Raw genomic sequence first — 576,716 nt, 5'->3', positions numbered from 1 at the left:
GACCAGGGTTCAATTCCACCCTCGGCCATCTCTGTGTGGAGTTTGCATGTTCTCACCGTGCATGCGTGGGTTTTCTCCCACATTCCAAAAACATGCTAGGTTAATTGGTGACTCCAAATTGTCCACAGGTATGAATGTGAGTGTGAATGGTTGTTTGTCTATATGTGCCCTGTGATTGGCTGGCGACCAGTCCAGGGTGTACCCCGCCTCTCGCCCGAAGACAGCTGGGATAGGCTCCAGCACCCCCGCGACCCTTGTGAGGATAAGCGGTAGAAAATGAATGAATGAATGAAGTGACTAAGACCATTTCTAAAGCTTTGGGACACCATTATCTACTAATGGTGAAAACGTGTGAAATGGTGAACCTTCCCAAGAGTTGACCGCCAAACAAAATGACCCCAAGAGTGCAATGACAACTCATCGAATGGGTCACAAAAGACCCCACAACATCCAAATAACTGCAGGCCTCACTTAAGGTCAGTGTTCATGACGCCACCATACTGCCGCCTGGTTGAAGGCTGCGATCCGGCCCAAAGTGGAGGAGTTTATGTACCTCACGGTCTTGTTCACGAGTGAGGGAAGGATGTAAGGTGAGATCGACATGCGGATTGGAGGGAGGGACGTCCGGGCTTCTCTGCTAAGGGGAGGGAGATGGATAGATGGATGGTTAGATTAGGTGAAAGGCAAACGTTACTGTGGCCCAATGCATACGTTTTAAATGCTAATGCACTGCACGGTGATCATGACATGGAATAGAGAACGTGCAGAGCAAGGCAGTGTTGATAATGTTGAATCGACGAGGAATGGCTCGATTCAAGATTAAACAATATGAGTTGTTACATACAAGTCGTCTCTCTGCTCTTCTCTTACAATCATCTGAATAGTCATGACAATGACATTTCAATAGTCTTTACAAAGATCTTCTACTAGTACATTCTGTTGTCTACTAAATTTACTAATGACCTGTTTGGTACACTACATAGTATGGTATAATAAGCCTAATTCAACAGAACAGGCAGAGACAGATAAGGATTTTTTTTTTGGTGGCATGAGTTGAAAATACAGAAGGGAAGATGATGCTCTGAAGGGGTGGTTGGTCAGAGATGATGAGACAAGAGTTCAAGGAAGAAGAAGAAAGTGGGTATTATAGACAGACGAGACTGTGGTTAAAATGGATGGTGAAAGAGAATAATGGAAAGCCCCACTGAGAAGAACTAAAGTGGAGGCCTGAGCTGTGACTGAAATATCATTGATTACATTGTGGTGTCAGCAGGTGTGAACATTAGCGAGTGGTCTTGAGTGTGGCAGGGAGCTCATTTCACCAATAATATACAGTATAGCCGTCCCTCGCTGGTCCGAACATATCTCCCTCACTCTATCGCAGTTTTTGAAAATGATTGCTGTTTCGTGGTTGACTACAGCCTTGTATTAGTGACAAAATATGCATATTTCAGCAATTTTTCTTTGCTCATTTTCAGCATTTTCCAGCATAAAAATTGTCTAAATGAATTTTGTGGTCAGGACTGGAACCAATTGACTGCAAGGGATGAATATATATACTTCAACTTGAGGCTAGAGTGAAATATGAGCAGGAGCATCCTTCTGATGTTTACAAAACTAAATACCTACAGCCACATTATAACTTACCATATTTTCTGGACTATAAGTCGATCCCGCGTATAAGTCGCACAAGGCCAAAAATGCATAAATAAGTAGAAAAAAACATACATAAGTTGCATTTTTTGCGGGTAATTTATTTTACAAACTACTTGACCAAAACAGACATTACATCATCTTGGAAGGGTAGTGCTAACATTAATAAAAAAATAGAGAACAGGCTGAAAAGGTGTAAGATATGCTAACACAATGGTTATTCAGCTACACAGAAAAGATGTCCAGTGTTTATGTAACAGTTTTTTCATTTATAAGTCGCGCTGGAGCAGGGGTCTCAAACACGCGGCCCACGGGCCAAATGTGGCCCGCAGGACACTAGTTTGAGGCCCCCGCCTTGATATGTGGTTTAATGTTAGTGCAGCCAGCGCAAGTTTGATATGGATGCTGTATGGTATCATGTACCCAGAAAAAAATTATTACGTTTGATTAATGTTCATGTTAAAGGTTAAATAACTGTTAATAGTTATCCTCCCTATGCGTGTGGAAGTGGTAAGTTTTTGGCTTTTTAAGTTTAAAGGAAATAACTTGAAGGCTACCGTTTAGGTCGCTAGGTCTCTAGTTTGCGAGTTAGCATGTGTCTCAAGACCCTGCAGTTGCGCAATATGTTGTAAATAAAAAGAGTATAAATGTGACTATAGTCGTGTTTTGTCATGTCTACAGGGCTCTAATAATGCTTTGTTCATTTTTATCTGAAAAAAATAATTTGTCTACCCACCAACTATATGTGGTTTCTATTTTTTTCTATATGTGGCCGTTTTATTATTATTTAGGGCTCGAGCACTGACCAGTGCGAAAGCCCTATTGTAATCGTTCCGTTTTTTATTCTGACGAAAGGACGGCCATTTTGAGGGCCTTAACATGCCCGAAAACTCACCAAATTTTGCAAGCGCGTCAGGTCTGGCGAAAATTTCGATCTGGTGGGGGTCCCGAAAACAATGTTCCAAAATTGACTCTCTAGCGCCACCTTTAATTTTTGAAAAAATTGGCCCCCGCCACCAGTTTCACCTATCGTCACGAAACTTGGTGGAGACGTCTATCGTGACAGGACGGACCAAAAAGTCTCAAGAACCCATATTGGAAAACGAACAGGAAGTCGGCCATTTTGGATGGCGGCGGCCTTTTTCGTGCCAGAAGTTGGGGTCGTATCTCGACGAACTCCTCCTAGGGGGTTTGACCAAATGAGTCCGTTGTTGCATCAACGGACACTAGACGGATGGCCGACGTTAAATTGCGAAGGATTTTGGGATATTCCATACGATGTGGGCGTGGCACGCCCCCAAATTTTGCCCATTTTCATATGTCCGGGCCTTGCACGCTGAGCGTAACTGTAGACGTGAATAACTTGGCTCCACGTGGTCAGATCTTCATCATACTTGGTACATGTGATCATGGCCCCGCCCCGAAGGTCCCCGTAGGTCACTTCCTGATTTCGTCGCAGCGCCACCTATTGGCGACAGGCTAAAGGCGTGTCATCTACATGAGGCCTTTTCTGCCAGGAGATTCATCAGATGAACATCAGGGTCACAAGGTCACTGCCTGACAGCCTGGTGAAGCCTGTTGATGGACCATGATGCAGGAAAAGCGCACGTGGTGGGCGTGGCCTGGCGGCGAATGCTCAGGCCACGCCATTTACATAGAAAAGGTCATCATTCGCCCGCAAAAGGTCGCATGGGCTTGAAAACTCATAGGGGGGGTCAGAATCCAGGCCTGAGCGGCCTGGTGTGGCCCCCATATGAAACCAAGCCAAATTGACTCACTAGCGCCACCTAGAAGTTTTAAAATAATTATCCCTCGCCTCCCGTTGCATGTATCGGCATGATTTTCGGAGGAGACATCACTCGTGACAGGACGCACAAAAAAGTCTCAATAACCCATGTTCTAAAACCAACAGGAAGTCGGCCATTTTAGGTGGCGGCGGCCATTTGGGGGCGGATGTATGGGTCGTATCTTGACGAACTCCTCCTAGGGGGTTTGACCGAATGAGTCCGTTGTTGCATCAACGGACACTAGACGGATGGCCCACGTTAAATTGCGAAGGATTTTGGGCCGCTCCATAGGATGTGGGCGTGGCACGCCACCAAACTTTGACCATTTCATATCTGGCCCTGCCTGGTGTCTGGCCTTGCCTTGAAGCAATGTACATCAAAGTCAATACACAGTTTGACTGACAGACTGATGAAGTCAGTTGATGGACTATGATGTGTGTAAAGCACATGTGGGGGGCGTGGCCACGGCGAATGGTCAGCCTTCGCCATTGACCATCAAAAGGTCATCATTTGCCTGCAGAAGGTCACAGGCTGCTGAAATCTTAAACGTGAGGCCTTAATCCAGGCCTGAGCGCCCTGGTGGTGCTCCCATGTGACACCAATCTAAATTGACACACTAGCGCCACCTAGAAGTTTCAATTCATTATCCCTCGCCACCCGTAGCACGTATCACTATGATTTTCGGTGGAGACGTCTATCATGACAGGACGCACCTAATGCTCCAGAAGCCATGTTCTAAACACAGCGCCACCAACTGGTGGAAATGTATATCTGCCGTAACTTCCTGATTCATGGTCAGATTGTCTTGAAATTTTTTTTGGTGTGTTGGGTCAATCTCTGGTCTGTTATACTGTGTGTACATAGACTCTATAGCGCCACCAACTGGTGGAAATGTATATAGCCGTAACTTCCATCCACATGGTCGGATCAAGCCCAAATTTTTTCTGGTGGTTTGGGGTACCCTCTGGTCTATGACTGTGTGTGTACATCGACTGTATAGCGCCACCAACTGGTGGAAATGTATATAGCCGTAACTTCCTTCCACATGGTCGGATCAGGCCCAAATTTTTTCTGGTGGTCTGGGGTACCCTCTGGTCTATGACTGTGTGTGTACATACGCTATAGCGCCACCAACTGGTGGAAATGTATATCTGCCGTAACTTCCTTACGCACGGTCGGATCGGCCCCTAATTTTTTCTGTTGGTTCGGGGTACCCTCCGGTCCGTTACCGTGTGGGCCAACCACTCTATAGCGCCACCCACAGGCGGAAACGTATATCCGCCGCAAGGACCTACCGCGTGGTCCGATCGTTGTGAATTTTTTTATGGCGGTTCGCGGTGTCGGACGGGACGTGACCGCGCACCCGCCTCGCCGCCGCTGTCGCCCCCTCCTGGCGGAAAATTGCAAGTGCCGTGACTCCCTTACCGCTTATCCCCGACCCCGACCCGCGCGTACCCCCGACCCGCGCGTACCCCCGAGCGCGTCGGGGTGCTCGAGCCCGCTCATCACTGCTTGCAGTTTTAATTATTATTATTTTTTGTTTTTAATAAATGTGTTTTTTTTTTTTTTTTGGAAAACCTGATGCGGCCCAGTCTCACCCAGACCCGAGCTCCAGTGGCCCCCAAGTAAATTGAGTTTGAGACCCCTGCTCTGGAGTATAGGTCGCCAACCTATGAAAAAAAGTGTGACTTATAGTCCGGAAAATACAGTAATCATCAGACATGTATATTGTATTTTAAGCATGATATTCAACTGAACTAGATTCCCAAAATATGCGCCTGAGTCTTTTGCACCAGAAATATAGATAGCATATAAATATATTTACGGTACAATTTATTGGTGCAATAAATAAAATGTGTCTGTACTGTCTGCATCCCTCCCAATAAAGGCTAAAGGTGGGGGCATATGTGTGTTTGCCGCCACTGTGGCATTAGCACACAACTTTGACAAATGGCAGTGTTACACTCCTCCTACACACTCATATCGCCCACCCACACATACAGTGATGTTATTGTCATCCATCCTCTGAGTGAAGCGATGACTCCTAACTGGGCTTGCTTTTGTCAGCAAAATACAGCTCTTTCCTGATGCTTGGCCCACGCATACACAGATGCTTTTTCCTGGGTGGTCCCTCATTTTTACGTGGCTATAAATGTATATAGTGTACATTCCCTCAATCTTGTGTGTACTGTTTGAGTAATGAATAGGATATATAGTTGCATGCAGTCTATGAGCTCATGTGAGGGCTATTGTCAAGCTTGGCGAAGAGACACTTCATGACCAGCCCACACACTGCATTATTGCAATGCACTTGTCAATGGGGTCCATCCAGAGCAGATTCATGTATATGGAACAGTTATAGAATGTATGGAAACAAATTCTTTCTTTAATCCACCACCTTCAGTTCTCTACAAACATTAGCATATTTCTGTAACTTAAGTGTTTCCTGTGAGTTATATCATTCTCTGTTTATTTAATAGCGTAATTTGTTACTGGGGAAACTTGCACAACTGACTAGAACATTAGGTACAACTGTATTAGAGCCAACTACAGTCATAAACATCCATCCATTTTCTATACTCCTTATCCTCACTAAGGTCGTGAACATGCTGGAGCCTATCCCAGTTGTCTTAGGGTCTTAGGCCCCCTTTTAGAATGCCGCCTGGGCAATTGTCCATGTGCCACTGCCAACAAAAGTCTTTAATAAAGGCAAAAGTGATCTTACATATTCATTTGTCAATTACATTGATCATTTAAAATTATTTTGTGCTTTTTTCTGCATGAAAGACTTATTATTATTATTTATAAAATGTATTTTTTGTTCATATTTTTGGGCAGCTGGAATGGATTAATTAGATTTACATCATTTCCTATGGGAAGAAATGTTTTGGTTTTCATACACTCCAGTTTTTGTCTGACCTTTTATAATAAAAAAAAAAAATCCAAGGTACCACTTTATAATTAATAGCTTCCTTGAGGGTGTCAATCAAAGTTCAGCATTGTTTTTGCTGCAAAGGCATTTTCTTTAGTTTGAATAACATAACGTGTATTCCGCTTTGTGTCACAATAGAAAATAGATTTATTCATGTGATATTTTTCTCATAGCTGCACTTACTTTTCTTGTGTTTTCTATGTGTTTAAACCAAAGGCTTATCCATAAATGATTTTCCTTAGACAATAATTTTTGTCTTTTACTCTTGCAAAACACAAATATATAAATACACAACACAATGTTACTGTATCAACAAAAACTAGACTTTTTTCAATGCAACAGAGCTAATGATTGGGCCATTGTCGTCCCGTTTTTGTCTACTGTGCAGTATTATAATATCACCTCTTTTTAGACCTAATACATAGCAAAATTGGGTTCAAAATTGCAATCTGCAAAATGGTCCTCTAAGTAAATGTACCAAATCAACACTATGAAAACATTTAATCTTTTATTGGAATAAAAATACAGAGCACCAAGTAATAAAAAGTGACTTTTTTTGCTGCTCTCTGTGAAATGAAATGAAGCATAAAGCAGTATTAAGCTGCAATTAAAATAAATGTGACTGAAAAGTAGGTGCCTTTATTACAATCCATTGCACAATATGTTGCAAATAGCCTCTCCTCATTTAAACACATACATTGGGGGAGTCCTACATCCTACCTCAGGTGTCAGCTGATCAATACTAATCAGGGTATTGATCCAACTTAAAGACAAGTGCCCTAAATGAAGGCAAATGTGGCCAGGTCTGCAGGATTATTGAAAGGCCACATAGTGCAGCTTTTTACAACGCGGTATATTAATTATACGCTCCCTTGCAGTGCACCTATTTGCTATACTGCCTTTATCTCCATTTCCCACCATATGTCATCATAGCACCATAATATTTCCCAGGTTGCAGCAAATTTCCTTCGCAGAATCTATCTGAGCTTTTGATGGAAAATAAGTATTTAATTCTCAGTGATGGTTTACGGTCTGTGCTTTTATAACTCTCCATTTCCAGTGAGAGCACTGCAGTTGAGAGTGGTGGGTCTATTTTAAGTGAAGGCAGATAGCTATATGGCACTGTGACTATATTTAATAAAGCCTCCCAAACACTGCACCAATCTCCCTCCCCGGGGCTATTTTCGGGTTCGACTGCCCATGAACGCTCCCGTTTAATGCGAAGTGGCGGACTGAAGATGTGTCATTCTCTTGCCGTCTCTTTTAAAAGGGATGCTGTCGATAAATTCAAGGGAAAAAAGAAGCGGAAGAGGATGAATGGAAGGTCACATTAGGACTTACAGGATTGGACGAGACTTTTTAGTCCCCCCTTGAGTCTTACCAAGACACTTTGGACAATTTTATGCTTTTAACTTTGTGGGAAGAGTTTTGGGTCATTTTCTGCTCTCAGCGCACAAAGCATGATCCATAAAAGCATGCTTTGATGTACAGCATTTAGTGTGGATGAACATGCACATAACCCTGTGCAAACACCTTTGGGATGAATTAGAACCGAGATGGTGGGCCAGCAGGCCCTGTCTCAGCCACCACACATCAATTCCTCTGGAGAATTGTAAAAAATATAAAAATCCTATTGACACACTCCATCATATTGTTGAAAGGCTGAGTCGATTGCAGAACACATTTTATAATTTTATTCGACATTAAGTTTTACTTCACACCTCAACTATTTACAGGCACTAGCGGGTTAGGTTCATAGCATTTGAATCAACGAATCGAACAAGTATAGCATAAAATTACTACTCGGATGAAACTTCGCTGTATCGTGAAACAACCATTGTTACTTCATTACCAGCAGTCTCTCTCTTATAATAATTTAAGTACTGGTGTATCTTCGTCAATCTACTAAATTAACCGATTATTTACTCTGTACAACCACATAGCACCATATAATACATAGTTATCAAACAAGTGAATCTGGCATCAAATTCACATCACAGATTTGACAGAAATACATTTTTAGTATCGTAATCGGAATCGTAAACTCTTTAATGACTACACTTACGGCCATGTGATGCTTATTTTTAACAATATATTCACAAATGAGTCAAATTCAACAGAATGCTGTCAAATGGTGGGTATATACTAGGGATGAGGAAGTACACCACTATCTGTGTCTGTATCAGTTCACCCATCTAAATTATCTGTTTTCGTATCTGTATTTGGAGTGGGCGGGGCATAAACTGAAAGCGCGTGTGGTTTAAACTGAAATGGGCGGTGCGTTAAGATTGCCTTAAAGCTGTGCATTATTTTAAGTCTGAATTGATTTGGATTGATCTGAAGTTGCTGTATGAATTGTTTATTATTATTAAAAAACACAGTCAGTGACTGATGCAGGATCGTGCCCGATGTATTGTTAAAAACACTCTGTATTTTATTAAAGTTTAAGATTGCAAGATGCATACTGTAACGTATTGAGAGGGGTCTAATATTTTAGCCATATTTTAGTCACACATGCAGAATGCTCGATGCCGCCTTTGTGCTGCACCAACTGTACTTAATGCCAGTCAATACAGATCTGCAGAGCGCTGTACAGCGCTGCACAGCATTTTACAGGAACAAGTTTACCAAGTAACTTTAGATACGTATAAACCAAAATAGAGACGAGCTGAAGAAAACCTAATAAAGTGGAGGCATTGTGGCAAACTTTCCAATTTTCAATTTCCCAATTGCGCCATGAATGAGGCAGGGATGAGCTCCTCTATTGTGCCTGCCGCTTGCGGTGGGCCAATCACAGAGCGTGAAAAGTGAACACATAATGAGCATTTTCTTTAAACACAAATATGAATAATGATGAAATGTACTTGTTTCATACTCGCATCTGGCAAAAATGCATTATCCATAAAGGAGTATCCGGCTCATCCCTAGTATATACACATCTTTCCACAGCAAGTGTGCATCTAATCTATTAAGGTGTACAAAATTATGCTTATCCTAAACATTTCTCGAGTGCATAGCTACAGTATATACTTTACCAACACGCAACCACCCTCACGTATACATTGCTGTCTATAAACAGATCCAACGCCAATGTTCTACCCTGAGGCCACGTCGTGGTGTGTACAACTCAGTGACTCAGTTTTCAAAGTTAAACACAGCCAACGTCTCTATATATGGTACACAGCATTGGTGTGACTCTAACTATGCAGCATCAGTTCACCTACCTACAGTACCATTGTGCAGCGCCCCACAACATAAAATATCCATAAGTTGGGTTGGGTTGTGCAGATGCCGCTGGACCTGCTAAGGCCCTTAACAGAGTGAGTGGAGTGTGTGTTTGTGATTTGTACTGGGAGAAGAGAAGGAGTTGAGGGAAGGTACATCTGTCATCTTGTACCCCTACAGAGTGGAATGAAGTGGGGGTGTCTGCTCACGTGTATGCGTGGCGCTAATCAGCTATCAGAGCGGCAGCACCGAAACTGGAGTCAGCCAGGCAAAATTGGACAGAAAGATGAGGGTTGCATCTGTCAACCTATTGGTTTGCCCTCATGTGTGGGCTGCTTGTGTACAGCACCAGAGTCAATGTGTCATACAACAAGTGGAGGTGGATGGTGGAAAAGGCCAACAGATGATAGCCTAGGGATAAAGAGAACTGATAGTTTCTTATACCTGCATGGGGAGTGGCTTCAGGGAGGCACTGGAGGGAGAAGTGTGGCAGAATGGGAGGTCAGAGGGGAACGCGGCAGTAAGAGTGTGCATCTGTCACCTTCTGCTCCTCCAGGCTATCGGTGCTCCGGAGGGGGATGAAGAGGATCTTGAGACTTCAGGAGGTTATTACACCAGGCTCATTACTCTGCTATTTCCAAACTGACTTTATGTTGTTTTTAATGGTAACTTATAAATCCCCCAAAAAGTATAAACCAGACATATTTTTGTCATAACATATGAGGTGAAAAGTCAAATCAATGTTCATGTTAACATTTCAGACGATTTATAACTGGTTCTTTAAAGGATGTTATTGTTTGAGAAAAGGTTTCCATTGATTTTAAATGAAGTCTCAAAAATGATCTTGGATGTAGATGAGGTCAAAGAACATTGAGGAGATATGTATCGTTTTGTGTAAGGTAAGAAAAGGCAAGTTTATTCATAGAGCACCATTCGTACACAAGGTAATTCCAAGTGCTTAACAACAAACATCTGGCAGACGGAGGGCAGACATTAAGGTAATGTAGTGCTATGTGATGTAATGAACGGAAACATATGTTAATTTGTGGCAACATTGTAGAAAGTTACATGTAACTGTCACTTTGTCCCATAGCACACAGCTATGGTGTGTTCAAGTGCAACCAAAACAAGTGGAAATGAATGCTCAATGAAACACAATGAAGGAAAAATTTAAAGTAAACCTGCAAAAACCATGGGCTCTCATAGTATATTATTTAAAAAATGTATATACATTTGCATTTACATTTACAAAAAATTTCATCCTCGCTTCAGAAGGTTTTTCGTTCAGCCTTGCCCACCGACCGGTACCGGGTTTCGGCCCGTGGTTGGGGACCTCTGCCTAAAATGTTTGACATAGACAGTTTGCTGTCTACTTACCCTCTTCACTGCTGATTAGTCAGTACTGTTGCAGTTCATTTATCACTGGCTATTTTATTTTATTAGTACTTCCGATCCAGTACTTAGTAAAATGCAGGTTGCTATCAGCGATACCAATCCAGTACCGATTATTATATATTATAGTATTCCATATCATATCATATCATATCATATCCATCCATCCATTTTCTATGGTGCTTATCCTCACTAAGCAAGATTAATTCATTCATTTTCTACCACTTTTTCCTCACAAGGGTCGTGGAGGTATGCTGCAGCCTATCCCAGCTGTCTTCGGGCGAGAGGTGGGGTACACCCTGGACTGGTCGCCAGCCAATCACAGGGCACATATTGACAAACAAGCATAGTATGACAAAACGGCGAGCATCAAATGTGAGAGAAGGAACACAAGCCAGGTCTTAGCTCTAGTGTGTATGACATTGTCCCAGAAACTTTTGAATAACATCCCAGTGTGTCAGCTGCTCTCTTAGCGTGTGCATGTGTGTGATGAAGCCGAAGAAATCATAGGCTGAGCCGCTGTCTGTCGTGCAGGGTACTCCTCGTCTTTGTTCGGTCCGCTGGGACCGCGAGCCAAACAGAAATGACCCAGAAAGGCAGGACAACACAGCTGTATGGACGTCAGAATATCAAGGCGGCAACTCAGCTCACATCAGATTCTGCACAGCTTGACTCTGTCTGCCTGAGTCATTTACACAGAAGACAGACAGGCGTTTATTTAGCAGCTTGAATTAGATTGCTCTTTTTTTCCACGTGTCTATTTATACACATTTAATTATACCATAAGACGGAATTTTTCACCATACCTGTTTTATGTCTTTCTATATCTGACAATGACTTCAAGAAAAGTAGAGATTGCAATTTCAGCAGTCAGGAAAGGATAGACATTTGTCTCAGAACCTTGGCGTGTTTGTTCCATAGAACAACAGTATGAACGAGTGAGCCCTTCTATCAGTCAGACAATCTCTTTGTTTCCCTGGGTGGAGGGAAAGCCGCTAGCATACACACACTAACAGAAAAGTGTAACGTAATAGAAATTAAATTGGTAGATTGCAATACTGTATGTACTTTTAAAGTAATGTTCAAATCTTATCTCATTATCTCAACTGAGTGTCTTGTGACACGCTTACTTATCAGTATGAGTGGGATTTCCTGTTCTTGTTCTTTTTCTAAAGGAATCATTATTTTATTATGTTATATAATGATTAGTAATTACTACTGGCCAATAAAAATAAGTCAAATGAAAGGGCTTAAATGACTTTTCCCACCACTTGTATGTATATTGTTATGAAATGATTAATTATTTATCCATGATCCAAGAAAAAGGCTTACTTATACAAATTTGTGTATTTAAGTAAATAATAAGGATGATAATAACACAAATACACAATATCACAAACATCTACCATTCATTCATTCAGCTGTCTGCTAGCGAGAGGCGGGGTACACCCTGGACTGGTCGCCAGCCAATCACAGGGCACATATAGACAAACAACCATTCACACTCACATTCATACCTATGGGACAATTTGGAGTCGCCAATTAACCTAGCATGTTTTTGGAATGTGGGAGGAAACCGGAGTACCCGGAGAAAACCCACGCATGCACGGGGAGAACATTCAGACTCCACACAGAGATGCCCAAGCAGAGATTCGAACCCACGTCTTCTGGATCTCATAACTGTGTGGCCTACCTGCTCTCCACTTGTTCATATAATTGTGTACATACATATGAAACACCAAACATAAAAATATACCTAAAAACATAAAAAAAAAATTTTTTGGGGGGGATAAGCTTTTCAGTAAACATCAGTTTCGTTTCCTATTCAATTATTCTCTTCAATTTTTCATTCTGATGAAACATTTTTGTGCCAAATGATTCACATATTTTCCAAAATTTTGTTATGAGTGTGATTCATAACAACAACAGCACACAAATAGTAATAAAAAGAAGACAAATAATCAGAAAAGATATTTTGGCTTGGATCATCTAAATTGATTCTCTATGTTCACACAACATTTTATTATCCAATATGATTTTTCAATCGAATGAAATGCTCCATGTTAACAAAAGGCATGCAGGCATTGTTTCATATTTCCATGAAGTATAAATTCAATACTTTCATTTCCAATAACTGTGATGTGCAAAGGTTTAGTGAGCACAGATGCTTGAATGTTCAAAAGAAAGTAATTTTGTGGAGATTTCAGAGAATAAACGTCTGTGTCGGGCACAGCGTTAAGTGTTTTTCACCCTTCTCAAAGTCATCGCCACAGCCCGTCTGTTTAGCTCAGTCAAGTGTGAGAGAAATTAATGTTTGTGTGATGAGAGAGCAACAACATATGTGTGTCTAGCATCAGGTGTGAGTCGAGTGTTTTTGTGACGCTCTTGCAGCACCATGAACACAACCTGAGAGGTTAAAGTGAATATGAGGTGTCTGGTGAGCTTGCTGAATCGCTCAGAAGGTTGCCTGATCAGGTCGGGCTTCAGTGCACAAGCATCAGTGCAGTCACGCCCGTGCTTGTTTGGGGTCAATACATTCCACAAATCCTTTATCTTGGTCTTAATTATTCATTTTCTTTTACTACTTTCGCATTTTTTCTTTGAACTTGTTTGCTTGCAATTCTGTCATTTCCCCATGCAATCGTGTTAGCTATGTTAAGAAGACAAAAAAAACAAATGATGCAAGGAAAAGCAATGTATTGGTTTTTGTCTCAGTGGAATACAGCCGAACAAGTCAATATGTCAATTGGTTAATTGATGGCAGCAATTCACATTTTCTTATGCACTTTCTCCCTTTTATTCAAGAGGATTTATATAAAATGTGAAACAATAAGGCTTAAGCCTTAATAATGAATCCAGTTAGAGATCCATACCAGGGGTGTCACGACATCTTGTGAGTGTTAAAAGGTGACGATATTTATCTGGGTCGCTGCAATAGGCAACCAGATGTCTCCCAGACTGTGAGCTATGACATCGCTACTGTGAATGGTAATACATGTAATATGGAAGTCCTTATTTGATATTTTAGTTCTTGATTAAAGGAAATTTGTCATTTTATTTATTTTTATTTTTATTTTACTAGTCTGTGAAGCACTCTGTTTATAAAATGTGCTGTATAAATAAAGTGGATTGGATTGGCAATGCATGAGGTAGGATTTATAAACCTTGCAATCCAACCTGCCTCAGTGTTCCCAGCATCACTCATTCATATCATGTGACTTTTTTCTTTTTCATTTTTTTTCACTACCATCTTGTTATCGTCCAAGCAGAAGTGTAATAATTCTACATTTCATCAACGTTACTTAACATTTGTCAAATCAAAACAGGATCGCTGCATATGACTTCCATCAAAACGTTATAGTAGAGTCTAATTCCACCCTACTTCGGGACTGTGGAAGTGGAATTACTTCTGAGTCACTTTGGCTAATCAGAAAAAAATGTATACCACTCGAAATATTCAGATTTTATGTTGGCTTTTCATCAGCAGTAGACAAGTGGATACGTCTGGTCATGTGACAGCGACGAGATTGTTTCTGAGAGCTTTGTTTTGTTTTTCCACATGGCAATGACCATGGCACATGGCAGTAGCTTCAAAAAATCAAATAATAACCCTGAACACATTGCAGTGTGGATGAAAAGCCGAAACAATAAAATTATTTACTGCTTTATCCTGAAAAAGGATAAAAGTGCTGATGCAAAGTCTCAAATGTACTGCTTGTATCGGGGTGCCAAAATTGGACAGTTTAGTTACAGGCTTTTTTTCTGATATCGGACCAATCAAACTACTATTGACTACTACTACTACTAGTATTACTACGACTTTTCAGAATCTGCACTGCAAATAATTATTACATTTACAAAAAGTTATTAAAAATGAGTTTCCAGAAAAACAGAATAACAACCTCTCTACAATTATCGCCTGCATTTATGGTATGCAATTCAGCACTAATTTATATAAACTGGGTTTAGCGCCACCTGCTCTGCTGTACATTCCTACACATCAAAATGCTGTAGTGTCCAATATCTACTGACTTGTGTCTGGCGATGAACCTGAAATCAATGTGGTGGTTAATTGGTTGTGAACGTGTGTGTGAGTGTGCATTAAAAAAAATATCCTGAATGTGTTCAGTAAATAGATTCCTGTATAAGAGATATGGTATACATGAGTGGATAGGTTTATGTTTGTGTGCTTGTGCATCTATCTTTACAAAGACCAATTACTTTGTGTGTGTGTGCGTGTGTGTGTGTCAGGGACACTTGATAAAAGGCCTAACACCCTAATTGAAGAGCTCATTGACTCAGTTGTGGGTCACGATCGGTGCAAACGCATTCATTCCATTCTAATTGCTGACATCATTCACAGCCTTTCCCGGTATAGAGGGAACACTGTGCTCTGAACACAATCACATAGAACACCTTAGAATAAGAAATGCTCTTTTTATTTGCTCAACTATGTAATTAAGCTTTAGACAAGATTTATGACACGCTCAATATTAAAGTTTACTACAAAACCATAGTGGAGTTTTCTATTTTGCATGGATGAACCTAATAAAGTGGGGAGGGACTCAACTTTCTTTGACACGGCGTCTTTGTGCGTGCGCTGTGTATTCATTTGGTTCATTTGGCCTCACACTTTTATGGGTCAAGCATAGAAAATCTCAAATGAAGCATGTGCACACATCCGATATACAATATGAGTGTGTGCCCAGAGGTGACAATATGTAATGTGTCTGATGTACAGTTGCCGTCCGCAGTTTACTACAGCCTACACACGTGGAAAAATATGTATACTACAGCCTAGGTTCCCGAAGTGGTGTATGTGTTGGTATGTGAATAAAAATGAACAATGATTAGCGCCTTACACTGACTATTGTAAGTGCGCCTTAATGCCGAACTGCACAAGGAGAATAGAGCAAAATGGAGACATCATATGGTAATTATTTTGTGCATTAAGAGTGTTTAATCTAGAATTGGTGTTACAATCTCCACACACGTTCTGCCCAAGAATTGCTATAAATGAATGAAATGATAAAAATAACCCACCATGGGGCTACAGAACGTCCTTCCCAACAAGTCTTCAAACAAGTGACGTTAAATGTATTGCTTTCATTCATTATTAATGATGAATGAATTGTTCTATATGATACGTATTTTTACGTAGTTCATTGCCTATGCCAGTTATCCGACTAGGGTAGCAGGGGTATGCTGAAGCCGATCTCAGCTGACTTTGGGGGAGAGGACCTGAATGGTTGTCAGCCAATCGCAGGGCAAATATAGACAAACAACCATTCAGAATTCATACCTATGGACAATTTGAAGTATCCAATTAACTGAATATACATATTTTTGGAACGTAGGAGGAAGCCAAAGTACCCGAAGAAAACCCATCATTCACAAGAAGAACATGCAAACTCAACACAAAGATACAAACGCAGATCTTCCAGATGCTGGAATTCTCCTGACTGTGTGGCCAACATGCTAAATATTCTTTAGGGTTTTGAATTATTCCTTTTTCAGACTGCAATGAATGAATAAGTTAAAGTGAAGTACCGATGTATTTGTAATGTTTCCCCCGGTGCAAATAGAGAAGGTCCCAAATAAATTGAGATTTCTTGTTTGTAAAAATTGAAGATGATTGATGTTGATGATAAGTACTTTTAAAACACGCTCATACCAAGAAAATCATCTATGGAAAACCATAACAAAAACACCTTCATTTTTCATTGCTGAGACGGAAAATAAAACCGAAAAAGCTCCTGCTACTGTAGATACAATGTTTTCCTGTGCTTCATCATTGTTCCCTGCTGTCTGAAGTTACACATTGCCCCTGCATCCAGTGTTTGTCTTGCCAAGGGTGTTACATAAATTAAAGAACAAACTATTGCAGTTCCTGTCCAAAAAAATGTGCCTGTTTTACAATGGGCCAACTGGAGCTTGAACAATGCAAGAGAAAGCCAACCTTTATTTTGAATTAGTACCTTTGCTTCGACAGACAGAACCATCCAGGTGTGGTAGCAGCTGTACCGTAGTATGGAATTGGTTCATGATAGATTAACATCCACGGAAAGCTGAGTATAAACACAGAAAGTCTTGTCAATACGTGCTTATGTTGTAGCAAGAGGTTACATCTTTGGCTTTGAGTGTAGAATAGAGTGACACAGTAGTCACCCACCACTTAGTGGTCACAAATAATGAGAAAAATTACAATCCAATAATAATCAAGGGGCTGCACAGTGAATGAGTGGTTAGCGTGCAGGCCACACAGCTAGAAGACCTGGGTCGATTCCCTCGTCGGGTATCTCTGTGTGGAATTTGCATGTTCTCCCCGTGCGTACATAGGTTTTCTCCTCCCATCTTCCAAAAACATGCTAGGTTAATTGGTGACTCTAAATTGTCCATAGGTATGAATGTGAGTGGCTAGCGACCAGTCCAGGATGTAGCTGCCTCTTGCCTGAAAACAGCTGGGATAGGCTCCAGCAGGCCCGCGACCCTCATGAGGATAAGCGGTATAGAAAATGGATGAATAATAATCAAATCCCTATGAGAGACATGAACATCTATGTGTGTCTATCTCTGTGAAATCAATGCACCCAAGAAGGACGTTCAGGAAATGCTTAAAGTGACAAAAATACTATAAGTCATGAATGTTAGCATGTCTTAATAGATGTGAAATCCATTACCTGCATTGTTAGCTGTCTCGTGCAATCAGTTTGTCTCTATTTAGAATGCACACAAAAGAGCAGACATGTGTTGATGTCTTACAGAAGGATTGTGAATGATGGCTATTTTTTTAAGTGCAGTTTTCCTTTAAATGCCATAGAGAGAACTTTTCCAGTCTTTAAGTCCTTTGAGTTTTAGCTTTACAGACAGAATTTCCATTCATATGCAGATGCGGTATGTGTTTATCCAGATCAGAAAGCTCCGTGCAGTAAAATCTAAGTAGACTGGAGCCTCTAATGTTAAATTTAAAGAACAGTTTTGGGAAAAATCTTCCAATTACAATAAGTTGTGTAGAACTTCTGAATTTGAACCATTAGCCACATATACATGGACCCAAATATTGCGTTCGGTTCATTTGCTCAAACGGAAAGAATTTAACCTTTGTATACACCTCATTCCGAAGGAAAAGCATCAATCCAAATGAACAAAAAATCGGGTTTACAGCGTTGGAATATTCCTTTCCCCAATCCGATAGAGGTATAATGTATCCACTCAAATGGAAAGTTGTCAGGGTGCGTTTTTCTTCTTCTGTTGTTCATTGGCTGTTGGCAAGCAGCTTTCTCGTGCATTACCGCCATCTGTGGAACAGAATCTGGACTGCTGTGGAAAGTTTGTTTTTGATCCAAACTAAATTTCAAGACTGGACGAACAAAAAACTTGCAACAAGGAGTTATTCCAACACGGTGAAGTTGGTATCACGTGATGTTGACGTTTACACTTTACTGCGCTTGCCCCATTGACTATTCTGTTTGATTATAGTGGCACATGCAGAAAAGAAATTGGAATATTCCTTTCCATGTGTACCATTGTCGTTGTCATTGTCAGACCATAATATGATTAAGTTTCCTTTTTTTTGCTGCACTTCTTTCAAAAGAAGCATCAACATTTGACACTGGATCAAATTATTTCTATTCCTGTTGGAAAAATGTTGGGACACAGATTGTGTACCTGTACTTTTTAGTTAAAAACACTTATGTTACTTAGCAGTTCGATGCATAAGGGATTCCAATAGTTGTTAACTTTATTTAAAAGATGAATATCAGTGTTATCACTATAGGACCACTTTTAGGGTGCAGGCAAAATAATACTTAGTTAACCAAACTCCTGCTCGGCGAGATAGCCTTTCTCCCGCTGGTCTGTGTCCTTGTCTTCAGAAGCACAAATACATTTGTGTGTGTTTGTGTAAAGTATCTACAGCGCATGAATCACCCAATGCTCTTATCCTGTCACAAGAGAGGAGGAAGCGAGAGAACCAAGTACGGCAAGGAAGGAGGGGATAGCGAGGGAGGGGAGCACATAGAGGCTAATCTGTAAAAGTGTTTCAAAAAGGTAATGAGAAAACGGGCTGAAGATAAAGAGTCACGCACAAAGCATTTATGGGCTTTGTGCAGGTTAAGAGGGAAACAATAGACGACTTAGGACATTTCAGATATGTGAAGATAACCACAGTGACCACAGCAAAATCAGTTTCACGCTTCTTGAATGTATTTATATGGTGATGCAACTATTTCACAGAGGTTTGCCTCATCCCTGCTTGGGGAGCTAAAAATGAAATGTGAAGTGTTGTCATGAAAAGAACAAGTAATGAGAAGCGCTGTTGCAGTTGATATAGGAGGAACGTAATGGAAGGACAATTTATTTAACATGACCTGAAGCTAAAATGTACAGTTTGATTTCCACACCTACCTTAGGTCAGAAAAGACTATTTAGAAGTCCAATAGGTCCAAAAAGAACAATTAATTACATCAAATCAACAAGGTCCGTTCTTCTAGTGCAGCTAGCTGTTGGTGATTTGGGACCAATGTGACTGACTGTTGCCTCTGGAGGATCAAAGTGGTATTACAAGATAGGCCAAGTGTTTTTTTTGTTGTTGTTGTTATCGTGTTCATGTAGGGGCAGGGAATCGATAATTTGGGAGGCGATAAAATTTACAATTTTAATAAATTTTCTACCATAATGCAGGTGTCCACAGCCAATGACAGCTGCCAGCTATCCTTCCCATATTTGTTTCGGGCAGACACCAAAACCTGATTATTGGGTAGTGGGGTAGCCTACCCGGGTCATTGAGAGGTCATGAAGTAAAGTTTCCTCCTTTAAGGGTCCCGACCCCTATGTTGTCTCAAGATCAGATTAAAACATGATTAAAATGACATTTGTTATTCTGTTAAACTAACCAATAAAATAATAACACGATAAATTGAAATAAACGTAATAATTTTGCCAGCCTCCTAGAAGAGCTTCGTTAGGAGCAATACAAGGTAACGTGGTAGAAGTTAGAAGGGAAAATGATGCTTGCAAAGCCAAATGCCACAGCCTGCGTGTGAAACTATTAATAATATGCAAGGTGAGCCCAACAACACAACGTTATTTGGAAGTGGTGTCAACATGAAATGCAACAAAACAAAATTGCCCACCCCAACCCAGTTTTACCGTCTGGGATAAAACTACACATCAACATGTATAGACTTCATCAGTCAACACTCACTGAGTGATGTTGATGTTTGGTCGGCAAAGTAACTACATACACAAATTGGTATATGTTCACATAAACTAATCACAAAAGAAATGCTGCTCTGTTATACAGATGAAAAGCCAGAAGTTTGGCTTCTTTGGCTTTTTTGTGTTCAGATTTTATTTATTCATTTATTTTAATGTTAGCACCCCACCGTCCCATTAAAAAGGAAGATGTGATGACTACCATAGAACTGAAAATGGAACTTAGGAAGGAAGCTATAGACATGTGTTGCTGTTTTGGGTTGTCAGGACAATGTGGATAAAATGTTAGCCAACATCAAAAATAAAATCACACAATAAGAGGAAAGAAATATACACTTGGGAGCATGTGGACACTATGTAGCACTTATAGTGCAGGAGGAACTTTTGTTGTGTGCGGGGCTGAATCGGGCCCACATGTGTCACTTCCTCAAACAACTAAACAACTATAAGCAGATTGCGTGCAATGATGCATTGAGCTTCAGGATTCAGGATTTTTTTTTTTTTCTGAAGAAGAAATACCATCCATCCAAACATATCTTCCTTGCAAATGCTTTTTGTGAGTATTTTTTCAGTGGCGAAGAAAAAGTAGTCATTGATGGAACCAAGAAAAGAGGGTTTATAAATTGTCCACTTGCAGGATGGATATGATATAAAAAAAATAAGATGTCGTAATATCTCAAATCTGACTGTTTTTGGGAGTGGGGTTGGGGTTTTGCTATTGCAAAATAGATCCATGGATGGCCTAGATTGTGATAGCCAAAAAATAAGGCAGACTAGATGTATGTTTCCAGTACGGATTGCATGGGACGAGTGACCCCTAATATAATTAGTAGAAGATTTAAACATTAACACTGCATGTATGTGATCGGTATTGGTATCGTTATCGATTGGTATCGATTGGTATCGATATCAGCCGATTTCACTTATAGATGATCAGAATCTGCAGCATAAAACCCTGATCGGAACATGCTTATGAATAAAGTAAATAAAATGTACATTTTGGCAAAGAAGACCAGTGAAAACATAACATCAGCCATTTAAACAAAATGCCCCGCTGATTGCTGCAGAGAGAGGGGAAATGGAATTAGACAGAGGGAGGTAAGGAAAAAAAGGAGACAAGCGTTTCAAGACAGACTAGTGGGCAGGTTGTGTTGGTGATGGATGAGACTCTGCGGAACCGTTAGACTTGATGTTGCATGGCTCTGGAGATTTATTGTGAAGGCAATGTGGTATTGTCCTGAATAAAGGTGAAAAGGAAAGACAGAGGCTGGTAAAGTGGTGACATCAGATTGCAACGGCAAAGCCGATCTGTCAATCAGATGGTATACTCTTCGGTCAACACGCTGTCTTCATTTCAGCACTAAATGAAAATGTATTTATTGTTCCTTGTCTGTGTATGTCGGGATTGTGTTGTTTTTAATCTCTTTACCGGTCCAATGTTTTTGTGTATGTGCGTGTGTGTATGGGGGTAGTCAAGTGAAATTGTGTGAAAACTGGATTTAAGAAAGAAAACACAGCCAACTCCAGTGCTTAACTTTTACTAGTACAGTACCAGTGACTGCACAACACAAACGACACACACACACACACACACACACCCCTGTGGCCAAAGATGCAGACATGCGCTATACACCTTTCAAGAAATTAAAGCACTTGAGCAATATCTCCGTATCCAATCACAAGTCTTAAGATTACAGCTGTGACCAATGAGGATAAAACGCTTTAACTGTGTGTATCTGTCAGATATTTAAATGCCCATGTTTGGCTAACAGGGCATGGAAATCCTAAATCTCCATAACCAAAGGCATTCAGGTGAATAAGATTTAAGTCATTTGGAAGTGGCTCACTTTATCACAGCAATTCTTGGATGATTTTGGAATAGTCAAGGTCGTGTATGGTATGCATACTAGAAGAAACGTTTTCATTGATTGACATTTTTATTTTACTTTCTGGTAATTGGTAAGCACATCAAAATATCTGCTACATGAATATGGATATTGGTTCCTCATCTCACTTAGAAACAATACTATAACATTTTTTGAACTTACAGTTTTGACTGTCAGTATGTGCTGCATGTATTACGTGAAGTAATATATTATGAATACTTGTCTTTGAGCATTCACAATATACATTTGAATTCATACTTGCTCTAGTACAGACTAAATAAAGACCAGAACGATTATTCTTCATAAATAAATGATGAAAAAACAGGAAAAACTAATTAGAGAGCTACAACTGCCTCTGTTTACAGTTGTCATTGGTATAGAAAAGCCCTCAGCACGGTAAGCTGGTTTAGTTCAAATAAATTAACAGATATGACTACAAAGCAGCCTTTATCATCTGTTAGTTTATGAGAGGTTATGTATGGGCCATGCAGACTATTGATTTATATAGACTGGTGCACAAAGACTCACTCACTCACTCACTCACTCACTCACTCATTCATTCATTCATTCTCTATCACTTATCCCCACGAGGGTAAAAAAAAAAAGCACACAGATAAAGCCACATCTTAAGCCAACTGGGGTAATAACAGTAGCTGGCAAAAGAAAAGTCTTAACATGTATCACGATCAAGATCAGATGCATGTGTACAAAACAACAATGTTAAAAATAACCATGTGCACAACAACCATAAGCGTGTGGTGCCTCAAGCATGGTGGAGGGATCTTCCCTTTGTACAAGTGGCTGTGTGTCTCAGTCTGGGAGTTTTTGCAAGGGATGCGGGTCAGTTAATAATGCAACACTTGAGCAGGTGAAGAAGGCTTCAAGGAAAACTGCACTTTTTGGGGAAATTTTGCCCATCATCCACAATCCTTATGTCAAACATGAACACATATTTATTTCCCTTTTCTGGGCTTTATAACAGCAGACGGCTAACAATACACATAATTGGGACCTGCCTATTTCAACTACGAAGCCCTCTAAAAGTGTGTGGATGCAGGTTTGAGCATCATTTCTCACCACATAGTAAGCACACAGTAGGCAGCCAAAAACTGACTCCCCTTCCCAGAACTCAGCTAACATACATTCATGGCCTTACAAAATAAAAAATGCACCAATGCGCATATTCCTTACTCTGGTGTTGATAAAAATATTTGAGCAATGCAAAGACTAAAGATGAGCTAAAGAGTTCTGGACCCCTCATCTCGGTGGTTCAGGTGATGGATTTGGTCATTTCTGATATAACTGGCTTATTTTTATTTAAAAGTGTATTTAGGAAATGTGTAATTGATTACACTTCAGATTGTGGAAAAATATGCAGATCACGCCTTCATAACAAATCAAGACAGTATATTACACGCTGCTTGTATCTGGATGAAAATTACCATTTTTATTATTTACATAATACACTCAGGTACTATGAAAGTACTTAATTATGACATTATTTGTGAAATGCTACTTCCTGATACTATGAAATAATTTTATATGTAATTTTTTAAAAATGAAAATGGCCACAATCTACTCATTTGTGTACTATTTATTTTCATAGCTTATCTTAACCCAAACCCAGTATGAATGTTTTTCCAGCACATTAACAAAATGCTTGTATTCCCAACTCACATTTTGCATTTCAGAACACATTTCTTCCTAGTCTTCTCACATTATTGAATGAATACCTGAAAGAAAACTAGGCTTGCAACTTTAGTCTGATGAAGTGAGCATAGTAGACATATACGCCATAAAAGTGCATGTAACACTGAAAAAACAGGACGAATGTACACATGAGCATATGCTTAACACGATACCCAAACCGCCTGCTGAGTAACCATGATGTATTCTTTGAAAATGAGCAAAGGCCTAGTCAAAAATATGTTATAAAAGCACTCATTTTTCTCAAAATATGCCGCAGACACTCAATTCACACTCTTCAGGCCCACACATTATTACTTTAATTGAACAGCAACATCAGAGTTAAAATGGGAAGAAATGATCACGTACGTGATGTAGTGGATGATGAAAACTACAGCAAGTTGCTCAGGTATGTGGGCGGAGACAAAAGCAATCAGGCTCAGACTAATGGATCAGGATCACCGATTCACACATCTTAATGTACAATTACAGTAAACTATATAACATGAAATAAAAAAAAACTATAAAAACACATTTTGTAAGCTGTCACATTATGCTACGAGTAGCCTGAGAGATGTGGTTGGGGTGATGTGGGAATACAGCAGAGAGCCACACATCCAGACTGAATGAATTAGATTAAAGAGGTCATGAAGGAGCTGGACAATTTTATTGCCTGTTTATAAGGATCCGGGCCATGGCAGAAGCTGTTATGGGGAGGAGGAAAGAGGTGTGTGGGTGTTTTGTGGTGGCCCATGGGGGAGATGGAAGCATGAAGGTAAAGAAAACTGGGTAAAGTAAGAGTGAAGCAGTGGAGTCGACACAGCGACACACAACTCCATCATTTGCGTGCAGTGCAACCGGTGGACTGAACGGTGTGTTGTTCAGGCAAACAGGAAGAGGAATAAATGTTCCACTGTGTGTGCATGTGTATGTGATAATACAGTGTGAGAATGTGTCATAAGTGAGGTACCGAAGGGATGAGAATAAATGCCAGAGTGTGTGAGTGAGTGAGTGTGACAACGACTCGTACTGTAGAGTGAGAAAACTAAGGAGGCGTACACTTCTCTGCAGACAAAGGAGCCAAGGATATGTAGGGAAAGTCTTGAAGGGCTACGATTAAAACTGAGAGCAGTGACCCCTGTAAGAGCGAGGGGCGGTCGATGGATGGAAGAAGCATCTGGATTTACAGTAAAAAAAAAAACACTGACTGCTGACTGTGAAGGAGGATAATAACGATGCAAAGACAAAGTAAAGGTGGAGATGTGACGTGATCGTGAAAGGGTGGAAATGGCGTGGGGCAGTAAAGTGCATAAGAAGGGGAAGAGGGGTGGGCAGAAAAGAGTGGGTTGCTGCAGTGTTTGGAGCTCTGTGCGGCCACTGAGCCGGAACCACTGCAGCCAGGACTGCAGAGAGGAAGTGTACGTTTACAAAAAACAACATCCTTGTAAGATGTTGGTTTTTTTTTTGTAAGGGTGCACATTATACTATTTTCAACAATTTTAAATAATTAGTGTTGGCCAAAATCTAGCCTTGATGCTGGAATTTAGGCGGTTAAAAAATGCTTTTAGTAGGCCCTACTGGGAATATGCAGTTTTGTGTGTTTTTAGTTGGATTGCTAATGAACTTTTGTCCACGGTGCACTTTATTCACTTTTTAAATATATGTTACGCGCTAACGATGGATCCGTGCGATCGATCGATAGCGCTGCGCCCGAGATAGATCCATCGTTAGAGCACAAATCAATCGATTTCTGCACTCTATATTACTGCGCCCGGGATGGATGTGTGTAGTTTGTTTAGATTCCAACAGATGGCAGCGCTGAGCGTTGTTACTTACAAGAATCAACAAAAAGTAGATGCATGCAAATTTCAAATCTTTGATTAATTGTCAAGCAGTTCACTTTGTTGCCGTTCTTGGTGGGGGGAGTGTGAACCCTAACCCCTAACCCTAACCCTGTCATTGTATGCAATTAGCAGATCAACGATTGTCATTATATCGTCAGCGGCAGCTGACTTCACAGTGAGCTTTGTGAAAGTTACCGGCTCTATCCAGCCGTAGCTTTCCTTATATGGGCATGTACAAGCTGAGTCGGGCCTATCACAGCGGAGTGGGTGTGCCTGGAGGTGGGCCATGGGTGCAATAAATTAAAACAGACTTTTTTTGGAAAACCAAGCAAATACATCTGGAATAGGTCTAGAAAGTTTTCTGTGCTGGTTATTGTGTGTAGCTGCTCTATAGAAGTCCACAACGCAATACAAACGGCTGAGCGTAATAGGTCCTTTTTAACAGTTCTGGATGAGCAGAAACACGACTGCAGTGTCTATCGTTTTGATTTGTTTGAGACAAAAATCATGCATTTGTGCACAGTACAATGAACACGCAGCTGTCACATGGTACAATTCTAAGCAATTACCTGAAACCTCTTTTACACAGAAACCCTGCAAAGTAACCGCATCAGAGCCATAACAGAAAAGCTGACAATAACTCGCCTTTGCTTTTTACACAGAAACCATAAGTGTCATTTTGCGACAACAGTGTGTGCTTTTACACAGCCACACTTCATCCTGCAATCGGACAATTAGATGCATGGCAACGTCAGTGCCCGCGTCTGCTGTTGGGTATATAATAGCTTGTGGAAAATGCCTGTGTGTTTGAACAACAATGGTTGGAACGGCGACTTGGAAGCGACAACCAGGTTTGAATCTCAGATGCAGAATGGCTGAGACTACAACAGGAGGAAACAGAATAGGACACTGAAATATTGCCAAAACACAGATTAAGCAGAGATGGTGACAAAAAATGGAGGTGGTTGAAGAAGACACCGCAGTGAGTAAGTGAGCGAACTCATGATGGAGAAAGGGCGGGAGGCAGCAGAATAAGGAGATGGCCTAGCAGGGAGCGAGGGTTTGGATTAATGAAATAAATGCAAGAGGGCTCTGAAGGAAACAGAAGTGTTGCAAAGGGAAAGGGATGCGGTCGAAAGTGGGGGTTGGAGGCGTATGGGAGGGAGTGGAGAGGCAGAGATTAATAGTTTTGTAGATCTGCTCTTTTGTTGCCACCTCAAGAGTAATGCCTTTTTTCCTCTTTAATTCTTCCTTCCATCCTACAAGATTCCCTTTTTGAAATAGACCCCATACTCACACACATGCATACACATACACACCGGCACAATGAATATCTGCTGTGATTCATGTAAGCTGTCTCCATTCCAGTGAGCATTTGCCAGCTCACTAATAGGAGAAATTCTTTAATACCACGCCACTGTGGATTTCAAAGCCACTTACTTCGCTTCGCATGTCTCCCTTTGCACTCAAAAGGCCCCAGCCGCAATCTACCACCATAAATAACAAACTATGTTCGGGCTGCTTGTACACCCGAAATAGGGTTTTACTTGTGGACATGCCAGAGTGCAGGTGAACATTGATATATATGCAGGATACATGCATGCATGCATCTGTCTGGTCACGCTAGCAAGACACTAAATATTCCCATCTGAGGAGTTTCTTATGGGTTACTTTGATCTTGGTGCTTATGATTAATTACTTACTGTGTCTGTCAGTGCCACTGAGAGCAACTCAGCTCAATATGCACCATGAACTGCCTCGACGTATTCAAAGCGATACCTGATATCTGCACTTTTACCACAATGGTCACATTGGTAGCAAGTCTTTCTTCAGGCAAGGAGCCAGGTTTAGTAACCTTTGGCTATTCCCAAACAAAATGATGTTAATAATGAGGTGATACAGTAGACCCTCAAAATTCACAATTTATTTAAAGAGAGTTGGATTGTTATGGTTTTTTTTTAGGGGGATGGGGATTTTCATCAAATACATTCATTTTCTACCGCTTAGAATCGCGGGGGTGCTGGAGCCTATCCCAGCAGTCTTTGTTCATTTACAAGCTATATTTTATATCCAGTCTATACATTGACTCACATTAAAATACCCATACCCGAGTATCAACTGTAACTTTCTGCCATTTCTTCAAATGTACCTTGGAAAGACTTTGACTCAAAAGGCACCCTCCCACCCAAAGAAAGTTTCCATCGAATTATGTTAATTGCAATGTAAAACATTTATGGCTCTTAGTTCCGAGTGCTGCAAACTCTGCATTTGGATTCCTCTGACTCTGTCTTTGGGGCCTCACCTGCAGGAGCATCGTGTTCGAGCGGCTCAAGACGAGTGCTGGCGTCATTAATATTTAGCTGTGGAATGCTAATGATCTCTCTGAATCATATCATCGCGCCACAACCTCCAATTAACCTACCCGGAACCTTTTTTTTTTTTTTATCGCTCATGCCAGCCCCTCCCCTCACGTACTTTGCTTGACTTTGGGTCTCTCTCGTGCTTCACTGTTTCGATCTTCAGTCTCTCTCTGGGACTCTCTCCGCCTTTGCCTCTCTAACCTCTTTTTCATCTGCAACTCTCTTTGGCACATTTTTGATTCTCAAAGAATGTGTGCTGAGATAGTTTTCCCTCTGTTGTGTGTACGTGAGCTTGGGTACCCTGAGTTTTGTGCTGTCCAAAACCAAGACAGAAGAGTCGTTCGTTCATCCGCTCTCCTTGGGGATCCAAAACCCTGTCCTTGGTTTGTCCTTGGTGCATTTTTAATGAATCGATAGATTGGCTGATGAACCTTGTCACTAGCTTTTTTCCACTTCTCATTCTCCGCCATGCTGCTCTGTGAGAGGCAGAACTCCCGCCACACTGAAGGATGCTCTGGAGGTTTTAAAAATCTAATTAAATTTGAAAGAGTTCAATATCTGCTGTCCATACACTGCTCGGCCGTCAGTGTTCACAAACTAGCACATTTAATGCATTTCAGGATGAGCAGTGTTTTTGTTAGGACACAACTACTATCATCCATAAAAGGAATAGTAGAGAAACTCTTTTGTAACACATTGCCCTTGCATCACACCATTAATATTTTCTCTTGACTCAACCTTTTTTTTTATTGCAATGCTGTCTACCAACTTTAATTTCAAACCTTGAGACCAGAGCTACAAAAAAAATTCATGCACTGCTATTGTAGTCATCATAAAGCAAACAAGCATAGTTAAATGCTTAAAGTTTAATCAAGTACTTCCACACAAAGCCATGAAATTGTATTCATACAAATGTGCATGAATACTTACACCGTGCAAAATATTCTCAAATGTTTTTATTTTGATCAGGTCTGTAGTATGTGTTCGTCATGTTCCTTTCCCTGGTCTGCAGTATAACTTGTTTTATAACAGGTGAGTAAGGATAAAGGATAGGAACTGATACAAATTAGTAGTTTGCACAGCAATTTATTTAACTTTTATAATCAGAAACTTCCTAATATCAAGTTAAACAACATGTTGTTTGTTTCATTGTTTCATGTGTATTGTTCAATGTGTTCCAACAAAATAACATTGCACGGGGGGAACATGCAAACTTCACACAGCGATGTCAAAGCAGAGAATCGCGTGCAAAGTGAAACAGGAGTTCAGCACATCCAAAGACAGATGCCCACACCCCCTTGAAAATAATATAAACTGTGCCTGCACAATGTCCCCTTAAAAATATACACGTTGAAAAAAAATGTAAAATATACATATATATATAAAATATACATATATATATATATACATATATACAAAATATACATATATATACATATATACATATACATATATACATATATATATATGGATGTTGTGAAGCATATTTTGTGGAGTTTCGTCTCAACTCCAGTCTCTGTTTACTCTCTCACTAAAAATCAATTATTTTCTCTATAAACATAACGGAATTTATCTTAGCAGGTGTTTTCTTTAGTTTTCTGAAGCTGGTACGCCTCCCCTTACATTTTTTTGGTACCTCCCGGGGAGGCTGACCTCACACTTGGAAAACCCCTGGATTGATCATTCCTTTTCCTCATGATACCTAATGTTTGAATCAAAAAGAATTATCAATACAAACATGTTTTTGAAACTGTTTCATCAGATTGTAATTTTCCCACAGACACAATCGATTCAGCCTCTTCATACATTTATTCCATGCATCCATTTTTTTATCCTCACTGGGGTCGGAGAAGTATGCTGGAGCCTATTCCAGCTGACTTTGGGTGAGAGGGAGGTTACACCCTAGACAGGTCAGTCAAAATTGCAGGGCACATCACATACAGACAAACATTCACACTTACATTCCAACGTTCATATTTTTAGAATGTGGGACAAAATCGGAGTACCTCGAGATAACCCACACACGCACAGGAGATCTACCCGATCTCTTAACGCCCAACATGAAAACCACAAGTCCACCGTGCGGCCCGAGACACAGTCGATTAAGCCTCTTTATACATTTATTCCACTCCAGCTAATGCATCACACTACTTTTTCTTCCTTGCATCTTTCGCCCCATTCATTTCTGCTTCCCCCTCTTTTGTAGCAGTGATTGTGATGAATAGAGTCATCGTAAGTGTTTCCTCTCTTTGTGCATCCTAGGAGGATTTTAATCCTCTCTCTATTTTCCTCCAGCATCCTCTCTCCCCACCTCCCACCCAATCCTCCTGACTTGGTGTGGACTCATCACTCCACCCTTTTAATGCAGATGCTCCCTCTGCTTCTCTCATTCCTTGCCCCCCGCCCTCCATTTTTACTCTTAGCCTAATCAAATCACAAGCATTCTCCCACACTTGCTTCAACCACCTCCTCCTCCTCCTCCACCACCACCCTTCAGTAAGCAGGTAATTTGCAGGATGGAGGCTGAATGTGTATTAATAGTGGCAGCCTGTGAGTTGTGTACTGCGTATCAACTCGGAGCAGCCTGTGAGGATGATTTAAATGTGTGCACACAGCCAGACGTGCACAAACAAATCCCCATGTAGTTCAACAGCGCTGCAGTCATTCACCAAGGTCGTGACCTCCAGTCACTGTGCATCATAACAAGAGAGAACATTTGGACAGAATTTCAATTAGGCGTTGAGATATTGTGAGCGGTGCCACCAAAGAAACGTCACGGCCGTTGATGCATGACAACTTTTGAATGTGGCTAACTTTTGAGTACAAGTCGTTAAGTCCAATTTGTTTAGTGATACCTCAACTCAGAGCACAGTATTGTGGTATTAACCCATTTAAGGCATTCATCATAGTACTTTTCAAAGTTTTTGGCAATCTTCACTGCAAAGGACGTAACATAATATTAATAATCACTGTTAAGTATGAAAATGTGTCACAAGCACATTAAAGCTACATTACTATGTAGTATTGTGACCTTAAATTTCTAGTTTTAAATTAATTTGAGTGATGTCGTGTGAGTATGTAATGTGAAAAATAGCATCTGTTTTGCTGCTGTGGTGACCCCAGAAGTTTTCAAAATGTGAGGCGGTTCCCCCCAGAACCTGCCAAAAAACATATTGTTTGAAACTTGTTAACTTAATTAACTTTTTTTCACTTCTAACAATGAAAGAGTTAAACAGTCTAGCCTGGGTAGAATAACCCACAAAATATGCTCCATGAAATCAGTTATTTGGGGGAACTTTATTAGGTTCCTGTTTTGTGTTTTTGAAAACAACTTGTCTATATTACTGATTGGTCAGGAAGGAAGGCACCATATTGGTGCTTCAGCTCTGGCTCCAAAATCTTGCCGGACCGAGTGCTGAACCACTGGTAGAATGAGGTGTGAAAGTAAATCCTCACCTGTTACCTCCATTTCAACATGCCTTGCTTTTTGTTGTGAATTAGAACAGACTTTACATTAGTTTTCAATTGCTGAATTGTGCAATTGTGTGCGGTTTTATGAAAAGCAAAATTTGTTTTTAAAGAGTCTCTCCTATACTGCCATTTAAAAATTGTGTTTGTACGTCAAAAAGTATTTTTCTGGTCATGAATGGTAGAAAAACCATTGTGGCTTGGTAAATAGAATATAGAATATCATGAGTAACATCCAAATACACCTGAGGAATGTCTGGTTAAGTATGAATAACGTCTTCATCCAGCGCATTTTATGGAACATTGAACGCCTGAGTAATGTCTGCTTAAGTCTGAGTAAGTATGACGAATGAATGAAAGGTGGCTTGTTTTTAAATTATATTTGGATCACATATATACTGGAAGACTATTATCCATCCATCCATTTTCACACTCACATTCATACCTATGGACAATTTGGAGTCTCCATTTAACCTAACATGTTTTTGGAATGGAAGGAGGAAACCGGAGTGCAAAACCCACATATGCATGAAGAGAACATGCCAACTCCACACAGAGATGCCCGAGGGTGGAATCGAACTTGGGTCTCCTAGCTGTGGGGCCTGCGCGCTAAACACTCATCGGCCTTGCAAGCCCTTAGACAAAATAAACATGAATAATTGCATGGCTCAGGCTGATCTCCCTGTTGTTGGCATAACCCTTGTAATGTAATGATACGGCTCCCCAGGGTGATGGAAAGTGAAACTGGCCCAGGTCTGAAACTCCAGGTCTGAAATAAATATGCACCAGCACCAAAGTTTGCTACAGTAGAACATGGGTTTCAGTGGAGTCACTCCCAGGCAGCTTTAGAATAATTTTGTCACACCATTGCCGAGTAGGGTTTATCAAAGTTGAGCAGAGCAATTTGGTGTGAAATGTATCTGCATTACAGCACTTGGCGGTGCACGCCTTTGATTTGCCAATCAAGACGCTGACGTTTGAACGCCCGCCTCTGTGTGGTGTCAACAGCAAAGCCAGGGGGCTGTCTGCGTTCAAAGCCAGGGGAGCGTCTCCATTTAACAGGCTCAGTATGTCGCTACGCCAAGGTTTCAAGTGACTCCACATCAGTGCTTTGCAGCGAGTTGGGTTGTATACAACTGCAGACGACCCAATCTTCATTGTACCCACATGACTAATACACACCTATGGCAAAACGTGTACAGAGTCACAAGTACAGCAGTGTGTTTCCTCCTCTTTTGGAGGCTGGAGTAAACACACTGCTGCTCAGTTGGCTGGATGTGTTGGTAGATGCAATGTTTAACACCGCTTAATCGTCCTACTACATTGCCAGCACTGCCATGGGATGCAACTGGGTGCAAGGAAACAGAGAGAGGGGGAAAAAACAAGCTACAGAAAGGAGGAGAAAAAGTCATCAGGGAAGTTTGATTTGGAGATTGGCGCAAACACAGCAGAGCAGCAGTTCAGTTCAGTTCAGAATGGCCAATACTAAAATTTAAGGAGGAAAACAAAGGGGCATAAAAGAGGAAAAATAGTCATGGAAAAATAAGCCAAAAGGCAATTGGGCAAAACGTTAAATATGTGAGCTGGAGGCTAAACTCTAGTAAGCAGGTGTTGATCACTGTACCGCATCATCACTGACACCCTGACTGTTAAAAAAAAGTGGTGTTATTATCAACATTTGTGTCAAGTGCAGCAGAAAAGTAACCCTGCTGCGAATGTTATTTTATTTTTTTTCACATGGCTATAAAAGTGGCACCCTTTATGGGTTGTGCTCAGAATACTTTGGTAGACATGCTTGCATACATGTAATGCAAAAGTTGTTTAAAGGGGACCTTTTCTGACCTATAAATGTAGTTAGAATGTTGTATTCTCATTTTCAACGATGCCGAAGTTTCAGATAATGAGGTTTGCGCTTTTGGAAGTGAGCCTTGAAAGAAGTTTGGGGTGGCTCAAAAGGCGTAGTAAAATTGCCCCCTCATGATGTCACAGAGGGGTGGACGTCCTTATGTGGTTCTAATTCAGAAGCACTTTGGTCATGTGACCAATCACAGCGGAGTGGGCATGCTCGGAGGCGGGCCGTGGGTGGAATAAATTAAAACAGACAGTTTTGGCAGGAAGCACAAATCAAAGGAAATACAGCTGGAATAGGTGCAGATTCTGGAAAATCTAAAAAGTTGTCTGTGCGGGTTATTGTGTGTAGCTGTTCTATAGGAAACCACAACTCAATACAAAGGGTCGAAAAATGAGCATAATAGGTCCCCTTTAATCATTTAATTATAGTTGCAGTTGAATGAATGAATAGTCAATAACTTATAGACAATTAGTTGCTAAATTTTTAGTTGATGTACAGTCATGGTTTGCGGTAGTATACCATTGCTGTGTTTTGTAGAGCACATTTAGCTGTGTGAGAAATTTCAAGTCAAACCATAACATGGGGTGGTCAAACTTTGGGGTTTAAAAACAGGGCCATGTGGTATACTTGTCAAAACAATACTACAGGCAACATAAGGGCGCATGCTTCGCTAAATTGTCCCCCTTTTGTGTGCAGCGGACTGCAAAAGTTTCACTATGGGGTGCCCTAGCGTATTCACATAACTAGATTTAGGTTGATAGATGGATAGATTAATTAATTTAATAGCAAATAGTATTTCCATTTTTGGCAATGCATAAACAGTGAACAGTTGGAATAAATACACTAGTCTGTTATCAAACAATATGTTGTGCATTATCATATTACAAAGAAGAATAACAGTTGGAATGGAGTGATAAAGCAAGCGCTGGTCTTACATGCTCTTTTTCATGATTTCATCAGTTAAATACCATCAACTAATACAAGACAGTGTAAGCACATAGGAGTTGTAAGGCAAAAGTCCTGAACTGAGTTAAAACATTCACAGACAAACAGAAGCATTCAGTGCAAGAGAAGAAGGTCCAGAAAGAGCTATATCGAGCATGAGAGGATTAATTTTTAGTACGCCTGAATCCAGCAGGGACGTTTGCTTTTTGATTTGTTGTCAGCTCTTCATCTGCCAACATTGGCAGTAGTTTATGGAGTTGCACTTTATCTGCTGGAAAGGAAAGCACTGGGTTGTTATCCCACCAAATAGGATAAAATAAAAAAAACATCCTCAATACATTTGTTTGATATGTTCATCATTGTAACTTAATAGTCTTCGATTGTTCTTGCTGTTTTTAGTCCAGCACAGTATCTACTCTCGGTTTTAATTTCCTGGGCAACCAGACCATAACAAGAGGAACAACAACAACAGACAGACTGTGTCAGAAAATAGCAAGAAAAGACAAAATAATAATAACAGCAATGATAATCCAATACTGACACATTATTTAACTACAACAACATTCATAATAACACTAATTAAAATAGAGATAACACAAATTATTACCACTATTATCATTACTTGGGCTGAATATTCATTATGGATAATGCATTTTGGACAACTACGAGTATGAAACGAGTACAGCTGTCAATTATCCATATCCGTAAGAGAAATCCTCATTGTGTTTGTATACGATTCTGTAGTTGTTTGGAATAAAGTTTACTTTTTAAAAAAAATAATTGTGTCTTCACTGTTCATTCTTCACACTCTGTGATTGGCCAGTGTTGTGTACTTGCAAAAACATGTGCCGAATTTGGGGATCCGGATGTGGTGAGTACAGCCTCAGTGTGGATTTGGGAGCACGCCGACACTTTTAGTGAAGGAGGAACTTTCGCTGCATGCAGAGATAATGTTATCAGATATACACTATACTGGATCGTTGCAGGAAAGTCTCTACAGGAAAGACGCTGCTAAAAAAAAACTAGTTTTTCCGTCATGCAAACTGTGTAATGCTCTCAAGAGGCTTGCTGCATAACAACCATTACAGTGTTATAACATCAACACCACTAACAAATTACAACGTTATGGAGGGAAAATAATATAGAACAAGGATAATGATTACACTAATCATCCATGCTATAACTGCCGATACTGTTATCCTACTGGCAATAGTGTACTTAGTGGTGAGTAGTCGAGCTGGGACCAGAGGTCTTCACCAGAGGGCCACACAGTCAGAAGCACTGACCTACATTTATAAATTTAAAAAATCTAGTATTTGTTCCACAAAGATGCGTTCATTTATTCCCAAAAAAAAGTCCATTATCTTCATTTAGTAGCATTTCATTTGGTTGCTTAATAAGGATGAGAAATTGACTTTATTTTATTTAAAGGGTATTATATTTTTGTCATATTATTAAATTAATATGGATTCTGAATTGCACCAGATGATGCTGTAATGTAGATGTTTGAAGTTGTCTGAACCCTTTAACGACTAATTTGTTTTACACTTGCTACGTTTGGCTGGGTGCCACGTTAAAAAGCAAAGTTACCAGCAGTAATGTAAGACATAAACAACATTATTTCATGATACAGTATACTGGCCCCCATGTTGTCTGCCGAATACAATTCTGTCCTAAGCCCCCACTAAACGGGGGGCTGCTAATAACAATAATGGTAGATTAACAATAGATATAATTTCAGTGGTATGTTTGTATGTGTGTTTGTTTGTCAGAAGTCGGAAGACTGCTCCCCACCTGTCAGCAAGCCCCACTCCTTTATATCATGTAAAATGCCCATGTCAATTAAAGTGCATGCAAATCTATGCGATGAACATCATTATGGAAATGCAGGCAGTATCCTTTCTAGTGTTCTAGCTTTTGCCCATTACTACAAACTCTTTTCCGTCAAGAATACCGAGTTTTCCACTTTTATATTACAGTATATCCAAGTTTTATTGTCCCTTGAGAAGATGTAATAAAATGGTTGCTGAAATGTGATGGGGCTTCCTCATCTCTGAGGTACTGTATAAAACCTTTACACATCGAGCTGCCGCTCATTACTTATTTTTAAAGTACTCTCAACAAAAAAAATATATCAAATTTTCCATGAGCTGTAGTCAAAGATCTTTTCTGTGTTTTCTCTTTAATTCTCTCAAATATTGTTCACAGATCTGTCTAAATCTGTTAGTGAGCACTTTGCTGAAATAATCCAAACTTTCAACTTAAAGTTTACCCAACAAGCTCTGGTCTGAGGGCCTGTCCACATAGAAACATTTCTGTTGAATGCAGAAAAATATTCTTGACTGTATCAATTTTGGGTCCATATGGTGCCGGTATTTGTTGTTGTTGTTTTTTTTTAAATGCCTTTTTGTGTAAATCCCAAAGCGTGGACAAGAAATACACTACTTTGATGAAATGACGATGCCACAATCCCTTTCTCTCTACACTCTGGAGATGACAACACAGGCTTGTGTTTATGCTACATAAGTTAATGATTTTACTGGGACTGCTAGCACAAAATAAGACTATGACATCTGCTCCTAGATCCACTGGTGTGTAGCTTCTATGTCACCTTGGAGTTTACAAACAGCATGTTTCAGGAATTTTGTTACACAGTGCTACAAACAGGTTGGCGTACTGTATGTAATACAATGTTTTAAGTCATTTAAAATGTTTTCATGTGGACAAGGGTATTTCCTGATAGGATACTCGGACAGATAACTTTCCGAAAACAGTAAAAAAAAAAAAACTCTTTCAGGGTGGACGGGACCTCAAACTCATCTTATAATAAGGCCACCCAAATGCATCATTAAAGGAGGCGGAGGAGGAGGCGGAGGCGGTGCTTGTAGTTTTCATCAACAGTGGCTGTGCATCCTCACACATCCATTCATCAGCTCTGGAGCTCACACTCTTGAGGCTGACATTTCAAACTGTCAGACAGAATGCTGTCAAACTGTGCATTGTTGTGGAACGCACGGCTCTTGTTTCCATTTGTGTGTGTGTGTGAGCATATTCCACAGTATTTTGTGGAAGTGTGTGAGTTTCAGCCTTGGTGTGTTTAATGGATGTAGTGCTTTCTTTCAATTGCCTTGGGCAAATTTATACACTGATTTTAAAAATCTTTCCTGCATACTTAGACCCACTTTCCTGCAGATTACTGGTGGGAAAGACACACAAAGACCCCCTCACAAGCCTCTCCGCACACACTTATCGAATTTAATAAAGTCAGCATTTTGCAGTCAAAAGGATGCAGGGAAATAAAACACCATGTCATTTAGTGCTGATGGGATGGTGTCTCTATAAATAGTCATTTCCTGCTTGGCTTTAATTAAGTGACACTACTGTCAGCTGTCACAGAACACAATTATCAAGCAGACCCATTTAGCAAACTAACCCTTTCCGTGTCTCTATCGGCTCATCCCTCCGTCGGTCTACGCCTCATCGCTGCGGGCTGTCTGCTTTCATGTCCACTTTTCTATTCCCATTATCCCCACTTCTCACTGGTCTGTCTTCCTGCCTGGATCAAACCAGACTACGGGTGTTTACCTTGTTTTAGTTCTCCTCATATTCTCCTCTTCAGCAAGCCTTTTGTCTTTTTTTCTGTTTACTTTGCCCACCGCTACCTCTCTCACGCTTTCTTCTCTTTCTCTTTTAATCTGCTGCAAGTTTTCCTCTCTGACAGCTTGTTTCATCTTTCAGCCTCTGTAGTGTTTGCCCTGCGCTTTGGTTGTTCTAGGTGATTTCTCTCTATGGCTGGTGTGCACCCCCCCGTTTGTAGACCTGGCTGTACGTATGAATGGGGGGGGGGGGGGCATGCATGTCTAAACTTGACGGTCACATTCTGTGTCAGTGAGTTCTCCTTGCGTGCTTGTGTGTGTGTGTGATAACGCTGCTCCTGTGTTTACTTAAAAGGTCTGGTGCAGTTTTGATCGAAGCTACACTCTCTGTCTTCATCTGAAAGCTCTGAAGCATGTTATTCCCCTGATACAGAAAGTTAGAGAGCAAGAGGAAGGATGGGGGTGCGGGGGGGGGGGGGGGGGGGGGGTTGCAGGGAAGGAACACTGAGAGTGGAAAAGGGAGGGGGAGGCCGGGAGTATTGAAAGTAAGGCCAGGAGAATGGAGATGGTGAGAGCGTAGGAAAAAGAGAAGGGCATTGCAAGGACAGTGCAGAGAAATGAGCTAGAGAGGAGCAGGAGGAGGGGGATGTACTCAGGGACACACAATACTGAAAATACACACATACATGTCTACATCCTGGAGCTGCAACTAATGGCAGAGTTTAGGCCAATAGACAATAAGTCTTTGCAAGATCGTATTTCCTCTGATACGCTGACATCAAACATCAAAATATCAACACCATCGTCACTTGTAGCCCTTTGAGGCTGTTTGTGATGAAGGGATTGAAAAATAAACTTGACTTGATTTGACATGATATATGCACAAAAAAACATAACGTTAATATCTATCTTTCAGAAATTAGCTACATTTGTGTGCTGCATTAGCAACACAACAACTGACTCAAAAACAAAGGTAAGTCCCAACGTAACATGCTTCAACAGCATGGGGTCACAAACTTGCAGTGTTATTACTTGGGGGGGGGTCACTCAACAAAACACTACCTACAATTGTATTGTTGTGTTGTGTACAGACGTGAATAAACACAAACACAGGGCAACTACCACTATGGGAAACAACTATGATAACTCATAACTTCAGCAACTTTGTACAAACCAAGTACCACAATGCATGCTGGGAGCTGAAATCACTTTCAATTGGTGGTGTGACAAAACATCTTAATTTCAAACTATCGTGATATTAAACTCCACTATGGACTTTAGATACACACTCGATTTGTATTGTTTTTATTATTATTATTATTATTATTATTATTATTCAAATCTAGCTGCCATTCCTTTACAGTGAGCCAAGACATGTCACATGTTTACATGTCATTGGGGGAGGAGGTCCTCAACACAACAAAAGAAAATTGGAAAACACAGAAGAAGAAAGTAGAAAAAACAAATAAACCAAGAGCAATATTAGACTCGGTCGGTGAAGTTAAAGGAAAAGATCAGCCTGCATAATTAAAATCAAAGTACAGATGAAGCAGAATGGATGAAGTCCATCCATACATTTTCTATACCACTTTTCCTCATTAGGGTTGCATGGTATGCTGGAGCCTATCCCAGCGGACTTCAACTGAGAGGCAGGGTACACCCTGGACTGGGGACTCACAGGGCACATATAGACAAACAACCATTCACACTCACATTCATACCTATGGACAATTTGGAGTCACCAATTAACCTAGCATGTTTTTGGAATGTGGGAGGAAACCGGAGTACCCGGAGAAAACCCACGCATGCACGGGGAGAACATGCAAACTCCACACAGAGATGGCCGAGCAGGGAGTATGACAAAAGTAGGCGTATGAAACAGCTGCCCTAAATTAAAATAAATTGTACCCCCCCCCACCCCCCCTGTTTCTGTAATGGTTAATACAACAGAAGCTCATTATTCAAAATGATATTTTTTAATGGATTCCTGAACAGAAACATTTGGTGTGCAGGTTGAGTGTTATGCTTCATTCATTTCTGACTTAAAAAGTTGAATTCATTTAAAAAATTCATCCATACTTCTTCTCGTCTCCCAGCTGACTTCGGGCAACAGGCATGTTTTTGGAAAGTGGGAGGAAACCAGAGTACCTGGAGAAAACCCACGCACTGGGAGAAGATGCAAACTCCACACAGAAATGCTCAATAGAGATTCGAACCCAGAGCTTTCAGATCTCCTGACAGTGTGGTTAACATTATAACCACTCGGCCACCCTGCAGCAAATTCTTCATGCATAATATTTTTAGTTTGGAAAGATTTGCAAACATTTCTAAGACATCATACAATACCACAGTAACTAATAAAATATCAAAAAAAGAAAGAAACACATAATAATTTTCTGCAAAACTTTGTAAATTCCAGCATTCGCTAGTAAGGAAGACCCCAATTAATGTGGAAGAATTCATTTTTACTGCCTCATGTTGCAAAAACATCTATGGACTGTCCACCAAAGTCAGTTGGGATAGGCTCCAGCATACCTCCGTGGCCCTAATGAGGATAAGCGGCATAGAAAATGGATGGATTATCGCTATTACATGATTGACTACAGCCTATTATTCATCCAAAAATACATATTTAAGCAAACATGTTGTATTTGTGGCCAGAATTAGCATACAAATCTGCTAAATTAACTACATTACAAATACAATTTAAGGCATCAGATGTATTAAAGCAGGGGTCTCAAACTCAAATTACTTGGGGGCCACTGGAGTGTCAATCAATCAGTAATAAATAAATAAATATAATAATAATAATAAAATGGTAAATAATAAAAACTTAAGAAACCACATATAGTTGGTTGGTAGACAAATTATTTTTTTCAGATTAAAATGAACAAAGCATTATTAGAGCCCTGTAGACATGACAAAACACGACTATAGTCACATTTATACTTTTTTTATTTACAACATATTGCGCAACGGCAGGGTCTTGAGACACATGCTAACTCGCAAACTAGAGAGCTAGCGACCTAAACGGTAGCCTTCAAGTTATTTCCTTTAAACTTAAATAGCCAAAAACTTACCACTTCCACACGGATAAGGAGGATAACTATTAACAGTTATTTAACCTTTAACATGAACATTAATCAACCGTAATAATTTTTTCTGGGTACATGATACCATACAGCATCCATATCAAACTTGCGCGGGCTGCACTAACATTAAACTTTCATATCAAGGCGGGGGCCTCAAACTAGTGTCCTGCGGGCCATATTTGGCCCGCGGGCCACATGTTTGAGACCCCTGTATTAATGGAAGGTACCTTACTTACTCCCTCGCAGCACTTTACAGTCAAATTGCACATTTACAATCCAACATACATCCGACATACTGAACTAGCAAGCTTGTTGCTGTGTAGCGCACAACATCATCACTTGTCAAATATCATTTTCCATATGAACTGATATCTTATTTGTATGCAATGCAGATACTATCAGACAAAACATCCACTAAAAAATCATTTTAAAACAGGCTGTAGTTCTTTGACTTCTAGTGCTGTTATATGTTTTAGTGTAACAGTTTTTTCCCTCACCAATTGTTTCCACACATTGAATCACATACAAACACACTCAGGAGAGGCAACGCCGGAAGTGAACCGTGGTCTGTCACAACTGGAGCGTCTGTGGATTTATCATCCACAAAGTGGACCACACTTTCTACCACAATGTAAGGACATTGGGCACACACATACACACACACTTTCTCAAAAGAACATTTTGGAAATGTGTGTGTGTGTGTGTTCTACTGAGTTGCTGCTCATGACCACCGCACACACACAGACACTTACTCTCTCTTCTCCACATTACTCTCACACACACACATAAAGTGCACACACACTGAGATGAGAAAGTCCAATTATCAGCAAGCATTCCTCTCTCAGGGTAATTTAATGCATTGGGTGAGAGCTTCTCATTTATGTTTGGTAATTACACTCCCTCTGCTTTACACTCCCTTTAATAAGCTCTAACTTCGCTGCATAAACCGTTAGATTACACACATACATTCATGCATGCATGCATGCATTTTAAGGGCATACGGTGTGCATGCGGGCCATCACATTGAACTGCTTTAAAGCTGCATTTCCCTTCTCATTAGCATTCATTGCATTATTGCACCCCTTTTTTTGGCGCTTGCTGTTGTCCCCTGCTTTATTTCATAACTGCACCTCATGAAAGATGATGTTTTGTATTATGAAAATGCCTCTGATTGCTATTCATTATGGGGTTTCATAACTGCTTTTGAATTTATGTATGTGTTTATGGAATAGGTTTGTCTGTGAAAACTCTTTACTCCAGGGGGATTAAAAAGATGCAAAACGTATGAGTATCCACACTTGTGTGTGCGTGGGTGTCCGTGCGTGTGTGTGTGTGTGTGTCAGTCTGAGCTTGCATATTTCTTCAACTCAAAAAGTCGTGACTCTCTATCAGCAGTAAAGAGAGACGAGGTGCAAGTTTGTGTGCGTGTGTGCCGCGACTGTTGATGAAACATCTGAGAGACCAAATTATAGCTGTGTCATATGCCTGGGTTCCCGTTTGAGAAATCCACTTTTTCTCGTTTGTGAGGAAAATATAAAATTGCTCTCTGTTGGCTCTAAACAATGATAACGTACAAAAACACAGATAACAATTCGAACCCCTGCATGAAGCTTGTCACGTAATTTTCCCCGATCAAAAGGGGTTTAGTGAACTCCTTACTTTTCGCTGTATAATTTATCTGAGGTAGAGCTCCACTTGTCTTTATATTCTGTTTTAGTTATAAGCAATAATGCTTATAATGGGCCGAATGGTGATCGAGTGTGCAGGACACACAGCTGAGGGACTGGGGTTCGATTCCTCGCTCGGCCATCTCTGTGTGGAGTTCTCCAGTTTCCTCCCACATTCCAAAAACATGCTAGGTTAATTGGCGACTCCAAATTGTCCATAGGTATGAATGTGAGTGTGAATGGTTGTTTGTCTATATGTGCCCTGTGATTGGCTAGAGACCAGTCTAGGCTGTACCTGGCCTCTCGCCCGCTTGTCTGGTCCTTAATGTAGTCAAGGCGAGTGTGTGTTAGGGTGTACTCACAATAGGCTGGAGTGGCTGTGCTCAACTTTGGTGCACCTGACTGATCACTTCATGAACCTCGAAAACTCACCACACCCGGTCAAGTGTTTCTTCTTCAAATGTTATTAGAATAGATTTTTTAAATCAACAGACGAATTTTGTTTAGTCCAGTTGTTCATTCCATTACTTAAAAAAAAACGTGCACGGAATAATTGTGGTATAATCCTTTGTTTACGCTTCATGGTCTCTCACCACTTCACTCATTTTATGCCATCACTTTAGTCAACAACAGATTTTTGGATCCACTGCAACAGCATTTCACTAACTTAACATGTTCCTTGAACACAAACATTCATTGGCCACAATAAAGTTTTATAAAAGGCAGACCTTGGCACTGAGCTGGTTATTAACAGATTAACAAACCCTCCAGTACAGCCAATTTTTACTTCCAATGCAATGAGTTTGCAAAATCCATTTATGACAGAGTTCAAGTCATTACAAATGCCATCCTTTCTGTTCTTCGACGCAAATAACTTTGCTTCCATCTTGAGCTGACACATGACACCTGTCACTGACAAAACAGTCAAAGAGATCATCTGCAGGCTGAGTCCATCAATGTGGTGCCTTGATGAGTTACCCACTATATTTCTAAAGTCTACCACGCTCCTGTTGTATTGCTCATGAAAGAAAAAGCAACCTTATCACATTGCTGATATATGGTCATTGGAACAGTTGAAAAAACGGCTTTAAAAACCCGCTAAAATCAATGGACTTGCAATGTCCAACAGATTTTTCATGTCACAATTATTTCACACGACAATTTCTACCACAAATGTACAAGCAGTTGACATGTTAGTATTACTGCGTCTTGTTAGTATTACAGGACATGCCTTCTCTGTCTTCTTTTCTGTAAAGCAGTGTGAATTACCTCGTGTATGAATTGTACTCAATAAATAAACTTGAGTTCACATGCCTTATTGATGTGGTCCAATTCTACTCTTAACTGTGCACATCGCAACCTGCGTGATTTCACACAACAACATGATCAGCAAAGACTTACACTTCCCCGAATCATCCAATCATAGTGATATTTCATATTTGACTTCAGGCAAACTTACTTGTAGCAGGAAAGTTTCTCAGTGGTCAAACTTTTTTTTAGCTGGGCAAGATCATGTTTTTGGCTTGCACTCGACGTGTAGACTCCACAGTTCTGCAGGCCAGTGAACTTCTATTCAAAAAAACATGAGTGGAGAGAGCAAAATGTCAGTGGGACTTTCTAGAATTGTTTCTGTTAATAATCGTGTGAAATGTGCTGAAAATCAAATAATCTTCTGCTCAGTGCTATTTGATGTATTTTGTCTTACATTTGAAATAATAATTTTGTCATTTGTAACAAAGACAAAACCTGTTTAAGGAAATAGTGAGTCATTTTACTTAGTAGGAATTGTCTGAAGAAAAGATACTAGCTAAATATGCATTACAATCTGCTGTTACTAGAGACTATTGACCCGGAAATAGCCTGCAACACAACTGAATAAAATATGACACGATCACTTTTGAAAAAATATAAAAGACAAAATAAATATATATATATTTTTAAATCTGTTTTCCTCAAGGGTGAAATTATACTTGACTGTTTAACATCTCATTCACTGATAATTGTCATAATTTGCATCATCACGTCCATGTTGTTTGCAAACTTGCAAACTTGATCTTTATGTCACGGCTACACACGCGCCTCCTCTCGGACAGTGTTGTGTGTGAATGACAGGAAGAAAAGCTTGGGAGCTTAGATTGAAGTTTGGCACCACCTTCTGGTTTACATATATACAGTAAATTTCTACACCCCAAATATAAGACAGCCCATTGTTTCCAAACTTTTTCGGGGAAAATAATGTTGCTTCAATACAGTATAGTCTCACCGAATGCGATTGAATACAAGACACTGTCAGAGAGGAATTGTATTGTGATGTATAACTGCACCCCATCTGAAGAGCTGTTGCCCTTCTGAATAGGATGTTTGTTAGATGTCTTTTTATATACTTGTATTGGAGCACACTAAGTGTATTTATTATTCCCAGTCATCCAATATATCCATCAAAGTACTGTTGCGGTCCAAATATGTAATGCATCAATTCATCCATCCTTTTCCATAACAGCTTGCTACGTCCTTCTGTTTGTGCCGACTCTGAGGCTTTTAATTTAACTTCACAAAGTGTCAGCAAACACACACATACATAGTTACTCATTAGTCTTTGGCAGTCTTTGTTGCAGGTGCAACCGGGACTCACCTGACTGGATTTGAATAATGTAGTAATTTGCTTCTGATCCAACTTTCCTGGCTCCATGCCTCCCTCCATCTTTAGACGGCCCCAACACTCCTCATCCTTTACCACTGTGCTGTATTCACCATGAATGTTATTTTTTTCAAAGGTATTCTTGTTTTTTTATTCGTAGTGTTTATGAATTACTGAGACGCTATTTATGAACTGTGATGCTCAATTGAAATCATAATTGAAATGTTCATGTAACTGGTACTGACGAGACAAATGAAACGGTACATTCTTCCATGTATGAAGGTCCTCTATCCACAATGGATGCTCTTGTAGGAAATGATGGTTATTCTACCCAATATCATGACTACATACCCAATGGGAGGCTGGCCTTCAGTCATAACTTTATATTCTTTATATTCTATATATATATATTAGTTGGCCACACAGTCAGAAGATCGGACCGAACTGAAATTTCTGCCTGGTCATCTCTGTGTGAGCATGTTCTCCCCGTACATGCGTGGGTTTTTTCCAGGCACTCCCACATTCCAAAGACATGCATTTGAGGTTAATTGGTGACTGTAAATTACCCATAGATATGAATGTAAGTGTAACTGGTTATTTGTCTATATGTGCCCTGCGATTGACTGGCGACCAGTCCAGAGTATACCCTGCATATCCTCACAACCCTTGTAAGGATAAATTTTAAGGCCAGTTGAAAATGGGAAGAATTAAGGATGTTCTAAGTTGAGGTTCATAATGCAAAAAAAAAAAAAAAAATGGAAGTGCGACAAAAAAGTAATCAATTCATTGCAAACAATCATTACACTGAAAAAGGCTGTAGTAGGCTAAAAAAATGCAAGTATACATCTTACTTAATTTTGAAAATATGCATGTTGTAAACCTAAGAAAGAAGGCATTAAAACATGTCCCCTCTGTGAAATCCCCTGCTGTTGCTGCATTGTATTAACATGGAGTTTCTTATTAGCTGCATCGTGACTGAAGCCACACCGCACAACACGAGCTATTGCTTGGATTTTAAAGTTAATTCTTAAGCCTGAGCTTGACACCCCAAATATGTGAAGTTAGTATAGCAGCCGGTGTCTTTGAACATCATCCAAATACCCTTCTGTGTACTCAAGCCTCCTTTTTCAAATGCCCACATAATATTCAGTTTGTCATAACAAGAGAGGCAATTTGGTTTTGCTTTATTTTTTGCCCTGTTTCAGTTTTGTTAAGAGTCCTTGAGAAAAGTCTAAAGGAGAGTGTATTATCTCCAAGCTGTAAGAGAGGGGAAGATGGCCACACTGGTACTCATACACTACATGACATGTTTGCAAATATAATCAAACCTCTGAGGTCAAAAACAATCTGTTTGTATTTTGAAATAAACAGAATGTACCCATCATAAAAGTCGCAATAGACCAGAAAAGGATGGATGGTCATTTCCTCGTTCCTCTACATTATGTTTGTATGGCATACATAGTAGTGTTTAATGTTACAAATATAACTACTAACATGACACAGCATAAATGTGAGGTTCACTGAACTGAATGAGAGTGAAAATTTGTCAAAACCTCCAATACACTGACGTGCAGACAGGGGATGAAAAATCATGAAAAATAAAAATACAAGTGGTTAGCACGCAGGCCACACAGCTAGGAGACCTGAGTTCGATTTCCCGCTCGGGCATCTCTGTGTGGAGTTTGCGTGTTCTACCCCGTGCATGCGTGGGTTTTCTCCAGGTACTCCGGTTTCCTACCACATTCCAAAATGCTAGGTTAATTGGTGACTCCAAATTGTCCATAGGTATGAATGTGAGTGTGAATGGTTGTTTGTCTATATGTGCCCTACGATTGGCTGGCGACCATTCCAGGGTGTACCCTGCCTCTTGCCTGAAAACAGCTGGGATAGGCTCCAGCATGCCTGCGACCCTTGTGAGGATAAGAGGTACAAAAAATGGATGGATGACCAAAACAAAAATCATATCACACATTGAACTGTGTTATACATGTACTATATTCTCTATGATTCTGTATGACTGAAGTAAAAATGCTGCTTGTGCTGTTATTTTCTTGCTATATACACCAGACGGTGTCGCTGTTCAAATTTTGATGTCATAAGTCGGAATGATTTGAAAATTCTCACACAGTTTAGTGTGCTGTAAAAAAATAACCACCTAAAGGTTCATTCATTCACCTAAAGGTGTTTCGCTTAAACGCCGCAAACATGCTTTTAGGGGACTGAAAAGCACATGCCTGTTTGTTTGAGCAAACATGGCCGCCATCAAGTCAAACATCTTTACAGGAAAACGGGCAGGACCTACCTACGAGCCATTGACCATATGTCTAATTATTATAAAACAGAGAATTACATATATGCTGGAATGTCTTCAAAAACATTTTGACCACGCTTCATAGAGCCCTAACAAATTTATGTAACATGGACATTGTGGCCTTTTATGTTTTTATAGATTCAATATACATAAATTGTGGCTTTAAGACATTTGTGTGTGTGTGTGCGTGTGTGTGTGTGAGCCAGAGAGCCCCACCCACACACACAAAATTCAGTCATCTTCAGTAGGAGCAGTGTCATATCATAACAAATTTAATTCACCAGAGGCAGAAACTCCTGGGCTCAATTTTAACTCAATTCTGAATCCATTTGGGAATATGTAAATATATGCGCCATGCAGGAGTATTACAATACCACACTGTAACCATGTAGTTGCAGAGAACACCCACATATCCCCATCAAATTGTTTTTAACACATCAACCTTGGTACTGCAGTGTTCTAATAATCTGCCACTGTTACACTGATGTGTTTGCTCCATAACACACACACACACACACACAAATGTTTTCCTAACAAATTACACATTGCGGAAGCCCATTCCAACCATGCTGTTTGACTTTGAACTCAATATGAGCTGTTCAGCCACATGTGGTTTAGCTGTAAATTGGGTGTTTTTACATATTTATGATGACTGAATATACTACACTAATATGAAAAGATTCCATCCTGGACATTTTTCGGAGTTGGGTAAGCCTTTGTAAGCCACAGTCACATTTCTGTCGTGCATGAATGCATTAGTATACAATTTAAATTAAGTCTTAAATCATTTTTGCTTCATGTTTCCCTAATGACATGAAAAGCTGCCCAGGATCCCATCTCCATTAATGGTTGGGGCGTGTTGGGATAAAACGTGACAGCGCTCACAATACGAGGGATGAAAAATGCCCATGAAGGTGCGCTGACACACCGACATGACACATCCGATATAAAAGTGATTAGGTCAAGCTCGATCGGTCACACACAAATACATGCACACTATTCAAATTAAAGTGCACACTCTGAGATAAATGCGCTCTAATTTCCATGTGTCCTTGTTTTGGGACTCCCACCGCATTTCCATTCTAAGCCGCTAATTGTCAGTTAATCACTTATTGTTAATTGGTAATTACGCATTAAGATAACACTTGCTGTTATAGTATATGTGATTGAAATAATAGACGGCATGGAACATGTTTGTGCGCACTGAATTAGAACCTGTTTTTCTCCATGAACCCCCACTGAAGAGAGTTAAGCGCCTTTGCTCTGCTTCTGGAATGAAGGAAGACAAAAAAAAAAGAAAACAAAGGGAGGGATATTAATGTTTAACACAAAGATGAAATGGAGAAAGATTCCGAGAGGGATAGGAGGGCAATGCCGACAGGCAAAGAAGAAGAGACAAGGAAGTTGATGGGAGGTTTGGGGACAGAGGAGCAGGAAATAATTTAAAAGGATTTAAAAAGCTAGAACTCTTAATTGGGCAGCAGTAGTAGCGAAACCAACTTGGGATCCGGCATCCTTACAACCTCGTCACAAACTGAATAAATACATAAATAATCCAGAATGTTTCCGATTGCTTTGTGTGATGGATTCTAAGCAGAGTCAACAGGCTTGTTTGGCATAAAAAAAATAATTGATTGAGGTTTCAGCCACTGTGGCCTGACAGAAGAAACAGAAAAAGCTTTAGAGTGCTACAAAGGAGGTCGGTTTAAAATGTAACCTTAGACCCGAGTTGCTTAAGTCACAGTATGTTTCAATAGACTCAGTTTAAAGAATAATTTGAGTGAGTGACATCATACTTAATAATACAAAGTTTGGTTGCAAAAGAAAAGGTTTATATGTGCTCTATCAAAACTCAATTTGTCCTCTGCATCTGTTTCCCTCACACCAGCTACCCTCATGTCCTCCTTCACTACATCAATGAACCTCAACGTTCACATCTTTGAACCTCTGGACATGTCCCAACAATCTCAGTCTGGCCTCTCTGGCTTTATCTCCAAGGCCTCTAACTTGTAATGTCCTTCTGATGTCCTCGTTCCCTGATCCTATCCATCCTGGTCACTCCCAATGAGAACCTCAGCATCCTCATCTCTGCTACCTCCAGTTCTGGTCCCTGTCTTTTCCTCAGTGGCACTGTCTCTAGGCCAAACAACATGGCTGGTCTCTATACCTTTGCTTTCATTTCATTTTCATAAATTGGGACTACAGTAGTATACAAAAATCATACTGATTACTTTCATGTTTGTCAATTAGTATTTCAAATTTTGACCAATAGTACCGACTAGCAACACTTCAACGGATAGGTCAAATACATGATTTATTGAAATGACGATCCCCAAAGAATTGGAGTGGGTATGAATTACACATAAAATGTGTAAGATCGGTTGGGCCTTCTAGCAGCACCCACATGCAATCAGGGAAGAAGGAATCAAAAATTCCAGGGATCTACAATATTTTATGAGGTCCACTGCTCATTGTCCGACTCCCTGCATTCAAACTCTACAGTACCTGCTTAAGTGTAAATGAGGTTTTTTAGAGCAGTTGTTTTGTTGGCCGTCTAGGCAAATTATTGATGATATTCTGACTGAACCTGGTGCAGAGTAAATTTACAGTGCTCTGTGCATAAAAAATGAATACAATGAAACACAAAAGGGATCTTTGTACTGCATACGCAATGTGATGTTGACTAGGAATATATTATTTTACTAATGATGAATTTGTCAGAGACAACTGACTTTACTGATTTGTTAGTGTGTCACCAGGCATTTGGGTTTTTTGTTCATTTTTTATTTGTTATATTCCAATATTTCATGTGATACAGGTCATTCTCTTTTTGACAGGTGGCTTTTATGATACTTGAACATATTTTTAACAGTGTAGTCATTATTATGAAAGACACCCACATCCTGAGATATTTGAATGTGTCCCTACAACAACACATGCTAATTAGACAGATAGACACAAAGACTGCCACCCCTGCATACCCCGTTGGAGACAGGGAGGCTGGTTGGAACCCACTGATGGAGTGTTGAAGCCTTGATAGTGACAGTCGCCCAGGGCTGAACCACAACATTGTGGGTCCTTCACATAAGCAGATTGCATTTGCTCGCTCCAACCACGTCTCCAGTGTATTGTTTGGAAGTTGTTGTTTTTTAACTATTTAAACACTACTCCTTACTCTGTAATAATTTGGGTGATGTTCATTCTAAATCCAAACATGTGTAACCACCCCAGTAATTTAATTTCTGGACGATAGAGAGCACCAGTATGTAAGCCAAACTATAAACCACACATGTTTATAAGTGGCGGGTGCTGTGGTAATATGGGATATTTAGTACACAGAAAGATTTTTAACTTAAATTTTTTCATACATGCTGAACAGTGCATTGGCGAGTTAAACAATGCCGAACAGTAAGTGTAAGATAGATACTTAAACAGTAGCCGACCAGAAAAGTCATTCAGTTCCTCCTGGGAACTAAAACCACAAATGAACAGCCTCATAATTCCTTCATAATTCCTTTGTCACACACGTTGTCAGTCTCCCTCTCTCTATCTCTGACTTTTGTTTTTGCTTGTTGTTGTTTAGTTATTTAACTTGAGCTAAATAAATACCGTTGGTGATAGCGGTGATAGTGTCTAGTTGACTTCCTGTTTGGTGTTTTTACTTTGTGTGGTGTACTTCATACTAATATGCAGCTGCTTTCCCTCAGTGGATCTGTGTACAGAAGTTTGCAATTGCCTTTTAATTGTAGATGCATATGTCTCTGCATATAACATAAGAAAAAAAGAACTGTTTTCTTTCAAATAAATTCTAGGTAATATTATCAGTGAGTTTGATGTCATCTGGACCACTATATCCAGAGACTGTGTAAGTTTATGTTAACTCATTCTAAAACAATGCATAAATATTCCTATGTGGTTCGTTTCTCTCTCTTCAGGCGATGATTCAAACACGACTTAAGCCAGAAGCCTTTGTGCACATCTTCTGACACTCCAAACGTTCGTCTGACACTCAAACATTACTGACTGACAGCGGCGACACGCTTTTCTGACAGATCAAACCTGATTTACGATGCATGCATGCCATGGGCACACTCCCACGTTTCATTCGGGAGCCACAGACGATTCAGAGGAATGAGGGGTCACAACTGTAAATTCTATTGTGTCACATAATACTGTGTAACATGTCCTTATACACTCACACACTGCAGTCAATTAATTCCTTCTGTCTCACTTTGCTGCAGTTGAAATCTAGAAATTAATCACTTGTCCCTTTTCAAATGCATCCATCTAGGAAGTGATACCTGAGTGGTAAAACCAATCAATACAGTATATGCCCAAAAAGTAGCAATAGACTAAACAGTAGATGCCAGATACTACCAATCATTTGGATCAACACCAAATTGCACACATACTGTATATCAACCTCTTCCCTTTATGAATTCACTCTGACTCTAATGCTAACATCTCAATTTTTTGGGGCCCATGCAGTGATTAAAAAAAGGTGAATCAAATTATGAAATTATGAAAAATGTGTCCTTTTTGTTCTGGGTTTTTCCTTGGCCCATACCCAAGCCCACTATAATGTTCTGAAAAACATGGTTGCCCACTTCCTGATTTATTTATTTTTTTTGCATGTTTGTCACACTTAAATGTTTCAGCAAACAAATGTAAATATTAGTCAATGACAACACATCTGAGCACAAAATGCAGTTTTTCAATGAAACCTCTTATCATTAAGGGAGGAAAAAAAATCCAAACCTTCCTATTGGTGTAGCTCAGGGGAGTCACATCACAGTTGTGTTTGCCCTCAGACCTTGTCTGAAATGTGTGCACAATTGGACTATTCGAGGACGTTTTGCCTCTCAAGTAGGCATCATCATCATCATTCCATGTCAAAGACTAAACTGAGGGAATATTGCAAGATCTGAGGATTTATTCTCTCATGACCAAGACTGGTTTCCCTCATGTGTGGTGCAAAACAACAGTCGTTAAGACGCAGTAGAAGTAGAATGAGACCTTTGCCTGGCAATGACAACATTGCTCACTGTAAAGTGGTCAGATGTAGAATACCCTCTTCTCAGCTTGAAGTCATATCGAACTGCCTATTCCAGAGAAGAATAACGGTGATTGACAGATAAGTAAAATAAGACTTGCACACACTTGGGTGAGTATTAGCTCAGAAATGTAAGCCCAGAAATTGAATGAGCAATGTAAAGCACCGAAGTGACAGGGTGGCAGTGATTATTTCACATCAGCAGTTCTCCATAAACTCCATAAACATGGGGATGGAGTGATATCATTAAATGTTACATTGATGCACTGCAGCTGTAGTAAGAGCACTATATCATTTGTGTCTGTGCAACTGGGATCATTCACAACACAGATGTTACTTGTGTTGGAGAACAACAGATTGCACCATCAAATTACTTGCTGGGTCATCATTTTGCTTATGGTTACAAGTTATGTCTAAATAAACAAAAAGTCTTATTTTTGCATTTTTAATGAAGCTATCATGAAATGAATGAACATCACCGAGGCCTAAAAAAATAATTATTTGGATCGGAGCCAAATTGCATCTCCGTCTTGCATATGTGTTTGTGTGTTGACATGAGAATTCTCATTCACTGTCAAATATTTCATTATTGCATACCAAAGCTCAGTTGATTCATTTCATGTCTAAAAGGCTCTGAAATGTTAAAAATGTATCTAGAAGATCATAAACAGGGTTTTCTATGCTGTAACTACTAACTAACTAACAGACTAAAATATATGATGTATAAATAAAAAATTCTTCATTGCAGAATTTAATTTATCACTGGTGGGTCTGCAACCAATTAACGGCAACAAACAAGGGAACAAGGGATTCATTACTGTATAGTGTGATGCGTTAGTGCTATAACATCAGTATGCATTACAGTGGTACCTCGGTTTTCATTATTCATTTGTTCCAGAAGGTCATATGAAAACTGAAATGTAAAAAAACCTAAATAATTTTCCCCATAGGAAATATTGAAAATCCCAGTAATCTGTTCCAGACACCTAAAATTATTAACAATAAATGCATTCCATGCATACGACAAGCTCGCAAACAGTCCCATTATAATGTGATTATAAGCGTAAACAAACCGGATTGTGCAAAATCAATTTGCGGCAGTCCAAATTTATTTGTGGTGGACCCCACAAATGAATAAATATTTTAGAAAAACTTCCACTACTATTAGCAATTGTATTCGACTTTTTTCCCAACACTCGCCATTTAATCTACCACTCACATATTTTACCACAAATGTATCTTAAATGTATGTGTATTCCAACCTATATTTTAGACAGATTAAGGCTTGTCACTAAATCGCATTTTCATTTCAAAGGTGTTCTCCTCCCCCATGCCCCCATTAATATATGAATTTGGTCCAAAGTGTCAAGATGAATAAAACAGTGGTTTAAAATAAACAGAATAAATTAGCAAGTCAGAAGTGATTATCTTTACTGTCAGTCTCAATTGCATCTTTGCATCACCATATACACATGGAGAGTTACACTATGGAAACGTATCAATTATGCATCTGTATCGTGGAGGAAGTGTATTCCATTTCTGCGTGTGTGTGTCACATGAAAGCAGGGCGAGTGTGTCTGTGTTGGGTACGTGGCCTCAGGTCATCAACGAAGGGTGCTGCTCAGGGAATTCCCCCAAAGGCAGAGCTGCTCAGTCAAAGGAAAGCATGCACTCTTTACTGCTTCTTGCATGACGCAGATGCACAAACACCTTCCACTTGAGTCTTAAGACTGGAACCCAAACACAGTCGTGCATTAAATGACGTCACACTGTATGCTTTTAATGATTTCAAACACGTTAGAAGTGTTTGTGCAGGTCAATAGGAAGCAAAGTAAGATGATGAAACATGACTTTACACTTTCAAACTGCTATTATAGGGGTGTCTAAATTATTTTCACCTAGGGCCACTGAAAAGTCACATAATCCTGGGGACACTTGATATTTGGATGTTTTGGCTCAAAATTATATTTCTATGATTCTACCAATAACAATAACAACTACAGGCCACCAAATATTTATGAGAATATTTATGAGGAAGTGTTCATTTTCACATTTGTTATATCTTAGCAAAAATCACAGGTCTCCAAATTATATCATTCCTACTGCAATTTACATTCAACGATCTGTCCAGCTTCAAAACGTGGAAGAATTGGTAGGGGAGCAAAGATGAGAAGTGAAGCGTCAGTGGGGGGGCTGTCATCTCGTTTTCATAAGTATCATGTGATACCACACCGCCTTAGTTGGTGACAAAAAAAAAGTTGCTTTTTCGTTCTTAGTGCATTTAGGTCATTAGTTTCAGTGTCGACATAGACATTGGCAGCGGTTTTCTATTATACTAATTTTGGTATCTGGTGCTCTGAAACACAGATTTCAGATTAATATTCATTTTGGACTTTCGTCCACATGTAAACCTAGTTTATGTCCTTAAAAACTGAACAAAAACTCTGCATCTGATGTATAGAAATATTTTGAACAGAACATGAGTTGTAAATTTTGTAACTGACAAAATCTACAGTATATTGTATGTACAGCATTTACATTCAGTATGCATAAAAAATATACAAAAAAAGACATCAAGAGGGGGTCAAACACCACTGTATATGTAAATACGTACATACTATACATGTATATTAGGGGTGTGCAGATCGATCGACCACATATTGGTATCGGCCGAAAAAGCATGGTAATGGTAATGGTTTTATTTCATTTGAACATGCATCAGATTACAATTGAATGCATCACATAATCAGTTCACAGTTCCACATGTCCAAAAGGAGTAGGAAGAAGCAAAGCTTATTAAATCCTACCACTCCATCTGGTACTTTTACAATCAGTAACTGTTACATTTGTTCACTTCCTGCTTTCCATAATACAGTTTAAGGTTTTTTTTGTGTTTTTTTTAATAATGTACCTCGTACCAAAGTACAAGGTGATATGACCATCCAATGACATAATGGGTACCATAGTAAGTGTCAATATAGTGATATATATAGCACATCATGACTGGTTCAAGACTCTTCATCCTTGTATTTAGCAAACATCAACTGCTTGTATTGTTTCTTGAATTGGCTCATCGTTGTGCATTGTTTGAGGTCCTTACTCAATCCATACCATAGTTTGATTCCACATACTGAAAAGCTATGTCTTTTTAACGTAGTCCTAGCATATAAGTGTTTCAAATTTAGTTCTTCCCTGAGATCATGTATTGGATGACATTTTTCGGCATGTCAGTATGGGTATTTCACTCATGGATTATCGGGACCAGTATCAGCAGCATAAAACCCTAATATATGTACATATATACACACAAATGTATATCCAGTATATACACACTTATGTATGTATGTATATGTCAGCCACTTTTTCAATTTGTTGGTGGTACATGCCATGCAATCTTTCAGGGCTCCTCCTTTTTTCTGGCCTTTTGTTGCCTGAGGCTTTAACTTGGCAGGTCGCCCTTGGGGGCCATCTTCTGTATGTATTCTTGGAGGCCTGATGTTTCTTCCTGGATAGTGCCTGAGACGCTCACTCGTCCTCGGTCAAACTTGTTTTTGTTTTCACACAGCTTCAGGATGCTGGACTTTGGGTGGAGCTTAGAAAGGGTCTTGAGCTGAGCTTGTCTAGCTATGGATAAATCAGAGACAGAATCATGTCCATTAGGAAAGAATGTTAAGACTGTTGAATTGTTTTAACATAAAATGTTAAGCGATAATGTGGTTTGTTGATAATGTGTGTAAATTACTAAATTTATTATCATCACAAATTGAAGATCAACTCGAGTCTTCTGTTTTCACCCTTTTGTCATCTAGGACCTAATAGTGACTAATTTGGTCTAACTGATTCACGACTTATTTCCCAATGAAAAACTACAGGGTTGCTCACTCACTGTATTTTTTTACAGAAGCCAGATCACAAATCGTGTTGACACAGAACACAGCGGCAATTAATTAGTTATGTTTTTACTCAGTGTTGTATTGAAAAATACCCTAAATGCATGTTTCCTATACAGCAGCGACCTTCTCGTTTGAACATTGCTCATTGAACATGTTTGATTTTTCTTCCAATCACATTAAACATTAGGCCTATTATGAATATTTTAGTTTGGCGATGTGCTCTTGGCAATGTCTCGACTTCATTGTGTGTCTGTGTGTGCATGCATCTTGTGTTTGTGTAGCTCTGGCGGCCGGGGGGGTCGTCACCCTTGTGCTTGACTTCATTGAGCTCCAGAGCTGTTAACTAATCTTGACATATGTGGCATTGCATGTGTGGCCACTCATGTGTTGTGTTTTATTGTGTGTGTGTGTTGCACATGCGTGTATTGCTTCGACGCCCGCTCACCGGACTGACTCTGCGCCGAGCTCGAATTACATATTCAGCACTTTGCTAGATTTCTTCATCTCCTCTTTCCGCTTCTTCCCATTTTAGGGTGTTATTAGATAGGACGAGTCTTGCCGCTGGCAATTGTCATCGCAGCACTCTACATTCAAAGGCATGTGTGTGTTTTGGAAAGCACTGTGTGTGGGTACGTGCGCGTGTGTTCTTGCTTACACTTCCTGCAGTCAAATGTACACTAAGTCTGCTTAAGGTGGATTTGGTGTTTTCTAAGATCGCATAATTCCGTGTGAGTTTTACATTCCCTCTGCAATGCCCTTACCGCCATCTCCCACAATGCATCACACTTGTAAGCAGCATTACATGAACCCCGCTATCATTTTGAAACCCTGTCTTTTAACCTTCTTGTCCTTGACTTCCTATCTCTGCCCTCACACACACACACACACACACATTTTAGCGTGAGCCCGAGGGCTTCATCTATTAGAGCGCCATCCATCACATATAACTTTAATATGGTTGGAATAAAAAGATGCTTACGTAGCTAAAGAGACATTTCTGAGACTTCCATGTCTTAAACGTGCGTATACACGTTGATGCATGCACGCGCAAACATAGACACTGAACAAGGTCAGTGCACTAAACCAATTACTGCTCTTGGATGCTACTTTCTGCCATATGTGTGCATACATATTCCTTGTTTGTGACATGATTGCATGATTATATGTATGTTGTTTTCTAAAGTTCCCCAAGGGCATATGGTATAATGCATGTGTTCAGATATCGTAGTCATCTTGCCTGCTCCCCTTTTTACTGTCTTCATTTTTGTTTTCTTCCTGTTGGTTTATCCTTGCCTCCCCCACATGATTGTTCTGGCTTTTCTGGCTAAATTGTTTTTTCTATGAATGTAAAGATGTGCGGCCAGCGGTTCTGTTTCTTTTGATTTTAGGCTAATACCCGCTTTCATATTCACAATAGGGACTTGACTCCAAATACTGACGATTTACACTAATTGTAGGACTGGAACTTCTCACTTGTTCTGAGCCATTAATGGTTGAGTTGAAGTGGCCAAATAATGACTTTTAGATATTTTAATAGAAAAAGGTGATGTGCAAAATAAATATGTGCATAATAATCATCACACAATAGTCCATAACACATTTGCGCATCTAAGAATGGATTTACACTGCACTCCAACAGGTATATCTCGGTCCATCAATTCATCTTCTTCCACTGATCCGAGCTCGGGTCGCGGGATCCCCAGACTTCCATCTTCCCATCTACTTCACCTAGCTCCTCCTGGCAGATCCTGGTCCTGGGTCTGTATTAAGACCTCCTCGGGGAGGCGTTTGGGAGGCATCCTGACCAGATGCACGAGCCACCTCCCCTGGTTCCTATGAGTGGGAGCAGTGGTGCCTTTAGAGTAATGCAATCCATCACTAGACTAGTTTTTCAGAAAATACAGAGAGTTTTCGAATAGGATATCAGTCTCTGCACACATTGCTACAAATTCCTCAACAAACTGTAATGTCCATGCTTGTAGTTAAGGAAGATATTGTCAGCAATGCAATTTCAATCACTTTATTAAGAAGCAATAAAACACAACACAGCGTAGAGAGACACACACACACACAATGTTACTTTGCCTTCACGCTGACAGCATTTCATTCACGTGTCGCTATCGTCCAGATTCCACATTTAACAGTTGATTTGGTTGTTATTGACCAATTCCGCAATTTTGTCCACGATTCCGTTAACGTGAAAATCATAGTGCCTAGATACATAGGATTCACATGGTTTCACCATCTAAGCAAACAAGATGCTGATGATTGAGGTGCAGGTTTCACCAGAATATGACTTTTATTATTCAGAAATAACATTAATTCTATGTGGAATATGTTCATATGCCCACAGGTCCATTTCACCTCATTTTAAATGTAATCTTAATTTGTAGCTGTTTCCTTTCCCCTTATTTTCGAACAGCCAAACATCCTTTTCCTCTATAAAATATATAATAAATATAAATATAATATGCATACTGTAAATATTAATACTTTAAAACATCATGCTTGCACAACACTAACAACTTTTAGCATATCACAATGTGAGCAAAGTGAGAAAATGATGCTTTTGGTTATATTGTACCGCATTGTTTAAGTGTAAACATGATTGTCCTTGATGAACCTTGTTAAGCCACTTGAAAACAAATAAACCACGATCACTACCTTATTGCAGGGTGGTAGGTTGGTAGCTGCTCAGCAGCAGCTCAGCAACTGACCTTGACATTAAATGGAGAGAAACACCACATCAAGTTTTACAGTCACTGTCCTAATGTAAAAAATATTGTGTCAATATTTTGTCAATATGTGCCCATGACAAAACTCTTTTTTTCTCACTTATTAAGCCTACAAACATATTTAATAAAACAAACACGTAAATGACAAAATATTTTATCACCTTACAATTTTAATACAGTTGTCTCTAAACTTGTTAGGCATCCAATATGGTTAGATCAGACCCAGATAAGAGTTTTTTATGTTTCACTCCAAATGACACAGTCCATTCAATTGTAGTATTCCAATACCCTCTAGAACCAGGATGTAGCCAAGTAAATAAACAGTTAACAAATCCTGCAGTTAACAAAGGTCTGTGTTCCACCCATCCATCCATCCATCCATCCATCCATCCATCCATCCATCCATCTTCTTCCACTCTAGAGTGCCTAGTTTTCCATATTGGATCTTAATATATTGTGCAGGTACATAAAGTTCTTTACATTATACTGGCTCAGTCCTCAATATATGTTTTCATAATTTAAATACTCATATGAGTGACTATATTCAGCCTTTCAAAATGTGTTGCCATTTCCGCACACATGAAATCGACCCCTCTTTATGTTACGCTTCCCTTTTGTTAACCATGCCACAAAATAGTAAAATCGTTAGCAGCTGGAGGGTGGCTGCCACAGTCAGTTGCAAACGTACAAGCATTGTTTTCTTCCAATAAATGTTACCTGAGCCTGAGGGAAGGATATTTGAGCTGAGGGATGTGCAATAAAGATGAGCATAGACTACAGCGTGAAACATACCCAAACAAATCTATTATGAGCTGTATTGATCCACATTGAACGATGGGCATCTCGCCACACTATGGTGAGTTTCAGCTCAGCTCGGCAATTTAAGAGCATAAAGGAAGGAGGATTTCTCATGAGATTTTAGATGTAATGGAGGAAAGTCTATACCTATTATTGCCAAACTCAAACCTGTAGTTGTGTTGTGTGATGTTGTGCTATACAATGCAGGAGGATAATGAGGATGTTCACATGCTGCAAGCTGTTCACTCAATTCTCCTTGCTATTGTTCCCTCCTGTAGTACAGCATCCACGGCCATGGAACATTTGTTATACCTGCTCCTCTGAAAGATGTAGTATGTTTCATATGTTATGCGGTGATTATTTGTCAATGTATAGCCAAGGTCGTAGACGGACGGTATAGCCACAAAACCTCATTTGCTGCTACTGAGAAGTACTGCCCATCTGTTCTTCTAAGCAAATAATGGAAAAGCACCAATGTCCTTGAAGCTGTCAAAAGATAACATGTCAAAGTTAGACAATATGGGCAAAAAATATACTGATTGAAGTCAAACTTTAAGAAAGCAGTTAGCCACCACTTTGCAGTATACTGCAAAGTGCCTATCCCTGTCCCTATCCCTGGGAGCCTATCCCAGCTGTCTTTGGGTGAGAGGCGGGGTACACCCTGGACTGGTCACCAGCCAATCACAGGGCACATATAGACAAACAACCATTCACACTCACATTCATACCTATGGACAATTTGGAGTCGCAATTAACCTAGCATGTTTTTGGAATGTGGGAGGAAACCGGAGTACCCGGAGAAAACCCACGCATAGGGAGAACATAATTTGCTCATTTCCCTCCACAGAACTGCAGCTCCACGGTGGCGGCAACACCTATGCACGTCCAACCACACAGAAAATGTAATTTAATAAAAATGAGCGGGACGTCCGGACTTCTGGGAGATACTATGCACCATTTGTATTATTCTATGGCAGGGGTCGGGAACCTTTTTGGCGAAGAGAGCCATGAAGGCCAGATATTTTAAAATGTGTATCTGTGAGAGCCATATACATTTTTTTAAACATTGAATGCAATAAAATGAGTGCATTTTTAAGTAAGACCAACAGTTTTAGATATAATGGGCTCTAATTGTGTAGACCAGGCACACTACCCCACGCCAATGGGGTGTGGCCAGCACACTTTCGTGAGCAGCGCAGTGTCTAATAATAAATCAAATACTTGTTGCCATTAATACAACTTCTGCTGCTGCATGGTTTTGCACCGTACTCCGTAGACGTATTTCATTCTTTTGGCCATCTTCGTCAGAAGGCTTGGTTCTGCAGCTTTCGCTATTTGACTAAAGGAGGAAAGTTTACATTTACATGTTTTTTTGACATCTCAATGACCGAGGTAGACTACAGCATTACCCAGTAATAATCAAGTTTTGGTGTTTGACCTGGAAAATATCATCAGGAAAGATAGATATGGTTGGCCGTATTGCAGCAGAATATAGATGGACGAATTAAAATGCATAAGAAAGTTGTTGATTTTGATTATTATTTTTAACAGTCATTTCTGTGATGTTTACTTTAAAATGTTAGCAAAAATACATTTTTATTGTGGTAAGAAATGCTGGAGAGCCAGATACAGTCATCAAAAGAGCCCTACCTGGCTCCCGAGCCATAGGTTCCCTACCTCTGTTCTATGGTAATGTATTTAGTTCCCTCCTATTTTGTATCATTTTGTTGGCTAGACTATTTGTTTTAAATCGACAAACTATGGAGCACAAAGTTCTGAACTTCTTTCCTTGCAACATTTTCACCAAGCCATGTCTACTGCATCAAATGTCATCACTTTCTGTCTGAAAGTAAATTATTAAAAGGTTTTTATGCTTCAAAAAAAATACCCCTGCTGTTCTTTAGTATGCAGCTGAAGCGGTACACTTTATGTGTTTCACGCTGCTCCCTATTGATTTCACACTTGTTTGCCAAACTGCATGCCTTTAATGAAATCACTTTTTCTCCGCCCTTCCCTTCCTCGTTACCTTTGAAAGCACATAATTACCTTGTTAGGTGCGGGCCACTCAAACCCCACCATTAGAGATGGAGATGTGCATGTGATGTGGGTGGAGGGGGTGGAGATGAAGAACAAAGAGGTCACGTGATGCCATGTTGTCATATAAAGTCTCTCTGCCTCATTCTCTCTCTTCCTCCTCCCCCATGCCCTCTTGCCTTAGAAGTGCTGAGTCGGGATTATATAATGAGAGAACAGCAAAGTTGAGGAGGAGAAAAAGAGGAAACGAAGCAGAGTGACTTGTGGGGGTTACATGGGAAAGGATGGAGAGAACAGGAGGAAAGGAGTCACGAGATCACCATTCTTGGTCAAGGTCTTTTCTAATGAACAAATTATCATGCAAGGTCTCAGTCTCCACCTCCACCCCCTCTGGGCCCAGATCCTGTATCCTCTCTCTACTATACCCTCCTTTCATTATCACCCATTCGCTATGTCCCTCTTTTCTTCCTTTTCTCACCTTTATCGCTTGCTCTGTTATTGCACTGCTTGGCCGGCTTGACCTTGGCATCTCTCAAATCCCTTGCTCGATGGCTCCCTCCCTATTCCATGTTTACTTTCTGCTGCATTTCTGTTTTCTTTATCTATGTTACTCTCCTCCTTTTACACCCCAAACACTCCTCTATCCTGACGTTCCCCTCTCCTCCTTTCCAAGTTCTTCCAGGCCTGAGGCTGTGTAGTCTGCTACTTTAAAACCTCTCTATCAGCACACCTCTGCAATAGTCAGAGCTGACAGTCACTTTTACTGCAAAATTGACTGATTTACACTCACATACACACACACACACACACACACATACACACAAGCCCTCACACCATTTTTTGTGTGGCAACATATCAGCAAGTGTTGCTGTACATGAGAGTGTCTTCTGCATCACTAATGACAACATTAGACTCTTATGCATGAATGCTTAATTTCAAATCTGTGTGCGTGCGTGCATGTGTGGGTTTTGTGGGTGTGTCAGCTCCTCCAATTTCTACCCCGCCAGCTCACTTACTTGCTCTTCATCTCTGCATAAGCCCACCAGTAACGAAAAGGTCACATTTCAGAAGTGTTCGACTCAAGAGTTTTAAAATGTTGCTTTTTACACACGTTTGTGTGTGTGTGGCCTGGGGTGCTACATCATATCAATGGTGTTACTGCATTGTGTCAGGGTCTACAGGGTGGACACATGGTCTGGTAAATCTGTGAACTTTTTGTTCAGCATCACTTGTTAGGTACAGTACTGTAGAATGGGCGCTCTGGGCGGGGCTGTCTCATTTGTGAAAGTGTTATGTGGTTTAAGCTTTTGTAATTTGGATTTGACAGATGTTCTTAACCCTTAGATGCACGAGTGACTGGATCCTACACTCTTCCATAAGTGGGTCAAAAATGACCCATACTAGAATCAATGGGTTTTTATGCCAATTTTGCCATTTTGGTTAGGAATAATCACTTGTATAATATTCATTCATTCATTTTCTACCGCTTTTTTCCTCACGAGGGTCGCGGGGGTGCTGGAGCCTAACTCAGCTGTCTTCGGGCTGCCTCCCACTTGTATAATATTTAGTATTATATTTAGGACCACACAAGAATGATTTCATGTTAGAAACATCTTAATTTTTCACTTTTTTCCATCTTTGAAAAAGAAAATGACCCAGTACAACAATAGAAAATGTGAGGATCCATTGTGTGTTGCATAAAGGTAAGTTAAAAATGTGAATGGCATGATATCAAAAATAAGATTTTTACCTGGAATATGAAATGATAACAATTTTTCGTTACAAAGATATTTCAAGAAAACAACCTGACAATAAATGACAGGCATTGCAACAGCAAGGTAATATGTGTGCAAGCATAAACATTTAAGAGTTGCATTTCATCGTATCTACCATCATAGCAAATTCAGAAGTTAATGAAATAAGCTTTGTAAAATGTGTTATGTACTGTTTATATTTCCAAAATACACCTTAAAAATCCAAACCAAACCGCGTACTAAGGCACACACATTTTATAGTGGCACAACCGTGACAGCTCATCTTCAACGTGGCATCTTTTCAATCACAAGTGCAGCATTACGTCCAAGTCAAGTGGTAGTCTTCACCTCCCCTCCTCTGTACTGTTGTGTCCTTGGGCAAGACACTTCACCTACCTTCCCTCCAGTGTTACCACCATTGTATGAATGAATAAATCCAATATATTATTATTATTACTGTATTATTATTATTATATTATTATTTCTCCTTCAAACACTAATGCACCATTCACAGCATGCACTGTATACATACTGTACATATACAATGTACTTGTAGATGCAAATGTGTCCCTGAGTACTTTAAAGAGACTCTTGCAATGTCATCTGAGATGGAGAAGTGCCTATACAGGAAATCCTGCAACAAAAGAGGAAAAGACTCACTCAGTTGATGAGGCACAGCGGTGACAGACCTCAGTGAATGATAAAACATAACCCCCAAGGGAAGGAAAGATGAGAAAGGAAAAAGGAAGAAGGCCGAAAACAAATATTTTTCCGCAGTCCCTTCTCTTGTTATCTGCCAACATGATGAGTTCATTCTGTAATTTTTTTCACTTCCGATAAATATAATCCAAGTAAACAATGTGAAAATTACATTCGTCCTTGTTTTCTCACAAGTGATTATTATGAATGTTTACAACATTCGTGAATTCAATTCGTTATTAAATGACAAATATTCCTGCATAGTGCAGTGCAATGGGAGTCAAATCTGGCTTTGGATTAAACATGTAGACAAGTCTAAAGCAATGTTAGAGTTCTCAATTATTTGGTATTTTGGTTTGGCATATTTCAACATTTCCCATTTCTAATGCAATTGGTCTTAAGTTGACCTTTTCCTCACTTTCCGTGAGTGATTCTCTGTGGTCGCTCTTCCAGGCTCCACCTAATGAGCTTTGCATAAAATTTAGCAAGATAATTCAGTCACATCGCATCACACCATGACTTTTTTCCTAGGACATCCACGTACAGGTTGTCCCTTGGTTTGAAATTACATCAGTTGCTGTACAATGTCTCACTATTGTAATGTATCACAGGCGAAAGGATATCATTCTGCTTCTTGGCTAAACTAAATTGACCTTTAAAATACCTGGGACATTATAATATTTATAGTCAGAATGCAAATCAACTGCAAAAAGACATCGTGGACAGAGGTACCAGTGACCTGAAATGATCTCACAGTTTTGTCATACAGCTTCTCTAATGACAATATCATTCCAGCAGGAAAAAAAACTGTACTATGACCCATAACAGTTAAGACAATCTTACCAAAAGGAACTTCTTCCAGTCTTCCAGCAGTTTTACTCCAATAATAAAACCTTTAGGGAGGTGCAGTAACTTGAGAAAAAAATTTCAAATCAGCTAAGCTGACTTCAGTTATGTCAAAGGGAAAAATGAATAGATGTTTAGTTCCTACAGTGAGGGAGTAAACAGTCTGTGGTGAGCAGAAAATGTTCCACAAAATCCATTTTTAGGGGAGTATGGGAGGCCAGAACTCTATTATATTCTCTAAGAGGAGTCTTACTGTGCCAAACTTTGTGGGGGGTGGGGATGGGTGGGGGTTCAAATAGATTCTAATAATGTTTGTGATTGACAGGACGTTCATTCTATCACATTTAGTTTGTTGTTGAAAGTGCCTGCCTTTTTCATTTTCAATCACATCCTCAAAGGTTTTGAAACGTTTTTCCCTCTTTTTACTTTCAGCTTTTCCCGTTATAGGTTGCCATAGGGAGTTGTTCACATGAATGGCTTAGACTTTGATTTTACACAGGATTCTGTGCCATCAAAGACAGAAACGTGTAACATTACTCGACTAGCGATGAAGATTTTGCAAACAATCGACGGAAAATTATCAAGATTTTTCAGCTTAACTTGCAATTTTTCCCATGACTCGTTTGTTTTCATTTTGATTGGAAGACGTATAAGCGAAAAGTGCTACAAATTCAGGCAGTTTAGTTTGCAACAACGACATAAATAGCTTGCAAAATTCTCAAGGGATTATTCTATCACATCCTTCCAAGATGAAATTGTGAAACATTCTTTTTGTAAACCCGACCACCTGATATGACAGGTTAATATTGTTTCATGTCTGGAATCCTTTCGCAGTTATTCCAATAACGGAAAAACTCATAAAATGAAGATCCCAAATGACCTCAGGGTATAGTGACTCTCACTTAAAAGACACAGTCAAAAAGTACCGGTGCACTGCATACAATGAAGGAACGGTGATGCAAAAGCATCTATTATGATCATCATCTATTGGCATCTTCTGCTAGGGCCTTCTTTGTTTGAAGCAAAGTTCTCTTATAGAGAGACTGGATAATCAGCTTTCCTTCAGAAAGCAGCTCAGCGCTTCATGAATTTGTTAAATCATGTGACACTCTTAACGGAAGTCGCATTCTCAACAACACAATCTCAACAATTAGTTGTGTTGTCTTACAACACCGAGAGGGATGAAAAATCCCAATACCTTTTTGTTGTCAACAAAAATATTGTTTTATCTTCCCCTCATTGTAAGCATTGTGATGTTATTTTTCACCTGCTGGTTTCAGTCCATCAGACCTTAGAACACAAGCTGCCTGCAGAGCACTGTCAAAGCCTGCTCTAAAATGATTACACTCGCTGTCAGATCTTCCCTTCGGCCCCGCAGCAGACACTGAGGTCAGCTGGCAGCATCATCCAGCATCCTGAAAACCTCTTGTTCCCTGAACCTTAGTTGGAGTAGGTGGTGTGATACGAAGGAGAGGGCTGACCTTTGGCCTTAAGGTGTACTGACCAGCTCCTCACCCCTTCCTGTTATGTGCAACCACCTGCACATTGCCCACAGCCTTCAGACTCTTACATAGAGTTGTACTACAAGTATTTCTTCTTGGAATGTCTTTTAGGTTGCAGATTTACAATTAAAAGAAAAAATACAACAGAATGTCAGAATCTTTTAGTTTTTTTTCAGATGCTGCAACAGAAGGATGCTTCTAAAGACAAAAAAGCACATGTGTACTGACAATAGAACCAGAATGGAACTTATTGCAACTTAGTGGAAGCACTAATGTATCTGTTGGAAAAACGGAACACACATCACAAGTCACCTCTCCTGCATATAATGCAAGATGCATGTTTTGCTGCTAGTTATGTAGATATTTCAAGATTATGAATAAAACATAACCTGTTTGTAGAGGAGGGTAAAATCTTTTGGTGCAGATCCAGATAAAGGAGGTATAGCTACTGTGTAATTCATGTTATTGCCACCTGCAAGACTTTTCTTGTGACTTTTCAGTTGGAAAATGTATCGGTTAACCTTTCTGGTAGGGTGGGGTTTTATGAACAAATGAAAACAAGATAATATCCTTGTTGGAAAAAACAAGCTGGTGTGGCTTATGGGTGCCAGGGGACACAGCAGCATAACCTAGGCTTTGAGAATGGGTTTAACAGTTGTTAAAATCAGACGTCTTTATGGCCGTCTCAATTAATGTATTTGCTAGCCCCTTCAAATTACAGGGGTCTACAATAATGTGCAGTATTTATATCGGAAATGAGATAGATTTTAAGCTTAAATGCCACCACAAAACGGATATTCCCCGTTAAAGGAAGTTCATTACTCCTAAACTACTGTGGAAATACAGTGAGTGCTAAACTATCCCGATCCAGTCTCAGCCTGTCATTTGCCAGTCAATTCTTTCTTTGAATAGCACTCTCCTGTTCCCACTGCCTGTGTTTAGTGTGCGTCTCACTAGCAGCAGCAGCAGCCGCAATTCCACGTGTGCCCCTTCTCTGTAAGATAACATAGAAGGTAATGGTCTTTTCTCCCCAGGGATTATGGAAAAGGAGCTGGAATACTTGGGCCTGAAATTCAAAAAATAATGAATCAAAGTATGTGTGCTGCATAATCTATGTCAATTTGTGTGAGCCTATCTGCATGACTTTGTGGCTTGCTGCTCTGCATGCAGTGACTGTTTGTTTACCTCCCTGTTTGCATTAATTTAACCATTAAGTTGTACATCCGTAGCTCGGATGATTCAGGGTAATGGCTCCATATATGTGACCTGTTAGTTTATATCGAAATGATTGAGGAAGAGGGCAAGATGGCGTATTTATTCCACTTACTTATCTTCCCCTTTTTCCCCTTTTAGTGATGATTATGAATGAGTTTTTCTTTACTCACAAGTAATGTTAAACCTGATTCCTTTTACTGAGTTTTTTGTGAGTCACACACTAAAGTGAATTGAGTATTCAATTTACTCCTCAATGGGATGGTTGGGTATGTTTGGATTTGGCAGATCTGCCCCTTAAAGGGGACCTATTATGCTTTTTCCACTTTTCTGACCTATAAATGTTGTTGGAATGTTGCATTCTTGTGTTAAACAATGATAAAGTTTTAGATAATGAGGTGTTCACATTTGGACATGAGCTGTGAAATAAGGCTCGGTTTCACTGGCTCCCTGTGACGCCACAAGGAGCCGGGCTTCCTTATATGGGCATGCACTGTATTCCATATACGCTCTTAGGACTGTCTAACCTACAGCTCTGCTTCACTTTGATTACAGTTCCTAGGAAATCCTTCTGAGAGGCAAGCTCAGACAGAAGTGGTTGGATTTGGTGATTCCAAGCAAGAGAAAAATATTTTCATCTTTTAACGGCAGTTCACACGGGACTGTTTTTGTGAACATGGATATTAAATATCTACCAAACTGCTGCTGAAACCAGAAGCAACGCGCTCTCGCCGGTGTCAGATGTCAGACACACGATGCCTGCACTCAGTAAACGCTGACCTACGTTAGTTACCACACTTTGAGTTCATACACAGTAAGTCAAGGGTCTCCAACTAGTAGCTCATGAGCTACCAGCAGTTCCTAACCACTTTTTAATTAGCTCTCAAAGTCTTTATTCATTTATGATCAACTCCTATACCGACAAAATTAGAAAGAGGGGTTCAGCAGTAGTCCAGAAGTACGGGACTTAAGAGCGCTTAGGAGTGTAGCCGTGGGCTTGCTCGGAGGTTTGCTTTCCAAAGATTTCCAAAACTGACCATTTTATCCAAGGAAAGCTAGAATAGGTGCAGATTCTGGAAGATCTAGAAAGTTTTCAGCATTTTTGTGTGTAGCTGTTCTACAGGAGTCCACAATTCAATACAAAGGGCCAAAATATGAGCATAATGGGTCCCCTTTAAACAAATGCAAGAAAATTGACTAAATTAAAAAAAAAAAGCGCCTTTCTACAAAGGAGACTGTTTTCACTGTGGGAGTCCACAGCATTATGCCACAAAATCAACACATTTTGTATGTAAAATTATGTTAAAATGGATTGTTGTCTTATGGTATGATACATTTCTATACAGAACATAATATGATTATGTATCATGATTATGTATCCCTTTCTCTCTTGCCACATCCAATATTGTGGTGACATTGATGTATGATTCAGCGCTCAATGCAGAGTCTACGTCACATGCACATGCGCAACAACTCCACCTACCTGACTCACTTGAACATGCGACCCCAGCACAGAAACTCACAGTGAGTCGCCTGAGCCGAGGTTGTCGAGTGCCCTTCTTCTCAGCTGGTCGTTTGACTTAGCGTTCGCAAGCCAACAGCACAGACAGAAACAGGAAGTGGAAAAAGATGTTAATACATTTATAAAAATGAAGTTAGAGCTGCACAATTAATGCCACGTTACCTGGTTTTCCGTTACCCAAGTGTCCCGGTTCAGTAAACTCAATCAATACTTGACAATCGCTAAAAATCATACGTGTCTACTGTCTGTGTTTGAATTGGATGTGTTCATTTCTAGGTATAATAGCATGGTCAGGATCTAGATATAGACATATTTCTATGTAGACCCAAACTAGACAATAGTTAATTTTGACTTATAAAGGCATTATATATAAAACATAAATATATACAGTATAAACATTAATTATATATCAAGGCAGGCACAAGATAGCATCAAATTAAGTAAATACTGCAAGTATTTAGCCTACATGAATGATTGGTGCACCACCACATTGTGTGTTTTAGTGTGTTTGTGTCTGCTCACCCCTCTCTGTCCTTGCTTAACTCAGCATTCATGAAGGACTCTCTTTTGGTAAATATGGTTTGGTACTAGAACATTTGGTTTGCAGGTTTTTGCAAAGCCGTTGGGATTTGGTAGTGCATTAAAAGACAGAAGGATTATTGTGTTTGTTTAAAAAACAGAAAAAGAAGAAGTAGGAATAGGGTTTATAAAAGACGCATAGCTAAAGCTAAAGTGATGCAGAGGCACATGCAAGAAATGCAAGAGAAAAAGTACACGTTCACCCATATGGACATTGTGTATTTTTGCTTTGATAGAGCTTTTCAACCTTCGTTGAAATTGGTCTCTGCTGGGATAGGTCAACCGGCTACCAGCAGTCGTTGAAAGGTGCCTTTAAATATTTCAGCCTGGGCAAACCTGAGGTCTCTCGCCTCGGGCTGACCTCGCAACGCCACATTGCCGACTGGCCTTGCTTCTGACAGAGAGTGAGGAAGAGAACCTCCTATGCATAACGGGACTGATAATGATGACCACTTACGTTGCTTGCATTAGCAGAAATCACTTGGTGCAGGGCAGCCCTGAAAGCATGTGTCATAATTACAAATGCTGGACATTGGTTCTATTACTAATAACCAGCCCTTCATCACTGATTCTGATATCAGCCGATACCGGCAGCACCGCTTTGCTTAAACTAATGTTTTGTAATAAACACATTTTACTTTGGATACATTTCACAATTTCTGAGCAAGACAAAATACTGCAATATGAAATACAAGATAAGATGCCAAAACACTACATGTGGCTCAGAGTGGTTCTTCTTGAGGTGTGACATTATTGGGAACTATTAGTATATTATTATTATTATTATTAGTGACTTTAATTTCTTAGCTCTCAAGTCATTTTCCATTCTGCTCTCTTATTTTGCATTTGCTTCCTGTTTGGCACAATGTGCAGCTGTTTACAGCACCGGCCGTTTACATATTATTAGTAACATTTAAGTGGAGCGCATTACACACAAAAAACAAAAGATAACCCTTTACTGTCATTGCAAATTGCACATTTATACGAAGGCGACACTCTGAAATGATTCCATTATACTCCATTGCTCTGTGGAGCACGGTGTAGTTTAATGAGGTATCACTCGCACACTGATATCATTATCGGCACAAAAACTGATGCCAATACCATCCTATATGTCATGTTTATGCCAGTATCGGACATCCCCAGTCACTGTAGTAGTCAATTGTACCTTATGATACCTTAATGGAACAGAAGACTCAAGCACCTAAGCTATGCCATTAGCTCGTTTTGCAGGGTCACTTTACTTGCTGGCCACAATTGATATGCCAATACAGCTCAAGGTTTTTTATTTTATTTGTTTTGGTGTGCACACATTTATTTATCTCTGTTATAGTCCATATTATCCTATTTGTGCCAATCTAAATTACTTGGACAAGGTGCATGTAAGGTGTGCACTTAAATAACACCAAAAAACTGCATTATTGCGCAAAGAGGAGAGCAGTATTAGGGCCAATAGAGGAAGTATTGAATATTTATTAACAGTTTTTAGTATTTATTAACACTTTTTAAACTAAAAGGCCACAAGATAGTATACCTGCATTAATTAGTGCTTTCCAGTACAAAAGTCAAAGAACGTATCAAAAATAAGGCACATTGTTTACCGACACTGTAAGAGAGGCATCAGTTTAATAATATGTTGCTGTTTTTTTGTACTGTGGGTGTACTTTACAATGGTGTAGAAGTACACCGTTTATGTGTTTTAAAATGTTGCCCACCTTGTGTTGCTAAACAAGCCAACCGTAATAGATAACCAATATGAAGCAGTGCAGTCAAATCATACTGTGCTAAGTAAGTGGACAGTATTTAATTTCTATTATATTAACAAAATCCTTTCCTAACCTCCTCAGCTAATTAAAAGCTTTAAAAGGACATCGCCAACAATAAAACTGTCAACATAATTGTTCAATATTGTTGATGTTGAAGCAGCAAGCTTTTGTCCTTTCAGTGTAACACTTGTCAGTGGATGACTGCAGTGTGAACAGCAAGCGTGACACAGTTTTACTATATATAGTATAAAGAAGAAAATGCCAATCTGAGAAATTTACCTCCCTTAGTAGCAATGTTCTGTTATGCTCTCATTGCACTGCATGTCATAAATGAAATAGTCAGTGATTGGTACTTTTCCCTTCAGATCACAATGAAGGCTTCATTATGCTGCAGAGTCACAGGGATGGGGATGGATGACATAGCGTAATACATCAAGACACATTTCTTTTCCCTTTTCTGTGTGTTCTACCTAGAGAAAACTAGTTAGTATGAGCTAGCTAACAATGACATGACATGCATTGTTAGCTAGCTCATATTAACTTGTTTTCTTTAGTTGCACAGAAAAGGGAAATATCGTATTTTCCGGACTATAAGTCACACTTTTTTCATAGGTTGGCTGTTCCTGCGACTTATACTCCAGAGCGACTTATGAATGAAAATATATAATTTCACAGACAGCCACAAGAGGGCACTATTTCACACCAATATCTCCTATTCCTGAACAATTTAATATTTAAAAAGCAGATGTTATCTTACAAAGACAACGGTGAACGACAAATGCTCCCCAAAAGAAAATCATATTCTGCAGACTACAATCTGCAAGTAGTGAAATTTTCAGCTGAAAACAGTAATCGAGCAGCAGAAAGGAAGTTTAGAGTAAATGAAAAACTTGTTAGGGACTGGCGTAAAGTGGAGGCTACTCTTACTGCAGTGAAGAAAACAAAACAGTTACTGTACTTAAAACAATGGACACCTTTTCTGTTGTTTTTCGTGTAGCTGTATAACCATTGTGTGAGCATATCTTACACCTATTCAGCCTGTTCTCTATACTTTCATTAATGTTAGAAATTGCCTTCCAAGATGACATAATGTCTTTTTTGGTCAGATAGGTTGTAAAATAAATTACCTACAAAAAATGCGACTTTTACTCCAGTGCGACTTATGTATGCTTTTTTCTACCTAATTATGCATTTTCGGCCTTGTGCGACTTATACTCCAGGGCGACTTATAGTCCAGAAAATACGGTAAGTATGTGTTTATTTTCCCCCTCAGGATTGGGGATGTTCCAAAAATTCCAAAAAAGTAGAATAAAGGTGCTATCTGTCACAGTTAGGTGCTGTAATGGGGGCCCTAGCATTCGGATGTACTACGTATATCTCACCCTCTTCCTGCTTAGCCACGACTGCTAATTGAGGATAGCATCTCTGAGACTGTGTGTATGTGCATGTGCACACACACTACGGGCATGTGACTGTGCCTGAGCCGTGACTGACTGACAGCCATTAACGCCACTATGCCATTTCTGACCAAATGACAAATCTCACCCAAAATTGTGAAGGATAAATACATTTTTTGTACAATCTGTTCTCTAAAACCACTATTAGTAACATATTATATGTATGATTATGATGCATATGATTAGTAACTTATGATGTTGTAGTCTTTGGGGTGAAAAACTGTAATTTGGAGTCAAGCAGAGATAGAATGGAATGGAATGGAATGGCCTTTATTGTCATTATACAAGATGTACAATGAGATTGGAGAGCTTCTCCTTTCAGTGCAGTAGTCAAGTTAAAAAAATAAAAAAAGTATATAAAAGTAGAGTAAAAAAGACAATTTAACAAGATATATACAAGATATACGTATACAAGAGCACCGTTAATTCTTAATTTCATTTTGGAAAATTCAATGCTTCCAACGTTGTAGGAAACTTTCTCATTTTAATACACAAAGCAAACTAAATAAATGCATGGTTTGATGAGTTTTGTGAGGAAGACATAAAAATAAAAAGCCCTGAACTCAACCTCACAACTCCCAAAACTAGAACAGACATTATGAGCCGGGTGTCACTCTTTCAGGTCTAACACAGGTGACCTCTGACCCCACAAACGCTTTTCTAGAGGTGTCCAGCATTAAATTCCTGTGTGGTGTCCTGGTAAATCCTGGTATTCATACTGTGTATTTGTTGCTCGTCATGCAATTCTGTTTATTATTGTTGAAAAATGTGTCAAAATCTCCATTAATGACCACTTCTTCTTTGCCAAGAAAATCCATCCACCTCACAGGTGCTGATTAGACACAGTAATTATTGCACAGACGTGCCTTGGGCTGGCCGCAATAAAAGGCTACTCTGAAATGTGAAGTTTTATCATTGATGGAGCATGGAATATGATGCTGCAAGAATGTCCACCAGAGCTGTTGCCGGTGAATTGAATGTTCCATTAGCCGTCTGTTTAGGCATTTCAGAGAATTTGCCACTTCATCCAACCAGCCCTACATCCAACCACACCAGCCAAGGGTCTCCACGTTCAGCATATTCACCTACAAAAAATGTCTGAGACCAGCCACCCAGAGAGCTGCTGCAACAATCGATTTGCATAAGCAAAGAATGTCTGCACAAACTGTCACAAACCATCTCAGGGAAGCTCATCTGCGTGCTCATCATCCTCATCGGGGTCTCGTCACCGAGTTGAGTAGGAAAATGCTCCCATTGGATGGCATCTGGCACTTACGAGAGGTGTTCTCTTCACGGATACCAGTTTTCACTCTACAAGGCAGATGGCAGCATGCATGGTGTCGTGTGGGTGAGCGGTTTGCTGATTTTCATTGTTGTGGATCAAGTGGCTCATGGTGGTGGTGGGGGTATGGTACGTATGTATAGGCGTATCTTATGAAAAAGGAATGCAGGTGTATCTTATTGATGACATTGTGAATATACCGAGATGCAAGATCCTGAGGCCATTCGTCCACGACATTACCTCATGTTGCAGCATAACAATACATGGCCTAATGCTAAGCGCATCCATCCATCTATTATCTATGCCACTTATCCTCATTAGAGTCGCAGGGGTATGCTGGAGCCTATCCCAGCTGACTTTAAGCAAGAGGCAGGGTACATCCTGGACTCGTCAGCAAGGAAAACATCCCAGATAAAAATAGCAGACTAATTGGTTCTCTAAACACCCCTGCACAACCGCCAATACTGTAAAACTTCACATTTTGGAGCGACCTTTTATGTGGTCAGCCACACCACACAAATAAGAAAAAATAAGACAAATTCTGGCTTTCTACCAGCACCAACTGTGTTGTTTTTTTACTGGTGTGCTTTTATTTTTCATTTTCTTTCACTTGACTTTCACTGGCTGCAGATTGTGTTGCCGAAAGGACTAGAAGCTGTGCTTCTCCGTCAGAACCGGGGGGTGGGGGGGTGTTTTCATTACAGTTAAAATACAAGTTTAAAACGGGAGGGCGTCAAGAAAGAACGGAAATATGTGGTAGTTTCCCTGAGACATGCTAATCAGCATCTTGATATGCCACACCTGTGAAGTCGGCAAAGAAAAAATGCTCATGAAAACAGATGTACACAGATTTATGAGTATTTTAGAGACATGGGAAAAGTTTTACATATTTGAGTTCAGCAATCCATCCATTTTCTATGCCGTTTATCCTCACTAGGGCCACAGGGGCATGCTGGAGCTTATCCCAGCTGTCTTCGGGCGAGAGGCAGGGTACATACACCCTGGAATGGTCGCCAGCCAATCACAGGGCACATATAGACAAACAACCATTCACACTCACATTCATACCTATGGACAATTTGGAGTCACCAATTAACCTAGCATGTTTTTGGAATGTGGGAGGAAACCAGAGTACCCGGAGAAAACCCACGCATGCACGGGGAGAACATGCAAACTCAAGTGGAGAATCGAACCCAGATCTTCCCGATCTCCTGATTGTGTGGCCAACATGCTAACCACTTGGTAGATGGAGGTCATCATTTATCTTCTTCCTGATCAGTGAATAAATTGTTCTATACTTCAATGTAACATTATATACATGTTTGAAATCAATCAAACTAATGACGAGCCACAGCTGAGACCACTATGCTGTTTGCAGCTCTGCGGCAAGCACACGTCTGTGACACGCTGTCATTAAACTGCTGTCTAACTTCCAGGTTAAGCTGCTTCCCATGAATCCCTTCAAGGAACCACATCCTCATTAAGCATGTCTGCCTGCGCCTTGTTTAACAAAACGGGCATCCTATTTTGCGCTTCAGTGCTGCAGCGTACATAACAACACAAGATATTTGTCTTTCCTTCATCCTTTACCGGCAAGCCCTTTCCCATGTTGCTCCACGTCTCCTGTCTCTTTTACTTTCTTGTGCCTTTCCTTTTTTTTAAGCCTCGCTGTCACTCTTCCCTCGCCGTCTACCCACTCACTCCAACTTTGGTCCCGCCGTCCTCCTCCTCCTCCTTTGTGGATGCACTCCCCCTCCCTCTCCAGCCTATTCATGCGCCTTCCACAGATCCCAGGCACAGGAAAACAGATAATTCCCAGATTCTCCGCAGAGGTGCAGCAAGTAAAAATAGAGAAGGTTACCTTTCATGTTCAATTTTTAAAGCAATGTTTGAGATTTCCTCGAGATGATTAAAAAGGAACACTGCTGACAAGGTCACACATAAACACGCTCATGCACAGAGTCTGGTCCAAAAACCCTTTGGGATGTGCTGCTGTTTCTGAGACATAAAACAGCAAAGCAAAAACTGGAGACAGGAAAGGAACAAGGGGAAAAAGTGAGAACATCAATGCATGTGTGAAAACAACCTGGACGCTGGCGTTTGCACTGCCTTTGCTCCCTGGAAGACAGGGGACTAAGTTGCGTATTTAATACTTCAGTTAGCAGCTGCCATGTTTGTTGAGATAACACAAATTATTACCATATGTGTTGCAGCCATTTTGCATGAGAACATTTATTTGTGCTGGTGTGTGCAGCCTTAGGAAGGTTTAAGTTTTCAGTTTTAAGCAGCCTGGTATCACTTGAGACCAATTATCTGCGAGGGTTAAGGAAAAACGCCAGGACCAAAGACAGGAGATTGTGAGGGGTTCTGACAATGCTCCAGCATATTTCCTCAGGCATGCTGTTTGTGCAGCCGCTAAATGTGTGTACATGTGTGTGTGCATTATTAATCATCAGAAAAACTCATTAGCTGACACATTTCTTCAAACATGGCCTACATGGTTATCGTATTTACTGTCCCGTAAAACTTAACAGCACAGCGTTTCTACTAAATATTGTCTTCATGTGGCGGGGTGCATCATGCACCTCAATTCAGCCCCGTGGTTTTAAGATATTCTGCATGTGTCCCAAGCACTTGCTAACACTCTAACTATAGCAAAGACTGACAGGGGTGCAGTGGGACAAAGTGGAGTTAGCATTTGGAAGCCTGCATTCAGACTGCGTCTGTCTCCAGAGGCATGGATGAATGGCCTGATTCTCTCTCCACCTCACTTTTTCTCCCTGACTTCCCAGCCCTATCCACTTCTCTTTCAAACTTTCCCACCAACCGATGGCTCAAAATGTGTGCATTCAGTCTGTTCGATTCACTCACATCACTCTGTGAGCTCTCAAAATACAGTGTGGCAAAAAGTATTGGGACCCAAACATGAGCTTTACTGTAGAATGTCCAAGGTCGGTGATTATGGTCAACATTACATGTGATCAGACTTAGACATTTTTCCATAAGAAATACATTGTTTTTGTTTTAATCCAAAGCCTCTATTGACACGTGATAGTTCTTACTGTAAGCATTCTCCAAGTAGCCACTGTGGCAACACACAAATGTGCAGTCAACTGAGCTATCTCTGTTTTTAGCATTAGCATTCTACAACCACTGATGCCTGAAATCTAGTTGATTTAATTACTTTATTTAATGAATTCACCAGATGTATGGACTACAAATGCAAATAACTGCCAAAAACACCCACTGGCATTAAAGGCTGGGGCTGTACTTCCTGATATACATAGTTTTGTATTGCATCTACAAGGTGGAAATTATTACATATCAAGTATCATGAGAGATCAGCATCTGTATCTACCTCTGCGTGCGGTTTAAAGAGTACTCAATGAAAGTATCCATCCATCCATTTTCTTATCCTCACTAAGGTTGTGGGGGCATGCTAGGGCCTCAATGAACTCATCTGGGCTGTTAATGCAGCTTGCTCAACTTACAACATTGGCTCTTGCCGCTGTAAATGTGCAATACCGTGGATCCGGCATATCCGTGATTCAACATTTGTAACCAGGAAAAATTCTCAGATTTTTATAAATGTTTTTACTCATTTTATTCATTATTTTATTCATTTTTTATTCTTTTCCTGTTCAAAATAAGGTCTTTATGTGTTTTACATAACCAATTTCATTAAGTCTAAGTCTATAACAATTTATAAATATGTGGTAATAAAGCATAAAATGTCAGCATAGTATATAGCCACATAAGATGGAAGTATGGAAAGTATCGAAAAGTATCAGCTTTGATGTGATGAATTTTCTGGAAAAAGTATGCAAAATGGAATCTCAAGTTTGGGTAACTATGGTTGTTTGTCTATATGTGCCCTGTGATTGGCTGGCGACCAGTCCAGGGTGTACCCCGCCTCACGCCCCAAGACAGCTGGGATAGGCTCCAGCACCCCCCGCGACCCTCGTGAGGAAAAAGCAGTAGAAAATGAATGAATGAAGAACAATTACATGTGACCTGACATTAGTTTGAAAGAAGAACTGTTCCTGATATCAGTATTGGTAGTGAAGATCTGAATGTAGCCTTCATAAATAGCGGGGCTACACTGTGTATTTATTAAGAAATTACTCTTGGTTTAAAGAGAGCCATAATTTTGTTTCAGTTTTCTCGTGCACTCCAAATAATTATACTATAACTACAAAACCACCCGGTTACAATATGAGCATTTACATAATTACTACTGTGAGCTCATCATCTTGTACAGTGTGAGTTGAACGCTTAAAAACAACACTTGTGAGTTCATGTAGTCATGAACATCATTCTCATTTTCAGCCATATTGTACAGGCTTTTGTAGAGATTTGACTGTGTTGTGCTGATCTTAACAGCTTGAAAAGGATGTAGAAGTTCCCTCCGCATCCGAAAGAACAAAATGTCAATATGCAGTCACACTTATTGATTCCACCGATGACAAATGTCTGACTCTTGGCTGTGGTATGCACTCTCTGAATGCTCCTGTCTTCTATTGTGATGACAGCAGCTCACTTTGCCACTTGGATATGGAAGTGCATCTGTTTGCCTTGAACTTTTAGAGCAAACTGTCATACATTTGACTGTACTTGAAAATGTACCCAATTCTGAGCGTCAGGCTTTATTTTGTGTTGAGGTTGACAGAATTCAGTGTGAAGGGTCACTGCGGTTTGTCTGCTGAGTCATGCTGTAAATCACAACTCTCAAGTTAAGCAGTGACATCTCTGAGACATTGGGCCAAGGAGAGAAAAAACCTACCGCTGGGTCTTCCTGATCTGTTTTGATCACATGACTAATTAAGTTGTGGCAATGACAGATTTTAATTGTGTTAATATGGCGTATGAGTCACAATTTGCATGTTACATACATAAGTATGATAAGAATTCATGTTTGTTACACTTGCCATACTCATTCATTCATTCATTTTCTACCGCTTATCCTCACGAGGGTCGCGGGCAGTGCTGGAGCCTATCCCAGCTGTCTTCGGGCGAGAGGCGGGGTACACCCTGGACTGGTCGCCAGCCAATCACAGGGCACATATAGACAAACAACCATTCACACTCACATTCATACCTATGGACAATTTGGAGTCGCCAATGGGAGAAAACCCACGCATGCACGGGGAGAACATGCAAACTCCACACAGAGATGATTGAGGGTGGAATTGAACCCTGGTCTCCTAGCTGCACGCTAACCACTCGACCGCCGTGCCGCCCCACTTGCTATACTGTTTTTTTACAATGAATTCATTGGCATTTAAGCACAGTGTACTTTTCTCCCTACTTGTGACTCCCTTACTCCCTGTCATATTTTGATTATCTGTCTAAGTAACGTTGGCAATACTGTATTGGTCCAGCATTTATATATCAGCTATTCCGTGTGGCTATGTGATATATAAGGGATATTTTTAAATTCTACATACATGCAAGTTTCCTCGACATTTTCCTCAATGTATACAGTATGTATGTACATGTACAATATGTATTTTTTTGTGTGTATATAATACACTCCTGTTCACAATTTTAAGACCGGTTGAAAAATTTACAGTTTGTGCTGTTGGATCTTAAGGATGTTAAAGTGGGGAGCAAACAACTATTAAACTGAAATAGGTTGTTCATCAACTGTTCGATATTCTTCCCCTACTGATTTTACAGTGTGCCAGACAAAGCACAACAAAATCGACTTTTTTGTTTTGCTTCACTCATCCTGGAGTAGATCTGAAGATGGTTTTGTTTAAAAGTAAAGCAAGACATGAAAATTATTTCTTCAAGATTGCAAGCTGAGGTGAGCTCAAGTCTCATCAGGGACTCAACCTTTCCATTTTTTCCCTCATATTTTAGGAAATTTAAAATTTTTGAAGATCTTATGGCTGGTAATTGTTGTCAAAGGTTTTCTCACATATACTTATACTTATTTGTAATGCTAGTGCTACTAGTACTACTATGTGATTACTGTATTTATTGTGACCCTTCATTGCAACTAAAATCCCTAATAACGCTAATCCCTTTTTCATGCTGGAATCAGGGGAACTTTTTGGAGCTTTTATAAAACTTTCCCAAAATGGCTAGCATTGGAAAGTAACACAGAATTGCATGAAAGTGTTCACTGTTTTCCCCATTTGTCCAATTATCGCATCTTACTTTTCTATCTCTTTGTAGGCTTTTTAGCCGTGCTTTTAGTGAGGCAATTTTAGAGCAGTGTCTGACACTCCTTCCCTTAGACCCTGTCCAAGGACGCTTTACACAAATATATTTTTCTTCCCCAAGCGTAGACTAAGTTTAACGCCTGAGTCATTTTCCTTATGTCTCCCAGCTCTGTGTTTCTTTTTTTTTTTTTTAACATCCCTCTCAACTTGCTTTGTGTGCATCACTCTTCTTGCTCACCTCTTCCTCTTCCACCTAATGATTCCCTGGAGTGCAACCTCACTCCCGCAATTGTCTTCATGTTTATTTTCAAGATCTTCCCATCTCTCCTTTCATGCCTTCATATTGTCTTCATATCCCAAGAATGGAGGAGAATGCCTTGAAGGGGAGATACAAATGAGAATAACAAATGGATGAATATATACGTACGTGCAGGGATGAGGTCATCACTACGCTAAACGTCATACATTCATACACTATTAGAGGATGGATGGCCTAATGCGCAGGCCTCTATTTACGCTCCTCTGGGAGGCGGGAGGTTAGCAGTCAGGACACATGCACTATCAAAGACCAGTCCAACGTGTTCACGCGTCTTCTATAATTAGAACGCGGGTCAATGCAAAAACTCTGCAGAGTCAGCAGCTGCGGCACGCTCACACACTGTAAAGACAATGGTGAGGAGGAAAAAGAAGCAGAAGAAAATTGAGGCATGAGTGTCTGTTTTGCATGTTAAAAAGAGAAAAGCGGGACAAGCGGGATCAAGATGTTTGGACACAGCTTTAAATAAAGGAGCAGGTTATATTTGTTTTTAATGCAGGTACGAGTCAAATCTGTAATGTTTTTGGACAAATGTGCCAGTATACATCAGTGCCTGGGGGTGCATTTGGTACCTGCGCCTTGAGTGGGCCAGCCAGAATTTTTTTTTGGCAAACACTGTGAGAGTCAGGATCAAAATACAAAACAATAAGAATAGTAATGTGCCATAGCGGGTTTTCAAGCCAGCATCACCCATGCAGAGTGACAAAGACTTAGCAATGCACCATACAGGCCATTAGAGTGAGGGGCACTCAAAAAACATTGAGTCAGACTGCCGTGATGCCATCACTCTTTCAATAACAATAGTCCCCTTATATTTGCATACATAGTTATCAATACACCTGACTTACAGTACTTTTTTACAGTACCTTTCTAATTTAGAGGATATAGGAGTTGATAATACATGAATAATATCTTTGGAGAGGTAAATGAAAAATGTTTCAGAACTACTGGCAGCTCATGAGCTACTGGCTGGAGACCCCCTACACTACTGTGTGTGAACTCAGACTAGGCCCCACTGATGCGCCTCCAACCTCGCCTGCCTGAGGAGGAGCACTCATTGTCGAAAACACTTTGTCAGAGGTATGTTGATGTTTATGTTGGTATACTGTCACAAAAGAAAAAAAAATTTATCAAAATGAAAGTTATGCTTGAAATTTTGAAGTTTTTCTCCTTTTTCCAAATCATATTTTCATATACAACAGGGTGTTGTTGCTAGGCAGAATTTAAGTGTTTGCATTTGTTTCACTGACGCCACCGCTAGAAAGAAGAGGGGAAGCTGGCATTGATGTGTCTTTTGAAGTCAGAGTTGTGAAACAGGTCGATCCTGATTGCTGAATTGAGGTCTTCCAGTATGAGCTTGTTGATGTCTTTTTGCCAAAGCAAACTTTGTGGCATGGTATTTATTCTTATGAAATATTTTAGTTGATTTCAAAATTTTACAACTGCAAGGATGTTGATTGTCATTCATTCATTTGTTCATTTTCTATACCGCTTATCCTCACGAGGATTGCAGGCATGCTGGAGCCTGGACTGGTCGCCAGCCAACCAGAAAACAGGGCACATATAGACAAACAACCAGTCAAACTCATATTCATACCTATGGACAATTTGGATTCACCAATTAGCCTAACATGTTTTTGGAATGTGGGAGGAAACCAGAGTACCTGGAGAAAACCCACGCATGTATGGGGAAAACATGCAAATTCCACACAGAGCAGGTTATCGAACCCGGGTCTTCTACCTGTGTGATCGTCATCATGTTACAAATTAATGTATTTGACTATATTTCATTGTTAAAAAACACAAGGTGTTATGACAAAAATAAATGAAGTGCAAGTTAAAACAACCCTTAGCACGATATACATATATGCAGCACTAATAACAATGTTAATGTAAAGTGAGTAAAAAGTATAGTTTACGAGTGTTTAAGTCACAATGTGTCAACTTAGACCATCTCTTTTTACTTCAAACAAGATGAGACGCTGAAACACTGTGTCAGCATTTTAACCTGCAACTCTGTCTGGCTGTGGCAGAAGCTCTAAGTGGGAATATGATCTATAATTTATGTCTTCTTATGAGCATCTGTTCGGATGTTCGTTCAGCTTGTTTGTGTATGCATATGTGTGTGTGCGTGTTTAGCATTTATGAATGTTTTGCCTTAAAGTTTAGACATTCTATCTTATGTGTTACATTGCATCCTCTGGAAATGTTTTTTTCCCACTACTTGTGAACTCAGTTGCTAGCAGTTGGAAGGTGGTCATGGCAACATCGTTACTATGGATTTCCTAGAACCAAAGTGGAAGGTGCTGTTGTGTGGTGTGTTTTTTTTTTTTTTAAACCTTTAGTCCACCTGAGAGTCACGCTGTTGTTTTTAGTCTCGAGATATTTGCTGTCATCCACATTAAGCCTAAACTTGTGCACAATACATCGACATTCCTAATGGAGCTGTAAATTTACATCACATGCACAATACAACACACACAAATTTCATCCGCTGTCCTCACTAGGGTCGTGGGTATGCTGGAGCCTATACCAGCTGTCTTCGAGCGAGAGGCGGGATACACAATGGACTGGTCGCCAGCCAATCACAGGGCACATATAGACGAACAACAATTCACACTCACATTCATACCTATGGACAATTAGGAGTCTCCAATTAACCTAGCATGTTTTTAGAATGTGGGAGGAAACCGGAGTACCCGGAGAAAACCCACGCATGCACAGAGAGAACATGCAAAGCACACTCTTAACTGACACTCTTAAATGTGCCACTCTTAACTGATGAAGAATACCATTTTCAGGCAAATGTTAGGCAAGTGTCAATTGACCTAAGTTTAAAAAATTCATGTTAAGAAAATTAATGAAAACATTTATGTTCATATATAAAGGTTTTATGATGGTAGTTTGACCCTGGAGCAGACTTTCTATCACTTACTAGAAGGAAAACTGCTTTTGCTCAACCTTTTGAGATTCCACTTGGGGAAAAAAAACTCTCAAGTGTAGAGTAAATTTATGTTTTCCAGTATTAATGCACACCCTTTTCACAGTTTGTCCACAATGTCTGTTTACAGTGACCTAAATACAGTGTTAGCCAGATGAAATATATGCTTTTTAAAAATAGTGCGGACATGACCTGTGTGTATACATTAACTTAGCTCCACTGTGGGCTCAGGCACATGATTGGTTGTGGATGAGAGCTCAAGTTGGCACAGCATCATTTCCGCAGAAGGCTGTAAAGCAGTAGGCCTGCAGTGCAGACAGCATCTGCCCCTATGCTGCTGCCAGGACACACACACACAGACATGCCGCCACCCCAACCCCAACACACCTATACATGCTCTTATATTGACAGTTCGCCTTAAATACACACACCAATGTGCTCGTAAATATGCACATTAGATCCATCATCAGGCTCCATTTAGCCACATTTAGCATTCTCTTTGTGCCAATCTGGTGCTCTCCAGGTACTCACTCACTGCTGCCCTCTCCATCGCTTCCTCCCGCTCTAATATCCCATGCTGCAGTCCTCCACATCATTAGTCTTTGCTCCAAGCTATCACACAGGCAGAGGTAAACTGCTGTCCCTCTTCTTGGGCCTTGTGCTTCCCCTTTCCACCTTAGCTGCCCTAGAGTCCCCCACACACTCATTACTGCTCTGCCCCGTCCTGTCCTCACACATGCACACACATGCGCTCACCTTGTTCACCCACGCTTAGGTTGTTGAGATTCTGGCATAACTCAAAATTTGACCTCCTCCGATGAATAGCTGTATCTTGGTGTCTGCGTGTGTGTGTGCAAAATAATACTGGTGTGTTTTTGTTTGTTTGTGTGTGTCTGTTTCTGCACTTGTGGAGGGAGTGGTACCACATCACAGCTTCCTGCCTGTGACTGAGTACTTCTGTTTATCACTGTGTGTATGTGTGTATCCTGAGGGCTGCAGCCCGGATGAAGATCAATAACACACAAACAATATTACCATAAAAACCGGGTGCTACACACAGTTTAATAATGCGGAAAGGGGGTGACAGGACACATGCATAACAAGGATGGGAGAACTAAAAAAAAAAAAAACACAACAAAATGTTTTGCTGCTAATTGCATCTGCATCACTGCATTACTGCTTTTAATAATTTATCAATATTATAAATATATGATAAAATGAATAATTCAAATATTTTTGCATAGATGAATACAAGTGCGTGGGCTTGTTTTCTATGCATGTATAACTGTCTACCAACTTCTGTTCTTTTGGAACATTCTGGACATTTCACATTGTGTAGTTATGACTTCTATACTACTATATTTACATCTAGGGAATATGTGTGTGCGTGTATATATATATATATATATATATATATATATATATATATATATATATTTCTTACTCTCTCTGGCTTCACAACATGCAGACATGTGCTCAGGCCTCAAGGGAACATGCCCTTTACATATGGTATCGGTAATGGTTTGATGTATTTCAATCATGGTTAACAAAGTTACATTGAAGTACATAACTTAACTTATAACATTCGAGTTGGTTGCACAATTCAATAATTTTACAATTCACAATTTTAGGAGGATGTGGAGACGCAGCTTAAGGACGGACGTGAGGTGCTGTGGCCTCTTCGGGTGAGTTTGGCCTTCTCTGGATTCTGGATGGACATGCCCAGCTGTTCAGTGCCTCAGTGCTGTTGCACGTCTTGCTGTTCTCTGGCGGAGGGCTGGGTCGAGGAGATCCCAACAACCTGCTGGTGGCACTCTGTGGTGCTCTGGGCTTGTGGCTACTTCCCTGTGGGAGCAATCTGTTGGCCATACTGATGGCATCCTGGTGTCATGATGATGAGACGTGTGTGGCATGATGAAGAGGACTGTTCTAATTGAACCATCAGATCACATGTCGTTGCGGGTTTTGCCACTCGGCTCCTTGTTGGAGAAGAGTAGGTTGTGCAGGAAGTGCTGGGATGTTGGTGCGTTGAATGTGTGCATTCGGGAGTTGAGGACAGGTGGTCGAATTTGCTTGCAGAGGCTGTCGTGCACTTTGGCTTTGTGGCCTCATGGCCTTAGCAGCCTCATAGTTTGCATATAAAGAGAAAGACTTCTGTGCATCCTCTGACCAAGAAGCTACCACAAGGGGGAACATTCATTATCAGCTGTTGGGCATTAAATTGGTCAGGATTGAGGTGGATTGTTCATATTTCAATAACCTCACTTCAGACACGAGTGGGTATGCTTGGTCAAAAACTTTGTGTTTTGTGTTTAGTGGCGTTTCACATTGCCAGTGCCCCGGTCTCTGAGCGTATATGAGACAGACTCGTTTTGTGCTTCCAGAGGGAAGAATGAACATAAATGAGTCTGTCCATTCTGGGTTGAAAGTTCTATTTTTGCTGTCCACTTTCCTTTTCTTAGAGAAGACCATGTGTATTTTATATTTTTCTGTTGTCTCCAGCTCTTTTTTTTACTCCATCCTTTCTCACTCTGTCTCTGTATTTAGAGTCACAATGTTAAACACCTTTCATGCACAGATTTGATTGGCTGAATAATATCCTGTGGGTTGGTCAGTGGATTTCCCGGTCCTGTGTCGGTCAAAATAGAAGCATGTTGACTATAGACCTGAATCCATATTAGACTGCATCTAGGTCCAGACTTGGACCATGGTGCACCAGTTTGTTATAAAGTAAATCCGCGTTTAATTTCTATAGTATTGTCCGTATACAAGTAAACTGTAAATAATATAGTTGCTGGAATGTGAGGGGTGTACTCACTTTTGTGAGGTACTGTACATGTACAAATGATAGACCACAAAACAAAAGCACTCGAACATGCTGCATGCATGGGGACCCCTTAATGAGGAACAAGGAAAATAAATGGAAAGTGTGTTATCAGTGGTGACTCTGTTCATTAAGGTGCAAGAAACATGGTGTTCCTACAATCAGGAGAGGGATGCTGAAACACACTTACACCCTCACACACACACACACACACCATCCAGGGGGAATGCCTAAAGCGACATTTAGGCATATTTTATGAGGAGCCATATAAACCATTAAAACATCAGAGTTGCTGCAGCATTTAACTCAAGGAACTTGGCACACCAAACTGCTCATTTTTCTGCCCACCCTCATCTACTGTCCTCTTTTTTTTATTTCTTTTTTTATAACAGCTACTATCAGCTGTCATTTTCCAGAAAGGTTGAACTCGATCCTAGAGGCCCCCATGTCTTGTGGCCATATCACATCATCCTGTCCAATATGTGGCTGTCACTTGCCTGCTGCTGCAGCCTCGATCACTTTACAGGACTCCATCAAGAATTGAGGACACTGTGCTGTCACCAAACTGTGCCAGAGACAAACCTTGTAGGCATCAAAACATTGACCTACGTGTACACTACATTAAATTTCACACTACAGAATAGCAATGACGTGATGGGGAGCATGGGAGCAAAAAACAAAAAAACAAAATAGGAAAAGCAGGGACGACAGGGACAGCCTACTGGCTTCTTGCTGAAAAGCAAGGGCAAAAAAGTAAATCAGAAGATGCAATATGTTGTATATTTCATTACCAGATACTGTCATTTTAAAGTAATTACTTCTATTATAAAGTGAATTGCATTGTATGACATTACTTCTGCAGTAATTTTGATATAATTTCACCAAAATAATGGCAGATTTGTTCATGGCTGTTAAGCCATTGAGTCCTTTTAAGTATTTTTTATGTTAAAACATGTTGTTTAAAGCAAATACTTGTAAATACTACTTAATTCCATTCATGTATTTTTCATGTCTTACCCTACCTTTTAGTACATGCACCTTATCCTTTTCCATGAAAAGCTATGCTACTTTGTTGTAAAAGCCTGATCACCCTCTGGTGAGCTAGGCTATATAATCATTCATCTTGACATTCATTATTTCAGCAGAGCATAAAAATATATTTAATACATTTAACTGCTCTCCAGTTGCTCTTTCTGCTGTCAGAACCCCCTCGCTCCCAAAAATGCATAAATAAATTGATTAAATATAAGCTCTGCTTCTTCCTACTGCTTGTCAGATATAGTGAATTCTGTAAATGCAACTGTGTGTTGTTCCTTCGTGTAACTTGTAATGCATGTTTGAAATAAATAAACATACCATACCATACCAAAAAAAGGCTGTCGTGCTCTTTATGGAAGGTCAGCAGCGACAAGCACCTCCCGTCTCATGCACGCCCCCATACCTTCAGGATGAGGAGAGTACTGCAGTGACATTTCTCTATATTTTATTGTCTGATTAGCAAGAAAAATGATGTCGCAAAAGACACAGCCTACTGTAGAAAGCCATGGTGTGTAATAAATGTTTCTGCAACATTATATTATTGGCAACAGAAACTGGCAGACACCATGATACAACTCAGGGAGTGCAGTAAGAAGTTAGGCTGGGCTCACTAAGGAGAGGAGACACTCACAGCAGCCTCATCTTCGGTTTCTGCTCTGTATTTAATCAGGAAATGTGCAAATTCAGCAACGCTAATGGCTGACAAACAACAACCAATTACAAATGCTACTAATCCAAATGAATGACAGCACAGGAAGAGGGGAATTATGAAATAAAATGGGTCTGGATTGATGAACTCAGTAACATGCTGTAGGTCGCATAAAGTCAGCATATGGTTGTCAATGTGCATAGTAAGTATAATTATTTACCAAGATTGTAATGAAATAATAATTCTGTAATAATATTAAGATTAGTTATCAATATTGATACGTTTTATTACTCCCAACCCCTCAGAAGAATGCAGTGGATAGAAGACAGAAGTGATACATAACAGACGGATGCTGATGACAAACTTGGAAGAAGAGGAGCGTGCTAGTGAAACAGAAGGAGAGGTGGAAGGTTGAGAAAGGTAGAAAGACAGATCACAACCACGGCGAGAAGAGCCAACAGCTGTGATAGCGCAATTTGATACTGCGGCTCACACACACAAAAACGCAGAGGGGCACAAGCACATGCTCACATGATCCAAAAGAGCCACATTACACATGAAATATTAATGGGGCAATGCAATCAGCAAAAATGGAGATGGAGGAGACACAGAGAAAGGGGGGAAGGGGTTCAGAATGGTGGGATTGTAAGAAAAGAGACGGATGAAAACAATATGCATCCTTCCGGTCCTGGGGTGACATCAGCAAATTCATATGTGTTTGAATTACAGCATGACTGATGTGCACAAATTGTGTATTTACAACACAGTGTCAAGACCATTTTGTACACCTGAATAATGGAGATTCAGTATTCTATTAATGATCAAATAAAACTGTAGATAGTAAAGTATAGATAGTAAAAAAAAACATGTATTATATACAACACTCTTATAGGGCGAATTAGAAATCAACATTATATATGATTATAGAAAGTTTTCATCACAATTTCTTTGTTTGTTTCTATGTAAGTGAACAAAATTAGGCAAAGAAGACATTTCAAACAATCAAATATGTAAAAATCTGGATAAAGGTGCACATTTTTCCACTGTTATTACAACAGGGCATTCATTGGTACATGTACGTATACAGATGAACAATTTCTGTGGATGGTCTGCTATCTGTGTTAGTTATTGGCTCTCTGTGAATGCTAGGGACTCCAATCAACTCGCCAACGATCAGTATCGGCGGATTTGCTTTAAAAAAATAGCATGATCAGTATATGACCGATAAAATGCCGGTGATGCCAATCCCAAAACCCTGCAGTGAACCTTTCCTGCAGTGTCTTGTCTGAAATAACGTCTTTGGCAGTGTCATCCTCTGACTTCATATGCCACAAAAAATACTAGGTCGGGGTAGCTTGTTAAAAAGTTTTAATCCCGCATTTGAAGAACAACATTTCACAGAAGATGGTCAGCTATGAGCCTAACCCTCGCCTGTATGGGTGTGACAGTCAGATGGATAAGCTAAAAAACAGAAAAATAATTGAATTCATCGGACGAGATCAGCAGCCTTTCGCCGAACTCTCCTTAAAAAAGGCATCTCATCCTCTGGAACGTCTTTCTAAATTAAAATGATTGTATGCTTCCTTTTTTCATGTCATACAGGAATTCAGGAATTCTGAGTCCCATAAAAAATCACTGTCCCCAACCCCTTAGTATTAATTCATTACTAATTTTAGCATTAATTACCGATTGTTGTGTCCATCTGGTCATCAAGGGACTTTGGAACTGTCCTAAACGTTCCCTTTCATACCGAACTCCTGGCTAACAGCACGCATCATAAGTAAACTAAAAATGTGATTGGTATCGGTAGCATAAAACCCTGAAAAGGACCATTGCTATCCATCCATCCATTTTCTATGCCGCTTATCCTCATTAGGGTCGCAGGTATGCTAGAGCCTATCCCAGCTGTCTTTTTTTGCAAGATGTGGGGTACACCCTGGACTGCCATTGCCGCTTAATCCTAAATAAATACACAAAAATAAAGACATAAAAAATCATATATGCAAATCCTTAGCTCAGCTTCTTCAAATGATTAACAACATATGTGTTAGTGCTAATAATTCCCAAGCATGTGATTCATACACGTGCATGAGTCCACCTATGTGTGTCTGTTCACGCGCGTGTTCATGATGATGAAGCACTACCAGTCAGTTGTGTTTGTTCACTTACGTTCCCTACTGCCCCTTAAAAGCTTAGGATAATAATGACATCAATCAACAGGCCGGGTATCAACACGTGTGCGCGTGACATACCCGTGTACGTTCAACAGAAAGGTCGAAAACATGTGGCGGTGGCGGAGAACGCAGGCGGTATCACTTCACCGCAGGAGTTTAATCAGAGGGAGAAAATATGGCTGCCTCTTCGTGCACACACACACACACACAAACAGAGAGCATGAGCGTGAGTGCAGAACATGTATTAGTGCGCAGCGGTAGATCCCCTCTAATGAAGACAGGAAACATTGTGGAACAGAGTGTCTTGGCAGGTATGAGGAGAAAAGAAGCAAATAACCACATCAGCCTACAAGATTACAACACTTTCATTACAGCTCTTAATCTGCTTCACAGACTTTTCTTTATCACATGGGATCATCTCACTGTGCATTTCATTTCCTGTACTGTACAGCTGAGCTTGCCATTGCTTTACGGACAAATTACAAAGCTACAACATCCATGTCTATTTTCTATACTGCATTGCCTGTTCAGGGTTGAGCTGAAGCCTACCCAGGCGGGGTACACCCTGGACTGGTCACCAGTCATTCAGGTGTACTCATGTTTTTATTTAATTTTATTTCTAAAATGTGTCGTGAGGCAATAGAAACTAATCTATAGGCCACAAATGGTCCCAAAACTGTCGTTTGTACACCCCTGACATAGAGGATCTTTGACTCGTGTTTTTGTTGTAGATCGTTAAAAACAGCAAACCTTTTCCATCCTTTTTCTATACCACTTATCCTCACGAGGGTCGCAGGGGGTGCTATCCCAGCGATATTCGGGCGAGAGGCGGGGTACACTCTGGACTGGTTGCCAGCCAATCCCAGAGCACATATAGACAAACAACCATTCACACTCACATTCATACCTATGGACAATTTGGAGTCACCACGCATGCATGGGGAGAACATGCAAACTCCACATGGAGATGTCCAAGCGGACATTCAAACCCAGGTATTCCTGATCTCCTGACTATGTGACCTACATGCTAACCACTCAGGCCATTGGGCCATTATTTTACAACAAAATAATATACAGTCAGAAAATCCAAAGTTTTTGCAGGTTGTTTATTGCCAGCGGCAACTTGTCCCTTTGTGAGTGTATTATGGACTGTTTACTTACCCGGCAATATTTTGCTTCATATTCCAAATAGGTCAATACTCATTTAATTTCATCGTTTTCCATCTTTGGCTGTGGCCGGAGAGAATCGGTAATCAGTTTTGGTTGTCTTTTGATTGAATGTTTTGACTCATTTGTATTCTTGTGAGATTTTGAACGTAGCACATCAATACTGGCAGGGAAAAACCTTCTCCAAGAAAAGTGTCAAAAGTTGAAATCAGCTCTGGCCCCTGCCTATTTTTACAGACCATCTGTAACTTTCTGACAACCTTTGTTGCAGCAAAGAACATTTCCAGCAGGCTGAGCTTGTGTATCTTGAGCTTGTGTGTCTGTGCCAGCATGCTTGTTATTCCGATGATGGAGAGAAGAGGAGGAGGAAAGGCTGCCTGATCTTCATTAGGAATGACTCAGCTGCTTTTTTTCAGGCTGTCAGCATTTGCAAAGCTGATGACGTTGTGCCAGGGGCATGCTGGGAGAGCTGGTCAACAAGGGGAATGAAGCTTTGGGACTGTCAGAAAGAAACCATTATTGACAAGTGTGACTAGGAAATCACAAAGATCTTAAATTCATATTCACACTCACATCATCCTATTGACTCATCTTGTTGGTTTTAGTTGACAAGTTTGTTTTTGAGGGGATTTTTTCCCCCCATCTACCAAGGGCATCCTAATCCTAATACTACGTTTCCATGCACTCAAAATAACAAATTATTGCATGAGCTGGGTTAATACCAACTTTCTAAAAATGGTAATGGCTTCATTTTATTTGAACATGTATACAAGCTAAAGTGGAATAAAACACACAATACAATTCACAGTTCCAAAAGGAGTCGGAAGTAGAAAATCAAATTTAATCATTTCCTTTACATTGATTGCACTTCCTGTATTTGTGATCATTTCAATACATAAAAAAGTGGCAAGGGAGGGAGGGGGGCTGTAGGCACCACAAGGACACAAATGAAAGCAGCAAAAGCTGAAACAGGTATAGCTATAAATATGAGTATATAGTTATAATTAAAAACACTTTTTTATCAAAAAAAATAATAATTATTAAAAAAATAATAATTTTATCACTTGATAAAATTATCGCTTGCCAAGAACGTCACGCAACAGCCATGTTTTAACACCAAAACTATATTTGAGTCAAAATAGACTGAAAATCATACGTTTCTAATGTATAAGTCAGTGATAAGTAGACAATGAAAATAACAGCGGTAAATCACACGAAAAGCACTCTCTGCCTATCAAATATGTGTCTGGTGAAGTAAAGTAAGAATTTAGACAACATCAATGACATTTCATCCATTTATTTCAAATAAATCTGCATTGTTTTTAAACAGTCAAGCCACAATCACAATGGCCGCTGCACGCATTTAAACAAACGTAAAAATGTTACCAACAACATGAAAGAGTTGTAGAAAGCTGTTATCCATTTGACCAGAAGGCTTTTACCAGTAACAGCTATTAGCATGCAGCATTGTTTTCCTCTACCCACATTGCGAAACGAGCTGAAATGACCAAAATCACCCCCCTAGCTTTTCAGAGGCTGTTTTAGTGCATGTAAATTTACCGAGTGTTGCTGTCCTTACCTTGAAGCTTTGATCTGTAATAAGCTATGATGCCAAAAAAACATATATTATATAGTGAGTAAACAAAGGGTATATTAAATATTAAATTTTTATTAAAATATTAATATTAAAGGGTCCCTGGCATGATTTATCACAAGTGCTTCAATGTCTCATATAGTATTTAGAAATATGTTCTACATTGTTGAATTTATAAAAGCGAATGGTAAAGTTGCAAAAATTAGATTTATCATTCATGGCACCATCCAGGAAGCGCAAAGTGTTGCTGCTCAGTCTTTCAGGAAGCAACATTATCGGGACAACACATCTCAGCTACATAAACGTAGAGGTGTACAAGACAGAGGATGTTTACAGTGATTCAAACGAAGGAACGAAAAGACCCGCCTAAATAAATGACTTGTCCCCTGAAATCAACCATCAAAAGTTCTCCAGAGCAGGAATGCTGGTGGAAAACAAGTAAGATGCTTGGATTAACCTAATGCTCTATTTAATGTAACTGTCAGGAACAGATAACGTGTCCCACGACATGGCGTATGTGGTGAATGACGCGCATTTAAAGGCAATGAGAGGCGTTCATTTGATTGATTAAGATTACACTCGGCTGTGCTAAACCCTCTCACGACTTCTCTCCTCCCTTGTTTCCACTTGCGCCGGTGGGAGGGATGGAGGAGTGGGTGCGCGGTGCTGCGCCAGACTGCACTGCTCACGAAATTTGCAAAGAATAGCACAAGCTTCTGTGCTATAAGTCCTTAATATACAGCAGATCTGTGACCAGTTTAACATCATTTTACATTTTTTAAAGATCCCTAAAAACAACAGACTGTTCCTGTCATATGGAGCACGAGTTGCACATGCTTATTGCTTCCATGCTAATGAGCCAAATTACTTGTGTGTTTGTAATGTGCGGGGACAATAATTAAAATGAGAAGTAACTTGCCACAACACGTTGGGCTTGTCACCCACACACAAACCACGCTATTGTCCTACCAATGATAAGTCACTATTCATTTTGTGGTTTTAATTTGATGTTGTTGTTCCCAGGGCTACAGCTATCAAATATTTTAATATTCGGGTATTCTCCTGAAAATACCTTCGATTAATCAAGTAATTGATTTTTGCTTGGTTAAAGAACATTTATAAAGACACAAGAGAATATAACACATTTCCCTTAATAATAAACCACCAATTGGTTTCATTTTTGTAGGTAATCAACAGTTTTATTTTATGTGCATTGGAAGAAACTATTTATCAGTGATGGTTAGTGAGTGCATGTCTGGACTATCCTGTTCAAAATGATATTTATTAGTTCAGCTGCTTGCTCGGGACTACATAATGGTGCTCTTGTAAATAAATGTATCCTGCTGGGATTGTAATGATTCACTTGAATTGAGAAATTGGTGCAATAACAAAGTTGAAATAATGAAGATAAATTACAAAATAATTATTATCTTTTTGAAGTAAGGTGCAAATGAAAATACGGCCTTATAAAATGCTAATTGATTAAATACATTCTTTAACAGTTTTTATTATTTACATTTCAGAGCCAGAAGTGGTAGGCAAAACCAATTCCTCCGTTATGATGAATGTTTTTTTTTTTTACACTTTGCCCCTCATCTGACTACAATGTAGCTTGCTTTCAAAGCACAGTTAAAGTAGCTGGTCAATGACTTAACGGATCTTCTCTGCAGCTGTATCTCATTTTCTTTTCTCTTGAGAAATTCCAGCAACTTTCCCACGAACGTTGGATGTTTGGCTTTGAGATGCCGCTTCAGTTATGACAGCTTCAGTGCTTCATTTGACAGATTTAGCCCTCACTAAACACACAGCGTGTTTGGTGAGTAATACTGAATGTATCACTTTATTTTACAGCTGTCATAAGTGGATATTCTTATCGCTCACTTTGCAACTTTTAATGTGGAAGTATCATTTGCTCCATGTAAGTATGCTGGAAATCCCGGAAAATGAACTCAAAACATGTGAAGTCAACTTTCAACAGGTTATGTGCTGTCTTTGAATGCAACCCCTTATTGGTCACAATAACATGGTTTAAAGTGTGTCGTGATTGGGCTTCACCCCCTTGTGACAGCTCTTAGTTTCCCTCTTTGCCTCTGTTCCGGTGTCCATGCCCTTACTTTGTAACCACTTCCTTTGTTGTTCCCTTCCGGTTTCCTTTTCCCTGCTCTTTTCACGCACCTGCCTCTAATTTCTTAATCCTATTTAGTTCAGGTGTGTGCTCGTTCTGGTGTGGCTTCATTGTGTTTGGTTTGCCTTTTGCTTGGTAGTTGTTGTGTCCTGCTGCTGCCATTAAAGTCAACGTTTTATCTGCACTTTTGGTCCTGCTCTCTGCATCCGCAAAGCTCGCAAGCCCTAACGTGACAGAATGAAGCCACACCAGAACGAGCACACACCTGAACTAAATAGGATGAAGAAATTAGAGGCAGGTGCGTGAAAAGAGCAGGGAAAAGGAAACCGGAAGGGAACAACAAAGGAAGTGGTTACAAAGTAAGGGCATGGACACCGGAACAGAGGCAAAGAGGAAAACTAAGAGAGCTGTCACGAGGGGGTGAAGCCCGATCGTGACACACTTTAAGCCAGGGGTCTTAAACACGCGGCCCGCGGGCCAAATATGGCCCGCAGGACACTAGGGAGGAAAGGAAGTGGTTACAATGTAAGGGCATGGACACCGGAACAGAGGCAAAGAGGAAAACTAAGAAAGCTGTCACGAGGGAGTGAAGCCCGATTGTGACAAAGTGTGATTCAAATGTTCTGCTGTTAATTAATTTGAAAACTGATTAATCTGATTGAAATGTTTAATCATTTGACAGCCCTGCTTTATTAATGACTGTGTTTTATGTAAATATAAAATACCCTGCAATGCCTCTGCCTTTAGTGCAATAAAACAGCACAAGATGAGTTCCGTTTTGACAATTAAATGTGGGTTTTGTCACTGATGTCTTCTTGTTTTTCCCTTGTCGTTTTTAATGTGTCTCATTTGCTGATTGGTCTTTTGTTTGTCCAGGCTGCTCCTGTGTGATTAGTTTGCTCCTATTCATCCGAGGTTTCTTTATTTGTGGCAACATTTCTACTCATGCCTTGTATTTGCCTCATAGGTTTAGCTTGACTTGTTATTTGTTTTGCCCAATTCATTCTGCCACTGAGTCCTGTGACCCTCAGGCTGAAATGTCATTAATATTACAACAGACTCAGTTCCGAACTGTCTACCCGCAGTTGAATTTGCACCTTTCGTCATTTTGTTTGACACATACATAGGAATATACCATACATATAGATTGTTATTGTCGTGGTGTTGTCGATGGTTTATTTATTAATTGATTTTGTCTTTGAATGAGGTCAATTTAGATCAAGCCAAATCAAATCTATTAAGACAAAAATAATGATGCCACACTAGCTCTTGCTCTTGTATTAGATGTGTCTGTGTAACAGATCTTCTGTGGTAGGTGGGGAGTCTATTTTCTCTATAGGTATACTGTATATACAGTAATCCATACAGTCATCCCTAATTTATTGTGGTCAATTGGTTCCGGGCTCAACTGTGATAAGTCAATTTTTACCAAATAGGATTCTTTCTTTATAAATTGGACATTTTAGTTATGGCATCAAAAGCCTGTTTTCAAGAATGTTTTTTTTACTATTATTAGAAATAACACCAATATAGTAACATTTACATTTGTCTTACACAACATAGTATATGTTAAAAATAAGCCATTTAAGGCAAAAATAAGTGGCCATGTGTGTCACAGGGTGGCTGACAGGAAGTGAGTTTGAAATTATCGTGGGTTATGATAATAATAATAATAATAATACATTTTATTTGTATAGCGCTTTTCAAATTACTCAAATACACTTTACAGAAGAATGGAATTGAATAAAAGCAAGTAAACAGAGTAAAAAATACATTAAAATACAACATTCATTCATTAATACACAGTTAAAACAAGAGTAAAAGCGGGGCACAAGTTATATTGAGTTATGGCCTCAACAGTATCATTATTACTTGTAGTGGTAGTAGTAGTAGTAGTGTAGTTCCAGCATTTAAGTGTGGTGCTTGTCTCACTGAACAATGACTGACAGCTAGTGACCAATGTAGAATACTACAATCACAATTTCAATGCATCTTCTATTTTTAATTGTATTTTAGTTCATTTAGCTATTTTTATGCTGAAAATGTTTAATTTGGGGGAAAAATATGTACAATTTGCTTTAATATGCACATTTTATTAAAAATAGGAAGTATTCTACTACAAACAGTCGGGGTGTGACAATTAAACTGTGACAAGATTTCTTGTTCAGAAACTGTCTTGGGATAATAAATTTAATTTAATCACATGATAAATAAAAATGAACTCTCACTCTGTTTCACTTTGGCTGTCCTTCGATTGTTGCTTTGTGCATGTGTGTCTGTTTTCTGCATCGCGGAAACAACCGAATTCCATCGTACAATGGCGAACAAAGTGAGAGACCCTAGCGTCGCTTTGTCTCTTGGAGGGGACGCGGTGCAACTCACACACACACAGAGCAAGATAACATAATAACATAATAAATGTTAGGAGGAAAAAATGTGCTTGCAAAGCCACAACGCCACAGTTCCAATGTGGGGAAATCGATAATGAGCAAAGTTTGCATACAAGCAGGGAAAATTTTAATCCCTTTTTAAGTTACCAATAATGGCCAATGATTGCTCCACATGTCTGTCGAAGCGTCACTGCAACAGCGTTTTTATCATGCAAAGTGCAGTTAACACGGTGTAAAACCTCGGTCGAAAATCTTGTCAATATAGAGAGGCCATCTTTCTTCTAGACGTCAAAGCAGGCATTTGGTAGGGTTCTTTGACATGCTGTATATAAAGAGGATTAGTGTTTGACCACTTATACATCACATCACTAAAAAGCCTTGAGGAGCAAATAAAAAGGCAGGATAAGAACATGAGCAGATGTGCCAGAGTAAGCTAGAGGCAGTACATATCCCACCTGACATGAGGATTGCAATTGGGGATGAGCAAAGGCTTTGGGATCGTTCTACTCTGTATTACATTTCAACAATGGCTCCAGCTGTTGCATGGTTGTACAGTACAGTACAGTTTCTGTATGAATTGGAAAAAAAACAATACAGAACACCCTTAGTCGTATGTACTCAAGCATATATATAGTATACACATTTGGTGAAAAACCATGTTTCATAGTTGCCGCTCTATATGATGCAGTGGAATGGAATGGCCTTTATTGTCATTATACAAGATGTACAACAAGATTGGAGAGCTTCTCCTTTCAGTGCAGTAGTCAAGTTAAAAGAAGTATACAAAAAGTAGAGTAAAAAAAGACAATTTAACAAGATATATACAAGATATATACAAGATATCCAAAACATACAATATAATATTGCACAGGAGCATATGCAGGAGCAGACATATTGCAGATATGTTAATTTTAGTGCAATGATAACTGGGTCTTAGTGCAAATAATGACTGGTGTATACAGATGAGTAAAAGTCACATATGAGTGTATTGTATTGGGTTGTTAAATAAATAAATATGTTGAGGTAGTAAAGGGGGAATGATGGAAATATTGCACATGTGCATTACGCTAATGACCGGGCACGTTGTATGTAGGCAGGCAGTGTCAATCACCAAAGGCCGGTTTCTCGTACCTTTCTTCTTTGGGTATCTTATTAGAATGCGCAGATGTTCCAAATATTATGGCCAGTGAGCTCAAGTGTATTAGCATACAGCCTTGAGAGTCAACTGTTATAGAAAAGATTTTAAATGAATGTCCGTCAGTGCCAACTATTCTATCCATGAAGCTAACAAGGTTCCTCTTCATGTTTTATTGACTGCATGAAAAGGAAGCAGCATTACAAGACCTTATTTGATGTCCTCCCACAAGCTCACAATGCATTGGTATATCTACTGTTATATCTATTGTTCTTATATACAGTAATTCATTTCATTGCATATATTTCACATATTTGCTGTTTCACACTTTGCTTCTGACAACTTTTTTATTGTCTCGCTCCGTGCATTAATCCCAACAAGCCCTGATATTACATCCTTTCTCAATCCATCGATTCATTTTAGAACAATGAGCATGTGTTTTTCTTCCTTTCTTCTTTCTTTCCTGACATTTACGTGACGAAGAAGCCATTTGTGCACCAACCTAAACAAACATAAGATAAAATGTCACTGACTGTCAGAGGGCAGCTGTCTTGAAACGGATAACTGCAGAAGACTTTGAAATGTTTGAGCAGTTCTGTTGTATTCAATTTATGCTTTCATAATACCGTGCAGCCTCTGATGTTCCACACAATATGATAAGGGACCTTTGATTTATTGAGATCAAAGACAATTTTGCACATAGGAAAAAAATAGAAATACATATGTTCTATTCCACTGGTACTTCGGTTTTTGTTATTAATTTGTTCCAAAAGGTCAGACAAACACCAAAACGTACGAAAATCAAGGCATTTTAATACTTCCTCTTTCTCTTTCGTCTTTTCCCTTCAGGGGTGGCCACAGCAAATCACCCGCCTCCATCCAACCCTGTCTTCTGCACTTATATAGCACCTTTCAAGGTACAGAAAGCGTTTCTGAAGGTGGTGGTAATCTAAATCTGAACCCACAGCTGCCCTGGAGTAGACTGACAGACTCCCAATTCACACCAATAACCTCTCAGACCACCACCAATAATTCATACACCAGTGTGGGAGCAGGAAACAAACCAGCAACCTTCCGGTTTCTGGATAACCTCTTGAGCCACTGCTGCTGACATTTTGGCAAAAATAATACAAAAAAGAAAACTGAGGTGTGACGGTATTAGAATCTCAAAACCTTACAAGCGTGACTTAAATGTCATACAAATGTATAATAAGTCATTAAGTCATTGCTGTAATGTAAAGACATAAATACAATAAGATACTCACTGAATGTTGAATTAATTAATGTTGAATGCAAAAGTGATTCTCTTTGCAAGTACGTCCCACCAAGTAATTAATTAATGAATGACTTCATTTTCTACCGCTTATCCTCACAAGGGTAGCGGGGGTGCTGGAGCCTATCCCAGCTGTCTTTAGGCGAGAGGTGGGGTACACCCTGGACTGGTCTCCAGCCAATCACAGGGCACATATAGACAAACAACCATTCACACTCACATTCATACCTATGGACAATTTGGAGTCACCAATTAACCTAACATGTTTTTGGAATGCATGCACGGGAAGAACATGCAAACTCCACACAGAGATGGCCGAGGGTGGAATCAAACTCAGGTCTCCTAGCTGTGTCGCCTGCGCGCTAACCACTTGCCGCCATGCAGCCCCAAGCAATTAATTAACATTCCTAATTGTTATCCCATGCATCCATTTTCTTTGTTGCTGTCCTTGTGTCCTTGTCCTTGTCCTGGGGTTGTGGGCCTAATTGTTATACAAGTACAAAGACAAACAACCATACACACTCACATTCATACTTATGGACAATTTGGAGTCGCCAATTAACCTAGCATGAAACCGGAGTCCCCGGAGAAAACCCATGCATGCACGGGGAGAACATGCAAACTCCACACGGAGATGGCCGAGTGTAGAATTGAACTCGGCTCGCCTAGCTATGAGGCCTGCGCGCTAACCACTCGATGAAATAATGTCTGCCAGCCGTGAACTCTGTCATTGCAAATATTGGCTGAAGTCCATATCATATATACTACACCTATATCTTATATTTTAACAAATAATTTTATTGCAGGGCTAGGTTAATTGGCAACTCCAAATTGTCCATAGGTATGAATATGAGCCCTGTGATTGGCTGGTGACCAGTCCAGGGTGTACCCCGCCTCTCGCCCGAAGACAGCTGGGATAGGCTCCAATACCATGGCAATCCTCGTGAGGATAAGCAGTAGAAAATGAATAATTTTATTGCTTGCCACACGGTGGCCTAGTGGTTAGCATATAGGTCAGAGTAAATTAGACACAAACCCAATGGCAGGACATCAAGCAAATCTAATCCGTGATAGTTGATTTGAATATCAGCTGCTGTTGCTAAATGCTATTAAATACGTCACAGTCTTCATTTTCTCCACACTTATCCTTGCTGGCCATGTGCTGGATCTTAAATCCTCTTTTGTTGCCGCACAAACACTAGATTAGGTCTTTAGGTCTAGCATTGAAGGGAAGTCAACGAGGGTTAAGTTACACCACGCCGACCCCCACGTTCCCCTCCGAACCATCCCTCTCACACACACACACACACACAAACATACACACACACACACACTAAGGCACTATGAATTTAATATGCAAATTGAAACAGCAGTTCATTTGCTGATGAAAGCGGATTCATGCTCAATTATATCTTAATGGCTTAGGCACAACAACAACATGTTTGATTTGATTGGGTCAAATTTGACTTAGAATCCACTGAAATAAAAGTGACCTGATGTGACCCTATGCTGGTAGAAAAATGTGAAAAGGGGCACATACTTCTCTTATTTCTAGGCATTCATTCACATGCACATTGATAGCACAAACACACAGATGGCAAAATGGGGATGGCAAAATAAAAAAAAATAAAAAGGCACACGGCCCAAACAATAGGGGGCGTAAGTGTGCCTCTGAAGTACCACCATTGCAAGTCTGTGTGTGTGTGTGTGGGTGTATGTGAGAGAGACCCCTCTGCAGTTTGTCAGGTGTGTTTACCCTCTGCCAACGACAAACAGTTCACTTATAGTGGTCACCATCCAAGTAAATAATGCTGTTTCACTAATACCAGATGCTCCGATAGCGACAGTATGTACCGTGGATTTCACCTAAAAAAAAAAAAAAAGTCCCTGGCTGACCTGACTGGGGAAATTAGAAATGCAGAGGGTGTTTAACGGAGCAGCAGTGTAGAAGCTACGGCAAGGTTCAATATAGCAGCAGCAGCAGCCTGGTGCTGCATTGCGCTCTTCACTGAGCAGCTTGCTCCAACTGGAGACAACATAACATCCTTGGAAAGAGAGAAAGAAGAATATTGCTGATGTATAAACAAACACCAGCTATACAAGAGCAAATATACTGCCTTCATAAAGATCGTAATGCTTTGTTTTGATTGACACTGTCAGCGGTTACAAAATTGGTTTCAAGAGAAGATAACATGTTTTGGGAACACCTGATTTTGTTGTTTTTGCACAATTTGCACAATATGAATTCCCCAATGAAATTTGTCCAAATTGAAAGTTTGTTATCTTTAATGCTTCCAATCAAGTCTCTGAAACGATAGCTCAGTTTGAACAGTTTAATGTACCAGGATGAATGATACACAGCTGCAGAGACTCATTTTCCATGGGTGCAGGGGCAAGGCACTTCAGGTCAGATGTCCTTTTTAAACCACCCAACCCCGCCCCCACCCCCCCATGGGGTGAGGGAGGCCATCCTGCATGTCTCAAAGTGAGACACAGAGGTCTTAGCTGGTTGTTGCAGATTAATCCTAAATGTGCCAAGGGTTGTGATAACAGAAGAATGCGAGGCCGTGAGCGAGAGATAGATACAGCAATCAGACAGTCCTCTCTGGTCACTCTATCTAACATATGTATGTAACTACATCGAACAAAATATTCAGGAAAAACATGTCATATTGTGTCGAACTTCAAATCAGATCAGAAAATCAAAGGATTAACGAGAAACTTTTTCTGTTATGAAAACAAAGACCAGGATTGAGCGAAGATTTGTTAAGACTGAGTGTTTTATTGTTTTTACATCTTCATTCATTCCTTCATTGTCTACCGCTTTTTACTCACGAGGGTCGCAGGGGTGCTGGAGCCTACCCCAGCTGTCTTTGGGCTAGAGGCAAGGTACACCCTGGACTGGTCGCCAGCCAATCACAGGGCACATATAGACAAACAACCATTCACACTCACATTCATACCTATGGACAATTAACCTAGCATGTTTTTGGAATGTGGGAGGAAACCGGAGTACCCAGAGAAAACCCACGCATGCACGGGGAGAACATGCAAACTCCACACAGAGATGGCCGAGGGTGGAATTGAACCCTGGTCCCCAAGCTGTGAGGTCTGCGCGCTAACCACTCACCCGCCGTGCCGCCCTGTTTTTACATCCGATTATCAAATTTTATTAACTTAAAGAGCAGGTGAGTGTGAGTGTGAATAGTTGTTTGGCTGGCAACCAGTCCAGGGTGTACCCTGCCTCTCATGCGAAGACAGCTGGGATAGGCTCCAGCATTTTTACAACCCTAGTGAGGATAAGCGGCATACAAAAAGAATGGATGGATGGAAAATGTAAGCATGCTAACTTCAAACACTTATTTTGTCCCCAAATTTGAAAATGTTCCGTTACTACCTATATATTTCTCTTCTAAAAGTTGAATAATTTAGTTTTGGTTTATTTTGATCGCCGCTATTGTTGCACAGGTGTCCGTCTGTTGTTATTTTTATCGTGTTTTTAGGTTGCAACAAATTTTAATACCTTACCTTCTGCAGCTCTCCAGTGCCGCCATCTTTCATGCAGGCCATGACGCTGACCATCACTATCACTATGCTTAACACTCACTTGTGTTGTCAGCTATTTAGACAATAATATTGTGCGCTCAGTCACTTTCATTAATTACTTCACCTTTGTAATGACTGCAATTATCATAAAGAAGGCTTGGATGGACCCTACTGTTTAATGCAAGATACTGATAGACATCGACCAATGTGCTATACCAATGCCAAACTTATTTTCTCCTCTCTGGTTCCATTTAATACATTTGTATGCATGCATTTTGTTTCATATAGATATGTAAAACACTAGTTTCAAACAGACAAAAATATTCTGCTCTCCTGATGGAAGAAATTAAATTGGCCACAACATGATTCACATTATGCAATACTGCTGCTATTGCTTTCTATTTAAACTTCAACTTCAAACACACATAACTCTTCTCACTCAATGTTACGTCTCTCTCAGAAAAAGTTGACCTTAATTTAAATATCTATAACTTGGCAGCCTCTTAAGTCTGCTCTTTCTTTCAGTGATAATGATGGAGGCTGTGCTGAAGAGCCGCTTGCTCTCTTGTTTGGACGTTAAACAGATCAGAGGGTTTTTGTTTATTTTCCTATATAGTGGAAAACCTGGACAGTATTGTAAGGGATGGGAACATGTCTGCTCTGACGTATAAGCAAGTTTTATAGCATTGTTCCTTGACAATACAGTATATACAGTAGTCTACTGTAATAAAATACTGAAATATGAGCAATGTACTCACATTTCTACAATACTGGGATTTTCAATATAAAGTCCTACATTTTAGATGAAAATGCAATCAAACTTTGTTGTGTGTTCCAACTTAATTTACAAACTCCCCAATAGGATGGCTATTTAAACGTTCTAATGTACAGTGGCCATCAGTGTTTTTCAATTGAAGCACGGTGTTTTTACAACAGAACAATCTAGTGTGTTCACTTCCTGTAGCCACTGTGTGGCTTTAGTATTGTACTGCTGTGCATTGTCTATAGCACTACCATTTGCTACTGCAGCCTTAAGCCTAGTATAAATTACTGCAGCATGCCACCACTATTATGATTTCCCACTAGGATGTGTGCCAACGAACGCCTCTTTCACTAAAAGAATGAATGAAGCCTTTTCCCTACTGTTGTGTGCCCCCCACCCAGCACCAGAATAGCTGCACCAGCAGAATTATGACTTGGTCTGCAATGGGCTGACAAAGCTGCATCACTCTCCTTTTATTTCATGAATATGAGAATAAAGATGTGTAGCCAGCATGCGTGGATGTTTAAGGGGGGTACTGTCAGCAGCCGGGACAACAAGCCATTTAATCTAACTATATGACAGCATGCAGGGATGGAGAGATAGAGAGATTGTGGGGGGGTGAGGGAGGGGGGGGGGTGTTAAGGTCTGTCCTCTGCAGCCTACAAACACACACAACGACCCAACACCGCCTCTGCCGCCTCCCCTGTTCCAGCCCAGTAGGCGAGTTAGGGCAGAATGTTGCAGTAGTGAGAGAGATTGCAGCATCTGCAGCAGCAGTCCCGAGCAATGCAGGTGAGAGAGAAAAAAGCAAAGAAAGAGGAGGAGGAAGAGGAGGTGCAAGTCGAGGGAGAGTGATAGAGAGAGAGAGAGAGAGAGAGAGAGAGAGAGAGAGAGAATGCGGGACTCTTGCAAAAAAAAAAAAGACGCATCTTCACTCGGTCCATTACCGACATCCCGCGCAGGAGCTGGCGAGGATTAACGTGTAATTGATACCCATTCCAGGATATCCCGCTTTAGCTCACCAAGAAAGATGTTAAATTAATCTCGCCTCGTACTTACTTTATTTTTTTATATCGTCATCATTGAATAAAGTGGCAGTGGGAATCACTCGCGTCTCCTTCCAAGTTGTAAGAATCCGATGGCTTGGCACGTTGCTCCGCCACTGCGGGGAAAGCTAGCAGCCGGCTCTTAAGGTAAGACAGAAATCTATAAGAAAACAGTTTTTTTTCAACATAAGTCATTTTATATTTGCGTCGCTGTTGTTGTAATCGGTGTCCATGAGAGCAGTGCAACGCGTCTCTTTTGTGTAGACTGGATGTGCTGCATTGCAGTTTTACTTAAGAGGAAAAACGTGAGAAAAAGCTGATGTCCCATGTGTGACTGGAATGAAAGAAAGTGTACCAGCCACGTTCCGTTACAACGGCAATAAGTGTTAGTGTTAGTTAATCAAACGCTGATTCCTGTTTTCTTGTCTTATTTTCAGCATGCTGGATGTTTTTTCCCCTATATAAATATATCAATTGTTGAAGAGCCCAGTAAGAGTTGCCATAGAAGTTGAAAAAGACAGGGGAATAAAAGTCAGCAGTCAGAAGAGCGACGGGATACAGCAAGAACCCACACAGTGGTGTTCCCCACACCACTTAAGTCTGAAAAAAGAGGAGCAGTAGACAGAGCCATGCAAGGGCTTGGTGCAGTGCTCTCCTCAGCGCAAGCAGTCTTGATGCTGCTGCAGCTGCTGAGTCAGCTACCAGGTGCACACTCCGCTCTCCGGTACCGGGTAGCGGAGGAGGGCCCCCCTGACGTCAAGATAGGCAACGTGGCCGCAGACCTGGGCCTCACCGCCGGTACGGGCAGCGGAGATGTGACCTTTGCCCTGGAGAGTGGCTCCGAGTTCTTCAAGATTGACAACGTAACTGGCGAGCTGACGACAGGTCCGAGGCGCATCGACAGAGAGAAGCTGCCCCAGTGCCAGATGATTTTTGATGAAAACGAGTGCTTCTTGGACTTTGAGGTGTCAGTGATCGGGCCCCTGCAGAGCTGGGTGGACTTGTTTGAAGGCCGTGTGGTCATAACTGACATCAATGACAACACTCCTTCCTTCCCCTCACCGGTTCTCCAGCTTTCTGTGGAGGAGAATCGTCCAATAGGGACTCTTTATCTGCTGCCTACTGCCACAGATAGGGATTTTGGACGAAATGGAATCGACCGTTACGAGCTGATACAAGAAGGTGCAACTGGGTCAACTTCAACAAGACGCGCAACAGGGGGAAACCCCAATGGTAGAGTAGATGGGCTTGGGGATCGGAGGGGTAGGAGTGGAGATAATGGGGGAGGAGCTAGGAGCACGGTGTTTGAACTCCAAGTGGCAGATATACCAGATGGTGAAAAACAACCTCAACTCATTGTAAAAGGTACATTGGACCGTGAGCAAAAAGACTCGTATGAACTGATCCTGCGAGTTCGAGATGGAGGCAATCCACCACGTTCATCCCAAGCTCTGCTTCGTGTTTCCATCACGGATGTCAACGACAACAGCCCGCTGTTCGAAAGGTCCACGTATGAGGCGGAAATGGCAGAAAACGCACCTCCGGGAACGCCAGTCCTGCAGGTGAGGGCTTCGGACCGTGACATCGGCGTGAATGGGCAGGTGGAGTACGTCTTTGGAGCGGCCACAGAATCTGTCAGGCGCCTACTAAGACTGGATGAAGCCACCGGATGGCTGAGTGTCCTTCACAGGATTGACAGAGAAGAAGTGGCTCAGCTGAGGTTCACTGTCACAGCTCGGGACAGGGGTCAGCCACCGCGCACTGACCGCACCACGGTCATTTTGGCGGTCCGCGATGAAAACGACAATGTCCCAGTTGTAGAGATTCGAAAGATTGGACGAATTCCGGTGCGAGATGGGGCTGCATTGGTACCTGAGAACGTTCTGGTGGACACCCCGGTCGCTCTGGTCCAAGTGTCGGACCGAGACCAAGGAGAGAATGGGGCTGTGACCTGTACTGTTGTTGGTGATGTCCCATTTACACTGAAGCCAGCTGGGGAAACAGTGCTTCCACCTTTACCTGCAGATGAAGCGTTTGACAGGTAAGCTCCAAAAGATAATTAACATGGAGTTCAAAACGTTCCTATCAGTTGATTGGTAATAGAATGATACGTATGGTAAGTAATGGATGGAGGAATGAAGTAGCCAGTAATGGGAGTGAAAATGATAACCACATTATCTAAGAAAGAACAAAACCTACACATTCTGTGATTCCCCACACACATCTCACAAAAGTCTACTTTTCACAGAGAATCCAGTAAAGCTCAAGTGTTGTTTCATGCAGGTTTTTTTTATTCAGCTCAGTTCAAGTGGTCCACTCATTCACTAAAATTGGAGAGTGGATAAAATGTCACGGTATCTGTAAAATTACTTCATGAATATTCAATAAAGTCAAGGGTTTTCAGAATCACTTATTTAGTAATGTTTTTGCAACGGTGCATACTCCAAATGCCAGTGCTTTGAAGTCAGTTGTAAAACTTTTTTTTCTGAAGAAAGACAAGAGTGACGAAGACAGAGCAAGCCAAGATAATGGCTAGCTAATTAGTATGTTATATTGAGTGCTGTCATAGGAACTTCAACCAAGAAATTACGAAGGAAACAAAAAATCAGGACCCCCCAAAGAAATTTGTGGCACCCACTATGGCTTGTGCTAAAAATGCTTTGGAAGACGTGCTACTGTACTAGTACATGTTATGCAGATACATTTGAAGTTTTTTTAATCAGTACACACCTTCACTGACTTATGGATATTGAATTGCTAAGTCCAGCCCATTTTCCTTGACCGTGGCCATGTTTATCCATCAGTTTTATCAGTCCCAAATTCTGTTGATCAGTTTTATCAGTACCAAATTCTGTTGATTCAGCTAAACACCATTACAGTATGTCTTTTGTAAGGCTGTGTAAAAAAAAAATTAAGTCAATCCGATATATGGGGGTCAAACTTTGAGGTCTAATTACAGTGCCACCATTTTTCTAATGCACTGGCAACCTTGTTGAAGTACATGTCAAATTTGTCAAATTTCCCCCTATTGTGTACACTAGCTCATGAATAAAAAAAATACATAATCTTTTTCTTCTGCTTTATTATCACTCTTCAGAGGGGCTTTGTAGGGTATTAGATCTTCAGGGTTGATTTATTGACCACAGTTGCACAACTATATTGACGTATGTAGTAAATGTATATTGGAATGTACTTTCTTTCAGCTTGAGATTGAAAATCACCTCTTTTCACAGGAACAAGAAAAAATTCTTCCTGCATACCTCAGCTTTGCTGGACTATGAAGTCACTAAAGAATACAGCGTCACCATCGTAGCGGTCGATTCTGGCAGCCCCAGTCTATCCAGCAACAGTTCCTTGATGGTGCGAGTGGTCGATTACAACGACCACCCTCCTATCTTTTCCCAAAATGTTGTGGAAGTCCACTTTGCAGAGAACAACTCCCCCAACGAGAGGGTCATCACAGTGGTGGCCTCAGATGCAGATAGTGGCAAGAACGCAGAGTTATCCTACTCCCTGGACCCTGCTGCTAGCGGACCATTTTACATAGATGCAGATAATGGAGATATCCGTGCTACCGGTATACTGGACAGAGAGCAAAGGGAGAGGTATGAACTCAAAGTTATTGTCAAGGACAAGGGCACCCCTCCTCTACAAGGCTCAGCAACTGTTGTTATCCAGGTGACCGACCGCAATGACAATGCGCCAAAGTTTGTTCAGGAAGTGTTTACCTTTTACGTCAAAGAGAACCTGCTTGCCAACAGTCCAGTTGGCATGGTCACCGTGACCGATGCTGACGAAGGTGAGAATGCGGAGCTCAGCCTCTTTGTAGAGATGGATGATGAGGGAGAAGAGAGGACTGTCGGCGAAGGTGGTGCAAAAGAGCAAGAGGAGGTGTTTTCCATCGAGAACAACACAGGCACAATATTCTCCTCGCTCTCATTTGACCGTGAAAAACTGTCCACCTATACCTTCCGTGTGAGGGCTGTAGATGGAGGAGAGCCACGGAAAACCGCCACAGCCACCGTGTCCCTCTTTGTGACCGATGAGAACGACAACGCCCCGTTCATCACTTCTCCAGCCAATGAGTCCTACACACTTCTTCCACCTGCTAGTAGCGCCCGCACTATTGTTAGGACAGTGACAGCCACAGACTCAGACACAGGCCCGAATGCAGACCTTCAATACACCTTGGTTGGGGGGAATCCCTTCAGACTCTTTGAGATTGGACACTCTAACGGTGTGATCACACTGGCAGAGCCGCTGGAGCGGCGCCACAGAGGTCTGCATCGCCTGGTGGTCAGGGTGAATGACAGCGGCACCCCCTCACTCTGCGCCACTGCCCTGGTTCACGTCTTCATCAACGAGAGCTTGGTCAATGCTTCGCTGGTGGACGCACAGGTAATCTTTACATCTGTTTTCCTTAACGTGCCTGCACGGGAAGCAAATTTAAGTGTGCAGAACCTCACTGAAAATAATCTTAATTGGAGCAGGCAATGATGTGTCCTATTTTGGTTTGTGATGATTGTTTGGCGGAGATGGTAATGATAGCCAGAGATGATTCTGTTCTTTGATCCATTCAAATAATGGCCACAGTGATATCACATTGCAAAGGAGCGGGTTACTAATTAAAACAGATTGTGGCTGTTTAAACTAATGTGAGAAGGCGATAATTTCCTTGATAGAATGAAATAAATGGATTCTCCATTCTAGGTTGGCAGTTTTCGTCCCTTTTAGTACTTTAATTGTGTGTATATTTGTCCCAGATAAAGAATCCCGTTTATCTTTTGAGGGTTATTGGCAGCGCTGACTTCTTTGTTGTTCCCACTGCAGTGTGTTCTTTGTCCAGTATGACTTCGGATAATGACTGTGTGGTTAAAATAACAGTTATGACTGAAGTGGCTCTTGTTTTACGGTACATTGCACGCAGAGCCGAGGGAAATAGGTGTGTGTGCATTGTGTGAGAGACAAAGAATGCATTAGCAGTGATATTGTGTTAGAGAGGCAGACAGAGAGAGACAGACTGGCCCAGTTTTGGCCTCCCAGAGTCACTTGAAGTACGTTCATTTGAATGGAAGCTACACTTAAGCAGGGTCACTTCGCTTCCGTAGGCCTGAATATTGATGAGGTTTAGGCGTTTCTGTTGAATCAGCTGCACATGGCGTACATTAGTATTCACTCATAAAACAATGTACCTGGGTACAAGGCTCAAGTCTAAATAAGTCATGTTTACAAGAAACATAGTAGAACAGGAAGAAAAAACATATGCACTTATCAAATAGTGTGGTCTAGTGCGGAACTAAAAACTTTACTGCAAGCGACTTGTAGATTAAATTGACTAGACTTAACAACATTACTGTTACAGTTCAAATGACATTTTTTTCAAGTGCTGCTACAAACCTTGTTTTTCTCCCTTGCTCTCATTAGATTAACAAAATACCCATCCCATTATGCTTTAAAATTGCTCAGTTAATCTACAAATGCTGACAGGTAATAACCACTAAAATTTCCCTCTCTGGTGTGCACAAAATAAATTGGATTGACGAATAATTAAATGGGCTCAGGAGATGCATGGTCACATTATGTGCAAAAAGATTGTCGCTTTAACCCCTAAGGTGATCTAGTTCAGAGATCATTCCTGTTTTTTCCCTCGTGTCAACTGTCAGGCCTGTGCATGTACAGTGAAGTGGACAGCAAACAACTAAATTAGCTTGGAGACATAAAAAAAAAAATAACAGTGCCTGTGAAAGAGACAAAAGCCATTCTCTATACATGTATTTTGCCAAAGCATGGGAACCAGCGGTCCTTAGTCGGCTGGATCTGGTACACAGACACCATTCTACACAACCCTATAAGTACTGTTGGATTATTTTGACAAACACTTGTCAGTTAAAGTAAATTACATTCAGGCTTCGGTGTAATCATTGTTGTACTAGTTCATAGTTTAGCAATTGATGTTATATTCGGTATTAATCCATCTATTTCCGATACCATTTGTCCTCAATAGGGTCACAAACAACCCCTCACATACTGATCTCGTGTTCTCAACGCACATCAAATCTTTGCAGTGCAACAAAATAAATTCCAACTCGCAATGTAAATAAAATAAACACCACATTTTGCAATGCAACTCTGTGAGTGACAGGAGACAACAAGAGGTACACAATGACGAACACTCTCCAGCCAATGAGATCCTGTTAGTACATACAGTATTTATTTACGCAGCCAATCAATTCATTAACAGCGCGTTGTATAGTGCATGCCACTGTTTTGCAGGTTAGCGTATAGCTACTGGTGCAGGGGAGTGAGGATATATCCGCCAATCTAGTCATCTCCCGGATGACTTTTTAGAGACTATCAAGTGTTTTATTGAACATTTTAAACAACAAGTTATTTATATTCCAAAATAGCTGTGGCTCCATTTCTCGTTCTGCATTGTCGAGCTTCACCCTAATTGGCCTGTGTCTTAGTCACTGCTTATGCAACCTTTGGACAGTATTACCTGTCACTCATGAAAGAAGCAACATTGACTGATTGTGATGCAATTCACCGTGTGGACCATGCATGTTAATCATTAATGTTGCAACTTGAACCAATCATTAAAGACACAGCTTTTATTTGTCTCGGACATGCTTAACAAGACACACTGAGAAGGAACACGTTTACACTCACACATGTACATGGGAGTAAAAAAAACTAAACCATTAGTCAGGAAATATAGAAGATCTGGGTTTGAATCTCTGTGTGGAGTTTTCATGTTCTCCCCATTTGTGCGTGGGTTTTTTCTGGGTGCTTCGGTTTCCTCCCACATAGAAACATGTATGTTAGGTTAATTGCCGACTCTGTGAAGTGAGGTAGTGTGAAAGGTTGTCTGTTGGCCTGCGACCAGTCCAGGTTGAACTCCGCCTCTTGCCCAAAGTCGGCTGGGATAGGCTCCAGCATACCCCCATGAGCCTAGTGAGGATCAAGCAGAATATAAATACATATATAATTCCTCAACAAAACTGAGTATGGCATGGGCCAATAAGAAATACTTACTACTAGTACTACCACTTACTACTATAATATACTTACTACGACTTGGTTCCAAGCTCAACTTGGAAGTGATCCCCAAAGACGTAACAGACAAGATGACCCCCTCCATCCAAAAAAAAAAGGTTTCTGGTTGTCAGAGCAACTAGCCTTTGTAGTTGGTATCGCTCTCCCATTCATTTAGTAGGAAATAAAATATTCACATTAAATCAACAATCTAACTGATCAGGTGCAAAGTTGAACAGGGGACATTTTCGTCATGGCCATGCTGGCGCACACCGAGTTACGCTAAAATCTGCCTGCTTGCTGTTGCATCATTATGATCTCTGAAATCTCTCTTCCGATTTACAAAACTGCATGTCTGATATACAAAGCGTGTTAAAGTTGTACCACGTCGACATTGACTAAAATAACTTGCTCAGGCTTCACAGCGTTGTATTGCCGCTAATTAGCCGACACCGGCATTGCTAGATAAAAAAGACCAATTTTCTGTCACGAGGCTGTGGCACTAGCAGGCGTTTTTTCCTCCCTAATTACATCTGGCATCTATCCACCACTCAGTTTGACTTCATTATGAGATAGAGGTATTCTCTCGTAGCTGACTTCTACTCAATTACTCCGACAAGTTCCTCCCTGCAATCTTACAAACCAGGCGTATTGTCATCAAAGACGACTTTCATACCAGCTCGGCCACATTATACCATATTATTAGTGCTTGATTCAATGGCCTTGGTCATCTAGGCATGTTGCCTTTAATGCCACCTGTCATTACCATTGTCACATTGCTTTCCAAATGTGACTGACTTTTTGACTTTCTCCCCTCTAATGTGTTTTGATACTTTCCAATCAGGATTTAGGCCACACCACAGCACTGAGAAAAGGTGATTAATGATATACGGCTGAACACAGATGCAGGCAAAGTCTCAGTTTTAGTTCCACTAGACCTGAGCGTTGCCTTAGATAGTTGACCATGTGATCTTACAGAGGTTAGACAACTGGATGGGAATCTCTGGTACCGCTCTAAACTGGTTCAAGTCCTATCTGGAGGACAGGAAATACTTTGTTGGAATTGGTAACTGTGTCTCAGACCAAATGGCTATGACCTGTGGTGTTCCCCAAGGGTCATTCCTGAGACCACTATTGTAAATCTATACATGCTTCCTGTAATCCAGCTAATACACAGCTGAAATGTGTCCTATCGCAACTATGCAAACGACACTCAGGTCTGCATTTTTCTTTGTCACTGCATCAAACGGACCAGGGTATGGATGCAAAACAACTTTCCCAGGCTTACAAAATTTAAATCAGTCTGTGGCCCACAGAAACAAAGAGAAAATGTTATTAGTCATCTTGAGATGCTTTCTCAAAAACCTAATCATCTGGTTAGAAATCTAGGGGTAGTAATGGACTTGGATCTGAACTTTAACAGCCGCATCAAAGCAATATCATCAGCAATTATTTAACATTTAAAAACATTTCCAAAATCAAGTGAATGGTGTCTAAACCAGGTTTCAACAGACTAATCCATGTCTTTGACTCCACCAGGCCAGACAATTGTAATATTATTCATGATTAAATTTTTCCTTGGTACTGTATTTTTCCACAAAATTGATGATGACTCACTGTCTGTGGGGTTGTATTATTATTAGATTTTATTATTATTATTATATATTGAGTGTGCCTGCCAAATAATGGGTCTAAAAAAAGAGGGCCAGCAATATGTGAAAGTTGAAAAACATTATTGACCTCCGTCCTGGAAGGATGAACAGGGAGTCAGCATCAACAATAGGTTCCATCCATTTGTCATTTATAAATATTTTACATTGTTTGCTGTATATTCTCTGTAAAATTTATTTTTAAGCATGTTGGCCACACAGGAAATTGGGAAGACCTGGGTTCAATTCTTCATTTGTGCATCTCTGTATGTGTGTGTATGGGGGTACTGGGTACTCCAGTTTCCTGCTACATTGGAAAAACATGTGTGTTAGGTTAATTGCCGACCTCAAATTGTCTTTAGGTATATCGACACACCACAGTATGAATTATTTTTTGTGGATATGTGCATTGTGATTGTCTAGCGACCAGTGCAGGGTGTAGATTTAGATTTGCATAATTCCCTTTCGGAAAAATTGCTTTTCATCTGTAGTGGTTTTTGTTGGACAAGCCGATGTTTGACTGCATTTAGTAAAACAATTATTGTTGATGATTGAACGCAAGCCAAACAAATAAGCCTTTTCAGTGATTTTAAGTTTCCCAAGAAGAGACATATATTTTTGTGAAATCATGTGCTTTTGCAAAACATTACAGAACAAATATTATTATTTGATTATCAGTTTGGCCTTAATTCACCTTCTCAGTTAGAATTCATTTTAAGTTGCCCCTGTTAAATTCCCCTTTTGCCCACATCATTAAAAGATGTGGTAGTTGACACTAACATTTCAGAGGTTTTGAGCTTTGAGCACCTGGATAATTAAGTGTTAAGTGAATTATAATTGCTGACGCCTCTAAACTACAACTAAGATCAGACTCTTTCTAAATTTGGATCAATAGTGTGGTCACAGGAGAAGTGGCCACAGTCGCAGCATCTGCAGTGGCATGCAGATAAGTCCCAGGAGAGTGGAACATAAAGATGGTAGCGTTAAGCTCAGCTGGAACAAAGCTCATGCAGCAGAATGTAGTCCTTTGGGAGTTTCAGATGGATTTTGAATGACGCATTGGAACGTACACACGTACAGTATAGACTATATAGCTAGATGTCCTTGGAAGGATATCCTGTAAACACTGACATTGAGTGCAGTCCCACCTTAAACCTTACACGATCTACTGCTTTATGTACACACACACTGCATACAACAGACGTTCAAGACATCAATTGTAAAACACAAGCCAGAACAATGTGGCAAAATGTCATGCAGTCTTTTAGTTTGCATGGGAATCATTTGCAAAAAGTGAATCTTTTTTTGAATAAGTCAAATAGGTGATAATACACAAAAAATATTACACTGTGCACCATTCACTGCAGCGATATCAGTATTGAAGGGTAGATTTATTTTATTTGGTTATTGCCAACCTGGAACACCCACTCACCTTCACCCTTGCTATTTCTGCAACTCATTCCCAGCAATGTCTTATTATTAAGCCGCCAGAATGTTGCAGGGATTACTTGAGTATATCATTTTCAGTCTTGGCAGGAAAGAAGAAATTGTCGTATGAGCTTTGAGACATGTCAGGGCTGCATAATAAGGTGTCTAAGTAACAGACAGCTTACACTGTGGACTCATGTAAGTGTGGACGTATACATATGTATTGAAAAAAAAAAAAAATATATATATATATATATATATATACATACACACACGCACACATATGTAGCCTGGCTCTGTGTGTGTGTTGTACAGTATGTGCTTAATGATTTTCCCAGCATAGTTATCACCATTACATGAGAAGGCACAAAGGCAAGACGCATTGTTTTCAGCTCTGTTAAGGCTGTTTGTGTGTTCATTAGTAAGCAGAAAAACTACACTGGTTATCGTGAAATTTCACTGATAGGTGTTGCATTGGTGTATTATTTTTTTTTACTTTTTTGACGCACTTAATGTTGCACATCACCAAACAAACAAATTTGAATATTAGTCAAATAATAGTTAAATCTTAGTCAACTGAACTCAAAATACAGTTTTTCAATGTAACCTTTTATTATTAAGGGAGGAAAAAAATCCAAACCTACCTACAAAAAGTGATTCCCCTCCCATTGCCGCCCCCCCAGAAAGAAAGTGATTGAGCATTATCAGCCTGGAAAATGTTGTAAAGCCATTTCTAAAACTTTGGTACAACAGCAAACAACAGTGAGAGCCATTATCCACAAATGGCAACACATGGAACAGTGGTGCACCTTCCCAGGAGTGGCTGGCCAACCAAAATCACCCCAGCGATGACTCACAAAAAAGTCACAAAAAAAAAACAAAAAACAACAACCTCCAAAAAACCGCAGACCTCACCTACCAGAGTTAAGGTCATGACTCTACCATAAGAAAAACACTGGGAAAAACAGCCTTCACACGCAGTCCCAAGACGAAAACTACTGCTGAACAAAAAGAACATTAAGGCTCATCTCAATTTTGCCAGAAAACAACCTTTGAGGAGATACTCTGTGGTCTGACGAAACAAAAGTGGAAATCTTTGGAAGGTGTGTGTCCCATTACATCTGGCGTAAAAGTAATGCTGCATTAAACAAAACAAAAGAACATTGTACCAACAGTAAAATGTGGTGGTAGTGTGATAGTCCGGGGCTCATTTGCTGCCTCAGGACCTGGAAGACTTGCTGTGATAAATTGAGACATGAATTTTCTGTCTACCAAGAAATCCTGAAGGAGAATATCCAGCCATCTGTTCCTGACCTCAAGCTGACACAAATACGGGTTCTGCAACAGGATAATGATCTAAAAGACACCAGCTAGTCCACCTCTGAATGGCTGAAGAAAAACAAAATGAAGGCTTTGGACTGGCCTAGTCAAAGTCCTGAACTGAATCCTACTGAGATGCTGTGGCTTGACCTTGAAATGCTGGTTCATGCTCAAAGACCCTCCAGTGTGGTTAAATTACAACAATTCTGCAAAGATGAGTGGGCCAAAATTCCTCCATAGCGCTGTAAGAGACTCATTGCAAGTTAGCACAAATGCTTGATGCAGTTGTTGCTGCTAAGGGTGGCCAACCAGTTATTAGATTTAGGGGGCTTTTTCACACAGGGCCATGTAAGTTAGGATTTTCGTCTCCCTTAATAATAAAAACTTTAATTTAATGAGTGCTTTATGTGTTCAGTTGTGTTGTCATTGACAAATATTTTGTGTAGTGTGACAAACATGCAAAAAAAAAAATCGAGAAGGGTACAAACATTTTTGTACACCACTGTTTGTGCAGAGCAAGAACCCATTCTAGATTAGTGCACATTGGAATAAAACTGTGAATAGAGGAATTTAAAAATGTGATTCATAAGCTTTGTCAGAATCATTTGTGTTGATATATACATCCCAGTGTTTTCATTTTCACCTTCTACTGGGTGTCCTCCTAGTTGTCTATCTCTTGATGCGGTATCTACTGATTCATGAGTAGACAAAACGAACTGAATCTCATGGCGCAAAAGTCCATAACCAGTATTCACTCTATTTGTGTATTTTCTTGTAATGACCATATTAGATATGAGTGGAGTCCATAAATGGATGTCGTGTCCATCATGAACCAAATTATATTAAGGGTGCAAAACATTGTTCGGACAATAAAAATCATTCAGAAGAAATGCATGTTTACTATCCGTTCAAATCTCCATGGAAAAATAGGGATAACAAATCCTGCACAAATCCACTCCCACACTTTCCTTCACAATAGCAGCTTTGTATATCTGAAGAGACAAGGCTTGTAATGAGGATCCACTCATTTTCTTTCTTTTTTGTTTGTGTGCCTATATTGAATGCATCTCTTTCTTTTACTGTGTGACCTTGCGGTCGGTGTGCAGTTTCCTTTACCTTCTGACATTGGCTTTAAAGGGCTTCATCCTGTCCATTTTCTGTATGACACAGACAATTACAGTCACCGACTTGAAATGCTGCATCCGCGACATCGTACAGCATATTTTTAATGACACGCCATGTGTCTGGCAATAATGAAAATGATCCCACAGTAAAACACAGTGATGGGTTTAATTAAGCTGAAGATGCTGTTTGATGTCTCTTTGTGTCTCACACCTACTGTGTGGTTGTCATTGTCAATTAAAGGTTTTCCCCCCCTTATGAGTGATTTGTCTCCCTGCTCAGAGCAAGAAAATTCTGGATCGCATTCTGTTTTGGCCCAGAGTCTGTTGGGTTCTCCTGCTAGTCTAAAACAATGTATGTTCATTCATTCATTCATTCATTCATTTTCTACCGCTTATCCTCACAAATATTGATGTTAATTCTCAACTCTAAATTGTTCATGGTATGAATGTGAGTGTGGATGGTTGTTTGTCTACGTATATGTGCCCTGTAATTGGCTGGCGACCAGTCCAGGGTGTGTCTCGCTTATCAGCCAAGGTCAGCTGGGATAGGCTCCAGTATACCCCATAACCCTAATGAAGCTAAGCGGTATAGAAAATGGATGGAAGAATGGCCTACCAATGAATTAATGACTGGCCGTTTGCAATAAAAAGGATATCATTATGCACAATAACTTTTAATTTTGATGGTCAAGTTGTAAAGCACGCAAAATGACACGGCAGGCACAGCCATAACTAGTTGTAGTTTCACTCTTCTACTACTAGGTTTCATGCGTATTCATGGTAAGAGTACAAGTGGATAAATCCCAGATTTTACGTAGGAATGCTCTACGCTCACATCTCTGCAGTGGTTTGCTTCGCAAGATGGCAAAAATGTCAATTGCTGTTTTCCAAAGACGATATTATTATATTATTTATTGCATTGTCTTTGTCACAAACCTTTTCATGTCACAAAATGACCGTGCGCCAAGGGGCTGAAATTGACATCAGATTAAACGTTTCTGTTGTCTCTTGTTCCTTTCATTCCAGGTGACCCGAAGCCTGCTCGCTCCACTATCGCTGGACATTGCAGGAGACCCAGACAGTGATCGTGCAATAGGCAAACAGCGCCTCAGTGTCGCCATTGGTGTACTGGCTGGAGCCGCAGCTGTCATCCTGGTCATCCTCCTTGTAGTCACCGCCAGGCAATGTGGCGCCCAAGGCAAGAATGGCTATGAAGCCGGTAAAAAGGAGCCAGAAGAAGATTTCTTCAGTCCTTCAGGGGCTCAACCACAGGTCGGTCGCGGTGGAGGATCCGATCGAGGCCGCAAACCTCGGCGAGACAAGCGCAACGGTAGCGGTGGTGGTGTAGCGGCTGGAGGTGGGAAGTCAGACAGGTCACTCTACAGTGGCATCGTCACTGTCAACGGACTTCGCCGCCACGGCAATGATGAGGAGGAGGAGGATATGAGCAGTGCGAGCGAGCGCTTGGCAGCACGCTATTGCGCCGTGGATGGTGACCCCGGCAGCCCAAGGATGGGCGGCGGTAGAAGACATCAGTCAAGCCCGGATTTGGCCAGACACTACAAGTCCAGCTCACCTCTCCCAGCCGTCAACCTCCAGCCTCACTCACCTCCAGCGGAGGGGAAGAAGCATCAGGCAGTGCAGGAACTTCCACCCTCCAACACCTTTGTAGGCAGTGGGGGCTGCGTGGGAAGCACTGGTTCCAGCAGCAGCAGTAGCGGGGGCAGCGGGAATGGAGACGCCATGTCCTTGGGATCGGACCAGTGCTCAGAGTATGGCTGCCAGACTGGGAACAAGTATAACAAGCAGGTAGGATGCTTTGAGACTCAGACATTAATTTGGTTAGATTTTCGTCCTTTTTTTGTTTAAATTCAAAACTATGCTAAATATCGACACTAAGCCACTTCTTTCTGACTGGCTGTCTCGCTCTTTGTCCGCTTCACGCGGCCTGATCGCTGTCGTCTCCTCCCCAGCTTCATGTCTTCTTATTCACATATCTGCTGACATACTTTAACGCACACCCCGCAGCTCACATCTAAAAACCGTTTTATCTCCGCAAAATAGCAGCGTGTGCTCTGGCACACACACATACACACACACACACACAAATGCACTTGTGTGTAAGCATATTAAGCCTGAAAGCAATGTGTTGGTATCCTCCTGTTTGGATGTGTGCGCTCAACGTCATGCATTAGCAGTATATAACACAAGGGACATTTTCTGTAACCCCCCCTGAGGAGTTCAGATGGATATCCGTAGAGGGAGTGGGAAGATAGTTGCCAACCAAAGGCTAATTGGTCATTTTGGGTTTCAGTGTTGCTAAGCTGCTTTCTTTCTTGATTTTACTGTAGATGTGTGTTCCGTGAAAAATATCAGTTGCAAAGCTAATTAAGGTTCTGACTTGTGTGCACGCAGGAAGCTGCAGTTAAAAGTCAAAAGTCCCGCTGACAAATAAATACTGCATAGAGACTGTATAGAGACCTTCTACCCACACTCACAGGCATCATCTATCATCTTAGACACCCTGACACAGCAGGGCCTCTCTAGTCCGAGGGAAGTGCTGCTCTGAGCAATGGTTGAGTCACAGCAAACCCCTCTTAAAGGGGCGGTGTCTTGCTTCTGTGACTGACAGTTCTACATTTATCCCCTCCCCGTGGTCAAAAATGCTGATGTGGTCATTAAAAGGGAACCAGAGGAGCTTCTTAGGCTAATCAATTCATGCACGGGCCCCGTTGATCCTGCTCAACACGCACACACACATACAGAAACACGCAACTAATATGCACACACACTTCTGAGGTTAATCCATTACAGAGTCAATCCTCTTAATCTGCCTTTCCCAGAGTAAGAAAATGCTTACTGTGAGAGTTTTGGTCTTCATGCTTACGTGCACTCAAAACATGCCAGCACACATAGACAGAACTGCAGACACACAAACTGACAGCATAATGAATTATTGATCTTAAGGAGTAATTAACTCCTCTGTGTCCACCTCCAAAATATCTCACACCCAGTCAGGCCTCGCTTTGAAGGCCGTGGCTGCTTGTATGTGTCTGAATTCGTTAACACAAACACTTTGTTGACACCAGCGGGTTGGTGGGGGCCCGACTGTGTGCTCGCGGGACTACTTAATTCAAATGCATTTTATATGTGAATGCAAGTGAGCTGGGACGCTGACAGAATTGGGAGCAGCAGCAGACAAGTAGTGGGAGAGTATTATAGGAGGTTACGAAGACGGGAGATGAAGTAAACAAGATGATGGTGGGTTGGGGGGGGGGGAGTTTGAATTTCAAAGCTACTTTACTGGGTCAGTAAAAACTGTAAAAAAAAAAAAATGTAAAAAAAAACTCATCATCTGATGTCAGCACATCATCAGGCCCATTAGGGAGTTCCAAATAGGAGAGAAATATTGCTTAAAAAGGCGGATGAAAGCAAGTGGGCATCCTGGATGAGGGGCAGATTGCATCAGATAAAAAAAAACACCATGGTAAAGCAGTGCATTAAGGGGCTTTGGCTCTTTAAATACCTCCACCACCACAGTGGTCTGGTGTATTGTGTTTTTGTCTTGTCCATCTGTCCCTGCCTTGCATTTGAACGTAATGTCTTACTAACACCTGGAACAAATTATTATCGGCACTGATGAACCAATGCAATTTGGAGATGAAGATCAAGGTGAAAGTGATCTCACATTCTTTTAGAGTCTTTTCTAAAATGTATATGTTGATTAATAAAGAGGAAAAAGTGATGAGAACTTTGGTCAAAGTTCAGCCAAACCAGTCACGCTTTGAATCAGAATTAAGGCTATTTTTATAGTCTTAATTGTTCGTAGATGTGAATGTGAGTGGGAATACTTGTCATGTACCCTGTGATTGGCTGGGATAGACTCTAGCCTTAAAGAGGATAAACCATATAGAAAATTGATGGCAGGACAAGAGCTGTGACAGAAACCGGGCCTTTACAAATGTAACAATGCTCAGCCGGGCAAATAGAAAAGCCCAAATAGAAAAGGCTGTAGGGTTTGCATACGTCTATCTGGCCCTCGGGATTGGGGAACGCCAATAATGATATTTAAAAAAAAATTTATTTGTTGTTATTATTATTTTTATCATGTTGTTGTTGTTGCAGTTTGCCATGATGTTGAAGTGCACTGCATCATACTAAGAGCTGGATTCATTTGTCGACATTGAAAGTCGAGTCAAAACTAAGCATTATCCATATATTGGATAAATTACAGAAACAAGCGTCTCCATTCTCATTATGTAATGTTTCTTGGCCAGAAGATGCCACATGATATTGGCATATGGTTTTAATGATTCAGTATCCCTTAAAGAATGAATGAGTTGGATTGGACTAAGACGTTAAAGGAAACATTGTGCTTCACTGGCCTTTGATGCACGTTGCAAGATTTTTTGGTTAGTATCAAAAATGCCCATTAAAAAAAAGAAGATGGACAATGGCTTCCAAGCAAATGGAGGTTGTGAGAGGAGAGAGAGAGAGAGAGAGAGAGAGAGAGATGGTTTGGGTGGCAGCCAGAGAGTAAGAGTGGACTGCTGAGATGTGGGTCATCAGGATACCCGTTGGCATCAGGACACATTAATGATCACAGCAGTCACATGGCACTGCAGTCAATATGGGCAAAGTGGCCCCGTTTTGCCCTCAAACCACCATACACACACACACACACCTTCCAAACATCCTGGCTAATGTCCTCAATCAATTCTCGGCTGTGTCCATTTCTGTTGTGTCAGGTTTTATTTTTTTACTCCTTGTATCAGTGCAGCGTAACCTTGAGGAGCACTTCTCACTTTAACGCAGCGTTATTTTTGCTTTTTACCTCCAGTTTGACTTTCACCTTTGGCGCTTGTTTTGTTCCCCCGCTGTATTCACCATATGCGTGGGCAGGCTACTTTTGTGTCATCCCTCAGTCCGCATTGACCTCACATGCATTGAGTCAGCATTTTTCATTTCTACTGCTTCTTTTATCAGAGTGACCGTTTTTTTCTTTCTAGCTGAATGTTATTGAACTAGGGGCACACGCACACACATCAGAGGCCTAATCAATGCCCAGTTAACAAGGCTAAGACTGCAAAGGAAGCAACTGGCTTGACGATGCAATTTTAGTTCCCTAGACGACAAAACCAGAGAAGGTCATCACAGGCTCACCAAGGACAAACTACAGAAATGAGTTTGCAGGCGAATAATCCGGACGGTCTTGTTCATCTAATTGGACTGTATGGACGGATGTGGGTGAAACGATTAGGTCTAAAGGATTATAAAATTGAAAAGCAGCTTTTCATTTCTGCAAAATCCCCTCAGGATTAAATATGATGAGCGTCTGTCATGGACTGACACTCTGGCCGGCATGTCACTTGAGCGCATCCGCTCAGGCGCCCACATTAAGGTCGTAGGGGTGAAGGTGCTGTCAGCCGTCTATATGCAGGGAAGCTCACAAGCCGCTCCTCCCTGTCTCTTCTCTGAATGTTACATAGCCAGCGTAACCAACCCGTAACCCCCTGTCAGCATGATACCAAAACACTGACACATTCATTAAAGTCACGGCGAGTTCATGGCAGCCATAAATTCAGGAGGGGTGAGTTAGGTGGGGAGGTGATGAGACAGGAGTAAGCGAGGGGTTAGTAGGACAAGGTAACCGAAGCGTGGATCGGCCAATGAGTCTGACTGAAAATGGATCTAGTGACCTAGAGACAATGAGCTGAGGAGCGGAGGAGGTGTGTGGCGAAGATGTAGTGAGTGGACACCAGTGTGGGAACATGAGCTACGAACGTGGGAGAGGATTGGGAAGACGGGGTTGAAGAAAGGTTCAAATGGATCCAGATGCGCGTTTGTGTTCAGAGCCGTCTGATTATTGATTTACGCATGACTCATATGGGAACATTACATGGGAATATTTGGGGTTTTAAGGTGTCTCTGTTGTTGTCACTAATGATTGCCTCCTGCACTTCTCCAAGAAATTAATTTGCCTGATTTGATGTGTTGTGCTAAAAACAAACACAACACAAATTCTCAACAGGAAGAAACCAGAAAATAATATGCGATGGCCTTCAGCCTTGACCACTTGGCTCAATTCACCTTCAACTACTTACTTTATGCAGCTTCTCTATTTTTTAAACATTAGCATAAAGGTTCTTTATATATGTTTCTGGCTTGGACAAAAATATTAGGACACAATTTGACAGAAAACAGAGACAATAAGAAGAGTAAGGGTGTATTCATACAAGCCATTCATGCCTTGACGGGCTTCTCCTCTCCGGGCCCCCTTGCTCAAATGCTCTCACTTTGCATATCCGTGATTTGGCCATCACACCGCTGAATTACAGCAATTTCTCTGACTGCGGCTTTATAACATGTGGGAGGAGTTATTGCATTAATTAAATGGCACGCCGTACGTGCAAAAGCATGACCATATAGATTATTTTGAGTATTCCTATTTTCCATTATGAAATATGGGGTATAATTAAGAACTGGAGAGGACTGATTGCATCTGACATTCTATGACATGTATACGTGCATGTGCTTGTAATGGTGCAGTAACCTCGCCCTTCATTTGCTACCATACCAGAGAATGGGATCAGTATCCCCACACTAACCACATGCAGGATTTTGGGCCCAAGAACGGTACGATTGGCCTAGTACAGGGGTCGGCAACCTTTACTATGAAAAGATCCATTTTACCCCCTTGCCCACAAAAGAAAAATAACCTGGAGCCACAAAATAGGTTTAAAACAACGTCTTATAAACTCTAACAAGAGAATACAACAAATAAAAGTGCAGTGAGTGTGTATGTGTAAGGGATGCCAACTAGTTATTATTATTATCATGGTATCATCTTGGTTCCTTGATGCCTGAAGTGAATTGACAGCCTGTTTCTTTTAGCTGGCAACTAACAGCTGTGATGAGCTCGCATGCCGAGCAAAATAGTCTCCCATGGTTTTGGCCGTCATATTTTGACAGAATTTTGGGGTATCAAAGTAGTAAAAAGTACTCCTGCTTGTATTGAAGATAAACTTACATAAATGTATGTATAAATTACTGGAATCAGGGTTACCTGATATGTTTAGTCTGGCGCAAACAAGTTCCCATGCCGCAGCTCTGGGAAAGTATAACTTTTTTTCCTCCATGTTTACCGGTGTGTGAGAGAACTGAATAGCAGCCTGCCTGCTCAGAACTTAGTCAGGATGCAGTAGTCTCACACAAAGTTGGATTATTTTTGTTAACTCATTGCAAAGACGTGCATTTTCCCATTTAAAAAAATATTCAAGCATTCCAAAGGGAGCCACTACAAAGAGGCTGAAGAGCAACATGAGCCTCTGGAGCCGTGGGTTGCTGACCTCTGGCCTTGTGTGAGTGTACACCCTAATCTCATAGTACCTCATCTTTGCTAGTTGAACTTTGGTCAAGCCACCACTTTGTACTCTCGGAAGCCACTTTCTACAAGATTTTGAAGTGTTTCTGTGCTTTGTCCATTCATCCGGAAACACATTTGGGAGGTCGGGGGTCACTCTCAGAGGGCCACACAGTATCTGTTCTTATACATTTTAGAGATGTTGAAAGCATCATCCTGTTTAGGAAATGTTTACCATTGTTACCATAGCCACATTTAAAGTCAGTCAAAAATATAGTACAGTTAAGCTGAATATTATTCATACTATTCCCAATTTAGTTGCAAATTACACAATAAGACGGGAAAAAACTACAAGACATTGTGTTGGAAACTTTAAACACTGGTCTTTGATTTTAATTGTTGTTGTTTTACATTTTCATAGGCTTGACGTTTCACCCTGAAAAGTATAGCTGGTATATAAAATTAATGAGTGGAATAATGATTTCTCCTAAAATATATCAATAATTTTTGGTGCGTAGTGTGAAATAATAGCAGTGTGTACAATGCTGACATTGTAGTGGGATGTTTCATGGGGTCGAACTCAGGGTTCCCCCTCACCAACTCATTCAAGCATGCCTTTGTGGACTTGCTTTGAGCAACATGAAGTGTTTTTGGTAGCAGCCATAGTGCCATAGTGCTCCACTTCCATTATAAAAAGGGATGGAGCTGCTGTGCTGCTTCTGCACACATATCATCATCATGTAAATCCGCATGTCCTCCACGGAATATGAGGATTAGACCTCAAAAGGCTTTATTGAGGTATTTAGGTAAGGGTTAAGGCTAGTTTATAGGCTTCACAGAATGGAAGTCAGTGGTAAGTCCTCAGTGTCGATGACATTAAATCACTATGCATGACTTTTTTTCTGTAAGACAAAAAAGGGAATCAGAGGAAGCAGGAGGACAGAAGTGGTATTTTTTTCCCTGATGCATCAAGGTCACCCTGTACTGGAATGTGATTACAAGTTTTATGTCTGTCTAGTATGTTGACCACAGCAGATAAAACACACATGCTGATAACGTCTCCGTGTTAGCAACTCCCCTCTTTGGCCTTTGTTTCAAGTTCCCTGAGAAAATGACAAGAATGTGTGAATGTCAGTCCCACTCACAGACAAGATGAGACATAGACTACACACAAAGACAGATGCGTTCTTGCAACGAACACACACACACATAGACCCGCCTGGTGAAACACGCACTTATGAGGACATAATGGTGCATAATTACACACACACATACACATACAAAGCTCCTTACGCTTTTACGTCCCCTCCACCAGAAAGCAGACTGATAAGAATGTGATGACACACAAGTCAGAAGAAAAACTTTTCCAGCTCTTACATCACTTTCTCCTTCCATTCTCACTGAATTGAATCACAAACGCCTGCACACACACATTCTCACACACTTAAAGACCTGCATAGCAAGCCCCTTGCTGAGATGCTTCCTTTGATTTGTTTTCTTCAAGACTTTTCACTGTAGCTCTGCATTCGATGCACCTGCCTTGCAGCATTACCTTAATGGCTATCTGGGGGTTGAGCAACATTGCCTAATATTGATAAACAAAACACACTCTTCCTCGCAGCGGAGCGGCATTCATGACAGTTTAGTTGGCCGGAGACCGACGTTATCCACCTACGCAAAATACTCTCCAGTGCAATAAGGGTTGTTTGAATTCAGTTGACGCAAATAGATTTGAATGGGTTGAAACACAACTAAATAGAACAGTTTCAGATGGTGTCAAGTCAAACGCAGTGGGACTCAGGTGAGGTTTTGTACATTTGCTGACCTGGCCTGTGAATGTCGGATGGAGTAGGAATTCAATGGGCCCTGTGGGAATGGTTTGCATTATTGCCCTTCCCCTATCAACTTTGTTTAGTCTCAACGAATCATTGCCTCTGCTTGGCATGTTGATGTTGTTTTTCACTTGTGTTTGGGTTAGCTCACTGACCGCAAGATTATACCAAATCACACTCTTCCCAAAGGAATGAGCTAGTTGGAAAATAACAGAAAAAGTGCCCACCTAGAACGTGATTAGGTAAACATTCCAGTGTAAGCAAATCAGGCTGATTTAGTAGAAGAGTATATGATGGCACCTCTGTTACCGTCATTAATCAGTTCCAGATGGGCCGACGCACACCGAAGTGTACTCTAGTCAAATCAGTTTTTCTTATATATATATCTTTATAGCGAAGCAGCTCTCATCAAAGTCTCACAAACATGTTAAGGAGGATCAGAATCAGTGAATAGGTATCAGTGATACCTTTGACTCCATACTTATAGGTTTAAAATATATTAAGAAATTACTACAACATCTTATATTCTTTACGCTATGATTGGAAATACTTTACACTACTTTTTAAATTTACTAGACACATTAGGTGTATTTGCACATAGAATCGTAGTCTGGTATTACCGATACCAGCCTAAATTTATCCCCAGTATTGCCTCTGAAACTGGTATCGCACATCACTAGCACAAATACTTCAGCAATGTTTACTTCCGTCGACAGACATAAATGTCGTTGATTTGATTTGGACATGCACGTCACTTTCCAGAGGCTTTGCGTTCATATTTGCGTTTGATAATGTGAACGACCACGTAAAAGAATCGGATTTAAAGAAAAAATAACCTGCATATCACCCATCCATCTATTTTCTATACCACTTATCCTCACAAGGGTCGCGGGGGTGCTGGAGCCTATTTCAGCTGTCTTTGGGCGAGAGGCGGAGTACACCCTGGACTGGCCGCCAGCCAAACACAGGGCACATATAGACAAACAACCATTCACACTCACATTCATACCTTTATCATGTATATTTTATTTTTTGGGAATTACATTCATTTGAGAATTACCTGCCAGACGTTTTTTTATGTACTATTTTTAAAATCAAAAGGCCGTTTACATAAAAGCTATGCAGTCTTATGTTTCTGTGACTTCACTGAAAATGAGTTACATATCGAATTGTGATAATCGGGTACCATTATACCCTGAGTACATAAAGTGAAACAAACATTTATCTTTTTTTCTCCCCAAACGAATAACTGGCTGTTCCATTAACTGTCTTAGTCCTGCACTCTTGCACTCCCTGTTTCTGAACCTAATGCTCTGTAACTCAGCCAATAAAAAGAAGGCTCTTTCCAATACCCCCCCCCCCCTTTCGCCCCAACACCACACACACAAACAAACACCTCCTCCACCGTCTGTCTTCCTTTTGATCGATCTCTTAGTTCCCTTGAAGTGTGTTCATTTCTTTTCATCACTCTCCATCTGGATATCTGGAACCATCTTTTAAAAAACAATTTTTTTTAATAACGCCCAATATTTTTTGTTTCAATAGAGCTTAATTCTGTCCTTAAATTTAATAAATGGCTCTGAACAAATCCTCCCACAACCCTCTTCTGTTTTTTTTAGGCTGTACTTAAAGTCGATCACACTTTTCTTTTCACTTTTGTGATTGTATTAGATAAGGAACAAAGGAACTGGCCTTAAGTGGGAATATCTGTACGGCACAATTGTTTTTTATGCATTTTTGCTGCGACCAGATTCAGCACATTTCTCACCGGTATCTGTTTATTAGATCTTGTGTGAGCATAAAAGAATGGCCATGGTTGAGCTCTAGTCCAAAGCCAATGTTGGGGCCCTGGGCTAAATGTAGCCATCTGTTTTAGAATTGTTAGTTGAAGATAAAAAATCGGAAGATCAAAATTGAGACCACAAAGAGGAGTGGGAAGGAGGGAGGGCTTTGCTTTTAAGAGCCATGTAGGGAGATGAAGCGATGAAATCAGGCGACTTGAAGAAAAGAAGATGCTCCAATCCAATGAGAGCTTGAGGGGTGGTGAATGGGATCCCATTGTTAGGTATCGCCCAGGGGCGAGAAACTGGTGGAGAAGCAGGAGATGGAGTAAAAAAGGATAAAAATGAGGTATGTGGGTCTAAGGTTGGTGAAGTGAGGGGAGGGGGCAGTTTGAGTCCACGCTCAGTGACGGGAGAATGAAAGCTTTCTACCTGCGCTGTGGAAGTTACATAAATGTGAGTAGGCAGTGATGCTCTAGATAATACTATTGACCCACGCCTTCCTTAATCTATGTGAGCAGCTATTTATGAGTGGATGTGTGCATGCTTTTTTGTCCATTCTCTGCAACCCCACTTTAGTCGATCAGATAAGAAAGGCTATTGGCGCAAACATTAACAAATAAACACACTTTAGAGCTCAACCACAAGAAATAGCCCATCAAGCCACTGGAGAGAAATCTTCCTGGTGTCAATAAAACACATTAGAATACTATACTGCATACACACATGGCTTCTATTAGATGTATTGTTATAGCAAAGCTTTCGTATTTACAGTGGAACCCCGAAGGGCAAACACAATCTGTTCTACTTCACTGGTCCACCTTTGATTTGTTTGGATTTTCAAACACTTTTTTCATAGGAAATAATGAAAATCGAACCAAGGTCAAATGTTCCCTCCTCATAAAAACTTTATTCAAGTGACTATACTCTATATAAGTTTTTTTATTACCAGAAATACTAGTGCTACTTTAAAAAAAAAGTTGAATCTTTTGGCGGTGTGGCTAATTTTTGGCTAAATTCTCATCTTGTGATATCTCCTTTACTATTAATCATTTAAATACTGTGCTGCTGGTAAGTGAGGAATCTGTAGCTCTTTCTTTGGCAGGAACCAATCATGAGCTATGAGTGAACTCATGATAATCTTGTCAATCCACAGGAAATTGCAGTAGGTCATTACTCAAAATGACGCACATTGTCATCTTACAAAGAACGCTAAACTCATCACACAGCAACTTAACATGAAAAAAGGTAGCTAGTAAAACCAATTTTATATTACCAAGTTTAAAATATGGAAAAAAGTATCATGTTTTCCCTCAGTGCATTGCATCCAAGCAAAGCAGCCATTGGTACCTTCTGGGGTGCTGCAATGATGTCAGTCTCCCTCTGGTCTTTGCTGGCTCCCTCAGGTGGACAGAGGCAGCATTGCAGCACCATCCATCCATCCATGGAACTAGAAAAAGCTAATATGTTGATACTAATAACTAATAAAAACACAAAGATATCTTTTTTAGTAGAAATTTTTATTTTATTAAAATACAGCTGGACAGCTCTGGTGTAAATAGACAACGACAAGGATACAAGTGAGCTGTATTGTTATTATGCTGTTGGCAATAATATCTTTGAGCATCAATTTGTGGGACAACAAACACACCTGCATTGTTTTTTTGACTTAGTTAGTTTGACCATTCATATTTTTCTCATTGTGCTTTTTTTAAAAAAATCATGTCTCGTCTCGTTCTTGTGGACCCAACCTCCTACATCGTCTCATCTTGTGAGTGAGGTGTCTCGTGACACCTCTCGTAAACATAGAACCCTGTAGTCTAATTTTTATCTAAAGCCTTACAAAAATGTCTTCCTTAGCTCATGCTCCACCAGTATCTGTCTAAGACTGAGTGTCTTACGATGTCGGAATGATTCCTGTGAGGCTGGTGGTGCCCTCAGACTTCAGCACTTTAGTTGTACATGCACTGACTACATGTTTTCACTTGTCGACATGCAAGTCTATTGCCAAAACAAAATGTTCTGTGGGAAAATTAACAACAACTTGGCACCACTTCAGCAGACCAATTTCACAGCATTACAGCAAAGTTGGTTCTTAATGGGTCAACGCTGCACTGGCGCAAATCACTTGTGCATTATTTAAAAGTCTCTGTTCTCCTGTTTCTTGAATACACAGCACAGCTATTATGTAGATAGCCACTCACAGCACTAAGGGGGAAAAAATGGGAAAATGAAACCAACCCAAAAAAACATATTGAATATCAGATGTGAAGATATAACACAAACATGTTTTAATCAAAGTCATGCAAATGTACCTGCCAAATGAGGGCCCTTAAGAGGTTTCCATGGGGGATGAAACAGCAACCTTTAATCGTGCGGATGAAAGAATGCTCGGCAACCTGAAATGGTATACCTGATATATGCACACACTTAATACATGAATATCACACACTGTAAGATTAGAAGCAAGGGTAGTGTGTTGCCACTGATAGTGACAGCCACACACACAAATGCTCATTCACCGGTCAGTCCCCTTTTAAAAGCATGAATAAAGCAACGGGCGTGATGTTGTGTTAACATGAAAGCTTGCACAGCTGTTTAAAAAGAGACGACTTTGATTAGAATGTGATTTGTAAGAGCGCTCCTTAATGCCGGCCTCTGCTGACGTCTACGCTTTTAAACCCAGCAGAGCCGTTGCAGGGAGCCTTCTGTCAAAAAATATGTTGAAGCAAGTATTTCACCTCACCATGTTCTCTCCTTTATCCCCCCCTCTTCTTATTTCCTTCCCTTGATTCTTTTTAAAGCACAAATGTAACAGCTTTGTGGATGCAGTCACACTTGCAAGTAAATCCCAAACACAAAGCGGTGCAACTTTTCGGTGTGATCAAACGCTGATATTATTGAATAAACTAATTGTTAATTGAATATGAAAGCAGTTCAGTTTTACTTGCATATGCATGTAGAGTCTCTCTGCATGACTTTGAGGAAACAATGTCACCGTCACATGATCACAGTAAAATATGAGTCATTTATTTGTCAGCGAATGTGAGTAATATTTTGTTTATTAAGAAACCAGAGTACATTCATGTTCTCTGACAAGTGGGGCTTGTGCATCCCTAATGAAAGTGCATCCCTACCCCTACCCAGATGGACACATTTCATTACATTCTCATGTCATTTCATTAGAATAGAGGTTGGCAAACCTTTGAAGTCAACATTAAGTCAACAATATTGGGCAGGGGGCCACATACTATGTATATTTAATATATGCACACTATTTTATATTTTAAATTTAGAAAGAAAAAATATCTTTGTACACATACACAGCAGGTCTACAATCCGCAGGCATCCACGCTGTAAAATAGCATATTTAGTGCACAGATGATTCATCTTCCTAAATCACAAGCACAGTTGAAGATTTAATAGCAATGTGTGCAGAAGCTGCCATCTTCCTTGTCTTCTTCAGCGTCGGAATTGAACAGCTTTCTAATTCCTTTGTCACACACGTTGTCAGTCTCTCTCCCCATTGTTGTGGTTCTCAGTTGTCTCTTTCGTCTTGAGGCAAATTAGCCCTTGAACTTGTCCTGTCCATCACACAGTAGTCATGCCTTTTGCAACTCCTTGGTGATAGTGGATTTTTTTGACGCTGCTCCTCGCTGTCAGGATCCACTGGAAGACTTGAGCAAAGGTTGCGAGGTGGATGGCCTTTATATTTGTGTGTTTTCCTTGATGGGTGTGTGCATCAAGGGCAAAAGGGCTGTTCTAAAGCATACGAATTCTTGCGAGTTTAGAACAGGACCATAAATTTGCCGTATTACTATATAAAACGCAGGGTTCAAAGTGTGGAAAAAAAGTATATACTAAACATAATGTCACATTTTGTCACTTACGTATATTGTTGGATAAAAGATGTGTAGAGAAAAAAGGAACAAAACGTTTACTTGATTATATTGAATCATTGCACCATTAGTGTCAAATAAACTCAAATAAATGTGGTTGTATTACACACTACAGTTGGTGCCTACTTATTCTTGATTCAGCACTTACATCCCTCCAAATTTGCAGATTCTGTATTTAAAAAAAATCTGTGTGGGAATACGAGCCCATTCAAGCTTTTTCTCTGAGAAAATATGATGGTCTAATTACATGCCGTCAGTGCAAAATGGCAGCAATCAGGCCTCAAAATGTGTGGACATAAGTTGATATGTCATCTTTGTGGAATTTCAGTCATGTAGACCAGCTCGGAGGAACCTACTCCAACAGGTATCCGGGACAACCCAGCGGCTTGTGGCGTAGTGAAGCCACATACCACCACTAGCTGCATTAGAGAAAGATGGAAGCACTGCCACAACAGACGGAAGAGTAATTATAGCGCTTACCCTGACAACTAGGCTAAAGGCTAGAAGTCTCACTTGATTAATCTGTTCTATCGACTGATTTTTTATTATCATTCATTAATGGTGAGTACCTATACACTTTACAATTTAAAATGTGTTTAATATGTTTGTGAAGTGTAGTATAAAGATGAATGCATTTACGTTATTAGCCTTCTTCATTGAAAGTTATTGGTACACACTGACCTCGATGAATGACAATATTCATAAGGCGTTGGAATGGCTTCACAATATTGGTGTGAATCGCATGAATCCTAAACCTTGACCGTCATCACCATGGCTGAGTATGTGTAATATATCAAAAACTTTCTTGTGAATGCTGTTACGGCATGCTCAAAATGGATGTCTGCAATGAAATGTCTCCAGTGGCTACAGTCACTGTGAAGGATAGTGAGGTAGAGATAGACTTCCAATTAAACTTTTGCTCGAAATGCATCCAACATTCTGCAGTCCAGTGATTTTCTTTTCACAGCAGGCTCACGTCTTGCGCAGAAAATCTATATCCAATTTCCCTCCCCCTCACAAAATATATAATAAATATATGAGTGACTCGCTTCCACAGTTTGAAAGCTCCACAAGTGAGATTATGAATAGAATGCAGCGCAAATAGAGACCCGTATCGAATGCTTGGGAGGACTAATGAAAGTAAACAATGAATGCTTTCTCCATTTTTCAAACTCATAAAACATCTATTCTTGTTTTATTGAAGGTTTATTTTCTCAAATGGACAAAAAGCAGGTCACTGATGTTACATTCTAAACAATTCATCAGCTCTGATGATAGAGTTGTCTTCTCTGTCTGCAACTTTTTTTAATGCTTGTTAAACCATGGATATCATTATCATTCCATATATCACCATTGTTTGATTTAGCAGCATTTGCTACACAAGCCCCTCCCGTTGCTTGGGTTAGCATGCTGGGTTAATGGTGCAGGCGCAGCCAAGCAATGCTGGACCATATAACAATGTCTAAATTAAATATAACCAGTAAATATTTAGAAGTTTTTGCTTGCTGTTGTTGTATTTTATCCAAATTCCAGTAAGGCAACGATCAGTGTTGCTAAAAGCAGTTCATAAACTAACTGATTAACTGGGGACTGGATTATAGATTATTACTAATGGATCCCCATTAGTTGCTACCAAAGTAGCAACTAGTCCAGTCTCGTGGAATATATGCAGTGTGCAAAGAAAAGCGACAAAACATATTTTTTGAATTGGAATTCGGTTGGAATGTGATTGGGGTTTGAATCTCTACTGGACTCTGTGGTCTTAGCATCTTCTCCCCTTGCATAGGTTTCCTCCTGCATTACAAAACAAAGACATGTTGGGTTGATTGGCAGCTGTGGATTGGTCAATGGTGTGGGCGTGAAGGGTTGTTTGCCTGTGTGCCTGCAGTTGACTGGTATATGACCAGTCCAGGATGTGAACACATATTAGCCATGAAACTTACAGAGGATGGAAGAATGGTAGTCTCCTTCCTTAAGGAGACATTGGATGAAAGAGTACATTAGTGCAAGACTTCCAGGTAGCACGAAGGTGGGCTCCAAGGAAGAGAGCAGTCACTCGGTGTCTTCCACCGTTGACATAGGCTGGTCATTTGATTTGTGGTGGTCGTAGTTGGCAACTAGGAGAGTAAATATTTTTCAAAGTTGTTGTTTTATGTGTGCCTCACACATAAAAGTAGACATGCATATATTGTAGATTATTGTACAGCAAGAGCAATAAGAATAAGTAATTAGTTTAGTGGACACCTGTTGTCTCAGTATGCAACAAACATTAGTTCCAACCCCGGCGTAACTATCGTCCTTAAGACGCTGAGGAATAATTTGCATTTTTAAACATTATCTTTTAATGCCAGAAGTTGCATATTAAACAGGCCGACTCCTCGGCTCGGCTCAGTGCCGGATGCGACGGCAGACGTAATTTCTTAATGCCCAACTGTAATTTTCAAAGGCAATCGGGAAACTGGAGCCAAAGCAGCATAGTGTGATGTGAGGTTATTGATGGGAATGAGCTGAATCCTCCCCTGCCTTCTCATTAACTCGCCTCTTTCCCTTCTTCCTTCTCCGTTCGATGGCCCGGCTGTGCGCTGGCTGTCTCTGGTGTATCGAATGGCACATGCACGAGCACCGTCGCACACATCAACACATGTCTGTTTGCACACCAAAAGCAGATTTCATAGCTCAAAGAAATTGAAAGCTATATTAATTATGCAGACTACACACATATGGAAAGAGAGGGAGTGAGGGAGCACTTGTGTTCCATTCTTCCTCTGCGTCAAAGGAGTCAGAGTGTGAGAATGATTGAGTCGCTCTGCGTCAGGGAGAGAGTGAATGAGAAATTGCGCAGTGGGAGAGAAAGAGTGCACTGTCCTCCCTCCTTAGCGTGCACACTCATACCAGTATAACGCCCTCTCTGTGTCCCCCAAGGCACTCTGTGTCACTCACACACACTGAGACTATTGTCAAGACGGTGGCCGATGCGCCCCCGAGGCCATTTCTGTGTCACTGTGTCCATCACAAAGGTGCTGAGATGGACTTTACTTAAGCCGGTGGTGCCCAAAATCCGGCCCGTGGGCTAATTGTGTACCTTGACCAAGTCTTTACTTGCAAATCCCTTAATATAAAATGTGTACCTCATTTAAGTATTCAGGCTAGTTGGCTCTACTTTCTATATAATACTGCAGGAAACCACCCAGCATTAAACACAAGAGTCGGAAAAAAAGACACACTAAGTAACAACTATTTTATGTAATTCAATTTTATTTGTTTATGTGTAATATATTTACAGTTGTCCTTCATTTATCGCAGTTGAGTGGTTCCAGACCCGACTGTGAATTTTCATGAAAATCAAAAGAAGCAGTGTATCGTTATACATATTTTAAAAATATTGGAGAAAGGTTTGGTTAGTGTAATTAATTCATTCTAGAAATTTGGACTGCAAGCAAATGCTAACCGAATCAATTTTCCCCTAAGAAATAATGTAAATGCGATTAATCAGTGAAAGAAAAGCCAAAACAAAAAACATTCATATAAATACATGTAGATAATGAATGAACTGGATAAATTAACATTTCAGGTTACTTTTACCTTCATTGAAGACGTGATTCTTGACATGACTGAAAGTGGTAGTGGTTGATCTCGCTGCCAATTTGTGTCTTTGGAAACAGTCAGATATTCATTCATTCATTCATTTTCTACCGCTCATCCTGACTAGGGTCGCGGGGGTGCTGGAGCCTATCCCAGCTGTCTTTGGGTGAGAGGCGGGGTACACCCCGGACTGGTCGCCAGCCAATCACAGGACACATATAGACAAACAACCATTCACACTCACATTTAGCATGTTTTTGGAATATGGGAGGAAACCGGAGTACCCGGAGAAAACCCACGCATGCACGGGGAGAACATGGAAACTCCACACAGAGATGGCTGAGGGTGGAATTGAACTCGGGTCTCTTAGCTGTGAGGCTTGCGTGCTAACCACCTCGTACATTCAATTAATGAAATTTATTTAAAGTGTTCATTTGTTATTTATATGCTATGCTACTCTATGTTTTTGTTTTATTTTATTTCTACTTTGCTCCACAATGTCCCCTGGGCTGCACTCTGGACACACTTTATACAAATGCAAACTGAGTTAATATCAAATATTTTTTAATAATATCTCATACAATGATGACCTTTAGGGTGTACAAATTCACAGGTTTCCAAGGTAAACGTGTGTTCCTGTGTGAAAGTGAGCGTGTGTGGACTTTCTAAGGCAAAGGGTAGGGGTGCATGGTCGCAACACCACATTTACTATCTGACAGCACATTAGGCCAAGCTATGTTTAACCTTGTAGTGTGAGTGACACTGATTCTAAAATGTCGGGATGGATTTCAGTTTGTTGTGGCACTCCGCCTCCGCCGCCGCATCACCCTTGGCTTGCTCGACTTAACACAACGACGGGATGCGAGAGAGAGAGAGAGAGATGGAGTCCGGTGAAATGTGAAGCAAAGACGGGGCCAGATATGATAAACGAGACAGCTTGCAATGCAAAAAGACAAGAGTCATATGTCAGAGATAAAAGCAATAGAATACATAAATGGAGGTAGAAGGTGGACAGAATGCAGGAAAGTACAGTGGAAACCTAACTATTAAAAGCTTGAAAAATTTGTGGTCCAGATTTTCGGGAAAATTATGCCTTTGGTTATCAAACACTCACATTATCACATGATTATCAACCTGTCACACAAGCATCACAAAACCTAAATCCTGCAGGTGGGGCTACTTTTTCTTTGGCTTGTGGCAACACTTTTACATTTTCGCCTAAGGGTATTTAAAGAAGAGGGTTAAGAGGAGAAGAGTATCCACCGGCAGTTACGATCTTTACAAAAAAAGTGGAATTTTAACCAATCTAGCGAGTACTCTGTCCAAGTATGTTTGTTCCGTGTTTCGTACCATGTTTGTCCCCGATGATGACCATGTGGAGGCCAGGGGTTTTCAAACTGCAGCTTGGTATTATCCTAACTAATATTCTAAAAATAATATTAAACATGATAATGAAAAATATGACACGTTTGCCGAACCTGTAAAGATCTTTAGGATCTTCTTTTTTAATTTGAAATTGTTGAAGGTTGTAGGTGAAATGGAAATTGTTGTAATTGTTCCATTATTGAGATAAAGCGATGGCATTGATGAAATGAATAAGTAATAAAAAATGAATCTTGGATAGTGTTAGATTCATATGAGGGGAAGGACACAAAAGCTTTGCAGGAATATAATTGTTTTATTGTGTGGCTCGATATTAACTGTAATTACATCCGGTAAAAAGATGTGCAGTGTAAGTCATTGTGCAGAACACACACATCATTTCTGCTGCACGGAAACTATATAATATAATATATATATTATATTATGTAATATATATAATAATATATAATAAAAATAATTACTTTTTGTGTCCTCCGCCATCAAGTCTTCTTTAGTTTGCCCAGTCTATCCATCCTCACAAGGGTCACGGGCATGGATCATGCTGGAGCCTATCCACACCCTAGATTGGACGCCAGCCAATCACAGGGCACATATAGACAAACAACCATTCACACTCACATTCATACCTACGGACAATTTGGAGTCGCCAAAAATTTCAGTCGGACAATTGGCTGTCACCCCTCTTCCCCCCAAGAGACAACATTTTTTTTTGGGGCCTCCTGATTTGAAATGCTACAAAAACTGATAATCTGCTAATATCTATTCATTTAGCTGTACTGTATAGACTGAACTTGAAACCGAAACCAGAAAAATGCAAAAAATTGGAGATTATACAAGCGTATTCAAGAGTCAAGGGAGTATTCAACTGCATGTTGAGTACCAAAAATTTGTACACGTTGGCAGGTACCCCACCCTCAACAATTTAACATACCCCACTGTTTGAGAAACACTAAGCTAGGCTATGGATTGAAATTACTCCAAGTAAATAAAACATGAATTATGTATTGTTATCTAAAAATCATGTGGTGTCCAATCATCATGACTGTGACTGACATGATTGTTTTGGTTCTTTTAATTTGCCACTATTTTTCATGAACCTAACATCGTACAATTATGTTTTTGCAAGTTTTTCATGAAAATAAGAACGTTTTGAGTGCACCTCTGCTTTATATTTTGACTCCCTTGTCAGGTTTTTTGTCACGTGACAGCGCCCCCTGCACTTTTTAAACTGTCCTGCATGTGGCCCCTTGTGGAAAACGTTAGGATAACTTGTTTTGTACAGAAAGAACTTTGCACATCGTGTTCATGTGTTACTTAAAAGGTTGGCTAAACATTTCGTAAAGGTTTTATGGTGGTAACAGTTTTGACTTGAACGGATTATTCCAAAGAATCACAAACAAATCAGAGATCAGTGAACATCACGGAACAGATTGTGTTCCACTTTGGGGATTAAGATGGAGGTGGAGAATGGACGAATAGAGTGTTCGTGTGTCTCGGGTCCTTTATTGACTGTCTATTGTTCACAGCAGCACTCCTAATTATTCTCAACAGGGAACATGTGCGCTTGTCTGTGTGTTTTAGTGTGTGTGTGCGTGCGTGCGTGTGTGAGTGACTACATCCTCATCCTCACTTTTACTCCACCATTCACTGACTCCCACAGAGATGCCATTGTCCACCGGCCTCTGGTCAAGCTTTAATGGACATTATCAGTGCTGCTAACATGGACACAATTAGAGCCTAATAGTCTACACCACTAGAGAGAAGCCATACATATGTATGGACGCCACGAGCACACAGAGAGACGCTTGTACGACGCCATCCTGTTTGCGTCTTTTCCCCCCACAATGGCCACTGTCATGGATATTTATGAGAGAATGTCACAGGGATGAGCCGTGGAAAGCCACGAGCATCACGAGTGTGCACACACACATACACACAGAAAAAAGCACAGCAACAAAAGGAGCTAATCTGAGTCATGGGCATTTGTCCGGTAAGCCTGGCCTCACGTCTCACTCTATGTGCTTTTGTTGCCATTTTTGTTTTTGCTTCACCCCTCCATACATGGCCCAGGCAGCACAAAGGGATAAACATTTCTAAAGCCTCCGAACAGAGTCAGTGTTTTTCAGTGTTTTTTTTCCCTCCCAGTGTTTTTGCATGTGTGAGCCCAGATGGAGGCTGGGAGTGGGCAAGAACGTTCAATGCCAGAGTGGACAGCTTGATGGTAACAAAGCTGTGCTGGATGGAAACGCAGTAGGCCAGAAGCAATCCCTGTCTACACACACACACTTGTACAGTAACTAGTTAAGGCTATTATAGTGAGTTAAGTGACCACTAGCCGCGGTTAAGATTTAACTGCTCCCAGATCGGGAACGTGATGTACGGTCAGTGACAGCTGCACTGCATTGCATTGTAATGGGGTTTATCACAGGGTATTGTACCAGTGGTGGCCACAAGGGGGGCCCGCACTGCTGCAGGAGAGAGGGAGAGACACTGCATAGTGGCGATCAGATGACCTCGCTGCTGCAGTTAATGTTCTCTGGCACTCAGACACAAGGCTCTCCTTCATACCACAGGGCTGCTGTACTACAAGATAGTGTGTGTGTGTGTGTGTGTGTGTGTGTGTAGCTTTGTATGGCACTACCCTTGATATTCCACCTAGCTGGTCCACACACAAAAATGCAAGGATGAGCTGCTTCACCCTATTAGATTGTGTTGGTGTGGGTGTGGGTGCATGTGCGTGCAGGAGAAAGCTGGGTAATGATCTTTGTTTGAGGGGAGCAGTATTGCATAGCACAGAGTAGCTATAAGTTCTTTCTTTCAGTCTTTCTCTACTTGTGCCGCACTTGCCCCCCTTTTCTCTGCACCTCATGCCCCAATCTTCCTCCCACCCTCCCAGCCTCTCTCCCTCGTCTTCCTCTCTCTGCAGTGCAGCACGGTGATTATCATTCCTCTCACAGAGTCAGGCCTGATAGTCAGATACTGCTGAGCACCCTTCTACATCACCTGCTTCTAGAGGGAGCAATGGCGGAAGGCAGAAAGAGAGGGATGAGTGGAGGAAGAGGAGGTCTGCAGAGATTGTTTGTGTATGCGTGAAGGAAGGTGGGAAGCCAGAGAAATACGGAAAGGAAGACGGTAGGCGAAAGAGTGGAGGAGCATGAAAACGGGAGGATTGCTCTCGCTGCAGAGGTGGTCCCACTGCAACAAACTGCATGTACGTGTGTGTGTGTGTGTGTGTAGTAGCACAGCTCCAAGTTTAAGTGGCAGCAAACAGGTGTGCCTCATGTTTATGGGTTTATATTATTTACATGTTAGTTGAATGTGTGTGTTGCTGTAACAAGGCACCTCAGCTCATCACCTCAACGTGTGGGAGAGACAGACAGTTGCCGTTCATTTAGTAGCATTCTACAAACTGTTTCAACTTGCTCCAAATGAGCTTCTGCATTGTCCAAATGCCAGCACAGCACAGTATTGTTATGTTCATAGTAGTATTAGTTCAACATAGGTAGCTTGATATCAAGGATAACCTTTTTTGCAAAACACATCATTAATTGTCTCACAACAAAGTAGTTGTGCCTGAATCAACAGCAGACAAGCACTTCACTCTATTTTCCCTCAATTACTTCATAATATAATTTATTTAAATATGTCATTTATACAAATTATTTGTTAATGTTAAGATAAAACACATTTTGCAGCGAAAGTTCAATAACAAGGTTGCTGCAAACCAATTAAAACGGTCTGAGACTACCAACGCCCACCTAGCACAAAATGATTCATTCCACCTGGTGGGACTCTGTAAGTGCACGAACACGAGCGATCAACACAGACGTCATATCGCCATCAAACCTGTATGCATTCACACACAACACCAGCATTTGGGAGTAAGGACAAGATGACAGAAAAGAGGGAAAAATACACGTCTGCCTGTGGCAGCGTCGGAGAAAGTTTTGTATAAGTTTCAATCTTTGCATCTCATAGCACATAATTGTGGTGTGTTCAAGGACTGGGGATGGTGGGAAGAAATTGGTGCCACATTCAGGGGCCCAGAATTGCTACACCCCTGCCCTTGGCCTCTCTTTCTCTTCTTTCTCAGTCACCCATTTATCACTTATTCTTGTTGATGACCCATCCCTCACTCCCATTTGTTCTCCTGACACGTGTCGCTACCTGTCTTCTTGACCTCATGCTTACGTTGAGTAAATGTCTCTTCTTTGCAATGAAGCCTCAAGGGACTCAACTACATTCCCTGTCACTCTCCTACAGCAAGCGTCTATATTTAAATAAGCACTGTAAATATATAATCTTCAAATGAATTGTTAACACACTTGTCCTCTTCGCACAGCCTCTTGTGAAAATCTTCCTGTCAGCATATTTTACCGCGTCACCGTATACCCTTTGATTGCATCGCTTAAATAAAAGTAGGGTTCAAAAGATTCACCATTCGACGTTTGTATGATGTTTCTTCAACAAACCCGAGACTCAGTCAACATCAACATAGCAGACCTGAGAGTGCACTCCGTCGGCCAAATGTTAGTTTGCCTTATTCAGCGGCCCCCTTTGGCACAGCCATAAAACAGAAAAGTGAAGCAGCGATAACAAAGCAGAGTGTTAAGAATTACAGACTAGTTTGTGTAGATGAGATAAAACAAAGCATCCGAGATATTCATCTTCTTATCTCACCAGTTAATTTCACACTTAAGGCGCATGTGAGAGAAAAAAAAATCCCCTAAAAAGATCAAATACGCTGGAGTGGAGCTGCTGAAATATTCACAGAGGAATGCAAACCAATGAAAGAAGTATATAAAGTGGTTAAACATTTTAGAAGACCCTGATTCTCCTCATTTTATGGAATTTAAACAGTTCAAGTCCATTAATCAAAGTAATATAAAATAAATTTATTTTATTTGCATAGAGGCTCCTCCTACTGTGGACTTCAAAATATATATTTTAAGGCTGAATCCCAATTCTACCCCTTACACCTTATCTTACCTAACTAGTCGACCGATGCCGATATGTAACACTGCAATCTACTGCATTTTCCCATGTATTGTTTGTTTCTTCTGTTTTTATAAATATTTTTATAGTACTGCTTGTAAGCAGTTTTTTTAATTAGGTTTGTTTGTTGTTTTCCAATAAATGTGACAGTTTGTAAAAATTACTTTCTCTTATTTAAAAAATGCTGTTCTGTTGTAAGGCTGCACTGTGGTTGAGTGGTTAGCGTGCAGGAGACCTGGGTTTGATTCCCCGATCATGCATTTCTGTGCGGAGTTTGCATGTTTGCATAGGTATGAATGTGAGTGTGAATGGTTGTTTGTCTATATGTGCCCTGTGATTGGCTGGCGACCAGTCCAGGGTGTACCCCGCCTCTCGCCCAAAGACATCTGGGATAGGCTCCAGCATGCCCGCGAACCTTGTGAGGATAAGCGGTACAGAAAATGGATGGATGGATGTTCTGTGGTAGGCTATATAACATTAAAAAAATGTATATGCTTTTCTTTATGGTAGTAAAAATTTGTGATGAACCATTTCATTATCTCATCTGCCTATGTCACAGCCAGGCTTTGGCCCTTGGTTTTAAGGGGTAGTGGACAAACTGAGGTTCAGCCTTAAGCCAATGCTGAGAATACAAATCGAGAGTACCGTAAATGTGCATTAGTTATCAGACTGACAGGTAAAGTAGTTTGGTATTGGAGGGACAAAAAAAGTCAAATATGTGTCTTTCTATTATGATGTGATTCCACACTGTTAAGTCAACATTTTAGTGGACATTATTGAGGGGATGACGCAATGATGTTGAATTTGCATAATTGGCCATGACACATATGCATATAGTTGTAATACTAGAAGCTGTGGGAGAGTGGAATGATGTGCGAGACAAAAAAGTGAGTGAAAAACATGAGCACAAACCCAATATGTTAAGTAGTAAAAATGAACGTTCCTCTGTCGCCTCTTTTTGTCTTTTCTTTTTAATGCCTCTAACTAGACGGAGCCACCTGTGAGTGCTTTTAAATGGGGAGGGGCCCACAGGAGCACTCACTGCTCCTTAAGAAGCCTGATCTGTGCTTTCATGTCAGATTCTCCAAAAGTCTCTTCGCTAAATTTGTCGCTAGTCGCTTTTTTGAAGAAGAGTATCAAGAATCTTTTGACAAAGTCACTAAATTGGCAACACTGATCCCTCCTGCTATGTCTTCTTATTCTCTAGTGTAAAGAAGGAGTGTTAACTCAAAAGCCATCCCCAAGTGCCGGCCTTTTTTTATGATTTTTACTGATATTTCAAGGCACACAGAAAATTGTGTTCTTGGGCTATAAAGATAAGTTATATACCAAAAGAAAGATTAGACTTTTATCTTTCATGACAAAAAAAAAGTCTGTTTCTACCTTTCTCTGTTCTTAAGTAAACAGCAGTAAAACATGGAAAAGTTTCAGCAAAATATCACAAAAAATACATTTCAAGCATAACTTTCACTTTGACAAATTTTTCCCAAAATGTTTAAACTACGATGCCACAACATAAAAACACACAAAAAAACGTTATTTTACATTAAAATGACATTCATGAACTATTTAAAATGTTTACATTTGCAACTGAACTGTGTGCATGTAGGCATTTACGTGTGCATGTGCATGCATTAAATTTCCCTTCAATGCATAACCATCTTTGTGCCACACGGCTTAAATGTAAAATGCTCCCAATAAGATCTATTGTATTGTGAAGTTGCATCATCACCTATTTGTGCCTCTCATGCCAAAAAAACGTAAACATAAATATTTATTTGGGAGCCAGTGGCTGGTATGAATACATTTTTGTTATGGAGTGAGTTACTAAGAAATGGAGTTACGTTGCATACCGCCACCAAAATACATCCACATACAGTTTCATTATGTGTTCACCGGTTTGCTCCACTTTTGAAAGACGAGGTGCTGAAATGGTCACTTTTGAAGTTCCAGGTTTTCATGACATCATGAAGGAAAAACCTCCTTCTGTGATATCGCAGTATATACGGCCACCACTTCATGGAGGAAAAAAAGGGCTTTTTTTAAACCTGGAACGCTTCCAATAAACCGTCAATCATATGCAGACGTGGCAGCTGTACGTTTGATTAGTGTTTCTTCAACGAGTAGCATGATGTTGATGATGATGTTGTCGATGTTGCTGTCACATACACACAAAGTGGTGTGTTTCCAGTGACGTTCACTAAAACCATGACTTAACTGTTTCAATTCCAGCATCAAGGCAGCTGAGGCCTGTAACATACAGTCACATTATTCTTCTCCTTGACATTATTATTGTTTTGCTGCTTCTTTTGGAATAAACCACTAATCACCATGCCGCACCATATTATGTATCATATGGTGCCGGAAATCGACACACAAGTTATATAATTCACTTTTTTAATGTGGCATATTGGCATGTTCTTCTCACAGTACTCACGAGTGCAGTGCTACTACGCTTACTACGTTTTTTTTTGTTGTGGACTCATCAAGTACAAATGCTGTTTGAGCATATTGACAACATTATCATGTGATTACTGTAACTTGGTTATTAGCTGCATACAGTATCTCAACATTTAATCTGATTAGTTTGCCTTTTCGAGCATTACCATAATTTCATCAACTCATACAATTGTGTCTTGTAGATTAATGATTCTGATTTTTTATTTTTTAAGTCAGCCTCAAACCAGTCAGACAATCAACCCCCCCCCCCCCTCTTTGGGGACCGCTAAGCCCCTCAAAGTATTTGGTAAATCTGGCCTTTAATTGAGTCTTACAATATCCCATGTGGATGGCAATGATCCACTTTTTGGCATGAAAATAATCACATTGAACAAGTGAAGACACAAAGCATGTCCACGGGATGAACTCGCCCACTTAAGGACAGCGAGCAGGATAATAGGATGCAAAGTTTCACCCCTCAATCTCTGTTTGAGAAATATCAGCTACCTGTCAAGAGCGTTTGCAAAGAGGATGTCAGGTGTCAGTTTGATTGACGACCGGCCTCTGGTTGCTTCCTCACAAAAACACAACAGCCCCGGCAGGAAAATAAGTCGGTAACAATTGCAGTCATGCATGGATAAAAGAGGTATCCCTTGTGAAAGCAGGCAAGATTTGTGCAAGGAGAATGCTCATTATTATGTATTCTTAGACATTAAAAGTATTTGTTGTCTTTTAAGTATACTATTTTTAAATACAAGTAAAGAAACATTGGCGTGCCAAAGATGCCAATGTTTTTAGCCATGACTGTACACTTTAGGCTGATTTGGGTGTATTGTGTTCCATACAGTTATGGCAGAGAACATTGGCATCTTGGCATGCCAGTGTTTTTGGCCATTACCGATGAGTACATCTAAAATGTTGTATAGTTATACATATATATATATTATGTATATAATATATATATATTTGTATATTTTGTATATTTATATAGGTTTACTCTACTAAAAGGGTATTACTAAAGCTGTTGTTAGTGAGTGTTCTTTCTCACATACTTGTTATATTGTCTATACAAAAATTAAAAAAATGAGTTTTGGTGTTAACATATAGCTGTTTGATATGTTTCTACACACCAGGCTTGTCATTAAAATTGTCTTATTCCAAAACATTCTGTCATTTATTAAACTGGTAGGTTTTATTGTGTCCAGTACAGTCGGTGGCTATAAAAGTACCAAGTTTGGTACCCATTCCTAAAAGTTAAATATTACTTTCAACAAAAAGTTGTTGAATTTAGTAACCGTAACTCAGTAACTTCATTTTAATGCCTGGTACGACTAGACATACAGTTGTTTGGACAAATTTATGACAACATAAATAGCTCATAAGAGTAAACGTTATTGGAAATACAATAATAATAAGTGATTTTGGAAAAATCAAGAAAACCATAACATACACTCTATTTATGTTATCATAGTTATATCTGTCCATGGGGTGCTGATGTAGTAATGTCAGAATAAACTTTAAATAGTATGTCAGACTGTGTGTGTCCAGTAACAGCAATGTGACATTTGGAATAGTAATTGGTGGAAAATGAGGTAGTACATGACAGTCAAAAACTGTCATTTACTGCATACAACTGTGTAGAAAACTCTGTACTAATTCAAATTAGAATTGGTAGGCCTTGGAGAGCCATTGCGGTTTCTTTGCAGCTTTATTAGTGCCAGCATTATGCATAATACTACACACACATACACACACAGATGAATGGTGTGTAAGGTGCAGTGCTGTCTATGAATTCATGCCTGATGGAATATTAATTGAGTTTGACAGAGACATAAAAAAAAAAAAAACCCTTTCCGCTCATCTGACACGGACCATTAGAGTTCAGTGGTGACACAGGAGGTGCTTTCACTGTGCTGTTTGTATATATGAGTGGGTGGTCCAGTCAGTGTATAGAACGTAAAGGCTGTAATACAAACAGCAACAATCCGCACACAATTTGGGTGCTTTGTCAGTCAAACAGAGGCACGATGAACTCAGAATAATCTAAGGCGAGAAAAAAACTATGAATATAACTTTTTGATCACAGTGAAAATGTGATGTTTTCACCTTTGTGTGCGCATATGCTCATGTGAGAGACTTCACACCTTTGTGTGTGTGCATGTTAAGGCTGCACGTGAGGATTTTAACGCCCGCAAAATGTGTTCTATCAGCTCGTGAGAACATTTGTGTCTTTAATGTGAAGGATTTGCATGTGTGTGTGTGTGCATGCACAAGTTGCCTCAGTCATCAAGGTAATTAGTGTGTAAACCTCCTCGCCAGTCGGTTCAAAAAAGATTTAACGAGCTCAAGTTAATTAACAGTCTCCCTCTCTTCTTGTTACATGCGTCTGTATTGTCAACACGTGTGTATTTGTGAATATACAACACCTGCAGCATGGTGGCTGTTTGCGTGAGTTGTGTGCGCAGTAGGATGGGAATTTGTGTCCTGCTGCATGCTGGTCTGCGTCATGAATCAACAGGATAAGCTTTACATATAACAAACAGGATTAGAGGAGAATTCACTTTACACTATGCATTTTGCACTTATGTCTAATTCAATTGCACAGTACATTGTTGTATTGGCCTGAATAAGTCAATAAAAGCAGGCTGCACGGTGGAAGAGTGGTTAGCGCTAGGAACTAAGAGACCTGGGTTTAGGTGCATGCATGTGTTTTTTCTCTGTGTACTCCCATATTCCAAAAACATGCATGCTAGGTTAATTGCTAGGTTAATAGAAGTATAAAAGTAACTATTTGTCTACAGTGCTTTAATAAAGTTACAACTCATATTTAGAAAGTCATAAATTGAGAAGTACTTGAAAGCATTTTTAATAAAAGTGAATTGTTAAAAAACGCAAAAAGTAATCGAAAGTAGTAGTCGAATCTCTAAAAGCTACATGAACAACCTTTTTTTTCAGACTTTTTTCAAGGGAAAACACTCTCATTTTCAGGCCAATTTAGTAGTTAGTGTCATTCAAGTGCTGTATAAATACATAGAGTATGTGTGTGGCTGTTGAACTGTACTGTATGTTTCTGGGAACTTAAAGTGGAAAGATTGCAACACGTGCAGTTTAGACACTAATTGAATTTAATCAGGGTTTTTTTTTAACTGAAGACTTCAGCAGATCTTTTCTTCAAGGATGAGAGAGAGAGGAAGCACGAGTGAAGGAGTTATGGGTCAATAAAACCTTCCATGGGGAAGAGGAGAGGGACTCATAACGAGGTCAAGGGCACATTATTGATCGTCACATCATAAAGCTGACTAGTAAAGAGGAAGAGGAAGGCAGGTTGAGAAGAACGGACCAGGAGAATAGGGAGAGTTACTGTTGTGAGCAGCAGAGTTGACTGCATTCAGAGGGAGGCTGGGGGGAGGGTCTTCATTGGGAGCGAGGATAGAGTGAACGGAAAATAAAATTAGCCGGGTGAAAGAATGAAAGAGGGCATCTTGGACCAGCAAGGGAACCAGAGGGAAATTGAATTAGATGGAATTATGGCTGAACTGATGAATTCAGTAGTGGAACAGACACATATATTTGCACACACACACACACTTACATGCACGGTGCAAGTGGGCAAAGGGCTAAGCATCCCTCCCATGTTTGGGGATCTTTTATAAATAAAATAAAACACATTTTTCAAGTTGTATTTCCAAACACTGCAACAGAACTACTTGTTATGCCTGTAACATTTCCTCTATAATTCTTATCTGTTATCTGTCAAACGCATTTAATTTATTCATTATCACCAATAAAAAATTGCTCACTGCATATGCAGAAAATAATTAAAATCACCCCACGTTTATCATAGAGAAACGGTTCCAGACCCGACCGCGATAAGTGATTTTTTGCAAACATTTTCATAGTTAGAGCGCAGAAAACCTGTTTATGACATTCCAAAGACATTTTTTAACATAATTAGAGCCCCTGTAGACATAAAATAATAATCCTTAATAAACACACAGTACAGAGTGCAGCCATAACCCATTCCAAGGTGAAACTCAACTCTGATGCTCACACTGACAACTGTGCAGCTCTGGTCCTGATCCAGTCTGGATTGCCACAAAGTGCCACTCACACTGACTGGAGCTTCCACCCCAGTTGCGGAAACCGCACTCGCGACAGCAGACTTTCATGTCATAACTAGCCTTGTATACAGAAAGTTCTAGTAAACAATAGCAATATTTGCCTGCAGAGCCGCAGTGTGGTATATTTCATCCACAAAGCTGTGGTTTTCCACTTTCAAATTCAAACCTTGTGGTATCTGGTTTCCTATTTGGCTTGAAATATTCCTGATAGCTTGACCAGAGTGGTCCAACGGTGGCATCTGAAAGAAAAGATAGACCCCAAATGGATTTTTTCCATTGTGCTGTACGGCCACCGTAGCCGGAACTGCTAGTGTGAGCCGACAACAGGGATTTCAATCTTGAGGAATGCATCCGGCGGCCGCAACAGAGCCACAAAGGATTCAGTGTGAAATAAAAATGCAACATCAAAAAATAGCAATAGCATAAATTAAAAAAAAGAGTACAGTCCGAAGCTTACACTAATACGCACCTATATAAGTTCTTAGCTTTTCGACGAAATATAAAAGTGGCCCTTGCGTCCTTTCCTTTTTCACTATGTGGCCCTTGAGGGAAAAAGTTTGGACACCCCTGATTTACGTAAAAGTCGTACAAGACTTCCTGAAATCTTCCTAACTTCAGAAGCTGATTATTATTCCCTGTTGGTTGCACCTGTCCCTCTTTTTTATTTCGTAATATTCTCTGAACTATTCCTTCTACGTGTTTATATTAATATTTCATTCCACCTCGGAACAAGCCCAATAATAACTGTTTACACAAACTATGTTTTTTTTTTTTATCTATTTGCCCTAAACCATGAGTGGACAAGGTAATGTGAGTGAGGAAATTAACCAGTGCTCAGTTGCCATAGTTACACATTTTCAAGTTTAAAATGGGATGTTTTCCAAATACTGTCTCGTGTATATGTCAAACTAGCATTAAGGTCTTCATGTCTCATTTATATGAAAATAGTTTGATGGAAATTCTCAGTGATGTTGAACAACAGCAAGAGACTGAAATGTTGCATCGGAACTTGTTTCATTAAAAGTATACTATGAAGACATTATGGGACATACACCTCAGGGCCTGCTGGCTGCAGCCCGAAATGGATTAATTAATTTATTAGGCGGGGTTTCCCAAAACTTTTGTCTATAGACTGCATCTTATGATGAAGGCACTACTTCTTTCATTAGACTTCCTCTTTTCATCTCAAAGCCAGATGACAAGCAAACATGTGCACCCTACTGCTTACTTAATTTTACTGCCTTGCAGTCTTTCATGTTCATTAGGTGAAATCTTCAAATGTTCCCTTTTCCTTTTGTGACTGGAAGGTGAGAAAGAGTCTTTTTATCCCAGCCGTCCATCACTTTTCCCTCCAGATCATCCCGAGGCGACAATTGGTTCGTTCAGTTTTTTCCGCTCTAATCTGTATTTTTTTTTTTTTTTTACTGTGTTCCCTTTTCTTCATCCCGTGCGCACACTGCAAGTTTCAAAGGCGATGGAAATTGAAAGGGTTGTGATGTTGAACGCAGGTAAATGGGTATGAGAAGAGCTATGAGCTGTGTGTTATAGAAATGGGCTTCTGGGTGCCGAGTGATCCCTCGAGGCCACAAGGAGTCATTTAAGTCTCTCTGATGTATGTTTCCACAACTACGTTGACTACACGGAGGTGATTTGTGTGTTGGAAATCACAGCAGGTGTGATCTTCGCATTGAGTGAATGATGTGGACTTACTGAATCACTGCCTTGACTGGAGCTTTGTCACTGCTGGTGGGGAGATGGCCTTCTGGAGCAGCCTGTTGTCGGATGAATGATGATTGAATTCCTGGGTTACGAATGTTCCATTTCCACTGCACTTCATGACTTTACTACAGGGGCCTTGTCGTTGTTAACCCGAGCACTACCCCGTACTATAAATAGATTGGTTAGCTGGGCTTCTGTATGAGTTAAGTTGATACCATATGGTTGATGTAAACCAATACTTGTCACTCAATGGCCGAGAAGATTCATCATTGCTGCACAATTGTAAAATTTTTACTGTCCTCGGTCTACTCTACTCCTGTCTCCTTTCTTTGTGCCTTTGCAATATCTCCCCACAGTCTCCCCTTTGCTGCAATGACCTATTTTGTTGTTCCCTCAATCTCTTTTTTGATAAAATTTTGTCATACGCAGTTCAATTTCAGGTGAGAATTCAGAGGTCAAAGATGATCACAACAGCATGTGTGTCATAGATCGAGCAAGGAATGTATTTTCCATTTTCAGTAATTGAGTTACAATGGCATGGTTTACTCCCCATCTCTGAACAAACATGGTACAGTCCTGTCCTTTTAATTCATAATAAACAGCATTCTCTGTGATCACAGAATGATGTTGAGGAAATTTAATCTTGAAATGTATAACATATCCACGTCCAACATGCTAAGTGCAGTACTAATGCACCTCAAAGATGGTTGCCACTCAACTCCTGCCGCCTCTAAGAAGAAGAAAACGCAACACCATCATGCAGACATGTCATGGTGCAGGCAGCTTTCACAGGAAGTGCAGCTGTAACCGCCGGTTGTTCACTCCAAGGACCATCAATAAATTACTAAAAATATCTTATTCTAAATGACACCACAAATTGACCCATAACCATGTCAAATGATTATTAGTCATACCCTTTTTTCCAATGTTATCTTTTATTGGATCTTTTATTCGATTAGTGACCTGACTCACAGAGGTTAGTGACAAACAGCCAGCATGTTGGTCATGCTGTGTAATGAAAATGACATTACAGCACTACTTTGTTATTATTTATATAACGCTTATTTTCATAACCATATTCAAAAAATCTATCAAAAATCAGATCAGGACATTTTGTTTTAGTGAGTTAAGTTTGTTGTTTATATTGTGCTCTAATAACAAGATATTGTGATGCTGACTGGCTGTTTGTATTAAAAACTGTTCATTGAGACATACTGTAAGGCACATAACTGAAACGCTATTCTGGTTATTGTTAGGAGGGCAGAATTTATGGAAGAACTCTTCTATTGGCTATCACTAGATGTAGCTGTAGCACATAGGGCATAATCCATGTTAAAAGGACTATATGTTCCTCCGCTGCTGCAATGAAGCCACATTCCAAATGAAGAATAAGCGGAGGGCAGGCCATACGTTTGTAAACAGTCATGGCCCAGTAGTTTTAATCTAATCCAGATTACCCAAAAAGTTTACAAGGCCACCATGATTGGTTGATAACATTATCCTGTATTGTATCACTCTTGAACGTAAACACGACCAGATAATCTCAATATGTCTTGCCTATACCTAATCCCCAGATTGGCAATCTCCGATTAGGACTTTCCCTAATGATTAATCCCATATTGTTTGTGTTTGTGTGCGTGCGTGCCCTGCAGGGGACCCTTCGCCGTGTGACCTTCTCAGTGGTGAGTCAGGCCCAGGATGCTGGTTGCTATGACAGCGGCCTGGAGGACTCGGAGACCCCCAGCAGCAAGAGTTCATCAGGGCCACGCTTGGGAGTCCTGCCGCTGCCGGAGGAAGGTTACGAGCGCACCACACCAGAGGGTAGTGTGGGGGAGGAGGAACATGTGGAGAATGGTCAGTGTCTGACACACACACACACACACTCACACACAGAGTCTAGCAGGGTTTTTGTTGTGGACCAGCCCAAATGTCCACCCAAATAAAAGTGGGATGTGTGCTGAGTAAAGATGAAATGCGTGCATACATGCATACATTATCTTTATAATAACATTACCATAACTACTCTGTTTAATACCATTATTCAGTTAGCCACTGATTCTTCTGTAGTCGTCATATACGTAGTAGTTGTACTTGTTTTTGTAGTCTACAAAAACAAGTACAAGCAATAGCTGCATTCATTCACGATGGCCGCGGGCGTGCTGGAGCCTATCCCAGCTGTCTTCGGGAGAGGTGCACCCTGGACTGCTCACCAGCCAATCACAGGGCACATATAGACAAACAACCATTCAAACAACACTCACAATTATTTTATTAGTTTAAAAAATTAAGTTGAGTTTTAACATTTCCAAAATAACAGCCTCCCACAAATTATTGCCTGCTTCCGATTAAGACCCCATCCTTTTTGTGTTTTAGGTAATTAAACGCCCTGCTATAATTACAGCCTTTACAGAAGTCATGTATTTAATTTATTTAGAACTTTTTCCGACACTCTATATCACTGACAATGACACCAATAAAAGAACATTGGATAAAAGCAGCGTAATATTTACAGATGAAAATGTGATTTTTGATACAGGTGAGTATTGAAGAGGAAGTTTGAAAGGGAGAAGTTTTTGCAAAAGAATGGCATTTATTTAGGACTGCCGAAGTTTATATTTTCTGTTCCTCAAGGCCGCACACATGCTATTCAACTTTTACTTCAAGCTTGACCTCACATGAATAGTCATGTGAGAACTGTATGTACTTTATGTTGGCATTTTTATATGATAACTCGGTCTTTTAGGGGAGCAACAAATAAGATGTTCTTCAAAATCACCACCACCAAAGTCAGCTATGGAATCTCTCTTTCCCTTGTATAGCATATGGACATGCCAGAACTGGAAGAACTGTGGTTAGAGCATGAAGGTCACTGTGACCTTGGCTGCTTTTGGTGCTCAGCATGCAGTTTAGCACTGCTTTCACACAGACAGCAGATTTCTGGAGGATTTTTTTTTTTTCCTTTCGGGGTAGGATGAGGGGGCGAGTTTAATAACTTTTCGTCACGGTCAAATGAAAAGAGGGATTTAGCTGAGAACATTAGAATACATAATTACGTGCTTGTTTAGGCTCATGTGGCCTCTACTTTAGAAGCATTAGTCTAGGGCAGGTAGTGGTTGTCAAGGCAGAAATATCCCACCCCCAGTTTGAAATACTACTGAGAAACTGATCATATTTATTTATTTATCTATACTGTACAGATAAGAACTCAAAACTGAAAGCAGCTAAATTTTTTTTTGTTACTCTTCCTTATGGTATTTTTCGGTAACTGGTCTTAAAATGTGTTCATTTGTTCGTTTTTCCTTGAACTCAACCTCCTGCAGCTGCAGGCTGTGTGTCAAGATCTCCATAGTGTATGTTTCCTCTACAATCAAAACACCCAGCCCATTAATCCTGTGTGTGGGTGTCCTCCTTTTCTCATTTCCTCTTATGAACTTATTTTTCTGCTGTTAGCAGTTAATAGTAGATCTTGACCGAGTATCTGGCCTTTGCCGACATACATTGTCTTCACATACTAGGTTTAGTATTTAGTACTGACTTGAAGTCTGGGTTGCATACTAGGATCAATTGAGTCGGGTGTCAATGTGCGTGAATGAATAATGGGTTCCACCGTGAAAGTCGCTATATCAATCCAATCCTTTATTATTATTATTATTATTATTATTCCAACTTCCTCCAGGTCTGTGAATTGGAGGATGGATTGTGGATTTTCAACATGTTATGCCATTCTTCATGTGATTTTAATTTTACATTAAAATTTTCATGTAGTTTACTGTCTATTTGATATCAGCTTTTTATATATTATATATATATATATATATATATATATATATATATATATATATATATTATATATTTTTTCAGAGAACATACTAACTCCTTATTTCTAAAATCACAAATACTTAAACTTGCTGATATAGTTAATCTTCAAACAGCTAAAATATGTCATTGTATGGTCATATCACCTTGTACTTCGGCACGAGGTGCATTATTAAAAAAAAAAAAAAAACTTAAACTGTATTATGGAAAGCAGGAAGTGAACAAATGTAACAGTTACTGATTGTAAAAGTACCAGATGGAGGGGTAGGATTTAATAAGCTTTGCTTCTTCCTACTCTTTTTGGACATGTGGAACTGTGAACTGATTATGGGATGCACTCAATTGTAATCTGATGCATGTTCAAATGAAATAAAACCATCACCATTTTATATTTTGATACACATACGGTCAGTATGTTGTATGACATTAATGAGCAAGATTTATCATCTTTATTATTCCTTATTGTATTAATCATGTCAATATTGATCCATGCACGACTCCTTGACATAGATAATGACGCTGACCTTTGCTATGAGGTGTGTGTGTGGGGGGGGGCTCACTAACCTCCTGAACCAGCATTAATGGGATTTTAAAAAGGCTTACTCCTTTCCTTGCATGTCATCGTAGTATTCAATAACAGTATTCTCTTTGGTCTCACCAGTGGTTTCCTTCTCCAGCCGACCTTTCATCTCTCATGATAGCTGAGCACAGCTGGATTTAGTCAGCAGTTCAGCGTTTTTCTGCTTTCTTGCCTTTTTTGTCTTCTTCACTGACTATTCAGCAACTTTTCTGTGCTCATACCTTTAATGGAATCACCCCAAAATGCTTCTAAATGCTGCTTTCCTTGTGTGTCCAGATGCCAGGCAGCTGCCAGATGTCGCCCTGACTGGAAAGTGTACCCGAGAGTGTGATGAGTTCGGCCACTCGGACACGTGTTGGATGCCAGTGCGCCCGTCGCCTCGCCAGCGCCAACGCCACGGTAGCGACCCCCCACGGCTTTCCACCTTTGCCCCCGGCGACGACAACAACAATCTGCGTAGAAATGACCACGAGAGCGACAGTGAGAGTGCGGGTAGTGTTGGGAGCTCAGAACCGGGGGTGGTCGTCCCCGGAGAAGGTCAGAGGTTACCCCTAGTCAACGGTGACCCTCTGGGTACCCTGGGAAGAGCGAACAAGAACATGGGCGACCACAATCGCAACCTTCTCAACCGGAAGATGACGTCTGCGTCATACGACACCTTCAGCAGTGCTGGCTTCGGGAGGCGCCAACAGGAAGAGGGAGGTGGGGAAGGAGGCCAAAACCCAACTGAGGTCATACCTCTGACCCGGACTGGAGGGGACTACAAGACCACGTCCTGCCTCACTTTGTCACGCCGTGAAGTCTACCTGTGACCTCTTCAACCATGCAGCAATCGACCCGTCGCCACATTTGAAGGACTTTTTAGAACGTGAAAATGATGGTTTCCCAAAAGTTGTACATGCATTCAGAACTTGTGGATTCTAATATTTATAGGCACTTAAACTTCAACGAGTGATGCATTAACTATTTTCAGAGCTCCTGCCAGGAATACTTTCTCTTTAAAAAAAAAAAATGACAAGTGAAAGTTGCCTGCGGGCAATGGTTCTATTATGTCCATGTGGAGGAGGACGACTTCATCTTTTCTTTATTTTTTTTTCTACCTGAATCTGATGCATGCCTGACCTTCTGCCACTGAGGCAACTGTGTGAAGAAAAACTGTGTAAATCACCGTGCCGGAAAGGCTTCACTATGAAACCTAACTTTCAAGACTCAACCAACAAACATTCACTTTTATAGATAAGCAGAAAAAAACAGACAAAGCTTACTGGATGCATTTTAACAAAGAAGTATTAGGGTCTCAATAAAATGAAAAAATAGATATGCATTTATGACTATAAAGACACAATGTTACAAGAATAAAGTAGCAATCCTGACTCATAGATAGAGTCAGAAAGCTGCAAGGAAAATGATTTAATGTCATGAAAGGAAGGCTTTCATATTTTTTAAATTATTTTAATGCTGAAATTTACACCTTATTCTGAAAACTGTGACATTTGTTCTTATATTATTGCAACTCTCTTTTCATAATATGACAGTGTTTTGTTACAAAATATTTTTTTTATTTTGTTTTCGTCTTTTGTAATTTTTTTTCTCATTATACCTTATTCTTGTAAAATTAGGACTATTATTTTTGTCGCCTATATTCTTTGGTTCAACATTTTTTATTACATTAAATTTATTCTTGTTTGCGGGTAATATTTTTGTACTTTATTCCCGTACAGTTTTTTCTCATCATAAGACTATTTTCTTGTAACATTACATTTTTTAGTCTTGTATTTTTTTCATAAATGAAATTACAAATTGCATTGTATAATTACATTATTACAACTATATTAATAATAATAATGATAAAATGATGACTATTCCCCCAGTGCCATTATTTTATTTCCCTTTGACTTTGACCCTAATACTCCTTTGTACAATTTAAGCCAGTTAGATAATACAAGGTTCACTTTCTTAAAAAATGTACCAGTAGTCAATTAGTTAGCCCTATGTGGGTTACATTAGTGTACAGTGTACCTTAAGGGACAAAAATGGACACCAACTGTACTTCTGCTTCTTGCATTGTACCAGAGAACAAGTGTACAGTTACAACACGATCATCTTATGATCCTTAAAGCAGGTACTCTTTTAAGAACAAGACTGAAACTATGTAATTTTTTTTTTTCTAATGTAACCACTCAGAACACAAGAGCATAAATAGTATCACAGTGTGTTTGACATAATGCCTTCACACCCAGCCTGTATGTATATAAAGTATGCGTGCATTGGATAACAAAGCAGTGTTTCCAACTTACCTACAAGACCCTACCATGACCCTGCGTGTGCATGAACACACACGCACACACACACGCACACACACATGCCTTTAGGCAGTACAGTATACACACATCTGTACATTGACACTGTAACATAAAGACAATGGGCATTCGCTTTCATGCAGGGACAAGCACACTAACGCATACAAACTGCTATTTTAAACATGCAATGTATTTAAATAACATTCATCTCCATTAAAAGAACATCTATTGTATGTAACATTAGACAATATGCAGATAAAACATATTCGGCATAATGTAGGTAGGTCTCATAGTAGGGAGGAAAAAAGCTGACGCTGCATGAAAGATAATGCTAACTACTTTTTCCTCCTTTTTGGAAAAAAAAAACACGCCTATTTGGTTACATCTGTACTATAACTTTGTGCTTAAGTGGCAATGGAGATAAAGATGGCAGGAAGAGAGGTGACATCTTTAAGTGGAGGTTGCACAAAACTTTCCAAAAATGCAGCACATTCTGAAGCACTCCCCTGCTTCTGTGCATGAACTCCTTCGCCCTTCCCACTTTTGAGGAGCGGCAGCTGCAGATCGAGGCCAGCACATCTTAATTCCCATCATGAGAGTGCGGATAGGGATAATAGGGTTAGCACGTCCCTCTGGTCTTAATGAGTTCCTTTTATGGCTCCTCTCCTCCCTTCATCTTACACGGATCTTATTATCAACGTCTCAATATGTGAATGTAACCGCAAATTGTCAGGAAGTGTGTTTCCTCATTGTTCTGGTGCAGATCATTGGGGCGGGAGAGGGGGGCATTGAAGGTTTTCTGCAGCAGCAGTTCCGATTCCCGTGGAGGATGACTTTATGTGTACCCATGTCCTGTATATACGCACCTTAACAAATGTGTCATGTACTCTCTACCTGGATCCGTCTTTATCTCCATGTTTACTGATGAACTTTATTGGGGATCAGCTTATAAAAACGAACTGCTGGAATGGATTCCCCCGAAAGGAAACTTTGTCAAGAGGCTCGTTATATCTGCTGTTTTAAGGCAGTTTCATTATTGCACCTTTCAAGGGAACTCACTGTAAATGAATCAGTGTGGGTGTGTATCTCTTTTTTTATAATATACTGCACGTTTAAACATGTTTCACTACTGCAAAAACAAGAAGGGGAGGCAGACTTAATGAGGACATTTTGCCAGATTGTACAGTGGACTGAAGGATTGCACCAGTTACCCCCCCCCCCTCCTTCTTGTGCTGTTAGTCTTATACTAGATAGCCATGTACAGGCGACACACGACTGGACACCGTAAAGGACAATGGCATGCTTACGCTCTTCAAATCTGCACTTATGATGAAAGGAAAAAAAAATACATCGGAGGAAGGATTCCTTTTCTTTTCTTAAGGGACTCACTCTGTTTTTTGCTCCCCCCCCCTTCCTCTTAACGATTTACTGAACTAATTGCATTTGCTATGACAAGGGAGAAGAGGACCTGTCAGCACACGGTTTGGTTATGAAGACAAATCCTGTAAAAGTTTGAATTTGACATTAAAAACGTTGAACACTCTCATGTGGAGGTTTTTATGACTCACACACTCGGACTGTGACATCTTCACAAAGTAGTTGTGCTTCCAGTATATCCTGGCGAGATTGGCAGCATCTTCCAACTTGATCACTTAATTTGTCAATTTAATGGTCTTCACCCTCTTTGCAATGTTATTGCAAGTATGTAGTTGGAAATTTAAAATAAAACTACAGCAGAAATGGAAAAACAACATTAAAAATGAAGTACTTTTTTTGCATTCTAAAAGAAAAAAGTCATAATTTTACAAGAGTAAACTTGGAATATTATCAAAAAAATGCTTTTTTTAGGAGCATTGAATTCATTCATTTTCTACCGCTTTTCCTCACAAGGGTAACGGGGGGTGCTGGAGCCTATCCCAGCTGTCTTCGGGCGAGAGGCAGGGTACACCCTGGACTAGTCGCCAGCCAATCACAGGGCACATATAGACAAACAACCATTCACACTCACATTCACACATATGGACAATTTGGAGTGGCCAATTAACCTAGCATGTTTTTGGAATGTGGGAGGAAACCGGAGTACCCGGAGAAAACCCACGCATGCACAGGGAGAACATGCAAACTCCACACAGAGATGGCCGAGGGTGGAATTGAACCCTGGTTTCCTAGCTGTGAGGTCTGCACGCTAACCATGAGACCGCCGTCTAAATATAACATTATATATATAACATATATATATATATTCCATATAACATTATGAGAAACAAGCAAAACAAAACTTTTCCATAATAATAAAATAATATGGGCATAAAGGCAAAATATTGGGAATATTACCATCCATCCATTCATTTTCTATACCTCTTATCCTCACATGCTGGAGCCTATCCCAGCTGTCTTTGGGGTGGCCAGCCAATCACAGGGCACATATAGACAAACAACCATTCACACTCACATTCATACCTATGGACAATTTGGAGTCGCCAATTAACCTAGCATGTTTTTGGAATGTGGGAGGAAACCGGAGTACCCGGAGAAAACCCACGCACAACAACAACAGCTCGGTTTAAATCTTTCTTGTAGCATCTTTGTTTTGGATGTGCATGTTCTTCCATGAGTTGCCTTTGGGTTTTTTCTCCCACAGTCTGAATATACACGATAGGTTCATGGTCCATAGTTGTGGATGTTAGTGTAAATTGATGACAAGTCTTGGGTGAACTCGAACGTCAGGCTCAGACTAAACCCTAAACAGGATAATAACTGTGCATGTCATTTTTCACAGGACAGGAATTGCTGCACCTCCTGCTGGGGGTAAAATGTGGCGCTTTACCTTAGTGGAATTGTGATCAGCTGTATGCAATTAGTTGCAATGAGTTGGGTTCATAAGCCCCCTGTTCTCATCACCTGTGCTGTGACCTTCACAGTTTCCTTACTTGTTCCTACCATAAGTACCTGCACCTAATCATGCTTAATAAAAGGACTTTTAATTGCAATGCTAATTGTAGCAGTGCAAGTTATCCATAATTACAATAAACATATGAATGTATGGATACTGCATGAACCTCTAATGAACATGCAGACCGAGACACTCCACTCAACTCATTTCCTTGTGTTTGTTCTGTTCTGCTAATGTTATTAGTGATATTGTACTGAGCAGCCTCGACAGAGGTCCCCCCCGCCCTGTAGGGATAGAGCCTCCTTGTTTGCACAGTTAATATTTTGTGTTGTTATATTTTTTAAAGATTGTTTTACAGGTCGTCCTGAGGGCAACAATCCTAAATGCTCAACATGTATGTTTTTGTTTTATTTGTGCTGTACTCAGAGGGGTATTTCATCATCTAACCTAGTCATTGGAGCCATGCACATGTTTTTTTTTTATTTTATTTTTTTTACATTTTTAGTGAGTATGTACAGGTGAAGTGCATATTGGCAGACATGGCACTGCGAGACAGTGACCTTGAGCAAGTGAACACCGCCATGGATCAGTGGCACGGGCAAAACAGCGTGCGTTTGCCATAAAAACGGTGATAGTTTGACAGTTGCACAGAAGGAGTTCTGACGTTTTTACAACTTGGGACTCAACCAAGAACTCCGCATGAGTTAAAACAGGGAATTCAGGATGAAATGAATACTATCCCAGCTGAGATGTTGCAGTCGTCCATGAGGAATCTCAACAGCAGATTTGAGGAATGCATTACTACAGGAAATCTGTTATAGTTATCTGTCAACGTAAGTTGTTGGTTACTTGGCCGCATTTATATACACAGCCAAAAACAATTTGAAATTATAATCTTCATCATCTTCTAACTGGTGTGAATATGAGAACATTTTACGACTTCCTGGACTAGATAAAGTGCTGAAAATCCTCCTGGGATACCGAAAAAGTCAATCATCTCAACTCTTTCTGTAATCAGTAAGAACATTAAGCGCCATTTTAAAAAAAACATGTGCGAAACGACAATAAATAAACAATAAGAGCGGTAACATGGACTAGTCCGGGGGTCAGCAACCCTTGGCTGCAGAGCCGCATGTGGACCTTCAGCCTCTTTGTTGTGGCTCCCTTCGCAATGCGCAAGTATTTTTTTTCAACAACCGAATGGGGAAAATATGCATCTTTGTCATTTTTGTAGTTTTTTTAAAAATCTGACTATCTGTGAGACCTTGAATGAAACCTGGCTGAGTTCTGAGTTGAAGTCTGGCTTGCAAATTGCAATGCGTTCCCACATAGCGTTTGCCCAGACAAGACCAATCAGGAGTTTCATTTGACTGACCAATGAGGATGCCAGGTTCTCACAGGACCTATATATTTCTTGGAACTATTTGACATTTGTAAAAAATAATAATAATAATAATAAAAAACACATAAATAAAAAAGCAGTGGCATGGGAAATTAAGTAAACATACTAAGTAACTTTACATTTAATTCAAACACATCTTTATCTACATTTATCTTCAAGATTAGCAAGATCTGATATTAGCAAGAGTATTCCATCAACTCCGCCTTTTCTCCTCTGAACTTCTTTGACACCCCAAAATTCCCTCCAAATGTGGCAGTCAATCAAAATCTTGGGAGACTCGCAATATGCTATGGCTGTGAGCCCGTCGCTGCACATTTCTTCAGGCATCAGGTATTGACGTTTAACCAAGATGATACTGCCATTACCCACTGAGTTGGCATCCATTACACATACACACTGCACTTGTTAAAACTGCTCAAATTAAGAAAGATTCACACTCTGTAAAATTAAGTTTATAAGATATTGTTTTAAAATTATGTTTTGCGGCTCGAGGATATTTTTCTTTTGTGAGCGAGGGGGTAAAATGTCTAGTTTTATAGTAAAGGTTGCCGACCCCTGGACTAGTCCATTGCGTAAGAAGAGAGGGGCAGCAATCTAAACACTTATGAAAAACTATGCATTTTGATGTAGTTTTGAGTATGTAAATTATGACTAAAATCGTAGTATATACATTTTAATTGAGGGGGAAAAATCAATAATCAGTTTTAATGAGCTCTTTGAGAGCCTCAGGCAATTAAATATGGTAAAGATTACTATGTCCATACAATTATTTACCATTATTGTACAATAATAATCATTTTGTCATTCCATAGTTAAGAATAAGACGGAAACTCATTTCTCATGAACATTTGTATCTAGATTCTGTTTAAAGAGATTTATAGCCAATTATAATAGATTATAATAAACAATGATAGCAAACTGTGGAGTCAGGACTTGCAAATAGAAAAGGCTTTGTAAGGTGAAGGACTTTCCACGCCATGAAGTCGTGTAAGGTCATTTCCTTCAGTCTACTAGGCAACAGTGACACCTAGTGGTTGGTGGTGTTTTTGACACATTTTACACTTTTAACATTACACATTTCACTACACAAGAATTAAGAGCAATAAATTATTACTAAAAAAAATCTTTATTGAAGCATAATGCTAACAAGTCACACCTTAAAATGCCTTCAAGTGTGCATCACTAAGACTGACCTCACTCATTATTCAGTTGTAAAAGGAGGCAGAAAGGATTAAAAATGATAAAATATTTATGAACACAGGCACTTCTTACTCCACATTTTATGGAATGTGTCATGTCAAACTGAAAACCAGTGGGTCATTAGTAATAATTTACAATTATTCAGGAAGAAAAAGGTGTGACATCTGTTTGGTTGTGTTTGCAGACTTTAATTTCGCAAATAACATCATAAAATTTGTCATTTTTCAATGTTAACCATCATGATTTTACTGTTCTGAACTAATCAGCAGTTTCAGTCTATAGGAAACATTCATTCATTCATTTTCTACCGCTTATTCTCACAAGGGTTATGGGGGTGCTGGAGCCTATCCCAGCTGTCTTCGGGCGAGAGGCGGGATACACACTGCCATCCAATCACAGGGCACATATAGACAAACAACCATTCACACTCACATTCATACCTATCGCCAATTAACCTAGCATGTTTTTGGAATGTGAGGAAACCGGAATCCTCGGAGAAACATGAAACATGCAAACTCCACACAGAGATGGCCAAAGGTGGAATTGAACTTGGGTCTCCTAGCTGTGAGGCCTGCACACTAACCACTCCCTCCACCGCGCAGCCCTACATCCTCTTATACGACATCCCCAAGGAGCAATCGGCAATCATAAAACTCAAAGATAAAATATATCATAAGCAGCCTTCATTAAAACATTGAAAATCTAGCATAAATCAATCTTGTTCCTCAACCATTATCAACATTAATGTTGATAAATAAATCTGTAAGGTTCTGTGGAGCACATGATCGGAGAAGAATGTTCGATAATAACACAAACCATCTTGGCGGAGCTACATGTTCTTGTGTCAGGGATAGGTTAAAAACACGCCAATTTTATGACATGACACGTTTATGTCATGTAGAACATGTATAAATGTATACATATGTTTTAAAAGTCCCTTTAAGGTCCCCAAATGATGGACCAATGAGTCCTTTTACATTGATTTCATCCAGATGAGTAGAAACATTACATGAGTTGACATTATACAACAATAGTATCTTTATCAATCCGGATTTAATTACAGAGAATTGCTTTTATGTGCAGATTAAAAGAATATTATTGCTCTTGATTGAATTCTCTTATTTTTCTTATTTGTGCATAGGCTGTCAGAAAGGAAATTTCACTCTCCAAAGTCCAGGGTGACTGCTGTAGAGCTGGGATACATCCTGTCAAGGTTTTGTGTCCCTCTATTGAGGAAAGCCGTACAGCAGAGTGGTAAACAGACGCTCTCATTTGAGCCAAGCCGCTGACGTGCTTTTATATTATATTTGGATTCTGTGTCTTTTCATCTTATTTCATGGCCACATCGGCGTAAGCCCTTCAAACAAGTGCCCTTCCTGATGGAAAACATGACACACTGTCATTTTCACGTATACGCTTTATCGAGGTGTACATAAAGAGGCATGAAGCTACATAGTGGTGACTGTTATTATTCTGAAGCCTGTGCTTGCATTTCTTTTAATGACTTTTTATGCAGTTTGGGTTATGTTATGGTTAACATGACCTGAAGTTAGGGCTCTGGTAACAATTACAGTTGGAGTTAGGATTATGGTTATCAAGCACTGACAATAACAACCGTCCTGTTATGTGCCAAATTGTAACTTTTCCACTATGCATTGACTTCATCGGGCTTGGCATTGACCTATTACTACTTTCTAGCACATATATGTACATGATAGACATTTCAGGAATATTAATATTTGGTTTACTGTAACATCCTTTGCAACAGGCGCATGCAGAGATTGAGCGGCTGCAGCTTATTGGACTCTAGCATAAGCATAAGGATGAAAACATTTTAGGCGCAGCCTAAAAAAATGTACTTAAAAGACTTAGTTTACTGTGTTTAATGACCATTACTGTTCTACAAAGTTCAGTTTTTTTCATTTAAAATCTGAACTATTGAGACAAAGTTGAGCTACATGTCAGTCTGGTGAGGTATCCATCCATTTTCTATACCGCTTAGCCTCACTAGGGGCATGCTGGAGCCTATCCCAGCTGTCTTTGGGTGAGGTACCACCTGGGCTGGTCTCCAGCCAATCACAGGGCACATATAGACAAACAACCATTCACACTCACATTCATTCCTATGGACAATTTGGAGTCGCCAATTAATCTAACATGCACGATAAAACCCACACACGCACAGAGACAGTGTGTAAACTCCACACAGAGATGCCAGAGTGGGGAATCGAACAGAGTTGTGTGACCTGCGCTAACCGCTCATTCGCCATGCAGCCCTGGTGAGGTATATTGTGGTATATTAAAAAAAAGTGTGTACTGTGTTGTCAGCTTTATAAAAATGTTGTATTTTGGATTATTTATTATGCACAATGCTGATATATATGTACACACCCACACATGTAAATTATAATAACATATAATGCTAATAATTTTATGAATAATTTTCTCAATGCGTGCCCTTTTTCTGGCTTGAGCACCTGCCTCCCAAAATGTCTGTGCTTGTGCTTGCTTTGCAATGATGATGAATTTGAGAGAGCACTAAAGCATTTTGCACACAAGCTTGATGCATTTTAAGATATGCACGGAAACGACCCCAGGGACTTTTCATCACTGACAGCACAGCTGGCTCAGTAATTTGCCCAAACGCCGTTTTCTCCCCCAAACAGCTGCCTGATGTTCTCAAGGAATGTGAAATATCTGCATTGTTTTGGCATATTTTCATACAATACCACACACACACAAATGTAGTTTATCTATATAATTTAATGACCTTTTGCAATATGTCTGACTCACAAAATCGACATTGCATCCCTTTGGTTGAGTCCCAGAGCAGATGGCAGCGTCGCAAACATGTCTGTGTGGAGATGATGATATCTGGATCGATAGAAAGTTGTTGTGTCTCGAGAAGAAAACGAGGATATTTCTCATTTACAGAAAATCTGTCTCGTGGGAAGAGGGCAGTCAGACGTCTTTCAGGCGATGGAATGAGCATTGACCTACGGCATCGCTTCTGTGAGTGAAAGTACATGTAAGATAGAAGTGTCAGTGCACCAGGCATGGTTGGAAATGCACATTAAGTGGGCACTATAAACCTTGCAATCCGACCTGCACTCTGCGCTCCCGGCGTCATTCGTTCGTGTTTTTTCCACTGGAGTTTTTTTTACATTATAATTTTTTTTTTTTTTTTTTTTTACTGAGTTTCTTGTTTTATTAACAATTGTATTCATCTCCAATTCTGAAACGCCAAACATTGCTATTGTGTTTTTATGATTATATGGTATTTAGGGTGGATTACGTCCTGACTGAATGCCCAGGTTCCATATGCATACAACTACACAAACATGGTGATTTTAGTCATAATTGGAAGACAAACTCATCAGAACAATGAGTTTACTTCTGAAAAAAAATCATAAATGGCAGTTTAATAGGTAGCTTCAAATCGATCTGTGGTGGTCATAATTAATTAGTGGCAAGCTGCCACAAATAAAGGAATGCATGCCTTTGGACTAAGATTTTTTTTTTTACATTACATTATAATTTTTAACATTGTAATCTCCTGCATACCCACAACCGTAGTGAGGATTTTTAGAATTAATTGTAAAAGCTGATGCTTAAAGTTATGAACGATGTCATACTACCTGCTCTCAATAGACCAATAATGAATTGTTATTTAATAGCCGAGAACATTATGGTTTCACGACAGCTATACAGTACAACTCTCATGCTGTGTGTGTAAATTAAACAAGACATATTGTCAAAGTCGTCGTCGGAGATTAAAAAAAAAAAAAAAAAGTGATAGTCTGCTACACAAAGTGGAGGTGTGCAATAACAGCACAACATCCCTCTGGGACAACAGATGGGTTCAGATATACAGACCGTGTTGTAGCCACTGAAGTAGATCATTACAAGCTGATAACATCAGTAATGGATGAACACAAGTAAAGGTAATAAATGTTTTTGATAGCCTCTGTGCTTTAACAATGTGTTTATTATTCGGTTGTGTATCACACTGAGAGCTGTTTCTAGTGTTCTAGAAATGTGCCTCATACAAAATCAAACACTCATGTTTGTCATCAGTCTTTATTGATCATTAGTGGCTCAGACAACAGTATAATAAGTGGCATAAAAATGCTAAATGTACCATACACACCAACAACCACAGGAAAAAAACAAGGAATCTGTTCAACAAAAAAGCCTGAAGAGATTGTCAGTATACATGAGTGGAGATCTATAACACACACATATATGTAGGAATTGAAATGATTCTGATTATTACAATGGCTCATCTGCTTGTGTTTGCATTTTACATTAGAGTGAAGAAGGTGTCTGATTTTTTAAATGTTATAATGGTGCATGATGCTTGCAAATAGCATTGAAATGTAATTGTGCATATGACAATGAAAGTACAAGTCGTGAACAAGTGAAGATAGTCATAGAGCACCATGACTAGGAATTGTGCTTCTACCGTGGTTTGGAAAAGTGCTCAACTCATTCCTGATTTTGTGAGTTTTTTGCATGTTTGTCGCCATTGAATGTTTCAGATCACCAAAAAAAATGTAAGTATCAGTCAATGACAACACATCTGAACATAAAATTCAGTTTTTAAATGAAACTTTTTATTATTAAGGGAGAAAAGAAATATCCACACATACACGTGTACATGTGTGAAAAGTGATTGGCCCCTAAAACTAACTGATTCAGCCACTCACTAGCAACAACTGCAATCAAGCATTTGTGATAACTTGCAATGAGTTTTTGGCCCACTAATCTTTACGGAATTGTTGTAATTCAGCCACCTTGGGCATGTAGCGCCTCTTTAAGGTCACGCCACAGCATCTCATTAGGTCAGGACTTTAACTAGGCTACTCCAAAGTCTTCATTTGTATTTTATTCTGCCAATCAAAGGTGGACTTATTGGTGTGTTTTGGATTATTGTCCTGCTGCAGAACCCAATTTTTTTCATCTTGAGGTCACAAACAGATGGCTGGACATTCTTGTTCAGGTTTTTTGGTAGACAGCATAATTCACGGATGCATTTTTCACAGCAAGTCTTCCCAGACCATCACACTACCACCACCACGTTTTATTGCTGGTCTGATGTTCTTTTTCTGAAATGTGGCATTACTTCTAATGGGATGTAATGGAAAAAAAATGTCCAAAAAGTTCAGCTTTTGTCTCGTCAAACCACAGAGTATTTTCCCAAAGTTCCTGGGAATCATCAAAGGTGTTTTCTAGAAAAATCTAAACAAGCCTTAATGTTCTTTTTGTTCATGCGTGTTTTTTGTCTTGGAATTCTGCAATGCAGAGTGTATTTCTTATGGTGGGGTCATGAACCCTGACCTTAACGGAGGCAAGTGAAGCCCGCAGTTCTGTGGATGTTGTTATAGGTCATTTTGGTTGTCCCACTGTCCCATGTTTTCACCATCAGTGGATAATAGCTCTCACTGTGATTTGCTGGAGTGCAAAGGCTTTAAAAATGGCTTTATAACCTTTTCCAGACTGATGGATCTCAATTAATCTCAGTTAAGTTATGTTTCATAAAGGGGAAAATCACTTTTCCACACAGGGCTATGTAAGTTTGGATGTTTTCTTCCTTTATTAATAAAAAGTTTCATTTAAAAACTGATTTTATGTTAAATTAGTTTGATGATCTGAAACATCAAACAAGAAACAAGAAATCAGGAAGTGGCAAACACTTTTCAAACCACTGTCTGTACAAAGTGTTTGTGGGCTCACCATCTTGAATGCAAGTGAAATATTAGTTTTATTGATTGTAAATCACATTGATATAATATGTGCATTTTCTTTTAGGATTGTGTACTCACAAGACAGATCCATAATGGTGTGCATCCTTGTTATACCAAAAGAAACATGCTCTCAGTCATAGATAGTGATGCATGCTGGTCAACCAAGGCTGGTGATGTTGGAGCGACCACCAGGGGGTGCTACAATACGATGACCGGACCTGCGAGGTATGTTGTCATCAATCTGAGCCCCTGTGAGAATGAAAGCAGAATGGCCACAAGCTGAAACAAATATTGATGGGAAATGGAGAAAGAAAAGAGTATTTAGATTGGAAAAGTTAGCTTCAAATCCCTGGCAGATGGCTCTTGTAGCAAGACCCAAGTTATTTGCATCTATTGTCGCTGTGTATGACTTATCACGGATTACATGGCCTGCCAGAGACTGGAGCAGTGCGGGTATTGTTTTTATTGTCATATACTGTGTTACCTTTAGTATAAGAGTGGCCCAACTAACCAGTGTACTAACCAAAGTATAAAATTGTGTAACCTGATAGGCTGAAGTTGGACTGGTGAAGGTTGCGTATCGGCGGTGGTTGGTTCGAGGTGGGAGATGTTTTGGCTGAAGTTGAAGGTGTGATATATTTCGGGGTTGGCATGACATCATACACAGGTCCATCATACATCCCACGTGTGACCTTTTTGTCTTTCACCTACTCAGAAACATAGATAAAACAAAAATATGTTGCATTATAATACACATTGTTTTGTCATTATGAAAATAATCAATTTATATTTTTAATAAATTTTTAGGCATCTTTGGTGGATCGTACCTGGTTCCTGAACTTTAAACGTTGGTAAGCAAAATCCGGGAAAGGCTTGCGAGGGATGAATCGACCTGTGCCCTGCTGAACTTGTAGCTGTCCTTCCTCATACACCACCCGACCTTGACTCAACACTAGTGCTGGAGCCCCACGACACTCAAGACCCTCAAAGATGTTGTAATCTGAAGCCTGGGGGTGGGGGGGGGGGGGGGTGAATAAAAGATAATTGAGTATGAATGTTAAAAAACAGTGCATGGGAAAATGAACTGTTTCCTTCATCAGGCACATCATATGTTGAAAAATGTCATCCAATACTTCTCTACAGGAGAGGAGAAATATGATCTCAGGGAAGAACTAAATTTGGAACACTTATATGCTAGGACTACGTTAAAAAGCCATAGCTTTTCAGTATGTGGAATCAAACTATGGAATGGATTGAGTAAGGACCTCAAACAATGCACAACGATGAGTCAATTCAAGAAACAATACAAGCAGTTGATGTTTGCTAAATACAAGGATGAAGAGTCTTGAACCAGTCATGATGTGCTATATATATCACTATATTGACACTTACTATGGTACACATTATGTCATTGGATGGTCATATCATGGTGCATTAAAAAAAAAAAAAACTTAAACTGTATTATGGAAAGCAGGAAGTGAACAAATGTAACAGTTACTGATTGTAAAAGTACCAGATGGAGGGGTATAGGACTTAATAAGCTTTGCTTCTTCCTACTCCTTTTGGACATGTGGAACTGTGAACTGATTATGGGATGCACTCCATTGTAATCTGATGCATGTTCAAATGAAACAAAACCATTACCATTACCATCATATCCACATCCACATTATTATTATTATTTATTATTATTATACGGGAGCCAGGCAACGACATTTCATTGGCAATTTCACTGCTGTGTTATTGTACAATGACAATAAAGGAAGCCTGTATGTCATATCCAGCATTTACTAGATGCAATCATGCCCTCTAGTGGCTGTGACTACTAAGTACATCTTCAAGCGACGGCACCATTGTTTTTGCATCTACACAGTAAACCCACTTTGATCTCACACAAGCATATTCCAGACTTGGACTACAACCAACAATAATTCTCATTCATACAACATAAATTATATATGAGGCCAGAAAATGAAACAAAGAAGGGGTAGGGTTTATTTCTGCAAGCAATGTATCAGAGAGAATAATGCATGCAGCAAAAATGCAGCATTTGAGAAGGGGGGAGGGGGGAGAGGCTTGGGGCGTATAGAAAGAGGGATGGTATAAAAGTGGGGGGAGGGGGAGTGAGAATGCAGTGCAGGAAGGGTAACGGGGTGTGAGGGGAGTGGGGGATTAGAACCTAAAGCCGACAGCAGTCTGGATTAGGGCCTCTCATCGACAAGCTGCAGACCAATTATATCAAACATTGTCTGAAACTTGAGACATTTTGCTTGAGCTAATATTTAGCTTACATATAAAGGAGATATAAATGCAGAAAATCTATCTTTGCAGCCTCAATGCAAAATGTTATGTGTTTTGTTTTCTTTTACTCTCCTCTGCTTCTACTTTTACTATCATTAATTCAACCTGGCTTTCGCCTCATCTTGTCCTTACCGACTGCTGGAGTTTGGAGGTGATGGTTTTGGTGCTGTCAGGGTCCCAGATGACAACATCCGCATCAGAGCCCACCGCTATCCGGCCTTTACGTGGATACAGATTGAAGATTTTTGCAGCGTTGGTAGATGTCACAGCCACAAACTGGTTCTCATCCATCTTTCCCATAGCCTGTAAGGCAAATCATCTTTAGATACAGTGGAGTTTCTAATGTGGAACACATTGGAGATCACGAAAATGAAAAAAAAAAAACACCTTACACGCCTGGGAAAGTAAACAACCAGATAATGGCTCTCACTGTGGGTTGCTAGAGTCCCAAAGTTTTGTAAATGGATTTATCAATGATGTGTTAAGGTAAAAAGAGTGTCAGAATCTTTGCAGAGGAACGCATTGTACATCTACACCTACATCTACATCTACATTTACATCTACATCTACATCTACATCTACATCTACATCTACATCTACACCTACATCTACATCTACATCTACATCTACATCTACATCTACATCTACATCTACATCTACATCTACATCTACATCTACATCTACATCTACATCTACATCTACATCTACATCTACATCTACATCTACATCTACATCTACATCTACATTCATGCCACGCATGCATTCAGTTTGTACTCACCACTGCTTTGTCCCAAACAAAACTCATCCTCTCCTCCACTCCATTGGTGCCCTCTGGGATTAAGGTGAAGTCCTCCTTACCGATTGCCTTCTGAGAGATGCTGTATGCGCAGTGAGCACTCCCCACCACCTGTAGATCGCCGCTGCAGTCAAAGCATGATGCATAATTATCAGAACTGTCCTGAAACTGCAGCAACACCATAACGGCATAACGGCTTCTAAAATACTACTAATGGGATCCTATAGTTTATGAAAGGATCTCACATTCAAAGTAGTTATGTTCTTATTGGCCACTGGGTGTTCTCATTCTGAGTAAAAGATGAACGATGAGTCGGCTATAAAATACAATATAACATGACAACATGTTATCATCATACACTTTCTTACTTTTATGTATAATACCCTAAAATGCAGAGCCGCACGGTGGCTGAGTAGTTAGCATCTAGGTCACACAGTAAGGAGATCAGGAAGACCTGGGTTCGATTCTCCGCTTGTGCATCACTGTGTGGAGTTTGCATGTTATTCCCATGTGTGTGGGTTTTCTCCGGGTACTCCGGTTTCTTCCCACATTCCAAAAACATTTTAGGTTAATTGACTTCAAATTGTCCATAGGTATGAATGTGAGTGTGAATGGATGTCAGCTGGGATAGGCTCCAGCATACCCGCAACCGTAGTGAGGATAAGCGGCGCAGAAAATGGATGGATGGACGCTAAAATGCATCCTGTCAGTTAAGAGAGGAGCGACTGAAAACTGAAAATGAAGGACCAGTGGAGGAGAGAGGCACTAGGGAGCCAAGGGCAACAGATGATGAAAGAGACAAATTCTTGTGCTATTTATGGAAACAGGAGCACTGAAAATGCATACAATAAGTCCTATGTGCATTCAGTCCAGACAGTGTGTTAACAATTACAGAATAAGATCATAATGTAGCACAGTTGCTTAACTTTTTAATCATATGCCCCTATTCTAAATCAGATTTGACATTGTGTATTATATCAACAGCCGCTGTGACAGGAATACCAAATATGAATGAATATGCATTCATGTCCTTTGGTGTCATGCATTTGTTTTAGATATCACATTATGCACACCTTCAAGCTATAAATAACTCTGAGTTAATCTAAAAGTTATATTTCATCAACCACATCACAGTCTGGTCTCAGGGTGTGTTCACACTTGTAATGTTTGGTTCAGTTAAAACAAAGTGATGCATTTGTTGTCTTATAGTGCAGCTCATTTGGTCAAGTTTGAGAGATACCGCTCAGCCCATTTGCAAGTGAACTCTTGTGTGATTTGGATTTCTGAACGCTACACAAATCAAAGACATGGTCCAGTGAAAAAAATGACGGTTAAAAACTGCGAAAATTGGAAGTGCTGCCTCTCTGCCCTTGTCCTTAAAACTATATTATAGAAACATGTTATAATCTGGTAAAGGTGGCAGAAATAAATATAATAATATGATGTCTAATATAATAATCCAGGTAAATCCAATGAATCCATTCTAGACACCCTAAAATTTCATAGTTGTACACGCAGAGAACAATTGAAACTGCGTCTAAATAATTATGACAAATGAAAGTGATAAATGAACATTTAACATCATTTTTACTGATTGAATACTTGAATGTGGACAAAAAGCTATGAGGCAATGCCTTTGCGTTTTGATATGAGTTATTTTTTTTAATTTAATAGTGTTTTCTCATCTGATTAATGTACTTGCAGCAGTGATAAATGAAAAAAACAAAGACTTGTGTTAGTTCCAAAGACTTGGTCAAACAATGATGAAGTCACAGACCAACAACAGTTTATGATAAAGCTACATTATGAACACAGTAGGAATCATGCAGTGTATTAAAAACATGACAAGACAAATGCCAACTGGGAAAAGTACACAAACCAACCAAAAAATTATAATTTACATTTCTGAAGTGAACTAAAAATACTGTTTATGGGGTGTGTGATAACCAAGGTTCCATTGTAGCTTTTTTTTTTCTTTCAGACCCAGGATACAGAACCACAAGTGTGAACACAACCTTAAAAACACAAGCACTTCATGATGGTCCATTCACGCTTATCTGAGGCTGCGTCACGGGTGCAGCAAGCCCAGACTTCCCTCTAACCGGCTACTTCATCCAGCTCCTCCCGGAGGATCCCGAGACCTCTCCAACATGTCTTTACAAGATGCCCAAGGCACCTCATCTGGCTCCTCTCAACGCAGAGGAGTAGTTCTACTCCATGTTTCTCTCTGATAACAATGCTTCTCACCCAGTGGAGCTCTGATTGAACATCCAGCCACCCTTTTTAGAAAACTAATTTCGGCCGCTCATATGAGGGGCCAAAGAGGTCAGCTACGGAGTCAGTTGGGTGGCAGCCAAAGTCATGGACCTAAGATGCCCTATCCTTGGCTGCAGAAGCTAGCTCTCATTACATGGGATGTCACATATGTGGGTAAACATGTTGAAAAGTCTTACCAGGACAGAAGTGTATGCAGGTGGTCTGAGGTTGTGGGGTCAGGACTAAGAGGTGGAGAAGTGACATAAGCGGCAGCCTTAGCCCAGTTCTTGCTCCAGTAATGGGAACCATCGGTGGCCAGGCTGGCTGTAATTGGCTCGCCAAAAACTACAGCTCCTGAGATTTTGATAAAAAGGAAAGCAGTCAACTTTCTGGAATACAAACAGGAATGTTGATTTCCTTTGGTGTTGTGGAGAGTAAACCTTTTCTGCGAGCCTGGGTGATGGTGTCAGCTGCACTCTTGCTCATCACCTTGGTGATGTAGACAGGACAGTTGACACGGTTACCAAGCATGATCGCACGGAATACAGCTTCAGCCTCCACCTGCAGGAAGGTAGGTTTTGTCAGAACTAGGATGGCTGGATGGATGGGTGCAGCGATGTAGCGTGGGTTGTCGGGCAAGGTGAGGATGAAATGGGTAGAGAGGTTGATGGGCCTGTAGGTGTTTGGTGGGATGAATGCATGGATGATCACCTCTTCAGGACGACTCAGAGGATGGCCTTCAGGTCCAGTAATGCCCATCGCAAGGATTTTGCTTTGTTCCTAAAGGAAACATTTAAAAAAATAAATAAATAAGATATTTGATGGAAGTGTTGAGTCTGACAATTATATTTGCTTTATTGGGAAATGCCATTTTTAATCCATTCATGCCATGCTGCACGCCAAAAAAATGAAATAAAAAATGAGAAAAAGCTGTATTATGGAAAGCAGGAAGTGAACAAATGTAACAGTTACTGATTGTAAAAGTACCAGATGGAGGGGTAGGATTTAATAAGCTTTGCTTCTTCCTACTCCTTTTGGACATGTGAAGCTGTGAACTGATTATGTGATGCATTCAATTGTAATCTGATGCCTGTTCCAATGAAATAAAACCATTACCATTACCATTACCATTACCATTACCATTACCATTACCATTACCATTACCATTACCATTACCATTACCATTACCATTACCATTACCATTACCATTACCATTACCATTACCATTACTCGGCCGAAACATAGTTTAAATTATGTAAGTTGAGGCTCCTACATTGGTTGCATCATACTGTTCCACCTTCAGTGTCAGAATGTATCTTATCTCAGAGTTTTAGTACAGAAAAGGAAAATAATCTCTATGTACCATATTGACTTGAATATAATATTTTTAAAAACTAAATCAAAAGACCGAATAAACCTGTACAACCCAACATTTTTCAAAGAGTACCGTCTTCAATTAATTACAATCATTTTAAAGGGACATTTAGTAGAAGTATAGACTGTGGTGTCAGCTAATACACATTGTGTGATATTACACAAAGCAGGCAAGTGGATGAGTTAAGTCACTCTTACCTGAGCAATAAGATCTCCATTTTCAGCGTGAACTAACACCACAGCACCAATCTCTTTCAAGAATGAGAATGCCTCGTATAGCTGGAAAAGTGACCAAAATAACATTTTGATGACATAAGAATGACACATTTTACTCAAAATTACTACATGCTGTTCTGAGGAGAGCTACCTGAGAATCTGTCATCTGGTATAAGTCCTTATAGGCCATGTACACCTGGAAGGAGTTGATACCTGAGAAAAATGGACATCATGCTCTTCAGTTCGAAGTGAGAAAAGCCGAAAAGTCGGTCTTTTGTAGGATATGAAGGTTTATGCTACCTTAGGATGCTTGTAATTGTTTGGAGGACATAAGCAGCTGATATTTACTTTAACCATTCATTCATTTTCTACCGCTTTTCCTCACGAGGGTCTCAGGGGGTGCTGGAGCCTATCCCAGCTGTCTTTGAGCGAGAGGCGGGGTACACCCTGGACTGGTCGCCAGCCAATCACAGGGCACATATAGACAAACAACCATTCACACTCATACACACATTCATACTTATGGACAATTTGGAGTCACAAATTAACCTAGCATGTTTTTGGAATGTGGGAGGAAACTGGAGTACCCGGAGAAAACCCACGCATGCACGGGGAGAACATGCAAACTCCACATAGAGATGGCCGAGGGTGGACCCTGGTCTCCTAGCTGTGAGGTCTGCACGCTAACCACTCGACCGCCGTGCCTACTTTAACCATATTAGAAGTAAAATGACCACAGTATAATAATGTCTCTATGCGTTTGCATTAAGAGGATAGGGCCAAATTGTTTCTCAAATTGTTTTCTCGCTCTTCTCGCTCTTGAAATAAAAAAAAATGGATGCACCTTTCTCTTGCACCAGCAGCTCCAACTCATCTTTGACTGTTTCATTCCACTGGGGGATGTCCACATGGAGGGAGTAGTCGCAGCATGCCTTCTTGTCCGCCGCTTCCTGCCAGACCTCAAACGCCTCCAGCAGGCTGTCCCCAGGCTGGGGGGTCACATGGTCAACTGCAAAGGGTCAGAGGTCAAAAGGATGCATAATCTTAATATCAGCACTTTCTTCTGTCAACTCACTGATCATAGTTGTGCCTCCAGCAAGCGCTGCCTTGGTGCCTTGGAGGAAGTCATCAACAGGATGAATGCCCAGATAGGACTTCATCAAGCAAGTGTTGACATCAATTCCCCCGGGTATCACCATCCGACCATTGGCCTCGATCACTTTTACGCCACCTGGAACAACCAGATTCTCCCCTACCTGCCTACACATTATAAAATGTTAATTGTAGGAAAATATAGAAGCAAAGACAGAGAAGTTATCTGTCATAACATGATATTACGTACGTACTTGATGAGCCCATCTTCAATGTACACGTCCACGTAAAGAGACTGATCATCATTAACCACCCGTCCTCCTTTAATAAGCAGTTGCTCGCTCTGCATGAAAGAGTGGCTATGTCATTCAACACACTCATATGATACATGACATAACAGCGAATACTCATGCATCCATTTTTTTGGTTGCATGGTATTACAGTACAGTAAACTACAGTAGTACACTGAACAACAGAATAGAATTTCTCATTCATTTCATCAAATTGCAAATATCTTGTACATCTTTGCAAATGATTAAATACAGATAACCTTTAGTAAGTATAGTTACCCTTGGGACAATTTCCAAGTGATTATATCTTGTTGATCTAATCTGTTTGATACATTCTAAGGGTTCTTCTCTCCAAAACATGGCAACATAATTTCATTCTATAAGTCATGTCATGCAAAATAGTCTGTTCAATTGCCAAAATAAGTCAGGAACATAATACTCTACCATGAATACCATATATGAATCTCTTGGAGTGGTTGTAGTGTTCCTGCCCCCTTACTGTCACTTCTTTAATTTTGACCCTTATTTGTTTTCTCGGGTACTCCAGTTTCCTCCCACATTCCAAAAACATGTATTGGTGATTTTAAATTGTCCATAAGTATGAAAGTGAGTGTGAATGGTTGTTTGTGTATATGTGCCCTGTGATTGGCTGGCTTGTACCCCGCCTCTCTCTATCCACATCCACATAGCAACAGAGGAAGAGGTTATGAAATGAATCATTTTATCTATAGGCTGTAGTTAAGGTATTTGCCACAAATAGTGCATCTGAGGTACTGCTATTATACAAAGGGAATGACAAAAGCATTGCATGTGTTAGAGATAGAAGTGATAGTTTGCTGTTCGAGGCCTGTTCAGACCTCTGATATCTGAAATGCTGTCATATTTAGACACAACTGTGCACGGCAATGGCTAAAAAGAGGGGCTAGTTTACGAAGCCTGCTGCTACAGTACAGTACAGTATTGCCTCCTCGCTAAGAATTTAATCGCCTCTTCAGCAGGGATTGCTCTATGGCTCCAGAAGCTCCCTCTCTTACCGTCACATGGGGGAGGTTATTCTCCCGGCAACTGGTCCCGGACATGGTCCTTTCCCCACGGGACATAGACCTGTTCACGGTGACTCCGGCTGCACCCCTTTGTTGTCGCCCCCCAAACATATACATACAATATAGTCTCGGCGTGAGCGCGCTCGGTGAAACACAAGCAGCTGACGGCTAGTGCGTGCGCACACAGGAGGGGAAGCGTGCACGTCGACACACAAAAAAAAATGTCGTGCACTTGAGCGCCATAACACAATGACAATAAATACACAAGGTACACACAATTGTCACATATTTAAACACAAGCGCGCGCACACACAAACACTCCACGATAACAATGGTAGCTTTGCTGGGTCGCTGTCCATTTCAGCACCACAATGGTTCAACGTCATTGTGCATTTTCGGCGACTTTAGAGACGAAAACAAGCCCAAGACAAAATTAATATACGTCTTAAAACCAATAAATGACATACATACAGAACAGTTACTTAATTTGGGGATTTGGATTCGGTGTTGCATTGATGAGGAATAGCTTCCTGGGCATTGCAGTGATGAAAACCATTCAATGCCACGCAGAAGGCATCACAGAAGCCCAAAAGCTAGTTTGTGCAGACCCCCATAATGCATTTTGAACCATATATATTATGTGGGAATTGGATTGTGTGTTACAATTTGAAGAAATCACCTTTCCGTGTGTGGTTTCACTCGCCGAAGAATACCCGGTCTCAACCCCTGGACGCTCTGATTCCCCTACTGAAGTGGTCAGAGACATGTCTGGAGGTCCACCGGTAGCCCTCCCGGTGGAGTCGCACACATCCAGTAGTCTCTCCCGGCTACCGCTCCTCGGGGTGCGGCTCCCTTTCCTCCCGACTGCATAGTTGTCGAAGTCGATGGTCTTGCTCTCAAACGCTCCCTCCACGGAGCTGAACATGCCGAAGCTTTTGCGCTGGTTCGGCCCGGTTGTGATGGGTCCCGCCAGGTAGACCGGTAGCTCATCCTCACGGTTCCATTGCCTCCTGCAGTCCGACATTGTAGCTTGATCCACACTGGGAGAAGTGGAGGCAGCAATAAGCAATGTAACCGGGTCACACACGGCACCTCCTCCTCTTGTGTTGTACGGAAGATGAACACAGAAATAAAAAATAAATGATGCAATGCTTTCTTATTAGTCTAGTGAGTAACTCAACTCTGCAGGAATATGCCTTTGTCTTTTTCCCTAAAGCCCAATGTGGGGTGATGTGCGTGTAGCCTCTTGAGAGGATTACAGCAGCACATGTCATGTTTTAAACCACATCTGGAAGGACAGATTTGTTCAATGCCTGCTGGGCCCTCATATTATTTTTATGTTACTTTTATTGATGTCACACCACTTTCTTGTGGTTAACAGGCTGTAACCAGCAGCTCAGGTATGAAATTGTCTTTATATTGCAGGATTTTATTTATTTGTGTGACCATTGACCTGCTTTCTGGTTGCATCAGTTCTGTTAATGTGGATAGGCCATGGATCTGTCTCTGTCAAGGATGGTTGGGTCAACTCAAGATATTATAAGTCAAAACATATGCAACCAAAAATGGCAAGAATAAATATACTTTACATTCATGCATGTGCACAAATGCGTTTTATTGATGCTGCATGGTGCAAAGTTTACTTTAAAGATCAGTACGCCGCATTAAAATATTAACTTCAGCCAAAGATAAACACAAGCTTTATCTAACAACATATACAGTAATCTAAAACAAAATTTGATTAAAACTTAGCTATTGTATCAGTATGTTTATTGTACAGTTGTGCTACGTTGCTGTAGCGTTTGTAGTAAATTTAGAGACATGAAGAAAACTAGCAAATCAGATTAACCGAAAATTTGATTGGCGTTTCAAGTGAGCCTACCAACGAAGAGTTTATTTTCAGAGGGCGGGTCGTAAAGTTGCTACTTTTAAGGACTTAACAAGTCTACACAAGTGAGAGATCTGACCGTCTAAACCTCTTACAGCTGTCTTCAACAAATCTGGAGGTATGTGGTGCTTTTATATACGTACAAAGATTGTATTGGTTTGATCGCGTGCTGTTATAATCGCTGTTTTAATCTCTAAACGTTTTAGACATTGCTTGGGTCGGCGCCGGTGTGTTGCTTACTTGCTATATACTCACTGGTCACTTTATTAGGTACACCTTCAATGGCAACTCGATGCAAGAGCTATATAAATAATAACTTTCAACCCAAATAAAGCACAGAAAGGAGTTAATTTAAAAGCATGTTTTTGTTCTGACAGTAAGTGGGTCATACTGAGAGGGTTTTCTAATATTTTGGTACATGTATTTGCCAAGTCAAAACTGGGCTTTATTATTCTTGGAAAGGTACAGTGGTTGCTAGACCACACATCGGATTGTGTACCTATGTTTAGCTCATTAATTATAATTCATGACTCTTCTGATGAATGTTATACACCATATGAGGTACAGTACGTCTACAGTTCTCCTGCTATCATTGCAGGACATACGAGAGAAGGACTTCCTTCATATGCCAGCTCCCCTCAACACCCAGGGGTCATGCTCTGTCTTGGATGGTCGCCGTCTACAATTCCTCCTCCTTTCTCCAATAACCACCCTTTATTTTTAATCCATCTACAGTCTTCTATCCCACAACCCACTGATCTCTACACTGATGGAGTCTACTCTCTCTGCAGATCCCAACCCTAAAACTGTGCCATCGACATCATCATCTCCAGACCTTGCTTCTAGCTCAGACTCTAACAACACCCCTGCATCCTCCACTGCTCTCCCTAGGAGAAGAACCTTTGCTTCCATCGCCCAGCGAGTGATCATACAAGAAAGACTTAGAAAAGCAGAAGAGGGAGATGATTCTGATGAAGAAGAAGGTAAAATGGAGGGTGGGATTATGCAGGTTACAGGCCATATCATTCTTAACAACAACCAATAGACATTCACTGCCACTGCTATAAGAGACAGCTACTGTACTGTCTTCTCCAGATGAAGAACCGGAGGAAGATGTATCTAAGGAGCAGATAGAGGAAAAAGCCAAAGCAGGTGATGCCAGAGCTCAAACTCGGGTGAGTGGAGGCACATGCTTGCAGACTGATTCTTGGCATTGTTTTTGTTCAAGCTGGTTGACGCTGTCTGGTTGTGAGGGGGTGTCTATTTTTATCCACTTGCAACATGATGCCTGACTCCCAGTGTGCTACACAAGATGCTGATATGCATTCAAAACAAGCCCACAAGTAAAGCTATATTTCTGTGTATGAACTGGCTCGCCATAGAAATTGGGTATCCTACTTGTCCACATGCCACTGTACCTTAGGTCATGACAGTATGGGTTGATGGGGAAATGGCCGAGATTCCTTGTGAATGGCACATTTGCAAAACAGTGCATCATCTATTTGCACATACCAAGCACTTAAATAACCACAGAGGTTGTGGACTTAACATCCACAGAATATATTCACAATTGTTCAGATTTCTAGGATTTAAAACAGAGTAAGGTCCACCACATGATTTCTTGCCAAAACATTCAGAGTGTGAAGATAGTTATAAATTGTCAGTTAATATTAGCAAACAGTGACCCGATACCCTTCTGTGGCCTCTTCTGCGTCCGCAGAGGCATACAGTGGGAGAAGACAGAAGGGCGTGTGACTGCAGGAAAAGGAAATCATTGCTTTTGGGGGACATCTATAGCAGCCCTCACTAAACCTTTCAGACCTTTCCGGTGCACTCGTAATTGTGAGGGTTAGACACTAATTTGTATTCACATACACCCTATAACACATACCCCAATTTGGCAACCTCTATATAAGATCTATATATGATTCATGGACCTCCTTGAGGGTTATTACTTTGACTTACTTTCCTTCAATGTAATGGGACCCACTTCCTGGAGCAAACTGTTCTTTCACCTGTTGTAGCTTGTATATGTACATACGTATATATATACATATATATATATATATAAATATATATATAGCTCACATTACCCGATTGACCCGGATATAAAATGGTATTTTTCTTTGAAAAATAGTCTGGAAAAAGACAGGCAGTGTTATATTTGTGGTCATGCATGCAGGTAGTGTCAAACAACTTTTCCACAAGTGAGAGCTTTAATTCTGGTCACTCACACACAACATGCTGAAAGTGTATCAGATGTTGGGCAAGTTGGTGAACAATATCAGAATAGCTATGGTGCTAATTTTAAGATAATGGTGACCAATAAAGCAACAAAACATTAACTGTGTTCGTCTTGTATTTGAGTATTAGTCATGTTATTTAGGTTAAAGCCACACACAGTGAATTAATCTCCTTTATGTCTCTTCTGTCCATCAGCTGGGTCAGCACTACTTGATTCTCGCTGAAGAGAAGGACACAGATTTAAATAATCATCTCGCTGTTCATTGGTTAATCAAAGCAGCAAAACAGGGAAGAAAGGGTGCAGCAAGAGCCTTGCAGCGCTGTTGGATCCACAAAATAGGTTACTGTGCCTTTACATATGTGGATTGGGTATTGGACAGTTGGGGATTTTACTCCTAAGCTGTTTGCTCTCTGGTTTCCACTCTCAGGAATCACTGCGGAGAACGAGGAAGATGTTCGTAAGTTGTCAGCAGAGACCAAGTTTGAGAGGGCGGTGCGGAAAGCAGCCATGATGATGTACTGGAAGCTGAATCCAGACAAGAAGACAAAAGTAGCCATGGCTGAGATGTTGGAAAATGTGGGACAGGTCAACGACCTGCAGGGTAGTATACACTCCCATGATATAGTGTTGTACACTATTTCAATAATAACATCTCTAGACCATTTAAGTCAGAGGGTCCAAACCTTTTCCACCGTATATACTATGCAATGCTTGCAAATCAGTTCTTTGGTTTACCCACTAGGGAGCTCTACAACTCGCACTCAGGGTCCAACCTCAAACGAGACTCAGAAAGTACTGCAAAACTTGGTCAGCGATGACGGTAAGTATGAAGTGACAAAGAGAAAGCAAGAACATAGGATGCAATTCGTTATTGTAAAGTCCATTTATCCTTTCAGCCAATCAATTGGTGGACCTGGATGAATTTGTTGAGATGACAAAAAACTTGGCTCAAGGTATCGTTCCTTCGTCATCCAAAAAACAAAGCAAGGGAACAGCCAAAGCACAAAACCCTACACTTGATCATTACAGTGAGGTACAGAAAATACAGTGCAACATGATTTAACTGCCAGTCAAGTGTTGTGTGTTGTGTGTTGACATTGAGTGTTTAGTTTTATTTGTGTGTTGAAGTGCAAGACTGAGCTGGTCCCCTCAGAAGAGAAGAAACCCCACATAGGGTCCTGGGGGTTTGGCCGAGGTGGTATGATGCTTGACACAAAGCAAACTGGAGCCATTAAGAAAGCAATGGACATGAAATCACGTCTAATGGTATCTCATTCATTTTCTCAACATTATGCGGAGGTTGGCATCCTTTCTTTATATCTGTCTCTGCTCTCCTGAGATGCTGCACTATCCACTGGATACCATGGTGGAGGTAAAGGAGCACCTGGTCGACTGGGCATCACGGGCCGGCGTCCAGTGGCTGAGCACCATCATCCCTACGCAACATGTCAATACGCTCATATTCTTCTTCATCATCAGCAACCTTACCATTGACTTGTTTTCTTTCGTCATCCCACTACTGGTCTTCTATCTCTCCTTCGTCTCGATGATTATTTGTACTCTACGCGTTTTTCAGAGTAGCAAGGTAAGTTATCTTTGTCTGGGAATTGTGATAAAATGACTCCAGATTTAGTGAGTGCCTATAACCGAGGAATTTAAGAGCTGAAATAGGTTAAGGTTTATTTTCTCAGAATTAGCTCTGAATCTAAGGGAACAAAAGGTAATATGAGAGAGTCTAAACACTACATACAGTTGTGCTGTCAGTTTAAAAACAGTATTTGCCAAAATTGGAATTGGTAGGTTAAGCTTTTTAAAGATGCTGTTCAGGTGGTTTAAAGGTGATCAGTGCACAAAGTGACATATGCAAATCTATAGGACACTAAACAAACCAAACCAAAGAAACTCACACAGTCTAGAATACTATTAGACATAATAGTTATCTCAGAAATATAATTTGTGTTGTTAATTTTATTTCGATTTTCAGACATGGCATAACTTTCGAGCTCTGACATCTCTCCTGACTCGTCTTGAACCTGGCCTGGATGTGGAGCAGGCAGAAACCAACTTTGGCTGGAATAACCTGGAGCCTTATCTGTATTTCATCTTCTCGGTCTTCTTCGTCATTTTCTCCTTTCCTGTAGCTGACAAGGGCTGGATCCCCTGTTCGGAACTATCCACGGTGGCCATCTTCTTTACAGCAGTCAGTTACCAGAGCCTTAGTCCCATGGCTGCCACATACGCACGCCGGGCAATGGTCATAGAGGTGAGAGAAACAACATGCAATTAAATGTGAAATCCCTGTCACTAATTGAAAACAGATTGTATAAAAAATGTCTATATTCTTTACATTTACAAGAATGAAATTTGTCATATGGCTTTTGCACAAGGACACGCCTTTAGTGTGCATGCACACATACACACAGTCTCAGAGAAGCTCATGTCACATTTTCCTCTCTCTGTGCTTTATATGGGGTGTGGCTTGCCTGCTTGAGAAAGAAGAGGGCAGGATAGAGTAAGTTTAAATGCTAGCTCCAGTTTAAATGCACTGTTAGGTTTTTCCTTCATGATTTCCTTCAGCAGTAACCATGTCAGTGCCTCTTGAGGAGTGGAGTGGAGCAAACAAGTGAGAGACATGATTGATTTTTCCCACTTTTTGTGCTCATAAATGGGCTCTAGGTACACATAATATTGTTAGAGTATCATTAAAAAGTTAATTTTGCCTAATAGAAGACCTTCAATGAATGGAAAAAATGACAAAAAAGCATTATTTTTCACTACAGGTTGCGTCATCTCTTTGTGGCCTGACACAATTCCTGCCAGAGAACATGACCAGGCTTGGCTTCCTGGGACACACTTTTGCAACACTGCCTCTCGGGAAGTCAGTAGTTCTACAGCTTAGTATTCCCTGTCTGCTGTATGTTTACCTTTTTTACCTATTCTTCAGGTGAGACTTATAGTGCCTTCAAATTGTATGCTTCTTTCTTAATACTGAGGAAATGTATGGAATGACATGTTTACTATTAACTGTTTTCTCCTTGCGTTTAGCATGGCCAGAAAGCGAGGCTTCCGGGGGACATATTGCATCCTGGTACCATACTTGGTGTGCTTCATGTGGTGTGAGTTCTCAGTGGTGCTTCTTCGGAATTCCACTGCTGTTGGTATTATACGCACCTGTGTGGCCTACTTCCTCTTCCTGTTTGCACTGCCTGTCCTGGCATTCGGCCTTGCCATCATGCTCCTCATCCAGCTCTTCAAGTGGTTCCTGGAGCTGGAGCTCACCAAGATGATTGTCACCTTAGTTGTATGTGCCATCCCAGTCACGCTGCGGCTCTGGACACGCTTCAGCACATCTATTCTAGATGTTTTCCGCTCTCTTACGCACCGTGGCCCAGTCAAACTCATCTTACTTTGCATCTCCATGGTGATCCTATTCTTCTCCATCTATGTGTATCACGCTGAAGGTCAGAAAGTCTACAACTCCACCCTGACGTGGAATCAATATAGTCAAGCTTGTGGACCACCTGCCTGGGAATCCAAAGGTATGGCCAAGACACAGATCTTCTGCAGTCACCTGCAAGGACACAGGGTCACCTGGACTGGACGTTTTAAGCACGTCCGTGTGGCTGAGACAGAGAATGGGGCGCAGTCGGTCATCAACATGTTACCAGTGTTTCTTGGAGACTGGCTGCGATGCCTCTATGGTGAGACGTACCCTAAATGTGAGCCAAAGAACATGACACACGTCACAAACCTAACAGCTTCCAGCTCCACGTCACATTCAGTTTCGCTACCCGTGCTGCTACGAATGCAAGAAGAGGAGGAGTTATGTCAGATCAAGGCACTGGCCAAACACACCTGCCATGTCAAACGCTTCGACAGTTACAGATTCCAAGTTACCTTAGGGATGACCAGGGATGAAAGCGCTGAGGCGGACGACCCAGGAAGGGATATTGTGCTTATGGCCAGCCATGAGTTCCGTCAGGTCCTCTTCAACCTGAAACCGGGAAATATGGTGGAGTTCTGTACCAAGCTGGAGGGTCGTTTAGGAGCAAGGGCACCGGCTTTCGAGTTGAAGGCTGTCAATTGTCTGGACTGTGTTTCTCCACTGTTGACTGGGGGCAGGCAGGTGAAGATAGAGAAAGACTGGAGACGTACCACCATGCGAGCCCTGCAGTTTGCATTTGACTTTTTTTTCTCTCCCTTTATGTCAGCAAAGATCACGGGCTAAGAATGGAGCCAAGAGGGACACTGGAAGCAAAGACTGAACCAAAATCGCTGTTACCAAAATGACACAGTCATTGTTTACTATTTAATTGTGCCTTCCTTGTGTATATACTTACACTACAATTTGTTTACATATGTCTTAAAAGTGGTAGGACAGCTATGGCCTATCCAATCATTTTCGATACCACCTGATCGGACACAGGTGAGCTGGAGTTACGTCTGGGTTACATCAGCCACAATACTACTTCACAATGTTCAACCAATTCTCTTTGGGCACATTTCTAATTCCACATTTTTTTTACATTTTTAAAGATACCTGAAGATGATAAAAGTAATCTTGGTACAGTAATATTAAAAAATTAATGGCATTGGTTTGGTTGATTTCAAACATGCTTAACAAGGTCACGGTAAAGGTCATCACATTTAAACATGCACAGTTTAATGTCTGAAAATGCTCAGGAAGAAGCAGTGCATGTTTATTTCTACCCCTCCCAGTAAATATTACAGGGACATTGCAGTTTGGAGTTTCAAGGAAGATTTATTTTGTTTGATGTCAAGGATGCTATCAATTTCAAAGGGCACTTAACCCCTACTGGATGAGGAATCTCCACTCAAATGTGAAATCCAAACAAATTTTAACCGATATTCTTAAAAAATTCAGGAATTATTGCTTTACGCTTAAAAACAATGATGATTGTGTTCAGTGAATACAGAATGCAGATTAATTTAAGTTTGACTTTGAACAGCTTTACTGCAGATGCAATAACAATGAATGTTTTTATTGATAATCACATTTTTCCTTCATATTTCTGCATGTGTGTATGTGTGTGTTTACATATTTTCAGTATTTACCTTTGAATTTAAGTTCATGATCACTTTGCTTATGGATGGCTGTTAGTACTATTTATTGTTTGAATGTAATATGTCACAAAAATGGTTGACATATCGTGTCAGTTTGGAGTTTAATTGTTACATTAAGTCAAACCAGTTTTATTGATATGGCGCCAATACACAACAGAAGTTATCTCAAGGCACTTTACACATAGAGCTTGTCTAGAAGCATGCTCTTCATATAATAAAGAGAACCAGAGACACATGATGTGTTAGCCAAGGAAGGAAGATCTTATTGTTTTCACTTCTATAAGTTAATTATGGAAGATTTGTCAATGTGGCTCATCCATTGGGTAAATACTAGGAGAAACTTGATGGCACTGATTCCTACATTTCAAGAGAAAGCATACAGAAAGCAAACAAATACTGAATAGTGACCATTCCATATTAATTAAAAATGTGTATATTTTGCAATAGTACAATCACTATTTACACTAGCATATTTTCAAAGTCATCTCATCCCAGATATCAAAGTATGCCCAAAAAGAAGCGCCACTGAGGTGTATGCAAACATGCACATGTTTACTGTGACAGTTATGAGTTGTGAGGAATTTATCATAGTGTGCAATGAAGATTAAAGTGCCTGACTTTTAAAAAGCCATGTTTTTTTCTCTTTGTTATGAATGCACAAGTTATTGTTCCATGTATGTTGAATAAGAAATCCTAGATGTTATATGCTTCTAAACCCTGAACTCTCCACATGCACCGAATCATGAATCATATTTGGGGGACTTGTGTAATGTCTGTTTCATCCAAAAATATTACTGTGGACTTTCATTCATACTTGCCTCCCGTCTTTTACTCCCACCTTCATTTGCTCTTTTGACCATATGTCATTCCCGATATAGTAGATATAGTCAATAGTATTAGATATATTATATATATTGCCTCAAGAAGAACTTGAAAACCCAAACAAAGGATACCAGTCAATTTTGTCAGATTGAATCATTTTATTAATGCACATTCCTTCATTCATATTTTTTGTTTTTTTGAAACATTAAAGTCACTTTTTTGTAGATACAGTATTATAGATATACACTCGAGTAGCATTGAGTGGTGGCAACATGCTGCTGCTGCACTCCTGAACACAAATCCTCTCTTGGTCTATAGTGATATGATAAGAACTGACTGTCTCTCAAACACAAGTGCCGAAACTTATGTAATGTTTTCCTATTATGTAAACTTTCTCATGGGGCTCTGTCATTGTGGATTTTACTTCGTCAAACCAATTTGTCCAAGATGTGCATCCAAGAACCATTGTAGACAGAATAGCTTAAATGTCTGTGAAGAGTGAGGCGAATGTAGACAAGCTCAACAGGTGATTTCTTACAACATAAACGTAATGATTACATAATTTGTGCCATGAGATAAGATTATTACCAACATGATCCAGTCCAACTGTGCACTGACACCATCACACATTCCAAAACCACCTACAAGAGCCCGTTTAGGGCCAAGGTCACTTAAAACGACACTGTAAACAATCAACGTATGACCAGGTCACACAGTTCAGTCCAATACACGTCACCTTAAAAACTACACCTTACTGTACATTGTGGCTTTCAGTGGTGCACCCCAGCCAAGCATGTGAGGTATAGCGTGTCATGATCAATAACAGCCTTCGATGATACATTTACATGATATTGCTTCAAGGGCAAAGACACTTTAGCAAGATACATTATTTATCTTTCAGTCATGACGTTGATGATGAATTTTGACCTTCATACACACAGATTCTCGGTGCTCATAACATCAGGGGTCTTATTTATGCACTGTGTGCTTGTATTTCATGATTGTAATCAAACTCATTCAAAGTACAGTGGGACTAGAGCCTGTTTATCATTATCAGGCTTAATTTGGGCATGTGTTATTCTATATCTGACTATTTAAAATTGCTTTTACTTTTAGATTTTTATAATACTTTGGAATAGCAGCATTTCAAAACTCAACACAAGCCCAACACAGCAAAGCACTACAATACATTAGATTTGTGCATATTTTGTATAACCAGCATACCAAAACTCTTCCATCTTATTTTGGATTAGTGCCTTCTTTCTTTAAACCTCATTTCTTGTGTATTTGACAATCTCTTTTACAGTCTCAAAACAACAAATGTTGTAGTAGTGACTTAAAAAAAAACAATATTTACAGCATACAGTAAAAAGAGTGTATACATTTGTTACCTGCAGAAGAGCTCATGTTTTAAAGCAAATACTACTGCTGCACTGTGTTTTTAAGTGCTATTATTGCAAAGTGAATATGGTAATGAGTCGCTTAATGCACGCAATCTCAAAGAGCGCTGCTCTAAAGGAGATAGGTTTTGCTGCTATCTAACAACAAAAAAAAAATAGAAATTCAGATAATTGTGGTGAAGACGTAAGTATAAGATCACCACTCTCACAACTGTGGCTATTGGATACCTCTGAATACATACCATCTTTTTGTGGAATCAATCCTTATACCCCGTGCACTTTGTCCAATCTTGTCAAAGTGAGGAGTCAACATTGCGAGGTCATTATAGAGAGATGTCCCTGCACCTCTTTTACAAAAACTGAATGGGACCAAAAATATGCCCTCACAGGTAGGAGACACACAGAAAGAAATGTCTTATTATTAGTGTCATTAGAAGCTCACCTCCAAGTCACCTCCAGTATATGCAAAATGGATATTTGTCCATTGTCCACTTCATTCCTATGACTGTCACTGCACCTGTGCCTCCGGGTTGACACGGTCCTGGAAGATGTACAGGTTGTTGGTAGCCGCTATGGCGATGATATTCTCGGATGGGTGCCAAGCCATGTGTAGAATTTTCTTGCTGAAGTCCAAGCTATCAACACCTACATCTCCACGTCGGCGTTTACCACCGGTGTAAACGCGACGGGTACGTAATACGGCCCGGGGCTTGCTGCTCTCCCGCCAGGCCTCAAGGGTCACACCTCGCCCCGTCTCCCTGTCAAACATCTGGAAAAAGCTGTTGTACGCGCCGGTCATGATCACGCTGTGGATAGGAAGGACAAAATAAAGGCTGTAATGTCACACGAGATATTTTTGGGGGGTGGATAACAAAGCATTAAGATTTTGAACTGTATATATGAAGGTTAACCTATTTTTTACATTTCCATGAAAGGTACTCTTGCTAAAAATGGCGGCAACGTAGCCCATCTTCTCATTGCACCTTTGTTACTTTTATATATTTTTACAAATATTAACTTATTTTGACATTTGCATGATATTAAAGAACAAAATGTTATTTCAATATTGCCTTAAAAGGGATTTTTTAAATTTTTCTACTCTACTGGTGTTGAATTGTGGACTCCTATAGAGCAGCTACACACGATAACCAGCACAATGCTTTCTAATTCTTCCAGAATCTACACCCATTCAGCTTTTTTACTTTGGATTTTGTCTGTTTTAATGTAGTCCACCCACAGCCCGCCTCCAAGCACGCCTACTCCTCTGTGGGTGGTCACACTCACAAGTGCTTAAAAGGACACTAGCTGCGAACGGTATAAGAGTTGATAATAAAAAACAATCTATCTTCTTAAAATGATTATACATACAGCCATATGCATTGGATTCTGAATCCGATTCAGAAACCGGAGTACCCGGAGAAAACCCACGCATGCACGGGGAGAACATGCAAACTCCACACAAAGATGGCCGAGGGTGGAATCGAACTCGGGTCTCCTAGCTGTGTGGACTTCATGCTAACCCCCCATCCGCCGTGCAACCCGGAAAAAAACACTTTAGGTCCTATTTAACAGGCACAAATTTACCACTGTTTGCATTATTTACTCTGGAAAATTTGGTTTGAAGTCAACTTGACTCCATCATCATCAACAGTCATTTGAGCTTCATCCAGGTAAACAACTAGACATTTATTAATTTTCTAACGCTTATCCTCACGTGGGTCGCGGGCATGCTGGAGCCTATCCCAGCTGTCTTCGGGCAAGAGGCGGGGTACACCCTGGACTGGTCACCAGCCAATCACATGGCACATATAGACAAACAACCATTCACACTCACATTCATACCTATGGATTTGGAATTTGGAGTCGCCAGTTAACCTAGCATGTTTTTGGAATGTGGAAGGAAACTGGAGTACCCCATGCACGGGGAAGAACATGCAAACTCCACACAAAGAGGTATCACTATACAGAGCACATTTAAGAAAATTTGCTCAATATGTCCGGGTCCACTCACCTGTCCGAGCTGTTCCAAACACACTCAAACTTGTCAAAGATGCAGTCGTTCTCATAGAGGGAGCACAGCTTACTCCTTAGGTATTCATGGACCTAGACAATCAAAGGCAATAATACAACTTTTATTTCTGTGGAGGAATCTTAATTTTCAATTTAGTCACTTTAGCAACTCAACTTTCTGCTACTGTATATACTTTACCTAAAATCTATACTGTAAAATCTTACTTGGTATGTCTCCACGGGGCCTTTGTCCATGTTCAGATCCCACACCTTAGCGGTGAGGTAGTCTCTGGTCAGCAGGTAGCGTCCACTGTGGCTGAACTTTACATCTGACACGGAGGAGATGATCTCAGAAAAGAAGGAGCGGCTCCCAGGGTCTTCTGGTTCCTCAAACACTGTGCAAAGAGTCACAGCAGGAGACATAATAAAAGCCTGCTGGCATATGATAAACCTTATCTATTAACTCCTCGATGTGGCTCACATTTGGTGTGTTTGTCACAGAGTGCCGAGGCTCTCATATCGCAGAGGCGCAGGGTGCCCTTACTGCTGCTGTACACAAATACGTGACAGTGCTGAGGATGGAACTCTGCTGCTGTAATCACCTCTGTTAGATCCTCCATGTTTGCTGGCTTTATGTCCACAATGTCTGGCAAAAACGCACCATCAGGAACCATACATGACACTGATGACATCGCTCCACAGTCTTGTTGGATACAACTCTTGCATTGGCTCCTGTTAGATTTTGCTCATCATCTTTACCCTATATTTTCACGCCTATATTTCAGCACATAATCAGCACCCAAACATACTGTACAGTACACCCCCCGACGCCAGCATGCATGAACACGCTGCTCCTCTCTCTGTTCTATTTGTGGTGTCCCAGAGTGGGGGTTTAGAAGACAGTCTACTTGCCCTGTGAATTATTTAAACTCTCCTTCCACACTAGAAGAAAAAATATCAGATTTTCTAGGTCAGCTTCTGTTTTAATGGGAAATCACCAACAGCACCCCATTAAACAGACCACAGCCTGCATTGGATAATCACTCAGTACAAAACCAAACATGCTGAGTTATTGTGCTGTTTGTGATAAGTATAAATGTTGAATTCAGATTTGAATCAATTTATTTTCCACTCCATTTATATTTCAGGAGTGTATCCCCAGACCATTACTATTCACTGTTGTAGACTGAAAACTTGAGGCTTTAAGGTGGGTGTGTCAGAAGCGTGTTGCTATTGTCAGTCAGGGCATGTAACTACATGAATGTGTTCTACTGCATTTTATGGTGTGTTATGACTCGGTACAGGGTACTTCCAAAAATAGGTTGCTTTTAATTAAAAGTTGTTAGTGATTATAAATATAAATATAAATATACATTCAAGATATCAGCACATCATTTTTGCTTTCGCGCCATTCATGACTTGAACTCAGAGATCCAATGTACGCAAAAGGCCTATTTGTCTCAAATATTGTACTTCTCCTTTGCCAAGATAATCTATCTATAATCTCTCTATAATCTATAATCTATAATCTGTGGCATATCAGGATGCTGAATAGACAGCATGATCATTGCATTAGTGTGTACATTGTTTACACTTGTCTGCATTTTGTCCCCACAGTTTTTTGCAATTGTATAATAATATAACTGTATAATTTCTGTGAATTTTCTGTTGGGCGCCGAGAGGCAGGGGCTGGGACAGACTGTGACTTGCCTCGCGGTGGACCGTCAGCTTGGTTCTTGAGCTCCAACTACAAGCTTATGTCCGAGTGGTTAGCGTTCAGGCCACACAGCCAGGAGACACAGGTTCGATTCCCCGCACTGGCATCTCTGTGTGGAGTTTGCATGATCTCCCTGTGCGTGCGTGGGTTTTCTCCGGGTACTCCGGTTTCCTCCCACATTCCAAAAACATGCTAGGTTAATTGGCGACTCCAAATTGTCCATAGGTATGAATGTGAGTGTGAATGGTTGTTTGTCTATATGTGCCCTGTGATTGGCTGGCGATCAGTCCAGGGTGTACCCCACCTCTCGCCCAAATACAGCTAAGATAGGCTGCAGCATTTCCGCGACCCTCATGAGGATAAGCGGTACAGAAAATGGATGGATGGATGGATAGGCGTGAATGCAACATAAGCAAACCGCAACCTATGCCTAAAGAATGTGGATGGTCCTCATCCAAACGTTAATGGGTTAACTTTTCCCCCACTTCTTTGAGCAAATCAGTGAGAATTCTCTAAGTAATTTTGGTAGGCTCTTGGATCTTCCTTGTGAATTTTAATAAGTAATCATAATGCCCAAAGTGATGTGCTCTAGTGAGCACTTCCCTTTCCTACACTGTCCAAGCTTCTTTTTTCTAGTTTATGCCTCCTTCTTGGTTTTTCCGCAGTCTCTCTGCAGCTGTGAGATAATATATACTTGTACCTTGTTTTTCTCCAATGAGAGCTTCTTCTCTGGAGTTCAACAACTTATAGGTCACATGCAGATATATGCCTGCATTTTGTGGCGTCATGTGGGACAGAGCAAGACCAAATAATGCATCGACTGTTTATTAGATGCAGAAAGTGGTGGTGAAAATGTATAACCTTCCGGGACCAAGGTACGTCACACAGTACTTGATGCGCAGTATCTAACAGTACTTGACAAGGTGTGAATAAGTCGTGTGGGAGCGTGGTCATTTCGAGCCAATGTGCACCATCTTCGGTCACAAATTGCAAGCCAAGGGCATAAACACAACACAAACAGCCCAAACTGATTTTCAGGCTCTTCGGGTGAGCCATAAATAAATAATTAACAAGCAAATAGAAGAACAATGCAGAGAAGCGTGGGTGCGTGCTGACTGCAAGAATGTCCACCAGAGCTGCTACCCATAAATTAAATGTTAATTCCTCTATCATAAGCCAAAGGTATTCCGGAGAATACCTTAGCAGTACATCCCAACTGTTTCACAGCCACGACTCACGTGTGACCACACCAGGACCTCCACATCCAGCATCTTCAAGATCCAAGATCGTCTGAGACCAGCCACCCAGACAGCTGCTGCAACAATTGGTTTACATAACTAAATAATTCCTGCCCAAACTGTCAAACATCGCCTCCTCGGGGATGCTATCTACATGCTCATCATCCTCACTGGCATCTCAACCAGACTGGAGCTCACATTCAATGGCATTTGGCACTAGAGAGGTGTTCCCTTCACGGATAAATCTCTGTTTTCACCGTATAGGGCAGTTGGCAGACATCATATATGGCGTGTGGGTGAGCTGTTTGCTCAATGTTGTGGATCAAGTCGCCCATGGGCGGTGGGATTATGGTATCGGTACCAAACATAGGTGCATTTTATTGATGGCATTTTGCACTGCCGCAAGGATTTGTACACAATTCCTGCAAGCTGAAACCCAGTGTTTGTGTGGCCAGCATACTCACTGGACATATCACCCATTGAGCATTTTTTAGTTATTCTGGATGAGTGTATATGTTGATATAATGTTCCAATTCCTGCCAAAATCCAACTTTGTCATTGAATAGGAGTGGACTAACACTTCACAGACCATAATCAACCACCTATCAATTCTCTGCAAAGGAGTTTTGTTGCACTGTTTGAGGCAAATCCAGACACTGGCTGGTTCACTGATCACCCTGGCCAGTAAAAACCTGCACATTTTGGAGTGGCCTTTTACCGTGGCAAGCCTAAGGCAAATATCTATGCAACGATCATGTTGTCTAATAAATATCTTGTCAGGTGGATTATCTTGGCAAAGGAGAACTGCTCAACAATACCGATTTCTAAACACATTTTGGGTCTTTGAATTGAGATCATGAGATATTACAAACTAAACAAAAGTTTTGTTTATATTTTTGTAGAGGGTATACATATTGAAAGTTCCACTCAGAGCTAAAATAACTACAAAGAAAGACAACATGCAGGAATGCAGGAAGGATACTGAAGCTGCGGTCGGTGATACCCAGGTGCCACATATTGATACGGAGGTCATCAGCGGACAAGTAGGTCTCCCCGTCACTGTTGACTGAGATGGAGTTGACATGGTAAGTGTGTCCATTGGCGAACACACGCCTGGGGCGGACCTCGACCATCAGATCTGTTGGTTTCAGTACTGGCACCTATACAACACAAATAGAAATACTGTTTTTATAAGTAGAATAGAAATACAGTGGAGTGTATGCGTGGGTACGCATACGAACCTGCAGAGATGTGATGGTTGAGATGTCTTTGAGCCGACCCTCCTCATCTTTCAGGTTGTATCCTTCCGGTCTCTTGTCCCTCTCACTCACCTTCCACAGTTTAATGGTCTTATCTGTGGCAGGCAAAAATCACAATATCACACCAAGTACAGTTGATTGAGTCAAGGCTAAAACAGAAGATGGAGGCTACTATATATCTATATCTATAATGATACCAGGAAAATCACTGAACTTTCACTGAACCAAAACCCCAAAGATAGAGATGAAATAACCACGCCGATCTCCATATACTTTACACGTAGCCCTGAGAGTGCAATTTGGGGGTCACTTATTTAGTGTGTGTCTCACTGACTTCCCATTGATATTATTGGACCATGTAAAAGTCAAATTGAACAAATTGAACTATAACATGAAAAATCATGGTTTCTCACCATTGGTGGACAGGAGAAAATGTGCAGCATTCTGTTGGGGTAGCCATCTAATCTTGTTGATTTTCTCTTCAATCTCCAGACTCTTTAGATAGTCAAAGTCCGGCTCGTGACTCTGGAAGGTGCTGTAGACGTTGTACTCTCCAGAGTCCCCAGTCTCCCCCACCTCCTCGGACTGCCCTTTAGACTGGCAAATAGTAAAAGAATAAGCTCCACTGAGGTTTTTAGATGCTCACCATAATGTTATTTATCTGTTGCATATGCATTTGGTATCTAACAGATACACAAACTGACCTCAGTTTCTCTCTGGAAGATGACCACACGGCCACCTTTATCTCCCGTGGCCAGCAGATCCCCTGTCTGGTTGAATTCCACCGTGGAGATAACATCAGCTTGGAAGAGAATAAAATAGGAGTGACAAACCACAATAAAAGACAACAGTAGTATGGCCATGCTAGGGCCTCAAACACATTATCAGTAATTCAAGAACAATGCCTTTCAGTCCATTAAATGAATTTATTATATTTCTTCAAAGATGGACAGCATCTATTACGTCATAGCATGCAATATGACACTCTAGACAAGCAACGTTATATTTGTTCTACCTTCAGTGACATAGTCTCGTAGGAAGGTGTGGTTGATCTTGGGGCTCTCAGTGTCTTCGCCCATCTGAAGCTGAGGGAGAGTGACCCGCCAGCGTGCCCGTCCTGAGTGGAAGGGTCCAATCCGTTCTCTCGCTTTCTGCCCAGGCTCCGCCCATGCTGCTAGGGCCTAGCGGAGGGGCTTGGAACAAGGCATCCTGGGTAACCAGCAGGCCAGAGGAGGAAAAGGGAGGAAAATGAGGTAGCGAGTGGATGGGATGGAAAATGAGCTTTACGGGAGAGTTTAAGGATGCTAGAATGAGGAAAGGTGCGGTAAGAAGGAATGGAGGAAGGGGTAAGGAAGTGGGGAGATACAAAGTGAAATGAAAGGAAACACTGGCGATGGGGATAGAAAAAGAATCTGGCATTAGGCAGGCTGACAATGTATGGACACAACATGCCAAAGTTATGACCTTTAGTGTTATTTGTGAAGACACATGCAAAAGAGTCAATCCAATCCACCTTAAAGACCACGAGTCAGAATCCTTAGGCTATAAACAAGAGTATACAAATATACACTGGTTTAAGGTGCTCTGGCAAATACACTCAAGGGTGTGGTAGCCTTCTCTGCCTACTTGATCACCCGCTCATTCTCACTGTATCACACACGCAGTCACACTCAAATACATAGTCATTGATGGAGCGCACAGGAGAACGTGATGAATTGCGTGTACTGCAGAAGGAAGGGAGGAAGGGAGGTAGACAGGCCTCAGTTCACCTACCAGTTTGACTGCTACCGTCGCCGCTATTTCCACTGAAGGTCCTCTGCTGTGTGCCTCATCAGGCTGCCTGAAGGAGAGGAGAGGGTAGTGGCAGGGAGGAAAGGACAGTAGTGAGAAAAGGAAAGGCAAAGGTGGAGGAAATATGAGAAAGAGAGGGGATAACAAGGAGAATGTGGGTCCGCTCTGCGATGATGCTGTTGGAAGTGATCCTGTGCAGCATCCACTGTGTCATGGCAGCCTCTTCTTCAGTCAGCCAATCACAGAGAAGATGTCACTGGCGAGCCCTCCCACTGCAGCTGATGAGGTGAATGAGCCCAGCAGAGGGAGCAGTTAAACCCTTAGTGATGTATCAGTCTCACATGGCTGAAATCCAGAACAAATCTTTACTGCTAAAATTAATTTTGATGGTGGGGGGTTGACAGACCAATCATTGATTGCCCAATGCTTTATAAAATCATCACATCCTATTAAAATTACGTATGAGCCCATTCATCCACCTATCTATTCCATCTTTGAATTTCTGGAAGGTTCTACAGCTCCATATTGGCAAGTAATCCTTGAATAAGCATTTTTCTATGACTGCAGACAGATCATTTTTCATCTTTCACATGCACAAAACCCTATGGTAATCTCAAAATATCTGTTCTGTAAACTTATATATCTACAGTCAACAAATATTAAATAACATCCAATATCATATATCATACATACATTTTTAAATAGTCACAATATGCCACATTTGTGAATGCACCATACTCGCTGGCCACATTGGGTACACTTGCACAATTGTATTAGATCCAACAGAGAAGACAACAAAGTCTACTTTGGGGCATTGTGCAAGGTATAAAATTACAAGTCCCAGTTTAAGAAACATTTTCTATAACAAAAAATATCTTGTCTATTAATTTTCAAATGACAAAAATTTTATACTAAGAAATTATATCCAGCCAATTCAGAAAAATATCTAATAATTATTTTTTTCTCCTACTATTCTTCAGCAACAGATTGAAAATATTATAGTGTGCTAAACGTGATAACAACTGGGATTCAGGGTTGCATTGTTAGATAATATGCAGTGACCAATTTTGACCTCGTGGGGTCAGTGTTGCACTTTTTCCCCTGGTGCAGTCACTGCAAAGAAAATTTAGTAGAAGAAGAACGCCGTGGAGCTGCTACAGAGGGAAGAAAATGACAGGGCGCGCGAAAAGAAAGCTCAAATCCATGCAGGTACATTTTCGCCATCATAAACTGTGTTGTTCGTTCGCAGACATTTTTGTTCATTGAGTGCAGTGGTATATAGTTGTGTTATATATGATTCCAGAACAAATAATTCAGTGTAAAATGCCAAGGTGTTTGGCATGCTGTCTACACACAGCGTTGCACAAACATGGCAGCAGCTGCACCACACAGTGGGTACGATGCCGGAAGGAAGAAATGTATAAATAACGAAACGTGTTTTACATAGACGGTTAGTGTCGACGTGTCTGCCTCGTAAAAGCGGTAATGTGATGTGAGTGTAAGCCAAAGTAGGTATCCCCTGATATAAAGTAGATGCCATGCCGCGGGAACACGCACAACTGTGGGAGGGCGGAGCTTCCTTCTTTAGATATTAACTTAGTTTATTTAAAAAAAGTCAATTGTTAAGATCATGCTATGATTGCCAGAGATGTACGGTATTGCATTTCTACCAAAAATGAATGCTCTTGATTCGGTATATTACGAGTCGCCCAAGCTAATAGCTAAAACTTGTCGTACTGAACCCCCATAATCCTCAGGTACTACCACCATATGGATGATTCTGTAGCTATATGTGATTATCTGTAAAGGCACTTGTGAATTCGTAGTTTTATAAATCACAGAAAGTTATCGAGATATATAATATTTCAGCCTGCTAACTACACAGGTGTAGGGAGACATTTTATATCAGGGATGCTTACTTTGGCACAATACCAGCAATCAGATCTGAGTGACAAAATACTGTGTACACTACTGGCTACACTCTGAAACACACTGTGTTAAAAACTGCTGGGAATTACATTCTTAGTTTGTAGGACACCGTTTAGATGCTTTTTTGCCCAAAGTCAAAAACATTTGGCCATTCTTGTATGAGTCTACATTTGAACTCTTCAATAATAACAATAATGTGTTGTCAGCAGTCTGGGAAAGGTAATGGAGAGGTGAAGAAACCTTGTGCTGATGACCCCGAAGCCACGTCCACATCCAAAGTGTCTCCACAGCAACGTGATGAGATCCTGCAGCTCTACAAGCTACACATGCCTGAAGACCTCTACCATTTCTGGGACTTGTGTAAGGAGCTTTGTCCCGATAACCCCTGTGGTAAGTTTAGAATGGTTGTACGGCTTTAACAGTGAAATAAGCTCAGCAAAATTGTAGGTACATTCGAGAGTGACAGAAACAGCCTAACCACCCATTTACCAAACCAGAAGCTGGACAGCTAGAACATGACGAATGATTGGAACATGCTAGTTGATATTAGCAAGCAACTACCGGTGATTGCTACCATCACCCTCAGGCTGGACTTGGTTCTATGGTCCCCTTCACCAAGGGTTGTCAACATCATAATGGTTCCAAGCTGAAGTTGGATGAAGAGGTTTTGTGGTTTCCTCTACCATCACTGATGGCACTGATGGTCAGGCTCTGCGACAGATTGCGACAGGGTCTAAATGATGACCTAGTGGGCGGGGCAGTTTTGGTCCCCACTCGGAATGTCACTGCCGAGCTCACTGCCCATGACATGAGGTGACATCAGCTCTGTGAGCAACCATAACTGTCCTCAACTATATAGCTTGCTAGTTTCCATCGTAGCAAGAGAACAATACTAATTAAAGAGAGGGGGGGATGTTATTGCACCTGGAACAAATTGATGCATTGCAACAGTCATTTATATTGCAAATGTCGATTCCAAATCAGAGGAGAAGGCATTCAAGGTTGGCCGTCCGCCCTCTGAATGAGTTGTATATAGACAGGAAATAATATTTTGCAACGATGCCAACTAATCACAGCCTGTACGATCAGCATCTCCGCAGCTGATCAGCACCTTTTTTTGGAGGTGCATGTCACGCTGTGCTCAGAGACTGGATTTGGTCCACGGGCCCGCAGTTGACTAGGACTGTTCTATACTTGAATCATGTCCTGATTGTTTTGTGCTGGATGCAAGGTGGTTTTGTTTTAAGGCAAAATTCCATGCTGTCATTATCCAATTTCTTCCCTGTATATAAAATGTATATTGCAGACACAGAATTTTATTTAAAGCATCACTATGTTTAAAATGTATTTTTCCAGGTGCGCTGAAAGACACACTTGGTTTACAGCTGGTTGGGCCTTTTGAAATTCTGGCTGGAGCTCACCGAAACTGCAAGAATCCCTCTCCTAACTTCCACCTTCACTGGAGGTATTTCTACGACCCACCAGAGTTCCAGACCATACTGCAAGGCAGTGAGGAAAGCCAGCATCATATTGGCTACTACAGGTAGTCAAACATATGCATTCAACCCATTTTTAGACTTCTGTAAATGTGTTTTTATTGAGTCTTTGAGACCAGGTGGTTGAATTGTATAGATTTGAGAGAACACAGTCTAGTCGTGAGAGTTTGAGTGTTTTGTTTTCCAAACTTTTCCAGAGATATTCCAGACTCCCTCCCTTCCTTCGTTGGGGAGAATGAAGCCAAGAGCGGCTGCACTATAAGACAGATGGGAGATAATGTCTTTGCTGCAGTTCAGTGAGTATAACTGTTACCAATTGTTGCTTGTGTTAACCTCAGCAGTCAAACAACACTTTTCATAATTGGGGGTTTCAATACCAAAAAACCCACATTCTTACAGGATCTAATCAAAAATCTCTTTGTTGGAGTCAATTAAATCAAGTTGTCATGTGATTTAGAAAGTGGTACCAGCAGTACAAGTTAATGTACACACATGGGAAGACTTTCTACATGTTGTTGGCATGTGAGGGGAATTAATGTGCATTCTTTTACGTAAGAGGCCACTAATTTAGTCCTGAAAGGGACTGTACAAAATTGTGGAAAGATCTGTTGAACGTGCACTACACAGTTGTCCCTTGTTTATCGCGGTTATCGCATTGAAAACATGTTTGTGACTTCTAAATATGTTTCTTTACAATAATTACAGCCACAATGACATGAAATAACACACCTTTAAGTCTATTATTTTTTGCGCAGGCGACGTGATCACTGCAAGGACAGGAGACGGTCACCACTCCGTAGCGTGCTTGTGAGCTAACTAGCTATCCAATATATTTATTGTAAACATAAAGTTTTTCAAATGGTGTGGGGGAGAACGACAAAACAAGAAGCCGAAAACTTTCAGAGAAGTTATTTTCATATTGGATATACCATGGCTGAACGATGTGTGATGGTCATGTGACATAATGTCATGTCTCAGCCACTAGGCGTCAGTAATGACATAAAACCCACCTGCCCCCATAAGACTACCCATATAATTATCATTTGGCAGCAATGTGGTCACTGAGATGGGTAGATTGGTGTAAATAAATTCCCCACATTAGATTTCATCATTTAATTTAACGCCTAATGGTGTCAGTAATACAACAATACCACAAATAACTTGTTTTTCAATGTTTTTTGACTGTACCATAGCAATGGACCACAGTCAACCACAGTCATTTATTAACTTATCCACTGCTAAATACTGTCTGAAAATGGCTGACAATCAGCCTTAATTAAATGAGTTTTGAAAAACAGTGATGGAGCGATGTTCGAACCGCGATACAGTGAGGGATGACTCTACTGGCCTTAACCCATAGTGTGTATGTTGAGAATCTCACATTTAGATAATGTGTCTTTTCACTCCTCCGCAGCCTGTTTTTGTTGAGGAAGAAGAAGGAGAAGGGCAGTCAGAAATCAGGGGATTTTGATAGCCTGGAGGCAAAGCTGAGAGAGCGATCGGCGACTCTGAACCTCTCCCTGGAACAGAAGACCAAAGGAATGAAGCAGCGGGACAAAAAGGTAGCTAGCACATAGAAAGTTGAATCAAACAGTTAGTTCTTTGCAAAAGCCTTGGGCCAACACTATCTTTGTTCTTTTAATGACCTTAGGCACACAGTAAACAATAGGACAGGTAAAAGTACAAAACTGCAGCTTCTCTTAACCTTTAAACTTGAAGTAAAACTTCAAGATTGGCAGGTCTGCTTGAGAGAGGATTGCAGTTTATGGCAAGACATTCATTATATATGGATTTGATGTATTTACTGTGTATTAATACTTTAACATTATGTTTCCTGTACACCAGCTATAATAGCAGATCCAAAGTATTGGCATTTAAAATATGCATGTGGGTGTTTTATATTAACAAATCAGAAGGCAACACTGATTTGAAAGAAACATTTTGTATAGGTGGTCACCAAAACATTCCATGGTGCTGGCATTGTTGTGCCTGTAGACAAGAATGACGTGGGATACCGAGAACTGCCAGAAACTGATGGTGAGTCTTTATGAAGAGTATATATCTAATTGATCTGAATATAAGATGACCCCGAGTATAAGACAAACCCTTTCATTGGAAAACTCCCAATAAAATACTTTTTTTTAAAGTAAATAATAATATAGTCATATATTTGGTTCAATAAAATATTTTCATATAATATTTTTATATAACCTCTTTCCTCTGCACCCAGCTGCTCTCAAAAAGATCTGCAAGGCCATCACTGATGCCCAGAATGACGAAGAGCGCATTAAAGCTTTTAAACCCATCCAAGAGATTGTCACTTTTGTTCAATTTGCCAATGATGAATGTGACTACGGCATGGGCTATGAACTAGGAGTGGACCTCTTCTGTTTCGGCTCACATGTGAGTAGTGTGAAATGAAATAATGATTTAAAAAAAGTATGTTGTCACTTGATAAAGTGTGGTCCAATTTATGTGATGAATTGTCTTCATTTCTCCATTGTAGTATTTCCACAAGGTTGTCAAGCAACTTCTGCCCATGGCCTACAACTTACTGAAAAGGAACTTGTTTGGAGAAATTTTGGAGGTGCACCTCATCAACCGTAGCCATGACAACCTGGACCAGCTCTCCTCTTGTTAAATATGTCAATTCCTTTACCATTTCACCTCCCTCCTTCTACTGTTTGTTAGTGTTTGTCACTAATTGGTTATTTTGGTGCTGCTGTTTTTAAATTGGATAGCTACAGTTTTTTTCAATGTCAAATAAAGTATTTTTTATATTTTTAACAATTGTCAACCCCTTTGAATATTTCTGTGACTACTTATATTATAGACTGACTGGGCAATTTTATATTTCCCTTATGCCTCTATACAGACCAAAATTGTATTTTTGAGGTGTAAAACTTCTTTTGTAATAATCATGAGAGCATCATGAACGTCATTTGTATGATGACTATATCAGCACATATTAGGGTCAGAGCTAAAAATCTTGGTATCTTGCATCTTCACTGAAAGAAATATGTATACTTTTGAAGAATTCGAACCTACACTTGAAGTCATAATTGCTTTATTCTATTCATAACATCTCCATATTTCCTGGGCTCTCCAAGATATGGATTTTTTCCCCCCTGTCAGCCTTCATTATATCAGCTGCTCAATGAAAAGACCCAGACCTAGGTTGGGAGGCTTAAGGACAGAGGGTTGTTTTTATTATCTAAGGTCATTCTTCCTGCTGTGAATCTACTGTACTGTATTTTGATTTTCTTTTCTTTTTTTATGTACCGGTAATAGAAGGACAGCTCATGCAATTAACTTAACTGGCTACTGCAGCAGAGGACCTGAGGGGAAGAGGCAACGGAACACAAGCTTAACAGTAATGCACTGATTCCTGTATGGTGTTGCATTCAGGTTCCATCGGAAGTGTCACAGAACTTCACTGATTTAAGGTAAACAAAATCGCTGTGGTGAAGTAATGTACCCATGTATAATCATGTTATATGGGATGTTGGGTAAATATACAAATGAGGAAACAATGAGATATAAAACGATAAAGTCGGAAATTGTACTTTATGTCTGGTTGGTCGGGATAAGTAGTATGAGTTACAGAATGCTCCTGAAAGCATCATCGATCCTGCAGCGTTTCGGGGAAGAGCGTCAGAGGCGCGTTCACGTCCACACGCTGATGCTTCACAAGACAGCGTCTCATGAACACAGGAAGCCTTTAAAACAACACTTGCTTTTGTCCCCACAGCCCCAGAATGAACACTACCGAGCCTTGTGGATTCTGACGCCGCACTGACATCCATCTTGCACCGGCTAAAGGACACACCACCCCCCCTTTTGACCGCCTCACTCCGGCTGCAGTCAGTCAGCCAAAGCCAGAGACAGAATGTCTAGTAGCCCAGAAGATGCTCTCTCCAGGGGCGGCGGCTCCGACCTCAAACTCGCCTCTTCGAACAACACTTCTCCGGAGGGTACACAGCCGCCACCGCTGCACCAGAACCGAATAAGGCAGGTGGGTGTCATCCGGCCGTGGGACCTCCAAATGATGCTGAGAAAGGCGTTGCCTAACCTTCTCACATCTGCGTAGCTCTTCTAACATGGGCACTCAGTTTTTGTATTCATTAACATGTAGAAAAGTGCACATTTGCAGCTAAAATAACTGTATTAATTCGTGTTTCAGGTCAGTGTGATGCTACCCATGCAATCTAGTTGTCATGGCCGTCAAAATAAACAACACAAGGCCTGTATAGTCCCTATTAGACACTATGGAGGGTATTTGGTATTATCATTTTATGATAGAATCTTGCGTTTATGTCTAACCAAGGCCTGTGTGATCTGTTTGGATTGTGTATTTTTGGTCAGGTCTGCAGATGTTTTCCCTCCTCACACTAATGTGATTTCAGTAATGGACACTTTACTCCATCATTATAGGGTGGGGCTACCGGCTGAGCTCACTTACTTCAGTGCAATCAGGAGACTTTAATATAAATATCCTTGGAATATTTATGAATATGAATATTCATACTTGAAGTACTTGAAGACGTCACAAAAGGAAGGGGTACAGTGCTAGTAGCAGATATACCTGTAGCATCCTACTAGATGAAGGGTTAAAGGATGTCTGGTTATTTCAACCAGAGATTTGCTGTTTGCACCTGTGGTTGATTATTAACCTTGCTCTTATGCCATTGTAATGCTAATTAATGCTAAACCTCTTGTCACATGGAAGTGACAACTCTCTTATAAACCATTCATTCATTTTGTACCACTTTTTCCTCACGAGGAAAAAAGGCTGGAGCCTATCCCAGCTGTCTTTGGGCGAGAGGCGGGGTTTACCCTGGACTGGTCGCCAGCCAGCCAGTCGCCAGCCAATCACAGGGCACATATAAACAAACAACCATTCACACTCACATTCATACCTATGGACAATTTGGAGTCGCCAATTAACCTAGCATGTTTTTGGAATGTGGGAGGAAACCGGAGTACCCGGAGAAATCCCAAGCATGCACGGGGAGAACATGCAAACTCCACACAGAGATGGCTGAAGGTGGAATTGAACCCTGGTCTCCTAGCTGTGCGCTAACCACTCGACCGCCATGCCGCCCCTCTTATGAACCAGTTAATGGAATATATTATGTTTCGTGTCAGCCTTTAGGTACGCTGTCGGTAAAAAAGTGGTTACATGATTAGTATGGTATGTCTATACACAGACTACTCTAAAGTGTCAGTTTTCAGTTCTATCTTATTGTCCCTAGATATAGAGATATACTGTAATAAAAATCACATTACTTGCTGAAATGTGACTTTTGTGCGATACTGTAAATGAAACTGAAAGTGCCGCATGATGTTGGTTGAATTATCCAATGTGAGTGTGATACTATTGCGAGTTCACAGAGTTCCATAAACATGATACAGGAGGAAAAACACTAAACAAAAAGAGCTTGGTCCATATAAAGAATGTCGTCATCACTCAGTCCAACAGTATTTGTCGGTGGTATAAAGAAGCATGAAAATAATGTCCTAAGTTTTGTGTGTGTGTTTGTCCAGCAGTGTTGGGTTCCAATTGTCTTCACCTTTAAGACTTTCTACAAGATGTTGACAGTTTTTAGCTCAGACTTATGGGGTCAGAGGGCACCACTGTCAGACTTAATGTTGTTAGATGGTGTTGAAGTCAGGGTTCTCAGGTTTTGACACATTAAGTAGTCCAAACATCCCTATATGGACCTTGCTATGAGCTGCTGGAACTTAGAAGGGCCTTCAGCAAACTGTTCTCTTAAACACTGGAAGCATAATTGTCCAAAAGGCCTTGATCAGATCAACAATTATGACGTGCAAGGATTTAGGGTTTTTTATCTAACGCTTGATTGAATAATTAATAGATGAAGAGGTTAGTCCTTGTGTTTTTGCCCTAAAGGATATCTTCAGTCTGATGATAATTGCTATTCACAAGCCTGTTAGTATTTGGTATGTTACAATAGAAAAGATCTTTTCGTATATGTAGAGATGGGTCTTGACTAGACAACATGACCTATTTCATTATTGCTCGGGACTTTCTGTATGATCCCGCATTTAATTGCTCCCCCTGCACTAATTTCCTGCTTTATACTGTACTTTCATCTGTGCAGCCTTTCCCTTGATTCATTCCTCTCACAGCCTTAAATGGTGGCTTGTATTATTTTTATTATGTATCCTTTATTTCTCCTTGATGTTGGCTGGCTTACCAATTCATCCATCACTTCCCCTCCCTTCATCCCTATACCAGTCCCTATGCCCCGTGCTGTGCCAAAGGGGTCAGATTTCACTGCAGCCTTTTCACATTTTCATCTCCTTTTACCGCTGACATCTGCACCTATTTATCTCACTGTCTTTCTCCAAAGGAAGTGGTATTCTACAGGAAAGGAGTCCTGGCCTTCATTACATTAACATTCATTAACTTCAGCCGGACACACAGCCACATAGCCACAGCAGTCTTACATTGCATCAACCCAAACAAATTGTGGTTTGTAAAATAAGACTTCCAATGGTACGTAACAAAACTGTATTTACAGGAGCTGTAAAGTAACCACAGCTATACATTGACTGGTACCTACCAGCATATATTTTCATTAGTCATGGTGCAAGTTTGCAGCACGGGACACATCGCAAATTCTATAATGTTTAGGCAAATTATTTGGGGAACCTGGGATTTCCTTGGCTTATTTAATAAGTAAGTTATTTTTACTTATTGAATACAAACCAAGCTGCACGAGTGGTTAGCACGCAGGCCTCACAGCTAGGAGACCTGAGTTCAATTCCACCCTCGGCCAAGGAGTAAGGAGTTTACATGTTCTCCCCGTGTGTGGGTATGAATGTGAGTGTGAATGGTTGTTTGTCTATATGTGCCCTGTTGATTGGCTGGCGACCAATCCAGGGTGAACCCCGTCTCTCGCCCTAAGACAGCTAGGATAGGCTCCAGCACCCCCGGGACCCTCGTGAGGATAAGCGGTAGAAAATGAATGAATACAAAACAAAATGTCGAGACATGTAGAAAACCCACACATGCATGGGTAGAACATGCAAACTCCACACAGAGATGCCTGAGGGTGGAATCGAACTCAGGTCTTTTGGCTGTGTAGCTGCGTGCTAACCTGCGTGCTTATCGATTGTGGGGTGATACAATTAATATTTGTTATAGTTTGCTATGGAGAAAAATAATTATTCATCAGACTTGGAGCCGCTTCTGACGCAGTGTGCCACAGCAGCCATATAATCGTCCCACAAAGGAGAGTTCAGTGATAGTGCAACATTAAGAAGAGTAATAGTATTCCTTTTTGGAGTCCAGAATCCATATGGTGCATCTGTCTCCCTGTCTATATTTGCTTGAACATGTCATCATGTCACCCTGGAACATGGGCTGTCTACTCGGCTGATACGGTACTTCATAACTAGCTGGGGTGGCCTACTTATATCAGATGTCATCTTCCTTTCATGAATGTTTGCAATGAGGGGAGTCGTAAATTATTGTTAGGATTTTTTTTTAGCACGAACCTAATTTTTGTTGATGTACTTTATTTTACACATCAGATAAAATATGAATTAACTGGTCACCGATACAGTATATAAGGAGCAGAGATAAAGGAGACTTGTTTTCGGACTGGGGGCAGCAGCAAGCCTTTAAATGTTAATTATTCATTATCCCTGTGTTTCCTGTTGGACATGAGCAGAAAGACAGAGAGGCGTGGCCCATGATCAATGCAATTCTCAGTAGCTTAGAATCATTTTTTTAGCATCATGTTTAGTCAGCCCTAAAGCGGATCTACTGGAAAGATTAATCCTAATTAAGCGTTTTAGTGTCTTCTTTCTCACTAATTGTCTACCTTTAACAGTTTGTATGAGGTGTCACTCAGCATTCCGGGTATGCCTGTGTGCTGCACCAAATATTAGGTCACATGCATAACGATTCATGATGCATTCAACTATGAGGTGAAATCAGTTAATGCCTCGGTACACTTTTGGAAGGTGATGCCAGATGAGATCAGCATTCCAGAATACACAGCCTGCCTTATATTACAAATAGAAACAGCATTCAGACTAGTAATTTTATGTTAATATACATATATTAGGGACGCTGCCTATAATAATAATAATAATCTATGAGTGAATACCAATACCATATCATATACATGAAGTGTAAATGTTTAAATGTACTACTGGCTATATTAGGGGTCACCAAGTTTTTTGTTGTGTAAGAGCAACTTTCACAAAATGAAAATGGCTAAGAGCTACTAATTTTTGTAACATTTACTTTCATCGAGCCAAACAAAGTCAATATGTTTGTTTTACCAGAACATTAACAAAATGCTGGTATCCACAACTCATGTTTTGTTTTTCTTCTCATATTATTAACTGAAAACCTGAATGAAAAGCAGGTTTGCCCCCCTCTGCTAGGCCCCTCCAGCCGCATCCGCTGCCTTCTGAACCGCAGATGCAGCCAACTCCCTCTTTTGCGCCCTCAGCATCCTGGAGAAGAGACAAAATGCTGGCATTTGTCCGGAACCAGAAGTGGATGCAGAGGGCATGCGCGTCACACTAAAAGTGCTACACCGTCTCTGCATGCTCCCAAATCCGTACTGAGGAAGTACTCATCCCCAAATTTTGCCCACAGCAGTGGGTTGAGACCAGGGCTGCAGGCCTCACTTTGATAAAATTAATTGATTTATTGATTAGTTTTTATCTATACCTCGCTTCTGACTGTCCTGACATTCATAACAGGAATATTGATCAGTATGCACTAAGATGCTCGTTGATTTTCTACTGGGCTTAGTGCCTCCCCTCCTATTAACGGGAATTGCAAACTGACATCATGCATAGTTACCCGAGGGACTAGAGCAAGCATTACTTTAAAGGCAGAGCCATATATTAGTATAACGACTATCATGCGAATATTGGTTACGCAGGCGTGTTTTTTTTAATTATACTCATAGAATGTAAGTCATCAATCTTTTTTGGTGGAGATGTTAATTGGGGCATTTACCATTCATCCTTTCAGTTATTAACATCCTAGATTGTTGCCATTATGGATTTTGAAAGCAATTCATGTTTAAGCCTTTGTGAAGGTGTCTGCCTTCTCTGAGGGCTGTTGTCATGTTTGTCATAACTAGGCAAGGTTTGGTAACGTGTACAAATTATCTGATACCGGTGCCATTGTGCACTTTTGTAATGGTGATGGTGCTTAAACTGTACCTGAACTGGGATTTAAAGAAAGGAAAACATCAGTTTTGTCCAAAAACAGTACATTTTTGTTGTTACAAAATCATTGGACATGAAAATTGAATTACAATTGAATAGTAGAATAGTAATTTAAATACCACAGTATCCTCAATAACATTATTACTAATAATAAGTAATAACTTCACTAATATGACATAAATCCAAAACACTTGTGAGGGTGACATGCATCTTTACAGAGAGTTTGGATGTGAGAGTACCGAACTTGATGGCGTTCTAGCAGTACTTCCACATATCATGCAGCAGGGCTCAAAGTCAGAGAGCAGTCGGCAAACTGAATTCAATCATTTTTTCTCGTTATTTACTTTAGACTTCTGACTGTCACGCACATACGGGCAAGTGTTGTCCAGCCTTGGCTATATTAGATGCCGTTTGATGATCACATTATGAGCCTCAAAACTCAAATTTGTTCTTCAAATGCTGTATTCAATTAAAGTTTTTTAATGTGCTGCACTTATCACGGTGGATAATGAGGAATGGTGCTGTTTGTGTGGAGAGTGACTGAGAAACGTGTGTGGCAGTTTAATCATACGGTATCGGAACCGAGCACTGCTTTTGGTCGGCAGTATAGATTAAAAAGAGTGTCATGCTCTGTATATTACTTCCAAGGCGTTACTTAGCGTATAGCGTATTTGTTTTTCAGTCTGATTACTACCGTTTACGTCAGCACTGGTGCCATTGTGGTAAGAGTTTTCATATGCATCCCTCGAAATAAGGTGTCATCTGTAAGAGGTGAATGTATGAATAATTTTTGTGTGTAGCATATTTGGGCTCCTCTAGACTAATTTGGTGTAAAAAAACAAAAAAAAACAAAAGAGGGCTATGGCCCCGATGATGTAGCAAAAGCAATCAGTTAATGTGATGCTCTGCCTGGAATGCTGCTGCTCCTCTGTCTGCACACTAGAGAGCCTTGTTTACTTGACGGAAACAGCACTGAAGGACATCATGTTACTGATAATGTCATCCATCAGATGTTTTGGAGAGTGTGTCTACTTGTCTTTGCTAACATAGCTGCTACAAGGCGTGGTCCTTCTTGTAATTCTTTCCTTCAGCTCATTCTCTCCAGGGGCAACTCATGTGCCTCCATTGCGGCCTCAAGGCTAGCCCGGCCCCCCCCCTCCTCTCCCTTCCTCCAGCCTTGTCTCCATGTTCTTACTCACTGTGCATTCGGGTGCTGTCCCGTGGGGGCTCATGTCACACACGGTCTCGATTGAATAGTGTGCACTTTGCATGCTTTACAGCCTTGACCTTTTTAAGTGGAGGAAAAATGACATTTCAATTAGAGTATCTGTGAATGCAGGGATCCATTACGGTCTGGAATCTGGAGTGCAATGCTTTCTTTGCAATAGCACATATAATTTATGCTCATATTTCAATATTCAGTCACCACCCAGCTCTTCCACACGAAAACACACACTGCCACACCCACTCCACCCATCTAGCTACAGTATATTGTTACTATATATATGGTTATATCTTCTCCTTGAATCAGGCATCAGTCATATGATGCAGGGTTCAGCTGTGGCTCACAATCAATATCCTGAAGTGTATCGAGAGAGAGCTGTGTGTCGGTGTGTATAAATTCTCCAACATAGATTGTATAAAATGTTATCTTATAAAAGTTTCTTGTCAGTTTCAGAATCTTAGTAAGTTCTTGTATTATGCCTGTGTGTAAAAATAAAATAAAAAGATTGTTTTGGGGAATAGGAGATACATGAGGAGATCGAAACCACTCTGGCAGCTCACTAGGGAGCTGGAGTCACTCGATACAGGACACAGAAAAGCACCAAAAAGAGAAGCAACTTACCTTGGCACATTCTATGCTGTAGGTCTCGTTATGGTCTAGTGTCCTCTTAAGGAAATGGAATACTGTATATCATTTGTTTTGAAACAACTTCACAGGACCAGAAAGGGCCAATAATAATCCAAATAATAATAACAATGAAATGTAATGATGTCATAAAGGTCTGATTAGCAGAGGTGGAAGCAAGTCAGTGTTTTGCAAGTCTGGGAGTCAAGTCAACACAAACTATTTTCAATTACAATTTTGCTCAGTTGAATTTATCAGAAATCTAAATAGAATTCAGGTGAAAATGTCAGGCAAGCAGCTTAGAAAAATGAAGAAAAAGAACAATTAATAGATTTTCAGTTCTTATGTGCAGACAGTAAAAGGGTATGAAGAACATGCTAGAAAATATATTAGAAAATAATATTAGAAAAGCCCTGTTATAAGTGACAATGATGGTACATTTTGGATAAAAACAATCTTTTACCTTCTACAATGTCTAGCATCTTGGAAAGTCCTCTTTCAACCAAGAAATACTGACTGAGACAGGAAGACCTCTCTAAACCAGTTAACATAATGCCTAACTAAAGCAAACCAAATGTAAGCACTAATGCAAACTAGCATTTGCTGTTGTTGTCATACACAATACATGGACTCTCATAGTCTTCACTAGTTGTCTGAAGATCCTCTCTCCCCATTAAATGATGGATGCATTATGTTTCTGCCTGACCTCCACGAGCAGAGCTGCACCTCCATTAGCAGGATAGATCACACACAATATCAGGAATAGCCACTGTGAACGTAGCAGCTTTTTGGACTATTTTAAAGCACAACAATCAGTGTTTTCTTCTCATTGTTCAGGCAGCATTTATATTCTAGTTCATGTCGAAATCATCTAAAAATAAAGATGCTTAAATACAGTTGAAGTGTTGCTTGGAGATGGATGACTCTTTGACTGTGTGAATGTGTGCTTGGTTTGCTGTTCTGGTTCTTTTGGGAGACTTTACATTAGATCAACATTAGATCAACATGAGATTACAATGTTAGAGTACGATAACATGTGATATAACACAAGCTGGTCCGTGACCTCAGAAAGGCTGGAGATGGCTGCTGTTTTCAATGCAGTTACATACTCTGCTGACATTATGTAATTCAATGCAAAATTTGCTAAATTATCAAGTTAGGGTAAATTAGATGGAGTTTTGCCGCCCCCACCCCCAAATAAAACATTTGATAATAAAATGTGCACATCGGTTGAGTCGTAAATGCTGATCCACAAATATGCGGGGAGCCAGTCTATATCAAGTTAAATTTCTATAGCATTGTTGCTTAAGAACATTGACAGTATATAGTTGTTATGCAGTTATAATGTGTGAGCATTGTACTCACTTGTGTTAGATTCTGTAGCTTGTTCATTGTGTGTCACCCAGCCCCCACGTACTCCCAAAACACACATGCATCATGTTGCACTATTTTTGGATTAGCTTACATGCTAATTGATCTGTTTATTGATTTTTCTATGTTCAAAGTGTGGGTGAGGGAGACATTTTACAGTAACCGTGGCCATATTTTAATTTAATTTTAATGACAAAACATGTTACATGTTGCAATAAACATCATGTGATACATTTACACAGGAGACCATTGGAAAGTAAATGTTTTTAACATAAATATGTTGCAAGTATTTTTTCAAACAAATGAGCTTTTAGTGTTTAGTTGCCAGTTAATTTTCAATATTATATTTAGTATATGTTGGTTATTTATGAAGGAAGTTGCTAGATTTCAGTTCTTAAATTAAACTCTCATGAGCTATTTTTGTTGTCATCATTATATTGGTACAAAAAAATGTACCTTTAGTTGAACCAGGTACTAAAATGAATCAATAAACAGAAGTAAGTAAGTTTCCATGACTCTTGGTACTATAGTGGTAGTCTTTTCAAGATATAATTTTCACCAGCAGGGGGTGCTAATAGCGCAGCCAAAGCTTTGTGCCAGCCCAGCATACAGTAACAACAGCTAATACTGGAGTGATGCAGCATATTAGTGTCAGCCATGATAAGTGAGATATTGTTGATAATGTTGTTGACTGATCATTTTGACAATGATTGGACAATGTGTGAAGCTGCATTGATGGTGACATGCTTGTGACAGTCACAAGCGGAAGCACACACACGTACCTACACACCTCACTCAACCTGTCAAACCTTATTCCATCAATGGTATGGAGGGTGCATTGCGGTTGAGATGCAGACCGACTCATCACACAGCCATGCAGAAAGGGGTGAGGCCTCGGAGGGCCAGTGCAGATGCTTGCAAGCCATCATTGTATGTCCACTGCAACTCCCCCCCCCACTGCAACCTGAGTGGTATGAGCCATATTCTGTGCTGGCTCATAGAAAAGAAGGACAGTGTGTACCCAAGTTCACCCCCTCTACATGTTTTATATATTTGCGCTGTCATCTTACATCCTCACAAGGTGGAAAATACTTTGATACTGTATCATCCAATTTTTGATGACGAGTATTGTGAAAGTAATATGTCCTCAAGATGGAAGCAGGTTTTCTTTTTGAGCAGCCATTCAGGGTGATTTATCGCACCAGGGCCTCCGAAGCTGCTGATTCAGCACACTCAATCATCCCACAAATTCACAGATATGGGTCACATCCAGAAGAATAGCATTCTTTTACTACTGCTCTAACAAGTATATATATATATTGAGACAAAATTGAGACAAGCCTTAATGTTATTTTTTTTCAGCAGTGCTTTTCTCCTTGGAACTCTGCCCTGCAGGCTGTTTTTCGTAGTATCTTTCTTATGGTGGGGTCATGATCACTGATCTTAACTGAGGCAAAAGAGGCCTGCCGTTCTTTGGATGTTTTTGTGGGGTCTTTTGTGACCTCTTGGATGAGTCGTCACTACGCTCTTGGGGTAATTTTGTTAGGAAAGTTCACGGCTGTTCCATATTGATGCCATTTGTGGATAATGGCTCTCACTGTGGTTCGATGGAGTCCCAAAGCTTTATAAATGGTGTTATAACCTTTTCCAGACTGATTTGCTTTGCTTTTGAAATCCACACACCCAGTGACTATAGGAGACTCACGGTTAGGGTATAAATGGAGTATCTACTCTTCATCTTTTAAATTATTATGATCCTAGATTATTGTCACTATGAATTTTGTAAATGATTCATGTTTAAGCATTGGATTCTATGCTGCTATCAACTGAATGTTTTTCTCTTTTCACCTTCTAATTTCCTTTCTCAAGCATTTATAAATGTTGGTTTCTCACGCAGCTCTGTAAGGATTTTTAAACAGGTTTTTTATTATTATATTTTTTGACACAACAGTAGAGAGATTAGCTTTGGCAGTAGCAGTAGTTTGACTGTTGGCTTGAAGCCTCACTAAACCCCTTACACACTAAACACTGTATACCCACATACAGTACAATCACACACACACACACACACTCACACACAAATGCATTACAGAAGACACATTTTAAAGCCACATCTGTCCACATAGAGAAGGGGTTTCGTGTACATCTGGACTGGGTCATTCCCAGTATGTGTGTGTGTGCTTGTGTGTGCGTGTATGAGTGTGAGGATAAATAATGACTGAATGGATGAGTCTGACTTTCATCATCGCCCACCCCCTTTCTGTCATTCTGTTCTTCTCTTATGGTTGGTCACATGAATGCTTCTTTTGCGCTCTCCATAAGTGGATATGTGAGTTTTTTTGTGGAAATTGGAAAATACCGCAGCATAGGAATAAGACTTCCTCATTTTTCTACAGGGACTTTGGCAATAAAACTAGAGGATGATTGGAGTTGTGGTTTTGTCGGATTAGAGCAATTTCATTCTCAGAATTTTGTTTTTGTGGTTTTAAGATTTAATTTTGATCCATTTACATCAGAAATTAATGATTTCCTTTCTGAAGGATCTTTAAGATTGAAATATTCCTCTCATTGTCACCTTGGAAATTTTGGCGCCTATTGATTAATTAGTATAGCGGCCGGAGATAGAGAGGTGTAGTCATGGCCCATGCTGCTGCCCACTTGAAGAAGGCGCGAGAGCTGGAGCTTAATCCAGAGTACAGGGCACTGCAGAAAGCCAAGGAGAGGCGGCGGCGCCAGCGGGAGAGAGCTGAGCGAAAACGACAGGTAAAAACAATATAAATGTGTGTCTAAATCCAATTGTGGTTCATTTGTGTTTGCCTGTATGGAAGGTTGGAAATAGGATGTCATTCACCAGTATGGAACGTGTAAGGTCAAACACGAGATTTGTACTGAATTCTTTCCCGATGGACACAATGGAAATACAGAATATATCATCTATCTAACCATCAACTGATGTGTTGTTGCAATTTGCAAAAGTTGTCATGTATCACTACTAAAGATTGTCTATTGATGCCGTTTTGACATCTAGTTGCAATTAATTAATAACATCCATGGTGTCCTGATACGTTTGTACAAGCCATTTTTTTAATGCTACATATTTGGTGGCCTAATGTACCTAAAATTTGCATTTTAATGATGCTGATGCTTCGGTATTAGCATAGACCCAGGCAGTGTGTGTATAATCCAGTATCCTTCATGACAGGACTGACAAATCCTGTACAGTAGTAGAGATTACAGCTGTTTCTCAGTTAATGCAATCGTTGTTTGGAATACACACTGCAGCTGGTTAACGCTACATACTAGTGTACACATATGTAGGTCTTTCTATGCCATTGCCATGAACACTACTTGCCTGCATGTTAATCTTTATTTATACAGGTAAGACAGTTGAGAACAGATTCTCATGTGGCCAAGAGGCATCAGACAAAACGGGTTGTGCCACACCTTGTCAAAAGGTTAAGACCAGTTCAAACATTGCAAGAATATATATTTAGCACTGTTGGATGTTAAGGAGGTTCTCAGGAGAGCTTCAAAATAACACAACAAACAAATGGGAGTTATAGTTGTGCCATTCTTGTTACGGTTATCATCTCAAACTTGGTTTTGGGATGCTTGATTCCATTGTTTCCAGAAGCCTACTGGGAAAGTTGGTGAATGATTTTGAATGTACATTTTTTGTAAACTTCCCTTGCCATCCATCACCAAACGTTCTCAGTTGGATTTACATCAGGAGAACATGCAGGATGGTCCATAAGAGTGATGTTTTTCCTCTGGAGTCCTTTGTCAGGTGGGCATTGTGAACTGCTGCGATGCCCTATTAAAACAGCCAGTTATTATCACATAGATGAAGGCCTTCTTTCAAGAAGGATGACCCCAGCAACATCGCCACATGCCATTTGATGCCCATGCAGAAGCTGAAGTGCCATTATTCCACTGAAGGAATATGCACTCCAGAACATAATGGTGCCCCCCTTCACTATAATAAATGTGGCTTACGATAGAGATTTTAATTTTAATCTCCCTATTGCGATAATGCATGTTGTTGGTTGTGGTAGTGTAGGCTACACAGTCAGGAGATTGGGAAGACCTGGGTTCGATACTCTGCTTGGACATCTCTGTGTGGAGTTTACATGTTCCCCCCTTGTGTGGGTTTTCCTGGTTTCCTCCCTCATTCCAAAAACATGTTAGGTTAATTGGCGACTCCAAATTGTCCATAGGTATGAATGAGTGTGAATGGTTGTTTGTCTATATGTGCCTTGCGACTGGCTGGCGACCAGTCCAGGGTGTACCCCGCTTCTCGTCCAGCATACCCGCGAAGATCCTCATTACCCCGAGTGAGGATACGCAGCATAGAAAATGGATAGATAATCCTAAACATTTGATACTGACTTTGATAGTTCTCTACTGATGAACAATGTTTTTTTCCGTAAGGATTCCAAAACACTGAAACTGACCTGAGTCATCTGTCCAGTTCTGACCTCTTGTACTCCATTATGACATGTATGATGTTCTTGGAGAGTAGCTCAGGCTCTGCACTTTTCTGTTGCGTCCAAGCCAAGGCCAGCTGTCATCCACCCCACCATGGGCACACGCAACGGTGGAGGAGATGGCCTGGAAGTGTAAAAATAACTGAGGCAGGAGAGAAATCAGTATGACTGCAGTTGTTATCATTCAAAGCGGGATAGCATTGGTAGAGGAAGAGGAGGCAGGGCTCGGTCTTGGCAATAACCCTGTTAATACAGTCCAAATAAAGCCAGGCTGAGGTGGTCTTTTGGCTGAGAGGGGTTATAGTAACATTGAAGGAAGGCGGTGAAGTGGAAAACATGGACATATTTAATGGACTGTAGGATTTACCAACCGTTTATCAGCCTCATCTCAGGAAATTGATTGGAAAGATTTGGACAGGAGGACTGCTTATCAAGCAACATTTGGACCTGATTTGATAACCATGGGAAATGCAGCAGCTTGTGTGGCCTGTAGAGCAGATAAAACTTTAAGAGCCACTTGCAGTGAAAAATATTTAAATCAACAAAGGACCTTCTATGGTGCGTCTGGATCTAACGAGTCAATGGTAAGAGACTAGGAGTTTCTCTTTAAATAACTATACGTCGTTTTAAAAAATCTAGAATAGATATTTCTATGTAAAGATGCGTGTGTACGGCATGTAGTGTGACATCTCAGGTGAGAGAATTGGCCCTTATTGCTGCAAGGGGGGTGTGTCTTCATTCTAGACATGTGATTGGGCATATTCTTTCCTTAACTCATAACTTTATGTTGTACTGTATTATCTGGCAAAATATGTTGGTAAACTGAATGGCTATTGCTACTGAGTTTCTAATTTTAACCTAAATGAGGTATGCATGGCATAATACTGAAAAATAACTAAAACTGAAGTACCTTAAATGTGTAATAATGAAAACTGTAGTAATTAGTCAAGTTGCACAAAAATACTTTGTAAATAAAGGACTCATGAATACTTTGGCAATTATTTTCAAACTTTTTATTCAATATAATCACATTTAGGATATCAATATATCAGTATAATTATTTTTTCATTATATTTCAGTGTTCCATTATTATCAGAGTGTGTGGACTTAAATTACAGTTATTAACAAATATGGTTCCATGCAAACAACAATATATTCAAAAGTGAAAGTATTGCAAAGGCAACCTTTTCACAGTAACAAGAGCAAGGTCTTGATAATGAGATGAAAAGAAATTTAGATTTATGTTTACCTAGTAATAGACATCACTGGGTTCGGAGATGTAAATAATATGAATTTCCTTTCTAAAAATACCTCCTCTTTTACTGGAGACACCCTTAGAGTTGTAACACTTACGTTACAGAGTGAGGTGGTTAGAAGGACTCAAGTTGTCTCAAGGAATGTTTATGGATACTAGAGTACAGAATCCAGGTCAGAGGAAGAGGCTGTTCTGAACTTACAAGATAACTAGGTCAACGTAAATATATTTGGATTAAAAGTATAAACAGAATAGCAAAATCTTTAAAGGAAAAATGTACAGACTGCAAACCTTTATTGTCCTTAAGTTATGTTTGACAGCTGCAGTATGTGTGTGTGATTGTTAGATTTAGAAAAACAGGAAGATTTACGAAGAAAAAATAATGTAACCTGTTCAAACAAGTGATTATAGTGTCTGTTCTTCTTCTTGGACTTCCAATCTCCTTCAATCTGTTTTTCTCTTTCCAGTCGGACAGTAACACCAGTTTCCTGAGGGCTGCCAGAGCTGGAAACATCGATAAAGTCCTTGAGTTCTTGAAAAATGGAGTCGACATTAGTACCTGCAATCAGGTAAGGAACATTCTAAACCAACAATTCAAAGATTATGGCATAATTTGAAGTACATAGTTTATTCTCTTGTTTTAAAGAGAATGTTTCAGTTATATTGAAGTTATCATACAAGTGCATTATTGCCACCTCCTTGTCTGGAGTTTTTCTGTATACAATTGTTCCTTGCTTGTTTACTTCTTACACATGTTTCTCAACAATTATTGTTATTTCATGTAATTTATTTGTGTGTTATTAAATATTGCACCACATTACTTATATAATAGCTTGATAACTTAGTAACTTAAACCTCACAGAGAAGATCAGCGAGGAAACAAATAATGACAACAAGAGGGCCTTCTTGCGAGCCTAATAATGGCGTGATATTACCAGGAGTGTAAACAAATTTTGAAGTATTTCTTCTATTTCTTCTCCAAAAGGATGACCATTTGGAGTAAACTATGTCTCTCTGACTTGAAATGAACCTGCTCAGCACTTTTATCCATTCCTGCCACCAACACAATTCCTGCACCTCACCACTCACATTCCGACCACAAATCTCAGCAGTATCTGAAGTGCCCTCCCTCTCCTTGACAGGTGGTATTTGCCCCCACCTCCCAACCCCCACATTCCACACAAGGAGAAGGAAAGAGGAGGGTGCGCCTAAAAGTCTGCACTCCTCCTCGCAGGCGACATGATTTACAGTAGTCACAAGGTGGCTTAAAGGGGAAGGGAAGGAAGAGGGGTGTGTGTCTTGTGTGTGTGTAACCGTGTCATTACACGATAACGCTTCTAACTCTTGATATCAGCTACTTATAATACTCTGGTCAGCTGAGAGGAAGTAGCAGCTGCCCACTTCTAACAGTGCTGTTTATTATCCTAAGCAACCATAGCTTTTGTTTTTCTCAGCCCCAATAACAAACATGCAAGCATACACACATACGTACGTGCACTGGTCCACCTCCTCTCTGCAACAGGAGAACCCTGCCCTTCATAGTATCTGTCATGTGTCAGATGATCAAATGTGAGCCCTTGTCAGATGACCAAAAATAACAGCGAGTGACATTATGATATTTACATCCCAGTGTGTGTGTGTGTGTGTGTGTGAGAGAGAGTGAGAGAGAGTATTGGCACAGGAGTATGAGAAATATTTATACTGCTATTATACCTCAAATTATTGTGCTGGACGTGTTTGCATTATTGCACTTTCCTAAAAAACAAAACAAAACATTGTACCAGACCAGGGTTGTCCAAAATGTGGCGTGGAGGCCATTTTTGCCTGCAGCTTGTTTGTTTATTGGTCATCGGCATACTCCAAAAGTAAAATCAGTTATTTGATTGATTTATTATTGTTCAATAAAGAGATACGTGTATCATCAGGTATATTATAGAGATGCTCTTTTTTACTGATATCCAATATGCTGTTATTGTCCATCACTTTATTTTCAATACCGATATAGGCAGCGGATCTTCCGTCAAACTAATGTCAGGTCACATCATCATATAATGAATGAACACATTGCGCTTCTTTTAATGTGATGCCACCGGATGCATTTCACAAATAAACACTCTAAAAAGACAAATACTACAATATGCAATCTTTTATATCATCTGTTCCTATTATAGATTTACAACATTAGACATAAGATTTCAAGAGGGGAGACCAATTGTCAGCCAGCCAATTTCAACAACAGTTGACGTCATGACATGATTCTAATCAGAGTGCAAAAGCTAATATTATACTAACATCCTGGGGAAAACAGTATATACAGTACACTAAAAGAAATGCAGTAACTCCTGGGATCTTTCCACACCTGAACTGTCTCAATGATCACCATCTGGGATACCTTTCAAGAGTTTCAGCAAATATAAAGTCACTTAAGTCATCTGTCACTGGTCTAACCGGGGTTGTCTTGAAAACTCCCAATGGCTGCAATGGCTGTTGTGTATTTTAATGTTTGTCCACCTTTAAAAGGTAAAACAACCGTCCCTCGTTTATTGGGGTTAATGGGCTCCTGTGGTTCATGACGTGGTGTTAGTCGTACACTTCTGATTACGCTTCCTAAGTATTTTGTATGACAACACAATGATCATTTTGCGATATTGAAAGCAGGAGACATGTTTACTTTAAAAGGCCAATGGATTAAGGATTGTATTACTCGTGATTAGCAGAGATATTGCTTCCAAGGAAATGAGCAGATCTAAATCATGCCTGTGGAAAAGCACTCAACACAATTACCAAACCATTATCCCCAGTGGTCAACTGAGTCAGGACATCAGCAGTCATGATATTATACAACAAAATCCTGCAATAGGGCACTCTACAGTACCTTACTAAGTGATTAGAGTCTAGAATCAAGAGCCTTGTATGTTCATCTCCAATATATTCATATATGATTCTTAGTGAGACTAGAACATCATACGTTCATTTCTAAGTGAATGCAGTATATCCTGGAAAGCAGCACCTGGAGCAAAAGGAGAAATACACTCTTCCTCTTCCTGGTTTTTATTTGAATGAATGAGATAAAGAAAAATAACAAGCTCCTTAAGCTCATAAAAAGTATTTTGCTAGTACAGTACATGGGATATTGTTGTTGTGTGTCGGTCTGTCGCTTTGTCAACTGTTTTATGCCCACAACCACAGTCTAAGAGGCTATACCGTTCCCTATAATCTAATGGGATCTTACTCTTAAAGCTGCATGTGTTGACATTTCCTCAATTTGGACTATAGGACAGTAGTTACCATGCCTGGTCACAGCGAAAGTGAATTGTTACAAGGACGTTAAATGTAATCTCACTTGGCTGGAGCTCACTTAAATGTTGTCGCTCTAATATCTGTGTGTCCATTAGCTAAATGAAGCTTTTAGTTACGGCTCAGAGGAAAAACAGATTTATTGCGTGTGTGTGTGTGTGTTTTCTGACATTTGTGTGCTCTATATTCATATATGTTTGTATGACTCAGCCTTCTTTAGCATGCATGAGAGCATAACGTTAAAATGAGTCAAAAAGTTGTTATGGCTACAGAGAATCAGTCAGTGATTTCACCTATGTGAATGTCCTCAGAGCATGTGTGTGTGCGTGTGTGAGGATTTACTTGTGTCCTTCCGAATACACCCTGGCATTCTTTCTGGTGATGATAATGATGCACTAAGCTGAAACCTGTCAGGCTGCACATTCAAATGTGCACTGAGGATCATCTCCATGCACATTTGGAAGCTGCTTTCATTTTGCTTGCTGGCTCTCCACTGGGCAAAAATATTGCTGACTCACTGGTCAAAATATTAAGTATAGTTACACAATCTAATAACAAAAAGCACAATTTTGAGGTATTAATATAACTATATGTTTATTATTGTGGTTGTAGTTTGCAGTGGTGTACAACTGCATTGCATCATACCGAAAATAATACAGGATTATTTGTCATGTGCATAGTTGTGGTACGACACGCTGCATCTGTGTATTAGCTGCCCTAAGAGAAGCATGTACAGATTGAATAATAGGGGTCCCAGGATTGACCCCTGTGGAAGCCCACAGGTTCTAGCCATTTGGTCTGAGACATAGTTAACACTTCCAACAATATAGGTAGGTAGGTAGGTAGGTAGGTAGGTACGTAGGTTGGTCGGTACTTTATTCACCCCCATGGGGAAATTCGCATGCCTCTGGTTTTGGTGTAACAGAGTCATTGACATAGTTCACTCTCTGAGGACTGGCCTGTTTTTCTTTTTAAAAGGCTGACATTTTTAGTTGCCTCTACATATGAGCAGCCATGTTTACATGCCTGTGCGTCCCACTTACCCTCTATGACTATGCAGAAAACATGGCACAGTAACACGACACTCCTTATGGCATTTAGGAACTCATGTCTTACACCGCGTGCATGTGTACACGTCCACGTCTTCTTTTTTGTGTATGTGTGTGTGTGTGTGCAAGAATGCCCTACGTGCAGAAGCAAAGGGGGGGCGCTGGTGGTGGTGGTGGTCACAACATAACAGCTCTTGGTTTACATCAGTGCCAGCTTAATCTTCCAAGCCAGCAGGCACGGGGAAGAAGAGGCAGAAGACAGGTCTGGAACTTTGGACCGAAATCTGAGGACCATTGTTGATGGTCCTATCATTCCTGAATATAGCTAAGAGTGCAGCTTCAGAGGGCACAAGAAAAGAAAGAAGGAGGAAGATATTGGTTTGAAAACAAGGAGCAAGACATTTTCAAGTACATTCGAGACAATAAAGTTTGTGTGCTGAAGGAGAATGGATGAAGAGGAAGATGAGGTGAATATACTGTGTTGTTGTTTTGCACTGTGTCATAAATAAGTGGGAATTGGTGCTTCTTTTGTTCCATATCTGCTATATTCACAAAACTTTAAGGGGTGTGGCATGGGAATTATTACATTGTGGTGAGAATCCAGGAATCAGTTTTTCTTTATTATCACTTCCGCCAAGTGTTAAGAGAGGAGATTATGTTTGTTTGCATATGTTACCAGTGGAATATCAATTTGAGTATTCAGCAATTTCAATAAAACTTTAGTGTGTATCCATGATGAATGTGTGTCTCCCATGTGGTCCACAAAAGACGCCACCTACAGGACATATATTCAGCTTCGGTGCAGTTTTACTCTCTACAAGATGCCATTTTTGCTGTGTTGAAATGTATTGTTATATTCAGGGTCCACCCCATGGGATGTCCTAATCTATTCACGTTTGTACGTATTTATTAGCTAGCATTTACTCCTGAACTGCTGCACACAAAAAGGTGAACATTTGGTAAAACATGCCTAGGTTTGACCGTGTAATTCAGATTTACTTGAAAATTCTCATACACCTCAATATGCAACTTTAGTGTGTTACTATGAAATATACTCCAAATTTTAGCAAGACTGGTTGAAAAACTACAAAAATATATTTGCAGGAGCACAAGTTTTTTTGTCATTACCTTTGTCCTAATGATTAAACAACTTGAACACAATTCATACAGGGCACCATAAGTGTGATTTTGTGTTTCATTTGTTATTCCGTATGTTCCAATCTTTACATTTAATATACTTTGTGTGTTTCTTTACCCTCCAGAATGGATTGAATGCCTTGCATTTGGCAGCCAAAGAGGGGCACCAGGATCTCGTGGAGGAACTGTTGGAGAGAGGAGCACCTGTTGACTCATCCACGAAGGTATGTGTATATATCACTTCGGCCATTTCACTTTCAATATTAGATAGTAGAACACAGTGCACCATTCACATTCTACAGACTATTTTATGTGTTTCAAAGAGGGGTCACATTGGACCTGTGACAGCAGTGAGTGTCGGATAATCTGCTTGTTATGTGACTCTCTACATCCCTCATGCGCCACTCTTAACAGCCAGCAACATTTAACAGCCAGCATGCAGGGAAGCCGGTGCTCATGTCCTTGGATTGACAGCAATGTGACCTTTGGCATTAGCTTTTCAGGAAACATAGTACCATTCTTTTCATGTGGGTCAACAACATTTAATACTAGAGATGTCTATCTCATTGAGCAATCACAAAGTCCCCACATAGACTTAACCTAAGGAGGTAGGTCAGAGATTTCTAATTGCATACCCTATAAAGATATTTTAGCTGGCAACAACTTATTTAACTTTAAATGATGCAACTCGTCTGCTCAACTTATCAAATTCAAGACATGCGGTTAAAGCCTTAGATTTCAAAACTTTTTTTTCTTTGATTAGTTAATTAATCTTGGGCTCCAGCATGCCTGTGACACTGGTAAGGATAAGCAGCATAGAGAATGGATGGATAGTTAATTAATCCTATGGTTGACAAAATGTCACCATAACACAATTGCGTAACATTTTAACAGTCATACATACATTAACAGTCATACATAAATAAATACATTGAACATTCTTGAAAACATTTTAACAGGCTGTTTAATTTTGAGACATGTAGACACATCCCATTTACCATGTAACATTTGACCTTTTTACAGAAAGGAAACACTGCCCTCCATATTGCCTCGCTGGCTGGGCAAAGAGAAGTGGTCCGCCTGTTAGTCAAGAGAGGAGCTGATGTGAATTCGCAGTCTCAGGTGAGAAGTCTTTGCATGATTACCAGATACTAAAATTAGCAGTTACACAAAAATACTATGTACTCTCCCCACAGAATGGATTTACGCCACTTTACATGGCTGCACAGGAGAATCACTTGGAGGTTGTAAGATACCTGTTGGAAAATGATGGAAACCAGAGCATTGCAACAGAGGTAACTGCATATGAGTGTGTTGTGAGAGATCATCAGGTGTCGGAAAATTATGATTTCTTTACTACAAATAATGGATATTTTATCTATCAATTACTGCAAGTATATCAGCTTTGCGTTCAACTAACTTATACTAAGTAAGTACATTGAGTAAATGGAGACACTTTTTGTTACATTTTTGTGTTGAACTGTACAAATACTATAAACTTCAGCTTTACAGATGCCATGTCTGCTGTGCTAGCAGTGTGTTAATTAATTAATCAGGTGTCATACTAGAGGTACAGTACAGGGGAGGAAAAAGGTGTCCATATGAGGTGTGGCCGGCATGGCATCGATGAGAGGGGAGGCCACGATACGGAGAAATACAATAAGATTTATCATTTGATTTGCCTATTTCCCTTCTCTTTGTGACTATAAAGGACGGCTTCACCCCACTTGCCATTGCCCTCCAGCAAGGTCACAACTCAGTGGTGTCCCTGCTGTTGGAGCACGACACCAAAGGCAAAGTGCGCCTACCAGCCTTGCATATTGCGGCTCGAAAGGATGACACCAAGTCGGCTGCACTGCTGCTCCAGAACGACCACAATGCTGATGTGCAATCCAAGGTGAGTGTTCACCCCTCTACCGGTTCCTGTTCAAACTTCCAACGAAACTCAACAGCTTGCTTGAGGTAGTTGGGGTAAAAGTTCATGGGGTGATTTGCAAGGATTACACCCCCTCATTTAGTCTCTCCTGTTTTAAATGATAATATGACTGGGCCTTTTTAAATGTGCATTACCGTTGTCTGCCTTGTCTGTCCCTTTTGTTTCAGTATGGTCCAACCCTATTGACTTACCCTGTGTATTTTGTGATGGAGAAAGTGCTTTCCCTAACAACCCAACACCCTATCCCTCCTTTTTCTCTCTGCCTACTAACCAGATGATGGTCAATAGAACCACAGAGGTACACCAACTGACTCGTCACCGCTCTATTTAATTCATTTGACCATCTCTTCAAGCTTTGTTGTTCCCTTAATTTAGCCAGGACTTGTGTAGTCATGCATGCTACAAATACATGTACCAATATGAATGCATGCATTATACCCCCCAGCATGGCTTACACTGTTATATTATATATGTACCGTCAAAGTTTATCACCATAGGTGATAATCGGTTTAGTTTATTTGCATTTAAAGGAATTTTGCCCATCGTCCACAATTCTTATGTGAGACATGAACACATATGTCTTGCTCTTTTCTGTGCATTCTGAAGATGTAAAACAGCGAAAAAGATGCTGATAAAAATGCACATAATGGGAAGCACTTATTCCACTTATAAAGCTGGGTGAAAAAAAAAGTGCCAACAACGACCATTTACATATAATGAGACCTGCATATTAACTAAGCTACAGCGACATTGTTATTACGTGTTACGTCACAGGCATATTTACATATTGACACTTTGCCATACCACACCGACTAGCTACCAGCTGGCTAGCGAAAAGCTTTACCACGCAGTCACCCATGCACACGTAATACCTCAGGCCACTACAAAAACCTAACACTGCCATGTTTTTGGTTTTGAGTTTGGAAAAGTTTCTATGTGAAATTAATGCATCAAGGAAGGAAGTTCCAGTAATGCTTAAGTGGACCAAAATCCGGCAAAAATACCACAGCATGGCGTGTTGTTATGAATGTACCTGTTACAGCATGTATATAAAACCTGCTTTAATAATGTTTTTTGTAGCAGCATAGGTGTGTCCCCTTACATGCAGTAATGAGATCTCTCTTTTTACCTGTTTTTATATCTTTAAAAAGATTTTTAAGACATGTGTTCATGTCTCACATAAAGATTGTGGATGATGGGCAGTGCACTGTTACTTCAATAATTGTTTTACTACCAATTTGCTCACATTTTTCTCTTATTTAGTTATGGCTCTTTTACTTGCCATCACCTGCAGCATGCGTACATCAAAAACCCGATAATCTTGCTGTTTTTTTTTTTTTACGATCTTTAAGTTAACTCTGTTTCTTAATTAAATTGCACCATGTCTATCAGAATGGGAAGGTAAGGAGTGAACCATATACGGCTGACTACTTTAGATGTGTTTGTAGCTTATGTTGATAGCCATCAATGTCCATTTGTCTGTCAGCAAAGTTTCTCATAGTGAGTAGTCGCTTTGTGTAGCTTCTTTTTTTTCCTTTGTACACATTTTGACTTTTTTCACCAGTATGGAAGAAAAGAAAGAGTTGTGCATGCATTATTTTGAGAATGGTCATTTCTTTTCTAGTTGGAATTATGTCAATGTGTTTTTCTTTTAAGCATGTCCGCCTTACGGTAATGCAACTTGTGTAGAATCAGGTTTCTGTTCTTGTGCCAGCGTTCTTTTTCTTTATTTCCATTTATTTGGTTTGCAACTGTTCTCCTGTTTTCACCTGCTGTTTCCACCGTTACTTCCTCTCTCCTCTCCTTTCCTCTCCCCCTATCTCAAACAGAGTGGTTTCACCCCTCTGCACATCGCCGCTCACTATGGCAACGTGAATGTCTCCACCCTGTTGCTGAACAGAGGAGCCGCTGTGGACTTCACAGCAAGGGTAGCCACCCTATTCCACTTTCTCTAACCAAATTCAGACACATAATTTTGTGTGCAGTCTATAATCATTGTATTTGAACTCACAATAAAAGCACTGGCATTTTGCTGACGGATGAAATAATAGACAATTTAATGTCTACAGCACACCACCATACTGTATTTTTCGGTCTGCAAGTTGCACTTGTGTAATAGCTGGCTAGTCATGTGTGACTTGACTTAGATATCAAATATATAATTTAGCCTATTTTAAATGTTAATTCATACTGACTGTCATGAACCAAGAAGTGAACATTACTGTCAACAGCCACAAGAGGGTGCACTAGGATGGCTGGGGTGCACTAGGACGGATGAGATCGTGAGCTTGGAGAATTTGCTTAACTTTAAGTTATTTGGACTTGCTGGGTTTTTATGTTCATTTATCCTTTTCATGCTACCAGGTATGTATTTATGGTATTTTGCAGCTACTGTTAATGTGGTATGTCAACATAGCGGACATAATAACTATTCAGTCTGTTGTTTGTGCTGTGGAGTTGAATAACTTGCCATTCCACATTAAATGTCTGTTCTTGGTCTTTTTTGGGAAATACATTTGTAAATAAATGAGACTTAGAGTCCAGTGCGGCTAATATATGGCAAATATATTTTTCTTTTCCTCTTTGTGATACTCCTGAGCAACTTATATATAGTCCGGAAAATATGTTAACTTGAATTGTGGAGTGCGATGTAGCAGATTTTAGCAGAGTTGGTGTTCAGGTGTTAATAACCATAGGAAAGAGTACGGTAATTTACCTGTGACGAATAACCCCCTGTGTTTTCTCCGTTCTGTTTTTTCACCTTTTTGCATTGAATTGTCACCAGTCTGTTTGCTGGTTGATGCATTCTTAACCAAAACAGCATGTTATTTATTTGTGTGACATCCCATTCCCTCAATTGAAATATTAAACCTCATATAAAACAATATCAAGGCAAAATGTTTTTGAAGTTCAAGTAATCAACAAGGCAGCTTGAGAGTTGCTTGCTCTAAGTGTATGGTCATAAGTCATATCCTTCCCATTGTTCTCTCACGTGTCCCATTAGAATGGAATAACGCCTCTGCATGTGGCCTCAAAAAGAGGTAACACCAATATGGTGGTCCTGCTGTTGGATCGAGGAGCTCAGATTGACGCTAAAACCAGGGTGAGTCAGCACAAAATGGTAATTTGCTGACAAAGGGTGAAACTGACCAACTTGATGCACCTACAGTAGATTTCTTAATGGTCTCTGCTATGACATCATATTCCAGGATGGGCTGACTCCCTTACACTGTGCAGCCAGAAGTGGGCATGATCCTGCAGTGGAGCTGCTGCTGGAGAGAGGAGCACCCATCTTAGCCAGAACCAAGGTATCATAATCACCTGGAGGCAGATATTATGTGCCATTATTTACCTTACCTTATATACCTTTAGAACAGAATCGCAGTGTAGTATTGCACAGCAGTTTCTTATATAATGTCTTCTCACAGAACGGACTGTCACCACTGCACATGTCAGCCCAGGGCGACCACGTGGAGTGCGTGAAGCTGCTGTTGCAGCACAAGGCGCCTGTTGATGACGTCACACTGGACTACCTCACAGCGCTGCACGTTGCGGCCCATTGTGGCCACTACAGAGTCACGAAGCTGCTGCTGGACAAGAAGGCCAATCCGAATGCGAGAGCACTGGTATGCAAACACATATAGCCGCCCTTTGCCTCTTTGCAGTTCAAATTCAGATCATGTTAATTAATAATCACCACAATCACCAGACTTGCTTGTTGGAAAAAGAGGCTTTTATTGCAGGTTTTAATTATCTCACAATACCTATTAACCAATCATTTACCACATATAGCACACAACTAACACAATGACACGTCTTTCTGCGTCTACCAGAATGGCTTCACACCCCTACACATCGCTTGTAAGAAGAACAGGGTGAAGGTGATGGAGCTGTTAGTGAAATACGGAGCATCCATCCAGGCCATAACTGAGGTGAGACACTTTGAACACCTCAAATTGTACTAACTAGGTAGACGAGCATCTTATCCTAATTGTTATTGCACTTCTGTTTTTTTTTAGTCGGGCTTGACTCCCATCCATGTTGCTGCCTTCATGGGCCACCTCAACATTGTTTTACTTCTACTACAGAATGGTGCCTCGCCTGATGTCCGCAACATTGTACGTTTTATCACAGGGGTTGGGATGGAGTTTTGTTTTGAATAATGACATCCGGTTTTTGCTCCAAAGCGTGGCGAAACTGCTCTGCACATGGCAGCCCGAGCAGGCCAGATGGAAGTGGTGCGCTGTTTGCTGAGAAACGGAGCGCTAGTGGATGCCATGGCCAGGGTGAGTCAGCACCGACCATATTGCATCTCTTCATAAGCATACACCTGCATAACGTAAGGAATATTAGATTGTTCTTGTACTAAGTTAGATTATGTAGGTGTGCCTAATTCTGTGGCAGTGGGTGTACTTCCTGCTTCTCCCTTTTTGATCTGTTCTCAATGTTATCCTTCAACTTCAGGAGGACCAGACCCCTCTCCACATTGCGTCCCGTTTAGGGAAAACAGACATTGTCCAGCTCCTGCTCCAGCACATGGCCCACCCAGATGCTGCCACCATCAACGGATACACTCCCCTTCACATTTCAGCCAGAGAGGGCCAAGTGGAGACCGCTGCCGTGCTGCTGGAGGCCGGAGCGTCACACTCGATGGCGACTAAAGTGTGTGGAGAATGGGCCAGATGTTCTCGTACATGACCTTAATATACCTAATGACGTTTACCTTCTTGTTCCTCCCACCACAGAAAGGATTTACTCCATTACATGTAGCAGCTAAGTATGGAAGCCTTGATGTAGCAAAACTACTACTGCAGCGTAAAGCTCTCCCTGATGATGCTGGCAAAGTGAGCATTATTTCCATTGTTTACTCCGGTGTATGTTTTTAAAGAACAATGCTACATAAAAATTGTTCCATTTCTCCATTATTCCATAAATCCTGTAATGAAATGCTTTCTGTTCTAGAATGGCCTAACTCCGCTCCATGTGGCGGCTCATTATGACAACCAAGAGGTGGCGCTCCTGCTGCTGGACAAAGGCGCATCACCTCATGCTACTGCAAAGGTGAGGCCTATAAAAATATAATTAATGCTTTATTGCGCAACCTTTTTAGTCAGCGTAAACCTTACGTTTTATTACAAAGTTGTTGAGGGTTCTTGAAGATGCATATAATGGTTCACCTTTCTTTCCTTGCAGAATGGCTACACTCCCCTTCACATTGCAGCCAAAAAGAACCAGACTAATATTGCATTATCGCTGCTGCAGTATGGCGCAGAGACCAATGTTCTGACCAAGCAGGGAGTCAGTCCTCTTCACTTGGCTGCACAGGAGGGACACGCGGAGATGGCCAGCTTGCTGCTGGGCAAAGGAGCTCACATCAACACAGCAACCAAGGTATTGTAAATATTACTCAGGCAATGCGCCATCATTAAAGGGGAACTTTGCTAATTGTTTCCAATCCTGAAACAGTATCCTGAAAACTGAGTACATGCTATTTAAACCTCCATCTTCTATGCCACTTAGGCCCGCGAGGGTCACAGGGTTATGCTGGAGCTTATCCCAGCTGACTTAAGGTGGTATACCCTGGACTGGTCGCCAGTGAATTGCATCGAACAATTCATTCAGAATCACATTCATACCTATTGACAATTTAGAGTTGCCAGTGAACCTAACGTGAATGTTTTTGGAAAGTGGGAGGAAGCCGGAGTAGCCAGAGAAAACCCATGCACGCACAGGAAAATCATGTCAAGCGGGGATTCAAACCCAGATCTTCCTGTTCTCCTGACTAGGCCACCATGCAATGCTAATAACCTTAATAATTGTTTTACTTTGTCTAATTTTGAACTTTATTTTCCTTAAATACCAAAAGCGACCTCATGGACAGTAACATAATGATGCAGAGAAGCTGTTCTCCGAAAATGGCAACACTTCCGTGACGAGCCATGCAGTCACGCAATTCACTGATTAGAGTGTCTTTTTGTTTTACAGAGTGGACTGACCCCTCTGCATCTCACTGCACAAGAGGACAGAGTCAGTGCTGCAGAAGTATTGGCCAAAAATGATGCCAACCTGGACCAGCAGACAAAGGCAAACAAATGCTTGCTGACGATGAAAACATCATCTCAGTGAACTCACAGTAAGCAACACACCATGCAGTGAAGCCCTTAATATAACACTTTTTTGTCTACACATCAGCTTGGCTACACACCTCTGATAGTAGCCTGTCATTATGGAAACGCCAAGATGGTCAACTTCCTGCTACAGCAAGGTGCCAGTGTCAATGCCAAAACCAAGGTAAGATCCAAATAGATGTATAAATACACTTTTCTAATGTAGATGTCACGGTAAACAAAATAAAACCACATCTCAACATCTATCCTGCAGAATGGATACACACCTCTCCACCAGGCAGCACAACAAGGGAACACACACATTATCAATGTTTTGCTGCAGCATGGGGCCAAACCCGGTGCTACCACAATGGTGAGAAGAACAGGAAATAAACAACAAATGTTTTGTGAAACAAGAAACAAAAAAACTGAATGATGTGTCCTCATCTTAGAATGGAAACACAGCCTTATCCATCGCCAGACGCCTGGGTTACATCTCAGTGGTGGATACACTCAAAGTAGTCACCGAAGAAGTCATCACTACCACAACAGTAGGCATTTCAATTATTTCATTGTTTAATGCTAAATGACACACCAATGTTTCTCTTTTTTCTGATTCTTCTTTCTGACTTTGTGTTTCAGACGGTCACAGAGAAACACAAACTCAATGTACCAGAGACCATGACGGAAATACTTGATGTATCTGATGAAGAAGGTGAGGAACCTACTGCACAGCTGACTCTTTTCTTCAGAATTCTCAAAGTCGTCCATATTGTGGCACCATACTGCTATTTATGTAGCTCTAAAAGAGTTGTGTTTCTTAGCACTGGGGATTGAAGATGACTTTTGCATTGATCTGGAAGGTACCGCTGCACCATAGCTGAGCTAATCTGACTGCCTGGTGTTCCCACTGAAACTAATATGTGTTATCTCATATTACCAGTTTGTTTGGTGTTTGTTCTTCTCCTTCTCCTAACTACAATGGGTCGTTTTTTTTAATTATATAAATATAGATGGTCCTTGGGTTCAATAGAATTCCATTTCTAGATTTGGCTTAAGTTGGATCTTACACCTAAAACAGTAGTTGGTCCCTCTTCAGCATCTTTCTTGTGGCTCCACGCTGAGCTCTATGAATTTTTTTTTAACACAGAAGCATAGGAAGTGTGCGTTTTTGAAGAGTTTGTAATATCCATCTCACTACTGTGTTCTGACTGCTGATTGGATGATCAAAGGAAGGGGCGGGGGTGTCAGGTGTAACCGGACGGGGAGAACATACAAACTCCACACTGAGATGGCTGAGGATGGAATCGGACTTGGGTCTCCTAGCTGTGTGGCCTGCGCACTAACCACTCTTTCATCGTGCAGCCCTTATATTGAAAGCATGAATTTCAAAATTTGTTTTTTTTTCTTGGATTTTGCTGAAAAATACTTTCATTCATTCATTTTCTACCTGGGAGTCTATCCCAGCTGTCTTTGAGCGAGAGGCGGGGTACACCCTGGACTGGTCGCCAGCCAATCACACGGCACATATACACAAACAACCATTCACACTCACATTCATACCTATGGACAATTTGGAGTCGCCAATTAACCTAGCATGTTTTTGGAATGTGGGAGGAAACCGGAGTACCCGGAGAAAACCAACACAGAACATGCAAACTCCACACAGAGATGCTCGAGGATGGAATTGAACTCGGATCTCCTAGCTGTGTGGCCTGCGCACTAACCACTTGCCCGCCATGCAGTCCTAAACTAACATTTTTGTATAATTTTAAAAATTCTTGTTAGCTGAGGAATCATGTACACAGATGGAAAACGTCCTTACACCTGAAACATGTCTACTGTGCAGGTGAGGACACAATGACGGGTGACGGCAGTGAGTACCTGAGAGCAGAGGACTTGCGTGAGCTTGGAGATGACTCTCTGCCAGGACATTACTTGGACAGCTTCAGCTACATGAGCCACAATCTGGACAGGTACCATAGTCACCTTTTACTTTTAATAACACAAATGAAGCACATCCAATGATTTGGAATTTCAGGTGGTGCAGCTCAAAGAATTAGAATATCCTTGAAAAGTGAATTTGTCTCAGTAGCTTAATTCCAAAAAGGAAACTTTTCTATTCTATAGATTCACTGAAATCAAATATGTTTTGCACAATGAGATGCATGTGTATATACAAATCAATGCATAGTATTATATAGTGAGTATTAGATATTATTTACACAAAACATTAAATATGTATGCTCTTCAAACAGGCCTCAGCACCAAAGCTTCCATCACAGGGATGACATTCTTATCGAGGATATGATCGCAAGCCACCAAGTAAGCACAGGCCATATATTAAAAGGAAAAAAATGCACTTTTACGATAATTTTCAAAACAACTATTTGTCTTTAGGTGTCAGCTCTGTCGAGAGAGCACGATAAGGACTCATTCCGCCTGAGCTGGGGGGCTGAGCATCTTGATAATGTGGTGCTGTCCTCCAGCCTGCTACACTCTGGGTATGATGACACTGCAGCTATGCTTATACATGTTTGTTGGTCGTTACGGGTTGTGTGTGCGTATGTGTGTATGTCACTTACACATTTACACTTTGTGTATTTTATTTTCTCACATTAAATCATTTTTAATTATTTCTGTCATTTTTTCTTTATTGTCTTGTTGCTTCTGTGTGCACACACTCATCTTTTTGTGATCTGTGATTGCGTGTGTTGTTGTATTTTGCTTCTAGCAGTTCGTCTCCTTGCCTAGACCATGACAACAGCAGGTGATACTCTTTATTTTGCCTTCTCGTTATGCCTCCTCTCCCCTGTGTCTTCGTTTTTACGCATCAGCGCTTAGATTTGGCTTTATCGATTAATGACCAACGTTCCTCCATCTGCATTACTGCCTAATGCATGGTTTGGTATTGCACGAGTTTGTGTGTTCCATCTTGTTAACTGTAAATAGCCTAAATATTTTCCCCAGATCAGGTAATTACATTTCATTGTCGTAATTTGACATACTGTATATGTGACAAGACACTCACCAGAACCTCTGATGAGGTGCAGGTACAGTATGCTGGCACAATAGTAATACAAATAGAACAATAACTGTAAAAGTGCATGTCACTTGCTAAATATACTACGTAAAAGGTTAGTTAGGATAATTCATAATGCAGCTTATCGAGAACATACATACTCTTTATTCCTAAAATCGCAATTAGTAGAATTTGCTGATCTGGAAAACTTATCAATAAATCAATAACCTGCCTTTCATAGTCACATTTACATACCGGTATCTATTATTATTTATTATGACTTATATAATGTATTTACAGTGAATATAAACTTTGACTCCTATTGAACTACATTGTTATACTGCCTTATCATTTTCCTATGTATTTTAAAATTGGCAAAGACTACATTTGGAATACAGGAAGTGAACAAATGTGTTGCAATCGATATGAAGGATGGGTGGGTAGGGAGGGTAGGATTAAAGAAGCTTTGCTTCTTCCTACTCCTTTTTGGACATAACTTTTGTATTTGTGTTCAAAATAAATTAAAACATTACCACTACTAATATAACGGGATCCAAGAGAAGATCTGTCCAATGCCCATTATTATTATTATTATTATTATTATTATTATTGCTGTGTTTTTGTTGTTATTATTATTACTATTATGGAGCAGTGCAAAGTCTACTTTCAGAGTGTGTCTTTATTCCACAGTGGCATATCATCATCTCCGACTTTGTGGTTTTGCCATAAGTTTGGTACAACTGTGACCGTTTCCACAGCCTGAAGAGTCCAATTGCTCATGCCCAGTGATTCTTAAGAGAATCTTGTTCTTTGCCTGCCATGCTTGCAATTATCGTCTGGAGTGGAATAACACTGACAGTGACAGCAACTGTTGCCATGAATGAGGATGCCTTTGTATTGGTTATGATGGCACTTGCTCCTTTTTCCAGTTGCATTGTCTGCATGGTGTTTAATAGCCAACAACATTATAATACAGCATCTCTTTGTTCATGCTATTTTTGTCATGCACTTTTCTTTTAGCTTTCTGGTCAGTTTCATGGTAGATGCAAGGGGTGGGGCCATGCGGGGCTGCCGTCATAATGGCCTAAGAATCATCGTCCCACCAAGGAAGTGTTCTGCACCCACAAGGGTGACATGCAGGCTGGTGAAGAGACACCGCCTGGCGTCTATGCCCCCCATGGTGGAAGGTGAGGGACTGGCTGGTCGCATCATCGAAGTGGGACCCACCGGAGCCCAGTTCCTGGGGTAAGTGTGTGTCATAGTGTAGGCTTGTTGGGGGGTGTGTGTACAGTAAGTGTCTGTGGGAGTGGTTTTACGCTGGTGTGTTCATACTGTCTTCTTCACTCCTTCCTGTGCTGCACACTGGATCAGTAAGCTCCACCTTCCCACAGCTCCGCCCCCTTTGAATGAGGGCGAGAGCCTGGTCAGTCGTATCCTGCAACTGGGTCCACCAGGAACCAAGTTCCTCGGGTAGGACCATGAATGGCGGCCCACCCTGCCACACCCCCAAAATCTGGTCACATGATTACCAATATTTTTCCAAGTTTTCAAGTTGGGTTTTTTTTATGTTGTTGCCTCAGTTGTTTGTCCTTGACAGTATAATTTGTCTGAACAAGCCATCTCTTCTTATTGCACTCCACACCAGCAGCATGGTGCCCAAATTAAACATCGACTTTCTCATCTCCAAACAGGCAGTTAGAGGGCTTATTTCAGCCCTGGCCACCTTCCTGATTTCTTTTTTGTTTGTCACACTGAAATGTTTCAGATCATCAAACATGTAAATACTAGTTAATGACAACATAACTGGATACAAAATGTTGTTTTCAATGAAAGTAGAGAGAAACAGCTTTATAACAAAGTTATAAAGCCATTTCTAAATCTGAACCTCAGTGACTACTCATCCAAGAGGTCACAAAAGACCCCACAGCAACATCCAAAGAACTCCAGAATCCTCAGTTAAGGTCAGTGTTCATTACCCCACACATATGAAAGACACTGAGCAAAAATGGCCTGCATAGCAGAGTTCCAAGACCAAAACCACTGAAGGCTCATCTCAATTTTGCCACACAACATCATGATGATCCCCATGTCCTTTAGGAAAATACTCTGTGGTCTGAGAAGACAATATGTGGATATAAAGAAAAACAATATCATACCAACAGTAAAATATGGTGGTGGTAGTGTGATGGTCTGGGGCTGTTTTGCTGCTTCGGGACCTGGAAGACTTGCTGTGATACATAGAACTATGAATTCTGCTGTCTACTAAAAAACTGAAGGAGAATGTCTGGCCATCTGTTTGTGACCTCAACCTGAAACAAACGTGTGTTCTGCAGCAGGACAATGAACCAAAAAACACCCATGAGTCCACCTCTGAATGGCTGAAGAAAAACAAAATGAAGACTGGCCTAGTCACAATTCTGACCTGAATCCTATTGAGATTCTGTGGAACGACCTTAAAAGGGTGCTTCCTGCTGGAAAACGCTTCCAATATGGCTGAATTACAACAATTCTGCAAAGATGAGTGTGCTAAAATTCTTCCACAGTCCTGTAAGAGACTCATTGCAAGTAATTGCAAATGCTTGATTCCAGTTGTTGCTGCTCAGGGTGGCCCAACCAGTTATTAGATTTTTCCACACAGGGAAATGTAGTTTTGGATTTGTGTTCAGTTGTGTTGTCATTTTTCATGTCATGATTGATGTACATAATATTTAAATTAGTTTGATGATCTGAAACATTTAAGTGTTTAAGTGCGGCAAACATTGTTTTAACAACTGTTTTCTTATTTCATTGTGCTGTTTTCTTTTTACTTTTTTCATCTTGGAGACCCAATCTTGTATTTCTTCCCTTAATAATTAATAACCCATAATAATTCCACATCCTTAGTTTCAATTTGAGTGACATAAAGCCTCTCTTCATTCGCCATTCTTCTCACTACCGCTCCCTGGAGGAATAAAGTGGTATATCAAGCACAACATACTTGTTCAGACTAAAATTATGCCTTTTTCAACTGCACTTTTGAAGCATAGATCCGAAATGTGCTGATCTTTTGTCTGATTTATTTTTTTCTTGATTTTATTGCTGTCCTCATGCTTGTTTTTTCCCTACAATCCCAGGTATTGCTTTGTTGTTTGCTCTTTGTTAATGCACAGTGTGCAAGCGTAATATTGTTTCAAAAAGTGTTTTTATGAATGTTTTCTGTTACCTGCTGCATGATTTCCCCTCGATATTATTTTTAAATGTGTAACTCGACTCATTGAATTCTGCCAATCACTTACTTAATTTAATATATTTCTTCTTGTAGGCCTGTGATTGTGGAGATCCCACATTTTGCTGCTCTGAGGGGCACTGAGAGAGAGTTGGTCATCTTGAGGAGTGAAACGGGAGAAAACTGGAGGGAGCACCATTGTGATTTTACCGAAGAGGAACTCAACCAGATACTTAATGGCATGGATGAAAGTAAGCAATCTCAATGAGTTCAAGAGGTTATGGCAATATTTTGGAATAATAGTTAATAGAACACAATCAGTCCCAGGACACTGGTGGACCTGCGATTTGTTTGCATATAGAAACAAATCAGGGGGATAATGTAAACATAGCTGATTAATTCTTCTAAAGTATACAACCCAGGAGTACTCAAATGTCGAGGTTCCAGTGTATGTGTGTTTTGTAGCACTCAAGATTGGGCTTTGACTTGGTCTCATATCGCTTCAGTCTTGGTCTTTACTGGATCTCACTTTTTGTACAAGAGTATACAGAGATAATCCACATTTTGAGTATCTCGTGTCATTCACAGAACTCGATTCCCCTGAGGAGCTTGAGAAAAAAAGAATCTGCCGCATCATCACACGAGATTTTCCGCAATATTTTGCTGTGGTGTCTCGGATAAAGCAGGACAGTCATCTGATTGGTCCAGAGGGCGGCGTCCTCAGTAGCACTCTTGTTCCTCAGGTCCAGGCCGTATTCCCTGAGGGAGCCCTCACTAAGAAGATCCGAGTTGGGCTACAGGTCTGTCCGTTAGTCAACTATTTGGTTTAGATCCTGTGGCCCAAATGCTGACACAGTTTTGTATTTGTATGTCTAAGGCTCAACCCATTGAAGTGGACGTGGTGAGAAAGATTCTTGGTAACAAGGCGACATTCAGTCCAATTGTCACACTGGAACCAAGAAGACGGAAATTTCATAAACCAATAACCATGACAATCCCTATTCCCAAAAGTTCAAACAATGACGGGCTTGGCCCAGTGTATAGTGGGGAGACACCCACTTTACGTTTGCTTTGCAGTATCACAGGTAAGTCCACATAAAGATATGCCTTTATTCGTCCCTCAGTGGGGAAATTTGTACATACATGTCTTTAGAAAAAATGTTTTTGACACATACACAATTAATGTTTTTGTTTTAGGAGGGACAACACCAGCTCAATGGGAGGACATCACGGGTTCTACACCACTTACCTTTGTTAATCAGTGTGTTTCCTTCACCACCAATGTGTCAGCAAGGTAAAGCTATTAAGTGTCAAAATGCATTTCAGTATGAACCCCCCTGCTAACTTTTAAGCATCCTTCATCTTTTTAGGTTCTGGCTGATAGACTGCCGACAGGTCCAGGATGCTGTTAGTTTTGCCTCTCAGTTGTACAGAGAGATCATCTGTGTCCCATACATGGCCAAGTTTGTCATCTTTGCAAAGACTTTAGACCCCATTGAGGCACGACTACGCTGTTTCTGCATGACCGATGATAAAATGGACAAGACACTTGAGCAGCAAGAGAACTTCACTGAAGTCGCTCGTAGCCGAGATGTTGAGGTACAACGTGATGAGACACACAGAGGTTTTGTTAGTGTGTTCATAGAATGACAATACTTGTCATATTATCACATAGGTCCTGGAAGGAAAACCAATATTTGCTGACTGTTTTGGAAATCTGGTGCCTCTTACCAAGAGTGGACAACATCATGTATTCAGCTTCTTTGCCTTCAAAGAGAACAGATTAGCCCTATTCATTAAAGTATGCCAACACACAAGGTTTTACACGTTTACAATTGCAACCAATGTTCTCAGTGACTTCATGATGTTTTTGAATTAATGCACAGATTAGAGACACAGCGCAGGAGCCGTGTGGCCGCCTTTCCTTCACAAAAGAACCACGCACATACCGCAGTCTGAACCACAATGCAATCTGCAACCTGAACATTACGCTGCCAACATACTCAAAGGTCAGTGAATTCATTTAATCTATTTTTACCTGTAATTTCTTTTCTAGTTAGAGTTATTGCTTTCTTTTTGTATTCCTTCTGACAGGAGTCTGATTCAGACCAAGATGTGGATGATGAGGTAATTTTACAAAATGAAGTGAAATGGCCTTATACACAATGACAGTTGTGAATTCAATATTATTCACGTAACTATATTTAATCTCCTTTCTCATGCAGAGTGAGAAGAGTGACAAGAAATGTAAGTTGAGATTTTCTGTAATTTGTACAGTATACACATTGTTTAAGATACTCTTGACACATTTTTCCAACACATTACTGGTCATCAGTGATCATGGGGCAGAAACTTCACATTATACAACACATTACAACGTAAATGTTGTCTTCACATTTATTATGATAAGTACAACAACATTAACACTTAATAATTGGTCATAAAGGTTGTGACATACCATATTAGATATATACAAGAAATGCACGAGCCAATAACTGCACTGTTTGATATACTTATCATTTGAATGACCCCTGCTTTGTTCATTTGCTCTACTAACACTTGGGGCAGCTATGCTATGACTGACTTATTTTTCACTTTCTCTATATCTTCTATAGTGGGTGTTTGTTTGCATACTTTTCCCTTTTGATTTGTGAAATTATTTATATAAAAAATCTGATAAATACAGATTTTGACCCATATAAACAAAGGTCATTGAACACTTTTGTTGTTTTATACATGAGTAATCTAAAAAAAATGTTTTTGTTGCTTGCCTTATTTACGTTTACTTATATACCATCAGAGCTAGGTGTGTAATGGTCACAATTCACAATTCGCCACGTACCTCAGTTTTAAAATCACATTTCTGTTAATTTTCCATACAGTAAGGGAACAAAATTCAACACATAAAACGCTTTAGATTTAGTGTAAGTGACTCTAATCATTTTAAAATGCAGTGTAATTTTCTAACAAACATAGTTCTGAAATCAAAAAGTATATATTTATTATAAAGTATATTTTTAGTAAAGTGCAATAATGCAGATAATAATGCAATAGTAATTGAGTGAGTGCTTTCATTTTTTATTGCTTTATGTGCAGCATCAATAGTTCCAGCTTGCAGCCTCATTTCCATCATATACTGAACACTTTTGTCTATGTTCGTTTACATCACATTTAATGAGAAGCAATGTGTTCCCAAACAGGACACTTTAATGACAGAAGAGAGTTTTTCAAACTCTGGTTTCTTCTTAGCTCTAATGCTTGCCCTCACTCAATGTGCTCCGTGTAGGAACATGGTAGACAATACTTCTCACCTCAGCAAGCATAGATTACTTTCATCAGTGTCATTCATTAATTATGCTTTATTTGTTTTTATTAATCACACGTAATAGTGGTCAAAAACCAGATCTTACCGTTTGATGTGTTTTTTAGTTATATAATCAGATAAATCGTTCTCTTTCGTTTTGTCTTTCACTTCAAAGGGATAGTTCAGAATTTTATTTACATGAATTTGTTCGACATTCCCATCAGCAGTGTAGTACATCAACTTACGTACTTTCTGACTTACCCCTACACTTGGTCCCACAAGTTCTGGTCAAATGTCCGTGACGAGGAACGTATTTCCGCTTAGTTGCTGGGCCATTTAAGTTAGGAGTTTGGCCTCCTCGAAAAAAATCAGACCTCAAACATCGCTCACTGTGTTTATCTCCCAACGTTTCGCTACATACTGTCGCCTGTCCGTTCTTCCACAACGGAGCACCGTCTTGTTTCCCTGTGTTCCACGGTGGAAGAAGATGTGGGTGTTTTCATCAAGAATCCAAAAGAATGGACAGGCGACAGTGCACAGGGAAACAAATATAGAGCCAAGCAATTTGTGAGGTCTGTTCTTTACATTCCTCATCAGAGAAATCCGACCAGAACTGGTGGTAAGTCACCATTGATTACATTGCTGACGGTGATGTCATATAAAATGTCAAAAAATCCGAACTTTTCCTGTACGTAAGTCTTCCTTTTTTGCCAGACATGACTCTCCGTGTCACTAGCAATCTTGAGAGGGTTTGTTTGTCAGTTCTTCATTCCTGTCCTTTTGTTCCATATACCCTTTTGCTGTGTTTTTCTGTGTTGTTTGCTGTTGTTTTTGTTTGGTCTGTATGGCAATTTCACTTGTTTGTTTTTTCCATTTGTTTCATTTCTCCTTCCCTAAATTGGGATATTATTATCAAAGTCGGCATTCAACTTTATTTTACTTCTCTTGGCTTTGCTGATGCTCTACTCCCTTATAAGACGCTCTGGGATCACTTTTTCATGTGTTTTGGTCTTTCAGGACTTTCTTATTATCTGTCCTGTCAGTCTTTTCTTTGATCTCTAAACTCAACCTGGATTTTAATGGCATTGTCTTGATCACAGTTTTCTGATGTCTCTCTTCCCCACTTAATTTGTCCCTATGTCCTTTACCCTTTTTAACGTAAGATGACGAATCTGAATCGATGGAGACGTTCTCACTGAAAACTAATCAACCTCTCGACCCTGCAACTCTTGCAAGCCCTGACCTTCTCTCCGACATGTCTGACATCAAAATCCCTGTTTTACTTTCTGAGCAAGTGGACCACTTCATAAATTTGGGCACGGATGGTGCTAGGTGGACTGAGGGAAATGAGACTCTGGCGAAATATGACTTCAGAGAGAGGCATCAAAAGTTTGGAGGGATTGAAAGCGAACGGATTAATAATACTAAAGAGCAAGAAGGTGGTGGTAGAAAGGCGGAGCAGATCTCCGTATTTGAATCCCAGGCCGTGAAAGTAAGGAATGTACATGTTGAACAAATGGACGCACTAAGTAGATCTGCTACACAGGACAGAGACATGACAAAAATTGACTCTTGCTTCGCCGTCAACCCTGCGGGTGATTCTCAGGAGTTTGCCCAAGATACACAGCGTTCTGTGAAGTCTAATGGTAAACAACGACCCCCAGATATCAAAAAACCTATTCGGAGGAAACTTCGAGACAGGGAACGTTCTGGATGTAGTAGCTCAGAGGGAGAGCTGGAAAGGATGAGCTCTGAAGAGTCTCTAGATGGTGATATTGTTCTTATTGAGAGTGGTCTTCTTCTCACCCCGGCAATCGACCCACCAGTTTCTCCTCTTGTGGTTGAGACACATATCGGCTCAATAAAGGACCGTGTTAAAGCGTTACAAAACAAAGTTGAAGAAGAGCAGGAACAAATACATGACGTGGTCGTAATTTCAAGATCATTTGTTTCCACAACAAAAATAGAGGGCGACATGCCCCAACTCCCCAGTGTTCCCAAATCACCCAGATCTCAGACAGAAAGATTAGAAGAGACAATGTCTGTTAGGGAACTGATGAAAGCATTCCAGACCGGTCAGGACCCTTCAAAGAATAAATCAGGGCTTTTTGAGCATAAAGCATTGGACTCTTGTGATTCCACTCCAACAAGCCAATCAGCAGATTCTGAAGATAAATGGGGGACTGACCAAAGGCCTACACAGCCACCAAGAGTTCTCCATACAAATGACTTTCAAGGAAGTGACAGAACTGACTTTGGAACTCAACCTGTAAGCATACTTAAAGAAACATCTCAGGACTCTTCATTAATTTCAGATGCATATGTTGGAAAGACAGTCACTTTTTGTGATGATCCTGGCTTTCACCCTCGCAAAATGTCAACTCAGTCTTCAGAAAAGGAGACTATGTCTGTTAAGGAGCTAATGAAAGCATTCCAGACTGGACAGGACCCTTCAAAGAGTACACTTGGGCTTTTCGAACACAAATCCACTGCTCCCTCAAGTATTTTAACACATGGATCAGTCATTGCCAATGAAGCAGCCAGCACACAGGCAGCAAAATCACAGCTCATTTCAAATACGGATTGTATTGGAAACTCAGTAGAGAGTGCTTATACAACTCAGCATGGTGATGGAAGGATTAGTCCTCAGAGAGACGTGTTGCCTGAGAGAAGCCTGGATATGATGCAAGTTGAACAATCCATTGGTACTGGTATGACTTTATCTGAAGACTTGCAGATAAGCCCTGACCGCAGACCTTCTGAAGACTTCAGTGCCGACATAAAGGCTGAGCTAGAAGAAAGTCCTGAGTACCAACTATTCAAGCAAACATCCACAGCATTGGATGTCAGCAATCAGCAAGAGACAGCCGGTGAAGAAAGATTGATTGACAGAGTACCAATCTACAGTCCATCAGGAGAAACTGTTTGTCCTATTGAGAATCAAAACATGATTGATAAGCAAAGTCCAGAAAATATGGCTGAATATTTTCACAACACTCTTGACATTAGGACACCTCGTTCCAGTTTCATAGAGAACAACAAAGGACGTGTAGTTTCCCATCAGATGAACAATGACAATGAAGTTAAAGAAATGACAGTTGAGGAACCACGACTTGAAGAAGTCTACATTCATAGGAAAACAGATACGCAGTCACCCACAACAGCAAAAGATATGTCAGGGATGGTTTACTCAATGAAATCTGACTTAGAGCATTATCTACAAACCAGTCCTGTAGCAGATCAACCACCAGAAGACAATATTATTGACGAAACTTTTCAACAAATTATCCTAACAAAGAATGAAGAGAAAGACATTCACCCATTTGCCTGTGATAAGTTTGGGTTTGGCACAGAACATAAAGATTTTGAAGAAAATGTTACATGTGGAGACCGAATTAGGACACCGTATTCTAGTTTGGAAGAAGACTGTGATTTGGGAGAAGACTACCAAGGACTTCCAATAGCCCATCAGATGGACATTGACGGTGAAGAACCAGAATCAGTTAATGAACCACTATTTGGCTTGACAACCGATAACATGACTCCAAAAACAGTGAGAAATATATCAGGGATGGAGTCCTTAATGACAACTGACTTGGATCAGTGTCTTGCTACAGGGTTTGTCGCAGATCGACCACCACAAGACGATATTTCAGAGGATGTTTTTGAACAAATTATCCAAACAAAGGAAAAAGAGAAAAACATCGACCCTGTTAAGCATGGATACAGCATAGAACATACATATTTTGAAGAAACTGTTATAAGTGGAGACTCAGTAAGGATAGCCCATTCCAGTTTTGGAGAAGACTATGAGGGACGTCCAGTAGTCCATCAGATGAGCACTGATAATGAAGAAATCACAGTTGATGAACCAGTACTCCAAGAAGTCCACATTGGCAGGAAAACTGATAACAAGAGTCCAACAACAGTGAAAGACATATCAGGCATGGAGTCCTTAATGACAACTGACTTGGATCAAGGTCTAGCTACAGGGTTTGTAGCAGATCAACCACCACAAGAGAACATTATTGAGGAAGATTTTCAACAAATTATCCATACAAAGGAAAAAGAGAAAGATGTTTACCAATTTGCCTCTGATAAGTTTGGATACAGCACAGAACATACCTATTTTGAAGAAACTGGTATAAGTGGAGACAGAATTAGGACAGCTCATTCCAGTTTACGAGAAGACCATGAAGAAGGACCAGTAGCCCATCAGATCAACACTTATAATGAAGAAATCACAGTTGATGAACCAGTACTTGAAGAAGTCCACATTGGCAGGAAAACCGATAACAAGAGTCCAACAACAGTGAAAGACAAATCAGGGATGGAGTCCTTAATGACAGCAGACTTGGACCAGTATCTAGCTTCAGGGTTTGTAGCAGATCAACCACCACAAGAGGACATTATCAAGGACGTTTTTGAACAAACTATCCAAACAAAGCAAAAAAAGGAAGACAAACACCCATTTGCCTGTGATGCGTTTGGGTGCAGCACAGAACAAACATATATTGAAAAATCTCTTACAAGTGGAGACAAAATTAAGAAAGCTCATTCCAGTTTGGGAGAATACTGTGATTTGGGAGAAGACTATGAAAGACAACCAACAGCCCATCAGATGAACACTGAAAAAATCACAGTTGATGAACCACTACTTGAAGAAGTCCACATTGGCAGGAAAACTGATAACGAGAGTCCTACAACAGTTAAAGACATATCAGGGATGGAGTCCTTAATGACATCTGACTTGAATCAGGGTCTAGCTACGAAGTTTGTAGCAGATCAACCACCACAAAAGGATATAATTGAGGAACATGTTGAACAAATTATCCTAACAAAGGAAAAAGATTCAGACATTCACCCGATTGCCTCTGATGAGTTCAGCACACAACGCAAATATTTTGAAGAAACCATTATACACGGGGAAAGAATTCGGACACAAAATTCCAGTTTGGGAGAAGACTACGATTTTGGCAACGAATATGAACAACATGCAGTGGTCCATCAGATGAACACCAATAATGAGGAAATTTCAGTTGATGAGCCACTACTTGAAGAAGTCCACACTGGCAGTCAGACTGACAACAAGACTCAAACAACAATGAAAGATATGTCAGGTTTGGAATCGTTCATGGCAGTTGACTTGGACCAGTGTCTATCAACAAAGCTTGTAGCAGATCAACTACAAGAGGAGGATATTATTGAGGACAATTTTGAACAAATTACTCTAACAAAGGATAAAGAGAAAGACATTCACATAATTTGCCCAGATGGAGTTGGGTTTGGCACAGAACATAAAGATCTTGAAGAAACTGTTACAGAAGAAACTATTCGAAGTGGGGATGGAGGACTTGCAGTGACACATCATCTGAGCATTGATCATGAAGAAATTACAGTTGATGAGCCACTACTTGAAGAAGTCCACACTGGCAGGCAGACTGACAACAAGACTCAAACCACAATGAAAGATATGTCAGGTTTGGAATCGTTCATGGCAGTTGACTTGGACCAGTGTCTATCAATAAAGCTTGTAGCAGATCAACTACAAGAGGAGGATATTATTGAGGACAATTTTGAACAAATTATTCTAACAAAGGATAAAGAGAAAGACATTCACATAATTTGCCCAGATGAAGTTGTGTTTGGCACAGAACATAAAGATCTTACAGAAGAAACTATTCGAAGTGGGGATGGAGGACTTGCAGTGACACATCATCTGAGCATTGATCATGAAGAAATTACAGTTGATGAGCCACTACTTGAAGAAGTCCACGTTAACAGCAAAACCGATATACAGGCTCCCATAGCAGCAAAAGATATGTCAGGGTTGGAGTCTTTAATGACAACTGACTTGACTCAGTGTTTGGCTACAGGGTTTGCAGCAGATCAACCACAAGACGATATTATTGAGGAGCATTTTCACCAAACTATTTTGACGAACAAAAAAGAGGAAGAACATTACCAATTTTCTTCCGATGTTACAGACAAGACTGCCTTTGCCTCTGAGAGAGATATGAAAAATGAAGACACAGAAAATGAATCGAAAGATGTTAATACGACTGTAATAGTCAACGATTTTGCACAAGATGGTACATTTAGCGCCCAGAAGGGAACTGAAAAGGGATCAAGTGCATTTGAAGAAAATCATTACTTCACTGAAGAGCTACCTCTAATGGAGGAATGGGTGGGGCAGAAGCCTTCATATCAACTCTCTAAAACTGTCAAGGAGGTGTCCGGCATGACATCCCTGCTAAAATGTGACCTAGACCAATGCCTCGTAGACAGGCCAGTGGCATGTGAGACTCCACAAGAGGACAATATCCAGGACAAATTTGAACAAGTTACTATTACCAAAGTCCGTAAACCTTTTTTTGAGGAGACAGCAACATCACTGTTTGAAAATGTGGAAAACAAGCAAGACGGTCAGACACAGATGCCGACTGATATTGTTGAAGTCAAAGAGAGGGATATGTCAGGCATGTTGTCAGTTCTTGGTAGTGAATTAGAAAAGTGTTTGAAAGACAATCGTGCAGAAACGCAAGAGGGAGCAGCAATCACAGAAATGCAACATGGTGATGAATCAGAGAAGCCAATGTACCAAGTTTGGACTGAGACAAAGGCCAAACAACAGAAGTGTATAAATGACCAAGATATGTCAGGCATGATATCACTGCTGAGTCGTGACTTTGAACAAAGTATAAAGGAAAAGCCAGTGATGATGCAAGACCATTCAGAAGAAGATGTGGTTTACGAGCACTGTAGACAGGTTATTATATCCAAAGACTCTGACAGAGAAACATCCACATTTTTACAACTTCCACCAGTTCCACTATCTAGTGGCTACAGTGAAAGTACTGTACAAATGACATATGAAACAATAAGTGAAGACAACATTGACAATAAAGATTACCATTTCGGTGCCATCACCCCAACTACACCACAACGACCAGCTGATTTAAAGAACCTGGACACTGTGGATTTTGATGAATCAGCTCAAGAGCTTTATCCACTGGACTCACTGGAGGCAAGTCCTGTCGTGGAGGACATATCTTCAAGGAAGTCCCCAGACTCCATTGAGCCGAGCCCTACCAGAAAATCTCCTTGTCCAGACTCTCTTGAAGGAAGTCCCACTCGATCAGAGAAAACAGAAGATCAAATGCCGCACAAGGCAGCTGTGTATGAGGATTATGCATCACAGCTAAAAGCATGCTTGGATTATGATACTATTTGCATTGATCACAATGAACCCCATGAATCGGAAAACATCTCACAAATGGAAGGAGACAAATATTTCACATTCCATGAAGATGACAGCGAGGATCAGTCCACCAACAAACAATTTACTCCAGAAGAGGAGATGTTTAAAATGGCTGCAAGGATCAAAACTTTTGAGGAAATGGAACAGGAGGCTAAAACCAAGAGAGACACTTCCTCATTTGCAGAAAGCGAAATTCTCGATCCAGATGATGATTTAAAAGATAATCCACTCCTCGATAATAGTTCAGATTCTCCGCATGAATACTCCGTAGCCTTCAGTGAACAAGTTGATCCTGCAGAGGACAGAAAAACATTTGAAAAACACCCCGTTAAATCACCAATTGACGACAAAACCCCTGATCAATTTCAGTTTGAAGAGGGGAAGCTATTTGAAATGACCAGAGGGGGCGCAATTGATCTGACAAGAAGTGCTGATGAAGACCCTGAACGATATGCATTTGTTCAAATAGAGGGACATCCAACCGAAGTTGTTTCACATGAAACTGGGCGAGAGCAAAACACTTTGTCAACATTTGATGAAAGTTATTCAGCTGTAGAGGAAATCATACAGAACATAACGGATGACAACTTTCCAACTCCCAAACCCAGAACTTCCCTCCCTTCCTCAAGTGACAAGTCAAAAACTGATACACATCTTTGTGAAGCAGATCTTGGCAGCTCCACAGAAGTTCAGCTTGGTTCCCCCAGTGGATTGGAGAAGCTGACCATTATTCAAGGTGACGATGAAGGCATTAAAGGCGTTGGTGAAAACTACCTTGATTGTACAATAGCCACTCTTCAGTCAAACGCAAACATAGTGGATCAATCTGCATACTCAAAGCAGAGTTACGATTCCTCATGCTCCTCCGCTGATGAGGATGATGACGATCATTGCTCGGTCATTGAGATGTCCTTTTTGGGTGCACGGGCTATTATTACAGAGGGCAGCAAAGCAAATGAACCTGAACCTGATTTGGTTGCCAAAAAGAAGGATTCATCTGTAAATCGCAGGACAAGATCTGAGACACATGGTGGTCCAAATAAAGCCTCAAATACAAACAGCCGAAGTTGTTCTGAAAGCACTCAATCCACATATGAATCCAACTTGTCCTCTCACTCAACAAAACAAAAACACAAAGAAATCCGCATCTATAAAACTGAAGAATCATCTGTTTCTTTGGATACTGATGACATAAGCAGCTCAAGTCACAAGAGTCCAGATTCTGTTATTTTTACATATGACATGCCAGCCTTGAGTAGTTCAGATTCAGATCCAATTACGGCTGTGCACACGTCTTCTAGCACAGTGGATGTATTTGAATCTAGGCCTACCTGGGATGACAAGGTGGAAACACAGATGCAGAGAATCACCGGTGATCAAACTTCAAAATGTACGGCAGGTATGGCTAGATTTACACAAGCTTTTTTTTTCCCCCCTCGGCAGCAACGACTCTTTTCTTCTTTGTAAGAACGTTTTGCCATCACGTGTGTGAATATTGTGGTGTTTTGCATGATGGTGAGTTATTTGGTCATCTCATGTTTGTCTACGTGCTATCTCAAGATTCAATTGTCATGTTGGTTCTAGAAATAGCAGCTTATTTCAATGCCGACTATTGGTATCTCTGATACTAATATAGCGTTACTAATATTACTACATTTATTTTGCAAACCTTGACCATGTCATATTTTGGAAATCCAACCTTTATATTTTCATCCATATCAACATTACATAACCACATTTTCTTTCAGTTACATTATGACCTGAAGCATTAGGGACTGAAATATTGCTGCAGTATATTTGTGCAACAGGTACTAGGACACTAAAATATAATATATTATTTTGCTGTGGTGGTATTTAGTGGATTGGCAGGATGATGCCGACAGGAAAGAGGAGACATTAGCCATCATTGCAGATCTCCTTGGCTTCAGTTGGACTGGTAAGTTGTCACTTTAAAAAGCTCTCTTATAAACCAGTAGATCTTAGAGAACCTGGGTGTCATTGTGGTATAATTTTTAGGTTGTATGTAGTACATATGTGGTTTATCAACAAAAGCAACTCAATAGTATACCCTATATTTCCTATTTCCTCAGAGCTGGCAAGGGAACTGGAATTTAGTGAGGATGACATTCAGACAGTTAGGTCAGAGAATCCCAATTCACTTCAAGAGCAGAGTCATGCCTTACTTCAGCGGTGGGTTGAACGGGAAGGCAAACATGCCACAGGTAGGTCATGGCCTCCATCTGCAAAACCATTTCTTAATAATGGTTGTGTTGCCTTTTTGCCTCTCCTTTTTATCTGTTGTTGGTTCCATTTCCATAACAGCGTGTGAAATTGATTCCCGATCATTATTGCTATCACAGATATTTTGGGGTTTTGTCAATGACAATGGATCTCAATAGCATTATCTCTAGCGTTAGCGGTGTGCTAGCCGGTCACCAGGAAAGATTTTCAACACACACATTACATACGTACATTACAGCAATCTGATTGATGTTATATTTTACATATTGTGCTAAACTATGACAGGAACAACATCAAATTAGCAGTATTGTATTAGAGACCAAATATGAGGTGAAAGAAAAAACGGAAAAATAAAGGAAAAGTATCTGTGCCTCATGGGAGAAGATGCATTGCAAAGTGTAATGGTATGTTCAAGGACCGTGGAACAAGTCGCCACTCGTATTAACCACTCAAAAATTGTGTGCTCTTTTACACATTTGAAAATACTGTAAGAATGACACTTATATGAAATATGTACTTAATTAGTTAATTAATGTTAATTAAATTGACAAATTATTGATGAAATGTTTCAATCAATCATTTTGAAATAATTCCACAGAGAATTGCCTGATTAAAAGACTGACCAAGATCAACCGCATGGATATTGTTCATCTAATTGAAACCCAGATGAACAAGTCAATTCAAGAGCAAACATCGAGAACATATGCTGAGATTGAGAAAACACTGGACCATAGTGAAGGTAGTTTTTATATACAAATCTTTCTGTCAAAGCACTTTCTTTTTTACATTAAAAATTCTGTGTTCATTTGACCTCATAACTGTGATTTTTTTTTTTTTAGTGTCAATGGCTTTGTCTTCAGTTCAAGATGATGTGGATAGCCCCAGGATCGTGAGAAGAACAGAATCAGATCGCAAGCCGCCCCCAGCTGTTTCTGAAGAGGACCTCTCCGTTGCTTCTCTGTTAGACATTCCCTCATGGGCGGAGCCTGCTGGACATACCCACTCAGAGAGCATGCATGGTGACCTTTTGGAGGAGCTTGAGATCACACAGTAAATTTTTTTCAATTTATTTCAAGAATAATGGCATAAAATAGTGCGTAACATTTTTACTGTTTTTACTTTTGACCGGAGTTGCCTTGATTTCATATTAAAAAAAAAAAATAAGCTCATTCTGTTTTATGAATGTGCCCTTTCTACAATTTTACAAAAGTTACTACATAGCACTTTTTTGACAGTGTCTTCTTTGTCTGTTGCAGTGAACCGAACCCAAACCTCTGGACCACAGATGATGTAATTTCACATGAACGTACACGTTATGTCAACTTTGATGAGCAAGTAAGTACGCTCCCCACCAAAACAGAAGCTTCAATGAGGAGCAAAGCCACTCGAGTTTATGATGCCCAGTACAAAGTGAAAGACCAGCAAATGTCCTGCAGTATTGAAGTTCATCATCTCTTCAAGCCTTTCCATGGTAGTGGTCAGTGCCAAAGCGACAAGCGCAGCCAAAAGACACCTGAAACATTTGTTGAAAAAGATCGACAGAGCAACTCGTCTGAAAGTTTGAAGTTGCAGTCAACTGAATCTATCAGTGAAATTAGTCTAATCCTATCCGAATCAGACCAAGCAGAGACTGACTTCAAAGAGCTCCATGATGAGTACAACTTTATTCCTCACCTTGTCACTCCAATTTCCTCCAAAAACATTAGAGGAACCTCTGGCCCAAACCTTTTGGATGAACCAGACATTCACCAAGCAGATCTGACAATAACTGAAGAAATCACAGCTGCAGATCCAAAAAGTGAGACCTCACAGAAGTGCATTGATGAAATCACAACACAGCACTTCAGAGAACATGCCAAGGTCCCACAGATCCCATACGTCCCCAGTGTGAACATGGGCTATGGTCCCTTCACATCAAGCAAAGAAACTCAGTTGCAAATTGTTGAGTATCAGGAAAACATGTCCTTCATTGATGATGATCACATTCAGCCAATGGAATCCATTTTTGCTACAGCAAAGTACCAATTTGTGGGTGATGGTAAAACCTTTCCGATGGCCTGTGACTCAACTGATAGCTCAATTTATAGTTCAGTCAGTCCAGACAGTGACAAATACATAGCAAAGATGGTCTCTTCCAACCTCTATCCGCCTGTCGATGTAGCACAGACATCTGAGCAAGATGAAACATTGTCTTTCACTTCCACAGATCATGACTCTTCTGTTCATGAAAAAAGTTTCTTCTCACTGGACTCTTGGGCATTAAATGACTCTTTCCCTAGAATGTCATCACCCGAATCTGTTATGTCAATCAATGATTATAGAGCAATGTCTCCAGACTCCCCTCTCAGCAAGAGAAAGGGCTTTACTGCAGACTTCCACATAGCTGATAACAATTGGGCACTCTTTTCAAGCTCTGATAAGTGTGATTCACCAGACATGAAAGTTATTACTGAAAACAGCACAGACCTCATTCAGTCAGATGTGTTTCATTCTAACACTAAACTAAAAATTCCACAGAAATTTCATTCTCACGTAGCAAAACATAGTCCACCTTTACCTGACAGAGAAATTCCAAGTGCGACATCAAACATTCTGTCAAATGAGCACTGGCATGAAATAACTTGTGTCAATAGAAGGGCTTCACAAGATTTAGGTACAATTAATTGTGAAAATCAGTGGTCATATACAGATTGTAGGCCATTCTCACCACAATCTCAGACCTCTCAGTGCAGTTTCTCATTTCTTGAACTCTTGCTCTCTGAACCAACCCGTGCCCAACTGAAGAGTCAGCACTGTGATTATTTTTTACAGTATTCAGGCGATAATCCAGTCACACCCCAATTGACTGTTTCCACTTCAACAGTTGACTGTCAACACCTGGGAGAAATTAGTTCTTCTAAAACAAATTTACCCATCCATATTTTTTGTCCACAACCAAAGAATTCCATTGCATCAACAAACATTTCCAGTGCAGAAAAGCCTGTGCCGTGGCAAGGAATATGTGATGCCAATACAGAAGAGAAGGATTGTGGAACTGAAAAACAGATTTTGTTTCAAAGTTGGCCACCATCGTCTAAAGTCATTGTGGAAAAGACAGAATGTAAGGAATCATATCTTGATTACTGGTTTACAAAGTTGGCACCTCAATCTCCAAGCTTATCAACATGTGAATTAGATTATGATACAAAAAATATCACAATAAACACAATAGAAAGCAGTCCAATTCAAGGGTCTTCAGATCCAAGTTGGATGAAAGAATCAATTCGCCATTCATTTATGGGTACCTCAGACAGAATATCAGAACCACATTTTAAAGAACCAGTTATCTTCAATTTTGTGGAAAAAACAAAGTATACTTTTGAGTTTCCGAAGGAAAAAAATGTGACCATATGCAAAGGCGAATCTTCCAATTTTGAGCATGTGGCCCAACAGAACAAATCAAAACATTTAACAACATCCTCAATAAAGGGAGACATAGCACTGAGAAAGTATGTATGTCCTGACTTGACTGAGCAAAACCAACCATTCTGTCCTGAAAGTTTTGAAAACATAAAAACACATTGTGATTATTTTTTGAGATACTCTGAAGAATCACCAGAGTCTGTTTTGTCAGAAGATATAGTTTCAGCAAATCAAGTCACTATAAGAGAATTCAAGCCTCAGGCTTGCGCAAGGCCTCTCACATATGCAGATGTTGTGCGAGGCATTGCATACGAAAAGCAAGCAGATCCCTGTTCTGAAGTCAAGACATTTGAGTCTCATCCTTTGATGCATTCATCGGACTCCCTCGATCAGTGGTCTGACTACTCTTCAGAGGAATTGATCACAGAGGTGAGACCTCATTCTCCAGAATCTGTAGTGTCTCGATGTGAATGCAGTGTCCTTTCTCCTGACTCTCCTGTTCCCCTTTTTGACGTCGCCCAAATCGAATACCGTGACCAATGTTTCAACCAAAGGTCATACACACCGGAATCCCTTGCTTCTGATTGGGAAGAGAAGGATCTGTGTCTCACCAATCTTTTTGATGAGGCCAGACCACTGTCGCCAGACTCTGTTTCTTCAGACACGGCCCTTGATACCTTATTTTGCCGCAGAGCATTGACTCCAGATTCTGTTACCTCGGATCTGGATTTGTCGCTCCTTCGGGACTGGTTGTTAGACTTCAGAGCATCTTCCCCAGAGTCTGTGATATCCCTAGAGAAGAGTGATCCTGAAAGTTTTGATGAAAACAAAAACCAACATTGTAATTATTATTTAAGCTACTCTGACGATAGGCCAGCTACACCTCTGTCGACAGTTTCTGAAGTTGAGTATTCTGAATCCTGTCTCAAGGATCTTTTTGACGACAGCAGGCCAGAATCACCAGAGTCTGTTTTGTCAGAAGATATAGTTTCAGCTGATCAAGTCACAGTAAGTGCATGCCAGCCTCAGCCTTGCTCAAGGCCTCTCACCTATGCAGATGTCGTGCGAGGCATTGCACATGAAAAGCAAGCACAACCCTGGTCTGAAGTCAAGACATTTGAGTCTCGTCCTATTGTGCTGTCATCAGACTCCCTCGATGAGTGGTCTGACTACTCTTCCGAGGAATTGATCACAGAGGTGAGACCTCATTCTCCAGAATCTGAAGTTTCTCGATGTGAATGCAGTGTCCTTTCTCCTGACTCTCCTGTTCCCCTTTTTGACGTCACCCAAATTGAATACCATGACCAATGTTTCAACCAAAGGTCATACACACCAGAATCCCTTGCTTCTGATTGGGAAGAGAAGGATCTGTGCCTCACCAATCTTTTTGATGAGGCCAGACCACTGTCGCCAGACTCTGTTTCTTCAGACATGGCCCTTGATACCTTATTTTGCCACAGAGCATTGACTCCAGATTCTGTTACCTCGGATCTGGATACGTCGCTCCTTCGGGATTGGTTGTTAGACTTCAGAGCATCTTCCCCAGAGTCTGTGATATCCCTAGAGAAGATAGCTTTCTGTCCTGAAAGTTTTGATGAAAACAAAAACCAACATTGTAATTATTATTTAAGCTACTTTGAAGATAGGCCAGGTACACCTCTGTCGACAGTGTCTGATGTTGAGTATTCTGAATTCTGTCTCAATGATCTATTTGACGACAGCAGGCCAGAATCACCAGAGTCTCTTCTATCAGAAGATATAGTTTCAGCTGATCAAGTCACAGTAAGTGCATGCCAGCCTCAGTCTTTCGCAAAGCCTCTCACCTATGCAGATGTCGTGCGAGGCATTGCATACGAAAAGCAAGCAGAACCCTGGTCTGAAGTCAAGACATTTGAGTCTCGTCCTATTGTGCTGTCATCAGACTCCCTCGATGCGTGGTCTGATTACTCTTGTGAGGAATTGATCACAGAGGTGAGACCACATTCTCCAGAATCTGTAGTTTCTCGATGCGAATGCAGTGTCCTTTCTCCTGACTCTCCTGTTCCCCTTTTTGACGTCGCCCATATCGAATACCGTGACCAATGTTTCAACCAAAGGTCATACACACCGGAATCCCTTGTGTCTGATTGGGAAGAGAAGGATCTGTGTCTCACCAATCTTTTTGATGAGGCCAGATCACTGTCGCCAGACTCTGTTTCTTCAAAAATGGCCCTTGATACCTTATTTTGCCACAGAGCATTGACTCCAGATTCTGATACCTCGGATCTGCATATGTCGCTCCTTCGGGACTGGTTGTTAGACTTCAGAGCATCTTCCCCAGAGTCTGTGATAACCCTAGAGAAGAGTGCTTTCTGTCCTGAAAGTTTTGATCATTGTAATTATTATTTAAGCTACTCTGAAGATAGGCCAGCTACACCTCTGTCGACAGTGTCTGATGTTGAGCATTCTGAATTGTGTCTCAATGATCTATTTGACGACAGCAGACCAGAATCACCAGAGTCTGTTTTGTCAGAAGATATAGTTTCAGCTGATCAATTCACAGTAAGTGCATGCCAGCCTCAGCCTTGCTCAAGGCCTCTCACCTATGCAGATGTTGTGCGAGGCATTGCACATGAAAAGCTAGCAGATTCCATGTCTGAAGTAAAAACATTTGAGTTTTGTCCGATTAATCTGTTGTCGGACTCCCTCGATGAGTGTCCTGACTCCTCTTCCAAGGAATTGATCACAGAGGTGAGACCTCATTCTCCGGAATCTGTAGTTTCTCGATGTGAATGCAGTGTCCTTTCTCCCGACTCTCCTGTTCCTCATTTTGATGTCGCCCAAATTGAATACCGTGACCAATGTTTCAACCAAAGGTCATACACACCGGAATCCCTTGCTTCTGATTGGGAAGAGAAGGATCTGTGTCTCACCAATCTTTTTGATGAGGCCAGACCACTGTCGCCGGACTCTGTTTCATCAGACAAGGCCCTTGATACCTTATTTTGCCACAGAGCATTGACTCCAGATTCTGTTACCTCAGATCTGGATTCGTCGCTCCTTCGTGACTGGTTGTTTGACTTCAGAGCATCTTCCCCAGACTCTGTGATATCCCTAGAGAAGAGAACTTTCTGTCCTGAAAGTTTTGTTAAAAACAAAAACCAACATTGTAATTATTATTTACGCTACTCTGAAGATAGGCCAGCTACACCTCTGTCGACAGTGTCTGATGTTGATTATTCTGAATTCTGCCTTAATGACCTATTTGACGACAGCAGGCCAGTATCACCAGAGTCTGTTTTGTCAGAAGATAAAATTTCAGCTGATCAAGTCACAGTAAGTGCATGCCAGCCTCAGCCTTGCTCAAGGCCTCTCACCTATGCAGATGTCGTGCGAGGCATTCCACATGAAAAGCAAACAAAACCCTGGTCTGAAGTCAAGACATTTGAGTCTCGTCCTATTATGCTGTCATCGGACTCCCTCGATGAGTGGTCTGACTACTCTTCCGAGGAGTTGATCACAGAGGTGAGACCTCATTCTCCAGAATCTGTAGTTTCTCGATGTGAATGGACTGTCCTATCTCCTGACTCTCCTGTTCCTCATTTTGATGTCGCCCAAATTGAATACTGTGACCAATGTTTCAACAAAAGGTCATACACACCGGAATCCCTTGCTTCTGATTGGGAGGAGAAGGATCTGTGTCTTACCAATCTTTTTGATGAGGCCAGACCACTGTCGCCAGACTCTGTTTCTTCAGACATGGCCCTTGATACCTTATTTTGCCACAGAGCATTGACTCCAGATTCTGTTACCTCGGATCTGGATTTGTCGCTCCTCCGGGACTGGTTGTTAGACTTCAGAGCATCTTCCCCAGAGTCTGTGATATCCCTAGAGAAGAGAGCTTTCTGTCCTGAAAGTTTTGATCATTGTAATTATTATTTAAGCTACTCTGAAGATAGGCCAGCTACACCTCTGTCGACAGTGTCTGATATTGAGTATTCTGAATTCTGTCTCAAGGATCTTTTTGACGACAGCAGGCCAGAATCACCAGAGTCTGTTCTATCAGAAGATATAGTTTCAGCTGATCAAGTCACAGTAAGTGCATGCCAGCCTCAGCCTTGCTCAAAGCCTCTCACCTATGCAGATGTCGTGCGAGGTATTGTGTACGAAAAGCAAGCAGAACCCTGGTCTGAAGTAAAAACATTTGAGTTTTGTCCGATTAATGTATTGTCAGACTCCCTCGATGAGTGCCCTGACTATTTTTCAGAGGAATTGATCACAGAGTTGAGACCTCATTCTCCAGAATCTGTAGTTTCTCGATATGAATGCAGTGTCCTTTCTCCTGACTCTCCTGTTCCTCATTTTGATGTCGCCCAAATTGAATACCGTGACCAATGTTTCAACCAAAGGTCATACACACCGGAATCCCTTGCTTCTGATTGGGAAGAGAAGGATCTGTGTCTCACCAATCTTTTTGATGAGGCCAGACCACTGTCGCCAGACTCTGTTTCATCAGACAAGGCCCTTGATACCTTATTTTGCCACAGAGCATTGACTCCAGATTCTGTTACCTCAGATCTGGATTCGTCGCTCTTTCCGGACTGGTTGTTAGATTTCAGAGCATCTTCCCCAGAGTCTGTGATATCCCTAGAGAAGAGAGCTTTATGTCCTGAAAGTTTTGATCATTGTAATTATTATTTAAGCTACTCTGAAGATAGGCCAGCTACACCTCTGTCGACAGTGTCTGATGTTGAGTATTCTGAATTCTGTCTCAAGGCTCTTTTTGACGACAGCAGGCCAGAATCACCAGAGTCTGTTCTATCAGAAGATATAGTTTCAGCTGATCAAGTCACAGTAAGTGCATGCCAGCCTCAGCCTTGCTCAAGGCCTCTCACCTATGCAGATGTCGTGCGAGGCATTGCACATGAAAAGCAAGCATATTCCATGTCTGAAGTAAAAACATTTGAGTTTTGTCCGATTAATCTTTTGTCAGACTCCCTCGATGAGTGGTCTGACTACTCTTCCGAGGAGTTGATCACAGTGGTGAGACCTCATTCTCCAGAATCTGTAGTTTCTCAATGTGAATGCAGTGTCCTTTCTCCTGATTCGCCTGTTCCTTATTTTGATGTCGCCCAAATTGAATACCGTGACCAATGTTTCAACCAAAGGTCATACACACCGGAATCCCTTGCTTCTGATTGGGAAGAGAAGGATCTGTGTCTAACCAATCTTTTTGACGAGGCCAGACCACTGTCGCCAGACTCTGTTTCTTCAGACATGGCCCTTGATACCTTATTTTGCCACAGAGCATTGACTCCAGATTCTGTTACCTCGGATCTGGATACGTCGCTCCTTCGGGACTGGTTGTTAGACTTCAGAGCATCTTCCCCAGAGTCTGTGATATCCCTAGAGAAGAGAGATTTCTGTCCTGAAAGTTTTGATGAAAACAAAAAACAACATTGTAATTATTATTTAAGCTACTCTGAAGATAGGCCAGCTACACCTCTGTCGACAGTGTCTGATGTTGAGTATTTTGAATTCTGTCTCAAGGATCTTTTTGACGACTGCAGGCCAGAATCACCAGAGTCTGTTTTGTCAGAAGATATAGTTTCAGCTGATAAAGTCACAGTAAGTGCATGCCAGCCTCAGTCTTTCGCAAAGACTCTCACCTATGCAGATGTCGTGCGAGGCATTCCACATGAAAAGCAAGCAGAACCCTGGTCTGAAGTCAAGACATTTGAGTCTCATCCTATTATGCTGTCATCGGACTCCCTCGAAGAGTGGTCTGACTACTCTTCAGAAGAATTGATCACAGAGGTGAGATCTCATTCTCCAGAATCAGTCGTTTCTCGATGTGAATGGACTGTCCTATCTCCTGACTCTCCTGTTCCTCATTTTGATGTCGCCCAAATTGAATACCGTGACCAATTATTCAACCAAAGGTCATACACACCGGAATCCCTTGCTTCTGATTGGGAAGAGAAGGATCTGTGTCTCACCAATCTTTTTGAAGAGACCAGACCACTGTCGCCAGACTCTGTTTCTTCAGACATGGCCCTTGATACCTTATTTTGCCACAGAGCATTGACTCCAGATTCTGTTACCTCGGATCTGGATACTTTGCTCCTTCGGGATTGGTTGTTAGACTTCAGAGCATCTTCCACAGAGTCTGTGATATCCCTAGAGAAGAGAGCATTCTGTCCTGAAAGTTTTGATGAAAACAAAAACCAACATTGTAATTATTATTTAAGCTACTTTGAAGATAGGCCAGCTACACCTCTGTCGACAGTGTCTGATGTTGAGTATTCTGAATTGTGTCTCAATGATCTATTTGACGACAGCAGGCCAGAATCACCAGAGTCTGTTCTATCAGAAGATATAATTTCGGCTGATAAAGTCACAGTAAGTGCATGCCAGCCTCAGTCTTTCGCAAAGCCTCTCACCTACGCAGATGTCGTGCGAGGCATTGCATATGAAAAGCAAGCAGAACCCTGGTCTGAAGTCAAGACATTTGAGTCTCATCCTATTGTGCTGTCATCAGACTCCCTCGATGATTGGTCTGACTACTCTTCCGAGGAGTTGATCACAGAGGTGAGACCTCATTCTCCAGAATCTGTAGTTTCTCAATGTGAATGCAGTGTCCTTTCTCCTGACTCGCCTGTTCCTCATTTTGATGTCGCCCAAATTGAATACCATGACCAATGTTTCAACCAAAGGTCATACACACCGGAATCCCTTGCTTCTGATTGGGAAGAGAAGGATCTGTGTCCCACCAATCTTTTTGATGAGGCCAGACCACTGTCGCCAGACTCTGTTTCTTCAGACATGGCCCTTGATACCTTATTTTGCCACAGAGCATTGACTCCAGATTCTGTTACCTCGGATCTGGATACGTCGCTTCTTCGGGACTGGTTGTTAGACTTCAGAGCATCTTCCCCAGAGTCTGTGATATCCCTAGAGAAGAGAGATTTCTGTCCTGAAAGTTCTGATGAAAACAAAAAACAACATTGTAATTATTATTTAAGCTACTCTGAAGATAGGCCAGCTACACCTCTGTCGACAGTGTCTGATGTTGAGTATTCTGAATTCTGTCTCAAGGAGCTTTTTGACGACAGCAGGCCAGAATCACCAGAGTCTGTTCTATCAGAAGATATAGTTTCCGCTGATCAAGTCACAGTAAGTGCATGCCAGCTTCAGTTTTTCGCAAAGCCTCTCACCTATGCAGATGTCGTGCGAGGCATTGCATATGAAAAGCAAGCAGAACCCTGGTCTGAAGTCAAGACATTTGAGTCTCATCCTATTGTGCTGTCATCAGACTCCCTCGATGATTGGTCTGACTACTCTTCCGAGGAGTTGATCACAGTGGTGAGACCTCATTCTCCAGAATCTGTAGTTTCTCGATGTGAATGCAGTGTCCTTTCTCCTGACTCTCCTGTTCCCCTTTTTGACGTCGCCCAAATCGAATACCGTGACCAATGTTTCAACCAAAGGTCATACACACCGGAATCCCTTGCTTCTGATTGGGAAGAGAAGGATCTGTGTCTCACCAATCTTTTTGATGAGGCCAGACCACTGTCGCCAGACTCGGTTTCTTCAGACATGGCCCTTGATACCTTATTTTGCCACAGAGCATTGACTCCAGATTCTGATACCTCGGATCTGGATACTTCACTCCTTCGGGACTGGTTGTTGGACTTCAGAGCATCTTCCCCAGAGTCTGTGATATCCCTAGAGAAGAGAGCATTCTGTCCTGAAAGTTTTGATGAAAACAAAAACCAACATTGTAATTATTATTTAAGCTACTCTGAAGATAGGCCAGCTACACCTCTGTCGACAGTGTCTGATGTTGAGTATTCTGAATTGTGTCTCAATGATCTATTTGACGACAGCAGGCCAGAATCACCAGAGTCTCTTCTATCAGAAGATATAATTTCGGCTGATCAAGTCACAGTAAGTGCATGCCAGCCTCAGTCTTTCGCAAAGCCTCTCACCTACGCAGATGTCGTGCGAGGCATTGCATATGAAAAGCAAGCAGAACCCTGGTCTGAAGTCAAGACATTTGAGTCTCATCCTATTGTGCTGTCATCAGACTCCCTCGATGATTGGTCTGACTACTCTTCCGAGGAGTTGATCACAGAGGTGAGACCTCATTCTCTAGAATCCGTAGTTTCTCAATGTGAATGCAGTGTCCTTTCTCCTGACTCGCCTGTTCCTCATTTTGATGTCGCCCAAATCGAATACCGTGACCAATGTTTCAACCAAAGGTCATACACACCGGAATCCCTTGCTTCTGATTGGGAAGAGAAGGATCTGTGTCCCACCAATCTTTTTGATGAGGCCAGACCACTGTCGCCAGACTCTGTTTCTTCAGACATGGCTCTTGATACCTTATTTTGCCACAGAGCATTGACTCCAGATTCTGTTACCTCGGATCTGGATACGTCGCTTCTTCGGGACTGGTTGTTAGACTTCAGAGCATCTTCCCCAGAGTCTATGATATCCCTAGAGAAGAGAGATTTCTGTCCTGAAAGTTTTGATGAAAACAAAAAACAACATTGTAATTATTATTTAAGCTACTCTGAAGATAGGCCAGCTACACCTCTGTCGACAGTGTCTGATGTTGAGTATTCTGAATTCTGTCTCAAGGAGTTTTTTGACGACAGCAGGCCAGAATCACCAGAGTCTGTTCTATCAGAAGATATAGTTTCAGCTGATCAAGTCACAGTAAGTGCATGCCAGCTTCAGTTTTTCGCAAAGCCTCTCACCTATGCAGATGTCGTACGACGCATTGCATACGAAAAGGAAGCAGAACCCTGGTCTGAAGTCAAGACATTTGAGTCTCATCCTATTATGCTGTCATCGGACTCCCTCGATGAGTGGTCTGACTACTCTTCTGAGGAATTGATCACAGAAGTGAGACCACATTCTCCAGAATCTGTAGTTTCTCGATGTGAATGCAGTGTCCTTTCTCTTGACTCTCCTGTTGCCTTTTTTGACATCGCCCAAATCGAATACCGTGACCAATGTTTCAACCAAAGGTCATACACACCGGAATCCCTTGCTTCTGATCGGGAAGAGAAGGATCTGTGTCTCACCAATCTTTTTGATGAGGCCAGACCACTGTCGCCAGACTCTGTTTCTTCATCCACGGCCCTTGATACCTTATTTTGCCGCAGAGCATTGACTCCAGATTCTGTTACCTCGGATCTGGATTCGTCGCTCCTTCGGGACTGGTTGTTAGACTTCAGAGCATCTTCCCCAGAGTCTGTGATATCCCTAGAGAAGACAGCTTTCTGTCCTGAAAGTTTTGATGAAAACAAAAACCAACATTGTAATTATTATTTAAGCTACTTTGAAGATAGGCCAGCTACACCTCTGTCGACAGTGTCTGATGTTGAGTATTCTGAATTGTGTCTCAATGATCTATTTGACGACAGCAGGCCAGAATCACCAGAGTCTGTTCTATCAGAAGATATAGTTTCAGCTGATCAAGTCACAGTAAGTGCATGCCAGCCTCAGCCTTGCTTAAGGCCTCTCACCTATGCAGATGTCGTGCGAGGCATTGCACATGAAAAGCAAGCAGAACCCTGGTCTGAAGTCAAGACATTTGAGTCTCGTCCTATTGTGCTGTCATCAGACTCCCTCGATGAGTGGTCTGACTACTCTTCCAAGGAATTGATCACAGAGGTGAGACCTCATTCTCCAGAATCTGAAGTTTCTCAATGTGAATGCAGTGTCCTATCTCCTGACTCTCCTGTTCCTCATTTTGATGTCGCCCAAATTGAATACCATGACCAATTATTCAACCAAAGGTCATACACACCGGAATCCCTTGCTTCTGATTGGGAAGAGAAGGATCTGTGTCTCACCAATCTTTTTGATGAGGCCAGACCACTGTCGCCAGACTCTGTTTCTTCAGACATGGCCCTTGATACCTTATTTTGCCGCAGAGCATTGACTCCAGATTCTGTTACCTCGGATCTGGATACGTCGCTTCTTCGGGACTGGTTGTTAGACTTCAGAGCATCTTCCCCAGAGTCTGTGATATCCCTAGAGAAGAGAGATTTCTGTCCTGAAAGTTTTGATGAAAACAAAAAACAACATTGTAATTATTATTTAAGCTACTCTGACGATAGGCCAGCTACACCTCTGTCGACAGTGTCTGATGTTGAGTATTCTGAATTCTGTCTCAAGGAGCTTTTTGACGACAGCAGGCCAGAATCACCAGAGTCTGTTCTATCAGAAGATATAGTTTCAGCTGATCAAGTCACAGTAAGTGCATGCCAGCTTCAGTTTTTCGCAAAGCCTCTCACCTATGCAGATGTCGTACGAGGCATTGCATACGAAAAGTTAGCAGAACCCTGGTCTGAAGTCAAGACATTTGAGTCTCATCCTATTATGCTGTCATCGGACTCCCTCGATGAGTGGTCTGACTACTCTTCTGAGGAATTGATCACAGAGGTGAGACCTCATTCTCCAGAATCTGTAGTTTCTCGATGTGAATGCAGTGTCCTATCTCCTGACTCGCCTGTTCCTCATTTTGATGTCGCCCAAATTGAATACCATGACCAATTATTCAACCAAAGGTCATACACACCGGAATCCCTTGCTTCTGATTGGGAAGAGAAGGATCTGTGTCTCACCAATCTTTTTGATGAGGCCAGACCACTGTCGCCAGACTCTGTTTCTTCAGACATGGCCCTTGATACCTTATTTTGCCGCAGAGCATTGACTCCAGATTCTGTTACCTCGGATCTGGATACGTCGCTCCTTCGAGACTGGTTGTTAGACTTCAGAGCATCTTCCCCAGAGTCTGTGATATCCCTAGAGAAGACAGCTTTCTGTCCTGAAAGTTTTGATGAACACAAAAAACATTATTGTAATTATTTTTTAAGCTACTCTGAAGATAGGCCAGCTACACCTCTGTCGACAGTGTCTGATGTTGAGTATTCTGAATTCTGTCTCAATGATCTATTCGATGACAGCAGGCCAGAATCACCAGAGTCTGTTTTGTCAGAAGATATAGTTTTAGCTGATCAAGTCACAGTAAGTGCATGCCAACCTCGGTCTTGCTCAAGGCCTCTCACCTATGTATATATAAAGCACAAACATTACCATAATAAGTTAATATCAACTTTGTTTGATCCCCCATATAAAGGAAAATGTTCTTTTTGCAATTTTTTTTCAGAATTGAATATTGAAAAACAACAGAAACATGATTCTTACCTGTCACATGAAGTATCCCCATGCGTCGATAATATTTCGGATGCTAAACCTCCAGATGAACACTTCACTTGTCCCACTAACAAATCAGTTTTACCAAAATGTGATCCAGATTCTCACATTTTTGTTACGTCTTCATGCGTAAAATCTGCTGCTTCTTTCAATCCTGTTATTGACAGTAAATTCTGTGATTCATTTCCACAATCATATTACAGGCTACCTGTATGCGATAAGTTGTCAGAAAATTCCTCTATTTCAAATGATTTCAATGTGTTGAATCAAAATTGCACTGCTGATAAAGAGCCGATAAAATCGAATTCTTTCAAATCCATTGTACATGACAGTGGGAGTCAAACCACTGTGTTCCATGAAAACCTTTCATTTCAGTCATTTGATTCTAATTCAAGATCCCCCTTTGAAATTGCCGATACAGGTGAACGTTTAGCTCCAAGCCTTGCATACAAACCAGTCTTAGGGAGATTAATGGCACATGTACATGATCCAGTGTTTAAGGGGAAACATGAAAGTGATAAAGTTGTGTTAGCTCATACAATGCATCAGAAATGCTTTGAAAAACCTGGACTGAATGAGGCCGTGACATATGGCCATAGACTACAATTGAGTCACATGCCATCTGTCAAAGAAAACATGGACTCTCATCATACTGTCAAAAGGGAGGAGGCCTTCAGTGAACAAACAAAGACGCACAGACCACGTGTCCATGAACTTAAGGGTACTGACCCAAAATCCCCATTAATGACGACACACAGCCAAGAGTTGTTTGGCAAGGACATGAAAAGACAATCAGTGACAAAGGACAAGAGCAAAAAGCCCTTTCTGCCGGTAAGACAGCAGAAGGTCTTGCAGTCTTGCTCACCAGAGAATGCAGTGTTGCTTGGCATCTTTAATAATTATGGCAGCACATAATATAGGAATGAACTATTTGCCTAAAGCTTTCACTAATTGCACACAATCTGCCGTGGTGTGTTCACATTAAATCAGAAGTAATGATGATGTACAAAAGTGTTCCATCTACTTTTAGAATTACTATGAAGACAAGTCAGCCATGTACTCGTCTGAAAGGATGCATGTCCACTATCATGTCACACAAAGTTCACTTTGTGCCCCATCTTTTTTTAATGTGTTACATTTTCAAAGGCATATTCACATCCACTATGCTATTGACAATCAATTGAAATTCTTAATCAATATAATGTAAATTGTTTTTAGGGGTATGTTTTGGTTCTTATTAACAGTTCTGAAGTACCACTGGAATGACCCAGAGAAAATCATAGGGGCTATAAGTGAATTTCTGCATCGGAAGCAGTGCTTGGACACCTGGCCTTGACAAAATGCATGCTTCATTTAACTCTTTCATTCTTCAGCAATCATAAATTTTCATCATTTCATCATTTTGTCCCATTCCATAATTTTCTGCAGGTATCAACAGCATCTTCCCAGGCAAATCTTTCCGAACCGACAGAACAAAGAGATCATGGTTTAGAGCACGTTATGACTGTGAGACCATCAATGTATCATGACACAAACACACTTTTCTCTGAAAATATAGAATTACCCATTGCAGGTACTTTTTATCTAAGCAAAACACAATCTGAGATCACAGTAACCAGTAGCTCGAGGGATGACAAAGATCTGCTGTTTCCCGAACACAGCGAAGAGTTTGGCTTCATGATAAAAGACTCAGTTGACGATATTATCACATCATCAAATGCCATACCAACTGAACAAAGTTTTGGGTCCCCACAGCTTGACCAACTTGTGTCAGATCGAGAAGAAATGAAAGACCAGTTTGGACCAGAGGAATTTTGCCCACTTCTGTCGGATCCCAACAACGGAGGCTCTGACGTTGATCAGATTGATGACTTTAAAGACCTGCAACCTGAAACTGGGTACCCCACAGAGGAAAGCAAGACTCTAAGTGTCGGTGTGTTTCAACATCTCGTATCACCCTCTAAGGTTCTCCCAAAACTGGAATCTCCCCAGGAAGGCTATGAAATTTTGGAGCAATCACTGATTTCAGATTTTGCTTCAAATGTAGTTGAAAATGTCAAATATGATGAATCTACAGCATCTTTTCCCATAGTTTCTGTAGAGACTCCAAGTCAGGATTGGGAGGAACATTTATTCAGCCATAACCGCCAATGCCAAGAACATGAAAAAGAAGAAACATCAAGGAAGCGTTTCCAAGGTTTCCAAGAAACCTCAAATATTCAGAACGAAGATTCTTCCCCAGACTCAGAATCTAATATATTGGTGGAAACAGCACCACCATCTTCTGAAAGACAGTTTAGCTTTGAGGAACTGATACCGTGTCCCACCTCAACCAAGTCTGAGATGTCCTCAGATGGCATTAGTCCACATGTGCAGCATTTGGAGACTTCTGCAAGACAAAACCAAGAGGAACAGATGCCACGCCTTTCCTCAGCAGAGTCTGAAACACCCACAGTTGAGATGATTCCAAGGTCTAGTGTGCAATATCTGGAAACATCTGAAAGAAAGTTAATCTTTGGGGAAGTGACATCGACTGATAATTCCTCAGATGTAATTAGTTCAAGGGCTGTGTTTCAACATCCAGAAGAGTATCTGACTCCGGTGGACTATAAGGTACCTGATTCTAAGCCCTGCATAGTTAAAACCAACACTCAGTCATCAACTTCTAATGAGGAGTGTAACATACTTCCTGATTATGCAGAGAGTGGTTCTGCTACAAACACCTTTCCTCGAATAACACCAGAATATGAAGATGTCGTCCATAGTGGTACATATGCCCAAGCCTGTGAATACTCCGATTTAGAACCTTTCTTTGACTGCAAGCAAGCTGCATCGGATTTTGCAGAGACTGAGCTGGATGAGCCAAGGTTCAGATCAATCTCAAGTAAAGGTCAGCCTGGGGATTATGTCAGTCACCGCGGAAAGAAAGAACATGTGTTGCTGTCCTCTGGAAGTGAAGACTGGGAGGATGCTCCTGTTGTCCAAGAGGCTTCCCATACTGTACCCAAGAAGAGTGAAGACATCTTGGAAGCAGAAGAATTCACTTTGTGTGAGCTGCCCAGCTCTGAAATTGGAATATATGATGAAGCAAATACTCTGACAAGGGTAAGGCAGAGCATATTTAGCTTGGCCTTGCAAGCTTTTCCTGAGGCTTAGCTTAACTAATATTATATTTGCTTCATAAGGAGTGACTGCAAACTCTGACCAATGGATGGAATCCTCATAACACTTATTTTTATTTCTCATTTCACTAGTTCTAACTAAGCATGGCGTCATTCTCACATAAAACTACAGCTACTGTACATCTTACATTTAATTGCCTGTGAGATCATTAAGTATATAGTAAATATCAGCGTGGTATTTTGTGTTTTAATCAAAGTTATGATGGACTGTTCGGTGCAAGATGTGAATTATTAGAAATCCCTGAAAAGTACATCATATCACCTTGCTTGCTTTGCTTCATGTATTCATTCAATTTATGTTCTTTCATTGTGATGGATTTTGTTTTACTTGGTCAGGAGATCAACGCAGAGCTCAGCTCAATGTCAGAAAGTTCAGATGATGAATTTTTGAGTACCAGAATTGTACGAAGGAGAGTTGTCATTCAGGTATCCACCCCAACATGATTGATGGTGGATGGAGCATGACAGGTGTGATTGTAACTGTACTAGGTGTTGAAAGTGAACTTTCGATGGCCATCTAACCAGTTTTAGACTAACCAAAGTAGATGACATATGCAGTTTCGCTGTAATTTTGCACACAGATTTTCTGCAGAGAATGTGTTTGTTCTCTAATTTCTGAAATATATTTACCCTTTTTCCACATGCTTTTATAGTAAATATTTTAACATCCCGAACATTACTAATAATTTGTCTTGTTTCCATTCCAGGCTGATGAAATGCCTGAAATTCCAAGCCAGTCTGTGACAGAGGAAAAGTACAAAGATGAAAATGGCCACATTGTTGTCAGAAAGGTATCTTATGTGTACTTCAACTGGTTTTGTATCACTGATTATGGTAATGGTAATGGTTTTATTTCATTTGAACATGCATCAGATTACAATTGAACGCATCACATAATCAGTTCACAGGTCCACATGTCCAAAAGGAGTAGGAAGAAGCAAAGCTTATTAAATCCTACCCCTCCATCTGGTACTTTTACAATCAGTAACTGTTACATTTGTTCACTTCCTGCTTTCCATAATACAGTTTAAGGTGTTTTTTTTGTTTTTTTTTGTTTTTTTTTAATAATGCACCTCATACCAAAGTACGAGGTGATATGACCATACAATGACATAATGGGTACCATAGTAACCGTCAATATAGTGATATATACTATATATATATATATAGCACATCACGACTATGACGTGATTATTGGAAGCATTGGCTGAACTGGACTGAAATCATGTTTTTTCCATACGACATTTTCATCAGATTTCTAGAAAAATTATTCGCAAGTGTGTTTCTTCTGATGGTGTGGAGCGTGAGGAGGTCTCAATTGAGGGAACCCCACAGGGGTCCGTCAGTGTTGCGGAGGGAGACGGCTACTCCAAAGTAGTGAAACGCACTGTACTAAAGAGTGATGGAGACCATACAGAGGTGAATTTGTGTTTATCATGATTGTTGTTTGTCTTTTAATTCCCTATTCCATATTTGTCATTTTACATTGATAGAATCTCCAAACGTATATTTATTGTTTGTTGCCTAGGTAACATTTTCTGAATGTGAGGGTTTCTCAACATCCCAACAAGAGACGTCTGGGATCCGTAAAGTCAGTCTGGCAGAAAGAACCACAGTAGTCGAAGGTAAAAGAACAGTGACACACAAAGGAGACATGTCGTTGGCTTCTGACCTCCCCTCAGCCCAGGAGGACTTCAAACAGGTTCGTATTCTCGTGCTTTTTATGTTCTTCTCAATATACCGTAATGAAACAAATCATCTAGTTTTGGTTTGATTTATGGTTTCCTTCAAAACAACCAGGCTTTAGATTATATGGGTGGTTTAACCAGAGAAGAACTTCCTCATGTGGTAGAAAGTGAGACCGTCAAAGAGGATGGAACTGTGGTCAGAAGGTGTGGCGTGTATGTGGTTTTGTGTGCTGTGACTGACTGCTCCTCTGTAGGTTTATTACTAACTATTGTGTTTTACATTCTTTAACATAAAATTAATTGGAGACATTTAGAATTGTGTTGTAATGAATATATGATGGGGTGGCACGACGGTCTAGTGGTTAGCGCGCAGACCTCACAGCTAGGAGACCAGGGTTCAATTCCACCCTTGGCCATCTCTGTGTGGAGTTTGCATGTTCTCCCTGTGCATGCGTGAGTTTTCTCTGGGTACTCCGGTTTCCTCCCACATTCCAAAAACATGCTAGGTTAATTGGTATGAATGTGAGTGTGAATGGTTGTTTGTCTATATGTGCCCTGTGATTGGCTGGCGACCAGTCCAGGGTGTACCCCGCCTCTGTCCCAAAGACAGCTGGGATAGGCTCCAGCACCCCCCGCGACACTCGTGAAGAAAAGCGGTAGAAAATGAATGAATGAATAGAAATGAATGTTGTAATGAATATATGATGGGGTGGCACGGTGGTCTAGTGGTTAGCGCTAGGAGACCAGGGTTCAATTCCACCCTTGGCCATCTCTGTTTGCATGTTCTCCCTGTGCATGCGTGGGTTTTCTCCGGGTACTCCGGTTTCCTCCCACATTCCAAAAACATGCTAGGTTAATTGGCGACTCCAAATTGTCCATAGGTATGAATGTGAGTGTGAATGGTTGTTTGTCTATATGTGCCCTGTGATTGGTGTGCCCCGCCTCTCGCCCAAAGACAGCTGGGACCGCGACCCTTGTGAGGAAAAAGCGGTAGAAAATGAATGAATGAATGAATATATGATGATGTCCAGACAAAAGTCTTGGGGATGACATAAGAAGTTTTTGAAGGGTTACACGGACATGATACAGATCTACCTGACAGTCAAGAGACCTGGGTTCAAATTTCCATTCTCACACATCAATGTGGAGTTTGCATGTTCACACTAAGGGCCTGCATGACCGCATCTCAGCATCCATATAAAATGATTCATTTTCTGACCTCCTTGTTTTTGGTCTTCTCCGTGTGCAGGGCCCACATGCGTAAAGGTCAGACCCTCAGACGGACAGTGGTGCAAGGAGCTGGGCAGCCCAAACAGGTCCTACTCGAGCAAGTGGACACCCCTACTAAAGGGTCCAAACCCCACGAACTCCAGCAGCATCTGCACCAGCTCTTTCATCACTACTACAAAGAAGAACCGGAGGACCACGATGGTGATGAAAAAGAGGAACAGTAGAAGAATGTGTAACGCACCCCCCTACTATTTTAAGGTCCCCCTACTACTTATCCTATGCATTTGCCACATGTAATCTCAGCGTGCACCGACAAGCTACCAGTCTTCCCATTTAATTAGGATAAAAATTATCCACTTTTCCTTGCTGACGTTGCATATTCATGAATTTCATTATTTTTGCCTTGTTTTTGTGACCAAAGAATAACGTTTTCCTGATCAATCTTAGGTTTCATGTCAACAAAGTCTTTTCATTATTCAACAAAAACATATTTAAAAAAAAGGAACAGTTTTATCCCACACCTCTTGAGGGTAAAGAAATCTGCAATCCATCTGCAAAATACCCTCCTTAGAGGGCACTTTTAATCACGTCAGGCTCAACTGCCTCTCACAGCCGGACTTTGTAGGATAACCTTTGCAAAGAATATTCACTGGACGAACAGTCTGAGTAAATGCGAGTGTATTTATTTAACTACTGCTGCTGCTGTTGTGTTTCTGTGTAGGCTATGTGTAATCTGTCTTTTGGGCATTCTGATATACGACAATTTAATCTAATCTAGACAATACCGACATTTGTAGCCTAGGAATGATTAATCAATCACGTGAAGTAGAGCAGGCATGACTAATCAACGTCGATCATTATGATCTTTGTCCATTTAACATTACTCATCTTTAGTTTTTACATTATATTTATAAACTTTTTCTTGGCACCGAGTCCTAACTGATTGATCATGGCTCTTATTGTGTGAATGTTGATCGTGTGAGTGAGTATTGCACCTGTACTGTTAGTCTTATATGTTTGTTGGTCCATGCATGACCCGGTTAGCATCTGCTTGGTCTGAGATTATTTTCAACACATTCTATGTCTTATTATAGATATTTATTTTCTAGATATGAGGGAAAAAACTGTTACAATGGTATAAAGCTGACCTTGGTGTCCAATAATTTGCCCATTTGGGGTACATTATTGATTTAAGGGTCCCAATTGGTTTGTTATTGTACCTCTCATTTGAGTCAGCGTCAGTTTGTTGTTATTTATTGTAAAATAAGTCACATTTTGCCATGAAAATGGGTAAAATTGTAGTATTTATGATTTATTTATTATTATTATTAACGTGTTGAGTGTGTGATTGTGAGTGAAAGTTTTGTTTTTTTTTTTGGAGTGACAAAAAGTATGCACTAATTTATGTACGCAAACTATAGAAACTATAGATTTATTTTACACAACCTGTATTTGCACTCCTGAATGTCAGGATGGAACACCTCCATGCTTTTTTGTGCACTGGCTGTGATAAAGTAAAGTATATCTTTTGTGTCATTTGTTTTGGCAGGACAAATTGAGTACGTGTAAGATAATGACACAAGCGAAAGGAGACGGGTTGGCTGCTTCAACAAAACATTATTCCCTCCCCCCGAGCATTGCTACTGTATGTAACTCAATCATGTCATGTATTTATGTCACTATCACTGTTTACTTTGTGATTTAGGGAGGATGAAATCATACTTTGTGGAAGTTCACTGTGACAGGTATATTTTTCATTTTGGAAAAAAAAAAAAAATGAGCGCCCCCTTTTTCTGTGATGCTGACAGTTATATACTCACATGATGCATATGTATAGATATCTATAAGGGCATGTATTGCTGTTCAAAATGATAAAACAAAATGGCTGCAGTGTGTTTATGGCTGATAAACGAAAGCTCAGAATAAAATTTGAAAAATGTCTTTTTGTGCCTCATCTATTTATATTTAATACTGGAGATGGATAGTAATAATAACTGGACTGGGCTGTTTATGACTTTTAAAAATCCATCTTATGACATTAATTAGCACGGTGTACGAGTGGTTGGCGTGCAGGTCACACAGCCAGGAGACCCGGACTCGATTCCTCGCTAAGGCATTTCTGTATCGAGTTTGCATGTTCTCCCCGTGTGTGGGGGAGTTTTCTATGGGTACTCCGGTCTGAAGACTTATAATCAACTCATCTTAGGCAAAAAAAATTAGGAAAAACATTTGCTTGCCATCGTTAACTGATTCAATACCAAAGATGAAGTCATACATTTTTATAAACCAAAATAAACCATATATTTCTATGTTTTTAACGAGTTTTTGACTAAAAGACGTGATGACACAACTCCCCGCTTATGCATTTGCTTCAGAGCAATTTTAAGCCACACAAACGACCACTAGGTGGCAGAAGTGGACGGAAGAAACACGCACAACCTTGAGGACAAAGTGAGAGAGAATGGATGAGTGTAGCATGCAGTTGGTTTCACACATCGTTCAGTTACAAATATGAAAATTGTTTTATTACAATTACAGTTTTTTACTTGTTTTAAAGTAAATGTTTCTCATAATACATTTTCACTGGAGGACTCAGCATAGAAAACGGATCTGCGTCTGTTCACCAGATGGAGCCAGAAGAGCACGGAACCCACGAGGCTGACGTCATTGCAGCGCCCCATGAATGCAATTGCGCAGATGCAGCGCATTATGGAATTTTTTTATCAAGTATAACTTTTGAGCAGTTAATTTGCTGTGTGATGAGTTTAGTGTTCTTTGTAAGGTGACACCATGTTATGTTGTTATAGTGTTTTATAAAAATGACCTGCTGCAATTGCACAAAGTTGTTGCGAGTGCACGTGATTGGCTCCGGATAAATAATTAGTAGTTTCTAATTTAATAATTTTAATTTAAAATCTGGAATTTAGGGTACATTTGTTCAGTTATTATATTTTTAATGGCAGACATGAAGTGGTGGTTTTAGTCACATTGTTACTGACAAACAACACATTTTTACCTTTGCAGTGGAAATACAGTAAAAACAGATATAGTGTGACATGGTGATTAATCATGATACATTAATGTGAAAATCGTGATTAATCCGATTAAAAGATGTAGATACTTAGATATTGTTTTCTACTGTCCACAGACAGCTATTGTGGTGTATTGTTTTCCATCCATCAATCTGATTCAAGACAGTGATTTAATGTTTAAAAAAAAGCAACTTTTATTTTTCTGGGTCTCAGGAGGACAAAACACATACAATTAATACAAGTAAATATTTCTTAGTTATATATATTTTCAAAAATAATAAAATTGGGGGTACTAGCATTTCACCACAAAAACATTACCTCTTATTTCAACTTTAGAATTCTTTAAAATAATCAAGAAAATCACCAAGTAAATGAATGTACTGTATTTCTTTTGTTAATTTAAAAAGAATATATAACAGGGTGAACGATTTTCACAAAACCAAAGCGAAACGCCTCCATGATCACACTGTTTACCTCCTTTTATTTATTTCTTAGACATTAAAAGCCATCCATTGCCGCACTGGTAAACACGAGTTAAGGATCTGTGCATTGAATTGACATCATACGCCCCCCCTCCCTCCAAAAAAAAAAGGATGGTTGCTGTATTTTGTAGTCTGAAAAAGAGACGAAGCAAATGAAAATGATAAAAAACTGAGAACCCCTCATGTCTGACCACATCTCCAAAACCTTCATGTACGTTCAGTCAAGCTGACCATCTGATTAAGGTACCAACTTCGGCATTTTCTGTGCGATTGGCAATGTAACGCTCTGGGGATAAAATGAGAATAAAATGACCCTACATGTACAGTCATACAATACAAGTACAAACATTATGAAAAATTAGCTTTCTTCCTAAACATTTTATACAAAACCTAAGAGGTGCTTCAACAACCAGGATTTTTTTTTTGTTTGTTTTCCCAACCTTCCCCTTTGATATGCAGCTTTGATTTTTGTAATTTTATTGTTGTATTATTGTTTTTACAACATTTCCATGACACTGGAGGACGTTAGAAACATTTGGGACAGGACTGGTGCACAACATTAACAAACAAGTCAGTGATTCACAACTCAAACAGAAGATATTATTATTATAGTTTCATATGGTACTTATTCAATATCCCCCCCCCCCACACCCCATGCACTACACGATAATCTTGGATGTTCATATATTACATATATGCTACATTCTCTTATTTCTTATATCACTGATATAAAGGCAAACATATTCCAATGCAAAGTGTAAGCTCTGCTTTCTTTACATTTAAACTAGTATTGAAGTCAGACGATTCAAACAGTATGACTTATAGCTCATAGCAAACATAAATATAGCTCATAAATCCAATTAAATCCTCTGATAGCAAGAATAGCAAATCTCAACGTTGTTGTTTTAATTGTCATCAACAATCACAATGTATATACATCACCAGAACTAAAAGCAAGCTCCATTTGAACATTCGGATCTTCCAATTGTTGTTTTTTTTTGTTTTGTTTTTAATTTTGTATTACACGCACATAAATACACATAAAAAATACTGAACTACTTTCCGGGAGAGGATACAGCAGCAGATTTCTAATTGATATATATTTAAAATGCATACCAAAACATCTTTAAAATAAAAAAAAAACAAACTAAAGAACAAAACTGTTGCCAATATGCTGATTTCATAATGTCCTAACACCGTGTGGAGCCACCTGCTGGTGGTCTATTGAAAGGATGGAGTCCATTGATTAAATGCCGTAACTGTTAAAATGTATGAATAAGTGTGTCCTGTGCCATGTCTTTAGAGGAGGGTCAAAGGTCAGAGCGCAGTCATGGGGTGGCTTGACTGCTCCACGCTCGCATTTGCAGATGGGATGGGATGTTGTCGGGGTTTTTTCAAAGCACACCATATTCCATTAACTGCGAAAGGCAGAGGAGATGAATGAGTGAAAATATGCTGAAAATAACCAACTTTTGATTTTGTTGGTGCTTTCTAAATATTCATTCATTCAATTTCTACCGCTTTTTCCTCACGAGGGTCGCTGGAGCCTATCCCAGCTGTCTTCGGGCGAAAAGCAGGGTACACCCTGGACTGGTGGCCAGCCAATCACAGGGCACATATAGACAAACAACCATTCACACTCACATTCATACCTATGGACAATTTGGAGTCGCCAATTAACCTAGCATGTTTTTGGAATGTGGGAGGAAACCGGAGTACCCGGAGAAAACCCACGCATGCACGGGGAGAACATGCAAACTCCACACAGAGATGGCCTCGGGTGGAATTGAACCCTGGTCTCCTAGCTGTGAGGTCTGCACGCTAACCACTCGACCGCCGTGCCGCCCTTTCTAAATATTCATTTTCTAAATTAATTAATATTCTAAATATTACAATTTAAGAAGACTAACAGGCTGCGAATACTCACGCAAGGACTCTTGTGACATGTACATCTGCTAACATTAATTATTAATATTTCATATTGCATTTTATTGACGGTGTTCATGTGAGCATATCTTGAATATTCCTTTGGCTGAAAATATTTCTCTTATGTCCGGACAAGGGCGGCACGGCGGTCTCGTGGTTAGCGCGCAGTCCTCACAGCTAGGAGACCAGGGTTCAATTCCACCCTCGGCCATCTCTGTGTGGAGTTTGCATGTTCTCTCCGTGCATGCGTGGGTTTTTTCCGGGTACTCCGGTTTCCTCCCACATTCCAAAAACATGCTAGGTTAATTGGCGACTCCAAATTGTCCATAGGTATGAATGTGAGTGTGAATGGTTGTTTGTCTATATGTGCCCTGTGATTGGCTGGCGACCAGTCCAGGGTGTACCCCGCCTCTCACCCGAAGACAGCTGGGATAGGCTCCAGCACCCCCCCGCGACCCTCGTGAGGAAAAAGCGGTAGAAAATGAATGAATGAATGTTGTGAGTGTAAAGGCCAGGTGTCTCAATACTTGGGACACAATGGACATACTGTATATCGGCAATACCCTGAAATGCCACTAGGGGTCAGCAAAGATAACGTTTTGCGTTGAGACGAATTGATGTGCTTACTGGGAGGGGATGCTAGGTGAGCCAGAGCGGTGGAAGTGGATGTTCTGCCACTTCCCGTCGCGGCGGTGCCACACACGGGTCTCCTCAGACTGCATGGTGCGGGGCATGCCGGCGCCATCCATGTACTGGGTCAGGCGAATGTAAGCGATACACGCCGCGTTCTCCCCGATGAGATGCACGTGTGGGTTCAAGAGGATGGTGTGCACCGGCTTGTTGCCTTTAGACAGGGCTGCAAAACAAAAAACAAAGAAAGTATAAAAATCCCTTGTTGACTACAAATAATAATAACCTTTGATTGTCCCTTATAAGCCAATGATGTTGATGATGCCTTCATACACCATTGACGTATCTGGGACATAACTCGTTTATCTGAACTAGTTTTACCTCAGGTGCAGACATCTTACCATTTATAGCAGTCAGTATTCTTAGGAGATTTCTTTTTTTTTTTTTGCTCCAAGGCTTATCCATGCCATCATAGCATGACTTCCAATATGAGCTATGGTGTGGTTACAATGAAGAGTCATGGAGAGCCAACTATGTAGACTAATACAGAAAGCCTGACTTTCCTATTCTTGGTTTGCATCTTCTGCATCTTCTTCTGGTGTACCAGTGTTGATGGAGTTTTCCATGAAGAGCGGATAATGATCGTCACTCCTGCCCCCTGCTGGGTGTAACTCATGTCGCCCACAGTTGTTTTAGGGTCACAATGTTTCTGTCACCAACTGGTAATGTTTTCCCTTTTTCATGCCTATGATCTAGTATACCAGTTCTTCTTCAGGACATTCCAAATGGTCACATAGTGGTTATGACTAATGTTTGTGAAATGGTTCTGACAGTGCTCTGGTTTTCATGTTGTTTTGACCTCTAAACGCCACACAGACAAAACCTATCCTCCCCATTCTGTGCTATTTATTGACTGAATAATCCAATAATGGGACAAATCTGGGCAAGAAAACACACCTGACAGTCACATGTTCTAATACTTTTCCTTACATGAAAAATTAGATGGTTCAAACAAAAGGTGCTATCTTCTAACTTGTGCTTACAAACCAGGTGTAAATACCCGCAAATAAAAGCTCAAATGTTGCCAATGAAAAATGTCATGTGATTTAAGATTTAAGCACCATTCTGAATGTTACATTCCATGTTCGGCCAACCCCATGCTGGGCTCAAACCCAGGACCTTCAGCATGAGAGTCAAGAGTGCTAAGCGCTGAGGTTAAAAGCTCGTACGACCAACACAACACTCAGCAGAGCTCTTGTTATATCAATTATCAATTAATATTCAAGATAGTGACCTATTATGATCATTTTATACGCTTTGTATTGAGTTGTGGACTCCTGTAGAGCAACTACACACAGAAAGCTTTCTAGATCTTCCAGATTGTGCACCTCTTCTAGCAGTGTTTTCCACGGATGTCAGGCTTCTGATCCAAACGGTTTACTTAATTAACTCTTCTAGGTACACAAACTCCGCTGTATTTTGTCACACTCCCAAGCGCTCCCGAGGACTTCTGGATATGTAGGTCCATGTTTACTGATAGCAGGCAATCTGCAGCGGTAAAACTGAGCGTGTAGAGCTATCCAAAACTTCTTAGGGCTCACTTCCAAATGCAAACTTCATTATTTGACGCTTTGGATACAAGATTCTAACTACATTTAGAAGTCAGAAAAGATGAATAAGCATAATAATAGGTCCCGTTTAAAGACAGCCCCTATGCTCTGTCGCCTCTTGAGCTGTGACATCATACCATTAAGACGAAAAACATCAATATTTTTTTCCGTGTAATTGCCTGTAAACATGATTTTTCGGAGCTCGTTGTGTATGTTGTGTCACCCACCATTTTTAAATTGAATCACTCCTCACAGCTCTTCACCAAGTCGACTATGAACAAAATCTAACGAATCAGAATTGACGATGGAAATCCTCAGTCGAAGAGAGCTCTACTCTGCTGTTACATTCAACCCAAATGGTTTCAGTCCACAGCAAAAACAAAGAACTTTGTCTCACTGTTCCAATACCCATGGATGACACTGTATATGTAGTCATATTTTTCTAGTATTGTCCCTTGAGAAGCTAGAATAAAATGAATGCAGACATGTGAGGAGAGTACTCCTTTTGTGAGGTACTGGATGTACGTAGGTCCTTCATCATTGCCTTGGCGGTTTTTGGCCAGCCAAGAGCAACATATTTCACGGTCCTATACTTGGAATTGACTATCGAGAGTGCAAAATGTAATTCATCTGCCATGCACAGGAGTTTGTGCTGCTAAAAGCTTGTCATCATTTATATGCATGGACTCACCATTCTCAAAGTAAAAGCGATGGAAGTCGTGCCCTTCCACCAGGTTTCCCAGGGCTTCTGGTTCAAAGGAAGTCAGACCAGGATCGCAAATTTTCCTGTAAACACACGTAGACTTTCACACATCAACTTTCTGCAAGATATCTGCCAAAATCCATGGATTTCCTCATGTGAAGGACTTACGCGTAAGCCTCAAAGTCTCCATTGTTGATAGACTCAATCAGCTGCTCGGTGACTTTGATAATTTCCTGTTTACGAGCTGCAACACAAAACCACAAAGCAACAATAACTGCACCGACTGACCAAACGATAACCTTTGAGAATGAGTTCAGGCAGAACATGGATAGGTGTGAGAGCATCCTCAAATGATGTTCTAATCTACAAAACTAGCAGGGATTAAAGGTTATTAGACATGAAAGGTCTTTTGTTCCGCATACTGGAAATAAAGTAGCCATCCTTCCATGACTAATAAGTAACACGGGGGGGTCAGGGAAAGTCAAAAACAAAACTATTTGACTAATGAATGTGAAGGATTACCTTTAGTGTTATTGGTGCAGGCTGGGGGATATTAAAAACATGACTTATTCCGTGCAACACAAAGACATGTTCATTTGTCATAAGGTAAATATAAATATATATATATATATATATATACTTTGACCAGCACAGTATATATAACAGTAAATGGTGGGGTAAGCCAGACAGAGGGTAAAAGGGAGTTAAGAAGCATATATTACAATACAAAAAAAAGAAACAAAATTAGAGAATTATAGAATGTGTGTCATCCAAATCAATTTCAGCAATGCTTTAAAACGTACAAAAATGTCTTTTTTTTTTTTTAGTCACAGCGTGAGCAGTTTCCTTGCTGCATTTGAAGGCTGGGTAGGTAACACAAGGGGAACCAGATGGAGCATCCCCCCCATCCCATCCCGTCACATCACAATAGAGGGACTTACTTTGAAATGAGGAAGTGGGAGTCTGCCTTGACTCAGACATCTGTGAGGAACGGCTCTTAGAGCTCAAGATACCACTCACTAAGCTGCCCAGACGAAGGGCTGCAAGAGTTGCATGGTGTGGTGGGGTGGGGGGCACAACGGTTGTGTGGTTGTATGTGAGGAAAAGGATTGTGGGGAAAGAAAAAAACATATTCTTGACAAAAAAATAATAAGAAGGAGAAACAAACATGTTTGCAAAACTGAAAACAGCAAGCTTTGTTAACAAGCTATTGCATCAATGATGCACACAAAGAAAAGAATACAAGGAGGAAGGAGGAAATCCGCAGAAACGAACGACACTTCATGGTGGCTTGTTTTGGAAAAAATCTAATGAAGGAAAACACACAGGATGGAAAGATCTATGATTGCAGCGACGGTGGGGGGAGGGAGGGAATTAAAACCACACAGTGCGTAGTTGAGAAGCAGTCACAACTTGTCCTACCTTTAACATCCTCATCTTCTATGGTGGTGTTGGCACTCTCAATGGATTCCTTAGCAATAAACAGGAAATGTTAGCTATAACTAAAAATGAAAAATGATCTTCTGTCATGGTTGAAATAAAAAAATGTTTTACTGTAAATTATTCAGAATTTGACTTGTAGGGTATTTCCTCATGTAGTGGCTGGGGTTTCTTATTTACTTCCAACTGCAGAGAGGACCAGGTATTTATTACCATATTTATTACAATAATCGATAATGTTCAGCACATACTAATACCAATATTGCTGGCAGCTCTTCACTCAAACAAATACAGTTACTCTGATGCCATTGAATGCATTTCTCAAATATAAAATATAATAAAATAACCATAAGCGGCTGCACGGTGGTTGAGTATTTTGCAAGCAGGCCACACAGCCAGGAGACCGGAGTTCAATTCCACCCTCTGTGTGGAGTTTGCATGTGCCTGGGATTTCACATTCCAAAAAACATGCTAAGTTTGAATGTGAGTGTGAATGGTTGTTTGTCTATATGTGCCCTGTGATTGGCTGGCGACCAGTCCGGGGTGAACCCCCGCCTCTCGCCCGAAGACAGCTGGGATAGGCTCCAGCACATCCGCAACCCTCGTGAGGAAAAGCGGTAGAAAATGAATGAATGAATAACCATAAGCAAGAGTCAACTTTTGTAACAGGTTCCCCTACTATCAACAGCAATGCTACAATTTGGTAAGATGCACATTTCGATGTGGCACAAACATCCAAGCATGAACAAAAGTATGAAACTCTGGACTCATACAGTCAGTGAAAGTACTACGTTGATGTATAGTGATGCGTGTGAATCTTGAGGGAGCCTTCTTATTAGATTACAAGTTAATTAGATTACACATTAATGGAAATTTACAGTCATTCCAAATTGCATATTTATAACCCAAAGGCAAAACTTCTATAATAATTCCAGACTGTGGACGTACTAAACTGGTAAGCTTTGTTGCTTTGTGAAACAGATACCGATATGATCTGATATGGCATTTTTCTGCCAAAATCTGCTGATAATATGAGGCGGACGATATAATCGGACATTCCTAGTCATTGCATCACACTCCCTGAATGAGGAGATGGTGTATGCATTACAGTGGAGGCCACTATTTGAGGAAATACCTGTACAATATTGATGCTTTTACATAGAAAAATGCCCACAAATACCTTATTTCCATCCACAGGGTTGTGGATCACAGTCGTCTGTGGTTCCTTATGAAGAACATGCAAGACCATATGAGTATCATCATCATCATCATAATGATTTATCAATATATATATCTCACTGATGTCTTGTCTTTTGTAGAATCCCTCCCACTAGCCAACTGTCTTTCTAGTCACTCACTCAGATTACTCTAGATTATGACATCATCCTGTGTATATGTGTGTGTGTGCGCCTTTAAGACACACACAGAGAGGACAGAATAGAGGAGCAAGAAAGAGATGAGCCATGTTCATGCGTAATCAACCGTCTAGCAAATGGCAGCACAATAAATCTTTGACGTCATGCAGCGCATCGCACTGCAGTCGCACTGAGCCAAGGAGCGCATATCCTCACACACGGCAGCTGTACACGGACACGGCAGCAAACAGTGAACATGCCTTGTCATGGCTAATCACTAACATAGATACATGCATGGAGGAGGTACATGATGAAAGGGAGGATAGGGAAGGAAGGCATTCTCTCAGGACAGAGGGAGGTGCTTTTGTGGTCAAGGCTGCCTCTTAATGCACATTTATTATATTACAGTATGTATTGAATTCATAGTGACCATCATGCACATTCGTTCATATGAATGCATTCAAATCAGTACATTTTATTTATTTTTGCTAAAGGAGCCATAAAAGCTGGTTCATTCAGGGATAGCCCAAAAACTGAGCTACACATTTTTACCCCATTTAATTTATGATGCAGCATATTTAGACTGGCCGTGTCATTGTATACACACTTGCATGGTCAAATGAGATTGAATACAAGAACTGTATCGAAAATTCTGCCTTTAAGCAAATAAGTCATCTGATGTTTTCTTCTTTCTTAAAAGTATCCATGTTGGACAGTATTCATCCTATTTTCATTCTATGATTATATGTTTGCTGTGTTGTATTGTTATGTGTCTCTTAGGGCTGACAAATGATGACATTTTTAAATAAATTAATACAGTTTTCAAATGAATTAATCATGATTAATCACCATTTGTGTGAACTATGTATTTGAATGAACTCCAGAATTAAATTCGTGCTAAAAGATTAGTTTCTTTCATCGTAGCAGAAAATTGACTTTCTGTTGACGTAACTGTGTTACGATGAGCAATGTGAGGGTGCATTCAAGGACACCACGTAATTGAAGTTGAATTGTATATCTGTTGATGTGTTCAGGACAGAGAAAAGTTATAAAAGAGCGTCATGGCTTGGGTACAATTTTTAATCAGATTAATCAGTTTTCAAATTAATTAATTCTGATTTGCAATTGTTTTGCAATTTTTACTGTATTTTATAAAAACAAAAATAAATGACAGTACAGGATTATATACAATATATTTCTATGTACCCGTGTTCGATTCCCCCTCGGGCATCTCTGTGTGGAGTTTGCATGTTCTCCCCGTGCATGCGTGGGTTTTCTCCGAGTACTCCGGTTTCCTCCCACATTCCAAAAACATGCTAGGTTAATTGGCGACTCCAAATTGTCCATAGGTATGAATGTGAGTGTGAATGGTTGTTTGTCTATATAGTATGTGCCCTGTGACTGACCTGGTATAATTGCCTATTATGTAACAATAACTCAACAATATAAAATATTAACAATACTAAATATTAGTTTTAAAACACACACTACTAAACATGTTAATTTAGTAACTCAATCAAACCTTTGTTCCCTTTGTAAAGCGATACAGCTCTTGTACCGAATCTCATGAGAGTGTGCAAGTGTGCCTAATGAAGTGGCCCATACGTGTCTTATTCAGTGAAATGGTCACATAAAGCCTGAGATCCAAAAACAAAAAAATGAAGTGAGACAAAAGATGAGCCTGTACCTCATCCACACCGAGGTAATGAAAAGTGTGGTGGGAGGGGGGCAGAGGGGTGAGTACAGTGGTTGGTGGGATGCAGAGCTTTGTCGGATGAAGGTGTGGGTGTAGGTGAGTGTGTATACCAGTGCAGGGGCAGGGCCAGTGTCTTTAGGACTGGTCACTGTGTTTGCTTTGTTGTTGACCTGCAAGGGGGGCAGTGTAGAGGGGATATGACACATACACACAAACACACACACTAACACACCCACACATGTGCATACACTCACACTTTTGTCCATCACCTCAGCAAAGACCAAAGCAATCATCCTCACTTTTCAATGTTCTATTCGGACTTGATAGATTGTAGAAATATAGGCATGAAAAATATGCACAAAAACCTTTGGTTTATGTATGTATTTCCTGAGGCTTCAGCAAATCTCAAAAGTATTTAAATTATCCTTTTTAGCATGTTTTTTAAGAGCAGTTGTGATGGCAACAAAAGGAGCATCTTCTTACATGTTTACCACACATCACCACAGCAGTTATTTTTACACTTGTATGACTGTTAAGAAAGTAAAAATGTTACTTAGAACATTGTCTGTACAAAAATACTGTCAACTTGGATGTTGCAGGTTGAACAATACATGTGTTCCTCGATTGAGCCATCGCTAATCACCGAATGACAGATCTCTATCTACAGTGGAACCTCGGTTTTCATCAATAATATGTTCCAAAAGCGTCAACAAAAAGTGAAACTGAGCAATAAATCATGTAAATCCTTTTCATCCTTTTCAGACCAGCAAAATTATTAATTGAAAACACATTTTATAGACAATAATTACAGTTTCACATGCAGAAAACCAGGCGTAATATTTACAATATATAACAATTGGAATTGTATCGGTGACTACATCTTCCTTAACTGCAAATACAGGCATTATATATTTTGAAATACCAATAAATTGTCCAATGACGGAGTGCACCAATACATTTCAGGATTTTTACATTTAATTAACAAATTAATAAAAAAATAAAAAATACCCACACACAAATTATAAAGGATTTCCTGGCTGTAATCTGTCTATAGTGGCCCAGTTCTAAAAGAACCATAATCCATTCTTCACACAGAGTGTCACCAATGTGTGAATGCTTTGTTTGAGCAGAAAGAAGACGGACACAGAGTTCTAAACAAAAAAAACACCTACACACATAATAAAAGATTTTCTGGCTGGAATCTGTCTATAGTGGCCCAGTTCTAAAAGAACCATGATCCATTCTTCACACAGAAAGTCACCAATGTGTGAATGCTTTGTTTGAGCAGAAAGAAGACGGCCAGAGTTATACACAAAAAAACACCTACACACATAATAAAGGATTTTCTGGCTGGAATCTGTCTATAGTGGCCCAGTTCTAAAAGAACCATGATCCATTCTTCACACAGAAAGTCACCAATGTGTGAATGCTTTGTTTGAGCAGAAAGAAGACGGACACAGAGTTATAAACAAAAAAAACACCTACACACATAATAAAGGATTTTCTGGCTGGAATCTGTCTATAGTGGCCCAGTTTCAATCCATTCTTCACAGAGAGAGTCACCAAAGCATGGATGCTTTATTTGAGCTCTCAACGCTTTTGTTGGCCACATGATAGCCGAGACAAAGATAGCGTACAAAAAATTGACATATTTGTGGCAGAAATTTTCATTGAACACAGAATCCGGTAAAACGAAAACTGCGGTTCCACTGTATATGTGATCTGTAATTGGGTCAAAATACTGTACATTCAATATTCAAGTCATATTCAAGTTAACCTTTTTCTCCTACTGTACTGAAATGGGATGAGGTCACATGGATGAGGGGTTAATTCCCGAATCGGAATGGACACTGCAGTGTGATAATATTGTCAACCAGAGTGACACCAGGAGCAGAAAACAAGGATGATTATACGAGAAATGTACCTCAGTCAATGTTGTCTGCGGTACCACTGTTTGAGATCAAGCAAATAAATAACAACCATTTCTTGCCGCCTGGCGTGACTGTCCCTGAATGATGATGTTGCTAAGTGCACAATGCATGATAAGTATCTTTAATGCTTCTCAGACACCCAAACGTTCCGTTGTGCTTTTAGCGACTCACCTTAACGCCATCGGGCTTCTTGTTCAGCAAACTCTTGGCTGCTGTGGATGAGAAGAGAGAGGGGAAAAAAACTTCAACGCAACGCTGTAAAGATGTGGAGTAAGTGGATTTCACTAACATGCAGCAAACTTATCAGTACAGTGCACTTGGGTGCTAAATGAACTGCAAGATCTCAAATGCAAAGCGGCATATGCCTCGGATGGCATCATCATTTCCACAAGGTTATTTTTCCTTCAGGTATTAACTCACATGGGTGCATGGTGCACCGGGTGTATTTAGCAAGTGATGAGAGGGAAATCTCATCTACATCCAAGCCCCCCCCCCCTGACAGATTCCTAAGTTAGTGATTTGTGCTCACATTAGCATGCTCTTATCCTCTACGCATGACATTTCTCACACAGCTGAAAGAGCCTCTTAAACTGCATGCTACATATCCAGCTATAAATGTCCTCTTAAACATGTGCTGGGAATTTTGCAAGCGTGCAGCGCTATAACGCACCAAACATGTTATCTCCATGCATACAGTATGTGACTGCCTATTACAGGGGTCAGCAACCCATGGCTCCAGAGCAGAATGTCTTTGTTGTGGCTCCCTTTGCTATGCTCAAATATTTTTTTAACACCCGAGTGTGGAAAATGAGTAATGAGTTGTAATGAGTTTTAAAAAATCCAACTTTGTGTGAGACCATGAATGCATCCTGGCAGAGATCTGAGCACATAGGATGCTATTCAGTTCTCTCTCACACAGCTAAACAAAAAGTAATACTTTCCCGGATATATTTGATATTTCTCAAAAATAAATTAGAGATCATTTTAAAAACAGTAGCATGGGAACTTGTTTGCGCAAGAGTAAATAAATCAGGTAAGTTTACAGTAATTTTCATATACATTTATGTATGTACACATAAACATGTACAATTTTTTATGTAAGTTTATCGCCAATACCAGCAATTTGAACTACTTGGATACACCAAAATTCATTCCAAATTTGATGGCCAAAACCGTGGGAGACTCATAATTCCATCAGCATGTGAGCTCATCACAGCTGATGGTCGCCAACTAAAAGAAACAGGCTATCAATTCACCGTGCGACACATTTCTTCAGGCGTCAGGTAGCGAGGTTTCACCAAAATGATACCATGATAACCCTACTAGTTGGCATCCCTTACACATGCACGCTCACTGCACTTCTATTTCTTCTATTCTCTTCTAAGGGGGGTAAAATGGCTCTTTTCATAGGAAAGGTTGCAGACCCCTGGTCTATTAAGACAAATAAAATATAACAAATGAAAGGTTGCAACTTCCACAAAAATTCTTACCTCATATTGATACCACAATCCAAACAAAAGCAAAGAAATGTGAAAAAAACAAACAAAAAGGAAGAAAATTATGAATAAAAAGTGACACAAATGCTATGAAACACTTCACCGTAGAATAACGACACAAAACATGCAAGGAAAATCCTTGGAAGAAACACTTAATTGTCAAAGAAAAGGTTAAAAAAAGTAATGTCAGACATGACAGAGTAGAGCTCAAGGAGAGATGATAAAGACAAATGAATGTTTATGAACGTCATTGTTGTGCCGAGAAAACCTTTTACATCATGGATAAACAGAGCGAAGGCATTGATAAGCAGCCTGTTTTCATCTTAAATTGATTTATAAGCTGCTTTTCATGACAAGACAATTCATCAAAATATACTTTTTCTTCTTTGTTCGCACCGACTCTGGCTGTGGTTGTGTGATAAACGTTGCAAAACAGTAGCAATAACGACAAATAAATGGAGTTGAGTTAATCAGATATTGGGTCAGACATACACGACTAAATACTTGAAGAATAAAATATAGAAAACTAGCATTTTGTATTTCATAATCACCAATATTTAAATCGTGTAACCTCAAGAAAATTGATGTGGTAGGGTGCAAAGGTCATGAAACCAATCCAATAAATCCATACATACATCCATTTTCTATACCACTTATCCTCACGAGGGTCATGGACATGCTGGAGCCTATCCCAGCTGTCTTCAGGCGAGAGGCGGGGTACACCCTGGACTGGTCGCCAGCCAATCACAGGGCACATAGAGACAAACAACCATTCACACTCACATTCACGTTCAATCGAATAAATATACATGCTGAAGCAATCTAGCCAATGTAAGATGAAAGGTGACCTGGCAGGTCCACAGATATTATAGATTAGGCTTAATCATTTAAATAAATTTTAAAGGTGACATTATAATATTGTTGCTTCGCAAGAGTTAGGTTATTTTTATTTTAGATGGTAATATCGGCACATGGAAGGGAGACATACCTGAGAAGTTTCTTGTGACCAGTAAAGTGGTTAAAATGGCCCCCTGCAGTGACAGGAAAGGGAAGGAGGAAGTGGAGGAAGGCGGCAGACAGAGTAGGATTGATTAGAAGGTTCCAGCAAGGAAAAAGCTCACTGTGACTTGTTACTTTTATTTGAAGTCAGAAAGGCAAAGTCATAAAGATAGACGGCTCCGGGGATTGCTGTTGCCGAAATAAAAAGATAACAGACATCTCACCTTGAGTTTCCTCCTGGCGTTGAATTTCTTCAGGCATTCCACAGTCTCCTGCCTGTGCATCATGGAAGCTACAGTGGACCGTTGCTACACGAGGAAAAAGATGGGAGGATTTTGAAGATTAGATGGGAAGGAAAATGTATGAAATGCATAATACACTTTGAGGGAAGGACACTTACGCAGATCCATGGGTGTTTGAGGGCCTCGGCGGCGGTGATGCGTTTACTCGGATTGATGGTCAGCATCTTGTTGATCAGATCTTTGGCCTCGGGAGTTACGGTATCCCACTCGGGGGATGGGAACTATCAAACAATAAAATTCACATGAGAAAGTAAAAGACAAATATTGTCAACACGGTCAACCCTCTGAATTTCCTCAATGTAGGATTCAAGATTAATAAATGGAATATATCATAATTATGATTTTATGATCTTCTAAATATAATTTTTTACCATTATTAGAGAGCTGTAGACATGAAATAACACAATTGATTTACTTAAGAAATGTTTAGTGGGGGTGAAGGACGAAACTCTCACTCATGAAACATTACTGACACCTAGTAGCCAGAATACTACATATACTACCTTTGTCCGTCAATATTTTTTTATAATATATTATATAATAATATGCCAAAGTCAATGGATTCCCTGTTTTCTGCCCCATGAATATTAATATCATCCTAATTTGTTTGGATATCCCTGTAGAGCAGGGGTCTCAAACACACAGCCCGTGGGCCAAATGTGGGACGCAGGACACTAGTTTGAGGCCCCCGCCTTGATATGAAAGTTTAATGTTAGTGCGGCCCGCGCAAGTTTGATATGGATGCTGTATGGTATCATGTACCCAGAAAAAATGATTACGTTTGATTAATGTTCATGTTAAAGGTTAAATAACTGTTAATAGTTATCCTCCCTATCCGTGTGGAAGTGGTAAGTTTTTGGCTATTTAAGTTTAAAGAAAATAACTTGAAGGCTACCGTTTTGGTCGCTAGCTCTCTAGTTTGCGAGTTAGCATGTGTCTCAAGACCCTGCAGTTGCGCAATATGTTGTAAATAAAAAAAAGTATAAATGTGACTATAGTCGTGTTTTGTCATGTCTACAGGGCTCTAATAATGCTTTGTTCATTTTAATCTGAAAAAAATAATTTGTCTACCCACCAACTTTATGTGGTTTCTTAAGTTTTTATTATCTGCCGTTTTATTATTATTATTATTATTTATTTTTATTTATTTATTATATTATTTTATTATTATATTCTATTTATTTATTACTGAGCTTTTCTTGTAGAAAATCGGAACCAAAGTATTGTATATTTAAGTTTAAGTATAAGTTTGTATATTTTTCTGTTTTTAATAAAAAATTTTTTTTTTTTTTTTTGGAAAACCTGATGCGGCCCAGCCTTGCCCAGACCCTAGCTCCAGTGGCCCCCAGGTAAATTAAGTTTGAGACCCCTGCTGTAGAGTATTTAAGATTCTGTGTGTGTGTATGTGTGTGTATGTGTGCAGATGATTGCACTTACATCATATGCCCCGGCCTTGATTTGTTGATAAAGGCGGTGCTGGTCTTCATCCCAGAATGGAGGGTAACCCACCAGCAAAATGTATAAAATCACTCCTAGGATGGTATGACATTTGATGTTCAGCACACAAACAACAAATACAGTAAATAGTATTCTGTAGCTTAATGTCAGTGTCCGTTATACTGTATTGTATATTTTCCAGATCACTTGGACTGAAGCATCATACAAATAACTTATTTACCACAGGCCCACATGTCCACTGGTTTCCCGTACGGGTCTTTCCTCAAAACCTCTGGAGACAAGTACCCCGGGGTGCCAGCAAAACCTGGAAGAGTGCAATGAAGCAATGGAAGAAATAGTGGATAATCTAGACAAGACAATGAGGGATGTGAAAAATACTCACCAAACCATGCCTGCTGGTCACCCTGCACCTCGATCGCCAGTCCAAAATCAGCCAACTTGACAGCAGCTCCCTTCAGCTTACTGGCTAAAAGAAGGTTCTCAGGCTGCAGAGTCAAACGGAGTGGAGTCAAAGTGGTTAGAGACAAGTGTCCAACAGACAGACAGACGTAAAACCTCATCAGTTAAACTAACTCTTGATGGAAAGTATTGGAGATTTAAGAATAAAGTGGTCTTAAAACCACACCTAGGGGGACTCCCTTCCTACAATATTGTTTATTTCTCTGCAAAAATGACAAAGATGTTGGTACACAGTTTTTTGCATTTTTGTACAGTACAATATATCCTTTGTGTGATTGGCTAAAGAATGGACATGGAATTGTCATTTCAGGACCGATCCATGTGCTTTATTATGATGTCACACGATTTACATAGCAGAGGCAGTTAGCGTACAATGCTGGGCTAAACTTCCCTACAGTTGTGGTCACAGATGCAGAAAGGTCTTTGTGAACCTTAGGCCATTTTAGATATCACTGTGCAATGAATTATACATTTTCTAACATTTACAGACTCTCAGCACAGACAGCCTATGAGATGTGAGTCGATGGCAGACCTGACTCAATCGGACACCGAAACCAGCTGACAAATGGAATATATCTACATAATAGTTTACATAGTGAGGAATAAATCTTCCATTATTGTAAAGCATCTGAAAATCTCAAGTGCAAACTATTGGAGGACAGCAAGACGTTCATTCTGTTTCCTGTCACACATGTTCACAACTGATTGGAACATATTCATGACAGCCTCTTTCCTCCGCATACCGTCACCCCGCGGGAGGTTATGAGCATGCAGACAAGCATCGGAATATTCATGACTTGGAAAATCTTTCAAATCACAGCATATTTTTGTACATAATTATGCAAATGCAGGGTCCTGATTTGTGATTGCGCTCGTTCCTGTCACTAGACTAACACACCAACCTCGACACACAAACGCAAGACTTAATAATCCTAATTCTCTGCAATCTTAGGATAAGTTTTAGAGGAAGACCATGTATAGTTAGCAGTTGCTATTGATACTCATTACAGTTTAACCAAACACTTTTGTCAATATCTGCGACATTCTGCATTTAAAAGTAGAAAGTGTTTTTACTGGCGAATTCCGCAATTCTGCCCCCGCTATTCCATTAACGAGGAGGCAACACTGTGGCAATCTTGAGGCACACAATAGATGGTCAGAGACAGTACAGGCAGAAAGGCTCAGTAATTGGGCAAGCATTAGCCAACACTGAACTCACAGTGAACTTGTCACAGTGAAGTGAACAGGGAGGTCACTCGACTAGAATACTAACTACAATCACGGTACAAACACACAAACACACATGGACAACTACTAATACAATGGACAATAATAAACAATAAGCAACTTTTTAAAAAACAATAGCCATAATATATCCCATCGATACATTTTCTATGCCGTTTATCCTCACTAGCGTCACAGGTATGCTGGAGCCTATCCCAGCTGTCTTTGAGCGAGAGGCGGGGTACACCTTGGACCGGTCGCCAGCCAATCACAGGGCACATATAGACAAACAACCATTCACACTCACATTCATACCTATGGACAATTTGGAGTCACCAATTAACCTAGCATGTTTTTGCAATGTGGGAGGAAACCGGAGTGCCCAGAGTACCCCGGGGTACCCGGACAAAACCCACGTACGCATGGGGAGTACATGCAAACTCCACACAGACATGCCCAAGCAGAGAATTGAACCCAGGTCTTCCCTGACTATGCGGCCCTGCCATAATATGTTATATTTTTCTATTTATGTTTAAGATTTTATGTGGAATACTTGATGCGAACCATACTCATTCTCCAGCGGACTCCAGGTAAGGTGCGTTTGAGGCCCCTGGTCCAAAAAGAACCGTGGCTAAAAAAACATCTAGTATTATTATATACAGTAGTTCAGGTTCAGATAAGCACAGCTGCCTTATACATTATACATACACATTCATAAACACACTGCTAAAATTATGTTATAGCTTTGCAAAAGTAGAAGTTTTCATAAAGCAGGTCTACAAAAGATATGTCACATTATAACTTTGTCCCGACACCTCCATCTGTCTTTTTGAATATAGCTTCCTGTATAATAGAACTTGACACAGTAACCAAAGATGTAAGGGGTCGGGTTATACAGACCTTCAAGTCCCTGTGGACAATCCCATTAACGTGGCAGTGATGAACACTCTCCAGGATCTGCTGTATGCAATGGCTGAGGGCAGAAGGAGTAAGTACAGTAAATAAGGGTAGTCATGTGACAAAATGTACAGCAAGGACATGAAGAGGAGAGATCCGAGAGGAAACAGGTCCATAACAATTCATCGTCATCCTCATCGGACATTTATGTATGGTGTTGTAGACAAACCCAAGCTAACAAACGAGAAGACGAATTGTTCCCTGTATTCCTTCATCCCAACCTACTCCGCACAACTAGCTGGCACGGCGAGGTAGGCCGTTTTTGATTAATACCGCAGGCATATGTCATTAATCACCTTTATAAATAGCTCTTTGAGATGCCTCCAAGGGGAGGCAGCTGCATCACACCTCGGCGACGACCATACGCGACACACACAAATACACAAGACCCGCAGTTGTCATCTGAGACGGCGTTAAAGGAGCGTAGCGTGCGTATTACCTGGCATCGGCCTCGCTGTAGTACTCGCGGGCGACGATGTCCTCAAAGAGCTCTCCTCCTGTCACGCTGATGGACACAAAAGGAAACACTTGTTTAACTGCAGCGCCACCATGTGGTGTATTTGTCAGAAAAATAATAGCACAGACAACAAAGCGGGGTTGCGTGTTTTGACAAATTTTCAGTATTTGACAGTCTTGGCAACAGATTACTCCCAAAACTATGTTGAGTGGTAGTGCATGGGCAAAGGAAGAACCCATTAAATGTTTTAGCAGATAAAGACAACGACATTAAATGCCACACAGTACTGATTCGAAAAAATTTGTGACACAATTTGGCTCATATTCTTTGAAATCAGCGTTGAGTGTTGTTTTTGTAAAAAGTTGCTAAAGTTACATAGGCTTAAGGGACACAAATGGTGTACCAGTCGGCTTTAGGAATGAATATCTTATGCTTGAATGTGACAAGTGGATTGTTTGTGGGAATATGTGACTTACAGATCAAACACCAAATAGTGGAAGCCCTCCTCTGATATGCTGTCATGGAGTCGAACTGCAGAGAATAAACAAATGAAAGTCAGCAAGTAGTACTGTACAGTATATGCCCTGCATGTTAAGTTTTCTGTACACAGCTAAGTATGCAAATAAGAAAAAAATATGTTCTGAAGTAGGATTTTAATGCTACATATTTTTATGGGTTACATCTCCTGGTGCTCCGATCGGTATCGGTATCAAATCGGTATCAGCTGATATCAGTGAAAAAGCAATATCGGCCGATACTTGCTTTATAACGTTGCAACGGTTCCAACCTGCTGTACTTGCAAGTGTGGGTATAATTTGGGGGTGAGTACCGCCTCAGTACGCATTTGGGAGCATGCATATACTATGTAGCATTTTTAGTGCAGGAGGAACTTTCATTGTGTGCGGGTCTGGGTCGGGCTACGCGTTTGAGCACGGTCATGGTGAGCGTGTGCGCTGCGCTTGAAAGGCGCATTGTGCACAGTGATTTCAGCAGTGGTACCGAGCTGATGGACAAGTGCCGGCATTTTGACTCCTCGCACAGAAGAGGGGGTCAGATGCATCTGCGGTACAGAAGGCAGCGGATGTGGCTGGAGGGGCACAGCAAGGGCAGACAAACCTGGTTTTCATTCAGGTTTTCAGTTAATAATGTGACAAGACTAAAAAAAAATGCACTATGAAATACAAAACGTTGTGTATACCAGCATTTTCTTCCTGTTCTGGTTCTTGTTGTTAAAAATAAATGTTATAAAATGAGTAGGTCTTCGCCATTTTCATTTTGTAAAAGTAGCTCTCACAAGAAAAAACCTTGGTAACCACCTAATATAGTCAGTAGTAAACATTTATACTTAATCTATGGAATCAGTATTGATATCAGTAGCGGACTATTTCACTCATGGATGATCAGGATCGATATCAGCACTGTAAACCCAGATCAGAACATCCCTATTTGTATCATAATTAATTATGCTGACAGCCAAGCACATACATGATTACGAGAATGGTGTGTTTAATGTCGTGGTCTGATTTTTTTCATATTTACAGCAAACACACCCATATTATCAAAGACAAGAGCAAGGATATGACTCATATGTACAATTCTAGTCTATGTTTTTTATGGCTTACCAATTACCAGTTAATGATATAACCTGCAATAATATAAGAATACACTAAATACAAATAGCCATCCGAATATATTGCTGAATGTGAAAGTGGAAGTTCGGAAAGAGGAAGTAAAAAAAGATGAAGGAAAAAAGAGAAACAAAACAAATAAGGAAATAGCCTATGTCTTTTTGATGACTCAGCTGAGAGATTGCGTACATAAATCATCATTAGGCACCACGTGCACACACGTAATGCACACATTTAGACGTGCATCTATTTTTTTCCTCTCTCACGCTTATTATTCACAATACCCAGAAGTGGGAATCACCAGGGACTACTCTGTGTGTATGCATGCACCCATTTTTGTATGAAGTATATGCAGCTCACCAATATTGGGGTGCTTCAGTAGACGGCAAATCCTGGCCTCTCTCTCCAGCTTTTGATGATCTGCAGGAGAGGATTGTGACACAAACACAAAGAAACATCGAGATAGGTTATTTTTAGAACAGTGATTGGCTTTCAGAATCATTTGACGTGACGGAGCTGCATTGTTGTCAGCGTATGTTTGAGTCTTTGCGCCGCTATGTGTGCTTGTGTTGGATGAGTGTGTGTGTGTCCATGCGTGTGTGCGTGTCAGGCTTGTGCAGCTCTTCTCTTATCAGAAGTGAAACTCTGGACAAAAATAATATGACCTGACGTGCCCTTGTGTGTGGCCCTTTAACAGGCAGTGACACAGTGTGCACATCAGCCCTTTACTGTCACAACCGCAAAAATGAACTCCTGCTACGGAAGGTGATGCTGTAAAAGGACAGCCACAGCATTAGGAACACCTACACACATATAAGAGTTGTGTCACAATATATGAATTATTGACAACCACAATGTAACCCATGCAACATCCTCAAATTGTTTATGATACATTATGTGTACACTGTGTACCACCCATACATTTTTTTAAACCGTTTAAATCCATTAGTGTCAAAGATGAGCTTGAGCCTATCGAAGCTGACTTTGGGAGAGAGGCGGGGTACACCCTGGACTGGTCACCAGTCAATCACAGGGCACATACAGACAAACAACCATTCACACTCACCTTCACACATATGGTTTATTTTAATCTCTCCAGTTAAGTCAACATGCATGATTTTGGAATGTGGGAGGAAGCCCGAGTAGCCAGTGGAGAGCCCACTACTATTACTACTACTATGTGCTGCCTGTGTGCCTGTTTTATGTACTGTATATGAAAATTTTTAAAATTTAAAACCAACTATATGAAAACTTGTTAAGCAGAGTTCCAATAATGGCAGCCAATGAACAGATATGTCCAATCACAATAATAATCCTATTCGCACAGAACTTCATAGAAAAGGGAAGACCTTATTTTGTCAACGATCCTCAGTTTTGGGCTTCCAATCCAATTCTTTTTATAGTCTTGCTTATCTTAACTAATATGAACTCAAATTCATAACTTAAAAGTAATCTGCCAAAAGAACAATGCTCGGCCAGTCAATTTTTCTTGTATCTATCAGTATTATTTTTGACCTTAATTTCAGTGATTTATTCTCCCTTTGCATTACAACAGTGTGATCCTTCTCCTTCTTCTCCTACACAAAATGTCAAGTCGCCCAGTCAAACTGACCAGTGTTGTGCACACACAAAGTCACTTTCAACAAACTCAACCAATGGGTGGCTAAAACTGTAATGTATCTACTAGACCACTACATAGCGCAACGATGCTCAAATTGTGCTTTGGTGGAAGCACATTTAAAGCAAGGTGTGTGTTTATGCAGCTCTTTTACATTACACAGACATCTGTAATGTATATCTGCTGATTCCCATTAGGAACAAATGATTGGAAGAAAAAAAAGTGTGTGAAATGAGTGAGGAAGCGCTGTGTTGAGGCGACCCACTTCAGCTTTGCTTCAGGACACACATAGAGCAAAAGAAAGGGAGGGAGAGGAGAGGAAAAGAGCAGAGGGTTCTACTTTTTTTTTCCAAATAAAATAGGACAACTATTTTTTACTCCCACCCTTTTCTCCTTCCTCTGCTCTTCTTGGTGTTTTTTTTAAATATGAGAATGAGTTCAGCTTAGAATACCAGGTGATGTTGTGTCGGCATCATTAGTGTTTATGTATGAGCTGCATCCAAAAGTGAAGATGCAGCTTATTTACAGTAAAGGTGAAATATATTGGTCACAGAGAAAGGCATTGTTACAACACAAAAGTAAGAACTACAAGAAGACTATACAGCAAAAGAGAAACGAGCATAAAACGCTGATGAAGAGTATGTGGATTTATGCCATCTGCTTTGTTAATCTTGTATTAATTATCCTTCCCATCATCTAAGTAATTCCTCTAATTAAATAAGTCATAAATGTTTCATTCAACATACTGTATATGCCTTATTGTTGTTATTGGCTTGACGTCACCATTTATTATATTCATTCATTTTCTACCGCTTATCCTCGCAAGTGTCGCGGGGGTGCTGGAGCCTATCCCAACTGTCTTCGGGCGAGAGGTGGTGTACATTGGACTGGTCGCCAGCCAATCACAGGGCACATATAGACAAACAACCATTCACACTCACATTCATACCTATGGACAATTTGGAGTCGCCAATTAACCTAGCATGTTTTTGCAATGTGGGAGGAAACCGGAGTACTCCACACAGAGATGGCCGAGGGCGGAATTGAACTACGGTCTCCTAGCTGTGAGGCCTGCGTGGTAACCACTCGATCACTGTGCAACCTCATTGATGATATTTTATTAGAAATGTAAAATTGTTGTCTTATAATTTTATTTTTATTAATGTTCATTGCAGGTATATGTTATATCTTAGATATAATTGTATTTTATATATAATTATTATAATTGATTTTATTATATAAGATTATTATAGGATATATTATAGGCTTCTGCACATGAGAAAGCAGCACTTGTGGAGAGGACAGTGTGATCTGATTTAGTCTGGGCTGCAGCGTCAGACCTAACCACAAATGCGGAAAAGGAGACGGGGTGACCCGGCAGCGACAAGGGCAGCTCAGTCATCACATCATTGGATGATTAGTGAAACCCTTTCAGCAAGGTCACTTATCCCTCGAAACGCTGCTTTTCTCTTACGCCGTAACTCAGTGACACTTCATCCCTTTCACCATTCACACTCATTCACATCCTTCTTTGCTAATGGACAACTTGATATTGATAATTAAATTATGCAAACAGAATTTGAATTGTTAATTATGGAGCCTATCCCAGCTGTCTTCGGGCGAGAGGCGGGGTACACCCTGGACTGGTTGCCAGCCAATCACAGGGCACAATGTGGAGTCACCTGTTTTTGGAATATGGGAGTACCCAGAGAAAACCCACGCACAGGGAGAACATGCAAACTCCACACAGAGATGCCTGAGCGGGAAATCAAACCCGTGCCTCCTAGCTGTTTACATAAACATGTAAAAATGGTGGGATTTCTAACAGTAACAAATGTATACTATATATTTTACCAGCGTTATGCTGTATTTAGCTGCACGGTGTTCAAGTGGTTAGCGTGACCTCACAGCTAGGAGGACCAGGGTTCGATTCCACCCTCGGCCATCTCTGTGTGGAGTTTGCATGTTCTCCCCGTGCATGCGTGGGTTTTCTCCGGGTACTCCGGTTTCCTCCCACATTCCAAAAACATGCTAGGTTAATTGGTGACTCCAAATTGTCCATAGGTATGAATGTGAGTGTGAATGGTTGTTTGTCTATATGAGCCCTGTGATTGGCTGGCGACCAGTCCAGGGTGTACCCCGCGACCCTCGTGAGGAAAAAAAAAAGCAGAATGAATGCTGTATTTATGAATTGTTACCATTTTATGGGGAATGAGATTTTTTTTCCTGGGAAAAAATGGTTTTGAATTTTTTTTTTTTTTGGGGGGGGGGGTCCATTGTATAGACTTACTATCTACTGAAAATTATTCAATACACATCGATTATTGTCTACATAGCTGGCAACACAAGCGACTACCAAGATAATTGTGTCTTTCCTATGCAGTCAGGCATGATGGTGGTAGCAATTCCAACATGTACTGTGACATTTCGAGTAGAGCATGATCTTGGGAAACTGGGGCAGTTTTCCAACATGATAATGAGACTAAACACAACTCCTAGATGACAAGTCCCTTGCTGAAAAAGCTGAAGGTGAATGTGGTGGAGTGGCCAAGTATAGCTCCACATCTGAACACAATTGAGCACATAATTGGTGCTACTATAATGGGACAAAATAACAATCAATCAGCTGGAGGACTCGCTCTCGCATGAATGCTCGATAAATGTTCTGAACTCCTACTTTCATCCCACAGTCATCCATCTATCCAGTCATTATCTATGGCATTTATCCTCATGAAGGTTTATTTCTATCCTAAGTAGGCCTATCAGATTGTTTTGTATAATGCAAGTACAGTATCTACATTTGGCAACATTTTAGCATGTTTTTAAAGTGAATCCCTGCGCTTGTTCATCATAACACTCCCTCACTCCGCTCCATCATTTTCTACCTTCACTTTTCTCTTTCACTCGCTCCATCCTCCACAGGTAGTCCACCCCCCAGCCGGCTGGACATCTGTTGTCTAGCAACTCCAGAACCAATCAGAGCTGGCAGGCCTCTCCTCTCTCTGCAGTGGAACCAAGCCTGCATTCAAATGTCTGACACTGAGAGAGTTTTTGCTCACAACTATATCACAACTCTTCACAGGTAAAGACAGAGAGACCCAAAACAAGAGCATGCCTTCTTTAAAATGCACTTTGTGTAGTAAGTACATCCTCAAGTGCAACAACTGTTCTTGCAATAACTCAAGCTATACATATAGTGCAGTAGCAAAAATTATGGAGGAATTATGGAGAAATTATGCAGACACACGAGCCTGCTAGTAGCTTGGCAATACTTGACAGAATGGTCAGAATTTGTCTCTATTTATCTGTTATTGATTTATTTATTTATATAATTATAATTAATGTATTTGGTACTCTTTTCCTACAATTTAAAGGACCTAAAACCAGTCATTCAAACAGTGCTTCATTGTTCCCCAGCCATTTCATTAGGTACACGTGCAATACAAGAGAAAAATTATATGACAAATTAGACACAAAGAGGATATTGTAGTACAGTGTGGTTCCATAGCACTGCAAACTATCCATCCATCTATTTTCTATTCCGCTTATCCTCACTAGGGTCACAGGGGTATGTTGAAGCCCAATTCCGACTGACTCTGGGCGAGAGGCGGGGTACACCCTGGACTGATCGCCAGTCAATCATAGGGCACATATACACAAACAACCATTCACACTCACATTCATACCTATGGACAATTTGGAGTATCTAATTAACCTAGCATGTTTTTGGAATGTGGGAGGAGAAAACCCACGCATGCACGGGGAGAATATGCAAACTCTTTTACAATATCAATCAAAATGAGCATTTGCATAATTTTTGATACTGAATTGTTACACAGTAACATCATACTGTTAACTAGCAGTGTTTAGTAAATCCAGAAATGACGTAACATGGCTTGAATGCTGTTTATTCCTGTGTTGTTTATTAGCCTCTCTTTCCCTCTGCCAGGTGTTTACTCTGCTTCACTTTGTGTTCCTGTCTTCTCATGCAGTCTTTTCTCTCGCTCACATTTCATGTCAGTTCATATATTCTCTCTCTCGCTAAATATGGTCACAGTGGACTTTGCAGGAAGTCATAGTACAGCAGTGTAATGGCAATGAATACACACTTGCACACTCACCCACACAAACACACTGCTGCAGTGCGGTTGCAGATATAAGAATGAAGTATAGCAGTGAATAGAGACACAGGAAAATAAAATGTGGCATTGGCTATAGATGAGAATCTTCCTGATTCATCCCAGACTTATCAGCGAATGGTGAAATATGTGAGTAATTTAGACGCCCATAAAGATGCCTATTTTTGACACAAGACTCAAGACTCCAAGACACCAAACCTCCTGCTTTATGCCTCATACATTTACTGTATTAAATCCAGTATACACGTCTCCATCCATCCATCCATTTTTTATACCGATTATCCTCTGGAGGGTCGCAGGCATGCTGGAGCCTATCCCAGCTGTCTTCGGGCGAGAGGCGGGGTACACCCTGGACTGGTCGCCAGCCAATCACAGGGCACATATAGACAAACAACCATTCACACTCACATTCATACCTATGGACAATTTGGAGTCACCAATTAACCTAGCATGTTTTTGGATACTCAAGCACGCACAGGGAGAACATGCAAACTCCACACAGAGATGCCTTGCAGGGAATCAAACCCGGGTCTCCTAGCAGTGAGGCCTGCACGCCAACCACTTCTACACCATGCAGGGGGGCATCTCAATCTGATAATTTGCAGGGTCGCAAATTCCAAATCACCAATGTGCGAGGATCGACTGCCCTGTTTTGGTCATTAGTGTTTTTGCTTTGTCGTGGGCAGCAGGGCGGTTGAGTGGTTAGCGCGCAGACCTCACAGCTAGGAGACCAGGGTTCAATTCCACCCTCGGCCATCTCTGTGTGGAGTTTGCATGTTCTCCCCGTGCATGCATGGGTTTTCTCCGGGTACTCTGGTTTCCTCCCACATTCCAAAAACATGCTAGGTTAATTGGCAACTCCAAATTGTCCATAGGTATGAATGTGAGTGTGAATGGTTGTTTGTGCCCTGTGATTGGTTGGCGACCAGTCCAGGGTGTACCCCGCCTCTCGCCTGAAGACAGCTGGGATAGGCTCCAGCACCCCCGCGACCCTCGTGAGGAAAAAGCGGTAGAAAATGAATGAATGAATGCTTTGTAGTGGACAAACTAAGAAGTGCACATTTCACTACATGTTACACAAGGTGATGGATGAACATACTAATAATAACTAATAATAACTTACTAATAATCAGTTTACAAATTAGCGGAAATCATCATGAGGAACAGTTGTGGTGTAAAGTAATTAAGAGTTTAAATGAAAACTATGTTGTGGCATAACTGCAACATCTTCTGCCTAACAGCGGCTAAATAGTCCTCCTCCATATGGTTCCATTCCAGCCCTTTCAGAAGCTGAGGGGCTCTAATGAAACCCGGAGGGACAATGAAACACTGTCACTCTCCTCTAGGTCCCAATAGAGGCAGAATTATGAGACTGATTACTCCCTTGCTTTCTCTTTGGAGGAGAAACTGAATGTGGCTGGTGCCAGAGATAAAACTGTCCCCAGAGTCCGGCGAGGAGTCTCATAATGTACTGTACATCTGCCTCACACACACATTAGATGAATATGTTAAAAACGGTGCAAACATTGTGGTAAGACAACAAATGCTGCCAATTACACCTCCAAAAAATGCGTGCACAAGCTCAGTATTGTGTATCACGATGCACAATCCGGTCTATACAAGCCAATGACATCTAATACAAGAACCACAACAATAAATATATATTTTTTAAACAGTGCAACTGTAGCTGATAATGTCCACCAAACAGTAATTGTTGTTGTCATCATATCCTTACCCACCCACCCATCCATCATTTGCCTTCTCCGGCTGCGAGGTGACAGTGATATTCACTGCAGCACCATATCTACAGTATGTCCTCGGTCTATTAATACTTGATCACCCTGGACTGTTGTGTATGCCACCGCTCCTGAATACTTGACCAGGGGGGACCGGGGTGAATATTTCAACTATGGAAGCACACGAGACAGAGAACACGTGTGTTGTGGGATTGTTTTCAGGGTTACAAGTCGATTAAACCAAGGATGATGAGGACGCACAATCGAACAAATATCTGCGCTTATCTCTTGAGTTACTCACCTTGATGCATACTTGCTTCTTTTAAAGTTTGTACTGAAACCACATTGTTTGATTTCAAGTGTAAAGTCTATTAATACAGGTAGCGACAATGCTCTCCAGTGCTATTTGAAACTCGCTACCGTAGTAGAAGACCAGCAGCGATTGTTAGTGTACTGCCATTAAGTCACACCTTTCTCTTGCTGTGCCTTAGAAAGTGTTTGCCTTTAAGTTAAATAGCCTAATGCTACATTTTCAATGTAAATTAGCCTTGAATTTTATTTATTTAAAGTAGCCTTGCCTATGTAACGGATGTTGGCCAGTGTATGTTGGTAAAACCTCACTAAGTCATCCTCAGTTTGAATCTCACGGTAACACGACGGTAATCACGATAAACAAGGAATTACTCCTATTTAATTGAATCTTCTTTATTCAGTTTATCGACAACATTAGTCAAACACCAATTTAAGCACTACATGCTACCGAGCTAAATAGTTCACTTCTAATGTTTTTATTCTAAACTTCATTCATTCATTTTCTACCGCTTTTCCTCACGAGGGTCGCGGGGGTGCTGGAGCCTATCCCAGCTGTCTTCGGGCGTGAGGCGGGGCCAATCACAGGGCACATATAGACAAACAACCATTCACACTCACATTCATACCTATGGACAATTTGGAGTCGCCAATTAACCTAGCATGTTTTTGGAATGTGGGAGGAAACCGGAGTACCCGGAGAAAACCCATGCATGCACGGGGAGAACATGCAAACTCCACACAGAGATGGCCGAGGGTGGAATTGAACCCTGGTCTCCGAGCTGTGAGTTCCACTAGACCACCGTGCCGCACTATTCTAAACTTTTCAAATGTAACTTTTCAAGGGTTTCAAATGGAGTGGGGAAGAAAGACAAAGTAAGAAGCCAAAACTTACCACTTCCACAAGGAATGGGAGAAGAACTGTCAGACATGCCATGGCTGACGCCACACTCTAGTGCGAAGGTCATGTAGGGTAATGTTTTTTCAATGTAACATTACTGACATGAATCCTACATATTAACTGTCTTTCAATATTTTTGGACTAATTATAGTCAATAGTCAACCAAGAAACTTTTTTTTTAAAGCCTGTGATAAAGTAAGGGAGATGTAGTGACAGACAACTGTATTGTAATATGCATTGTTATTGCTGAATTTCAAGCCATACAGTATCGCCACATCTTTGTATCCCACTAATCACAGAGGTTGTTTAAATTGCTTAAGTAAGATACATTCAAAGATGGACACTCTCCTTTAGGTTGGTGATTTAGTCAGTTGCACACAAGCAGTACAGCTAGCCGGACAAGTGAGCATTGACTAAAATCAATCAAATCAAGCCGGCTTATTTGTAAAAGATAAGTCAGTGTGTGTGTTTGTGTGTGTATGTCCACGCGTGTGTATGAGAGAGCGCGAGAGAGACAGAGAGTAGAAAAATCAACATATATTTTTAGCTCCAAGTACCCAGTGAGTCATTTGATCGCCCTCCTTCTCCTCCATGTTCCCTCCCTGGCTACCGTGCCTTCTGTCTCTCCTCTTCCTCATCCTTTATTTCAAAGGAGCAGTCGCAGCAGCAGATGACAATAGATGATGAAGACAGAAGAGAAAAAGAAAAGCAAGCGGACCGATCTTTATGTGATGTGTATACCACTGAATAATTAGTACACATATCATCACTGTTACCATGACACCTCATCATTAGAGAATGCAGGGTTTCCCCTAGCTTTTTTTGAAGCTGTGGTGGTGGGCTGCATGGGAGGAGGATTGCCGCTGCTACGTCACTTTAGCAAGTTTTTCTTTGATATTTAAATTTTCTGTTAGTAATAATTAGGGTCATTTTCACAGACTTGAACAAGAAATGCATTAACTATTAAATACCTTTCTCTCTGCCTTTACTTTTTTCTCTCATTATCTGTTCAGTGCCAAAAAGGCAGAGAGGCAATTCCGGTGCATGTTTTCAAAATAAACCAGGAGTGCAACAATTACTCAAAAACCTTGACTACAAAAAAGTTGAAGATTTTTTTCCTGCTTTGAGATATCGCATACGTCACCAACGTACTTAACGTCACCCACGCAGACTACGAACAAAAAAGCCAAGGCAATGAAAGAATTTAATACAAAATGTAAAAAAGCCAGAATATGTGGTGAAACAGAAAAACGAACAAGGTAAGGTATATCCGTTGTAATAGGCGCCACACACGGTATGAGACAAACGACTACAACTGGTGAAACTCGCCAACATGCAGCAAACGATGCACATGGAAGGCGATGTGATCACATCCAAAGCAAATTCCACGAGTCTCCCACGGTTTTGATTGACTGTCTTGCTAGTGTCAGACTTTGCAGGTATTGAAGATACATTTACATAAATGTCTGTAAAAATGAATGTAAAGTTGAATTTAAACTGGCAACAACGAGTTCCCATTTTTCTTTTTAAATGCAAGTGTAAAAGCAAGTACAGTTTTCTAGGACGCGTCGCAAGCCAGTGCCAAACACCCACTAATTTCGCGTGTCGCATGGCTGGACGGTGACATGCAATAATCGCCCTTTCCCGCAGGTCCAATTGAAAATGAATGGAGTAGCGGCGATGTCACCTCCTGTGTGTGGCACCCATTATGTAACTCAACCACCATTGCTCGCCCATTCCAACAAGCCAAAATGGCTTTTATTTTGTTCATGGAGAAGATGCCACTAGCTTGACCCTGATGAAGTGTTTTCAACTTGAATTTGAACATTGCTAAAGTTGAGAATTGTTACACATCTTCTAGAGGACCGTTCCAGATTTTGGCAGCATAAAACTGAAACGCAGCCCCACAGTGTTTCGTCATGACACTGGGCACTCGAAAGAGACCGCTACCGTCGAAGTGAGTGAAGAGATGGTGGGTATGGTAATTTTATGTTGTTACTGTTTTAGTTCACTTCTAATGTTTTTATTCTAAACTTCATTCATTCATTCATTTTCTACCGCTTTTCCTCACGAGGGTCGCGGGGGTGCTGGTGCCTATCCCAGCTGTCTTCGGGCGTGAGGCGGGGTACACCCTGGACTGGTGGCCAGCCAATCACAGGGCACATATAGACAAACAACCATTCACACTCACATTCATACCTATGGACAATTTGGAGTGGCCAATTAACCTAGCATGTTTTTGGAATGTGGGAGGAAACCGGAGTACCCGGAGAAAACCCACGCATGCACGGGGAGAACATGCAAACTCCACACAGAGATGGCCGAGGGTGAACCCTAGTCTCCTAGCTGTAAGGTCTGCGCGCTAACCACTAGACCGCCGTGCCACCCGTGGAAGAATATATATGTAGGAATTATGACTTTAAAGGGGACCTATTATGCAAATTTTTCATCCTTTTGTATTGTGTTGTGGACTCCTAGAGAGCAGCTACACACAATAACCAGCACAGAAAGCTTTCTAGATCTTCCAGAATCTGCACCTATTCCATCTGGATTTCATGATTCCTCCAAAAACGCCTGCTATGTTGTGGTTGGTTACGATCTCAAGGAGGAATCCAACTTTATAAGAGTTGATATTAAAAGGTGATTTATCTTTTTAAAAAACAACCATTCACACTCACATTCATACCAATGGACAATTTGGAGTCACCAATTAACCTAGCATGTTTTTTGGAATGTGGGAGGAAACCGGAGTACCCGGAGAAAACCCACGCATGCACGGGGAGAACATGCAAACTCCACACAGAGATGGCCAAGGGTGGAATTGAACCCTGGTTTGAGGTCTGCGCGCTAACCACTAGACCGCCGTGCCGCCCAATTCTAAACTTAAAGGGTTTCAAATGGAGTGGGGAAGAAAGACAAAGTAAGAAGCCAAAACTTACCACTTCCACACTTCCAAAGAGACCACTATGGTAATGGTGGGTATGGTAATTTTATGTTGTTACTGTCTTAGTTTTACACAATACATAATGAATAAGAACATAAGATTTCTATACTGTTTTTACAGACATTCTGCAAAAACACTTGCCAAAGATCTTCAATAAGACAGAAGCGCTCCTCTGGTTTTAAGAACCCACTGCAAAAATGCTAGACAAAGATCCTCTACATGACACAAACAAGGGCACCCGTATCCAGCAAACACATACATAAACAGATGATACCCACACACATAGCGGCGAGCCCATCACAAGCAAATATGAAGTGACAAAAGCTGGCAGACAGGTTTGCGGTGACACTGATGCATAAAAGGAGGAGGAACACACACACACACACACACACACACACAATGGTGTAATGTTCACTTTCTCTCCCCTTTGCTTCATCTCTCTTTCTCCTGCTTCCTCTCATGCTTCGACTCATCTGCTGCTCTTAATGAAACGCTACATAATCAGGATTGCAGATTGCAGGACGGACTGTCTGTTCATACATGTGCAAACACTGCTGTGCTCTTCCTGCATTTCCAGCAACCAATCCTTTGCTAAACCCCATTCGACATACATGCATGGGCAAGCACACACACGCACTCATGCACACGCACACTCACACACAAACACATTGAGGGCACGGGTCAACATGGGGGTGGGCGGGGGTTTGCTGCGATCCTACCAGAGAGGAGGAAGTCAGCATTGCAATTGTACGGCTTATCACAGAAAGAACGTAAGACCATATCTGACACAGCAGCTATGTAAACATCTACACACAAATGAAGGGGGAAAAAAAAAAAAAAGAGATAGCACATGTTTGTGTGTGAACGGCGTGCATACGTGGTGAGGTATCCCTTTGCAGTTATTTTTGGACAGATTTTTTCCCAGCATGCAAGCGGCGAAGCACTGATCCCTCTGCAAAAGGTGTCCATTACTGACGGCGCACTCCAGGGTCACATGAGCGCGCGAAAGAGCAAATTGTTGAGGAAAGAAAGAGGCGGAGTCAGCAAAGGGGTTTTAAAGACATGATAGTGATAGCGGGTGAAGACGGGAATAGATGGTGACGTGGTTGTCTTGAAGAAAACGTGCTAAATATTCAACAGCACGATATAGTATTGTAATGGCTAAAAGGAGGTACAGGTTCCTGTACAGTACAGCTCCAAGGGAACACAATGTCAGAAAATTCTCCATGAGCACAACAAATTGTGCAAAAGTTTGACATGTTAGGTTTTTAAAATAGACTTTTAATGAGGTTCTAACAGTAATAGAGAACATTTATCATCTCTCTCACTTGTTTACTCTACTTTTTTAAGCTTTTGAAGTTCTGGGTTTTCATTACGTCATAAAGGAAAAAACGCCTTCCTCGTGGACATGATACTGACACTGGCCCGCCCCTCGGGAGATGAGATGTACTGTATATGAAAAAAACAAAAAAAGCCGGCTTCACATCTTGAAATGCAGCCTGGAGTTTTGCCAACTATGCATCAGTCAGCTACAGACCTGGGAGCTGTCATTTTGATCATTTAGTGTTCTTCAGCAACCTACCATGATGTTTCTGTTAAAATGTGAAATTAATGTAAGCACTGTAACTCACATAGCTATGCTAGTGTTGCCAACCTTTGTGTCTTCCTGTAACACTGTTTAACCCCAAAAGTAACGTTGAATTTTGCTTTTTTTTTTCACAGGAGCTAGAAATCACAGTCTTTTGCATCTTGGGTGTGAATTTCAGACTTGAAAGTAATGTATTTCTGTCCCAGCAGGGGGCAACAGTTCTATTTTCCTCCAATCGGCAGCAACACTCGGATATAAAGAAGACAGAAGTTTGTGTATTGCGTACTGAGAGAGTATAATGGTGACGGTTATGAGGAAATACAGCACTGACAAAAGTACAAGAGTTTGCCTGGCTGTGGATCTGTTGTGATCGTCGTCTATAAACAGTTTGCCCGTGCACACACGTACACACACACGTTTATAGTTTACACACACGCAGACATCTCTAAATACTTCAAACACATGCAAACATCTGGAAATAGATGATTGTTTTGTGTTATTTTCTACATCTGTGAATAAATGTAGTTATTTTGTCATAAATATCTTTTTTCCTGTGTTTTTTTTGTTGTATCAGAGAAGTAAACAACTCTTCAGATGTTTAGGGTGTCACTAAATATGGACGTCCGTTCTGCTTCACATTGTTTTTTTTTGGTCAAAATCGGGCGTTTTAGTTGAAACTACCCTTCTACTGCCAATTTATAAAGACCCAAAAAAGCTAGAAACAAACTTTTTTTTCTGATGAAAGAAGAGTACAAAGTTTCTTTAAATAGTTTCAATGTTTATGTAGTCCTAAAACGCAATATTCTGTGGGTATTGAAAGTTCAACAAATGGAGCTCTCTTCTTTAAAAATGTCTGGATGTGAATGAGTTATTCATTCATTCATTTTCTTATCCTCACGAGGGTCGCGGGCGTGCTGGAGCCTATCCCAGCTGTCTTCAGGTGAGAGGCGGGGTACACCCTGGACTGGTCGCCAGCCAATCACAGGGCACATATAGACAAACAACCATTCACACTCACATTCATACATATGGACAATTTGGAGTCGCCAATTCACCGGAGTGCAGAAAAAAAACACACATGCACAGGGAGAACATGCAAACTCCACACAGAAATGGCCGAGGGTGGAATCGAACTCAGGTCTCCTAGCTGTGTGGCCTGCGCGCTAACCACTCGCCTGACATGCCATTCCGTTAATGCTACATTAAGTGCATGATGGCACTTCTTCTTCTGTTGAAGGTGGGCGTGGACAAACACAGCTCATTAGCCTTAAAGCTACAGACTCACAAAATGCAGTCTTCCAAGTACGGAACCACTTTGAAACTAAATTCCAATTTTAAGGTATACATTTTGGCTAACACACTTAAACTACACCATTATGGGACTTCAGTGACTTATTTACAATTGTTTAAATGTTCAAGCATACACTAAGGTCAGATCAGAAAAAATGCTTGCATGTTCCATAAAATTTTGGATGCTCACCAACATATATACAGGAATCATCCTTTAAATAATGCACACCTAAGCATCAAAAAATCTTGTGAGCTAAAAATTAGCACACTGACAAACAAAAAATTATTAAGAGAGAAATATAATAAAAATAACAACAAATCATGATTTTTCACCATAAAATGACTCTTTAAAGCTTCAGCACAATAACAAAAGTGGCAATCTCCTGCTCTTTCTAAATTCAATTTTAGATACAAAGTTCACATGATGAGAGGCCTTGTGCGGAAAAAAGATTGCAATTGGTTCATGTTAGCAAGAAGGGACGCCATTGGCTGAAGAGGAGGAGGAACGGCGACAGCGGGGGGCCGCCATTGGTTACTATGCACTCTTAGTTGTGCCTGGGTCATGCGCATGTGTGCCTGCAAATGCATCTATTTGTGAGTGTGTGTGAGCTAGTGTGTCATAATGTGTATGAATGTATGTGTGCGCGTGCATGTGTGTGTTTTAAGCCTGCAGGCAACCAGGCCAGTGGCTACAATTACAGTGACGGATGTGAAAGAACTGGGTCGGCTTCGCAACAGATCTACCCCTGGGACAACAAGACCAGCCAGAGCCTTTAATCGATTTAGAACATATGTACACACACATATATAAGTAATATAATGCATATAGGTAATATACTGAAATTTTGCAGTATATTTAATATGCAGTGCAATTAAAAAAAAAAAAAAAAGTGATTATCTGTCCGGTGTCTCTCTCCTGCACAAACACACTGGCTCTCTCTAAGAGCTCGGAGCGCCATCATCTAGGGGCTGCAATATTCATACTTCATGCACGCGTAACTCAGCGCACATGGGACTTGTCCTCCTATTTGTATAAATGTGAGCACCGAGGTTTTTTTGCACATCTTTGTGTTTGTGGCCTACCTCTGGCAGAGAGCTTCTTAGTGTTGATGATTTTAGCAGCATACTCTTGACCAGAGGAGATCTTCACACATCGCCTGACCACAGAGAAGGCTCCCCTAGGCACAGGGAAATACAACATATCGTCATATTCAAAATAGGTCATAGTAGAACAAAGGGTTCTTCAACTAAATTCAAACAGAACAATGTTAAAAGATTGTTGATATGACAGGAGTACACTGTTGAAGGACACTGTACTGTGAAAATGCTAGTCAAAGATCTTCTATACGACAGTTTTTAAGGATCTACTGCAATAACACAAATAAAAAATATTCTACATGATAGGAGTGCCAGACTGCTTTTCGGACCTACTGCAAAAACACTCATCAAAGATCCTCTATGTAACAGAAGCGCTTTTCAATTTTCAAGAAACTTGTCAAATCTCCTGTACATGACAAGGTACTGTTGCACAGGATCTGCAAAAAATGCTCATCAAACATCTATACGGCAGGTGTTTTTGCAAAGATTGTCTATATCAGTGCCTGCAAACCTTTTTTAATCCACGAACCGCTTCACATTCAAATAAAACCTCTGGTGGAGGGAACAACAACGACGTGAAAAACAAAAACTGGAAACATTTTAACTATTTGTGGCAGCATCGGAGAAACTTTGACTTTGTTTCGGCACAGATAACTATGGTGTGTTCAAGGACCACTGGGAGTAAACACTCCATGAAATACTATGGGCTTCTAACAGTATATTATTTTTCTGAGAAAATAATAGCTTTTATTTCCAAAAATTGATATACATTTAAAATAAAATTTAATGTAGTTATTTGTATAATCATTATGATTAGCATGCCGGCCACACAGCAAGGAGACCTGGGTTCGATTGCCCGCTCGGGCATCTCTGTGTAGGCTTTTCTCCCTGTGCGTGCATGGGTTTTCTCCGGGTACTCCAAATTAGGTATGAATGTGAGTGTGAATGGTTGTTTGTCTATATGTGCTCTGTGATTGGCTGGCGACCAGCCCAGAGTGTACCCCGCTGGGATAGGCTCCAGCATGTCTGCGACCCTTGTGAGGATAAGCAGTATAGAAAATGAATTGAAGAAAGTTGTCTTTTTTTGAAAAGCAATTCAAAGATCCTTTGAATTAAATAAATAAATATGCACATTAGCGTTCAATAAGCTCATCAGAACTTACCTTTATACATTCTCACATATTTGAGACCAAATATGAGATGAAAGAAAAATGGCAAAAATACAGTATAGTAGTCTATCTGTGCAGCATGGGAGAAAGTTAGCACATGCACAAAGTTGCGTTCAAGGACAGTCGAACCAAGTGGGACTTGTTGCCACTTGAAATAAACAACATATACATGCAAAATGTCCCATATTTTCTATATGTACTTACATAACATTTGATGTAGTTATTTAAAAATCTTTTTGTGTTTGTTTTTTTAAATCATTGCACCTGAAAGCTTCCCCCAGCCCGGTTTGGTCCCGCCCACAGACCGGTACCGGGCCACGGCCGGGTGGTTAGGGACCCCTGCTCTATATGACAGTAGCACTGCTATTCTGAAGACCGACTGCCTAAACCCGAGGATGTTTGACATCCTCTCTTTTTTGGAACCTACAAAAAAATCACAAGCCTAAGATCCTCTATATGACAAGAAAGATCTACTCTCTACTCTTGTATAGATCAGCTGCAAAAACATGAGTTGCTCACAAGTTTGAAGTGAACGCAAGGGCCGGTCTGATGCTATTCACGGGCTGGATATGGCCTACAAATTGGATAGTTTTGGTATGATTCATAAAGGAGCCATGATATGCAACAGAATGTCGTGCAGCACTATACCACTGTAAACCACAACCACAATAATAAATCCTATTGTGCAAGTATACCTAATGTGTTCTTTAAGAGTATATATTCATTGTTAAGTTATAAAATCCTGAACAAAGATTCCCATAGCAGTGCTTTGTGGAGTTTTGAAACCCAAAACGGCAGGGAAATAAATTCAGTAAAACTCATTCAATGTTCAATTGCACCAGGAGAGAAGTTAGTTGAAGTTTAAGGTTAAGCCTTATTTAGTGAGCCTGTCAAGTTTTATGAAGCAGCCCTCAGCTGCCAAGTGGGGGGTGGGGGTCACCTCAAACGCAACTGAGTTAAAAATAAATAATTTACAGTCGTATTTCAGCATCGTAAAGGTGAGCTTTGCGGTTGTTGCTCAGCCAGCCAGTCAGCCAGCTTCAGGTACACAGTGTCCCTGACGTAAGAGCTTTTTAAAAACAGACAAAGGTGGTTCGTAACAAAATTGTCATGGTCGGAGTGTGTTGGGACACATGTCAAGACCCCAAGAAAAAGTAGGTCAGCTATATTTGAGATAGCTGCATCTCTAAATGCAGCCTTGGACAGGACTGCCTGCCTCAGCTCCCCTCAGCTCTACGCAAACACACACACACACACACAAACATACACACACACAGCCTTTTGCTATTCATCCCTTGTCTGTGTCTGTGCACATTTTCCCCTTCAGATCCAATCTTTCCTTCCTCTGCAGCTCTGACTTTTTCTAACCTCTGACCACATTCTGTAGATATCAATACGAGCAATAAAACACACTTGGATAAAGATGATACCTCATAAGAACCCCTTGCTGGCCATTCACGATTTTGCAGCTGAATTATTCATACTAATAGAAAAATAATATGGTCGTTGCAAGCCAGCGCTGTACTATATAAAGATGCGCACGCCATGTTTATCTCACATCCTGCAAAGTGAGCAGCTTGCCACTAAAGCTTACCTCCATTTTATAGGGGATTTGGTGAAGAAATGTTGAGAGCGTAACGTGTTACATAACGCCTGTACTTGTCTGCCCATGGATTTACTGTGAAGTGCATGTGTCAAGTGCATCTGCGTGGCTGTGCCTGGCTTTCGATGTGAATGGCTTGCTTTCCGGACGTCCAATCAGACAGGGGAGTTGGATACTGTATTTCTATGAGTTTATATGATAGACAGCTAGCCCTTAGGTGTAAACATGCATGGCAATCCCAATTTTAATATGTGGAAATTAGATACATCCTTCACACAACACAAACGTTCTATCATACATTTTTTTAGATTTTTACAAAACTATACAAAACACAAATCATAAGATCGAGAATAATACTTTTTAAAAACAATTTCCATCAGTATTGTGGCAATACAGAATCCCTCTCTAAATGTTATGAACTCCTGTTTCTTATGTTATTTTGCTGCTATAGTATAGATGTCATGTTGTTAATGAGCCTTAATGAGATTGAGTCAACAGCACCTCCACAGCTAAGTACTTCATTAATCAACCACCACTTGCACATAATAAACAGAATTCTTAATGATGAATCATACAAAGGTACATATAACTGTTCCTCACAACTTCAACCATAATAATAAACATATTCAATACCTTGCAGTGTCTATCAACCCAAATTTTGCATGAATTTCTTCATAGGGCAGACAGGGATATCAAATAATGAAATCAATATACAAAAAAAATTTCAGTATGTGGACTTTTGTGGAAAAAGTTTGGACACCCATAGGTGAGCGTGAAAGAATCAATCTCTTAGAACTCAATATTGTATTGATTTAGTATCAATAAAACCCTATTTCTTAACATAATTAAGTCTGAAAAAGACATGTCGTCTTTTACCCGGGGTTTACCGATGTACACATGTAAACAATATGACTTCACGCCACAGCTTTTCTTCCTGTCGCTCACACACTCACATCAGTGAACTAAAGCAAAAGAGACCTGTAGTGTCTCAAAGCCAGTTAGAAAACAACCAGGGAGGAGTTCAGATGAGTGAAGAAGAATCATCCAACAAATTTCTATTGTTGAACACATGACAGGCAAGTCTTGAAAGCGAGGGACTAAAGTACATTTGGGTCGTCTTATATTCTGGTCAATACTGTATTTTGCGCCGCATCAACTTTGGTATTTTCATGTTGGCTTCTTTAACAGAATGGAAGTGTAGGATCGGGTGAGTTTAAAGGCTCTAAAAGTGATGTGGCTGCATTATTAATGTCAGATAGCCTGAGATCATAAAATGGATTTGGGGGCAGATTGGACTACTTCTTCATATAAGAACCATGTAAGCCTTAAGCCTTTAGATGAAGGTGTGGGGGGGGTATATTTGTCTTTGCATCGACAATAGGTGCTGGGCATTAAAAGAGGGATAGCCGGGCTATGTAACCACTATATATTTTGGTCACTCCAGGTGGGAATCTTCCCATATTACACCATCAAAGGCTCAGTTTGCAATATGGAGTGGATGGAAATAGTGGCGGCACCCTTAAATGACAAAATCCAAACCTAAGACATGCAATGGAGGGAGGCAGTGACGTCACTTTTTTTTTTCTTTGCTGCTTCTGACAAAAATATGGGATTAAAAACGGGCCTGTATTACACATGGCAACATGTATCACCTCCCCCCTTCCTATGCCCAGTGAGTTAATATGGCTACACGCACGCGCACGGGGGTAGGGAAGAGTGGGGAGCGGGGGTGTGGTAGGAATCCTTGTCCTTAAAAATCAAGGCGGCCTATTACGTAACACGCTGACATTTACAATACGAGAATGATGCACACTTGATAATAATAATACAAATAATAGTGATTGCTTACTTCCCCAGCTCCTCGAACAGCTGGTATTCGTCGGTAAATCTTGTGCAGATCGTTAACGCCATGGTGGAAGTGGCACCCTGGGGTGTTTTCTCTCTCTCTCTCTTTCAAAGCCACCAGTCGTCCGGTGTTGTCGTGGTACCTGCAAGCGAGCCTTTCATGCACAGACGGCGCTCATCTGCAAATATGATGGAGGACGAGGAGGAGGATAGTTGTTGCAGCAACGAAATAAATAAAGAAATAAATAAGAAGCCACTCAGGTCGAGTGATGGCAGTGTTATTAATCGTCGCCTTGTCGTGGACGCTGCATGGTTTGGCGCATTTGGGTGTTGCGTGAGTGGTGAGTGTGAGCTGGCGAGGCTGCTCTCTCTTTGCGCGCACTTGCTCACCGACCCCCGGCTGTGTGCTCAGTCCCGCCCCCTCGGCCGCATCCTCGCTCGCAAAATCATCCTTACGGTCCACAGTGACGTCTGTCAACATGCGAAGGTACTATTTATCGAGGGGAAATAAACATAATCCACAATATTAAGCAGCACGTTAGCAATAATGGTTTAATAGATCAGATTAAAAAAAAATTCTTTCACAATTACGGAAAAAAAAAATTCTGTAGCCGCCCCTGACCAAATTGTACCGTAAAGGAAATGTTATTTGGAACCACCCCCTTCCTCCCTACACCCTCACACCTCTCCCCATCCCAAATGTATCATAACTACAAAATGACCATATAGCAACATGACCGTTATTAATAATAACAAATGTACTGTAAGTATAGATCCAGTAGTTATTTATATATATATATATAGTAGTTATAGTAGTATTGTAGTATAGTATAGTAGTTATACTATAGGCGGGGTACACCCTGGACTGGTCGCCAGCCAATCACAGGGCACATATAGACAAACAACCATTCACACTCACATTCATACCTATGGACAATTTGGAGTCGCCAATTAACCTAGCATGTTTTTGGAATGTGGGAGGAAACCGGAGTACCCGGAGAAAACCCACGCACGCAAGGGGAGAACATGCAAACTCCACACAGAGAAGGTGGGCCGAGGGTGGAATTGAACCCATGTCTCCTAGCTGTGAGGTCTGCGTGCAAACCACTCGATCGCCGTGCCACCCTAAAACAAATTCAACCTGAGATAAATAAATATTCTATTAAAAACTTTGCTGCTACTTCACATCAAGAGGAGCCAATTATTGAGGTGGCTCGGGCATCTAGTCCGGATGCGTCCCAGACACCTCCCTGCATGGTGAGGTGTTCTGGGCATGCCCAGCCAGGACAAGGCCCTGGGGCAAACGACATGCTGGAGAGTTTATGTCTCACATCCGGCCTGGGAACACCTTATTGTCCTCCCAGTGGAAAACACTTTAAAAACAAATTGACATAAAGATATATACAGTATGTATTATAATGGAAAAATACATACATATTTCCGCTGGAAAAATGCTATTCTCTGGTCTAGACACAAAGCAGACAAGGTTTCCTATCTAAGGAGTTGCAGTTTAGGTGTTATGCTACAAAGTTTTATTTCAACAACATACTCACTTTCAAGTATTTTACTCGTGTTTTTCCTTTGTTTCTCTTGCTTGCTCACGATTCGTGATGTGGAATGGATGACATGTTGAAATCTCACCTTCTGTAGCTCTGGGAGCCTGCCTGCACGCGCACATCTCTGATTGGTCAGATGTCAAGTGCGGTCAATAATTGTGCGGTCAGATTACAAGTCTCTTTTCCCTTCTCTGCCTCACGGTAGCGCATCCATTGCACACATGCGCTACTCTGAAAATGTGGTGTCCCCTCGAGCAGAAGGTGGCCCTATATGCACAGAACGTGTTCTACATTTAGAGAGGGCAGTCCCTGCAAGTACACACACAGAAGCAGTCTTAGACAGGCAATAGAAAATATGCAGTTATGCTGTTGTTATGATTGTTTATACATTCAAGGGAAGCAAACATTAGCAGCTAAACTTAGCCAAATTGCTATCAGTTGCTGACAAAAAACACAACTAATGTGCTGGAGTGTGTTGCCTTTGGTGTAGATTACTTACTCAGGAAACCGGGCAGGATATACACCTTAGAGCACATTTGAGTGTTGGCACCCTCTAGGCAGCTGGGGAACTCACTGCATACAGTTCCTTTAACACAGTACAAAAACAACATATTCAATATTAACGTGGAGAGATTCTGTTGCAAAGCTGAACTGCCAAATAAATAATAATAATACATTTGTTATTATTCTGTATTTTTGTCACATTTACAGTTTTGAGCTCATTAAAACAACTCAAATATTAGTCAATGACAATACAGCTGAACACAGCGAACCACAGTGAGAACCATTATCCACAAATGGCAAAAACATGGAACAGTTGTGAACCAAAAATGACCCCAAGAGCACAGTGATGGCTCATCCAAGAGGTCACAAAAGACCCCACAACAAAGTCCAAAGAACCGGAGGTCTCACTTCCCTCAGTTTTTATGACAGCACCATAAGAAAGACACTGAGCAAAAACGGCCTCCATGGCAGAGTTCCAAGACAAAAACCACTGCAGAACAAAAAAAAAAAAACATTAAGGCTTGCTTCAATTTTGTCAGAAAACATTTAGATGATCCCCAAGAACTTTGGGAAAATACTCAGTGGTCTGATGAGACAAACGCTTTAACTTTTTGGAAGGTGCTTTTGGACCTGCAGAAGACTAATGAATTCTGCTGTCTACCAAAAAAATCCCGAAGGACAATGTGACGAACTTGAGTTGTGCAGCAAAACAATGATCCAAAACACACCAGCAAGTCCACCTCTCCATGGCTGAACAACAAAAAAAGAAGACTTTGGAGTGTCCTATAGTCCATAAGCATAACCTCAAAAAGCTGGATCATGCTAAAAAGGAACCCTCTGGTGTGGCTGAATGACAACAATTCTGCAAAGATGACTGTCCCAACCAGTTAAAAGGCTTATATATAAGCCTATTTACATTTGTTTGATGATCTGAAATACTTAAGTGTGACAAACAACAAAAAACAAAAAAATAAATCAGAATGGTGGCAAACACTTTTTTTACACCACTGTCTATGAGCCACCCCGAGATACCTTGCAAGTTTGCCCCCTGGTGGATGTAAGCAATATTAGTATAATATAGTGGATCTCTGCATATTCTCAATTCAGCATTAGCAAATGCACATATTAAAAAATATATTTTTGTGTGCTTCTTGCAATGTGCATTTCCTCTTCAAAAATGTTTCCAGAAAAAAACATATTCATCTTAGGTTGGTAACTTATAAATATGGCATAGTCAAGAATAAAATGTCAGCACAATTCAGAACCACATCATAACACAGCTGCGATTGGCTGACGACCAGTTCAGTGTATACACCCGCCTCTAACCCTAAATCAGCTGGGATAGGTTCCAGCATACCCCCACGGAAGATAAGTGGTATAGAAAATGGAGATGGAGGTGTCAGGGAGGTATTAAATTAAGAATGTTAATTATTGCTGCACTGCATCAAATGCATCAAAACCATATTTAGTTAGAAAGCCTACATTTTGCATTATTAGCCTTGTGAATGTAGTCGCTTTTTAATTACATCTGCAGTGTTATATGGTTAATATATAGTTGGTTGTTTCAGAAGGTGAAATTTTGTTACCTGATAACAGAGGAAAAAGACTAATAATAAATGTATTTAAATATTCTTTTATTATTAATCAACAGATTGAAGTGGAAAAATACAGTGCATTCAGATTCATAAATATGCATTCATAAATACACCATTAAATATGTTAAAACATAAGTTAAAGCAACAAGAATAGTAACAGTTCATAACAGCCAGTGTGGCTGCAACACAGCAGCACAGGAGTGATATTCAAACAAGTGCGTACTTGACAATAAATAACATGTTTGATACAAACATATAGTGTGTCTTTTGATAGCTTCATCGGGTTGGTCAAGTAAGCTTGTTCATTTGCTCCACTGTTTAAATAAGTTAAGTTGTTCTTGATTATAGCAACACTTTTTTGGTATTTCTTCAAGTTTTGGTAAAAAACTCAGAGAACCCATGACCCGTTTTCTGCAAGGTTTCAGCTCAGCGTCTTTTGCTGCAGGGAGAAGAGAAGTTTGTTGTTAAACTTCTGCATTTATGAATTGTAGAGTACAAATGCATAATCAAATTGTCTCTTGTTTTATTTTTTAAGCTCTTTTAAGGTGTAATTGTGTGAATATTGATTGGTAAAAGGAGTAAGAAGACTTACTTCTCAAGGATTCTCTCAATGACCCTCTTCACCCAGGGAGCTTCAGGATCAAGGCACACCTCTTGACCGGTCCTTTTAAGTGTAGCACTGCAAAGATGCAGAAAAGCCATCAGAAACATGCATAACTCGGACGGACAATCCTTTTGAGGTTACATTCAAGAAATGTGAAGTTCTTACATGATCTCTGTCTCTTCGCAGTGGGAGTTGGCGGGAATGAGCTCCACTTTCTCAATGTGCCGTCCGATGCGTTTGCTCTCCGTCTGGATGCAGCGGCAGTGCAGCTCCACTCCCAAGCTTCTCAGAGTCATTCCTGCAATGGGTGGTAAAAAATGAGCATGTCTGAATATGCAACAATTCCATAGACACAATACAATATATAGTAAGTCAGTAACCTTACCTTCACTGATGGCTACAGAGACCAGGAGGACAACCAAAGCACTGAGGATCACTTTGCTCATCATTTTGCAGTTAGACAAATGCTACAATAGCTCAAAGTATTAAAAAAATGCAGCAGTGTTTCAGTAGATTGGCTGAAGAAGTAACTGTGGAGCCTTGTCGTACTTCCTTCTCTCTTTGCTTTTCCCTTTTCTCAGCTGCTTTGGAGCTCTGCTGTTTGAATCTAGCGCTAAAGAGGAGAGTCTTGGTCTTTTATAGGAGGCAAGCATGAGTCACCTCACATGCAGGTGTTGCGCAAGATGGGTTTGTTTGGCAGCCGAGTGGGAATTTACACGGTGAAGAAGCGAATAAGGCTGTTTGAGAACCTGACAGGTCAACTTTATGACATACACTCATCGATCAGTATTTGTCATTGATTAAGAATGATCATTTGGAAAACACAATGACTACATATTTGTAATCCACTGGCATATGTGATAGGAATGTATGATACTTTTTACGGCTTTTGAATTTTTGAAGTTGCTCAGACCGCGGTCATACGTACATACTGTACATATTGATCAACTCACAAATGATTTCTATTTCATACTGATGTAGTCAGAACTTTCAACAAATAGAGATGTACATGTGTATGACAATATTAAATAAATATCATAAGTTATTGTTCAACATATATTTCTCAATGACAAGCTTACATTTGCACAATTCTGATCTTCTGAAAAGGAGTCGGAAGAAGCAGATTATTGACTCCTATATATCTCTTTTCTATGTATATTACTGATATTTCCTTCATACTATAACTTTTATATGTTTGCTTGCTTGCATTTACATTTTCTTCTGTGTGAAAACAAAGGAAGGCGTTGAAAAATATAAAGACACATAATGGAGTTTTGTGTTAAGGAAAAGGAAGAAACTATTGAAAAATAAATAAGAATAAATATATGAATACTAGAGTAAACATGTTGACTGAATCACACAATTCATAAGTCATTTTTGGATATAAATTAAGCAATATCTTATTGATCAGAATCAATGAATTAAATGTGTTTCTCATATTGTTGAATTTGTCTTGTCATTGTGAAGTTTTTATTGTGCATTGTTGTTGACTTACAACTACGTCAAGTCTTTAATTTCCTCATCGCCAAGATGATATCATCTTCATTATGTGTCCAGTTCCTTAATGCCTTTCACAACAAGTACTTTCATCATGTTGTCGTCCATTTAACTTGAATTAGATTCTGCAGTAATATGTGAATAATAAAGAAAAATAGTAATACAGAAATATGCTTGTTGACTGTATTGTTTTAAATAATGGCCCATAGTTCCGAAATTGATATCCTTTTACATAAAATAAAAAAAAATCTACTTATTATAGATAAAAACTTCTATCTGCGATTAAAAGTGATTAATTGTGAGTTAAATGTGGATAAATGCGATTCATCACGATCAAATCTTTTTATCGATTGACTGCCCTATTTCTTATATATCAAAAAATGTAATTTGTACCTTTTAAGCATGTTCAAAACAGAGACAGCACAAAGACAAGACACACAAAGAAGTGAGCATCTCAACCATCCATTGTTGTTGTTGCTGCTTGTCAAAAACTCTTTTATACCAATACAACTGGTTAACAATTCATCTGTAACCCTGCTAAACCTTGCATAGGTGTTATTTGAGCCCGCCACAATTTTCCCACACTTTAGTTGTCCTACTTTCTTTGAAACGTGTTGCAGGCATCAAATTCCCAATTACCATTTAGCCATAAAAACAAAGATGGCTTTTTGTATTAACATGGTTTAAAAAAAAGTACAAGCTGTAAATGTAACTTATCAACACGATTATCCTTTATTGTAGCATGATGCATATACACTAAACAATTAACATTTTGTAAAATACGCCTGTCAAGTTACACAAAACTGTAGTTTGAAATCACGAGAGAACTCAACATCAAAGTGTTTTCTTTTTATTTGGCTTTTTTGTGGATTTTTTTTTTATTCCAAAAGAATGACAAGGCTCAACAAAGTGTATTTAAAAGAAGAAAAATACATTTGAAAGTAATTCAAACTCATGGTTGTCATTTTAACATTATACAAGTAATAGCCGCTAACTTCTTTTTACACTTGTGTGACAATATAGAAGGTCAAATTAAAAGGTGAGATATACAAATCTGCACCTGACATAATTTATGATACATCTGTGATTTATTGTTTTTACATTTTAACAATAAGAGCTATTTTTATACGTGTATGACAGTTAACAAAAATGGAAATAATCAAACCACAGGTTTTGTATAACATTTCCGCCCAAATATTTCACAGCTTTTCATAGACCATCTTAATTATCATAATTTACCAGGGGTGTCAAACTCATGCCATGGAGGGCCAAGACGTTGCAGGTTTTCTTTTAATGATTAACCCTCCTTTGGTTTGAGTGAAGGAGCTCACCAATTAAATCACCTGCTGGAGAAACTGGTTGGAAAGAAAACCTGGCCCTCTGTCAACACATGTGCAATAGACCATGTAACAAACCAGTCCATTTGCCCTGTACTGTATCATTCTCCTGAATCAAGTGCTGAAACAAAGCACCCTACATGATTGGGTCTTTGCCTTTTTTTTATTAAGGGGCAACCGCAATCCATCTTTAGTCTAAATATTTGAAGTGTAATCCCAATGAACAATGCATATACCATGATTGCATGTGGCAATGCACATATGAACCCAGGATAGGAAGTGATCACCGATGATGACGATCGTCTGACACAAAAAAGTAAAAGCCTCCAAGCATGACAAGACATTAAATGTTGTGATTTCTAGATGACATGATAGAAGTCATGCCAAATGGACCACTTCCTAAATGTGAGGACTGACGCAAACTCGGCTATCTGAAGCACACGTCAGCTTGCTGTCATTGAGTCATCTATCATGCTTCAGCAGGAAGTATGGAGCAACTTTTACAAGGTGCTGGATTTGGTGCTTTTTTTCTCTATTCACTGAAAAAGGAAATCTGTAAGTGAGGAAGGAAATTGAGTCTTTCATTAGCTTAAATTAGCTAAATATCTTCAGTGCAACAAGTCAGATTCTAACACTTTTCCCTTGTGTAGTTTTAGAATTGTGCGCATGATAGGAACAAATATGCAACATATGGTTCATTTCATAGTTCAGCAATAAATGACACACACTTGCAGTTGTTGTGACATCCCATTTGGCAACGTGATACATACCAAAACTTCCCATTGACCTCAGCCAAAACTTTCCCACTGCAGCGGAAATGCACTTAAATTTGGAAAACATGTCTTACTCAAGATCAATTCATTGAGGCTTCCTCTCATAAACATGGCTCATGGTTTAAAAACACTTGAATAGAATTACAGGAATTAGAGAGTAATGTTTGTGTGCTAGTTCGAGCACAACGTTTGGGACAATCAGTTGACCACTCAATTCCGCAGAATGATACGCGGGCAAACATAATAGTTTGTTAGGCGCAATGTTTGACCACACAATAACTGAGACAGTGTACAAAAACAGAGACATTATTCGATATATTTGGAAAATGGATAAAAATCAGGAATATCTGTATTTTGCACTGTTGGACCTTAAGGAGTTTAGGCACGCTTGATGACTTGCCATCCATCTCCAAATGTTCTCAATTTGATTTAGATCAGGGGAACACGTAGGATGGTCCAAAATAGTGATGCTATTCCTCTGAAAAAACGTCTTTGTCTGGTGGGTATTGTGAACTGCAGCATTGTCCTGTTGAAAAATTCAGCCATTACCACACAGACGAGGGCTTTCAATCATGAGGGATGCCCATTGCAACATTTCCAAATAGTCAGCTGCCATTGTCCCCCCACCCCGCTTCTTAACCTGAAGCACCATTGTTCCATTTTTCTTCCACAACTTCAATGTTTGGCGCTCTTGTCTAAATTCCAAATACCGTCCAAATACATTAATTTGGGCTGAGGATGGTCCCGTGTCCTTCAGCTCAGGGCTTGTGACATTTTTTGGGGTCTACCACTTGACATTTTTGTTCCATAACCCCCAGGATCTTTAATAATGCATCCAACATCATGCATCCATAGCAGTAATGGTGAGCTGCAAGAGGCCTTGCATTCAAAGAGAGAAAGCTTTTTTGCCTTTGCCATCAAGAAACCATGCCAGTGTGAATACCTGACAGAAAATTACATAATTTTTGTCAAGATTTTTGCTTTTAAAGTCTGAGGTCTTAAACCTTTGATCAACTGATAAACAGCATATTTCACTTTAATGCAGTTTGCAATAAATTCTTTACTCAAAATGTTTGTCTCACTCCCATTTCTTCTTTTTGCATTTTGAAGATCCAACAGTGCAAAATGTAAATTCTTGCAATTTGTCATCAGCAATGTAGTGTACTTTAGTTGGCACTGTTACACATGAAGTTAAATAATGAGTTTGATATGACCTCTCCTGTACCTCTGCATGTGTCAGCATGTCAGGAATGATGATGAAATAAAAATGTTGATCAATTGCCCCGAGGTAATTGGTAGAGCTATGGGGGCAAAAAAAGCATGTAGATTGTAATCAGAATCTGCGAGGTTTTTTTGTGATTCCCAAGTATGCAGTAAGTTGACTGTTGGTTATGCAGCCCAATGTGAGGATTTCACTTCCCTTCACTTAATATTTAGTAATTTCTGCAGTCTGCACTCTGCATGCGTGCATGCAGCTGGAGGCGCCACAAAAGTGGCATGTTCTTAAATTACACCTTTCACAGCCAAAATGACATTTTACACCAATGTTGTACATTTTCTCTTGAAACATTATGATGCAATATATATTTAAAGGAAAACTAGACATTTTTTTTATTTTGCCCATCAGCTGCAATCCTTATGAGAAACATGAACACACTTATATCACTATTCTGTAATATAACAACTAAAGATATATATTTCTAAAAATATAAAAACAGCTAAAAATAGACAGCTAAGAATGCACATAATGGGACACAACTGTTAAATTTAACTATAAAGCCTTCTGAAAAAATCTCCAAAAATCGCCAACAGTACTTCATGTATATCATGTGACCTGCCTATTAACCAAGTTACAGTGAAATTCTCATTGTTGGCACTCGCACAGAGGAATTACTTTTCTGGCATAGTGACACCTCACCACACCGACGAGCTTCACCACACACTCACTCACAGCGCCACATATTAGAGCTGCCGCCCCTGCTACTTTGTTTTTGTTTTTGAAATTGGAAAAAGTGAAAGCAAGGTGTAGCGTTAATTTCTATGGTGTTATGTGAAATCAATGCGTCCAGGAAAAATGTTCCGGTAACGCTTAAAATGACCAAAGTACGGCAAAATACTGTACGTTCTCATGAATGTGCCTGTTACTACATGATCACGCCATGTATATAAAATGTTCTTGGCGCTTTTTGGAGGTGTTTTAATTGCGGGCTTTGTAGACAGAATAGGTGCTTAGCGCTATGTGCATTAATTACCTGCCTCTTTTTAGCTGTTTTTATATCTTTAGAATGCACAGAAAGGAGAAAGACGTGTGTTCATGTCTCACATAAGGATATGAAAAAAGTGCACTTTTCCTTTAACTACACAACATTTGACTCTTGTCTAAATTATCAGGTTGACACAGTGAACCTGGAGCCATTCAGGCATTCTGAGTGATTTCTCACTTGTCTTACATTGTTATAAATAGTGTGTATTAATTTGGTGGCTTTTATAGCCATTGTCCTTGAATATGAAAGCTATACACTAAATCTATCTGAGGACAAAATTAAGACATCCTGATGCATTTTTCTGTGTGCAAATTTGTACATTTTTGATTTTGATGTTTGATGATGCAGAGAGTGCTAATTGCTGACAGTAGCTCTGCAGCGCATACTCCAATTTTACATACCGAAACACTCCACTGTGCAATAAGCAGGCAGCATATAAGTACAACTTGGGTTTTGGGTTTTTGAGTTGTACAATTACATTCAGTTTGCCTTTTTAGTGAATATAATCTGCCTAGTGCATAGATAAGAAGCCGATACTGCCTTCAAGAAGACAAACAGAGTTTATGAGATTGAGGCTGGGAAAATCTGGTATGAATCACAGCTCTCACATTGTTTATGCTTCAGTCACGTTTTTTTTTTTTCTTTCTTTACAGGCAAGAGGTAAACTAATATGTGAGATTTACTGTACATCATGAGAACTGATATACATTACTGTAATCATATACTATATACAAAAACCTGCATTGTGTCAACTTTTTTATTATTATTTGTATTCAGAGCGAGGAAACATGAGGAAGTCATGACACGCTCAACAAAGACTGATGATCAGCCGGAGGGGATTTCAGGAAATGTTGCAAACTTTTTGGGATTTGCAAACAGCAGCAGGAGGAGTCAAGTTCCAGACTTTGAGTAGGGGTATGCAGAGAGGAGAGGAGGCTGCCCAACTTGCATTCCACCTGACGTCAAACATCGGGCCCAGACAGGTTTGCTGCCTTGACACAACTTATATATGCACATACTTTTAAGTCTACTCGTTGAGAGTCACTTGGATACACAGCACTTAAGGGTATCAAGGCTTTTTTTATGACTGAAATAATAAGTGACACATCGAAAGGGTCACAGCTACTAAGTGGTTAGTACGCAGGCCACACAGCCAGGAGACCCGAATTCAATTCCACCCTCTGCCATCTCTGTGTGGAGTTCTCCCTGTGCGTGGGTTTTCTCCGGGTACTCCGGTTTCCTCCCACATTCCAAAAACATGCTAGGTTAATTGGTGACTCCAAATTGTCCATAGGTATGAATGTGAGTGTGAATGGTTGTTTGTCTATATGTGCCCTGTGATTGGCTGGCGACCAGTCCAGACAGTTGGGATAGGCTCCAGCACACCCGCGACCCTCGTGAGGATAAGTGGAGTGAGGAAATTTTTGTGTACATTAATTACACATTACAAAATGACTTGCTCTAGTACTCTAGTGTAAGCTAGCTATCGGTACCCATATTTTCGCCTTTTTCGGATGGGAGGTGTCATACAAAATGCTGTGGTTTTCCACATCCAAGGAGAGCCTCTTGTCAGACGTCACCACTAAGTTGTCAAGTAGTGACATCCTTAAGATCCAACAGTGCAAAATGTAATTCTTGCTTTTTTCAACTGCTCTTTAAAATTGATTCATTTTCTACCACTTTTTCCTTTGATCAGGAATTTATTTTTATATGTAACTTTGGGGGTGGCACGGCGGTCTAGTGGTTAACGCGCAGACCTCACAGCTAGGAGACCAGGGTTCAATTCCCACCCTCAGCCATCTCTGTGTGGAGTTCTCCCCGTGTATGCGTGGGTTTTCTCCGGGTACTCCGGTTTCCTCCCACATTCCAAAAACATGCTAGGTTAATTGGCGAGTCCAAATTGTCCATAGGTATGAATGTGAGTGTGAATGGTTGTTTGTCTATATGTGCCCTGTGATTGGCTGGCGACCAGTCCAGGGTGTACCCCGCCTCTCGCCGGAAGACAGCTGGGATAGGCTCCAGCACCCCCCGCGACCCTCGTGAGGAAAAGTGGTAGAAAATGAATGAATGAATGTAATTTTGGAGTAATTTTGTCAGTGGTTGTACTCTTTCATTCTAAAACTAATAGCTAAATAGTAAATTTGGAGAAAGTGATAATTTTGCAGTGGTCTCTTAGATATGTCTAGAGCTGTACATGTAAATAACTACTGATATACCCTGGCACATAATTACAGCATTTACAGTAATTACGGAAATTCTGGAGTTCAAGTTCATACACTACAGTTTATTAAATCGCCAAAAGCCACAAGTCTGGTGGGAAACAGTTTCATGGGAGAAAAGGTTCATTGATTTATAGTGTTTTCCATTCATACATGCATATTCTCTTCAGTTTATTCTCTTCAGGATTGCTAGTCAATTACTGGGCAGGTACAGATAAATAGCCATTCACTCTCATACTGGCAACAAGGAAGTCAGCCTAATGAGCCACTATATCAATGACAAGTTTCCAGGAAGTACGTTACTAATTAACCTGTGAAAGAATAAACATTATTGCTTTCCTCCTTCTGACGTTTTACAAAATGTGGGAGTGTGTACAGTGTCTCAGTTAATTATAATGTGATCTTGTTCATCATATTGCAGTAGTAGTAGTAGTAGTAGTAGCAGTCGTAGTAATAGCAGTAATAAAGCCACAATAGTAGAAAAATATCGCCACCTCCTGGTAAAAAGATGCATGTCATGAAATACATAATTATTTTGTCCAGCAGAGAACTCAATTGTATGCAAAAGTGAAGCAAATAATTATTTCAGATGATTATTTTTAATGTTTACTTACTCCATTTACTGTGGTGTGTTATGGTTTGTGTTCATTTAATATTTAACATATTTCGTGCCTTATTTCAGCTGTGTGAAAATGTACCACATTACTATCTATTCATCCATCCATTTTCTATACCGCTATATTTCTACAAATCAATAATAATTCTACACTATGTCATAAAATACAGCATTAATTTTTGTTACAGTGAAGTAGTCTTATTTGTAGTATAATTTGAATAATGGATAATTTGGTAACTTATATGTAAAAAAATACATGCCTACTTAATTGTAGTTGTACTAAAACTGAGAAATATAAGAAGGTAGTAAGAATTTTTTTCTGTGATAATTTTTACTCAATAAGTACAGTATGTGGTTGTTTTTTCTTATAAACTTGACGTTTTATTTTACCTAACAAATGTATTTCCACTTTGTTTGCACAAAAATGCTCATTAGATACACCAAGATACACCAATGAACTTTGATGAATGCTCGCATCTCTGACAGTAGCACATCAATAACATAGCACCAGATTTACTGTAGCGACATACTGTACATTTAGGAGCATTTTAGGAGCTTGGTGGACATCACAAAGCGGAAGATGACGCTGTCGCCGTGTTGTGACACTTCAACCAGGGAGAGCGACTCTCCAAGGAGGAGGAGGAGGAGGAGGAGGACTCATTCTTATCTTCTCAACTCTGCTAGCATGGCGCATCAACAACAGCCTGCCTGCTTTGTTTTCAACTCTGGAAAGCATCTGTGGACTCAAGTCCTCACGGAGACGGCTTGCTCCGGCATGTTGAATCGATAATTTGAATCAAAATATGGTTAGGCGGTGAAACAAAAGGTAAAGGGATAGACTTTCCTAACGGTGCCATGATGTTAACTTTAGTTAGCACGGTTGACTTTTAACTAGCTTGCTAGCTTAGTCGCTCGATTAGCATCAGATAAATAATCCACTGGTAGTGTCTTTTCTTTCCGTCTAAACAATATGAATTATTCATAATACGTTTTAATGTTGTAATATCAGCCCATTTGTCTCGCCGTCTTGACGTTAACGGTTTCCTGTTTACGCGTGTGTCTCCAGGTGTGCCACCCCGGCCCTGCTGTCATGGAGGTGGGCAGCCTCCCAGTGGAGTTGTGGAGGGTTGTTTTAGCATACCTGCCTCTCGCCGACCTGGGTCGCTGCTGCCAGGTATGTCGCGCCTGGAGGGAGCTGGTCCTCTCCCTGGACAATACCCGCTGGAGGCAGCTGTGCCTCGGCTGCCCAGAGTGCCGACACCCCAACTGGCCCAGTCAGCCTCACTTGGAGCCCCCGTCGTGGAGGGAGGCCCTGAAGCAGCACGCCCTGGCCACCCGCACCTGGACTCAAAATGGACCCGAGCACCAGTCGTCAGCTTGCTTGCTTTTATTTAGGCGCAGGAAAGACCGCAGGATTTGGCATGTGGGCGCTGGGTTTGAGTTTGAGACCCTGAGAGGAGCTCTTGGAGTGGCGGGGCCTTACGATCGATTGGTTCTCCATCCAGGGGTGTATGAAGAGCAGGCCGAGGTGGCCCTGAAAGTGCCTGTGGAGTTGGTTGGACTGGGTACACTGGGTGAAGTTGCCGTCCTGGTGTGCCTGGAGCAGCAGTGTCCAACTGCCAGGTTGTGTAATCTGGTCTTCATGCCACCTTGGTTCTCCACTGTGGTCTACAAGGTGAGGATTTGTTTTTTGGATTAATTATCATCAGGCGCATCAGACATATTCAATGCAGTCACCAGCTGCAATGTTAGGTACATCTGCATGATTTGGCTAAAAATAGTGGTTTCTTACATTTTGGGGGGAAGAAAATTCTTGCACATCACTTCTCTTAAAGGTTCTATATTATGTAGTATTTTCAACTTAATTTCAAAAAGCCTCAAAGATTGAATAGTGTATTGGATATGTGTTTGCTGAAATCTAGCCTTAGATATTTTAAAAGTACTTTTAATAAGCTCTAATGAGTCATGTTTTGTGTATGTAGCTTTAATGCTAATAAGATGTGTTTCCACATCTGTCAGCGATGTCAGTCTAATGTGTGTTTTTTTTTTTGTTCTTGTTTTCTTTAGACGTCATGGGGTCATGTCCAAATCGACAACTGTAACTTTGAGGGGTCTCAGCTACAAGTCCGCGGGCCTGGGACTTGCCAGGCTCGCTTTTGCTCCTTCTCAAAGGGCAGCTCAGTGCACTTGCTTGGCGTGGCCCTCAGCTTACTGGATAGCTGTGATTTCTCAGGGAGTGACACAGCTTCTGTGACTGTGGAAGGTCCGCCGGTGTCTGAAAAGAACTGGGCTTGTAAATATATGGCCGCCCTGGCTAGGACATTCTCACCGTGTGAGGTTATTAAAATCAGCCCCCATAGAGGGAATTCCACAGGTTCTGATACTGGTGTTAAAAAGGAGCACATACGTATGGAGAACTGGCAGAGGGAAACCGCAGTGGAAGGACCAGGGCAGGGCACAGTGATTAAAGATAGCTGGAGTGACGGTGAAGAGGAGGGGAGCAAGGATGGAGAAAGAACTAAAAACCCATTAACACTGGATTACAAAATCCCATATGACAACCATGGCCTGTCCCACTTATTGAAGGCACGTCCAGATGGATCCTTGCCATCAGCCTCCTCCCCGATTCCCCCATGTTCAACTCCGGAACCCCTCACTATCCAGCAAGAACTTGAGCGGGACCCCGAGGCTCAGATGTTTGTGACGTCCACTCTCGGCTGCATCATCCGCCGTTGTCTCTTCAGGGAGGGGAAGGGAGGAGTCCATTTGTCTAACTACGGTCAAGCTCGACTGGAGGACAATGTTTTCCGTTGTCTGAACTATGGGGTTAGATGCATCCAGAACTCTATAGTAAGTACAATCAATCTTACCTTGAACATAATTTGTTACAGGATTCTGTTAAAAGTATATTTACTGACCTCAGAACGTCACCATGATCCACAATGCCTGCGTGATCATTTACTTTACAATTTATGGTAATTAATGGAATTAGCTCAGATCATAATTGGCTAAGCTTCTATTTCTTCTTACCTGATCTCTTCTGTTAACCTCTTTCACAGATAGTGATGCGGCGGAACGAGGTGTGCGAGTGCCGAGCATCAGGCGTGTTCCTGCGTCTGTCGGCTCAGGGACTCATTGCTGAAAATGACATCCACTCAAACGGGGAGGCCGGGGTGGACATCAGGAAAGGCGCTAACCCCATCATTGTGGTAACTGTCAATACGAATCGTTTATTGTGGTTAATTTGTTCTAGACCAAGCCGTGACAAGTAAGATTCCTTATTTATAAATTAAATATTTCCATATTTAGAGCATAGAAAACCTGTCTAAGACCTTCTACATACGACTTTTAACATTATTAGAGTCCTCTAGACATTAAATTACACTTTTAAAGTCAGCTTTACACTTGTATTACCCAACTTCTTTTTTGTTTTATTCCTCAGTGTAACAGAATACACAGTGGCTTGCGCTCTGGCGTTGTTGTGCTTGGCAATGGAAAGGGCTCACTTCGAAGCAACCGGATCTATAACAACAAAGAAGCAGGCGTGTACATCCTCTTCAGTGGGAATCCTGTAGTCTGGTAGGTGCAACACCTGAGATGATGCCAGATTTCTTTTATTTTAATTGCCATCATACGCCATTTAACTAAAGCGGCATTTGAATGCGTTTCAGTGCTTCATTCAAATAATGCATGAAGACAAATTTTGCATGAAAAGACCAGAAATACAAATTTACAGTATCAGGTTTATGATTACTTATATTATTGTAGATGTCAGAGTAAGGGGGTCTGCACACAGGGATACAGGATTCTGTATCTGGTCCCAGGATACCCCAGGAGTGCTTGGGGAGCAAATGGGCACACCTCTGTCAACAAGTCCCAATTTCCATTGTGGTCTACAAAAGATATTCACATCTCATTTAGTCAGAATATGTTAAACTTTTTAGTCTGTGATCAGTAGCAGTAGACCACTTATATCTATAGTTATACATATACAACTACAACAAAGAACGAAGAAAAGCATATCAAAATTGAATCCAAAGGTCTTATCATTTATCAAAAGCTACAATAACTTATTTTACTTTCTTCAGTTACCTCATTCCTGTATTTCACTTTCTGTCTTAGCGGGAATCACATCTTCCAAGGGCAGGCAGCAGGGATCGCTATAAATGAAAACGGAAGAGGGATGATAACAGGTGACTCCCGCATTCAGATGTTTTCTGATCTACATTTAAGCCCAAAATTATTCATACCAGGATCAACTTTTGAGTTAAGGTGAGTTTTTATTCCTTGAAGGGATTGCATCTGAATAAAAATAACATAGGATACCACCACAAGATGTAAAAAAGTTCCTTAAGATCATGGTGATCAATGAAGCAGTCATCAAACAACTGTCAAGCAGCTAAGAAATATATTTTTTTTGTCTTTTAAAGATATACATTTTCTAAAAACGGATTTGAAAGTCTTGTATTCATCTCATCGTCTTATATTGGGTGAATACAGTATATATGAATACATGTTCAAAATTAGAAATATTGCGAATTCTATCAGACAATTTTGAAAGTAATACTCTTGCTGGAGTATTAATCATTTTGGGCTTAGTTGAACATATCACTTAAACAAATGAAAAACACTCAATATATACTTTTTATTTTAATTCCAGAGAATGTCATCAAGGAGAATCAGTGGGGAGGTGTGGACATCCGCAGAGAGGGAGACCCCATTCTGAGGAATAACTACATCTGTCAGGGCTACTCTGATGGCATTGTTGTGGGAGAACGAGGCCGTGGACTCATCGAGGGAAACCATGTCTACTGTATGTTATTTCTGGAATGAATTTCTGTAAAGTGAGCAGATGTTAGATTTTCTATCTTTTATGTGTGATTAGGTAACAAAGGGTGCGGCGTGTGGGTTATGTCATCTAGCCTCCCGCAGCTCATTGGAAACTACATCACCCACAACTGCATGTACGGCTTGGCCGTGTTCTGTAGGAAGGACCCGGAGAACATCGAGATCAGGGACGGGAACTGGCCAGGGCACGAAGGTATCAATGGAGAAGACAGCGGTGACAGGAGGGGCGTAGTAGAGGAAGATGGCAGAGAAGAGCAGGAAAACCTACATGAGGAGGGGGAACTCTTTGCGTGGGAGAGCGATATGGACAGCGAAGATGAGCGTCACTCGGCACACCGCTCTATCAGTGTGGCGCTGATGGAGAGCAACTGTATGAGCTTCAATGGAGGTAATTGACCATATACACAAGTAAACAATCTTGCACCCCCAGTATAATGTTGTTGTTTTTTTTACTGCTTTTGTGTAGCTGTTGGGCTGTATGTGAAAACCAGTGAGCCACTCAACATTTTCAGCAACCTTGTCAACCATAACCGGGGCATCGGTGTTGCCGTACTGCAAAGCAATCAGCTCACCCGCCTGGTAACCAACTGCATTCTTGAAAATATCAGAGGGGGCGTTACAGTGGACAAAGACTGTCGTGTGGAGCTCCGGGGTAACGGTATATATGAGAACAACGGCCACGGTGTCAGCTTCACTGGAATTGGACAGATGCTGGAGAATGATGTGGTTGGAAACAGCGGATATGGGATTCAAGTGTGTGGAAGCGGTGATGTCAAGGTACGGCTAAAAAAAAAAAAAAAATCTAAAAATGTGGATTTACATTATGTCACAACAGTGAACATGCCCCTCACATTCCACCAACCATTTCAGTATACTGTATCTTTTCAAGGGACAGCACCATAGAAATACATTTGGTTTTACCTTGGGGCTAGAGTAGTAAGCTGTACAGCTTCTATAGGATTGTTGTGTCGATATTTAGTGAGAGCACCGCCATTCTCTTAGCCATGGAATTCACCAGAGCAGCACAAGTTGTTACTGGAATCTCTCTTCCATTCCTCCATGCCTACATCACTGGCGGATGTTAAACAGCGCTCCACTACCTTCCCTCCACGTGAAGATTCCCCCACAGGCGCTCAATTGACCCTCTACAAAAATAGACTAAATATGAATAGTCATACTATTAATTAAATATTACTATTAATAAAATTATTAAATAATAAAAAATGTTTTTTAAGTCATGTTATGGAAAATAAAATTTAGTAAAATTAGGGTAAATGTTATAATAATGTCATTAAAAACAAAAAACCTATGAGAAGTTGGGGGGGCAGCAAAAATAGAAAAATTAGCAAAAAACTTAATGTAAGCAGAAAAAGGTCATGCATACTAATAATAGCTTTGTCATCAAGAACAAAGCCGAGATCAGGCTTGTTTGGGGAAAGATTTTTCAATTAAGTTTGGACACTCATGCTTTATAATTTTGTTCGGATTTATTGTACTTTTACAGGTAATTTTAAATATAAATTGAATAGACTTTTGGAGTTTGGGGATTTTTTTTAAAGTTTCCCCTTGATAACTGCAGGTCCCCAGTTTTGGCAGCACTCATGCAGCCCCAGGTGATGACACTACTACTAGCATACCTAACTGTAGACAAGATATCATTATCTTGCTACTGTAGACAATAACTGTATGGCTAGTACATCTATACAATCTTTCTATAGTATTGACTGCTGAGGGGTGTACTCACACTTGTTTTTACTGTAAATAATACGTTTTCTAACTTGCCACGTTTTCATTTTCACCCACAGGTGCTTCACAACCGTGTACAGCCAGCACTCGGTGGTGGCATTGCTGTGCTGGGATCAGTAAAAGCAGTGGTATCTGATAACCAGCTGTTCCAGGGACACCCGGAAAGCCAAAAAAGTCTTTTACACTTGAACCCTGGCAACAAGAGCTGTGTGTTACGCAACAACAGTATTTTAAGACATAATAGCAGGTAACTAAGCAACCGACAATGTGCTGGGATGTATTCAACTCGGCATGTGCACTGATCCAGGTTTTTTTGGTTTTGTTCCACAGCTGTAACTCTGTCCCTACCTGGATTCTGGAAAACCCACCCCCTCGTCCACTGTCCAGCCCACCTTCAGGACTCTCCTCCTCCCAATATCCCTCCCGACTAGGAATCTCTATGACAACCAGGATCAGCGCCACAGTGGAGAATGGTTGCCACAGCGGCAGCATGTTCTGCTCTATCCTGTGATAAGCACTTAATCATGAACCTTTATAGCGACTTTGCCAAGAATGAACATCGACGTCTCACTGCCCTCAACATGCCTCAAAGATAGATTTGTAATATTGCACCAAAAATATCCTGGACCTCCATTGTCAAGCACAAACACGGGATTCTGGTTCCTCTAATTTTAACATACAGTTTTCCATATAAAATAAAATAAGTGTATCAACCTGTTCCAGGCTCAAACTTTTGTACAACCTCTGTTCCCTGTAACACTGAGAAATTACATTATGCAAACAAGTTAATCACTAAAATGATGCAGTTTGATATTGTTACCTAGTGACATTTTATAGATATTGCAGGAATTTGTTTTTTGTACAGCATTCATCAGCAGTTTTGAGACTCCAGTGTCACAGTAAATAAAGGCTTCTTTATGCTAGTCACTATGCTACTTGCTATCTTGTTATAGCTCTTCAGCAAGGGGTGTGACTGGCAATTCTCAGTCAATAGGGACAGTGTTTTCCTGAGATTGAGCAACCACATCTCTGGTTGACTGGCTATTAAGCTTCTTGTGTTGCAACTCCAGTCCTGTATTTTGGCTATTTCCTTTTATGAATTGTTGGACATCTGTCAAACCTTGTAATGAGGCATGCAGCTATTTAAAGTGTTCATATTTGCAATACTCGCATCTCTAATTTTTGGTGTTTTTTGTTTTGAATTAAAAAAAATATAGACCACTCACAGCTCTGTGGTCTACATAGCCATTGATGCAAAGTCATATTTTTTGGTGGTGCACATTAAGCTCTGATGGAGTGAGCAGAAGTGGCTTAAGCAGGTGAGATGACTTAGCACAGTGAAGCCTTAAGTTACATTTCTGTTTCTATGGTTATCATCACAGTTGTTGATCTCACTTTGCAATTAGGTACATAAAATAGTAGTTAAGAGCTGACTAAGGCACACAAATTTATAGGAGTTACTGAGGAACTAAGACGGAATTGAATGAGTAGTGGTTAGGGTTTGGTAGGTTGTTCCTCATTACTGTGATTTAATGTACCTTATTGTAAACCAGTTTTCTTCTTTACCATCATGGGTACACTACTGTGACAACACATCAGTACAGTCAAAAGTTACTCACTGATGTTTCACGTGATGCATGATACTTTGCACTTTAATTTTAGGCATTTTGTGGCACTGAACTTTGGCGGTTGCACTTAAGCTTATAGGCACAGATGGTGGATTTGTCCTGAGGGAAGCGTCATGTGGATTTGTCCTGAGGGAAGCATCATCTTGTGGCTTGTGAAGGAGCTGCACCATACTTTCCAAACAATGTCTATGCTATTCAAATCACACAGCTTTGCAAAAGTTATTTTTCCACTCACATTCAGAGTGCTGTAACTGTACCAGTATCACATTTTTACTTTTTAATTCAAAGTGGAGATTCAGAGCTTTATATACACCAAAACAAAAAGCCAGATTTGCTTTTTTCTCTCTCATGGATGCTGTATTTCCTAGTAAGTATGTGCGCCTGCAGTATGTGATATCAACTAATGTGCCTATACCATCTAAGCTTGATGTATTCATTTAATATTTGTTTACCTCATTCAGCTTCTTTGCATCTGTCACAGCAACAAATTATTGGAATCACATTTCAATTTATTTTCTTCACCAAATGAATAAACTAAAAACGTCTCGCTTGTGGTAGTTCTCCCACATGTTTTGCACTTTAATATCCTCAGTGCATCTTCTTGCGTTTCCGTCTCTCCATAAACTGTTGGTATTTGACCAGAGGAAGAACGAGGGAGGTCTGTTTGTGTTTATCGTGGAGGCCTGCCTCGGTATCCTTTGCACGGGGCGGCTTTGCCAGGGTCAGCCCCATCGACTTGGCAACTTCGATTACCCTGTAATACCATACAAGTGGACGGCTACAATCAATTGAGTTACATCAGGTACCCTTAAGAATCCTAAGATCAGAACCCAAATTTAAAAAATATATATATATGTGTATATATAATGCTACATTTACAATTTGCTGACTGATAGTACTGTAGTTTGTAGTGGTGAGCCCCTCATGTACTTAATCAGTATGACACTGTGTCAAGTCATGGAGGTTTAATATTTTGATCAAATTTGTGAATAGTATTTTTGTTTTGTAGTATTCAACAATATATATTTAAAAAATGAAATCAAGAGGTTACCCAGAGCCACATTTCTTTATGCCAACGTCTTTTGAGACTAGCGATTAATGGAATCAGGGCATTATTTGGGTGTGGATCATTTCCAGTATTTGTGAATGTGCACATTTTCTTTTTTACTTTTTTACATTACGAAGGTGTACCTAACCTTATGTGTGGTGAGTATGCTTACCTGGCCTCGCTGATTGCCAGGTCCCGATGCAGTAATGTGAGGTCAGCAGTCATATGACCCATATGGAGCAGTAGAGCCAGGCAGTATGCTGCTAATTTGGCACGCATCGATGCCGAAACCATGTTCTGCACCCTGAAAATTGATATGAAATGCTCCTTTAACAATATTAAATCACATTTGAAATAATAAAAACATGGAAAAAATTAAACCAATATTAAAATAACAGTATATTTTGGGAAAATAAATCATGCTAGGGTGGCATCATACTTTCCGTTGTTGAAGGTCTCCACTGTGAAGGTCCTAAATAGATTGGTCTGCACAATGCGAGGACAGCCTTCCTCTATGCCGACTGTACACATAAACATTATAACCAGAATGTGGCACATGGTGCAGCTTTAGACACGTGTTAACAGTGAAAGGGGAGATGACTGACACTTGCGGCTGACACTCTTCTGTCGTGACAGTTTGATGAGCAGGGAAAGGTAAAAGGCACAGCATGCCATCTTGTCACGAGCTTCACCATCACTGGGCAATGTCTCCAGGTGCTTCACCACAGATAGAGACCTGGAGGCAGAGGAAGGCACCAACAAAAGGTTAGAATGAAACATGAAGTGTGCCTTCTAGCTTTGTTTGGGGAGAAAACATTCCGATTATTGAACAAAAATAACCAAAACAAGATTCTGAATATCCTCCACTATTTTCCTTTTTTGGGTTGCCTTCCTTTTAACATTACGAACTGAACAAAATATGGTATTTTTTACATCTGAAAAAACGAATCATCAAGCAAACTTGGTGGCGACTTCTCTCTAATAGAGTCAGAGCTTTTCTTCCGCTTACACACACACACACACACACACACACACACACACACCAGTGACCTGCAACAATGACATAGACACACACAGGGGAAAAATGTTTCTCAAAGTTTGTTAGCAAGTTATGAGTTAAGTTAAGAAAATGGTGATCAATGAAGCAGAGTTAGCAAACTGTCAAGCTGCTAAAAATATGATATCCCAAATACTCTACTATGTTGTGTGTGTTAAAAAAACGGGTAATGAAAAAGAGATTACTTCATTCATTTTCTACTACTCATCCTCACAAGGGTCGCAGGGGATGCTGGAGCCTATCCCAGCTGTCTTTGGGCGAGAGATGGGGGTACACCCTGGACTGATCGCCAGCCAATCACAGGGCACATATAGACAAACAACCATTCACACTCACATTCATACCTATGGACAATTTGGAGTTGCCAATTAACCTAGCATGTTTTTGGAATGTGGGAGGAAACCAGAGTCACCAGAGAAAACCCACGCATGCACGGGGAGAACATGCAAACGGGGCATCTTTCATTCAGGTAAAAGCGGTATTTGAAAGGTCAACCGATTTTGTCAGGTGTCCTAAAATAATATCATCATCAGAAGCAATGCTTGTGGAATGTAGATGATCTCTGACTACTGGCCCTGCACTGAATCAGTACTGCAGATTCAAGTTTATATTTGGTCTTACCAGGGTTTAAACTGAACTGAACCACTGAAACACAAAAAAAAAACATGGCTTTAGTCATCCTACCCTCCACTGTCTTTCATATTCTGCAGGTCTTCAGAAGTGAATGCTGCCATCTTAGAACCAGCCTGCTCCAAAGCCTTGAGGTCTGCTGGACTTAGGACTGTGGCTACTTATAAGGAAAACATCAACCTCAACTGTCACTGTATATCATCCCCCAAAGGGATTGGAGCTGACCGAAAAATGGTACAACTTACCTATTACCCTGAACAGAATAAGGGATAGAAAATGAACAAAAGGATACGCTCATCAAATGGGTAGACATTCTCAGGCACGGCTGCATCCTTGTTACAGGGAGGAAGGTAGAGAGCTAGTTCTGCCTGCAACTCAGTCTCAGCCACTTCCTGCTGCAAAGCTGTGGCCCGGGAGAAGAAAATGTTGATAGAAAAGTCATGAAGACCAATGATTAGTCTCATGACACATTTTACAGTATGTACTGTTTGACAGGTGCTCTACAAATAAATGATAAAAGTAGTTCAACACGCTTACCTTCCAGTCCTTTCCCATCAATGACAGAGTTGGCAGCCTTTGCAACCGCATGGTGCAGAATTTCGCTGCCAACCTGGTTCATCCTGCGAGAGGTCAGAGCTCTCTTCTGTTTGTTGGTGCCAAACGCCTCAATCAGAGAGTCAACCTTGACAGACAATCAAAGACCAAAACAGAGTTGACAACGGAAAACCAGCTATGAATATACAGAATACTGTAAGATAGATGATGGTTTTGATGTGGTGTGCATCTTAATGGAAGAATGAGCAGGATTTTTAAAGCTACAGCTCATGTTTCTGTTAGCTTTCAATGTGCCAATGTGCCAAATTAGCAGGACCGCTGCAGGAAAAACAGGGCAGATTATGGTACCTTTTCTTTATAGGTCAGATCTGTGTCTTTGGGGTTGGCCGTAGCTGCTGTTTCTCCTGGTGGACAGATACATATTTACTAAGTAAAAACTAGTAAAAATCTATGCTAAGTTCGAATCAGGCAACAAATTCACTTGACCACTTTGTTCCAAATGATTAACATTGATTACTTTCCTCGTACCTGGTACAAAAGGTAGCATATTGAAGAGCTGTGCGTTGTGCAGTTCCATTTGCATGGTGTGTTTGTTCAACACTCCAACATAATACCTGAATAAACAACATGTCAGCAATGAGATGTTATAGTTGTGCAAGGACGTTCTGCACACATTTACACCTACTTGCAGAGACTGTTGCATTTTAGAGAACTCGTTCCAAAGTTTTGCCCAACATAAGATATCCTTTCCGTTTCAGCCACCTTGATAAACAACAGATTTAAAGTGTTTAATCGCCCACAAACCAAGCAAGATTGAGAGGAAGGAGCTGAAGAAGAGTTTCTCACCATCATACGTCTGTTTTTTTTCCTGGGGTTAACCTCATCTGTGCTCTTGTACATGATGAAGTCCAGTTTCTCTGCCTTTTGGACGTTGCCATTGGAAAAGCGAACTGAGGCAGAGAAATATCACATGTGTGAAACATATTTTACACTATTCTTAATTCATATTTGTTAAGATATACAAAGTTAGCAGATGTGATTGACAGCGCTAAGATCATATGGTGAAAATGGGGCTTCTAGTACTGGAGCGAATTTCTCTTCCATGTTTCCCATAATGGAAAGTTACTTCGCCCTAGTTTTTGAACCTAACAAACAGCAAAAATGTTACGAATGCCACATGCTCACCTATAACTGCTTTATCCGAGTCGCTCTCTTCTTTACAGCACGCTATCGAACATGTGGTCGCCATATTTGTTGTCTTGTGTTGTGAGGCTTCCGTTCATGTACTTCCGCTTTGGGCAAGTTTCACCAAGTATCTTGCTTGAGGAGCTCATTGGGGAAAAATATATAGTATATTATTATAATTATTATTATATTATTTCATTATTATGATTAGTATATATATAATTTGGAAATGTTTTTGTTGGATTTATTGTGATGTCTGTTTCTTATTTGTTGCTGAATTAGTTAAATACATTAACCCCGTCTTCAGATACAGAGCGACATCGAGCGGTTGGATGACGAAACTGCATGTCATTTGCCTCAGCGAGGTCATGAGCAATATGCGTCTACACAGAAAAACAGCCGAGAAAGACCCATTCACTTCAAAAAGGCGACTAAAAGAGCCGGATCGTTCGCAATTGCTCGCTCATGATTGAGCAGTCAGCACAGCGCCGCCCTGTGAGTCTGCTTGGAAGATCTGTCTGAGGATGGCAATTAGTAGAATGACAACACATTTAATACAGATATACCTTTATTTATAGTTACCACTTTTATCTGTCTTGTTCACGTTTGGAAACCCCAGGGGACATAACTGCTAACCACTACTGAAGACAAGAGTGAAGATATTTGCTCTGTTCTCCACCCCGTAAGGCAGACTGCCATAGACACAAGTACATCCCCAGGGGACGTGGATCCTGGAGGTAAATATGTCATTATCCTATTTGAGCGATATTTAAATTTGACAGTTAAATTTGACAAAAATAACCGATTTATAGTGTACTGTCACTTTCAATTCCATCATCTTACTGACCGTGAGCTGGTCACTAGCCAGCTAACTTTAGCCTCCTCAGTTTGTCGCCAAGGCCCGAATTCGACTAGGGATTTTTTTTTCTGTTTTATAAGCTTCTGACTATTCTAGTAAATCACGACAACATGTGATGTCCGCTGTGTATTTCGCTACAGCCAGGTTATGTCTGTGCTTTGAACTCAAGAGCTAGCTATTACACCGTTTTCGTGGCATTTGCTGTGTTGTTTATGCTATACTATTGTCGAGTACAACACACACTGTATTATACTTATACGGATAAAAGTTAGAATGAGACTCGATAGAACATTATAAACAATATACAATTGAACAGTAAGAGTACCTTCTAAATTAGGGTTATGCGACTGGCGGCCCGCGGGCTAAATCAGTACAACGAATGACAACAGACCACCGAGTTCATGTGAAAACATTTTTGTTGCAGCAGATTCCTAAAATCACCAGAGCACTCATGTCACATAGAAGATCTTTGATTAGTGCGTTTGTACTACAGTGGAACATTGGTTAAGGTAATTCCAGAAATACTTTAACCAAAAGGAATGTTAACCAAATAAATTTTCCCATAAAAAATATAAATCCAAGTAATCCATTCCGGGAAGCCAAAAATGTGAACATAAAATTAAAAATGAGATTCTTGACGAGTGTTAAAATGTATTTTTTTATTCTGTTGCAAATAATAATTGTACTTGTAGTATTATTTTGTGGTTTTACTTTGCTGTTGCGCTTTTCTTTGTTTCATGAATCATAATTCAGAAACAACAGACATTTAGGTTACTATTTTAGAAGACTATAATGGACTATAAGTGGTTAGCGCGCAGGCCTCACAGCTAGGAAACGCAAGTTCAATTCCACCCTCGGCCATCTCTGTGGGGAGTTTGCATGTTCTCCCAGTGCATGTGTGGGTTTTCGCCGGGTTTCCAGTTTCCTCCCACATTCCAAAAACATGTTGTCTATAGGTATGAATGTGAGTGTGAATGGTTGTTTGTCTATATGTGCCCTGTGATTGGCTGGCGACCAGTCCGGGGTGTGCCCAGCCTCTCGCCCGAAGACAGCCAGCTGGGATAGGCTCCAGCACCCCCCGCAATCCTCGTGAGGATAAGCGGTGGAAAATGAATGAATGAAAGAAGAATACTATAATGTCTGATTGGCTCCTCTACTGTTTTTGTTGTTGTTGGGTTTTTTTACTCATGAACTTGTTTGGATCTTGTTCTCAGGAGAATGGACTTCCCAGGCCACTTTGAGCAGCTCTTCCAGCAGCTGAATTATCAGCGTCTGCATGGTCAGCTGTGTGATTGTGTCATTGTTGTGGGCAGTAGACATTTCAAGGCCCATCGTTCCGTGCTGGCAGCCTGCAGCACACACTTCAGAGCCTTGTTCACGGTCACAGAGGGAGACGCTAGTATGAATATGATCCAGCTGGACAGCGAGGTAAGGACATTCATGGTCATGGATATTGCACACAACCAAATGAAATATATTATGCATGTTTGCAGGTCGTGACAGCAGAAGCGTTTGCTGCCTTGGTGGACATGATGTACACCTCCACGCTGATGCTAGGAGAGAGCAATGTCATGGATGTCCTGCTCGCAGCCTCCCACCTGCACCTCAACAATGTAGTCAAAGCCTGCAAACACTACCTAACCACATGCACCTTGCCCATGTCCCCTTCATGTGATAGACCACCCCCTCACCGTCAACAACAGGAGCAGCAGAGGCACAGGCAGCAGGCGGCAGAGATTGCAGTGAACCCCGCATTAGCGGCTAATGCTAACTTGGCCGCAAACGCTGCCACCTCAAAGTTACAGCGTTCTTTCTTGCTGCAGCAGCTCGGCCTCAGTTTGGTGAGCTCTGCTTTAGGTGTGATGGAAGAGGACAGGGTGGGAAACAGAGCGGTGGAACAGAGAGCCTCCTTCCCTATACGCCGCTTCCACAAGCGTAAACCCTGTCCCATGTCTGAGGAGACACCAAGGCTGAGGCAGCGGCACTCTGCGCCGAGCTTGGGATTACTGCCGGAAGACCAAGAAGAAGGAGGTCTTCTTTCACCAGACTCTCACAAGATGGGGGATGATTCCAAATTGGATGCCGGCATACTTTGCGCCCCACAGGACGATCCTCAGATGCCAAGTCAGTCAGATAGTGGGTGCTGCGAGGGGGAGGATTTGGGGAGGCTGCAGGGAGGGGTGGGCAAGGAGGAGGACATGGAAGATGGCGACTCCCAGAGCAACAGAGCAGGGGTGAAGGTAAAATCAGGAGGTGATGAGGAAGAGGAGGCAGAAGAACAAGAACAGAAGGTAATTTTGTTGGTCTAGAATCCTAACTTACTGAAATGTTAATTAGTATATATTTTATTATATCATTTCCATCATTTTCATACTTGTGAAATGTGGATACACTTTATATCTATAGATATACTTTGATTTCCGCAAAGTTGAGTTCAATATTATCCATCCATCAATTTTCTATGCCGCTTATCCTCACTAGGGTCGCGGGTATGCTGGAACCTAACCCACCTGTCTTCGGTTAGAGGCGGGGAACACCCTGGACTGGTCGCCAGCCAATCATAGGGCACATATAGACAAACAATCCTTCACACTCACATTCATACCTACATTCATACAATTTGGAGTAGGGTTCAATATTTTTGTCTGTGATATATACTGTATATATTATATTATTATAAATATATTATTTTAAATGACACTGCTTCCTTGCTTTTTCTAAGGTGCTGGTCAAACAAGAGCCGCTAAGTTCACCCGAGCTAGCAGCCGAATTCAGTGACGTGACATTGCAGGCTGAAGGCAGCGACCCCGTCGAGCCTGTGGTGGAAAAGGTGGAGCTGAGCCCAGAGAGCAGCGACGACCGCAGCTTCACTTCGGAACCACAGCCCAGCTCTAACTCGCTGCTGCAGTCCGGCTCACAGCTTCTCCTCAAAACAAGCATGGGAGGAGGAGGCGGGGGAGGTTTCAGGTGTAGTAACGGGATGAACAGCAAACCTGATTTCAGTATTTCCAGTTTCCTTGGACCAAAGAATTTTGGAAGCGGTAACGGTGGCTTGATTGGTGGAGAGGATGACCTGCCCAACACCACTACTGGAGATGCTGTTGCTCATAATTTTCTGCTGAGACAGGAGGCTTCTGGACTGCCCAGTTCTGCCCCGTCCTCTCTGCTCCAGTCAGATGCACTCAGCAGTGAAGGCCGTACGCAATTTGGAGATAACCTCCAAGCCGATACCCTTTTCCTTCACCCACTACATGACAGTTTTGGGCACCCCAGAGGAAGTGGGAATAATGGGAATGGTAATAGGGTTGATCCATTTAGTTTGGACTTTCAGCGCTCCAGTCTGGGGCTACATTCCTTAGGGCGTCCCACACGCAGTGCTAGCGGAACAACCCCGACCGTTCTGGGTTACCCAGGCTACAGACGCATCGCCCCAAAGATGACCAATAGCATGGGGAGGGAAGAGGGTGGCGTTCTCCAGGACCCTGCCTCGTCCAGCCTGGCAAGCCCCATGCTCCTCTGCAAGAGCCCAGGGTATGATATGTCCGGCAGTAGGCCCACATCTCTCCCGCCACAGCTCACCCCAGCCTCCGCAGATGTCCTGTCCAAGTGCAAGAAGGCGTTGTCGGAGCACAATGTCTTGGTGGTGGAGGGCGCTCGCAAATACGCTTGTAAGATCTGCTGTAAAAAATTTCTGACGCTGACCGACTGCAAGAAACACATCCGGGTCCACACGGGAGAGAAACCGTACGCTTGCCTCAAGTGTGGGAAGCGCTTCAGCCAATCCTCACATCTGTACAAGCATTCAAAGACCACCTGTCTACGCTGGCAGAACAGCAAAATGTCCAACGCCCTCCTGTAGAGCTCTTGGGTTCTTGCATTTTCAATCCATCGGAGGATCCTTGAAGTAGGTGTTCCTCAACGTCAAGGAGCGCAATTCTCCAACAAGGTTAGCTCATGACAAGATAGTGGTGATGCAACTCATCAAAACACTTACATTGACCTATAAAGTAACAAACTAGACAACTTATCTTGTTATGGATTATGCAGTGCGGCCTTGTCACTCCAGCAATCAGTAAGATCATTCAGATATGTTGTCTGCTTGGTGCTACGTTTGCACCTTTGACCTTTGTGTTTACTGATGGGACTTTACCTTCAGCCACCCACTGAAATGCACCTGTAGTGTGCAAAGAAAGGTGTGGAGTAAAATGCACAGCATGCTTTCTGCAAGTTGACCATTGCACCATCTGCATTTATTTATTTATTTATTTATTGATTGATTTTACAACACCTTATTTTGTGTTGAGGACCTTGACTGCAAAGAAAAATGTAAATATCAGACATTTGTGCTTCAGCACATTTTTTCTCATAGAGAAATTTAAGTGTATGTTTACTGTACTTCATAACAGTGCTTTGAAACGTGTTGTGCATTTCATATTGCACGTACTGTATGTGTTAGACAAAACCTTGCTCTTTGATATTCGGGATAGGCACTTGGCTATATGTCCTGGACCGACATCTGCCAAGCGCAGCACAGAGGTGATGTTTTTCCGTATATATGTTTGTTCATGTACAAAATAACATGAAAGGTTCTGAATGGATTTGATGACATTTTCAGGAATTGTTGTAAATGGGATATGGAAGAACTGATTAAATTTCCGGACCGGCTGCACGACGACCGAGTGGTTAGCGCGCCCAAAGACAGCTGGGATAGGCTCCAGCACCCCACGGCGACCCTTGTGTGGATAAGCGGTAGAAAATGAATGAATGTGATCCGGACCACTGTTTAGATCCAGGAATTTTTTAAAAGGATTCTTTAACATTGAGATATAGAACCATTTTCGGTATATAACTCTACCAAAAAAGGTCAGAGACACGTTTCCATCAGTACTATAAAATATCAAAAATGGTGTGAATCACAATATGGCGGGAACTATGGCACTTGGCAGAGGTTTGCAATCTCCGAGCGGTTAGCTGTCTGTGAATGTTCTGAACTTCTGTTTCCATGCCAGTATTGAGCCGAATAATCCTGATCAAAAGTTATGCCACAGTGTGGATGTATAAACCCAGCATCCCATAGCTGTTGGCATGTTGGTCTTCTTCAACAGTAAACTATGAGAAAGAACTGTACCTACTCCTTCACGTGCCTCTATTTCTTCAAAAAGTATCAACAATGTTTCCATTTTTATGCCTATCCCTAGTTTTAAGTGTCAAAGTCATTCTGAATGCTCTGCATTGTTTACCTACCAGTCGTGGAACCTTTTAAATAAGAGAGAAACAGACTTCACTAATTGTTAAATATGTTAAATATATCTGTCTGTGTACTTGTCCAAGGTTTGTGAGACAACACCTTGAGAAGGTGTTTGATGTCTAAGTACTAATGCCTGGTGTGTTGCAGGGTGTAAATAGGAGCAAACAATATTCATGTAATGTTATACAAACTACAATTACACCTCACATAGGTTTTAAGCAATTTACTGTTCTTAACACTTAACACTTCCTAAGAATGACTAATAATTTGAGTATCTTGAGTCCTTACACTGAATATGCAAACAGGGGCCAAACACCCCCAAAACATGACATGACAAATGTTGCCACAAAGTGCAATATTTTACTATTTGGCCATATATTTTTTATGTCAGTACTCATTGATAAAAAGCATTTTTTGCAAACGTGACGAAAAAATGTGCTAAATTATTGTAAGAACAGGCTCCAGTCAATTAAAAATGTTACAAATACTATTCACATAACGTGAAGTTTTCTTCTCATTCACCACTGATATACTGTACAATAAAAAATATAGTCAATTGTTTCAGCCTAACCTTCCTGTTGTGATATAATCCCAAATGGTGGTGCAAATATTAACAAATACTCTTAGCAAAAGATGCACTTATAGCCAAAAAATGCCTATATCCATGATTCAAGTTACTGCCTTACGTCTTTTAGCTTGAAAAGCATCTGTTGACTGAGCTCTGTTTCTTTCCGGTATTGCTAACATCGTGTAACCATACGACCAACAAGGATTGTAAAGGCCATTCAGTTGTTGTAAAATAACATATGCCTTTATTCGTTCCTCAGTGGGGAAATTGTACAAACTGAATTAAAAACACAAAAGAAATGCAGTAGTTTGTGACAATTATTTTAATGAAATATCACCTGGTGACCCTATAGTTTCCAGTTCTCCACCAGGTGGACCAGTACCTCCTCACAGTTTGAGCTCTTTGATCATTGGCTGGCCACGGAGGCCGAGCAGGAGATTGTTTGCTGCCAGGCTGGACATGGCGTTACGGGTGGTGTAGGAGGCACTGGCAATGTGGGGCAGAATCACTGTGGGAGGAGCAAACAGGAGGCAAGAATGGTTTATATTTTTGCAGGAAGTAACAATGAAACCTATTTTTGTTTTTATTGTCCACTGGAGAAAAAGTAGTACACCCCAGTTTATACTGCGTTGTGTATTGTATGTATTGAATGAATGAATATAAGCATCTCACCACAGTTTTTGAGGGTAAACAGTGGGTGGTCAGTGGGTAAAGGCTCAGGGATGGTCACGTCCAGACCAGCCCCTGCAATCTGATCGGTCGATAGAGCCTCATAAAGGTCCTCTTGGTTCACTACTCCACCTCTGTAACCATAACAATGTTAGAGAGAGACATGATTCCTTTGTAATCACATCTTTTGGTCTTTACCTGCTTGTGTTAATGAAGATGGAGGTTTTTTTCATCTTGGAGAAAAGGTTCTTGTTGCAGATCATATGTGTTTCAGGTGTCAAAGCGCAGCACACTAACAAGAAATCCGACTTCTTGGCCAAATCATCAAAAGTCACTAAAAACCACAGAGAGGTTACACTTGCATAAGTGTCTTATAGGAAGGTTAAATACCATCGGTTTCTTACCATACTCTGCATTGATTCCACCAGCTAGGTCAGGCCTGGGGGCCACGTCTGTATAGATGAACTTTTTCACTTTAAAAGGAGCCAGGCGTTCAGCAATAGCCACACCTTAATGCACAGATGACACATGTCAAACATGTAGTAATATCCGTCAGTGATAAGTGGATGTGTGTACTTACCGATCCTCCCCAAGCCCAGAATACCCACAGTGCTGTTGGCCAGCTCATGTCCACACAGCCACAGAGTTCTCCAAGTCCCCCAACCGCCCCTGATGCCACAATTCAAAAATATTTTTCAAAAACATAACCTTTAAAAAACACGTGTGCATGGTTGAAGAAGTGTATTCAAAATTACGTCTTGGCTTCATGCGTGGCCTCGATGAGCCTCCTCGACGTTGCAAGCAGCAGAGCCACAGTCAGTTCAGCGACGGCGTCTGTCAAAACGTCAGGTGTATAACCCACGCGAATTCCTCTGATTAGACACATAATCGTGATATTATTACAGGAGCATGAGGTGTTATACATTTATACAGTAGTACTTGCTGCAGCGAGCCTGGCACCAATTAGAAAGAAGCTGCTCTGCTTCATTACCACTGTTAAGGTGTCTTTCAGCATGGTGCTTTTCTGCAGGTCTGTATGTAACAGCAAAGTGACAACTATATATTTTTCTTTTTATTAATATTTCTTCAACTATGATAGGGGATATTTTCTCAATGCTTGTTAAATTGTTTGTAAATGATTTCTAATTGCTTTTTTTAGTTACTTTCCAATTATTTATTTTCTTAGCTATAATAATATTTTATCATTTTAAATATTTGTTTACATGTTATTATTATTAAATAATAATAATTATTATTATTATTATTATTAATCAATTAATTATTATAATTATTATAAAAAGTATTATTTTATTATTATTATTATTTATTTGTTTTTTTATTATTATTTTGTAGCCAAGGAGACATTTCAAAATTATCGTTTAACTTTTTCCAAATGATTTATCCTTGGCCTAAATTTTGTATCCCAAGGAGAAATTTCTAAATATTTGTTTTATTTGTTCACAATTATTTATTTTATTATATTTAATTTAATTTATTTTATTTTATTTGTAACAAAATACTTGCTATACTGTGTATATTTATTTAATGTATTTATTATAATAGATATTTAGTAAATTGTATTTAACTAATTTTACTTTTTGTTTTGTTTTTTTACTTACCACATTTTTATTCTTTATCCCCAATTAGACATTTTCAACACAATTTGCTGTGTGGTAAATTTGACATATTCTTTAAAATGTTTTTTTTTCTAATATCCTATAAACTATACATTACAGCTTAAGTATGAAACCATCCAACCGAGTGCTACAGTATAAGCTTTCACACTTCTGATGCTTTTAACATTCATAGCATAGCATAGCATAACATAGGAACGTCACCGTTTCTTCAGCTCCTCCAGAGAGAGGTGGTCAAAGCCCACCGACATGGTGCTTAGGACTTTCAGGTTTGGACCTGTTGGAGGACAACACACACATGCACACGCAGCCACACACAAAACACATTAGTGCATGTATGAGAAAGCTGTGAGAGGATTTCAATGTAACAAACACCTGCAGCATCCAACAGTTCTGCATCAATCTTTTCAGTCAGTACGCAGAGCAAGGCGTCAACACCTTTGACCTTCTGAAGCAGCTCTTTCCTGGGTACAGGGACGTCATCGGAGTCCCACAGTTCAAACTGCAGTCTGGGAAAATACACAGTGAGATTTTGAAAACCAGACATGACCCAAAAACATGACAATCTTTTGAGTGCATTGGTAATGACTTTGTTGTTTTAATACAGTCACTCTTGTCTGGAGATGCCTTCGTTATTTCTATGTCTTATCTCACCTGCTGTGTAGTAAACAGTGCTGTTTACTCAACTTTGACCCATGATAAATTGACCTTTTGCAGGATATTCCATTGAAAATGTTTCATTACACTCACTGTCCAGATTCACGGAGGATCCTCAGGCCCTCTGGTGGGATCTGCCGAGTGACATACACCCGAGGTAGCGTTGACATCTCTCTCTGCGTGAAGCCTGCTGGGGCCCCAGTGAGAGTCTTGGCCGTCGCCCTCTGGAGATGACGCAGTGCTACACGACTGCACCACATTGCCAAAAGCAAGCAAACCCTTTTGGAGGCAACAATCGGAGAGATGGTGGTGGTACTTGGAAGTTGTGTAGCGGCTGTGTGCAGAAGTTGGTGTCTGGTTCAGTCAATGGGAGGTGCTCTCATTTGATTGGCCGGTATGACTAGGGGGAGGATGTCTGTAAAGTCTAAAGGTGAAGGGAATTGTGTCACAGTTGGCTCATGTTTTCTGGATAAAGTATGTGGGACACATAGATATTAAATTAAGGACAATATTAGGATTGTTTTGTCTTACACCAACACCCTGAATGGGGGTCAGGGCGATGTAAATGTTTCACTTGCTAGGTGAACTTTGTTTCTTCAAACAGGAAAGATCCAAACGCCTGGCCGTGACTTGTTGTGCAATTGATCTAAGAGAACAGAACAAAAAAAATAAAAACAACGAACTCCTTTGGGCATGTTGAGCATGTAATGTATTGCAATGTAACATGGTTTTGGACATTATAAGGAACATCACGTGTTTATAGTTGCACAATTCATTACATTTAATCCTACTCCTTCACCATGTCCAGGGTATTGTTTATAAACAAACACAGGAAAAAGACTAAGCAATAATTAATTCAGTAATGACAATACATTAAATTAGGATTATTAATATCAGACATGGAAGTTATGGCATGTGTACTGTATGTAACAGTTCTTGATCATTTCTGATTGTAGAGTTTTGAATTATTGAAAATTAAAATTTGGGATGTTCAGAAGGAGGGGAGCAGCAATACTGTCGTTGTGGTTGCATACTTTTTTTTATACCACGTACCACGTTGAAAATACATCGCCATCAGTTTTTGACCCTATGAGTTGCTATACAATAGCCTGCATTTCAATGCACGATGCAGCAACCTTTCTCGTCGTTTTTTTTGCTTGTTTCTTGAACTTTTTTTTGCTTTATGATGATCTTAATAATAACTTTTTTTTCCCAAAATTCATATTTGAACAATGCATGTATGTGGAATTTCTATTCCGACTTCACTTGACGACAATTTTGTATCCAATTAGCCAAATATGCAAGCTTTTGTGATGTGGGAAGAAGCTGGAATAGCCAGAAGAAACGTGGAGAACTTCAGCATATCTTTTTAAATAAATCTCTACCGGTCTTGAGTACCGAGCCGAAGGCCACATACCACTAATGGTACTCGTACCATAGTTTGAGAATCAGTAACTGACTGTGTTGTCCTCACTGAAGCGTAGTAAATCCAGTTTTACAATCCCTACAAACCTTAGTCTGCTGAAATGAAGGGGAGCTATGGCTGTTTGCCAGTTATTAGTCACAGACAAATGTGGTGAAAATAAATGTATTTGCCCCTTTTGCATTTTTGACATGACCCCAGACAGATCAGCACCTACATGCGGCCACCAGGAGGAAATACTGAAAAACTGTTCAAAATAAGAGCCCACCTACCAAAACAAAAGTTCAACAGCAGGATTATTTTTGCCTTATTACTATTGTTACAGGAAAGAACATGTAAAAATACAAGGAGATATGATTAAATTAATAAGAAATTAAAAAAACGTTCATTTTTCACAACCGTTTTATTCAACAGTGATCTTATTGGATGACCTCGATCATGTGATCTGAGTTAACCCGGAAGTGTTCCCAATTTCTAACCAGTCACAGCCATTCATTCGCCACAGCTCTTCGTGCACATTGACAACGTATGAAATATTTCTTCTTTTTAGACATCGACGTTTAACATACTCTGACAGAAATACAATTAAAACACTATCTGCCTCATTCGACAGTTAGTTTCTGCTTATATTTATTGTCGTCGTTTACGCACATCCCATATCCTCACCACCGGCACCAGTCTCTAGGCTAGCTAGCAGCACCTGCTAACGTTGAGCTTTAAGCTAACTTTTCAATACACGTTTTAGTGATCTGAAGAGAAACAGTTCCATTTGTGTGCTAATGTAACTAGCTGCGACGTGCATTACAAATAACAACATAAAGCTGGTATGCAGTTTCGTTAGCTTTTCAGCTACAACCGCGGGGCGTTGTTCCTTTTAAATGGTTGCGCTAGAAATAGCAAGTATAGTTGACAGCTTCTCTGCTCGCTCCTGTTTGTTTTAATAGGTCGTATCGTTGTCTCTCCAGCAGTTGATTGCCCCCCCAACCCCTCCCATCATGGCTGAAGACTCAATGGAAATAGACGACTCTCTTTACAGGCAAGTGTTGGACGTTGGAAAGGAAATGGCAGTTATTTATTTCAGACTGATATCCTATTACTTCAAAACCCTCAGTGGATAATTTGCTTCTGCATTATCACCCAGAAAAACAGCCTACACTCAACATGATTTTAGTACAGTATTATGTTGTCAACAGTGCTTGTGTCAGGAAGGGCATCAGGCATAAAAAAACTAAGCCAAAACCGTTTGTGTGGTTGCCTTGCTTTGGTGAAAACAATATTATCAGTATTTGTCATTTTGCAAGAAGAGAAGGTAGGATCCTGGACAGAAAATTAATGGTGTTCCAGCTGTCCCATTCTTTTTAAGGAATACATTATGGTGATTGTCAAATCTGATGTACCTATCCCAACTTCAGGGGTTCAGGGGTCCAAATTTTCAGAAAAGCTTTTTAGAAAGCTAACACTTTTCAAATAACCTCTATAATACAGAAATTCTGTGCCTGTTTTCCTCTTCTCTCACCTCCAAACAGGCAGGAAGAGGGTTCACTCTGTGCATTGGTTTTATCTCCTGAGTATGTTTGTTCTGAGCTTTGGTGCATCAGCGAAAAGCAACATTAGCGACATCTAGTGGAAGACTGAAGTCAAAGCAATCTGTGTCACTAAACGAGTAAAGCGCAGGTCGCCATTATAAACGTGCAAACAAACTCGTCAATGCTGTCATTACAAGCCAACATTGTTCAATAGGTTGGTGGTTATTATATACACAGGTTAGTGCCAAAATTACCTGTCAGAGCAATGACAGCCACCAATCTGTTTTAAACCGTCAATACACGCTGTGATGTATGATATGTCACGCGATGAATGTCAGTCACTCCCGAATTTTAGCCAATCCGATCTCATTCAGGCAGAATTTGGCCCACAGTCAGCAAGTTGACTGGCCCTGCTCTGGTGCTGACTTTTCTAGTACTTATTTGTACCCCATCTTTTTTTCTCTCTGCAGTCGCCAGCGGTATGTGTTAGGAGACAGTGCCATGCACCAGATGGCCCAATCTGCAGTGTTTCTCAGTGGATTGGGAGGGCTGGGAATCGAGATTGGTAGGCTGCCACGTCATTGTCATATGCACTCACTGGACACATTTGGTACATCTGCGCAGTCCAAGAGTTTTATCAGCAGTTATGCCTTCATAAATTAAACAATACTTTTGCAGTGATATATATTTTTTTAATGGATTGAATCAGATTGTGCAGGTGTACAAAGGTGTCCAATTCTTCTTGTACATACAAATGGAGGATTGAAAATAAGCAACTTTATGTTTTCACAGCAAAGAATATTGTCCTCGCTGGTGTGAAGGTAGCCTCTTCTAACTAACATTTCACTTGCAGTATCGTGTCTATGCAGTTTATCATTGCTATAGTTGTATGTAAACACTAAAGTTGGATGTCCTGTGTACAGGCAGTCACCCTTCATGACACAAAGGAATGTGAAACCCGGGATCTGGGTTCCAACTTCTTCATTCTCAAAGATGATGTGTTGAGCCATCAAAAAAGGTAAAAAGCATATTGACTTGGGGGTAAAAAAAAAAAAAAAAAATCACCATTTGTTTTAATGTATCCACAGGGCAGAGGCAGTTTGCCCTCGAGTTGAAGAGTTGAACCCATATGTCCACGTGGATACATCTGTCTCCCCTCTGGATGACAACACTGATCTCAGCTTTCTCCGAATGTATCAGGTGTTATTTTACTCATTTTCAATGAAAGCTGAAAAATGTCTTTGATTAAGATTCTAATTTGAAAGGTTGTATGTTACCTTATTTTTTCAGTGTGTGATCCTGACTGAAGCCAGGTTGAGCCTTCAGAAGAGAGTGAATGACTTCTGCCACTCGCAACACCCCCCCATCAGAGTAGGCCTTTTATATACACAACAGAGCAATAGCAAAAGTCTCTCCTCCAAATGCATGGCACTGCAGTCAGTCAAATGTTAATATAAACTACATTTTCATGGCAGTTCATTGGCTGTGACACATATGGCATCTGTGTGCGGGTCTTCTGTGATTTTGGGGAGGAGTTTGAAGTGTCCGATCCCACAGGAGAGGAACCCAAGGAGATTTTCATCCAAAGCATCACTCAGGTACAAGTGATATTTTTTGTACTTTTACATTGGTGCCTTCCTGAGTCTTCTTGTAAAACCTGTCATTATGCTGCTCAGGAGAATCCTGGCGTGGTAACCTGCCTGGACAACCAACCTCATGGCCTCCAGACAGGCCAGAGTGTCATCTTTAGAGAAGTCAACGGCATGGTGGAGCTCAACAGCACTGCAAGACAGGTTACAGGTATCACTACCCAGAGAAATCTAGATTCCAAGGTGATTTGGTAGTAGAGTGAGCCCTATATGGTCTGTGTATTGTTAGTCCTTTCCCCTCACAGTTTTACAATAGGAGACACATCCCAACTACAAGCATATGCACACGGCGGTTTCTTTGTCCTTGTGAAAACCCCAAAGATATTCAAATTTGTAAGTCGACACGTTTCCGAAGAAATTGTCGTTTGTGACTCTGCTCTGAACTTGTGCAAAATTTTCAGGAAACTATGGAGAGACAGTTGTGGGATCCTCAGGTTTTGACTCCAGACTTCAGTAAACCAGAGGCAAGGATTCTGAGGATTGTACTGTTTTTATGCTTATATTTTCCTCATTACCATTACTTTGCCTTCTACCAATCAGGCTCCACTACAAATCCATGCTGCCATGTTGGCCCTGGACACCTTCCAGGAGCAGCACAATAGACTTCCCAACATTGGGTAAACAAAATACATCTATGTTGCTTTAATTATTTATTTTTTTATAGTTGCCACATTCATTTTTGAGTGTTGTTACTTTCATACCACCAGCTGTTTACAGGATGCTGAACTTCTGCTTAAACTAACAGAGGAAGTGAATGCAACACTCAGGAACAAAGTAAGCATTCCAATATTGTTTTGATTTTTGTGCCACTCTTAAATGAAAATGAATCACTGTGTAGTAACTCCCTCCCTTCCACCTCCAGGCTCCTATGAATGCTGAGTTGGTGCAGTGGCTGTCGAGGACAGCCAAGGGGATCCTTCCTCCATTAGCGGCAGCTGTAGGAGGCATCGCCAGTCAGGAGGTTCTTAAGGCCATCACAGGGAAGTTTGCACCCCTCCAACAGTGGGTAGGTCTCCCCTCTGATGTTTCGTTTCTGTCTTGTCTGGTCACTAAATATTTTTTGCTTGTCTGGGTTGTAGTTTTATCTCGATGCCATCGAGATAGTAAAGCCACTTCAGTCTCTGCCTGCTGATGAGTTTCTTTCTCGGGGAGACCGCTATGATGGACTGCGAGCTTGCATCGGTCAGTCGTTATGCGGAGAGCTGCATAAACTCAGGGTCTTCATGGTAAGTATAGGCCAGCACATTGAGGTTCATGCGTGATGCAGCCTAAAGGAGGACTCCTTTGTAGGTCGGCTGCGGTGCCATAGGCTGCGAAATGTTGAAAAACTTTGCTCTGCTTGGAGTGGGATTGACCAGGAGCTCAGGAGAGGTGCACTCCTCCTTTCATTGGGTTTAACAACATTTCTGAGTCTTCTATACTAGATGAAAATGTAACACGCTATATTTGTGTGTCCTCAGGTGTGTATCACAGATCCAGACCTCATTGAAAAGTCCAACCTGAATAGACAGTTCCTTTTCAGACCACAACATATACAGGTGAGAAGATTCTATCAACTTTTTACTTGTTCCCATGTTATTCTTGATGGTATAAACTTTACAATACATGAAAAATGTGTGCTTTTACTTAATATTTATACAGTATCAGTCAAATGTTCGGACACACTTTCCAGTGTTATCAAATAATGTTTATAAATATACACATTATTTTATATTCAGATATTTACAATGTATTTTTTTAATTAGTTAAATACTGTAATTAAAATATAACCCAATCTGTTGTTTAGAAACCAAAGAGTACAACAGCAGCAGAAGCCACCCGGAAAATCAATCCTGACCTACAGATAGACGCGCATCTCAACAAGGTGTGTCCGGCTACCGAAGGCATCTATAGTGACTCCTTCTACTCCCGGCTGAACCTGGTAGTCACTGCGTTGGACAATGTAGAGGCCCGGAGATATGTGGACAGGTAGGTTTGGCCGCTATTGCTTCATCTCAAACATGAGATTTGTTTGGAGGTAAATCTGATTAGACTTTTTTTTTTTTTTGCTTCAGCCGCTGTGTATCCAATCAGAGAGCTCTCCTTGACTCTGGGACCATGGGCACTAAAGGACACACAGAAATAATTGTGCCAAATTTGACAGAATCCTACAATAGCCATGTCAGTACAATGTCAGACACACACATCCTTCTCTTGAAGAGTTCAGACTGAACTCTTTATTCTTTGAACTTTTTCTACCAGAGGGACCCACCAGAAGAGGAGATCCCGTTCTGCACCCTCAAGTCGTTCCCATCTGTCATAGAGCACACCATCCAGTGGGCCAGGGACAAGGTAGGCCATCACAAAATGAATCCAAATTCCTGTTCCATGTTAAGAATGTTGACTGTTTTCTTCTAGTTTGAGAATGCGTTTGTCCAGAAGCCCTCCATGTACAACTCCTTCTGGCAGACCCACACATCAGCTGAATTGGTGCTACAGGTACAAAGTTTTGTTTTGTTTTTTTTTTTTATATATCTTGGCTATTTTTCCTTCAAGTTTTCCATAGTGATCCATGTTGTTTGTGTCTCTACAGAGGATGCAAGCAGGGGAAAATTTGGAGGGGTCATTCCAAGTCATTAAACTGCTGAATAGACGGCCTCACCATTGGGAACAGTGCATTATCTTGGCTCGACTTAAATTTGAGAAGTATTTCAAAAGAAAGGTAATGAGGCACAAGTATCGTATTGTTCTAATACAAACTGACTGCATTCTGTATCACTGCTGACAATGAAATAAATAATACTGGGTTTTTTTGACTCATCCTAAAATCTTGTTAATTCTGTACCTGTATATATTATGTAGTACCAACACCTCTCGTCATTATTCCTACAGGCCCTACAGCTTCTGCACTCTTTCCCTCTGGACACAAGGTTAAAAGATGGAAGTAAGTTTTCTCCAAAATACATATAGAAATTGTCAAGAAAGCACATAACAGTTTCTGTTTATTAGGTTTGTTTTGGCAGTCCCCCAAAAGACCACCAGCCCCCATTGAATTTGATTTAAAAGACCCTACGTGAGTAAAATGGTTTTAACATCACAGCTTTAGTGTTACCTCACAACTCACTTGTCCCTTCAGGCACCTCACCTTTATTGTCAGCACTGCCCGACTCTTTGCTGGCATTTACAGCATTCCTTACTCAGAGAGGGTAGGTCACCCACGTGGACGCGTGCATACTCACACAACAGGCTTCACTGCTTTTTTTTTTTTCCCTCCGCTCTCTTTCCAGGATCTTTGTGAAGAGGCTGTGGCTAGAATCCTCTCCATTGTCAAGATCCCAGCATACCAACCCTCTGTCAAAGTATGCTTCACTGTCACCAATGCTGATTCACAAATTCCCAGTTCATTTTGTATAATTGCCTTCCTTCAGTCGATAGAGACTGACGTGGCAGCAAAGAAGCCTGATCAGATGAAGATGCCTCTAAGCAGTGAAGAGGAGCGGGAGGCCATTACGCAGCTGCAGCAGTCCATTACTGGCGACAGTGTCAAGCCAGGTACAGTCAGGAAGGTCTTCAGCAGTATCTAATGAAAGTTAAAGCAGCAGCTACAGAGTTCTTTTGCTCTTACACCATGTCTAGAGACGTTACGGATGACGGTGCTGGAGTTTGAGAAGGACGACGACAGCAACGGCCACGTGGACTTTGTCACGTCAGCGTCCGCCCTCAGAGCCAAGATGTACTCCATTGAACCCGCTGACAGGTTCAAGACCAAACGCATCGCCGGCAAGATCATCCCCGCCATCGCCACAGCAACAGCCGCCGTGGCAGGACTGGTAAGGAGAAGGTCATACTGTCGTCATTTGAGTTGATGTTATGTTGTTGAATTTGATGGGTTGTACCCGTTCCTATCCATCATGTCTTAGGTGGCCCTGGAGCTGATAAAGATCGTTGGAGGCTATGGCTTTGAATCTTTGAAAAACTGCTTTTTCAACTTGGCCCTCCCAGTAGTGGTGTTCACTGAGCCTGCTCCTGTCAAGCAGACACTCATCAGGTACTAAACTGTACGCCTTGTATCCTTCATTATATGGGGCATATTGTCACGGTCACAATGTGTCCCATCAGGCAGCTTTTGGGGTGTCTTATGCATTTTTGTACATATTTTAATGTCATCACGGTAACATAATTTATAGGCAGACAACATGGGGGGTGGGTGATGGGGTGGGGTGGCTTCGTAAAGTGGACCCTGCCTTGTCTGGCCTTGTCTGGGCTACTGGCGGTGAGTCTCGGGTGCTTCAGGACACTTGCGCGGCTTGCTGCTCTCTGGCTGAGCTGGGGCCTCAACAGCCACAGATGCCGCTTGGGACGCCCGGGCTTGGTGGGTGGGAGCATTCCGTGTGGCCTCGCAATAATGAGGTACAGTGATGGTTGGACATCGAGGCACGAGGAAGAGGTCTGTTGAACAACAGAACAAAGAATCCATCCAAATGTAGGCCCGCCCAAAATGGCTTCTTATTGGAGGGCAGCGGGGACTGCTGGGGTGCTGGGCACTAGGTGGGTGCACTCAGGGGCTAGGGGGGGTCGGGGCCAGGTGGGTTGGCTGGCGGGGTTGGTGGTGTGCTTCGGCAATGTCCTGGGGTTTTGCTGGGGTGTCCGATGTTCCCACTCTTCTGTTGTTGTTTTGTCTTATGTAGGATTTTGTGATCATATGTGTGGAAAAAATCACATATTGAATTGGTAACTGCTATGGCGCGGAGAAGGGGTAGGATTTAATAAGCTTTGCTTCTTGCTGCTCCTTTTCAGACATGTGTAGTAATGAGGTGTTGTGTGTGTGTGTGTGTGTGTGTGTGTGTATATATATATATATATATATATATATATATATATATATAAAGATATTGTATTGTAAGTGTATTTGTGAGAAAATATAATGTAACATAGTATGCATGTCTGAAATAAATTAAGAAAGAAAAAAATTTGCAAACATGTGGTCTCTTCCAGGGACAACATCTATTTTTCCATCTGGGACTGCTGGACTATCACCGGCCGTGAGGACTTCACCTTGTCAGACTTCATGAACGCCGTCAGGGTGAGGAACATTTGTGCTATGTCAGCGACATTTTTTTTCTGATCCCATTTTCACCACAATTTGTTGTACGCATTGTATTTTAGGAGAAGTATGGAATTGAACCCACCATGGTGGTCCACGGTGTGAAGATGATCTATGTGCCTGTTATACCAGGACACACAAAGAGACTTAAACTCACGTAAGTGAAACATCATTTGTTAAATCGAGCTGTGTCAAAAATGGGCATTTTTATGGGCTATTTTTATCTATCACCCATGCGGCACGGCGGTCGAGTGGTTAGCACACAGACCTCACAGCTAGGAGACCAGGGTTCAATTCCACCCTCGGCCATCTCTGTGTGCGGTTTGCATGTTCTCACCGTGGGTTTTCTCCGGGTACTCCGGTTTCCTCCCACATTCCAAAAACATGCTAGGTTAATTGGCGACTCCAAATTGTCCATAGGTATGAATGTGAGTGTGAATGGTTGTTTGTCTATATGTGCCCTGTGATTGGCTGGCGACCAGTCTAGGGTGTACCCCACCTCTCGCCCGAAGACAGCTGGGATAGGCTCCAGCATCCCCGCGACCCTCGTGAGGAAAAGCGGTAGAAAATGAATGAATGAATTAATTAATCTGTCAGCCATGTTTTTTTGGCCATTTGCTGGTGGGCTTGCAAAACAACCTCTGCTACTGTACTTTGTCAAAGACTCTCACACAGTTGGTCTGAGACGCGTCAAATTGACTCGGTTTTGTCTCAACAGGATGCAGAAACTGATCAAGCCAGCAATGGGCCGCCAATACGTCGACCTCACGGTGTCATTCGCACCGGAGACTGACACAGACGAAGACCTCCCCGGTCCTCCCGTCAGGTACTACTTCTCCCACGATGGACACGCACCCTGACATCGCCACACCACCCCGTTACATACATGAATGAATATATACTGTTGCAATGACCAGGGAAGTGGTGGTCCCAGCACACAGCTCCTCATGGAAGTCCAGCCTTGCTTTGCTGGGACAGAGGAACATGAGGCTTCCTGAGTAGCACTTAACTGTACATGTGCACATACAGTATGTTCTCTGCTGTTTTTTCTTTGTTTTAACTCTGATGATGAATTGTACAGCTCCACTTGTGCTGATGCCTTAATTAAGACCCCCTTTTTGTTTGTGGCACTGAGCCTGACTATCGTGTTTACAGAAACATGCACACTCCAATCTACAATTTACTTGCAGCTGTCACTCAGTGGAGATGCCAACAATGATGCCAGTTATTGTGTCGATTACAGAAAATTGACTTTACCAATAATTTCTCTTGACAGCGTGACTGTGTTTTCAAGCATGGGTTCACATCATCATCAGTACTATGCATACTTGCTAGCTGTAGCTCCTCCTTTATCATTTAGACCAAGACTTCATTGATCTTCACGCGGCTTTATTTCTTGGATAACAAGCAACACCTTTCTAGTTTCAGGATTTCTGTTTACATTTGTGCCAATGTTGTCGCTGACGAGCAGCCCTGTTCCTGTTGAAAGTGTTCATGCTCATCCCCTTTTGCAGACTCTATCTTGTCCAGGTATTTTGAAGAAAAAAGACATCTTGTTAGTGTTCCACCTGAACTGGCCTTCAAACTAATTTACTCTCACACTCGTTTTATTTTGTGCAAAATATCTCTTTTTCCTCATGATCAGATGTGCAGTGAATGTCCCAATTGTAAAACACTGATAATGTTGTACTTTTTTGTGACGAGACAAGTTCAGCGGATCAATAAAATGTGAGTTAATGTCAGTCACACACTTTCTAGTAACACGAGGATATTATCAAGATGAGTTTATTACATTCAAGCAATGTCATAAATACAGATGTTAAGATATGAGTAAAAGTTTTACAAAAAAAAACAACCCTTGGCACAGTATATCAATAAATATGTTCATTTAGACAAAGTGCAATTTCATTCTTTATGCAGTGATTAAAAAGTTCTGGAATTAAATATGCTTGTGTGAATATATAAATTATAACATGTTTTATGAACTGTATTGTCTAATGTCACACATACATACATAATAGGGTTATGTCACAGGAGACTCAGTTCATGAGGTGAGAATGAATGAATGTTTAGCATTAAGAAAAATACAATGGATAAAAAAAATACTTATGACACCCTTAATACATCATACATTTTTTTCTACCCCCAAAATGCTGGTGTTTATGTAGTACATTAAATATCCAAGTCCTGCAAATTCCCCCAGCTGGGTCCTACTTTTACTTTGGCTTTTAGCTTCACGTAAAGTTTCACTGCTGTCTCCATCTCCCTTTTGACGATCTGAGCCACCTGGCAGAGAACAAAATAAATGTTGTTGTGGCCGGTAAATGTATTGACTACAGAATATACCATTTGTTTTCCACTAGAAAAAAAAAAAAATCTGAAAAGTAAGGGTATCGTCCTACCTGTATGAGATCCTCCTCCGTGGTTTCATAGATGAGTTCATCATGTAGTTGCAGCACAAAGTAACCTCCTCGCAACGTTGTCCCTCTATGAAGATGACTGACTGTAAGAGTGGACGGTTATATCATCACATAAATGTTACACAAAAGTATGTAAAGTTGTGTTATGCTACCTGAGTGTGTGTGCCGGTGAGACGGCGGCGCCTTCGGGTATGTTTTTTGTAGTCGCCTCTGAATGTTGACGGTGGCGAGTTTAACGATGTCTGCTGCAGAGCCCTGAACTGTTGTATTCACTGCTTGACGCTCGGCCTGCAGGGGAAACAACAACACATCAGTAGCTGTAAAATGTTTCATGGGATAAATGTGGATAAAATATTCATATGATCATATTGGGTGTTTTTAATGCTTTACGTGGGCTTTGATGTGAGGATTAGTGTTGGTGATTCCGGGAAGGTATCTGCGACGTCCTGTCAGGGTGTGAACGTAACCATCCTTGATGCACTTCCTCACGGTGTCTCTGAGGAAAGAGTTGACCCCTGAAACACACACACCAACAGCTACAGTGGTACCCCAGTTTTCTTCCAAAAAAGGTCAGGTAAAAACAATGTGAAATAATTGTGACAAATGGGTGGAGCTTATTGTGAGCCCCAAACCCTACAAAATACATGAGATGGTGCTGTATGAGAGTGTATTGTATACAAAAAGGTACCAAGTTGTGCCTACCCTTGTATCTGGCCTTAAAGCTTTCGATGTAGCAGGCGGCATCGTTCTCCTCCACTCCCATTTGTTCCCCTAAAGACTTGGCTCCCATCCCGTAAATAATTCCATAGCAAATCTGAGAAAGAAAAAAATGTAACTTGAGCACGACTATAAAAGCTGTTAAGTCATTTTATGTACCGTAATTGTAGCCTGCTGTTTGACAAAACCGTAAAGAATTAAACAATTACCCCCCATCCACAACAGATACTATAAAAAACAATTCAAAATAAATGATATGAATAAAACAATGATAATCTAATAATACCATGAAAAAATTAAATAGAGAAAAGGGGCCTAAAGATCATGGGACGTAAAAAAAAACCAAAACTGGAACATACTTTTATAGACCACACACCTGATGACTATCGGAGAGTTAAACGAAGAGTGTCGGCCATGTTTGTACCTGTTTGGCTTGTTGTCGTAGTTTGTCGTTGACAGCGTCGGGGTCAACGCTCTTCCACTCGGCAGCGATGCAGCGAAACACATCGGCTCCTCCGTTTAGCACCTGCCACCCCACAGACACACGACACAGGAGCGTCACTACGTCATTGGCTGATGCTCATGTGACCTACCTGCAGCAGACGACGATCTTTGGACAGGTGAGCCAACACCCTCAGCTCCAGCTGGGAGTAATCGGCCGCTAATATCATACCGCCTGCAAAAAACATAATTTGAGGCAAACGTGGAGGTATGGATAAATGTGAGTAAATGAACATATCGGGGACCTGCAAAGGGGACAAAAGCATGTCTCATGCTGACAGAGAAAGACGGGCCTTCACTGGCAATCTCACTGGGAACAGATGGAGCCATGGAGCGTCTCTTCTTACTGTAATAGACACCAACAACATGTATGGTAATGGGAATGGTTTTATTTGGTTTATATGGTTTTATTATTTATTTGAACATGCATCAGATTCCAATTGAGTGCATCACATAATCAGTTCACAGTTCCACATGTCCAAAAGTAGTAGGAACATCTGGTACTTTTACAATTGGTAACTGTTACATTTGTTCACTTCCTGCTTTCCATAATACAGTTTAAGGTTTTTCATTCATTCATTCATTTTCTACCGCTTTTCCTCACGAGGGTCGCAGGGGTGCTGGAGCCTATCCCAGCTGTCTTTGGGCGAGAGGCGGGGTACACCCTGGACTGGTCGCCAGCCAATCACAGGGCACATATAGACAAACAACCATTCACACTCACATTCATACCTATGGACAATTTGGAGTCGCCAATTAACCTAGCATGTTTTTGGAATGTGGGAGGAAACCGGAGTACCCGGAGAAAACCCACACATGCACGGGGAGAACATGCAAACTCCACACAGAGATGGCCGAGGGTGGAATTGAACCCTGGTCTCCTAGCTGTGAGGTCTGCGCGCTAACCACTCGACCGCCCTGTTTAAGTTTTTTTTTTTTTTTTTAAATAATGCACCTAATACCGAAGTACAAAGTGATATGACCATACAATAACATAATGGGTACCATAGTAAGCCATAGTAAGTGTCAATATAGTGATATATATAGCACATCATGACTGGTTCAAGAGTCTTCATCCTTGTATTTAGCAAACATCAACTGCTTGTATTGTTTCTTGAATTGGCTCATCGTTGTGCATTGTTTGAGGTCCTTACTCAAGCATAATGCATGTAAGCACGTGGACTGGCAAAGCAATATCTTTGTGTAAAGTTGATGAATAGTACCTGTCTTTGCTCCTATAGTAGCCGACCTGTGAAGGCGGGCTCTCACCGACCACTGTCGGCATGTAAATGTCAAAGTCTTTGGGCACATTCTGTATGTTGGGCTCCGTGAAGCTCACACGACCTAAAGTGACAGTAGACAGTAGATCACAATATGCAAATGACTGTTTCCATCACTAGTCAATTAACTTGTTCATAAAGATCATGTGGTCAAAGATAGAACCTTTATAACCTAGCTAACCTTATTTTATCCTTAACCCTACACAAGTCACCGTCATGTCTTCCAATTAACGTCCCGTCGTCTTTGCAGTTTAGGGAAATCCATGCCGACTTAAATGCCTCTACCTGTAGCCGTGTGTGTCTGTACTATAGGGTAGATTCTGTCCATGTCCAGTGTAGCATGGTACTGCTTCTCCCTTTGTAGCGGGAACACCACTTTAGTCAAGGCGTTGGTGATCCTCCGCCACTCTAGGATCACACCTGGGAGCCGATGCAAAGGGCGGAGCTTCTCCAGAACATCCTGATAACATCATTGGTTTGATTTAGACAGGCTCGTTTACGTGTGAAGAAGCGAGCGATTCACCTTAGTGGTGCTGAACCGCTTTCCAAGCCGAACTCTGCCACCCCCTCGGCGGGTGTAGCCCAGGGTCTTCTTGCTTTTGGGCGCCGTCACGTCACCGTTTGGAGGAAGGTGGAGCTCCAAGAACAAAACCTGGGAAACAAAGTGCACATGAGCCTGGGCTCCATAGCGTACAGGAAATGCTGGAAAGTAGCTGCTATTCTATGAAACATAAAAAAAAAACATTAAAAACATCCGTTTTTAATGTCTAACTTTTTATATTTGACTGCTGTGCCCCGCCCCGCTTTTACTCATGTTTTAACTGTGTATTAACGAATGAATGTTGTATTTTGGTGTGTCTTCTACTCTGTTTACTTGATTTTATTCAACTCCATTCTTGTGTAAAGTGTCTGAGTATTTTGAAAAGCGCTATACAAATAAAATGTATTATTATTATTATTATTATTATTATAAAAAGCTAACAGTCGAGTCCAGACTCCAACATTGTACACCTTCATATATACTTTATATACTCATTTCTTAATAATAATATATATAATTATAATAATATATATTTCTTAACAGTTAATGTACACTGTTGTACAAGTTATAAATAGACTACTTTTCATTTCTTCAGTGTTTAATAAAAAGCAAACATCTGACCTGTGCTATGTCGTCAGTGCAGGTGAGGGAGAAGCTGTGCCCCGCCAGCTCGTAGGCTTGGCGTTCCAACTCCTCCAGTTTGGCTTGCATCACGTGTTTTTGTCTTTCACACTCTTCCACACTGAATCCCAGTCCGTTGAGTTCCAGCAGAGCCAGACACACTTGGCAGGGCATCTCCACCCTCCTGAAGGAGTCTGCACATGCGGCATCAGCATCACATATGCACAAAATGACTTTTCTATTCCTTACCCAGCATGCCGTCTTTCTCCAGTAGAATGCCAAGCTGGTCCGTGACGGCGTACACGAGCACGCTTGTGGTGGCTGCCCTCACGCGAGGACAGTATGTGTGTGCGTTGCCAAGCCCGTCCAACAAAGTGAGTGCTTCCGGACAATAAACGGTCACCATGTTTGGCAGAGTCCTCTCCTCGCTGCCAGGGTCCAGCAGCCAGCACGCCACCTTGAGGCAAGACCATCAATAGACTGAGGAAGACAGTGACTGCTTTGGTGCAGATGGTCATTTCAGTTTATAGATATATGATGCAAATGTATGGTGCAAAAAGTAGTTCCTCTGTCTTAGTAACATGTAGTATAAGACGTGCTTTGGTTAAAAAAAGAGCCAAGACCAAGAACTGCTGGTTTTGGGAGATCTTCAGCATCAGACAGAGTTATCTCTCTTATCTCTCGTTGTGTGTGTAGTTCTCTCACCTTGGGGTCTTCACAGTTTTCCTCCAAGCTGACATCGCAGCTCAACACCAGCATCTTGTACACCTGGATGATGTCATACGTAACCACTACACTCCCTTTAGCTGATGGCCCACTGAGACGGGCCTTCACGTGTTCCAGCCTCTCACCTACAGACAAACTCTCATCCAGGGCAGGAGGGGCGAGACTCAAACTCAAACCTGAGAAGCAATGGAAAGTTTCTTATCTGTGGTAAGTGTATAAATATGTGTGTGTGTGTGAGTACCCTGGGTCTGCTCTCGCTGAAAGGATATGTAGTAAGCATCTCTCGCTCCCCAGCAGACAGACAATCCAATCAGCACTGATCCATCACTGCCTCTTATTGGGAAACCATCAGCTCCATGTAGCTTCTGGTCAACTGTTTACACACAAGAAATACACACTGAAAAACATTCTAAATCTCATTTTTCATAACGTAAATGCATCTGCATTGATCACCTTTCTTATGTTTATCTCCGATTTCCCCTTCTGACACCTGCTGGTGCTGCTTCTCCCAGGCTATAGCTAAAGAGTATCGCTCTTTAGTTTTCCACTCCTCGACAAAGGTGTGGAAAAGCCGCCTGTCACTGCACACATCGATGATGGAGAAGGCGCTTTTGGAATTGCTAGAGGAAAGTGATGCATCTTGGGAGAGCTGGAGAGAGAAACCCTGGTAGGAGTCTGGAGGTGTCTTCTCGCAGGGAGGCTGCGGTTGTGTGGTATTCTCAGGCGGAAGAGGTCCTGGTTGATCATTACTGGGACACTTAGATGTTTTCCCGGGCTGAGGACCTGAGGGAGTTGACTGCTTGAGCGGAGGGATGGCGAGAGGCGACTGAATAGAAGTAGTAGTTAGTTTTATTCTGGGTGTCACGGGTGGCGTCTCCTGAGTGGGTGGTATTAAGTCCCCGGCAGACTCTGGCCTCTCTGGTACAGTCTCAGTTACCGCTCTTGATGGTGACCCTGAGTGCCTCTCAGGGTCATGAGGGATTGCTACCTGCGTAGGTGGTTGAGAATGAACAGTGTGGTCATTATTGCTGTTTTGCACAGGCTGATCAGACATACTAGGCCAGCGGTCAAAGATCTCCTGCAGACCTGGACTGCAATAAAAGCTGCTCTCAGGTGCAATAATGACTTCTGGTACAGGCGTGGTTCCATTGTCCTTTTGTGAAACCCCAATTTCAGCATCGCTTTGCGGACCAGCTTGTGCAGGTGACGGCTGCTGTTCAGGAAGAACATGACCTTCCAGATGACCGCCCGCTTGCCTCTCTAAAAAGTGCTCGCCCACCAGTAGAGAGTCACCCCACTCCGACAGGTTGAAAGAGGATTCTCCCCACTGGATGGCTTCGTGCTTCTCTGCTTGCAGGTTGACAAGGAGCTCATTGCGGCGTTGCTCTTGTGTAGACAACAAGGGTTGTCCGCATCCTGTCTCTTTGTTGACGGATTGGTCCAGGTCAGCTTGATGTGGGCTCAGAGAGTTCTCATACAGGCTGTCAAACAAGAAGCTGCTGCTTCGGTTTGGATTCTCTAGAGCAGCATTAGCCGCTTCATTGTTACTCTGATCTGCATAATTGTCAGCATCAACAGGAGAATTCTGTAGAAACATAAGGAAATTTGCATTTATATTTTGCAAAAATGACATTTTAATACATTTCCCGTAGAGTGTGTTCATGAGCAACGACATGAGACACCCTTGCTCCACTTCAGATGCAAGAGGCTCTGACCCACTATTAGCTAAATGAGCATGGCCCCACAAATATCAACTATTGACCAACTATCCATCAGTCAGCTAGAGCTAGGGGAGCTACAGTATAATTCTGATCATTGTGTGTTTTGTCTGTGAATAGGCTAACCTCGCATGATGTTGCAAAAAGCTATGTTCAGTTGCCAATATTTGTGTTTAAGCATTTTACCTAATATATACATTGCTTATCATTTGGTGGAAACATGTCAAAAATAGCATGAAGTTGTCATGATCATCACTCACCAGGCCAGTGGTGTCCAGGATGTGATCCAGTTGACTGACTGTCAGAGAAATATTGAACCGGGGGCATGCATTGTCCTGGGCTTGAAGTCCGGTTCTACCCTCATCATTGTCCTTCTGCTCCACAACTGCTTCTATCATTTCCTCATCGTGTACATGACCTGCTTCATTTAAATCCTGCTGAAGTATTTTATCGTCACTGAGTACTAAACCCGGCTGGACAATTATTCTTTCAGTTTGCGTGTCCAATTCAAAGCTGTCACCAAATGTCTGTTCCTGCGGTTTGGCATCCTGCTGCACTTCCTCATCTCCTGCGTAAAGGTCAGGAGATGAAAACATGTCCACTTCTGCGCCTCGCACTCTCCTTCGCTTGGCTTCAGGTGACAATAATTGGTCTGAGGCAGTACCGGAGTCTGCTTTTTTCTCCAGTGGGAGACTTTCTTGGACGGGAAGAGGAGCTACCTCAATAGGGTCATGTGGCCTTCTGTCTGTTTGTATGGACTGGAGAACTTTGTTTAGGATCTGTGAATGCTTCAGTTTTCCTGGCTGCACAGGAGAGACACCAAGATCTGAAGTACTCCCAACTTCTGGTGACTTTGCGTCCACACTGTGGTGTTCTTTCAACCTGGAAACCGGGGCTCTAAACCGAGGAAGAGGCATGGAGGGGAGATCTGGTTCAGGTGGTTGTTGGGGTTGAGGCGCTGGGCTGGGGACAATGTCATCCAATTCTTGTGTTATGCTCCTTACAGGAACATAAGGCTCATGTGCTTCCTTCTTTTTGACTGAAAACTGACTTGGGCCTCCTTCGGGCGCTCTATTCTCCCTGCTCTCTTCAGTTTTTGTTTCCCTCCTCTGTTCATTATTTTCCTTCTGTAGCATTAAAATGTCAATGCCTGACTTGTGCCTTGCACTCAAATGTTCCTCTCTATGCTCCTCCAGTTTGGCCTCAAGTGTCACATACTCTTTTCCGTGTTCATTTTCCTCTCTACTGCTCTGTGAAATACCATCAGCACCCACAGTACCGTTTCTCTGACCTACACCTCCATCTCTGCCTTGTTGTGAACTACGGACAGCAGGAGGACAAGGAGGGACCATTGACGGATTCCATTGAATGCCCAGCAGTGCCAGGTCTCCCTGAAGCAGTAGTTTTGCCTCGGACACGATCGCAACAGCCGCTTCCTGCTCTGTCAGGGCCTGCCCGCCGCTGACCCACACACAGCGGAGGTTCCGACGCTCTGCGGCTTCCACCTCGCTCTCATCCACCGCACGCTTGGAACTGAGGAAGTAGACAGCAGGCTTTCTCAAAGTCATGGCGCACAATGGTGAAGTGGTTGTAATTAAACAGATGCTTAATGAAATTGGTTGCTATATCTTCTAGGGGGACAACAACAAACCACGATATACTTTACTACAGCTTGTAGAGCAGGATAGATTTACTATCCACTGACAATGAGTCAACACGGCCATTATTTTCTAAATAGCTAGCTCACACTAGCTAACACCAGTAGACCGTCTTGCCTATAGTGGCAGCATCATCATAGTCTGCGGCTGCATGAGTGCATCCTACACTGTGGCGCTGCGGTTCATTGTGGGGAAACATGAATTCCAACATGCACTGGGACCTCCGAAACCGGATCCTTATGCTCTAAGATTGAATCTCAAAACAATATATCGATACTTTCTTACTAAAGACATTTGTGGTTATGTATATATCATTAACCTCTCATTAAATGCATGTAGTCACTTTTGTAAAAATGTAATAAAACCTTCATGCATGTTTTATGAACACTCATACCACAACTACCTCTTAAATGGGACAACATTCCTCAGGGCTTTCTCCACTTCTGCGACTGAAGCTCTGGCTAGTTCGGCAACAGTGCACAGACCTTGTGCATAGAGTGCTCGGGCCTGTGTCGCGCTGAGGAGGGAGACCCTCACCAGATCCACCAGCTCGCGTTGAACACCGAAACTCAGTCTGGTCTGGTACTGGGACAGGAGAAGCTCCATGTTGCTCCAGCCCAGACGTTTGCAGAACACTGTCACCATACCTGAGGGACAGATGTTGAATGTTGCAGTCAATAATACATTTAGTTGCAATAATATACTAGGTTGTTAGCAACTGAGTACCTGCATATGTAGCAGCAGATTGCTGGAGAGACTGCAACTGCCCACGGTTGCAGTTGTATTTTGACGCCACTGTTCCCAAAGGCACCTCGTTCACCAGATCCTGTAGTACAAGAGTGGTGAAGAACCTGTGTGGGAATATCAACCCATAGATATATCATTTTTCATCTCTGACATGTTCTGCACTCAGTACAATAAATAGATAATAATTTACATAAATACACAAAACCGCTACCGTTTATGAATGGCCATTTGTCTACGTTGCTTTTCCGTCTTGACCACCAGTTTACCGCTGACTGAGCGAGCCAGGAATCCCTCCTCGATGCCCACCAGCTCAGCGACTCTCTTCATGGATGACGGCAGCTGCTCCCAAAGACAGAAGAACTGATACCAATCAATGGCAGTCCACTCTGCATATAATGGTGTAATCTGGGGAGGGTGGGGGAGGGTTCAATTTTTATTCTTGCTCCATGTTTAAAATGATTATCATTAGTTGTAGAACAATGTTAAATACCAGATAGATAACATGCAGGTCATTTTCCAGCACAAAGCCCTTCATAGCGCGCTGGAGGTCTGCAAATATTCCCAGTGCCTCAGGAGGAGAAAGGGAGGACGACAGAGTGGCAGCACCGAGCTGGGTGGGAGAGTACTGCTCCTCTAGTAATCAAGCAATGAATAGAAGAAACTCATTAGAATGAAAAACATCAACAACTAGGAGCAGTTTCTAATGTTTTGTTCCTCATGTAAGAATATCAAGGTAACCATAATATTACAAACAGTAAGTCATCAAAGCAAGCAGTACCTGAGCCTATGGCAGGATATTTTAAATTCAACTGTACCTTGTCCATCTTTGTGTACACTGATGAATTCATTTTCCATCAACCATTCAACACAAGCCTCAATCGCCCCTTTGTTGGTCTCTTCCTTGGACGCCTCTGTACTGTTGCATCTCATGCTGGCAGCCAGAAGTGAACACGAGGCATATAACCTTACATCTGCTGGAGTGCTGGCTACACCTCCCACGATGATCTGCAGGATGCAATGACATGAATAAAGCACACAATACAATACAATACAATACAATATAATATAATGACAAACGGACCTCCAGAATGGCCCGCAGCATGCTGGTAGAAACACCTTCTCCCTCCCTTCTCACTAAGCAACTCCTGACTGGCTGAAGATCACCTTTCAGGAGGGTAATACCTTTCTGACGTTCTGTCTCCTTACACACTAGCACACTCTCACCTGAAAGGACCAAATGGTCAAAATACATCAGTAGTCACAAATTTGTTATTTTCCATTCTGGACTTCAACTCTTTTCCTACCAGTTGTGTCCACTCCTTTCCTTCCTGCTCGTCCAGCCATCTGTTTGTAGGTGAGTGTATCCAGCAGGTGTCCATTGAATGTCGGAGTTCTAATAATGACCCTCCGGGCGGGGAGATTGACTCCTGATGAGAGGGTCGAGGTGGCAGCCAATACTTTGACCAGGCCCTGACGAAAGGCTCCCTCCAAGATGTCACGTTCATCAAAGGTGAGACCTGGAGAAACACACAAGCTTCTGTCTTTTTAGCACTGCATGGCTGTCAAATGACATATTTCATTAAATTAATGTATTCAACATGGCCATGGGAGCCCTGTGGCTGATATAAGATAGTCATGGTGTATTCAAGATTAATCTTTAAACTAAACTTTTGGTGACATTTACAATAAATATATTCGATATGCAATTCCAAAATGATCCTGATAATATAATATGGTTGTGCGTGTTTACCAGCATGGTGGAAGCCCACACCCCATGGGACAGTGCGTTTCAGGATGGGATCCAACCCAGCTGGAGTGCGACTCAACTGGGCTAAAACATCCAATAATCCCTCATGATCCAGGCACACAGGCTGGGCTTCTGAGTCACTGTCATGTCCTAGAATATATTTTCAAAGGAAAATAATACATTAAAATGCTTATGTGAAAATAAGTGTACCAACCCAAGTATAAGATTAATCCTTCTTGGGAAACATATATATTTTTAAACATTTACTGTGAATAATCCCATGTCATGAGAGATAATGAATACACACCAGTATGTTTGAGGTTGTAGAATTCTCTGGCGATGCCGTCGGCTAGTTTCTCACACCAGTTCTTGGCAGGACAGAAGATCAACACGGAGTGGCCGTCCCGCACTGTCTCATAACACAAGCTGACTATATGCTCGTCATCCCCCTTTATGATCAAACACAGATGATTATAATGAAGCTGTGGTTAAGTAGCTAAAACATAATTCACACTCTGTGCCAGTTACCTTAATCTGGAGTGCCGGAGTAAACTGTTGGACCACAGCGAGGTTCTTGTCAAGGATGTTGCAACCCACCTTAAGATGCTCCTGCAAGGGTACGGGTCTGTAATCAGTCTGGTAAAGCTCTGCCCCTAACCAGTCGGCCAGGAGGGAGAGGTTGGGCAAGGTGGCACTCATACCTACTATCTGTACCCCCTCAGAGTGGGATCTGTTGCAATAAGAAAACATAGGCAAGCCACAATATTAGGAACATCAACACAGTCTAATAAGTACTGATACAACAAATTGGTAGATGACTGTGTTTAGCACTATTTTTTCTTCCAACACACCATTTTATTGTGGAGTTTTCAACTTAATATCTGCTACACACACAATCTGAGATACAAACCCAGAGATGTTGTGGTTCTGCGTGACATAGCGAATTTTGGTCAAGAGGAGTTCCAGTAGATACCCTCTTCCGGAATCGCCAACCATGTGCAACTCATCCACCACAACCATACCTAAAGACATAAATATGACTGTGTAAATGCTTTTTTATAATTTCTGAGTGCATATTCTCATTGTATAACGCATAGTACACACCAAGTAAATGCATGTTGTTCTCCTCTATTAGCCTGTTAATGAGAGAGTTTGCTTTCTCTATGGTGCAAACAGCCACATCCACCGCTGCAAAACCTCCAACTGCTGATGTGCTTCCCATGAAGCCACCTACGCGCACTCCAGCCTCTTCAAATACGGTCTGCAAGGCCACAATTCACATTAGTGTACTACTTAGCTGCAACCAGCAGAGGTGCTGTTGATTCAGTCTCAAGTCTCACGACTTCCACTTTGGGAAGGTGAGCTACTCCTGCTTGTTTTCTTTCACCTGAAGGTAGTGCATCTTCTCTTTCGCCACAGAAACAAATGGCAAAATGAAGAGAGCTTTTCTTTTAGTCTCAAGGGTGCGTTTCAGCATCAGCAGCTCAGACACCAAAGTCTTTCCAGCACTAGTTGGAGCTAAAAATGGAAAACAAAAATCTTTAAGAAAATGGCAATTTTTTTAACCTTAAAAGGCATACATAATTTCACAAAATTGAGTACACCTCTCACATTTCAGCAAGTATTTTTAATAGTATACCTTTTTAAAGAAAATTGGTATACACTTTGGAGTAAGATAACGGTTGTGACTGGGGAGCTGTACTAACTTTAACTTAGCTATTTATACAATAATGGCTATGTGTTGAGTAATTGTTCGTGTATGTACACCGACTAATCTAAAGTATATTCTGCTATTGTCCCTTGCCAAGATATTAAAAATGTGAGGGGTGTAGTCACATTTTGGGACATACAGTATATTCACTTCCTTACCAGAGTAGACCAGGTTACTTCCCTGCAGAACCTGGCCAAGAGTGAGGCACTCAGCCTGCCAGTCGAACATGTGCGTCACTTTGTGTTTGTGGTAGCACGCCAAGACTGGAGTGGGTAAGCCCCAGTTGGATAATAAAAGCTTGTCATCTTGGTCGTTGGGAGCGCGCAAAGCTATGCCTGTGAAGCAGAAAAAAAACATCAAAACAGAACATTTTTGTCTGTGATTGTCAGTTCTTTAGTTCTCTATAACTGATGAGTGGAGTTATTGCTGGAAGGAATGGGTCAAAATGAATAATATAATGTCCTTTTTGGTAATAATGAGAATCCAGTGCTGCTTTACCTTTCTGAGGTAAAGTATCACTGAGCGTGCTGAGCTCTAAGCCGCTAGGAACAGTAAGCAAAGAGGCAGACTGATTCTGAAGTGATTGCTGCAGTTTGGATTTCTTCAATGCAGCAGCCATGCGTGTGGGACTAAACAAGATGTAGTCTCTTGAAACATTATGAGAAGGACGAATAATCATATTCTCATCGCCATTTTTTGAAAACGTCTGCCTGTTGAAACATAAAGAACAAGAAAAGCATGAAGAGCAGACAGTAGCAAGTGGTTGCTATGGTTAGTTAACGCTCACCGAGGTAGGATTTCAGCTTGTTGGCCATTTTTTGTTTCTGCGCTTTTGTTTCTTTTATTTTCATTCTTCCGGCCACCAGCATGCTGTTCTGATTCCTCAGAGTCCTCACTGAAAAGAAGTCGTTGAGCGAGATCTTTGCAGTTGGTTCTCTTTGCAGACCTCTTGCTGCGTTCCTGGATGTTGTGAGGTCTGTGGCAAACAACTGGCTTCTTCTGTGCATCTATGCTGTTGCCAGTTGCTGCAGGATTCAATCCAGGGTCAATCACTTCCATTATCTGTAGTATCTCTTCATCAAGAGTCAGTTTGGATTCCTCTAGCGCAACCCCCTAAAGCATAAAATAAAAGGGAGGATGTGTCTCAAAAGGCAAAATCGTGTCCAACTCACCTTTGTGCTGCCTCTGCTTGGGGCTCCTGGCGTGTCTGTCTTTTTTAACAAGTTGTCTGTTGGCTCGTTGCTGGTATGTTGGATTGCAAACGTTGGTAAGAAAGACGTGATAAGGTTACATCTGAAATCTCCAAAAGACAACATACCATTTTTTCTTCTTGATTTGGTGCTGCCCCATGTAACTTTTCCTTTTCAAAGGATGACAGGTGCCACTCATGTTGTAAATATGCAGATTTTAACAAGCGTCTTGAGAGGTTGTCGTTACCTAACATGACATCTGTTTGGATCTTGCCGAGGGATGATAAACCAAGATAATTTTACTTCACTTAAAACAATTAAACTGGTAGAACAATTAACAGTTAATCGATTGTTTGGCGAGAGAGTATACATTTAGTTTGAAAATCAAAAATTCCGCCACAATGGCTGACGGTGCTTCACAGAAAACAGTCCGATGGAAAATAACGCAAACGTTTCATGTGTTCCAGGTGGCATAAAATACAATATTTGCTATATTCAGTTGTACAAAACACAAATAACGTAAAACGACCTACCCTGATAAGAAAATACATTAATTAATTATATCAACCAAAAAAATAAAAATTACTGACAGACACGGTAGAATCTCAAGACAAGTACCTATTGTCGTCGTATGATTTAAAGACACATATATGGTTATACGCCTTTAAAAGTATGGAGGCATATTATTATAATATTATTATTATTATAAATTATATTATTTTGTTGGGCCTGTCTGGATCACTAGGGCGTGAGCGAGCAGCTGGTGGGCGCGCCCGTTACGAAGTTGCTGAGGCTTCAAGATGGCGGAAGCCTTGACAGCTCAGGAGCACCTGGTAAGCGTGTCTCGACCGACTTTTCTCTTGTTTTTATTCTATCAAAACCCTCCATATACGCTGAATTTTGTCCGTTTGTATTGCCTTAAGAAACAGGCGAAGAATTAGTTGGCATGGCCCCAATCGGACCATCTTGTACGGGCGACTGTCTCCTGTGTGACTGACAGCGGTTAGCATGTGTTAGCATAACGGCGCTTCGCCGGGGACAGTTAACCCATGACTAAATCATACTAGTAAGAGCTGTTAAATTTCTGGACTTAATATTTTCACAGAGTCCAACTTACGTCATTCATATTTACTTAAAACATTTTTGTTACTGTCTCCATGGACGTGGCGTAGAGTCCCTGTGTAGCTGTCGTTAGCCTTCAGCTACCACATGCAATTTAGCCTTAAATGCTAACAACTACTGTTGTTCAGCATGGAAATTAATCGACATAGCCGTTTCTTACGACATGATACAATGGGGTCCCACAGAGCAACGTTCCTGTTAATATGTCGCCTGAAATGTGGACTTTCCCCCCCCATTGGAGCTAACTCAGTCCAGCGGCGTTACAATTTATCAACGACAGTTCTGAAGTGAATCTCAGATCTCATAGTGAGCATCCATATATTTGTCGCAAGCGGAGCAAGCCTGTCATGGATAGTAAACAGATTACCTGACTACTTCATTTTAATCGCATGTCATGTTTGGTCCTTATGAAGGAAGGTTAAGTGTGAAATATGAAAAACTGTACACTACTATCTACATATGAGTAGTTTCCACTAGTGTCACACCGTGGTGAAGTTAGTTTTACATTGGTCGTTGGATATTCGTCTCCGTAGGAACAGCGGTAGTCCCCCTCACTGTGCCCGGGCTGCTGTCTCCTGCTGCCGGGAGCTCGCACGGAAGTGCCGCTCTCGGAGCTGCTTCTTGGTACTAGGGACAGTCAATAAATTTCCATTCACTTCCATTCCACTGACGAGAGAGTGCTAAAAAAAATCTAAATCTTACCAGAAATTGATCCATAACCATGTCAAATAATTAGTCCTACCATTAAAGCATTTAGCACACCCATTTTTAGCAGTTTTATATTTTATGACTTTTTAACATTAAAAAAATCAAAGATGTTGTATGAAAGCCCGCAGGCCATACAACCTAGGCACTTCAAGTCACTTTATATTAGTAATCCCATCCTCCTAGTACAATGCACACACCTATTTGTTTAATAGGATTTATATGAATGTTTGATATAGCAAAATCAAGGATAATATTTGATAGCTTCAAACACAAGCCTACTATTACAATGCACACCTTTTGTGAAACTTTTCAATACTCTTGGTGAACTATAACGGTGCCATTAGCACAGTGATAACAGAGCGATTATTTGAGTGGTTTTCTAGCTGCAGTAGGGCTGATCATCAGGCACTCCACAAAGTGTTGAAAACAGCGGGTGTAATCACTCGGACAAGACTTCCAGAGATGAGTACCATCTACCCCACATCACACAGTACCTGAGACATGTGATATCTTATGTGACATGCATCATCATGCCCATGACTTATTCCACTTACTGCCTTCAGGGAAAAGAGACTGGTCTATTTGCTCCAGGCCCACCAGATTGATCGACAGCCTGTAGCCTCAACGTAACCGTAACTACTAAAGGGACATCATTTGTCGGATTGCTTTTATCTTCCCCATCTCATGTCCTGCGCTGCCCTGATCAGCTGCTGAACTTTTGATTACTGTGTTATCACTAATTATTGCTGGAGTATTACAAAGCAGTATTTATTCACTCCATCTGTGCACTTTGGCTATTATACACGTGTGCTACACTGCATAAAAATTAATTGACAGGTGAATTGATTGAATTATTGTACTTATATTTTGAATGTTACAATTACAATAAATTAATTTCATATGAGAACTGGCCTTGTAGTACCATGCACACCTTTTTGTTATTCTAATAATGTTTTATTAGGATTTTATCTAACTTTTATACACAAATCTTTTCAATAGCTTCCAGATCATGTGACCCTTGACCTTTTAACCACTTTATATTGGTAGGACTCCTTTGCTGGTACATTTTTGTATATTAATTTTTTGACACAAATCATGTGGCGACTCCGTAATCAGAAAAAAGCCCGAAAGAAAACATTTTTAATAGCTTCCGGGTCATGGGACCTTTGACCTCTAAAGCACCTTATATCAATAGGACAAGGCTTTTTGCGCCATACACACCTTTTTGCCGTTCTAACTTTGCTGAGATTTTGCGTGAATTTTTTACACAAGTCATTTTTAATAGCTTCCAGGCCATGTGACCTTTGACCTCAAAACCACTTTGTATCAGTAGGACTAGTCTGCCAGTACCATACACATGTTTTTGCTTTTCTACGTAACTTTGCTAAGATTTTATGATTTTTTTTTAATGTGAACTGGTCATGTGACCTTTGACCTCCAAACCACTTTGTATACTAGTGATTTAGGTGTTTTTGGGTTTTTTTTTAGCAAACGCTCTTCAATGGAATAGAAATGAATGGAAAATTTATTGATGGTCCCTAGTAGAACAAGCAGCTCTGAGAGTGGCACTTCTGTGCATGCTCCCTGCAGCAGGAGAGAGCAGCCCAGGTACAGTGATGGGGACTACCGCTCTTCCTACGGAGACGAATGTCCAACGTAAAACCAACTTCACTACGGTACTAGTCACATGGTAATAATACAAGGATACATAAATACCGTGGAACCTGTCTCTGGGCGAGAGACAGGGTACACCATGGAATGGTCGCCAGCCAGGAAGGCATTATGTTATTTTTTTTTTAAAAAAGGAAATATTTGCTCTGGCAGAAATGCATGTCCTGGCAAAATCATCTGGACAATAGAGTGACATCTTGACGCCCCCACTTGTAAATGTGTTTGCGGTTGGCCCAAGGTAATGATAATTACTTTTACTGATTACTGCGCTATATTCTACTAGGGTATTGATTTGCAGTAAAATTCAACATCCCCATTGACGGACAGGATGCAGCAACAGCCTGTCGATTCACATGTGTAAATCTCTAGACCATGTGTCCAAAAGTGCGGCTTGGGGGCTATTTGCAGCCTGTAGCACATTGTAAAAATGCAGTTTAACAAGAACACTAAAAAGCAGTAATTTTACAAGGATAAAGGCAAAATATTAAGAGGAAAAAAATTGCACTGTAACAATAAATTGTCATGTCATTTTACTATCATAAAGCTGAAATAGTATACATATATATATATTTTATATTGTGGGAAACAAAACAATACATTTGTAATTTTGGAAATGTGTATTTAGGTTGGGAAAAGATTATCATGTTACAAGAATAAAGACACAATATTATGGGAATTAAGTCATAATTATGAGAGTTGGAAAAGTTGGAATACAACTATCCATCCATTTTCTATACCACTTATCCTCACAAGAGTCGCGGGCATGCTGGAGCCTATCCCAGCTGTCTTTGGTCGAATTTATGATGACTTGTCTTTTAGGAATTCTAGATTTCTAGGATTTCTAGATTTTTGGGTTTTCTAGGAGAACATATATTTCACTCAGATCACTTTTCCTGGTGTCCAGTTATGCATTTTTTCATTCTTGTTACACTCATCTCATGTCTTTTTTTTCCCCCCTCCCATCTCCTGCTAGGCTGTGGAGGAGTTCCTGAGTGAGGTGCGTCACAGGGAGCAGCCTCACAGTGCCGGGCTCGTCTCCCGACCCACAGCCGTCAAGTTTCTTATGGCCCGGAAGTTTGACGTCCCCCGTGCCATCAACCTCCTTCAAGCATACAAGGTACAGCTGGGCCTTGACTTACCTTTTTCAATTGTGTAATTTTTCTGAAATGATCCAGATTGTCAATCGCCTGACAGTGATGCAACTTACATTGTTGTTTCAGTATTTCCCCTGGTTGGGGAACACTTGGGCTGCATTTTCCAACAAAAATCCAACATTTTAGTAATCGAGTATTCTATTGAAAATTCCATCAATTAATTGAGTAAACTGGTAGAACAATTTTGCTTGGTTAAAGAGCTTCACTTAACAATGAATGACCAATTGGTTTCACTTTTTTTAGATATTATCTCAAATATTACTGTCAGCATTTATTTCTTAAATTCACATTGTATAGATACAAACATTGCATAGCAACAAACTTGATTTGTTGTGGTATATGATTGCCACGCTTCAATGGATACACATCACGGTGGTCAACTTGCTGTTTATGCTGAAATCCTCCCGCGCATTTTTATTTTCACTCATTTTTTATTTTATGTTTTTGATTGATAACTAAATTTATCCATAATCATGACAGGCCTGGTCGGTGGTAATGTTGACTTTAAGGTCGTTTTTACAGGCTTGAATGAAGGATGCAAAAGTTAACTTTAAATACCGTTCTCTCGGTCTTTTCTTCCTCTCCTTATCCGTCATGTGGCAAAAGGTCAGACAGGCGAATATGGTGCACATTTTTCAAAGTGAAGTGTAATGAAACATTTTTGTTATTCGCTATTGAAATGTAAGATTTTGATTTCAAATTAATTATGACCTGTGTTGTGATCTGGCGTGAAAGAAAATACAGTGAACTTGACCTTTTTGGGGCGGGTGCATTTGGTAGAAGTAGAATTTTTCAACAATGGCTTCAGGCACATATCACAACATGTCACATGGTGGATGCTGTTGAAGAATTTGTAGCAAAGCAGACATGTTGCATCCAGAAAACAAAGTATTTCGGGACTTTGCATACCTTTCAAAGATATCACATTAATTGTTAATCAACTTATGAAGGTGGAAACACCAGACAGATTATGGTTTACACCTCTGAACTATGTTATAGCAACCTGTACTATAATGCAAAGAGACTGATTTTTTTTTTTTCAAATCACACACCTTGAGTCTATTCTTTTTTTGTGGACTGATACTGTGATTAAAGCAAACTGAGTCTTATCATTAATATTTATTTTACAACATGCTGCAAGCCAATGACTGTTTTCTTTTCTCAGAACACAAGACTCAAAGAGGGGATCATCAATATCAATCCAGATGAGGAGCCACTCCGCTCCGAGCTGCTCAGTGGCAAATTCACAGTCCTGGTGAGTGGTGGAGACCCGAATATCATTTTACAAATATCGATCTCCTGTTTGTATCAGAATTTGCACACATAATTGTGCTTCTCCTTACCAACGATGATATGTTCCCTCCAGCCCGGGCGTGATGCAAACGGTGCCGCCCTGGCGCTCTTCACTGCTCGTCTCCATCGGCCAGACATAACCACACACAAAGCGGTGCTCCAGGCCATCATCTATCAGCTGGATAAAGCCATAGAGAGGTAATGCATCCCTCGACTCTGCTTTTAACTGGCTATGTTTGCTTATATGCTTAAGCCATGAACCTGAAGCTCATTTCTAAATGTTTTTTCTTTTTTTCCCCCTAGTGTTCAAACCCAGAGAGATGGACTCATATTTATCTATGACATGACCAACTCCAGCTATGGGAATTTTGACTATGATCTCTGTGTCAAGATACTCAATCTGCTCAAGGTTAATACAAGGAATATTGTCTTCTAGGTTGTATAGATTTATTATAAGACATCTCTCTCATTGAATATGGTTTGCTTCTCCCAGGGGGCGTTTCCTGCTCGTCTAAAATGTGTCTTCATTGTGTCGTCTCCTCTTTGGTTCCGAGCACCTTTTGCAGTTCTGCGCCTCTTTGTGCGTGAAAAACTGAGAGAACGGGTACGTCTGTTTTTAGGTCTCTATTGAGGATAGATCATGATCTCTGCTATTTTAAGTCAGCTGAAATGTTCTTCATCCACCAGGTATGCACAGTGAAGGCTCAAGAGCTGGCCAGTCACATCCCGGTCTCCTCCCTCCCAGAGCACCTTAGCGGGACTTCCCAGTATAGCCACGTGGCCTGGATCCAGTCCTGTGTCAACGCTAACACCGTTGAGGGGGATACACAAGAACATGATGCCCATGACTGCGTGGGAAGCCTTCTGCGCTCTTACAGTCAGGAGTGTGGCGACCCGAGCGTCGGTGCCAAACTGTCTCACACCCATTTAAATACCCAGCTGGGCTCAGGGCTAGCTGCAGGTAACTCGAATTGCTACGACGATAACAATGCTAACCCTCACAACCACTGCGGTGTGGAGGAGGGCAGGACTCAAGGACACCCTCAGCAAAGCCCGCATTCTGCTGCTAACAGGCTACAGGGGAGCCATCAACACTGGAACGGGTCAGCTGTGAGTGGAACCAACATGAGTCCTAATTCTAATATGAATGGCCGTGGCCACCAAGCACCACCTCAGTCAGACACGCCCCCTGACACTCCACTCTCTCACAAGGACGACGACGGCGACGACGCAGCAACTGTAAAAACAACAGACTCTGAACATAGACATCTGAATGAAAATATTAAAGAGGCGGATGAAGAGGACGAGGAAGGAGTGCCGCCTTTGCCCCAAAAATCTTTACCTCGACCACCTCACCAGCCCGCCTCACAGTCGCCACCGTTGTCGTCATGGGGTCCAGATGTTGAGGATTGCTGCATGCAGGAGTCCATTCACATGCCGGAACAGGGAGGAATGGCAGTGCGTGAGTTGGTGGAGCATATCAAGAGGAGGAAGAAGAAGGGGATCTATCAGGAATATGAAGAGATTCGCAAGGAGCCCCCAGCAGGCACCTTTGATTACTCCAAGTAAGATATTCTCTCAGACATATACTGCTGTTTTAATTTTATTTTTTTTTATTTCTGAATTGTTGTTTTCTTTGTTCTTGGGCTTATTGCTAGTATTAATGAGGTCAAATGGGGAGTATCATTCTGTTCTTTTGTACCTCATATGCATACAATGATAGTTTTGGCTTATCTATCATTGTAAAGCGGTTAGGCCATATGTGTTTGACCCTGGAATACATTAGGTCTTTTCAAGTAAGTCAATGCTGTAGGGGCGTGATGCTGTAATCTCGCAAGAGGGTACGTGACACACGCAAGCTCTGTTTACATTTTCTGTTGAAGAAATTATTTCAAATTCCATACAAATCCAAGGTCAAGCTAAATGCTGGCCAGTCTGTTAATGTTCTGACATTCCTGGCTTGTGTATCAACATGCCTGTTGGCAGCAGTTGTGATATCTGATATTTCTTTACCTATTTGTATCTTTCTGTACAGGAAACTGTCCAATCAGCTCAAGAACCGATACAGCGATGTTCTCTGCCTCGACCAGTCCAGAGTACGCCTCTGCCAGTTCTGTGATGACGAGGACGAGGTAATAATAAACCCGTCTAAACTGTTCATTCTCTCGGTGCAGAGCTTCTTTAATACATGTACAACATTTTGTGCGAGAGGCCTTATTGAGTAGTGATTCACCACCACGCTCAAATCACCCACCCACTCTTCTGCTGCCGTCTGTCTTGCAGACATCAGATTACATCAATGCCAGTTTCATGGACGGCTTCAAGAGGAGAAAGGCCTACATTGCTACTCAGGGTTAGCAGCGCACATTCTACTCTTCATTAGCTTAATGACATCTTGCAGCGCATACACTTGCTGGCCCGTTCCAATTTCCGAAATTGAGATTGTATTTTTGTCTCTCAGGTCCTTTGCCCAAAACATTTGGGGACTTTTGGCGCATGGTGTGGGAGCAGATGGTACTTATCATTGTCATGACAACCAGGTACTTTTTATGTATAATAATTAGATATAAGTACATACACAAAGTTAGTAGTGGTCATATATGTATATATTGTTTTTGTTTCAGAGTGGTGGAGCGAGGGCGCGTTAAGTGTGGTCAGTATTGGCCACTGGAGGAAGGCAGAACAGAGCAGCATGGATGTTTCCTCATCAGGAACACCCACATTCAGGTTTTCCAGGACTTCAAACTCTCTCATTTGGAAATCTATAATACTCAAGTGAGTTGTTACTTCATTATGGGCAGTCATCCATTATTTATTTTATTCAAGAGTGTAAATTCAAAACCTAAAAACATTATCATATATCTGATAACAAGGTTTATACACTCACCAGACACCTTGAGTGCCCTTGGAAATGGCTACGAACTACCTTTTTTAGTTAGTATTTGTCCTATACCTTTTGCCCAGCTGTTGGGATGCTTCCATTTGAATGGGATCAACTTTGAAGCTTTGCTTTTGTCCACTCCCAATCACTATGATTGAAGTGTGCATATTAATTAGATATTAGCGTTCTGGACTTTGGAGCGGATGCCTCAGGGTGGAATCTCCAGTAAGCATTATCAGTATTTGTCAAGTAAGGGCATTCGGAATATAAAGGGCTCAAGCCAAAAATCCGTATAGAGGTCAAAAAGATCCACTGTTGCGACTCTGTAAAGACAAAGCCGAAAGAAACAAACAAACCAAATGGAAAAGGGAACGTTTAACAAACACGACGAAACAGTATCACAAAAATAGAATTAGCGATAAACCATAATTTTCAGAGTAATCTCTACCCTCTCAACACGCATTGACAGGTTCTCTCAGTTGGGTATTGAATATGAATAAAACTTCATGACTTAATCATTTAACTATGTTCATGTAACTCTCCTTCCTTCTTTGCACTGAGACACATTCAGGCACCCTCGTAATTATGTATGTTAGGCGCTTGTTGTTGATCATTTTTATTCATGTACCCCCATGACAATTGGCGTACCTCACTTTGGGAACCTAGGTAGGCCACTAGATGTCATGAAATTGTGCGGGTGTACCAAGTGTTCCGGCCAGTGAATTTTTCTTTTTCTTTCTTTTTTTTAGTCTGGGGAGAGACGAGAGGTCTTCCACTACCTCTATGTCAGCTGGCCAGACTTTGGGGTGCCCAAAAGTGCGTCTGCCATGTTAGACTTTCGCGAGCATGTACTTCAGAGGCAGGATGCCGCCGTCCAGAGTCTGGGTTCCAGTTGGACAGGCTCTCCAGGGGGCCCTCCTGTGGTTGTACACTGCAGTGCGGGCATTGGCCGGACAGGTAATGCAAATTGTACAAGTCTGGACAAATCAGCATGAAAGTCCATTTGTGTTCTGACAGGCCTTTTAAATGATCTTGTTTTTGTTTCTGAGAGAACGGCACCCGACTAATGGAATATCTGCTTTCTCCTTTGCTGTTTCTCGGCAACGTTGTCTCAAACAATATTGATTTCCTCTCCTATCCTCCCCTCCTTTGTGGCTTAGGCACCTTCTGCACACTGGACATTTGCCTGGACCGGCTGGAGGACATCGGCACAGTAGACATCCGTCAGACTGTCCGGCGCATGCGTACACAGAGGGCTTTCAGCATCCAGACCTGGGACCAATACTATTTCTGCTACACCGCTGTCATCGAGTACGCCATGCGCCGTGGCAAGCTCAGCCCGGTGCAGTGGTCCGACTCGGACATAGAAACAGACAGCGAATGAGTGACACGTACGAATGGAATAGCCCAACTTAAGCCATTGTCATAGGATGGAGTAGAAAGGGGCCATCAGAGAGGGGAGAAGCATGGACGTCATGTTTTTGCACTTGATGCTCCGATACATGTTCATCCCTCACGTGAACACACACACACACACACAGAGGGAGAGACAAAGTGCTTCCTGTAAATGAAAATACAGGAAGTGGAGAGTGCGAGCTACGTCTATGAACAAGTCCTGCCAATTTCAGGGTAAAACCGCAGGGGAGCTCGTCTTCCTTGCACTTGTCTCCTTGACAAGAACCTTGTAGCATTTTTCTATTGACTTTCACATGAGGAATGGCAAACTTGAACCCACCAAAACCCTCATCCAGGTTCCTCTTTGTATCCTTTTTTAGAGGGAGTGCTCTGCATCAGACATGGTGTCACAGATCATGTGGATTTTATTTATTTTATTTTTGTCGTTTGTTTTTTTTGTCCTTTCATATTGTGTGTGTATGTAGACTAGACTTTTCAAAGCCAAAGTCGTCACCTCAAATGCTTGGATGTAGTCCTTACTAAGATATAGACTGAAACCATGTATATTCTTGTAACATACAGTACATTTATACATCATTGTGCATAGTAACCTCTTGAAGCCTTGTTTAATATAATTGTTTTGAAGCTGGACAGGAAAATATCTGTCGCAAGCCAGGCTATTAGAAAAAGAATTGGATTAAAAATGATCTCATGCCAAGTCTTCACATTTTACTCTAATTGGATATTTTCAAGTGATTTGGCCTTAAATTACAAAGCTGTCAACTGTTCTGTGTATCCTCTTAGTCCATTACTCTTTTCAGTGTTACTCCAAGTTCTTGAGACATACTTTGCCTCAAATAATTGTGCCTTCAGGTTTCTCTTGTTTCTCACAGTGCAGCAAATATAGTAATAACAGCCAAGCTTGTGCACGCTGACTATGGGTCACACAGGACATGATGCACACTTCTTGCCTTCAGTGCTGCCACTAAGGGAGTAATAGGACGTAGTGAGTTGGTTCCTCTTTATCATTTGACCTCAGGGTGCAATTTTTTGTTTCTTTAAAGATCTGTTACAGCACTGTGCATCTAAATTATCACAAAAAATTACATCTTTATTTTGTATTTTTTCACTGTATTTTGTCCTGGTGTAATATTTGTCTTTGTAGGAAAAAAAAAAACATTGAATGTTGGTACGAACCACAACAGAATCATGTGATAAGCTGAACAAATCAAATAGGAATTGAACTATATCTATATTTTTGTTGTTAAACAGTGGCATACATTGTTGAGTATCCCCTATCATAGTATTTTCACAACTGACTTATATAAATGATTGCTTGTGAGTACTTTTAGAGAATTTAAGTCTTACGGTCTGGCCAAGGAAAGCGTTGCTGTGATGATTGATGGTTTGTTTGCATGGACAGAGAGCCTTGAATGTTTTAAAGGGGACTGCTATTGGGTTCATGTTTGTGTAATTGTACCCCTCTAATGCCAAAGTCCCAGGCTCACCTTCGATGTATCCTCTGCATGGACCTGCCGGTGCAGCCTCACATCCACACACATGTAGGAGGAGCATGTTGAGGATGTTCTAATAACAAAGGTCATGCTATGGAGCTACATTTTTCAATTGTTATACGAGGAGCGCATAAAAAAAACAAGATCATTTGTCATCCATGTTGTTTTTAATGTTATCATGTATGTTCTTGTGATTGAATGATGGCCTTTTTACACCCTGTATGCCTGGCTGGCCCATTAAAGCAATGCTATCACTAAAAGTGTACGAAGTTTCTCATCTTTTACACTCTGCTATTGTAATACTACATGAGTCAGAAGCAGTTTTATTATGTCTTCTCAAGGGACTACTATATTCAAATTCATTCATTTGGACAGCCACAAAAAGATTTGGTAGGTGGTGGCAAAATAACTCATTAGTGGAACTGGAAAGATACAAGGACGATGTATGAAGACGGTGGCACAAACCTCTTCTTTCTTTTTAATGGTTCCTTTCACACCTCATTTGTTGTCTTTTTTAAGATGCAAATTAACTTATTACTCTGGGCCCAAAAAAACACCAGATGTTTATTATGAATAAATATACAACAACATTATGATGTGTTCTGTTTAAAGTTGCACTGACAATAAAATAACTATTTTGTCACATACGTAGCAACTACATCATATAACAGAAGTAACTCTTTTGGGGCAGAATCATCTGCGAATGTAATTCTTTTGAAAGGAATTTGGATAAGTGTTCTGGGCTCGGCTACACGAGGTGCAGCAGACACTTTTATAGTATGAATAAATGCAGAGGCGGGCTTGAACCACCACCATGCAGTTGGGGTACTGGTCACTGCAGGATGGCTCTGCAAAAAGCAAACAGTAAAAGGCTCAAGTATAGACGCGACAAGGCCGGGAACACCTTTTTCAGTGAGAAAACGTACTTATCTGAGCTGTGCAAGGTTGTGTGTTGCATTCTTCTCGATTGTCGGGAGTCAATGTGGGGTCACACTGGGTGCTTGGTGAGATGCTGTCTGTAAGGCAGCGCACCTCACGCACACGATAGCCTCCGTTGCAGGAGCGGGAACACTGTCATTGGCATATGAGTTCAACATTAAAGTTTAAGCAAATTGAATTTTTTAAATTGAAATTGAACTTCAGTGCATCTTTGGTTAATAAATGTGTATTTATACAATTATTTCATACATGATTTCTTATTTTTGCTTGTCACATTTAAATGTCTAAGATTTTCGATGTCGATTATCCTCACTAGGGTCATAGGTATGCTGGACACTACCCCAGCTGTCTTTGGGCAAGAGGCCATACTCTATTAAAACATACAAACATACTTTACCAAGATTAAATAAGATCTATTTGTTTATAAGCTTTGGGACTCCAGCAAACCACAGTGAGAGCCATTATCCACAAATGGTGAAAACATGGAACAGTGGTGAACCTTCCGAGAAGTGGTCGGCCAACAAAAATTAGTGCAGTGACGACTCATCTAAGAGGTCACAAAATACCCCACAACAACATCCAAACAACTGCAGCCCAAAAATAGTCTGTGGGGACTCTAGCAAACCACAGTGAGAGCCATTATCCACAAATGGTGAAGACATGGAACAGTGGTGAACCTTCCCAGGAGTGGTCGGCCAACCAAAATTAGTGAAGTGACGACTCATCCAAGAGGTCACAAAATACCCCACAACAACATCCAAACAACTGCAGCCCAAAAATAGTCTGTGGGGACTCTAGCAAACCACAGTGAGAGCCATTATCCACAAATGGTGAAGACATGGAACAGTGGTGAACCTTCCCAGGAGTGGTTGGCCAACCAAAATTAGTGAAGTGACGACTCATCCAAGAGGTCACAAAATACCCCACAACAACATCCAAACAACTGCAGCCCAAAAATAGTCTGTGGGGACTCCAGCGAACCACAGTGAGAGCCATTATCCACAAATGGTGAAAACATGGAACAGTGGTGAACCTTCCCAGGAGTGGTCGGCCCACAAAAATTAGTGCAGTCACGACTCATCCAAGAGGTCACAAAATACCCCACAACAACATCCAAACAACTGCAGCCCAAAAATAGTCTGTGGTCCGATGAAGTCCGAAGTTGGACTTTTTGGAAGCTGTGTGTTTCAAGAACATCACACCAACAGTAAAATATGGTGGTGGTAGTGTGATGGTCTGGGACTGTTTTGCTGCTTCAGCACCTGGAAGACTTCCTGTAATAAATAGGACCATGAATTCTGCTGTGTACCAAAAAAAAATCCGGGCCATCTGAGCTGAAACAAATTTGGGTTCTGCAGAAGGATAATGATCTAAAAGACACCAGCATGTCCACTTCTGAATGGCTAAAAAAACCCAAAATGAAGAGTGGCCTAGTCCAAGTCCTGACCTGAATCCTATTGAAAGGCTGTGGCATGACCTCATAAAGGTGGTTTATGCTGGAAAACAATCCAATGTGGCTGAATTAACAATTATTACAAATAATAATAATAAAACTGCATCTTGTCATTGACTAATATTGAAATGTGTTTGATGATGTGAAATATTTAAGTGTGACAAACATAGGTATATTTTGTAATTTTGTCAGCAAAAAAAAGGTACCACCAGTGGCACTCATACCACAGCTTGAGAATCATTACTACACCATATAGCACAAGAGATGTTAAACATCATATAGGAACTTTTCCAAACTTACCGCGCTCCACTCTGTCACATACCACCGCACGCCGCACGGCTCCAGCATGCAGTGCCGAGCTCTGATTGGCTGCGAGACACTTGAACATTTCATGTTGTCCACCACCTCCATGCGACCTTTGTTTTGCAGGATACAAGCCACACTCCGTGTCTGAGTGCCATTTCCGCACTCTGCGGAACACTTTCACACCACGCACATGTGAGACGTCACTCAAAATGTCTTCTATTGTGTATGCAGGTTCATTACCTGACCCCAGGGTCCGGTGTACCACTCCAAGCGGTGTTGGCACGGACCAGAGTTACATGAAGTCACTTCCTGTGGACGCTTGCCATCACAACTGTCCAGCGGGAGGTGAGACACATGGTTCATCAGGCACACCGCGGTCCTGGTTCGGTTGCCTTGACCGCATTCTGCAGAACACTACGACACAATACACAGCCATTAATGTAATAAGGACATTGAGTGGGAATTGATACCACTAATTCCACTGTATAGTGTAGTACTATCATTGTGTTTTTTTACCCGTTGGCTCCACAGTGAGGCGAACCAGCTGCGTGCACAGGTCCCCATGTCGCAATTGTATAGGGAGTCTGGCTTTAGGTTCATGTTGCACTCCTCGTCTGGTTCGATTTCCCCCTGGTTGCTCACACACACCACTTTCCTGCTCTTCTGGCCCACTCCACATGGCACTGAACACTACACGCAGGAGGATAAAACATTGGTGGATTTTTTAGGACTTAGAGTATACTTAATATTCATTCATTCATTTTCTACCGCTTATCCTTACTAGGGTCGTGTGGCTGCTGGAGCCTATCCCAGCTGTCTTTGGTGAGAGGCAGGGTACACCCTGGACTGGTCGCCAGCCAATCACAGGGCACATATAGACAAACAACCATTCACACTCACATTCATACCTATGGACAATTTGGAGTCAATTAACCTAGCATGTTTTTGGAATGGTCCAGCCCCTCTTGAGGAGTTTGGTTCCGGAACCCAAACTGTGGGTCGAGGTGAGTCCGACTATGTCTAGTCGGAATATCTCAACCTCTCGCACAAGTTCAAGTTCCTTCCCCACCAGCGAAGTGACATTCCATGTCCCAAGAACCAGATTTGGCCGCCGAAGACCAGGTTGCCTACGCACCCGCCCTTGACCGCCACCCAACACACATTGCACCGGACCCTTATGCTTGCCCCTGTAGGTGGTGGGTCTACGAGCGGGAGATCCCGTGTGGCTTCTTCGGGCTGGGCCCGGGCGGGCTCCACGGGTGAAGGCCCGACCACCAGGCGCTCGCCTGCGAGCCCTTCCCCCGGGCCTGGCTCCAGAGTGAGGCCCCGGTATCCCACATCGGGGCGAGGTACGTTTTCTCCTATTGTTCTTGTTCATATGGGTCTAAATGTGGGAGGAAACCAGAGTTCCCGGAGAAAACCCACGCATGCACGGGGAGAACATGCAAACGCCACACAGAGATGCCCGACGGTGGAATCGAACTCCGTTCCCCTAGCTGTCTCCTAGCTCAGCCGGCGTGCAACGGGCTTAGCGCGTAGGCCTCACAGCTAGGAGAACCAAGTTCTCCCCGTGCATGCGTGGGTTTTCTCCGGGTACTCCGGTTTCCTCCCACATTCCAAAAACATGCTAGGTTAATTGGTGACTCCAAATTGTCCATAGGTATGAATGTGAGTGTGAATGGTTGTTTGTCCCTCGTGAGGATAAATGGTACAGACAATGGATGGATATATTAGTAATACTTTACTCCAGCTCACCGTGCTCCACTCAGATCGTATCTCCCACTGGCTGCAAATCTTAAGCTGACAGGAAGATTTGGTGACTGGTTCATCAGTTGAGTCACACAGTTGCGATGCGACCGTCACTGAGGTCTCCGTCCCGTTTGTGTGAACATGTGTGACCTGGCGACAGATGACCTGGCGATGCTGAGTACCGGGCCCGCACTTCTTACTGCACTCTGACCACTCCCCTTCATCCCAGCTGTCACAAAGAAAAACAACTTGAGGAACATCTCTGAAGATATTGTCTCTTTGCGTGGCTTCCAAAACTCAAAACCAAATCCAAGCTTACTATGCAGGACATGCTTGAATATTGCAGTCTTCTTCCTTGTTTGCTGGTTCAAGGGCTGGATCACAAAAGTCAGCAGGAACGCTCATTTGGAGATTCTTGTCAATACACTCCCAAAGCATCTTCCGCCTGCCTGGGCCATGTACACATGGACATACACACAATATACATAAATGAAGGAGAACTACTTGTATACATAGTTGATCACAAAGTGTATATATATATATATATATATCGATATATATATATATATGTCTTCTCAAGGGACCAAGCTGTAGAAATGATACTTGTAGTATATACGTACTTTAGAGTAGTCAGTGTGAATATGAATACATTTACTCACCGGTACCACATGTGGTGCTGCACTCCATATGGCCACTCTTAGTCCAGATGTAGACAGGCAGGAAGTGGGGCTTTAGACTGGGCTTCGAGGGAACCAGGTTTTGGTGAGGCTTCTCCGTGATGATATCATTGGTAGCCACGTGGTAGCCGGCTCCCTGCACCTTTTCGCTCGGGTGAGGTGGGCTCGCTGTCTCAAGTGGGAAATTATGAGGGTTCACAAAGTTAATTAAAATAAAATAAGTTTTTTAAAAAGATACTTTACCTGAGACAGATGTTGCTACGGTGGTGGTTGTCAGAGGTTCTGGGGTGGTGTGTATGAGTACGACATACTCATAGGATGCACTGGGAGATGGCTGCTGGTAGATCAACTATATATAGAGAGAAGTAGTACTGGTAGTACTATGAGTTGGAAATGTATAAATCAATACTTTACATAAACATGCAGGTCGTCAGTCAGTGGTCCGGGTGCTGTGATGGACTCTCCAGTGCGAGAGCGGACTTCATTGGGTCGTTGGTACGTGAACTGTGTTCCCACTGCGTTGAAGATCCCCGGCCTGTCAATCACCCAATTGCCATTGATGATAGCAGCGCCTCTTGGAGTCTGTAAAGCTGGAAAAAAACTAGTATTACTTATCTCATGATGGATCCCATTGTTAGTGTCTGTGTGTGTGTTAAGGTATACCCAAGTAGTTGCGACTCTTTTTGGTCTCTCGGATGCTGATGTTGTAGGCTCCTGCCGGGATTTCTGTAATCTTGTGATATCCAACGCGGAGGAAAGTCCGGGAGAAGTGGCCCTTAACCACCTGAAAATAATCGCATTAATTGTGATATTGACAAAATATGATGTGGAATCGCTTGTTTTCATTATTTTTTCTTTGCGTTATAATGTTGCATCAACATATTTTTGACCATCCCATAATATAAACAAAATCTAAGATGTAGAATAGCAGAAACAGAGTGGAACCTCTAAAATGGAATGCCACTTAAATTTGACCAACATTATATGAAAAAAAAATGCCATGTCAGTGTATCTTGAAAGAGCAAATAAATAATTATAAATAATTTTTTTGGCTTTTTCTTTGGCTTTCTTGTGATCAACCTCAGAAGAATACTCATTCATTCATTCATTTTCTACCGCTTTTTCCTCACGAGGGTCGCGGGGTGCTGGAGCCTATCCCAGCTGTCTTCAGGCGAGAGGTGGGGTACACCCTGGACTGGTTGCCAGAGGATCACAGGGCACATATAGACAAACAACCATTCACACTCATATTCATACCTATGGACAATTTGGAGTGGCCAATTAACCTAGCATGTTTTTGGAATGTGGGAGGAAACCGGAGTACCCGGAGAAAACCCACACATGCACGGGGAGAACATGCAAACTCCACACAGAGATGGCCGAGGGTGGGAATTGAACCCTAGTCTCCTAGCTGTGAGGTCTGCGCGCTAACCACTAGACCGCCGTGCCACCCGTGGAAGAATATATATGTAGGAATTATGACTTTAAAGGGGACCTATTATGCAAATTTTTCATCCTTTTGTATTGTGTTGTGGACTCCTAGCGAGCAGCTACACACAATAACCAGCACAGAAAGCTATCTAGATCTTCCAGAATCTGCACCTATTCCATCTGGATTTCATGCTTCCTCCGAAAACGCCTACTATGTTGTGGTTGGTTACGATCTCAAGGAGGAATCCAACTTTATAAGAGTTGATATTAAAAGGTGATTTATCTTTTTAAAATGTCCACCTGTAAAATACAGCCATATTTGTTGGATCCTGAATCCGATCCGGACGTAGAGACTGGACAGCCCAAAGTTTCTCAAGAAAAGATGTTACTCCAAGACGTCTTTCAATGGTAAGTAGTTTTAGCATTTTAGCATTGGGCTTTCTACAACATCGGTAACCTGTAATCTGGTTATAACGCATTTTTTGTGGGACTACCGGTGTTACCAGTGTTTGCCATTGCCTGGCGACCAGTCCAAGGTGTACCCTGGCTATTGGGATAGGCTCCAGCAGACCCATGCGAGGACAGAGAAAATGGAAATTGGAAATTGACATAAAATGACAATACAATAACAATACAATAACTCTTAAACAGTGAGTAAAGGTACCCTACATGCTTGCCCAATAGTGAGCTTTTGTAATTTACAGTTTGGGATCCCGAAAGAAGCTTGCCAGTAATGACGACTTGCCAAATACTTTCTGTTAGCTTTTTGCAACACAAACTGTTCAACATCCTACCTTGGCTCCAGCATTCCCAGGACCGACACCTGATGTTGGCTGAAGGAGACAAAAGAAGATTTGTAGGAGAGTCAGCTGCAGGGAGCAGAGGTGCTGCCATAATCCAGCCATGGAGAGAGTGAGGGAAGAGAGAACACACACGCATACACACACACACAATGATGGGAATGTGTGTTATGTGAGATGGGTTTGGCTGACATGACGGGTGAGAATTGAAAAGAGAAAAATGGGTGGGGAAAGAGAAAGTGTTTAAAATGATAGCCACTGTAACAACTCGGTGTGTGTGTGTCTATGTTGGTGTATATTTGAAATGGTAAAGCATGATAAAGATCACTTCTCGAGTTTTTTAAGTATTGCTCTATTCATCCGTAAAGAGAGAAGCGTGAAAATGTCACATTCAAAAGCTGGACTACTATCAAATGATGGGTTTGTGTCTTGTAGAAAAATCTACAATAGTGTACCCCACATGGCTAATTAATGGATTCTAAAAAAAAAGACTAAAAAGATACAGTTATGTTCCCAACCTGTAAAAATCAAATGCAAGGTGGTGACCTCCAATTTGTTTGACTATGGGAAAAAAATCCCGATTGAACTGATAAGCATTCATATTTGGAATGGGTATATAATTTTCCGGCTGCACGGTGGTCGAGTGGTTAGCGTGCAGACCTCACAGCTCCGAGACCACGGTTCAATTCCACCCTCGGCCATCTTTGTGTGGAGTTTGCATGTTCTCCCCATGCATGCGTGGGTTTTCTCCGGGTACTCCGGTTTCCTACCACATTCCAAAAAACATGCTAGGTTAATTGGCGACTCCAAATTGTCCATAGGTATGAATGTGAGTGTGAATGGTTGTTTGTCTATATGTGCCCTGTGATTGGCTGGCGACCAGTCCAGGGTGTACAGGGGTGTAAATCTAGCCTTGATGTTAGAATTTAGACAGTTTAAAGGGAACCTATTATGCTCATTTTTCGACCCTTTGTATTGAGTTGTGGTCTTCTATAGAGCAGCTACACACAATAATCCACACAGAAAACTTTTTAGATTTTCCAGAATCTGCACCTATTCCAGTTGTATTTCCTTTGATTTCTGCTCCCTACCAAAACAGTCTGTTTTAATTTATTCCACCCGCGGCCCGCATCCGGGCATGCCCACTCTACTGTGATTGGTCACACGCCCCAAAGTGCTTCCTAACTATAAACCATATAAGGAAGTCCGCCCCTCTGTGATGTCACAAAGGAACGGTTTTACCACACCTTTTGAAACAGAGCATTTTGAGCCATCTCTAACTTCTTTCAGGGCTCGCTTCCAAATGTGCAAAATCTTTGGCATCGTTTAACATGAGAATACAACATTCTAACTACATTTATAGGTCAGAAAAGTGGAAAAAAGTATAATAGTTCCACTTTAAAAAAGCTCTGATGCATTTAGCCGGATGGATAGTTGGCAAAGCTGCAGACTATATATTAAGGTGTGTGGCGAAGCCTGTTTTTTTGCAAAAGCTGTCGCCTGTGAAGTGAAGCTTCTCAGGACACATGTTACTGTCAGAACAACATTTATATGTCAATTGGGAAACGTCAACAGGTTTTATTCTATCATTATTATATCACAATCGTTATATCGAGAGAAAAACAAATGATCCTGCAGAGCTGTAAAACAACATTGAAATGTAAATTGCTAACCAATAATACTGAAAATGGACACACATCATGCATTAGGTTGTGTCTGTCTGGCACATAGCCAGTTGAGAGACGCCGACCCCCCGCAGTGAATAGCCACTATAGAGAGCTGTGAAGTGACACACGCTAGAAAAGTTGAACATCCTGGGAATTACAGTATGTTGTACCTCAAGTGCCGTTACAACAAGAATGTCTATTTGGCTTTATTATTATGCGTGTGTGTGTGTGTGTGTGTGTGTGTGTGTGTGTGTGTGTGTGTGTTATTAGGCAATGTGTCATCTCTGATTAAATCTTGAAAGTGTGTGGTTGTGGCACCGCAGCGTCTCAACAAAGATCTTTAACAAGATGAGACAAGATTCCACAGCAATGTGTAGCCGTGACCCTGAACAGGTTAATGTGCTAGATTATGAATGAATGAATAAGAAAAACACACATGCAGAACAAAAGGAATGAATGAATGGGACTGTTAATATATAATATTTGATGAAAAGAATAATATTTATTTAATATATGAACTCGTGCCACAAGATTAAAACGTGACAAGATTTTTTGCCTTGGCCTGGAATGATAATAAATTAATTTATTAATTACACAATAAATAAAAATGAACTTGAGAATTATAGCGTAGTACAAATTTAATTAGTAGATTGCAATATGTATTTTTTATGTTTTTTCATTGTACTTTTTTACTTTTAAAAGTCATGTATATGTATGTATATCATGTATATCTCGTCTCTTGAACTGGGCAAGTGTCTTATGACACGCCTATTTAATATGATACATATAAATACAGCAATAAACACCAATAATTTCACTAAATAGAATATAACTCAGAAATATTAAACTGAAAAATCACATATAAAAATAATAATAAAATATTGTTTAAAATGGTAAAAAAAAAATACTTAAAGAAAAAGAAGAATACAGCATAAGTCTAAGTAAGAACATAGATAATTTGAAGCAAAATAATGTAAACTATTGTTTATTATCACTTACATTACGCCACTTTCTATGTGGTCAATGCCTGAGTGTGTTTTCAGTTTCTCCTCTTGCTCACCTTCTCCTTTCAGCTCTCTTCCAGCTGTGGCTTGTTTGATGTCCTCCTGTCCTGTCCCGTCCTGGCGGGCCAGCTGCCCCAGAGACCAAATGAGGGGTTCCGCCATCCCTCTGACACCTGGACGTCCCCAAACCACCGTTTACCTCAGTAACAACTCTGAGAAAAGCTGACTGACATTCCTCTGCAGCATTACACCCACTAACCTTACACTGGTTTTATTTGTGTGTATGATCGCAATTTCCAATTGGGTGACCTTAAACCAGCTTCTTGTGCCCTAAAAGTATTGCAAAAAGCGCAATATTTTTCAAACCCAATATGCATAACCACAAAGAGCAGAGGTCTTCAAACTTGCACTGTCTGTGCCTGCCTGTCACCTTAACCTAATTGCATGGTTTGGATCTTGAACAGGTGAAGGCTCACACACCTTTCAACACCGTAAATTCATTCATTCATTCTCTGGTCTGCAACTGCAGCCACATTCTTTGGAGGTCAAGCTAATTTGTGAATATACTGCAACCCAGTATTCTTCTCATCACACACACTGTGCACACTATACAATATGTCTTGCATTTTTCCCTCCCCTCTACTCTGGTTGTCGCAACCATCCTGTCCTGTCCATCCCGTGTCTCACTGTATAGTATGTTGTATTTGTATGGACAGATGGTTGCACAATTTCACTTGTACTTCTAAGTGACAGAAATAAACGACCATCTCATTGTTGATATATTTTATTTTTTATTTTTTTTGTCCTGTCCAGCCATTGGGGCAAAAGTATTTGATAAGAGTTTAAACTTCTTTCACGGCAACAGTGCCTACTTCCACCAATAGGGGCTGGGGCGTGGCCTAAAGCGGAAGCAGGAAGTTAAGGTTAACGTGCGAAATTCAAATTTGTTTGACAAAACATCTGTGGAAGTGATTTTTTTGTGTGTTTCGCTTGGCTGTTGACGGATTCTATTGTCTTCGTTTTGCACACATTCTGGTAGTTTTATAACCCAGACGAACGATATCTGTTGTGAGGTGGGCTTTTTCACCAAAGTAGGTTACATTGCTTTTGCTAGTTGATTAAGCGGATAGCTTGGACGAACATTAGCAAGACAATTGGCGTTAGCTGTTGGTGGTCACATTTTTAGCAAAGTCATGTGTTATTTGGTTAGTATTTTGTATATGTATATAGTTTAATGTGCGCCCTTTTGGCCTCTTCGGTTGGTCTTGTGTCCCCCAGGAGGGTGGAAGAGTGTGCGGTTGAAGGAGGCAGGATGCCCGTGGAGAGGACCGAGCCCCGCTGGACGGAGGAGCTTCACAAGTACTACGAGGTTTATGAAACTGTCGGCTCAGGTAATGTTTGTTCCTGCAAATTTGTGAAAAGAAACAGCTTTTGTTTCTTGTGTCTATTTGGATGTAATGTTATTATTAACATCGTGTGTTTTTAGGGGGTTTCGCTAAAGTGAAGCTGGGTCGGCATATCCTGACAGGCGAGAAGGTGGCCATTAAGATTATGAACAAGAAAGACCTCGGGGTGAGTGTACAAATGGCTGATATGTTAATTGTTTTATTTTTGTCGTTCAGTTTTATGAATTAAACCTCAAACATGTGCAAATACTCACTCACTTATACTCACTGCAATGCTGGAGCCTATCCCAGCTGTCTTCGGGGCGAGAGGCGGGGTACACCCTGGACTGGTCTCAGCCAATCACAGGGCACATGTAGACAAACAACCATTCACACTCACATTCATACCTATGGACAATTTGGAGTTGCCAATTAACCTAGCATGTTTTTGGAATGTGGGAGGAAACCGGAGTACCCGGAGAAAACCCACCCATGCACAGGGAGAACTGTGCAAATACTTTGAAGGTATATTTATATTTCTTCCTGATAATCTCAATGCAGTGTATTAGTGGTTAGCACGCAGGGCTCACAGCGAGGAGACCCGAGTTCAATTCCACCCTCAGCCATCTCTGTGTGGAGTTTGCATGTTCTCCCCGTGCATGCGTGGGTTTTCTCCGGGTATTCTAGTTTCTTCCCACATTCCAAAAACTTGTTAGGTTAATTGGTGACTCCATATTGTCCATAGGTATGAATGTGAGTGTGAATGGTTGTTTGTCTATATGTGCCCTGTGATTGGCTGGTGACCAGTCCAGGGTGTACCTCTGCCTCTTGTCCGAAGACAGCTGGGATAGGCTCCAGCACCCCCTGCGACCCTCGTGAGGATAAGCGGTAGAAAATCAATGAATGAATGAAAGGGATGGATCGGATTTTTTGACATGAAGTTGTATGACATCCCCATCAACAGTGACTTATCCTCCACTTGGTCCCCCAAGACCAGTTCCGGTCGGATTTAGGTGATGAAGAACATAGTTCCAGGTTGCTGGGGTTACACAATTACAGAGTTTTGCTTCCCAAAACAATATTTGTTCAAAAGAGTAATACATTTGCATCACATAAATGCCTCATGAGGAAAAAAATCAGACCTCACACATTGCCTTTTTATCAGGAGTGTATCACACTGTATTGTTAACTATAACCGCTTTACCGATTAGGATGATTTGCCTCGTGTGAAGTTGGAGATCGAGGCGATGAAGAACCTGAGTCATCAGCACATCTGCCGTCTTTACCAAGTCATTGAGTCATCGACTCAGATTTTTATGATACTAGAGGTAAGCATGTAAAGATAAGCTCTCGTAATACGCTTAATATGTCCTATACGTATGTCTTCTCTTATGTTTTTTTTTCCCCTCTTGCAGTACTGTCCTGGAGGAGAGTTGTTTGATTACATCATAGCTAAGGAGCGGCTGTCAGAACAGGAGACAAGAGTGTTTTTCAGACAGATTGTGTCAGCCCTGGCCTACGTCCACAGTCAAGGTTACGCACACAGGGACCTCAAACCGGTAAAAACAAGCTTTTCTGTAGAGTTGAAGCAGTGCCTGTGAGACAGAACCAGGATTTATAGGTCTGCTTTACTCTCTAATGTCTGCTGTCTCTCTGAACTTTAGGAAAACTTGTTGATCGATGGAGATCACAACCTGAAGCTCATAGATTTCGGCTTATGTGCCAAACCTAAGGTACATCAACTTTTGAACACTGTTGTGTAGAAGTAGTTGGCTAAAAGTACTAAAACACTGTCTGATATTCAATATTATATGTATTCTGCTTTGATAAATTTCTCCAGGTACTCTGGTTTTCTCCCACATTCCAAAAACATAATAACTAATTGGAAACTCCTAATTGTCCATAGGTATGAATGTGAGTGTGAATGGTTCCTTGCAATTGGCTGGCGACCAGTCCAGAGTGTACCTCGCCTCTCGCTCAAAGTCAGCTGGGATAGGCTCCAGCATAACCTTGCGACCCCAATGAGGATAAGCAACATAGAAAACGGATGGTGGAAAAATTCTCTTTTTTGAATCTTGAATTTCAAATTTTAAAAAATTAGATTTTTCCTCAAATTTTGATGTCTGTACTTTCGGATTATGTTTTTTCTTGGCTATTAATTGTGAGTCATAAGTTATTAAATTGTGCTGTTTAGGTTTGTGTTACATGTGTGCCTCCATCTGTCATAGGGAGGTCTTGGCTATGAGCTGATGACATGCTGTGGAAGCCCGGCTTACGCTGCTCCTGAGCTCATCGAGGGAAAAGCTTATATTGGTTCAGAGGTAAGTGCTGCTTCTACAAGTGCGCCCTCCTTTTAAATCCATTCAACAAATCCGCCAATCCCCACACAGCCTAAATTGCTGTTCACTGACCATCGTAACAGCCTTTTTCCTGCAGCATGTCCCTGTCTTGATTTTGTGTTGTAATGTTTTTATGTTCCAGGCTGATGTGTGGAGCATGGGCGTGCTGCTCTTTGCTCTGCTGTGTGGCTATCTGCCCTTTGATGGTGACACCTGCATGGTCCTCTACAAGAAAATTACTGTAAGACCTTTGTTTTTGTGGTTTTATCAGCTTGTAGCTTGTTTTTGGTCAGGTGTTTGGCACAGTGAGCCCCTCCATATTCGCGTTGTGATGCGCTGCGTGCGATTGTGTGGTGAAGCTAGTCGCTAGCCTGTGTGGTGTGGCTAGGTATTGGGCAATAACCCAATAACCATGTCGCTGAAGCTTGGTTAATATGCACGTCACATTAGTACAAATGGTGCCTTGTTGGCGCTTTTTGGTGTCTTTTTCAGAATGTTTCCCAATTTCTGCAATGTTCCTTTAAATATAACTGAAGTTAGCGTAGCCAGTTTAAAAAAAAAATCTCTTTACTTTTCTCAAGCTGCACTTCGCCGGAAGTCACCTCTAGAAAGTTCTATTCTGCACATTGCTACACCTGTCACGATAACAGATTTTACTGGACGAATAGTTATTGCCCATAGACAATATTCATTTTTCCATGACTGTAATAATTATATATGGGATAATAATGCAAATACACCATATCAAAAGCAATAAACTAACTGAGCCATTCCTCATCATCAAAATCCTATCAGATCCCCCAGGACAAAGTTGGGAGTAAGTCACCATTGATGGGGATGTCATACAACTTCATGTAAAAAAAAATAAATAATAATAATAAAAAAAAATATATATATATCAGAATTATCCCTTTAATGATCAGTGAAATAACTTCCAAACTTTTACTCTTCTACTCTGTCAAGGCAATATCTAAAAGTGATCCAGTTTGTATCCTATTATACATTTTTTAGGTAAAGAGCATGCAGCACAAATGAACCAAAATATGTTGAGGTTGCCCTCCAGCCTACTTATGCCACAAATCATATACTCCCAAGCCTGTTGCTAACAAGGTCATTTTACAAAGAGTACAGACACCGCGTGCATTTTCATTGTCAAACCACTCATTCATCATCAGTGAAGCAAAGACTTCAGATGTCAAGATGAGAGGACAAACATGTTCTTGCTTGAAGAGGCGCTTGAGATATTTTGTGATCCTTTTCTAATAAAGGTCATTGCTTGGCCTTTACCTGTAAAGCCTATTTGAAAATACATAGCCACCAGATGTTCATATCTCGGGTTTACGACTGTACCTTTGTTGTAATGACAAGTATTGTACTTTTAGACTGGAAAATATGACAACCCCCGCTGGCTATCTCCAGGCAGTATCCTCCTACTAAACCAAATGATGCAGGTATCTATTAATAATGACACTCTTGTTATTTTGACATAAGGGGATTTTTTTTAAATCAGTTTTATTTAGATGCAGTTACCATTTGTGTCCTGTAGGTGGACCCCAAGCGGCGTGTGACAGTGCGACAGTTGCTGGACCACCCATGGGTGATGAAAGACTACAACAGCCCAGTGGAGTGGTGCAGCAGGCAGCCGGTACGCCTAAAAAAGTCTACTTTAGACTCTCAAATTGACAGTCAATTAGGTCTAGTTTTACTAAAGATAAGCACATCTATGTTATATTGTTGTTTTGTGTCTTGAATTTATGCAAAACCTTCAATGTGATATTTTGTAGCTGGGTCACATAGATGAAGACTGTATCACAGAGATGGCAGTCAACATGAAGCGATCCAGAGAGAGCACCATAACGCTTGTTAAGCAGGTAGGAGACTTTTTTTTTTACAGTGAAGAACAAATTCATTTCCTAGCCATGGAATTATTGGAGTCTACACAATGTGCACATATTGTCATACTTTACCCCCAAAAAGTACATTTTTTTTCACTCAAATTAGGCTGCTCGTCATTATTTTGTGACATTATAGTGATCTCAGTACACTGTCATGTGTTCAGTGGCATTACGACCACATCACAGCCACATACTTGCTGCTCCTGTCAAAGAAGCAAAGAGGCCAGCCCGTGCGTCTCCACCCCGAGCCCCTTGCCAGTGAGGACGCCTTCTCTCCACTACACAGGCGATTACAGGTCACTCTCCTAGCATGCTTTGCTGCATCGCCATTGTATTGCCTTCAGCTCAATGTCCAGTCTTTGACGTTTTTCTTTCCCTCAGACTAAGAAAGCCCTTCATTTCAATGATGACGATGATGCTGTGATTCTGGATTCTCTGGACCTTTGCTCGGACTACATTGACGACTGCCGTTGGATATCTGTCACACCGCATACCCCCCAAGGGGCAAGAGAGAAAACCGAGCAAATCACAAATAATAAGGTTGCTAGAAGTGGATGTTTTGCTCTTTCTTTCTTTGTTTTGCATCTTCTAATCTAATCTCAACATTTATCTTGTCTGTCCCAAAGAAGCTGGCATCTCCACGAGTGGACAAAAGATGTATTCAGAATACAACCCCTGACAGGGTTCAAGCTCCGGCGCAGCACCACCAGGAAAGGAGGCGCCGCAGAGACCGCGAAAATACCAGTGAGAACAAGGAGAATGTCGCCCTGCAGGAGAAAGACGTGGAGATATTTGCGCTGCCTTTGCCTCGCACTCCTGCCTCTGGCAAGAAGACCCCACGCCCTAACAAGAATGTGGCCAATCAAAACGTGTCCAACGGTAGCAGAGGAACTGCTGTGACATCTAAAGGTAGGATGAAGACTTTATCCATAAAGACTATATCTTCCATCTCTGCTCTTTTTAGGTGTAATTGGAATGTGTCCCAAATATGTTTGTTCATATTAGGAATTAACATAATATGTTATTACAACATGTGTGTGTTTTTGAAGCAACTGAGTGCACTGCTTGGTTGCCACCAGCAGAAGCACTGTTGCTTCAGACTGTCTAAAGAAGGTAAGCCTAGGCAGCATTATTCGGCAACAGGGAAACAGGAGTCCAGGACATTCAGATATTGGTTCTGCAATCCCTAAAAGACTTTTCCCCAATCTCTCATCCATATACTTTGGTTGGACGAGCAGTTTCACTCCTATTGATTTATTTGTCTTCTTGTTTCCTAATCATAACAGCAGCACAAACCTCATGGCACGTGTTTGGCAAAGAAATTGTTCTCTGCTAATAAAGTCATGTATTTGTTATTGGACTTGTGTTTCCCCCCCCACTCCAAAGCCATTTTCGTTTTATTTGATTTCCCTCCCATTATTCACCTCATAAAAATGGACACACACACTTGTCACTGTCAAGCCTGCTTATCAGGAGGGTAATTCTGCTGGCTCAAGTGAAAGACACAAATAGAAATTGAGGGTTGTTAAAGCCTTGATTATGAAAGTCATAACTGTCATTTTGACTGACCCCTTCACCTCTTATGTTTCAAGTGCATATCAAGACCCAGGAGTATTATTTTCAGTCCACCTATAGGGGGCAGTACGTCATCTAAAGTATCTTCCCTGCTTACGAATTAGACCTTGAACTGCTGTAAAGTTAGGCTAGTTCTGTAAGATACAGTGTAGGCTTTTGTGTCTACACACACACACACACACACACACAACTGATGCATTGGGTGTCCCCAGACAGCCTGTGTGACAGGTGTAGCTGTCTCTTTCGCCCACACTCTGTCCCACACGGGCTGTAGTGACGTGTTCTCTGAGCTCTTTCTCTCTGACTGTGTATGCTCCCAACTTTCCTGTCAAATAGCAGACATTTAACCGCACACACAATCCCCCTTTTGCTCCCCGACAAGGTTAAGTTGATCTTGTCAGAAGCCACTTAAGTTATGTGTGTCCTCCATCCAGACTTTTCACTATAGAAACATGGTGACATGCACCTATCATGGTCTCAACAGTACAATTAAGAATGAAGCTCAATATGTTTGTCCAGTGTTTTGTCAACTTGGACTGCACAGTTCTCTTTAGACTAGGGGTGTCCAAACTTTTTCCATCGAGTGCCGTATACTGAAAAATCCAAGGACGCAAGGGCCACTTTGATATTTTGTAAGCCAACACATGTAGACAAACTAAGAAGTTATATATACAGTATTTCAAGAAAACCTGCATTTCAGTTTAGTGATATCGGTGAAATGCTATATAACATGCTCATAAAATTATGTGTTTCTTTTTTTATTAATTACAACTATATCTGCATATTTTTTTTATTTTATTCTCATACGATTACAGGTATTCTTTCAGTTTCTGCGTCATTCTTCTCATAGTTATGATTTTGTTCTCATTTATATAACTTTTTCACAACCTATTTTTTAATTTAAAGTAGAACTTTATTGTTGTTTTGTTTCTTCTAATATTACGAACTTAACTTAAGTTTTTTTTTCTTGTTATATTTAGTAAATAGCAATAGTTCAACTCTGTTTTTGTCATTATGTGTTATGAGTTTCTCATTAGAATGCAACTTTTTTGGTTAATATTTTGACTTTATCCGAATAACATTTCTGCTTTTGCTTTTTATATTATTACAAATTCAACTTTCTTCTTGTAATTTATTTAATCCCTGTAATATAACTCCCCCCCCCCCCCAAATTTCAACTTTATCCTGCTCAAAATAACATATTTTTTCCTCTTTTATTCCCCCCCATGAAGTTGTCCTCTTTTGTCTGTTAATATATTTGGCTTTATACTTGTAATTTTTTTTCTCCTTTTTTTTTGCTTTCTTTCTCCACGTGCCACGTGAGTTTGGCCATCCCTGCTTTAGACTGTACTGTACATATCCTGTAGGGTTGGAGAGGGAGATATGAAGAATCCCCAAAGTTAAGCCGTGAATCATCTGAGTCTGATACCGACCTCCTGATTACATACCTTAAGTTTATAATTTAAATGTACAGTATGCATTATTCACGGACCAAAAGGAACAAATCTGTAGCAAAACGCACCACAGTGACATTTGTAAAGATGGATGCTACATGAGGTGAATTTTGTTCAGTTTTCATCAAAATCCTTGGGGAAAATATGGCAGCATGCAGGTTAAATCTTACAAGACCTCAGTTCAGCAAGCATCAAAGGCGTGTGTGTGTGTGTGTGTGTGTTGTAGTTGGAGGGAGTGGTTCTAAAGATCCCAGTAAGAAGAAAGTAGCAGACGGCAAAGAGTCCAACCTGGAGATGCTTGCTTTCAGCCCTGAACGAAGGTGAGCCTCATGCCAGTACAGAACAAAAATGGCGTACAAACAGAACATCGCTTCTGAAAGTTTTGCTTTGCTTTTCCACAGGTCTCGATCTTTAGACATGGCTGGTAGCGGCGGCAGTGGCAAGAAGGGAAGAGGAGGCCGAGTGTTCGGCTCCCTGGAAAGGGGCTTGGACAAGGTGATCACCATGCTTACCCCCAGCAAGAGACGAGCACTGCGTGATGGTCCACGTAAGATCAAGGTACTTGCCGAAGGAAGCAACATGGCACATTTTCTGAGTTGTGGCTTTCTGACGGTGTCTTCTCCATTGCAGGCTCAGTATAATGTGACCCTGACTGGGCAGACCAACCCGGATCAGGTGCTCAATCAGATCCTATCTGCCCTGCCATCAAAAAATGTTGACTACAGACAGAAGGGGTATGAAAGATCAGCACTTGTCTCCCATCTTCAAGCAGAATACAAATCCATACATTTTTTTTTCCAGCTACACGGTGAAGTGCAGGACCTGGGACGACTTCGGCAAAGTGACCATGGCCTTTGAGCTGGAGGTGTGTCTGCTGCATCGGCCTGAGGTAGTCGGGGTACGTCGACAGCGCCTAAAAGGGGACGCCTGGGTGTACAAGCGCCTGGTGGAGGACATCCTCTCCACGTCAAGCATCTGAACAACAACTGACTCGTTTTTAATACATCAGCATGTACAGGAATTACCTTTTTAAAAATGTCTAATATTGTTTTACAGTCCTCATGATCATGTGTGTGAGCTACATTTATTGTACAGTTTCTTCTTAGCTTTTTTTTTATCCCTGAAAATCTGCTTAATTTATTAGCAGGAATAAGCAGTTTATTTACTATCTTGTCTTGTCTCACTGTAAATGTGTTCCCAAATCAGGATTACTTTAATATTTGTATCGGTGTATGTATGTCCAGCCTATTTGTGAGATGTACAGGGAATAAAATAAATGTTTTCTAGTGATGTGTACTGGAATATCAGTAGCTTGAGTGTTCTTATGTAAACATTTTAATATTGTAAAGCTGCCCATTTGTTCAAGTGACTTCACACCTAGAGTGGCCACTTAACCTAACTTGAATGTTTTTGGGCTGCACGGCGGATGAGTGGTTAGCGTGCAGGCCACACAGTAGAAAATGAATGAATGTTTTGGGGATTTGGGAGGAAACCAGAGTACCCAAAGAACGCATGCACGGAGAGAACATGCAAACTCCACGCAGATGCCCAAGTGGAGATTGGAATCTAGGTCATCCCGAGCTTCTGACTGTGTGGCCATCATGCTAACCACTTCTCCACCGTATTATATTATCACTATTAATTACAAACATTTAAATTTTCTTCTACATTTTTATTTACGTTCATATCTTATCACAAAAATAATAATTCGACTTATAAAACTGTTATCCATCCTAATTTTACTACTTTATTTTTTGTTTTGTTTGATTCTACCAATATTTTTTCCTGAAACTTTTCAACTTCATGTTATTTTTTTCTCATTTTATGATTTAGTCTCTTAATATTTCATTATTATTTCTTGTAAAATTACTGCTATTTTTCCCATGTTTACTTTTGCTTTTATAGTTTTCTTGTTATATCGTATTTTTAGAATGTGCCCCGTGCCGTACTTTGGACACCCGTGGAATATAAGCCATTTGTTGACAGTGATGTTCTTCCGTTCCAACAGGGGGCGCTCTAACGCCAAACGCGGCGCTGTTTTACAAGTTGTGAGTTGACAAGTTAGACGATTAATCAATTAAATTTAGGAACCTGACTGACAACAGCGCTTAGTTGGGTGTGTTGCGCGCTACAATCAAATGAAATGAACAAAGTTGTTTGCAGTTGTTGGAGTTAAAATGAGGCTCCTGCTAGCACTTGCCCTCGTTGTGCTTTTTTCATGTACGTATGCCTTTCACTTGAAATTTGAGCTACTATGTCAAGAATGCTAATGCTTGACACTTGTTCATGTGTGGGTGTTTTCAGGGCTGTACAGAGCTTGGATGTCCAACAACATCTTGAATGGAGCTCCATGTGAGGTATGTAGAGATTAGAAAGGAGTTTGGCCTACATTTGCCCAAAAATCTTCCAACTTTGAGTGTCATGCTGTTTTTTTAGCAATCAGAGACGATTTGTGTTTAGCTTGTGCTGTATTAGCAGGCCACTTCCTGTATGGAGGATGGTGGGAGATAACAGGAATATACAATATTAGCTTTTTGAACAGGAGAAAGGCTTCCTTCAGAAACAATTCTCTTACAAAAGGATAATAAATTGTGGAATTCAGACTCAATCCTCCAACAAAAGGATCATAAATTGTGGAAAAAAAGATGATAAACTGTGGAACACTGTACATTGTTGTATTTGTTTATCAGTGTATTTGTATGCTAGCAAACCATTTCCTTGTTCATGGATGGCAAAAGTAGAAATGTTACAATATATACAATATGCCTATTTTTTGCTGTATTTTATATCCATAAATATGTATTACCAGCTTCAAATTAAATCAAGCTAAAAGATACCACACATGTCTGAAAATCCATTTACATAACAATAATCTCTTTAATAACAGCAGACTAATTTGAAATCACACTTTCACAAGACGTCAAATGTTACGGTCAAAGACACCACATAAGTTAAGTGGACCCATTATTGTTTATTTTTGGTGCTTTGTATCAAGTTGTGGACTCCTATAGAGCAGCTACACATAATAACCGACACAGAAAGCTTTCTAGAGCTTCCAGATTCTCCACCTGTTTCTGCAGTGTTTCCATGGACTTCCTGTTTCTGACCCAAGCGATCTGTTTAATTTACATTTCAACAATATTTATAGGTCACAAAAGTGGAAAAAGCATAATAGTTCCCTTTTTAAAATGCAACAAATTGTTCTTCCACGGTCACACTCCAGATACGTAGGTAGCCTTTTTTGAGTGCAGGTAATATGCAGCCTATATAAGGAAGTCCGGACCACAGTAGAAGTTAGTGAGTGATAAGAACATCCATTTACCGTTTTTCTTTGTCTTTCTGTTTATTTATTTCTGTTTGGCGTGTCGTTGAATGCACCTTACTGAGTTGTAGTGGCAACATGGATGTGGAGAGTGGACTAGAGACACGGTTGTGTGTTGAAGATACATACAATATATGCTGTTGGAATTGCACTGGCACGTAATGCTACGTTATTTTTGAGAGCCCTAATATTTACAAAACTGTGCCATTCAGTGGACATAACAGAAACGGCTTTCATTATGAAGCAGTGCAAAATAAAACCACAATCATAAAGATTCTGTATGTCCAGTGAGAGTGTAAACAATAATTGTCCTTTACTATTTGTACTTCCAGGTAGCATCAGCAAGTGAGACAGTGGTGTCCCTCCTCTTGTTCCCGCTGTCTTTATACTCTAGCCTGACATCCTCATTGGTCAGACTCGTCTTGTCCGTGCCAGCGCTCATTTTCAGCGCCCTTCATCACACGGTGGTGCTTCTCGTTGCTGCTCCTCTTTGCATGCTCACCCTCTCTTTGTCGCTGCTGCTCACCTGTTTGCACGTGGCGCTCTACCTGATCCACATAGCCTTAGTCGGGGCAGTGGCCATTTGGACCCTCAGTGACAAGGTGGAGCACCAGAGAAAGAGCAGACTGAGTGTGTTTACACCTGTGAAGCAAAGCTGAGTTTTCCCCTTCTGGCTTTCATTTATTAAAGCAACACACAAGTTGTTTAGCTCTGTAGACTTCTTGTTTAAATTGGCTGTACAACAGAAGAGCAGTGATTAGATTGTAGCCGAAATGAGGGTGAAAATATGTGTTGCTTCCACTTATGGATCTTTGACTCTCCTCTCCCCCTGCAGTCTTTTAAATGGCTACCCCCAATTATGTGAGGATTGTTGCCCTGCTTTGTGCACAACTCTTATCATTAGACTTGTCTGTCAAATGGAGATGTGAGAAAATAAAACAAGAAAAAAAAAGAGGATTTATTTGTGTTTTTATGCACACGAACACAAGAGAAGCTGAAAAACTCTAATAAAGGGAGTTAACAGGCAGCGAAATGGAGATGTTGCAAAGGCTGTTTGCTTAATTCAGAGAGGCAAAAATCAATTTTAGGCCCAATCTATTTACACAGCAGCAGCAGCAGCACATAAAAAGTAATGAGTGAACTTTGTGTGTGAAAGAGACAGACAGAAGGGGAAATGAGGCAGGATCATAGAGATTTATTACATGTGCGTGGCCTTCTCATTAGCATAAAGACTGGACCGGCCCACTCAAGCAGAGAATTAAAAAGCCTAATTGTGCTGTCAGCCTTCCCCTCTATCGCTGTTGCCTTGTTGTCGTCTCCTCTGTCTTCGCTCTTTGCTCGTTTATGAAGGAGGCCTGCTGCACTGATGCAGATTAATTGTTGCTGATAAACGGGAAACGGGTTGTTTGTAATTGTCTCTCAGATGGGGAGAGGACGACGTGGAGGGGGGGGGGGCGGGGGGGCAGAGAGTCAAGAGACACTTTGAATGACTGAGCACAGGCTGTGTTTCACAATGTCTGTTTGGAGGAGAGATGCCAACGAGGAAGTCATACCAAGGCTCCAGCTCAGGCTAACACAACGTTTATTTTAAGTGCATGATTCTTATTTATTGTTTATAAAGGACATAGTCCATTTACATTTATATCCATTTTCTATCCCGTTTATCCTCACTAAGGTTGCGGGAGTATGTCGTAGCTGATTTTGGGCAAGAGGCGGGGTACACCCTTGACTGGTCGCCAGCCAATCACAGGGCATATGGAGACATGGCTGGGTTTTCTCCCGGTACTCCGGTTTCCTCCCACATTCCAAAAACACGTTAATTGCTGACTCCGAATTGTCCATAGGTATGAATGTGAGTGTGAATGGTTGTTTGTCTATATGTGGCCTGTGATTGGCTGGCGACCAGTCCAGGGTGTACCGCTGTAGCCATCTTCTCTCTTTTATTCAGCTCTTCACCAAAACGAAAGCATAATTAATTCTTTCTTGCAGCAAGCTCCTGCTACAGTGAGACAACCTTGTAGGAGACCAACAAAAGTGAGTAAAAAAACACCATAACTACATTCAGAACTACAAATAAATGTCATTCTTGCCATGATTTCATAAAAAATAGCATAATAGTTTATCTCGGCCTGCGCCTCTCAATGTTCTCCCATCACACGTTGGCTATTGACAATGTTTTTAAATTAGCACAATTGAACGGCGAATAGACCTCACAGCTAGGAGACCAGGGTTCAATTCCACCCTCGGCCATCTCTGTGTGGAGTTTGCATGTTCTCCCCGTGCATGCGTGGGTTTTCTCCGGGTACTTCGTTTTCCTCCCACATTCCAAAAACATGCTAATTGTCCATAGGTATGAATGTGAGTGTGAATGGTTGTTTGTCTATATGTGCCCTGTGATTGGCTGGCGCCCATTGTTAAGAAAACAATGTCACTAAAAATTTTGCCGAATTTAAGTACAATTGTATACGTATATGTGCGAACAAGTGGAAAGATTTCCAAGGAAGAAAAAGAGGACATATTTCTTATCCTGTTTGTGCTGTCAGTCTTTTCCGGCAGCAGCAGAGGAGGTTAAGAATCATCACCTTTTCTTCATCACTGACAGCTCACACACACACACTTGTAGACAACCCTACATCCTTCAACTTTCCACTTTGCCCCAACCCTGCTACCTGCTTTTTAACATCTCTGCCCTTCTTGTCCATCCCTTTTTCCCCCCCCTCTTCCTTTTTCTTCTCTTGGCTCTAATTGGTCTCTGCTAGGTTAGCTTGGACAGGCCTATTCATCATAGCACCATCCTCACAGACAAACCCTCAGGGGGCCAGGAGGGGATGGACAGAGTCAGATGGGAGGGTGAGAGGCTTTACCGTATGTCAACCACCTCCTCTTTTTTTTTATATTTATTTTAGTTTTTGTTCATAAACTGAAATCTCACCGCTTTTGCAATTACTTCGTACATTTTGGCAGAAGCAAGAGGAGGGGAGACAGATTAGTAAGGCAGATTAGTTGAACATGGTGTTCCATATTATGTTTGACTGCTGTACACGTTAATGAGTACCACTGTCACTGTGCACTCTATCATGCGTGTATGTATGTATGTATGTATGTATGTATGTATGTAAAGGGCAATGAGAAGCATGTAAAGGTTGATTCTGTGGGGTCCAAATGTCTGCTGTGATAAGGTCAAACTAGATGTTTTCCCACTCAGTGTGTGTATGAGTGTGTGTGTATTTCAGTTTCTCCATTTGATGAGTCGACAGCCTGCGTAGCCTCTCACTGAGTTTTTTTTTTTTTTTTAATCCAGTTTGACTTGATTAAGCATGTTGATGATGGATGAGTAAACTGCACTCACCAATATGATAGTGAGGCTTCTGTAGAGTACTGACATGTTTTTTCTCCTGCCCTTTAATTGGTTCTGGAAGTCCTCAGGAGCACTTGGGAGTGTGACCAACCACAGCGCAGTGGGTGTATCTATAGTAGGGCCCGGGATGGAGTAAATTAAATAACAGACCGTTTAGGTCAGGAGTAGGAAGTCCAAAGAAACGGCGACAAATCTAGCAACTTTTTCTAGCGTCTTTAGGGAGTTTTCTGGTATTTGGGGGCACAAAAGTGAAAGCACATAATGTTCGCCATTTAAGGTTCTCACTGAGCAACAGCGGGGGCTGTTGACAGGGTCACTGGAGCCTATCCCAGCTGTTTTCGGGCGAGAGGCGGGGTACACCCTGGACTGGTCGCCAGCCAATCACAGGGCACATATAGACAAACAACCATTCACACTCACATTCATACCTATGGACAATTTGGAGTCGCCAATTAACCTAGCATGTTTTTGGAATGTGGGAGGAAACCGGAGTACCCGGAGAAAACCCACGCATGCACGGGGAGAACATGCAAACTCTACACAGACATGGCCGAGGGTGGAATTGAACCCTGGTCTCCTAGCTGTGAGGTCTGCGCAATTTAAAAACATTGTCAATAGCCAACGTGTGATGGGAGAACATTGAGAGGCGCTGGCCGAGATAAACTATTATGCTATTTTTAATGAAATTATGGCAAGAATCACATTTATTTGTAGTTCTAAATGTAGTTTTTTACTCACTTTTTTTGGTCTCCTACAAGGTTGTAAGCTAAGGTTGTCATCTAAGCAAAGCACTTGCTGCAAAAACAACAACATTGTCTTGGTTTAGGTTGGTGTAAGAGCGGACTGGTCTGGACTGGTATGAAAAAATATCTTGTTTGTGATTTCGGATATTTCAGATACATCTCACAATCCTTTTTGTCAAAGCAGATTCGCCTCCTACACAGTATAGCTTCTACTTCTTTCTAGCAAATGTGCTAGCTGTAATTGTTTGCATGCAAGCCCAGTGCTGGTTGCAGTCATGAATATGCAACATGTTCACTATTTCAGCCTCTCTTCTCGCATTTGTGTTGTCAGATTCTTCCCTTCCGCTGATGGTAAGAAAGGCCCTCTGCTCTCTCGCTCTCCCGATATCTCCTGAGCGTTGCTCCTTCTTTCCTCGTTCGTCAGTTAATCAGCTGAGGCCCAATTATACTCTGCTGGCCCCGCACCTCCTCTCTTAAGGGGGCTCTGGAGGGCCAAAAAATACGGATGCTGATTGACGTTAATTTGCATGACTCCTTGCCCTCCATAAGTACCACTGTTGTCTGTCTGCTCGTTTGTGGGGGGTTCAAACGTCGTTATGTAATCTAGAGTGATTAAAGTCACAAGATAAAAACTTGTGCCTTTTAGGACTGTACTTATTCTCTACATGCTTACAGGTTTAATATTATACTATCTTCATTGATTCTTAATGTGGCAACAGACAACTTTAAGCATGTATATACGTATATATATTTTTTTCACTGTCCAGAGGCATTAATGACGCTTTAATGGAAAGTCTGAAACAAACATTGATGAGAAATTGAGAAAGAAAAGAGTATTTAGTTTGGTAAAGTTAGCTTCAAAGCCCTGGCAGATGGCTCTTCTAGCAAGACCCTAGTTATTTATCTCTACTGTCGCTGTATATGACTTATCACGGATTACATGGCCTGCCAGAGACTGGAGAAGTGCGGGTATTGTTTTTATTGCTATATACAGTGCTACCTTAGCATAAGAGTGGCCCAACTAACCATTCATTAATTCATTCATTTTCTATCGCTTTTTCCTCACGAGGGTCGCGGGGGTGCTGGAGCCTATCCCAGCTGTCTTTGGGCAAGAGGCGGGGTACACCCTGGACTGGTCGCCAGCCAATCACAGGGCACATATAGACAAACAACCATTCACACTCACATTCATACCTATGGACAATATGGAGTCGCCAATTAACCTAGCATGTTTTTGGAATGTGGGAGGAAACCGGAGTACCCGGAGAAAACCACGCATGCACGGGGAGGACATGCAAACGCCACACAAAGATGGCTGGGATTGAACCCTGGTCTCCTAGCTGTGAGGTCTGCGACCGCCGTGCCGCCCCCCAACTAACCAATATTTTCAAAAATGTTCTCTCTGATGATTTTTGCATTTAACCGCCAGCTAAAGTTGGAGTTACAGCTGCTATTGACCGTTGTTGAATTCCAGTGTTGTGCTAGCATTAGCGATTTAGCATCAAACTAGCTAGGGGAGAATTTTCAACATATGGGTAAAACATATGCACATTATAGTGATGTGATTGATCCTATTTTAAGTCAAGTTAAGTGAAGTTGCGAACGGTGTGAGAGTGATGGATGAAAGAAGGCGAACACAGAGGTAGCACCGGGCGAGTTACGCCATCATATGTGAATGGATTTTGGATGCTTGGGCTAGGGTACACAAGCTGTCACACAAGCACAAAAAGACATTAACCTTCTTAGATAACGACAACAAAACGCTAGCAAACGGCAGTTAACTTTGAGAACGAGGCCCACTGCAGCATATATTGGGGTTCTTACTAAGTTAGTCAGTCCTGGTGTTGAAGTGTTCATGTTGAACTGTGTATTGTTCACCCAAAAACATAACACCACCACCAGTTAGCATATTATACCAATGGTAGATTCGGAGGAACAGGTTGAAAAAAAAAAAAAAAAAAAAGTTAGTTCTTCTCAAGTCGGAGTTAAACTGCATGTTTGTGGACAATTAGTCGTGGCGGATGCGGAAGAGGGCAGGATATACTTTAGTACTTTTGAGCCCTTTTTCCACTGCCAGTGTGGCTCTTTTTGTTTATTACTGCTTTTTGTGGCTTAATAGGGTCTGGGCACGGAGGTGCAAGGAGCATTTGAAATTGCTTCATTTCTTCTTATTTCATTATTTTGGCAAATAAATGGCCTTTTGGTGTGGGGGGGTTAACATACTAGAAAACTCCTGGGGAAAATGTCAAATGTTTAATAACCTTAAAATCTCGCCTCATGGACCAATGATTTGGATTGCTTATAGTATTTGAGTTATTTACTACTTTAGTATGATTGAGATTGTATTTAATTCAACTTCTATCATTGTTAAAATCAGCTCTCAATGTGACTCCTCTTTTCCCTGAAGGAGCTTGTAATAACAAAGTAAGTGGAGAGATGCTTATGTACTTTAAGTAAATGTATGCATTGTCTAGAAGTCCCTAGGCATTTATGTAGATGGTTTATAGCAGTTGTCTCAAACATGCGGCCCAAATGTGGCCCGCAGGACACTAGTTTGAGGCCCCTGCCTTGATATGAAAGTTTAATGTTAGTGCGGCCTGCGCAAGTTTGATATGGATGCTGTATGGTATCATGTACCCAGAAAAAATTATTACGTTTGATTAATGTTCATGTTAAAGGTTAAATAACTGTTAATAGTTATCCTCCCTATCCGTGTGGAAGTGGTAAGTTTTTGGCTATTTAAGTTTAAAGGAAATAACTTGAAGGCTACCGTTTAGGTCGCTAGCTCTCTAGTTTGCGAGTTAGCATGTGTCTCAAGACCCTGCAGTTGCGCAATATGTTGTAAATAAAAAGAGTATAAATGTGACTATAGTCGTGTTTTGTCATGTCTACAGGGCTCTAATAATACTTTGTTAATTTTAATCTGAAAAAAATAATTTGTCTACCCACTAACTATATGTGGTTTCTTAAGTTTTTATTGTTTGCCGTTTTATTATTATTATTATATTTATTTATTACTGATTGATTGATTTTCTTTATTCTTGATTTGATTTGTTGATTTATTTTTCATCTTATTTTGTGCAGAAAAATAAAAATTAAGATATTTGAGAACAGTGGAATGTTTTATCAGAGCTTTTATTGTAGAAAATCGGAACCAAAGCACTGAAAAAGTTTGTATTTTCTGTTTTTAATAATTTCTTTTTTTTTTTTTTTTTTTAGAAAACCTGATGCGGCCCAGCCTTGCCCAGACCCTAGCTCCAGTGGCCCCCAGGTAAATTGAGTTTGAGACCCCTGGTTTATAGTCATGAAGTGAGCTGCTCTTTAGGTTATGATGCTTAATGGATTGGCTTTAGTTTATGGCAAGGAACCAAAAGGGGACCACACGTGCGTACGCATGCATGCGCGCACACGCATGCGCATATTCACGCACACCTCATTTTTCGTGTTGTGGCGTCTGGGCAGACACCCAAACTGAGGACAGCCAGCTTTTGTCTCAAGCTGGCTATGTGCTGTTTTTTGTGTGTGTGCCGTGTTGTCGCCATGTCATGGCTTGTGTCCTATTATCACCCCCACTCCTGTTCTCCCCCCTCTCCCCCGCCCCTTCTTCCCACCACACACGTCCACAGAAGACCTGTGTGTGCGTTTGCATGTGCGTGTGTACTCGGCCATGAGCCAAAACTACAGAAATGGGACACTTCACTCCCTCCTTTTTGGATGCCTGAAGATGAGATGAGCATCCCTGTGGGGTGGGGGGTGTGGGGGGGTCACATACAGAGAGCAAAGCAACATCCATGTGTGGATTTCTAGACTGGGTGTGTCAAGGAATGTGACATTTACACCAGTGTGTGTGTGTGTGTGTTGTATCAGTGGACTCACACTTCCTGAAAAATGTATGATTTTTTTTTTTATTCTGAAGGACCAATAAAATTATGGCAAATATTTACAAATAATTACCTCTTAGCTTCACATTACAGGTACATAAATGGAATAAATCACCAACAGCAGTCACACAGGTGAAGGAATGGACAAGTACACAGACTGAAGAGATGCATTCAATCATTAATGAATATTTCACAGTGTAAACTCAATGCCAGAAAAATAAAAAAACAATAAAATCACTAATAGATATACTTAAAAATAATGAAAAAAAAAAATTCACCATTTACATCAAAGTTTGTGAACAATTTGGGCAGTGAAAGTAAATGGCATAAACTCAAGTGATATAATGATATCTTTGGCAAATTGGCACTGCAGTCAAATACATTCAGATATTCAGACAACACACAACACGCAAAGAGGAAAAAACACCAAATTTTGTTTTGCAACTACTAAAAAAGTGAATAGAAAACATACACATTTTTCTTAAAGAAGCTTGTCTTTTACATCTTTTTTTTTTTTTTAATCCCCCCATCCTTCCAGGATATTTGAAGGCATTTCTTGTCTTCATTTTTGTAGTTAAGTCTTTTCTGAAACTTCAATTTTTTATTTTTGTTTTGTTTTACAAGAGTTTTTGAAACAGGCATCACAGGCTTTGGTGAATGTTACATGTTTGTTCTTTTGATAACGGAAAACCGAGTCCTTGTTGCTCATTGATGTCCTTTTGATTTAGTTGTATTTTACCGAAATGACACAGGTATATATTAATAATTGATTTACATTGTTTTTCATGGGATGTAAGAATCTCTCAACGTTCTGATCTTCTGTTTCCATGGCAGTTTTGTACTTAGCAGGTGGACGTCTGTGATAGTTGTTATGTTGTCTTCTTTAGACGGCAAACTAACTGATGCTGAATGATTGTTATGCCTACCGCTAATAAAAAATATCTCTCTAACAGTCCAGATCGTTCCAGGAAAGGCCACAATAAGGTGAAAAATAATTTTTTTTTTATCCTTTACTCCATTTTCAAAGTGAACCACGTTGTGTTTATCTCACAGCTGAATAAAATCAAGACGTACACAACAACATGGCAACGCTTTGACTATGAAGATCTTGTCCAAAGCGCGGTTTATATCAGCAAGCAGGAAACAGATTGTGCCACTAATTGCTGTCAAGATGTGATGCTGAAATCCCCTCAGGTTTTCTATGAACGCAGCCATCTTCATGAATTCATGTTGAGTCTGCGCGTGTGTACTCGCTGAGGAATCCCAATAAAGAAAAAAAAAGCTCATCTGCTTTTATTTTAATTTGTAGCAAGGGGGGGGGGCACCAATTCAAAATGTGTGTATTTTCTTGTAAGATCATACAAAGTAACTTTTGTCATTGAAATTCCCTCACGTTGGCAAAAAAAACACCTTTTTCAGTGCTTGTAGGAATTTCTGACAGGACAGCGAGCATCACATCTGAATAGTCCGAGTGAAAAGTCGGAAAAAGGATGAATAGGACTCTCTAGAGAAAGAAGGTCATCAGCTTGAAATACAACAGAATAGTTTAATATTCCTAATCCTGGTGGGGGCGAGGGGAGATGTGATGAGATTAGAGTTGGGGCGAGAGAGGAGAGGTGAAAAAAAAAAAAAAAAAAGACAGGATGAGCTTCTGATGGCGCAGCAGGTTTGGCCTCCCCAGGGGGAACATAGGGGGCATGAGAGAGAGGAGTGCAAAGGACAAAAGGAGTGTTCTTCTATCTACTGTAAGTGCCAGTGCTGGTACCACCCCACAATGACAGCCCCCCCCCCTCTCCTTTTCTCCGCATTCAATGTCAAGGTTGAGAAAGATGGCGGGCCAATGAGAGGCTACCGTCAGCCAGTGTCAACCAATTAGGTCAAAGTGACGGCAAGGTATGCTGTGTGCCTAGGAGATACAGTATGTGGTTGACAAATAATCCTCTTAATTTTAGCATCAGGTTCACGTTTGGCCACCTCAGTGCTGAGGTAACTCCTCAAGGAGAATGTCCCTCGATCAATATGGTGGGACTGTTGAAGGGGAAAAATTCACTGATGAGATGTTCTGCTGGGATATAAAAAATCAATATAAATGAGCAGACCAGTGATGTGTCTGTCACTTGGATTTTTTTTTTTTTTTAACAGTTTGTGCGATTTTTTTTTTGTGTCACTCTTCATTAGGATAGCATAGCCTGTTTAGCACTAATACATATGTATACAGTGTGTAGACTATTATTACCTAGAATCATGGTCCTACATGGACATTTCAGTCACCAATCAACTGTTTTGTTAGTTTTACAGTAAGTGGCACATACTGTATTATATTTCAATATGGTAAATAGTATTGCATAAAATAGATGTCATATGCTCTCATATGTACAACATAGTAAGTTGTGGCATGATAATAAATGCTACACGTGGTACATACAGTACCAAATGGCTTATGTGCAGCAGTACATGCATTAATGGTCATGCATATGGTAGATTGTATGATGCATACAGTGGTAAACAATATGGTATGGTACAATATATAGTAGGGATGCATGATGTCTTTTTTTTTTTCAAAATAACTTTCCCCTTCTCAAGACCAATATGGTACCTATAACCACCTTTTTTTCCATTATTATTTTTTAATTTAACTGAAGTTTGTGCACACCTGGAGGTGTGAAGCAGGACTCAAACAAATGTGTTGATTTGTCTTTATCAATTATATCCTTATCAGCTAAAATAATGCATAAGGCTAAAAACAACCAATTAGCTAAAAATGTCATCCAATACTTCTCTACAGGAGAGGAGAAATATGATCTCAGGGAAGAACTACATTTGAAACACTTATATGCTAGGACTACGTTAAAAAGCCATAGCATTTCAGTATGTGGAATCAAACTATGGAATGGATTGAGTAAGGACCTCAAACAATGCACAACGATGAGTCAATTCAAGAAACAATACAAGCAGTTGATGTTTGCTAAATACAAGGATGAAGAGTCTTGAACCAGTCATGATGTGATATATATATCACTATATTGACACTTACTATGGTACCCATTATGTCATTGTATGGTCATATCACCTTGTACTTCGGTACGAGATGCATTATTAAAAAAAAAAAAAAAAACTTAAACTGTATTATGGAAAGCAGGAAGTGAACAAATGTAACAGTTACTGATTGTAAAAGTACCAGATGGAGGGGTAGGATTTAATAAGCTTTGCTTCTTCCTACTCCTTTTGGACATGTGGAACTGTGAACTGATTATGGGATGCACTCAATTGTAATCTAATGCATGTTCAAATGAAATAAAACCATTACCATTACCATATTACTACTATGACATCACCACTCCAGGGGAACGAGTGGAAGGAAAGTGCACCATATTCGGACATGTTCCCATGTTCAGATTTATTGGTCACAATTCCCTCATTTCGGCCCAAATTGTGCACCCCTAGTATATACTAAAAGGTATGGTAGATTCAGTGGCAAATGGCATACAGTACAAGTGTAATATGATAATGTTATGGAACATGCAGTCGTAAAAGGTATATGATATGGTACAACTACATACACTTGTAAATGATGTATAACATGCTATGTGGTAAGGTCCATACAGTATTAAATACTATATGGTATATAGTGAATGTTTTGGTATATGCAACAGTAAATGGTATGGTACATACAGTAGCAAATAGTGTACACGATACAGAATGCTATGATATGTGTCAATGTTCAATTATACAGTATGTTAGGGGCATATGGCACATGATGCATGATATATGGTAATACTGTATATGGTGTATGGCATGTATGGCTCATAATAAACAATTATGGTCCTGACAAGACCTGCTGATGTGTTTTTCCAGGAGTACTGGAATGTTCCTTGTGTTTAATGCCCTGTTCCCACGAGCTCTTGGTTTCAATTAGAATGTCTAGAAAGGACTGTGAAGTCCATGCAGGACCGTGAAACATACTTCAGTTTTGTGTTGGAGCAAAAGCAGCTTGGCTGCTACTGGATTTTTGAGTGAGTTTTATTGGAGTATAAGTTTGTTTTAGTGACATGTGGTCAGTTGAAGGGGGGGGTGTTAAAGGCACTGTCCTCATTTTCAGCTGGTGCGGTTCAGGTTTAATTAATGCCTCAGAAAGATCTCCAAAGAAAGACCGAAATAAGGAAAGGCTTCTGCTGCGGCGTGTGCTGGCGGCACAATAAGAGAGCTGACGGAATTTTTTTTTTTTTTTAGAGAGTTGCATGCACACAACTTTCAAGGTCTAGTAATACAAAATAATCCTTTCTATTTGCAATCACAGGATTAAAAAAAGAAAGCTCTGTCACAAGAGTAGTGAAGATCACAATTAAAACCCCCTCCCCTCCCAGAAGAAATCCCACAAAACTCTTTGTATCTTTTAGTCTTTAAAATCTTAATTCAAATGTGAATAATTTAAATTCCCATGATATCCTGTTTGTCGTTGCTTGTTACTACAGTACAACTGCAAGCCCATCCAGTCTCATATTCTATCTATACTGTATGTTGGATAGTTATAAGGCAAGGGTGGGAAATGTATGGCCGCTGGGCCAAATACTTCTCGCAAGAGCATTAGATCTGGCCCGCCATGTAGTTTTAAAACAAATAAAAAAATCTCAAAGTCCCAAAAATTTACTCCACATATACTGATAATGTATAATACTGTACCGACCCAAATTATAAGTGGAGCCTGAATATAAGACGGCCCCTCCAAGACGTGTTTTTGGAGATGTATTGTCAAGACAAAAAATACGGATGAATCAAATTTTCTAATATTTTTTAATATCAGTGAAATAAAACAAGTAGCTTTCGAGTGGGTCTTTGTGTCACGGCTGAGTCTCTCCATGCCACTGGTGTGTGAGTGCAGGGAAGAAAAGCTATGACTCATAGTTTGGGCACCACATTGGTTTGTTTGTATACTTTTCTAGACCCTCGATTAAGAGACTACTCATCTTTTTTAAAATGTGCGCTCAAGGGATTTTATAAAAAAAAAAAATGGCCCCTCCTGTTAGGAATATGCTATAAGGCCTCGACCCTGGTGCCATAAATTGTCACAGCGCATAACTGACGGGATTGAAAAGGGAAAAAAAATCAATTTAATTTTCATGCAATATTTCCACATAAATATTTTTGCGATTTAACAGCTGAGGGCCAAGCGCTCAAAAAAATTAAAACGACGACAAAAGCCCTCAATTCCTCCAAAGCAAAAGTCCCCCAAAAAACAAACCGGATGATAGTCTCTTTGTGCTTTTGTAGATAGTCAGCCGATCCACTAAAGGGGGGCCCATCTTTGGGGAGTTTTAAAGACAGAACGCGAGACTCCAGACTTTTGGAATTAACCATGAAGTGGATAAACCTTTTTAACAAGAAAACCTCAGTTGCAAAACATTATAAACAAAGAATATTTTGAAAAGACTTTACTGCATCATCATCATCATCATCACTATTCTATAGCACAACAGCGTGACACATTATAAATTGCTACAGGCATTCACTCTCATGGCAGAGTGCGGCGCAAAAAAAGCTTAATATATTACTCTTTCTCCTCCATTATAAATAGCTCTTGATGAGTAATAAATCTTGGGGGGTGGGTGGTGAGGGGGGGTAGGTTAGATAGCACCTTCCTGTACACGAACACATTCCCTGTTTGATTTATGTTTGGGACCTTCTGTCAACAAAGGATTTTAAACTCGAGGTCTGTGCTTTGTCAAAAAGTGGACCCTTTGCGTATGGAATGAGGCTAGCATTGAGAATGTTTGGTCATGAGTGAGTTGGATTGTCTTTACTTCATCGTATCATGGCATAGAACTTAATATGATTGACAGCAGGTTAGATAAAGTCATCTGATTTTGCTGCAGCCCAAAAAGGAACAAAAAAAAAATCCCAACCCTCATACACAGAAGATCACAACACTTTTAATGACGGCTATACATGTGTGTTTCTTGGATTTGTACGTGACCATAAACAAACATCGCAAACAAAGACAATGTGATAGGAGTGTACTCAAATTTTTGAAAACGTACTCGTGAAATGCTTTAGTGGAGCCTACCTGCAGCACCGCATCATGTAATGCTTTACAGGCGAGCAGTGTAAAGGTCGGGCTTCCATGGCTGTCCAAAAATATTCACCCAAGTCAAAATCTGTGTCACTCGGGCACAGGGCAGGTTTGTACTGAGCGGTGCTGGTGCTCTCCTTTTCCCCCCTCCCTCCTCCTCCTCTGAGTGGGTGGTGTCAATGGCGGTCATACGCAGAGGCTGTTGCCGTGGTGGCAGGGCCCGTCCCCCGGGATGTGGCGCTGTAGTAGTACGGTGACCCTACGGGAAAACACAAGTTGTTTATTACTTTCAGTTTGGAATTTTGAATTGTCCATCATAACATTGAACGCAAGGGCATGCGCGCAGGCCTCACAGCTACGAGACCCGAGTTCAATTCCACCCTCGGCTATCTCTGTGTGGAGTTTGCATGTTCTCCCTGTGCATGTGTGGGTACTCCGGTTTCCTCCCACATTCCAAAAACATGTTTGGAGACTCTAAATTGTCCATAGGTATGAATGTGAGTGTGAATGGTTGTTTGTCTATCATCATCATAAACAGTTCACATGCTAACACCATCAATCCCGTTCAGTTGCCCTCCACTTAAGCACCACAAACAGGGAGGAGAGAGATTGGAGGAGGTGCAGTTGGTACATAGAGGAGAAAAAACACAATCGGAAGAGTATGTGCTAAAATGTTACAGAATTCATGCAAAGGGAAAACGATAAAAACAGGATGTATTGATAATATCTCTGCTGCACAGTGTTCGAGTGGTTAGCATGCAGGCCTCACAGCTAGGAGACCTGAGTTCAATTCCACCCTTGGCCATCTTTGTGTAGAGTTTGCATGTTCCCCCGTGCATGCATGGGTTTTCTCCGGGTACTCCGGTTTCCATCCACATTCCAAAAGCATGTTTTTTTTCAACTCCAAATTGTCCATAGGTATGAATGTGAGTGTGAATGGTTGTTTGTCTATTTATGCCCTGCGATCGACTGGCAACCAGTTCAGGGTGTGCCCTGCCTCTTGTCCTAAATCAGCTGGGATTGGCTCAAGTATACCCTCACGACACTAGTCACGATCAGTGGCATAGAAATTGAATGGATGGACATTGAACGCACCATTGAACTCAAACCCCAGTTAAGCAACATACCATATTATATAATTTATATTAATTTTTATAATATATACAACGACTTGGCTTGTGGACTTAAAAAAAACGTAATCATGTTTTCAATGCGAGTGACATAATTCATAGATTGCAGTATCATTAAAAAAATCATATTTCTTAGCCATTTTTTTATGATTTTGCTCCATGTATTACCATTATCATCATAAAATTCTAGTCTGGTGCCTCGGTGGTGGTCTCAACAAACAATGACTGTCACCTATTGACCAATGTAGGAGGATTCACAAGTTGTGCTCTAACATGTTCATTAAAAACATATAATTTTTTTATAACACCCCCCATCCCAAAAAATACAATTTAAAATGTCCTTGTTGAGGGATGAGTATTTATTATTTATTTATTTATTATAGTGGTAGAATCGTAGAGTTTTGACTTTTAAGTAACCATAATGAAATAGGATGAGGAAAACAATTAACATTTATTTTCTATCCTTTGATACAATAAATAATATGAACTTTTCTTTAAAAAAAAATTGTAGCCACTTTTGTCACACACATGCGCATGCAAGAACATACACACAAGCGCACACACACACACACACACACAAATTCCAAGTGACAGTCTCAGCTGACACACTGAGTACTTAGCTCTACTACTACTACTGATCCCTTGAGTCTATTCTCCCCTAAGGGAAAAGGTCAATTCAATACTGTAACCTGCCAGATGCATTGGAACTCTCTCGCTGACGCAATAAAAATAAATAAATAAATAAAAATAAAGCACCACACACACATGCACAAATATACCTGTCTGTGTGACATCCATCAGTCTACTTGGCTGTGTGTTGACAGGTTATGTCTGTCCACAGTCCAGGTAATCTCAGGAGGCTCTTTGGGGAAGTGAAGCGTTAAGCCGCCCTGACAAACTATTTAGTCTCAGTCAAAGACTTCAGGGCAACCTGCAATCCTCTTTTATTTTTAACTCAACTTTCTTTCATTTGTCATTTTTCATTTACTCTCATCCTGGTCCTTCATGTGCCATCCCCTCCTAAATCCTCTCAGTCTTTATGTGTGCTGTTCTCTTAATGTCTGCTTTTGTGTTTTTTGTCCAGCCTACCTTGCATCTGTCCTGCCTGGCTGGTGAAGAGAGTGGAGGAGCAACCGATTTCCGTCCCCAGGAGAGACCCATAATCTTGCTGAAACACTTGGGAGGCAGAGGAGGGGAGAAGAGGTGAGCGAATGTGTCGGCACACACTCAAAGGTCAGCGGGATTGTGACCCTATTGACATTTACACAGTTAGCTCTTCATCGGTGCACGTTTAGGCCATGAACTTGACAATGACAGTTTCATCATGAAAACAATAACGGTGGAACCTTGGTTAGCATAATTCCATTTCGGAAGTTTCAGTTTTTGACCGAAAACGGGAAGGTGAATGTCATCTCATTGTGTCTTTGGTCAATTCAAGTCAATTCATCCCTTTCAGTCGTCATTTATATACATTCAGAATTACTTGATGCATGTAAAACTATAATTGTAAAACATTAAAAATTAGTTTTTGTGTTAAATTTTTTTCTTTATCCAGCAGACTACCGGTTCTATTTGGCATTTTGATTGGCTAGCTAATAGGATGCTAACGTTTTATGATTTAAAAAAACTAATAACACATATATTTTATGTTTTTAAAATATTTTATATATTATATACAGTACACATTGTACTGTAACCGAAGAATGCGTTTAAACCGAGGCAAAATTGTGACAGAACTTTTCAATGTTAACCGAAAAACATGCTAACCGGGGCTGATGCTAACTGAGGTTCCACTGTATATCCTCAAAGTTTTATAATCCTGCACTACTGTAAATTAAAGGATACGGGGTGCCACTATGATATATTTATATACGTATATTTTTTTTTTTTTTACACACCTTTTGCGTCCAGTGGTTCATGAGTAGAAGAGTTAGCTTAGTACAAGAGCTAGCTTACAAACACATACTGTACTATACATGGCTGTAATGGTCTACGCATTATGTTGTTTTCAACAAAAAAATCACATTTCTTCACGAAACACTTCTATGTCAAAACCTACCTAATAAACTCGGGTTAGGAAATCTCCAGGATTCGTTGTATGTGGAATACTGAGGATGGGAATAAGGGCTTCCGGAGAAATCGCCTCCTGAATGGGAAATAAAACAACAAGAAAGACGTCAAGTTTAGCAAATTACACAGAATACAACAATTATCCAGGTTGGAATTATTATTCATTGTACTGCCATAATCTCTTTCATCTCATAAGCGCTCTAATTTTTCTTAATAAAATGCTTTAATAACAGTGAGACCTGAATAAATAAATATGTAAAAATGTGAGTCCCAGGATAAAACCCCTGCCTTAGGCTGCATTCCCATTTGTCATGTTTGGTTTGGTTAAAATGCTAAATGACATGTCATGCTTATACAGGGTCTGGTACATTTGTAGGCTAATTATAAGGCAAATAAAGTAAAGAACAAAAAGGTCTTTTTATTTTCAAAAAGTTCATATAATGCCATTTTTTTCATATAATGCCATTTTGCTTTGTTTCTTTATAATGCCATTGTTTTTGTTTATTTTTCACTTCCTGCTATGAATTGGACTGGTGAGCATCGCGCTTTCATTGTGGAAACGTTTATCAAAACAAACAAATTGAACATTGCATTTGCACTTCAATCTTCATAGACACGATCCCGTCCCAGCTGGAAACACCATCTTGTTATGGGTTACCAACTTCAGACCTACTGGATCTGCATTGAAACGAAAATCAACCGGTCGATCTTGCACTCATTTGGAGCATTTTTATTTTTACTGTAGCTATTTTTGTTATCATATTTATCGGTAATACCTCCTCATATCAGCCCAATAACTCTCGCTCTCCATAATTGTTGTGCACCCTTAATAATATGTCATAAATTTGTCCATCAAGTCCTTACTTTATGCATAGTATGTTCTTTCCTGCACAATGACATGAATACCGATATGAACTACACTAAAGTGCACGTCAAGTATATATTTTTAATTTGTGGTCCATAAGTGTGAATGCAATCTTAGAGGTTCCAGTGCATTTGTCATTGTAGTAATTATCTCATAGATACACTTTTGCTGAGTTTAAATCCCGTACTGCCATGGAAGTGGTGGATGTTTTTCTTTGTGAGTGCAATCCCACCTTATACAGTGCATGATAGTGTAGTTTTTCTCCCTCATTTACTACCTCCTGTCTGGAGTTTACTCGCATTTCTCTCGGCTTCCCTTCACCCTTACCCCCTTCTCCCCTCAATTTCTCCTTCCTCCTACTCCTGCACTGGTCTGCCGTACAGCCAACCTGTCACCCTTCACATCAAAACAACATTCTTTCTCCATTTCTTCTCCTATTTTTTTCCACCTCTTCCTTTTCCTCCTGCTACCGACTTGCTCTTTTTTTTTTTTTTTTTTTTACTCTATTCTTTCTTCTCTCCTGAACCCTCAACTCCTCCCGGGGGATCCCTCTCCCATCGCTGACAGTCACAGACCCCGGTGCTCCCCTCCTCCCCCTCCCCCTCCTCCTCAACACCATCCCTCCTCTCCCTCTCGTTCTGTCGGTTCTGCCTCAGTGCTCTCCAACACCCCCTCAGAGTGTCAGCCCCCTGCTGCACTAAGAGAGAGAGACTGGAGAAGAGAGTTGCTTACTTAATGAAGGTATAATATTAGACAGGGTGGACATAAAAGGAGGATCATTTAGCGGAAGCCAGAGGAGCAAAGTTTGGAGATGAACTCCGGTACATCTGAGCTGGGATTTTACAGAGTAGACTTTTAGTGTTCAAGTGGTTTGTTTGTCTCATCCTGGTTTGCACAAACAAAGTTCTCCTTCCCACATTATACCCACAACTACAAGTGTGTGTGTGTGTGTGTGTGTGTCTGCATCTGTCAGGTGGGGTCGGGATGCAGTCTCCATGGCATCCCCGGGTGCGAACATCCTCCCCTTGTCATCACCGTGGTGACGGCAACATGTCAGGTTGTTTAGGAGACGAAGGGAGGGGGGAGGTAAAGAGGAGAGACGAGGCTCGCGGGTCTCCCTTGTGTAGCGCGTGAGTGTCAAGGTCGTACTATGTTAAAAACAAACACACACTAAAAGCACGCACGCACACACACAAACATCACACAAGTGCACACAAATATGCTGTCAAACCTGAGGACAGGATGGGGTGAGCGCATGGGGACAGGGCGACAGGGTTAGACCATCTTTAGACGTGCTGTTCATACACGTCCACCGAGAGCGAGTGTTCGTGTGTGCGTGTCATACAGAGTGAATGAGTGGGGCAAATGCTTGTAAACAAGATAATTTTTACTTTTGTTTGTTGATTCTCGTGTCATCCTTTATTTCTAGTTACAGTTGGGTCAGTCGATCCTCCCTTTCTCTGAAGGGATGTTTTTCAAGTACAACTCATCCTGTACGAGTTAACCAAAGCTAAGGACTCAAGTGTTCTGGCTGAGAGTGCTGTCACACTCTCAAACTAATTGTTGTTCCACATAAAGATCATATATTGTAGTATTTTTCAATAAAATAAGTTCGAGGTCCAGCAGTTTGTAAAGTCAGCTGCTTTCTCAAATGTTTCTCAAAATGGCTCATTTGACTACACTATTTGAGTTCTTTACTCAATCCGTTCCATAAATATTTCAGTATTGAACAAAGTAGAACTTGTTCTCAATCAGAAATCACTCCACACTCTTTATTTCTCTCTGGTTCTACCATATCTTACTTATTGTGTGGAAATATGGGGTAATAACTATAAGCAAGCAATCTTCACTCGCTAAATGTACTGCAAAAAAGGTCAGTAAGGATAATTCATAATGCAACCTACAGAGAACATACTAACTCCTTATTTCTAAAATCACAAATACTTAAACTTGCTGATATAGTTATTTTTCAAACAGCTACAATAATGCATAAGGCTAAAAATAACTAATTACCTAAAAATGTAATTCAATACTTCTCTACAAGAGAGGAGAAATATGATCTCAGGGAAGAACTAAATTTGAAACACTTCTATGCTAGGACTACGTTAAAAAGTCATAGCTTTTCAGTATGTGGAATCAAACTATGGAATGGATTGAGTAAGGAAATCAAACAATGCACAACGATGAGCCAATTCAAGAAACAATACAAGCAGTTGATGTTTGCTAAATACAAGGATGAAGAGTCTTGAACCAGTCATGATGTGCTATATATATCACTATATTGACACTTACTATGGTACCCATTATGTCATTGGATGGTCATATCACCTTGTACTTCGGTACGAGGTACATTATTAAAAAAAACAACAAAAAAAACCCTTAAACTGTATTATGGAAAGCAGGAAGTGAACAAATGTAACAGTTACTGATTGTAAAAGTACCAGATGGAGGGGTAGGATTTAATAAGCTTTGCTTCTTCCTACTCCTTTTGGACATGTGGAACTGTGAACTGATTATGGGATGCACTCAATTGTAATTTAAGTCTTGGTAATGTGTTTCAAACTGTTCTTTCAAATATGAGAAAAGTTACCACTATTACAAACTTTGGGATGGGGGTATTAATATTTTGGTACCCACATTCCAAAAACATGCTAGGTTAATTGGCGACTCCAAATTGTCCATAGGTATGAATGTGAGTGTGAATGGTTGTTTGTCTATATGTGCCCTGTGATTGGCTGGCGACCAGTCCAGGGTGTACACTGCCTCTCACTGGAAGTCAGCTGGGATAGGCTCAAGCATACCCCCCACAACCCTAGTGAGGATAAGCGGCATAGAAAATGAATATTTTGGTATTGACCTGCCCACAACTAATTACTTTGTTTTCTGGCTTGCTACAACTTCTGTTGTTTTGCTACCTGGATCGTTTCCTGTTTGAATCCCTCATATTTCTCTACTGCTTCCAAGCACTGAAAATTTTGTGCGAGGCAGAGAGAAAGACAAACGAGAGCCACGATGGCGGCCCCAGGATTGAAACACAAAAGCGGCTGAGAAGGCAGTGTGGAAGGGAATGAATGAATTAGTCGTGGGTCACTGGTGATTCTCATTAAAAACAAATTACTAATGTTGAGGAGGGACAGCTGTGCTACTGTGGCTGCTTTCTAATGATACACACACACATGCCACCCCACTGGGAGCATTGTCAGTCGTAGCATTGGCAGACAAGAAAGAGGAAGCGCTAGATAAATGTATCGAAAACACACACACACACACACACACACACACACACACACATCCACTGGGATTCATCTTCGGAGGTGTTTGGCAAGTAGTGTAAAGTCAATAGTTAGGAGTACCTGGTACCATGCCAGTGAGGGACGGGGCGGAGTAGCTGCCCTGTCCCGTGGGAGGAACATGAGGAGGGTAGCCTGGCAGGGTGGTGCTGGCGAGGTCTCGACCTGCGATGGAACACACACACACAGAAACGATCAATTCCTGTTTGGAGTGATCAACAGTTAGGAAAGTGGTACAGTACATTTTTAAGTATCCAAAGCAGTTAGCAGTTAATTCTGCATCAGATCAAGCACATATTGGTTGTTATTTCTTTCCAACATATATATTTTATATTCATCAGAGTTGCATTGATTGTCTCATGATGGCTTTTTGTGTCTTTCTATATGTATTTCCATAGCCTAGGGGGCTTTTGAGGGACTCAAGAACCCAGAACAACCTGGTTGTGTGGCAGATACCATATGTTTCCCTATAGAAAATGGTTTGAAAAAGACAGGTTGTCTTATATTTGGGATCTACAGATTTACACATGCAAACCAATAGATGGCGCCAAGCGACGTCTCTCACAGCTTTTCTTACTGACATTCACACAAGCCAATGACTTACCAACAGAGAGACTAGTTGGGGAAAAGTGTTTTAAAAGGGTTTTATAGTCAGTCGTCTTATAATGTGATCAATGCCATATTATTATTGTGTCCATGAAATGGTCAAAAACTCTTCTTCTTCATGACGCCATACTAAACCCTTAACTTTAATTTGTATACTATGTAACAGGGCGGTGTGGTTGTGCTAAAGTACGATGGTAAACCTCTCCTCTCGATGCCTTAAGAACCACACTGGACGACGTGTTGGCAGCTCAGCCAGGGTGAAAGGCTGGATTTTTACATTTAATCACCAGGAATGACTGGCAAGTGTCAGCTATGACTCTTACATGACATTTATAGACTTGCTATCTTAATAGCCTTTCATAAAAAACAGGTTTATGTTATGTCTATATATTGAGCCCATCAGATTATTTATTAAAACCTCATACCACTATACTCATTTATAAAAAGCTCCCTCACCCAACGTTTCCTATTAATACCCCATCGTGTGTCTGTCAGTGGCTGGATAGGATATATAACTGCATTAGACGACATGACAGTGTGTCGGCCCCAATCATTTCTCTGTGTTTGCATGCTGTAGTCAGTGAGTGTGAGCGTGGAGCAGGAGCCCTCCATTCATCATCATCATCATCATACACACACCATCCTGCACACACATTTATCATCATCATAAACAGTTCACATGCTAACACCATCAATCCCGTTCAGTTGCCCTCCACTTAAGCACCGCTAACAGGGAGGAGAGAGATTGGAGGAGGTGCAGTTGGTACATAAGGGAGAAAAAACACAATCGGAAGAGTATGTGCTAAAATGTTACAGAATTCATGCGATAAAATGATAAAAACAGGATGTATTGATAATATATCTGCTGCACGGTGGGTGAGTGGTTAGCGTCATCTCTGTGTAGAGTTTGCATGTTCTCCCCGTGCATGCGTGGGTTTTCTCCGGGTACTCCGGTTTCCTCCCACATTCCAAAAACATGCTAGGTTAATTGTCGACTCCAAATTGTCCATAGGTATGAATGTGAGTGTGAATAGTTGTTTGTCTATATGTGTCCTGTGATTGGCTGGCCACCAGTCCAGGGTGTACCCCGCCTCTTGTCTAAAGACAGCTGGAATAGGCTCCAGCACCCCTTGCGACCTTCGTGAAGATAAGCGGTAGAAAATGAATGAATGAATGAATGATAATATCTCATATCTTGATGTAACGTGTGTATTTAATCAATGTATTGGAAGTGGAAAGTTCAGGACTACAAGTTTGATTAGTTTTGTTCTCTATTTTGAAAAATATATATTATTCAGCTCTCATTGATTTTAATGCATTTTTGTGGCTTTCAACAAGGTTCCTGACCCATACCTTGGATGTTGAGGGATTGTCTTTGTTGACAGGTCTCTACAACATTGCATAGAGGTCGGAAGCCATACCTCTGGATTGGCAGACCAGGGTGGTGGTCCCCTTTTTCAAGACTAGCGGGTGTATGGGAAAACCTGGTTTTTAAGGGTGTAACAGTGGCAAAATACTGTAGTATAGAACCTAAAATTAATTGTGAGGAAAAAGAAAAGAAATAGCAGAATTTCCTTGGGGATCAATAAAGCATCCAACCAACCTAACCTTGTCTGTTTTTCCTTCTAGATCCTCCTTCCTACGTCAGCCTCCCCCCTGTCCTCTCTGCTGTCTCTGTGTAGTAAAGTTTTTCTCAGTGTTTGACGCGACAGCGAGGCATTAGCGCAGGCGGACTGCTCATCCGCTCAGGGTCAGTGCACAGGGCACGAGGAGGGGGACGGGGTGGAGGGAGGTTGAGGCAGAAAGGGAGCAGAGAAATGGACTCTCTGCAGTCCAACTGGGGCGGGGTGTGGGGCCGATCCTAAGAGGTGTGTGTTCATAACATGTTTTGTGTATTTGTGCATATGTTAGCCAGTGCAGTTTGAAGTTTCCTCTGAGCTAACACACTACAGTCGGCCCATATTTATAGCGGTTAATTGGTTCCAGACCTGACCGTCATGAATGAATTTCCGTAATATTCAATGTTATTAAATGGAATAGTTGTGTAATGTGAGCATAGTACATGTTTATGACTTTTTGTTTATGACAAGTCAAGTCTGGCATGACTTGTTAGCGTCAATATGGAGCTTGCCACACCATGCCGATAGAAATTGCAGTATTCTTGCTACATTTAGTGGCATACCATGTTGTCATTGATGGAAAGCCTTCATGTACAGTATATGATGAGGAGGACACTGCTCCAAGCGATTGCATCACAACGAATGATGAGTTGCTAACAACTGCACTTGTTAAAAAAAAAAAAAAAAAGAACTTTTATTCCACACAAAATGCTCCAGTAAGTGACAGGCCACAATTGCCAATTGAGTAAGTCACCATGATATTGATGGTGATACATGGAGTGCTTGATATCACACCTATATACACAGTCCGTTTAGCCATGTACAAACAACACATAGAATGTGGGCTAATACTTAAAAGATAAGATGTGTGTCCCGTTACTTGCATTGTTAGTTCCCACGTACTTGCTGTTTTTGTCTTTTGTCGCTGTAGAATGCACAGAAAAGTGTGTGTGTTTAGTATGTTTCATATAGGGACTGTGGATGAAGGGCAAAATTCCCCCAAAAGTGCAGTTTTAAGCCAAAAACTTACCACTTCCACACGAGATGGGAGGATATGCAGTGTTAAGGCATAAAAATAATGTAATGTAAGGTAATGTCTCAAGGTTTTGTCATTACTGCCACCAAGTGACCAAAATACTACATATTACTTGCATTTCAATATTTTGTGACTAATAATAGACCATAGTCTACCACAAAACTGATTATTTATTAAGTCATTTCTGGGGGAAAAATCTCTCAAGTCCAACATCAGTGACCCCTGACCAAACAAATGCTCTTCTGGATTAGGGATTCCCCACAGGCTCTCCTCTTGCCATTTATTAATGATAACAGCCATCTTGCACATTACAAATAAACAGAATGACGAGAATAAGTGATGGTAAACATCAGTCCTTTCCAACTGGCCCTTATATGGCATCAGACATAGTCAGCACAAACCCATCCATTTTACATGACGCTTTTCATCACTTGGGTCAGGGTATGCTGGAGCCTATCCCAGCTGTCTTTGGGCAGGAGGCACCCTGGACTGGTCACCAGCCAATCACAGGGCACATATAGACAAACAACCATTCACACTCACATTCAGACCTGACATTAGTTTGAGAGGAGAGCTGCTGTCAATATCAATATCAGTTGACATCTTCATCAGTAATGAAGCGCTGCAGCAATTTAGTTGAATTGTACCAGCATATGCTATATGATGTTATATAATAACACTGGGGTCCAAAGTTTTTCCACTGAGGGCTATATAAAGAAAAATCTAACAATGCTGTGGGCCACTTTGACTTTTTTATATAGTATATATATTTTTTAAAAAGGCTAAAAAAATTCAATTTCTTTTTACATTACATTTGCTGTAATTTTCCAATTTGCAGTTTTTTATTGTTATTGTGTTTAGTGTTTTAGTGTTTCTACAACGTGCTGCAGGCAAATAATAAACAAGTCATAGGCTGAAAATGGCCCCAAATGATCCCCATCCCTCCAAAACATGGAGGATGGGAATGTGTAGTGTTTCATTGCGTGTTTAATATCCAAGAGGAATACTGAGTGAATACATTTTGCAACACTTACAGGGTGCATTAACGTGTCACCCTCTAGGGGGAGCTTTATTCTGAGGGAACAGACGGGTGCTAAATGAATTTAATGCATAATATTCCAAATATGTACGCGTGAATATGAATATCTGTATTTGCATGCATAAGCAGAAGTGGAATATTCTCTTTATCTCCGTCTCGGCTCCGGCAGGTAATATTCCTGAGTGGTTTACAGACGGCCAAAAAGAGCCAATTCCCGCATATCCCATAGTCCCAGCTCTATGATTCCCCTCATTACTGTTGGGAGCACTGAAGCCTTGTCCGAGTGCTCCCTGGTCTACTCTTAATTAACAACCGCCTCTCCCAGTGCCCCTAAATGGACTGTTTGCTTTTCTTTTTTTTTTCCAACCTCTCCATAGACCTTTCTTTCTGAACATTTAAACCACAGGGCTTTTTAAGACTAGATGAAGATACTGAACACCCAGTCACTTTTGGTGCCGTGTCATCAGTGTATAAATGAGCTGTTTCTGTCCTTTCATGATAATATAGTCCCGTGAATCATTGTGCTGGGTGTAAAAAAAGAGTACCTGAGTGAAGCCCAAGGCACGGCTCAAGTAGACTTTATAGGGATTACAGAATTTGCCATATGAATAACTTTATTTCTTCATCTAATGTGAGGATTAAACGGGTACACTCCGGGGTTTAAAAATGATTGAAAAACATAGAGTGCATATACAGTAGATGATTTTGTAGTGTTTGCACAACTAAATTGCTCAAATACACACACCACATGAGTGGTATATTAAAATTAGCGGCTTATTTACATTCTATCACTTGTGTTACCTCTCCTATTGCATGGTACCATGCATATTATCAACCAATGAATGATTAAATGCATAACGCATGTATCCTATTTTGAACAGCAACATTAAAAATATTCATGGAGATGTTATGGTCCCAAGGAAGCTGCATAATATACAATGTAATCAGGAAATAATTGCATTGAAATGTATTTATTTATTTACAATGGATGCCTACAATAATCAATTGATCATTAAGAATGACCTAAGCTGATCCTGATAGAAGACAAACTATAACAATAAGACGACTCCTCGTTTGTTGAAGAATCTTTTTTTTTTTTTTTAAGACAAAATCGAGACACAAGTATGCCAGAATTTTTGTCTGATGACTCTGCTTAATTCAGGGGTCTCAAACTCAATTTACTTGGGGGCCACTGGAGCTCGGGTCTGGGTGAGACTGGGCCGCATCAGGTTTTGAAAAAAAAAAACGCATTTATTAAAAAAAAAAAAAAATTAAAAAACTTTGCTTTGGTTGCAATTTTCTACAAGAAAAGCTCTGATAAAATATTCCACTGTTCTCAAATATCTTACTTTTTATTTTTCTACACAAAATAAGATGAAAAATAAATAAACAAATCAAGAATAAAGAAAATCAATCAATCAGTAATAAATAAATATAATAATAATAATAAAACTGCAAATAATAAAAACTTAAGAAATCACATATAGTTAGTGGGTAGACAAATTATTTTTTTCAGATTAAAATGAACAAAGCATTATTAGAGCCCTGTAGACATGACAAAACACGACTATAGTCACATTTATACTCTTTTTATTTACAACATATTGCGCAACTGCAGGGTCTTGAGACACATGCTAACTCGCAAACTAGAGAGCTAGCGACCTAAACAGTAGCCTTCAAGCTATTTCCTTTAAACTTAAATAGCCAAAAACGTACCACTTCCACACGGATAGGGAGGATAACTATTAACAGTTATTTAACCTTTAACATGAACATTAATCAAACGTAATAATTTTTTCTGGGTACATGATACCATACAGCATCCATATCAAACTTGCGCGGGCCGCACTAACATTAAACTTTCATATCAAGGTGGTGGCCTCAAACTAGTGTCCTGCGGGCCATATTTGGTTCTGACTTAATTGATCACCATTATCTTAAAATTTACATCACAACTTGTCCTTTGTTGTTTGCTATCTTCAACGACTGTTTAGAAAAAACCTCTAGAGCCTAAGACAACCTGTCCGTTTTCAAAGAGAAAAACTGTCTTATATTGGCATGGATATGGTTAACTGTTGATGACCGTAATCATGTTCACTGAGGCAAAACGGAGTGCACTATTTCCACTGCAATTAGCAGAGGTGATATTGGTTGCAGTCAAAACTAGTTTGCTGAGCAATGAGAAATTAGGTTTTATCTACTAAAACCTCCAACTCTTGTATTGTTCTGGCATGGAAACAGGAGATCAAACCATTCAGAGTAGAAGAAAGTAGAAGAATGCCACTTCTTGTTTGGATTTACAGTATCGTCTTACCTGGAACTATTGAATAGGACTGTGGGCCAGCCACGCTGGCTCCTAACTCTGCCCCTGTGCCAGGATTGGTCAAACTATTCTTCATTTCGTCCAGTCCACCGGCGAGAGATGCCATGGAGGAGTAATCTGACGTCTGGGCAGACACACAAAGTGGAGGAAAAAGGATATTGAACATTAGAAGCTAGCCATACATACGTAAATATAGTATATAATTTTTGTTTGGTTCTGCTATATGATGCTGCTGCTTCTTCAGAGCACAGTAGCAAAGACTGACGTTCGTGTAGGCACACACACACACACACACACACACGTATAAAGGCATTCTTGCAGCAGAGGGTGTATTGATCTGTTTACAACAAGGATTTACTGTACTAGCAAGTCCAACAGTCGACAATCACAGGATCAACTTGTTTTTTTTCTTCTCTCTCTTACACACACACACACACACACACACTCACACACACGTATGTTTAGACCAAAGCTGACACAAAAAGCCTCCTGTCTCTCCAGACACCAACAACACTAACAAGTGTGATTATCTCAGCACACATACTCGCTCATCCAATGTACTACACTCACACACGTTACACAAGGTAAAACAAGGTGTAATGTCTTCAAACAGTTTTATTGTCAATGTGTGACCTTTAGTTCTTCTTAATTCCATGCACACCAATCCATTGCATAAATCTACTAATTTAGTAAGTCACATCTGGTCTACGATCAATGAAAAGGTATGATAACAAATTACAGACTGACTCGGTCATTACAAACAACTCCGTACAGAAGCTAGAGTAGTCAGTGTACAGTTTGTATAGCAGTAGAGTGTTCTGATAATGAGTCAACACACAACCATTACAGTCTAAATAGCGGGCAACAAAAGTGTGCACACCTGTACAAGAGTGAGTCGGTGAGGAAATGGAAGCTCTTTCTTTGGTAGGAGCCAATAACCAGCTATCAGTGCACTCACAACAAGATAGTCACACAACAGGTCATTATATATAACAATAAAAGAGTCTGACTCAAAGTGTCATCTTACAAGGAAGACTAAAGTCATCGCACAGCTACTTAACACTCAAAATGTATACCAGAAAAAATATACAAACATGTACCAATACATCCATCCATTCATTTTCTATACCGCCTATCCTCATGAGGGTCAAGGGCATGCTGGAGCCTATCCCAGCTGTCTCCAGACGAGAGGTGGGGTACACCCTGAACTGGTCGTCAGCGAATCACAGGGCACATATAGACAAACAACCATTCACACTCACATTCATACCTGTGGACAATTCGCCATTTACACTCATTCAACAATTTGGGATAGCCAATTAACCTAGCATGTTTTTGGAATGTGGCAAGTTTTTTTTATTACGGTTTCCCATAATGCATTGCGTCTGAACAATGCATTCATTGATGCCTGCCACGGCACTGCGGATGACGTCAGCCATTCCTCTGAGCTCCTCTGGTAAACAGAGGCAGCATTGCAGTGGCAGCATCCAGCCATCCATTTTACTTTGTTCATATTGGTATGTATTTGTCTATTTATCATGTATACCTTTTTAGTGTTAGGTTTCTGTGTGATGAGTTTAGTGTTCTTTATAAGATAACACAGTGAGCTATATTGAGTAATGACCTGCAATTTCGGTGGGTTGACAAGCTCATTGTGAGTTTTTTTTCACAACCCATGATTGGCTCCTGTTAAATAATGAGAAGTCTGGTGTTCATGAACCAATATGCCATTTTATGACATGTACGTATATATATTTATACATTTATATATGTATATACTTATTCCTCTAAATTTAGTGGTGTGACTTATACACTGGAATTATTAGAAAATGTACCGGTATGTTATGCGTACTAATGTTATGCGTACTAAGAAAATGAAGCATCCCATTCCTGTCTTGCTGGAGATGTGTGTCTGTGGTTGTGTGTTTGCACTTTGTGTACACAAACGACAAGCGATCAGAATTTCCTTTGGGTGATGAGGTGAACGTTTTGCGGTGACCCTTTTAATACCTCCGAATCTGTTGAAAGTGTAAGTGTGTGTTTGTGCTCACTGACCTCTTAAACACCCCTGTGCTCGTCAACACAACACAACCACTGGACTGTGACCTGCCAAATAAGAGCTTTCCCCCCTCCCGCCGTATACTGCACTGCACTGCAGGCCCTCGCCACATTTGAAGCCTCGTCTCTAGATGACGCCCACACACACACACACACACACATTACACCTGTAGCTTTTTTTTTTTTTTAAACGCTTCATATGTGCAATTCCCCCTTCACCCCACTTTCTTTCTTGGCTGCTGTCATTCCTATTATAATAGTGTCTAATGAGTCCATGTTGCCATGTAGATGGGGGTGTTTGATGCAGCAGTGGAGAAGAAGGAGGACTGCTATGGTAATTGGCCATGATGAAGTTTGGCCAGTGGGGTGACAGGCCCGCTAAGGAAGATGGATCATTCTCATTCGCCCCCGTAAATGTTGTCAATTCTGCCGCTCACACGGCACCATCAGCCCTCATCAAAGAGGAGGGACGCAGCTGTGGGACACGCAAGGGGGTTTAGGGTGGGAGGTGGTAGGTTGTGACGGGGCTGCAAGAAATGGAGGCAGGGTGTGAGGTAGATTTGGGGGAAAGTCAGAGGAAGTTGGTGGACGTGGATGAATCTAGATGAGATGAGCTTGTTGAAGTTAAGTGAGAACTCTCACTTCATTCATTCATTTTCTACCGCTTTTTTCGCTGGAGCCTATCCCAGCTGTCTTTGGGCGAGAGGCGGGGTACACCCTGGACTGGTTGCCAGCCAATCACAGGGCACATATAGACAAACAACCATTCACACTCACATTCATACAATTTGGAGTCACCAATTAACCTAGCATGTTTTTGGAAACAAGGAAACACAAAGATGGCCGAGGGTGGAATTGAACCCTGGTCTCCTAGCTATGAGGTCTGCGCGCTAACCTCTCAACCGCCGTGCCGCCCAATCTCACTTCACTAACCACAAAATAAGGAGGGGTTCACACAAATAAGATAAACGAAAAAGGCACTCAGCAGGGTGTAGACCTCCTCCAAAGCACAACAATCCTCATTTTGGATTGATATCCCATAATACTATATATCTGGAGCTAGGAGAAAACAAGCAAAATGTCAAAAAAAAAAATAGTTTTTATAAGCTAACTCTTCCACGCCTGAACGTATGTATGTAAAAACATGCAGTCCTACTGTTCTGCATGTGTTTTATGTTTCGGACAATTACACCACATGGTTTGATTTCATTAAATTAAATTCATAGTCCACTTGCATTGTGGTTAAGTGGGGCAGCAAAGGGAGCAGCAGTTTGCTGTGTGTGCCAGTTGGCGTCAGCTGTGTAATGCACATCACTGCAACCACCAGGACTGGATTTCTTTAGGAGTGAACTTCGAACATTACTAGGGTCAAATTTGGAATGTAAATATATTTTAAATATGCACAAATATGATGTGAGGCATGGTCTAATTGAAGAGCCTGTACCATGAAGACACTAATGGTATCAGTCGTTGGGCAACTCGTGTTTTCACCGTGTAACCCTACTTTACACACATCAGCTCGGGATACAGAGTCTGACACAGGTAGAGACGTAATGCTTTGGTCCACATCTCACATCAATAACAGATGAGGCCTAATCGACCCTCCACCACACACACACACACACACACACACACACACACACACACGCACGCGCATCCTGCTTGGTCGTGTCGCAGAAGGCCATTTGCATAATGGTATTTCCCCTTTCCTCCATTCCCCAAATTGCTTCCCATTTCTCCATCTCTGTCTTTGTCGCTTCCTCTCTCTCTCTCCCCCTTCTTGTGTTCTCCTGATGGAAAAAGGCTTGACTATAAACAAATACAATTCTCGCAGATGGGCCACAAACGGAGAAAGGGATTGTAAGGAATAGGAAATCATCTCCACTCAAGACAGTGTGCAGTCGGTCTGCATGGGAGGATGCGTGCTGTATTGCCAATTAAGATGGAAAGCCTCATGCTGCAGGAAAATTGTCAATATTGATACTTTTTCACTTCTATTTACTGGACACTTAATGAGGTAAAGACAATATCTACAGTACTACATGAGTAGTAGCAAAAATCTTTTTAAATTTGATTTTAATTACATTTTATATTTCAAATGTCATGTAGTGCAATAAGATAAACATACAATTACAAACATTATATTTAGGGTTCTATGCTTTTCTAAATAAACAACAAAAAAATCCCAGAAATTACAATAATTGCAAAGGTTATTCTTAAATAAAATATGGTTTTATTGTCAGGTTAATGATAAAAATTTACAATGAGGTTAGTTATGGGGTTGTTATAATGCATGTCAAACTCACACTGTAATTTGATCAGGCCTGTGGAACTGTTTGGAGAACACTTTTTCAAACCAAGTACTAACAGCAATCTGTGTAATCGCTCTCATTATAATTTAAAAAGTTCAAACAATATTGTGTATAGCAGAAGCAGAGCATTGTGGGGAAACAAGTTCTTCCGGGTTACGCATCTCACAGATTGTGATGTTTTCGTTTTGATATATATATATATATATATAATACTGTAGCTTTTGCTCGGACAATCCCGGCACTGCGACCATGCGGAACTTTGACTAAAGATGTCTAGGCTACTAAGTTATCTTTATCTTTTATATTTTCTCAAAATCTGACCATACTAAGTACAATTTTTCAGCTTGGATTATTAGTGTATGCTTCATGAAGCTATAATATTGGTGATAACCCCTATTATAATACGACTTTGGCATTTTGATGCTTTGAGGAACTGTTAGACACCTTTGTATTTCGACAATACATTTTTTTTTTAAAACAATTTTTGGCACAACTTTGGCATTTTGATGCTTTGAGGAACTGTTAGAAACCTTTTTGTATTTCGACAATACATTTTTTTAAAAACAATTTTGTTAACGATTTGCTTGGAAACATTGAGAATTTGGACCGAGTGTGGTATCATTGCATCACCGAGCTGATTTATCATCTGACTAATGGGAAGTGATTGAAGGGAAATTCAAATGAACACTCTGTGACAAGCACACATGCAGACACACCTTCCACCACAAATTAATAGTGCGCCTTTTAATAGACTACAAGGGAGATGGACGACATGAGCAGGAGGGAAGATTAAAAAAAAAAAAAAAGGTCTGAGACAAAGGAGGAAGAGGAAGGAATATCTTTTTCTGACGAATAAAGGATGATTTCCTTTTGAGAATGGAACTTTTTAACTCTATTATGCAAAATTGGCCTTTAATGATGTTCTAACAGTATGTGACCCCAGAGCCTGTTTATGAACACCAAACGTGTGAAAAGTTGACGCACAGATGATCAATATTGAAGATGACCCTATTTCATGACATCAACAGCAGGTCCAAAGTCTTATGGCGTTTTTTAGAAATGTCTATCACAGCAAGACCACTCGTTGACCGCAACCACACCATACAACAATAAGCTCTAGGTCCAAATAGCAAAGAGGCTGAGCTGTGGCCGTCATTGTGTCAGTGTTAAGGGTATGACTGTCAATCATTTCCTCTGGGAAATTCAGACTGGGAAAAAATGGGTGGGTGGGGGTTTGTTAGTTGAGTCGACCAGATGATAGAAGGGAGTCGAGGTAGAGGGACAGATAGGAATGTGTGTGTGCACCTCTTTATAATCACAATGCGGCGCTTAAAGCCAGTCTGACCCCCAGAGCGACCCAGAGTTTAACACCCCTATCTCCGATCAGACCCCAGTGGCTTGACTTGGCTCAGAGAGGACACTGACCTATGAATGGTGACTATTATACTATGGACTTGAAGTCTATAGAGCTACTCCAGCCAATCCCTGTCGACCTCTCGCCCTGTGCCACTCCACTTTCCATGTTGGTCACAGCAAAAAGAATGGCCTAAAAAGCCTGACTCTGCCCTTAAGGTCTAAGGCTGTAGCCTACCGTGTTTCTACACGCTACAACTCCACCAGTGTGTGTTTGTCCTCTTGCCCTTTCACTGATCAAGTCAATAAAAGCAAAAGAGGCATGTATTTAAAGGTGAGAGAAAAATAATTGTCATTTTGAGACTGCAGCATAGTTATTTCCTTAATCTATCCACATAGGCAACACAAATGGTAGCTTCTTGTTGTTTTGTTATTACACCTGTCCATTCCACTCATATTTACATTAGTGTATGGCTGGCAAAGGGCGTGAGGTCAATTTAAATGCAACAACAAGATGCAGGCACACCTTGATTCAGTGTCTTTTTGTCTTTTACTTTCATAGAAACGGTGTCATAACATGCTTAATATACTCAATATGCAGCCATTGAGTCATAAATTAGCTTTAATGGGGACATTCATTCATTCATTCATTTTTTACCGCTTTTTCCTCACGAGGGTCGCGGGGGGTGCTGGAGCCTATCCCAGCTGTCTTTGGGCGAGAGGCGGGGTACACCCTGGACTGGTCGCCAGCCAATCACAGGGCACATATAGACAAACAACCATTCACACTCACAATTTGGAGTCTCCAATTAACCTAGCATGTTTTTGGAATGTGGGAGGAAACCGGAGTACCCGGAGAAAACCCACGCATGCACGGGGAGAACATGCAAACTCCACACAGAGATGGCCCAGGGTGGAATTGAACCCTGGTCTCCTAGCTGTGAGGTCTGCGAGCTAACCACTAGACCGCCGTGCCGTTAATGAGGACATATTGTGGGGAATTTTTTTTTTTTTTAACACATATTTGGGTCTTTGGAGTGTCTGCCTAACTGTCAAGTGACAATTCATTTTTAGGGGCCTATTGTGACAAAACAATATGGCTATTTGATATTAAACCGCCTTCACCATTTTCTTTCCAACACAGAATGACTATCATGTCAAAACCCAAAGCTAAGTAGAGCCGCAGTGTTGTTGGATGCACAGATTGACACCATTAAATCGCTCAGCCGCAAAGAACATCAGAGTAAAGTGCATGGATTTTATTTACTAGCGTTAGCTCAACACCTTGGTCAGAAATGCAGAAGAAGCACGTCTGCTTCACTAAGGCTGAAGTCAATATTGTCTTGATTTTAGGGCTAATACTCTTCATTCACACTCAAATATTTTCAGGTTCTGCCAAAAAAAAAACAAATCCCAGGAACATTCCAGTATGGACAGGGTAAAAATAATCGCCATAATCGCTGAGCACTTTTAAGGGCCCGTGCATATGTATCTATAATAACTGTCCGTGCAGTTTTTCAGTTTCCTTTTGCTCTGCAATCATACACTGTACCCCAGACTGTACCCCTGTATTGTATTGTACTGTCTTGGGAAGCCATGTTTCCAGTCATGGTAACGCAATGCCTATTTATGCTGGCATGGCCTGCAGCAGAGGGGGACGGGCAGTGGTTCATTTGCATAAGACTGGACAGCTAACCAGCTGTTCCGGATAGGGTGTTTTTAAATGATTCTTGGGGTTGTCGACGCAGGTATGTCTTAGTTATTAAGACATACAGGAACTGTTGTTTAATGTATGAAAAAAATAATACATCTCCTTTTTAACTTTAAGAGAGTGACTTGTCATTGCTTACAGCGGACATGAGCAACTGTATGACACTGGTATCGAAACAGGAGTTCAGAACATTTAGAGAGTCTCCCATCAGAACAAACAAAAACAAACTTTCTCACAATGAAGCCCGTCACCCAAACTCAAGCTCCGCCCACACAGTCTTGCACTGTGCTACGCCCTTACCTTGCCAGGGTCTGGGCTCACATAGAGGTCAGAGCTGGATTGGATTGGACAGGATGGCTGTCTGTCAAACAGGCGGTCCAATACCTCGATCTGCTGCGGTGAGAACAGCTCTCCTCTCATCTGCTTCCTGAGGAAGTCCCGCCCACTGTGGCTGTGCCCGTTGGCCAGCGGTGACTCCTGAAGACCTGAAAGGGAATGAGGGAATGTTGATGTCTAAAGAGGGCTTGCAGACACAGGCTGTTTACTGGGGAGAATTAAAGATGTATGTATGCCAGGGCTCCGGTTTATATGCCAGATTGAGAACGTTGATGGAAAGGTAGCTGATAAAAATAAATCTCAGAGGCCGGAGAATTTAAGCACGGACTCGAAATAAACCTCACCAAGCTGATTTAAAGCCATCGATTGTGGAGCCTGCGAGAAAATGCTATACAAATGCAAGCCATTACCAGGCGTACGCCGCCTCTAGTTCTTGATCTCTCAAAAGTACACCCTCTCTCCCTTCTCCATCATTCTAGCCGCATCACCCATACACACCCTGTCACAAAACTATATATATATAGCAGCGGTATCAGTATTAGACAGTGAGCTCTCGTATCCTGCAGTTATTGCAAGGCTGAAGGACTGAACCAGACAATTATAAGAACTCTGAAAAGTCGTGGCCCGCAAATGATTAGAAAAGGGAGAACCAGAGAAATAGATAAAGAGAAAAAAGGGGAAAGGTGGGGATGAGGGTGAAAATCCCCCACACTAGAGAGCCAATTCATCGCTCCAAACTGGTCCTGAGAGCCTATTTTAGTCCTGGGGTCACTCACTGTGTGTGTGTGTGTGTGTGTGTGTGTTCAGTGGGAATATGACAGACAGGTTATGATGGAGTATTGCGGGGAGGCTTAAATATTTTTACCTTTTGATTTGGATTGAAAATACAGATGCATTTGAGCAGACTCCAAAAAAAGAGTATTGAAAGAAATAAGCAGTATTGAATGAGGAGGTTATTTTTTTAACCATACGCTAATTGCAAAGAATGATGACATATGGCAACATGTCAACATCACTAATATAAGATGCTAATTCATTAGGGTGAGGTTGCAACATGTTCCTATGCAGGACAGTCAGTCTGGATCAAAGTAAACCTGCATATTGAGGAAATTATTTTTCTTCTCACTCTTATCATCTGCTTGCATTGGTTGAGTGTCTCCAAGTGAGGACGCAATGGGGAAATGATGAGAAAAGTTTGCTGTGTGTGGCAGACTGTGGCACATTTTTGCCACTTACAGGACTGAAGTGGAACGGAAGTCTTCCCAGTTGTCTCCGAGTACTACAGTTTCCTCCCACATTCCAAAAACATGCTAGGTTAATTGGCGACTCCAAATTGTCCATAGGTATGAATGCGAGTGTGAATGGTTGTTTGACTATATGTGCCCTGTGATTGGCTAGCGACCAGTCCAGGGTGTACCTCGCCCGGAAGACAGCTAGGATAGCCTCCAGCATACCCCTGCGACTGAGCATAAGCGGCATAGAAAATGAATGGATCGTTTAGCCGTTTTACAGTCGTGCTAAAAACCCACATTCGTTGTCCTCATTTGTTTTGTTGCCTCTGCTATTATTTTTCAGACAAATACAGCAGATCCTCGCTTTTCACAGGTGTTACATTGCAGTGACTATTGTAATTATTATATTAGATTCAGCTCCAGAATCCTCCCCTTCTCTCTTTATTTGCCACTGTTCAATCGTGACACAATCTAGTATGCCTCGCACTTCCAGGAAGGATTTTTGATCCTATATTAACTTGTGTTCCCCACATTTTCCGTCTTAAATCTGGTGCGTTCAAGGACTGCCAAAGTCACATTATTAGATGGATAGATGATAGATAGATAGATTGCCAACGAAATGTCGTTGCCTGGCTCCCGTAACAATAAATAATAGTGTGGAGAATAAATAGATGACATCAGATATGAACAATGTACAGCGTAAACAGTAATTTGAACAAATAATTTAAATAATTTAGAATAAATAATAATAGTAATGCCCTGTGATTGGCTGGCGACCAGTCCAGGGTGTACCCCGCCTCTCGCCTGAAGACAGCTGGGATAGGCTCCAGCGCCCCCGCAACCCTCGTGAGGAAAAAGCGGTAGAAAATGAATGAATGAATGAATGATAATAATAATTTAAAACACATGTCCCGATTTTTTCACATGACTATATTTCAGGTTCACCTTTTTGAATGTATTAGAAACAGTATTTCTAAAGCACAATGGCTGTATTTTATATGCGTGACAAGTAGTAGTCACAGTAGTTCTGGTATTTATTTCCTGAATTTTGCAACCTTTAGAAGTGAAAATGTTGATTTGTGCGTGTCCCCTCCTGGGACTTCCATTAGTCATGCAGTTTCCAATTGGTTTTGGCTGTGTAATGCCATATAAAGATTTACATCTCATGTGTTTGGGCGATCTGAAGTCACCGAATCACCCCTTTTGGTCATGGGCGTATAGGCTTTTATATACAATACATGCAGGTTTTCTGTCATGTACTAAGATGTGATGTATTTCTTAAGGTTTTCCTCCCAAACTTAGAGCTTCATCAGTTCCCTTAGTCCACATAGTGGACCTAAGTTATCATGCCTGGAGGTACCGGAGTTGTAGTAGTTTTATAGCTCTCTACGTTTTACAAAATAAGTGTGATCTTGGTTGCTTGGAGACGCAACTTCTTAGAATATGTGGTGAAAACTGGTTTATGTCAAGGGTCAGTCTTCTAGTCTTATAGACACAAACCAATGTCCATCATTCTCTGTGGCTTAAAAAAAAAAAAAAACTCACCAAACCTTTTCAGTACACAAAACCCTTTTCATCTACTCTGACAAACACACTCCTTGATCATAATCTCTCTTTCTCTACTACTACACTCTCTCACACACACACATACACTCGCGAGTGGGACTCGGGTGTAAGGTCCGCAGGTCTCTGGTGGTGACAGACCAATCAGAGTGGCGATAAAGCCAGTATGATGCTATAGCCTGGTAACCCACAGCGACCCATTTAATCCCAGCGGCCAGTCCCCATGATGGAATTCAATTGATCAATCATGTAGCTCTGATGGCACCATTTCAGCCAGCTTATTGCTTTCTGCTGCGTCTCCGTCACACACACATACAAATATACACTCTGAAAGTCTCGAGCACAAAGCACCAGACAAAAGGAAGAGCTTTGGGGAAACAACACAAACTACAAGTAAGAACAAAGCTTTTGTTTATGATGATCAATATTGTCCATTCATCTGTGTGAGTATGAGTGTATGTGTGAGTGTGGCGATGTGTTTTTTTTCCTAACTGGCTGGCTGGGTGGGTGGGTGGGTGGGTGCGTGGCTTGATATCCGGCTGGTTTCATTGTATCCATGGATGGGTAAAGAAACTCATTGGCGTGACGGGTTAAATCCTATTCACCGCTGGACACACACACACACACACACACACACACACACACAGCTGCCTCTATCTCCATGAGTCAGTCTCAGAGGGGAAGTGTTTCTCTTGCCTCTTTTTCAGAGCAGAACAAAACAAACAATGAGCCATTATTGTTCTATCCCCTCTGCCTTTTTCTTCTGTCTTCCGCCTCCTTACCCTGTCTTCCTCCCTCCATCATCTGCTTCATCTCTTGGCTACCTGCTTGAACCACTGCTGACTTGTAAAATCTGGTTGGATGCGAGGATTTTTAAGTACTTTTGCAGGGGACAGAACACTATTAGACTGTGTATAGACATATACATAAAGTAAAAAAGTTGATTTGGAAGCTTTTATGCTGTAACTCAAGCATGTGGGTTATTTTCATATACTGATTTCTCCAATATACTTTTAAAGCAGGGGTCTCAAACACGCGGCCCACGGGCCAAATGTGGCCCGCAGGACACTAGTTTGAGGCCCCCCGCCTTGATATGAAAGTTTAATGTTAGTGCGGCCCGCGTAAGTTAAAAAATATTACGTTTGATTAATGTTCATGTTAAAGGTTAAATAACTGTTAATAGTTATCCTCCCTATCCGTGTGGAAGTGGTAAGTTTTTGGCTTTTAAAGTTTAAAGGAAATAACTTGGAGGCTGCCGTTTCGGTCGCTAGCTCTCTAGTTTGCGAGTTAGCATGTTATTATCAGTTAGCCTAAGTACCCTAATAATCCTGTTCCACCCCTTAATGTTACATTGCTGTATGGCAGGGGTCTCAAACACGTGGCCCGCGGGCCAAATGTGGCCCGCAGGACACTAGTTTGAGGCCCCCGCCTTGATATGAAAGTTTCATGTTAGTGCGGCCCGCGCAAGTTTGATATGGATGCTGTATGGTATCATGTGAACTTGTGTACTTGACATAAAGAAACCAAAATATCAGACATGTGACCTTGCAGCGGTGTTTCCTTCCAAACTCCACTGATCAAAGTTTTTTTAGGGGGTGGGAGACATAGAGAGGAATTCAGGGTGAAGGCCAGAGAGCCTCGCCCCCTCCTCTGTTACCCCCCTCTTGACTGCATCGGCTCCTGCTCATTCCCAGCATCTTTTATCCGCTAAATCTGCTGCGTGTCACAGTAGATGCACAAGAAGGGTCAAAGGTCAGCTTGCTGTTTTAATAATGCTATGAATGCTGTTTTTAAACATTGCCTCGAGGATGACTTTCTGTAGATGTTGTAAAAAGGTTTTCCAACTGTCCCTTCATGCATACACCTTGCAAGACAATAGGTCAAGATACAATAGTCCCCTTTTGGCCCCACAAGTCAAGTTCTTCCATTCAACCCCATTCATCTACATTCTGCTCCCGGTCACCCTAACACCCCCCTTCCACTTCCCCTTGCTTTGGCTGGGGGGCACAGGTCACCACAGGGCTGTACCCCCACATACTGACTGCAGACGCACACACACATGCACAATACTAACAAAAATGCATTTGCAAATCCCTTCAAAATCTTGTCCAAATCACATTAGCATATTGCCCCCGACTGTCCCACTAAACTGTCCCATAAACCAGATCAGAGAACCACTATGAAACAATATGAAAAGATAGTAAATTGATGACAAATAAATAATTAATACATTTGCAAATACATTTATTAGACCATACTTGCCATAAACTCAAAATGTTATTTATATAGCAAAATGACAGCTTATGGCCTCCCTTGGTTGTGATAACTGCTTGCAAAACATTTTTCTTCTGTTTACGGATGTAAGTAAATTAATTAGACAATATATTTACATATCATTTTTTCCAGTTACATATGGTAAGTACTTGGTAAGTACCAAAGCCTATTAAAGGGGACCTATTATGCTCATTTTTGACCCTTTGTATTGAGTTGTTTGCTCCTATAGAGCAGCTATACACAATAACTCGAACAAAAAGCTTTCTAGATCTTCCAGAATCTGCACCTATTCCAGCTGTATTTCCTTGAATGTCCAAAAAACTGTTTTAATTTATTCCACCCACGGCCACTCCGCTGTGATTGGTCCCACTCAGCTTGTACCCAGGCATGCCCATATAAGGAAGAATGAGCCGTAACCCGTGTATCATATTGCACATCAAATCGTCATAAACAAAAAGATTTCCGACCCTAAAAAACTATTTGACTATTTGCCTCAAACACAAAGCCGAGGCTGTAGTAAAGAAAAGCTGAAAAATATAATATGTAAAGGTCAAAGGTGAAAAATGACATTGTTTTAATCCATTAAAACAGTCCCTTAAACTAAATAAATCTGCTTATTGTCAACCTTAATGATTCTCTAGTGTGTGTTTGCTCCTGCTTCCATCCATGTGCATGCAAACATCTCCACGGACCAACATATGGGTTCCAGAGCAAACTATTGTGTCCTGTTTGTCTGTGTCTGTCCATGTCGCTGCATGCTGTTCCTCCTGTCGCCCCTCGCTGTGCGTGTGTGTCATTATCCAGCGGGGGTTACTCTAATGGAAGCTGTGATTAGCAATGCTGTTAATTAGACCACAGAGCAAAACCAGACAGACCTACTATCGCAGCAACGTTGGTGGCACATACAATGCTCCGGTGAAACCTGGTAGTGTTTCCATTGGAATTTAAAAGTTACGTCAACCAGCCAGCATGTTACACGTAAAAAAACAGCATGTAGCAATAATGCTGCTAATTAGATTACAGGGCTCACACTTGAGTATCTGCTGAGGTTGTGAAGGCACACATAATAGTTCATCCATACAAAATTAACTTATTATTTTTAAAAATACAGCTTCGAATAAAGACATCCCCATTATGGGTCATTTTCACTGCAGATATTTGGACTTTGAACAGCTATTGCCCTAAAATGTACTAGTAGCATAATGAGGTCAGCTTTGTTGACAACATTGTCACAAAATTATTGTCATTTCGATTTGTATAAGACACACTGATGTTCAAGCCCCAACCGCCAGATTTAGATTCATATCCACATCATAAAATAACATGCACAAGTCTGAGGACAAGGCAGCTCTTTGTTTGACAAGAGCCATTTGTGAGCAATGGAAAAAGTCACAACTAGCCGTCGCAATATGACAGTCTGACTCACAGTCCATATCAGCTGATTTCATGATCCATATGGATGATCCATATTGGCACCATAAAAACTGATCGGAGCATTTGATATGGATGCTGTATGGTATCATGTACCCAGAAAAAATGATTACGTTTGATTAATGTTCATGTTAAAGGTTAAATAACTGTTAATAGTTATCCTCCCTATCCGTGTGGAAGTGGTAAGTTTTTGGCTATTTAAGTTTAAAGGAAATAACTTGAAGGCTACTGTTTAGGTCGCTAGTTCTCTAGTTTGCGAGTTAGCATATGTCTCATGACTCTGCAGTTGCGCAATATGTTGTAAATAAAAAGAGTATAAATGTGACTATAGTCGTGTTTTGTCATGTCTACAGGGCTCTAATAATGCTTTGTTCATTTTAATCTGAAAAAATAATTTGTCTACCCACCAACTATATGTGGTTTCTTGAGTTTTTATTATTTGCCGTTTTATTATTATTATTATATTTATTTATTTATTACTGATTGATTGATTTTCTTTATTCTTGATTTGTTTATTTATTTTTCATCTTATTTTGTGTAGAAAAATAAAAATTAAGATATTTGAGAACAGTGGAATGTTTTATCAGAGCTTTTCTTGTAGAAAATCGGAACCAAAGCAAAGTTTATTCATTTTTCTGTTTTTAATACATGCATTTTTTTGTTTTTTTTTGGAAAACCTGATGCAGCCCAGTCTCACCCAGACCCTAGCTCCAGTGGCCCCCAGGTAAATTGAGTTTGAGACCCCTGATTTAGGGTGATGAAGACTAAAAACACACATTTTTTAATCAGTGTGCAGGTGTACCTATTGTTTTTGCCTGGGTGTTTGTGGTTTTATGTGTGAGGGATGGGGAGCCCCTTGGTGTTTGCCAACCCTCCTACCCCCTTCTTCCAACATCTGGAACATCAACATCTACAGTAGGAGCGTGTCTGTTTGATGGCTTTTTAATGTCACCGAAAGAAGCATATCCACGCTCACTAATACAGTATTTATACCTCCATTGACATGCTCGGGAGGGGGGAAAGTGACTGGGATCAATAAACTTAGTATAAACTGAGTATCAATAAACTTCCTCTCAGGTGGATCTCCAGCCCGGGTTTGTGAATGAAAATATTTAGGTGTTATGTTCGATTCCATGCGCTTCTGTCATTGATCGTCATGTGCACATGTTTTCCCATCTCCAAGCTGGAGTCCTCAGGCCATCTCTCATGTGTTTGTGTTGTGGCATACATGTGGAAATACATGTGTGTAAACATACAAACACACACAGTGGCACACACGCTCACCTTCATCCCTCTTCCTCTTGCCAACATCCGCAGCCGAGCTGATACCCAGAATGCCACTGATGGAGTACGATGAGCCGGCAGAGTCGCTGGTTACAGCAGAGACCTGTGTGGCGGCCACTGATGTTGCTGCAGAAAAAGAAAGTTTTATTTCAATTATTATTTCAGAAGAAACCCTTTAGAGCCTTTAGAGCGGTCGCTCTTGTAGACCGAAGTTTTCAGGATGCCATGAAAAAAAAACGGCCTTTCATCATGGATATAATACAACCACTGACCCACCCCGAGCTGGATATCCCCGCCCCATGTAAACACCCACCACTTCTAGTTGGTAAAATAGAGAGGCTTTGCTACACATCTTAAAATAAAAACTGAACATTTGTTTTTCTTCAGTGAAAAGGCTAATATTATGAATAAAATATATATATAATATCAAATATATTATGACTGTAATGTTAGCTCACATAGCTATGCTATTGCTGCTAATATTTGTCTCCACCTGTTCCACCCCTTAATGTTACATTGCTGTATGGCAGGGGTCTCAAACACGCGGCCCGTGGGCCAAATGTAGCCCGCAGGACACTAGTTTGAGGCCCCCGTGAAAGTTTAATGTTAGTGCGTCCCACGCAAGTTTGATATGGATGCTGTATGGTATCATGTACCCAGAAAAAATTATTACGTTTGATTAATGTTCATGTTAAAGGTTAAATAACTGTTAATAGTTATCCTCCCTATCCGTGTGGAAGTGGTAAGTTTTTGGCTATTGGAGTCACCAATTAACCTAGCATGTTTTTGGAATGTGGGAGGAAACCGGAGTACCCACACATGCACACGGGGAGAACATGCAAACTCCACACAGAGATGGCCGAGGGGTGGAATTGAACCCTGGTCTCCTAGCTGTGAGGTCTGCGTGCTAACCACTCGTCCGCCGTGCTGCCTTTACTATTATTAAATAGCTTTTAATTACTTTATATTGTTATTTGTTCTTTGAGTGTACGATGTCCAATTTCTTGTACTGATATGATGATATGAGAACATATCGCTCGTAAAAAAAATAGTTAGACCCCAAGCTGATTCTTTCTGTATTGCTGTACAGCTGACGGAGCCATAGCTGTAGCGAACAAAGCTAGTGTGAGGCTAAAACAATCTTGCGGAATGCTTCCAGCGGCTGCAACAGAGCCGGGACGGATTCAAAATAACATATTAGGGCTCAGTAAAGCACTTTGAAATGGTCCAAATTAAGGCTACATTGTGGACAACACAACAACTTTTTACTTGGGACACCTCCCAACTTAACATGCTCAAGTAGACTAAAGGTAGGAAATAAAAGGGTGTGATAGTCCGTCTCTCCAGCTAATCTCATCCCCTGCAGGGAGACAAATTCCTTAGCGGGTGACACAGCAACATGCTTGTCACTTCTTCAGACACACAACATGTAGTCACTCATGCCTGCTCTCCTTATCTGTGCCCTATAAGCAGGCGAGGGGCTGAGTGACAGTATGGTATCCCAGGAGGGACAGAAAGGTGTGGAGACAGACATCCTAATCCTCTCTCCCAGCAGACCTCCCCTCTCCCCAGAAACACCGAAAGACGAGAAGTTAATAAAAAAAAAAAAAAGGACAAACAACAAACAGCTCAAGACACCCCTCCGGTCTGTTACTCTGTCACCAACAACAAGGAGATGATAATGAATGCATATCCCTCCTTTTCCCATCCCTTGATTTAGCACTTCAATTATCTGATTTTCCTTTCTTTTCCTCTCCACTCTTTTTTTTTTTTTTTTATCAGAACATAATGCTTTTCTTCTGCAAATCCAAATGTTCAATTTTCCGCCCGGGAGTGGGAGCCATTTATCTGGATAATCTGCCAGTGTGTGTGAATGAGAGTGTGTGTGTAAAAAGAAGAGTCGAGGAGCAGTGCATATGAAATTAATTTAGATTAATAGACAATGTGTGATTATAAAGATATGACAGGCACTGAAACACAATCCAAGGCCTGGCGGAGGGGTGGGGTGGGGTGGGGTGGGGGGTGTTTTTTATTTTCAACTGAGATAGCCATCAAATAAAAGGAATTGTTCTGTGCTCATATATATTGCTTCATTCTATAGCATAATTAGACTCTATGAATACTGAATCCATGAATCTGAATAAAGGTTTTGTGTCTGTTTTTGTTCTCAATTTAAATCGATTATTTCTCATCGTAAATTAGGTCTGATGTGTGCAATTACTTGCCATTGAGGTACTACTGTATATCCATACTGGTATTATTCCGATCGATACTGTACATCACAGTCATCCAAGTAAGAGTTCAGAACATCGGTTAATTAATTGCTAATTTCCCCCATAGTTGATTCTTATGACTCTGGTATTTTTTTATTTTTTTATTTTATGTTTGTGTTTATGTGAGTGTTTACCTATGCGAACCCAGTGTGTTTCAATATTGAAATTTTCCTCAGGGTTACAAATAAATGTTGTTTATCGACCTTTAAATGTTTCATTCAAAATCCACTGACGATTGACATTTAATTTGTTATGACAGAATTTGGATGAATAATGTACCGAAAACCTCTCTGATGGCCGTAAGGTGCAATCATCATCCACTTATAATCACTTCTGGTATGAATGTTTTGTTATTTCTGTCATGTTTAACAATTATGGGTCAATACGTTATGTTGTGAGTCCCCACTGTTTTATTAATTATGTTCAAATACGCTTTATCACAAATGTGCATAAGCGATGGGTTCTTTTCTTGGCCGTCTACTCTTTTACTTTTTCACCACTGCGTAATTAGACCTTCTAAGATTAAAACGTGACAATATTTCTCATTCAGAAAAGAAACATGGAAGCGAGGCCCGGGAGGATAATTCATTAATGAATTAATTTCACAATAAAGAAAATAGAGAGTTCACTCTGCCGTGGTTTCAGCACCTTATTGAATTTGTTACATAGAACAATGGCATGAATGGAGTGGGCCTTTTTGTCAGTCATACAGTCTCTTTGTCTCGGTGGGTGGAGACGGGGCTGCTAGCATACACACAGAGTGCTGAGGAGTATAAATGATATAAGACCGAAATTTATTGTCATGTTTTTAATATTTGTAGACCCAATCTTGTGTATCATCTCGTTTTGTGTACTGAGTAGCTTATGACCCCCAGAGTAATTAACAAGAGTCAACAATTACATACATTGCAGAAGTCCAAATGCAGCACAGTGACCTAGCAGTTGGCATGTAAGGTCAATATAGCGGTTCTCCATTATTTTCTGTCCTGTTCCAAGTGGGGGACAAATGTTTTTGTGCACCCCAGATTTGAAATACCATATAGAAACCGATATATCTTTATTTTCTGTACTTCTAGACTGAACTAAAAACTGAAACCAGCTAAATGGGTTGGCTGGCGTGGTTGGTGGTGTGCTTCGGCAATGTCCTGGGGTTTTGCTGGGGTGTCCGATGTTCCCACTCTTCTTTTGTTGTTTTGTCTTATGTAAGATTCTGTGATTATATGTGTGGAAAAAATCACTTATTGAATTGGTAACTGCTATGGCGTGGAGAAGGGGTAGGATTTAATAAGCTTTGCTTCTTCCTGCTCCTTTTCAGACATGTGTAGTAATGATGTGTTGTGTGTGTGCGTGTGTGCATATATATAAGTAGATATGTGTGTATGTATATGTATGTAGATATGTGTGTATGTATATGTGTGTGTGTATATATAAATAGATATTGTAAGTGTATTGTATTGTAAGTGTATATGTGAGAAAGAATAATGTAACATAGTATGCATGTCTGAAATAAATTAAGACAGAAGAAGTAATGCAACAAATGGAGAGCAGTGAAATTGCATGCTGAGTACCACAAATTCATACATATTGGCAAGTCTGCACTAATATCGAAAGTCCTCATTTATAAATGTGAATGTGAGTTTGAATGCTTGTTTGTCTGTGATGGACTGATGGACTGGTATCCAGTCCACGGTTTACCCTGCCCTCTTGGCACGAGATCAGCTGTATAGAAAACGGTTGAAAGGATGGAAGTCTAAATATAACCTCCTCCTCCTCCAAGTAACAATATCAGTGCTGTAATAAAATGTGCTTTGACAGGCAGGAGCAGGATCGAGAGTCAGCCACCTACCTAAATTGTGAGCCGTCACTGAGCCCGTTTGGCCCGGCGGCTGCTGAACCTTGGTGCGAATGATCCTGCAGGAGGATGAGAGCAGACATTAGTGTCTGAGAATTGGTCATTTGTGTGTGTGTGTGTGTGAAAAAGACATGGAGGCATATAGGACATGAGAACATAACCATCGTGGGAGCAACATGGTGTGTGTGTGTGTGTGTGTGTGTGTATGGAGAAGCTTGACATGGCTCAGGGGCCTCACACTTCCTGCATGGCTGCTCAAGCAAACCCCTTTCTTCCTCTTTGCTCCCATTTCTTTTCCTTTCCTCCCTAACTCCTCTACTATCCTGTCCCCATCTTCCCTTCCCTCTGTTTCGCTCTTTCTCTCCTTTTGTGTCCAGTATTCCCGTTATTCCTGTGCACCTTCCCTCCCTTTTGTCTGCCTCTTTTGCTCACTGCTTCTCACTCCTGTTTCACTGTCCCTCCCTCTTCTCTGGCTCCGCGCTCAGGGGAAAGCCTTGTCATTGTACCATCGTGTTGAACCACTGAGCTGCAGCCACTTCATCCATATGGAGACTTGGGGCCTCTTTACCAGGCTTAGTCTATTTCCAGACACGCATCTTTACAATATATTACCATGCACTCCTTCAGCTTGTTGCACAAACATTACACACACTTGTGATATAAGATCAATAGTACCTGTTGATGGAGCTGACGCTGGGCACGCTGTCGTTGTCGCATACTCTCTCGGCCAGGAGCCTGTCCCGGATCTCCCAGGCAAACATGGTGGGATTTTGGCGTTTGTAATCGGCAATCTTGTCGACCACTTTGGGTGTAGCAACCTTTGGTTTGGATCCCCCGATGACGCCGGGGCGGATACTGCCCGTTTCGTAATACCTGGAAACACACAGGAGATGCTCATGTTGATGTATTGCAAGCGGTATACAACTGGCAACCCACAGGGCAAAACCTAACCCGTGAGTGACAGAACAGCACTCCCGTCAAAGAGAGGATATTTGACATTTATTTGCAGGTAGAATAGTCGTGGTATATAGAGATGATCTTTGATTAGCATTTATCATGCAGTCCATCCTTAAAAACAGCACTGTACACCTGTCATATAGAGGATCTTTGAACTTGGTGCTTTTGCAGCAGATCCTCAAAAACAGCAGAGCGTTCCTGTCAGAGAGGATCAAGCGGTTTTTCAGTAAATCCACAGCAGAACACTACCGTCAATTTACTGACGTTTTTGTGTTGAATTACTGCTTTAAAATTGCTTTAAAGCGGTTTCTGGGAAACTCTGGCGAATACTTTTAACCTACTGCTCATGATAGATAGATAGATAGATAGATAGATAGATAGACTGATAGATCTCGATGACTTCCTTTCCCTTATTAAGTGTCATTTAAAAACAGAATTTTGTGTTTAGTTGAGTTGTCATTGACTAATATTTGATGATTTGAAATATTTTAAGTGTGAAATCAGGAAGGAGGTACACTTTTTCACACCACTGTACAAATAAATTCATTGTAAACCTATAAAAACAACAATTCATTGGTGAAATGATTAAAACATTGATGAATGAACATTTATTTCTATGTCCATCCCTAAGTCTCAATATGATGCAGTACAAATCTACACCACAGCAAACTACAACCGCAATAATAAACATTGAGAGTGTCAATCAAAACAGTCAAGCTGTTCCGAGACACGGGTCGACCTCTGAATTGTTCATATTTACAAACACATTTTCCCACCGGAGACCTGGGTTCGAATCCCCGCTTCGCCATCTCTGTGTGGAGTTTGCATGTTCTGCCCCATGCGTGGGTTTTCTCCGGGTACTCCGGTTTCCTCCCACATTCCAAAAACATGCTAGGTTAATTGGTGACTACAAATTGTCCATAGGTATGAATGTGAGTGTGAATGGTTGTTTGTCTATATGTGCACTGTGATTGGCTGGCGACCAGTCCAGAGTGTACCCGACCTCTCGCCGAAGACAGCTGGGATAGGCTCCAGCATACCCAAGCAACCCTAATGAGAATAAGCGGCATAGAAAATGAATGGATGGATTTTTCCACTGGAAATAATGTAAATAGGAATCTGTTCCAAAGTGGTTAGCGGTCGAGTGGTTAGCACACAGACCTCACAGCTAGGAGACCAGGGTTCAATTCCACCCTTGGCCATCTCTGTGTGGAGTTTGCATGTTCTCCCCGTTCATGCGTGGGTTTTCTCCGGGTAGTCCGGTTTCCTCCCACATTCCAAAAACATGCTAGGTTAATTGGCGACTCCAAATTGTCCATAGGTATGAATGTGAGTGTGAATGGTTGTTTGTCTATATGTGCCCTGTGATGGGCTGGCGACCAGTCCAGGGTGTACCCTGCCTCTCGCCCCAAGACAGCTGGGATAGGCTCCAGCACCCCCCGCGACCCTCGTGAGGAAAAAGCGGTAGAGAATGAATGAATGAATTTAGCTTTAACTCCTTTTAAATGATTAATTATATATAATTATACCAATCCATGGTAGTGTATTGACTGTATATCACACAGCCAACTGCAAGATGAGGGGTGACATTGACAGACATACAGAGATCCAGTAGTTTTCTTTTCCAGCATGGCTATTTCATGAATGTATTTGCATGCAGAAGGGGCAGGTGGGCTGGAGGGGGGGGGGGGTGTGGAGGACAGCAAATGTGCTACACAGCTTGCAGAAAAGGGGGGATGCAGTGTGTGTGGATGCAAGCTGTCAGTCAGTCTTAAACCTGCTGCTCGCTCTGTCTCTCTCTCTCTCTCTTTCACACACACACACACACACACAGCACAGTGGAGTAATCCCTTCCTTGATGTTTGTTTCTTTAAATGTGTTTTTCCCTGTGTGTGTGTGTGTGTGTGTGCCGCCCATTTTCACTCTTCACACTGCTAAAAGAAAAAAAATAAAATCTATTTTCAAGTGGAATACAATTTAAATTATTCACAGGTGAATCATCTGTGGTTATTTATATCTTTGCAGCAATGAGCCCGTGCACACACACACACACACACACACATAAGCAAGCCGGCAGAGTTAGTGTTTTTGTTCTGCTGGCAGCGGACAGACAGAGAGGAGAGGATAAAAACGAGACTCCCTCCTTCCTTGCATCCCTCGATCCCCCTCTCTCCCCCTCTCACGGTAACGCTTCAGTGAGTTGAACGTCCAGGACAGGGGGAGAGAGGGAGAAGAAGAGAGAGAAAGAGAAAGAGAGAGAGAGAGAAGAAGCAAGAGAGAACAATGAGCAACACATTTTTTTGATATAGCTGAGGGTCGCTGTGGCTAATCCTTCCCCGCCTTCCCCACAAATGGTCTCTCTGTTTTCTAATTCTTTTTTTTTTACTTCTTACTCCTTCAACAAGCACCCCCCCCCCCTCCTTGTCTGTATTCTATACAGAATTCTATACTATACTGTATATTTTTTTGGCTGCTGAAATATAGAACCACTTTCATTTTGATGCTAATTCAGAAAAAAGTGATGAATCTTTTCCCCTTTTGTGTTCCTTTCTTCTGCGGCAGACAGAACGAGCTGGGATTTACTTTTTGAATTTAGCTTTGTCGAGGTGAAGGGAACAAGTAGTCAGGAAGGTGAAAAGAAGAATTGTGAGTCAGTATAAAAGGGACGGAACGCGACTGAGAGAAACCACAGAAAAAATGATGCCACTGCAAATTGTGCAAGCTCACGGGAATGGGACTCCTGTTGATCTTTGACCAAGATCAAGGGTGTCCAAAGTGCGGCACAGAGGCCACTTATGACCCACAGTTTATCATCATTTTGTGTCAAAAACAATGTGTCAAGTCAATAAAGTTCAATAATTCAAAGTGTCATTGGCTCCAGCATTACCCCCGTGACCCTAATGAGGATAAGCGGTAAAGAAGATGGATGATCGTTATACGTGTGTCTGCTTTAAATACCTGCCCAGTATCTTGCTGACACATCCATGACTGACGCGTAGCTGGCGGGAGATGTCGCAGGGACGCACCCCTTGGTGGGCTAGTTCCACTATTCGCTGTCGCACAACATCCGGGAGAGGCCGGCCATTTACAAACACACCCCCAAGCTGGTTCACGCCACCATGTCCTGTACAAAAAGAAACTGTTATGTCAAAGCCACCACGCAGTACAAAGTGATATCATTGGTTGGGGCCTACTCTCTTTTAATGAACCTACAATTTGGAAAAAAATTAAAGGAATAACTAACATAACACTAGATGAACAATCCCTGACCTTTTAGCCAGGCAGGCCAGACAAGCTAAATCAAGATTTCAAGGAAATGAAGGGATTTCAATTAACAAGTGTGCCAAGTCTGAGCGATGCCATGAATGGTCCCCTGAGGGAGGAGACTAGAAAAAAATGCCATAGAATGAAAGTAGACACACTGAATCAGCACACAATACTGCAATACTGTACTGTTTTTTTTTAGCTGTATAAATATTTCAACCCTGCTCATAGACTTGTTTATCGGATTTTATTTCCTTATATCCCCTTCCACCAAAATAAACTAGTACTGGTGGTGCACTCGGAGCACAGACCTCTATTAATGCTGCTTAGCTTAGCATTATGCTTGATAATAGTCTACACAATAGAAACATAGCAAGAAAACACAGCAATCGTTCAGTTGGGGTTTTTTTTAACATCCATATTTCCTCGCCAAAATATAAATTTTTACTTTAAAAAAAAAAAACTTTAGTTTGTGCATTGTATCGATGACATTTTGAGATACAATGACAAAATCCCGGTACGGCAATCGAGTGGTTAGTGCGCAGACCTCACAGCTAGGAGACCAGGGTTCAATTCCACCCTCGGGCATCTCTGTGTGGAGTTTGCATGTTCTCCCCGTGCAAGCGTCGGTTTTTCCTCATTCCAAAAACATGCTAGGTTAATTGGCGACTCCAAATTGTCCATAGGTATGAATGTGAGTGTGAATGGTTGTTTGTCTATACGTGCCCTGTGATTGGCTGGCCACCAGTCCAGGGTGTACCCTGCCTCTCGCCCGAAGACAGCTGGGATAGGCTCCAGCACCCCCACGACCCTCGTGAGGAAAAAGCGGTAGAAAATGAATGAATGAATGACAAAATCCTGAGTCCCATCATTTTGCCATTCATCCAAGACCATCACATGCTAATGCATGGCCCCATGTTTCAAGGATCTGCATGGGTCGGCATACTCAGCAGACATGTCACCCATTGAGGCTCTTTGGTATGCTCTGCATCTGCATATAGAATATTTAAAAGGAAAGTGTCGTTTCTGAGCCTCCCACAATACAGTTAAGCCCACATTTCAGAGTGGCCTTTTATTGCAGCCAGCTTAAAACACACGTGTGGAATAACCATGCTGTCAGCATTATGATATGGCACACCTGTGAGGTGGATGAATTCTGAATGCTCGCTAACACAGATTTGTGAACAATATTTCAGAGAGAGATGCTTTTTGTGTACATAAACAAAGACTTCGATCTTTGAGTTCGGCTCATAAGAATTGGGAGAAAAAGCAAAAGTGTTGCGTTTATATTTTTTGAGTTGAGTGTAAATAATTAACCAGACAATCAACCAGAAACCCTCTCTGTCGGTGTCAATTAAAACTCATCATGACTGTATCATCTTCTCCTTTGAAGCCCATTCAGTTGCACAGTGGATTAACGGTTTGCAGTTGACTTCAAGCGACATACAGACAGGTAGCCGGGCATCGATTATAGTGTGTGATGCATTCAAATCTGACTACATGAAATCAACCATGCATGAAAAAGAAAAACGCACGTGAAACCATTATTGGACATTCTCAATCCCCCTCCCCAACATATGTTTGTGTGTACTGTTTATATGGCACCAAAGGCAATGAAGAGAGTAAACTAGCATTTGTGTAATCCACTGACTTTTGTATTAACATAGTGATCATGTCTTCAGGGGAAAACGCACGCACATAGACACACTAATCCTAGCTGTAAGGATAATAGATTTCAAATACATGACCCCAGCAGGGGTGTACCCCTTAATATTACAAAGCTCTCCCTTGAATCTGACCACGTCTTCTTGTCTTTCAATGCTATAAAATAAAGAATAAACACACAAACACACAGCGCCTCCTCCGGCTCTAAGACAAATAAGCATACAAGTCTGAAGAGTCTTGAAAATTAAACAAAGCTATTTCACTTCCTTCCTTTATTTCTGTTTAGATACAAGGAAACACATTATGCAGATAGCCCACTGCTGCAGTTTAAAAGGCAATTTTTTTTTTTCCCCTGAAAGATAGCAACATATGGAGGTGTATCCATCGAGGCCATGCCAGGAGTGCTCATCATGACCAAAGTGTAACCTGCAAATGTAATGTTTGAAGACTTTCCATCACAGGACAGGATAAACTGCTTTGGTGTAAAAAAAAAAAAACAAAAAAAAAACAACTGAAAACTGACGCAAAACATCATGCCACAGTGTGACATATTACGTACGAAGTGACTGTTGGGGTATTATTTCATCTCTCAAGGGCTATAGTAATGTTAAATGTATTTATTATTGTTATATTATTTTATTTAGTAGGTTGTAGATTGGTATTCTGTGCTAAAGGTAAAAATATTATAAGGAATCATACTGTGCGGAAATTCACTTATCACTGTCGGTAATGGTTTTATTTCATTTGAACATGCATCAGATTACAATTGAATGCATCCCATAATCAGTTCACAGTTCCACATGTCCAAAAGGAGTAGGAAGAAGCAAAGCTTATTAAATCCTACCTTTCCATCTGGTACTTTTACAATCAGTAACTGTTACATTTGTTCACTTCCTGCTTTCCATAATACAGTTTAAGGTGTTTTTTTTATTTTTTATTTTTTTTTAATAATGCACCTCGTACCGAAGTACAAAGTGATATGACCATCCAATGACATAATGGGTACCATAGTAACAGTCAATATAGTGATATATATAGCACATCATGACTGGTTCAAGACCCTTCATCCTTGTATTTAGCAAACATCAACTGCTTGTATTGTTTCTTGAATTGGCTCATCGTTGTGCATTGTTTGACTTTATTTAACTACAGTAAATGAGGGATCGCTATGTAATCTGTTCAAGATATCAAAAAATACTAACATAAATATGAACATTTTAGCGTGAATGCATAAGACAATGCAATTAGAAACGACAAATCAAATGGATTAATTAACATTGACATCACCTTTTATCCTGCTGAACACTACGCCATCTTCGTACTGTGCTACTTGGCAGGTTACTTAGTAGTCAAATACACGGACAGTGACTCACCAATGCTTTTTGGGGGCACTTCATGCCACAGAATAATATATTAGGGGGCAAAATATTATTGAAAAACAAATCATACGAAAACTGTGGCATTCCAAAACAGAGCTTCGACCGTAAGAAAACCCAAATGTACTGTTTTTCAGATTTGTTGACTTTTTCTGCCTTTGGCGCACATTACACGCCAGTCATATTCCGTGTTAGGTTTATTGCCAGCAGCTTGATTTGGTCAGTCCAGAAAGCTATTTCTACATTTTAGTCAACTTCCCCTGAGTAGCTCAGTCACTTCAGCAAGGAGATACTTATTCCAAAGGAAGAGACAAGCTTTTGCAAGTTATAGTACTTGACTTGTTTGTCTATCAACTTTTCGATACACATTAAAAAGGTACTTGTGACTCGGTTTTGCATGACTTTTTTGTCCATTTGTCGTCATTATAACAGTTGAAACAATGCTTTAAAATGCACGTACATGATACTACAGGTTGACTTGGGACACGTTGTTTCATTTTCCTAGGGTCAAAATTGTCATGAAATGTGAACTCAACTGAGACCGTGTTCATCTTTAGAGGCTCCACTGTATTGCAAACTTCTCCTCTCATCATGATCTCTTCCTCCACAGAATCCCACTTTGCTGCATCCTGCGCTGTGCGAACAGAAGCTCTCCCCTTTCACCACTCCTCTCCTTGTCTGTTAGATAAGAAGGAAAGGAAATGGTTCTTTTCACCCTTCCTATCTGGGTCTGGGCCATGAAATACCTTGCTTTGTACAGAAATGGTGAGGAATGACTTGTGGATAACTATTTATTCACTTATCTGTGTATTTACCGTAAGCATTAGGCTATTCCTGGAGAAGAGCTGTGAGGATTATGTGTTCGAATTGTATTTCCCCGGCATACAAATACTGATAGGGATGATTATAAAAATAATAAAGTATTAGATGACTGACGACTGTCGCAAAATGCAGAATAAGCGATATGTGCTGTTTATGGGTAAAATATATTCCAAATTAGCCCAAGTGTTTGGACGTGTGTATAAAAACGTAGGTGCCGGTGTTCCCTATACCAGCTGTGGGAATGCGGTCCAGTAATTCCAAGCTACTGACCAAACAAATTAACCACTTGCTACCAGGAATTCAATCAAGGCTGGCAGCTGGAGAGGTTTTGTTGCAAATTAGATACAAAGATTTTTGCCAAATTGGGGCTCACTCTTGGCTTTTTTGAAGGTCTTCCTCTAAAAGCTTGAGCCTCCAGAGAGTGTTGGGGGGGAACTTTTGGCAAGAGGAAGCAGTTTCATTTTCTATCCTGGAGAAAGAGAGTCAGAGGGGAGGACGCAGCCAGCCAGTCAGCCAACCATGGGGATCAGGAGTCATTATGCATCCCTGTTGTATTTTTATTTATTTATCCTTTACAGGAGCTAACTTGAGAGCACCTTCTTAAATGTTTGATTGATTCACAGTATCCATGGCAAAAAAAACTACACAGATAAAGCAGAATGTATTGAAATTCTTCCATCCAGAAAATAGTCTCTATTAAGCTCTCTGTATCCCGCTATCTTCCATATTCCTCTATGTCTCGGCCTGAAGCCCACAAAAACAAGAATAAGAAAATGCAACAAAGCGGCCTCCTTTTGGAATTATTTTATATATCTATACAAGAAAAATATATATAGACATTACATTTGGCTGCAGAGCTGTTTGCAAAGTTGCCAGTAAGAATACAGATGAAGTGAATTTCATTGGGCAAACAATGAAGAGATCTGTCAGATGCCTGCAACCAAAGCTTTATGTGGAATGCTGTTGTTTTTTAATTTAACTGGGCGGGGGAAAGGCTTGTTTACTTTTCAATAATGCAGTTGTATAAATATTATCATTGGAAAATGAATCATCAAAAGAAATGTATATACATACAATACGTATAGTGCCGTGTTTTTGTAAGTCACATTTTCTAATTCTTCCGGGCCAACGACTGCCATGCACACTTAACATTCACCCATGCCACCATTAACAATGCAACGTCCAGCTCATTAGCATCACAATTACCTGGACCACTTCTTAAAAAAACATATATATATATATGTGTATATATATATATATATATATATATATACTATATATATATAATGCTCTGTTTTACGTTTAAAAAGTTAATGATGTCGTTTTACCAGGAGTGTTGAACACAAACCACACACCCACACTCCCAAAAGAGACTTTCCACGCGTCACACTCAATTCATTGAAACCTCTCTTTCTCTCTCTCTCTCTTGCTCTTTCTCTCTCTCTCTCTCTCCCTCTCTCTTGACATTTTTAGGTGTAATCGTTTTAAAGCGTCCCACAACTTTGCTGTTGCCTTCAAGCACGGCTCGGATCATTGACTTTGGGCCAACTACTGCGAGAGGAAACACGATTTGTTCTAGCTTTTTGGGGGGGGGTGGTGTCTACTACCGCTGTGTGTGTGTGTGTGTGTGTGTGTGTGTGTGTGTGTCAGTCACATTATAACACAGCTTTCTCTCCGGGATTCACAGCTAGTAAAAACGAATGAATGCATAATCTATTTATATGCTGACATGCCTGTTAGGATGCTTTGTGGGACGTTTTTTAAAGTGCAAAGTCAAACATGATGTGACTATCTTGTGGTCGATTTTTCTCCGGAAAGCCAGTTAAAAGTGATATAATTATTTTGGAGATTATATTTTATTATTAAAGTTCTTTAAAATGTATTACACTTGTTTTAATGACATTGGGAGACGTTTGTGTTCAGTAATACGACTGACTTTGAAATGCATGAATCGGTCAATTCATTAGGTACACTTGCACAAGGCGTATCGTCGTTTTTCATGAGCAAAATATGAAAAACAACAATGCGTAACCACAATAATAATATTGGCAAAGTAATTTTTTGGCCTCTATTTTAAGACCAGGATAACCCAGGATCTGGGGGACCAGCAGAGTCCAGTCTTGTTCCTGTTCAAAGACTAAATCAGTCCTGGACTCAAGTGCAGCTTCACACTGTCTAACCGGGTTATGTGCAGAATCACAATGGACTTGTTACCCCCCCACCACCCCACCCCACAACACCACCACCACCATACTCTCTCTCTTTCTCTCTTTTCTGACCCCACAGATCGCCCACCCACCCCCACGAGAAGAGAACACCGTATTTCATTTGAAAGGAAAAACTGAAACAACCTACTTGATGTAAGTCAGCAATTATGAACTTTAACCAAACTATTGAATATTCGTATTGAATATTCAATCAAGTGCAGCATAAGCGGGATATTTAGGTAGGTTTTATTTTGGAACAAATAAAACAAAAAGTAAGGGATTCTCTGCAAGGAAAAAAAATCATGCAAATCATTTCAAAGTGTCCCTGAATATCCATTTTTACACAAAAAATCCAACATTTTGCATTTGTGGGTTTTATAATAAAAATAACGATTAAGTTGGGATACATAGAACAGAAATGCTAATTCTAAAGCTTTAAAATAAAAATCTCAGCACCACAACAATTTATACTACTTTAAAAAATAAATTTTATGTATGTTCTACCTCGCAGTTGTTTGTAGAATTAGTGCAACTGAGTAACCTGCCAAAGTAACATGAAAAATGTGTATTTTTTAATTATGAATTTTAAAAAAAACTTACTGTGCATAGCCGCAAACGGGTCGTGCTTACAGTGGATCTCCATGGGGCAGACGTGGGGCTGGAGGGCCCCTGGTACAACAAAAAAAAAAGAGAAAAGAAAAAGTCTTGGGCCAACCCCTATACTGATAGACCTCCAATGACTGGAAAGTAGTTCCTTTTAATTAAAAATAAAAAAAGTATGTTGCATATGGCTTGGTCACTTAAATATGGCCAGGAAAATGGAAGATTTGTTTTTAATTAATCTGAGTGAATGGCGTCCTCAATGGGACGGGACACCAGAGCAGGTCAAAAAATAAGAATGTTTCTCTTCCATAAGATGTCCTATACCATACACAGTGATAAGTCCAACAAAAAAGATGTTTAAATGTATATTTAAAAAGGAAAATAATAGCAGGGTCCCTCCTTCAGTTCTCTCAACTTATAAAAAATAATAAAAAAAACAGTTTTATCAACCAAAAAATGTCACAAATCCACAATTAGGTGTGTTTTCCATTGCTGGCTTGAATGTTGTCCCATCAATAAAGCGTGCAAGAGCTGCTGAGGGCTCCCATGTCCAAGTGTCATATCCACGGTGCCCGGAAGACAAGAAGCAAAACACGGACACTTCTCACAACTGCTTTTCAAACGGTCCTCACTTTCCCTGGTGGCCTATCCCGTACGAGTTGTTCAATAGTTTGTTTTTCTCTGGCTTTGCAAAAAGAAGAGAAAGCGCCGTCAGTGCGTATAAAAAGTAAAGACGATCATAAGAGAGAGCCGCTCCTGTAGCTAGTGCACCCCCGTGTTTCAGGACCTGCTCTCCTGCGGACAGCGCCCGCGCTCCCAACCCCCTGGAAGCCTGACGTCCACCAGCCGGCCAAGCTGCCTGTCACTCAGCCGCCTCGCAGCCAACCACGAGGCGACAATTACAAATACGTCACAGTCAGCGTCCAAATCTAGGGGCGGAGTCCTGCCTGGCTGGGATTGGCTGATGCGAATCTAACCCGCCAATGAGACCACTTTTGTTTTTATGGCCAACCAATTGGAGCGGTCGGTTACGCCCCTCCTGAACTAGCGATTCGCATACTATCGCGTTTAATTTCAATCAAGTAGAAACCTCATGCTTTTATGGGTATTTGCGCTCAATTTATCCATGTCAATATTAAATGGCTAATTAATTAAGTAATACTAAAAGTGAGGCTTAGTTGCAGCGAGGTTTTCGGACTTTTAGGACGTTAAATGCCTTTCTAAAATGAATACATTAACACAAAAGTTGACATGAATTAGCCTGTTATTGATTTTGAGAGTTGTCTTCTTTGTCATCTTCTACACATGCTTCTCATAATCTTTAGCTTGAGGAGAATCGAATGAAAACGCATAAAACATGCAGTCCCATTCATTACCTAATTGATTGCGGATTCAAACGGGCGTCGTTTTTAATGAAGTCCAATTTGCCAGCTACGTTTCTAACAGAAGGTGGGTGGAGGGGTGTCCCACCTGATTTTAGAAGGCATATCTGAGTCTGGATCCTGTAATATTAACCACACAAATAGCCTTAAGCACCGAGCCAAATTAGAAAAGACTTATTTCCCTGCTTTCTGCTGCTAGACATCTAATCATTTTTGTACTTTTCCTGTTATTCTATGGCCTCAGACAGAGCCAATAATCACGTGGCTTCCCTGAACGAAAACCAGGACTCAAAAGGGAACCCTGTATAATAAGGCAACACAACATATTCTGAAAAGGTCATCAAATTACATATGTGTGCATAGTATGGGTTATCTCCTAGTCCTATACACACCTTGTTTTGTTTTGGGTTGGGGGGGGGTGAGTAACAACAGGAGTTCTTACAGTTGAAATCATTAAAACCTATGTTTTTACTTTAATTTGATATTTTTTCTTTTTTTTCTTCCGACAAAACGACTTAAAATCTAATTTCCTGCCAGTTTTTTTATGCTCGTTTCCCAGATGAGCCACCAGGGGGAGTTCAACAATGGGTGACAAATGTATAAGTGTATAAGTGTAAAATGTATAAGTTTGTAGTGTGATCACTATAGTTTGTATTGTGCTCATTTAGAACTTGTCAATACATAATAGCATGTCATTGCGCATTATTATGCATGATTGTGCTAAAAAAAAAAACAATAACACTGAAATAAATGAATTGGTTTAATGTTTACAGAATCCTTATGCACATTATTTTTTTCCATAGGAGAGTGTAATAATCATGAAATATAAATAAATAACTATAATAAATAATAAGTGCCTCATGTGCTGGAAGGGTATCCTTTATTCTAAAATGAAGTGGATATAAATGGAAAATTTTTGACATTTTGGCAGGCATAAATTATTATTTTTAATTGACTACAGACTATTTAGCAGCATACTGAGCATTTAATAATACATTATTTTTATTGAATATTAAACTGAGGTGATTAATTTTATGTTTAATTTTAAACTGCTGGTTTTCATTCTTAAATAATAAATTATAATAAAAATAATTCCAAAAAGAGGGCGTCAAATGACAGTCTTTATTTATTTATAGTTTTATTTTTAAATTTAGTAGCTTTTTTTTCCATCCGAGCTTGCCTCCTTCTGTTTGGAGGCTGTGCTTGAATTTGAGAGTGAGCCACAGACCGTTTTTTCCTCGTCACACACGCAGGCAAACGTCTCCTCCATTTGCAAATTAAATACATAAAGCAATTAAAAACAGCGAAACACAATCAATCATGTATACAAATTGTTGTTGCTTTAGGCTCTGGAAATTTGAAGAAAACTTTCATCAGGGTGGGACGACTTTTAATCCGGGGGTCCAGAGACATTACCATATTTCATTACCTCCTTGTAGTGGAAATACAAGCATGGAGGTGGGCGAGGGGAGGGAGATTAGACTTTTTTTTAAACATTAGTAAGAAATGTGGTGGTGATAATCATTTGGAGGCAAATTGAAGGCTATGTTAAGGGTTTCTCTCTCTATCTCTCTTTCTCTTTTCTGCATCCACCCATCCATCCAGCGTGAAAGACTGTTTTGCCTTTTTGCGCGCAGAGCCTCCAAAGGAAAAAGCAATGAAAAATTAATAGCGCATGTTACTCCACCACGCTCGTTTATTACACGCCCGCGTGCCTGTCAACATAATCAGAAAGCCCACTCGTATATATATATATATATATATATATCAACTTCTGCAAATATATATATTTAAAAAATAATCAGTAACTAAAATGGACGGACTGCAGTGTCTTGGATGACCACTGAAGATTGCATTCTCTCTCATGTCTCCATTTGTAATGACTTGCTTGGCTGATAATGCACCTAATGAGGAGTCAATGGAGGCCTGACCACAAGCTCTGATGCAGTTTGAGGGGGCACTTGAGGTCAAGTCTGAGTTTTTTTTTCCCCACTCCTCACCTCTTTGTTCTACATCTAACTGATATAGTGTACACTCAGAGCGACACTGAGCCAATTTCAGCAGAAAATGTTACTCTATCTGTTCATCACATGACCTGAAAGTATACACATATTCGTTCAAATGAGTCAATTAAGGAAGAATTGTGCACTTTTACACCAAGAGAGGACTCTTTGCACACTGATCACGTATTTCATAGAAGGCTGCAAGGCAGAGAGGCCCTGGGCCCTCCTGACTGCACACACACAGTCAACAGGGAGGGCCTCCTATAAACTCTAATTTCCTTCGTGGCTATCCAATCACAACCAAATTCCATTAATAGTTTATCAGTGTGCAAAACGAGGCATCATTTGTCTATATTCATTACAAATGTCCATTAAGCAGCACCTCCTACTAAATTAAACATTTTTTTTCTCATCTTAACAGACTTTTCCATGCAACCTATTATGGAAATAAATGCTGAGGAAGAAGCAGGAGACTCACCTTGTCCACTATAAGGGACGTTTTATCAATACATAGCAGCAGGCGTGGATATGAGATGATGTGCTATCCACTGGGTGCCACAGTACAGTCGATTGATTGGGCTGTTTTATGATCAACATAATAATGGACACACAGGAACAAATTAGGTTATTGTATGATGTTTGAGTGGAAAAATCCACTTGTATTTCATCACAATTGTTGTTTCTAATAATGATATACTATACCAGACAAAGGTTTGGAGACACTCCTGTTATTGAATCATAAGGTGAGCCCAAACTTTTTGACTGGCACTGTAGCTGTACTGTTGCTTCCCTTTTAGTGCTGCCATGACAAGTAATGATTGAAGGCTATGGGAGCCAATGAGGACCAATCGTGATGTTCAGAGCTGCCATGTAAACCAGATTTAGTGTACAGTTAACTTTGACAATGAATATAGTCACTAAATAAGTTCCCTCACTTTGAATATATACTTAATCAAACTTCTTTCACTGCCAACCGAGCAACCAAAACATATATTTTTAATCATAACTGTAATGTTTATAATAGTGACATATGCCTGCCTGTATTGTATATAATAGGCAGTACCATGCAGTCAAAAGTTTGCAGACACTTACTCATGCTATTGAATGAAAGAGTGTGTCCAAACTTTTCATCGGTTATTGTATATTTCTACATTTTCTGCACAACTTGTTGGAGTGGGAATCACCAAATGTCAAATACAGTTTCTTATGCTCATAAAGTGTCACTTTGCAGCCATGAAAATATTACTTGGAAACTATGGAAGCCGATGAGTTGCTAGAGGTGGAATGAACTCCCTTAAACTCCAAGTCCAATTTACTTTGCCTTGAGTCCACTATACCAGCAAGATGAGTTCTAAACTTTTGACTTCATCAAACTTTGCATGAGAGAAGTTGTACAAGTTGTACAAATAAAGTAAGAGTTCCTTTAAAATGTATAGAAACACGTCTAACTGTCAACACACATGTAGTTTCACATGCATTTCAAATCCGGTGCGAACCCTACCTGCTCTCTCCAGCCGCAGTGCACGACTCCTGGGCCCCTGCAGCTCCATGATAGCCGCTTAGAAGGGAGGGGGGGGGAGATGAAGTGAGGGAGGGGAGAAAAAAGGAGGAAAAGAACAAGGGAAAAAGTTTTTTCTCCCTCACTTCTCTGCCTGTCACTGTTGCTCTCTCTCTCTCTCTCTTTTCTCTTCTTTGGGCTGCGTACAGTATGCACTACTTTTGGGTGGGGGTGTGAAACAATGCGACCCTTCCGCTCCTTATTGCGCTTCCTGCAAGTGTTCACTCATCTGCAACTAAACGATTTAGGTTGAAAAACGGGAGGCTTCTTGTGGCAGGGGTGGGGGTGACTGTTGGGGAAGGGGGGGGGGTGTTAAATGAGGACGTCGAGTCGGAAGAGCCGCTCTAGCAATGTGCGCACATGTCCTCTATACCTCTCTTCGTGGCGCTAAAACTGGCGCTCACTTGCACGCGCCTATCAAGTTAACTTCTATTTGTATATAACTATAATGTCGTTGTACTATAATGTTCTATATAAAAGTAAAAACTAAGTAGATTAACTTGTAAAATAATGATCAGAAATGGTTAAATGGTTGCATAGTTTATAGTGGACAAATCTGACATTTGTACACTAAAGTTGATAGAAATGTTCATACATTACTGGCATACTTTCCCGCCTTTTAAACACCCATTTATAGGTGGAATTATGAATCCTTGTTTACATTATAGACCACATGACGCTGCAACTTGTAGTTTTAGAAGTTTGGGCAGTTTTCTTGAATGTATAATACATAAAAAAACTCAATATTTGCATAGTTCATCATAATGACACAGCAAACTAAAAACAGAAGTTTTATCCATGACATAAATATGTAAATATATTTAGCAGTATTGTACTGTCATTCTTTGATGGAGGTTTGTTTAGTGTGTTTGTTTAGGTCACAATTAATATGGTAGTATATACAGTATTTGAGTATGTTATGCACTTATGTGAGAGGTTTACAGTAACAGCTTTAGGATACAAAATCTGAATCAAATAATAGAGTTTTGCCATTCTGTAGTGCTGACAGTGGAAAAATTGGCAGCATTTATGAGACATTTGTGTTATAGATGACCCAGCAATCCTTCATTTCTCTCATGGGATTAATATTAATGTAATATTGTAACATTTCAGCTTTTCCAGTGTCTCCTTAATCCCTGCTATAGTGTTTATTTCATTATTTACAATAGAATCATGAATGTCAGGCCAGTGATATACTATATGGTTTCTGAACGGCCCCTGGGCTAGACTTTGAATACCAACATTAGGGGGTGCTTTAGACTCACCTCTGCCATTGTTGCACTTGTTCCGTACCGCTAACTTCCTGGATTTCAGAATAGTGGAATTGAATTAGAATATCAATTTGCCAAGTGACAATTTCAAAAATAATACAATATAAATTGACTTACCCGATACGATTTAAGAAGTGTTAGCTAGCTATTCAAATAAATTAATTAAAGACATGCACATTAACATGTTATGTGTAACATAACAAGAGTGCGTAATTTTGACCAGTTTTGACAAATACGAGAAAATCCATTCATTGTGAGACAACCTTACTGCCGAAGTCTACAAAATACAGCATATGACATGAATTAGTCAGATTTCAACCCGAACCAACACAAAGTAGCACACTTTTATCCAATGATAAACACAGCTTGTTTCCGGGTTGCAGGTCATGTGTCAGGGTTCACGAGCACACCGGAAACAATTGAGCTGCACTGAACAAAGCAGAGACAACAGACGTGGAACAAGCCCGGGCCCTGACCCTCTTGCTCGACACGTCAAAACACACACTTGTTTTTAACACGAGAAGGGCGGGAAGACGTAATGACGACATTCATTGATGGATACGGAGTCATCTCACTGCACGTGCAGGATAATTCTACTAAAATGCTACTACAGAAGCTAAAACGGATATGAAGATATTAAACTTCATAAACTACTAAAATTTGAAAAACAATCGACTCCCATGCAGTTATGTATTGCATTTGTATGCATGGTGGATTATTTGTGTATTTCATAAACACTGCAGTATTTTCACCTTCATTTTGGCAGGAAAATCAAAAAGACTATTCATTGAAATTATTATTTATAAATGTATGAATGCATGTTTTCTTTGCACGCTCCATTGTTAATGTAATTGTTTGCATTGCAAAAAGCAAGGTATTATTGGACTGCATGCATTAGAATGTTTACACTTGTACTTGAAATGATTAAAAAAACGTTTTAAAAACTGTTTTTGTCTGATACATTGTCAAATTAGAAATAATGCTTCAACGTTTTAAATTGAATGGTGTTTTTTATATTTTCAAATATTTTACTTGCATGCCTTTTTAGGATAAATTGTCGAATCCATTTGTTTGCATGACACAAAAAAATCGGTTAGTGTAATTTGTTTGGAACATGGCCGATATACTTCAACTTTTAATAGTTTTTATTTATTTATTTATTTATTTATTTATTTACTCATTCATTCGTTTTAGTCGTTCCTTTCCTCTATCTCGGTTGGCTGGAATTCGCCATAGTTGAAATAATTATTCGCCACTTGTTTGTCTTTCACCCCGTGCTAATTAATGTAATTAATACCAAGAGGCGGGGAGGGGAGTGGGTGACACATTTGGATCTGTGACCCCGAGCTCTGACCGAGCGGAACCGGAAAGAATCGCATTAAAGGCAGAAGACAATAAGTAAACACGTCAACACACAAAGGAGGATGCTGTCTCGCTCTGTGGGGACTTTCACCACATTGTTTTAATGGCAGTAGTTAAAAAAAATGTTATTATAGAGGTCATACACTTAGAGGTCATAATTTTCAGTTGATAGTGTTGTTTAGTAGTATGAATTTAACAATATATTTATGCTTATCATTATTAGAAGAATCTCTCAGTATGATGCAGTGCAGTTGAACAACCTGGCAACCACAGTAAGAAATATAGCATGGTTAAATTGCAACAAAAACTGCTTATTGTCATTCCAAATTGAACTGTTTATGTGCAAAGCATTTGTTGAACTGTAAAAAATAAGAAGAAATATACCAAAAATAATTTCTGGTGGCTTTGAGGAATATGTTCCCCTGTTTCAACCAGCACAATTAGAGATATTGTTCTTTTTATGTCTCATAATCCAATTTCCATCCTCTCCTTGTATAAAAAAAGCTTTATTTAAACACTTTGCTAATGTCTTCTCCACCCAGATGACCTCAATAACCACAAGATGTATAATTCAGAGTGACACTTATGTGTGTGTGTGTTCTCTTTCTGCAGCCAGGCACAGTGTTGCTGCCATGTGGGCTATTCTGTATAGAAGAAAGCTTAAGGGCGCTTTGAGGAATTGGGACACATTGTTTGTCCATGAAACATTATGTGACACCAACATGACACCGGACCATTTGTATGTAAAGGTATACATTTCAGCGTGACCGCTGGACAAGAGAGAACAAGGCTGCTGTCAGTGTAGTTTTATATGTGGAGCTGGGAAAGAGGTGTTGTGGCATGGTGCCGTTGCTAGAGAGTGTCTGACTTTGTGAGTGTGTGTGTGTGTGTGTGTGTGTGTAGAGCTCCTGTTCGCTGATGTAATCCCCACAGACACAAGCCACTGAGCCTGCATGGCCTTTTAACACTTTTGATCACAATTTCAGTGGAGTTTGACGCTGAAATAAATACATTGAAGTGATAAAGACCAGAGTATAGCGCCATGCAATCAAAGTCTTTTTGCCATGTGATCCTTCCCTATATGAGTAGATCTATCCAAAAATTTTTGTTTTGACAACTTTGAAACAATATCATTGCAAGAGATTTGGGGCCGCACCAAAAAATTTGATTGGATTTTCATTCTAAAAAAGGGCAAATTTCTCCTCTGTTCTTGCCGTTGTTCTATGGAACAAACAAATTAAGTTGCTGAAAGCAGTGCCTGTTTTGAGGTGAGAGACATGGAAAACAGACATGCATACACATGGCAAAATTAACAACTTGATTTTCATTTATTATGTGATTAAATTATGAATGTATTATGGTAATGGTAATGGTTTTATTTCATTTGAACATGCATCAGATTACAATCGAGTGCATCACATAATCAGTTCACAGTTCCACATGTCCAAAAGGAGTAGGAAGAAGCAAAGCTTATTAAATCCTACCGCTCCATCTGGTACTTTTGTTACATTTGTTCACTTCCTGCTTTCCATAATACAGTTTAAGGTTTTTTTTTATTGTCCTAGGCCTAGTGCCCACATGTCACGTTTTAATCTTGCACAATGTTGTGACAAGAGATCTAGTGACACCCCTACTAAGCACCAAATGATAGAAAAAAAAATTTCCTCCTGTAAGTTTTTCCTGCTCATGACACGCTCTGCTTGTGATATTAACTCCAGAATCCCCTTAATACAATCATCATTATTTGTCTGCCGATAAATTGTTTCCCCGGTATAGGAAACTATGGTGCATTAAAAAGATTCAAATCAAGTTAGTGTGACGACATTTTAGAAAGTCGGTCTCCACTTTTCAGGTGTATTTTCTTGCTCAATCTTCCTAAAAATTCCAAGTCTGGAGTCAATTCTCAGGTAAAAACGTTCAAGCCAAGCAAGACATGGCTGGTTGAGTCAATTCCCAAGTCACATGCTTGAAATTGTCAGGTCGTAAGTAATGTTTAGTGTTTACTAAATACAGTAGAATGCCATTTTAACACTAACAATTACATTTGATAAATAAAAATAAATGCATTTTGCATGTGCATGTAAAAATCTGTTTGGTGCTCACATAAGTGACAAAGTGCTATGCCAAACCCTTGTTTGTTCTTAAACCTGATTGGATATTAATAGAGCACGGGTGGGCAAGCTGCGGCCCACGGGCCACATCAGGCCCACCAAGCCTCCGAAATCCAGCCCGCAGGGCATTTCCAAATTCTTTTTTTTTTTTTTAACATTGAAACTGTAACTGGCAACATGACTTGCAGTGCTGTTGTGGCACACTTGAGTCTCCAAAACAATCAGATGCAAAGAGCAGCTTCTACAAAAAAGTGAGTCAAACAACACAACACGTCAACACATGACACTCAACCTAAGCTACCGACTTATCAAATATCTATGTGCTATACCCATGCCAAAAACACATGCCTTTATTCCTACCACAAGGTATGCTGGGGAACTTGTGGTGCTCTTTCTCCCAACATATGTTGAGGATGTCATCAGAGAAGTAAACAAGGGGGTGTTAACATAAGCTTCATATGCAACGTTTTATGGTTCATAGTTCATATTGTTGTTGCAGCTGTACTACCCAGTATGCCTTGCGGGTATTGGAAAATGTCAGTTTTGAGTTACGTGCTATGTTTATGCTTTATACCACCTATAGACGACCCCAAATTTTTTTAACCCAATGTGGCCAGCAAGTCGAAAGGTTTCCCCACCCCTGTAATAGATGCATCGAATGTGGCAGATTCTATCGGAAAAAACGGTGTCTTGCAGGAAATGATATAACAAGTCATTGATGTCAAAGTCCAAGTTGAGTTTTAAGTCTTGAGCGATATTGTAAAGACAAGCCCAAAGTCATCAATATTGTGACTTGAGTTTAATAAGCGGTACTATGTTGTCGAACAACTGCCCCCAAAAAACAGCTGTTTCTAACTGTTCCACATAAATAATTTTAGATCTATTCCAACTGCAAGCTGCGCCAAAGCTCCAAGAATAGAAGAGCTCAGAATAGAAAGCTCATTTTGTGTTATTTTGAGAGCAACATTTCATCATAACAAGCAAAGCTGACGATCCAGTTGGGTCCTTTATAGAGATCAGACCTACAGTATATGTCTTTTCCACAAATGGCCTCAGTGAGTGATAGTGGGACGCATAGAAGGGGGCACCATCAAATGAGAGCAATGACATGCTTCTTTTAACTCCCTTTCCCCAATAAAGATCATTCATCAGGCAGAACCATCCTCCTGGTATGTCTGATTGGAAATCGGGGGGATTTTAAATCCCTGTCCCATCCTGGACACCCCATCCATCTTTAACACTCCACTGGTCCACACAGTTATTGAGATGAATCGGTGAAGCAGATGCCTCTATTCAGCGAGTCCGCCTTTCCTTTTCTAAAATAATAACAGTAAATACCTGCAAATGCTTGGAAGTCCAAATCAGGCAGCCACATCACAATTTCACTGAGGCAGTCAGGCATCCCGGACCTGCATCCAATTTAGGGAGATAGGGGGAAGCACAAGGCACGCACCACCCCCTCCTCCCATACTTCCCAAAAACAAAACGGATGCAGGATTAAAAGTGTGTGTGTGTGTGTGTATGTGTGCAGAGACGGGCTGAAAGAGGTGATAGAGGGACCATATAGTTCAGTCTAACCTTTGGAGGGAAACAATCCAACTCAGTGATGGCCTTTCCAGTGTTGACACGCATGGAGACCCCTCAAGAATCAGATGGCATTCACTCCCTGAATCCTTATTATAATGCCATTCTCCACTCTACTATTATGAAAGTGATGCCTATAGTTGGATAGACAGGCTTTGCAATTATTCTGTTGATATGAAGGGGAGGAAAAGGCGCACGCTAATGCAGCACAGTCATGAAAGTCAGGCAGGCATAATTTTGCTGCATTCAACTTGTTAGAAATATGACTGATAGTTTGTCTGTTTGAAGTACATTTACATATAGATTTCCATTCCAATCAGCGTGCAATAATAGCACACGCAGGCTGGAGGGTTCAGAGAAGTTGCTCACACATGCGAGAGGATCACATTGTGACATTTCATATTTGGGCTGGAAGGAGGATGAAACTGGGCATGGATGTGACTGCAGCAAAAGCAGCACATTACAGCATCATTTTGAATGGTGACATTTCTATAATCACATGCTTTTCACACTAATGAAAGAACTCATATATTCCACTGCAAGTTGACATCGCTTTGCATAACATTAGAGCTCTATCAGCCGTCCTATTTAGATGCAGTGTAGTTTGACATTTTTATTTGTGATAGAAAAAGGGCTGATAGAAACGCAATGCCTGATACTACCACTAGAAATGCTTTAGTTTCAATGCAGACATAACATAACAAAATAGGCTGGGATAGGCTCCAACATGAACATGTATGTATAAATAACAAAACATATTACTTTTTAAACATTTGAATGAACTACTCGCATGTTGAAACAAGCAAATCAGAAATATTTGTTTTGCTTTAGGATGCGGAAATTCATAAACAAGAAATATCAAATTAAAAAACAAATTAAAAAAAAACAAAAACAATTTATCTGAAATGCTGTTGTTCCCACAGAAAACACACCTCATTCACCTTAGGTTTGTGATGATTTCTAAATATGTGATAATACAGATTAAATTTGCAGCATCTATGTACCACTGTTTAAAAGAACAATTTTTATACTTTGTCTTTAAGCTCTGTCAAGCTGTTTTTTCAACAAGCTTTGATATTTGGGACTTCTGTCGGTGGTCCGTGAATTGCACCATAGTTGCTGTGAGATGCAAAAGTGAAGCATATACAACTTCTACACCCTTTATTTAATACCTAAACGTTCGTTTACTACATAAAATACCGAGCTCTACAGAAGCACACACACAGATATATAATAGTATAGAAATGTAAGCAAATAACCTCTAAAAAATTATAACTAAGTGCCAATAATAACAGCGCTCTCTGTAGTAATGAGTTTTTGCCGACTTGAGCGAAACGTTATGGTTGGCCAACCTTTTTTCTCCGCTGAACATACCCGGAAGTTCCTCGTCGAGTGTTTCCTCGGCAAATTGAAAGTCAGGGAATAGTTATAGGAGCACAGTGTAATCGGTCTGGGGCTTTAAGGTAAGAAACATTAAATAAACTACGTCGGCACCACGTAGAACAACTGTCGAGGTTGTTGCTGCTGCCTTCACGCTTGTTCCTGCTTTTTGTTTACATCCTGCAATGCTGCTTCAAACACGTGGGCACGCATGAGTGCCACATGTTAGATACATATATAGATGTTTTTTTTCAATCAATGCATGTAACATTGACTGTATTAATATGTTCGTGTGTGATCTTATGTGACATTTGGGTTACTAAAGAGTATCTGCTAATCGAGAGCGAATTTGTGCCCAAATGTGCACAGTGCCGGCTAGTTAGCATTGGGCTAGCTCCCAGCTGCCATAGTATATGCAGTACGTGTATATTTTGGGAGTGAATTCTTAATGGTTGAACATTTTAGATGATAGCTCTGTGCATAAACCGTTTACTAATAATCACATTGTATAACAGCGTAATGTGACTTTACTCATCTGTACACACCAGTCATTATTTGCACTATGACCCATTTATCATTGCACTAAAATTAATATATCTGCTCCTGCATATGCCCCTGTGCAATACTGTGTGTATATTTTGGATATCTTGTATATATCTTGTTAAATTGTCTTTTTTACTCTACTTTATATGCTTTTTTTTTGGTTTTTTAAACTTGACTACTGCACTGAAAAGAGAAGCTCTCCAATTTCGTTGTACATCTTGTATAATGACAATAAAGGCCATTCCATTCCATTTAATTTCTACTGCTAATTTAGCGCTGAATTAAAACTGGAATTTAGTCCAGTCTTGGTATAACAAGATATGCTTTATCCATAAACATTCTACTGTCACATCCTAACTTTAAGATGACACACTTGAGAACACTCTTGCTTAATAAGTAAGTACTATTTTTAATAAAAAATAATGCGATCTGGGATTGCAGCTTCAGTTAATGAACTAAGTTATCTTTTCCAGTTTCCAGTCTGTGATCTGCTCAACTTTTTTTTCACAGAGCAGACACTCTCCTCCTCCAGCGGCTGCTGAGAGTCTTCTTTTTCTGTCCTTTTAATCCCTGTGGATGGCTTGTGACTGCCTAGCGTGATGTTTCTGCAGCCTGTGGTTATTCTCTGAGGCCAATCATCTCCAGCCATCATGGTGCAGATACGCTGGACTAGACAGGGCAATGGGCCAGGCCCTGTACCATGTCTCTGTGAACTGCACAGCGCACACAGGGGAGATTGTGCAAATTAACTTCTAACATAATTATAAAGAGTGGACGAGAGATTTGTTTTTGACTTGACATGCTGTTTCTTGCCATTTAAAGATCTGATGAAAAACTGATAAAAAAGAAGAGCAAGCAAGAGGAGCGGAACTGGTTGATGTTTTTTTTTTTTCAGTTTTGTTAACAAGCCCTCATGGATTTCACAACCAAGGCCAAAAGTTTGTTCCATCCTGTAATTGGTTGGTTTCTAACCACTTGTTTCTAAGCTCTATAGATAATTGTTCGAATAGTTTTATATAGTGGTCATCAAAAATGGCAGGAAGATGTGGATGAAACCTTTGGGAATCACATAGCCAGAACTAGCTGTTGATAGCCGTGGGAATGTTTTCAGACAGTCTGCCAAGTAGTTAGGAAGGTTTTGCATGGAAAGTAAATTCTATCCCTTACAATTGAAATGACTGAAGTAGAAATAATCTCTTGCACGGTTAAAATGTCAGGCAAGTGCAAAAATAACTGCTGCTGTTGTTTAGCAGCAATGAGGGCTCATTTGTTTGATCCTGTCACACAAGCATAAATACATATTAAATTTCCCAGTATCTTATCTTTTTTAGATTTACTTACATTTACTAGAATATGAGACTGCTTCTTTCATATTCTCTGTTGCATAGCAATTCAGTGCACACTGCACAAGACTTCAGTTAACTTAATTTTGCTTTGTCTTTGGATTTTTGTGTTTTTTTTAAGCATTTTAGTAGTATTGAAAAATGTATGACCTCGTTGACATTTGGATGAATATCACCATCAACCCAAACAGCTTTGAAATATTGGGTTTTTGTGTTTATTAGCGTGTCTATTACATGTTTGTGGGCGTGGGTGGATTCTCTATTAGTCCAATTTATACCTCACTAGGCTCCTCTGCTGACTATGAAGTTTTTATGATGAATATTACTGTGGTGACATAATTGCTCTGTGTTCATTCCTGTTTTCAGATTCGCCCCACAGGTCATCGCTTCCCCAGCTTTGAGTGTCGACTGCATCAGAAGCCCAGGCCAGCGTACATGTGTGCATCTGAGTGTACGGCGGGTCCCTTGTGGTGATGTTTTCCAGCTATCAGGAACGGAAGGAGCTGGAGGATGATCTCTACCAGGGAGACAGCGAGGAATCAGAGGGATCCGAGGCCACCAGTGAGTTGGAGTTCCGTCTCTACAGTCAGCTCCACTACTCTTCCAATGGGAGTGAATTGAAGGAGCAAGATGGAGAGCAACAGCCTAGCCAGGAGCCGCTTGTGCCTGAAGAGATCTCAGACTCTGCACCATCATCTGAAGCGGTTAAACAACGAAGAAAAAACAAGACTAAGACAGGTGTCAAACAGAAGAAGGGAAAACGAGTACCTCAAAGTTCAAGCCCGCTGTCACCGTTTGAAGAGGTCATCGTCATCGACTCCAACCCCGAAGTTATAACCATCTCTGATGATGACACCTCGAGTGACAACAAAGGGGTTTGTGCCTTAAAGGGTAGCAGTAAACCACGAGTGCAGACATCCACCCCAGTCCAGCAGGTAGATGAAACTATTAACTACTATTTTATAAGAATATTACATTTACAAAATGACAGTTTTGCCTTTATAGAAGTAACATTTGTGGTGCCCAAACAGGAATTTTCAGACCCTCCGGGATTTTACGACATTACAATTGCACCAATTTCAGCAAATTCAACCAGTAATTTATGTACGGTTTTGCAACTTTCCAATCTCCAATTTCTCTGTACATTTTGTCTTATTGTCATTTTCGCCCTTGAGCAGTGCTCAAACATGCATGCCAACTATCAACAATGAAATGTGGACCTACATCGCCAGATAGTCCGCCAGATAAAACTATTTTTTAATGTTGCTGATACAATAATAATATTGCTGTAGCATGATTAATATGAGGGGTTTACCATCAAAATGAGTATATCCATTTCCCGCTAGAATGCAGAGAAAAGGGAAGGAAATATATATTCAGGTTTCATATACGGATTTCAAAATTCTCCCAAAAATGCACCTCCCCTTTAAGTGAATTTGATTGAACATCTGTATTAATATTTTCATGAAGGCATCCCATAAAAAGGTGACTCGGAGTATCCCGGTGACTGTTGACTCGGATTCATCCCATTCATCCGACTCCTCGGAATCTCTGGAAAACTGGATGATCCTCGGTGGAGATAAGGAGGACGGAGATCATTTCATTTCACTCAACTTGAGAGGCCTTTATGACATCCGTTCAGGTGTGTTGATTTTCTGTTGTTTTTGGGACCAGCTTTCTACATCACCATTGACAAGGGAATGGCACAATGATGGTTGTTTGTGTATAGATGCAGCAAATGTCGCTTTACATTCACTGCTGCTCTCTGATACATCTTTAAGTATGTTTGTGTGTATTATGTATTGATATGTACGGTGCCGTGTTGTGTGTTTATAAAATATTCGACCTCTAATCAGCATGCATGTGCTGCAGACACACACACTAATGCCAAAAACAAACATCCTGGAGAGACGAGCATCAAAGGAGAAAAAAAGGGGGGGGGGGGTGAGATGGGAGTAATCAAAAATTGAATAAAAATGTTTGCAGAAATCTCTTTAGATCTCCACATTATCTTAACCTGCAGCCTCAGCAACCCTTCACTTGCCCCCCTCCTCCTATCCCGCTCGTTCTACCTACGTCCATCTCATTCTTATCCCATTTCCTCACTATTGTCCTCCTTCTCTGACCCCCTCCCACTCCTCATTCCTCCCTCCCTCTGTCTCTTTCGAAGCCTTTTCCTCATTTAAATTTCGCCGGGTTGATGTTTCTGCAAGAGTGCTCCCTGGCTTCCACACACAGACGTTCTAAAGGAGGCGGCCTGTAGCTGAGACTTTTGAGGCCTTATTTTTTGGGGGGGGGGTTGGATTTTGGGGCTTCCGCCTCCCCTGCTTTTCTCTCTGTGTCGTCTGGCTTCTCTCTGTGATCTTTGGAGCTTGACCTCATGTCTGCACATGGGGGGGTGTGAAAAGGGTGTTAAAGTGAGTGAGTTTTGCACGGGGGGGGAGTGGGTTACACCCCATAATTAAATGAAGGTAAAGAAATTTCATGGATGGGCCTCTTGAATTGATGCATTTGACACAGAATAATATATTAAGGCTCCTGGAAGCTAATGCCCCCCCCCCCCACGTATGATTTTTTTTTCAGGCAACAAACTATTTGCATTTGGGAGGGTTGGCATTTCCACTACTTCTATATGATTTATTACACTTTTCGGTAGAAAATCAAATCCCGGTCTGATGCTACAATGAGTAGGCCAACTGCTGTTTTGGGCCGGGGCCATGAAGTTGCTTGGCATTGGAGATGCCTTCAAAAATTCCCTTTTTTGGCACTCGGTCGTGCCACTCCCTCCTCCAGTGCTTTTGGGCAGCCACTGAGGATGTGCTCGAGTCAACGTCTCCCAGCGCATAGCACATATGCTGGAGTTGTCCTTGCCCCAGAGGTGGAGGTCAACATACACTGCTTGGATGATGAACACCCCCTCCCATCTCATCCAAGCTCTCTGCTGCTGCATTCCCACCATCCTGCTGATCCACTTTTCCTCCTGCTCACACTTCCTTCAGGACTAGCCGGTGTGTGTCCTTGGCATCTCGTTGCCACCAAGACCACTAAAGCCTTGTGCCTCAGTCAGGACCCCCTCCAGACCTTCCAGGGCTTTCCATTTTTCCTTGTTCAAACCTCTATTTTGAGTCCTTGGAGTCCAGATACTGTGATTATTGTGAAGGCTGCTGAAAGAGAGCTGGAGATTGTTGGCCTTCCCATATAAAGCCATGCTGCAGAGGCTAACGTGGTAGCTGAAGCCACTTGCGATGGTAGCTGCTGATCTTTCTCTCAAACCTGATACACTAATAGCGAGCTGTGTTGAGTTCAAAAAGCCGGACTTGCATGTTCAGCGAACTAGGCTAAACTCATAACCTGGTCAAGGCCAGCTATGAAAGTGCTACTGTTTCACTGCTTAATTCACCTACCAGGTTCCCAAAGGGACGCGGTGAAAATATAATGGGAAAAAACATGATATTATTCATCTATAAGCGAGATTTTCAGATGAGGGAATATGCTCACATGAGCACCAGGAATAAAATGCAATAAATGAGAGGAAGCAGCTCCGCTTTGTGTTCAATGATGATAAAAGTGATTTGTGCATGTTTTGCAGAGTCTGCTGCAAGCCTAGAGTTGTCTGTAGTTACTTATTTGACAAAGAGTATCTATCTTTTTCTAATTACTTACTAAGTATAAACGAAGGCACGGAAACAATGGGGTCTCTTAATGTTCTTCATGTGTGTGTACATGCAGACCGTCACAAGTGATTTGATGCTATTCCTCTTTGATTCAAGGTTGTCAACCTAACCCGACAAGCTCCTGTAAATAGTTGAAGTGTGAAATAAAAACTCCAAATCCACTGGAGTTGAGAAAGCATCCTCGGACGATCTTCTCTGCTTTTTCAAGTGCAGGCCTAAGGCTTAAGTCCAAAAGAATTTGGCAATTTCTGTCCAATATTAGTTCCCGCCGGTGGCTCCACATCCAGCGCCGCGTTTCCTCAAACTATTGTGTGGGCCCAGGGTCAAAAATGTGATCACGTTAATCGTAAGTCAAAATAGTAGTGCCATTAAAGAAAGTTTCTTTTAATGCGTTAAATACATTTCCTAGAGAGTATACTTTTTCATGAAAAAAAAAACAAAAATAATGACAGAGAGATTGAACTTATTATTGATGCAGACGGCTTGGCGAGATCTAATTCAATTTTATCAAATTGCTGGCAATCCCAACGTTCTTTGGTCCCATGGTGGGTTATTTATCAGCCGTAGTCCTCTCTAATAACGTTATTCTGACCTGAATGCATCAACATCAGTACAATTCCAACACTACAAACTGTATGGACTATATCTCATTGTCACTTGATGACGGTGAGATGCATTCACTGACCGACACTCTGAAAATCACCTCTTTATTCCGCATGTGTGTGTGATCTAAATAAACAGAAAGACAAAGAAAAACTATAAGTGAATATTCCCATCATTCACTAATGTAACTCTTATTTTACTAATTTTAGTATGAATGGAGATACACAAAAATACATCCACACTCAAATACTCAATACTTTTTGAACGCAGCCCTTTATGGCTTGCAGTAACATGGTTGAAGTGTGATTTTAAATATTTTGCAGCTATTAAAGTGACCGGTGTTTGACAAATATTCAGACTTATGCTATCTTTTAGCTTGATATGGATATAATAATTCATCTTTTTGTTCATGAAATGCAGTATATATTTCACACAGATGCAAACGAGGATTAATCATGATTAATTAATTTAAAAATTAATTAATTTAGTAAACAAAATGTATTCATTTCACATTACTAAAATGAATTATTCTGAGTTCAAACGGTGAGAGAGTATGGTATTTGCAAAAAAAAAAAAAAACTTGAGTAGGAGAGGCCCCAACTGAATTCTACTCTTCACTGCCCCACACTTTGGAAACCCCTGCTCTCATACAGTACATTCATAAAGCAACACCCAAAGGGCCTGTAAGACTTTTGAAGTGCGATACATTTTTAACATCCTAGGTTTTCCTCCTTGAGCTTGGATATAATTGGCAGAAGTAAATTAAATATGGCACAAATCAAATCATATTTACTATACTTTGTCTCTTTCTCTGAACTCATCTGCTCTGCTACACGGCCACCACTTTAGATACTTTTAATACTGTAATCTTTTACTGTATGGTCCTTTTTAATATAAAGGTTCACACACTCAGCACCAGTCTGTATGGCACAGGTGTCAAACAGAAGTCCTGGGAGCCAGATGTGGCTCGCTCCATCATTTTATGTGGCCTGCGACTTCACATTTTTCTGTCATTTTGACAGAAAAATGGTACTATATACAGTTCTTCTGAACTTTTAATATAATTTGATAATGCAAGATACAAGACAGTCCAACCGTTTTTTTCTTATCCAAAATTTTACAAAAGTTATGCATCAGTTTGATTGTAAAAATAGAATAAGCCAATAGTGTCATAATATCACAAGGTTATATCCATATATATATTGACAGTTACAAGTGGCCCTCTGAGGGCAGCCATAACTGCCATGTGGTGAGTTTGACACCCCTGCTATACGCTCTGTTGGAACACTGAAAGAGTGAAGAGTGGGAAGAGTGAGGTCCATCTGCAGCCAGAGGCAACCAAAGGGGGATAAAAAAAAAAAAAAAACAGGACCTCCCCAAAATTCACACCGTGTGCATGGACATTAACGACTCAAGGGTGCAGGAGGGGAGTGTGCTCAAGCTAAACTTTGAATCTGAAGTGGTTAAAGTCTTTCGCTCAGTGGTCACACTCTGTTCTCCCACTGCAGTCGTGGTAAGTCCTCACCAAACTTTTGAACCAGGCTTATAGTAAATAGTCTCTTCTGGCCGTGTGAGTGTGTGTTACTGTTGTGTTGCACAGAATAGAGCATGTTTTTTTTTTGTTTGTATCCTACTTATCCAACTTCCTTACATTGGCATCTTTATCTGTGATGGATGAGCAAAGCCTTCAGGGTTGCATTTGGACTTGAAATCTCGAGTTGGCCTTTTCCATGTTCGGAACTTTCCGGGTTCGATAACTGGCGTGCCAGGCTGCAGTGCAAATACGGACAACGTGGTTACGCTGTTTGTGGCTGCCATACTGAATGTGTGTGATTATATTTTGGACATTGCTATTGTAAAATGAGATTACAGTAACATGCCTGGTACCGCGTTGGCAGTGTGTGAGTGTGTGTGAATCTGTGTGTGGGTGGGCGGGCGTGCACTGCCTAAGGGAGGCATGGATAGGCTCAGTGCTTATCTTGGCTACCCAGTGCCACACGAGGTGTAACGCCACACCCACACTACCCTCAGTGTGTTTGAACAGGCACACACAAACACACACACACACACACACCATCAAACCAATGTGCCATAGTTTCATTTTTATTATCCAGTTTTTACAGAGAAAATGATAATAATGTACTTTTATATGCATAGTCAATGGAAATTTGTTTGTAATGTAAAAATATTTGCGTTTTTTAAAATAACTATGGGTAGTTAACATTTAGCTTTTGCATATTTTACAAATTGAATTCATGCACAAGATGCTGTGGAGAAATAATATGAACATTATTATTACCTTATGTTTACTTTTACTGTGCATTTATATATATTTTTTACATGTATACAGGTAAATGGCTGCTGTTCATTTACTTTGATGAAAAACGTGCATTAGTTTTAGGTCTATGTTCATTATAAAGTTTTTTAAATAGAAACAGGCAAAAAATAAAACATTGCTTAGTAGGCATTTACTGCTAAAGTGGTTTGGTTGCAGTCGGCATGGTTCCCGTCTGCACATCACCTCTGTCACGTTGCATATATTGTTTTTATATTGTAATAGGTCATCGAGGAATATATTATTATGATCGAGTCAGGGGTCAATTAAATCATCGGTTGTATTTTTCATGGACAATAGTGAATAATATGGTGTATTATATTGCTGCCCATTGTTTCTAATGGCTATTAGTATTATTCTAAAGGCTTTTAGTATTTTTGCACATTTATGGTAATCGACATCTGGATGAGGAAAACCATCCTGTTTGAAAGCAGTTTTAATATGTGAAAATAATTTATGAAAATGTCACTGTTTGTTTTTTGGGAACCTAAAAATATCTGCAGCTGTGGTTGCAGGTGCTCATTTGTTTTAGTGTGGCTTTTTTTTTCTTCACTGTCAAGGGCAAAGAAATATTTAGCTTCATATGGTTTATGACAGATTTGTTATTATAGTTGTTTGGAAATTCAAATCAAGTCCAAGATATATTTGTGTGTTTTTTGCGTATAAGAAAATTGTGTACTTGGTGGCTTCGATGTGGTGTCCCCTTTAACACGCCTGATGTGAGCCCAATGAGCGTGTCCTGGTCAACTGGACCTAACTTTTACTCTCGCTAGTTCTTTATTCGGAAAAATTCAGACCTACCGTTATTCTTTAGGGTCAAAGGCGTTATGCGGTATTTCATTTTTGAACAAAAAAACCTTTTGGTTTGCCGCTACTGTAGCCTGAGGGATGTGCCAATAATGTGGGGACCTAGTGGGTCCCCACTGTACTGTATGTTGTAACTTTTTATTTAAACACAATATTCCGCTAAGCTCTCTCTTGCACAAATCCTCAGCAGACATTATGCCCCAAAGCTAATGCATAATACACACAGATGAATGCCCATGCAGTAACATAAAAAGTTAATCCCACATTTTAAGCACCCTGCAACTAAGCAAAGCATACCCTACGAGATCACACGGACTATATTCGATTAATTGCGGCTCCCAATTATTGCTATGTATGGAGTATACTTTACAATACATTTCAGTAGAAATTGCAATTATGAATATCGGGTGTAGAATTGTACAAAATTGATTTATCTTGCTTTCATCCCGTAGGCATAATTTTCACTGACCATCTTTGGCTTCCTTTCATCAAAAATGAACAAGGGAGGGGAAAATGTCAATAATAATTAGCAAAAATAATCATTGTAATTAAGATACTTATTAAATTATTGTGGAGGTGACAGTGGGACATAAAAGGCGTAGAAACGACGGGGGGTGGGTACCCAAGAGACTGTATTAATTTCTCTTCTTTCATTTTGGCTGGAGAACTTTCCCTTTTTATTGTCTGTCTTCGATGGCGGGGCCGGCAGGGGTTGTCAAGAGGGCTTTATTAACTAGTAGCCCAGGGTGGTGTTATATTTGGAGAGGGCGGCAACATCGTAAAAGCCAAGGGGGCTACAGAGGGTTATGTATTAATATTAATATATGTTTCCAATGAGAAACAGGAAGTTAAGGGGCGGGTCGGGCGGTCAGCAAAGGCGGTCATGGATTCAGAAAATCGCCTTGGCTATTATTATTTTTTTTTTGCCACAGTTGTTCAGTGACCACCACCACCACCACCGGAAAACGGGCGGTGTGTTCCAGTCACACACACATCTGCGATTAGTCCTCTTGCCTCAGTATGAAAAGAGTTGTTAATCACGTCAGTGTGTGTTAGACTCTTGGCAGTCGTGGTGTAGCCCACCTACACAAGCGTGCCTGTGTAGACGCTTCGCCTCCGGAGACTCCTGGTTATGTGCATGTTGGGTATTCCTGGGATTTTTTTTTTTTTATTTGGTGTCTCTTAATTAAAGCCCTCCTTCGTCAGAGACCAGCTGGGCCCAGTCTGACGGACTACATGATTTAATTGCAGTACATACAGCCAGTTTTTGGCTTTCAACTTGTTTCTTAGTTGTTTACTTTGGTGTTGATGCTTGAGATTGATGCCACAAGATGTACATTACCATAAACGGTGATTTACTATGTACTGCAAGAGCAGTGAAAACTGTCACATACGCATCAGTTTGTTGCTGGTGTCAAACCTGCCACATCGTAGTCCCCAATGCCCGTGCTCTAATTTCCTCTTTGGAATATAGGTATCTAGTCTAACATGACAATAAATAAATAAATGCAAATGCAAATAAAAAAAATGTAACTTTACATCCTTGTCACAATGTCAAAGTGATTTTCAGGGTAAACCAAGTGTAAGGTTAATTAGTTTCTTTCGCCTTTTTCCTGACTTAGGATCTTTTTGATCCACATACGGATTTCAGCTTGAGCCCTTTCAAAATTCCGGATACCCTTCCTGACGAATACCGATGATGCTTACACGTGGAGATTCGAAACTGAGGCGTCCGCTCCAAAAGTCCAGAATGCGAACACACGTGTGCAATGAAAAGAAAAACGACGCATTGTTCATAGTGAACATACATTGCAGAGATTCCAACCATCCTAAAGTTGCTAAGACGCTCTCCCGAAATTCCGTAGAACTGCTTCCCGAAACTTCCAGACTCAGCTAACTTTTAAGTCTTTGTATGTAATGATGAATAATAGCTTTTAAAATGTGTCCGTTGGAGCATGTCCATCTCCTTTTAGTGTCTTATGTTTTCTAACGGTACTATTTTGTAGCAACATGGAGGTCCGACGTAACAAAATGAATGAATAAATGACCACTCTTGTGGTTGACTATGGATTATTATTAGTAAAAAATATTGAAAGACAAGTTATATGTAGTATTCTGGACATGATGTTATATTACGTTACCTTCACACTACATGGAGTCATCCATGGCATGTCCAACATGGCATTGTGAAAAAAAGTTCTTCTCCCATTCTGTGTGGAACTTCTTCTTACATTGTCCTCCTTCCTCAACTAATTGGAGGCTTGCTAGTTAGCTCAGTAGCAGGCTATGTTTAAAGCAGCGACCATATATATATATAGTATAGTAGTGTAAAAGTGACTATAGGGGTGCTATTTTATGTCAACAGGGCTCTAATAAATACAACTAATTGGAGGCTTACTGGTTAGCTCAGTAGCAGGCTATGTTTAAAGCAGCGGCCATATATATATATATATAGTATAGTAGTGTAAAAGTGACTATAGGGGTGCTATTTTATGTCAACAGGGCTCTAATAAATACAACTAATTGGAGGCTTACTAGTTAGCTCAGTAGCATGCTTTGTTTAAAGCAGCGGCCATATATATGTATATATATATGGTATAGTAGTGTAAAAGTAACTATAGGGGTGCTATTTTATGTCAACAGAGCTCTAATACATGGTAAAAATTGTATTTAGAAAAGTCATAAACAGGTTTTCTATGCTCTTCTACAGATTCACTGATCACGGTCAGGTCAGGAACCAATTACGGTAACCGCGATAAACGAGGGACAGCTGTATTTTGCCTGAAAAGCCTTTCAAAGCTATTTTCACATTAACTATGGAATTCGGTTATGTACTGATTACATTCCTATAGTGCAAAATCCACACCAGCGTTGTTTTGACTTGGTCAAGTGCTTTAAAAGCATTACGTGCGCATGTCTGCCAATTTCAAGTCTTTTTCCTTTTCCATATACACACCTATGCCACCCCTTTTATCCAAAGGATTATGGTTAAATGAAATGCTGTGATTCTGGCGGGTAGAGGCCGATAAAGCCAAAGTCAGCGTTGGGGAAAAGAAAATTAATTATACAGGATAAAATCAGAGCCAAGGAGATAGTTACGACTTGCTCGTCGGGGAGTTTAGTCATTGATATTTCTGCACGGGCTGTCAGGAAAAACACACACAGTTGAGCGCCGCCTTAATGTGAGACAGTGATACGCAATTGCAGGTATAGTGCATGGTTTTGCACACTTTTAAAGGTTTTGATGTGGCATTTTCAAATGGAAGCACGGTTTGACAGTGCTTGAAGTTACACTTCTTGGACCAGCTGCAATATTGTCAATGTCCAACAGCATTTCAGTGGAAAATACAAATTCCCAGTTGTTTTTGTCGGCCATTTAAATTGATTGTGTTAAATTATGAAGTAACTGCAAGATCCGAGGTGATTTGTTCAGCTTCTAATTTAACCAAGTAAGATGAAAATGTGTTATTTGAGATACAAACGTCATGTCTGTCATTATAGTGTCTCATTACTCTTTGTCTTCACTTTTCCAATAGTGGCAGTCTGCCTCTGCTGGTGGCAACATCCAAGAAAAATATTTTTAAATGCAGATTATTTTTACTTTTCTGTCAAAGCGACAAATTTTCGAATGTGAACAAATAACAGTATTTTAACCTCGAAGATTTCCTGGATGGCCAACATTTATGCCTGTTTGTGTGCAGGTGACTGGATCTTTGTCCTCTTAGAGCAGACTGATCAATAGTAATTGGGTCGGAGTGCCTCAGATTTGTTTCTCTTCTTTTGTCTTGTCGTCTTGACACTGGAGCAGGACAGAAAAAGCAGAGGGGGAGAAAAAGAAAGACAAGAAGCCAAGGTGACAGGGGTGGTGAAACTGATGAAAATGGAGAAATGTTTGCAAGATGATGTTGATGGGCTTGGCTGTGTTTGGCTTGTACTTGTGTCAATTAACGAGCGACTACAGTATTGGGGGAATGGTAACCTTTAGATCTTGAATTTACAGTGTTTTTCTGTTTTGCTTACCCATTGAATACCTACCTATTTTAAAGCATTTTAGACAGAAGGTAAAGCATCTGTTTACAGACCACATTTCATTTGCCTTCTTTAATGACTTCTCTAAAAGCATGCTGGGTCGAGTGAGCCGACGAGCACCGGCGGTATTAGCATGCAGGCATTAGGCATAAACTCTAAGGTACAGTATATTCAAACGAAGGCCCTGTTGTTCTTATAAACACGCCAATTCAATTTAGCTTGCCCCCACGGGGGATGGGATTTCAGCTGCTACCAAGAGGAGAGGAGGAGTAGGATGCAAGGTAGGGGTAAGACGAAGAGGGAAGAAGGGATCACAGAAGCAAGAAGAGGAGGGAAAAAGTAGTGGAGATGTTGATGGTTGGCATAGGGAGAGTGTCTACATGCTGGAATTAGCATTATTACACTATTATTATTATGTTTTGATGCACTTGGGTTTGTTTGTATGCAATGTCCTGTCTTTAGGTTTTTAAGTTGTAATACCTGAAATCAAAACAAAATCCAGTCTGGATCAGATTTAACGTGGAAAATAAACCGTCTAACACAGGGGTCTCAAACACGCGGCCCGCGGGCCAAATGTGGCCCCCGCCTTGATATGAAAGTTTAATGTTAGTGCGGCCCGCGCAAGTTTCATATGGATGCTGTATGGTATCATGTATCCAGAAAAAATTATTACGTTTGATTAATGTTCATGTTAAAGGTTAAATAACTGTTAATAGTTATCCTCCCTATCCGTGTGGAAGTGGTAAGTTTTTGGCTATTTAAGTTTAAAGGAAATAACTTGAAGGCTACCGTTTAGGTCGCTAGCGCTCTAGTTTGCGAGTTGCGAGGTGTCTCAAGACCCTGCAGTTGCGCAATATGTTGTAAATAAAAAAAGTATAAATGTGACTATAGTTGTGTTTTGTCATGTCTACAGGGCTCTAATAATGTTTTGTTAATTTTAATCTGAAAAAAAAAAATAATTTGTCTACCCACCAACTATATGTGGTGTCTTAAGTTTTTATTATTTGCCGTAAATTTTTTAATTATTTATGATAACTGCAATTGGCCCGTGGTGCCGTATAAGCGGGAAATGTTAGGACAATTCCAAGGATAATTTTCCATGTGAGAGCAATCGGCAAACCACCTCTAGTCTGATGAATTCAATTATTTTTTGTGTTATTTACTTTAGATTGCTGATTGTCACGCACATATGAGTGTTGTCCAGCGTTGGCAACGTGAGCCGACGTCCAATATTGATCGGTAACCGATTGATCGGAGTATATTTACTTTTCACAATCGTGTGCCACTTAAGAAAGTTATATTCTTACTGAAAAATTCCCACAGTCTAACCCTGTTGTTGGCTAAAATGAGCGCCACCAGTACGCACACACAATAATCTTCCACCCTGTCAGGCAGAGGGACTACCCGTGTCTCTCACGCTTGGACTGACTGTTATGCAGAGGGGAACCCTACAGTTATATTATTCAATCCAAATTCAAATAGGCTCATCAGGGAAGCTCCTGCTTTTTATTACCTGTCAGAAAATGTAGCGGATGGATGGAAGGGGGCGCGCGGAGGGCAGCAAATTAAACGACAGTAAAATAAGACCCCCCAATCTCACGCCATTCTCCCCATCCTTCTCCTGCCATTTGAAGATTTGACAGCATGTTGTTGTTTGCCTCTGACTGTAAGTCCCCTTGCACTCGCTTCCAGCTGTCAATCAACTTTCATGGTTTTTTTTCCCTTTCAATTTAGCCAACTGAGTGTGAGAGAAAGGAATATGAACATTCACTTTGGAATTGATGCTGGACTTTAGACAATTTCTAGGTGCTTTTAGTAAACCCAACTGGGAGTCTGTAGATGTGTTTGTCCACACCTAAGAGCCACTGTTGTGCACTTTATCTACTTTTTAAGCCACATTTTACACAAACCATCTATGATGTCAAAAAAATACATTAAGAACCAGTGAGATCAGGAAGACCTGGGTTTGATTCCCTGCTTGGACATCTCTGTGTGGAGTTTGCATGTTTGCACGGTACTTCGGTTTCCTCCCACATTCCAAAAACATGCTAGGTTAATTGGCGACTCCAAATTGTCCATAGGTATGAATGTGAGTGTGAATGGTTGTTTGTGTATATGTGCCCTGTGATTGGCCCGTCTCTCGCCCAGGCTCCAGCGTACCCACGGCATAGAAAATGGTAGAACACAGTTGGACTCAAACAGTGTATGAACAACACGGCATATTGTACGCTAACAATGTATGCAAGCAAGCCTTTCTTGCTGCTAGCTGAAAAACATGCTAACCGAGGTTCCCCTGTGTTTGTGTCTAGTCATCATCAATACTTCCAAGTGGTCCAGTTTCTATAAGGAGGGCATTTTGCTCTGCTTCAGTACATGTTGGTAGTCACGTTTGCTTCAATGAAGTATAACTCTCCAGTGCTGGCAGCACTCATGCACTCTCACTCCCACTACTGTGCTTGACTGTTGGCAAGACACACTTGTTATTTTTCACCTGGTTGTCATCAAAAACACTTGACACCAAATAAGTTCATCTTGGCGTTCCACCAGCAATTTGATGTATAGTTTACAGTGTATATGGTGTATGGTCTGACAGATGACCCCTGACCTCTTGAACCTTTGAAGCAAAGTGACTAGTATGAGTGAGTGAGGGCGATAACCCCGATTTTAACACACATTTACACTGGATACCAGGGTGAAAGAATAGCTAATTGGTACCAATTAGTACAATTTACAGACGGGTGTACTCACTTTTGTTGCCAGTCGTTTTGACATTCATGGTTGTGTGTTATTTTCAAGATATAGCAACTTTGCTCTGTGTGTCTTTTTGGATCACTGCAAGAAAAAGGTCCTCTATGTAGGTGTTTCCACAAAGGAGATACGATAGAACTTTGGTAAGATGAAGATTCAGGGAGAAACTGAGGCAACCAGCCCTTAATTGTAAAAAAACACCTTAGCCATTGGTAGCTGGCAACCCAGTGATGACATATTTACTGATAACACTGTTTATAATGACACAATCATACATAGATCCTTTATATAATGTTTAAAATTGGCATAAATTCTACCATAAATCCACCTCTGCTTTGCACCATTGCTTCTTGTGCATACATTTTATGTAGGCTACTGTATTTGAATGAAGCAATAAAGAACTGTATTAGGAGCCCATGTTCTAATCCTCCATTGTTCTGCTGTCCCTCTCGATTCCCCACAGGGGGGCCGCTCTAATTAAAGACTAATAATTGTATTGTTTTAGAAAGTCTTAGGAGACACCTCCTTCATTCCTTCTCTTTCCATCGGAGGTTATCTCTCTGGACTTCGCGGTACCTGTTTGTGTCTGTGTGCATGTATGCGTGCACGTGCTCAGTCCATGTAAATTAAAATTTTAAAGTACCATTATTTAATTATCCCAGAGGCTGTGGATTTGAAGGAGTGCTTTGTATGTGCATTTGTGTGTGATTGTGTGTGCGCAGTGTTTACTAATGCAAATGTACGTGCTGGCCAGAATTTTTTTTTCAGTTTTTCAATTTGCCCCATGTGTGTTTACGTGTGCGCAATATGTGTCTGCGTTTGACTGTTATTGGTTCCTCCTTTTGAACTCCCCTTGCAGTTTTGCCTGGACCCTCCGCACATGCACGCACGCACACACACACACAATTGCAGGCTGTACCACCGCCAGATAAAAAGGCATTATGATAAATTCCACTTAATGACATTTTTTTTTAATTTGGGGAACAGGGCCCAATGAATGGAGCTTAATTACCGGGGCAAAAGATCCCTCGGAAAAATAACCCCCTTGACATGCCCCAACCTGCCAGATAATGGAAGGCTATGCAAAATGCCTCTGATTAACCAAATGCTGTTTATCCCCCCCACCCCACCACTGTTCTCGCTCTGTATAATAACAAAAATAAGAATCATGAAAATTCTCCCTGCCTCCCAGCCCCTCCTACATTACCCCACTCTCGCTTCTTTCTGCCGTCCGTGTGGCTCACTCACTCCCGCAGGAGGAAATTCATCAAAATGAAATTGAGGTTGCAACTCACTGGTTTTATTAAAATCTATTTACCCCTTACAGACATTGTGTGATGCCATATTTGTGTGCTTTGCTGCGGTAGACAAAAAGGAAGGCTTGGACTATTATATTTTTCCCAATAAATTCATATGTGTATAATTTCTTACTTTAAATTAGTCTTTTGCGCTCAATGTGATGAAATGTTAAGTTTAAAGAAATGTTTTGTTCGACTATTTTAATCATGCTGGTAATCATATAAAATAGCATATTGTAAAGTAGTTTGAGCCTCTTAATTTATATCAACAAAAGTCATCATCAGTTGTTTGTTAGAAATAGGGTGATGTCTCCCAGTTTTTAATACTTAAGGCATTTTAACTATTAATATTATCGGTCAGGCTTTTCGACACATTACTTCCAAGATTAAACAATTCAGTCTGATATCTTTGACTGCATGCTTGATGGTTGAAAACCTGTCATGAATCGGTGTAGTTTATCGGCAAATATAGCGATTCAATGTTGCGTTTGAATGGAAAACCTGCGTCACGGACAGGTAACGGATATTAAAACGCCACAATGACTACCTGCTTTCGGACATGCATTGGCTGCTTTTGGATCACTTGAACATGCTCGCATTACACACACACTCACACACACACACACACACAAACACACACTTTTCTTGGCCTTCTCTGGTCCCCGTTGATGAGCACCCTGATTGGGCCATGCGGTTGCCATGCGGTTGCCAGACCGCGCCCCTGCTGCGTGGTAATTGGTGTCTATGGTGTTGCCACGTGGCGACGGCGCTTTGACTGACAGCTTTGGCCACCTGCCCTGCCCTGGCTGCCAACATGGTGTGGATGAGGGGGAGCAGGGGGGGTGGCATGGACCTGGCAGGGGGTGAACAGTCAGCATGTCATGGGCGAGGAGGGCGGGGTGAGGTGGATAATCAGATATGGGCTACGAATAAATGTGATGGCCGACTACGGAAGAGACTCAAGGAGGGTGATGGCATCTGGTGATGTAACCTTTAACTCCAACATGATCAATTCCCGGAAATTAGTCAACTTATATAGTCTGTTCAATTGAAAATCTTTATTAACTGTACATTTTAACACGCATAACCACTGTTCCATCTTAAGTCATGTCCACACGGGAAGGTTCTTGGGATTTTTATGGGGGGCGGCTTGAAAAAAAAGTTGCCTCCACAGTGTGCCGGACTAGTATATAGTAAGCTAAAACTAAGTGTAATACAATGTAGTACACATTATACCACATGACATACCAAACCATAGAAGAAAGAACACGTGTGTATAAGTCTGTCGTCTTCCGTTTTCCCAAGCTTGTGAAGACTTGAAAACATGTGCGTCTTATATGCGTGTGTTAGCCTCGGCAAACATTTCGTTTTATTTAACCTTGCACAGGCCACTGCGGCGAAGCTAGGGGTACGGTCACAAAGGAAACAAATTTCACACACTCACAGACGGCCTGCACACTCCTCCCTCCCCTCGCCATTGTCATGTATAGTGTTGCTAATCCAACCTTCAGTATCAAACATAACCTCCATTGGGAAGGGGGACCTCCTTTTCCACTTCGGTGTGTGTGTGTGTGTGTGTGTGTGTGTGTAGGCTTTGGCTGCTGTGTTAATGGCCCTGGTCAACAGTGTGCTACAATGAAGTGGCTTTGCTTGGTGTGCCTGTTTAAGTTTGTCAGTTTTTCTGGGTGGAGCACATGGGGGGGTGGGGAAATAGGGTCACTTAAGGGTTGTGATGTTTTTAGGACATAATTATTTAATTAGTAGATAGTTATTAAGGGGGACATCCATATTGAAGAATGGCTGTGTCTTGGTGTTATTTCTCTCTGGTCGTCTGTGTTGGGGCCACTTCCCGTGAGGATGGTTCCTGGATTGTGTGTGTTTTAGTGTGTGCACCCCAGGAGAGCCCGGAGTTCATGGTTCATTAGCCACACACACACACACACACACACACACACACACACTTCCGTTCTGTTGTCAGTGGTAGATTCAACACACATACACACTTACACGCAGCCTCCTCCCTGCCCTATCCTCCCATCTTCGGGCAATCAGAGTACCTAAGAGAGAGACAGGTAGCATCTGTCGCCCTCTCGCCCCTGATCTAACCCTCCCTCTGTTCCTGTATGCCCCCCCCCTCCTCTTCCACACCATTGTTTTGAACGTCCCTTGACAGCACACTGATGGGATCATGGGAGAGTTGTCACATACAAGCCAAATGGGAATGGAGCTCCAGGTTTTTAGACTGTCCACTCCAACTTTGGACTCTAAGGTTGGCTGTGACTATGGGTTTAGTTTGTGGCTCAGTGAGGTTCCCCACAGAGAACATAACATCGTTGGACCTCCTCTACTCCCCCCAAAAAAACGATTCCCTGGAGCGTATTTTGTGGTCACCCCAGACTTTATTCTCTCACTGTAGAAACTGTAACTCGCTTCATTTTGCCTTGAATTATAACTGAAGGTAACTTAGTCCAGGGGTCTCAAACTCAATTTACTTGGGGGCCACTGGAGCTAGGGTCTGGGTGAGACTGGGCCCCATCAGCTTTTCCAAAAAAAACAACAAAAAACGCATTTATTAAAAACAGAAAAATGAATAAACTTTGCCTTAAAAAGCTCTGATAAAACATTCCACTGTTTTATTTTTCTACACAAAATAAGATGAAAAATAAACAAATCAAGAATAAAGAAAATCAATCAATCAGTAATAAATAAATAAATATAATAATAATAATAATAATAAAATGGTAAATAATAAAAACTTAAGAAACCACATATAGTTGGTGGGTAGACAAATTATTTTTTTCAGATTAAAATGAACAAAGCATTATTAGAGCCCTGTAGACATGACAAAACCCGACTATAGTCACATTTATATTCTTTTTAATTAAAACATATTGCGCAACTGCAGGGTCTTGAGACACATGCTAACTCGCAAACTAGAGAGCTAGCGACCTAAACGGTAGCCTTCAAGTTATTCCCTTTAAACTTAAATATCCAAAAACTTACCACTTCCACACGGATAGGGAGGATAACTATTAACAGTTATTTAACCTTTAACATGAACATTAATCAAATGTAATAATTTTTTCTGGGTACATGATACCATACAGCATCCATTTCAAACTTCCGCGGGCCGCACTAACATTAAACTTTCGGGGGCCTCGAACTAGTGTCCTGTGGTCCACATTTGGCCCGCGGGCCGTGTGTTTGAGACCCCTGACTTAGTCGGTTTGAAATATATATTTTTCTTTGTTTTTCTCAAGCTGCTGCACCTTCCGTGAAGTCTTCTTTGAAAACGTAATTGAAAAGAGGTTTGCATAGTTAACACAGCAGAAGCACCTCTGGAGCTTTCTTAGCTGCAGCCATCTGCTTCTTCAGCGCCTTCACATGTGTTTGGGTTTAGAGGATGGGGCAAGCAGCTCAGATCGTTCTGGTTTTGAACATGGTCTCAAGGTTTATTAGCATATGCCCTGCTCCCCCCCCCCGGCCCCACCAATGCAAAGACCACCCCCCCCCCCCTCCTCCACACACCTTTTTCCTCCAGCATCCTCTCTTCCACTCCCCTCCCACATGCATGTGTTTGATTCCTCGGCCGTGACAAAGAGCTTCACCCTTTATCCGTTTGTGTGTGTGTTGCTGAGATGGGGGGCCCTTAGATTAAGGGAAAGCTTCCTGCTCTTTATTTGCGGAGTCCCCCCGGGAGATGCTTTAGGAAGGACTTTCGTTGAGTCACCAACGCCTACTCTCTCACACACACACACGCGCACACACACACACACACACACACACCTTTAACCTCCGTTCAAAACCTCCGTTCATTGACTCAATGGCGGTTGTTTAAGGCCAACTACACACACACACACACACACACCACACGGAGGCCCCCCAGCCTGTTCACAGTAGGTGAGCACAGCAGAGCTTCACAGTCCATTTCTCTGTGCTAAACTGAGCAAAACTAAGTAGACGCGAATAACGTTCAGTGAGACGACGTAAGACGCAGCCACACATGTAGGTGGAAGACACTGACTCAATAAGCGTAAAAACAGAATGACAACACACCCATTGGTGATTGTGAAGGTGATATAATCAAGGGTACCTTAGGGCAGAGCTTTTAAAACAGTGGAAATAACCGATGTATTTTCCAAAACCACATGCAGTTTTATTAGTTTCCCTTTTAGGTGGCCCTTATGAGCCAGATTTTGTGTTTTATATCTTATAGTACCTCTCTAACAAGATCTCAGTGTATAGACTGGTCATATATCTCATCTTGTTTCATATTATCTACATACTGTATTGTATATAACTCTGGGAAAAACTGTTGATTTTGTTAATACTTGGGTTGTTTATATTGTTTGTTTTTCTATATTGTGTATTTTGTACTGCTTGACTGATTCTGTACTCTTGCTGCTGTGCAATACAAATTTCCACACTGAGGGACGAATAAAGGCATATCTTAATCTTAATCTTATTTTTAGGCATACAGGGCATTGAAAAGGTTTTTTTTCATTGCAATCTTAAACATGGGTCATTGTTAGTATGCTATTTAATCAAGGCTTTGATGAAACTGTGATTTACTTAGAAAACATGTCTGGTGGTATGCATTATGGTCGTCAGCATTACTTGAGTCAGTGAGTTGGACATTTGCGTGTGATTGAAGGTTGTGACGGCAACAAGCAAACAGCAGCCATTTTAATTTGTTTGACGAGGATGAGGGGCTGATAACCCCCCACACTTCTCTGCAGTCGCACATCGGTACCCGAGTAGAAATCACGGAGAGGGAGCGAAAGCTAAAAAGAAGTAGGGAGGGGGGCTGAGCAGAATAGCGATAAGGGCTTGTGTACAGCGAGTCAGAAAAAGAAAAAAAAGAAGGGTAGAAGAGTGTAATATTTGATTTTGGCTCAAGGGCTGCATGTTTGTCCAAAGGCTAAAGACTGTCAAGCAACTAATCTCGTAGGTCGATGCGCGCCTGTGTCTTTGTGTGGAAGCATGTGAGCCCGTGGCGGGTCATTGCCACCAGTATGTAATTAATGCAGAGAACATGTGTTTGTGTGTGTTTTTTTCGTTACAATTTCTGATGTCAGTTACTGTTTTGTGGCTCTTAGGAGAATACGGTGGTCTCCCTGGGGGCGCTGTTAGTGTCTCTCGTACAGATGTGCCGCACTGCCGGTGTCAGTTTATGTGTGTGTGCGCGCTTATCCTTCTCTTACGGGAAAACTAAGCTTACGCCTCAGGCTTTTAAGGTCTTTTTGTTTCTCTTTATCAGTTTTGAGTCCAGTATTTATGTTACTTAGCATGGTTCTAGACTTATTGTTGAGCTACAAATGGAGCTAATGACACAAACAGCACCAAATACAGTATCACTGTAAAAAAAAAAATACATACAGTAACTCCTGTCCAGACTATAGTCCCTTACCTCTGACCTTAGCCCTTAGCCCTAGGTTTCACATTCACAAGAATCAAGTGGCATCCCAATTCTTCCTAAATCAAGGGGTAAGGGCTAAGGGGTGTACAGACAACGGTCGGGGACCGCGCTTGAAACATACGGGTAGGAGGAGTTTCCTCTGTTACAACACTCCCACTGACAAGATGGCAGAGTGAAAAGACTGAAAAGAAGCATATAAAAGTTAGTAATCAAGCATAATTATTATTTGTACAATCCACTGCGGTATCAAGAGATTTTGTCTTGTAAGCGTGATGCAAGATGGTGGCGTAAACAAACTGGCCGCTAAACAAGCTAAACAATTTTTGGCCAAAAAAAACGCGCTAACCAGAGCGGCTGTTAACCAAGGCACCACTGTATTATTATATTTACAATAAGCTAAATAGTTCACATGTGCATCAATTATGCACATGTGTCATTCCTGCAGGAGCCAACTCAAGTCAGCGCACCAGAAGTGCACATTGCCACCACCCTATGCTACACCAAACAGCACCCCAGAACCATTGAAAAGCTGCAAAGTAAAATGTAACAAAATGCCATTCTGGACTTTCTCACAAATGAATCTGAGAGAGAGCAACGACAGGAGGAGACTAAGGCCAAAACAGGAAGCATTTACACCTTGAAATAATACTTGACAAGGTTTATGCAGTTTTGATGTTTAGAAATTGTACGTTCTATTTCATATGTATATTTCATACATTTTCTATTTAGAAATGTTGTTACGTTGCTTGTTGGAAGATGTTATTAAAGGTCACCCTTTCTAAAAATGTATTCCTTTTTATTAAAGAAAAAAGTGTTCTGATGGAGGCTATAAAAAAAATCAAACAATGAAGAAATGGATGTACCTTACTTTATGAAATATAGTTTGTCTCATTTGCCCGAATACATTGCTGTATGTGTCATCACGACCACTTTAAGGGTTGTCCTAATTTTTTCCCACATGACCATATGCATTTGTGTAAACTGACTCTTCTACTCCTGAACCACTACACACATGGTGGCGCCGTTTATTCAGTTTGACCCCAAAAGTCTCACACAGCTCAATGCACTCTACAAAACAGCCGCTGTAACTTTTGAGTGTTTTGTTGAATCATCACAAAATCTGGCAACACCCTTTTAGAGCACTGACAAGCACATTGATTGGTTGAAAATTATAGCTTCCAACTGGGGATTTAGCTACCAACTGCCCATAAGACATTGATCATTTGACTCATGATTACACAACTTCAGTGATATCTGTATTGCATGTATGCTGGTATGTCTACTGTACTTGGAACATTGAACCCAACGGGAGTGCCACAAATGTCATTTAGAGTCATGAAAAAACCCGATGGGTAATAATCGCACATAAACACACGTAAATGTTCATTTTGGAGCCAGTTCTGCTTTAGTTTATTTGTGTTCTATAATCAAACATCTAACTTGTGTTGTATGTGTACATGTTGTCACAATGTAAAACCTTCTTTGAAGAAGAACCAACAATGTCTTTTATGTTGCCAGACACTGAAGTTGATCCCAATGGCAGCTGGCTGGTTATGGACAAGGACAGGGAGGTTTGTGGGAATATTTTCTTTTCGATGAAAAATTCATCAGTGAGTGTATTGCAGTGTATTGTATTCTCACAATTGTATTGTGTATTTGTTGTAGGCTCAAATCTGCAACAAAGATAGATTGAGGAGAGCCGCACCGTGTTTTACAAACCGATACTACACAGACAAGAACGTCTTTTGTCGAAACTGCAAAAAAGTGGGCCATCTTTCCAAAAATTGCTCAGATTCCAAAGTCAGTTCCAGTCTCTGCACTTCAACACGTACAATGTAGTCACTGAGCATATTTGCACAACTAACTTTTGTCTTTTTTTAATTCTACAAAAGGCGACGCCTTGCTACCTTTGTGCCGATTCCAGCCACCTGGCCAATAATTGTCCCAATAAGCACTGCAACAACTGCGGCCTTCCTGGTCATCTTCACAAGTCCTGCAATGAGAGATCTTTCTATTACATGCAGTGCCATCGCTGCAACATGTGGGGACACTTATTTGATGTGAGTATACCTTGCTGTATGCTAAACATATACACTTGTCTTGATACTGTACAGTATATGTTTTTTTTTAGCCACATACTGTATAACCATATCACCATACTGTACATGGTAATGGTTTTATTTCATTTGAACATGCATCAGATTACAATTGAGTGCATCACATAATCAGTTCACGGTTCCACATGTCCAAAAGGAGTAGGAAGAAGCAAAGCTTATTAAATCCTACCCCTCCATTTGGCACTTTCACAATCAGTAACTGTTACATTTGTTCACTTCCTGCTTTCCATAATACAGTTTAAGGTTTTTTTTTTGTTTTTTTTTTTAATAATACACCTCGTACCGTATCTTTTCTCCTCATAACCACTTTCACAACTTTCTTACTAGCTACCCTCAGATCTCCAAGTCTGTCCCAGCAAACTAAGAAATACTTTTTGGAACCTTTTGTTGAAATTGCAGAGGAATCAATAGAAGTCAAAGTATAGCTTGTCAATGAAATAATCATAAATCATTGCCAACTGGAATGTGAATATACTACACAGTGAAAGCTCAGTGACAATCATCAGTATATACTGGTCGCCAGCCAATCACAGGGCACATATAGACAAACAACCATTCACACTCACATTCATACCTATGGACAATTTGGAGTCAATTAACCTAGCATGTTTTTGGAATGTGGGAGGAAAGCGGAGTACCCAAAGAAAACCCACTCATAGTGAGAACATGAAAACTCCACAGAGATGCCTGAGCGGAGAATCAAACCAACTCCTGACATGCTCAACACTCATCCACCATGCAGACTTGGTCATTAATCATTCATTCATTTTATACCGCTTATACTCACAAGCCTATCCCAGCTGTCTTTGGGCGAGAGGCGGGGTACACCCTGGACTGGCCGCCAGCCAATCACAGGGCACATATAGACAAACAACCATTCACACTCACATTCATACCTATGGACAATTTGGAGTCTCAAATTAACCGTGCATGTTTTTTGGAATGTGGGAGGAAACCGGACATGTAAATTCCACACAGAGATGGCCGAGGGTGGAATCGAACCCTGGTCTTCCTAGCTGTGAGGTCTGCGCGCTAACCACTAGACCACCGTGCCACCCGTCATTAATCATGATTAATTAATTAGAAAATTGATTCATCAGTTTTTCTTTTATTTCTGAACTTTTTTTCCCCTCTCTGTCGCCCACGTCTCCCTCTGTTCCACACACTTTCCCTCCGCGTAATAATGAGTGACCAAGGGTCAGCACACGCCGCTGTTCACATTAATTGATACACTTCAGCAATTACAGCCTAGTTATGTCTCCGCCATGCTGCATAATACCTGCCGTGTGTGCCAGTGTGCCCGTGTGTATGCGTCGGTGTGAGTTTGCTCAAACTGAAGGGTGAATCTAATGACCATCAATGACAATTATCCCACCGCAACATCCATTACTGTGCCCACTGCTGCTATAGCTCCACAGAGCTGGAAAATGCCTCACGCGTATGTAACCAGCCTGCTTGTGTCTCGATGTGCCTCACTTTCTTTTTTGCACTCCGTCAGTCAGTCATGTACTATGCTCTGTGTAATGGATGAGTAACCAGGTGAACACCAGAGGGAGACCAGGGCACGCACTGCACCCCACTCCCACACCACCTCATCTCACACTATGCCCATTTTTCTTACCTTTACACAAGATCTTCTATTTTTGTCCTCTCTCTTTTGCATACAGCTTGTGTGAAAGTTGGGCCAAAATTGTAATTAGGTTTCTTGAGAGACAGAACTTGGTTTTGTGGATTCAAATTGTGCATCTGTGTGTGTGTGTGTGTGTGTTTGTGTAAAATCGGGAGTCAGGTCTCCGTCCCCTGGGCCTTTCTGTGTCTCTCATTAAAGACAGACGGTTGACGGAGCGCAAGTGTGTCGCTCGCCTCGCCTGTCGCCCTCGACAACAACACACCACCCTGGCGGTCTGGAGGGAGAGAACAAACGTGGAAGGCGCGGGGGGGGGGGGGGGGGGTCTTTAAAAGAACGCTTGATGAGATGGAGGATGACACAGCTGTTGAAATCCATATTTATTTATCTTTGTGTCCAAATCGTACAACTGAAAAGCCATGCTGCTCTTATAGTTAAGTTTAAAGGCTGCACTTTAATCTGTGAAGAAATAAAAGTAAACATAAACCAATATTATGACGACTTGCACACGTATCTTATGAGCGAGTATCAGAATTGCATCTTTACAAAAAATAATGCTTAATTTTAATTGACACTACTATTAAGGTTAGTGTGTTTGCAGCCAGTAAAACCAAGGCATCCATTAACATGCAAGAAAAATACAGGCTCAACATAAACATTGACCATAATATTAACCAATAAAAAAGTAGGTACTAGATGCGACAAAACTCAAGGATTCTGCCAGATGTTTTTGCATGCATATGAAATATTTTGCCTTTAGGTTTGCCAATCAAATTGTGAAAAGAAATACATATTTTATTAAGATCGTGGTTTCAGCGGCATTCCTGGCGACCGGCTCTGTATGCTGCGTACGAGCCGTGAACTACCCCCTTTGTCCCCATTCAAATGGCAGCCTGCAGGCCATATCTGGTCCATGTAAGACATGACACCGGCCCATAAGTGCAGGTCAAATTGTCAATTGGTCAATTGTCCATAAGTAAGAATGTGAGTGTGAATGGTTGTTTGTGCCCTCTGATTGGCTGGTGACCAGTCCAGGGTGTACCCCGCCTCTCGCTTGAAGTCAGTCAGCTGGGATAGGCTCCAGCATACCCCCTGCTACCCTAGTGAGGATCATCAGCAGAGCATCTCCAGTCAGATAGAGGATCTTTGAGCAGTGTACAATATGGCAGGTTAGCATTTAGGGGCAAGGTTGTAACATACAATGTGTGATTAATTGGAAACAAGATATAACAATGTTTTTTGTTGTGGTTGTGGTTTGCAGTCTGCACTACTTTAGTCATAAGGTTGTCTAATATTTTTGATTCTATATGATGCCCAAAATGATCGAAACTGCCTTAAGTATAATACAGTGCAACCTTAACCACAATCATAAACATATTCATACTTTTGACACTAATCATTAGATTTGTAAAGGTTGAATTTGCCCTTGTATTGCTCCTTTTTTAGGTGTGCTGTGTATATATATCATTTCTCACAGTGCTCAAATCTATCTCTCAGTATTTCCACTCACTGGGTGTGTAAGTACAGTGAAGAAAATAAGTATTTGAACACCCTGCTATTTTGCTATTTCTCCCACTTAGAAATCATGGAGGGGTCTGAAATTTTCATCGTAGGTGCATGTCCACTGTGAGAGAGATAAACTAAAAAGAAAAATCCAGAAATCACAATGCATGATTTTTTAACAATTTATTTGTGTGATACAGCTGCAAATAAGTATTTGAACACCTGAGAAAATGAATGTTAATATTTGGTACAGTAGCCTTTGTTTGCTATTACAGAGGTCAAACGTTTCCTGTAGTTTTTCACCAGGTTTGCACACACTGCAGGAGGGATCTTGGCCCACTCCTCCACACAGATCTTCTCTAGATCAGTCAGGTTTCTGGGCTGTCGCTGAGAAACACGGAGTTTGAGCTCCCTCCAAAGATTTTCGATTGGGTTCAGGTCTGGAGACTGGCTGGGCCATGCTAGAACCTTGATATGCTTCTTACGGAGCCACTCCTTGGTTTTCCTGGCTGTGTGCTTCGGGTCGTTGTCGTGTTGGAAGACCCAGCCACGACCCATCTTCAATGCTCTGACAGAGGGAAGGAGGTTGTTCCCCAAAATCTCACAATACACGGCCCCAGTCATCCTCTCTTTAATGCAGTGCACTCGTCCTGTCCCATGTGCAGAAAAACACCCCCAAAGCATGATGCTACCACCCCCATGCTTCACAGTAGGGATGGTGTTCTTCGGATTGTACTCTTCATTCTTCTTCCTCCAAACACGCTTATTGGAATTATGACCAAAAAGTTCTATTTTGGTCTCATCTGACCATAAAACTTTCTCCCATGACTCCTCTGTATCATCCAAATGGTCATATGCAAACTTAAGACGGGCCTTGACATGTGCTGGTTTAAGCAGGGGAACCTTTCGTGCCATGCATGATTTCACATCATGACGTCTTAGTGTATTACCTACAGTAACCTTGGAAACGGTGGTCCCAGCTCTTTTCAGGTCATTGACCAAGTCCTGTCGTGTAGTTCTGGGCTGATTCCTCACCTTTCTTAGAATCATTGAGACCCCACGAGGTGATATCTTGCATGGGGCTCCACTCCGATTGAGATTGACCGTCATGTTTAGCTTCTTCCATTTTCTAATGATAGCTCCAACAGTGGACCTTTTTTCACCAAGCTGCTTGGTAATTGCTCCGTAGCCCTTTCCAGCCTTGTGGAGGTGTACAATTTTGTCTCTGGTGTCTTTGGACAGCTCTTTGGTCTTCGCCATGTTACAAGTTAAAGTCTTACTGATTGTATGGGGTGGACAGGTGTCTTTATGCAGCTAACGACCTCAAACAGGTGCATCTGATTCAGGATGATACATGGAGTGCAGGTGGACTTCTAATGGGCAGACTAACAGGTCTTTCAGGGTCAGAATTCTAGATGATACACAGGTGTTCAAATACTTATTTGCAGCTGTATCACACAAATAAATTGTTAAAAAATCATGCATTGTGATTTCTGGATTTTTCTTTTTAGTTTATCTCTCTCACAGTGGACATGCACCTACGATGAAAATTTCAGACCCCTCCATGATTTCTAAGTGGGAGAAATAGCAAAATAGCAGGGTGTTCAAATACTTATTTTCTTCACTGTAGATAAATCCTGTTGCCTGCAGCAAGTGCGGCATTTTCAATTTCCCAGCGGAAAGCAGTAGCAGTTGAGAGAGGCTGTCGGAATGCAATGGGAACAGCGTGCCAAAGCCCCGGAGATAATGCTTTAACCACACCAGGCTTGAGCGACAAGCTGACGGCGTGCAACCGTAGAGGGACCGCAGGCGGCGAAGGTTGACAAACAGGAGGAGGATGCTCGGTGGAAAAGGGCAAAGACAACAGAGCCTATTTAGTGTCATGTACATGCCGGACATTCACATAAGTGGTCAATGTAGCAACATGCACCATTGCGGGCACACTGGGCCAGATTTGCTCAAGGGCACCTCAGCGATTGACATATATGCCTTTTGGGGTAAATTAACATGAGACACTTCGGACATAGACAGGGAGCACAATCTTAATGAATAACCACTGGTGCTTTATGTGTGTGTGTGGTAGTATTTCATTAAAAACTCTTAATTATGTACATTTTCTCTTTGCAGGCCTGTCCTGAGATCTGGAGACAATACCACATCACAGTGAGTTTCATAAATTCATTCCCTCTTTGTTCATACAGTGTAGCTAACCAAAATATTACAGAAACCACATTGCAAACAAGCACAGTTGTACACCACAGAACTGCAGTTTTAAGTCAAGTATATTTATATAGCCCTTAACCACAAAAGGCCTGGCAGGGTGGCAACAAGAGACGATAGACGACATCCCCTGATCTGAACCCCTGTCAAGTGGGCAACATATGACACAATATCAGAACATACAACGTAAATTCAAGTTCTTTTCATTTTCTTCTATTCCGTAATTGTTTTGTGGTATGGTGAGCATCTTTTTCACAGCCAATCGCAGTCAAAACTCTTTTAATTATAGTGATTTCATAGGTGAGTTTTTTTTGTAAATTAGCCATAGCATGCTTTCTCCAGAACAGAATGCAGTAGTATTGTCTGTAAATACCAAGTTTAAGTCTTTTGTAATTTGTATATGTAGAAGTTAAACACACGTGGCCCTAGTATTGACCCAAGGGGTACAGCACATGATACAGTAAAGTCTCGTTATATCGATATCGGTTAAAACGAATTACTACTTATTACGATACTATTTTCATTTCCCGGCAAATTTCTAGTCTTTTATGATATAATTAGCTCCGTTAGTACGATACACGGTTATTATGATAATCCGGTTACTACGATGCCCTTTTCATCTCCTGCCAGCCAATTTGGTCTGCTTATATCGATACAAAAGCAGCTTAAATCAATCTTTGCTTAAGGATTTCAATACCAAAAAAGAACACGGCGAACGGCTGCTTCCAGTCAACTTTATTTTTCACACTTCCACCACCAGAGTGCAGCACACACAGCGGAAAACACCCGTCCCTCGCGCCTACCCCTCCGGGTGGCAACACCTTCCCTATCGATAGTTCCGGGGTGAATTATGTCCCGGTAACCGGTAATCACTACAGCGTAAGTTTATTTTTATTTACTGTAGTACAACATTTATTGTAGTACAAAAGCATGCTAGATACGCAATCCATGAACTCAAGGAGAAAATTACATGCTATATCAAAGATCCGCCCACTTTTAATGCAGTTCGGCGCAGGATCGGATATATGGATAGTCCGGTTATATCGGTATTTTTTCCGACTCCCGAGAATATCGATATAACGAGACTTTACTGTATATTGCAGACGTATTCTCCTAGCATCTCATATTGCTTCTTGTTTCTCAAGTAGTACTGTACATCCTCTACTTATTATTCTAAAAGGTGTCGGAAAAGTTGATGTTGAGGTTGCATTCAGGACTAGTTCACACAAATGACAGGAAGTCATAGTACATGACAGGAAGATTATGCGTGCCTGAAATTTTTAACATTTCAAAATTTTCTTTGCACACTGGTACGCATCCATGTACAGTTTACTCATAGTACTTCACACCTGTTTACAACTAATTTACTCTTTGGCAAGCAAAATTGCATAAAAGTGCAGTGACAACATTGTGCAAGTGTCAATGTGGTTCAAATGTGCGTCATAGTGAGTATTGGGTGTAATGTGTAAACGGGTTTGAATTTAAATCACATGGGCTACATGTCTACAGAGAGCTTGTGTGTGGGCGTGCTTATCCAAAATCTGAAAAGAGAACTACTTTTTTAAGCTGTGTGTGTGTGTGTGTGTGTGTGTGTGTGTGTGTGTGTATAGGCAAGGGGGTGATATAGACCTCAGCCTAAGAGAAAAGAGCAGCTTGTTTGTCAATTAAAAGACGTGATAAAGCATGAAATGGGCTGCCAACGCCACACGGGACAAGCGAGTGAGAAACAGACAAGAAGTGTGTGTATTTGCATACATCTCACTGTGCACTTTGTGTGTGTGTGTGTGTGTGTGTGTGTGTGTGTGTGTATGCATGCTGGGGGAGTTCTGTCACTCTCCTCTATGGAGATTAATTAGCAGGGGCTGTCTAATGAAAAGGCAGCATCGTTAGCGCAGCAGAGGGAGGAGGGACCGGGATAGCTAAAGTTCCTGGGGAGATGCCAGCTTGGAAATACCGTTTTAAGTTTAATGTTAGCGCTTTAGGATGGGATGTCCTCTGCTCTGGTGCACGTTCACACAGAACCACAACCACGAAAGAGTCACGCAAGACGATGCAGCCATTGTATGCAGGTGTGTGTTTGTGTGATGGCGTGTTTTAACGGGTGGTGGATTGTGACCCAAGTCTAATTGAAGTATTTAAGCCATTTAAGCATAGGGAACAGAAGGTCGTTACACATCCAAACTGGCGTGGGGTTTAGGCGGTCGGGGGGGGGGCCCGGGGTCTGCATAAACGCATCAAAACAACACACACCAACACACCCATGCATACACGGGAGCCTCCTTCTGGTTAAGACAGCCTCATTTTATTCATGATGCTGCTTATGACCCTGAACTCCCCAATGTTGAGAAAGTGTGTGTGTGTGTGTTCGTTTTGGGAGTTGTGACTCTGTCACCTTCCACTGGGCTCAGCCAGGTGTGAAAAGGCATTCTGTCAGACCTCCCTGCTTCTGGTCCTTCATGTGTGTGTGTGCGTGCGTGCCTGCGTGCTGCCTTATGTGTGTGTGTATTCGTGCAAGCCTCTGTTGATCTTCCATGAGTATGTGTGTTGTCTTGACTGCACCTGGCCCTCAACTAACAAACTCCTCCAAACCACACAGTGTTGACCACAACACCCTGTGGGGTTTACTGAGAACATACTGTAAGATACTTCCACACGCACACACACAACAAACCTACATTGGGAAGCTTTTGGCGCAAATTATTTCTGAATAAATGATTACATAATAATAATGAGTTATTTTTCTCTCTTACTTGTGCTTTATCGCACACTAATTTTAGATTGTATCAAACGATCCACATTGAGGTGCAAAAAATTCTGCTTTGATAGAAAATAGTAAGAAATAATACAAAAATATTCTACTCAAGTAAAGTGCAGTTACTTTACTGCTGATATTCTATTCTAAGTAGAAGTAGAAAGTAAAACTTACTAATGACTGCTGTGTACTTCAAAAAAGTTGTAGTGTAGTAGTTGTCTCCAACTTGTGCTGCGAAAATACAATACATCATCATTATGCCTGCGGAATTTACCGCCAGAATTAGAATTAAACAACTGATAAGAATTAAAGTAAGTACTTGAAGTACTTTAAGAAGTGCAAACACATAAGACGTACCACATGACCACATCTCTGGTGTTCATTGACACTGTCGGTGAATGTATACGATTGTGTTTGGAGTTCTTATTGTACATGTGTGCCTAATGTTGTGGCCGGTTGGAATGGTAGAATACACGTTAAAAAAAATACACGTTGACATTTTCTTCATTTAGCAAAATATAAGTTAGTAGCAACATGTCACGGTAAGGGTTCAATATCCTGCACAATTGGCACATCGGAGCCATTGAGATCCTGCATTTTTCTGCCTTTACAGCAAAAGGAGTATATTTCTGTGACTGTGACAAACATTTGAGACATATTTGCCCAAAAAATTGAATGGCAGGAAAACACATGAAACAGAACTAAGAGAAAAGAGCTTGTACAAATGTGGAGTACAATTAGGTATTTAAGAAAGGGTGGACAGGAAACAGAGGTTAGGCAGGTATGGTGAATGGCTCTGAAAAAGGCCATACCACAGTTTGAAGGACGGGCGGATTTGATACATGTAAAAATCATGCATAAATGCACACACACACACACACATAAACAACCACTGTCACTTCCTGTCAATTTGCCAGGACCCTGCTATGAGAGGACTGGAGCGCCCCCTTGTGGCTGCTGCCCCAAATGAACACTTCCAAATAGTTATCAGAATGTAAAAGGAAATTCACAAAAATGAAGACAACCATTTCCTTGCAGCCTATAAGTTAGTCATTTATCCTTTTGATAACATACAGACGGGGCTCTATAGTGACTTTTAGTATCTTGTCCTTAGCAGGAATATCTGAATGAAGGACAGAAAGATAAAAGGGACAGTATGGGTGCAGCTCATTGCTGGAGCAATATCAGCTTGAGAGCATTGATTGGACTCCACTTAGTTAGCAGTGGTGACACCTCTACGTGTGTGTTTATCGATTGCTACCTCTTGTCCGCGGCAGCACATCTTCTTGGTGGAATCTGTGTGTTTCTGTGTGTGTGTGTGCATTGATTTCTTCCCTCAGGACATGGTGTGAGCATGTGTTTTGTGTGTATGTGGCAGTGTGTTCACTCCAAAAAGCTGTTCTTGGCCTTTTTATTTCTTATTTTGTTACCAAACAGGATTTCTTTGCCCCGTGTATGTCATTTTTATGCCGCTTGCTTGCTCTTTTATTCCCAGCAAACAACTCAGATGAAAAGAAGTCTTGATAAAGTAGTGTTATGTTCAAACGCATACATTTCAAATTGCACATTTTAAACTTTGAAATGTAAAACTTTGCAATACTCAGTGTGGTCTAAATTAAATAGTTTATGCCGCCATTATATGTTTTAATTTAAAAATATATATATAGTTAATACTATTAAATGAACTCTAAGTCGCATCCACACTGTGCTGCATTAGTAAATAGTTTCATCAATGGATAACTGCACATAAACATGCACATAAGTTTGTCGTCCTCATCTAGACTTCTGACAAAGTGGAATTACATGTGTCATTTTTTTCTGTAAACATATAATGAGGAAGTGTAAAGTACCTCCCCACATGTAAAAGTTTCCAAAATGTACTACGCCGCTGGGAACTTCCATCCATCCATTTTCTAAGCCGCTTATCCTCACAAGGGTTGTAGGGGTATGCTGGAGCCTATCCCAGCTGACTTAAGGCAAGAGGTGGGGTACACTCTGGACTTGTCGCCAGCCAATTGGATGTCTTCCTGGCATGACATCACAGCTCAAGGGGTCTTAATTATACATTTATTGACTTAAATCTAAGAAATGCATATATGTACTGTATTTTATGAATTAAGGATAACCTTTTTAAATATCTGGGAGCTTTAGATACCACATATTTTTTATTTTTGTATTTTTACTGTGTATCATTTAAATAATAAAATAATTTGCTGTTACTTTCAGCGGCAAGCACTGAATTCCCTCCCAGTTAGTGGCTTTATAGCGCTGCTTAACGGTCAATCAGTGAACTGCACCCAGTACAAAAAAGCACTATTGAAACATTTCATTATTTCTAAGTGCACTATTTTCTAGTAACATGAGTATTAGCTATTTAAGTGGAATATATTTGCTGTAATTTTCAGAGATTATTTGGATGTGAGAATTTTGTTGGATACATTGTTGTAGTCAAAAAGTGTTTTCAAAGTAAACGGAATCAAGCCTGTTAAGCAATTATGCTTATATTCCACAGAAAGACTATTGTATTTATATTGCGTGACAGAAAACACCCTGGCCAGATGTTGCCACTGCATGTACTCTGCATTACGGTCCAGTATTTGCATGCTCTCTTAGTACATGGGAATGTACTTACACACACACACACACACACACGTATAGAAAGGTGCTGTGTTATCAGAGGTTTTGCAGGCTTTGCAGGTCATTGTGCCTTTCCGCTTAGCTGGATGGTTTCGATTTTTGTTGTGTGTAAGCGGGAAGGCGTGTGTTTTGTGTGAAGGTGAATGGCGGAGATGTCGAAACAGGGATTTAATATCCTAACTGGGGTGCAATACATGAACTTTGTCGGTATATGCACAGTACATACTTGTGGAGTAATATCGTTTAGTGTACTGTGTTTATTAAGCAAAACCTACAAGCTTCAAAACAAGGGTAATTCATAAAATGTATGTACTAGGTTTGAATAACTGCATTCTGCAGCGTAACACAACTTCTGGTCACTGCCATTGGTAACGGAGTGTTGCCATTAATGTTATGAAATGTTAACTCACATCTATTTAACTCTACATATGTGCAAAGAGGCATGTTCCCACACACACACACACACACACACTCTCACTCACTACCAGTGAGAGTCTGTTTTGGTATGAGCCCAACAGTCTTGTGTTGTGAAGCTGTTCTCTATGATAAAGCATGCAGGGTCGGTCCCTTGTGGGCCCAGTAACATATGCAAACCTCTCCCAAATGCTGCAATAACATATGCAAAACAGCACTACTGTCCCCAGCCTCCTTGTTCCCGCCCCCCTCTCGCTCTCGCTCTCACACACACACACAAGCCTATATTGTGTGTGTATCTGTGTGTGTCGTCTGTAACAGTCTAAGCTTTGTGTTGGCCGAAGGATTATCACGGCTTTGCCACCAGCAGCCAAGCAAGGACCTGAGGAAAGCGGGGCTTAAAAAGACACAGTGTTGTAGTGTCCAGACAACTGTGGCAAAACACACTTTGTGTGTATGTGCTACGGAGAAAGTGTTCGTGTTCGTGTTTGTGTGGTATGTGTGTGTGTGTGTGCGCTTGCATTTAAGGCCACGGTTGACTGCTTGGTTGTGTCAACACAGCGGAGCCCTTAGGACCTTCTTGTACAACCTTCTATCCACACCCGGCCTTGAACTGTGTGTTTCGCTTTCCCTAAGCACACTTCTCTTTTGACTGAGTAACTTAAGTAACACTACTCCACGCCATCTCCTCATGTCTCGGCTGGAAGTGGATCACAGCCGGCCTTCTTGGCGTCCTTGCACTCAGACTTCCATCTGCCCTTTCATGCACAGAGACATGTTGCGTAAATGTAACCATTGAACTGTTGAGGTAGCGGAAACCCTCAACCAAAAGTGAAAACAAAGTTAATCTATCTGCAGTATTTCATTCATTCATTCATTTTCTACCGCTTTTCCTCACGAGGGTCACGCGGGGGGGGGGGGGGGGGGGGGGGGGCTGGAGAGGCGGGGTACACCCCGGACTGGTCGCCAGCCAATCACAGGGCACATACGTGTATAGACAAACAACCATTCACACTCACATTCATACCTATGGACAATTTGGAGTCGCCAATTAACCTAGCATGTTTTTGGAATGTGGGAGGAAACCGGAGAAAACCCACGCATGCACGGGGAGAACATGCAAACTCCACACAGAGATGGCCGAGGGTGGAATTGAACCCTGGTCTTTTAGCTGTGAGGTCTGCGCGCTAACCACTCGACCACCATGCCGCTAATTGCTTTTATTAGCCATTTAAATCAATGAGCTTTAATGCAGTGTTGTGTTGTTACTTCAGGTTTAATAAAAGCAACTTTTTGTAGGATATATAAGAGAAAGTGAAGTACACCAAAATGATCCACCTCTCACAAGCCATATGCTGGGCGTGTGTGTGTGTGGGGGGGGTCCTTCAGTTAAATAACATTGTAAGAGACACACACACAGAGATACTTCCTGAGCGTTCATTCATTGTGTCTATGTGCTGGATCCTAGCAGGATGAGATAACACAAGCCCAAGGTCAGAGTGGGGGCCATGGAGGAAGACCAATAGCCAATTTACATGAAAGATGAATAGGAAGAGGAGTCGGGCGGATGGAAGGTTGAGACGACGAGGACTGTGATCTCTGTATGTGTAATGTGTATTTGTGTGTATGTGTGTGTGTGTGTGTGTGTTGGTGGGTGGGTGGGTGGGTGTACACGCAAGAGGTCTGTGATCTCCTGGCCTTTGTGATGGAGATGGGCCCGGCCGGTCTGACCCGATAATGACGCGACGCTCTAATAGCATTCATCCTTTCTACCGCAAAACTACTCAAGCGTTAAAGAGAGAGGGAGAGGAGGAGGAGGAGGAGGAAGCGGGGGCGGGGGGGTGCATGGTTGGGGAAGAGGTGAGGGGAGGCTAACCTTAGCTAAACTATGTTTAAGAAATTACGTTTGGCACAAATCATTTGTAATCTTGGAATCAAGGAGGAAATGAGGGGGGCACCTTTAGTGCATATGCGTGTGTATGTCTGTGTGTGTGTGTGTGTGTGTGTGTGTGTGCGTGCAAGACATCAGTAAATACACTGTGACTGTGTCTCTTCTCTCCCTCTTTATCAGTGTATATTTGTTGTGCTTACTGGAGCATGCATGCCTTTCAGAGGCCTAGCCCAACGGGAACAGGACCCCATGACACACACACACACACACACACACACACAGGCACACATGCACACACTTATCATACGGGTCATTAAAGTCGTCTACCTATAGCTGTGGTAATCAGCAGTTTATATCTGCGGTCATATTCACCACAGAGGCTGGTATCAATAGACCGCATGGGAATGGTGGGAGAGAAGTGAAAAATGAAACTATATTGTATCCATTAGGCTTTTTTTTTTCAAATAATGTGTATATAGTAATTCAGTTTTTATCCATATGTTCCAGATATTAGTCCGCCGAACACCAAATCATATAAAACAGAACCAATGTAAATACAATTTGATACAGACACAAAAAAAATGTTAATACAGTAAACCTCGGATATATCGGACTCGGATATATCGGAAATTCGCTCACAACGGACAGATAAAAAAGAAACGATTTTTCTGTAATGCATTTCCAATAAAAATTCATTGCATATATCGGATTTTTTATAACAGATTTCGCCTATTTCGGACAAAATCTCCAGTCCCGTTCCAATTTCCCTCGCATATATCGGATGGCCGCATCGTGTCTTTCTCCTGGCTACAGATTTAGGACAAATATAAAAGTGAGTGACATCAATAATACTAGCACAGCAGTGAATGAGATCTTAACCTCACTATTGGAAATAACGTAGGCCTGACGGGCGTAACAGGGCCTAGCTTAATTAACAATTTGTTATGCTCAGAGTCCAATAAAGTTACATTCTCATTACCTTACGTCTCTTTTCATTGCCCAGTCCAGGTACATTGGAAACATAGTCAAGGAAGTGCCTTTTTATAACGGATAAAATCCAATATATGCGTAAAACGGACATTTTCCGGTATACGCATATAATGGTTTCGCTTATATCGGACAAAACCAGTGGGAACAATTGAATCCGATATATCCGAGGTTTACTGTATAACACTTTTCATATTCTACGAAAACCGGGGTACTTCTGTGTTGTATATCATTTTAATGTCAATGTTAATTTTAATCTTCAATTGTGTTCTTCTGTACTCAGACCAAACAGGGTCCACCTGTAAAGAAGAAAGGGAAGGACCATGATCAAAGACCTGCCTACTGCTACAACTGCTCTAGTAAAAAACACTTTGGCCACGTGAGTAATAACCAAGATATTGTATAAATAAATTTAAAAGTTTAAAAGTTTCTGCCAAATGTATGATAAAATCCACAAATTTGTTGTCTACAAACATGTATTTCTTCTTCGACCGTATTTTTGTTGTTGTGGTTTAGGTTTTAGAGGTGTAGAGCTGCACCACGTCACAGTGAGAGCTGCTGCATTGGAACTATTACCGCAATAATAAACCTATAATCTGTCAGACCATGCCAAAATTGAACATTATTATTTTTATAAAGGCAGAATTTGCAATCCAATTTTGTACACATTTATCGTAAATACTAGGGTTGTAACGATTGATGTATTCATAAATCAGACGTTTCGGTATGGAACCAGAGGCGAACCTCATGGTGCACATAAGTACCTTGCATCATAGTCACATGTCTCTGTAAACAAATAGTGCAAATCAGGCATTCACTAACAGGAGTCATGGCTAAGGATGATGCCAAGGAAAAAAACTTCTTTGATGTCATTTGTTTGGGAACACTACGCCTTGAAATGTGTTGAAATATGTAAAAAAGACAAAGACAGTTGGATAAGATGGCGGCAGTGTGCTGTTATTGTTCAGTAGAGATGAGGAACGGGGCTCCAAGCTGGAACTGTTGATGCTGCTCTTTAGGCAATGAGCAACTGCAATTTCCTGTCAACTGTCCAAGCTGTTAACTGTAGCAGTTGGCTGCACTTTCCTCTTTTTTGAGAATGTTATTTACTAGAGAATTACCTGCTTAGTAGATTGCATTTTTAATGCTACATTTAAAAATCATCAAAACTGCAAAACACTCTGTTTTGCATTTTGTTCCCTTACTGTACCAATGAATGATGACCAGGTCTGTGACCTTCAACCAAAGTACTTACCAAAGCATGATTATGGTGTATAATAATACTACAAATGACCATAAATGTTGTTAATTATGGTAGAGGTATTAATTGGCCTATACTGCAATGAGGACAGTATGTTCATTGTAAGCAAGCAATAATTGGAGAGAGGCTGTTATTTATGAAATATTAAAATGTATTTTATAAAACATTGTTTCTTTAGACTTTAGTAATGATTTGAAGTGCAAAGGAAAAGAGCTCTGTGTTATTTATGAACAACTAATGTGCACAACAGAGCAGCAACAAAACCAATGTTGTAATAGCGGTAAGCACAAACTGTTAAACATGCACTTGGCAACAATAGGAGGCCAGGCGGTTTATGGTCTTGAAATATTTTTCATATTTTGACGATTAATTTTTGCGGATCCCTCAGGACTGCACGCGGCAGAGGATGTTCTATGGAGCATTGGCCAACACGCAATTCATCAACCATTACGACACCAAGATGGACATCAAACGCAGAGAGTCCAGGCTCAAGTGGAAGGTCAAAGGTAGGTCACATTAAAGAATGCAGTCAAACATATACACATGCTAATCTGCTAACGGGAGCTGCACGGCGGGCCGAGTGGTTAGCACGCAGGCCTCACAGCTAGGAGACCCGAGTTCAATTCCACCCTCAGCCATCTCTGTGTGGAGTTTGCATGTTTGCATGTTCTCCCCGTGCATGCGTGGGTTTTCTCCAGGTACTCCGGTTTCCTCCCACATTCCAAAAACATGCTAGGTTAATTGGCGACTCCAAATTGTCCATAGGTATGAATGTGAGTGTGAATGGTTGTTTGTCTTTATGTGCCCTGTTATGAATGCTGCTGCCTTTCTTAAATATGGTGTTAACAGATTTCATTCATTCATTCATTTTCTACCGCTTTTTCCTCACGAGGATCGCAGGGGGTGCTGGAGCCTATCCCAGCTGTCTTCGGGCGAGAGGCGGGGTACACCCTGGATTGGTCGGCAGCCAATCACAGGGCACATATAGACAAACAACCATTCACACTCACATTCATACCTACGGACAATTTGGAGTCGCCAATTAACCTACCATGTTTTTGGAAGTACCCGGAGAAAACCCACGCATGCACACGGGGAGAACATGCAAACTCCACACAGAGATGGCCGAGGGTGGAATTGAACACTGGTCTCCTAGCTGTGAGGTCTGTGCACTAACCACTCGTCCGCCGTGCCGTGTTAACAGATTGTTTTTTCTTTTTTCTTTAGGACTGAAGAAATGTAGCTTCATCCAAAACAGTTCTCAGACAACGCTCACTCCTGGACCACCAAAGAAGAAACAAAAAATCAGCCGTGAAAACAACAGCAAGGTTTTTAGCCGTCAATTTGCCAACCACAAACCCAGCCCCGGTCATGTTGGCAGTGACTTTAAAGCTGGAAGTAAGTTGAACAAGCACAAACAGGAAAATGTAGGCAAACAGTGGAAACCCAAGAGAGCCGTGCCCAAAAAACGGCCAGCTCCATCGATGTTCATCGTGGATGAAAGCGAGGATTTACCCAGAGGGGGAGGTGAAGAGAAGAAGAAGAAGAAGAAAAAGAAGAAGTTGAACCAAGTCCTGTCCAATGGTAGTGTTTTGGGGACAGCGTCAGTATGCGGATCAAAAAAGATCAGCTGTGGTGACTCCGTAATCAAGAAAAAGTCGAAAGAAACAAACAAGACATCGTCTGGGAAGTCTAAGAAAAAGAAAGATGAAAAGAAGACCAAAAAAAAGCCGTCCCATAAAAAGATCTCTGCACAGATGTATCCTACTGATGAGAATCTGTTCATCATAAAGCAAAGGAAAAGCAAGCGATAACGATGTATGAGAGATAGAGAGTGGGTCAGAGCTTTTCTTTTGCATTGGCAGGTATTGTTTTGGTTCATTTTGACACAAACGCTAATTAGAAAAAAAAATGGATATTTTACAGTTTTAGAATAATACAATGAACATTGCATTTAATTGGGACCTATTTGAAATGAGTGGAACAAAAAAGTGTTTTTTTATGGAAACAGTTTTCTTTAGAAAGCATTGAATTCATTTGTGTTGCACACACATACACGATCCGCAGCTTTAAGTTACGTCTTAGCGGTTGTAACATAGCCTAGCCTTAATAACACAACATGGGGTGGTTTGTGATGTCAATTTGACACACTGACCATAAATAAAACTTGAATCCGTTTTGACTTGTTTGGGCTTCTGCCATTCAGGACAAGAAATGCATTTGAAGCGCAATTTGTGCACTTTAGCTTCCATACAGTAGAACTGGTATTTACCTGGAAAAAAATCACGTTGTACACTAGTGTTTATGGTGTATTTGGCAAAATAAAATATTGTGACAATTTATCACCATGATGCTGAGCTTTTTTAAAAAATTTCATTTAGCAGTCCAAGCTTATGATATAATTTATATGTTTGATTTGTGTATTCTTGAGAATGTTGGCACAATGAATTATACATATGCGTCATCCTTACAGAGATGGGCCTATCACAGGTATATACAGTATACACCTAATTATTTAGGTGTAAAAATACTCCCAGTCGTGCACTTTTTGCAGTAGGTCATTGAAAACAGCACAGTGCTCCTGTCACAATAATTTAGATTTTTTATTTTTATTTTCAAGAATACTGTTTGAAGTATTCATGACACAGTAAACATGACACTCACCTGTATTCACAAAATAAAAATACTAGTGAAGAGACGAATACAGCCACCAGGCCTTAGTTTGTTTTTGTAATACTTCAAGGCAGCAATGAATACAACTTGCGGAGCAGTTCACCACAGCAACGTAAGCGGACATGAATGCTATTTCATATTGTATAATAACTACACAAATTAAAAAAATAGATTGTAATTTCCACACCTGGTATTGTACTTATACAGTTTTACTTTTGTTGATTGACTTTGAGGTCCGGCAGTTATGTCCAAACGTACAGTTATGAGTCGTGTCATTCGCCTTTAGGGGGCGTTCAACAAAAGGGACAATTCCGACTTTTCGGTTAAGACGTGAACGCAGCAAGTGAAGCTCCACCAATTGCATCGCATCCTGAGTTTCTAGTGGAATAACCGCTGTGGTCGTTAGACTGTAAGAGAGACAGACAGCCGCTTCAACAATATTGAGTCAATATTCGGGCAAATAATGGACAGCGTTTTTTCGAAAGCGGGTGACGCTACACTGGAGCAGGCTGTCAACGAATGGCTGCGGTATGACAAGGTAACCTGACAGCTAGCATGTTAGCATGCTAGCAAGCTTTTGCAGTACTTGCAATGTTATCGCATAATTTACAGAGTTTATAACACATACGTACACCAGTAATGGTATTTGAGACATTATTAAAATGGAATGTAAATACATTGCCATGAGTTATTAGAAGTAGGAAGTGATCGGACTCTGAATGGCAGGCAGCTAACTTCATTGAGAACGTCAAACGTCAGTTTAGCTAATCATACACTACTGACCTTAATGTATGCGACGTAAAGAAGTGTTTCACTCATTTAAGGTAAGTCCGAGCACGTCAAATGAGTCGAAACCCACATTAAGTTCACTTTATGACGCCCACAAGAGTTGTAGCAACTCTAATAATTCAAAGGTTTGACCGACACTTCAACAGTATTGTATAGGATAGGATGTTGCACACGGTGTGTAATTAATGTAACGTGTTTCGGATCCGAACATCTGACCGACACAGAAAAAGAGCCATTCATGGATGTCGTGTAATTGACACAAGATGCTACTAATCATAGTCACGTTGGGAATTGAACTGCATTCGTCAGCACTGGCATAAGTGAGTTAGGGTTAAGTTCATTTTAACACAACGTGACTAACTCGAAAACGCTGTCTGGCTTCAAGGATCCCTGACATGATTCAAATAAATTGTTTCTAATTAGCAAACTGTACATTTGAAATAATTACATTTAGTGTTTTTTTTATATTTCAAGTTAGCTCTTGGAGTTCAGCCTCATTTTTGGAAGTGGTATAGGGTACTCTCCATCCTTTTTCTATACCGCTTCACCGCTGGAGCCTTCATCAGGGTACTATTACTCAGGTAAACAAACAGCAGCATACAAGACCAGGATGTTTATAATGATTATATGGAAGATTTGAGCAATGTGTCAATAGAAGAAACATTTGGACATGAAATCGAGAACCTGCAGAACATGGATTTAAACCTTAAGACATGGAGATGATGAAAAAACATATTGGTAAGTAGAAATTAAGTTGCTTATCCTTCAATTATTGTTTTAATTTGGCTTCTTAATGGATGTAAAGTGTTTTTATAGCCTATTTCATTGTATATTTGAATAAATGTTGCCTGCCGCCCCCCACAGTGAACATATGTTGTGAATAGATGTTTATATAACATGTATAATGCTTTTCAGCCTTGTCACTATTGTGGAATAGTGTTTAGAATACATTATGTAATTGGCAGCTTTGACACAGGGCATTGGGCATTCCTCCATTCCTCCTTTTTTGCGGAATAGCATCCTTTTTTCTGAAAATGCGTTGATACTGGACTGTCAAACCAAGTGCTTCCTGTAAACATGTTGCTTCAAAAAAAAAAAATCTTTTTTCAGAACTCGAGGTGTCTGTCCATCTGTCTCTTGTTCTCGGCACTTACTTTGTTTATCGTGGTCTTAAATTTTCCTCTTTTGGAAAAGAAAACAAACTGGAACATTCAGTAGCAACACAATGTTTTGGCATGACTACTATTTTGATGAAAAATATACTGAACCGAGTCGACCACCTACTCAGAGACGCTGTTGTTTACACTGCTTTAGCTGAGAAGTGCCACTGCGATGACGTCACTTGCAGAAATGAGGCCGAACTGCGAGAGCTAGCTCATTATGCAAAAAATCTTGAATGCAAAAATTGTGGTCAGTTTCCAAATGGTATGATCTTTTTGGCCGTTCAAATTTAGATGTTTAACAATGTGTACAATACCATTGAAAAGTTTAGATACACTTTTCCCCATGCTAGTGGATTACTGGTATTCTATATATAACTTTTCTTAACATACATTACGTGTTTTCACCTCCTAGAATCCAAAGACGGTGTCTCTGGTGGAGAAGCTTATTAAAGATGGAGCAGTCGAGACGCTAAAGAAATGCTTTACATCCAGGATGGAGTTTGGTACAGCAGGTCTGAGAGCAGCAATGGGCCCGGGCATATCTTGCATGAATGACCTTACTGTCATCCAGACTACACAGGTTGGTTAATCGATAACACACACACACTCACATACACATACAGGCTCTATGTACGTCTGTTTTGCAAGTTTTCATTCGATGTTGTTTAAAAACAGTGGCACACAGACACAACACATCAAAGTTGTAGTCTAAACTGCATTACTTTGCAGATAAATGAGCTCCAGTACATTATATTCAGAGTCTGGAGACGTAGGTATGTAAGTTGCGACACAAAGACCTGCTGTAAAAAAGGTGTGTTAAAAAAAGTGTCTTGCATGGTGTTAGCAAGCATTTTAAATTCAGGTCAATAATGTATATTTTAGGGTACTTTCACACCAGAAATTCTGCACTTATCTATGTCTCTCTTTCTTGGCAGGGTTTCTGTCGCTACCTGGAGGACAATTTTAAGAACCTCAAGGAGCGTGGAGTGGTGATTGGCTACGATGCCCGAGCCCATGATCCCAGCGGTGGCAGCAGCAAGCAATTTGCCAAACTGGCAGCAGCTGTGTTCACCAGTCAAGGTGTACCCGTTCACCTCTTCTCAGATATCACACCGACTCCTTTTGTGGTACGATGCTGCTTGATCTTTCTTTTTATGACTCAGCAAATGACAATATGGTTTCACTACTGAGAGAGTTAAGTACTGGGACTACAACTCCGGTGCTCCCACGTAACTACACATTGCTTAAAGGGGAACGCCACTTTTTGGAAGTTTGCCCATCATTAACAATCCTTATGTGAAACATGAGTACATATTTATTTTCATTTTCTGTGCATTATAACACAAGAAAACAGCTAGCTTACAATGTTGTTATTAGGATATGTCTAACAACATTGCATGGTTTTATATACATGCTGTGATCATGCATTAACACGTGCACTAATGTACAGTGAAGAAAATAAGTATTTGAACACCCTGCTATTTTGCTATTTCTCCCACTTAGAAATCATGGAGGGGTCTGAAATTTTCATCGTAGGTGCATGTCCACTGTGAGAGAGATAAACTAAAAAGAAAAATCCAGAAATCACAATGCATGATTTTTTAACAATTTATTTGTGTGATACAGCTGCTAATAAGTATTTGAACACCTGTGTATCATCTAGAATTCTGACCCTGAAAGACCTGTTAGTCTGCCCATTAGAAGTCCACCTGCACTCCATGTATCATCCTGAATCAGATGCACCTGTTTGAGGTCGTTAGCTGCATAAAGACACCTGTCCACCCCATACAATCAGTAAGACTTTAACTTGTAACATGGCGAAGACCAAAGAGCTGTCCAAAGACACCAGAGACAAAATTGTACACCTCCACAAGGCTGGAAAGGGCTACGGAGCAATTACCAAGCAGCTTGGTGAAAAAAGGTCCACTGTTGGAGCTATCATTAGAAAATGGAAGAAGCTAAACATGACGGTCAATCTCAATCGGAGTGGAGCCCCATGCAAGATATCACCTCGTGGGGTCTCAATGATTCTAAGAAAGGTGAGGAATCAGCCCAGAACTACACGACAGGACTTGGTCAATGACCTGAAAAGAGCTGGGACCACCGTTTCCAAGGTTACTGTAGGTAATACACTAAGACGTCATGATGTGAAATCATGCATGGCACGAAAGGTTCCCCTGCTTAAACCAGCACATGTCAAGGCCCGTCTTAAGTTTGCATATGACCATTTGGATGATACAGAGGAGTGATGGGAGAAAGTTTTATGGTCAGATGAGACCAAAATAGAACTTTTTGGTCATAATTCCAATAAGCGTGTTTGGAGGAAGAAGAATGAAGAGTACAATCCGAAGAACACCATCCCTACTGTGAAGCATGGGGGTGGTAGCATCATGCTTTGGGGGTGTTTTTCTGCACATGGGACAGGACGAGTGCACTGCATTAAAGAGAGGATGACTGGGGCCGTGTATTGTGAGATTTTGGGGAACAACCTCCTTCCCTCTGTCAGAGCATTGAAGATGGGTCGTGGCTGGGTCTTCCAACACGACAACGACCCGAAGCACACAGCCAGGAAAACCAAGGAGTGGCTCCGTAAGAAGCATATCAAGGTTCTAGCATGGCCCAGCCAGTCTCCAGACCTGAACCCAATCGAAAATCTTTGGAGGGAGCTCAAACTCCGTGTTTCTCAGCGACAGCCCAGAAACCTGACTGATCTAGAGAAGATCTGTGTGGAGGAGTGGGCCAAGATCCCTCCTGCAGTGTGTGCAAACCTGGTGAAAAACTACAGGAAACGTTTGACCTCTGTAATAGCAAACAAAGGCTACTGTACCAAATATTAACATTCATTTTCTCAGGTGTTCAAATACTTATTTGCAGCTGTATCACACAAATAAATTGTTAAAAAATCATGCATTGTGATTTCTGGATTTTTCTTTTTAGTTTATCTCTCTCACAGTGGACATGCACCTACGATGAAAATTTCAGACCCCTCCATGATTTCTAAGTGGGAGAAATAGCAAAATAGCAGGGTGTTCAAATACTTATTTTCTTCACTGTACATTATAAACATGTAATAGTTGCGGTATCTTGCCGTATTTTGATTATTTAAAACACCACCGCAACTTATTTTTGAGGCGCATCGATACATAGTATGCTAGTTCTGCCAATAACAACAGCGGCGACAACTCTTACGATGTTTGCAAACGAGCATCTTGTTGAGTCTTTGTAGCAAAATCGAGAGCTAGGTATCCACTCTTCCGTCTGTAGCGGTGCATCGTGTTAGTTAGCTGGTATCAATGCGCCAAGGAAAGAGGTTTTGGTTGTGTTATACGGCATGATACCGCAACTATTACATGCTATCAGTGTACGTGTTGTGCATGATCATATATATCAAATGATGCAATGTTAGAGTTTTTTTAGAGGGCTTCATAGTTGAATTAGGTGTATCCCAATGGCAGAATTAACTAGCTGAAATTAACTAGTTTTCTTGTTATAATGCACAGAAAAGGTTTTGTGAATGATGGGCTAAAAAACAAATAAGTGCATCTAGGCCCTTGTTGGTACCCTTATTCAACATGCACACTGAAGGTTAATGGAAATACACTGAAATTAACCACTGATTGTGTGACAAAATAGTGTATCATGCTTTTTTTTTTTTTTTTTTTTGCAGCCTTTTACAGTATCACACCTGGGGCTGTGTGCCGGTATCATGGTGACTGCCTCTCACAACCCCAAACAAGACAATGGCTACAAGGTATCACTTTTTTTAATCCTGTTATTATGAAAGCTTGTTCATGTTGACACCTTTCCCTCCCTCTGTTGTAGGTATACTGGGAGAACGGTGCCCAGATAGTATCCCCCCACGACAAAGGCATCTCCAAGGCCATTGAGGAGAATCTGGAGCCTTGGTCGGAATCTTGGGACACCGAGCGGGCACTGAAGAGCCCTCTGCTTAAAGACCCCTACGAGGAAATTCATACACATTACTTCAAAGCCATCCAGAAACACTGTCATCACAGGTGACACATATTGTATATCCACTTGTGTATTTTTCAAAAGCATTTGCAGGCTCGAGGTCACTTTAACAACATTTAGGACGGAAAATGTACCAGCAGTTGTTTGATGACTCTGCTTCATTGATCCACATTATTTTAACTTTGGCATCCTGACCTTTGATACATATTTTGCATAGAAAATATATTGTGCGTACTGTATTTGTCAGGCTATGCCACATTACAGTGTTTAAGTTCTATACGTGGGTGGGGTCCTCTCTTTCCAGAGACTTAAACAAGAGCTCCGATGTAAAGATTGTGCATACATCCGTGCATGGTGTTGGCCACGCATTTGTGCAGTCTGCTTTCAAGGCCTTCGACCTTCACCCTCCGTATGCCGTGGCGGAACAGAAAGATCCAGATCCAGACTTCCCTACAGTCGTATATCCCAATCCTGAGGAGGGAGAGGGAGTCCTGGTATGCAACAAACGTGCACATGATTGCACGGTTGTGTCGATTCTGTGTGTGATGGGTTGTTGTGTTATTGTTTTGCAGACACTCTCCTTTGCTCTGGCTCAGGCAGAGGGGGCCACTGTGGTGCTGGCTAATGACCCAGATGCTGATCGATTAGCTGCTGCGGAGAGGCAAAAGAGGTATATTAGTATTTTGGGATTTTATTTGAAATAAATTGTTAACGCTTTATTAATGCTTTATGTAACATAATACACATATTGTGTCTTGTCCAGTGGAGAGTGGCATGTGTTCAGTGGTAACGAACTGGGAGCCTTACTGGGCTGGTGGATGTTCCAATGCTGGAAAGAGCAGAAACCCGAAGCTACTGCTGTTAAAAACGTCTACATGTTAGCCAGCACCGTCTCATCCAAGATTCTGCGTGCCATTGCCCTTAAGGAAGGCTTTCACTTTGAGGTAATGCAAAGATAGCGGACCAACACGAGAACAATTACAACTCACTGTACTTGTGTCCAAATAGGAAACACTGACAGGGTTCAAATGGATGGGGAACAGAGCCAAAAACCTTTTGGATGGGGGCAAGACTGTTTTGTTTGCCTTCGAGGAGGCCATAGGTACACAAAAACACACACGTTGTGGACACATTTGTTCTGATCAACTTGTGGTATTCTATTCCAAGAATTGCAAGGATCCTCCTAGTATAACAAAATGGTTTCATGTGATTTAAATGTAGTGTAACTTCCTTTTTGAGTGTTTGCTACAAAACCTTAACTGTCTGCATGAGGAACCTTTGATGAGACTACACTTGCTTCTGCAACATAAAACAATACCTTCACAATTTGATCAGGCTGAATGTGTCGATACTAGCAAATTACGTGCATGTTTTGTGTCGGATGTCAGCAGCAACAGTCATCAAATTGCATTGAAACGTGTGTGTGTGTGTGTGTTTTGCAGGCTACATGTGCAGTCCATCAGTGTTGGACAAAGATGGGGTGAGTGCTGCTGCAATAGCAGGAGAGATGGTTTCTTACCTGGCTTCTAAGCACAAGAGTCTTTCTCAGCAACTGGCAACCATCTATGAAGAGTAAGTTACACAATGACACTACTTCTGTACAAAGCACAAAACAGCAGGTTATGTTTTTGTTTGCTAATATTACCCACTGCTGGAGCCGTCACGGTCTGCCAGGATCAGATTCTTGACAGTAAGACATTTTATCCTGTCACTCCCAGGTACGGCTACCACATCAGTAAGAACTCCTACTTCATCTGTCACGATCAGAAAGTGATTCGCAGCCTGTTCGAAGGTCTGCGCAACTACAACGGTAGCAAGAACTCGTACCCGACCAAATGCGGACCCTTCTCCATCACCGCTGTCCGTGACTTGACCACTGGCTACGACAGCAACCAGCCCGACAACAAGGCTGTACGTCAGGGGTCTCAAACTCAATTTACCTGCATCAGGTTTTCAAACAAACAAAAAAAAAAAAAAATGCATTTATTAAAAACAGGAAAATGAATAAACTTTGCTTTGGTTCCAATTTTCTACAAGAAAAGCTCTGATAAAACATTCCACTGTTCTCAAATATCTTACTTTTTATTTTTCTACCCAAAATAAGATGAAAAATAAACAAATCAAGAATAAAGAAAATCAATCAATCAGTAATAAATAAATAAATATAATAATAATAATAAAACGGCAAATAATAAAAACTTAAGAAACCACATATAGTTGGTGGGTAGACATTTTTTTCAGATTAAAATGAACAAAGCATTATTAGAGCCCTGTAGACATGACAAAACACGACTATAGTCACATTTATACTCTTTTTATTTACAACATATTGCGCAACTGCAGGATCTTGTGACACATGCTAACTCGCAAACTAGAGAGCTAGCGACCTAAACGGTAGCCTCCAAGTTATTTCCTTTAAACTTAAAAAGCCCAAAAGTTACCACTTCCACACAGATAGAGAGGATAACTATTAACAGTTATTTAACCTTTAACATGAACATTAATCAAACGTATTAATTTTTTCTGGGTACATGATACCATACAGCATCCATATCAAACTTGCGTGGGCTGCACTAACATTAAACTTTCATATCAAGGCGGGGGCCTCAAACTAGTGTCCTGCAGGCCACATTTGGCCCGCGGGCCGCGTGTTTGAGACCCCTGCTGTACGTGCTATCCTTGTATTTGTCAAACACCTTGTCCTTGTGAATGCAATAGCTGGCAATAGGAAACTTGGTGCTATAGGATTTTTTTACATGTAAATACCCCCTTCTTAATACACTTATTTCCCCATATAGACACCTGGTACTCTCTGCAGTTAATGAAAATGAACACCCATGGCCACTGCATGAGAAAATAGCCAACTTATTGTCGTTATTGACTCTCTGTTCCATGCTCTTGTCCCCAGATTCTTCCAACCTCTCGATCCAGTCAGATGATCACCTTCACCTTCTCCAACGGTGGTGTAGCCACGATGAGAACCAGCGGCACCGAGCCCAAAATCAAATACTACACTGAGCTCTGTGCAGCCCCTGGTAACAGGTATAAAGCACTCCCCAAACATGTTTCATGTCCAAAGAGAAGTGCTCATCCAACATATGTTTTCCCCTTTCTGTTGAACAGTGATGTGGAACACCTGAAAAAGGAACTGGACCAGTTGGTGGATGCCATCATTGAAAACTTCTTTGAGCCACAAAAAAACAAACTGCAGCCAAAGCCAGAGTAGAAGTAATACATTCTTATGTCATTTTTACAATGCACTGTAAATGATACCTGTCTATTAGAGATGACACAATGACATATAATTCCAAAGAGGACATCAGTGAGCATTAATGTTATTGTAAACAGATTATTTTTGATTCTTAGGAGTCTTTATTTTCATAATGTGAAGCAATTTTGGAGATATTTTTCTGTCTTGACATGACGGTTGTTTTCACCTTAGCCTGGTGTCCTTTAATCTAAACACAAATTCATTCCTGCCGAAAAGTCATCCCTGCTTCCTGTGAGTAGTTGTACTGTACTTAGACACATTGCTGTACATGCATCTGTATTACATTCCAAGCTGCGATGCTTGAGATTATGACTATAAACTGCAGAGAAAGTCCTAAATTGTATAGTGTCATTTTAACTAGGATAGTTTTATTACAGTGCATTATCTTCAGTCATACACTAGTCAACGATCCTCTATTTGACAGGAGATGCTCTGCTGAAGACCATCCATCCATCTATCTTCTATACCGCTTACCCACACTAGGGTCGCGGGTATACTGGAGCCTATCCCAGCTGTCTTTGGGCGAGAGGCGAGGTACACCCTGGACTGGTTACCAGCCAATCACAGGGCACATATAGACAAACAACCATTCACACTCACATTCATACCTATGGACAATTTGGAGTCGCCAATTAACCTAGCATGTTTTTGGAATGTGGGAGGAAACCGGAGTACCCGGAGAAAACCCATGCACGCACGGTGAATCAAACCCAGGTCTTACCGATTTCCTGACTGTGTAGCCTACATGCTCACCACTTGGCAACACATACATTAAAGCATTAAATATAGGTTATTTTGTATATATTTGAGGGACATAATTTGATCCCCGACCAAACGCAAAAACTAGTCCTGTCCATTCAGCAAAGAAGAGACGACTGTTGGCAGGATTACTGATAAATAGAATAAAACAAATACACAATGATAGTCAATCACATAGTCAAAATCAAAATCACCAGGATTTGGAGACAATGGAAAAAGTATTTTTGAGAATTTTGTGTGTTTCTCTGGGTCAAAATAATTTACCAAAATATTCTGGATTGCTTGCAATAAAATTTTCTTTGGAAAAGACAATCATGCTACAAAAAACAGAACAAAGTCAGGGTGCCTTGGTAAGAAGAACACATTTGTGATTAATTAATATAAATCTATTCGCAAAACTTGGTCAAGATTCAAGTTTCATCTTCTAAGCGTCCTTCATCTAACCCCAAACATGCTGAATAATGTTCTTATCTGGTGACTGAGCCGACCAATCCTGGAGCATCTTGACCTTGTTCATCACCTTGAAATCAGTAACTTTGATGTGGATGCTGCATTATAAGAAGGGCCGCCATCCTGCTGAATAATTTTCCCTTTCTTGTCATTTGGAAGATAATGAGCAACAATAATTTGGAGAGAACAAAACATTGGTGTTGCATTTGCCAAGACCCACAGCTTGTCAAAAGGATGGACGGTGGTAGAGTGACAGAAGGTAGATTTTTCTAATGAATCATTCATTAAACTGCATCCCAATCACCAATCATCAATACTGCAAAAGACCTGTTGGAACCTATGATTCACACAGAAAACGGTCAAATTTGGTGGAGTATTATGACGTGGGGGGCGGCACGGCGGTCGAGTGGTTAGCGCGCAGACCTCACAGCTAGGAGACCAGTGTTCAATTCCACCCTCGGTTTGCATGTTCTCCCCATGCATGCGTGGGTTTTCTCCGGGGACTCCGGTTTCCTCCCACATTCCAAAAACATGCTAGGTTAATTGGCGACTCCAAATTGTCTGGCGACCAATTGATTGGCTGGCGACCAGTTCAAGGTATACCCTGCCTCTCGCCCAAAGACAGCTGGGATAGGCTCCACCCCCCCCACCCCCCCCCCCCCCCCCGCAAGTAAAAGTGAAGTTGTTTGTTGTTCCTACAGCTTGGATAATGACAAGACTAGTCAGGCACTGTATATGGAAACACGACGGGAGTGGGTGTGGCCTGAGCATCGCTCATGCAGGCGTCGTGCACTTGTCGAGTGCCCCAGCCGGGCAGTGCAAGCACAGAGGAGAGGGAGAGGAGCCTCTCTTCTAAATTTAACTTGAAGCAAAGTCAACCACTCGCTCTTTTTCCCCCTCTCTCGTTTGTGTTTGCTTCTTTTGCTCACCGTGGGAGCTCCGGATTGGAGGCCCCGCCTCAGAACATAAACAGTAAGTCAACGAAATCCTCTCAAAGTCACATTATGTTAAAATGTATTTCATTATTGTATTTGTATGTCAGTTAAAGACACAGGAGTGGTTGTGCGTAAAACAGTGCGTAAAGTTCTTCAGTCAAACTTCTTTAATGAATAATATGATTATATTACTGATCATATGGTTGTAACTTTTCAAATTATGAACATTTACGCGCGATGTAAACATGTTTCCATTTGAATCGAAATAGTGCTAAAGAATGTGTCCTTGACACTGGAAGTGTTTAAGCCTGTGTAAACAACACCAGGTGGTCTGGTCATTTCAGCACCACCCCCTGAATAAACCCGTTACCCACAATACATTTGTGCTTCCATGTAGGAATTGTTATATTGAGTTAACTGGCTTATGTTTTTGCAGGAGGTGCTATGGAGGGTCTTTATTTCGAAGTGAAACCCAGGACTACAAGTGCATGTGGGGATGCTACGGAGGAGTCACCGGAGGTAGAGGAGGTCCAATACAAGTTGACATTAATCGGTTCTCTCCCGGTCCACCGTATGACCACTATGCCGATGCTGCCCTGGGTGGTGGCCCAGATTAGCCGGTCTCAGCCCCTGCCGGGTCAGGCCGTGTCCCTATTCGTGTCGCCATCATGGATGCGGTGTGTTCTGCAGCGTGCCGAGGACGCCGTGTGGGACCCCCTGACGCACACGGTGCTGTTTGAGTGCCAACCTCATCAGGTGACCAAGCTCATTCACAACAGCCAGGAGCCCAGCAGCTTTGGTTGCCTGCTCAGAGATGCTCCATGCTGTGCCTGCTACGTCTTCAGGTGTCAGGATAGCACCAAGGTAAGTATGCAAGTACACCGTATTGACATTCCCCTGAATGTTTCATTCAGCGAAACAGATCAGTGACCCCTAGACTCACTAGTATTTTTTTTTAATAAACCAAAGAATCCTGCAGACAAGTCTTCCCAAAGGACTCCATATTTTCACTTCTTTTAAGAAGTTCAAGATATCCCAATACTTTTGTTTACTTGTCTGCAACCAGCTGAGATGTGTTTGCTATCTAAAAACGTACAACATGACAGCTATGGGACATCCAGGCAGTATTATTCACTGGCATGGAAACAGGAGTGCACAACATTCCCAGAGAACTCGTCCCAAATAATCCTTGATGTAAATGAAGGGGTCATGCTCTTGTTTGCAAGATGAAACTAATAGTCCTTCAAACATGACATTGGCTTATGTAACAAATGAGGAAGTGGCTAGTATGACCAAGATGTACTGTATGTAGTGTACTGTCAACATCAATGTGTATATGTAAACAGTACAGGTCATACCGACAAAAGAATAGTGTTGTTATATAAGTATGTGTGAGATCATAGTAACCAAATAAATGCAGAGACCTTTCTGTGATTGCGTGTGAATATGTGTTTAGGCACATGTGTCATCCTACATTTTTAATGTAGGATTTTAATTTAAACAAGTTTATTGTTATAACATCTTTATGATTTTACTGTTTTTTACTGTACATTCCAAAAAGACAGAAATCCATCCATTATCTATGCCGCTTATCCTCACAAGGGTCGTGGGTATGCTGGAGCCTATCCCAGCTATCTTCAAGTGAGAGGCGAGGTACACCCTGGACTGGTGGCCAGCCAATCACAGGCCACATATAGACAAACAACTATTCACACTCACATTCATACCTATGGACAATTTCATTCATTCATTCATTTTCTACCGCTTTTCCTCACGAGGGTCGGGGGGGGGGGGTGCTGGAGCCTATCCCAGCTGTCTTTGGGGCGAGAGGCAGGGTACATCCTGGACTGGTCAGCCAATCACAGGGCACATATAGACAAACAACCATTCACACTCACATTCATACCTATGGACAATTTGGAGTCGCCAATTAACCTAGCATGTTTTTGGAATGTGGGAGGAAACCGGAGTACCCGGAGAAAACCCAACATGCAGGGATGCCAAGGATTCAAACCCAGGTCTTCCCGATCTGCTGTGTAGCCTACATGCTAACCAAACACGAATCTAACATCTTAATTTGACTTGCCAAAATGCATTTTTATCTTGATTCAAGCAAGTCAGATTATTTTGCTTATTTTAGGTAATATATCTCATATTTCAGTACATATTACTTTCGATAAGCAAAATGGAATGTGCTTTGTAGGCAAGTTGCTTTGATTTCAGTTTTGACTGTGTGGTGTTCATTGAGAGATCAGGACAGTCTGTACTGAGCAGGATGTACAATTGTGTTACTATGGAGACCAGTTCCTGTGGCCTAGTGCCTTTTGTGATATGTTTGTTGTCGAGTTTGGTGATGGGGGTGGGGGGGTTTGGATGTGATCCTCATGCCGACCACCTGTTGTTCAGCTCTGTCACACCGACGTTGGCTGGTCTCACAAACACGTATTACATATGAAGTCATGCTGCACAATGTGAGGCTTTGAATTCTTTGAATTCTTATGTGTGATTGAATTGGCGGTGACACAGCAATCAGACCTATGACTTGCAGTGGTTCTCAGTTCTTTTCTGTCATGACAAACTTATTTACTTCATATTTATCTGTACTGTACAGCCTGAACCCGAATCTGAAACACACAAAATGCAACAAAATAGAGAGCAGTGAAGCATACATCCTGTACAGTATGTGCTCAAGAGTTAAATTGCATGCTGAGTATGACAAATTCATAGTTGTTGGCAGGTATGCAATAGTGAAAGAACAGAGCCCTGTACTGTGACTTGTACTTGAGTAAAATGTCAGCCACTAGGTGTCACTATTTACACACGTGGAATATTTTGTTTACAGTATTAGTTTACTGTTCCTTTGTTAGTATTACTTTTGCCAAACATATTTAATGGAAATGTATTTGTTAAATATGTATTAATTCCGTTTGTTCATGATACACGTTGTTCAAGACATTGCTAACTGTTAACTAAATTGATTGCACTCTGTCATAATTATTATAAAGTTGTTTTGTCGTGAGTAAACTATAGTCAGGGATGTTTCATTACATTCCCGTATAGAATGAATGAAGTCTGCCAGAACTGTGGTCCTTCCTCCGTCGTCCCATTAACAAAGAGGTCTTTACCACCATCATGCACGTCCAACACTGACGCTAATGTCAACTTCGGGTCTTGGAGAATGACTGTGATTGGTTGAGAAATTACGATCTGACCAACCGTCCATTTGTAAACTTTTCGAGTTTCACTCTTACCTCTTATTGGCGGATTTAGCTGCATTAATATTATATGCTTTACCCGGACTAAAGACGGAAGTGGGGTCTGCTTCAGAACAAAACAAAAGCACCAAACGTGTCCTGTGGAACGGAGAGAATGAAAGAATCGACCGCAGTTGTCTTATTTTGAAAGGTAACAAACAGATATCAGTGGTCACGTGTCAGCGAGCTTGACGGCCAATGAATGTGACGCTCCTGGTTGTTGGGGGAAGCAACATCAAGTTTGCGATGAAGTGATATTGGAGCACAAACTTTGCCCAACTTACAAAGTCGCCTTGTATGTGGAAAATTAATGGTGGATGGGATGAAAGCGAGACTCCAGCGATTCAACCTGTTCAAGCAGGACTCCACTAACAGGGATGTAAGTTCACAAGATTATTTGAATTTAATACTAACTTAACACTTAGCGATGCTAAATGTCCAGTTAAGCTAGCCGCCAGTCTGATAGTGCGCATGAATGGCCACATTTGTCTTGTGAAAGTTTTGTTAATTTTGCCGCCGTTTTTCATTTAAAGCAAACTTCACGTAAGGTTACGACGAAAAGTGTCTTTGTAAGCCTAGTAATGTACTGCTTATCTGGTTTCCCTTTTCAATACGCTACAATTAGCATAACTAGCTAACTATCACCTTGGCGTAATTGGCATGCATGTAGTATAACTGGTCCACTGTTTTTCTTTCACTTCTCCGTCATTTGTCAGCTTAATGTAAATATAAAACATAATTTAGGCTACTGCAGGTGACACTTTTACCTATAGAATTATTTTTTTTAAAGATGAAAAGTAAAGATAATTCTATAAGAATACTGTACTATTAGATTCAGCAGCTTGAAAGAAATAAAGAAAATCATGCTACGGCAACTTCAGTTAATGAAAAAATGAATATTAGTTCCTAGTGTGAGGGACTAAACAGTCTGAGGGGAGCACAAAAGGGCAAAATGCCAAAAAGTATGCTCCAGAAAATATTTTTTTTTGGTTAGCAGGGAGGCCATAACTGTATCATGTTCACTGAACAGAGGGTCACTGTGCTGTGCTTTGAAACCCCATGTTGAGCACATTAAAATCCATTGAACCCGTGTGATTCAGCGCTATTGTGCAAATGCCAGATTTCATATGTAAGTCTTTTTTTATTTTCAAGCCCGTCATGAGTCACTAGAATTGGTTCATTGGTGAACCAGCTGAAATGCAGTGAGCTCAATCACCATTCTGGGCCACTTGCCGAACAAGTGGCTACTATAGTTGTTTATAAAGTCAGAAATAAAAACAGAAGCAATATGTAAGATCCTCCACAGACAGACGCTCTCTGGTGTATTTAAGGACCCACGACTCAGCGATCTGAGGAGTGCTTTGTTGTTGTAAGGACCTACTACAAATGCGCTACTTAAAAATCCTTCATATCAGTGGTTCTCTAGTTTGTTGGCTGCGGGACCCACCATCACCACTTAATGTAAAGTGGTAGCCCAAATTGTGGAATAACATTGTGTCAGCACAAAAGAAGAACATTTCAGGAACACCTTTTAATTCAAAAACTATTAAATTATTTTAACCAAAAGTGACTGTAAAGGTTTTCAGTACATTTTCTATCTCAGAAGTTGAATTTCATGCCGTGATAGCTTGATGGCCTTGGCCTTTCCAATAATTTGCTGCACACATTATTTGTCTGTTCTCAATAAATATCTGCAAGATTGTGGGTTGTCGATGCAGTATGGTTTTGCATATATGTACGTGTATAAAGATTATTTTGATACCCTCATAGCCCTTGTGGTGCAGTATGTATTGCATTTGTGTTGACTTGTGTTGGTTTTGTTCACACTGTGAGGACCTGTCTGTTTGTGCTATGTTGGCTATGCTATGTTGGAGTGTTGTGCATCTTCAAACTGCTTTAACAAAGTCTTTGACCATTCACTACAACATACCAACAAGTTTGTTGGACTTCGTCTATGAGAGCCGGTTTCAATTGGCACAACACACGGTTGTCACCACCTAAATTATTAATAGATGACACCCTGCGACTTAATAAAGCCCAAATTTAATTATATAAGACTGTGCCCCACTTTTGGCTTAGAACCAACCAGCAGAGCATCACTGCTCTATATGACAGGAGATCTCTGTATTTAAAGGAATTTTGTATTATTGGAATTTTGTCCATAATCCACAATCCTTATGTGAAACATGAGCACACACGTTTCTAATTTCTGTGTGTTCTAGGTAGAGAAAAACAGTAAGCATGAGGGAGCTAACAATGAACGTCATGGGACACACCTATTTTGACTGTAAAAAACCTTCAACAACGTTTTACCATTTTCTGTACATGCCGTGATCATGCACTGATACATGACATTCATGACATGCAATACTATATTGCCTTATTTTGATAATTTTTAACATTACTTCTTTCCTGGGTGGATTGATTTCACATCTAGTGCTACTTCCGTCAACAACAGCAGTGTGTCAAGTGTTTGTCTGTTTGCTGCTACTAATCATGGTAAACGTTGTGAGAGAAAGACCTTATTGGCATGACTTGGTGGTGTAAATGTGGAGCTTGTCAAGCCATACAGACAGAAATGGAGTGTGACATACATTTTACTATCAATAGACATGGGAAACTGTGCAGAAAACAGATGTGTTGTCACATTTCATGTAAGGATGGTGGATGATGGGCTTTATTTCAATAAAAGTGCAGTTTCCTTTAGGGACCTGTTGCAAAAATGTACGTAGCATACACGTTTAAAAAAAACTCCAGTTTGTCATTTAAAAATGTTATACATATCTTTAAAGACAAATACTGCATTTTTATTAGTTTTTGGATCAACATTTTAGCTTTTTCTAGTTTCAGTATGTGTGGTTGCTCTATATTGTTCACCTTTTCTGGGTTTTTTGTTTTCTGCAATGAGATGGCTCCTGCACCATACCTTGGTCCTGCCCATGCTTGTTTCGCCAGTAGGAGCTGTTGCCAGTTGGCGCAGGAGTTCACTTATCATGTCGTCTATATTTGGTAATGCAAGTATAAAAATTACTGTAGGGGTGTTACTTCATGTCTATAGGGTTCAAATAATGTTAACAATTGTTTTTAGAAGGTCAAACAGGTTTTCTATTAATATTGAATCCTCCTGCCCAGAAATTAACTTATTGTGGTGGGGGCTGGAACCAATTAACAACGGTAAACAAGAGACCATTGTATTTAATTCTTGGAAAATAGGCGTTTTTTTCCACAGAAAACACATTTAATTCACAAGTCTATAATTTATAATATCGTGATCGTAAAGCATAAAATGCCTATTAAATTGACATCGGCTGTTCAACTTCTGAAGTTTGCTGCACTTTTGGGAGAGGGAGAAGAGAGAGATGTTAATGTCTAAAATTAGTAATTTTCCTTCTTTTCCTATACTTAATCCGTCATGTGACTCACCCCTCAGTCATGTGCCGTATAGTAAAAACACAGCACCTTCTTGTTGTTATAGTGTCCCCTTTAAGTCTTGTAAAGTTGTTGTATGTACTAGTCGTCAAGATGCTACTGAACTTCCATGCCAATGCACTGTGCATTTGTTGTCTCTCTAAAGCATTTTAAAAGCATTCTGAGTTTTGCCTTGTGCTCTGAAGTAGCTCCTTCATCTAAACAAAGTGATGTCTCAAGTGGAAAACTATTTCCGGCTTTGCCGCTTATCACTCCATAACATTTTAATCTTAGTGAGTTTTCCTGCTATGTTCTCATGCCTGCCTCCTGAACTTTGAGCCGATGTGGGCTTTGGCCATGCTCCACAAGGTGCCACATGACTTCGGGGAGAAAGTACAAAAGTTGAACTACTTGAACTACTTTTTGTGGATTTGTTCAACCAGGCACAGTGTCAGTGGGCCTAACAAGGGTAGCTTCTTGGCAATTGCTCAAAAGGAAATAACAATGAGTGAGGCAGTGTGTAGCCAAAGTATGTAAATCAAAATTATTGATACATATCAATAATCGATTGGGGGATAACATATTGCGATATATCGCCATATCGGGATATTGTCACACTAGTAGTATTGCCATATTTCGCAAGTCTCTTCTTGTGAGACAGCTTTTTCTAAACAAGAGATATCATCATGGTCTAATCTTTCAAGATCTTGTGACACTGTTGATATTAAGACATATTTGTGATTGGTATGATGCCTACAGGTTATTATTTTAGGAACGATTAGCAGCTGATAGTGTCCTGCTATCACACCAAGTAAGCAGGAGGTTTTTGTAATGGATTTCACGTTTTACATTCCAAACAAATATACATTATACTGTACATCCTTAAAGATAGTGTTTGTCTCAATGTAGTAAAGGAGGAAGGGTTAGTTTGGAAGTGATAGGGTTGTTAACAGTTGTTGGCAGACAGTTGATGCCAATAAAAACAAGCTGAAAGGAGACCTCGGTATAACAGACATGCTGTCACTTAATGTTTCCTATAACGTATGATCAGAGCTATATCAGGACGTCTATTGTTCTGAACTGAGACAGATAAACTTCCATGCCCAGACAAGGCACAGCAGGACCTGGCAAAAACCAGTCAGCAGCTGTAGTAACTGCTCAGGTATTGCACATCGGTGACTTCAGTCATGTGACTCAACCCAATCCACTTCCTCCATTCTGGTGGTGCGATGTTGCAAGGTCAGCCCGCACAGGCATGTGACGATCAAAGGTTTGTGCAGGACTATGTTGTTGTTGTCAATATTGTTGTGACATACATTGGACACATGAGGAATAAGGTGAAGGTAAATAGCACCCGTGTGAGAAAGCTCAGGCGCTAGTTTGTACATGTGGTGTAGCTACTAGGGGTGTCACAAGACACTCATGAGACGAGATTATATTTCAACAAAACATTGTAAATTCAAATAAATAAAATTACAATATTGTGTCCTGCAATTGACTGGTGAGAAGTCCAAGGCCTATCCCACCTCTCGACCAAGGACAGCTTGGATAGGCCCCAGCATACCCCCGTGACCCTAGTGAGTGTAAGCGGAATAGAAAAAATACAACACGGTGATAATATAGTCAATATACTCAACCACATAAGCGTGCTAAATTAAGCTAACCCCCACCAGCTTCGATTCACGCTCCGTGTTTAGGTCGGGAGGATCTGTGTAATGTTGGCATTTGCCCCGATTGAGCCATCCGTCGAGGAAATACTCCCACACAAGAATGTTCCTTCTCCTCACAACGACAACGTTCATTCCAATGAGCCCAAGTCACACACAACCACATGAGCTTGCTAAACTTAAGCTAATCCCTGCTAGCTTCCATTCGCAGTCTTCCATTCACGCAGATTCCACAAACTTTCTCCAGTGTGTATCGACATTTCAAACTCTATTGGTCGGAAGGAGGCTGGTTAGTGTTTGTATCCGCCACGATTGAGCCATCTACAATTACATTTACAACCGTTCTTCTCTGCACAACGACAACATTGTCCATTTTTCTCTAGTGTTGCCCTGTTCTCATCTGATCCTTTGTACTGTTCTGATGCAGGCCATGTTTAATTTTGGCCATGGACCATTGAGTTCACCCAACATTTAAGTGATTTTTATGTGTGTTTTTTTCAGGTCCCTGAGATCATAAGTACCCTCAGGCAGGCTGGCAAAAGCTCCGCCCGCAACGATGACATGCCCACCATTCCCAACAAAACTTCACCAGACCCCGGAGGCACCAAGCCGTCTGAAGCTTGCCTCAATTTACCTTCCCTTCCCGCAGCAGGTTCTGTGGCGAACCCTGCCCTGTCCCCAACGACCTTTGCCAAAAAGTTTGAGGTGCTATTTTGCGGCCGTGTTAGTGTCGCTCACAAGAAGGCCCCGCCTGCACTAATTGACGAATGCATTGAAAAGTTTAGCCAGATGGCTCAGGGCTCAGGGACCACTAAAAGGGGGGTAAACAGCAGCGGGGGGTTAGTTGGTGGGCTTAAGAGGGCATTATCCTTCCAGTCCAATGGACTGGGTAGTGCCGCAGTAGGGAACAGTGCTACCGGGAGCCCCACCAACGGGAAACGACCACTCCTGTTCAAACGAGATCCCAGCTTCCCCTCTCTGCAGGCCTTGGATGAGAATGGACTCTCACCAGAGATCTCTCATGCCAACACTACTGATACCAACGCTCGTTCGCCCGGAGTGCAACCCACCAGCCTGCAGGAGAACAGGACAATGCTGTTCACGGTAAGGTCCTGTAAAATTCATTACCATGACTTCAATGTCCACTACCACTTGAGGGTGTTTAGCTGAAACATCATCAAATTTGGTAAAACTTAAAGGTGACTGTCAAGCAAACATTAGTGGTTGAAAAACACAGACACCATCAAACGAAACGTTTTTGTAGGAGAATGGGCAGGACTTAGCCCATTCATTGACATTAATTGACTAAAGATTATAAAATGTTCAGGCTAGTTGTATTACATGTATGCAAGCATGTCTCCCAAAGCATTTTCAACACCACCCATAGGAGGTGCCACAGATGTTATTTACTGTACATCCATGTGACACAAACTGGCTCCCCTGGTGTCTGATCATTTATAATTATTTTTACTAGAAGAACAGGCTCAATTTCATAAGAGATAATGCATAAAGCGCAGTCTGCATAAATAAATTTTCACACAGTAGACAAAAATGGGAAAGAACAACAAACGACAAGCAGCGGCATGACTCACCCTGAACTAATGCTGACTGCTGCTGAACAAGAGCCAGGTCACAATCTCCCCATTGACCTTTATTTGGCCTCGGTGAATCCCTGCCGGCTGGACTTTTCCTGTTTATCGGTCATGTAGGAAATGGTTAACACTGACACAGGAAACCAGCAGAGCCCATTGCTGTCCACCTTTGCAGACAGACGTGGAACTCACCCTGTTTGTATGTCCTCCTTCTCCAGGATGTAGACAGCAGACGCAGTGACCTCACCGTGGTGATATCATCACCTAACATCTGCTCCCTTTTCGGTGATAAGTGTTGAGTGCGAATTCATGAGTTGGTTTTATGCTTATTTGATAAAGCAGGGCAGTCAAGGGGGAACTCCAAACAGGCTCCTTCACGGCAATGAAGGACTTGCAGACATGAGATCACTAGCTCATTACAAACCACTGAATGACCTCTTGAGTCTCAGCAGTGATAGTGACTCATGCTCTAATTATGTTTCAAATGGGGACATCCTTTGGAGTGGAACTATCTTAGCAAGGAAGAAATGAAACTCTGTCTCTTAACACATTTGGTGTTTAAAAAAATGTTAAAAGATTATATTGGTCATGTAGTCATTCATCAGAGGTAGTGTGCTTTGCCCTGACTCTCACTTTTTGCTACTCTGTATATTATCAGTGCAGTCCACTATTTGATTCTCAATGGGCCAGTGCTAGCCAAGGAGTTGAGAAGTTTATAATCAAAGCTCCCACCTCTCACATACAAATAGTAACCAGAGTGTGTCATTATGTGTTATATGTTTTTCATGATGTTTAATTTTGGGAATGCATATTAAAAGTCTTTATCTTTTTATTGTAGGTGGGGAGGTCACAGATCTTTTTGGTCAGTCCGGACACTAAGAAGGTTGCAATTGAGAAGAGTTTCCGTGAAATCTCTTTTTGCTCACAAGTAGGCAACTTTTGTTTTTTCCACACAAGCATGTTATTTGATAGTAAGACCTGTTCTGTACGTTTTTAATCTCTTGCTAGGGTATTCGCCATGTGGACCACTTTGGCTTCATTTGTAGGGAGACAGTGGAAGGAGGAAGCTGCCACTTTGTTTGTTACATCTTTCAGTGTACGGATGAATCACTGGTGAGATGGGTGTTTTTCCATGGTGCTCAAATGTGTTAAATCTGTATTCCCCACTGACTTTGTGCTAAACAGAATGTTGGGGAGATTCTAAACCCTTGACCATGAGATAGAAACTGTCACATGCATGCCAGTATTTTTAACTATAACTTGTCTCCAAGACGGTTTGGAAGATCCAGAGATTTAGCAACAAATTCACCAGGTTGACCACACTGTTTGTGGCTTGTTTGAATTATTAGGATTATTATAGCCAAAATAATACTTAAATCTCATGTATGAATTTATGAACATGTTAAACTGTATGGCACAGAAACTGCAACTATTCACGCAAATGGGGACGTATACCTCTCATAACGGTGCATTCATTTATGCCAGAAAGAAATATTTTTAAAAATTGTTATCCTAGGTGGACGAGATCATGCTGACCTTGAAGCAGGCGTTTTCCATAGCAGCTGTGCAGCAGAATGCAAAAACCCAGAGCCAGCAGTGTGACAGCTGCCCCATGCTGCAGCTCCACAGACTGTGTGAGAGAATAGAAGGTAAGATACAAACTGTGCTTTACAATTAACTGAGGGATACTATATGTGATTTCATCCTGCATTGCTACTTAGGTTTAAATGCATCTAAAACCAAGCTGGAGCTTCAGAGACACCTGGCTACTCTGGACAACCAGGATCAAGCTGCTGTCTTTGAAAACACAATGGTGATGTATCTGCTGTGCAATCACATTTTCATGATAGTATTCACACAACTTCCGAGGCATGTCTCATTCAGTAGGGAAATATGCTTTGGCTGACATCTGCTGGTTATTTAGCTGTACTGTGGCACAAACTCTGCTGTGTATGGTTTTGCCACGCCAGAAATGATATACAATATTATGCCTCATCAAAGCAGTGATGGATAAGATACCTTCAATTATTAAAGTTAGACTGCTACCATTGCTGCAAACTTCCACTGAAAGAATACCTGTTTGTTTACTTGTAGAGGTCTCATGCTAAGAGCGAACAGGAGGAAAATGAGCTTATTGTATCGTCTTTGAGGAATTTATATGAAGAGAGACAGAGGATCCATCAGCACACATTGCCTATGGACACCAAACAGGTGATTTGTGCATTTAGTCTTCTAACATCTCACCTATGCTCAGTTATTGTATGCTCAGGATCTCATACACTGCTGTGTTTGTGTGTGTACAAGTAGAATGAGGAGGCACCTGCTGCTCCTGTTGAGGTGCAGCAACAAAGTAGCAGTCGCCAGCGTCTGGAACAGTTCAAGAGTCGAGCCAAGCGCTCTTTAACTGAGTCCCTAGAGGGCATCTGGAAGGTAAACACTAATCAAGTCATACATGTGGAAAACAGCAGGTAGTCATTGATTGTTGAAAATCTTCCATTTATTGTTGCCCTGTTTGCTGGCAGGGAAGCACCAAGGCCATCACTCAGAAGGGCAACAGTGAAAGAAGCAATAGTGTTTCCTCCATTTCTTCCGTCATTGGCCAGGACCAGTCACGCTTAGATGACCCCCTCCCTGCTCCTACCCAGCTGCAACCCACCAGCCCACTCAGGTTAATACCTTGAAACAAAATGATCCTCATTCACAATCAGCCCACTGACATTGCAGCTTATTACATTTATTCAAATATCCCCTTTTCTCCTTCTCTCCTCAGGTGCCACAACTCAACAGGAGACCTGAAGCAGCTTAACTCCTCACCTTCCCCTTCTCCCTCTCCTGTCTCCTCTTCACTGGGTGACGGTCAGTCGCAGAGCTTTCGCAAACGAGCCAGCACCTTCAGCCATCCCTGTACTCCCACCTCAGAAGATCATTTACCAACGCGCACTTTAACCTACACGCCACAGCAGGACCCCAACGCCGCTTCAAAGCCCAAGCTCTTACGACACTACTCTGTCAGCACCGACAGGCCTCACCAGAGCAAGTAAGGAAAACATAATTATTTGCTGTTATCTCGGTGACGTGAAGGGAAAGGAAATGGGATTATCAGTGCATCGACTGGGCGTAAAATAATCATGTGAAATTGCTTCAGCACTCTCTCCTGTGAGACTTAAGTTTAAATCACGATAGGAGACTGTCACTGGCTTTAAGGAGGTTTAGGTCGCTGCTTTAAATGTCCCTCAGGTGACATTTAAAGAGCTTTTTCATTTAAGAGCGTTTCACCCCGACAAGGATCTTGTAATACACATGCTTCAGTGCTATTTATTAAATTAACTGACCTACTGGCCATATAATTTTCTAGCAAGCAAAAAGACAATCTGCATACTTAATTAATCAAGATAAAGCGATATGTGGTGCTATAGGAAAGTAATAGAGAAAATCTGCATTGATCTAAAATGGCTTCAAGGTAATTTGTAAAAATATGGAAGCACCCCAAATCACACAGTGTTAAATGGTCAAATTATATATTTTTTTAACATTGTTCCTGTGTACTGTGCTTAATCTCCTCCTTGCTTTCTGCCTCTCCATATTTCCCCTGCTTCTCAGACACACACCATCCGACACTGCCCTTCCTCCTGTTCCTAACTGCTTCTCATCCTCTTCTCTTTTGCTCCCTCCTTCCTCCCCTTCAACCAGAGCAAGGCTCAGTAAAAGACGGTGAGAATCTTGCACCTGGTTTCACTTTCACCGCTGCATGCTTATGTATTTCTGTGTATGTGATTGTATGTAACATTTTTCATTCTGTACTTGTTGTCCATGTATTTATGTGAGGCCCTGTTTAAACAGAGAAATGGAGGAAGACATGGAAAAAGAAAATGAGGTTCAAGTCATCTTAAAACATTCAAAATTTGTCCTCATTTCCCCCCAAAATAGCACATTATTGTCAAGCATTCCACCGACTACGGTCCACTTCATTGCATTGTGTCTCTGTGTGAATGGGGCCTGTGTCTCTCTTTTCATCACCTTCCTCTCCACCCTTTTACTTCAGTCCTCTGGGTGGACTTCGTGCTCGACTCCACTCCTCCTCCTCTGTTCCTAATTTTTTGAAATTTCAATTCCTGGCCCCTGTGCAAGAAAACGACTGCCCAGAAAGAAAGAGCAGGTACACGCACTACAATAAATAACATACCTACGTCATACATAACGATACAATGCGTTTTATGTTTCATATAACTGCACCCCCGCCTTTTGCTGGATATGGATTGTCATGCTATACCTTTTTGTCACCCTACTTTTAGTGATGTAACAGCCCCCTACATGTCAAGTGCAGAATATGAAGTTGAGGAAAGCCCTCTGCGCCACCGCCACTCGTGGAGACAACAGATATTCCTGCGAGTCGCTACACCTCAGAAAAACCAAGATATTAACGGTAAGAATACAGACAACTCAGTAAAGTTAGTATGTACAGAGCCATGTCAAAAAATTTTGAATATTGTGTAAGAGTTCATTTTCTCCCACAATATAATTCAACAAAATAAACCTTCATATAGCTTAGATTTATTACACATCAACTGAATTGTTTCAAGTCTTTTATTTTGAAAATCTTTGTTTATAGCATTTAGCTCATGAAAACCATAAATCCATGTGTACAAAAATTTGAATTTCATTAATACAGAAATTTAAATCCACTGAAAATTAAGTTTAATCACTACATTCAATACTTGCAACACCCACACTAGTTTCCCTTGTTGAGAGACGATCATGCAGTAATAGCATCATTCCACTATGTGTCACTATTTCATCTCACAGTGGCAATATGGCGAGTGGAGAGGAAGTATGATAGTGGTTTAGTTTATTTTGACAATGCAAAACAATATACAACGTGCATTACGTTTACACAATTAAACATGTCTGAAAATGTCTTCAAAACATGTCTTCACCTATTACTGATAGTTGTTTACACTTCCTGTATTTAACATGTACCAGTTAACCAATTTGAAAAGGATCACAATTTTTGATAGTACAGCTTGGTCAGTAATATAAATAAAGAGATGAAAAGTAATTACTGTAGATAAAATAAATATATCACTATGATGGTTTCGTTTCGCCTACTCCAATGACACTGATGTCTGGTGCCATAATAGTGTATGATAATACAGTGTGACATCTCAACCCTGCATGTATACAGAGAAGAAACTTAGATTAAACTGAGAAGTGATACTCGGCCACAGTCTATGGTTTGATAGATGGCATATTATTCTGCTGTTTTAAAGAGTCGTCGTCATGGTTTTGTATGAACTGAATACCGTGCTAGCTGGTTTGGGTGTGTATTTATTTACTGTATGTGCGTGCATACATACATGAGATCATGGGTGTGTCTGTGTCTTTGTTTATTAGGGAGGGTGGCGGCGTGTCTCAAGGTCATGTTGACAATCCACATGGATAGGGCCAAAAAGAAGGCACTAACCTTGTTGACCCACTTTGCATGCAATGTGTAAGGCAGAGACACAGTTCTGTCTAATTTGTGTGTTTAGGGTTGTGCCCCAACTGCAGGAGTGTTTGTTTTAGTTATTTTGCATCAATGCATCAATATGTAATTCTTTCAAAACAATGTTGCTTTTCAAGGCAATAGCATCACTTGTCGCCATGGTGACGCCAGCTCACACATTTTGAGTACAGGTGTTTTCAAAGTGTGAGACTTCAGGGGTGTTGCAACATTTTGGCAATTAACATTAATAAAAACATATTCAAACCTGCTCAACTAACTTCACTTGGGTCAAAGGCAAATTAACTGATTTTTAGTTCAGACATTGAGAAAGTAAATAAACTAAATTGTTTTTCTCAGGACTGCAATCTACTTGTGGTGTTGGCTTGCAATGGGGTGGGCGTTTGATGATGTCATCACCTACTACATTGCATAACTGGCCTTAATGTAAAAGTCATTATCAACACGTGGGCCGATGAAAGTTTCAGCACATTAATTTACATATTTAGCACAGCAGCATTACAATAAATTAAACGCAATGTAATCAAAAAGTTCTAATTGTTGAGACACACTTTATAGATGGCAAGTGTTTGTCTGGGACGGTGCTGGGTTTGACTGTCTTGTGAAGAGAATCCACTGTGTATTTACTGGGGCGCGCACATTGCTGAAGACTTTTGTTTAAGCGGTGTAGCAGTCTGTGTTTGTCTAACAAATACATGTCTCTCTTAGAGACGTGTGTTAAAAGCCTCATGTTTGTTTAGTGACTGTGCTGAATGTTTCAGCACATCCTTTAAAGGCTGCCTGACACAGCTAGTAGGTACCATCACACGGCACAAAGGCGTTTTATTGATGCTATGAGTCTATTGCGTGTGTATGGTGTTGACAGTATGTAGGTGAAAGGCAAGTGCCATCTGACCAGTTGTCACTTGATGTCCTTCCTCTAGACAACACGGGGTATTTTGAGGTTTTGGGATCCACCCTGTACTTTAGGGTGGAGTCGCACAACATTTTTTATTCTTGGTGTGTGTTGCACCCATCTGTGTCCCCAAAAAAGTATGTATACATGTTTTGCTTTATTTTTATTTTGCACGAGTGCTCTTAAAGTTAAACTCGGCTTTTTGGGAATTTTGCCCATCATCCACAATCCCTATGTGAAACATGACCACACATGTTTCTCTTTTCTGGTGTCAAACTCGTGCCACGGAGGGCCAAGACATTGCAGGTTTTCTCTCCAGCTAACTCTACAGCAGGTGAGGTGATTTCAATTGATGAGCTCCTTCTGTCAAATTGAAGGAGATGTTGATCATTATCGTTATCATCATCTGCTTTGGTGACCTACTGGGTAGAAGACATGCAATGTCTCAGCCGTTTGTGGCACGTGTTTGACATGTGTTTTGAAAGAGAGGAAAAACAGCTAGCACCCCAAAAAACCTTCCGTACATAACTGACCTGTATATAAACCAAGCTTCGGTGATATTGTTATTGTTGTCACTGGTAAAATGAAGAACAATTTTTATGGTGTAGTGACGCAGTGCCATTGGTGAGAGGTAGCCCACTCCAAAACATTACCATCGGACACCAGCCTGTACTGACCAGGAAACAAGAACAAGCATATGAAGAATTACCAATACACAACCAAATTGTGTTTAATATTAGCCCACATTCCATGTTTTGTTTATAAACGGCATCTCCCTGGTTCACTCTCTAGACCAGGGGTGGGCAAACTACGGCCCGGGGGCCACATGCGGCCCACCAAGTGTTTGAATCCGGCCCGCCAGTTGCTTTTTCAGTATTTCAACTTTTAACATACAAACTGGCAACATGTCTTATTTAGTCATTTTTTTTTTAAATGTAAAATTTAGTGACATAGTTTGATGTTTAAAGTGCTCCTGAAAAAAGCCACATGAGAACATACAGCTACAATTAGACAAATCATTCAAGGAAAATGTGTGTGTTAAATACATGTTCTGGCCCCCTGGACAATTTTGTTAACTCAATGCGGCCCACGAGTCAAAATATTTGCCCACCCCTGCTCTAGACTTTTCCCCTCTTTAATTATGCATATTCAAAATGCTAATAGTAAAGTAATTTAAATAGCAATCAAACAGTTGGGTTTTGATCATTATCACTTAGTCATAGTGATACTGTACATAATGTCTGCCATCTGTATCGCACAGATCAGTCACGTGAACGATATGGCACAAATGTACTCGGTAATGAGCGAGTGTGCCATGGATTTTGACTTTGCACATTATTTTGGGGGGTTTCTATTGATTTCTTAATTATGAAAGGTGTCAGTTATCATGCCTGACAGAGGAGCTACCACATTTCAGTTATTCTGTGACAGACATGTATGCACGTGTTTGTGTCGTTGTTTGTCAACTGCTTATACCTCAGAGTTGTAAACCTGGGGGAAACACTCAACCCTGTATTTTTTTCATTTCATTCCATGATTAAACTTAATCTGTAAGCAAGAATATGCACATTTATCATTTGTATGTAATAATACATTTATTATGTACATGGATATATGGTTGGAATAGCACGGTTAGCATTATTATAATAGTCAGAATTAAACTTGTTTTCGTTTTTGCTGCAGTTGGCAACTAAAACGTTGTCTATAATGCCATAATAATCGTGTATGTCTTGCAGAGCGTGGAGACTGTCTAGATGGGATTCTTGTGTGTGGGGGCCCAGCACTAGGTCCAGGTAGTGTGGACTCGTCTATGAGAGCGGTGCCCGAAGAGAGGACAAGAAGGAGCAAAGAGGAGCTGAGGGAACTATGGAGGACAGCCATCCTACAGCAGATCCTCCTGCAGAGGATGGAGCGAGAGAATCAGAAGCTACAGGGTGAGAGTGGATGGGTGGAGGGTGTGAGTGAACGAAGGGTAGGAAAACAGCATTTGCTTTTCCACCCGCATGAGCAAGCATAGACTCGTCTTTACACAATCAAAAACATTTCCAAGTATTTGTGCACACAAGTTTACACAACCAGCCTTTATTATACTGTGTTCATTGTACTGTATATATAACAGACGCCTAATTCCCGTCTATGGCAAGCTTCCTTTCCAAAGTGTGCTCACACATATCATATTGTTAATCAAGTGTGCACTGTTTTACCCCATGCCTAAATATTGAAACTCACCACAAATGAACAAGTTACAGACCTATAGTTGCGCTTGTTGGCACATCCAAGGGTGTGTTAGATGCCCCGCCTATTTCCTGACCTAGTTGGCTTGTATCAACGCACTAAGTATGTGCCACACCCCTGACTACCTGCACTGTATGCTAACCATTAACACACATACTTGCAGGCAGTTTGTCCATCCGTCACACAGATATGAATTATTGCCGATTCAGCAAGGTGGATATTAAATGTGGGCCATGACTGAACAGTGACCACACATCCATGTGTCTTAACACAAACCACAGCATGTGAGTTCTCTGATGGTGTGAAATGCCAGTTGGGTGTCTATGTTGAACGGCTTAGGGCTTCCAGTCCTATAGCCATTTTTAGCCGCGACACACACCACTTCAAAACCAAGTATCATGGAACCTCTGGGGTTGATTTCTTCTTCTCCAATTTTGGGTCAAGATTTGTAATGAATCGATTAGCTCTAGCTACAATAACACTCTTCCTGCCATGTTTGCTCCCTGTAAAGTAAGCTAAAAAGCTAAATAATTGACAAGAGTTGTGTTTGCTTACACACACTCAACCCTGACAAAAAGCTATCAAAGCAGGGGTGTCCAAAGTGCAGACCATGGGCTACTTGTGGCCCGTGTCTTGTTTATGAAAGCAGCAAAAAGAGGAAAAATAGAGCAAATGGCATAATACAACGAGAGAAAGCTGAAAAGTTATCAATAAGTAAGCACACAAAGCTTTGTCTTTGTCCTTGCAGGTCAATTTTTGCCTGTTTTTGCTCCTAACTTTGTGTTACTCCATATGGCATGATGTTTCCTAAGATTGAAAGGTTTTTTTGTAAATATTATGTAAATATCTTTATTATTTTAACCCTCTAAATTCCCAGTTGATGTTAATGATGTTAATGTTTTTGCATAGAGAAATATATACAAAATTAGTTATTTTCAATATAGTAACACACTATATAAACTTTCTAATTTCAGGGTTGCATTTTGTTGAAAAATAGTGCAACTTTTGATTTATACATATATATTGCATTAGTGCCCTAATTTATTTGAAAACTGTGATCTGTTTGATTTAAATTTTTCATCATTTGACAGCCCTTTAATATATAATAATAATAATCAGATCACATAATAATAATATTAACAACAATATCTGAGATGAGTGGCAACCAGTCCAGGGTGTACCCCGCTTCTCGCACAAAGTCAGCTGGGATAGGCTCCAGCATTCCTGTCACCCGAGTGAGGATAATCGGCATCGAAGAAAGATGGATGGAATAATAACAATAATAATATCACAACATGTGCAACATCAATATTGTCAAATGTTGACTACTACAACTTCAGGGACATTCAACTATTGACTTTCTGCTGTATACCAAATAATAGAACAACAAATAGGAACATGAACTAAGATTTGTAGTGTAGTTAATAAAGAAGCGCAGTAATTAAACGTAATAGGAATGATTGTTTCCATCACTTTTATATTATTCACTGATCTGACATTAAAACATGAATTGTGACACAGACTGGCTGATGTGAAAAGTTGAGCTGTTATGAGTCATTTCATTGTGGTGGAAAAACAGTGGCTTATTGCTTTGGTTCTCCGTGGTTTCCTTTATGGGTCAACTCTGTGTGTGTGTGTGTGTGTGTGTGTGCGTGTGTGTGTGTGTTTCTGTGTCAGCTCCAGGGTGGGGTGTCCAGTGCTTTTGTGTGTTATCAAGGGTGGAGTTTTACAGAGAAATGCAGCGCTGGTGTTCGAGGCGATTGGACTGTGCCGAGCCAGTCCTGATGGACTTGACTCCAGTTTGCTGATAACGTAGGCTGTCTATTCTTACTCTGGGTGTGACACCTCCGTGCTTTGTCCAAATAAACCGTTTCATGTATTTTATGTATAGTACACAGACTACGGTACAGCCCTGCTTTTCATGGTAGTAATGTTTGGGAAACACCTAATTGATATGTCCATAAAATATCTATTTTTGGCTCACGGCTCCGTCTCCCTCTCCAAACCCTCCTGCTAGCTTGACTTTAAGGTTCCCCTCCAATTTTGCTTCAACATTTTAAATACGTGTGTCTGATGTAATTAGCAGTGTAATTTGATTTTACGATACAAATCAAAACAGAAAAACGTTGTCACTCACACTTAAGCTCATAATAGTTGGGAGTGTTATCGCAATGACATCACATCACTCGTTGCCAATTTTTTCCCTTTAGTGCATAGGAGCTCTTGTAATCACGATGGTTGCTTCATAACGGCTAATATCCCTCCTATTTCCTCGGGGGTTAGGAAAGCATTTTGGAAGAGACTCTGGCCTCCTCCTGTCGTCTTCTGTCCTGTAGTGATGATTCTCAGCAAAGTCATTCTCAGCACATCTGCCAAGATGCAGCTGGTCAATTAGTGAGGACCGCGAAGGGAGAAAAGGAAAGGGAACGACAAGACAAACAGGCTTTGAGTAAGAGAAACGAGTGTTGAAGTGATAGACGGGAAGGTGTTGTCAAAAACAAGAAGAGTCTAGGGCGGAAACAAGTTGTCCATTTCTGTGTGTATTGATGCCTGCAAAGCAAGTAGCCCAGGGGTGGGCAAACTTTTTGACTAACGGGCCGCATTGATTTAAGAAAATTGACGGGGGGGGTAGACTATATATTTTACACGTAACAGTCCACCTGGAATTATTGTATTTGTAAAAATGTCATGCAATCTGCTGTATGAGCACTTTGAGATAATTTATTTGATGTAAAGTTAGAAATTAAATTTATTATTATTATTAAGTGCTTGTGTCCTTTTTCAGGATCAAATAATGAAAATTGATAAAACAGCTACTTCAACCATCAAAAGGTTGGCTCAATCCATGATGCCAGGTTGTATGTTGAGTTTAAAAGAAATACTTTGGAAAGAATGGGCGGGCCGTATTCAAACACTTGGCGGGCCGGATGTGGCCCCTAGGCTGTAGTTTGCCCACCCCTGAATTAGCCCAATACGTTGGGGCCCGATCCACGTATGATTGGATATGGGCTATTGTGCCTGTGGTATGTTAAAAAATAGCATTAATGCTGTGAATAAAGGTCATTGGGACTATTGGCAAATCATTTGACCTGTTCTTTCCAGTCTTCCAATGTTGGTGATGGTGTTTTTTTGTGTTTTTTTTAAGGATGAAAGTCTTATTTGTGTTACACGTGTGAATATTTAATGTGAGGTCTGTGTTGTCAGTGCATAAAACCACTAACACAAAGTCTGCAGTCAAGTGTTCCCAGTTTCACAAACGATACATTCACACACAGGGCAGATAACGAAAGTTACCCACCTATGCAGCCACGTAGACTGATGTGCATTATATGTGTCAATGTTTGCAGCTTCAGAAAGTGACCTGCAAAACAAGCGGCTCAAGTTGGACTATGAGGAAATCACTCCGTGCCTGAAGGAGGTCACTCTGGTCTGGGAGAAGATGCTGGGAACTCCTGGAAGGGCAAAGGTCAAATTGGACACCGAAACCGTACATGCGTCTGTTGCACAAGGTGTGTTTGCCTTTATATATCAGTTCTCAATTCTTTTCTTTGAAATCGTCAGCTGTTATCTGCAAATATTGACCAGGGCTTAATGTGTAATGCTCTATAACTGGAACGATGGAGTGTAATGTCTTTTATCAGTGTCTGATTCCAAAGGAATTTCAGTTGATCCAGTTTTTGTTTCCTTTTCAACTACAGTGGAACCTCTTTTTTAGTGATTTAATCCATTCCAAAGTCTGATGAAAACCAAAACATACAGAAACTGAATACATTTTCCCTTAAGAAATCCCGCCTGTGAATATTCTCATTCATTCAGGTCATTGTATTCTCAGCGTATTGACTCGATCACAACCGGACTGTTCAGATTGTGTTAGACGTTTCACCTCTCATCTGAGCAGGTTTCATCATTTCATACTCAGTAACTAGATGGGACACACCCTCGTCTGCCTAGATAGGACAGCTCCAGTCTGATAAGTTGATGCAAGATCCAAAGTATTTATCTTCTAAAGGAGGAGGCATGTCCAGACAAGACTGGCTTTGCGCTTTTATGGCGTCAAATGACAGTCGTTAGGATGCAAAGTCTGACTCTGCCAGTCAGCGATGGTCGTTTGAATGGTATCACCTTAGTTGGCATTCCATTCAGATATAATCGTGGTCATGAACACTCCTGGAACCAAGATGGCTGTGGCTTGTTTATTTGTTAGACGCTAAATGATTGAATCTTTTAGTGAAGGGATGAAAGGACAGCCATTGTATGTGGCAGGAACATGGTGCTGCAGACCTTCCCCTCCGTTCAGAGATGGTTTCTCAACTTTAAAACCATCTGTCTTCTCTCTTCATAACCTGTACATGTTTCTCTTTGAGGTTCAGTAAACAGCTGAGTCTTGGACTGACAAGTGCAACTGCTTAATGACATTGGATTTCCCCAATGTAAAAATCAGTTCGTTTCTCATGTGTGCTCATGTTCTTTGTACTTAGTCATATATTGAATTCAATAGTGTTAAATGGCCTTCTGCTGTGGCAGGTGTCCCAAGGCAGCATCGAGGCGAGATCTGGAAGTTCCTCTCGGAGCAGTACCTGCTCAAGCAGACTGTCCCCTCTCGGCCGCCGACCAATGACGCACCATACAAAGAGCTGCTCAAACAACTCACCTCGCAGCAGCACGCCATCCTCATTGATCTGGGTAATGCAAACACTGTATACTGTATTTCTAGTGCTTAGCTGGGGCGGCAAGGTGGTCAAGTGGTCATCTCCCAATGGTGATGGTGGAGAATTGAATCGTCAGTCTGCACGTGACCATGTTGAAGTATCCTCGGCCAAGATACTGATGCAGCTCTGAAGCTAATCTTCATCTCGTTTTGAGTTAATGCGTCAACTTTTAAATGAATGAGATTTTGCTAGTTATTTTCTTCTAAAATTTGTTTTTTTTAAAGTTCTGCTACGGTGCGCCCCATTCCACTGACGCTGCTGGGAGCAGACCTCTTGTTGATAATGCCACTGCTGTGTCCTCCAAATTATGTTTTTATGGGCTTCCTGCTCTCCAGCTAAGATTTCGGTTACGCTTCTTCGTCTTCTCAGTGGCCATGATGCGGTGGGACAGAGTGAAATGCAATCAGGGGTCATTAAATATGGACGCCGCATTCATGGGCCACTTTACAATTATCATTTATGGTGAATTTAAGGTGTGGAGAGGACGTGACCTGGGGTGGAGTTGTATACGCACATTTGTACAGCAGGTGAAGCACAATTTGCGTGAATGTGTACATATGCCACTTTTCTTAGGTTTGAATATTTGTGTCCGTACACATATTTTAGGTTTCTGCTGTAAGTAGACCTTTAGTCAGATTTCCACACAGAGTTTTATAAGTAAGGCCCCAGATGCCTTGAGCCATCTGTCAATTCAGAGGAGCAGCAGTTCTACTAGTTTCTCCCAGATGACAGTGCTTCTCACCGTATTTGTAAGGGAAAGCACAGCCACTCTATGAAGAAAACTCATTTCTGACGCTTACTGTATGCCAACTTGTCCTTTTTGTCACTACATACTCAAGATGACAATACTTTAATTTTAATCAACACTCTCAGAAAGTGTGTAAACAATTTGTTTATTATTGTTTTTTAATTTTGGTACTTTAGATCAGGGATTCTCAAACTTGGGTCCGTAACCCATGGGTAAAACTACAAGGCCAATAAAACAATAATTCTGAGCCTGTAATTTAGCTTACATTAGGGTTAGTGTATTTTAAACATATATACATATACTCAACAAAAATACACTTTAGTTTTTGCTCCCCTTTTTTATGAGCTGAACTCAAAAGATCTAAAAAGACCCATCTATATCATCTCTTAGTGAGCGTTCATAATGAATCTACCTCACCAGCGTGGCATATCAAGATTTATTTATTTTGGCCGTACGTTGACCAAAATAGAAGACAGTGGGAAAAACACACGGGTAGTGACATACACCCCACCCAATGGGCTCCCAATAGCTTCCACACCCACTTTTTGTCTTTGCTTGTATCACATTGCCAGATTGTTGTTAATCCCACAAAAGAATCGTGTGCCTTGTAAACATGCATAACATGGACTTAAATAGATGTGCGACAACATGAGGAAGAAGTACAATTTATGATTGTCGGAGGTGCAGCCCTGCCACACCCATCTCAGATGCACAATACACACATACAAACACTTTTCCTTCAGGCATGGGAGGGAATCGTGACATTATGGTCACAAGCAGAAGAAAAAGGCCCGCAGCGCATTCCACACATACACACTCACACCATTGTTTTCTCCGAAGCTTCGCCATCCCTCACTGTAAGCGGAGAAGTCCTCAGCAGCATAATTCAACACACCTGCCAATTATCAACATGTCCACCTCGGGACAACTTTTAACAATCCCAGCTCCTCATTATGTTGTCATTTTTTTTTTTAAAGGAGACATGTCCCGTCAGCCGCTACACGTTAAGCCTTTCAAGGGAGGGTATGCAAGCTCCGCACAAAGCCGCATTCATGCACGTGTTTTCACCAGCATATTTGTAGTCATGATATTGTGGAATGGGTTGACACATGCTCCTGTGCAGCAAAGTGGGAAGTCTAGCATCCCTTGGTCTGTGGGACTTCAGCAAGGCGGATGAGCGCACACACCCAAAGGCTTTGGTATCTGATTCGGTGTCAGATATAAATCAAGTGAAACAATGTTGTTGTGCATTTCTCAGTTTGATCAAGGGTAACAAATGGAAATCATGCATGTCTTGCGGCATAGGTGTTATGTGACTTTTTTTTTTGTGGCAGGTCGCACTTTTCCCACTCACCCCTATTTCCAAGCCCAGCTTGGGGCCGGACAGCTGTCTCTGTATAATGTCCTGAAGGCCTACTCGCTGCTGGACCCCGAGGTATCATATGGCTTGTGTCCACTTAATAGAAGCATCGTCTTTCTAAGCTATTTGCATGAATAGCACGGTTGTCACGATTGTTGCTATAGGTCGGGTACTGCCAGGGCTTGTCCTTCATCGCGGGAGTGTTGCTGTTACACATGGGGGAAGAAGACGCCTTCAACATGCTCAAATTTCTCATGTATGACGTTGGCCTCCGCAGACAGTATAGACCTGATATGATTATCCTGCAGGTAAAATGCACCCAACCGACATGGAGTATATAATGTTTGGTATTTTATCATGTGAAATTATTAAATTAACAGAATATTTTAATTGTCTGTGTGAAGAAAGTGAAAGCCTCACATTGACTTGCCAAGATTAAAGGGATTATTTTAGCACTATATGATTGTTTTTTGTTTTTAGAAAGGAAAGACGCACCACAATTATTGTATTGTTTGAAAATTAGACCTGCAAATTTGATAGGAATCACTTTCACAAACCTTAGGAGCACAGGCACAATTTAGAGTCTGTTTCTGTCAGTGCAGTAGACTGTATTCATTCAGAAATATTTTATTTATATTAAGTAGGTTTTTAAACTGATAATACTGTATTTTGTTTGTAGAGTATACCTAATGTTGTGCCTAATTTTAGATCAACAAAGTTCCTAAAAGTGTGTTAAACCTGTCCTCCTTGCCAGATTCAGATGTACCAGCTGTCACGTCTGCTACATGACTATCACCGGGATCTGTACAGCCACCTGGAGCAGCATGAGATTGGGCCTAGCCTGTACGCCACGCCATGGTTCCTCACTGCCTTTGCCTCGCACTTCCCACTTGGCTTTGTGGCCAGAGTCTTTGGTAAGTTCTATCGTTGTACAGTGCATGCCTGCATATTAGATGATGGTGATGTGGTTATTAGAGCTCGACAAACACTGTACATGAACATAAATTCTTATAATACCCAAAATGGGGACCTATTATGCTCATTTTTGACCCTTTGTATTGAGTTGTGGTTTTTTTTCGTTGTTTAACGCGAGAATACAACATTCTAACTACATTTATAGGTTAAAAACAGCATAACAGGCTCCCTTTGAACTAATACATTAAGTGTTTCTGAAAGGCTTATTCAAAAATTATCTTACCAATAACAATTAGTCATGGTTACTAAATAGTGAGAGTTCTAGCTGCAGCCACAGTATTTGCAAACACCTCAAAAACAAACAAACATTAAAAAGTTGGCAAAGAGATTGACTACAGAAAGAATAAGAAATAATCATGAGACATGCATCATGTTACTAAACTTTATACAAGGGACTAAGCAGCATTTTATAATAGTGTATCTGCTTTCAAAACATGCAATATATATAATTACAACTACATACATGACTTGGAACATTTTCAAAATGATTTGAATGAAGACATTAACTTGTCAATGTGTCAGCCCCTGTAAATCCTACATGGAAGTACAGTATGAAGTGAAGTGGGACGCTGTGTATATATTTATTTCACTTTAAAACGCTGTATAGTCTTGGATAATGGTGGACATGTGGATTAACAATTGTATGTACCTTTGTTTATCTCACGGAGATGCAACATACACAATGTTAAAACTGTAGTATGTTCGTTCTTTCTTTCATGCATGCAAGTGAGGCAGGCAGTGGCACCTCAGTGCTCTGTGTGTGGTCGGGGCCAGGTACTCGGCAGGGAGAGTAAAAAAATGTTAAAGTATCTGTTGCATATTCACCGATATTGATTAATCTGTGATATGTCATAATCGGTCGGGCAGGAGTGGTTATAGATCAATTACACCCTGGGGTTTTCTTCACATGTGATCTTTTGTCATGTGTGCAAATGTCATTGTCACACCCACACTACTCAAGCTTGTCTGTACTTTCCCTCGTTACTTCATCTCAATTTTCTTCATGCTTGATTTCATACATGGTGCTCAGTTACTGAACCAGACTCACTGTCTCCAAGGGCTCATCTGAGCGTGACATTGTGTTTGTTCGTGTATGTGCGTGCGTGCATGTTCGCACCTTATTATCATATATTGGGCTTCATGCCTCCACTCCCATTTTTTTAAAACGCTTATGTGTTCTCATGTGACCACCAACACACCCTTATACATTCAAAGCATGCATTCACACACCTACGCTGGTTATCCAAGTCATCCCACGCAGCTTTAGTTTGTCGTTATTGACGTCAATGTAGTACATTGTAAAATAAATAATGTACATATCTTCAATCTGTGTTTTGGGAATGTTTGCCATTATAATGTTTGTCTGTTTTGTTTCTACCTGTCAGATATGTTGTTTCTGCAGGGGCCAGAGGTCATCTTCAAGGTGGCCCTGAGTCTCCTTGGAAGCCACAAGCCACTGATTCTGCAGCACGACAGCCTGGAGTCTATTGTGGACTTCATCAAGACCACGCTTCCCAACCTGGGCCTGGTGCAGATGGAAAAAACTATCATCCAGGTGGGATCGGTAGAAATATATACACACTTTAATGACTCTCAGCAATTCATTTTGTTGAGTGGTGACTGCAGCGCTCAACAATAAGCCAAAAAAATGTCATGTGAAGAAACATTTCCATGTGTCTAGCATCGACAACTGCAAGCTTCTCCTCCAATTTCGTGGTTACCAGGGTGATGAGTGCCTTCTTTCTGTGAGTGTTTACGTGAAAAGGAGCGGCTGCGATGACAGTGGTAGCTCGACTTTCAAGTGCGGGTACTTGGTGCGGCTGTGAGAACTGTGCTCCATCGTCTCTTTCCTGCTCTCTCTGGCTTGTTTGAACTTGCTGTGGCCTCAAACCCACTTCCACCCATCCGTGGACAGGCTGCTCTTGTATAACCTGTAGCTGACTTTTGCTTTATAGGTCAAATTTAACGCTTCTTTAAAACATAAATAGATGGAGATTTTTTTGCCCACCATCACTGTCAACATAACAGTATGTATTTGTTATTGTTAGCCTCAGGTGAATAACCTTACCTCAGATCCAGCCTCTCAGGGTGAGGCAGTCATACCTGTAAATGCCTGGAGCCAGGAAGTGGCTATAGGCCGACAGCCAAAAGCTAATATCTCTACCAGATGTTGTCACTGACGAGCCGGGTTCTCACAAGAAATGTATGTCGTGAAAAGTAACACGCGTAATTAGTAGAACGCCTACTGTTAAAGAAATTTTGCCCATTATCTACAATCCTTATGCGAGACATGAACACATGTCTGTCTCTATTCTGTGTGATCTAAAGATATAAAAACATAAAAAAAGATGCAGCTAAAGAACACACGTAATGGGAAACACCTAATCCGCCTATAAAACCTTTTGAAGTGCCAACAAAGCTCCGTTTACATATTGTATGATGTTCATTTTAACCAAGCTACTTCAACGTTGTTATTATTATTAACACAATTACGCCGGTCCAACTACATTACTGCCTTTTCCATCGATGCCCCCACCCTCTGGAACTCTTTGCCCCATTCACTCTGTGCTTGCTTCAAAAAACAACTCAAAACCCACCTGTTTAAATCCATTTTTAATGTCTAACTTTTTATACCTGACTGCTGCACCCCGCCCCGCTTTTAGCCTTGTTTTTAGCTCTGAAGGAATGTATTGATATTGTATTTTAATGCATCGTCAACCCTATTTTTATTTTTTTTTCTCTACTGTAAGCGTCTTTGACTACTCTGAAAAGCGCTATACAAATAAAATGTATTATTATTATTACATTACTGCTTTCCTTAACACCTTGCTACACCACACGAGCTAGCTACTAGGCGACTAGTGACTCATTTCAACACACTCTAACCCGCACTCTACCAAAAGATAATGCTGTACCTATTGGAGCTGCTGCTACTGTTGTGTGTGTTTTGATTTTTGAAAGGTTAATGCTAGGAGTAGGTGTTTTTTATGTTGCTGTGTAAAATCAATGTCCCCATAAAGGATGTTCCGGTAATCCAAAATATGGTATTAATAAGTATTAGATGTTATCATGAATGTACCTGTTACTACATGTGATTTCAGGTCATTATAAATCAAATAGAAGAAGCAGATGGGTGGATGATATACAAAAAAAAAACAGAAATATTCGCTGTGAGACTGACGCATGCACCCCTTCAGTCATGATTTGGTCTTCTTGTTTCATTAGATTGACTAATGCATGTAGTGTGATGATGATTTGTGCAGTCACGAGTCCAACATGTTATCAAAGATTCACTGTATCTCTGGAAGTATGCATTTCCCTTATAATTTGAATGAGGTAGCAAGTAGTAGCAAGTGAGTCATGTAGTAGCTTGTGGGTAATTTCCCTGCGAGTACCACCTGGCCCTATCACGTTGTCTATAGGCAACCTTAGCTGTGACTCATACTACACAATGCAGACTGTGTGATTAAAAGCTGCTCCTGTGGTATCCCAATCGTGACAAAGTAGGTGAAGTAAAGCTACACAAATGGAATATAAATATTATACTAATTTTAAACATATTAAACCAAAACCTTTTTACAAAGCAACAAATGCTGGTAATCACGGATCCCGTTCTTGTAATGTTAACCACTACTTTGTCATCACAAGACACTTTGTGTGCCTTACCGCAGGTTTGTGCGATCGATGTGTCCAAGCAGCTTCAGGCATACGAGGTGGAGTACCACGTCTTGCAGGATGAGCTCCTGGACACGCCTCCGACCCTCAATCAACACCAGCGAGCTGCACAGCTGGAGAGGACCAATCAGAGCCTGCGACAGCAGAACCTTGATCTACTTGAGGAGTTGCAGGTTCATACAGGACACTTGCACCATATGACTTATAAAACAGTAGGACCGCCAACATTAGAGATGAGACTGTAGTCGTATGATGTGATGGGAAATGTTAAGGGAGATACTGTGACTGTATTATTAACTGCAAGAGTACAAAGGACAGTTTAAATGTTGAAAGTCATTTTTAAACTTGTGATGAGGTGTCAGATGTGCAGATGGTGAATACATTTGAGTTTATGCACATTAAGACTTGACGCAAGACTTATCCGATTATCATACATTTAGTCTTTGCCAAAACCTTGGGTACACTTTTGTGTTCATCACAAAAAGAAAACGCAAATCACAGTCAGTCCTTTGAGTGTTCACTCAGCTGAAGTCTCATGGGATTTGATTAAATGCATGACCTCTTAAGGGCCACATTTTCCTGGACATTTCATTTGTTTTTCCCACCTCCTGAGTATTTGACTTGAGTTTTTGTTGTAATTATACAGTATCCCATATTTTTAAAAAATGGTCACCTCCATACTTTTCTTCCTAGGTGTCGTATGCTCGAGTATGCAGCCTAGAGACTCGCGTGGCAGCGCTGGTGCAGTCAGACGGTGAGCTGAGGCAGCAGGTTAGTGCGCTGGAGCAGGAGAAGCTACAGCTGGTGAGCACGGCCACGCGTCTACAAGACCTGCTCTCCAGTCTTGGCATCAAAACCACCCCTGATGGCTTCTGTCTGCCTCCGCCTGCTGTGGAGATACACACCCCTCTAGTCACAGCGGGGGCCAAGGTGGGTATACAAACAGAACAGGACTGCCGGACTTTGGAAAACCTGCGCCGCCCTGTGATATTAGTGGAAAGGAAGGTCAATGGACAAGGAGAGACTTTGACATGACTCCCGAGCTCGACTTTTAAGTCCTTGATTTCAACTGAAAGCCCCTTTCAATAAAAGAGGACCAGAGAGAATGAAAGTAAAAGTCATGCCTCTTGTGTGATAAGCTAGCATCTGTCCCAAAGATGGCCCTTGTCCCCATGGGTCTCACATTATTAGCACTTGGACTTGAGTCTCTGTCACAAGATGTATTCCCAAAGAACATCAAGTGAGAATGTGGACCAGTGAAGAACTCCACAAGTAAAACCATGTTTGGAAACTAAAGAAAGGTCCATAATGGCACAAGCGAAATACTAGCTCCTGCTGAGAGGAAAATGATCCATTTGACGTAGACCTTATCAGTTTTTGGTCTCAACAAAACTTTTGTTTGTTTTAATATGTGCTTGTGCCTTCCAGTTTGCCAAAGTAGACCTTCTTACCTGAAATTACTGTACCTCTCGTTTGGGAACCTTTACTGTATTAGACACACTGTATTCCTTCTACAAGGCCTGCAGCTTCAAGTGATGTATATGCAAGTGTGCATGTGTGTGTGTGTGTTTGTGTGTGTTTGTGCACTGGTTGCAACAAATCTATTCAATTTATGCTGTAAGATTTTATCCCACGCACATGTTATGTTTTATTTGAAATGAGTAGTATTGCAATCTATACTTTAAATATATATTCCATATCCTTTCTGAAACCTGTATTTTTGTTGCGTTTGTGTGTTAAACAACTTCACACATCTCATCATCTCACACACTTAAAGATGATGTTTGTGCACCTCTTGTCTAAACATGCCAAGCTACTTTAAACACTACGTGCTTGATATAATGATTGAACATACGGCAATATACAGCATTTAAAGAACAAACATGCACTTGTTTCCAGGAACTCCTCTCTCGTGGTTAAGGAGGGGGAAAAAAAACCTGCCAAGACAAGTTGTGTCTCTTTGTTCGTGTGTGCGTCTGTGCACGTTGCACAACAAAGTGTGCCAACAAAAAGCATCAAAAACAAAGGTTTAGAACGTAAAGAAAATATTGTCAACTGGCACTTAGGACGAGGATTACCTTTGGAGGTGAATTGGATGACCTCATGCAACCTCCCCACAGGCCAGACTAAGTAATATTATATTACTATAGAAATTACATTTGGATAGGTCTTGTATCTGTATACCGCTTTCTTCTTAATCTCTAACATGGAATCATTTGCTTAAACTATTATACAGTATATAACATTTAAATATTAATATTAAAATGTTGAATCCCATTGCACAAAGTCCTCCATAAACACACAAAAATGCATGTGACATCATGCTTTTGCCCATGCGCGTGACATCATTGATACTTTTCTTTCACATTTCGCCTTTTTGGTAGCTTTAGAGAAGCCTTAGAGTAGTCAGTGTACAGCTAATTCTTGTATTTCATAGTACATTTCAGCTATTGTGTCTTCCCAAGGGACAATAGTATAGGAATGAAACTAGGATATACTGTAACTTAAAATAGTAAAGGTGACCGTACACACACAACATACCTGTTTTTACTGCTACAATAGACATTTCAAACTCTCACACTAAGTATACACTTCAAAGCACATACTTAAATAATCCCTAATGCATTGTTACCCTTATGTCAGCTCAACACTAAAAGTAGTTACAAGTCTTTCAGTGAGTTCTATTGCAACTTATCACACTATTACATGTGTGCATTTTACCTCACTCTTATTAAACCCAACATTCCGGCTGGATTTTCAAAAAGTACCAGCCAGCTAAAAGGACATCTCACCTTTTTCTTTATGCCAGACGCAAATACATATGTAGGTAAACTGCCGGATGTGCTGTGGCGCCACACACAGACCGTGCAACACTTGCTCGTCATGTCAGTGAGCTCTGACTGCTAAAGAATAATGTCATAAGTCATTTCAGTTTGGATGCATGATTGATTGATGTTAGGCTTGAGGTGATAAGACTAAATTCTTGGCGGGAGAAGTGTGTGTCACCTTGGGCGTTTCACCTCAGCTGTGGAAATGCATGTTTCCTCATACTTAGCAGACATTGCAGTCGCACATGTCAGAGCCGCTCGTTACCATGTCGATGCATAATGTTCCTTGATGAACACGTGCCGCTTTAATACCGATAATACAGGTGCTGCTGTTTATTTGAACGGCATGACCATTGTCATTCCCTACGTCACAGCAATACATGTTGGCAGAAGGCCTATCTTTTTAAGCCATAGAATTTTTTTAATTGATAAACATGCAGTTGCACTGCATGGACTATGTCAGGGGTTTATTCAGCACGTCTCACATGAATGTAGCATGAAGAAAACATATCAGATTATAAAAAAAGTAAGACTCCTTATTCCCCTTTTGCATGCTTTTACTGCAAAATGCAATCCAAGGGCAAAATATGGAAATGATTCCACATGCAGACAAACTTGTTCATGTTTTTGTGACCTCCAGGTTGAATTATTGTAACTCTGTTGCCCTAAAAGATCCTTCAATTGGTCCAAAATACTGCTGTCCGAATCTTAACCAGAACCGTATTAGTGTTAATTAGTTAGTAGAATTAGAATTAGTTAATGAATGTAGTACAGTTTTTAAAGCACTAAACGAGCAGGCACCAGTTCATCTCACAGAGCTTCTAGAACACTTCCAATCCAGTATTTCCCAGAATTTACAATTAGTTTTCAGGCTTAATCCGGGGGGGCAGACAACCTCTCCCTGTTTAAAAGTCAACTGGGGAGTAAGGGGAGTAAGGGTGTCTGCAACCATAACATGTTCTATGAGAGGAGGCTCACATTTTAAAAACCCCTCCTTTTTTTTTACAATAATGTTTTAGTGTGAGTTGGTTCTTCTGGTTGCAGACCTGCATAGCTTCATACCGAGCAGCAGTTTCTAGTCATTTGGTTGTATTATTAACAGCACAACAGCTTGATCGATACAGTAGCAGTACGTTGTCATTTGGTTTCATGCATTAGACACGAAAGAGAAAATTGTGTAATAGTGATGTCATGTCTTGGTTTTTTTTCTACCACCTTCCACGTGAACCAAATCCACTTGAAAGTCGTCGTCATGGCGACAAACGTTAAGAATGTGGTGAAGTGGCAGACGTGGAGGGTTGTTGTAGTGGCGTTGCCGAGTCACTCACACACACACACACACACACGCAGACAAATGACCACAGGGAGAGATGAGGAGTGTATGTGTGCGTCAGGGTGTTGCTGTTTGTTGTACAAGGTCAGGCGCCACAGTTTGGGCGTGACCGCCTGTGTCCTGTCAGCACATCCAGTGTCCACAAAACGTCTCTCTTTCTTCTCCACCCTTCCTCAGAGCCAGGGTGTAACCAACACTCTACTTGTCACTTATTCACATCTGTAACAAACCGGTGGGGGGGGGCACGCACCCTACCCTGGTGGGCCCACAAGAGATTTGACACATGGGGTCCAGAATTTCCCATGGGGACCGAATTCTAGAAGTCACAAACATCGCAATCAATTGACAACAGCATGCTAATATACCTAGTGGTAGATACTGTAGGTAAGTGGGTGTGTGAGCAGAGACAGCAGGCGGTTTCCTTGAACAATAAAACTGTCTGGTTATTTCTGAACCCTCAGGGAGGAAGCGCTACTCCCCACAGGGCGGGGAGGCCATTCATTGAGCCGCCACCCAGTGCACACACTCACACGCACACACACACACAACAACCATGTTTGCAAGGGCGGTCATTGAAAAGTCCCATAACGACAAATGTCTCAGTCTTTAAACTATTTAAAAAATGCTCAATTTGTACCTGGAAATACCCATTTCCAGTTTAGTGCTACTGTCTCTAATTTTCTGACATAGAACTTCACATCAGTAAGCATCTAGTAACTTCACTACTGTCATGTGTTTACTTTTTCTTTGGATACAAGATGGAATTTATTTCAATGTAGTAGAAGCATCTCTTCCTTTCTGTTCCGTCTTTATTACATGTCTGTCACAGGTCTTCAAAGTGTAAATAGTTTTACTTTTACTGTTACTATTGTGTCGAAAAGGGTCCCTGACATCAACTTTGCTTAATTATTGTTTGTAATTACATTCTACGCTATTTGACTTTTGAAAGCACAGGGACAATTTGCAAAAATGTAGTCTATAGTACAGAAGTCATGTCATCAGAGTGACACCTCCCAGCTATAAACCAGCTATACGTCTTGTCTAGGTAGATCATCGACTTGGTTCAGTATATTTTTCATTCAAATAGTAGTCACGCCAAAATATTGTGTTGCTGCTGGATGTTCATTATATCCGTGTAATACTGTTAAGTTTTTCTTTTCCAAAATAGGAAGGTGTAAGATGGACAGATGGACGCGCACCTCAAGTTCTGTTCTTTGCAGCGTTCATTTCAAAGATGACTGCTTCGAAGGGACACCTTGAAGAAGCGCTTGGCTTGAAAGTATGGTATAAACGCGTTCTGAAAAAGGATGATATTCTGCCGGTAGGATGACCTCTGCACTGTTTACATAATGCCTTCGAAACACAATAGTGACACGGCTGCAAAGCATTGTACATGTTATAGCAACATCTTTTCACACTGGTGGGGGCGGGGGCGGCAGCGAACATTTATTACATTACATTAATTACATTAATAGTTCTTCTGCATGTAAACTTTAATTTTGAGTACACCAAAATGCGACAATAACATCAGAACATATCGTCAGGGTGCACCATCCATACGTCTCAGCAATGACTCCTATAACTAATGGATAAAATTATCCACTTTCAGGGCTCCAGACTTTCCCTGGTTTCATTTCCCAAGCCGCCTCCTTCAAACCCAAACACGCTCAATATGTGCATGTCAGGTATCCAACCTTGGAGCATCATGCCCTTCTTCAGCAGCAGGGACTTTGATGTGGAGGATGAGGTATGTGGAGTGCCATCCTGCTGAAGAATTTGCCCTACTTTGGAAGGTAATGGGCAACCATAATAATTTTTGGGTACTTCGAGTTGTTGTTGATGTAGAGATCTTTGCCTTTCATATAAGCTATGTCTCTTTCCAATTGACCAACCACAGGTCAAGTTTTTTCTTGTTCCTACGACTTAGGTAAGTGACAAGACTTTTGTCAGGGACTGTATATCAGAGTATAGGACGGGAGTTTGTGCATAACCAGCTTTGATTTCACTGTAAAGTTTAGAAACATGCAGTCATTTGAACACGAAGCATGCTCGTCATTAAAGTTAAGTGAATACGTAATTGCATGCTCATCATCTTTTACTGTACAGTGGTTAACTTGAAGGTGCATCGCAATAAATTTGAATATTGTGGTTGATTTCAGTTCAGTTCAAACAATCCTAGAGTCACTATAAATAGAGTGAAGTATTTCAAATATATTTGTTAATTTTACCGATTATAGCTTACAACCGATAAAAAGCCAAATCAGTCATAATGAAATTAGAATATTGTGAAAACAAATGCAATTGGCGACTCATCAATATTCATCAGCTGAATATTTTCAGTTGAGTTCATTTATTTGTGTTATAACTTTTAACTATTTACACTTGGATGAAAGTAAAAGTAAAAAAATACTTACAGCAGTTAATAAGTTAGTTAAAGGCTTGATTTACATCTGAGGATGATGGAATCCATGTGGGTTTTTTTTTCTCCTGATGATGTTAGCATGGATGCATTTTCAAACTGGGCCACATGGGCGACATCTAATTAATATTGTGGACCCTAAAAGACCCGAGCCAACAAAATGGTCCTGCAAAAACCAATGAGAAATAAACATGTCGAATTAGGGAAAGCACACTTTCACAACTGAAATGATGACTATCTTCATAATTAATTACATTAAGAAACTAAAAGTGAAGCTTTACGGGGCAGATGTTGGGTGTATGCTGGGGTGGAGATGCTGGAGATCCAGTTAATGACAGGTTTTGCTGAGTGTGCACTTTTCTTGGCCAGACTATTTTGGAGGCTGACAATCGCTTTGTTTTCGACAATAAATGAATGTCACAGAGTCACTGGGTGTGGCGCTGGACAAACGCCACCTGACTGGATTCCTCTCCTACCTCTTGAAATATTTTCTTCATCCTATTACTCTGTTATCTTCTCAATTCACTGTGAAACTAGCAACTAATTGGCTTGGCCAATCTTAACAGGTAGAATAGGTTTAGTTAATTACATTTTTTCAGTTGTTTTGATTATGATAAAAGAGCATGTTGTGTAAATAATGTCAAAAGAATACATTGAACATACTGTGTAAACTAACAGCCAGTAGGAATCCATTTTTAAGTAATTTGCAATAACAGAATGACTGTTAATGGCAATGTTATGTTGGAGATAGCCGAACCTATGGTCTATAATACAACCTGGGGCCAAGTGAGACCTTTATTCCAAATAACAACAACCCCACATGAGCAATCAGCAACGGAGGCCACTTTCTCTGGGGAAGAAACCTTAAACAGAACCATGAAGATTAACTATAGGGGTGTTATTTCATGTCTAGAGGTCTCTAACATAGTTCAGTGTATTTAAAAGGGTGTAAACAGCGTTTCTACAAAATGTATTTTCAAAAATTGAAGAAATTCACTCATCATGGTCAGTCGGATGTGAAAATGGCAAAAGAAAATTGCTGTTATATTAGCTGTACACTGACTAATCTAAAGTATGCCAAAGTTTACGTTTGGATATTTATACTATATACTAATACAAATGTTTGCTGAAATCTACCATGTATTCACTTTTATGAGATACAATATTTCCAACCACCGCACCACCTACCCAAACTCCCCTGCAGCAGTTTTTGTGGTTTTGCATCCCGCTGCTGAAAATGGCCAGATGAACAAGTAACAAGCAGCGCGTCCTTGCCAAAGATAATTAGTGATGTTGAAATGTCGCCACAAGGCACACACAACCTGTGATTCGCCCTTTCAGCTACCTGGCAAATATAAATGCCCCAAAAATGTTGCCGTTTGTTTTTGTACCATCACAATGCCTGTCAGCGTGTGACGATTATATGTAGCTAAGATGAGTCCTCCCAGGAGAGATGAATATGAGATCTCGCAGTCAGAGTCCCCTATTGTTGTTATTGTTACACAAACACATGTCGGCCTTCACATTAGGCTGGAATTCATCCAGTAGTGACATTGCTACACAATCCATTAGTGGCTCTTTATGAAATTATCAAGTGGGTAAAAATGCTGACATGTAATGACCGATGTTTCCATTTCCAAGACAGAGGAACATTGTGTGATGGTATGATGACCTGCAGCCAAACAGTGGGCTAAAGTAGCGCCATCACAAGACAGAAAGTCGGGCCTATTCAATGTCCAGGAAAAGCAGATGAAGTTTCATTCATTTTATACAGCTTTTTCCTCACGAGGGTCGCGGGGGTGCTGGAGCCTATCCCAGCTGTCTTCGGGCGAGAGACGGGGTACACCCTGAACTGGTCGCCAATCACAGGGCACATATAGACAAACAACCATTCACACTCACATTCATACCTATGGACAATTTGGAGTCACCAATTAACCTAGCATGTTTTTGGAATGAGGGAGGAAACCGGAGTACCCGGAGAAAACCCACGCATGCACGGGGAGAACATGCAAACTCCACACAGAGATGGCCGATGGTGGAATTGAACCCAGGTCTCCTAGCTGTGAGGTCTGCGTGCTAGTCACTCGACCGCCATGCCGCCCCCAGATGAAGTTTCAAAAAAAAAGATAAATAATGTTAGCAACACAATGCAACATAAACAATCGGGTTTGTCAGGGAGTGGTAGGGCAATTCCCCAATCGGGGCGTGTGCCAACTGTGTAATAATACATTTACTTGAGGAGTAATTATGACTATGAAGTACTAGTATTACAGGAAAACTCCACAGCCATTGTTTCTTAAACACGTGTCAAACAAGGACCCATTTAATTTTGTGGCAACTTCGTTTCACATGTGGAATATCATTTTTTATGTAATTCTTCATGAGTCCACTACCGGACACAATCATCGGTTGCAAACCTCTTCCAACGTCCACTGTAACTTACTGTATGTTTTCATGACATGTCATTATGTTGCACACTCCATGCTAGCACAGGATAGCAATAAAAGGCCACGCATTCACATTTACGACTGCCTCTTTCTTGTCAGAGTGCACCCTGCTTGGCACGATATTCTACTTCAATGATCTGCAACTCCATGCTGCAGTCAAATGTCCTGTCTATGTGACAAAACATCTTCTATATGACAGAAGTGCTCTGCTATGTTTAAGGACTTACTGTAAAAAAAAAAAAAGCTTTGCAACCATCTTCTATGTGACAAGAGTGCACCAGTTACAGAGTTACCAGTATGACCCGAACCCAACTCACACCGGGCCAGTGATATCAATCATAGGTTGCATGTCACCTGCAGTCCACCAGTTGAATAACAGTTTATCATACCTTAATAGCGTCATCCATGCATTGGAACATGTGTTTTTTTTCCACGCTGTAAAAAGTATCATGCTCCATTTCTCGTGCTGACTACACTCCCTAAGCCTATGTGTATGTGCTTTCCGACTTGAAAGCCCCCTTCCTATACTAACATGTAAATCATCCATGACAAAGCCGTGACTGTAGTCAACATACGGTGAGCTGTGATGACAGATGTCAGCATGTGTGTCAAGCAGTATGGTGTCCGTGTGTTTGTATAACTCCTGTTGCCGCATTATTGAGACATTTAAGGTAAACGCTCACTGTGTAGTACTGTCTGTTTAGTTAGGATTAGGGTGAAGTGGTACAA

General features: G+C 40.8%; 22 protein-coding genes and 1 long non-coding RNA gene across 61 annotated transcripts; 13 read left to right on the top strand and 10 right to left on the bottom strand.

Moving 5' to 3' along the window:
* The first annotated feature begins 105,451 nt into the window (after positions 1-105,451).
* On the top strand, positions 105,452-159,742 carry pcdh7a (protocadherin 7a). Its single transcript, XM_058069931.2, has 6 exons — positions 105,452-105,980; positions 106,271-107,874; positions 109,067-110,231; positions 119,416-120,198; positions 153,156-153,357; positions 156,176-159,742. The coding sequence occupies exons 2-6, from the start codon at positions 106,463-106,465 to the stop codon at positions 156,709-156,711; spliced, it is 4,098 nt and encodes a 1,365-aa protein (XP_057925914.2). The 5' UTR covers positions 105,452-105,980; positions 106,271-106,462; the 3' UTR covers positions 156,712-159,742.
* An 8,456-nt stretch (positions 159,743-168,198) lies between these two features.
* Positions 168,199-180,000, bottom strand: crmp1 (collapsin response mediator protein 1). Of its 5 annotated transcripts, none has more exons than XM_058071518.2 (14): positions 179,489-180,000; positions 177,727-177,819; positions 177,460-177,640; positions 177,229-177,393; positions 176,536-176,597; positions 176,367-176,447; positions 175,506-175,574; positions 175,235-175,355; positions 174,992-175,148; positions 172,521-172,662; positions 171,875-172,045; positions 170,269-170,448; positions 169,986-170,148; positions 168,199-169,690 (listed from the first exon to the last, which is right to left on the bottom strand). In XM_058071518.2, the coding sequence occupies exons 1-14, from the start codon at positions 179,831-179,833 to the stop codon at positions 169,599-169,601; spliced, it is 2,022 nt and encodes a 673-aa protein (XP_057927501.2). In that variant the 5' UTR covers positions 179,834-180,000; the 3' UTR covers positions 168,199-169,598. The 5 variants fall into 5 exon arrangements, with proteins under 5 accessions (XP_057927501.2, XP_057927491.2, XP_057927520.2 ...); XM_058071508.2 differs by having other exon boundaries at positions 177,460-177,644; positions 177,731-177,819; positions 179,489-179,999; XM_058071537.2 differs by lacking the exon at positions 179,489-180,000 and adding an exon at positions 178,801-178,983.
* wfs1a (Wolfram syndrome 1a (wolframin)) lies at positions 180,001-188,783 on the top strand. Its single transcript, XM_058071484.2, has 13 exons — positions 180,001-180,209; positions 180,713-180,815; positions 181,296-181,680; positions 181,793-181,872; positions 183,137-183,281; positions 183,370-183,543; positions 183,685-183,762; positions 183,839-183,975; positions 184,071-184,208; positions 184,282-184,527; positions 184,927-185,205; positions 185,723-185,886; positions 185,988-188,783. The coding sequence occupies exons 3-13, from the start codon at positions 181,467-181,469 to the stop codon at positions 187,168-187,170; spliced, it is 2,838 nt and encodes a 945-aa protein (XP_057927467.2). The 5' UTR covers positions 180,001-180,209; positions 180,713-180,815; positions 181,296-181,466; the 3' UTR covers positions 187,171-188,783.
* Positions 188,784-188,972: 189 nt separating this feature from the next.
* Positions 188,973-198,494, bottom strand: ppp2r2ca (protein phosphatase 2, regulatory subunit B, gamma a). Of its 2 annotated transcripts, none has more exons than XM_058071558.2 (10): positions 198,247-198,494; positions 197,489-197,860; positions 197,178-197,275; positions 196,887-197,070; positions 196,456-196,568; positions 196,197-196,374; positions 192,741-192,905; positions 192,485-192,654; positions 192,261-192,352; positions 188,973-191,055 (listed from the first exon to the last, which is right to left on the bottom strand). In XM_058071558.2, exons 2-10 carry the CDS (start codon positions 197,550-197,552, stop codon positions 190,758-190,760), a joined length of 1,362 nt encoding a protein of 453 aa, XP_057927541.2. In that variant the 5' UTR covers positions 197,553-197,860; positions 198,247-198,494; the 3' UTR covers positions 188,973-190,757. The 2 variants fall into 2 exon arrangements, with proteins under 2 accessions (XP_057927541.2, XP_057927559.2); XM_058071576.2 differs by having other exon boundaries at positions 197,489-197,682.
* An 860-nt stretch (positions 198,495-199,354) lies between these two features.
* On the top strand, positions 199,355-204,476 carry hpf1 (histone PARylation factor 1). The gene is made up of 8 exons (XM_058045958.2): positions 199,355-199,473; positions 200,403-200,583; positions 201,550-201,736; positions 201,887-201,985; positions 203,104-203,251; positions 203,639-203,726; positions 203,920-204,092; positions 204,196-204,476. The coding sequence occupies exons 1-8, from the start codon at positions 199,435-199,437 to the stop codon at positions 204,328-204,330; spliced, it is 1,050 nt and encodes a 349-aa protein (XP_057901941.2). The 5' UTR covers positions 199,355-199,434; the 3' UTR covers positions 204,331-204,476.
* Positions 204,477-205,314: 838 nt separating this feature from the next.
* LOC131098204 (uncharacterized) lies at positions 205,315-275,144 on the top strand. 2 transcript variants are annotated; one of them, XM_078793279.1, is made up of 50 exons: positions 216,030-216,900; positions 220,347-220,448; positions 225,488-225,586; positions 226,386-226,484; positions 226,559-226,657; positions 227,074-227,259; positions 227,573-227,596; positions 229,128-229,226; positions 230,303-230,401; positions 230,508-230,606; positions 230,727-230,924; positions 231,132-231,230; positions 231,318-231,416; positions 231,486-231,584; positions 231,763-231,960; positions 232,044-232,142; positions 232,261-232,359; positions 232,492-232,689; positions 233,284-233,382; positions 233,491-233,589; positions 233,680-233,778; positions 233,858-233,956; positions 234,048-234,120; positions 235,255-235,381; positions 235,664-235,730; positions 235,806-235,909; positions 236,140-236,175; positions 237,448-237,672; positions 237,799-237,897; positions 239,729-239,883; positions 240,221-240,432; positions 240,510-240,717; positions 240,830-240,926; positions 241,003-241,231; positions 241,308-241,433; positions 241,519-241,641; positions 241,727-241,759; positions 241,858-241,879; positions 244,100-251,596; positions 252,056-252,133; positions 252,288-252,419; positions 253,037-253,177; positions 253,278-253,488; positions 253,695-253,773; positions 268,483-268,560; positions 270,944-271,027; positions 271,491-271,655; positions 271,765-271,938; positions 272,037-272,128; positions 273,174-275,144. In XM_078793279.1, the coding sequence occupies exons 1-50, from the start codon at positions 216,775-216,777 to the stop codon at positions 273,376-273,378; spliced, it is 13,389 nt and encodes a 4,462-aa protein (XP_078649405.1). In that variant the 5' UTR covers positions 216,030-216,774; the 3' UTR covers positions 273,379-275,144. The 2 variants fall into 2 exon arrangements, with proteins under 2 accessions (XP_057901931.2, XP_078649405.1); XM_058045948.2 differs by lacking the exons at positions 216,030-216,900; positions 272,037-272,128 and adding an exon at positions 205,315-205,704 and having other exon boundaries at positions 273,174-273,334.
* A 1,218-nt stretch (positions 275,145-276,362) lies between these two features.
* Positions 276,363-317,601, bottom strand: camk2d2 (calcium/calmodulin-dependent protein kinase (CaM kinase) II delta 2). 13 transcript variants are annotated; one of them, XM_058064589.2, is made up of 22 exons: positions 317,184-317,600; positions 312,548-312,642; positions 297,300-297,359; positions 295,788-295,842; positions 295,294-295,359; positions 294,798-294,870; positions 292,597-292,699; positions 292,435-292,518; positions 292,194-292,288; positions 290,855-290,977; positions 290,679-290,762; positions 290,444-290,486; positions 288,131-288,168; positions 286,139-286,198; positions 284,158-284,202; positions 282,960-283,008; positions 282,479-282,577; positions 282,060-282,080; positions 281,706-281,781; positions 281,526-281,620; positions 279,222-279,450; positions 276,363-278,086 (listed from the first exon to the last, which is right to left on the bottom strand). In XM_058064589.2, exons 1-22 carry the CDS (start codon positions 317,243-317,245, stop codon positions 278,083-278,085), a joined length of 1,659 nt encoding a protein of 552 aa, XP_057920572.1. In that variant the 5' UTR covers positions 317,246-317,600; the 3' UTR covers positions 276,363-278,082. The 13 variants fall into 13 exon arrangements, with proteins under 13 accessions (XP_057920572.1, XP_057920553.1, XP_057920580.1 ...); XM_058064570.2 differs by having other exon boundaries at positions 288,131-288,171; positions 317,184-317,599; XM_058064597.2 differs by lacking the exon at positions 286,139-286,198 and having other exon boundaries at positions 288,131-288,171.
* A 1,278-nt stretch (positions 317,602-318,879) lies between these two features.
* LOC144899798 (uncharacterized) lies at positions 318,880-331,798 on the bottom strand. Its single transcript, XR_013628097.1, has 3 exons — positions 331,286-331,798; positions 319,235-319,321; positions 318,880-319,044 (listed from the first exon to the last, which is right to left on the bottom strand). It is a non-coding gene; the product is annotated as an uncharacterized LOC144899798 (long non-coding RNA).
* cxcl8a (chemokine (C-X-C motif) ligand 8a) lies at positions 320,878-322,345 on the bottom strand. The gene is made up of 4 exons (XM_058079674.2): positions 321,824-322,345; positions 321,604-321,736; positions 321,427-321,513; positions 320,878-321,273 (listed from the first exon to the last, which is right to left on the bottom strand). Exons 1-4 carry the CDS (start codon positions 321,885-321,887, stop codon positions 321,261-321,263), a joined length of 297 nt encoding a protein of 98 aa, XP_057935657.1. The 5' UTR covers positions 321,888-322,345; the 3' UTR covers positions 320,878-321,260.
* Positions 330,642-337,451, top strand: fbxo10 (F-box protein 10). The gene is made up of 11 exons (XM_058079641.2): positions 330,642-330,970; positions 331,211-331,819; positions 332,212-332,994; positions 333,204-333,353; positions 333,587-333,723; positions 334,267-334,337; positions 334,805-334,957; positions 335,030-335,380; positions 335,459-335,769; positions 336,798-336,985; positions 337,069-337,451. The coding sequence occupies exons 2-11, from the start codon at positions 331,235-331,237 to the stop codon at positions 337,247-337,249; spliced, it is 2,910 nt and encodes a 969-aa protein (XP_057935624.2). The 5' UTR covers positions 330,642-330,970; positions 331,211-331,234; the 3' UTR covers positions 337,250-337,451.
* Positions 337,452-338,549: 1,098 nt separating this feature from the next.
* Positions 338,550-342,925, bottom strand: polr1e (RNA polymerase I subunit E). The gene is made up of 12 exons (XM_058079663.2): positions 342,842-342,925; positions 342,503-342,606; positions 342,342-342,418; positions 342,185-342,270; positions 342,005-342,060; positions 341,639-341,783; positions 341,394-341,504; positions 341,156-341,252; positions 340,020-340,150; positions 339,854-339,935; positions 339,587-339,718; positions 338,550-339,120 (listed from the first exon to the last, which is right to left on the bottom strand). The coding sequence occupies exons 1-12, from the start codon at positions 342,903-342,905 to the stop codon at positions 338,955-338,957; spliced, it is 1,251 nt and encodes a 416-aa protein (XP_057935646.2). The 5' UTR covers positions 342,906-342,925; the 3' UTR covers positions 338,550-338,954.
* Positions 342,926-343,196: 271 nt separating this feature from the next.
* On the top strand, positions 343,197-347,932 carry zbtb5 (zinc finger and BTB domain containing 5). Its single transcript, XM_058089219.2, has 4 exons — positions 343,197-343,578; positions 344,915-345,128; positions 345,194-345,991; positions 346,423-347,932. Exons 2-4 carry the CDS (start codon positions 344,919-344,921, stop codon positions 347,557-347,559), a joined length of 2,145 nt encoding a protein of 714 aa, XP_057945202.2. The 5' UTR covers positions 343,197-343,578; positions 344,915-344,918; the 3' UTR covers positions 347,560-347,932.
* Positions 347,933-349,820: 1,888 nt separating this feature from the next.
* On the bottom strand, positions 349,821-352,823 carry grhprb (glyoxylate reductase/hydroxypyruvate reductase b). The gene is made up of 9 exons (XM_058089231.2): positions 352,570-352,823; positions 352,195-352,328; positions 352,024-352,096; positions 350,941-351,057; positions 350,766-350,854; positions 350,590-350,694; positions 350,384-350,519; positions 350,189-350,319; positions 349,821-350,024 (listed from the first exon to the last, which is right to left on the bottom strand). The coding sequence occupies exons 1-9, from the start codon at positions 352,734-352,736 to the stop codon at positions 349,903-349,905; spliced, it is 1,074 nt and encodes a 357-aa protein (XP_057945214.2). The 5' UTR covers positions 352,737-352,823; the 3' UTR covers positions 349,821-349,902.
* Positions 352,824-354,359: 1,536 nt separating this feature from the next.
* uba6 (ubiquitin like modifier activating enzyme 6) lies at positions 354,360-364,101 on the top strand. 3 transcript variants are annotated; one of them, XM_058061371.2, is made up of 32 exons: positions 354,360-354,425; positions 354,865-354,935; positions 355,896-355,990; positions 356,218-356,246; positions 356,349-356,443; positions 356,514-356,625; positions 356,716-356,796; positions 356,901-357,023; positions 357,102-357,225; positions 357,304-357,407; positions 357,476-357,538; positions 357,615-357,691; positions 357,782-357,848; positions 357,937-358,080; positions 358,154-358,300; positions 358,365-358,445; positions 358,535-358,612; positions 358,861-359,042; positions 359,129-359,234; positions 359,316-359,405; positions 359,472-359,552; positions 359,647-359,775; positions 359,946-359,997; positions 360,063-360,126; positions 360,190-360,259; positions 360,341-360,412; positions 360,482-360,605; positions 360,690-360,883; positions 360,974-361,101; positions 362,049-362,136; positions 362,220-362,314; positions 362,876-364,101. In XM_058061371.2, the coding sequence occupies exons 2-32, from the start codon at positions 354,895-354,897 to the stop codon at positions 363,015-363,017; spliced, it is 3,078 nt and encodes a 1,025-aa protein (XP_057917354.2). In that variant the 5' UTR covers positions 354,360-354,425; positions 354,865-354,894; the 3' UTR covers positions 363,018-364,101. The 3 variants fall into 3 exon arrangements, with proteins under 3 accessions (XP_057917354.2, XP_057917447.2, XP_057917533.2); XM_058061464.2 differs by having other exon boundaries at positions 354,363-354,425; positions 354,868-354,935; XM_058061550.2 differs by having other exon boundaries at positions 354,372-354,425; positions 354,844-354,935.
* Positions 363,928-378,239, bottom strand: polq (polymerase (DNA directed), theta). The gene is made up of 35 exons (XM_078793277.1): positions 377,863-378,239; positions 377,717-377,786; positions 377,332-377,657; positions 377,043-377,254; positions 376,703-376,879; positions 376,221-376,351; positions 375,938-376,094; positions 375,744-375,855; positions 375,362-375,563; positions 375,141-375,282; positions 374,837-374,983; positions 374,391-374,603; positions 374,168-374,310; positions 373,902-374,091; positions 373,577-373,719; positions 373,298-373,491; positions 373,066-373,190; positions 372,743-372,986; positions 370,942-372,214; positions 369,408-370,548; positions 369,205-369,336; positions 368,943-369,139; positions 368,487-368,694; positions 368,238-368,431; positions 367,599-367,727; positions 367,361-367,535; positions 367,019-367,139; positions 366,041-366,141; positions 365,888-365,970; positions 365,719-365,820; positions 365,280-365,391; positions 364,968-365,092; positions 364,730-364,865; positions 364,560-364,660; positions 363,928-364,443 (listed from the first exon to the last, which is right to left on the bottom strand). Exons 1-35 carry the CDS (start codon positions 377,931-377,933, stop codon positions 364,330-364,332), a joined length of 7,443 nt encoding a protein of 2,480 aa, XP_078649403.1. The 5' UTR covers positions 377,934-378,239; the 3' UTR covers positions 363,928-364,329.
* Positions 378,240-378,459: 220 nt separating this feature from the next.
* On the top strand, positions 378,460-389,753 carry ptpn9b (protein tyrosine phosphatase non-receptor type 9b). Its single transcript, XM_058061681.2, has 13 exons — positions 378,460-378,567; positions 382,209-382,352; positions 383,555-383,644; positions 383,756-383,880; positions 383,986-384,091; positions 384,176-384,286; positions 384,370-385,247; positions 385,718-385,814; positions 385,966-386,035; positions 386,144-386,222; positions 386,307-386,457; positions 387,313-387,520; positions 387,724-389,753. The coding sequence occupies exons 1-13, from the start codon at positions 378,535-378,537 to the stop codon at positions 387,945-387,947; spliced, it is 2,316 nt and encodes a 771-aa protein (XP_057917664.2). The 5' UTR covers positions 378,460-378,534; the 3' UTR covers positions 387,948-389,753.
* On the bottom strand, positions 389,633-399,660 carry adamtsl7 (ADAMTS-like 7). Its single transcript, XM_058085088.2, has 13 exons — positions 399,499-399,660; positions 396,822-396,860; positions 395,260-395,380; positions 395,011-395,186; positions 394,840-394,945; positions 394,579-394,764; positions 394,239-394,368; positions 393,926-394,148; positions 392,687-392,860; positions 392,411-392,584; positions 392,165-392,344; positions 390,399-390,543; positions 389,633-390,320 (listed from the first exon to the last, which is right to left on the bottom strand). The coding sequence occupies exons 1-13, from the start codon at positions 399,658-399,660 to the stop codon at positions 390,166-390,168; spliced, it is 1,971 nt and encodes a 656-aa protein (XP_057941071.2). The 3' UTR covers positions 389,633-390,165.
* A 730-nt stretch (positions 399,661-400,390) lies between these two features.
* Positions 400,391-409,721, top strand: melk (maternal embryonic leucine zipper kinase). 3 transcript variants are annotated; one of them, XM_058062048.2, is made up of 18 exons: positions 400,391-400,571; positions 400,777-400,889; positions 400,985-401,070; positions 402,095-402,211; positions 402,299-402,442; positions 402,548-402,616; positions 403,112-403,204; positions 403,365-403,463; positions 404,605-404,673; positions 404,769-404,867; positions 405,007-405,093; positions 405,282-405,413; positions 405,499-405,657; positions 405,747-406,026; positions 408,373-408,466; positions 408,548-408,704; positions 408,777-408,880; positions 408,948-409,721. In XM_058062048.2, exons 2-18 carry the CDS (start codon positions 400,811-400,813, stop codon positions 409,123-409,125), a joined length of 2,046 nt encoding a protein of 681 aa, XP_057918031.2. In that variant the 5' UTR covers positions 400,391-400,571; positions 400,777-400,810; the 3' UTR covers positions 409,126-409,721. The 3 variants fall into 3 exon arrangements, with proteins under 3 accessions (XP_057918031.2, XP_057917951.2, XP_057917866.2); XM_058061968.2 differs by having other exon boundaries at positions 400,391-400,589; positions 405,744-406,026; XM_058061883.2 differs by having other exon boundaries at positions 400,392-400,571; positions 405,744-406,026.
* Positions 409,722-410,179: 458 nt separating this feature from the next.
* On the top strand, positions 410,180-476,931 carry LOC144899797 (uncharacterized). 9 transcript variants are annotated; one of them, XM_078793268.1, is made up of 9 exons: positions 410,180-410,366; positions 410,451-410,503; positions 411,801-411,935; positions 413,458-413,502; positions 414,228-414,318; positions 427,732-427,850; positions 467,047-467,201; positions 469,545-469,618; positions 476,666-476,931. In XM_078793268.1, the coding sequence occupies exons 1-6, from the start codon at positions 410,324-410,326 to the stop codon at positions 427,761-427,763; spliced, it is 399 nt and encodes a 132-aa protein (XP_078649394.1). In that variant the 5' UTR covers positions 410,180-410,323; the 3' UTR covers positions 427,764-427,850; positions 467,047-467,201; positions 469,545-469,618; positions 476,666-476,931. The 9 variants fall into 9 exon arrangements, with proteins under 9 accessions (XP_078649394.1, XP_078649395.1, XP_078649400.1 ...); XM_078793269.1 differs by lacking the exons at positions 469,545-469,618; positions 476,666-476,931 and adding an exon at positions 468,732-469,074; XM_078793274.1 differs by lacking the exons at positions 467,047-467,201; positions 469,545-469,618; positions 476,666-476,931 and adding an exon at positions 468,732-469,074.
* pax5 (paired box 5) lies at positions 425,077-475,045 on the bottom strand. 2 transcript variants are annotated; one of them, XM_058062179.2, is made up of 11 exons: positions 474,955-475,045; positions 463,090-463,255; positions 459,850-460,047; positions 459,169-459,233; positions 455,050-455,175; positions 447,230-447,414; positions 439,487-439,619; positions 432,936-433,037; positions 428,707-428,793; positions 427,737-427,823; positions 425,077-425,776 (listed from the first exon to the last, which is right to left on the bottom strand). In XM_058062179.2, the coding sequence occupies exons 1-11, from the start codon at positions 475,001-475,003 to the stop codon at positions 425,694-425,696; spliced, it is 1,281 nt and encodes a 426-aa protein (XP_057918162.1). In that variant the 5' UTR covers positions 475,004-475,045; the 3' UTR covers positions 425,077-425,693. The 2 variants fall into 2 exon arrangements, with proteins under 2 accessions (XP_057918162.1, XP_057918338.1); XM_058062355.2 differs by having other exon boundaries at positions 447,314-447,414.
* A 5,744-nt stretch (positions 476,932-482,675) lies between the features above and the next one.
* On the top strand, positions 482,676-525,279 carry zcchc7 (zinc finger, CCHC domain containing 7). Of its 2 annotated transcripts, none has more exons than XM_058081755.2 (10): positions 482,676-482,802; positions 484,972-485,540; positions 486,076-486,247; positions 507,037-507,089; positions 507,184-507,318; positions 507,411-507,578; positions 512,893-512,928; positions 521,950-522,045; positions 523,316-523,433; positions 524,155-525,279. In XM_058081755.2, the coding sequence occupies exons 2-10, from the start codon at positions 485,079-485,081 to the stop codon at positions 524,739-524,741; spliced, it is 1,827 nt and encodes a 608-aa protein (XP_057937738.2). In that variant the 5' UTR covers positions 482,676-482,802; positions 484,972-485,078; the 3' UTR covers positions 524,742-525,279. The 2 variants fall into 2 exon arrangements, with proteins under 2 accessions (XP_057937738.2, XP_078649391.1); XM_078793265.1 differs by lacking the exon at positions 482,676-482,802 and adding an exon at positions 484,204-484,221.
* A 646-nt stretch (positions 525,280-525,925) lies between these two features.
* pgm2 (phosphoglucomutase 2) lies at positions 525,926-535,152 on the top strand. 2 transcript variants are annotated; one of them, XM_058081734.2, is made up of 13 exons: positions 525,926-526,138; positions 527,965-528,132; positions 528,488-528,679; positions 531,220-531,303; positions 531,375-531,568; positions 531,829-532,018; positions 532,097-532,194; positions 532,288-532,468; positions 532,533-532,626; positions 532,967-533,096; positions 533,243-533,435; positions 534,433-534,566; positions 534,648-535,152. In XM_058081734.2, the coding sequence occupies exons 1-13, from the start codon at positions 526,064-526,066 to the stop codon at positions 534,748-534,750; spliced, it is 1,836 nt and encodes a 611-aa protein (XP_057937717.2). In that variant the 5' UTR covers positions 525,926-526,063; the 3' UTR covers positions 534,751-535,152. The 2 variants fall into 2 exon arrangements, with proteins under 2 accessions (XP_057937717.2, XP_057937727.2); XM_058081744.2 differs by lacking the exon at positions 525,926-526,138 and adding an exon at positions 526,842-527,127.
* A 1,608-nt stretch (positions 535,153-536,760) lies between these two features.
* Positions 536,761-568,668, top strand: tbc1d1 (TBC1 (tre-2/USP6, BUB2, cdc16) domain family, member 1). Of its 6 annotated transcripts, none has more exons than XM_058065491.2 (23): positions 536,761-536,976; positions 537,376-537,803; positions 545,770-546,372; positions 547,699-547,788; positions 547,869-547,973; positions 548,377-548,509; positions 548,582-548,673; positions 548,955-549,071; positions 549,168-549,290; positions 549,383-549,528; positions 549,631-549,897; positions 550,551-550,571; positions 550,903-551,016; positions 551,153-551,283; positions 554,992-555,189; positions 558,838-558,999; positions 560,015-560,173; positions 562,282-562,382; positions 562,472-562,615; positions 563,062-563,221; positions 564,668-564,837; positions 566,954-567,130; positions 567,651-568,668. In XM_058065491.2, exons 1-23 carry the CDS (start codon positions 536,781-536,783, stop codon positions 567,990-567,992), a joined length of 4,179 nt encoding a protein of 1,392 aa, XP_057921474.2. In that variant the 5' UTR covers positions 536,761-536,780; the 3' UTR covers positions 567,993-568,668. The 6 variants fall into 6 exon arrangements, with proteins under 6 accessions (XP_057921474.2, XP_057921473.2, XP_057921475.2 ...); XM_058065490.2 differs by having other exon boundaries at positions 550,461-550,571; XM_058065492.2 differs by lacking the exon at positions 550,551-550,571.
* Positions 568,669-576,716: the final 8,048 nt, after the last annotated feature.

Source organism: Doryrhamphus excisus, linkage group LG9 (genome assembly GCF_037039965.1).
Source record: "Doryrhamphus excisus strain RoL-2023G ecotype Guam linkage group LG9, RoL_Dexc_Guam_v1.1, whole genome shotgun sequence".
Taxonomy (NCBI): domain Eukaryota; kingdom Metazoa; phylum Chordata; class Actinopteri; order Syngnathiformes; family Syngnathidae; genus Doryrhamphus; species Doryrhamphus excisus.
This window is presented reverse-complemented; position numbering and strand designations above follow the sequence as displayed.

Bases quoted from the DNA above. Each gene is read 5' to 3' on its own strand.
- pcdh7a (XM_058069931.2), top strand. From the start codon at position 106,463: ATGCAAGGGCTTGGTGCAGTGCTCTCCTCAGCGCAAGCAGTCTTGATG. The intron at 110,232-119,415 runs GTAATCTTTACA...CTTTCATTCCAG, and splicing joins CTTCGCTGGTGGACGCACAG to GTGACCCGAAGCCTGCTCGC. The intron at 153,358-156,175 runs GTCAGTGTCTGA...TTGTGTGTCCAG, and splicing joins GGAGGAACATGTGGAGAATG to ATGCCAGGCAGCTGCCAGAT.
- crmp1 (XM_058071518.2), bottom strand. From the start codon at position 179,833: ATGTCGGACTGCAGGAGGCAATGGAACCGTGAGGATGAGCTACCGGTC. The intron at 172,663-174,991 runs GTAAGACTTTTC...CTTTGACTGCAG, and splicing joins CTGCATACACTTCTGTCCTG to CGGCGATCTACAGGTGGTGG. The intron at 170,449-171,874 runs GTAAGGACAAGA...CCCCACCCCCAG, and splicing joins CCTCCAAACTCCAGCAGTCG to GCTTCAGATTACAACATCTT.
- wfs1a (XM_058071484.2), top strand. From the start codon at position 181,467: ATGGAGTCTACTCTCTCTGCAGATCCCAACCCTAAAACTGTGCCATCG. The intron at 181,681-181,792 runs GTAAAATGGAGG...TGTCTTCTCCAG, and splicing joins TGATTCTGATGAAGAAGAAG to ATGAAGAACCGGAGGAAGAT. The intron at 184,528-184,926 runs GTAAGTTATCTT...TTCGATTTTCAG, and splicing joins GCGTTTTTCAGAGTAGCAAG to ACATGGCATAACTTTCGAGC.
- ppp2r2ca (XM_058071558.2), bottom strand. From the start codon at position 197,552: ATGGGCGAAGACACTGAGAGCCCCAAGATCAACCACACCTTCCTACGA. The intron at 197,276-197,488 runs GTAGAACAAATA...TTCTCTTCCAAG, and splicing joins ACGAGACTATGTCACTGAAG to CTGATGTTATCTCCACGGTG. The intron at 196,569-196,886 runs GTGAGAAACCAT...TGCCTGCCACAG, and splicing joins TTTTCTCCTGTCCACCAATG to ATAAGACCATTAAACTGTGG.
- hpf1 (XM_058045958.2), top strand. From the start codon at position 199,435: ATGACAGGGCGCGCGAAAAGAAAGCTCAAATCCATGCAG. The intron at 201,737-201,886 runs GTAGTCAAACAT...AAACTTTTCCAG, and splicing joins CATCATATTGGCTACTACAG to AGATATTCCAGACTCCCTCC. The intron at 201,986-203,103 runs GTGAGTATAACT...ACTCCTCCGCAG, and splicing joins AATGTCTTTGCTGCAGTTCA to CCTGTTTTTGTTGAGGAAGA.
- LOC131098204 (XM_078793279.1), top strand. From the start codon at position 216,775: ATGGCCCATGCTGCTGCCCACTTGAAGAAGGCGCGAGAGCTGGAGCTT. The intron at 227,260-227,572 runs GTGAGTGTTCAC...CCTACTAACCAG, and splicing joins ATGCTGATGTGCAATCCAAG to ATGATGGTCAATAGAACCAC. The intron at 229,227-230,302 runs GTAGCCACCCTA...GTGTCCCATTAG, and splicing joins CTGTGGACTTCACAGCAAGG to AATGGAATAACGCCTCTGCA.
- camk2d2 (XM_058064580.2), bottom strand. From the start codon at position 317,245: ATGGCGTTAACGATCTGCACAAGATTTACCGACGAATACCAGCTGTTC. The intron at 283,009-284,157 runs GTATTTGTGGGC...TTTATTGCTAAG, and splicing joins ACCCTGTGGATGGAAATAAG to GAATCCATTGAGAGTGCCAA. The intron at 281,621-281,705 runs GTAAGTCCTTCA...GTGTGTTTACAG, and splicing joins GGAGACTTTGAGGCTTACGC to GAAAATTTGCGATCCTGGTC.
- cxcl8a (XM_058079674.2), bottom strand. From the start codon at position 321,887: ATGATGAGCAAAGTGATCCTCAGTGCTTTGGTTGTCCTCCTGGTCTCT. The intron at 321,737-321,823 runs GTAAGGTTACTG...CACCCATTGCAG, and splicing joins CTCTGTAGCCATCAGTGAAG to GAATGACTCTGAGAAGCTTG. The intron at 321,514-321,603 runs GTAAGAACTTCA...GCATCTTTGCAG, and splicing joins TGCGAAGAGACAGAGATCAT to TGCTACACTTAAAAGGACCG.
- fbxo10 (XM_058079641.2), top strand. From the start codon at position 331,235: ATGGAGGTGGGCAGCCTCCCAGTGGAGTTGTGGAGGGTTGTTTTAGCA. The intron at 331,820-332,211 runs GTGAGGATTTGT...TGTTTTCTTTAG, and splicing joins TCTCCACTGTGGTCTACAAG to ACGTCATGGGGTCATGTCCA. The intron at 333,354-333,586 runs GTAACTGTCAAT...TTTATTCCTCAG, and splicing joins GCGCTAACCCCATCATTGTG to TGTAACAGAATACACAGTGG.
- polr1e (XM_058079663.2), bottom strand. From the start codon at position 342,905: ATGGCGACCACATGTTCGATAGCGTGCTGTAAAGAAGAGAGCGACTCG. The intron at 342,061-342,184 runs GTACGAGGAAAG...TCTGTCCACCAG, and splicing joins TATGCTACCTTTTGTACCAG to GAGAAACAGCAGCTACGGCC. The intron at 340,151-341,155 runs GTAGGATGACTA...CTCTGCCTCCAG, and splicing joins AATATGAAAGACAGTGGAGG to GTCTCTATCTGTGGTGAAGC.
- zbtb5 (XM_058089219.2), top strand. From the start codon at position 344,919: ATGGACTTCCCAGGCCACTTTGAGCAGCTCTTCCAGCAGCTGAATTAT. The intron at 345,129-345,193 runs GTAAGGACATTC...GCATGTTTGCAG, and splicing joins TGATCCAGCTGGACAGCGAG to GTCGTGACAGCAGAAGCGTT. The intron at 345,992-346,422 runs GTAATTTTGTTG...GCTTTTTCTAAG, and splicing joins CAGAAGAACAAGAACAGAAG to GTGCTGGTCAAACAAGAGCC.
- grhprb (XM_058089231.2), bottom strand. From the start codon at position 352,736: ATGTGGTGCAGTCGTGTAGCACTGCGTCATCTCCAGAGGGCGACGGCC. The intron at 352,097-352,194 runs GTGTTTGTTACA...GTCCTCCAACAG, and splicing joins AGAACTGTTGGATGCTGCAG to GTCCAAACCTGAAAGTCCTA. The intron at 350,855-350,940 runs GTAATTTTGAAT...TTGTGGCATCAG, and splicing joins GCCACGCATGAAGCCAAGAC to GGGCGGTTGGGGGACTTGGA.
- uba6 (XM_058061371.2), top strand. From the start codon at position 354,895: ATGGCTGAAGACTCAATGGAAATAGACGACTCTCTTTACAG. The intron at 360,884-360,973 runs GTAAGGAGAAGG...ATCATGTCTTAG, and splicing joins CAGCCGCCGTGGCAGGACTG to GTGGCCCTGGAGCTGATAAA. The intron at 361,102-362,048 runs GTACTAAACTGT...GGTCTCTTCCAG, and splicing joins GTCAAGCAGACACTCATCAG to GGACAACATCTATTTTTCCA.
- polq (XM_078793277.1), bottom strand. From the start codon at position 377,933: ATGAGTGGCACCTGTCATCCTTTGAAAAGGAAAAGTTACATGGGGCAG. The intron at 376,880-377,042 runs GTAAAGCAGCAC...TCTGCTTCACAG, and splicing joins TGATACTTTACCTCAGAAAG to GCATAGCTTTGCGCGCTCCC. The intron at 375,856-375,937 runs GTGTGTACTATG...TTATGTCTTTAG, and splicing joins GAACAACATGCATTTACTTG to GTATGGTTGTGGTGGATGAG.
- ptpn9b (XM_058061681.2), top strand. From the start codon at position 378,535: ATGGCGGAAGCCTTGACAGCTCAGGAGCACCTG. The intron at 385,248-385,717 runs GTAAGATATTCT...CTTTCTGTACAG, and splicing joins GGCACCTTTGATTACTCCAA to GAAACTGTCCAATCAGCTCA. The intron at 386,036-386,143 runs GTTAGCAGCGCA...TTTGTCTCTCAG, and splicing joins GGCCTACATTGCTACTCAGG to GTCCTTTGCCCAAAACATTT.
- adamtsl7 (XM_058085088.2), bottom strand. From the start codon at position 399,660: ATGGCGGAACCCCTCATTTGGTCTCTGGGGCAGCTGGCCCGCCAGGAC. The intron at 394,946-395,010 runs GTAAAGTATTGA...CTCTATATATAG, and splicing joins CTGACGACCTGCATGTTTAT to TTGATCTACCAGCAGCCATC. The intron at 390,321-390,398 runs GTACGTTTTCTC...TGCTTTTTGCAG, and splicing joins ACCTTGCACAGCTCAGATAA to AGCCATCCTGCAGTGACCAG.
- melk (XM_058061968.2), top strand. From the start codon at position 400,811: ATGCCCGTGGAGAGGACCGAGCCCCGCTGGACGGAGGAGCTTCACAAG. The intron at 403,205-403,364 runs GTAAGTGCTGCT...TTTATGTTCCAG, and splicing joins AAGCTTATATTGGTTCAGAG to GCTGATGTGTGGAGCATGGG. The intron at 405,658-405,743 runs GTTGCTAGAAGT...TCTGTCCCAAAG, and splicing joins AGCAAATCACAAATAATAAG to AAGCTGGCATCTCCACGAGT.
- LOC144899797 (XM_078793266.1), top strand. From the start codon at position 410,324: ATGAGGCTCCTGCTAGCACTTGCCCTCGTTGTGCTTTTTTCAT. The intron at 410,367-410,450 runs GTACGTATGCCT...GGGTGTTTTCAG, and splicing joins CCTCGTTGTGCTTTTTTCAT to GGCTGTACAGAGCTTGGATG. The intron at 410,504-411,800 runs GTATGTAGAGAT...TTGTACTTCCAG, and splicing joins TGAATGGAGCTCCATGTGAG to GTAGCATCAGCAAGTGAGAC.
- pax5 (XM_058062179.2), bottom strand. From the start codon at position 475,003: ATGGAGCTGCAGGGGCCCAGGAGTCGTGCACTGCGGCTGGAGAGAGCA. The intron at 463,256-474,954 runs GTAGGGTTCGCA...CTTTTTGTACAG, and splicing joins ACTGCGGCTGGAGAGAGCAG to GACATGGTGGCGTGAACCAG. The intron at 459,234-459,849 runs GTACTATTGATC...ATCCTCCTGCAG, and splicing joins AGCGTCAGCTCCATCAACAG to GATCATTCGCACCAAGGTTC.
- zcchc7 (XM_058081755.2), top strand. From the start codon at position 485,079: ATGTTTTCCAGCTATCAGGAACGGAAGGAGCTGGAGGATGATCTCTAC. The intron at 512,929-521,949 runs GTGAGTTTCATA...TTCTGTACTCAG, and splicing joins GGAGACAATACCACATCACA to ACCAAACAGGGTCCACCTGT. The intron at 523,434-524,154 runs GTAGGTCACATT...TTTTTTCTTTAG, and splicing joins GCTCAAGTGGAAGGTCAAAG to GACTGAAGAAATGTAGCTTC.
- pgm2 (XM_058081734.2), top strand. From the start codon at position 526,064: ATGGACAGCGTTTTTTCGAAAGCGGGTGACGCTACACTGGAGCAGGCT. The intron at 533,097-533,242 runs GTAAGTTACACA...TGTCACTCCCAG, and splicing joins CTGGCAACCATCTATGAAGA to GTACGGCTACCACATCAGTA. The intron at 533,436-534,432 runs GTACGTCAGGGG...TCTTGTCCCCAG, and splicing joins ACCAGCCCGACAACAAGGCT to ATTCTTCCAACCTCTCGATC.
- tbc1d1 (XM_058065490.2), top strand. From the start codon at position 536,781: ATGCAGGCGTCGTGCACTTGTCGAGTGCCCCAGCCGGGCAGTGCAAGC. The intron at 547,789-547,868 runs GTAGGCAACTTT...ATCTCTTGCTAG, and splicing joins AAATCTCTTTTTGCTCACAA to GGTATTCGCCATGTGGACCA. The intron at 560,174-562,281 runs GTAATGCAAACA...TTTTTGTGGCAG, and splicing joins CGCCATCCTCATTGATCTGG to GTCGCACTTTTCCCACTCAC.